The sequence below is a fragment of the Chroicocephalus ridibundus genome, chromosome 8 (genome assembly GCF_963924245.1).
Source record: "Chroicocephalus ridibundus chromosome 8, bChrRid1.1, whole genome shotgun sequence".
NCBI classification, from domain to species: domain Eukaryota; kingdom Metazoa; phylum Chordata; class Aves; order Charadriiformes; family Laridae; genus Chroicocephalus; species Chroicocephalus ridibundus.
Genome location: NC_086291.1, coordinates 9357558 through 9934273, shown reverse-complemented (window position 1 = coordinate 9934273; position 576716 = coordinate 9357558). Strand labels below are relative to the sequence as shown.

Here is a 576716-nt window from a genome sequence, read left to right as displayed (position 1 = left end):
CCCTGCAGGACCTCTGTGGAGCTGGGGGACGTGTAAGAGTCCCCCTCAAGAGCGAGAAGAGCTCGTCTAAAGCAGGGAGCAGAGATGCCGCGTAATGCAAAACTGGCTGTCACGCCTGCTTTTGCGTAGAATTGCAGATCATCTCGAAGCGTTGTCGAGATAATTGGGGTATACTGAACCAGAATGTGTCGCTAAAGGTATGTCTTCGTATTTCTGGAGGAGCTGCAGATACCATTGTCAGGCTGATCTGGAAACAAAAAGCACCCGGCAAGATTTCCCCAGTCTTTGACACAGGCACTCAATATTAATTAACCTGCTGCCTCCAAAAGAAACTAGAGATGCGTTTCTCCTACCAAATGGTTTTGTTACTGAATATTGACTTTGCTGAGTATTGTTACTGAGTATTGCAAGTCTTGCTACAGAAAAATGTGAATCTTGCTGCTCTCTGTGCCCTGCTCCTAGTTATGTGATTTTTCACAAGAGGAGAATTTTCGGAGTTTTTCCAACACCATTCACCAGAAAACCCAAACGAAAAGCCGGTTGAGCTGCCTGCTCGGTGTTTGTCAGCTGGGTTTGCGACAAAGCATCTCCCAGCAGCCTTGAGCTGTGACTGTGGAGGAGGATGAGGACGGAGGTGTGAGGCAAAGGAGACAAGGGCAGAGACTCACAATGATGTTTTAACATCGTTCCAAGTGATGGGGGAGCGGAGGGGCTCAGCTCTGTGCAGGCTTGTGCCCCAAAATCTTTAGAAGTTGAAACTAGGTATGAGAAGTGATTATGGTACATTGCTTTGGAGATTTCTGAAAGCTCCTAGGAGTGTGCAGAGTGGTTTTGGGTGTTAAAGCTTGCGCACAGGGAATTTGAGTATTCAGTAATGTGCTAGTTTTTCTCACAAAGCTCCTTAGACCGTTCCATCCGAAGTCCATGGTGTAGTTGTATTTTGTGTGGTTATCCTGGCATAGAAGTTGGCTTCACCAGTTCCCCTGGCTGGATAAGGGTAGAGAAAAACAGTTTTCTGAAGCTGTTGAGAGGATGCAATAACATTTTAATGCCTGTCATGTTCTAAAAAGATATGCAGTTCCCTTAAATCAGGTTTTCAGTCATGACTAATGCAAACGGACACAAAGCAGGTGTCTCGTGCAGTAACAAGCCTGTCTCCGTTGAAAGTTTTGGCACCAGGACTCCATGTGATAAAAGGCATGGGTTTTCCGAGACAGAAAAGTGCAGAACTAGGAAGAAAACCTGCTGCAATGAGCCTTTAGCAGCATCATGACGGTGAAATCATATAGTTTCCTCTTATTGGTATGACATACTCTAAAAGAATCATCCTTTTTGTTAATAAGGCCTTTCTCATTTTTTCTTTCCCTTCCCCTTGGTCAATTATCACTGCTTGGAATTTAAGATAATTCCTGATCTCTTGTCTAGACAGTGGGTTTTAATTTTCTGACGTGCAAGGAGTTTTCTGGCCCTTCCACACACTGTTTTGCCTGCAGTTGCAAGCTTTGCTGTACTCATAGGGGAGGTATGTTGAGTTTGCAGCCAAATTCGCTGTGGCTGTGGCTGCGCTGGGTGATGCTGCAGAGGATATGGGGGTCCAGCCTCTGGCTGTGTCGAGTAAAATACAGCCCCAATCCAGAGCAGCCAAGGGGGGGACCATCTCAGGGAAGCAGTGGCTGTTCTTCCTTTGCAGGCAGGAGAGTCCTCGCATGACCCTCGGTGATGGCACACGTGAGCTGTGATTCCCAAAAGCTAAGGACCCCAGATCCAGGCTGTGACTTGGAGCTCTGCCATGGGTTGCACCTGTAGAGAGAAGGAAAACTGCCCTGATGGAGATGTCCATGTAGCCAGGACCCAGTTGCCCGTCTTCAATGCATCCCAAGGAATAGGGCAAATATAGCATAAGTCTTCTCTGAAGCATCTTCCAGCAATTGCTCATGATGCAATTTGTGCTTGGGCCTCTGCATTTACTAGCTGCAGATACAGCTCTCCTCCCCGAATGTGTCCTATCATGCCTGGAACCCATTTATGCGCTCAGCCTCTACGGCATGCTTAGGAATGAGTACTGCCAGTTTACGAAGTGTTGGCGATGCCCGTGATTTTAAGTGGAGTTTCTCCAGGTTGGAATTCTTTTCTGAAAGCCTCAGCCTCTGAGGTGTGCCATCCAGTGGGCAAGGACAGCTTTCAATTACAGAAAACTAGAATTTCTACTGCTCAAGTTTGCAAGGAACGCTGATTCTTAAGGGCTAAAAATTTCCGAGATATCATATAGTTAAAATCACATGAGTATTTATGTCAAACTCATGATTTTGTGGGGAAGCGATTTCCAGCCAGAGGGTCTCTGGATAACAGCCGTGTGAGAGTTTTGAGAGCAGACTTTGATTTATGACTGCAGTTCACTAAACCTCATGCGTACAATCAGCATACTCAAAATTATGCCATTTTCTAGTCCAACCGTCTCTGCCCTCTCTTTACGTCTTCCTGCTGTGCCTTTTTAGCCTGTCAGCTGTTTCAGTGGGTGGTTGATGTAGCAGTTGAGATGCTTCGCTGTTTGGTGTCCTGGTCTGGTGGAGAGCTCTGGGTGCTCCACAAACGGCAACAGACACAAACTGTTACGCGTGAGAAATTTAAGGCTGAAACTCAGGAGCCTCGAAACATGAGAATTAAGGCCGTATCTGTGGCCTTCATGCACTTCCCTGTGTATATGTTTTATCTGTCCATGCTTTTATTACCTATCATTGCCAGACTATCCTGCCTCATTTTTCTGCCTGGTCCCAATGCCCTGGTGTTGTAGCAAGTGTCCCCCCAAGCTCAATCTCTCCCCTGGCTGTTTGCTTCTGGCTTCCCCCTGGTCATTCCCCGGTTTCTCCTGCTTTGCAGTTCTGTTGCTCCCCTCTTCGTGTGATTTGGGCAGCGAGGGACTACGGGGGGAGCCCAGGGGCTGAGATGACAGGGAGGGCTTTCTGGCTCTCTCTTCTTGTGCCCGGAGCCGCAGCCGCATCCAGCAGCCAAGAAGGGAGTCATAGCAAGGAAAGTCCTGAGCAATCCCCAGAAGCAAGCCCCAGAAGCCCCAAAATGGAGTGAGATCAAGGCAGACAGAATCTGTAGAGGTTTCTCTCCCAAAGGCTAATAAATCTTCAGTGGGATGTTTTCAAAGGCTTTTTGCTTTGCCAAATTTGGATGCAAAAGGCACATCCCTGTTCCCAGGGTGACACCAAATTTCCAGTCCCCCTTCCAGAGGATGGAGGCGTGAGAGAGTCTCCAAAAAAAAAAAAAAAAAAAAAGAAAAATTGCTAGAATTTGTTTTTACATCGACTAAGCACTTTTCTCTAATCTTGTGTTGGAATACTGCCAGGCCTTCCCCTCTCCCACCCTCCTTGTAATTTCCTAGAAAATTCTGCTGGAGGCAGACACCTGGCAAAGGAGAATTTCAGCCCAAATAGTTTTAATGTGGTGAATATAACTGAGAACAGGGACTCCTGATGGCACACGTTAGGGTATCTCCACTGAGTGCTAACAGCCTTCTGGCATCCCAGGGCGGTGCTGCCGCCGCGTCTCCCGCCAGCTTGATCTCAGGACCTCGTGCTAGAAAATTCATTGCTTGTCGCTTTGAGCGGGACAAACGGGAGACGTAAAACCACTTCGCGACGTTGAGGGAGCACCAGGCGTGAGCGCAAATGGAAGGGCCGCGGCAAGCGCTCCCCGCTTGTGCTTCAAGGTAACCCCGCCAGCGCGCGCCGCCGCCGCCTTGCAAATGCCATACAGTATTTTTCACTCTCTGCTGGAAGAAAAAGCTGCCCTAAGAAAAGCAGAATGAGGGCTGATGTTTTGAAAGGTGTCCAAGAGTAACAAAACTCAACTCTCCAGGGCTGAGTTTCGCCTCTTGTGTTTCTCAACCAGGGTGGCTGAATGTGTTACAGACCTATCAGAAATTTTGCTACAAATGCACAAATATTAATCTACAGCCATTTCCTTTGCTTTCTTAAACATGAATGAGGATTTTTGTCTCTTTCTCCCTCCATAAATTGTTCATGGTCAGAGGGGGCATGTTCCGTGTCAAAGTCTTGACCGCCAGGATCAAACAAAAAACCCTTGTGAACTCAAAAGTGGAGACAAATAAATGACTATTACTTTTTTTTTTTTTCCTTTTGCCTGGAGTTAAACCTTTTCTCTGTCAACAATATTGACTTTGTTCACTTGGAAGGAAGCAGAGAGAGAGAGAGAGAGAGGGAGATTTCTCTAGATGCTGCACAGAAAAAAACATTTTGGAAGGAGGAATGAAAAAAGACAGAGGTTACAGGAAATGGTAGACATTTTTTGTTGAATTAAACCATTAGGAGTGACCCAAAAACCAACGGGAAAGAAAGGAAACAACTGGATACATTTAGGTCACAAGAACCAGCCAAACGGGGAGCTGAAACCAATTATCATAAATGAATGTTTCTCTTTTATTCATGACCACCGTGTATGCTCCCATGATGCTCTTTGTCTTATTATAAAAACAGATGAAACTATTTCGTTTTGTTCTTACACTTATTAGCTAATGCAACTTTTGGGCAATTTATCAAACACTAACACATGTTGTGATTAATAAGCTCAGAGAATTAATCACTGCTAAAGCCCCTTAAAAACGGAGGATGTCGGGTCCTTCTTAAATATATGTTTGTGCAGGATTATGTAACTTAAGCGGTGACATCCAGTTATGATGCATATTCATGCATTTTACACGCCGAAAGATCCTTGAAACCATATGTTCAGGCAAGCTGTAATTACAGTAACTTCCATTTCTATGCGACTTTGCCCTGTGGTGTGGGCAGAGGGACCCCCCCCCTCGCCCGAGGTGTGGGTGCCGGGGAGGGGGTGCAGAGAGCCCGCGCTCCCCCCGGGGCGTCGGGGCAGGGGAGCATCGTTTGGGGTTTGGACTATCGCTGCTGGGCTTCAAAGCGGAGGCATCACAGTTGCCGCAGTCCGGGAAAAAAAAATCTGGCTTCTCCTTTTTAGGCTCTTTCCCAGGGGTCTTGCTGCCCCCTTGAATCCAGGTGCCATTGCGGGGAGCAAAATCCCGTTAAACCTGGCTATAGCAGCTCTCGGAGTCTTCCTTGCTCCCACCAACCCAGCTCAGCCTCTAATGAGCCATAACTGGTTCTTAAGTGCCCCTAACCACTTCACTGAGGTTAGAATAAATGTCTAAATGGGGAGGAGGAGAAGCAGAGGCAGCCAGCGCGTCCCGCAGCCTCACCGAGGCGCAGAGGAGCCGGCTCCGTGCGGTGGGAGGCAGGTCCGGGGCTGGGGCAGCCTCCGCGGGGGCGGCGGGGCGAAGAGCTGGAGCTTTGCTTTGGGGTGGTCTGCTCCATAGGGAGACGACCACGGTTTGAGATAGAGGGGACCAGGGGGAATATTTTCCACCGGAGCGGTTTAGCGCCGTGGAAGCAGATGTGGCGGGAGTTTGGGAGCCCTTTGCCACGGGCGGTTCTGTGTCTCTGCGGCGGGGAGGGCTGGGGGAAGTGGTCCTTTGGCACTGGCGTGGGCTGCCTTGCGTATAAATATCTCCGGCGAGAAGCTGAACGGCAGCATTGCAAAGGCTTGCTCTGGCCTGGCTGAGGCACCCTGGTAAAAGAGTAGCACGACATCTTTGAGAACATTTGTGCTTTGTTCAAAATGTATGCATATATATATATTTTTATTTTTTTTTTTGACTTTGCACCCCAGCGCCAGAGGAGACCCAGTCTTAACGTCCTTAAAAGCCACACGGGATGGAAAGTCCATCGTTTGATTGCTATAAAATAGAAATGCATCCCCAATTCTAAGCTCCCAAGTACAGTAATGCAATTCACTGAGGCTCCCCGTTAGCAGCCTGTTCTACTCAGCAAGCTACTTGCTGTGTCAACATCCAGTTGACTTCAGCAGGAACAAAGTATGTGTTTAAGTGCTTTTATTGACTAGGGAGGGACTTAAGCATGTGTTTAAATGCTTTCTAGAACCAAGGCATAAATGCTTGATTCTCAAAGCCCGGCAAAATAATGGGGCTGGTCTTCAGTCGAGCATACATTCTAGGGCTCGCTACAGGAGCAGCGGAGTGAAATTCTATAGTACGTGTCAGACCAGATTTTCATAATGATCCTGAAACCTCTGCATCTCTCCATAGACTACAATGAGATTTAGATCTTGCCCTTTTTTTTTTAAAAAAAAAAAGGGGGGGGCGGGGAGGGGGAAAGAAAAGCAAAGCTATTATCCTCTCTGGTCAAGGCATCTGAATAAACTGTTGCTTGCTCATGAATAGCTGGCGAATGGAATTCATGCAAGTTTATGCAGCTAATTTGTCAATCGTTCGACAAAATATGCAAAAGGGTGCTGCCAGAACTGTGTGTGTGGAAGCATTCTGGCATTTAAAAAGAAAAAAAAATGTCCCTAGACAACACCTGCTGGCATTTTCCACAAGGACAAGATATTTTGCTATGCCTCTCACATGTCAGCAAATTAACATTTTTTTTCTCCCAACCTAATCGCAGCGAAGTGTGTTTGTTTATTTTTTTTCTAAAATAGACGCATGCCACCAAAATGTTTTTGGTGTGTGTCAACAACACGTTGGCCCTACGGGCTACGTTTCTTCTGGGGAAGCTGGACCACCTTCTTTTACTTCGAGTTTCCAACTGAGATCGCCAGAAAAAGAAAATTAAAAAGCAGGCTTTTCGTTTTCGTCTTTCGGCAACCCTGATGTGGTTACCGAGGCATTGCTTAGAAACACAAACATTACAGCACATATGGAAGTCTACTGTCGAGTGGAACCGAGTCCTAAAGCAACATGTTAAGTCGGAAAAATTTATGTTCATGCTAAAGCGGCAGTGTAGTAATCGGTTTCAATGGAAGTAAGAGGAATGCATCAGAGATGGAAATGGCTCGCTCCCTTGGATGCAAGTGCAGGAATTCAGACCTACGGGCTGGGACGATTGCATGAAGAGGAAGTTGCTTTTATCAGTGAAAGCAAATCAGGCTTTTGGCAATGGTACTCCTCTGCGTGCACGTGCATCTGTTTGCGCAGAAGCACCTTTATTTCGTCTGCCCATTTACGCACCATCAAAATACCCATTTTTGCCCTTTGCTTGGATGTGAGTGAGGTAGTTCCAGGCTTCTCTAGGGTGCTGGAAGTGCAAGTCTAAATTCTTGCTTTACCAAGACAAGCTATTCGACTCTCTTCGGGGGACTTATTGGGGTTGCTCATTTAGGTTCCCTCTGTCATCAGGAAAAGAGAGACAAGGATGTCCAGCACGTGGTTCATTTTGACTGCATCTAGGATGGTCTGAATCATCTCGTGAAGGTGTCTTCTTAAATTGATTCACAAGAGAGCCTGGAAAACTCACTTCGACAAATAAATACACATGACATGGTTCCTCCCTTTGCATTCCAGTTCACAAAAACCTCTTGGCATCTTGATTGCGTGTCCAGTTCAATATCTGAATATCTTCAAAAAGCCTGAAATACCTCTAGTTCCTCATAATTTATGTGCCTCAGTTTCCCATCTGTGAACTTGAACCTTGAATAGCAAGGACTATGAATTTTTCAGATATTAGGAAAATTCATGTTTTAAAAATATCTCAGAGAGAGCGAGTGCTTTTAATAGCAGCAGAAAAAAAAAAAAGGACTTTTATTTCTCCTTGGACTGATGCAGCTGCAGTCTCAGCATTTGCTAATTAATGGACTAAAGTACTTTTGCAAATATAATTGCCTTGAAAATTAGTGTTTGCCTTTCTTCTCCCTTAGAGAGGTTGCCCACCTAAAGATGCCCATGTTTTAGAATCTAGGGGGACGCTTTGTGGTTTGTAGGTCCAGGATCTGGCGTGGTGGTCAAATGCAGGTTTGAGGGTGGAAGGCGTCACGGAAAGGCACTCATTGTGCTCCTCACCTGGTTCCATCCCCAAAGCACCCATCACCACCTCTGCTATACCAAAGGCAGGAGAAAATGCACGGCTCTGGCTACCCCTTATCCCTATGGCACCGTGTCCCTGGCCTCAGGAGAGCTGAAAGCGTGCAGTAACCTGGGTTGGACATGCCAGGGAGCCCAAACCTGGGCTTAAGCCCAAGACAAGGCAGCGGTGGGGAGCTGCCAGGGCAAAGGCAGTGGGTGTCTTGTGGGACAGAAGGAGGTTTTGGGGACCTAACATGAAAATCCTTTGAATCCTAGTTTTATCAGCGTGCCTGCTCAGGGAATAGCTTGCTTTTTAAGTTGCTCATTGTTGCAGGCCTACAGCTAATCCTCTGAGAAAGTCATTTCTGTTGCTCGCGGCTAATACCCCGTCCTGCATTGAGAGTTATATCAGAGCAGAATTGCTGCTTAGTCAGTGGCTGCTTTTCAGCCAAAGAAACGTCGTGGGTTCTGAATTATTGTGACTTTTTCTTTTATTTTTTTTTTTGCATTTTAAAAATCCAGATGAATATTTAGATGTCATTTTCAATGTTCAATTCCTTGATTTTGCCCAATTGAAAAAGCCACCTATTTATTTGAAAAATATTTTTGGAAGCCCGAAGATAACCACGTCGCTCCCATGGTTAAAATGTTTTATATAAAGCTTGTTATTACCATAGATCAATGGGATATGTACAGAATATGTTACAATGGGGCCTGTGTTAAGGATTTGTCAAGATTTCCATTATAAACCTCTATTTTCGAGGGTTTATAACTCGGTCATAAAAATTCATTCCAAGCTAAAACTTGGCAAACAGAATGTCAACCCAGGAGAGATTTTCTTTTACCAGATTTGCTTTAATGCTTTAAACTGATTTGTCTATTTTAAAATTATACGAGTGCCCTGTTTTATAGACTTTCTGTGTACACAGGGTGCGCGTGTGCGTGTGTGCTAATATAACATGCATGCCAGGGAAGAAACAACGTTAAAAGCACATTAGCGCAGCAAAGCAGAGCTCCAAAAAGCCCACGAGGTTAAAACTGAGGTTGGATTTGCAATTTGTGGATTCTTAAACATTAGGATGCCAGCTCTGGGCCAAGTCTTCAGCTGGTGACTTCAGCTGGTTGGAGCTGATCTACACCAGCTGAGCTTCTGTCCCTTTGTGACACCACTCAATGCACGATATCTCCAGGCATCTGAAAAAGGCTGCTGTGGAAAATTGGTGTAAATCTTGACACTAAGGTGAGGGGTGGACAGAGAGTGTCTAAGACCACCATAAGGGCATCTGGTATGGCAGGGAGGAGATGTTCAGCTCATCTGTCCAGTGGTCCTGGATGCTGGCTGCTCTTGATGGTCAAGCGAGAGAAGTAGGTGTGAGAACTAGGTGCCAATTTTAGATGAGTGAAGCACAGCTTCACAGAGCACTGTGCGCTCTGGAGCACAGATGTCGTGGTTGACACCTACATTTGTCCTAGGTGCCATGGTAGGTGGTCCAAATATTCCTTCCCTGGCGCACTGGCTTTGGCTGTGATAGGTGAGGTCTGGCTCATCTCACTCAGGCCGAAGCCCTGCAATTGCAGCAGTGCCCGGGGGAGAGGAGGACATGCAGCTGGGCTTGGAAGCACCCAGCCTGAGCCCAGGCGGCTGGACAGGCATTGGAGAGGCAGAAACATCTCCAACAGATGTTTCAGGCATAGTCTAAGGCCTTAAACTTGCCCCCGAAGGAGCTGATTTCTCTCCTCTGACCACAGAGGTAGTCTCAGGTGACCATGCTCCCAGCTTGTGTGTCTCAGCTGGCTGCCCAAAAGGTAGAGGAGATCAATCCAAGCCTTTGGCTCTTTGCAGGACTGATCTTTATTCATGGACGGTTGGATTGGCTTTTCTCTCTCTGGAAGGAGACACACGAGTCCTGTGTCTGGGGATCATTTCTTCTGAAATCCTGGGGTGTGAATTCATTCTGCTGATAAGTCTGAGGTGTTTGTCATCTCCAAGAGTCACTAGGCTGCTTTACACCCTCCAGCAGCTCCTTCCTGGCTCTTGTGTGGAGCTTGGTGTTGAGTCCTGCTTGCTCACAGGCTTCTTTAATTGAGGGCAAAAGTAGGTTCCCCTTTCTGCCATAAATCCAGCGTGCACACAAACACACTTGTAGGATATTTAGAAAAGCTTTACTCTGTGTATCTTAAATGTGTGTGTGTGGGGAGTAAAGAAAAGCAATAAAGAGCCTACATTATACCACATGTGTGAGCAAAGGGCTGTGGTTAACTCCCTTCAGATAGATTTCAACCAGGGCCCCTTTGTAACAGCCCCCAGAAGACTACTGAAAAGTCGGCATCCATAGTTTTAAATAGATTCATTTAAAAAATAAATTGTATTAAGACCTTTTCCTCCCCCTCTCTGAAGGCCAAATACACGAGTGACACAAATAAGGAAAACTGCAGCTGGCTGTGGCTTTACGCTGGGTAGCCAGCTTGCCCCAGCACGCCGGGGACATCAGCAGGTCTCTTCTGCAATTAAGGTGCTTGCAGGAGGATCGACAGGGGTGTCTCTGCCTGCCCAGCATTCCCGATGTGCTGGGAGAAACAAACAGTAATTTTGCGGTCAATGCACTGGAGAGGGATGATGTTGAGTTGATGAGGGAACGCATCTTGGCCAGGTAAAGCCTTGATCTAATAGCGGAGAGGGGAGTACGGCAACTCCTGCGCCCTTTGTCCTCCCTACCCCTGCCTCACCTTCCCTTCCATTGGGAGGGGTGACCGCCCTTCCCTGCCCCTCATATCGCCGAAGATGATGGGGTCGTCTGGGCAAGTGCCTTTGCTGCCTCTCCCAATGTATCCAGCTCCGTGCATCTCCGTGGTGTGCCTGCAGACTTACGCGCATTGCTGCGGCACGTCCAGCTCCGAGCACGCAGGAGATTAAGGGACAATAATAAGAATCAGATTGAGAATAAAGTGAGTTGGCAATTGGGCTTTGATTTCCCAAAGTGCTTTTTGGATGAAAAATGGCTTCTCCTTTTTTTTTTTTTTTTAAAAAAAAAAAAAAAAGCTGGATAAGTTTAGCACAAAGGATGACACTGTTTGCATTGGCACCTTTTCCAGATCAGCCCCCAAAACACTTCAAGTTTGGGATTGTCGATTTTTCACTTGTCAAAAAAACAAAACAAACCAGAGTAGAAATGATGGGTTTGGCTTTCGCTTGGTGTGTTGTGAAAAACAAATAAGCAAAACAAATATTTTTCTAAGTTTTTAATGGAAAATCAAATTCCCATTCTTACCACAGTTGCTAATTAAGCAAGCTAAGAGGAGGACGCTGCACCCAGGGACACGCAGCCTTTCCTTGTAGCTGGTCGGACTGTTTATGAGCTTGAGGAGCGTACCTCAAGCATGTCTCCCCATTGTTTTATTCGTCATTGATGCCAAAGAATTAAACTGTTGGATCAGTGGAAGCAAGAGCTCACTTTTCTGTTGAACTCGAAGTCAGAAATAAAACAGCTTCGGCAGAGAACAATATAGCCACAGTGGAGGGAGCCAGGTCACCTTTTGGTGAATTTAAATGAGTTCTTAATGAAAAGGGGAATAAGTTTTTCACACATTCCTCTGCATTAAAGAGGGGTCAGAGACTAGCATCAAGGTGAGCCTAAACTCGGGAAAGACACAAAGAGAATTCCTGAGCTGCCGACAGAAATGTCTCTCTCCAGTCTGCCAGGAGCCAAAATGCTACTGCTGGAAAAACAGCAGGCAGGGTGGAAATCTGGGTCCAATGAAGGACCAGCAAGGGAAGCAGCGGAGTGGGGTCGGGGCAGGGGGAAAGATAAACAGCATCCCCCCATCGCAGTGGTCAAGCTTATTACGGAGATGAGGCCAGCGGTGGGTGTGATTAGGTTTAGCCAGATGGCAGGGACCAGCATCACTGAAAGGCTGCAGCATCCAGTCCTTATTGTAACGAGGCGATGCTTTGGAACGCTGGCTGACAGGATTTAGAAAAAAAATGTGTGGCCTCCTTTCCAAGTCCTCCATGTCTCAGTTTTGCTATCTGTAAAATGGGCTGTTACTCAAAGGGAATTGCTGTGAGGATTAGAAATGGGGGTGGGCAGGCCACCTTGTTATATCTGAGAGCTAATTTTTATATATCTGTCTAATGGAAACTGTAAATTTCAACACAGTGGATTTTTAAAAATTTATTTAATATATTGGTCATGATAAAGCAGTAATACAGAGCTCTCATTTGTATAGGGCTTTTCTGATCTGTAGCGCTCCTCAGAGAAGTTGCCAGGCAGATTTAAGCAACGATCCTGCAAAAATGGACGTCAGTGTTGTGGCTTTACTTAGGTGGGCAGGCTGTGGGAGGACCTGCAGCGCTCACCTCCATATCCCAGCCCCTTCCCAGGACACAACTGCTGGGATGCCCTGGGGGTCTGACACCACTGCAGTCATGTCCGCAGTGCCCAAACTTTCCGCCACGGGTTTGGTGCCCTCCTTGGGTCATCCTGGGGTCTCTCTGCTCTTCTCCACGAGTGAAAGACCGAGTTACAATTTCATGGGTCTCTGGGAGCCGAAGCACCGTCGGCAGCCCCGGGTTGGACCCGTGGCATGAGGACGTTATCCCTTTCACACAGCCCTGATGCTGCTCGGTTGGACCCGTGGTACCTCAGACACCGTGGTGGGAAGCTCAGCCCCACCGCGTGGGGCCAGGGGTGCAGGCAGGGCGGTGGTGGGCAGCCCTCCTGGGGCTCAGGCAGCGAGCGGTGGTGGGTACTGAGCAGGGAGATATCTCCAGGAATAAATCCTAGGCTTGTTTTTCATCTCGTTCCTAAATTAGGCAAGTAATTACACTAGACTCTTTCCAGTATTCATAAGGGACAGGCATCTCCAGAGGGCAATTCAGACCTGAGTTGTCTCTAGCCCTCCCTTGGTGGGGAAAGGGGCCAGTTAGGTTCCTAATTTAGGCTTCTGGGTTGAGAACCTCACGTTTGATGCAAAGACTCTCAGTCTTGGAATAACCGTCAGAAAACATGCTAAAGTCTGCGGATGTCCTCCATGGCTGGTAGCGCCCAGGAGAGTTATCTCCTCCAGGGTAGGCAACCATGCTCTTTCCCCCGTCTTCCGGGGGGAAACTGGGGGTCTGTGGAGGTGGATGGTGCTGAGCTGCCTTCCCCACCTGAGGACCTGGTTCCTTTTCTATTATAACGTTATTTAAAAGGGGGGGGGGGGCGGGCAAGGAGCAGTGGGGAGACAAGGAAAATATTTGTGTAAGAAAACTACACTTTAAAAGACAGCTTAAAACTGGGATTAATAAGTCTGCTTTTATGGAAGCATTTCTACATGTTGTAAAACTTTTTTAAAAACATTGTAAAAACTACAGAGTTTCACGTTAAATATGGCTGATTTTCTTTATAGAGCTGACCTGCTTCCCAGAGGTGATGTATACACACCATATGACACAGGGGTTGCTAGGGTAGGCAGTGTTTTTACATTGATTACTGTAGTAAATAATAATGTAAAACCGTGTATAAATAGGGAGTTCAATCCAGAGCTGCCCCTGGGGTCTGCAGTTCTTTACACATGGCCCATTTTTCATCACTTGTGTGATTATTTTATTTTATTTTTTTGGAGGAAGAGGAAAAGGGGGAGGGAATGCGCTGGGTTCTTTTTTCTTTCTTTCTTTCTTTTTTTTTTTTTTTTTTTCAATCTCAATAGAACATCTCCTCTTGGGTCAGCTGTTGAGCAGAGGCCAAAAATACTGGTTAATGCTAGAGGGAATTTGTTCCCTCAGCAATTCAGGAGTACAGAGAGAAACAACGAGAAGGAGCTGAGGTTTCCAGAGGTTTTCCAGAGGTGAACTGCGCTCTGGAGTTTAGAGGCTGAGAGAGATGTGAGAATATTCTTCAAATATCCCGAAGGAGCAGCAACCAAGTGAATAATCTGCGCTCTCCGCCTGCCGTGGGTAACATACGGAGTGGCAGGTTTAGATTGCGGAAAGGCGGCTTCGGATCCATCGGGAAAACTTTTTAACCGAATGGACAGCAAAGCCCTGGCAGCAGGCTCGTGGCTGGCTGTCTGTCCGCTCACGGGTGAGCCCTGCCGCTGGGATATACGGATATACGCCAAGAGCGGCTCTGGGCAAACAGTGATTTCAGTTCCCCTTTGATAGAGACACAAATTAATCACCCCCTAAAAATACGCTCTGACTACATTGCCCCTTAGACGGGGCTTGTCCCAGTTGGAGGAGAGTGGAGTGGAGACGAGGACCTTCCCGGCTGGTCTAATAGCCTCCGTCCCCGGAGAAATTATTGGCCACCACTTAGGGCAATTTATTTCATTTTGCAATTATTCTTCAGGGGAAGTTTTATAAGCTCCTGTAATAAGTCAGTTCTGCTGGGATCCGGAGGGGAAGTGAGCTGCGTTAGAGGCAGAGGCTTTACCCCAGCCTCCCCTCCACGCCGCCTTGGGATCTTCACAGGCTGCTTTCCATAGTCCCACGCACTGTGCGTGGAGGAATATATGGAAGACTCAGTGGGTGTGCATGCGTATGGATACATATATGGTCCTGTATGTGCTTTTTAATATATAGGTCTGTGTGTGTACTGCACGTGGAAGTAAAGATCCTCAGGTTTTGGGGCCGAGGAGCACAAAATACAACCGAGTTCTCTGATGTTGCTGATAAGGAGAGATGTACCAGTAGATACCAGTGGCTTGCTGGCTTTCCTCAGCCACGACTGGGCACACATCCCGGTGCTGCCCGTCTAGCCTGGCCTTTGGAGGTGTAACCCCGGTCTACACCACGCTGCTGTTGCTCCCTGCGGGACTCGAGGTGCTTAAGCGCAGGTGCTCGTGTTTCCAAATCCATGGCCGTGGCTCCGTTCCTGCTCTCTGTTCTGCATCTGCCCCTGAGGTGCTGTGCTGTGCTGTGCTGTGCTGTGCTGTGCTGTGCTGTGCTGTGAGCCGGCTTTCCCAGGGCAGGTTTTCAGGTCACTGTGGTGGAGCTGGTCGATCCGTAGTGGCTATCACCGTCGGCTGCTCTCTGGGAGTTTTCCCGCGCGGGTAGAAACGTCAGGCTCGGCGGATGTAACGCAGGCACCGGCATCTCGCAGGCCACAAACAACGCGCCGCGCCATTTCCACATGAGCAAAAACAACACGCGTGCACACACACAATAAACATGTCACCCTATTTCCATACAGACAAAAACAATGCGCGCCTATACAACCACACACGCAGAGACGCACACACGCTCCTCTTCCAGATTCCAGCGGGGCTGCGATTTTTAACTATCTAAATTAAAAACAGATACGATCCTCCGGTGGGGAGCTGCCAGGAACTCGCCATTCCCCCAGCTTGTCTCTCCCCAAATGCATTGGGGGGGGAAAATATTCCCGGTTCTCCAAAGGGACAAACGTTTTCTCAGCGTGCAGCGAGGTTGGGGATGGGGGTAGGGGGACACAGGGAGGAAAAGGGAACGCACAGAATTACTTTCTAGCGGCAGAAGAATAAACAGCTTAAGTTAATAAAGTTGAGGCCGAGGAGAACTACTTGGAGAGTGCGGAGGAAGTCAGGGATTAGGGAGAAAATAGGAGTCCAGCAGCAGGAAATAGTATGGCAGCGCTGGGGACCTGAAGGGAGAGCGGAGGACGGAGGACGGAGAGGAGACCTGGCCGGCACGGCGGGGCGGGAGCGAGGAAGGGGAGGGCTGGGTGGCTCTAAATCACAGCCCCGCTGAAAGCAAGCCACCTCGTATTCATCAAAATCTGCCTCGGGAGCCAAAAAATCCCTTCTGAAAATGATGCGACCTATTTTAGGAGCTGGTTTACCGATGGAGATGCCTTCTTTGTTTTGAGGCGCGTGTGGCAGAAATTAAAAAAGGAGGGGGGGGGGAAGAGGAGGAGAAAGGGGAGCTCTGGGGTGCAAGAGCAATGCCAGCCCTAAGGGGGGACCCCCAGATTCCCCCAGCCCGGCGTTCCCTGCCCGCACACCAGCCCCCATCATCCGGCGCGGCCGTCCCAGCCGGCGGCCTTGGGCAGCCCCTCTGAGTGACAGCCCCGGGCGCGTTTGCTGACTTGATGACTTTTTGCAACTGTCGAAGCAGCTTAGCAGATAAGCGCACAACAGTTTTTATTATTCCAAGAGGCAGAAGACTCGCCTTAGCGAGCGGTAACAAATACGGACATTCACGACCAGGATTAGAACAAACTGCACTGGTGGGCAAGGGCCAAAGGCAGCACGGAGCTGCAGTGTAACCCAAAACCTCCACAGCTGTTTTCATTTTCCTCCCTTCAACACAGTCCCTGTGTGGTACTTCAGGGAGAATTATGAAAGTGGCGTGTAATTCAGAGAAGTAATGTCTTTTTTTTTTTTTTTTTTTCCCTTACCCCCCCCTCGCCCGCCCCCCCCTCCTCTCTCGCTCTCTTTTTCTTGGAGTAATGAAAATTGCTGTGGTAGATCGTTTTGGATTCAAGGGAAATATCGGACTCTATTTTCTGCGGGTGAGTTAGATAACAATAGGTTGGGCCGGCTGCTGTGTTTGAAAGGCCCCGCTGCTCTCGCCGCCGACCCCCCACCCCCCCACCCCATCGCTCCCCAGCCCCTGCGCCGTGACGGACGGGCAGCGTTTTTCCCCTCAGCAGTTTAAATCGTAATTTTAAGGAAAAGAAGAAAAAAAAATAAAAATTAAAAAGGAAGACGGGGAAACAGCTTAGAAATCCCGGGCATCGTGCAAACGAATGCGGTGACTTCAGGGACTTTGGTGGGGTGAAAGGGACCGGCAGCTTCGTTCCAATACAAAGTCTGATCTGTACAAACCCCCGCGACGGAGAAGGGCTCCGAAGCCCCGCTGGCTCCCACCGGCATTTTGATGGGAATCATTAAAAAAACGTGAGGCCACATCCTCTAACTGCATCCCGGTGGTTTACACCAGCCCAGAGGATGCTCTGCCTACAAGAAAAAAAGATTATTTTCTTCCTGGAGGACAAATTTTCTCCTGATTTAATACCCTTTTCTTGGCTAGGCCAGCAGGGAATTTGGCCCTCTCTTGTTTGTGTACAGAAGTGATGGCATCGTGGTCCCTCTGTCCTGTAAACATTGCTGGCATAGTTTTCCAAGGTGTTATGCATTTTCTTATTAAATGTCTTAATTTCACATGTGCCAAAAATCAGAAAAAAATTTCCTTCATTCAGTCAACTGAAATATTTTGTTTCAAAAGTTTTGAGGCCTTTCCTTTCAATTTTATTATTTTTTTTTTAAACTAATTTTAAATTGAAGACATTTTATGCTGGAAAACATTACATCTTATTTGTCAAAATATTTTGCTCCAGCATTGACAAAGATCTTATTATAAAAAAACAGATCAAATATTGATTTTTTTCAATTTCCCTTAATTTTATTCTGTAAAAAAGAAAAAAAGTAAGATCAGTCAGTAGCATTCAAAAAAACCCCAACAAGCCAACCCCCAAAAAAGCCCTCGGTTCCACCCCAAGAAATACTTTACCTCTAGTGAATATTAGGAAGAAGTGTTGAAAAGTTCTGTTTCTCGCCCGAAATTGTTGGGATTGTTCAAAAACCTTAGATAGCTGTTGCATCTTGTTATCAAATTCTGTTGGTCTTTCCTTTAATGGGTTTCACATTATTTTTATTCAACAAGAAAATAACTCAGTGAGCGACTGGAAACACTTACGTGTGTACCCTGACACATCTGCACATGCCATAATAGACACATGAATTTAATGCTCAGTTGATTCAATGCGGGGAGTGGAATTTAGTGTCAAGTCAATTAAAATATCCTGTTCCCACCCACCCCCTCCCTTTTTTTGCCCACCCCCCCCCTTTCTTTCCCCCTGAAGTATTTATCAGGATGGCTGCATGGGAGGTATGTGGTGTGGAAGTTGTGGGAGTCCTCGGCGCGCTCCGCTCGTGACGTGGTGTTTGTGCAGCGCAGCAGTAAATGTACTCGTTCTGCTGCGGGAACCCGTATTAAAATTACCACAACCGCGCTAACGCAACGAGGCTTCCACAGAGCTCCGCTCTGCTGCGGAGAAGAGAAATAGGGACGATAAAAGGATGACCGGACGCGGCAGTCCCTGCGCTGTCCTGGCTGGGCTCTCTGCAAACCCCGTCTCCTTTCCTTGTGTAAATCTGGAAGGCTACCGTACCTAAACAAAAAAGCGTTATAAAACAAACTGTTATGAGCGGCAGATAAATATAGTGTGATAAAGATGAATGGTTAGGCAGCTGGGGTGCGGAAACACACTGCTTTCCGTCTTGACGTGAGTTGTTTCGGTTTTCCGAGAAGCTTATCCCTAGGTCTCCTGCCACCCATCCGGGGTTTTACCCACGCGTCGCAAGGACGTTGGGATGGGGACTGTGTGCATCTTGCCATGGATAGAGTGCCCAGCACCGTCCTGGGGCTGGTAGGCACTGAGCAGTGTGAGCAATATGCAGAATACGTAACTGCTTTATTTACCGATGATAAGGGGATTTAATGCCAGAGTTGTTACAAAGGCAACAATCGTCGCCGCAGTTATTTTTAAAATCAGTTTTGGTTTCAATTTGGAAGATCGACAGAGCTGGTTTCCTGGGCTGCTGCAACGTCCCCTTCAAGTCAATGGATTTTCCTCTACTGATGTGTATGAATTTTGGGTACGGAAATTCATTATTAACATCTGCATCCAGTACATCAGAAAAAACGTGGGGCGAAATCTCAGTATATTTATAAGGCGAATGTATTTGGATGCTTACATTATTTTTTTGTTAACCAAGAGGATAAACAGTTGTGATGTTTTCTATTGTTTTAGTATTTCTTCCAGGGTAGGCAACCTTTGCAGAACAAAGCGCTCTTTGTAAAACTAAGTCCTTCAGCATGTGAATACTTGCACATGTCCTTCGTTGTTTAACTGGAGGCAGGAGGAGCTTAAACCTTGGAGATAAGCTTGTACACCAGTCTTTGCAGAACTGGACGTGATCCTGCACTGTGCCAGTGCAGTGATCCCAGCACACCAAACCGTGTCTGGTTCACGTTTGGGGCCAGTCCTGACGTATAATTCATACAAGACATTTTATTAACTGGCAAATTTCCCCCCTAGCCCGCCCCCGCAAATTCTCTAGACTCTAAGGAAGGAATTTGTTGTGCGGTGGCCTCTTCCCCCTCTCCTTGCCCATTTTTTTATGACTGAGGAAACCCTTTTATTGTACGCGAAATAAAAGCTTGATGTGGTCTGCCATTTTTTAATTTACCGTGGTATTAAATACAAAATGTATCCGCTTACAGAAGGTGGGTCGTGGATTGTGGTCTGGGGTTGATCCAGCGCCTGTTGTGACTGGGTCTAGGGGTACGGGGAGAAGGTAGGAGCTTCTCCAAGGTCTGAGCAGAAATTAGTGGGGTGAAGGTGTGAGAGCCCTTACTCATCCCCTGTTGCAGAGTTTATCGTCCCTATCGTTTCTTTTGTCTTGTGCAGTCGCTGCCTCGTAGTGCTATGGGATTAACGCCGTTCTCCTGGGTTGAGGGTGACAAAATGGCCCTGGGTACCGGCAAGAAGCGAAACCACCAGGTCAAATTCCGCTCTTCCAGTGGGATAACAGGCGAAACCCCAAATCAGCTGTAGCAGTGGGTGGGAAGAAGATGCTGTAGGTGACTGCAAGAAGATAGCGCAACCGGCCTTTTGCTAATAAATAAATCTGTAGTTCCTCCGAAGGAGGAAGGCTACGTGGGCGGCTGGGATGCTTGTGTGGGGTTTGCAGAGACACAGGCTCAATTTGATGCAGCACTGTTGTGCCTCTGAGTCTTGGTTTCTCATTTGCTAAGTGTCGCAGGCTTGTGGTACGGCGCTAACGAATATCGGATGAAGGGGTCTGGAGAGCCTGGTGCTGATGGGTCTGTCTCCATAAAGTGCTATAAATAATGTCTGAGGCTTTGAATACAAAGATCTCTGACTCCGGAAAGCAGAATAAAAGACATGAAAGCATCTGAAATGCAGAATATTAAGGCTCTCGCTTTTGAATGATCTCCCTTAATCCCGATCCATTGTCATGAAGAAACCCCTTTCTGACCATGGTTAGACAGTGTTAGAGATGGTGAAACTGCCTTTTCTGGGAAAAGAAAGTTTTAATGAAGACAGATTGGGGCTGTTGCTGCTACTGTTATTGCTGGAGTCCGGTCTGCTTTCTGGAAGGAGAAAGCAAAACCAAGTCCCAAGGACAAGCGCTTATGAAAAGGGAAGAGAAAAGAAGAGCAAAGCTGGAAAACAGCTCGTGGAGCTAAGTCACGGCGAGGCCTCCGTGCCGGAGAGGGGCAGCACCCTGCCTTATCGGCGCCAGGCAAACCCCACCACGGGCAGCCTATTTAAGGCATTGCTCTTTGTTGCCTTTTTGGTCGCGGGCTCACAGAAATACAGCTACATAAATAAACAGAAAAAGTAACGTAATCTTGGCTGGCTAGATCAGATTTTTTTTTTTTTTTTAATATATAACAGGCTAGAGAGAGAGAAGAAATAAATTCTAGAAGGAAGAAAGACATGGGAGAGAAAGGGAGAGCAGAAATGGGAATCAGGGCAGCAACTGGCACGTGCCTGGAGCTGATGGAGGAGAGGAGGAAATATCATCTGGTCCTTTCCGGGGGGGGTTCTGGTCAGCTCTCAGGATGGGGGGGGCTGAAGTAGTGGGATGTCAGGAGAAGATTTCAGGAAGCCATAGCACTTGCTCCGGGCAGACTGAGGGGCTGTCTTCACATCGCTCTTGAGCAATGGGTTCTGCAAAGTGAAGGGTAGGCAAAGCAGGCTCTTTACGTTGTCCATAACGTAATCTCGATTACATTTATTTTCATCCAGCTCTGAAATTGGTTATTTATTCCAGAATAAGAGACTCCCACTTCAAAGTTTTCATTTGACATAATTACTATAAAGTAACTAGTCCACGGTCATGATTTTCATTAAGTTCCTGTGTATGAACACGCTTCAAAATAGATATTCCAGCAAAGACGCTAACAATTAAATACGAAAAAAATCTCAAATCGCTTGTCTGAGTAAAATGATAAGTTTAGCACTAAACCATTGCTTTGTTAGTTTAAAATGTGCTGCAGGCAGCACAGGCAGTCTCTACACTCTGCCCAAGGAAAGTGCTCCAAAACTTTCACCAAGACATTGAGATAAATGGAGAGTGCTGAGGCCATCTCCTCTTTGCTGAAATACTTTGAAGCAACAATCAGGTAAAGAAGATCAAGAGTTGATGGGAAATAATTAGAAGCTGTTAAGCTGGCTGTTACCTGGGTCCATGGATGCTGTGCCGCTCATGTCATTTCACTTTCGAAGGTCAGGCTCACGAAAATAATTGCAAGCCAATCTCAGGGACAATTATTGCTGTAACAAAATATCAGGCCTGCAATTTTCTTCATGGAGGGAAAGAAAAAAATACCATTTTGACTTTTTGCTGGTAACAGCATTTAATGGCACACAGGCAGGTTTTGAGGCAGTTTCTCCCTCCCTCTCCGCTCTTTCCCCCTCGGTTTCACAGACCATGAGGTCTCCAGGACTCATCCTCAGCTGGTTGAGGTCCATGGCAAGGTCCAGTCCAAAGACATCATTGTTCTGGTCATGAACTTAGGTGTGCCCCTTGCTCACCTAAGATGAGATGGCCCAAATGCTCACCTAGGTGAAGGTCTAAATGTCTGTTGTCTGTGTTTTCTGTTCACACTGCTGGAGGTTAGCCCACCCATGGCTTGGGCTTTCTCACGTGGGAGGAGGTACCAGTGCTGTTGGTACCCACTGGAGAGCAGGGCACCATCTCATCCACCAACACATCCTGGGCTCTGAAGTGGGGTCAGAACTCGCTCTGCTCAGAAACGGCTGGTGGAGGTCGGGCTGAGACAGGGGGGTTGAGGTGCCCTTGTGCCCCCTCCTTGAGCCTCTGGGGCCCCATGCTGAGTGTCTTGTCTGGGGCCAGTCCCCGTTCGGGGGTGGCCTGTCCCCTGGAGGTGATGCGGGGTTGCGAGGAGTGAGCTCAGGACACGGGAACAACTGCCCCGTCCATGTCACTATTGTTGTATCGCGTTACCCACATCACAGGGAAAGTTTTAAAAGCTGAGCATTCGCTGTGCATGTGCAGGAGCCGTTTCTAAAGCATAAATAGCATGGCCATTAACTGAGGCTTTTCCTTTTTCTGTTGTTGTTGCTTAAATACAGTTCATATTATGTACTCAATGTTTTTCAAATTAAACCATTATTTATCCAGAGGTAGCCAAAAATGTAGCCGAAAAACCACCTCTGATTATTTTTGACCTCTCTAAGGCTAATAATCTGCTAAAACGTCTTTAAACCATCTTAAAGAAAACAGAAACACCACTGCTGACAACTCACATACCTACTTTTTAATGCAGTGTTATTTTAAATGGCTGCGTTTATAAACCTCTAAAGACTGAGGTTTGTAATAGAAATGCTGACAGATCCTTAACACTCCATCCCATAATAACAAAGTTTCGAGAAAGAATGGGGCTGTGGACACCACTGTCCCCATTACGGCGCTGGGAATTTCTTCCCCTCTTACTGATTTAATTTGCCTAGCCAGAAAACTGGTTTTCCTGTGAATTTGGGGCGAGCATTGAATCAAGATGTCAGGACCAAAATCCTGTTATGGGGTGGCTGAGAAGCTCGGCTCTGCCTCCACCATGGGCTCCGGAGGCACCCACCAGCCTCTGGAGCACATGGAACCTCTGCCTGCTGCCCGGGGAGGAGAACTCAAACCAGAGGAGTCCTCCAGAAAGGAGGAACGGGGCAGAACTTTTCCTTCTACGTGTCTGTTGCGAAAAAACCCAAGAAACAGGAGCGAGTCGAAGTGACAGGCGGGTGGTTCGAGGGGCTCTGCGGAAAAAATGGGCCACGTTCACAGCTGGTGCCCATCAACCTCCGTGGTCTTCTGCCAGCCTGTAGCCTGGCACGGGGAGTTTAGGGGAAGGCATTAAACACGCAGAGCTGCAGCATCTGGCGGGGACAGGGGGCTAAGCAGCTCCTTAACGCGCATCCGGGTGGGTATCTTTTTCCTCCTCTCTGGCCTGTAAAACTCCCTGAAGGGGGAGAAATGCTAAATGAGATTTATGTCCTCAGAAAGCAACGTGATAATTTGTGCTGTGCAGCGGAGAGGGGGTGCTGCCATATCACCATTAAATTAAGATGTGCGGGCCAGATGTGAAATCTTGATAACGAGCTTTATAGGGCAACGCGGCTCGGGTCGTGATTAGCTTCACAGGCGGAGCAAGGAGAGCTGCAGGCAGCACAAAACGCCTCCGTGTCCTCAAGTCATTATCTGGCTCTGATGGAGGGTGTATTTGATCTTTGCACCCTGTGATCTCGCCCTTGCTCATCCAGGTCTCCCATAAAGAGCACCCACGTACCGCGGAAAGTCCAGGCTGCTTAGAAACAAAGTGTGTTTTTGTCCATCCCACCACACTCAGGCTCTGTTTCCGAGGGCATCCCTTGGGAAGAAAAGTTTTTGAATATTAGTTTTCTCTCATTTTATTTTTAAATCTGGTCGTCTGGTTCTGCCTCTTTTTTCCTCCACTGAACTGATAGATGTAGTCTGAATTTCTGTTGGCTTTACTGGGGCTTCCAGCATCATAAAAAATAAAGGCAGTGGCTCAGGCAATGGAAGCAGGTATCTTCACAGCCCTTGTCCACACTCCCTGAGCATCACTGCATCCGTCTCCAAATTTTAAGATGGGTCTCCTCTCAGGGAGGAGAGCCAAGTACTTGCAGCACAGTGCCTTTTCTATGTAAAACCCTGGGAAAAGGGACAAAGTTTCACAGACCGGCGGCAGATCCTTGGGCTGCTCCTCCTGCGGGGTGCCCAGGTCATGGCTCACCTCTGGGAACCATCCCTCCCGGCTGCGTCTGGCGGCTCCCGGCACCGATGTCCTGGGTGTTTCCACCAAGGACTTTTCACTCTGGTGTGGGTTTTGATGAACAGTGTGCGCCACGGCTCAGGACAGACCAAATGCCTTCGAAACTGGGGGGTTTCATAGTTTAAAAATGGTAGCCTCAGCTTTCCCCCCGTGTTTTCCCGTGAAATGTAAAGCAGCCGCGAAGGCTGCAAACAAGCCCTTGTGTTTGTTTGGTTTTGGACTTTACAATTCATTGGGAAAAAAGAAAGGAAAAAAGTTTACAATTCAATGAATTATGGGAGTGGCACCAGATAATGAATTAACTGCCAAAAAAAAAAAAAAAAAAGAGAGAGAGAGAAAAGAGGGTTAAGACACTGGAAGAATGAGTTCATTAGATATTAATTTGTGTCATTCTCCTACCTGCAAGGAACGCACAGCATCGTCAGACCTGCTTCTGCCCAAACCACAACAGAAAATGACGATGTTGGGCCAAATCAGGAGCAGATCTATACATCAACAGTATTTAAATGCAAGTTTTTCCTCTACTGTAACTCTTTAAGCACCGACGAGCAGGGAACTCTTTTTAGCTTGTTTTCCTGTAAACAGCATTATCATCGTGGTTGCTGGCGTGTGATGCCAAGCTGTAATTTTAAGGGTCTTGTTCGTAATTTTGTGAAGTTTTCAGCAGCAGGGCTGTGTTTTTGACTGTGCCTTTGGCTTGGCTCACCACGTTCAACCAGCTGGGATCACTGTGTATGTGTGTGTGGTCAAATTTACTGTGAACCGATTAGGATATTGAACAAAATGAAATAAACATGTAAATCTTAAAAACCATCTTGGAGTTGAGGTTTACTTCTATAGAAAGAATACAGATGGAAAAAGTAACACAAAATTAAAGACATTCCTAATGGAAGGCTTTTTTTTTTCTTTGTTGCCACTATTTTATTTTCAGGGAAAATAAATAGAAGGAAAATAATTTCAGGGAAAATAAATAGAAATTCCACTTCTTATAGAAAAGTTCCTGTGTCTCTAAGGAAAGTGTTGCATGGTACAAAAGCTTGTTTTAAATTATTATACCGCTGTATGTATTTGTGTTCTGCACCACGTGATTGAATATATTTAGGCAGGCAGAGAAAGAGAAGGAAGCTTTTATCGATCTTCATTTCTTCTCTTTGGTACCAAAATTTACCAGCTGCAGTCTTAGCTCTCCAAGAGCAAAAGCACCCCATAGATTTCAACAGACTGACAGGGATCTGATATGATCTAATCTGATCGATCTATGGATGGGAATAGCTTTTCTTTTCACGCCAGTTTGTTTGCTTAGGAAAAATGAGTCTCTAAGAATGGCAGAGACCACCAGGAATAAAGGAAATATCCTTAGAAAGTCAAATCCAGTTTTCTTTTGCTTTCTTGGGTGGCCTGTTAATGATTCAGATTTAATGAAGGGATGGGATTTTTGGTAGTACAACTTTATCAGAACATTCATTATTTGTGACTCTTGGTGCTCTGTAGAGGACAAGTCTTCTACATGGCAAAAATTTGAAACTTACGGTCTGGCTTTATTCTGCTTCTGAAGAAGAAGTCCTCAACTTCCAAATTTCTCATTAAAGAAGGTTTCTAAATCCCTTTTCAGCTAGTTTCACTTTTTAGCTTATTATAAACTTTCTTTAAACAAGAAAATTAAAATGTGTTGTTTGATTTTAACTTTTTTTTTTTCAAAATTATTCAGTGTATTGCATATTAACTAAAGAGTAGATATAATTAAAAAGGAGAAATAGAGTTTCTCCCAAAAGAAAAGTCAAAGCATTATATTAAAAATTGCTGAAATGAAGGTTTTTAATTTTCTCACAACTTTATTGTTTTGGGTTCTCCAAAATAAAATTCCAACTAGGTTTGGTAGCAGGCAGATACTCTCCTCCTTGCAGTTCCTATGTCCGTGCATTAAGATTTTCTGGAAATTGATAAAGGCTGAACCTTCTTTCTCTGGTAGCATCTTTTTCTCTGCCTGCTATGCCCCTCAGAGATCTCAAATTTCCTCTAAGATGTGGCTTTTCAAAGCAAGCCAGTGCTTTCTGTTCTCCCTTTATGGTTTTCTGGGATGTGGATTTTCCCTGATTCCGTCTTCATGTATCCTTGTCCAGTTATGTTATATTTTGACAGATTTCTGCCTGGGCTCTGCTCCCTGCTTTTCCTGCCAGATCTACTTGCATCAATGCTGTATGCAAGCCTACTGTATTATTTGTAAAATATGTTTCTTTGGGCTTTTCAAGGAGATCTTTTGGTTTAGAAATGCCAATGATGGGCTCGGAAGACAACTTTGGGTCTAGTTTACTTCTTTTTTGTTTTTTTTTTTTTTTTCTTCTACATGGAAAGCCCTTCCTTACTTGTTCCCACCCAATAAAAGTGGGGGCACTTTTATCAATATGAAGGTATGATGGAATTAGAAAAGACTAAACTGTTTTTGTCATATATTAAATAACACATTCAAAGTCCCTAGATTTATTTTTTTATAGTAAAAAAAGAGAAAAGATTAAATTTCTTCATTTTTAACCATTGTTAATGTTGGATCCTAAAAATGCCTGCAAGAGAAGTGCAGAAAATAGATATTAAATTTCATCTTACTGGATATGGACTTGTTTATATGAGTTACTTTTTGCAAATCCTTTGAAGAGAATCTACGGATCTCCAGCTCCTAATCTGGCTCCTTTTATGTTCTTGCTGTGCACTATCTTATATAGGTGGTTTGGGTCAAAAGGTCAACAATTCTGGCATGTATGTGTTTCTAAATAAGTTGTCCTGGATTTGCGTTTTCTGGGGAATGAAAATACGCAGCCCAAATTTTTGTTGCAATTTTGATACAGACTTTTAATATGAACACCTAAAAAAAAAGAGAGAATATAAAATTTCTCTTGCTATTTTAGTCTGATGGAAAATAGCCTGGTGTGTCAAATATGTGTGTGAATTCTCTTTGAGTTATCTTGGACCTCGTACCCAGCCTTTGGTGGTTCTTTTGCCTTTCTCATTTTCTCTAAAAAAATATTTTAACACCTGACATTTCTGCTGCTTAGCCATTGAGACGGTGGTAACTTTTGAACTTTTTGATATGCTAGACAGAGGGAATTCCTTAAATTTCTTTAGTCTTCAAGTCATTTCATCGCTCCTGTCTGTCCATCACGGAAGGATCTTGGGTCTCAGCTGTAGCGGTCAGAGTCCAGGAAAAGGGAAGAAGTGAAAGCCTGCACGCTGGGCTTGAGGCACACAGATGCCTTAATAGCTCTGAATCCCATTTTCACCCTGGTATTGATCCAGCCACTTTTCCATAATGTCCCTCTCACGCATGCTTTTTCAAGAGGAATATTTTGAATATGAATATTTACATGCGTATGCCGTAACACTTGCAAATGAAAAATTGAGAATGGTGTAATATAGAGAAAGGACCACATTTTTTTTTTTCTGGAGAAAATTAGCTCCCCCTCTCTTCAGCCTCGTGTATGAATTCTGCGATCTTGCGACAATTTGGGAGTTATTTAAAACAGTCTCATTCAATTATTTGGTTTTGTTTTCTTTCCTTCTTTTTTGCAACGTCTGCGCTTCTTTGTTCTCTGAGAACCAATGGCACTACAGTGACTTTTTCATGAAAAAATCAAACGCAGGGAAAATGGGAAAAAATGATAAAACATATTTTAACAACCGAGGGAATCTCTTGGGGAACCTGATCTCCTGAAATTTCTAGGTTAAACCGATCTGGATACATCTGTGTAAGTATCCATCCACCTCTCCAGTGAGTCGCATCCCCTGGGGAAGTCTCAAGAAGGGTAGCATGTACTCTGCAAGCCATTTTTGCCAGAACCTGAAGCCCAGTGATGCTAGTTTAGGATTTTGTTACAAACTCCAACGCAGGTGCACAGGACAGCAGATGCTGACAAATGGGTTAATTTAGCCTCGGTCAATGCTATGGTTTTTCATGAGAATGCAACAAGCAGAGCTCTGATGGCTGCGCGTGGACTTGGAGCAAGACGTAAGGAACAAGGCTATTATGTCTAAAATTATCTTTTATATTTTGGGCTTGTTGGAAGCTAAAATTTCTGCTGACAGCTTGGGTGATTCGGAGCCATGTGAATCAAAAGAGGGGATTTCTTCCACAAAGGCGACGTCTGCTATCTGTTAATGCCCCATTTTTTTGCTCTTCTTTCAGGAGTTCCTTACTTCTCACACGTTCATCTAGTCTGCTCTCAGAGAGTGATTTAAAAAGAGGACTTGAAATCACGAGCATCAAGGGTTTCTCTTTTTCTGGAATAAGCCAAGTGTTGTTTTCTCACTGGTTACGTTGATCAACAATGTATTTGGTATTCAGCATCACGTACTCAGTGTCTAATGGACCAACTGGTCCTTCCTCACAGGAGTAGAGTTGAAATTTAATACTTGAAGGCTTTCCAATGGAATGTATTATATACCTATACAATAGTAATTTCATGCAGAGATGAGCTGTGTCAGTCATTTAGATCTAGGTCTGAGCAGATAATTAATTTTATTCTGTTGTTTATCCTCTGTCCTCCCGTCTCCCAGATTTGTGTTCCTACAGAAGATAATCTTATGATAAACAACAGACATAAATGTACATAAATACGTATGTCCTTATCCCTAGAGAGATCAGACTGTCCTTAGTCTCAAACAGATCTCTATTTCCTCTTTCTCTCCCCAGCAGTCCATTCAGGTAGATGGATGCAGAAGAACTTAAAATGAATTTATTGTTCTGCAGGAAATATTGAGAATTGTGAAAAAAACTCTCCTTGTAATAAAAATTAATGCTTTTGTCAGCCATTTGTGTTATAAGCACATGAAAGTGTGTATTAGGTTATTTCAGGGAATGGCAAAATGTATCAGCCCACGTGGAGAGTGCAGATTCCCACTTCTGCAAATCCAGACTCAGTCTTCTGTGATGTGGGTCAGATCCCAGATAGGTTTGGTCCCCATCTATTAAAAATTTTATTAAAAAGAATAGTAACAGATAATAATGATAACAGAAGCGAAATCATATCTCTGCTTTCCCAGTTACCTTGTAACGCGTTTAATTGAAGAGGATGTCATGTCATTCTGTCCCGCAGCACAGAAGCACAGCAGATCTGCAGCAAAGGAAAATGCAGGCTGAAAATACCTATTTTACTGTTGTACTTTGTACCTTGTGACCCTGCCGTGTACCGGACTCCCGTGGCCTCCATTGTCTCCTTCTCCACTCCCCATTGTTCTCTTGCAATCTGAGATGGTGCACACAGCATGGGTTGATACTGTTCACTGCATGACATAATTTAGGTTAATCAGCATCAGTTACACCATCTGGAAAGGGAATAGCTTCCTAATACTTCGTCACTGGAGGTCTCAGCTCCCTGCATAAAGTGGTCTTCCTTCAGTGAGGTCTACTGGTGGCCTAGCAAACATCTAGCAGGAAGCTGGTAGCTATGCTTCAGGGTTGGTTTTGTAGGCTTAGAAAAGTTCAGAAGCCGCAGAGAATCACTTTCCTGATCAACGACCACCCTCTTCCCCTGGACTTCACTTTTTCAATGTGCTCCTGCTGCCCTGCCTCACCGAGCCCAAACCTTTCTTTCCTCTCCCACCCCCCTTGCAGACTTTATTTGACAGTCCTTGTGTCACTTTATTTCATTAGTAGATTGGGATGGAAAGTTTATAAGACAGCAATAAAAGCAAACAGATTATTACTTTCAGGCAGAACATGACTTTAAGTGATTTAAGTGAGGAGGGATCCAGGCCCTGGCTCACGCACTTCATGCAGATGCTAAAAACATTATCACCATGTAAAAATACGTCTATAAGTTTCCACGTTTGCATTTCCTTGCTGCAGTGTTCGGTGGGCCGTGATACCATTTTCCACCGATGAGGAAGCCCAGCAGCTGTTTCACCTCGCCCCACACTCCCTCCCGAGTCCTCTCCACCGCTTTTTGTGCCGACGCTGGCGCTGCGCTGAGCGTCTGCAGGAGGCCGGGCTGGCCCTTCCTCTCGAGCTCCCTCAGCAATTCATCACGCCGCTGAGGGTTGAGTTGTCCCCAGCGAAATAAACCCCACTCATCTCTGTTTTCCTCTCCCTATCTTCATGGGGGCTTCTTAGCAGCGTTGCTGAAGCACGAGAGTAGATTGAAGGGAGTTGCGCAGCGCGAGCAGTGGTGCCACCGCCAGTTATGGCTGTCGTGGTGTGAAGACGGCACGTGGAGAGGAGAGGGTTGCTCTGCCAGCTGGAGTAGGCGCAGCTGAGGGACCTGGGGGACTGATGAAGCTTTGAATAACTGGTTGAAAAATGGTGATGTTTTGCACAGGTCATTATTTGCTTAGGTTGGGATGGGAGTATTAAAAATATTCTGCTGTTTCTCCCTTGGTTTTCCCTTCATTCTGTCTCTTTGTTTCTAAAACGGCAGAGGAGGCAGGACAGAAAAAAACCTTCCCGGTCCTCTTCCCTCCTCTGACTTTTTTTTGTAATTTTTTTATTTCTCCAAAAAGTAAAGAAAGGAAAAAAAAGTATTAAAAGAGGGAAAGAGCATTCAGAGAACAAAAAAATGGGACAAGAAATTCAAGCAGTTTAGTAGTAATGCTGGAACAGTAACATTAAAATGAATTGTCTCTGTAGCGTCCTTTAGCTCTGTCTCATAACTGCGGGTAAGAAACTAAAGCGTGAAACTGCAGCCGATAGATTTATTTTTCTATAGGTAAGATCACCGTCAGTTCAGTTTTCAATAACATCGCTCCTGTTTTACCTATAAAGTAATATATGCTGTTAGTCTTGCAAGATGCTTAGATCAGGAGCAAGCTGTTGGTGCCCCTGAGGAACTGAAATGTGTTAGGACTCTTTTGAATTGGAAAGGTTGACAGTAGTTTTAAAAACTTTTGTGAAAAAAATTGTCAGTGTTGCTTGGAGTGAGTTCATTGCCTTGGAAAACTCTCATATTTTGCAGCTCTCTAATGTATCCTCCTACAACAGCCTGGTAAAATCTATGGTAAAAACAACCAACGCATAGAGAGAGTTTCTCTCTCTAAAGATAGAATAGATGCCTGGAAAGGAATTCTTCCATCCAGATTTTAAAGATGGTTTTAATTACCTGGGCAAACGTCCATTTAAAAGTAGCTGGTTTATCACCTAAGAGTATCATTGAAGAAAATGCTGTCACACATCTGCAAAGTTGCTGGTGAAACATCTTGCTAAGCACAGATTTGTGATTTGCGCTCATGCGTGACACGCAGGGATATTCTTATATGAAGAAATGAAGAAAAACGAGAGTAATGTATTGTCACACATTTTTGTGGCAGTTGTATGATATACCTCTTTGCCACACCTAAAATAGTACCTTAGGAGTTACTAAAACCAAATCAACTTTTATTTTTCATTTACCAACCCTGTATTTCATTGAACAGAAGCTTTCTGTTAAACTGAAACAGATGATGTTTTAAACTAATACTAATTGATTCCATTCCCGGAGTTCACAGTGGTAGCAAGTAAAATAGCTCCCTGACCCTGCCGGTAAATTCAGATTTCAGACTGTGCAGCGCATTTTGGCTTCTTTTTTTTTGCAACGTCCACACAACCCTGTGTTGGCTCCCGGCATCACTCACCGAAACACCGTGCTGCTTAAAGCAGCGCGGGTTGGACCGGGATGCAGGAGGCGCAGGTCAGGTTCCCACCCCACTGGGGAGTCCTTGGAGGAGTTACTCCGTCAGTGCTGGAGTTCCCCCTCAGTGCAGTAAGGATAAAAATTCACTGCCTCGTATAAAAGTAGGATGAAATCCACCGGTGATTATGAGGGGCTTTGTTACAGTGAGGCCCGTATAAGAGTCACCTCATATATCTCATTAATAACTGAGGTTCCCTGTTCTACAAGGAAAGGAATCAGGTGCTATTTCTTCTTTTCTCTGCTTCTGCTAATATACCCCTATGGTCAACAGTCCAAAAAATACCACCCAAACCCTCTGAAAAGTATAGCTTCTGGGGATGCTTGCCTTGGTCTGCAGAAAAGACCTATAATTCTTTTCAGCCAATCATGTCATAAAAATGAACGATAATGCTGGGAACAAAATCTCCTTGTATTATTAAGGCAGGAAAGTCGAATGTCTCATGCTGAGAGCAAGTGCTTTGCACTCTCTAGGTGCTATGCGTTCATGACGCAGTCTTTAAATCAGCGTCCCTCCAAAAGCCCCTGTGCTGGTGTGTGGGGCGGCCGGTCTTCCACCGACCCCTCGCTGCCAGTCTGGCTGCGGAGTACCAGGGGAGGACCAGCCTCGTCCCTCTGCAGTGCATTTAGGGAGTTGCTGGGCCACCCTGTATTGAACAGCTTCTCTTTTAGGAGCAGCTAGTCATGATCTGGGACAGCAGGAGTGAATACAGAACTTCACGCTGCAGAAGCTGATGGTTTACTAGGAGCTGTCTGTCTGTCCATCCATCCCTGAATCCATCCATTCACACGTCTGCCTTCTATCGCAAGGCAGCCACATGCTCTTGAAGCTGTTGATATATCCAGTTCTCCAAGCAGGGCTCTTTAATGGAGATATTGACAGCTTACTAGAAGCTCTGATGTCAAAACACGTGTCTCTGGAATTGTGCTTGTTACTTTTTTTTTATTAAACTATGCAGATTGAAACAGTTAAATGCTAGAATCAAGCACCATTGGCTATTTGTGAAAAATACAAAGCAGATCTTAGCCAAGGAGATCTCTTCGAAAAGCCTTTTTTCTGCTGCTGTTACAAATGAATCCCCAAATTATTCTTCACTCCAAAAAGGGGCAAACCCACCTGTCTTTCGTGTCCCCAACTTCGCTCTGCTTCCGCACACACCTTTTAACTCACAGCCTCGGGATCTACTCAAATTGATTTCTGTACCAAAGATTGAAGGTTTCAATTAGAGATGTTCAATGAAAGAAGAACAAAACCTGGCCTTTATTTAAGCAAGGGTTGAAGGAGAGGCATGAAAATGGGGACTGTGATGGGAGCATCTCGTTGTTGCAGGTATAATATATCTGTAGGGATTTCCTCTACTCAAGGTGTGCATGGGGACAAGAAGACACTTTACCTCTTAGAAATGGCGCTTTGACCATGGAGGGGTCGTGCTCTGTTCGTTGGAGAAACCAAGCACCTTTCCCCAGGGAAACAAGTGACTTCTGCTGACCATGGGACTGACTTTCCCAAAGGACTGAATGCGCCATTCCATCCCTGTGGGTCCACAGGAGTGGGACGCTGCGGGGCAAGCCTTGGAGGGGAGCACCACGGGGATCAGGGGAGGAAGCACCAGGACATGCTGTCGTGGTGCAGAGCTGCTTGTTTTCATGCCACCCAACAGCAGCCCCATCACTCAGAGACCTCCCTTAGCCTCACGGCTGCCTGAGCTCCCACCACAGAGAAGGGGAAGAGCCTTTTTCCTGGGTAATGAGGAAGCTTGGGTGATTACAGCCCCACCAGCCGTGTCCACACCTGGGTGGTACAAATCCTATTGAAAGTGCATTAATTTTATTATAACGTTACAGGCAATTGACTTCCCCTCTTCCACACACAGAGATTTCATTGACGAGCCATTTCTATTTCTTTGATGTTCCCTTGGTGTTTGCTTTTGTTCTCTTTCCAGGATGGGGCCTGGATCAGGCCCATGGGTATTAAATATGCCTGGCTAGAAAGTCCCCAAATGGATCAAAACAATCTCGATACGTAGAAAGTTTTTGACGGGGAGCTGGACTTTATACAGTGTACATGTGTGCCGAAAGTGTTTCTTCTGTTCAATGTTCAAATGGAGGGTTCATTTCACTTTAAGATCATAAAAAATGGAGTTATTTAATAGGGCCCTTGGTTGGGTAATTATGAAGCAAAGGGAACGCAGACAATCCGCCCAGGGGGTGTGTGTGTTTTTTCTTCAGTGGTGTTAAATACTATTTGGATTATTCACTGAATAAACATTAAATAATGTAATTTGGAAACCAGGTCCCATTAGGGATTTAAATGTGTAGTCCGTCACTGGTAAAGGATTAAGATATTAGTGTATTAATGTAATATCAAAAGCTGCGAATTCCTTCTCTGTTGCTTAAGTGCTTTCTGATCAAACATGTCTGAATAGTTGGGTTTTTTAAATTGTTTATTTCATGCTGTAGTGAAAGACAGGATGGATATAGGACAGTGGTTTATTTTGCCTGCTTAGCCTGAAACTCTACAAAACAGGGCCTATAGATCTAATCCACCATACTCTGAGATCAGAGGCACTGGGCGTACCCAGACCCTCACCTTTGTTTGCAAAGAGCCCATCACACTTTGGCATTGTAAAATTCCCTTTAGCTGAGAATCCCTCCTCCGCTCCCGCGCCTTCCCCCAGTGCCACGTGAACAATGCCTTATGCTTTTGACATCTCCGCTATGTTTCATCTTAGCGGTTTCTTGGGACAAGGTGCTCCTACAAGGCACAATGACCAGTAGATATGGCTTTTCAGAGATTCAAAGGCTTTTGAGTCTGACTCAATCCTGTATCAAGACCAAGGCTGGAAGGGAGGCTGAGAGGCCCTGGATGACACTTCAGAAGTTTCAGGACCTTTTTCATCTACAGCCCGCTTTGGAAGAGAGTCTTGTATGAGTTCAGTATGTGAGGCTATTTCTACCCCTCTGCAGAAGTACACAGCACATTGACTGGGTTTATGCTGGTAGAGGTGGAAAATACAGCTTGTTTTTGCAACAAATCCCAGCGTTTACACCCTGGAGAGTTTGTAGATGTCGATTCCATTGACCCAGCATCACTAGCATTTCAGCAAGTCCTTGGTGTCTACAATAGAGCCACTAGAAACAAACTCTGCTAAAATGAGCTCCTGCGTTTAAAAATGCTTTCTTCTCTTTTGTGTTTGTCCAGTTCACCTGAAATGGCCAGGAGTAAAACCCCACTAGCAGATATTTTGTAGAAGAGTCCAGAGACAGGAGCATTTCAAGCCCTTTTTAAGCAATCCCTTAATGATTTGAGGGCTTTGGATTCCTTCTCAAGTGACAGACACTTTACTGCTGAAGGAGGGTGAAAGTGTGGGTTTGGCAAGTTTGGATTTGCTTTCATCCACTCAGGACCCAGGCCAAAGAGCGTGTTACCAGGGCAAATATAAAGGAGCATGTGAGAAGAGAAAACTTAAAATTATGCTAGAAAAAGGACGAAGACACTGATATCATTGGAGACTCTAAAAGAGTTGTAATGACAATGTTTTGTGAAACAGAGAGAAGGTGCTGAGATTTACTCAGCTATGCTTTTTAGTAAAGACAGCTAAGCACAAAATGTGTCCATCACAGAAGCATTTCCTTGTGAAATTGCTTTCGTTCGGAACTGAGCACATCCTATCGGCTTCCGAAGAAACAGAAGGCTCAAAATAAAATTTATGTGTTTGTTTAAGCTGTGTCAGTGGTGAATCTAACTCGATGGTTCATCCAAGACAAAAATGCCTGCTCTAAATCTGTAGACAATCAAGCATTTTATTTTTGATAATCAGTCACTGTTTATTGTAATATACAGTAATGTTTTAAAAGGAACCAGAGTGTTCCTGCTCACTGGGTCAATTCCAAGTACTGCATTTCAGCAAATGAAGCAGGAACTCAAGTTGATGAAATTTGCAAACAAATCCCCATGGAACCCTGTCCATTAAAAATTAGCTCTGAATTAGATATTACAAACAGTACTGAAAAATAGTCTCTGTAGCTATTGTCTTGAAAGTCCTTGGTGTAATAAAAATTTCACATTTTCTATAAATGAGGGGAAAAAAAACAGAGTTGCTGGAAAACACTTCAGTTCACCTAATTGGAAAATATAATTCAAATATTCATAATGATTCCTCTTAAAAATGGACGGAAAGAACATTCTTGAATATTATTTTGGAAGCAAGCCAAAATATGCACTTGTTGTTTCTATGGCAATAAGCAAAAAGCAGAGAAAAACCCACCAACAACAGCAAAAAAAAACAACCCCAGGTTTGAAAGCAACTTGGCATGTATGAATTATTTTTATGATCACAAACCCCTCGCAGCAACCAATTTACTGAGTATAAGTGATCTAATTGAGGGCAATCGTTGTCAGAGGGACCAAAAATATACTAGGCCTCCATTTTCATATTAAAATGCCATGCCTTGGTTTAACATTTCCAAGTGGTTATTTTAGTCCTTTTTTAAAAAACAAAAGCCTGTTGAGGATAGGGTAACTCTGTTGACCAGTATATTATTGAACTTGTTTATCTCTGGGAAATGGGACCACCTGATCTCAATAGAGTTTTTCTTTTTTTGTTTTTTTTCTCCCTCCCCATCCCCCTTAGCCCCCCTTCCCACCTCCCCCCCCTCCCCCCCCAATTGCTTGAAACATTTCACAATTAAAGCAGAAGAGGCTTGTTCTGCGGTTCTCACCTTTTGTCCTGAATAGCCTGGAAACAGAGGGACACTTTCCCCGTTGAAGTCTGGTGTAATTTCCCCTTGAATGGGCTCTCATGATAAGAACAGGGGTCACTGGATGGGATGGTATGCAATAAAGCTTGTGATTGCATGGTTCTTCATCATCACAAAACAGCCCAACACTCTGCTTTATGATAGCACAATTGGCGCACACAATGGCTTGGGTAGAAAGCTAGAGAAACAGAGAGACGGGTATAGATACTAAGATGGAGATATCAGTCAAGCGATTGTCCCTCTTGGTGTGTTTCAAGTGCTGAAATGTACAAGTGGCTGAGAACAGGGTCCCCAAACATTACACTGAAAAGCAGTGAATGAATAAAAAGGGATGGCAGGAGCGGATGAATCTTGCCTATAGAATGCACCTTTGTGGTCAAATGTATAAGATAATATATAGCAGCTGTGTTATAAGCCAGCAAAGGGAATTGAACTTACAAAGCACAGGCTTTCAATAGCTTCCCTTGTGGGAACACCAAAAGTTTAAGAGCTGGAGGAGGGCTTATTGCTGACTAACGCCCACACTTAATAATAGTTGTCCTGCCTGCTGTGGAACCTATCCATTGGGCCGGTTCCTAAAGTCCTTATTTACTGCCCCTAAGTGGGAGCTTTGATTGAGTAAAGGCTGAGTAAAACCTGGATAAAGGCTCGGGAATTGGCGGTATGTGAAGCCGGTTACAGCAAGCCAGTGTTTAGAGGGTCCAGTCCTGGAAGGGCTCGCAGTTCCCATGGACTTAAATGGGAGCTGCAAAAGCTTAGTGTTAGAGGTGGTTTTAACAAATACTGAAACTTCTTAAAGTTAATACAAAACCCCAGAAACAGTTACCCCCGTGTCGTCTTCCCAAAATTTTTTTAAAAACAAACCAAAGCACTGAAAAGGAGACCTTCAGTTTTCAGGGGAAAGTCTCTCCTTTCCTTCTTCTCCCCCCAGCTCCATAAATCAGCGATAAATACTTTTTTATGAGCTCAGTCAGTACTTTGTGCATCTAGGCCCTGCTAATAATTAGCAATTGCCATCTAGTGATGCAGAATGAAAATCTTACATCGTTTTTGTTTTGCAAATCTCCATTCTAACCTTCGTGGAAATCTGTAGGTGGCAAGGGCGGGAGTGAGGTCAAGGGAAGGGTCTGTTACAAGAGGAGTTACAATAACTCCTGAAAGGAGTTAAAATACTCTGCCTTTGAGTCAAATAGTGAGATATTCATAAAGGACCAGCTGCTTTTCAAGGTAAACAATAGAGGGGAAAAAATAGCAATGGAGCATACTGCTTTCACGCCAAGGTCATTGACAGAAAGAGCTTTTAAAGTAAGTATGGTATATTGGCTTTTGTTCGGAGCAAATTTGATTGCAATAGATTTCTACAAAGATTAGCTGAAAACTCTTCTATTTCAGAAGTGAGCTGACAGAAAGGGTTTGTCCTGGACTAATCTCAAGACAAGGTCTTGCAAATAAGCACAGAACAATAAAATTTCTACATCCTACTAACCGCTGTACATAAAAAGGGATTGCAAGTGTTTAAAGGTGTCGCCTTTATGTAAAATCTGGTCATGTACTAGTAAAGTTGTTCTGTGTTCAGTGATCTACCAACCTGCCAGTATCTGGTTGAATCTCCCAATTTGTCTTACCACACAGTACTATCTGTAGCTCTTCTACATATCTACAAATGGATACAGCTGTAATAATATATTTCTATTCCCCGTCCTCTTTTCTGGTCTTTAGGAGAAAATATCTTGCCTGGTATACGAATTATGGGCTACTATTTTGCTATTATCGTTTGTGATTGAATGAAAGTTTCATGGATGTACAGAAATTGTTGAAGGCCGACCTGTTTAAAGAGGTTGATTTCTTATTTTGTTCGTTGGGTGCTGAGGTCCTTTGGTAGTTCACCCTCATGGAGAGGAATTTCATAGTCTATGGGTGTCCTTGTTCCTGTCAACATCTTTTGTTTAGCTGAACTTTGAGGTGGCAAGATGTCACGACAGGAAAAGGATTGCCTGAGGTAAAAAGCATTCCCAGTATGAAATTTTCATCCTCCAGCCTTAAGAGACTTCTTTTGGAGCAATACCTATTTGCAACAAACAAACCATGAGTTCCAAAATCTGCAGATGTTTTTGGAGTAGGAAACTCTCCGTGTACCTACTCATGTCCTCGTGGGACCCTGGTAAATTGAGCTAGATCTTAGTGGGCCTTTTGACCTTAGCGCATCCTTAGTGGGGCAAAACACGTATTCCCAAGGCAACACCTTCATATGGAGGAGCACATGGAAGGTGCTAGCACAGGGCAGGCTTCCCTGTGCCCAGCATACTAGGACCTTCTAGGAGAGATGGACATAAAGTCAGGGGAGTGTATGGTTTGTCAAACTCGGACTTTGGCTTTCTCTGGAACACCTGGGAGTACACGGCGATGGGTTTTTTGAAGAGATGGTCATGCGGTCAAGGGTCTTGCCAGTTTATTAATGCTTTTTACGTTATAATCATAAGGGGACATATAAATTGCAGCCATTATACAGCATGTGTTTGGATGAATGAAATTGTAAGTTAATGTAAGTATACATATGATGGATATATGTTATAGTCTGTGTTTCCAAGACTAAATATCCCAGTCTGAAATTTGATAGGGCAACTGTTATACAACAGAAAGGCAGATTACTTTTCTGGTTTATGCTGTTTTCTTCTAGTAATGATTATATGACTAAAATAAATGAAATAAGGACTCGAACATACATAATTTCCAGGATTCCCAGCTTCTTGAAAGACTACAAATAAAGGGAAATCATCTGTGATGTAAAGACTTGTGCAACAACTTCTTGGAAGTCGTTGTGTCTATCAACTTAAATGCAGGTTTTCAGAAAAAGATATTACTTTATCCTAATTGGGTATATTTTTAAAAAAAAAGTTAAAGAAATAAGAATAATCCTTGATTTCCCTTGGTTAAGCGGGGAATTCTTAGACTGACCATTGCAGTTTACCTGTTGTTTTGCAGCTGGAGAAAAAGAATTAGTGCTTTGGGCAAATGGAAGAGTCTCTTTTAATTTCAGTGAGAAGCGTTACAGAAAACACATCTTTAGATGAGGGAAAAATTTTATAATCATTTTCCTAGAACACGTGTTATTGGGAAGCAGTCATTTGCAGCTATTTTTCTGCAATCACAGTTGATTTAAACAGATTTATGAAAACATACTCAAGTAAAAAGGAACAATAATGCCCCACAACATGTATAGTGTCTCAGGGTTTGAAAAATACTGAGGTCTGGAGAACTTGTGTTCTTACCTCTTCCCGTACGTTTATTCTCTGTGGACCTGGTCCAGAACTGACAGGGCAGAGTTGATTCCCACCACACAGGTTGTGTTCGCAGCATCTAGTCAAGTCAGAGCACATTACACTGATCCCTGCACCTCAGAGGAGTGTTGTCAAAGCCAATTTCTGCCAGTGCAACGTTCTGAAAATGAACAGTTCTGAAAATTTTGCTTTCCAAGACAATTTGTGGTCAACCCAGGCCAGAAAAGCTTCATACTTCCTCAAAACACAGAAGGACTTTGGACCAGAGTCTGAGTATGATTCAGTGGAGAAATTGCTACTGGACATGAATTGCTGCTCAGTTATGTTTTTTAGAGACAAGTTTGAACTGTGAAAGTTGGCTTCAGACTTCAAAACTCTCAAAAAACCGAGAGCATTTATACTCATCCTAAATCAGCGTCTGCTTATTTTCAAGTTTTTTATCATTTTTTATCGTGGTAGAAATTAATTAAAACAGAAAGACTTTGATCTTGCGGAAGATAATCCTTGAAACAACATCAGTGCGATGATATACGTAATCAATGGCCATGCTGCAAAATACTAGAATAAACGCAGATGCACACATACCATACAAACAGCGTATTTTGTTTCATGTATCGTATATGCTCTGTACTCAGGATATGTATCTAAACTTGAATCTTAAACAATACAACAAACCACAAAAATAAGTTCCTCAAAAATATTTGGTTTCAATAGAGCCATTTGTCCAAAACAGTCAGGACAAGCAACAAAAACAGTACTTTGACCCACATGGACTGAATGCAAGAGGAACCATTGCTGAAGAAAGCAATTTGAATGGAAGATTTTGGGGGACGATATAAAATAAGAGCAGAGGAAGAAAATATGGAACAAACCAAATGAAAACGTCCGCTTGGGAGAGCAGAGTGCTGCCAGCCAGACCACACTGCTGGCCAGACATCATCTTAAATAGATTATTCAAACAAATATTAATTTGAGTTGCTAGGATGGAATATCTGGTTTAACTGTTAGAAAGCACTGTACTAATGTGCAAGCCAGTGATTAATAACAAATGTACTCCCACAGAACAAAATGTAAAATGAAGGAATGTCGTCCAAAATGCTTGCAAGGAGTGGGAAGTGCTTGCTCCAAAGGGTTTCAAAGCCAGCCCAGGACTCACAGACTGTGTGGTCACACTGGGTTCGCCTCAGTCCTGGCAACCTATCCGAGGCTGGGACCATCACCAAAATAGCCATTTTAACTGGCTTAGTGATGGGGAAATCCAGAATTCTGCCTTCCTACCTTGTCAGGATCTCAAAATGTGAGGCTGGAGAGGAGAAAAGGGAAGAAAGAGAAAAAGGCATAGGGGGGTGAGAAAGATGCCTCATGATGGAAGGTGAGTGTGAAGGATAAAAAAGTGCCCTTTTAGGTAAATATTGATTTTTTTCACTCAACTTCCAGGCATTGGCTTTTGAACACCAGTTTATGGTCAGAGGATGCAAAATTAGCTTAAACTGAGAGACAAGGCTAGAGGTTTCATTCAGCCCTCGCTCTCTAGGTATCAGAATTTGCTGATGAAACCCCTAGAGGTGACTCTTTCAATCCTCATGAGTGATGTAGCCTACTTGAAGAACCTAAGGTCTCCAGGGAGGTGATTGAAGTTACTATGTCACATCTGCTTTTGACTCCTTCCTCCAAATCACCATGTATCCTTTCCCACTGGGGTTAATTTGGGACAGTTTATAGCATAAAATCCAAGTGAGGTTCCAGTTGGCACCTTTGGACCTGTAGGAAACCCCTCAACCACTCTGCCACTCTCTTTTCTCACTGGGGAGGAGAAAAAGCACCACTGGGCTGTTCTGAACTAGACCTGAGACCTCAGACAGGGTGGCAGGAACTATAAGGAACCCATCAAATCCTTCCACAGCCTCGTGACATGGACCTCTTCTCCCTCCTGCTCCAGCCATGGAATCTCCTGTCTATTTTGTGAGACATGGTCTTTGTCACTGAAGTGGAGCCATCAAGCAGGCTGGCCAGTACTGGGTCAAGGAAAATGAAGTACCACCCAAATTACCAAATCTGCGTCTGCAACAACAAAGAAAACCCTCTTTCCAAACAGAGGCCCCCTTTCAAAACAAAATCCCTCAGCAGGGGCATTCAGTATGAAAAGAGCATTTTAGGTAATGGTCCTTAGAGGGGAAATGCGTCTGGTTTAAAGTCGAGCATCCCCCCTGGGGTTACCTGATGCTGTCAATTTTTCTCCCTCCCAATAAAAGAAGGGAGTTGATGGAATAAGCTCGAGACACCATGTTGTTTTTCTACGTGATGTTTTATCTGAAGAGTCAAAAAAAGATATCCAAGTATTTTTTTTTTTTAATTTTTTTAAGCTGGCAAGAAACCTCGATTGTATTTCAGTTCCTTTAATTATTTTGTCTAGCAGTGAGATCAAAGGCCTAGGTCTCAAAAGGAATCAATCCTGGGCCAAACACTCCAAAGTGGGTGCTCCAAGTTCATAAAAAAATACCATATTTAGTCATCTAACTTAGTCTGCTATTCCAAAATGCTTGGGCCTGCTGCTCCCTAGCCAGACATTGTAAGCTGCCCCAAGATTATCAGGTGACGTGCTGAATGAGTACTGAGTACTTACGAGCCTTTTTTTTGGGTGGGTTTATTTGGGGTAGCCCTAGATAATCCTGCAGGGTTGCTGGTTTCTGTTTTTCAGTGTCAACTAAGTCTCTTTCTGGTCAGGTCTCTGTAGGGGTGGATGTGAGTGAAGGATTGGAGGGAGGTAGGGGAAACAATAATTTCCTCTGCCCCTCTGATACAGCTCCACTTGCCGAGGTGGTGATGCAGTTTTCAGATAATGCTTTTATCTGGCTCGTTTTTCCATACCTCCTCTGTGCCTGCATTTGTTATTCTTTGTGAGCATGAATAAAGGGAGCCTCTGGAAGGACCTTGCAGAAGGATAATACCGTTAGCAACAGTTTAGGAAACGGAGCCTCACAGAATTGAGGCCAACTTCCCAATTTACAAAGCGGGCCTTACAGGTCGTAGGAGGGATTCGCTGTGGGGCTGACCAAGGGGTTGTGCACGGAATTTCAGCCTGCCACACTTGAAAAGTTGGGTCTGTACGACTCACTAAGGTTATTCAGGAAATCGATAGCAGAGATGAGATACAAGAATCCAGGTCTCCAGACTCCCATTCCTATAAAACAGGCTATAAATCTAATACCAAAATCACCAACATCCATCACAAAGAGCTTATCTCTTGAGTTGTACAGGTCGTAAGGAGGACTGCCCTAGAAAGGAAGAGAAAGAACTGAACTCCTCTTGTTTGGGATCCAGTATTCCTCTCTCCTCCCCGTCCCACATCTCTTCCAACTGGGCTGGGTATTTCCCAGCTCCCTATTCTTTCTGTGGCCATCACTGGCCTCAGTAATTTCCATTTCATATCTGTCTCTCCAGGGTGCCGTGGCTTCTGCAGCCCGTACTGTTCCTTCACCACATATTTCATGTCAAGCTCCTTCTGGAAACCCCATGGGTTTTGCAATACTTAGGCATCAGCCGTCAGCCCGTAGTGTAATGAATCCCCTTCAGCACTTCCTTCCCTAAGCAATTGTCTACAAATCCATCATATTTTACCCATATTTTAAGACTTAATTTAAAGTGGAGACAGGAGGGCTCTACTTTGTACGCTGGGATTAACACTGGTAATGCCCAATAGCGGCTGAAAGGAGTCTCTCTGCACATTTTCTGTGGGCTTGTGGGGACTAGATGAAACCTAAATGATGAGCCTGATTGCAAAAAAAGCTCCCCCTTGGGGATGCTTGTTTGGCTGTGGGGAGGGGAACCATCTTCATTTGCCAACTGCAGCGCTGAGGTTGCTCCCATACTCTGACTGTGCAGAGCAAGAAGGGAAACACGCCTCCATAAGCTCCAGGCTTCCTTCAACTTCCTTCTTGTCTGCCTCAAAAACCATCAGGGTTTGGGCATGATCTCTAGGGTATGGGAGATGGTGATCTCTACCATCTATGGCGGCATGAGGAGCTGCCAGGAGCCACACAGCCCCCAGAGGAGCTGTGGGCCTGGGTTAGGACTGATTTGGGCTCCCTGTTGAAGGTAGCCATGGTGGTGGATGCCGTTACTGCCCTCACAGCTTGGACCAGCAAACCCTTCCCCAGAGGCATCCTGCAGCAGATCTGTCCTGCTGCAGCTCCCAGCCTGATGTATTACTAAAATCAACATTGTTCACGGCGCAGTGCCAAGCAGCAAGCTCTGGAGGTGCAAACGCAAACAGGTCTCCTGCCCATCGACCTCTGCTGGAAGGACCACAGCTTTCAGGGAAGGACTGGGACCAGAGCTTGGGTACCTGGGCAGGTACCAAAGCCCTTGGCCTGCTGTAGTGGTAGGGCAAGAAACCTTGGCTTAAACTCCAAGGAAGGCAGTTTTTGCAGGTGTAAAACTTCTAGTTTCAGTAAGAATAGCCATATAACCAGTGACCATGGTCCAGCCAGGTGGCGGTAGCTCATTGAGCCATGCTAATTAAACACTATCCTAGTATGTATTAGCTACTTAACACTGTAATGACTCCCTTACAGCACTTTCTTCTCAGACACCCTTCCTGTTGCATGCTGTGCTATCTGCAAAGAATGTCCTTGTAGTTTTAACTCCAGGCTGGGACACTGGGGATCTGCTGTATCTGGGTGACTCTGGGAAACTCTTCCACCGTGCCGTGCTCTGCTAGCTCAGTGCTGAAGTTTCTTACCTCCTGATTTGTAGGACTGAATCGGTATTTTCCTCTCTCTTTTCTCCTTATCCCGGCTGTTTCTGCATCTGTTTAGTCTGCAAGCTCTTCAGGTCAGGTCTACTTCTCGCTAAGACGCAGTGGTGTTTTGAGCTTTCCTGGGTCACCTCAGGTCTCCTGTGTTACTCTTGATGATGATGGACTGGGTTTTGATGTATCTTGTGACATTAGGAATCTGTGATAATCCAGCTCCTGTGCTAAGCAACTGTTCCTGTGCTCTGTTCCCCTGGGTGCAACAGTGAATTAGAAGTTCTTTGAGGCAAGGACAGTCTTTCAAATAAACATCAGTAAAATACCCAGCACATGGGTCCCTGATAGACATTCTTAGGCTTTAGTGGATACAAGTATTTTGTTAATGCTGGCAATAACAAGAGTATAATAATAGAAGGAATAATAATAACAGCCACAACCTGACACAAAATCACTTTCTGTCATTTTGGAGCCAAATGACTTTTAAAAATCCCCTTTTAATGTTTATTTGAAATTTTGTTAAACTACAGGTTATTCAGATTTCAAGATTCTCAGGTTTTTATTTCAAAATTTTGTAGATTGATAGTTTGAAAAAAATATGAAGAAATGTGAACGCTTTATTTTCAAAATCTAAAATTTCACTAAAATCTGGAGAGAGGATGTCCATCTCTGTTCTCTGCTTGAACTTTCTTATGTGTAGGATTTCAGCGCCATGTGCTTAGTGTGAGAGCTAGCATTTTACATGCTAAAAAATTTCTCTTTATTACAGAATGTACATTCTCAGCCCATTTCTTTCGAGGATAACAGCACCCCAGGGTTTCTCTTAGCAAAGCTAAGACCCCTACACGCACACAAATTTCACTTACTAGCAGGAGGTGAGCATAGTCATGTGTATGCGACTTTTTCAGGATCGCTGTGATTGAGTACGTGTGCCGTAACACATTAAGTGATGCAAGAGTTAGCATCTGTCCGGCTGCTTTTCTTCAGATAGTAGAGTTGTGCTCTGTATCTCAATTTGTACCAGCGCCGCGGCTTCTGCTATTGCTGTGCCATTTTGGCCTGAGAGGTAACCCATACCTAAACTTCCCAGGTGGCTCTGGGCCAGACTTCTGCTTCTTGGGCGTTTCAACCAAAGCTTGCACAACAGGGACCCAGCCTATGCCTGAAGCCTCTCAGCGCGTAAAGAAATATTGTTGTAGCTAACAAAAGGGGAAGGAACTATCCCAAAGAGGCTGGGAACATTACGACAACCTACAGCGTTCAATGGCTGGTCGTGTGGCAGCGTTACTGCTCTGGTTAGGTACTGGTACCTTCTGAACCACTTGTGTAAGCACCTCTGGAGAGATTATAACCCAGTAAAGAGATGTTGCTCTAGTGCTCATTGCTACAATAACAACTGAACCTTCAACATCTTCCAGAAAATATTCTTTCTCCCTGTTCGTTTGTTATCAACATATGAAGTTAAGACTTCACGCTAACATAAATGTTGTCCTTCCACATTTTAGGATGTCTTTCATTCTATTCTGTTGCACTCTTAAGGGAGCTTTAATCATCTGTTCTCTCTGCCTTCCTCTTCTTTTTGTCTAATTATTATTATTATTTAAGTAAATCAGTTACTGCAAATAAATAAATTCCTCTCAAGGTCCTAAGCTGCAGTTTTCTCATGTGGAGGGTTCCATGTTACTTGCTCAAAGTGAGAGTACTTCTAATTTAAGTCTGTGACGCTGTATGTTCGTTTCCCTTCCGCACCCCATTGACCGAAACTTGTTGAAATTAATTGTGCTGCACCGATTTCGTGTCACTGAAATATGAAGGAGAAATATTCATCAGTTTATTAAAAATCCAGCAAATGTCAGAGTATTAGCAGCCCTCATTAATACGTGTTTAAATTCTCTGCCCTGGGCCCTCCAGTCTTTTATTTTGTTTAAACTGAAGCTTGACATTTTCAGTCAGCGCATTATTGTCTAACAGCGGGAGAGTGAAAGCTATACCCCTTTCCTTAAACACACCAGGCTGTGGAATGTGCTCCGTCTCGCTCCCATTCCCCTTCCATTTGTTAGATACTGGACACGAGACCCTGGCTCTGTTTGAGAGATCACTTTCCTTTGGACTAAAAGGAGTCAAGCCTCAAAACTTCCCTGTAGCCAGAGCCCAAAAGCTGTGTTTCAGGCATTCAGGAACAGCAATGGGTAAAATCCTTTAGTGATGTCAGGAGGGATTTATTTTTTTTTTCTGTACCAAAACCCCGATACTATCTGTTTATTGGCTCTGAGTTTTTTAAACTTACGCCATAAATCGCAACTATAAAATATGAACTAGTTTCCAAGGTGATAGCAACTGATTCTTGTGCCAATTAAAATGGACACAAGCCAGCAGGAGTATTTTCATGCCACCCACAAAATATTTTTGCTAGGAGCAATATGACTTCCTCTGACATCGTCCTAACTGCGCTGTTATGTGGTCCTTGCTGAGCCTCTCTATTATCATTTGCTTTCTCCTCCGCTTCAGTTCTTCCAAGTGGTCTCAAAACCGTGGAGAAGTGGCCCCAGTTCTGGCATCAGGCACTAGTTCCCCATGAGGACATACGTTTTTGTCCTAAGCCTGCTCTCAAAAGATTTAGCTTAATCCTGCTTTGGAGATGGGTTAACCTAAACCAGAATAGAGAACACCCTGCCTGGGGCACTGATGTGCAGTTGTTACTGAGCCTGCGCTTATACCCTGACTTTGTGGCATTAACTTCTGGTGGTTTCTCTGTCGAGATATGCGTCTGTGTCATTTGCCAAGGTGAAATGTAGGACATATATTGAATATAGGAAATATATTGAAAATAGGACATAGGCAAGCCGGTGCGTTACGCCTGTTACTTAATATTCTCCTTACTTGGACAGTCTTCGTTTTCATCAGCTGTTTTATTTACGCTCACTAGTTGGTCCACCTTCATTTTCCCTGGGGGATCCATGGATTAATCCTGCCAAATGGTCCACAGCAATGACCTATAGCTCACTCTCCTCAACCCCATTCTTCAGTGGTGCATTCAGGCTTGTTCCAGCTGGAATAAACCATTGTAATGGCTGTATATGGGTAGTTGATTGTGATCTTGGGTCTGTGTATGGAAGCAGTTTGGTCCTTTCTGGTCAGGTGGGCTGTGAGAATTGCACTTGGTTCTCCAGGCATCGATTGAACCTGCCTCCCAGCCTCTCTGCTGTCATTTACCTCTTTTTCTGCTGCAGTACCACACAGGTTTAGTTTGGCAATTGTCCTCTCCCTCTTCTCATCACCACCTGTGCATATTTAGCTCCAGAAGACCCCATTTTCCTGACCTGTGCTGTTCTCCATCTATACCTTGCAACCCCATTTTTCGCTGGCTTCTCTTCCTGCACTGGGTGAAGTTGAAAGAAGGGGTCTCCACTGCTTCCAGCTAGCTGGAGATGGTTCCGTAACTAAAATGTGTTCAAGCTCCTTCCCCTCCTGAGATGACCACCTTTGATCTAGTGCTACTAAACCTCCTCAAAAGTTTTCCAGCTTTGCTGTAGCTGTCCATAATCCATCCCCTTTTTTCTAACCTGGCTCTAACATAGTCAGCTCTGATGAGATCGTGGTCCTTTCTCTGTCCCTCTGTCTGTCTGTCTCCCCATGCATCACACCTCCATGGCTCCCACCAGCACAGCGCTGAACTGCCTCAAGCTCTCAGTGCCGTACAGCCACATTAAAGGACTTGCTTCCGATAAAGCAAAAAAAGGCTATGGTGGAGACTGATTTTCTGGGCCGTGGGCGAACCACATAACCACAAAACCACCCTTCCTGACACTCTGTTGTGTCTCTGCTTATCATCACACAGACGAGCGTGGATCACATCCGCTGCGGCCCCGCGCGGCTCTTCCTAGCATTCTCCACCCCACATCAAGGACTCTGCGGCATCAGGGGGTGACAGCAAACGGAAAGGAAATCTGGACCATGTAGCATCAGCCAGTTGAGTGAGCAGTGGAGCTTCAGGAGTCATGCGTCCTGCAGCTTTGCGTCTTGTGGTTGGATTGTCTGAGGTTGGGGCACTGTGGGCTTCTTCTGTGCCACAGTTTCTCTTGAGAATCTTGGTATTTTGGGGTATCAAAGGTTGAAAATCATACTCATCATACATGTGGCCATTTTGTATTTCTGGGCAATCTAGTAAATGTTGTAGAGTGCAACACTTAACAACGGCCAGATAGCAGTCAGCTAAAAGGTCCACTGCTGTTGTAAAGAGTGGGAGATAGTTCCTTTATTACACTCAGACAGCTTTTGCAGATTTCTCATGTCAGAGGAAAGGAGTATTTTTCTTATGCTAATAATCTTATTTACATAGTTTACTTGTACTCTGTGGTTTCTGAAAGCAACATACTTTATTATGTTTCCCTAGCAATATAATGTACTGAATCAAAAAAAAACCCAGAGTCTGAAAACCCTGAGTTTGGGGTCCTTGAAATCCAGATACGAATTTATCATCTTGTGCTCCTCTCTAGGGACAAACCGCAAGTGCTAAAAAATTACCTTTGCTGCGAAAGTTATCCCCTCCATCCGTTCTGCCTTTGTGCGGTGCTTCCTGGGATGGCTGGCGCTTCGAGGATGACAAGAAATCAGCTCCTCTATTTATGCTCAGCTGTGCTCAGCAAGACAAGGCTCCCAATCTGAAAGCAGCCTCTCCAAAAAGAGAAATACAGTTTAAATATTTCTCTCCTCCAGAGGGTTTGATTCAGCCAGCTCTGGGAAAACCCAGCTTGTTCCCTTCCCTCTGCTGATGTTGGATTGGGTTGTTTCCCTTCCTCCTCTCTTCCTTTGGATGAGGAATGACATCCTTTCCCCCACACCCTGGGATCTCCCAGATCTTGCTTTCACAGTCAGTGTGAAGCCCATGACACCAAGCAAGTGCTTCTTCTTGCACAGCTTTACTCAGGAGCAAAAAGGAAAATACAGGTCTCCAGCTGTCATCCCACCTTCTCTGGCAGCCTGTACACAGGCTAATGAATGCTTTCAGGAGACACAGTGTCCTTGTTTAGATCTGCTGCTGCTCCAAGTACTTAAATCAGGGCTTGTAAGCAAACACCACCAATAGTTTCACTGCAAAAACCATCTTGAGAAACCCACTTTGCATTTGGTTAACATGGCAGAGAGAAACTCGCCCCAAAGCTTAGCCGAGAGATGAGTCATTTCAACCACTGCCCGGGAGAGAAGGAGAGTTTGCTTAGCAGAGCCCCATTTGATGATTTTTTTGCTTTGTGAGTCACCAGGGCTTTCTTTTCAGACAGTCACCAACAGAGAGTGGCTTTGCTGACAAGTGGGCTGCGTACAAGGGAGAGATGGCCCTTGCCTTGAGCAGTCGGCTTTCTCCTCTGCCCCCTCAGAGCAGGGCAGCCTGAGCTGGAAAGCCCCGTGCAATAGTCTTGTCACACATCTGGTGGTAGATGTGGGATTTATGGAGGGATGGCAACTTGCTTATTTAAGTTAACCATGGTTTTAAGACATGTAATCCCTCTGCGCTGTGATTGGTCTCCCTCCGGTTCCATCTGGTTCTACAGCATGCAGACCTGAATGGCACATGGGAATAGCCTGCAAACCAGATGCTTAACATTTATTTTTAGTGATGAATAAACTTTGTAAGCATCTCATTATATAGTTGCCTGGCCTAATTAGTAACATGCAGACAAGCATTAATCTACAAAAATGCTTAGCGGTGCTGGGAGTACTCAGTGGAGCTCTGAGGAGACATTCTCTTTGTGGAGGGACAGGGGACATTAGTGGAAACAAATGAATGGCTGGGGCTTTGGTGGGGTCTAGTTAGGTGTTCCAGGAGTTTTCGATGAAGTTAGTCCTCCCGAGTGATTTAAGTGCAACTATTTGCTGATCTGTACCACATTTAAAGTGAATTCACTTGCAAACGCGAATTTGATTTTGGCCTTATGATTTGGGTCATCATCCCAAAAAGGATGGACCATCAAACTATTTGTATTCATCTACAGTGAGATTCGTCCCTCCCTCTGCTGCCTTCATGCTGCTGCTTTGAAAGCATGAACAGGGTGTGAAGCTGTAGGCTGAATTGCCAGGTCTTCAGGCTCTTGGTCCTATTCCAAGCTCACCAAGCCAAACAGTCCCTCACACCTAGGTCTCATTGCATCATATCTTGTGGCTGTGAATAAAACCTGGACCCTGTGAGGAGCTCCATTCTGACAAAGCCCTGGCGTCATCATGAAATCACTCTTCCAGGATGGTGTCCTTCTTGAATATCCATCAAACCAAAAGTTTCCCATGCTATTGGATAGAAGACGAATACGCTGTTATCTTTTGCTGGAGGAAAGCCTATACTACAGTAGATCCACAGTTCCGCAATGTACACAGCCAGAGCTCTTCTGAGAGGTAGAGCAATAACTCTAATGCGAGACAGAAGACATAACAAGCAAGTGGAAATTTTTACATAAAAGAAAATATCTGAGGCTACAACAGATATTAATGAACTGAGAAAACAGACAGATGTACATTAGGGATTTGAGTGATACCTGGGAGCACATTTTATTTTATTTTGTTCGTATTTTTACATCTGGCACTTTCACCATATTAATGATTTAAGGAATAATTATTGTAAGGTTGAGTTTCCTTTTAAAAACTTTCAGTGTTCCATCCTGGAATTCATTCCAGATGCTGGTAACTAAAACTGAAGAAACATGCTTCAAAATGATAGTCTTCTCCAAGTCAGGATGACAGCGAAATATGTAAACGACCAATGGCTCTCCTAGCCTCTTGGTTCTTTATGAGCTATCTGATTCCTTTCCAGTTTGTTTAAAATTTTTACCATGCAGATGTTCCTTCGGGTGACCAATTTTTATAGTTTTGAAAAGATTATATCAGTTTTCCATGGTATTGTGTTACTGTATTTCTTGGATTTTTTTATAGCACTTGAAAGGCTAATTTCTTAATCAGACATTACTAGTGGAATGTAGAAAGAGAGGTTAAAAAGCCAAACTGGCACTGAGAATTAAACACAGGTTCGTAATAATATGAAAGGAAAACAAAAAGCATCAACTCGAGGATGTTGTTATTGAATGAAAGTTGAGAAAACTGCTAGGAACATGCATTTTTTATTATTATCAAAGGTGTTAAAATATATACATAGCATATGTTTGGCACTGAATTGTTGTTACACAGTTCTGTAGTATTCAGCTGTCTTGGATAAAAACTATCACTTTGATACTGGAAAATTATTATGAAAATGTTAGTTTTGGGCCTACTAGTAAAAAGCAAAGATTGTCTTGCATGCCAGTAGGGTTTCAGTGGAGGGTTTGCACTGTTTCCAGAAACCGTCTTTGGCAACCACCAGGTTTCACCTCCGTCAACAAGTCTGCATAACATTTTGTCCTTCTTTATCCTTGTCAGGAGAGCTGATGGGGAGACAAGAGATTCGAGTTGGCTTCACACCCTGAAATTCAGAGGCAGATTTCAAAAACCACTTTAGGATTATAAGTAGCAGCTGAAACAGGATTTTAAGAAATGCTGGTGCAGACATTAAGAAGTACTCAGAAAGGAAGAATTAAAAAAAAAAAAAGGTCCCACTATGGGATTATTCTGTTTTGTTTCAAGGTAGGCACGAATGCTGTAATATTGACACAGAGCTCACGTAGATGCGCAGCTTGGGTTTGGGCCAGTGCTACCATGAGTGCAACAGTCAGACCAGAGGCAGGCTGTTGTTGTTTTTTTCACCTGTTCCCAAACTCCCGGTTTCTTCAGCTCTAGGTTTTGAGCTGGGCTCATCCCTCCAACGGGTACGCCGTTTCCAAATTCTTGTGAGCCGTATCTTATTTCTGGAAGCTTAAGATTCAAAATGTGCCGCCTGTTTCCCCGCAGAGTAGTTTCCATTGAGTCATATCATGTTCATGGGAACAAAAAAACAAACCAGAACCGTGTTAGTTTATAATATTGTGTAAATGTTACGTAACTTGGCTTCTGAGAGTTTTCTTTGCTTTTTTCTGGAGCACTGGAAATCGGCCACAGCTAGAGGCAGGACGCAGAGCTGGTTGTGTTGGCACTCCAGCTGGTGTTAGCAATTTCTCTGGAGCCTCGTCAGGGAGTCCTGCTCACATGACGGGCGTTAAATCATCAAGCTTAGGGTCAGGCATAAGTTTTTCATCAGATGACAGAAGCTGGGACCTGTCACCCCTTTTTGTCTTCAGCTGCAGCACAGAGCGCAGCCCGCCGCTGAGGATCACTGGGGAATTAGCACCTAACAAATCCCCTTGCTGCTCGCAGGACCCCTAAGGCATCTCAGTGCCTGTAATCTTTCCTGCTCTCCTCCTGTTTTATGTTGTAATTTGTGGCTTTTGGTCTTTTCTGCAGCTTGTTTGAAGCTTGTTACAAGTTTGGGGGAAATGTTCTGCAGCTTCCTCTGTGAATATGAGAGGGGAGACAGGAGCAGAAGCGCTGTATATCCTACGTCTCCATCATTTTTGCAGTTGCAGGGGACTTGATCTCATTTAGCTCCTCCGTTCCTAGGTAGAGATGTACTTGGCAGCAGGAAATGAATTGGCGTGATACAGAAACATTGGTCTTTGTGGTGCCGGGGGCTTAGTGTCCGGTGCGTGTGAAAACCCATGTGAAAAACCAAGTGCACTCCCTGCTCATTGGATTAGGGATGAGGATGAGTCCTCAGGCATGACGGTTCTTCTGAACCGGTGGGAAACATCTTTACCAACTTGTTTGTGTCCCCTGTTCTTCAAAACACTCCTTAGTGTTGAATAGTTGTGTTGTTGCCTGCAATCGCATGCAAAGGATTTTGGAGCAGGGGTGGCGTTTGGACCAGGGAGACTTGAGAGTTCCTGGGGGAGCGTCTGCCCAGAGCGGGGCTAGCACTAGCCAAGGTTACTAAGTGCTTCGTTTCCACCACTATGAAATCCATGCGCACAAAACACTGAAAGCCAAACCACAGGTTGCAAATTAGATTTTCCTCTAAAAACCATCAGCAACCCAAGCTGGCGTTTTCTTTTTGATGCGTTTTGTTTTTCAGACTCCTGGGGAGGTGGCTATCTTGACTTCAGCTTGGTAGCCTTTGGAGCCAGAGTGGCTGCCTGACCTCAGATGCGTGTCCCGAAGGCTGAAGAGCTGTACCTGCAGAGACCTGCCTACTGAGCGGGAGCGATGCTGAGAAGCCCGTTTAAGAGCTGAACTTTATCCAACACAATTAGGAATAAATCAAGCACTTCCGAGCCTTCCAACAAGCTTGATCAAAACATAATGTAACTCTTTCCTCAGCTGTTGTCTTCCACTCCTTTTCCTCCCCCTCAGCCTGAATTAAGTGAAGCCATCCATCGGTTCACATGAGGAGGCGAGCTGCGCGGTTTCCATGCCAGACATATGGTCTCTCGCTAGATTTACCTGGAACTGGCTTGTTTGGTAGGAAAAGCTACTATTAATATTATGATCAATATGAAGTAAAATAAATAGACTGTAAAGAACACAAAACCTAGGACCTCTGCCACTGGAGGAAGAGGATGCTCTAACCAGACATGCTACAGAAGGGCGACAAGGGCACGTTTCCTCTGATCTCTCTGAATTCAAGGGGTGGCAGCTTGATAGATTAGGAATAGGTCTAACGCTCTGAAAAGTATTTACAAATACCAGAATGGTATTTCTGGTTGCTGGGACTGCGTCTTAGAGCTGGCACTTCCACTCCCTTCTCTACTATTAAGATTCCCATGCGTTTTCGCCGCAGTAGAATTGACCTTTTGCTGTGCTCATCTGTATTGCAAGCGTGCTGTTCTCTGAGGGAAGAGAAATGGAGACACTTCAGGTGGCATTTTGTTTCCTACACAACGGCCATTTAAGGGAGAAACCAAGGATCTGGCTTAAGAAAAGGCAGTGAAGAAAAATACAGATCTTTATACAAATGTGAAGTATCTTGCAAGAAAAAAAATAATTGAAAATTAATGTAATTTTCTCAAAAATCCAAAATAATTTGTATTGAAAGGGTTATTAGGGTTGAGAAAATAAACATTTCCTGTTGTGGTTTCTGCAAAATGTCTCCAGTGGCAGTTGGGTATTACCTTAGAACCATCTATAATTTGTGTTCTCTAGGGAAATATTTCTGTGATTACATATAGGTCTGGAAGTTACACTAAGTATGTCTCTCCTGGATCAATGTGCCCTGGAAATCTTTATCTTCATTAGTTATAGCCTCCATCACTCCAGTGCTCTGAAGAACACGTTTAAGGTATCAAGTGTAGTCATTATAATGCAATAGGAAATAGTCTAATAAATTATCTGTCCTGTTATTGTTTCTAGGACAAATATTGGATGTAGGAAAGATTTATTAGACGGATATATTTGTGAATTTATCTTATAAATTAAATTTTTTGGAAACTGGGTCTATTCTTCACACCAAGACCCCACAAGGATTTAATTAAAGGCCTATTAGTCAAACTAATTCCTGACATGACACAGGTTTGTATTACGCAAACATATTTGACTTTCCAAACATGCTTGCGAGATTTGGCGTTTTGCTGAGAGATACCTATTGATAAACATAATTGGGAGAAATTACTGAAAATAAACGCTGGCTTTCACTGGACATGTAAATTATCTTGTATTACTGGTGCCTGAGGAAAAAACCCAACATACTTTAGAATAATCTACCGCTATAAAATCACCTCTACTGAAACAGATGTAGAATATTGGAAATGACCCTTTATTTAGAGAGCAAAAAGATAAGGCCCACACACAATTCCAAACCAGACCCAAATTTTGAAGATTTGGTCTTGAAAACATGAAAAATAAGTCTATGCTATAATGTGGCTAAAGAAAAATAGGAAGAGAAGTGCGGCGCTGCCAGCGGTGGCACAGACCTGGGAGATGGGACATCGGAGCTCCACTCCCATCTCCATCACAGATTTCCATATGACATTGGGATCTAAGCCAGGGTCCCATTTGGACCTTGCTTAGGACCTTGTGATTGCATTTTTCCAGGGCTGTAGAAAAACCAGGCTCGGTTTGAATCTTTCATCACTCTCTAAAATGCAGACAGCATTGGTCGTGGTATCTCCATGGCACAAATTGCAGGGATAATTGTGCTATTTCATGCTCACCTGTAGAATAGGGATAACAATATTTCCAGCTGCTTCTCTCTGTATGGTTTTTAGAAGAGAGATTAGGGAAAGGTGAAGTCATAGTGTGGTTTCGGTCTCAGCTTTGCTTCTGTACCAATAACAGCATCGGTGGATACGGTTAGGGATGGGCACCTGTGGGCCTTGAATGATCCCCCCACTGGAACTCAGACCCAGCAGAAGTGAATAGGAACAAACATAATCACAGCTCATCTCCTTTCAGACAGGGGGTTCGTGCAGTGTGACTGGGCATTGCTGAGCCTGGTTTAGGTTTAGGCACAGCTGATATGCCTTGGGGTCTGTTCCAGTGCCGGTTTCTTTGACTCTATTAGATGTTTTCACACAGAGGTTTTACAGTGACTGCTGATATATCATATCTCAGCTAATTCAGCAGGCACCTTGGTACAATTAGTAAGAAGATATTCCCCTATCACATCTAAAATGAAGCTTATTTTACAGCTTCTTGGCACAGAAAGTATTTTGTTAACCTCTTGCTCCAGAGCCATAGAGGTAGAATTCATCAGATTAACATTTTAGCTTTGCGGCTTCATCAGAAGAATCTTCTGCTGTCTGCATCTCCTGGAAGGACAGTGATCCCCTTCTAACACCCGTGTATTAGCTTGTGAGCACATCAGTCGGATTTTAAAGGCAGCCTTGCTTTTACCAAGATAATAAATAAAGGATTGTTGCATCGGTTCCCATCTACAACCCAAGACCCCATCTGCAGGTTTAAATCACGCTGCTTCAATTTTGGCGAGTACGACACAGGGAGAAGAAACAAACCTTGCCCTCCCACCACTGGCACACAGATTGCGCCCATGATGGGCGAAGGTGCCACATGTCACCCGTGGTTTGGTTCAGGCCCACCCTGGTAAGAGATTGCTTGTGGAGGAGAATGGCTCTGAGCCAACACATTTGGCTGGGTGGTTTCCAATGAAAATTTAATTAATGAAAAAGCTTTCTGCAACCGTTCTCAGTATTCAGTAAAAGTATGGCTTGATTTTTTACAAGTTTATCTGAAGATATTTAAAAAAAAACAACAAAAAAACCCCATTCTTTCCAGACTATTTTTTCCTTTTTACTAAAAACTATATTTTTAAAAACTGAACATTGAAGTTTTTAGATTTTTTGGTGGACAAAGAAATCAAAGCCCTGATCTCATCCTGTATCCCTAAAACCCTAATCTCAACATCTGTGGCATTTTGTATTTTATTTGATTTTTTTATGTTCACAGAAGTCCGAACAGGACTGACACTTAAAAAAACCCACAAACCCAAAATATCGGCTGAAATCACACCTGGGCTGCCTCAAAACCTGTTGGTGAGCCTTCAGTATGGAAAATATATGGGAAGCATAGCGGACTGGGAAGAATTATCATCACCTTAGAGATCTACAGGGATGAATAAAGTCTTTTACCATGGTCTTAGCCCTTCCCTGGGCAAATTAATTCCATTTAACTCTCCCCGTCAGGCAAAGAGATTAGCTTCATCTCCTTCAGTAGGGACAGGTATATGGAGGCAACTCCGTTTACTTTGAAACAAGCGAGGGCTGGAATATGACTATCACAAGTAGCCTGGTTAGATGACACGTAAAAGGAGAACTAATGGCACATCTGTGCCTAGAAATGGGGAATACAGTGGTTTTTTTCAGGCCTGATTTAAGGCAGAAGAGGGAAGCAGAAGATGTTGGCTCTTGTCCTGGCAGTGGTGGTGAAAGTGGAGGCTGTTTCAAGCCTTGCAGTCCTCTGTGAGAAACTAAAGGAAATTTCTCCGCAGACTTTAATGGAAAATGTTCTCTGCTTTTCAGTCTCATTCTTGCTGAAAGTGGAAAATTATTCTAGAAATTAAACTTCAATGGAAAACAGGATTTTTGAAACTTTGAACTCGTCTGTTTTCCAGGAAACCCTTCATTAATAGCCAGCGTTACTAGAGAGGACAGCCGAGCCATGAAAACCTCAAGACATTTTGAGCATGAACTAGCAAAAAATGAAAAAGAAACAAATTATCTAAGAAATTGATAGATATTTTTTTTTCTTTTTATCTGCTCTCTAATTCGCAGTGTTGTGGAAGATTTCAGCCAATGTGAATCACCTTTTCCAACCCAGAATACGTGACTAAATTCTCCTCCCAGCCCACTGGGTGACACTCCTTTGCAGTCACCTGTGCTGAGCCAATTCACACCAGCCTGTCATTTAGTCCTAAATCTCATGCTAATGTGGTGTTTGACCTCTAAGCCCTCCCTGCACCCTGGCCAGTTTAAGAGCAGGACCTCCGGAGATTGTAGTGATCGCAAAATCAAGGCAGAATTCATACTATGTGGTTGCAGTGCAACTTGACCTATAGTTCACCGGAAAGAAAATTATACCTCGGTAACGCTAATAAAAGCAAAAGAGCTAATCCATTTCTTTATTTTCACCTGGCTTCAGCTCAGGGACTAGAATTCATTTGTGGCCGAGGCATGTAAATCTCAGACTTAACTACAATTCATCCTCCTAATCTCCTTTCTGAAGGGTTACAAAATCCTCAATGAAAAGCCTCAGAAGGACACTAAATACCATTACTATTGCAGCCCAAGGTGCTACCGTCATGTCCTTCGATTGTCAGTTCTTCATCTCAAGACTTGTGGAGGTTAAGGTGCTGTTGCAGAATGAGAGTGGTCTTCATCCCAGCAGCCCTGGTGACCCAAAACACTAGGGGAAATACTTTGATTTCAGAAGGCACTGAAGCATCTTTAAGATCACAGTCATTTTTTCAGCTTTAATGGTCTTCATCCCTTCTTAGGGATTTATTTTTGGGATTAAAATATTTCCTTGTCCTTTGCCAGATAGTTGTGTCATAAATGTTAATGTTTTGGGTTTTGTTTTTTTTTTCCTGGGAATAATGTGCTGAATCCGAAGGCTGTGTAGTGACTTCCACTTTTCCGCCTCATTTTTTCTGTCATGAATATTGTCAAAGATATTGCCTTTTCCTGCCACAGCACTGTTGCAAGTCTGTGTCAAAGACTGATCCAGATATCCCAGAGAAAGATTGTTCCTTCCAAAATCCTTTAGAAATACCAATCAATGTTGCCATCTGGAGGACACACGGCTTTACAGTAGACCCTGTTTCCATTTTATGCTGCTGCTGTGATACCCCCATCATGAAAGCCCAGCTCACCACAAACAGTTGTTACTCTGCTTTTCATGTCCCAGATTTTCTTCAGTTCCTTCTGCAACTGATTATATTTGTTAGTCTTTTTTTGTATGTTCCATGAAGCCTATCATTATTGTATTACTTTTACATCTGAGAAATTGTTACTATTATCATTATTAAATAATAACAACCATATCTGATATCTTGATTTGATAGAAACACAAAAACCCAACCCAAACCCTGTGTTTCCTTTACCAAAGATTTCTGGTGTCTTGGAACGAGCATTTTCCCTCAAAGCAAGGACCATGCAGCGCTGCAGAATCATAACAGGCAGAGCTCTGGCTCGCTCTCGTTAGGAAAATCAAATAGATCTCTCGTGAAACTGGATCATGGATGTAAAGCACTGAGGTAGAGTTTTTACACTGATAAATTTAACCCATTCGTTTGAAATATTCCTAGGGATAGGATATCACGTCCTGTCAGATGCATAGATATTAGATGTCTAATATCATCTAGACTGCTTGTATAACCTGTATGGTGAGCGTGGTGTCTCCGTGAGATGGTTCATCCGGCCTAGCTAGACATCTGCTGTAGGAAGGAATGAAGAGCTCTCCCGAGAGGTGAACCTTTCTCTGGTGACTTTAGAGGAAGGGTCTAGAGGAGTCATTTCACATAGATGTTTAATTTTCAGATAGCTGAGGTGAACGCATATGGCTGCCAAATTTGGGTTAAAACATTTAGACATCTTGAGACGCTGACATCACGCTGACCTGGACCAAGGCAGCTCCTCCCTATTCTGGGCTGGGATAGAGAATCCTTGCGATATAAAGATAATATTAACCGTTATAATTCTAGAACTTCTGTAATTGGTTTTGTAATGATTTTATAAAGAGCCTCAAGTATGAAAGGGGTAATCCTGGCACGTCTGTGTTTCATACCAGGTACTCCAAAGGACTTACTACTGTGGTTCACCGGTAATTATAATACTTGTATCACAGAAGAGATTCTGCAGCTGTCCCCATGCCCCTGATACTCCAATTTATGCTGAAACCTAACACAGTAATTAAAAATAATCTTCTGGGGTTTCTGCTTCTGAACTGCTTTCTCTTCACTCAACAGTGTGAAACACACACTGTTTCATAGAATCATAGAATCATAGAATTGTTGAGGTTGGAAGGGACCTTTAAGATCATCGAGTCCAACCTTTAGCCTACCCTGACAAGAGCCACTTCTAAACCATGTCCCTCAGTGCCCCATCTACCCTTTTTTTAAACACCTCCAGGGATGGTGAATCCACCACCTCCCTGGGCAGCCTATTCCAATGTTTAATAACCGTTTCAGTGTAAAAATGTCTCCTAATATCTAATCCTAATATCTAACTCCCCTGACGTAACTTGAACCCGTTTCCCCTCGTCCTATCACTTGTCACTATCACTTGTTCATGTCTGACATGGAGTCCATTTCTCCAAGAGGAGCTTTCTTCTGACCTCCATCAACCCTGGATGGGGGTCTGTTTCCCTTTCTTGTGCTTTGGTTGAGACTGGGTGGAGGAGGTGTGGTTGGTGTGACCATTTCAGCCCCTTGGATCTGAATTAGTTAACTCTGGACAGCATTTGGACTAAGCACCTTTTAAGAAAGACACTCAACCTAAAGCACCACAGGTTACTTGAGCGTTATTGGAAACAGATAATAGTGCTGGAAATGACCATCAGAGTCATCTTTGTCCATTTCCTGCCCCAAATATGGTCCAGCTCTGACTAAGCCTCTTTGTCAGACCTTTGTTTAACCTGTTCTTAATGGCTCTCGCCTTCAGAGATCCCACCACCTCCCCAGAAAACCTCTTCCAGGCTTTCCTGTTTAAAAGAGATGTTCTTTTTCCCTAATATTTTATCCAAACCCTTTTCCTGCAGTGTCAGCCTCCAACTCCTCATCTTATCCTCCACTGACACAAAGTCAGAAATCGCAGAGTCAAGAAAACAGAGCAGTGATTTTTCTTTACCGGTTGAGACAGAGACATCAAACACAGTTGTCAGCATCGATTTGGGCAGCACAGATGGCCCCTCTTCAAACATCAGTCAGCCCAGAAAGTGATTTCTGGTTCTCGGTGGAAACAACATCCCCAAGTTGTTGTATCCTGTGAGCTCCCTGGGATAATAGCTTCCAGCAACCTACACCACCATGTGCACACTTCGGTGTGCCAAAGCTCCCGTGACCTGAGGGTAATAACTCGAGTAGACAGTGGCAGAGGATGGATATTGCAAGGTTCAGCGGGAGTGGTCCTTGTAAAAATTAATTGATTTTAGAACGGATTGCATCCCAGAAGATCTTGACAGTAGGATCCCAGGAGGAAATGGGCAACCATCCATTCCGTAACCTCCACAGCTTTTGTCAGCTTGCAAGTTCGGTTCCCTGCTCCATAGGGTGTTTATAAATCGTATGCAGGAGGCTGTATGGACATATAGAGACATATGGAGACCTCGTGTTCCCTCTCCCAGGCTCTCCTATACTCCTTCTAATTTAAAGGAATGCCTCTGTTCCTAGATGGCTTTTTAGTGATTCATGGCATATTCCTTCAGTCTCCTTGTTTTAAAATTGGAATGCAAGTTTAGTAGGGACAGTTTTGTAGCAGAATGCCGTTAATTTCGCAGAGCTGAAGAATTTATTTTAAAGACAACAGCATTTCTTACTTGATGTCCTTCCAAGCGGTCTTTTAAATAATCCTATTCTCTGGTTGGTATAGAGGGGAAACTGTGGTATGCTGACATATGTTTGGCCACATCGTGATACAATGTCACCTGCAAATCTCAAAACATGCTTTAAAAGGTTCTTCCCGCAGCTTGCCTCGGAGCGCTGACGGAAACTGAGGCACAGTGCAGTGACGTGATTTGGCCCAACAGGACTCTTCAAGCCATGGGAGAGCCACGAAGACCAAAGGCCTCCTGCACCCCTCTCTGTGCCTTTGTCCTTGCCACGGTGCTCAGGGATTTAATGATGCTTGTACCCATTTTCTGCCTCTGTCTCTGCCACTAAATCATGTGTTAAATTCAGTTGAAATTTATCTAGTGGCCTCGAAGGTCATGGAGAGGGCCCTTGTCTGCATCTCCAGGTAGATGTTTGGACAGGCTGGCACACGCTGCAACTGCGTTAACAAAACCCTGGGTGGAACCACTTTCTGCTGCTTTGGAAATCGCAATGTTTAAGGCAATAATTTTGCTATCACCGCTGTTTTCTTTTGTGTCCCTCCCCCAAAACAGAGCAACGTTTCCCTCCAGATGAAATGGGCTGTCGTTTTCAGAACCGCCCGTTTCACTGCTCTGTGTGACTTTGCCATTTTTGTCTTGTTGAATACTCTGTGTCGGAGGATGATGAATGATTGCAGAGCGAAGTTAAAAAAAAAAAAAGGCTGAAATCAAAATGTTTCAGCTTTGTTGAAAAAACACATTCCAATTGAGCCAAAGTGGGTTTTTCAAGGAAGTTTCCTAATGGGGAAATTGTAATTGTGAGCTGGGGGAATTGTAAGCTGCTCCAGAGATTTAGTAAAAATATTTATTTTTGCAAAGGATCTTGCTGGAACCTTTTCCATAAAAGACCCCCAACAGAGATGCACTAACCCCTCTCGTCATCCCTATGAGGATCAGAACATTTCTAGGGACTTTGGGGACTGGGATTGGGTTTGGGAGCCTTTGGAGAGGAGTGTGCAGTTCTCACTGTGCTCTACCACAATATATTGCATTTATCCCACTTCAATGTGGAAAGTGTGTCTTTAATTTCCAGTGAACAAAGATTTGGTTTCCAGTTCTGCCTTGTTTTCACCATACATTTTCCAAACACGCTCTTTTTTTTTTTTTTCATTAATGTTCACCTTTAACCTATTGATTTGCTATAAAAACAAGCCCTTTTATAAAGGAAAGGTAAAAGGAAATGAGGGAAAACATAAACACATTGCAAAAGTAAGGATTTCCCAGAATAAACCCACACATAACACAAATATATGATGTAGCTTCTTTTATTAGCACTGTAAAAAAGAAGGCGGGGGAAAAATGTGAAAATACATTAGGGATTTTAAAGCCAAGCAAATCAATTAGTCATTACTGACATAAATTTCCCTTTCTTGGGGACGTTCAACCTTCTCATATCCCGTGGATGAACTCTAAAGCACCTGTAGTAGATCTGTTTTCAGTAAAGAGATTTAAACTACTGTAGATGTTTTTCCAAGGAAAATACAATGTTGACAGAATAATGCGTGGAAGAAGAGGCTACTAAGGCAGCTGCTATAAATTGCCAGCGTTGTAATCCCTCTTGCAACACGCCCAACTTCACAGGATGTGCATTTGTTGATGCTCTACATATGGTTTTGAGTAAAAGTAATTTCCCCCCTGCAACACGACGAAAACTAAGCATGCCCTGCAATTGAAAAGGGAGGGTCCTCCCCTCGCTCCCCTCCCCTCCCCGAGCACTGGAACAATGATGCTCATTTTGAAAAGCAGTGTCAGGTTTTCACAAGTATCTCCATAACCTGGACAGATGGCTGCGGAGCTGGCCTGGGTTAGGACGTGAGTGTTCCCAGCTGCCCTGGCAGATCCTGGCCGCGTGCTGGGGGCTCAGGTGGTCCTCCCAGGATGCCCAACTTTGCTTGTACTGCCAGTGGGGGTGGATCTCTGGGAGTGTCCCCCACCATACGGTGCTTTCTGTGCCCCCCCCCCCCCCGCCGTCTGCCAGGGCAAGGGAGCAAGCACCTGGGTGAGATGGTGGGAACCACTTCCACCGTCCTGGTGTAGTTTGGCTGTCGAGCCTTTCCATTCCTACAGCCTTTTCCCCAAAGCAATTTTAGCATCTTAACCTTGGACACAGTAAGGCACTTATAAACCCTTCTGTGCTATTATGGTGGTGGGTTTTTTAAGCAAAGATGCTAACTGAAGCATTCCCAGCCCTTCCTCCTGGTGGATGCACCCCCAAACCCCAGTCTTTGTAGCTGGATTCATTCTATGCAGGATCAGTTCCCCATCTCCTTCACCATGCGACCGCAGAAACAGCCGCCCGTGGCTGGTTCAGCCCGACTGCTGCTGCTTGGGAAATCACTGCCCAGGGCTTCCCGAGTTGGGGTGGGTTTTGGACCCCTCGGGGGTGATCTGCACACGCTGATCCCCAGCACGGGGCTGCTCTGGGTCCCTGAGCTCGCCAAAAAATACCCCCGGAGCAGAACTGCCAAACAGGCAGGGGAAGGGATTTTGTGGCAGAGCCTATTTGTTGGGTGCGGAGTGTGGGCACCACGCACGTGCCTGCTGCTGGGAGAGCAAGGGAGGGAGCATGAGGAGGCAGCACCGTGTACTCCTTCCCCAACTGTTGTCCTTTGCAGGAGCTTTGCTCTGGCCCCTTCTCAGCTATTCTGGTCTCAGCTCTCGGGATTGTTTCTACTATGGCTTGCAACCCAGGAACTTATCCATATAAAGTGCTTTAAAAATTATAGCGATAATCAGCACCCAGGACTCTTCTCCAGCACCCTTGAGCAGATGCAGCCAAGACGAACTCCCTTGTTTGATCCCTTATCCCAGCAGCTCTTGAGCTGCCTCCTACATGACCCATCCTACACGACGGTCCCACCCTGTCCCTGCTCGCGTGCCTTTGGGGACCGCGAGTCTGAGCCTTCCGAGAGAAGGTGGGACCTGAAACCCCCATCTCCCTCCTGTGGGGTGAGTGCCCAAACCACGAAGCCGGGGTGAGAGATCTGGGCTGTGAGGTTTGTGGGAGCAGTTCAGAAGCAGCTCCCACACCGGTGGTGCTGCTGCGGGGGGAAGCCGAATCCTGGCCACGGCAGTAAGCGAGCAGCCATTCATTTTTCTGCTTATGGGCTAATTTTTTGGTGGTGGGTTTGTTTGGTTTTTTTTTCTATCCCCCCCTAAATAGATAAGAATCATTTCCTGTAGAAAATAATTTCTGTAGGGAAAAAAAAAATAAGAAATGGACATTACACACACACAAACACGCAAAACGCAAACCGTGCAGTCAGTGGGAATCCCAACTGTCTGTGGAAAAACAATGTAGATGGATGTTTTTGGCTGTTTGCAATGAGCCCCCAAGCCGATGGCTCTGATCTGGCCCCCCCCAGAATGAAAGTCTCGGGAGGAAAAGGTCTCCCTGTGTTGTGCCTTTCTGGGGGTGCCGCTGCCTCCATAGGTGCCTTCCTGGGGACTGTGGGATGCCAGTGGGAAGGGACAAAAAGCTGGCAGGACCCGGGTGCAGGCAGCGGAGAATCAAATACCCTTTCGATTGACAAACACTGCACGGCTGGGCTGCGTACGGCCGTAAGGCTCCTGTGCGATGCCGCTTGGCCCGAGGTTTGATATTTACCGGTTCGCACTTGCCGTATGGGTCCGTGACCTTTTTTTGAAACTTTTCCTTTACGAGTTTATTTTGGCTGGGCTCAGGCATTCATAAAATTCCTAGGGAAAGGGAGGTTTGAAGCATGGCTTGTAAAAGGAGGAGAGGGGAGGTGGGAGATTGGATTGAGGAGGAGAGTTTTCCATTACCCTGTCATAGCCTCCCTAACGCGGGTCTTACGCCTCTCAGCTCCTCTCCAAAACTGCGGGCTTCTGAAAAGAGGAGAGAGGAAGGGAGGAGGGGGGGGGGGAAGCCTACAGCGCCCTTCCTACCCCGTTTGGGAGGCAGGATCCGTCCCTGAGTAGATAGGTCTTTCTCCAGTTTCCCTTGTCAGTCATCCTTCTGCAGCTTTTGGTCTTCGCAGCAGGTCAGCAGAGTTGGTGAACAGCTCGGCAAGCACAAGGCATCTGAAACAAATTAGATCTCTTATAGCCACCCAGAGACTGATGATGGATGGAGGTCTGTATTTACAGCAAAACTAATTGGCAACATACACAGACATCCAAAAAAGTATATTATTTTGCCAGACTTTGGAGTCGCTAGGCCCTTTATTTTTTATTGTAGAACATTATACAGCTAGAGATAAAAAAGAACAGTGAAAGTTTTAAATCTAATAAAAGCATTTGACTGCAGAGTAAAAATAACATACACAGAGAAGTTTGATTTGGAATCGAATTTTATTAATGGTCTTCTCTCCGCAAAATGTTTCCAATTAAAAAACAATTCTGAAGTGATGCACTAATAAACTGCTTTCCCCCCCCCCCCCTCCTTTGGAGGGACTAAGACTTTTAAAGGCTGAGGTGGATAAAAAAAAGCCATTGGATGTTATTAAAACATAATTTAATATAACCTAAATATAGTGCTTGCATACCAGGGAGAGAAAGCCGGCTGTATAATTGAATTCGAAACAATGATAGTATGTTGACTTTTCAAAGAGAAATATTATCAGATTGTGAGCTGCTGTTCAAAAGACGGGTCTTCTTTAAACACCGAGGCATGTAAGAAGCAATAAAGAGCGAAATCAGCCAGGTTTCCCTGGACAGCATGTGGCAGATTTAGATTTCTCAAGGGCACGAATAGATGTGAAATTGGGAGCATGCGGTAGATGAACCGTCTGGATTCCAACAGGTCATTTGTTTGATTTTTAGATGAATGGCATCTTTGCTTAAAAAAAAAAAAAAAAAAAAGAGAGAGAGAGAGAGAGAAGGGAGAATATATAGAGACAGACAGAAAGTGTTTGACAAAATTGTGTATTTCTGTCTGTCGATCTCATTTGTCAGAGCCTGGCTCTGAGCGATGAGAGCTTGTGTAAAGTGTTTTCCCTGGGCTGAGAGCTTTGTTCCCTGATATACATATTTGCATAAGAAATAGGTGAGCTCTAGAGAAGGTCAAATGCATGATGAGAAGGGAGGGGGCTTTGGGGTGGGGAGGGTGCTGTGGTTCCCCTGGCCACCTACACTTCTGTCCCCTTCCTTATTTTTGTTTCGAAGCGGGGCCGAGCAGAGACCGACCAGATGATCTCCGTGCTAAAAATCCAACTTTCTCTTTGCTCGCCTGTGAGACAAAAGAACAGGTTCCCTACACTACCCCAAAGGCCCCCATCACCGAAATCTCCATCAGGAGGAATCCTCCTCCCCAAGGCCAGACAAAGCCAGGGGCTGTGGTGGGACCGGGGAGCACCCGCACCCTGCGGCACCGCTGCCGGCACAGAGATGGGGGAAAGGGCTCGTCCTCGTGCCCCCCGGGGGCTCGTCCCACCCCGGCAGGGTGAAGACCTCCCTACGCACAACCCTATCATTTGCATCCACTTCAACGCCCCTTTCCCCAGCAGCACCGTGTGAAGGGATCTCAGTGCAAAGAAGAATTAGACCCATGATCTTCCTCCGCAGGATTATCCCTGATCGCCCATTATTACCATTATTACTCCGTTTGCTGGGGCGGGTTTTCTTATTCTAAGCTTTTTTTTTTTTTTCCTTTTTCTTTTTTTGGCTGCATCTGGGAAGCCGTCCTTTGTGTAAACAGCTATCAGGGTGAGCAGGGGTATGTGATCCATTAGCTCTGCTGAAAACACAATCATTGTGTTATTCCAAGCTGATGAAAATGTCCTCTGTAGTTTTCTCTCCCAATGTCCACATGCCAATCAGCGTTTGTCAGTGATATAATTTTCTCGCATAAACACATCCGTTGTGCAACTTCCACCTCGGGTAAATAGATATAATTCCAAACCCAAATAGCGCACTTGGAGGGGAAGGGGAGATCAGACAGACAAGGAGGTGGAGGGGGAGTGGAGGGGAGCGAAGCTGCAAGGAGAGATCAGCTTTAATTGCGAAGAGGGAGGACGGAAAATTCTCGGGAACAGGCAACACGGCTGGTTTATTTCTTCATATGGCAAAAAAGCCTGGGAAGGCGAATAGTTGGGGCTATGTTTTTTTATGAACATTTGTGAACGAGGACCACCATGAATTGCTGAAAGAAGGATGGCTGTTGTTTATGGAATTGGGAAAACATTTTTTTTTCCCCAATTTGAAACAGAATAGACAATACGCTGGAAGTGGGGAGGTGCCGTTTCCCCTTTTTTCACCAGAAGGCCTGCTCAGACATACTACATTTTTTCCCCCTCCTTGTTCAAAGCTTACATAACCTCCGGGTAATTGTATCTTTGAATCCAATATTGCAGACTTATGCAAAAGAACGTTTCCCATCCCACATGTTTCCAGTGCGTTTGCGTGTGCGTGTTTGTGTGTAAGGAAATTTGTAAAATAAATCCTTTATTTACATGAGTCCCCGGACTTGGCAGAGCATGGCTGTGCCATGTGCACTCATACAGTATCGGTCCGTGACTGTATGTAGTGTATATTTAAATATATCCTCTGCCTACACACTTTATAAAAGGCATATGTGTATATCAGAAAAATACCATATGACTGTAGAAAATATGCCTTTCCTTTGGAGGAACGTCTTATGTGTGATCCTAGAGGAGAATTATTCAAGAAAATAGGATGGTGCTGAAGGAGGGGGGGGAAAAATTATCTATAATGATGTGTGTTTGTGTGTGTATAGATAGATACACTTCGTGTATGTATATGTACACTCTTGTGTGGCTCTCCAGGTCACAGCCCTTGCAAAACTGATGTCTAAAACGGGGTCCTACATGAGATGGGATCTACATCTTGCCCCAAGACAGAATAAAACCTACTAACCATTTCCCAAATTAATTCACACTGCCAAAACCATGCTTCTCCATTCAAATTTCTGTGCGCACTTCTCTCCAAAAACGTGAATTCTATATTCTCCTCTGCCTTGGAAAACCATCTGGGGTGGTTTCAGAGGCAACCCAGCCCCGGTGGGCCAGCAGCGCAGTCCCGTGCCTCCCTCCTCGGGCAGGCAGATTGCAGGCAGCTGCCTGTATGCACAAACCACGCAGGCCGGAGATGTTTTCCGCTTCTTTCCGTCGGCATGCCGTCCTCTCCTCCTGCCGGGGTGATGCTGTGGGGGTCAGCCTGCGCTGCTGTGGGACAGCCATGCCGCAGCACTGGGGCTGAGCATCTCCCCGCATGGGAGGGGGAGAGGGGCCGAATCAGGGTCCCAGCGAGGTTTTGCAAAGCTCCTCCGCTCACCGGGAGGCGGCAACATCCCTAAATGCCTCCCAGCCGGCTGCCGTGTTCCCAACTGTGATCATTCCTCCTGCCAAGAGCGATATTGGCTGTCGCCCGTCTTGCCCGGAGCGCCGGCTATGCCAAACCCACTCCTGCCCCCCTGCTGCCGGTGCCCTGGGCAGGGGGCTGCCCGCCTGCTCTGCGGTGACGGGGGGGACACGGGGGACTTTTATGTGATCCCATGGGAACCGATCTGGTTTCAAACACAAGTGCTGGATCACCTGATTTGCATTTTTCCCCGTTTGAGGGTCCCGGGCTAGTGGGGGGAGAGCTGAAACCCTAAACCGCTTTGTGCTTATTTGTTTTATGATCCTGTTGGGTGCAGTGTTTACTCAAATCCGGCAAGCATCTGGATTAGATAATTTGTTGGAAATTAGTGGCATTTGATGGTTATCGGCCCTTGCGTGATTAAAACCCGTCTGTCAGTGTTGCGTTTGAGTTTCGGGAGAGCAGGGACACCGGCCGCATCGGTCCCCGCACCGAGGGCTGTGGGGAGCAGCGGGGCTGGCATCTCCATCCACGAGCCCCCTGCACTGATGTGGAACTTTCCAAGAGAGACAGAGGTGCAAAACTGCTGAAAAAAGATAATCCTTTCAGCCCCCAAGTGACATAGATGAGGAGGGAGCGAGGGAGGGAGGGGGTGCAGGCTGCTGGGTCTGCGTTTTCTGTCTCACAAATCGCTCAGCTGCTTCTCCCAGGTCTGTGTTTTGCTCCCCATATTTACACCAGAGGTGGGCGCAGTGGGAATGCGGAAGAGCTTTGCACACTTTCCACACTTCACTTTTTATTTCCCGTATCCAGGGAAGAATTTGGGCATCCCTTCCCATCTCCGCAACCTCCCATCCAAGGACAACTGCGTGTTGATAAAGACCATTCACTCTCTTTCCTCCTCTTCCCGCCCACCCTTCACTTTGGGGTTGGATCTTGCTTGCTTTAAGCTAAATCGTGTTCTAAAGCTGGGTTAAATGGTGACAAGCCCAAACCCTGCAGGAGGAGTTTCGTCATCGCTGTATTAATACGCACATTTTTTCACAAAGCTTCACCGTGCAGTTCAGCAAAACACCCATGGCATAGCAGAGGGTTTGCTGGTCGTGGGGGGAGGAAAGTATCTAAAGACAGTGCTTCATCCACTGGTGGCCAGCGGGGGGTCAGTGAGTGAAGTGCCCGAGTGATTTTTGTAGACTAGAGTCAGATAAAGTTTATACCCTGTGGTGGGGGAGAAGTGGGACTGCTCCCTGCCCGGGCAGCCAGACGGGTGCCCTGCACGTACTCTCTGCCTGGTGGGATATTCGACTGCAGGAGAAGTCAAGTGAAAGCTTAGGAAGTTGGGTAACTACAGAATGACCCTTTCCTCAGATATATCAGGTAGAGAAATGGTTGAAGACCAAACTGTACGTATATTTTGCAGGATAGGGAGGGATGTGCATTTACAAATATGTATTATATATAATATATAGGCTTTTAAAGTATGCTTCCTCACCCACAGATTCAAGAATTAGTATTTCCAGCTGTGCATGTGCAGATATATTCAACTTATAGTATGCAACAACATAAGATTGACTCTGGATGTGCTATACACATTTGAAGAAGGGAGTTAGAGCTTTCTTAAAGCCATAAGAGAATGGCTTTGAAAGTATAAAGGTAATATACTATATTACTTTGATAGCTCTGCAGTTTTTTGTACCGTGTCATAGTTACAGTAAATGAGCAGAGCCGAAATATAAGGGGGTTGTTGGTTTGGTTTTGTTTTGTTTTGTTTTTATTTCAATAAAATGTAATGAGGTCTCTTGAGAAAGGACTCCAAATAATAAACGATCTCTCTGGTTATGTTCCGAAAGCTTGTTTTTCGTATGTGAGTACACAGCTGAGTTCATGTCAGGGATATGGGAAGCTCACACAACCGTCCAAATGCCCTATTACGGTGCTGGCAACGGCATTTGTTTATGATTTACCACCCTTTTCTAAATGCCAGTATTTCTGTCTGGTGGTATATTTTGCTAAGAGATGCAATCAACAGGTAAGAAAGACCATGACGATATTTTTTATTAAAAATAGGGGACATTTTGTCTTTACATCTTGAAACCTTTGCAATAGGATGAATTTTGAGTTCATGCAGCTGCAGCCTGGATCGTGGTGGGATGTCTCTGAAATCCCTGTGTGCTGTACACATCCCATGCAAGAAGAGCAAAACAAGGCTTTGAGGTGACTGACAGCCACAAGATTCAGTCCATAAACTCAGGTGAGTCAGGTGGAGGTCGAGGTTTGGGTGGTTCGGAGGCAGAGGGTGGGAGAAGATTCCCATCAGTCCTTTATGGGATGGAGTGGGGGGGCCTCACTGGTCCCACCGTTTGTTCCCAACAGCTGCTGCTGCAGAGGTGCTCCCAAGCTCTGCCGTACATGAGGTGGGTGACAGGTTATTAGGTCATCTTTGCTCTAGCACAGCAACAGTGCCAGGGACATTCCAGCACCATGGTGGGGGAACTACACCGGTGAACCTCATGCAGACCTGTAGGTTGGTCCCACCTGGGCTGCCAGTCTTGTCCAAGCAGTGCCTGAGCATTTATCAAGGCAAACCCAGAAGAAGCTGCATTATCATCTAGGGACGGGCGCTATCTTTTGTCCTCTCATTTTCAAACTGCTGTTGAACATTTAAGAGCTATTTCTCTAGTTTTCAGTAGCCAGTTGTGAGACCTCCATAGACCATGGGCCAAACAGGCCTTGAACAGAGACATCCCATTACTTGGGTTTGTCTGCAGGACCCCTAGGTGGGTCCATCCCTCATCACTATGTCCATATGGACCAGTGTCCATATGGCCCTGTAGTACCTACGTTCAGGGCAGTTGGGATATGGGGCAGTCCTAGACCAGACTTTGTATGTGTGTGTTCTCTGCAGGCTTCTGGACTAGGGAAATTATCAAGTCATCACCCTTTAAACCTTTCCAATCACTACCCGCCCACAGCTTGATTTCTGGGGCCTTCAGATCTTCAGGCAAGTTTGCTGCCTTGCACTAATGAATACCGCGCGCTGAGTGAAAACTCTATCTGCACATCTTTAAATTAAACCAAACCACACACATGCACACACAAAAATCGTTTCAGCCTACCCGGTGGGTTTTTGCCCTGCTGCATGTGCAGAGTTTCTTATTGATGTGGGAACCGTGCAGCAGAAGAAACTCCTTAAATGTGCATCAGGACTAGTAATTTCTCCCTGTCGCCTGCAGCATGGGTTCAGACGATATGATCATGAAAAAGGGAATGATTTCCTGCCCTGTGGAATTTAATTTTATGAATGGAGCCGTGTAACACGACATAGTAGCTTTAAAAAAACACCATAAAAGACATGACAGGAGAAACCAAGTTATACACTACTCCGCTGTACGGAAAACAAAGCTAACTTATATGGTTTGGCTTCCTTGTTTGCCCTTTCATTGTTCCTTGATGGTAAAACTCTTGCGTTGCGATTTTCAGAAGCACATAGCACAGAATGGTTTATGATGTTTACTTAGCATATAGGACAATAGATGGAAAAGCGCCATAATTTGTGACGCTGACTGCAAAATAAACCTATCATCATTCATACAGAGCACTGTTCCTTTGGATAAACAGCCACGTTTCTGGTTGGCAGGAACAGACTGTCGCCTCCCGGGTCCTCCTCGCCAGAGCTGCGCATCTTCGGGCCTCGCGCCATTAGTGTTTGAACAGAGCTGCCTTTTGACTCCAGTGGGGCAGCGCTGGCACTGTACAAGCTCTTTGTCCTTATTTAGATAAAATAAAGATCCCTGAAAGGCTTCCCGGCACAAAAAAAACCCTCATGTGGAGCTTCACAATAGTGCCGACATGGGAAAGTTGCAGGGAGGCCTCCAACCAACAGCTTGGATGTAAACATCTTGGGGCTGGGGGGTGTTCAGATGTGGAGCCAGGTCCACATTGTACCCCTGGTCCCCAACTCTCCTAGGCCTTCCTGGATCCCCAGCTATCAGGATGCCCATATTTAATTTACCAGGATAAGATATCTGCTCATCCCCGCTTTGATTTATGAAGCCATCTTTAGTGCATCAAGGTGGGTTGGAGTCCAATGAGACCGAAATGCATGGTGCTTTTTCTGTAAGACTTTGGGTAAGGCCATCTCCAAAGAACAGAGGTTGTAGTTAATGAACTGAACCTTGACTGTGTCTGAGGAATTGTGTCCAGTGAATTTTATATATGCTTGAATTACCAAATCCTAGAAGACAGAGTGGGAAGGGACCTTGACAAGGTACTGATTTGTCCTCCTCATCCAAGACCTAAACAGTCAGACCTAACCCATTCCTGGCACATGCACATCAAGCCTCTTCTTAAAACTCCCTAGTGATGGAGGTACCATAACCTCCATCAGGAACCTCTTCCAGTGCTCCCTGTCTTCACCTTGAACAGCTTTCCCTGTAATGTCTAACAACTTCCTTGCTTTGCTGCAGCTCAAGGACAAGACCCCTTGTCTCCTTCCTGTAGGAGACCCAGAACTCTATAACCTCCCTCTTCTCATTCGTGGGTTTGTGGATGTCCTGGTTTGGGGTAGAGCAGGGCCAACTTTGTGCTTAGTGAGAGGCTCTTGCGCTTACTCGTTGCCATGGCAACCAGGGTCACTGACTGGGTTGTTTACCCTGATGAGGGGTCACACCTGTGGGGAGGAGGGTACAGGCCAGGTGACCCAATCAGACCAATAGGGTGTTCCATCCCGCCTGCCTGCTCAGTATAAAAGCTGAGGGACCAAAGGGCTCAGGTTGGCTCTTCTTCTTTGGCTCCTCTCCAGGGGCTCTTCTTCGATGGACTCCTTCTTCAATGGATCTCCTTCTTCAATGACTGATGTCTGAAGAGGAACCCCTCATCTCATCTGCCTTTTGATCCTGGTCAGTGTGTTCCAATTCCCATTTGTCACTGAGTCCAGTCTGGAAGTTCCCTGGTTGCATCTCCCTGGGAGCTTGATACTGTTTTGTGTGTATTTGTATGTATGGTATCTATTTCATTATTTCCTTTTTTATTTTATTACTAATACTTCATTAAAGTAGTTTAGATTTTTTCTAAACTTATAATTCTCTTTATCTCTCTTCTTCCTCTCCTTGGAGTGAGAGGTGGGGGAGAGCATCTATTGTCTTGCCATCAGCCAACCCGGCCCAAACCACTGCAGTGGACTGTTAGACTGTGTCCTTTTTGGATTTTCTAGACTTAACAAACACACTCATTTTCAACCATTTCTCATATGTTATGTTTTCTAGATTTCTGACCCACTTTTTGTGGCTGTTGCTCTCCTCTGTATTTGAGCTGCTCCACGCCTTTCTCAGGGACCTCCCCCCAAGTCTGCCTATCCCTGGATTTGATCACCTCAGATCAAAAGTTAGTTATGGACCGTTTTCATGGTTTTGACTTGAACTGGGTCCAAAGCAAACAAATCCCATGGCGTTTTTTTCCCATTGGTCCCTTGGGATGTGGGAGTTTTAAAGCAGTAGCAGAAGACAAACACAGCGGAGACGTTCCTGGTAGTGAGCAGTGGGACAGGCTTAGCTCATGTGTCTTGCGTAAGATGCCTTGGTTTATTGATTTCAGCATGATGCTGAGTTTTTCCCTTGGACGTGTCACACTGGCTTTTGATTAGCCAGGAGCAGTGGCCCAGAGGAGAGGGAGGAACTGTGCAAGGGTTGGACTTTGCCCACAGCCTTAATGGAATAACAGCCCTCCGGCTTTGCTTTGTCACACATCATCCAGCTCATGAACACCAATTTGCCAGGCTCCAGACAGACTTTTTAAAACCCCGTTCAGTATGTCCTGTTTGACATGGGTCGGCCAATGTCCACGCTGGAAGTAGTTTTTTAGCTGGTTGTAGCATAAATAGTATAACAGGTTATCAGTCAAACTGCTTGCATGCACAAGGTTGATAAGGACCAGACAGTGTGGATTTATCAAATCTCATGTCAAATCAGCCTAGATTTTTCTCCTAACAGGGTAATAAGTTCTTGGGGGCGGGGAAGCTGCAGTTGGGGTCTTTTACCTTGATTTTAGCATCAATCTGTGTGATGTTCCTGTAAACATAACGGTTTAGTCAATACTAGTTCGGCTCTACTATTGCATTGGCTGTGCTGACTGCTTTGTAAAAACCATTCTGAGAAAAACAGGCGTTGTTTGCCTTTTCCAGACTTCTATTTTATTATTACTATTCAAAGAGCCTGTCTTCTGAGGGTAGGAACTTTCCAGTTGCACTTCAGTTAAAAAAAAAAAAAACAAAAACACCTCTAATAAAATAACCAGGAAAGTTTCCTCTAAGAGCATGTCATTATGTCAACTCTGTTCAGCGGAGAAGCATTGCATTCAGTAAATATATATTCGTGAGCTACTTTGTGATCATTGACATTTGACATTGTTCTTACATCTCTCCCTATTAGCATGTTTCTGTTTGGAGTGTACTTGACCTATTTCAGAAATATTCCTCATCTTTTCCCATTATTTACTGAGCAGCAATAACCCTGGAAAGAACTACTGCATTTTACAGGCTGCAAAGTTTCATGGAAACAAGAGGCCCCTCTTGTCGCTTAAGTATCTCATCTGTGAAGGTAAATATATTCCTGGATTTAATTAGGAGTTGCAGTATTAATATTTATGCAGATAAAACTAGGGAGGGAGGAAGGAGAAAGAAGAGGGAGCAATGGCGTATTTGCCGTTGATGAAATAAACTGGCCAATCCATTATTTTATGAGGGATGCTGCAGCCAAATCCCTGTGATCTCCTGCATGAAAAAACTCTTTCACTTCTTGCTCCTAACGGAGGGCTGGGACTAAGTCAGGGGGCCAGAGACCCAGCTTGCACCAAGGGCTTGTTTTGCTTTTGTGTTTGAATGCTAAATGACAGTATTAATTAGTTAAATGGCAGTGTTTTGAACACAGATCCTCTAGGGAGTATGGAGAAGGGAATTTCAGACACTGGAGCAACAGGAGAGATCTATTCTGTCTCATGTTGGATATGATTTTTATGTACTGCAATACTTTACTGGATATTAGTGGTTTGTTTTTTTTTTTTAGTCATGAGATGAAAAGTCAAGATCTTCCACTATTTTGTGACTAATAATGGAAGATAAAGATTCAGCCATAATGCTTGGTATTAAGATTTTGAAGCTGTGCGATTTTTTTAAGTACTTCCTCAATATAGTTTTTGGACGCTTTTTATCTTTGAAGTGTTGAGCTGGAACGTATTGTCTGCTTTCAAATTCTCACACACAGAAAAAAGAATTGAGTCTGCAGCGACCATTGAAGCCCAGAGACAGTTCAGGTCTTTCTGATGTTGCGTTTTCACCTCCAGAACAGGTAGTAGGAGCCACCCAGCTTGGACTTAACCTATCTTATTCTTGCTCTGGCCTTGCACCCCTCAGTACAAAGTGTGGGTAACTTAGTTGGGAAAGGTTTGGAGGTACGTAAAACAAGGGGACTGAGCATCCGTCCTTCATGAGTGGTGTCATTGTGAGCTTTAATGTGAGCACGAAGAGTTCAAAGGTGGCATCTCCCACATTCATATCATGTGTGATGGAGAGTCCTGGCACATCAGAAGTTAGAGATCACTTGAGAATACAAAGCTGTGTCGAAGGCAACAGGGAAATCGTGCTCTTTCTCACTCAAAGAGCAGTTCACCTCTTTGTTCTCCCTTTTGTACCCAGGCTGCACCTGGCCCTCTTTGATTTTAATTATCAGGTACACTTCTCAGGGGGAGCTCGGGGCCGACCGTGTTAGAAAGCATCACCTTCCCTTCAGGCACAGCTTCAGCTCTTTGTTCTGCTCTCGTAGGGTAATTGGATGCTAATAAATCAGCTCTCTGGTTCACCATATTTAAAATGCTTCTAGTGACTGGAAAACAAATATTACACTCGTGTCTCTTTATCCCCTTTCCTTGGTTTGCTCTGTGCTTTTCTTCCATTCTTTCTGTTAAGACCAACACCCTGTTACCTCCATTCTGGTGACCAGCTTTGGCTCATGCACAATTCAGTTACTTTGTTGGACAGAAAAGGAGAAAGATGCTTCAGCCCCCACCCTTTGCTTCTCCTTCACGCTCCCCTGGGGAAGTCGCTGGCATCCAGCACAGAGCCACAAGTCTTCCCCGCTCCAAGGTCCTACGTGGCAGACGTAGGAAGCTGGAGACAACCACCAGCTCTGCGCAAGCCTGAAAGTGGTCCCATGCCCCTTGCCAAGTGACATGGGGTATCCTTCCACCACGTGGCAGGACACATGGAGCATGTTGCAAAATCCTTCGCCCCCTCCCACCCACTGATTTAGGGGCCGCAGCCTCTAAATTGCAATAGAACAGGCCATAATCCCATCCTACCGCTCCACAAAATCCAATGTCAGTAGAGTTACCTGCCCCGGGCAGCGACTGTAGCTGGGAGCAGTGAAGCTGTTTCCATCCTTAAGAACAGCCCAAGCCAGGTTGATCCAGACCTCAGAGGGGACAGCCTTGACTCCACAGGAATGGCAGAATCTGGCCATAAATAGCGTGCACCACAAAGACAGGCTGGGAAAAAAAAACCCCACTTAGCAACAACAGCAACAGTTGCCACTGCAATTATTCTAGCAAATGACAGTAATTTGTGCTGACCACACTGTGGTCTGCCTATACCTTGCCAACTTGTTCCTGCTCCAGCCATTAATATCAGTTTATTTTGCACACAAAGAAAATAGTTCTCATTTAAAGCTCCCTGCGCACTTTGTGAGTCATTAATGAAGTCTCATGATATCTATGACCTAAAAAGAGCAGTGTGAGCTACTTTTTCTTGAGCAAGAACCATGATCCGCTGCTTGTCAGAGGAACTCATTTATCACTTCTTGTCCCTCATATTTGTGGCCCTGTTCTTTGGAATAATAAGAGCTTGGCTTGAGGAATGGGCATGAAATGTGGTTGTGTTTAAAATTTGTTTATTTTCATTGTTTTTCTTTAGCTTTGTTCTTGGAGCTTGTACAATAAAGGCAAATAATTTAAAGGACACAGAGGGCTGGAGTTTGGTTTTATACAGAGTGTGGGAGGATGACAGAAAAGCTATAGCCAAGTGAAGGGACCGCATTCAGTGAGGCCGAGGTGAACTGAAGTATTTAAAGACTCGGGAGGACTTGGAGTTGGAATAACTTCCATCTTCCCTCTCAGCTTGTAACTCACACCCAGCCTGAACCCACACCCGGCTGCTGCTGGGGAAGTTACACCTCTTAAGTCATCGGCTGAAAAACTGGCTCAGGCGGCCAAAATGAGCTCAAGTTGGGCAAACTCACCTGCCGAATCATGTGGCCAGAAAGCAGCAAGGAAGAGCCACTAAGCTGGTATGAATCACTGCTAATCACTCTCTTGAGCTAATTGACACATTCCTAAAATTCCTCTCCAGGTTCTTGGCAGTCTGAGCTCCATCGCTTTCTTCAGCTGTCAGCAAAGGGAAAGGCTCATAGCCATGTCAGAAAGACTTTTATTTTTTTTTTTTTTAGTAAATAAACAGACACCACTGCTTTATGTGAGGCTCCAAGGGTCGTGTGAGAGTAGCCTTACCCCAGATCGCATTTGTGAGACTTGGGGGTGCCCTGGGCTGCCCCCGGCTGCTCTTTCCCTACCCACTTGTTTCAGTGCCACTGCAGCTGCTTCAGTGCACTTAAACCCCGCCAGTTCCCCTGAGGAAGATCCCAGAGGAGCATCAGTCTTGCTCACCACCCACCTGGCAACCCATGGAGGAAGGCACAGGATGTCCTTGGCTTTGTAAAGCTGTTCCCTAAAGCCCAGAGACCTCTAGGTGACTTCTGCTGAATTCGTGGTATGGTACCTCAACCATGGGCTCTTTCCAAGCTGCTTATTAACATGGACTTTGTACCTGGCATTCAGCTCACCTGTAGAGTTGGTTAATGGAAAGATGACAGCCAGCAAGTGCCAGGAGTGTCCTTGGCTCATGGTAGGTAGTGTGAAACCTTTGACTGCTGCAGAGCCAGAACAGACCACATCTGGGGAAGGAGTCATCTTTCTGCTGTGGTTCTCAGCCCACAGGGTGAGGATTCTAGAGGCTATTTTGAGATGCTTTCGAATGCATCTCAAGATGCCTGAGAGAGGCTGGTCCCTCCTCAGGAGGCTTGAAATTATTGTCCTGTCAATCTGCAAGTTCAAAAGGTACCAGAAACTGCTCGATTGGTGTCAGGTAGTGCGACTGCCTCTAAAGTCAGAGAAGAGGGAGGTGGCTCCTCCAGACACATGAGAAACACAAATTGACTTTGGAGACGATGACTTAAGCACTCACTTCTATGGCGGAGTCACACTTTTGTGTCACAAGCTCCTCTGCAAAGCTAAGGACATCTTAAAATACCGTTCCCCTAAACCAGCCACTGAGCATGCAGACAATGGCGATATTAGGGTCGTACCCGTAATCCTGTGCTGTTTTCTGCCTTGGGGTCTTACGCATTGCTTCTAGGAGGGATGTCCCTCTGGAAAACAGACTGAGACCTCCTTTTGTCTGTAGATGGTGATTAAAAGTCAGTTTTCTCTGGCCAGGCAGAGGATCACTCCTTGCTATGGAAACACATCCAGAGAACAGGGAGGAAGCACACCTCCGTCCTCTGGTTTTATGTGGTACCTGGGTAGTGCCTGTGTTTGCCAGCGATGGAGGAGACTGAGGTTCAGTTGCTGCCGATACGTGTCCGAAGGGACTGGACTGCTCCAGCCCCTGGCCAGGGGCAGCTTGGAGGCACGTACCAAAACTTACTGAATCCACGGCAGCTTTGGAGGAACGCCTGCCTCTCTCTCCTCCTGCGGCCCTCCAGCGTGGCTTTCGGAGCCAGAAGTTGGGTCTTCATTTCTGTGTTGAGGATGACTTTTTTTTTTTTCCTTCCAGTATTTGCTCTGATTGGTTTTTGAACTCCTGTTTTTGAACTTGTGCCAGTGAGCTCTGCGGCGTAACAACACACCTTGTGAAAAGCTCTTGTTTGGCTGAAGCCTGCTACATCGTTGTTTCTTTGGCTAGTCCCTAATTCTTGCAAACTAAGAAAGAGTTCAGCGTTCCCCGTCCACCTTCTCGGTGAGGGCTGAGGATGTGTACTGGCGTAAGCACACAGGCAAAAAAATAATTGCTACTAACAGTTTTAAATTGGTATTCTTCCTTCCCTTCCATCACAGATGCTCCCCACACACGTGTGCGTGGATTGACCCTCTTCTGTCTTTACTGGCATGTTTCTTTACAAATCCATATTGGTTATTTTATTAAGATAAATGGATTAGAGCTAGGGGGTGGTCTAAGTAAGTTTTTAAGAAACCACTGTTGATTAGGATCTGTCTAGACTTACTGCATGGGATTCAAACTGATTGTAACTCATAATATAAGCTGAAAATTGGGTAACGTTAAGTGTCTTCCTTCTAAAGCAACGGACAAATTAAAGCTGCTATATTCCCTTGGTTTTTCTAACAACATATTTCTCTCAATGAAAAAATTGCTATGACTACACTTCAGTTGAATGAGTTCCGTATTGTCCTCTTTAAAAAGCGCTGAGCTCAGCACCAGGCGCTGCAAAGTTGCTTGGTTTGTTTTTGTCTCGTTTCAGTTTAGACATATGGCTAATCACGCCTGAAAACCACGTAATCTTATCCATTCATATCATTATGTAGGGAGAGTTCAAGTGTTTTCCCCTTATTTTAAAATAATGTTAAACTGGGATTACGCTGTGTGTATGTTCCTTTTGGACCTTAAATGTCCATGTGCATTTGTATCAGCCCTCTGGCTGTCACATCCAGACTTGCTGCCTCAGTGAGTAACGGTGACAGAAACCAGCATATTAGCTCCTGGAACAAACGAGGTCTTTTCTTTACACGAAGATAGCCGGGACATAACTTAATATAACTGCTCCCTGTTCTTCTTAATGGAAAGCTAAGTGACATGACAGATGTCATGTCAGGTGACAGATAAATGAGCATTAATGATCTCCTAGGCTGCTGAAGTTTTAGAATATGAAAACACATCCCGCCCTCTTAAGAAAATTCTCACTGTACATTTTTGAGTGAACAGATAATATTTTTGAGCAGCATGTTAATGTGATTTTTTTTTTATTAGATGCAAAATAGCCCATATACCACAATAATAAACTCACGGCCATCTGTGCCTGCTACATCTACAGTTGATTGTACATTTTTGCAGCTGAAATATATATATGGAACTATATGGCTATATAACACGGACCTCAAAACACATAGATTTATTTTGTCAGACACGAAGGGCTGTATGTGATGTACATGCACAGATTTTGTGCATTCAGCACTATTTTTGTGCCCATAAACTCACACGTCTCTGCAGGTACCTGTAGCTGACGTTGTGTAATTATCCCCGTCGGGGTCTCATGGCAGAGCTCGGAATTTTTTGATCTAATTCTCTGTGGAGAGAATTACTTGCCTGTATCTTTGTGGCACATATCTATTTACAGATCATGTGGCGCCTGGTGCGTATGGCAGGTTTATGTGCTGTACTTTGCCCAACGCACACACCTACGTTGGCCAGGACTGGTACGGCAGGTACGGGAATATCTATATAATATACATATCAGTGCTTTATGAGCAGCTCATTGAGTTTAGCGCGGTACTCCTGCTGCTGCTTTTGTGCAGTTCATTATAGAAACATACTTGAGTTTGCTCAGTTGCTTATCCCAAAGGCCAACTTTTGATCTTCTCTTGGGAACCTGTCGCACTGCCTTGGTTTCTAGGTACCACAGCCAATGTGTTTACCAACTCTTTTTCTCTTTCTCGCCCTTTCTATTATGCGTCCCCTTTTCTCTGCCACACAAAAGCTCTGTGCGGTGCTTGTGTGTGGTCCCCCCAAGAGATGCGGGCCCGGCGAGGAGCCGATTTTCGGCGAGGCGCTGGGCTGGAGGATCTGTGAACCCATGCAATTAGCAGTTTAGATCCGGGACCCCACGTGTGGGAGCGGGGCCCGCGGTTGTGCCGCCGCGATGGGGACGGCCGCCCTCCGGGCGAGTGCACCGACCCCTGGCAGAAGGGTCACGCCGTGCCGCAGACAGCCCCCCGAGCTCAGGAAAAACCCAGAGATCAGAGCCGCAATCTGTAAGCGGGGTGTCCTTCCCCCCCTCCCCGCCACCTCCTCCCCACCACCCCCTGCACAACACATGGATTCAGAAAGGGATCATTTGGAAAGCGTTTGCAAACATATGGGTCGTTTTTAAGTCAAGGATTCTTTAATTCGCTGTGTTTCCTAGTTTTTTTTGGAGGGAGGAGTTTGATGGAGGTTCTTGGGGGTGGGGGGGTGGGTTTGTTTTGGTTTTTTTGGGGGGGGGGTGTGTGTGTGCAAAAAGTCTGGCTGGGGGAAAAAAAAAAAGGGGGGGGGGCTGAGTGGGGGAATAAAGAGCGCAGCAAAGCTACCCCAAAGCAGCCTGTTCCCAACTCATGTCCCTTACACAGAGATTAAAAGAACAAACACTCCGCTCTTCTTAATGATGGCATTACCAAGTATAATTAATTAGAAGGGTAGCAAAAGGAATCAGATCCCTGATGCTAATTACTTTCCTAAAAGGATAATATGCTCTTATGTTACCCGTCTAGATCTGACAGAAATCTGTCTATTACTGCTACCGCTGCTAATAATCAAGTGGTAAAATAAAATACCCAAGGGAAGTACATGCCTGCGTTTATTTATAAGCATGTATGTATACATACACATACATATAATGGTACACTCACCATATGTAAGCTCCATGGGTAAAAATACACATGCATTATCACTTTGTGTTTATGTATGTGTAGTCAGAGCGTTTCTTTAGACATATATGTTGACAGACAGCCAGGCAGAAAGACAAATATTTACACCACCACTTCTCTGCAGTGCTACTGCCAAAGCAGGGGAGTGATAAACAAAAACTCCCCGGCTTTTGCCACCCCCGGCCTGTACAATTAGGTCTGGGGTAGCAGCGGGGCTGTGTTTTCCTCTTCTTGGATGGAGATGCGATGGCCCGTTTAAGGCTGGTTCGTGAAGAACTAATGACTGGATGGCGTTGATTTGCAGAGGAATTTTAGCAGCAGAAAATGATCGGTGTCCTTCAGCCAAAGATGCGTCTCAGCAGGCTGGACATATTTTGCTTAGCTTGCTCTGGTTACTGTGAAGGATTGCTAAATAAATGGTGGGTTAGCAGTTAAAATACAGGCTTTGGGTATTCAGTGGGAGACCTGTGTCGCGAAGTTGTTATTACCATCACTTTAAGAAGTTGGAAGGGATGTATGATGCAGACGGAGTAAAATCCTGGCTCTCAAATGACTTTACCGTATACACACCCAGCGCAGGGGTCTATGGTTGTTACTACAAGCGTGTCTACCTGTTCATCTGCGTCCTCCTCCCACCTCCTGGTGTGTATGAGCACACAGATGCGATGGACCTGTGGATGTGAACATAGGTGTGCACAGCCCTCTGTGCGCACCCACTGTGTGTGTGTGTGTGATACCTGTGTGCACAGATGTGTTTCGGGCTGTGAGCATATTTGTGCCCAGGCTACACGTTTGTATACATATATATATGTGTGTGTGTGTAGGTGCATATATATCCCTATGCATTTTGCCAGCAGGAGAAAACCCACACATCTGTGTGTGTAGATGCAGGTGACAGACACATGCATGGGCATAGACTCGACGTGTTATTTTTAGTTGTTTCCCATCCTTTCAGACAGCTTCCCAAAATATCACTCTTTCTGCCCATTCCTGCCTCCCAATCCTGCCATTCGTTCAGACTGTGAATTTTCTTTGGGACTTGAGGCCTTTGCCCAGTGCTCCTCAGCGAGCAGAAAGCAGTAAGTGCAATTTAATGTATTATTTATGAGTGGTGGGAAAGTCTAAGGGGGTTTTAATCTCTGTTTCTCCACTTCCTTCCCAGCTGAAAACCATTTCACCTCCCTTCCCAGATATTCAGCTCCAGTGTGCTCCCCCACCCCACTCCCATCTGCGCCTTATTTGTACAAATGTTCCTGTGTCTTTAGAAATCATCCTCAAAAAAAAAAAAAAAGCCAGGAAAAAAAAAAAAAGAAAAGAAAACCCCTTGCCAAACCCATATTGTACTTAAACATTTGTGAAGATTTTGTGTGTCTCAATATGGAAGCGAGAGGGGGCTCCGGGAGGGGCTTTCGTGGAGAAATGTCTCATTCAGTCTGCTGAGCCCCCTCCTTGAAGTTTCTTTTCAAGGCTGTCGGAAAGTTGGGCAAACTGAAAAGCAAAACAATAATTAGAGATAATTGCTTGTGTCCAAACACAGGCATCAAAGCCTCGGGGGTCTCATTTGTGATGGGCCTTGGTGTGTGATCCAAAAAAAAAAAAAAAAAAGTAAAAAAAAAAAAAAAGGTGACCCTTATTTTATTTATTGAGTGGGGGAACAGAGAGAAAGTGCCAGATGGAAGGACCTCAGAGCAATCTCCAACGGCTCAGCCCTGCCTGCTTGGGCGAACAGGCACTGAGGCCAGGATAAAAGGGATAGAAAGCAGGGTCAGGAGAGGTTGCATAATTACTAGAGTGGAGGTAAAAAGGGTGAGGGGGGAGACAAGGGTCTCTCTGGCCCCACTGAGGGGATCTGTGCAGCTCCCAGCTCCATGTGGCTGGTGATATCCCTGGTACCCAGGGTAGGTACTGGGGATGCTGCAGGATGCCACCTCAGGGGTGGTAGAGGAGTTCTGATTTTCAGGGGGCTGAGTCGCCCCCTTTGCCTTCCTCCAAGCTGGATGCCTAGTGTGGATCCAAGTGGACGCAGACCCGAGAGGCTCTGCCCAAAACTCCTCCCTGATGAGATGCACTGCCAGCATGAACATGGCAACCCCCGGGTTACCTGCAGCACAGGCAGCACCAAATCCCTGGTGTTTTTACTGAAAACATGTCAGTGACAGGGACTGGGAAAAGAAGTAAGGGGAAAAGGTTGTAAAAGGCAGGAGTGGTATGAAAATAATCCACCAAACCCAGTGAAATGGTCTCGTCCCGTAGACCTTACTGGGAAGATGCGTTGCCCTTGGCTGCAAATGATACAGGAAGAGGTACAGGCAAGGATGGGGGTGTCAGATTTAGGGGTACTGGACCCCTTTCGAGGGGGCTGCAGGAGGCTGAAGGAAAGCAGGAGATGAGAGCGAAGGAGCAGGGTGGGGGGCATCCCTGTAGGAGAGGGATAACGGGGGAATCTCCAGGGAACCCTTTTCTCTTCTACGGTTTTCAAAGACACTGGTTCACATGGTAAGACGCGGCCAAGGTTTCTCCTCGCCCCGCCTGTCCCTCGGTAATGGGCTTGTAATGACCTAAACGATTTGCTGATTAGGGACAATAAATCTGCCTTTCCGTGAGGGGTGTCCCTCACTGGGGTGGCAGCGGGGAGGGCTGGGGCCAGGGGGACTCGCCCGTCCCCGAGCAGGAAGGTGACAGTGTTTGTTTATTCGGGCTGCTGGGAATTTGGCTGCAGAACCGGAGACATTTATCTCAGCACCTGCCCCCCGCCCCATCTTTCCAGGGGGGCAATACCGGGGTGGGAGAGGTGACTGCTGGGGTGGGTTTCTCGGTTCCTTTTTGGGGGAAGTGAGGGGAAAAGCGTGGGGCGGCTTTGCTCCGCTCGCTTCTCCAGGGACAGGTTAAAAAGAAAAAGGATTTAAAAAAAAAAAAAAAAAGGAAAGAAACCAGGAGTAAAAGTGCCCCCCCGCCCGCAGGTCCCGGCCCGCGGCGCCACACGGTCCCGCTGCACCCCCTGCGCCCCGCCGAGGGAAATGCACCGGGGCCGCCCTCGGGGAGCCGTGCTGCCCTCGGATGCAAAACAAATAATAAAAAATTAAAATAAACACAAAGAATTAAAAAAAAAAAATAAATAGGGAAAACAACCATCGCACTGCATTAGATTAAAAGGGCCGGATCCTGCAGGACTTGCCCGGTTCTTAGCGCGGTGTCAGGACGGTGTCGCTGGTTTTGGAAGGAAGGGGAAGGGGGATGTTTGATGTGTGTCGTGTCGTGTCGTGTCGTTTCCCCCCCTCCCCTCCCTCCCGGTGCAGGTGCATGCGGGAAGGTGGCTCCCGCGGTGGCACCGCGGCGGGGCCGGCAGAGATGCCCCAACGGGGTGGTCTCCCGGCGGAGCGGGGGCGGGGGGGGGCCGGCCGTGCGCTAAAGGCGCCGGCATCGCCAGGCACTTCTAATTAGCAAATAAAGATGTTGATCATTAGCGAGCAACAAACCGCCGAGACAGGCGGGCTCTCCCCGGGACGCCCCGGAGCCGGGCTGCGGGGACGAGGGCTCCATCCCGGGATGCTTCCCGGCCGCCGGGTGCTCCGGCCACCGTCACCTGGCGCACAGCTGCAGATCTCTTTATATTTCTTCCTTTTAAAAAAAAAATAATATATATATTCTCCCCCGCCCCCGTAGTTGAGGTGTAGTTGAGGCGAAACCCGCCTTTCCACCGCGAAAACCCTTTCCACCGCACAGCCCCTCTCTGACTGTTGTTCCCGTAATTTACCATCTTCCCCCCCGCCCACCCCCCTTCTCTTTCAGCATCTCTCGGTCTTCCTCCATCTTTCTATTTAGCAACACCCCCGCACACCTTCTGTAATTTTTCTATCCTCCCCGCTCCGACCCCTCCTCTCTCGCTGCTGCGGGCGCGGCGGAGCCGTACAGCCCTTCCCCGGCTGGATCCCGAAGGGTTTTTTACACAATCACAGCGGCTGATGCAAAATCATTTTACCAAAATGTCGAAAAACGTTTGTCCCGAGTCAAACCAAACCAGTATTTTTTTCCCCCAACGATTGATTTTTGCTGCAAACACCGAGTGGCTTTGGATGGGGCTGGCCGCGCCGGGAGAGGCTGTTGGGTTCCGTTTCGCTACGATTTTTATGATATTTTGGGCTTTTTTTGTTGTTGTTGCATCTTTATTTTAATTTCTCTGCAGAGATTTGCTCGCAGGTACCCGCGCTTCCTTCTCCCCCGAACACGCGTGTGGAAACGCCGCGTTCGCAGCCCCGCGACCATTATTACCTGCCCCGGGGCAGCTGCGCCAGGGGCTGGCGGGGACCCCGGGGGTCCCGGGACCCTCCCGCCCCGGGGGCAGCACCGCAGGGCCCGGGGGCTGCTCCGCCGGCGGGACAAGCTCGGCTGCCCCGTGGTTTCGAAATGACATTTCTCCCGGTGAGTCGAGCCAGGCTCCGAAACAAAATCAGCGTGTTTATGTCCCCCGGGGTGGGTTTCCTTTGATAGATGGCTGCCCGGGGCTTCTGCCTCCTGCTTCGTCCTGCTCGTTCCCCGATAAGTTTAGCGCGCACATACACACAATTATACCTGTGTATATATATATATGACACACATGACAAATTCGTAATTCATTACACGATACATTTGTGAAACACGCGATGAAATATGCCTCATGCGGATGAGGCACATTATATACACATTACTTGTAATTCGAAATTGTTGTATATACAGCTCTCCATACTGTAGAAAATATTTCGAAGTAAATTTATGTATATCCTTAATTTCAGTATATCCCTCAACTAAATTTAGTACACACATTTAGATGAATTACGTTCTTAAATGAGAATTAGAGACATAAATTATAGAAGTGGTATATTCGTATGATACACACAATTACAGATATCGTAGACTTGGAAAAGGTGAATACGCACATATGCGGTGTTTGCAGGAAGACTTTATCAAATATACGGCCGTTTACACGTGTATGTTCATATGTAAAGAAATGGCCTCCAAATATATATATGTATAATATATATAAACGACCTTTGAGCTGTACATAATTACCGAAACGATGATTTAGATACAGATATGCACACATCCTTAAATGATCCATAGGCAGGCGTGTGCACACCGAGAGCGGTGCGGGGGGAGCCGGGAGGGAGCGGACGGGACCCCGACCCCCGCGCTAATTGCGCGCCGCACCGAAACGCGCCTCTTCCTCCTCCTCCTCCTCCTCCTCCTCCTCCTCCTCCTCCTCCTCCTCCCCCTCCCCCCCTCCCGCCGGGGAGCGGAGCCGCTCAGCCCCCGGTGGCCGCGGGCAGGGTGGGCTCCCTGATGCTCCCCCCACCCCCGATGCATCCCCCACCCCGCAACTCCCCGAGGGTCCCGGGCCGCGGGAGGCACAAACGGCCCTTCTCCTTCCACCGCGCCGGCGGGAGGTGCCGGTGCCAGCCCGGCGCGGTGCCGGCCGTCCCCCGTTAGTGCCACCCGCACCCCGGATCGTGCGGGCACCTCTGGGACCTACCCCCGCAGGGGGACACCGGGCTGGAGGAGGGGGAAAAAGCGAGTAAAGCAAAGCTTCAAGGCTAAATACAGCCGGCCGTGGGCGTTAAGCAAACGTTATTTTAGGAAAAGGGGGTCGGCTCCGAGCACAGAGGCACCGGCTCGCCTTGGGCTTGCGACCAGAAACGCGAGAACGCATGTGTGCTATGGGCTTGCTGCTGCCTCTCGGTCCCCAAAGCCCCTCGTGAACTGAAAATCGTGAAATCATCAGAAATCCCCCTTCAGCCCCCCACCCCCGCCCCGCTCTCCCTCCTTTTCTCCCTCCCCAAGGGCTTTCCCGTGGAGTCGGTGATTTACACCGAATCCAGGTGCTTTAGCGTCAATCGGGGAGGCAGACCGTTCCCACCCAGCTGCCACCCGCGCTGGCAGTTGGCAGTTTCCTCCCCCAACAAATGTGTTTGACGGAGGGGTGGCAAAATAGTTTAATTTCTGCTGCTAATTGCGCTTTAAGCCGAGCCCGGAGCAAGCAGGCTGGGGGGGGGGGGGGGGGGGGGCGCAAAGGCTGTCCCTCCCCGGACCCGGCTGCTTTCTGGTTTTGGGCACGCAGGGTTTGGTTTTGCGTGGCCACCTTGTGCCTCTCCACTCTAGAGGCTCAGAGACTATTTGGGGCAGAGGAGTGTCGAAAGCTACTTGTAGGTTTTGTTTTAACACATTGATGGGTGAAATTCAGAAAATTGGAAGCGTGACTCGCGTGTAGCCAAGCGACTGAGCCAGAAAACTGCGTCGTCTCCCCACTTTCTCCTTTGGCAGATGGGGAAAATAGTCCGGACACTGTTTATCACGATCCTGCCCCCGCCCCCACCGCACACCACAGTGTGCACAGCACCAGCCAGCGCTGCCAGACTTCTGGATTTCTGCTTTTAACGGATATTGTATGGTTGTTGTTAATATAGTTTGGCATCCAGTCCTTGCTTCTGTACAAATTTACACAATATGAAATATAATGTAAAATATGTATCACACAGTATGTCATATAATGCAAAATATATATCACACAATATGTAATACATGTATATAAGAAACACTACAGAGCATAAAACACGCCGCATATTGAATCTGCAATAACGGCAGGCATATAGTGATGTGTGGGATGCTGCGAGATGCTATGTCTTGTACGTGTCTTGGATGTAAAGCTCCTGTTACAAGCTATTAGTTAGGTTGTTTGGTGATCTTAAGATCATTCATAGTCAATTAACCCTTGGGACTAAATTATCCCACACTACTGCTGCCTCAGGTCGATATCTACATAGTCTTTCAGCCCTAATACATCAGCTGTCTCTGGGGCTGAGGCACGGGAAAATGCTGTGTCTTGCCCTTAATTTTATATATACATATGTGTGTGTGTGTGTTTAGTCACAATATATAGCGACTATTTCTTTGCAAAGCTGTATTGTGTATGTATAGTCACTGTGTATGGATACTATTTCTTTGTGAAACTGTAGAAGTTCAAGGTTGGCAAGGTCTTTTTGTTAGGAATGTGCATGATTTTGACTTCTACTCAAAGCTGCCCAAGCTAAAAGCCCAGGGAGGAAAGGAAAATGGCTGTGGAGGTAAGCTGCAGCTGAGCGCGAGGGAGGCTGGCTTGCTGGTTGCGCTTCTGGGCTATTATGATGCCCAGGCTAGGACTGGGCAAAAGGCTGGAGGCTTCGTTTTCCAGCTTCTTTGGTGAGCTAGCCCTCATGGAGGAGAAAGCTGTGGGAGCTAAGCCAGCGAGAGAAGAGCTAGCGTGTCTTTTGGCATGTTGCTGAAGTGACTGTGATCTGAAGCCAGGGATGCACATTACAATTGTCCTTAGGAGCCCAGTTTTCTCTGTTGTAGCCATTCAGGGCTGTAGGAAGAAAAAGCCTTTTACCTAACGTCATGGGCTGCTGCTACAGAGAACTATTTTCCTCGCGTCTCCTCTGCGATTTTTGAAGAAATCATTTAAATCAAGACTTCCAACAGGAATAACGCTAAGTGCATATGAGTCTGCATGTGCGTGTTTGTAAGTCACGGACAAACACCCACATGGATCCCACAGCCGTCAATAGGAAACACGTGTACGTCCACAGAAGATCGGTTTGCATTTCAGGGTGGATATCTGTGTGCGAGAGGAATACAGAAAAATAGAGTAGGGGTAGACACAGGCACATTAACAGACAGCTTTTAAAAAAATACTTTGGGAAGACAGTAAAGGAGATCTTTCTCCAAGGCGAATCTGTGCAAATTGACAGAAAACCCTGTTCATGTTAATGGAGTATCAAGCTGTAAAAACACATGGGGAGTGCAGTTTATTGTCTGCATTAGTTACACGCTATAGTCTTTCGATTTCAAACTCTGTAATTTTTTGGTCACTAAAGAGCTCTGTTTATTGCTCGGCCGTGGCTTAGAGGTTGCGCTACGATCTCTGATGCTGGAAGCTTATCGTTCTCTTCTGATGGCCAATAATATTGCATGCTTCAAAGAATGGGTGAATTATTTTATAATCTTTTATTTTCTGCCTTCTCCTCTAAATTTAAAACCAGATTTCCAGCTTTTGTGGTTAGTTTGTACTGAAAGTGACTCATACTCGTCAGGCTGGGCCTATTAATTTGCTTGAATTGTTGTTTTTGAAAGGAAAGAAAAAAAGTTTCTTTAAAGTACCATCAAGTGTGTTTCCTTTCCCCTCCCTAGCGAAATAAGACACATTTTTTTTGCCTTGTGATCTGTGTGCAAAATAATCAGAAACAAACTGGTGGGGGAGAGGGGAGGGAACCAGGGAGTTGTTCCAACCTTTGACTTTGACTTGTCCATCTTACAAAGGGGGTTCATGAGGGGGTTTGTGCAGCACCTTGCCTGCAATTTCACAAACTTTTGGGGGTGTTTTCTGCCATATAGCGATCCCCCAAGAGGCTGCCGTTCAGCTACACACTGGAAAGTATTCAGTGCTTATCCGTCTAGTGGGCTCAGGAGCAAGAGATTTATGATGAAAAACACTTGTTGGATTACTACCTTCCAGCCATTTAAGGGCTTAAAGAATAGGATCGGGAAGCCTGATTTATCCTCCAAAGTGTTGTCGTCTAAGTGTTTGGAGATCTAGTCTTTGCCAAGTGCAGACCATAGTCTCTGCTCTGCAGTGATTTCTATCTGCCTCTGGTTTCTAGCACCATGTAGTGGGGAAACTTCTGCTGTGACCTTGAGCTTGCTAAAGGAAAACGTGCATGCCAATTCTGTATTAATTGCCTTTTATTTCCCCCTCGCCCCCTCTTTCTCAGGCAGAAAACACCCAGGGCCATATAGCAGCCAGAATTAAAGAACATGTACTTGCATTCAGCCTGGGGTGCTGGGGCTCAGCTGCTGTCTGGAGAGGCTCAAGGTGGGGGAATCTTGACGGTGGGGAATCTCTACAGAGGCAAGATGACTTGGTGGCCACATTATAATGACATCATTAATATTCCAGCATGATGAGGCCACGTCTGAGGCTGAAATACTGCTGTAACCATTTACCCATCAGGTATGGTAGATGTGGTGCTTAGGGACATGTTTTAGTGGTGGTCTTGGCAGTGTGAGGTTAACGGTTGGACTCAATGATCTTAAGGGTCTTTTCCAATCTAAATGATTCTGTGATTCTATGATTCTGTGACATTACATTGCAGGTCAGTGACCTTTCTGGAGAGCAGAGACCTGACATAATTCAGTCACCTTTGGTCATGACTCACTGGTCATCAGATCAGATAGGGCACATCCAGATAGGGCTGGAGTCTATTTTGACACCAGAAACATGTTCCCTATGGCTCTATCCAACAACATTCACCTCTGCTAGGGGCCAGCAAACATCACAAAAATGTCCCCAGGGGCTGGGCCTTTTTCTGGGGTGGTGGCACTTCCCCTGGTTGCGGCTTGGCTCCTGTCTCCCTCCAGCCCTAGCAGCATGGCTGCTGAGCTTCATCTGGTGCTGAAGTGCCTTGGACAACCTCTTAGGCAGTTCCTAATCCCAGGGAAATGCCCTGCACCTCCACCCCGTCTGTTTAATCCCATTCTCTGCAGGTTTATTTCTTAAATCACAGTTAAGCAGCGCGTGCGGATAAAGCAGCAGCTCCTCACCCAGCCGTTAGCTGAGCAGAGCCACGGGGAAGCCACTAGTGTGTTAGTGAGATCTGGACTTCTGGGCTCTGCTGCTCATTTCTATGAGAAGTGGGTTTTATTTCTGCATGAGGAGCGTGGCTTTCCTCAACGTTTTCTTCCTTTGCGGGTATTGCCGCTGGTGAAAGCGCAGTCAGCAAATGCATCCTCCTGGCTCCAACGGCTCCCCGTGCTGCTTCCAAGGAGGTACCTCCTTATAATGTACCCCAAAGGGTACGTGTGCACCCCAGCCCGGGACATCCCTGGTTTAAAACCTTCCCAAACTTCCAGCAGAGGCACAACAAAGCATCCTGCTGACTTCAGTGAAAGTATGGGATTGTCTCCCAAGAAACACAGGGATCCTGCATTGCCCTGTGGGTTGTAGGAGGGGTTTGAACCAATGACTGAATTTAGAAAGCTGCCTGGAGCGAGCTGGTTTCAACCCCACCCCGTCCCAATTTTAGATTTTCATCTAAAATCTCATTTTCATTGTGATTCTGTATTAGATATAATCATAATCTATTTGACAAGCTGGGGTTCTGACTTCAAGCTCTGCTGCCAAAGAGCCATGGATGGAAATAAGCAAATAACCTTATGCACCTCTGGCACAACGTACCGTGCAAACAGAGCACAAACACCCCGAATCTGTTGTTCTGTCTTTGATTTTGATTGACTTCGAAGAAACGTTAAAAATAATAATGAGAAGCTGATGACATCGCGGCCTGAGGAATGCACCACTGCTAGAGAACAGATGGTGCAAAGACATTTTTTGGAAACTTTTTTTAAAAAAAATGAACTTGGCACCTGGGCCTTTCTTAGATTTATCCTATTTATTTTGCTCTAACTTGGAGCAACTGCAGCACTTGGTGGTTGGACTCCATTGAAAACCATCCGTTTTGCTGCAGAGGAATGCAGTTCTAGCAAGATACAGATTTCTTTCTCAGTGATCAGTAATATTTCTTCTTTTGTGTTTGAGAGGGCTCATCTCTTTCCTGTACTATAATTGGAAGGAAGTGAACAGAATTGAGTTCTGCAGCTCTAAAAATGTTATCGTTTCAGGGATAACAGTCCAGGCTTTAAAGTAAATAAGTAATTATGAAGAGAAGGGATCATTAGTTTGTCCTTCAGTTCTGTATTTTATCAAGCTCTGTGGTTTCTGCTCTAAAGTTTTTACTTAGCAGTCCCACAGTTATTTTCAAGTGGAAGATAAATCAATCTGTAGTAAATGTAATCCTATCTATAGTGCAGTGGCTTTTCTCAATCTTAATTTACTGGCTTCTTATGAATAGTCACAGCCTCTTAGATGACTTCAGGTTCAACAGCTGATGTCGTTACTGTTGTATCGAACCCAACAAGTTATACTAGACGGAAGAATCTTATGAAGAAAAGCATCTGACCTCGGTCTGAAGACTTTCAATGATAGAGTCCACCTTATCCTTTGATCAATGACTCTGTGTTAACAAGATCTATGCTTTATTGCTTATTCAAATTTGTCTGGCATTTACTTCCAAGCAATGAATCTCGCTTGGCATTTCTCAGCTAGATTAAAGAACCGTTCCGTACCTGGTATTTTCTTTTTCCAGCTGTACTTGGACATCCTAGTGAAGTCACCTCTTAATCTTCTTTGTGATAGACTAATCAGATTGAGCTGCATAAGTCCCTCACTAAAAGGCATGGTGAAGGCATGGTGGGTTGTTGTTGTTTTTTTTTTTGTTGGGTTTTTTTTTTTTTTTACAGCCCTCAAATCATATGGATTTCCATATGGCTTGACATCAGTGGAGATTTATGCTAGCTTGGAATTTGGCTGTATATTTCAATTACTGCGAACATTTTGTGGCCTGGGGTGGAACGCGCCTAAGAGCATGACAAATTATTTGTAACATGCATATCTGTTGAACTTGGTTTAGCAATCAAATGAAGTAAAATTCAGCTGTATGCAGTTGATCAGCAGAAAGCCCCTGTCCCATTAAACTGTTTTCATGGGTTTACGTTCATCTTAAGTGCAATTGAGGCCATGGGAGCAAAGATAAACATCAGCCATTGAGACAGATGCTTAACTTATGCACCTCATTTTTCATGGCCTCAGTGGAGTTGTGCTGATTTACACCAGCTGAAGACCTTGGCCCACAGTAAGTAGCACAAACTGATAAAAGAGTCCGATCCTCAGCTGGCCGCTTATATGAGAGCTTGAATGCAACCTCAGTGCTTGGTAATATCTCATTAGAGCCTGAGTCAATATGGCAAGGGGACAGAGCTACAATAGAGCAAAGCAGCAGCAACTTCACAGAATCCTAATTGCCGTAGGGCTTCTGAGGGGGAGTCTGGCCCATCATTTTGCTTATTAGACCCAGGCAGCAGTTTTCCCCTTAAAATTGATACAGAGACAGGTAAGTGAAATCCAAGCGTTCAGCTGACGGAAGTTGTTTGGATCCCATCCAAATGCTTTTCCCTGGTTATGGAAGCCACCCAGCAAGGTCCTAAGCAGACATGGGACTCGGTGGCATGTGTTAGCACCCCTTGCAGTCCTGGTTTTCCATGTATGTACATTTTAACACAAACTTAGGGGTACATACACGTGCACGTAGGCTTGTATAAATAGATGCTCGCAGAAATCACAGCCATTTATGTTCGTATATGTGTTGTAAATACGTACCTCTAAATACAGGAATGCGTACGTTTATATTTTATGCAGAGGGGTATAGATAAGGCCGATGCTATGGATATGAATGTGTGTGTGTTTGTGTTAAGCTGATGTCTGGTTGTGTACACCAGTATGATCAAGAGAATGTGAATAGAAGCGTGTGTGTTTATGTATGCGTGTGTGGAGCTGGTGTCGGGAAGGGCCACAGGGAAATAAATGATACGAAACGTCTGTACATTCCAGGGAAATGTTCGGATCCCTGAGGTTAAGGGATATGCTCTAGTCATAAAAATAAACACACTGGTGTAGCATGCCATTGATATGTGGAAAAACTCACTAAGGACGGGTAAAGTTTCAGCTTTCACCTCCTTCTGATGGTGAGCTAGCTGCTTCCCTCGCTGCCTCTTTTGGCAGTTCAAAGTAAAATGACATTTTAAATAAGAGGTTAAAGAGCAGAGGAAAACAGAGGGTTTCTGCTTGAACCCGGGGAAATTCGATAAACCAGTCTTCCAGAGATGCCAGCGATTTCAAAAGGCTCCATTTCCTTTTGATAAGGTTTTGAGAGAGTAATTCAGAGTAGGATCTGTTAGCCAGAGCTCTTAGCTGCTAAAATATCAGATCAGAGGCTGAGCTATTTCCCCAAGACTAACGGGTAGTTATTGCAATGTATAGCCTATTGTGCTAAGCCCTTTACAAAATCTTTGCACCACCACTTCTATCCTGCCTTTAAAATCACACTTAGATTTGCAAGAAGAATGAATGGTCAGAGGGTTTTAATTAGGCAAGACCTGAAGAAAGGCTCATGTGCTTTAAAGCTTGACCTAATTTTTCCAACTACGTGCCTTCTAATAAAAGATACTACCTCCCCTTGCAAACATTGCCGTCTTCATACCTTCAGACCATGATGGCTGTACCAACAGTCCCTTGAGAAGAACATGAAGCACAGAAGCACCCAGAATCATAGAGGGTGGAAGTTCTGACCCATTAGTTGTGTTGGAAGTTCAACTGCCCACCATTCATCAAGTTTCCATTGATAAAAGTGTATAATCAATGGTAGAGAGATGCCGTAATGCTGTTCAGACATGAGCAACGTGTTTCATCAGTGGTTATAATCACCTTAGGAATGGTTATAGATTGTTAAATATGGTGTTAAATACGTAGAAATGGTATTAAACCCATCCTATAGTTGTGTATGAAACAAGACCACACTATACTTACACTGCTGGAGGGAAGGGATGCCATCCAGAGGGACCTGGACAGGCTCAAGAGGTGGGCCCGTGCGAACCTCATAAAGTTCAACCAGGCCAAGTGCAAAGTCCTGCACCTGGGTTATGGAAATCCCAGGCACAAATACAGGTTGGGCGGAGAATAGCTTGAGAACAGCCCTGAGGAGAAGGACTTGGGGGTGCTGGTGGACAAGAAGCTCAACATGAGCTGACAATGCGCACTTGCAGCCCAGAAAGCCAACCGCATCCTGGGCTGCATCAAAAGAAGCGTGGCCAGCAGGTCGAGGGAGGTGATTCTACCCCTCTACTCCACTCTGGTGAGACCCCACCTGGAGTATTGCGTCGAGCTCTGGAGTCCTCAGAACAAGAAGGACATGGACCTGCTGGAATGGGTCCAGCGAAGGGCCATGAAGATGATGAGAGGGCTGGAGCCCCTCTGCTATGAAGACAGGCTGAGAGAGTTGGGGTTGTTCAGCCTGGAGAAGAGAAGGCTCCGGGGAGACCTTATAGCCCCTTCCAGTCCCTGAAGGGGGCTACAGGAAAGATGGGGAGGGACTCTTTATCAGGGAGTAGACTGATAGGATGAGGTGTAATAGTTTCAAACTGAAAGAGGGGAGATTCAGATTGGATATTAGGAAGAAATTCTTTACTGTGAGGGTGGTGAGGCACTGGAACAGGTTGCCCAGAGAAGCTGTGGATGCCCCATCCCTGGAAGTGTCCAAGGCCAGGCTGGATGGGGCTTTGAGCAGCCTGGTCTAGTGGGAGGTGTCCCTGCCCATGGCAGGGGGTTGGAACTAGGTGATCTTTAAGGTCCCTTCTAACCTGAACCATTCTATGATTCTATGCTTCACATTAATGCACATCAGCTCAGATTCTGCTTCTAGGTCCACCGCAAGAAAATTTGGCTGAATGGGACTGACTCTCATTTAAATTCAGGTCTAATGATGATGTAGATACAACTGGTTCAAGCCACTTTCATCTGTGCGTCGGCACCTACGGTTCCCGCCCTCTGTTGGCAGCCTGAGCAGAGCGTACATTTCCAAATCAGCAGTGGGGAAACACTGGTCACTATTCAACTGCAGCGTAGCTTAAAAACTACCTTTCCAAATAACTTAGAAACTGAGCAGCACCTGGGTACTGATTAGCCCTACCTAAGTTACAAAGCCAAGTTCTACAGGTGAATCCAAAATAATCTGGACTCTTTTCCTTGACCTGGAGAAGTTTCACTCAGGGCTTTGTGGCCATCTATCTGCTTTGCTTGGAAACCCCAGGAAACCTTTTAGCGACAACTCTGCAACTTGGTGAGACTTGGGGAAAGTGCAGGTAGAAGTAAGACCTTTGTAGCATTCCCTTGTATTGCTAGTAGGAATTACTGGGTATGTACAAATTTCCCTGTGCTATTCCATAGGCCAACATGTGGATGTTGTTGCCATCGGATGTCTAATGCATAATTTTTTGGACATGACTCTGGGCACACAGGAGCATTATGACTGTAGACCTCCCCTTATGGTCAGCCTTGTGGATGATCACAGTGAAAGAACAAATGCGTTGGAAGCCTCTTTCATTGATCTTCTTTTGGTGTCTAGAACAAAGAGGACAGCAGTGGGAATCTGAACAGAATATGATTTTCTGGTTCAGGCAGGCTGTACGTTTGGGGAAGGAGAAAAGCTGAGCTTTCTCATGCTGTGACACTGACTGACTTGAGGTCACTGTTTTCCCAGTGTAAAACGGAGTGGCAAGTGGCCACGGAGTGGCAAGTTACGTTACTGTTGTGCTTTTATGCACTTTCCCCAGGATCAGAGGGTGTTAATGGGATTGTCAGAACAGCAGTGGGTTGCTCTGAGTGACAGAGGACTTACAGCATAGCTACAAAAGCCAAACTTTTGACCAGGATGGTCTAGCTCACTCCATCTGAAAACACTGAAAGTCAAGATACACCAATCCTTCCTCTGTCAGGTGCCTGGAAATGTGATCAGAAAACTTCAGATGAGCAGACTTCAGGCATCCCTGTTATCTGATGGGACTAGAAGAGGTCCACAGCAGATCGTTCTGCACTACCTGAGGTGCATGCCAGTTCTCAGCTCCTGCCCGGGTTCGTGTGTGACTTACAAGGAGACACCTCTCTGTTTCGACCGCATGCTGAAGGAGGGAGTGCAGGACCTCTGGGAGAGGCAGCAGTGGGGAGAGGTTGCTGAGGTGCTCCATGGAATGGTGGGTCCAGCCTTGGCCATACCTGAGGACCTTCCTTGGAAGAGAACATCATGGCCCATTGTGTTGCTCTGGTGGAACATACCTGGGCTGAGGGGCAAAGTTTGGACAACTTTGCTGTCAGGTAAAGAGCAGGGTTTAGAGGATGGGAAATGCATTTGCGTCTGGCAGCTCTCTCCCAGGTTTCCTGCATTACACAAGCCAGTGGCTTCACAGCCTCTGACCCAGTTTCTCCTGGTACGCAAGCAACCATTGGGTGCTCCAATGGTGGCTGAAAGACTTGAACGTATGTGCAAGTGGGGAGAGCACAACCAACACATCCAAAATGCTGTCCAGAAAGAGTCAAACACATAGGTACAAACCCATCACGCTGAAAACACCAAATCTATCCTTGTGTGACTTGCCAAAACCATTAAGAGGACTATGCTGGTTCCCATCAGCTGAAAATTTGGCCCATCACTCAGTTGTGTGGACTGTGTGGAGTAAGAGTTATGCAGGCTATATAAATATGCATCCTGTGGATGTGCATGTGTGTGAATAGTGTAGACAGAAAGACGGAAGATAAAAACAGGTATGTGGCTAGGAAAAAAAATATAGCATCTTTCTGTAACAGACTGGAGTGTGACACGGTGAAGATCTCTGTTAGCGGGTGCGATGCACAGCAAACCCCTGATTTTCATTCAGGTTTTCGCAATCACTGCTATCTTAACTCCAAGCCTCGTTAAATCAACCTCGGCTGAACTGTGGTACAATGTTACAGTGCAGATCCTCCCGTTCCCCAGTGGGGAACTAACTTGGACTCAGGAGCCATCATTTAACCTTGGAGTCTCTGAATCAACAAGGCGGTTTCTGCAGAGACACCTGGCAGCACGCGCATTTTATGCTTTAACATGGCTGGTAAATCCTGGGTGGTTAAGTAAACTTAACCTTCATTTATGAAACTTGCGAACCAAAGGGTAAAATGTGCCTTGTGCAAGTAATTACGTAAAGGTCTTAGAGAGTGGAGTTATCACTTAAAGACGCCGGGCATTGCTAATGAGTTGACTGAGAATTGATCTCTCTGTAATTTAGTTATTTATATGCAGTTCCTGTTTTCCATGCTCAGCTATAGGTCAAGCCCACTTTGAACTGCTCAGAGACCCCCAAGTTTGTCAAGCAAAGTCCCAAAGCCGTGGCACAATGATATTTTAGAAAAGTAAATATTGTCCTGAGGGGCTTTAAAAAGGAGGCAAAGCTGTTTGCTTTCTAGCTGGTTCTTTAAACTGGACAACTGCTTCCTGTTACTAAGGGGTCTCTCAGCAACGTGACTTTGCTTCTGTTAAATAGAAAAGAGCTTCAGGAAAAATGTCAGTACTACCTTCCAGGTATTTTCATATCCCAGCGAGCTGGGTAGGAACAGCCTTGGGTTTCTCAGTAGAAATACGTTTGCATTATTCTGCAAAAGATATAGTATGGGGTATAATGGATCCTGGGTTAGAGGAAGCAATGAAAAAACTCAGGCTGCTAAACATTACCCTCAGGGCTAATTTTATGCCAAACGGCCGTGAGCACTGCTCAAAAACTTGTTTGCTGCCCTATATATTCATGTCTGGGCATATATTCCACGTATCACTAGTCGCATGTGTTAGCACTTGTCCATAGGCTCAGGTGTGGACTTGCTGGTGCTGCTGCTGCAAGGTTCGTGTGGATGGGTTCTCGTTTTTGTGATGGCATGCCATGGGGATGAATAGGCGATGCTCCACTATGTAAAGGTACATTTTGGATGCCTGAGCTGGCACCTGTACACCCTGCGTTCCCATGAACACCATACTCACGCTGGAATTGGGTGCCCGTGAGAGCGCACACACGCTCTGCCCTTCTCTGCAGGCTTCGGCCGCAGGTTCATACGGTCTCAGCAGACAGAGCACACGTGAATTCGAGCGCACCTGGGCCCAAGTAGCCAGCATCACCCAGAAAAACAGCTGAGATGAGGTTTTCAAGCCCAATATAGCCAAGAACTGTAGGATGCTGCTCATGCCTAAATGTGGCTGTTAGGGAGCTGAGCTAGGGACTGTCCATGGCCAAAGTAAACCCAGTAATGCATATGGGGAGCCTGGAAATTACAGAGTTGAGCTTGTTTCAGCCAGTTTTTCACCTGAAAACACAGACATCTGGTAGAGAGCTTTCTTCCTCCTCGAACTGGTGTTACTGAAAATACAGTCGTTTGTGGGTGAGGAGCTGTTTGCAAATAGCTGAGGCTGTATAAGGAACTCTGGCTACAACGGTGCAAAAGTTGCCATGTAAAGAGCGATGACTCGCAAGAGAAGGATGTTCCTGGGAGCCAGCTGCTGCTGAAAATGGGGCTGAAATTACCCTCCTCTAACTCACTTCCATAGCTGCTGTGTTGGTTTGTGACTCACTAGTGCAGATGAACACTTTCAAAACAGTCTCGCTTGGCTCACAGCTTTGTCTCAACGGATTTTTTTTTGGGGGTGGGAGTGTTTTTTTTTGTTTGTTTTGTTTGAGAATGACATCTTTGACTCGTAGCCAAGCGCCCTCAATAGAGCATTGTCCTTTCTCATGCTTTTTTAGTTGTGTTTGAGAGACTGAAGGTACCTGGGGCAGCCAAGTCTCCCAACCTGACAAATCACAAGGTTGGTTCAGCTTTAACAACCACAGCTTCTGTGGAAGGACTTAAATCAGGCTCTGCCATGCTCCTGTCCTTGCCGTTGCGATCCTTCATCTGCTGAACACCCCTGGGACAGCAGAGGAAGGGTGCTGTGAAGGTGGCACACAGCTTTCTACATGGGCAGGGCTCAACCCATGACAGCAGTGGGAGCCTTGCACTGAGATTTCTTGTGGCTGATAGACATTGTCATGGAGCATCTCATGTTAGACAGCTGTCATCTCTAAAGGGCGATTTTTGCCCCAAGAGCACTTCAGGGACTCAGGATGAATCAGTCCGAGTCTGTATCACCCTGTGTCCTCCCTGGTTAGATTTGGGGGACAAACGTGGGTCATCTCGGCTTGATCCTCGTGAAGAGACAGGGAGACTCCTGAAGGTGGGAGGAAAGCTGCAGAAGAGGCTCATTGGGATATCTCTTTTCCCACCAATTCTTGGTAGCTGGGGCCTCACCTAAAGGTCTGTTTCAAATCAGGCAAAGAGGGAGATCCTCAAATATGTGGCACCACACCTTCAAGGAGAACCTTGCCACCATTTGAGCCTTAATAACCCACCCTCCCTTCCCCTGTTCCTTTAGCAGGCTCCAAATGTCTCCCCTAAATCTCCTCTCCGTGATCCAAGCCCTTTCCTCCATCCCCAGCAGCATCCCTGGTTGCTTCTGTAGGAGCTTTGCGGGGCGGCCGGTGTGCAGGGAGGAAGGCAGCCTTCGCCATCTAGTGAGCAACGCACACCATCACCGGCAGCTGCGGCTGGAGGAAGGGCTGATCCATTGCTCTGGTGAAAAACCCTTTTTCTCACCTCTGGAAGAGCATACTAACGTACCAACCTGACACCCGTATCATACTCTCCTACCCACCATCATTAACATCTTGCTGAAAAGCTTTTGTAGACAGCAAATTAGTCTTACCTAGAATTCAAGCCTCTCACCTCCTGGGAGGAGCGCTGCAGCTAAAGCATGTGTTTTCTCTCCTGTTCTGCTTGGGATTGCAGTCGGAGCCATGGTAGCACCAAGGGAATGGGGAGACAGATCGGTGGGATTGCAGTCGGAGCCGTGGTAGCACCAAGGGAATGGGGAGACAGATCGGTGTGACATGGTCGTTTAGTTGTATATGTAGTATGAAGTCCACAGGTGGTCCGTGGCTGTATTAAGAATAGAAACAAAATTGTCAATGATATACAGTGCATGCACTCAGAAGAGATTTTTTTTCTTATTATGTTTCTCCTTTTTTTTTTTTTTCTTCAATGTCCATAAATGTACAGGGTCCAAATTCCCTCTATCTCAATTTCAGAAATGTCTGATAAATGAATGCTTCTTTGAAGGGTTTCTAAAGATTACCTGACATCTGCTGAGAGACACTAATGAGCAGGAAACAGGGCAGGAGCTATTGATAGATCCATTCCTGCCTTCCTGTCTGGTTTTCTACTGCCTGTCCCCTATTTTTAGCCTGGTTTCCAGAGGAAACAGGGGGTTGTGTGAGTGCTCTGCCCACATCGGTCTGTCAGTCCCTGCCTAATCCCTCAAACGGGCAGGTTCCAACCAGGTTTGTGTGTGGAGTAGACTCCCATCAGACCCCTTCGTGTCTAGTGGAAATAAATAGTGAGAGGAGAGGAAAAGCCGCCGGATCAGTGCCCTGGCTGAAGGGAAGGTTGTTGAAAGAGCCCAGCACTTTATCAAGTCCCAGTGAAGCTACATACAAATGAGATTCAGATAATGGGCTTTCATAAATTCAACTATAAACTTACTTGTTATTATCATGGATAATTAGCACATTACATTTATTGAATCATAGAGTCATTTAGGTTGGAAAAGACCTTTAATACCAAGTCTAACCGTAAACCTAACGCTGCCAAATCCCACTAAACCATGTCTCTAAGTGATACATGTCTTTTAAGTACCTCCAGTGATGGTGACACGACCACTTCCCTGGGCAGCCTGTTCTAATGCTTGATAACGCTTTCAGTGAAGAAATAGAAAGTATTTAATGTAATATTATATTACTGATCGTGTTGCAACAACATCTTAACAGTTCAGTGAGATTCAGTGTGTCAGGTGCTGTACAAGCGTGTAACCTGCAGATGATCCCAGCCCCTCCAGCTTGGTGTTTCTTCATGCCACAACCACTTCTAGGACACTGTCAAGTTCAGGAGCTGGAAGATATTTTAGAAGGCCTATTTTGACAAAACAGAGAAGGATTTTCTTTAGTTTTCATTAAATCTGCGAGACATCACGAAATAGAGCCTCGGTAGGGCTAAAGAAAAGCTTATTTCAGCCGAGGATGATACGATACTGATCCAAATGTCTGTCATTCAGTGTCGCTAAGACCCTTCAGAAAGACCTGTTGCAATGCAGAAGTCAACTCCTGTAAAACAGCTTTTAAGTGAGTCACTGGCACACTTTCCTGCATTTGTCCTGTGTGCTTCAGGGATGAGGGGAGAGGTCAACGGCTATCTTTAAAGGTTAGGAGATGTGCTCACAGCCAAGGGTCATTCCTGAGCAGTGTCAATATTTGGTCTTACACAGAAGATATGAGCAGGAGATAAGAGGGTGCTGAGACACATCCGCTGGGAAGGTGAGGCCAGGCACTTGATGAGGAGGACGAAGGTGGGGACAGTGGGGCAGAGGATTGCCCATAGCCCCATGTCGCAATGGTGGCACTGCTTTGCAGGTCACCAAGTGTTTCTCTTTGCCAGGTCACATGTAGGTGAAGGAGCCTTGTTGCTCCTTAAAGGAAAGAATAAGCAGCTTGGCCAAGGTCAAAGAACAAATCCTCATTAAAACCCAAAGTCCCTGAACTTCAAACCCAAGTGCAACCTGTTTCCTCAGTGTTATAAATGGGGAGCCCATGTATCCAGCTGCAAAGCACAGTGCTCTTTTGGGTGCAGCGTGGCAGGTGGTTGCCCATGTGCCCTGCAAAGCAGAGGTATGGGATGGTTCGGGACCTAATAGATGCTATATTCGGTGGATGCTATGGGAGGAGGGCTCAGTCCCCGTGGTTTGTGCGATCTCAGGACTGTTGCGCTGGGAGCTGGAGGAGAGCTCAGAGGGACTGGAGGATGGGATGTAATCTTGAGTGTTAATACAGGATTAAAATCCTGATCATTTTTAATGCAAGGGGTGAAATCTCTCTTGGCTCTTCCTTTATCTCCAGCAGACTCAGCCTGATGTCCGTTAAATACCTATTAAGTAATTACAGTATACATTGCCTACTTAAATGCCTTCTGTCATCTGATTTACATGATTGGGCTATTCATTCTTCCCTTTTCCACCTGTTTCTTCGCGCTCCAGAGCACCAGTAAATAGCCTGTGAGCCCCACTGGAGGAATGACTGCAGCCCACAGCAAAACAGCACCACGTCTGCAAGTGGCGAGTGGCTTTAAGGTGCTCGGTGGCTTGTAGTGAAACCTGGGCTTGGGGAGCCCAGCTCCTCCTGAAGCCAAAGTTCAATGTACTGCAAAACTTTGGTAAGGTGTGTTGACAAAGGAATCCTGTCCCTGCACCTTGGCTGTGACTCAGGAGGTACTGAAGTCCGATGGGCAATGGCTTAGTCTCTCGCACAAAGAAGCAAGCGGACTGGAAGGCTCCTTTTACGGTTCAAACGGATGTTTCCCCAGGCTCGTAAAATACACAGTTTAAGTAGTAGCTATATTTCTAAGGCTGGTCCCACACCTGCAACAACCTTGTAAATGGTGCTGGGATATATGGCTTTAAGACTCCTTGTAAAAAGTAAGATCAACACAAGATTTACACAGTTTTATGGAATTGTTTTATAAGCTATTTTGACAATGAATCTTGCTATCAAAATCACCTCTGGTGTTAATCACAGAGGAAGCATTTAGCTGGAGCCAACGAAGATTAATTTAAACCCCTTTCCTAGCTAACTGTGGGACTGAGCTGCGTATCTCTCGAAACCTGGGGCATCGCTCACGCAGCAGTGCATAGAGGCTCTGGGGTGGTGGGGCAGGTCTTCAACCCCTGGGGGGTAGATATGTTTTGGGATGCTTCACTGTGCTCAGAAGGGGATGGGGACAGGGTAAGGAATACAGGAGGTGAAGCTAGAGCTCAGCCTCCCATCCTTCCCTGTCCAGGGATGGGGGACTTCAGGATGGGGGTCCATGCAGGCAAGGGAGTGGGAGGGGATACTTCACAGCAAGCCAAGACCAAGCGACATGTTATTGGGGTAAGTTGGGATCAGTGTCAGCTTTTATCAGGAGCGTTTCCCTTACAGGCATACACTGGCACGCCAAATCCTGTGTATTTGTATTCTGCTTGCTGCAGGAGGCAACGGCCTCATCTGGGGTCCAAGAGATGGTGGTTTACCTGAAGCATGTACAGTCAAAACAGTGAAGCCACGGGGAGCAGGTCTGCCTCATTGGCAGCTGCAGAGCTGGTGAGGCGCACAAGAGTCTCCTGGTGTCCAGCCCCCTCCTCCTGCCTCAGTCAGTGGTGTTGGCACTCTTAAATTGTACCTCAATCTGATGTTCGAGAGTGTCCTGGCATCAGCGGAAGCTTTTCCATATGGCACGAGCCTCTGAGAGGAGTGGAGCTATTTCAGGTACTCAAAACTCCTCACCTTAGTGCTGGGGTTTGGTGTGCTGGGTCTCACAGACACAGGGGTGAGCAGAGGAAGGTTGCTTGCCAGAGCCTTGCCATACATTTTGAAATGAAAGAAAGCAAAGGGGAAAGTCAGGGGATGGGCATAAATGAGACTTATTTCAAGCTGTTTCAGTGGCTGGGAGTGGGCAATGGGTCCCACTCCCAGAACAGGGATATGAGAGATCTGCGGTGTTTCACCCTTTCTGGGTCATTTCTTGGGGCTGTGCGGGTGAAGGGCATCGAGGGGTTACTGGTTGAGAGGACAGCAGTATTGGACTGGCAGTGGAAAGAAACGGAGGTGATGCAGCATCGCAAACCTACACTGGCAAGTGTCCCCGAGAGCCCCAGGCACAGGATGCACCCCCAACTGGCCACCAGCACTCTCTATGGAGCAACGTGCAATGGGGTTTTCATTGTATGACTGTCACAAGCCACAGACGAACCAGAGCCTCACCACTCACTGCTGACGCATTAGAGCATCCTCCTGGCTGGTCCTTGGCTTCCTCCTTTCCAGAGTCTTTTCCCAGTTCACTTGAAAGCCCTGGTGCTGAGCCTGACCTTACCCACCTTAAACTGAGAGCTGAGGCTCCCCGCTGCCGATGTGCTCTCTCTGCTCACCTTCCCCATCGGCTCTCAAATAGAAGAAGTCAGGAATCAAACTGGCACTTTCTCCATGCTCCCAGGATGTTCCCACTTTCCTCTGAAGCTTTATGTGTGCGTGTAAAACCAGCTGTGCTGGGTCTGCCTAGCGCTCTATGCAGGGCTCCCGCAGCAGCTGTGAGAAATACCTCAGAAAAAGGAACAGTAATGCAAGGACATCGTATTTCCCCAAAGTTCTTTCCCAGAATGAGTGGCTGCAGCACAGGGGTTTTGTCCAATTTTTCCTTTGACCCTGGTGGACTTTCTACATCCCCAGCATCCTTTGGCAAGGACTTCTTCGGATGCTCTGCTGCTCAGGAGGAACCACCTCTTCCTGCTTGAACGTGGCTCCCAAAAGCTTCACTTGGTGGCTCTGAGTCCTGCACTGGTGAGCAACTACCCCCTTTATGATTTCCTCTAGTGATTCAGGATTTTGTAGCTCTCTGCCATCCCCTGCCAAGTTGTTCCTTTCTTACATATTTACAAGTCCCAGCTAAATGCCCAGGCACATAATATGTCTATATTTCAAATTTCTTCGTGCTCTGAAGCCACCCAGAGAGAATGGCTTGGGGCTGAATTAGGTGCAGGGTATTTTGGCACCCTTTGCTGTTTCACTCAATGGGACTAGTCTTTATACTCGGGCAGTTCTTGGACCTCGGCACAGAAGAGATGTTTTAGCACACAAAATAACTCCTTTGCAGTATAGAATATGGCCACGAGATGTCTCTTCGAGCCGTACGCGACTCCAGCTTGGTAAAGAGGGACCCACACTGAACCGCAAGCTGTGCAGAAGCTCCTTGGGCCAGCAGTTGTCACCATCCCCCGTCAACATCCCCCCTTTTAGTTAACAGGATTGGAGAGCAAAGCCGTATGAGTAGGCAGAGGTGATACCTTTTATCAGACCTGTAGGTATAGGTGGGAGAGAAAAAAAACAAGCCCGCAAACCCAAACAGCTAATCTTTCAAACACACAAGGTCTTTTTCACTCCAAAAATAAGAACCGCCATCTTCAAACTAAATCTTAGCTGAGAACAATCGCTCTGAGTCTAATTGGATTTTGTTAGTTATTCAGATTCGTGGAGAGAAAAGTCTGATTGGTACCTGTGGAGAAAAGGCAATGGCATTAGCAAGGTGAGAAGTGATAAGATTGTTGGCCAAAGAGAGAGATAAAGAGAAAAGAGATGGATAGTTGCTGGCTGTGACCTAATGAGGGTTCACTGCTGCTGGTTTTAGGGAAGTGTATGTGCTATAAAAACTAGTGAGTCCATAAGTCCTTATATGTAGCAGATCTGGGAATTAAAACTTATCTTTTAGTGGTATCTTGTAGGTTTCCATGGGGGTCTGGACCAGAAAGCCAGAAATAGCATGACTGTTTTGTGAAAAATGTTCTCCAATTGACAACCAACTGCATCGGGTGGATGGTAATGCCACCTACGTTCAAATAATAGTTTCAAGCAGATATCTCTAGCATTATAAATTGTCAACAACTTCCCAGCACAAAATTAACCCAATCAAAAACTTGCCTATTGCTCTGGATGCTATCAGATGACCATTTTCCAGCTGAGAAAGCGCTGATGGCCATGCCAGGAAAAAATACTCATCAGCTGGTCCTTATCCGGTTACCATCCCAACTTGGGACCAGAACCATTTCTGCAAATAAGTGGCAAAATATTTGTTTGATCTGATAGCTGGAGCCCTTTGTCGGGAGCTCACAATGCGTGAAAAAAAAAGAGAAGAAAAGCTCTGGCTGTAATGCAGCGGGGATGAATGCTTTCCTTGCCTGCCGATCAGAGCAGATTATAGCTCACCTGCTGTGAACTAATCTCTCGGGGAGAGGGTCAGTTGTTTGGATAGTGTTGCTAATGGAAGGCGAAACCTTTCTCCACGTTCCCTCCTTCAGCGCTCGGTCTGTTTAGGAGATGAGTCAGTCCTGGGTTATTCATCAACTTAGTTAGGAGCTATCTGCCCAAGTTCACAAGTACCTCTAAAGCGCTTTACAATTACAGGAAATTATATGTAGGAGCTAATGTTAAAACACAGCTATCTTCTCGCTTCTCTGGCGTGAGAGGCAGAGTGTCAGCTTCGTGGCCTGCATTATTTCATTGTGTTGGAGAAAATACGTGGGAGGAATTTATTCCCCTACCGCAACGCTTTTCTTTGTGGTCCTGAGCGCTGAGGGGACATTTTCCCAGGGGAGGCTGGGGAGGAGGTGAGGCAGCGCCATGGGGAGCCTTCCTGATGATTGCCCCAGGTCCTTGGCTTTCTGCAGAAGACCGTGTCAGACCAATGCTGTGGGCCCTGGCAGCCCACCTGGCTCAGCAGAGCGCAGGGGGACAAGTCTCATTACTAGGGCTCAGCCCCACATCAGGAGAGAGGATGGTGACAGTCCATCTCTGGGTCTGCTGTGCTTTCACTCCCTTCAGGTCCCTCATCCTCAGCCCTGGGCGCTTCACCCCAGTGTATTTCATGGGCAAGTACCTTTTGCTTGTTTCACCCATAGCCCTGCTCACGTAAGACTGATGAATATGCAGAATTCAACCCAAACAGTCCCTGTTGTCAGGGCATCAGGCTCTCTCTGTGCCCCATCAGTTCCTCTGACCCATCTCCAGGTCATGCTCTGGACTATCCTTGAGGGCCAGGTCCTCAGTTCCAACTCTCCTTTGGTTTGTGGTAGATTCAGCGGTAGGATATGCTCCATGGGTTTGTTGCTATTTAGGAATTGTTCTCTGTAGGTCACCTGTCTGCACATGAGGAAGTACAATTCGGTTGATTTCTTATTTTTGTATCATTTGCAATATGGGTTTTGGAACAAAGTCCATAAATGCACACATGAATGTCAATGATTCCCATTTTTGTCTCAGAGACAGACCCTCTGTTTAGACAGTAATTTTAAACCACACTTTAACCCACGTAGTCCTAAACAAATGATAATTCAAAGTCTTCTGTATGGTCTTTGCAACTGCTTAGTAGATGGCTTGTACTACCAAATGTTAGTGAGACACATTTGGAAAAGGAGTATTTGTTCAATGATGACAAGCAAGACGTCATTAAAATGACAAAAATGTTGAAAAGCAGAATATTTAGTACTGCTCCTTTTAGCTCTTTATTGTTTTACTGTTGGACTTGGCAGCACAGTGTTACCGGCCAAGGGCTCTCAAGAGGGCGATTTGCCATTATCATGTCCACCCACCGTCAACTGCTCGGCTTTGAATGTTCAAGATGCCCTACAGCGTGGGTCCACCCATGTGAGCCCCAGAGGCAAAAGTAGGCTCAAAAATCACATCTCCAGATGCTTCTACCATGTTCCCATGTACTCTGACCTACAGAGGTATTTAGTTGTGAACCTATTTTTTTTAGACAAGGTACTTGTTGTAGAACAATGAAGCTTTTCCTCTTCCCCAGCAAAACCAGCCCAGGAGTGAGATTTTCATCATGATGTTATTGTCTTCTCTTTCCAAGTGACCAAAAAGATATTGTGCGTTCCAATTCCTTTTATAGGAAAATTTATAACCATGGGTAATGATAGATCTTTTAGGGATGTATGAAAGATGCATATTTTGCTCTCATGCAGGCATGGGGGAGTTCTGTATTTTATTGCCTTCCGTTTAATCCAGCTTTCTCCTTGGGACAACCAGCCCAAGGAGAAGCCATCTGAGACCTTTGGCTTATGATTAAGAGGAGGTGTTTCAGTGCTTGCAAGATGATCATGAATTTTATATCTCCTGTAATTTCTCTGTCCTTAACTTTACAATGTTTCCATAATTTGCCTTTGACTTAGTAGCTTAAATTTGTCTGTAAATCTGTTCTCCTGCAAGTGTAAGAAAACATCTTCTTTAAATCATTCTTACGTGGAGAGACAGTCGCAATATTTTTTATTAATATTATTCATTACTTTTATGACAGTGCAAGCCATGGCTGAGGTACTGAGCAACCACATAGGGATCTGAAGAGAAAGAAAAAAAAGGGGGGGATAAGGAGAGAGTGGAGGAGTCACTGTCAGCTTTTTCTATAGGAAACAGGGAAACTAAGGTACATATGCCCCAGGTCCTGCAGTGTCTGTAATGCAGCTGAAAATCTGGAATTAAACTTCTGTCTTCTTTATCAGGCCAGCGCTTTAAATGTCAGCATGCTATTTTTCCCTCCAATGTGACCAGATTTTTAATATTCTCTTTCACGAAATCCCTTTTTCACTCTTCAAAATACTCTCTTTTCTTCAGGTTGGCCCAGGGACGTGACGATATTAAAATACCAGAACAAGCAGCAAGTGTTTGCATGCTCTCTTTCTCTGTCTGCACTGGGTTTTAGGGAAAATATACCAATGCCAATAGTGTAATGCTATTTTTTGTGGTTCAGGTACCACTGTCCCTGGAGTCACAAGCACAAGTGTCTGAAGCTGTTTGCTGTGATGGGTGCTCTGTTAGCACTTTTATGTTAATAAAGAGCTAACCGCGATGACATCCCTATCCTATGGAAGCAGGACAAGACCAAACCTGACAGCCCCGAACCCAACAGATGCCTTTGCATTGGCCTCAGTGGGGCTTGGTATCAAACCACTGGAGCCCAAAGTTAAAATTAAAGGCTGCTTGACTAGTAAGCAATAATAATTGCTGGGATATAACCATATAAACCCTCAAACAACACTAAGAGCGCTCCTTCTTAGCAACAAAACCCCTTTAATTTCTGTAACTGTCTCTAGATGGCACTATGGCAGTAGAAGTTTTACAAAGAGAACATAGAAGGGAACGAGCCAGGAGGCTGCAGGCTCCTGCCCTCTGCTGCGGTGTTCCTGGGCTGGAGGGGAAAGAGATCGTATCATTTTTTGAGTGCTCCACAAGACATCAATCAAAACAAGTCAACTCATTATTTTTTTTTTTTTCTTTGGGGTTAAAACTAGTTTTATGATCCGGAGGAGTTTCATTTCTTACAGCATCCTTTTGTGCTTCATAGGTGGGGAGTAGGGCAGAGGTGGATACGTTTCACCTTCATCATCCTTCACAAATTTTCCCTAAATTATTCCCCACAGGGAAGGATTCACTTTTGTATACTTCCCACCCTGCATCAGGTTTTCAGGTATTTTTCTGCTGGTATCAGGTGCTTCTCTGTGACTTTCCCACTTAAACTGTCAAGAGCATGGAGATATCACTGAAGCCCGAATTCCTCACATTAAAAAATTGGCTTCATTAGAGTCCTGGTGGGAGAAAATATTCTTCTTTGAGACAAAGAGATTGGTGGCAATTCACGCTAATGAAGTATTTAAAGAACTAAGAGAGACAATACTTAAAGGGCTAACAATAAGAGAATGACAGTGGAACAGGGAGTGTACAAATAGCGGGGTGGTATTGCATTTTCAGTTTACATATTGTTTCATGTAATTGCAGCATTGTTATTGCATCTATCAGAAAATCACTTGTGCTCCTGCCAGAGCAATTCTGATGCTCTGTGAGTTCAAGCTAGCCTTATTGTCTTGCTTTTCAAATGCTGTTTGATTTTTCAGTAGTTAGGCTCAAGGGATATTTTCTCTCCAGAACAATGAACTGTTTTACTTCTTTCCTAATAATTAAAAAAAAACAACCAACCAAACAGAACAACAACAACAAAAAAAACCCCAAGGAAAAAGGAAGCAAAATTACTTCTTGGCTCCTAACTCGAGTGCATGGCATCATGGGCTTAAGAGCTGCAGGGCTCGCCACGGCAGCGGCAGAGATGGGTTTGGTTTCAGTGTCCTGTGATGAGCTTTGGGATGCTGAACTTTTCCCAAGGTCTTCTCACAGCCCAGTTTTAGGAATCTAGTTGAAGTGTATCCATCGATGTCCACAGGTAAGGGCTTCCAGATAGTGGGTGAAAGCATCCAAATTCAGTTTTAAGGTAGAAATTGCTTGTCCTCCTTCCTAAGTTTAGATCATCCCAAATGATTTCAATGCCTCCTCTCCCCTGCACTTCAGGGGGAGCTACGGACCTGGATCTATCTGAGGAGGTGAGACTTGGTCAGGGGAGGGTTGTGGCCATAAATTTAATTTCAGCTAAGCCATCAAGCTGCCTTAAGAAGGCAACAGGCAAACACTGAAGCTGGCATAAAACCCGTGACTAGTGGAGCAAAGAAGCAGGAATATTTCTCTATAGGAAACGTTAATGGAAGATATGAACTCAGTTAACTTCCAGGATGCTTTTTTTTCCCATAAACTTCTTGATTTTAGATTTTAAAAGGCATTTTCTTTCCATAGTGAAATGCATGCAATATGCAGCTTCGCTTTCCAGAAGTGTTACTTCAATTTCCCTAGGAAAATGTGGTTCTCCATCCCCACCTTTCATCAGCGTTGCCCTTCTGATGTTCAGTTGCCCCTTCAGAGCAATGATGCTTCTGCTACAATGGAGACAGCTGAGGAAAATTAAAAAGACAGCCCCAAACAATTGCAGAGCATGTGCATAGCATGTGTGGAAGTGGTTGATGCTGTGGGACATGTGTCCTTGGAAGCCCCCAATCTGTCCCCACCACCACCCCGCTCTAGGCCCTGCAGTGTGTCAGTCCGTAGGAGCTGTGTTGATGCACTACAGGTTGTCCTTATAGCATCTCTTTGTGCACATGAGTTAAGGTTCAGAGTATCTTCAAGTTCTGTTCTCATGCAGATGTCCTAGAGTGTCCATCCTCTGCTTGCCCTCCTGCTTTACATTCATACCCTACTGTTCCTGCTCCTCAGCCTTTGGAAGCCATCAACCCAGGGCAGAGCTCAGGCCTAGATGGGGTCTCCACTGCTCTTCACCCTCTCTATGGCCCCAGTGCACCAGTATTCTCCATGCCTAAAGCTACATGTGTTTTTCTTTGCAGAATTGGTCTGGTAGGAGCCATCATCCATCTCCCGGGCATCACAAGTGCCCAACACAAACCAAGAAGGCAGTTGCTCGAAAGATTACGGGGTGGCTTCACTCTCAGGTCAGCTGCAGCAATGTCACTGAATAGTACTATGAGAATCACTGGTCTTTAGCTAAACTCCAGGGAGCTGGGACGCTGTGCCTTCCTTTCAGCAAAACGTGAGGAGAGGTGTGAAGTGTATCATGCAAAAATTAATTGTGCCTTCTGACCGCTGGTCTTCGCAAACTGCCTGCACGTTGTGAGTCTGCAGCAGCTTCAGGCAGCCAGCTGCAATGGAGCTGTTAGTATAATTATTATTATTATTATTATTAGATAACTGCAGCGCTCTAAGACAATCTGTTCTTCGGTGCTGCTGAGCAGCCGCTGTTTGGGATGTAAGCAGAAAGTTATGGCGATCAATACCTCAGGGGGCCTTTCCATTAAGTGATGAGTGAAACCACAGGAGGAAATTATGCTTTGTGCTAAAAATCCATTTATCCATTAGATCATAGTATTGAAAGCATAAAGGAAGGGTTATTTTAGCTTTCAGCTGGCCAGAAAATGCCAGTTGGAAGACAACAGGAGGCTCCCTTTCACAACGTAAGAGCCTTTTCTTCCCTGGATGAAGGGAGCATTTCTGGCTGCAGCCTCCTGCTGCTTGTGTGTTTCATTCTTCTCACTCTGGACTGAAATGCTCCTGTCAAAAGGTGGAAAACAAATCTAATTGCACATGACATAAACAAAGTCTTGCTGTATATCAGCACAGTATCTATCTGGAATAATTTGGGAGTGCTTTTTTTGTTGCTTTTGCTGTAACTTAGAGCAATTCCGTTGCAACAGCCAAGTCCCATCCTTGCACAAAGCATAACATTTACAGGGAAAATTAATATAATACCCATCACTGATAGCCAAAAGGATAAATAAGGTGTCACAGGCCGTGATACGGATCGCGTTTGGGTCTGACCTGCTCCAGCCCCGGCGCTAGACCCGAGGGTGTGGGAATGCAGGCGCCGATACCCGCCGTATGGGCGCTGCCGCGGTTTGCACTATTATAGCACAAGTGGAAAATGAGGGATGCAGAGGTTAAAGGCTTCCTGCAGGGCAGGGCACTGGGGATTCAACCGTATGACCTGGGCCGGGGATCCATCTGCTTTGCTGTCCCCATCAGCTCCCACCACCCACTTTGTGCCTCAAGGATCCAAATTACCTGGTAGCCCTTGGGGCATCGCTTCTCCTCCCATGCCACCGCCCTGCACAGCAGCAGTTCTTCACCTGCCTTTGCGCAACACACGCTTAAAGAGCAGCACTTAAGCTACCCTCTGGAATTAGGCTTCAGGAGCGCTGTGGTTTTGGGGTGGGAGGATCATCAGTTTTCGATTATTTTTGCAAAGGACAACGTGTGTTTGGGGTGGCTTTTCACACAATCTTCGGCTCTAGAGAGCACGAATTCCTCTCCAACCCACCCACCTACGCAAATCTCTGATGCCAGAATGCATTAAGGTGAGGATGTTTAGTTCGTGCGACAGAGCTGCACAGCGTGATCCTTAATCTAGAAGCAGGGTGATTTAGCTGAAGACTAAATATATTTCTTTTGGAGTTGCACTACCTGACAGCAATTATTGACCCAGTGCAAGGCTTCTAAGTAAACACTTCCAGTGATGTAGAAATATATCCCAGTATGTTTTTGAAATTGTACTGCTTCTGAAGGCTCTGTCGGTTGTGTGAGGTTTTCTTCACTTGCTCATCTCGTGGCCGAGCACTGGATGCCTACCTCATGTGTCTGCCCTTAAAAATCCAAGATGTGATCAGTGCCAGCATGAGGATTTCAACAGGCTGAGGTGACTCATGTCAGAGTCCTCTCTCAAGCTCTCTTAGTCACTACCATATTTCCTAACATAAAGGTATTACATGTTCGGTATTCAATACATACTAGAATCGCCGGTTCTTGGTTTAAACTGTAGCCATTTATGCTCAGCTTATCGCACTGTCTGCTTTGTTGTCCCCAGCATCTTTGGGGTGAAAGAAAGGGCCACTTATTGCTTCCTGGGGAGCTGGTCCATAGGGTAGGAGTGACACAGCAGACCTCCCATACACCTAATCTCATGTGTCTGAGATACCTCCAACCCCTTGTACTCAGCAGGAGGGACCCACCAGGAGTGGTGGTCCTCACCTCCGCCGCACTCTTCCAACTTTGCTGTCCGTCACATCGGGAGCTCATCCAGTTTCACACACTCACCAGGGTGCTCCTTCTCCACAGCAGCGGCTCTAGGACTAATTGTGTAGTGACGTTGCTGGAGTGTGTTTCCCCTCCCCCAAAACAGCTAAACAATCGTCGCTTTTCACTGCCACAGTCTGGAACCACCACCACATCCCTCCACTGACTGTGGTTTTGGCAGCTGAGAGACTTTTCGTTTGTTTTTAAACATAGCGCCGCCTTTTTTTTTTTTTCTTTTTTTTTTTTTCTCCTACCTCTCTTCCATTGCCGTGCTCTAACTGCCAGCATCAATGAGTTAATTCAAGGGCAGCCATTTAATTCAGAGAGCTGTTTGCAAGGTGAAGCTTTCAGTCATCATTCGTGGAAAAGGAAGGATTCCCGTGTCAGTGAAACAGAAAAACTTGGGGTCCATCAGACTGATGACGTAGCTCCAGATTGGAATCGATTTGTTTGTTTTTGATAAAATCCCTTCTCTCCTCCTTGCATGTATCAGTTAGGCAATGATCAGGTTTTGCAGCAAAATATTTCCATCTTTTTTTTTTTGTCAGAATTTTGGGTGCAGTTCCAGTGTCACAGAGCATCTGTGAGACCTGCTGTGGCAAAACTGTCTGAACAAGACAGGCGTCCTCGGCGTTTTGTAAGGTTTCCAGACCCCCAAACCCAGCCTGTGTGATTTTTGCACTCTCTCAGCCTGTCTCAACTGGCACCAGAAAGTTTTCAGCGGGGCAGCAGGTGGCATGAAACAGAGCTGAGCTGTGTCTGGTCATGCTTCAACTCCACCTACCCCACAAAAGGTCTAACCCACATTGGCTTTGCAAAAGACCCAGTTTTTTTAAAGGAATCTTTTAGGAATGAGTTCATTGGCCCCGATAGAAACTACTCCGCAGAGCCGGGTACTAGCTTTTATCTCTCCTTTGAGCCCACCGGCAAAGCACACAATCACTCCCAAAGCAAACACATTCCAGCATGGCTACCAGCAGATGAAATAGCAGGCTCTGTTGGCATGGACGAGGTTATTGCTTGAGAAAAAATTGCAGGATTGGACCCCTAAGGAGTGAAAGCCGAGTAGAATACGGGACTGACAGGATGTTATGTGTACTCTGCAATTCCACTGTGTCCACTACCCGCTCCATGGCCTGCTAACATCTCGCCCTTGCTTTTTTATGAAACAATCCGTATGTTTTCAACTCAGAAACAGAATTCTTTTGAAGTTTAAAGGCAGTTATGTCACAGCTGAAACAGCTGTTCAACAACCACCCAAGCAAGAGGCAGTTCACCGGGCTGCCTTTCCAGCGCTGAGCTGGCTTTGTGCATCTGTGTGTCCCAGCGCAGAGGAGAAGCACGAGGAAGCACGACCAGATGAAACCCTGCTTCACAGCGTGCCTGTGGATGGGTTTAAGCTCCACCACATGTCACTGTCTGAAAGCTGCTGCGTAGTGGATGTTGCCTGCCTCTGCTGCCCTGTGGTCAGCAGTGACAGACCAGACATGGGCTCTTGCAAGGTGGGAAGAACTGGCACACTTGACCGTTCCATGGGTTTCAGAACATTGTTTCAACACAAGCGTGTAACCCTCAGACTTCTGCATCTGTGAATTCAAAGAATTTAGGATGAGGTTTCTGCTGGCCCAGGGCTCTTGCCTTGCTGGTGTTAGCCATCGCATGGGCTGAGCAACCCTAATGAGGACAGCATGGCCATCCATAGCCCTTCACATGGCTCCCCAGAAAGCTCAGGCCCAATGCATAGAGACCTCAGAGTAAAACAAGACCCTTATAGAGATCCTCTAGAGCTTGCAGGTCCCCATCGCAGCTCACCACCCACTGGTGCCACACCAGGCTTTGTTTCCTGGTGAGAGGCTGGTACCTGGGCGTAAGTCACAGGCGGTCTTTTTGGTACCTGCAGCACGTGTTAGCAGCACCTTGTAACTTCCTGCAGTGTGATGCTCTAAGTGTGACTTCAAGACTGCTCTCATGGAAGAAATCATGGGTAAAAGAGAGTACAGTTTATTAACATTAAGCTGGAGATGGTGCCTCATTTCTCCCAATAAAGAGAACAGAGGGTGGCAGACATCTTCATCTTCAAACACTGGGTCTTACTCGTGAACCCTGTTTTTCAAAACAAACCACAAGCCGATGACCTCTGGCATGTGGTGTGCGTGCCACAAGATGTGAATAACACCATAAATACATTCCTGTCAGCCTGCTTATGGTCATTTCTCATAACATCTTGGAACAGCACAGAAGACCACACTGAATATGAAGTTTCCATGATTAACCAATGGTTTCCAGTGCTGTGATTATGGCTTAACCAAAGATTATTACCTTGTGCAGCCCAGCACTTCACCATCATCGTCATCAAATTATCAGGTTGCAGTGACATTTTGCTCCACACAGTGATTGCGCTCAAGGCAAAGTTGCTGAGAGAGAGGATTGAGTTGGGGTCTTCAGCTGTTGGAAGTATGGGTGGATTACAAGAAGTTTGATTTAGATAGGGCCCATCCATTAGCAATTATTCTTCAAAACAGGCCTTATAAGCGCAGAAGGAATGAGTACTTAAAAGGCCCTAGTTATAGAGGCCCGTACAAAAGCTAAGCAAAGGCCAATTCCTGGCCTCAAAACCGGGATGAACAGGGGAATGATGCTGCTAGGAGAGAGGGGAGGTGCAAGTCAACAATGAAACTGTAATATCAACAGTGTAAGCAACATTTTCGTCCAGAGCAGAAATGTTGATTTTTCCATTCATTGACATTTAAACATTTCTGCTGTTTATCAATGACAGATGTATTATTATTTTGGTACTTAAAAATTAAAAACAAAATTGAAAATTGGGTTGTTTCATCTAAGGATATTTATTTTGTACAAAGCCAAACCATGTTGCTTTTTTTCATTCTGAACTTACAGTATGAAAGAGCATTGTAACAATAAGTCATTCGAAGCCAGATTTAAAAACTATGCATTTCTGTCTCATAATGGACCCTTTTGAGTTTACCTGATATGCATACACACACACACGCGCGCATGCACACACACACACACACATATATATATAAAATAAAAATGTCAGCCAAGGTTTGGGGTATTCATTGAATGTCTCAGCATCACTCAGTCCTGCAATTCTGACAAAAATATGTTATGCAAATGATGATGGTGGGCTCTAATTCTGGGAAATTGTAAGTTTTGACATGGTCAAGCTCTGGGCAGATCCTTCTGTGGAAGTGTTTTAGGTGGAGTTACAGCTCATTTTGCACTTCATCCAGTTCCAAGCTTGCCTGGCGAGTTCTGCCATAACACATCCCTGCCACATCAGAGATATTTTTCATGGTCACAGCAAACAGTGGAGCTGCACAAACACTATGAGTCAGTCATTGTTGAGTTTTGTGTGTTTTTTGTGACGTGTTTTTTTTTTTAATTATTTTGAAGTTGGTCACACTTCATAGAAGACAAACTGAAATGCCTTTGCAAACATTACACAAATAACTGCATTCTCAGGGCAGAAGCTGTCTGGGACCAAGCACAACAGCATCTGTTAAAATAGCTGACAACGAGTCACATAAGCTGGAAATATTTCTCTAAGGGAAGAGTCAGTCTGGGTGGCACCACGGAAGGAAGCAAACTTGGGTGACAGCTTTCAGACAGTGCACGGTACATGAACTGAATCCCATCTTGCATGCTTTTGAAGAGAGAAAATGAGGAGACGGTGGACTACATGCATAAGCTTCATGCTTTTTAAAGAATTTCATCTCCTGTGGTTGGAGAAACCCATAATCCTGCAATGCCTGAGTGAACGTTGTGACAGGAACCAGTCGCTGGTTGAACCACTTGACTGGTATTACACAGAAAGACCACTCCAGAGCTGAACTGTCAGGTCAGCCTTGTCCAAGAAAAGATTTTTAGGGCATTTCTTTTTTTTATTCTAATCCTCTAGAGTATTTCTAAGTTCACTCTTTGGGGCGAATTTCACATATTCTGCTTTTATGGAAACAGCTTCTTTAAACACTAAATGAAAATGTTGCCCTTTGGTGCTTTTAATTCACTGTCTTTGCAGTAATTCATGCCAAAAAAAGGAGGAGGCAGGGGAGCCTTTATAAAGCTCTATTAATTGAAATAAATGAGCCATGCTTCTGAGAACAGTGTAGCATAAAGGAAGGGCTGCCTTTTGAATCCTGCTCCATAGCTGTCCCTTGTGATTTCAGGCATGTCATAAAACCAACTGTCCACCTCATTTTCCCACCTTATTAAGATGGGGCTGAGGTTGTTGCCTTACCTGACACCTCTGGGTGTTGTGAAGTCTGAGTGAGTGCTTCAACAGTGCCTGGAAGAACTGGAGTTTTATTTTGAAAATCGTAGCAAGCGCTAGCCTTTCCCAAAGAGTGGCATTTATGAGCATGCTTTCATTAGTCCCTTAGTTTTTTCATTTTGAGTCTGGAAAAATGTGTTGAAAATCATTTCACTGGAGCCTCTGGGAGAAATCAAGCTTCTTTCAGAGTGGGAGCCCTGGGAGAACATGGAGTGTCGAGGTCAGCTCTCCCAACCCACCAGACAGCAATGGAAAGCCCCCCACTGGCTTCAGGCCGGACCCAAAGCCCCCCATCGGCTCTAGGTTGGACCCAAACATTTGACTTTTCCCCAACTCTTTCATTTGTACGTTAAGGCTTGGAGAAAGAGGAAGGTGAGAAAGTGAGAGAAGTATGTGTCTGCTCCCTTCCTCCTCTCCTTCTCCCCAAAGATCATTACCATCCATCCAACTTTTTCCCCAGATATGGTATCATTTGCGTCTGTGACTAATCTCTGGGCAGGAGAGAAAAATTATTTTGAAAGTTCAGGAGAAACATAAGCCAGCACATTTATGAGTGTTTTTCTCCTCTTCCCTGCTTCTAAATGACTAGAGCTTTATTATTCCTCTTGACCGCATGCTGAGATAGGTACTTTCCTTTCAAGCAGAGCCTTTGCTGGCAGCATGATACGGAGGCTCCGAACCTGGTATACGCTTTTGTCTTCATGTCTGACTCTTCCATTAACACCCATACTTCAGCCTTTCCCCCCGCTACTCCCTTAGTGTTAATGCTTTTGGATAAAGATGACTCAGGAAGGCTGAGGTTTCAAGGAAAGTTAAGGTAGGTATTATGAAGAGAAACCAACCAGGTCTTAGAATTTTTTTCTCTCCACATGCATCGTGATTTCACTTCATATGTCTTTTTATAGGCCTGCTCAGCCACGTCTGGGAAAGACCTAGATGTTGCTGTGTCATCATTAAGCCCTTAGCGATGGGGAACCAAGCCCCAGGCTCTGCATAGAGAGATGCCTCCATTTGTGCTCCCTCGTGGGCTCCGTAGTGGCAGATCGGACTCAATGCACATCGCCACAAACAGGGCCAAGACAAAAATGTTTGGCTTTTCATGAACTGCTCGCATTTCCCTTGGAGGAAAAGGCAGCAGCAGGCTAAAGTCATTGTCTGGGTTGGATCCTGCCCTCAGGGCCATGCTTGGCCCATGCACAGCCAGAGAACACAACCAGCATTGTCCACCCTACAACCACACAACCACCACTATTGTGTTTGCAGTGCGCGCGTTATCTGAACTGATGTGTCTTCAGGAGGATCCTTCTGGTTGAGGGATGATATCACAGACTCTGTGTCCACTTTTGGTCTGGACCGTTGCTAAGAGAAAGACAATTCTTGGCAAATTCCTCGAAGTGCTTGCTTCCTGCAATTTGGATGAAGACGGTTTGTTCAAGAAAGATGGGTAGGTGTGAGTTTCTGCCTCTTCCCCTTTTGAGAGTTATTTTTGCCAGTGCAAAATAGAAGATAATAACGCTCCCACTAAAAATGAGGTGAATGCTCCAGCTAACGTGAGTGGGTGGAAAGGACTTCACACAGGATGAAGCTGGGGACAAAGCTACCCCTGCCAAGACAAACAGCTGCAGAGATCTCTGGAAAGGAAAAGGGCCATACTTCACTGCTGTTCAAATAATTCAGCCACATAGAGCTAGTTGGGGCTGTGTATCCGTCATGTTATAATTAAAACCAATGGCTTTCACATGAAGAAAGAAAAGATGCATCATAAGTCATGCAAGAGGTCTGGAGAACTGATATCATTAGGGCAACAAACTGATATTCCTTAGGACAATAAAGATACGGGGCCTGTGCAAATCAAAGCAGAAAGCTCCCACTTTCCTTCCTACATCTGTCTTTCATTTGCCTTGCCTCTATCTGCCCGTTGTTGATGTTTTCTCACATTATCTTGGTCCCTTTGTTCAAACTGCATTTCATTCCAAGAAGGCAGGGAGCTCCAGGTGTGAATGAGGGCTGTTAGCGTGAACTCACTGTCGCAGTTATTATTGTTATCATTCCTCTGAAAATCATCCCGATGGAGGTTTGGTTCCGTGTAATTTGTTCTGCCGTTTTAACTATATCCTTGTTAAACGTGAAAACTGGAATAAAGTGCAGGGCTTTGGATGATGGCACCCGAAGGTGCAGCCTAACGAAGTGCTGGCATGCTGTGGAGCAAGGTGTTGGAGATTGCAGGGTTGGGACCTGCTGCTTGAATGAAGCAGGTGTTCAGGACTTAATGCAAAGCCCAGGACAGTCAGTGGAAGGCTTTTGGCTGGACATTGGCTCAAACTCTCACCAAAGCTGCATGCAGAGTGGTCTGTTAGGTATACGGGCTGTTACGTAGGCACAGGTTAACTCAAAGATGTACCTGTTGGGATTTTGAGTCCTGAATCCTTTTTTACATCTTCAAAACTATGGTGGCAATGGCAGAACCCTGGCTTTGAGGTCTGCCCCATCATCCTGATGTCCTGGTACTTGAACCTCACACAGTGGTGCTCTCAAGGCATCCTCGTGCTGACACAAAGAGCACCCTTAGGTGCGTGAGATGGCACGGGCTGGTGCAGGTGTAGCTTGTGTGGCTGCTGGGCACCTTTTTATCCTGGTCTGAGCATGTTTGCACTGCTGTTACTAGCTGCCCTTCCAAACCAAATACCTGAAACTCCCTGAACGTACAGGGAGATATTACAAGGATTTTCTTTGTAGTGGGACAAACTGTATGTTAAAAAAACTAATACAGAATTTGTAAAGTTCAATAAGAAGTTTAAGTGTTTTAAATGTTAAGACCCCAGTGATATTAAGTAATCATATTCCCACCATCCGGCTATTTAGCAATCTAAACACATAAAATTTTTCCCATTACTATCGTTTCCATTACTGGCAGCAGACTTGGGGCTGTCTGGTTATTTTTGTCTTTGGACATCTTCTATGATTTTTGGAGTTCCTCTGGCTCCACCTACACATCCAACTGGGCCCTGATGTTTTGATATATTTCTCAGTGGTCCCCTCTGCTCCATTTGAGCCCCAGGAGATGCTATGGAGCTCCTTTGCGTGGCGGTGTTGGATGGGCACATCTTTGGGATGAGTCTGGAGCTGGAGGCACAGACTGCCGTAACGCTAAGCTAAACTCCAGCTTGGTACGACATGTTCAGTCCCCCCACAAATCGGGTGCAGTAGGAACAGCTCTGCCCGGATTCAGAGGTGATTAATCGCGCGGGCAATGATGTGTTTTCCTTCAGATGTGCTGCCTCAAATACATTTGCCCGTAAGTCGTACCGTAGCTTCACTTCTAAGACGACAGTGGTTATGTGATCATGGTGTGCTGCAACTGCCCCTTAGCTAGCAATTTTTGAAACGGTTCACAGGGGTTTGGAGGTCTCAAATATAATAATTGCTAGGAATTTCATGAGTATCTATCGCCTGCTGGACGGCAGGCAATAGATAACAGGGAAGCTATATTAGTACCTCTGCTCAGGGAGAGGAAATAAGTTCAATTGTTAACAAATACTGGCAAACCTGCACTGAAGGTGAAGGGGAGAGATGTGCTAAAACAACCCCCACACGTGCTCACAACACAACGTGCTTTAAAAAAAAAAAAAAAAAAAAGATACTTGCCAAAAGAGAAAGACACACAGGCATTTATTTTATGCTTGAGTTCTCTGCTAGAAAATGACACCCCTCCGCAAAAGGCAAAAGGTCTCTTGAGTATTTTTCCCTCATTTCAATGCTCATCAGGAAGAGAGGACCAAAACCACTCTGCATTTTAATTTAAGCCTAAACTGCTTAAAATTAAAATAAATGAATGACTAAATAAATACACAAGCAAGCAGGCTGCGCTTGGGCACTTCTGCACTGAGCTGCTCTGCAGAAGCCATCCATCCTTAGCCTGGACCAAAGGTGGGTGCAGGACAGTGGTGCAAATCTCCGCTCGGGGACATCTGCCTGTGGTCCACAGGCCCTTAGGGGATCCCTGTCCTAATTCCGCAGTCTGCAATAGGCTGAGAAAAGGTGTTATATGCGTTACAAGTACCGCCGGGGGTCTGCACTCTCAGTGCAATACGAGAAAGTCACAGGCTGAAACAATTGGAAACCACTGAGCAGGCTGAAAGATGGAGAGCCCGCAGAGGCTTCACGTAGCTCCATGCTCCTTCCAACCCGTTCAGCATGGGGAGCACTCGTGGGTGGCACGCGGGTGCTTTGGGAACTGAAAAGCACTGATCCAAAAAGGAGATAGGCTGCTGGACGGCATCGCGGGTACTAAGCTGTTCCACAAGAAACCCAATCTTCTGCCCTGAATTTTTCCCATCGCAGCTTCCCCTCTTTCCGGTGCAAATCTATAAACAGGAAAATCTCAAGTTAGAGTAAAAAGCTGCAATTACAGTCTTGGAGTACAGAGAGAGGTCAAGGGAAGGAGAAGCTTAAGCAAACGGCACCGCTGAGCCAGTATGCGTCTCTGCTGGCTGAAGGTTTATATCGTGTTCAGACCTGCGGCCGAACAGGACCCTTCAGAGCAAAGGACTTGGCAGACTGAGACCGGCCAGGGCCAGCTGGCAACGCGAGACTGGTCGGGGCAGGGAGCGTGGGGTTAAGAGCTCGGCTGGGCCACATGGACTCGCCAAACTGGCTGCAAGTCCAAAGATAGCGACCGTAAGCAGCTTTGACCGGCTAGTTGGTATTTCAAGAGAAGCGCTCTTTTTTAACGATGTTTTTAGAGAAGTTCCCCTCTGTGTTGCAACAGCAATTCCTTCCTGTGCCATGGTTAGCTCAGTTCAAACCAGCTCAAGGGTCTGAACCTCACACTGCATTTCCTATGGTGGATATTTCTAAAAACGGCTTCGCTGGTGGAGTCCTCTCAAAATAGTGTGTTAAAGAGCGAATGATTTAGCACATAATTGAGAAGCAAACAATGATGCTGCGATTAGCAAGAAGCCTGCAATGATGTCAGCTACAGGGCAAGATTTGGATGCAAGAAAGAGGAATATGCCAAGAAAAATTAGTAAATATCTGTGTCTTTGTATCTTGGTGTGGAGAGGTAGCTTCTGCTCCAGCCCCGACGGAGACAGAGTTCCAGGGCTATTTTGTTTGCCAGCAGCAACAGCAGTGGTTCAAAAGACACCAACTGTTTGCACTGGAGAAAGCGCTTCCCGCTGCCACCAGGAGCGAACGCAGATGCTTCGTCTGGGCTTTTCCACACACTCCAGCTAAGTTTGAGCACACAGACCGGCCTCCCGGCTCTGCTGCCCCTTGCCCCACGTGAGAGCTGACTTTGTGCTTCCCCGGGGCACTGCTTGAAGACTAACAGCAGTGACAGTAACTAATGTTGCTGGTTTCAATGTTGTTTTACAACCGTGAGCGTCCAGGCTAATGGATTTAGTAGTGAGGGAAGGGAGTCGTTAAAAAGAAAGAGCTCAGTTCTGTTTTCACTCAGGCTGACAAAGGCCCAGCGACACTGCAGAAATAACATCATCTTGTAGAGGCTGTTGGGGTGCTTTCTTGCCTGTCCCTTGCTGCCCGGGTGAAGCAGCTTGTGGCACAGTGTGGGCTACTGGTGTTAAGCCTTGCTGGGTTGGCAACGCTGCTGTCCTTAGCCCCATGGAGCACTTTCTTGCTGCCCACACCCTCTTCCTGCTCCACCCATCCATCCATCCATCCATCCATCCATCCATCCATCCATCCATCCATCCATCCAGCTGTGGTCCCATACGCCACTGTGTCTGCCCCAAAGGCTGTGGGACTCACCACGCGCTACCCTGGGCAGGGTGTAAATGAGCAGATGTAGGACTGAAACACCCCAAACTTCTCCCTCTGCCTCAGTCTCATCCATATACCAGAGTTTTCCCCCTGAATTCAGGTCAACGTCTTTTAAGATCCCTGCTCCTGCAACCCCCTACTCCTCCACACCCAAAAAATGCCTTTGTGTTTGGGTTTTTTGTGTGCTTTCCTGCTGAGCCTTTGAAATGGTAGCGGCAAGCTCCATTCCCAGGTCCTGTATCTGACAGTCAAAGCCTTTCCCTCTCCTCAAGGCCCGCTCAAACCATGCCATGAGATTAACCAAGTGGCTTCTCTCGAGTGACACACATCAGAGACCGAGGCTGCTCCAGACTGACTCGTTATGCATCAGGTGCAGCAACTTCTCACCAATAACCAAGTACATAAGACACGTTCTCCAGATCTCCACAGGAATGGACTCGACAAAACCACATCATTTTACAAGGAACCTTCCCTAGAGTATCGCGTCCTCCATCCCATGTCTTGGGCAGAAGGAAAGCAGCAAACCGAATGCTTCCCTTTTTCAGCAATTCCCTAGCTTTTAGTGCAAAGGAAAGAACCTAGACATACAAGATTCTTGAGCTATGGATTTATAATAACATTTTATTAATATATTATGCTACAAAAATATTTTGACAAAATAATATTAGAAAGCATCTTTTTATTACACTCTTCAAAACAGTTCACGAAAGCAGGAGGCGGAACAGGAAAAAATATTTGAAATACATTTGAATTGAAAACTGACAAACATGCAATTTAAAAATTCAGTGTGAGCACGAAGCTGCAGGATGGTTAATCGCTCCTGTAGAAGAAAAAAGTACTGACTATGCATTGGAAAGACCTCTCTACCTGTAGCTAGGTTAAGGTGCCTCCTGAAAAAGCTACTCACAGGAAAGGTTGCATTTGGGTTGGGAGAAAACACACATGCATGCACACACACACACACACACACACGCGCGCGCGCACACGCTCTCTCTTACACCCTATGATCGCAAAATTAGGCAATTATCTTTCTGCTTCAGTTAAGCTGAACCAAGCTTAAATTGAAGCTGAACTCTAGCACGCTCCATGGAACATTGATCGCTTGAGAGATATGACAAGCCCATATGCTTTTTGGATATAATATAGAAATATCTTATGGTACTAAGCAAAGTTTGGAATGATAACATTTATGCTGAGATAATAACTTTGGCACTTTGGTTTCTCTAACATAAATATATGATGGGAAATTCCTCCCTAGCAGTGGTATATGGTAATGACTGGGTCATATAATTTGACTAATCAATGCACTAAACATAGATTAAGTTCTCTCTCTTTCCATCTCTCTCCCGCTCCACAAATGTATACTGAAGAACTTAGATAAATATACAACCCTGTACCTTGGGTGTTCCTAAATTACAGTCCAGCTTGGAGGAATGGGAAGGGAAGTTCAACAAAGCAGATTTTTGACACCTGTATAAAGCATAGTTATCATAAATCATGTTCATCATTTATTGCCAGAAGAGGTATTGCATTATTCAACAGCCCAAGGGATTGCAGAGAAACTACATCAGTCATAAAATATAAAATACCTTCTGTCCCAGCTTGCTAACTGGTTCTTCAAGTGGCAATGCATGTTAATATAGCATCCACAGTTAAACGTAGGCAAGAAAAGCATTAAAACAATGCAAGAGTGGAAGTTAGATCTGTTGCTGGTGGTATGGGATATTTATTCCACCAGGGCAAGAGCTTGGCAGTTAATTAGCATTCATTTATAATGTTACAGTTACAGATAATGTGAATTCTATCGGTATCAGTTGTGGCTGCGTTGAAAAGCTCAACCTTGCGAATATTCAGCTTTTGACTCATCCAAAATGACGTCCTTGATTGCCAGACACTGCGTGACTCTCCTGATTGTGTTTCTCAGAGGTAAACAGTATCACTGGTGTTTGCTATTATATATAGTGGACATGGATATTTTTGTTAAATACCCTGGTCCTGGAATCTTGTGATTATATGGGAATCTGAGCTTTCCTTCAGAAAAAGAAAACAGTCGGTTTCTAGTTTTCCGAGAAACCCACAGGAAAAACTGAAGTCCCATGAAGCTGGTAGTCAGCGTTACTTCCAGAGCACGTTATCAAATCTGATGCCCGCTTTTTAAACTCATGGTGAATATAACCACGATCCATAGCAACGGATGCGCACAGATCTGTGCTAACTAGTATTAGTGTATTTTAATTAATACAGGGCTGCTGTAGCTAGTAAATAATCCATTTTATCAATCACAGTGAGGGGTCTCATTTTCTAGTATTGCTTTGCTTACAAGCCACAGATTGAAAACAGTTACCCTAACTCGTACCTTAAGGTAAAATCAACAGAAAAAAAATAAACGTTTGCTTAGAGATCTGTGTTGAAGCCGTTCACGTGGGGTTCCTGAGCGAGGACCTACAGGAAGCTACTTCATCTTTTATTTATTGTAAGGAAGGAAGTCGTGTCTTCTCCCCTAACCAGAGGAAGCTCAGAAGACCAGGTGAACTGGGTGCTTTTAGGTGGCAGAAGTCAAGCGTGTTGACCCCAAAGCCAGGAGCCACCTTGCTTTGACCCCCGCGCTGCAGGGGGACAAACGCGGGGAGCACCAGCGCAAGGGAAACTGGGTGAGCTCCAGTAGCATTCATTCATTTCACGGGAATTACGGACAAAATGCCAGGAAACGCAAATAAGTCAAAACATACTTGTCACATCCAAGCTATTTACATACTGTGATAGTCAAACATCCCGCGGTATCTGCGCTAATGAATATGGAATAGTACCGCCCAGTGGAGGAGTGATTGGAAAAAAAAAATCTCTTCCGTGCCCAACGGAGCGACTAGTCTGTGCGGTATAATGACAGCTGTGAGCATGGAGATACCTGTGTGCTCCTAATATTCAAAAACAGCCCCAGAGGCTTATGGAGAAAGCCGCAGGTAGGGAAACTGCAGAACTGTAATTTCTAGTCTTGGTCCCATTGGTGTTTTTCCTTACAGTTTTGGACAAGTTATTTCTGTTTTTCTCTCTGCCTTATCTTTATGCAGTCTTGTCTAGTCACACTGTAAGTTTTCCAGCACCTGGAATTATTTCTGGGATGGTACCGCAGAATCATTGCTGGATTCGATCAGATAACAACAAATAACATTCATTGGTTTTTGGTTTGTTGGCTGTTCCCTTTTACTATGTAACTTATCATCACCCTTAAGATTTGCCTACCTTATTTCCAGTTCTGTTTTTGTAAATAAGACATTATAATTCAGTTCTGATCGCTGTCTTGAATACAGCAGGAGAGCCAATCATCTTTTAAAGGCGTTAAGGTTGAATTTGAAGATCTGTTAAGCCATTATATTCAAATGGAGGCATTTCTAGGGCAACAGCTCAAATAAAATGGAAATGAAAGTTCTCAAAAATATGTTTCCAATATCCAGCCCCGTGCAATAAATATTATGCAAGGTGAATGGCTTCTGTCCAAAACTAACATCTCTAATCTTCCGCTAGCCAAAATACACAATATAAAAGTATGCACAGGGCGTGCTTGAAGCCTACATTTGGGGCGAAGCTCAAAGTTTTCCATTCAGCCTTATCAGCTGTTGTGCTTGGAAAAAAATAAGGGTGGCTTATAGCACTGTCTGCTGTACCCACTTAAACCGACCACAAATCTACACAACCTTCTGTCAAAAACAGAGCAAAGGCTGGAGGTCATAGCGACCAGTAAGTCACAAAGAAGTTATCTGTATTCTCCCTGGCCTTTGCAAGGCAGTGGGTTGGGATGTGTGATGGAAAAGCTCGGTATTTCATCACGGTTTCAAATAAAAATATGTGCCTTTTGCAGTCTAATTATTTCCTAACCTGCTTTCCTGAACTAACTGGTAAAATGACGAACAAACCGTGAATCCTAAACCGTCTCTCACTGTGGAGACTTTTAGATTGCATGGAATCATCTCGCCAGCCCTGGCAACCATGCTGTAGGGCTGGTGGGAAAGTGACATGACTGTTTTCAGTCAGACTTTTATCAGTATTATTACTATCATCATCATCGTTATCACCTGGTATTTTTTTCAAGGTGAAAAAGCACCGCTTTTTGGTAAATAAAAGTTTGCATTGTATTTTTTTGAGTCTTCTTTTTTAACTAAGATGTTTTCATCATGTGTTCTGGATTTTTGGTTTGTAGATGACTTAGAAAGAAAACCACTATTTCAACCAAAATTAATTTTCTTACTGAAATCCAAAGGGATTTTTCATCATGTTTTGTTGGGGGGCAAAAAAAAATCAACATGCTTTATTAAATGTTAATAGTTTTTAAGATGGACATGGTTTTTTTTTTCCCATAGATGTTGTTCATCGCATTCATGAAAAGTAGCTGCTTGGATAGGGCAGCAAATTTTTCGGTGAGTGTAAGGTGTCACAGCGTTTCCACCTGAGTCAACAGAAGTACCATAGTCTACAAATGGAGGAATGTTCTGTACATCTCCATGATGAAGGTTTTAATTTGATTCCTGGGGTACTCAGGAGATTTTGGCCAAGCTGTGATTCAGCATGGAAATACCAGCTCTAAGCAGCATAATAGCAAGACGATCAGGAATTTGTAGATGTTTTTTGCCCTCCAGGTTGTCCATCTGCATTAATACAACCGGTACAATTAAGTTCTATAGGTTAACAGGATACTACACCTTTACACCCTACAGACAGACCAAGTTCTGTTCTCATTTAAGCTGGGAAAGTTTGTAGGCTTGTGTTTATCTAACATGAGGGAGAGAAGAAAATAATTCCAGTGGGATTATTCCAGACTTTAAAAGACATTTTTTATTAAGAAAAAGCTGTCTTAATTTGCGTTAGCTAATGAATTAATCCCAGGGCAAAGAGGGAAACTGGTAATTTCCAAAGAAGTTAAATAGTTTAGTTAAAGACAACAGGGGAACTTAGAGGGTTATCTTGACTAATGACTTACTAAGTCGTATAAAAATAACTGGGATTTTAGGTTGTAGCAGCTTACGTGAGTTAAAAATGCACCTATTTTTCTAATGGGCATAGGCCACAGAGAGCAGGATCTGCCTTATTCAGTGTAAGCTATGCTAATGAGATTAAAAAAAAGTAAAATAAAGGAATTCGCCAGAAATGTACTTATTGGACAGTTGCTGTAAAAAGTAATCATTAAAGAAACCATCTGGTGTCAGTTCAGACATTTGCAGAGTTGTCAGTTAGAAAACAAATATAGAAAATATTAATTTATCTGTTTCACCATCGCTACTGATTAATAGGTATGTTATTAACATATACAACAAGAAAAATAAGTTTACCAGTCGAATAAATACATTTTTTCTTTTTCTTTTTTTTTTCTTTATATGAACATGTATATTTTACAAAACCCCATAGCACTATGGGAAATAAAGATCCTTCTACAAAAAGAAGATGTAAGTCAGTGTTACAATAAAGCTTTAGAGTTTCAAAATGTATCTGGGCAAAAGGACAAAAACCAGCTAGAAGGCACTACTGATTCTCTGAGAAGGTCCAGCTTGTAACCGTTGTTGTCTTAACCTCCCATTCATTCATAAATTATCTCTCTCCTCTACTCCAAGGGATTGCACGTAATACTAATGTGGTCAGGAAGGCTGCAGTAGGTTCAGGAGAAAAGAAGCTATGGCCACGCAGAGAGGAGAAGTTATTGATGGCCATAAAATGCCGGCTGAAGCTGAGCTTGTAGGCTGAGGCTGGGATGGGAGATCTGAACGCGGTCTCTGATCCAGCCGGTTTGAAATCCAAATGGGAGGTTTGACTGTGATGTAGCCGTTGGTTATCCTGATATAGGAAGGCAACGTGGTGGTGCTAAAAGAAAAACACAAGAGAAGGAAATTAAACAGGAGAACTCTTATCTCTGCGCTGTGAGCTGTCACTCTACGTGGTAGCAGCAACAACAACAACGACCATCACAATTATTATTACTGTTCGCATGTCTTAGATGTGCAGGGAGAGCCCCAGGGGCTGATAAGCGTGATGATCTGGAAACAGCTCTGATTCCAGATGTCCCTCAGCTTCCGGCTGCCGGTAGAATACAGCCAAAGGAGGGATCACTCTTGATATATCTAACATTGGCACTCCTTTTTTTTGAGCATCCATTATTGCTCAGCATCAGACTGTGATAGATGTATCTTTGTGCTGACCCAGGATGACCTCATTCTTACGTTCTTAAGTACCTTCTTGCCACCAAAGGTCTCAAACTTTGTCGTGTCTCAGAGACATGTCTTACTCACCATGGACTGGATACTAAACCCAGGAGGGGCCACAAAACATGTTCTTCCCTTGTTTCACAAGTCATAAGGAATTTCTCTGGATCCCCTTAACACAACTGATAACTCTGAGCACAGGAGACCAGGCAGCTTTGTTTCTTTTCCTGGCTTTAGATCTTTTGATCAAATCACAATGCCAAAACCAGACTCAGTGTGAAGTTTCCCTGTCCCTGTATTTGCCTCAATAGCGGTGTGATTGCTTATTGATTGTAGCGTTAGTCGGTACTTTGATTTGAATTTGTAGCTTGGAATTCAGCATGATTCCCATGACAATGAAGGTCAAAAAGGTCCATTTACAATTGATTTGGAATTTTTAACTTGTAATCCCCGTTTCATAAAATGCTTCCATTGCATCCATTATTGCATGATCCACAATCCACCATTTGTCACAGAGCAGCACAATCGAGCATGCAAACTATGGAAGGTGGATTCTGGACTTACTTAAAACCAAGGCGTATCGCTGTGGAGCAAGGAGGAAAAAGACAAGTTGCCCTGAAAACAAGACGTGACATTAATACCTGCAGATTCCCTGTGTTACTTTTAAAATCTTCCATAAAAGGGATTTGGAGGCACTGAAAATGACGGTCAAATGTTTTTTTAATGGGGCAAGAAGCTATGCAGTCCTATAAATATTTAGATACAGTATCTGAGATCCTGACCTTGGAAGAAAAAGGCTGCGTCTTGCATAAGAGCAGATAAAAGGAACAATACCTTGCTCCGGATTCTTGCACAGAAATAGAACTTAGTAGCACTGAAGGCTTTTGTCTCCTTCTGTCTAAGCAATAACAAGATAGCTTTTATCTCAGATGCTTTAAATGTCTTGAGTCAACCACAAACTGTGAGATGATCAGAGTCCACCCAGAAGAGGCCACTGGTAAACACACACACACGGGTCAACATCAAATCCAATAGACAATCACTGCACATGACTCTTCACCCCGGGTTTTGGGATAATCAATTTCATTTCTTCCCACACCCTTTATACTGTCACCACATCTTCTGTGTGGGATAGTTGTTCTGTAGCTAGAAGTGATCTTAACTAATGTGCAATGAACCAGAATAAAAAGAAAAGGCCGTCTAGAATTAAAGACATGGGAATTGCTTCGTGGGAGCAGACAATCCATCTAACCAGTATTAGGTCTTTGACAGTGAGAAGCGGTGCTCATTCCAGAGGAACACACTGCTGTGAATAGAAAATTCTGAAATCAAGCCTTGCCAGAGAAAGCTCTTATCTAAGTTCCCATGGTGAGCGGTTGGTTTATGTCTTGAACTGATGATACCAGACACACAGCTTTAGAGCTTCTGCTATATTGCATCAAAACTGCTGCAGACACTTAATACAAAGGGTTGATCTGGGAGAAGCTAGTGCCGCTTTTTCAAATTTATCCAGCTTTTTTGAGTGGTTAATTTAGTGCTGGCAATGGCCGATGGCTGATGCCAGATTAGGCACTGTCTGTCCAAGCTCCTGTAATATATGTAACATCAAGGACGAATGGTCTTCCCACATCATTAAAGCCTACATACTTCTGACAAAACTACGTACTACACGCTCTGAGTAATTCAGCAGAAATGCAGTCATCCTCCAACTTCTGATCCAGACCTCATTTATCCTGGTGAGTGACGCTGCGGTGCACAGATCTGGCAACGCTGACAGTGGGATGACAATTTTGGGGTTTCTCCCCTGTGCCAGTTTTCCCTAAGGTAAGTATGGGTAGGCCCTTGTACTCATCTTTTGGTTACAGACTGTCACTTTACAGAACGACAAAATTTGGCCCTAAGTTAAATTTTAAACTCCAAGGAGGTTTCAATTTAAAAACCATTGCCAAAATGCCATTTAGACTTGCAGTTTGGGTGTATCCTGCTCCTGACTCACTCTATGGCCTTGATCCTCCAGTGAGGCTAAAATGCGCCTTGCGCAAATTGTCTCTCTGCACCTCAGGGATGTGTTGTGTGAGATGTCGGATGGGGGACACAGGCTGGCCAGGGAACCCGTAAAACAATCATGAGCCCATTCATCAGCCAACTACCTCTAAGGGATTTCTAAAGCAGCCTTAAATCAAGATTTTACATTTCCTTATGACGTTTCCATTTTCTGGTCAACTGCCAGAAATGTTTTGTTGGGTTTTTTTGTTGATTTTTTTTCCCTCCCTTGAAAACAGGTATTTTTTTTCTCGGGGAAAAAAAACCCTATGGTTTACTTAAAATCCCAGGGTTTCCTGTCGAAAGACCTGGGAATTTTTTACTGCTCGTCTCCTCAGTCAGTGAGGTCATTTTCTGGTTTCAAGACATTAGATTTCTATAAAGGCTTCCTTGTGAAGATAAATACTCTTAGGTGGGGTTGTTCGTTTCTTAAAAAACCCTTAAGTGCTTTACAAGAGAGGAATGGTGCTCTTCCATCAATGTGTACAAAGCGGGCTAATGGCAAATGAATCACCGTTTATCCATATAAGACATTTTCTTAAATGCAACTTTACTTCTAGCATCCTTGCCGACTGCCAAGGTGGTTTATAGATATTCAAAGAGAACGATCCCTTTTACCAAATGCTACAAATCTCCTTGTAAAACCTCCAAGTTTGTAACCAGGTTGTTTCTATAGCAGATGGGGAAAGAAACTTCTCCAGAAGGTGATTCACCTAATTCTAGTGCAGGTCTCTGGGGGATATTTACTCTTGCTCAGGGTCTTTCTCTTCCTAGGGGTTACAGAGGGGCCCTAGACAGCCAGGTTAGATTACAACCTAATCTTAGAGGTGGCCCTGGTGTCAGGAGATGACTTCTCCAAACTCCCTCTGAGCACGTTCGCACATGCACGTAGGACCTCACTGACCCTTGGACCTTCCCTAAGGATGAGAGCAGCAGCAGAGTCCCCTGAACTCAACTGGAAAGTTTCCACCGTCCTCAGGGAGGTTTTGATCATTCCTGAAATCAACATAGAGAACAATAAAAATGAATCGCAAATCTGAGGGATAATGATCTAAATTATTATCACGCCTTCTCTTGCCAGCCCAGGATATTCTGTATTTCAGTCTTTCGTGTCTGATAAAAATATCTTTAATAAATCATTCCACATGATCTGTGGCGAACAGGCAACTACTGTCTCCACTGTTCATACCTCTATTTTTTGCTTCTGTGTATGGGATTGTTTTAAAAATTTGGAAGACTCCAGGTATCTTTTAGCCAAATGACCTGCGGTATCATATTCATGAGCTTGTACTTTTGATCAGATAATAGGGCAGTTTTTCAAATCAGTGCATTAGTCATACATTGTCTTACCATCATTAGAACATGTAAAACTTTCCCAAAAAATGGGGCCCCAGGCAGAGGCTTTGTGAAGAGACCCTTCTGAATCCAATTACATGATTCAAGTCCTCTGCGCTAGGGGCATGCTGGAGCACCTTGATGATTTGGGAGCATTTTAAAACTGAAAAATAAAACAAACATACATACAAGCCTTTGGGGGAATTTCTGTCCCGGTTTATCTTGCAAGGACTTTGCGAGGAGCTCACAAACTAATTGTTAGCGTGAATTGGTTTATCCATATAAGCAGGTCTCATCTGACCACATCTGACACCACAGCAGAATTACAGATGATAGGACCAGGAGGGACTTTCTGGCCCATGTGTCCCAAAGACAGGAACAAGATCTAAACCCTTCCTGACATTTATGTCTAATCCAATCTCAAAAAAAACCCCTACAATGATAGCAATTCCAGAGTCTCTGCAGACATCTATTCTAGCATTTCACCATTCCTGAAGTCCAGAATTACTGCCTAATGTTTCACCAAATCTCCTTTGCTACATCACAAGTTCATGACTTCTCATGTCCCCACGGACAGGTTTATTCCCTTCCTCATCTCAGCAGCCCTTCACGTGTTTTGAAGACTTAACCATGTTTCACGTCCGCCTCCCCTTATTTAAACAAAAAATCCCGCCCGCCTTTCTCTGCAAGTCCTCAGGTGTTCCTCCTCCATCCTTTCTTCTCCCTCCGCCCCCCACCCCCCGTCTCTCCCTAGGTGATCTGCGTCTTCTCTGGAGTGAGATGCCCAAAACTGGAAAGAGTAGGTCTAGCTGAGATGTCGCCAGACGTCTGCAATCTCTAGGAAGCTGGTCTTTTCACTACTTTTTGCCCCCAAAGTCCAAAGTGCCGTTATGGTCCCAGTAACTGTTCTGAAGCTCATGGAAAACTGACGGTGCTCTGAGGGGGTGAGGACCGACCGAATTTCAGTGATATTTCTCTGTATTTTTAATCTGTTGCCGTGCCTCAGTCCCAACACGGTTTCTGTTGAGGGCGGAGAGAGTGACCCTTTTAAGCATAAGTTACAAAATGTTTGGGGATTTTTCTGGATCAAAGGAGCTATATAAACACATGACAACTATTTTTAATAAATGTAAACAAATGTGGACTCAGACAGCCTTTCTTACAATAGCATCTGATGAAAGAAGCTTATCAAGACAATGTGCCAGCCCTGAAAAAATGCATGTTTCAATTGAAAACCTAAAGAGCTAGTAAACCCGAAGAAAATTTTTGAGTAAATACAATAATGGCTGTTTTGCATTTGTGATTTGATGTTAACCTTATGATGGCTAGGGTTTTTTTTTTAAATGATATTAAGCATATGCTTCCTGTTTCTTTTCAAACAAATTTTGCCCTAGTTTTTTTTTTTTTCCTTTTCATTTAATGAACAGATGTGAAAGGAGTTGATCACGTTATTTTTCTGGTGATCAGAAATAATGTTCTGCTAGTGAAGACAATTATTCTTGGAACTAACCAGACCTATTTATGTCACCAAAATTTATTAATCAAGATTTGAAAAATACATCTGCTTAAAGCACTGGGACCAACGCGTTGCAGTATGCAAACAAGGTGGCTGGCCAGAAGTCTGACCACACATTTGGAAGAAAAGAATCAGTGCTCGACCAAGGGGAAAAAAGAGTACGTTGGGGGAAAAAAATCACGCTAGAAAACAATCACACTAGAAATATCTCACAAGGAGTCAACTGTGAAGACCACTCGAGTAACCTCTTAAAGGGAATGTGAAGTCCCCATCTCCTGAAATGTTCATATCAGTAGCTGATGTGTTTCTGGAAGGGATTCTTTAGATCAGCATAGGCTCCATTCCCCCTTTTCCTATCTCTCCATCGCTCCCTTCCTTACGGACACTGTTCATGCAGCCAGAGGGATAAATCCTGCAGGATGCTGTCTCCTGGTCCCAGACTAGAAGGATGCTAAGCACCGCAAGCACACAAGCAAGGCTAGTATTCGCATACCTACAACTCAGCACGTCCTAGAGCCCTTTGTGGGATCAAGGCCAAGAGGCTCATGGTTTTGCAAGGTTCAGTTCATTAAAAAAAAAAAATAATCCAACCTGGATCTGATTAAGGAATCCAGTTTTGGTCCAGAGGAGGCCACTACGTATTTGCAGTAGTGTAGTAAACTGCTTTTGCACGTCTGAATGAGTAAGCAATATCATACACTGGTTTGTGGCCAACAGAGAAGACAGGGGACGAGCCAAAGAAGAGCCTTATCTCTACTATTTTCCCTTTTCCCCGGGGTTATTGGGAGCCCAGATCTTTGGCCATTTTCCACACTGCAAACATCCACCCTCTCCGGGAGCAGCACAGCCGCAGAGTCGCGGGGAGGCTGCTGCAGCCACGCTATCGATAGAGGGGTCAGCAACATCGGGAGCATTTCAACGACCCGTCGCTGTCGATCTGAGCTTTCTTTCTGACGAGACTCGAATGGGAACCATCTTTCCATCTGAGAGGAATGTCAAGCTCTGATCCAGCCTTATTTCAATGCTCTGGTTCCTCTAGAGACTGACAGCAAGCAATTCCCCTCCTTGAAGTGGGCACCTGTGCGCCTCCGACCCCTGTGCAGAGGCAGAGGGCAGTGCGTGTCCACTGATAGAGGTCCATTCCCCCAGCCCTGCGCTTTGTTAGGACTATGTCTGCCGTGGCTTATCTCTAGGAGAAAGAAGAGGATATTGAGGGAAAATCATAGAATAGAATCATAGAATGGGTTGGGTTGGAAGGGACCTTTAAAGGTCATCTAGCCCAACCCCCCTGCAGTAAGCAGGGATGTCTTTAACTAGATCAGAAAATAGGAAAAGGGAAGCACAAGTTTCACCAGGCATTGGCTTGTAAAGGACAGAAAGCTGTGAACGAGCATGCCAGGACCCCGAGCCACACTGTCACTGTGTGCTCAAGCACAGGAAGGGTGGTGGTGGTGAGCAGGACACTGCATGCAAGGATGGGATGGTTGGGGAAGCAATGTGAGGCACCAGCCTTTTCTGAACATGCAGGACCCGCATCTGTCAGCAGCACCTGCATAAGATGCCATCAAGGAGAATCACAGGGAGTCCTTCAGATGGCCTGGCCTTTAACAGGATTTAGAGGATGGGATTAACTGTAGCTATCTCAGATGCAGCCCTATAGTTGAAGCTATTCAGCTGTGTTCCTGCTACAGTTCACAGAGAACAAAACATCTCAAGAGGACAATGCTTTGCCCTCAAAGGCGTGTCTCAAAGGTAGCAAGATGAGCTGCTTCTGAAGATCTCTCTCTCTCAAATTCAGGTCTCCTGAACCCTAGCTAAGCTCTAGCCGCAGTGATGGTTTTGACTGGTAAGGACAGATTCTTAAACTGGGAGGAGGCCACAGGGTGGGAAAGAGAAGAACTGCCCATTCTGCAGTGCAAAAAGCAGCGGCTGGGGGGGACACAGCTCCCTTCCTCGGTCCCATAGTAGCTCCCCAACAATGGGCATGGCAGGGCTTGGTGTCCCCTCTTTGAGGTCTTGGTTCTGGGCTTTGACTTGATGGAGGAGACGGTGGCTTGCTTGGCCCAGTGTCTCCAGGGAGGCCACACTGGTGTAAACAGGAGGAGGCTCAATGTTGAAATCTAGCTCAAATACCTCTGGTGCAGTTTTGACCCCCTTTCTGGATGGGCCATGGGCTGGAAGCGAGGAGATTTGGTTTTTATCCCCATGTCACCCACCAAGGAACCATCAAAACCTCGTTAAATCACTTTACTTCTATTACTCCCCTGACTCTCGTCTGAGTCAAGACCTTGAAGCGTTAGTGTGACACCACCGGCATTAACCAAACATGAAGCGTTTTGCAGACTCTCATTGTGATTTGCAGGTCCCGATTGCTCAGGCCACCTGCAAAATGCCTCCGTGATGACAAATTCAGCCCTGGAGTGACACTGACAGGGGCATCCTAAATTGCACAGAACATCTTTCAAGCCACAGGTGGTGCAAAGGTGGACGTGTGGATGTAGCAGGCAAGGAGGGAAGGAGCAGGTGAGAAACAACTCCAGCACGGCCTGAGGACCCTCTTCTGAAGTGACCTTTCAGCATGTGGGAAAGTCTCCTGCACTTAGCTTTTCCCCATCCCCACAGGAGACTGCGTATGGCCCCTTTCAACCTCCCACCCTGAAATCCTTCAGGAAAACCCTGCAAATACAAATCCGGCACCCACACATGTGGCAGTGGCAGAATCAGGCCCAGCGCTCCTTTCCAGACAACTTCAGAATGGTGTAAAAACACAGAACGTTGTAAAAACCAATAACCTTTGAAGCACACCCTCTGAGTAATTACCCCATTCCCATCTAATGACTTAAAGATGTTATAGTCCTCTCTGATTTGGCAACAACAAAGATTTCAACCTTATTAAAACCAGCCCGTCAGGAAACTACATGTCATCCTTTAAAAAAAGGAAAAAAAAGGGAAAAAAAGAGGGGAAAAAAAAAGAAATTAAATTCTTTAAAATCCCTGTGAACAATAATTCAAGATACTGTAGCTGAAGACGCATGATTTGTTGTAGAGTGTCTGGGTGGTCCCGAGGCAGGAGATGACAACATTAGCTCTTTCCTTTGCCCTTCTAAGAAATCCTTTGATGATTCTCTAATATCCTAGGAATATCCCCCCGTGATTCTGCACTGGGACGAGGCAATCACAGAGCCGGGATAATGCATCCCAGTTCTACCCAGGGCCTGGCCCTTGCTAAGAAGAGATAGCTCAGAGCCCTTTGTTTCACCAGTTCCACAGAGACATCTGAGCCAAGATGTGTTTATGATAGTCTAAATAGTGATGTGGGCTCAAAACCATCCACAAACTCACCCCCACCCACTGCACACATCTGGTTGTGTACCTGATTAGTATGCGCAATTAAAGCACTCCTCATCACGGCTCAAAATAACCAAGTACTTGTTTCACTGGTCCTTGGACAGACAATGATTGCAGGTTTTACAGCCAAAGTAAGCAAGAACATCAAGGGTGCACACACAGATGGGCTTAGTATTGTAAAAATCTTGCCGGTGATGCAATCTGTGAAGGTTTTTGGGCAACCTGATGATACACAACACAGAGAATTCATCTGCTGGTGCTGCAATCAGGTGGTTTTGAACCAAAACCCAAGCATGAGTAGAATATCTATCTTTTGTCCGTATTTTGCAAACTGCCTGCTCTCACCAATACAGCCCCCACACGTGAAACAATTGGCATTTTTGGGGTGGTCAAAACCATAATCCATATTTTACGTCTTTGGGTTCAACCTTTCAATTAATTAGAAGCAGAGTGACTTGGTCTGCCCTCTCCTATGCACGCTCAAGTGTTTGTTTGGCATTGTGTGGGCCCTACGGCTCAAATATTTTTTGCAGATGCACAGAATTAGCCATGCATGTTTAGATGTGCTTGGGGAACACATACGCTCATAGAGATGTATATATTTGACCTTGTCACTTTCTTGTTAAACACTGTAAAAGATATCGACTTTCCCCTCCAGATTTTAAAATGATTTAGAGTAGGCAGTAGTGGGGTAATACCTAAAACATCCTGTCAAATTAAGTATTTTCTCCAAGACTGTTCTCTAAGACACACAATTATTTCAGCTAAGAAGATGCCTGTGCAATATATTAAGGAAGAGAACGAACAACCAAAATATAAACTGGATTAAATGGATGTCCAATATACTGCATTTTTCCATTTGATTTTAATTTTATTTTTCCTTCTCCCTGTTCTTTTTCCATCTCCACGTAACAGTTTTTCTCTCCGCTTAGCCTGTATCGCATTTTTCTCTCTAATTCACTGGGCTCACTTTCCTGCTCGCTGCTTGTATTTTTCCAGAGTCTCTTTTAGTAAGAATAATTAAGGTTGGGTCAGATCTTTGAACCTGTTATTTGGAGCAGTATTGAATTCAAGCTTGTTCCACTTAACAAAAGCACTGGCTTCTTTTTCTTTCCAACAGACCCACTCTCAAAATAAAAAATAGAAGGTTCGCAGGGCATATCTACCAGGCAGAAATGCCAAGGACATTAAATTGCTGCACTGCCCACAAGGCTTGGGTTCCTCCTGCTGCTTGCAAAGCAACGGCAGTGATAACAGCCACAGCATAAACTTCTCCCCAAGCCCTTCCAAACCCTCTGAAAGCCCAGAGGTGCCACCGGTGGCTCATAAAAAGCTGCTCGTTGGCTTGCCCGGTGGGAAAGGCTGCAAAAGCTTTCCCTGCCGGGTGTCATAACCCAGACCCTGAAGCGTCTCTGCAGAACTGAGCGTTTCTGAGCGTGGTCTGCACCACGTCCCCCGATGGCAGCGCTCCATGACGCGTCCCCGGCACCCAGCAGCTCACGGGCTGGGCTCCTTCGCCTTCCAGCGTGGCGGGCTCCGGCCCCAGGTATAATGCTTACTTTGTTCAGTTAAGTTATTCAGGAATTGTAAAGAGGAGATCTGAGTGAAATCGGAATTTGGCCTGGCATTTTCATAATTGCAGGAACCCGGCTTTTACAGCATTAAACCCATATGAATTTAAATAAATCCTACTTCTCCTTCATCCCAGTGAGTAACTGGACCTAGACCACAGCTAGACCTTTGGGGTCCTGCTGGGTTTTCAGCACGAAGCGCAGCCCACGCTGCTGGGAGTGTCAGGGAATCAAATTTCCTCCCGTTTCACTCTACCATGAATCCGTCTTCTCAGATAAACCCACTACCACTGTACAACTGTGGTTAAACCCCTCATAGAAACCAACTGCCCACCACAACAGTAATGTCGTCTTCCTCCCTGCCATACTTTTCAGCACTTAATTTCACAGGGCATGAAACTCACAAGTCAGAAGGGGAATAGCAGAACCAGAAATAAATCCCATATCCCTTCCCCTCTTCCTCTGGGCTGCCATTGACAGTGCTGTGTTTGCATTTCCACTGAATTTTAAAGACTTTTTTTTTTTCTTTACAGTAACTCAAGTGCCTTCACTGGAAGACGAAGCATTTTATATTTTATGAATTTTATGTAGCTCTGCTAAGTCTGGAGCTTTACCTTGGGGGACATCAGATTTGCAATCTCTTTAGGGCTTAGATACTGCTACCAGATACGAAGATCACTCAAATACATAAGTCTAACTTAGGGTTGCAGTGTTTGAGAAGAAGGTCTCTTCTGGCTCTTACATGGTACGAGATCTCTTCAACACATCTGCGTATCCCTGGGGCAGAGAGGCAGAGAGCCATTACCACAGCAAGCAGCGTCCTTTCAGAGGTCCCACCTTCAACCTAAATGGAGCTTTTGAGAGGAGTCTATTAAACTTTTCTCCCTGATGGGCGCAGTGCAAGGAGCAGCCGTGGCACGGATGGGTCTCTGCTGCTTCCATAGCCTGAGGAGTGGGGAAACGTCTCGCTCCTGACCCCAGCACCTCCAAACCTCATGTGCACAGGGGTCCAACCTCCCCGCAGGGTCGGTGCTGGCCGTACCAGCCTCGGGAGCCATTCAGTTCGCTCTGAAGAGGATGGCAACAGCCACATTTTGCCAGCTGGGCAGCGCTATAAGTTAGGAGTCTGAATGTGGGGCTGGCCACCACCCGGCTCGGTAGGGAAAACACACCACTTGCTACGGGAAAAACACCTCTATAAAGAATTGCAATGTAGGGAGTGCAGGTGCTTTACCACCCACTTCTGTGTTTATGGAATCACACTCACCCTGGGCATGAGCCCACTCAGCGCTTCTTCCAGTGTCTGCAACTGCAGTCAGCCTTGCAAGTTTAACACAAACCACACTCTTCACCCACCCCAAACAGCAGGGTAAAGGCGCTACTGTGTACTGAATTTTCTCTGCCTGTTAAACCAGACAACTTGTTTTTCAGCTGAGTGAACGTAAAGAGTTTCTTAGATCATTTCTTAGTTCATTTCAGATTTAAAGGAATTCCCTTTACCTGAGGGTACTCAGTACGTTTTCCTTTCTTATCTGTTTGATAGGAGCCAGAAATACGGTTTTATTTTTTTGTGTGTGTGATGATAGACAATATGCCATGAGGAGTCGTAGTTAAAGGCTCCAAGGAGCCAATCCTCAGAACATCTGGCTAGTGAAAGCCCTGGATATGGAAAATATAAATGTCAAGGCTCATATTTATAAATTGGAAGGGCCATGACGACATCTGCTAACAAGCTTTCTTCCAGAGCCCATTTGCTGTACATGGTTATTCACAGGCAACAATAAACATGTGCATGGATCACATGCGCGGTCTGCCCTTCCTTTCAGTCGCCGAAGGAACACACGCTCCAATAACACACAAACGCTCTGTTCTCACAACACAGAAATACAAGTGTTTGCAAACCTCACAGCAAAGCTCTCGCATACCAGACCACAGTGGGATACACTGCTGGAACAGACTAAAAATAGCTGGAGAAAAAGCCTCCTATTAACAGTGAAGACAGTCAAACTCACTTAGCGTTAACTCTTTCGGTGGAATAGGCGCCCTCCTTTTTTGCCTCGCTCCACAGGAGACACCTTGTAGCATAGGTCCAGTCCCAGAACCTTATTTTTATCACTGAGTAGTTGTGGATGGGAATCTCAAGACTTAATTAGAGCCTAACCTATTCAACTGTGGTAGCTCAATATCAACGTTAAAACAAGCTATAGGTAAAATAAACTTGCAACTACATTTATACCTACAGACCCCTTTTCCCCAGCTTAATGCCAACTGTAAGTGCATTTCTGATGCCTGAGAAACAAAAAATTGATCCAATGCATAAGAATAACGGTTTTGCTAACGACTTATTACTGTAGGTGTCTAGACCACTGTTCACCCCCAACAAGCCCCCAACACTCCTGGCATCGGCCAGCATCACAGAGACTGCCCACGAGGCTGCCAAGTTGTCAAGAGAAGGAAAAGCATCAGCAGAAAGTGCCTGGACTGCTTTATGATGACCATTAGCAAAGATTAAACGAAGCCAATGCTGACTGTCTTGTCCAGCCTGTAGAGTTCTTGGCCCCACATACATCTGTGTGAAAATGGTAGGAAAAGCAAAGAAGATGAAATGACACGAAAAAGATCTACCTCCCAGTTAAAAATGAAGAAGAAGGATGCCTAGCTATGCCTCCTACCTACTGCAGGCTGCAGTAATGCCAGGTGGCAAAGACATGTTAGCTACAAGTGAGACGTGGCCCCATCTCAAAGAGGTTCTGCTGAAGGCTGTAGGCTCCAAAAGCCCTCACTTTCATTGGCATGGACTAACTGCAAAGCGAAGCGCAGCGTTTGGAGCATCACAGCTTCCTGCAAGGTGAGCTCAGAGAGGTGGAGGTGAGCGCAGAGGTCTGGGGGCGGAGATGCTGGAGGGGTCCCTTCCTACTCCTTGCTCCAGGGCCCATGCCAAGCGCATGAAGTCAGAGTTAAAAAAAGGCATGTAGAGTATTGCAGAAAGAGAATATTTAAGCAGAAAATGGCGAATCACAGAACTGAAAAGTTAACAGGTTGTCCAGAATCAAGAGGAGGCCTGGCACTGGGTGAGGAAATGAGACTGCGCTGGCTGAGAAGCAGCGGAACAAGTGGGGATGTGCATCACGCAGGAAAAGATTATCATAACTCAGCAGCTGCTCCTTCTGGAAACTGAATCCTAAGCAAACGTTTTGTTTGTGCCACATCAGACAGATCTCAGGTGGCTTAACAAAGCTAGGAGTGGCAGGGCTATGTTCAGCCCAAGTCAGAAATACACCAAACGGGGGCAGATATAAATATATCATATGGACTATCTGTACTCCATGCATATCATGTGAGAAGTAGAAAACAAGAAAGCAAGAGAAATCTCTTAATAGGTTCCATAAAACATCCTGCATTGTATTTTCAATCTCAATCAGCATTGTGGAGGAAGAGGCGGAAAGCGTTCTTGGATATCCAGCACTGAAAAATACCTCACTGTTCAAAAATCCTAGCTTTCATGTGTTCCAGTTTTGTTCCTTGCTTGCCTTCAAAAATATGGATTTAATATTCATGATGGATTTAAATTTCACAAAAATAAAATACCTAATGCATTACCAGTAAAGAATTTCGTTTCATGAAATAAAATTGAAATCTATACACAAATTATGTCCCTGTTTCCAAGAGACTTCCGCGTTCTTTATCTCTAATGATTTTATTTTCAGGTATTTATAGCTTTCATTAAAATAGGACACGCACACTGCTTCGCATTAATTGTTCATAATGGCAGTGAGACACTTAAGAAATAGTGAAAATAAACATGCAAGGCTTTTTTTTTTTTTTTAAATTTATCTGTGTTTGTTTCATCACACAGTGGCAGCACGTTATAGAGAATGACAATGGAACAAACTAAAACATACAGATCTTTTCACGTGTCTAGCAGGTGAAAGTGTGGCTGCACATCTTTTCAGCCCCATCTGGAGGATAACAAATTAACTCTTTGACTTTACAAGGGGAAAGAAGTTATCACTCATGGCCAGCTGACAGGGAAGGTCTATTAGCAGGGGGATGTTAGAGTTCTGGACACGAACGGCAGGACTCCCCATCCGTTACTGCGATGCACGAGAGAGTTCTGTGCTGAGCCCAGGCTTCACAGCTCTAATTAATATGTTCTGTGCACTCTGACCAACCTGATAATCCAAGAAGCCTCAATAAAAACCATCTAGGGAGGGAGGATATGTCATCACTGTAGTGTATGTTACAGTCAGGAGATTTACCTCTTATTTATACTGCACTGAGTTATACCGCGCTGTTATTTCACTTCTACTGGAGGGCTTGCGTACCTGGAGCTGTGCGAAGGGCACGATGAAAGAACTGCCAGCCTCAGTGCTTCTTTAAAGGAGGCATCGAGTCATCTGCTCATCTTGAAGGGGGATCAAATGGAAACAATGAGAAACTAAGAAGGGGAAAATGCTTTCCTCTCTGCTCAGGAGGAGCTGAGGACGCCTTCAGAGAAGCAAAATTGCACGCTCGAAAGAGGCATGCAACGTGGGGAAATGGAAGGACCAACTGATGCACTATTTCACTGCCCAAAATGTCTTCTTCTGGCCACTGTATATCCACCAGAGTTCATAAAAAAATGGGCAAACTTAGAGCAGACTTCAGGCCAGTTGAAGATATAAAGGTTCAGCTTCCACCGAGGAACTGGGAGGGAGCATTTGTCCAGGAGGTGTTTTGAGACCACTCAGAGCGACAGAAGGGTCTTGTACCCAAGCTGTCAAACCATGAGATTTTTCTGATGAATGTACGTTCCTGATGAATGAAATATTTCTCCATGTATGCCACGGGGACTGCAGGCTGGGGGCCGCCCTTGATAGGAACTGTGATCATGAAAGTTTCCCCGAGAAGGAAATCCTGCCAGGAGAACAGCGCAGGAAATGGTAGACAGAAGCGCTGGAGGAAAGCCAAGGGGCCACACAAGACAGCTAAGCCCCAAACAGCAATGAGGTGTGACAAGGGAGGGAAGGTGAGACTCCAACACACCTACGCTCCCGCTGTTCCTGGCTGCTGGAGTGGTCCCGTTGGGAGACAGGTTCACTATAACGAGTTAGAAAGGTCCTGAAGCTGCATCCTCATCCTTGGTTGAATAAATGCAATGGGGGCAACCGCTTACCCTGCTGCACGGAGACAGGCCGGAGGAGGGAGTGATCCCCCCTCCCCGTGAGCATCAGTAGGCATGCATTCTCCGAGCAGTATCCTTACCAGGGAGGCGGATAGAGTAATTTAAACAAACAAGGCCCCAGTGATGGAAATTTCAAGCTCAAAGCTGCCATATGGAGGGAAATCATCTGACCACAATTTACCTGTTAGACTTCAAAAGTGTCTAGGTCTCCTCTAAAGAAAAGCAGCCTTTTCTCTAATGAAGTTAAGTACTGTATTTCAGCACCGTGTGTTGTGAAAAGGAAGCAATTTGGATTCATTTACTGAAATTTACCTTTCAGATGCAGTTAAGTGAAATTAAAAGTTTGTCTGAGTTGACAGAGTTCTGTTTTCCATCATGGCATTGTCTTGAAAGAAAGGATAACAGGCTAAGTGCTTAAATTCCATCCAAACTGATAAGGTTCACTCTATGCAGGCACGCTTAGTGCAGTTTATTACACATTGTCTCCCTTCATCCATCACTGGTATAACTTTTTCTTTTTTTTTTTTTTTTTGCCTAAAATAACTGTTGCTTCCAAAAGAAATTGATATTTGTGATGTTATTGCATTCATCTGCGGTTGAATAGTCAGCACTGGGCTATCAGAGAAATGCCATTTCCAATTACAGGGGGAATTCATTTCATTTCGCACTAATGGCAGGTTTTGCAGGGGCGAGCTTACATCTGGGACAAGAATTTCTTTTTTCCTCTTCTGATAAAAATTCTTTTCCTTTAATTTCTTTCCTCTGCAAATGAAGCATCAGAGTGTCCTCAGTGTTTTCCCAAACACCATCTTCACTCAGATTTCCTCCTCGGCAGTGGGAATGAACCTCTGAATTATCCCGTTACATCCACTCTGATTCCTTCATCCACCACTGTATTTCTCCTTTTCACATCTCCCGGCTGCCATCGCTCCTTCCAAACCTCACACCTCCCAAAACACCCTGCCAGCTACTAACTCCCCTCCATCCCTCCCTTTTTCCCAGGAGCTTTCCTCCCGCCCTGCCTCAGCTGGGAGAGGTTCTCTGTTCTCTTGGGCTGGTTTTGTTCGTAGCCTTAAAACATTTGCCCACTAGAACAAAGGTGCGATCCTGGTCTGGGCTTCATTGACTACTCTGAAACATCACGGACATTTCTCTACTCTTCCAATTAACCGGGCAGCTCATCATGAAAAGCCAGCGAATGATCTGTAATTAATTATATATATTACAAGGGGAAGCTTAGCTAACAGAGTGTCAACAGGAACAATAACACACTCTGTACGCCAAACTGCAGCCTTCCAGCCCAAGGGTTTTGCCTCCCCTCCCTGCTGCCCCAGCTGGCTTCTGGCGACGGGAGCTAGCTAGGGTTTAAGTTTTGTCTAAGTTCAAATTCCTCCCAAAGACAGACCTCAGATCTGCACGTTTCTGCAAAATCAAGTAGTTAAAGAAAAAAATCCCGCTACTTGAAATCTCCATTTAATTTTGATTCTTGACAAACGTTTTCAAACACAAGCTGCAGCCAGGCAGGACGTTTTCATTTTGTTTAGATTTGGGGGGAAGGAGGCAGAAGGGAGAGGAAACCACACATTTCATCAGCATTTTTTATTTTTTAATAGCCTTCAGCGTAGCCGATTACCCAGGAGGTCAGCAAATCTTAGCTCTGTCAAAGACAGGGAGAAGACAGAGCAGAAGCTTTCTCATCCTCCACAGGGGCACTAACACTCCAACACACAAATCTAAACACCGTCCGCTCAGGGGTGCCAACTCAAAAGCCTCAGCTGTTAGGCCAGAACAAAAAGGAAAGGACAATCTCCAAGGTATAACTGAAAGTAAATACTAATAATGATGTGTGACATTAAATGATGACTCATTTTTCACAAGGCCAGTTCAGATTGTAGCTATAACCTCAAATCAGACCCCAATGACTGTGTGAGCCGAAGTCTTAGTGGAACCATTAATTATGGATTTCCTGGCTTTTATAGGTTGGAGTCAGACCTTTGATGTTCCTTTAAGATTGTTCTTCTCTGTTCATTTCCTTTGTTTCTGTGTTGGTAGCTTAAAAAAACACCCCAAGATTTCCATGGAAGTCTATGAGATAGCCTAGAAATGCACAGTGCATAAAAGCCCTGCAATTCATGGCTCATAAAGTCCTCTAATCCACGGTCAATAAAGCTTTGGAAAAGAGCTGTAGTCACAGCTCTGACACACAGTCATTTCACAGTTCAATGAGGTTCATCCAAGAATCAATAATCTGGTTTAAATTTGCCTGGATTTGTCCTGCACCTGTATTATTTCTCTTTGACTTTTCAGGTTGAAAGGCAGCTCAAACAGCTGAATTCTGGAGACCTCGCATGGAAACAATGAGTTTTATGCAGCTTTCACCCAAAAGCCATAACAATGACCTAAATCCCTCTACTTTGTCTCAAAGGTGAACAAGTTTCAGGTGACAACAGGTGAGTTAAGAAACTCAAACTGGAAGAAGAACCACTGGGAAATATGGGGCCATAGCTCAAGGTAATACTATATGCAGAGACCTCAGTCCATACAGAAAAGAATATGGGGCTCCAATTTAAGCATATGTAAATGGATCTGTGGGACAGACCAGAGTGTGAACTTCTAGTATACTAATTATCCTCCAGAAATGAATGCTAACAGTCTCACTGTTGAGTGCCGGTGAACATTATTGAGGCAATACAATAGAAGTTCACACGCCTCTCTCCTGCACAGGTAAGACTCCACTGCCCATATTATTAGCCATCCTCGCTGTTTTTCTCCCCAGGAATGATCACGCTACAGAGTCTGGTGACAGGCACGCATTTCTGCTCTTTTCTTGCCAATCAGAAAGGAACCAGTTAGAGAGAACTCGCTGTTTATTGCCTTGTGCAAGGTCCAGCTTGCAATTAATGCTGATGAAACCCAACTGCCAAAAGCACAATATGCAGCAGCTGGTTTATGAAAGTTGAGACCCCATCCAATTTATGGGGAAACCAGAGCTGGTTGTGACTCTCTGATTTAGCTGAGCAGTTTGTATTTTTTGTTTTGTTTTGTTCCCAGGAAAACACCAGAAGTCACTCCAAAACTGTAGAAGCACTAAAACCATCTGAAAGCACTAAGGCAGACTTCCCTTCTTGCAGCCTTTCTTCATTTCTAGGGCTGTGATCTCCCACTAATATCTCCCTGGGATCTTTCAGCAAGGCTGGCGACACACACAGCGTCTGGTTCATCACCAGCGTGGTGGGAGCAGAAACTTATGTTTCCTTATCCCAGTCTCCATCCTTATGAAATAGAAGTAGAGGGGTAAAAGGTTTTGATTCAGAGGAAATCTCGCGGGAGCACAGAGTGAATAATTTAACTCTGACCTAGGGAACTACCCTTTTAAACTTTTCCTAGGAAACTTTCTTACTGAAATAAAAACAGCAAAAGGCACAAAAGCCTGCCAAAGCTATGCAAGCATCACTGCTTTAAGCCCCCAGCTGCACATTTCCACAGCCGTATCAGGCCCAATATTCAATATCCTTTCCGGACAGATAGGATGCGGGCAGGAGGATTGTGCCAACCTGCCAGGATCCCACCAGATCTGACTATTTAAGCACCTCACTTGTATGACACATATGATCATCCAGACCAGACACCCCTGTGAAACACTGGGACATCATGAGACACCACAACTTGGCACCCCCCAAGCAGAAGAAAGACAGAAAAGTCCTTTGTCCTCAGGGTAATCAACTATGTAAGACCTAACACCTTTTAGCTCACGCTTAAACATCCTCTGTGGAGATGATCCAACCACTTTAAGAACAAAACAAATGAATCCAGATCTGATCCTTCTTGCCAAGGCTGGCATTAACCTCAGAAACAGCTTTACTACATTAAGATTAGCACCACGTTAATAACAACCTTTACACCACTCACCCCAAGAAAAGAATACAATAAACTACGAGTCAATTGCTCCATTAAAAAGAATGAATAAAAATAAATATATATATATATCCCAGAACACAAATACGTGGAGTTTTTTTCCTTAGCAAAGGGAGAAGCCTCTGAGAGACTGTGACTCATTTTACTTGAAAGGCACTCAGGTGTTATGAAAATAGGGATAAGAACGCTCAAAGACAGACAATCATTACATGTATAGGCGAACCGCCAGTTCCCAACAGATTATTTCATTCCTTTTACTTGTTAGCAGATCTATAAACATCGTGTCTGTTTATATGCCCATGACTTGGCTTGGATAAATGCGCTAAGAGCTTTCCCAGTTTCAGAGGCGGGAGAATAATTGCCCAGGAATGCTAAAAGCACACATCAGGAAGCCCTGGTCAAACATGAAGGCTCTTCTTAAAACAGCAAATGGGAGTTTTTAACCTCGGACCAAGACTGGCATTGCCACGGACATGTGCCTGCCTTCGTTGTCTTCACGTAGAGACCTTAAAGTACTTAATTTTTGTCTCAGAACACAGTTAAGAAGATTGGAAGTCAGATATGTCAGAATCTTAAAAACTCCCAGGAATATTCCGCATGGTTGGAAAATGGGCGAGTCTTTGGGCTGAGAACTGACAGTAAAGATTGGAAAATAATTATTGGAAGAAAGCGGGCAAACTCAGAATATTTTCCGTTGTCATTTTTTTCCTGTTTTCACGCTGCCAAGTCTTTGTTTCTGTATATTTTAAGTATTCTAAGCATGAGCTTTATTTCTCTTTACATTTAGATCAAACATGCCTAGAGCCTTCCTCGTAGTTCTTCGTTAAGACCTAAAAAAACCACCTCACTCCCTGTCTCTCCCATGTAGCTTTTCTCCAACCCTCCTTATCGTCTTATCAACAAGAGCTGGGATCTGTAAAGAGCAGCTAGTTAGGAGACAGCTGGAAGAGGACAGGGACCATAAAAGATGTGACTCACCTGTCTTCTATCCGAACCCAGAGGTCATTGAACTGCCTCTGGCGATGGTGTTTGTGCTGCTTCTTGTGCCATTTCTTCTGCCGGCCAAACTCTTCCAGCTGGCTGATGCTGTCTGGCAACAGGAGGTGAGGAGACAGGCTGTCTTCTTCGTCCATCTGCAGGGGCTTCAGGGAAGGAGAAGTCAGTGGGACCTGCTCAGAAAGCTGGACAGCAGGCAGGGCTGTCGCCGAGGTCCCTTCTAAGGCTGGGCTTGTCTTTGTTGTCCTTGAACTGCAAAACACAACATTTAAATATCTGATGAATAAGCAAGGGATCGTGCCAAGAAAAAGTGAAAGCAGAGGATTGCACTACTTGGTGGGTGCTCCTGGTTGCTATGAAGTTGTACAAGGAGAAAGGCTTTTGCGCCGGGGCAGCAACTGAAGTCGGCAATGGCATTTCCTAGCAAGCTTTCAAATAAACACTAAACTGAAAGAGAAGGAAAAGGCAGTTGATACGCTATTGCTCTTTTCTGGCATCTTAATTACTCCTTACAGGCCTTAGAGCCTGCGGTAGAGGTCAACGTCACCTCCCCCGCTGGGCTGAAGGTTAAATGGCAAAACTGTGACTCTCTCTGAGGTAAACAGATACCTTAACAGAAGCTGATCTTAAATTAGTAAGATAATGCTAATTCCCTTCTTTTTTTTTTTTATTTTCAATTTCAGATATCATCTGTGGAAAAGAAGTCGTTGTTTTGACTACAATAACAATTATGCCTGTTCATCCGAGTTAGGAGTGGTGACAGGGAAGCCCAGACTGATGAGAGAAGCATGGCCTAATTGCGAGGCTGCTGGGATGGGATGTACGGGACCCGAACTCCGGCAGGTTTTGTATAACGGAGACATGAAGCAAAAAAGGGGGTAAATGAACTGTCCAAAGCCACCTTGAAACAATACCGCCAGAGCTCTTCACTCCTGTTTGAAGTACTACCACCTCTTGCATCTGACTGGAACTATGCAGAAAAAAGGCCTTTTATTGTTTTAATCTTCTAGCGTTTCGCTAATTTTAGACAAAAGTCAATACAAACTCTCTCCTTTGATATGTGGCCACGTCAACTTACATTCGTGAGCTAAGATATCTGAAACAAAAATCTAGTAAACCAGGACTGACACAAAGTGATGTTTTTTTCCCTAACTTCAGTAGAAGTTCCTGCTTGGTCTTAATTGCAAGAGAGGAAATTCTTCTGTCTCTGGGATGGCCCAATGAGTTGTAGGTAAAGAAAATGGAAGAGAATTAATAGGCAATATAAAGCTGTGGTCCGCAAAACTATTTCTATTACATGGATGCTATGACTTTTATGACAGAAACAATTAAAGCCACGTGAAAAGTTTTGCCTCCTGAGTGAAACCAGTAAGACATTTTAATGAAAAAGTAATAAAAAATCCTAAACTTCACTGGTGACAATGTACAAAATGTGCTGCAAGTGAAACCACATGTTTCATTTATGGAACATTTTGTTCTATTCTGAAAAAGTCACATCTACTACTAATGGCAGCTTTTTTTCTTTTTTCTTTTTTTGAAGTCCATTACAATAGCAGTCAAGATGGTCATCTCTATTTCCACTGCATCATGTTTCACCCAAAGGTCCTTCCAATAGCTACTGAGAATTAATAGTTGCTACTATGAGACTCACTGGCAAAAACTACAGTAACTTTGTCACTTGTAGCCAACATTCATGAAGCCCTTCGGAGATCATATAACAGATACAGAAAAGAAAGACACTTGTTTAATCTAATTCTAAAATTCTCCCAGACTGCTTTCACTAATAAAAGACACAAGAAAATCCCATATTTTTTCTCTTTTTCCAAGCATCCAAACTCTTATTGAGTCCTTTTCAAACTCATTCATACTCCCTCCGTGCTCTATTTTACATCACAGAGAGATCTACTGGTTCTGGATTTTTTTTCCCCATTAGGACTTTCTTCCATGATTCATGTTGAGGATGAGTTTTCATCAGTGCAGCAACATTCTTTGAGAGATCTTGGTGCTCTCCAAAGCTTTCAAGACTTCTTACGCTGTGACATAGGCGCATGGCTGAAGCAAAGCCATCTCCAGACTCATGTAAAAGGAAAGGTTCTCATAGGTTTGCGTTGGGTGGGTCCTTCGGGCCACAGCAGACAGTTCTTAATTTTTATCCACCCGTGATGGTGGATCAGCGAAGTATCAACATGCAAATGCAGCCATTTAGCAGCTTGAAAGATAGCGCGGTGCGAACTTGGATAGGACACGTTAGGCAGGTAGGAAGGACCTGGACCAAGCACCTGCAACCACCATGTGGGTAACTGCAATGGCAGCAGGCAGCAATGGGTGGCAAGAAAGCCCCAGCTTCATCGCCTCCTGCACTTATGCCAAAGCAATGGGGACACAAGCTGGTTGATACTGCCCCAGTTGATATTGCTCATCCTGGTACTACTCTAGATACCTCTGCTCTTCACTGTGGTCAGGTGAGGTCTTCCTGCAACCGAGCTGTCCATCTGCACACCGGGGACAAGAGCACTACCCTGGCCACAAAGCTGTGGTGGGCAGAAACTTGTGAAGAACGCAAGAACATGCGGCAGATGTGAGAGAGCCCGAAGTCGACAAGCAATGTGATCATCACAGCTGTAACTGAGCTGTTGCCAAGATTTCTGTTTCCATTGAGTTTCTTCTCCTTGCCACTGAAATTGTGCTTCACGTTCTGATCAGTCAGTAATTCCACGAGATGCTGAAGGTAGGAGCAGCCCCCACATCAGCCCCACCTGCCAGCTCAAGGCTGAGGCTGCCATTTATTCCTTGAATGGTCTTAGAGGCATCTGAATACATACTTTCCACATTTTAACACCGACTATTTTGTTACGTATGTTTACCTTGCTCTGATCTCCTAGTAAACTGGAACCAGTAGAGAAGTGTTTTTATGGGTTGAGATTTTAGAAACCACTTAAGACGACTGGCAGCTCACTTCTTATTAAAATTAATGAGTTTGGGCATCAAAATCCCAGTGGTGGCTTTGAAAGCTTCTAGCTTAATTGTTTCCACTACCATCACATGAGCCACAGGTTGTAAACTCAATATTTCAGAACATTCTTTGGGAAGAGAATAAATAAACACTGAAGAAACGTTAAAATGTTGTAACCTAAAGAGGGTTATAAACTAACCACTTGTACTTTAGAACCGACGCATGGGGAATAGCTCCACAGTGGCAACTGCACGTTACATTTGGTCAATACTTGTTCCATTATTCCTCTACTACTAATAAGTACCCCAAGACCTAGGAAGGGACTATTGAAGGCTCTGTGTTGATGCATGCTTGCTTCTTTAAAATAAATGAAATTTTTAAAAAACTGATTTAATAAATCTAGAAACCTGGTTGTTTTCAAATCTGATCATCATCGTACAGGCATTCAGCCAGAAGTAAAATCAAAATTTTTAATCCCACAGAATATGGATATTTAATCCAAATATATTGTAAGAATACTTAACCATTTTAATTCAAAGTTAGGTAGATTTCCTATCAGCAGATAACTTTCCCATTGGTTTCGGTATCAAATTTATTAATACAAAGGGTCCAAATTTATTAATATTCCAGATTTTTTTCTCCCCCCCTCAAAAAAAAAAAAAAAAGACAAAAATCTCCCATCTGTAGTTCGATACCTGGACAATAGATCTCCCCATTGCATGAAGCTTTACTGTTAGATTCAACTGATCATTTTATGGACTATTTTGTGCCTTTCCTTTGGTCTCAGTCTCAATGCACTCTGTTAGCACAGCTGCACTGTATGAAACCATGGGGGTATAATACACTTTTTTTTCCCACTCCTTCACTACTGCTGAGACAGCTTTTCAAGATACATAGTTATTTTTAAATCCAGAGAAAAAGCAGGGCTAGTTTGCACTTTGTGAGGCCACCGTGCTTTTTCTGAAGAAAGAGTGAGAAAGTACCACCCAAATATCTCGGTCCACACAAAAGATCTCAGAGATTTTTCATGAATAACTTGATACAACTCCAGGCTTAGAGGTTCCACCCATTTTAAAATCTATCATTCCCACATGGGGTGGTCTTTGAGAAACTAAAAGTATTTCAGGCCCTTAGGTGGGTTTTTGTCATCTCTGACCTTAATTTCCTTCCCTGGGATGCACAGTTCTGCAAAACAAGTTCTCTAAAATAACGGAGTCCAAACAAGAAAACTTGGGAATCTCAGCAAATATCCTACGTGGGTTAAGGTACAGAAGACAGAGTGAAAACAGGAAAACATTTATTCTCGCTAGTTCTTGAAAACACTTAATCCACAGACAAAGAGCATTGTGGTTTTGTTTCACTTCTGGTGAAATTTGCCATCCTTTTCTAATTCTTTTCAAGAATTAAAAGAACAAAACAAAACACGCCAGTTGTCTAGGCTGAGCCGCACGCTCCATTAGGCTGCCTCAGCATTTCCCTCTCTGCCTTGTGGTCTCTCGTGTCGCTCTGTGCTGGCACTGACAATAGAAAATTGACTCATCATCAGGATCTGCTAGGGTTATCGAGTGGATCTGGTCAGTGAAATGACATTAACATCATGAAGTCCTGTAAGAGCTTCTTTTCATAATTCACAGACTTAAAATTGCCCGGGTTCCACTTTCATTCAAGCCCAAGCCACCTGGCAGTCTGGCCATGCCTTTCTTTCTCCCTAGGCAAGCGTCTTCCTACCCCTCCCATCAGGTATCCAGCCTCTGCAGTTCAGAGGACCGTGACCATCTCTGGGCTTGATATCCTCCTCTGGAGGGTGAATCACAGAATGGTTCGGGTTGGAAGGGACCTTAAAGACCATCTAGTTCCAAACCCCCCTGCCACGGGCAGGGACACCTTCCCCTAGACCAGGCTGCTCAAAGCCCCATCCAGCCTGGCCTTGAACACTTCCAGGGATGGGGCATCCACAGCTTCTCTGGGCAACCTGTTCCAGTACCTTGCCACCCCCACAGTAAAGAATTTATTTCTAATATCCAATCTAAATCTACCCTCCTTCTGTTTGAAACCGTTACCCCTCGTCTTACCAGAGAGTCAGAGCACACACATTTTGTTCCTGCTCTGAACAGCCCTTGCCAACAGCCACCTTTCCCCAGAGGTGGAGGCTGCGTGGTGTTAACGCTACACCTTGCACCACACCTCATCCCAACCACAAGGGATTTTCCCAACCACCGATTCATTGACAATTATCTGAGGGGAGCATCAAGGAGGGCAGACCCCACTAACACCTCTGCCCATGACCCTGCTGGAGTAATGCTAAGAACATTTGGGGTGAGTCCCATCGAGCCTCCCCTGGGCTTCAGCAGGGCGAGGAGTTTGCCCTTGCTCTAACTCATGAGAGAGGACGTGCCTTTGCTGACCATAGACATCTTCCACACAACTAAACCATCCATCTATTTTGTCAGCAATCTTGCGGTAATGTTTCTGTTCCCTCAGATATGTGCAGAATCTTCTAAAATGCAAGTTTGCCAATTTGTTATTTGCATCTTGTCTTTGTAGTGCGAGCAATGGAAAAGTTTTGCTCAGAAGACTGCCATGCTTTGCACGCGCTTCCAAGTACAGCTGAGGTTTTCTTGCTTCAATTTTCAGAACTGTCAGACAAGGAAAGATTTTGTTTCGTCAAGAGAGAAGCTGTGGTGATAGCAAGGAATGTGTGATGTGGCAGCTTTATCCTTATGCCACCGTTCGTGGGATGCACACCCGGATGACAGCCAGACACTTAAGTTAAGAGCATTTTATTATAGATGGATTCTCATAAATTCCAGTTTGGGAGTCTTTGTCAAGGCAGGAATTCGTCAGTCCCTCGCACGCATCTTTGCTCCCCTTGCCACAGGCCACAGAGACATCTGCTTCTTGCTTCTTTTTCCTTACGCATCTCTCAGAGAGAGCAGTCACGCACACCCACAAGACGGGCACCACAATGTCCTGTCCCACAAGAAGTTTTACACTTTTTTTTTTCTCTTCCACTCCAGGATGAAGCTGAGATTTTCAAAGCTCTTGGGAGAGCAGCAAACAAAAGTAGAACAGAAAAACGGGCAGAAATCCTAACCCACCCCAGCATAGCTTCTAGGGCCTCTTACTAGGGATGTGAAGTAGGGATTTAGACCACGGTCTCTCACATAACCAGGTGACACCAGTGCATGCCCCCACGGAGTTCAACTCCTTCAAGACGAAAGCATGTATATATATACACCTATATATATATATTTTTTTTTTACTGCAGAACAGAGTAACTCCAAAGAAGAGATCAGAGAATTAGATTCTCCCCAGAAATTACTGAGGATGAATTTGGGCTCAAGAGACAGCAAAAGAGAATACGTGTGAAACCCATGATTATTCATTCACCTGATTGGCTTAATTATAATGAGGTTATTTTATGTAGGATGCAGTTGCCTTAGGCCTGTATGCTAAAGTTAAAGCATTTCCATTTCTTAACAGAATTTGGAAACAAAATTGTTTTTTTCAGAGTTGACTACATCTCAAGAGCAGTTAAATTAGGTTAAGTAGTTAAATTAGATTACAGTCCACCCAAAACTTGGATGGTATCTCTGGACTCAGAATCCATGTCAGAGTATTTCTCTGGGAAGGACCACTGTTGTTCAAGACCTGTGACCTTAGTTTGAAAGGGAGTTTGGTCCTCAGCATACACATACGTATGTAAACCCTCAACTCTGTGCATAAATGAAGTGAAAAGCTTGTGAGGTCAATATATTCCCATGGGTGGTGAGGTTTTCCTTCCCAGTTCGAGAAACTATAAAATGAAAGAAGCCAGTAAAACTTTTTTTATCTATTCCATTTCATTAAAAGTGGAGCTGATCTGGGGCATAGGAGAAGAAAGGAAAACTTTTTGCAACTTGAGCGGTTGAATTTGATGAAAAAGAGAGGACAGCTGAAACATTTGTAACGTGCCATTTCCACATTTTCATATGAATTCTTTTATTTCGGAGAAGTCAGAATGTTTCATTTCAGCACTTTCTGAACAAAGCTTTTAAATATTTTTTTTTAGTCTTCTGTTTTCAAAGACTTAAATGCTACAACGTGGCCTTTTTTGTTTAAAAATTGATCTCAATTAAAAAGAAAAACCCAACTAATAAATAAAAATGACAAAACCCAACAAAACCCAAACCCTGCCTTCAAAACTGTCTTCAAAATGTTCCACTGCAGTTTGCTCTGAACTTATTTCCCCTTCTTGACATTTTGGTTCAATTCTTGAATCCTTTGTTCTTGCATCTTTAGCGTAAACTGTGTAAGCCGCACACTCCGGCCTCAGCAGATGGGCTGTGCCCACAGACAAAGGATGGGTCGACCCTCCAGTCTTGCTTCCATCTCCCACATTAATAGCAAATAAGATCCTTCTCACGGCACACAAAGCGCCACCTCAAGCTCTATTCCCTAAATCTTCACTATCTTACTATCACCATACCAATTTATTGCTAAGCTATATCCGCCTGGGTAGTTTGGTTTAAGGAAAATATTCATAACATACAGCTGCCTTTGGTGTGTCACTCTTTTATGGAAGTTGTACTCAAAGCTCCTTGGACACACCATCTACTCCACAGATCAAGATGGGCTCTTTTCTGCTCAAGCATCCTCGTTCAACGTGGCAGCGTGTAGCTGTGCAGCTGTCCTGGGACACCTGGTTCATTCTGGAATTCTGCTTCACAGAGGAGAGAAAGGGCTTCAAATTCAAATTACAACTCCTATATGTCCATGTACCACTGAAAGACTTGCCACATAATAACCTGAAATGTTTCAGCTTCTTCTAACAAATTTTTGAGTGTTGACTTTGCAATGAATTTTCAATATTTCTGCTTTTCTTCCCTGACATTGAAGAGAAACAAATGTTGGAGTATCAGCATTACCTCTGGAGTGGAAATCCCGACTTCTGTCCAATTTTGCCATTTCTGATTAATCTAAAGTGACAGTATTACACCACAAAAGAAGATTTTAGGATTGCATTTTTATTGAATCAGAATATTTTAAAGCTTTGTTCCACACTTCTTTCTTTTTTCTGTTATTGTTTGAAAACCATTAGCATCAAGGGTAAATATATTGCTCTTTTCTTTTAATAACTTTTTAATATACACATATATATTGCTGTAATAAAGAACAATGGTGGACTTATTACTGGGCAATGTAATCCCTGTTTCCTCTTTATAAACTCTCTGATCATTATATGTTTCTTCGAGATGATGTCATATTAATTATACACAGCAGATTTTTCAGGTGCTGGAAATTAACTTCCATCATTCAACAGGTTCCGCAAAGCATAAAATTCTTATCCAGTTCTATAATGCCAAGTTTCTCCAGGTCTAATTGTGACATTTCCAAAGTTTTGGTTTGGGCTTAGGCTTTGGGCCAGTTCTGATTCTACAGCATATTTATGGTGGTTTGGGCAGTGTCTGAGAAACTGGACAATGGTGACCAAATGCCACCATCTCATCTCAGTGGTTATGATCTCAGATTCCAGTGACCAGAAAAGAAGACAAGGGCTGAATCCTTCTTTCTCCTCCAGCTGCCACAATCAAACTAGAAATACTCACCAAAACTCATCTCTCTCCTACTTCCATTTTAAGTCAATGGCGCTCCTGATGTCTATGCTGCTCTGCTCCTCTCAAGTCATCATCAGCTTTTGGGACACTGAGCTGTACACCATGCATAAAGGCAGGTCTCAGTTGCAAAACTATTCTCATCTCACGTGTTGTTATTCCCAAACCATTCCTGACCTCAGTTTAAGAATAGAAAAGAAAGTGAGGACGCATTTGTTCCATCCCAATAGTTGTCATCCAAACAGGTTTCCAGATTAAGAAGCTGACTGACAAAATAAAAAAATCCCAAACTGGCTGCTCAATTTTGATTCCTCAGTAGAATTACAGCCAATGCACAACTGTTGTCTGTATCTTACTCATTTGCAATCAAAATTGAATTCTGCTCCCAGATTGTCTCCTTTGGGAATTGGTTTCCCTTCTCTTGCTGGATCCTCTGGAGAGAAGAAACACCTGCAGGAGTCCGTATTTCCCGTCACATTTTAAAAATAAACTCTCTACAGAGACATCAACTGAGCAAGGTACCAAATGCTTAGCTTGAGGGACTCAAACATTTTCACAGACTCGAACTAAGGGCAGATTATTCAAGGTATGCCTGACGTTTTTTCCCTGCACTTCCCTCTGATGCTCTTGAAGCTGGGCCCCAGCAGCAGAGATGAGATACTGAGTGGATCACAAACCCGTACAAGCATGGCAAGTTGTCTTCCTTAAGTACCTTGTTCAATCCAGGCTCTTACAATTGCAAGACGACAGATAACACAGGCACATAAGTAGCTGCTATCACTAGGAGGAGAGAGACACGGACCACTTAAACTGAGCAGCAGGCAGAAGTGTGGAACCAAAGAGCCGTAAGAAGACCATGCCTGCAAGAGATCCCACATCTCTCTTACACTGAATCCACTTTTCCTCTCTGTAGCTGACATTGTAAAACATCTGATCTGCTTAGCCATTGATGGCTGCTGAGCTAAAAAAAGGAACACAGAGCCAGTCTGCCTTTCTCCAAAATACTGCTACAGCCCATTGGCATTGTTTTTATCACAGGGCCTGAGTGCTTCCAAGAAAAGAACAAAACAGTTGTCAGAAATTGTATTCAGACAACACTTCAGCCTGTCTGTGGGCATTTTTACTGCACAGTAATGGACAGAGCCCTTGAAACACGATGAAGGCAGGAGAGCTCTTCTTCCAGGCTCCCTTGCTTTAATGCCTCATGCTGTTCTATCAACTCTAATGTTAACGGACTTCACAGAAGGTCTCTCTACATATTTTTTGGGCTCCCTGGTTCAAGAGGGACAGGGAACTGCTGGAGAGGATGCAGCAGAGAGATACCAAGATGATTAGGGGACTGGAACACCTCTCTGATGAAGAAAGGCTGAGGGATTTGGGTCTCTTCAGTCTGGAAAAAAGACATCTGAGGGGGGACCTTATCAACACTTATAAATACTTAAAGGGTGGGTGTCAGGAGGATGGGGCCAGGCTCTTTTCAGTGGTGCCTGGCAACAGGACAAGAGGCAATGGGCACAAACTTGAACATAGGAAGTTCCACCTAAACATGAGGAGGAACTTCTTTCCTGTGAGGGTGGCAGAGCCCTGGCACAGGCTGCCCAGAGAGGTGGTGGAGTCTCCAACTCTGGAGACATTCAAAACCCACCTGGACGCGTTCCTGTGCAACCTGCTCTGGGTGACCCTGCTGTGGCAGGGGGGTTGGACTAGATGATCTCCAGAGGTCCCTTCCAACCCTATGGTTCTATGATTAGCCTGGTTTTACCTGGGTTCCCCCTCTGTATTAACTCATGCTGATGAAATTGCTTGTATCAAATACTTATTTCTGTATTACAAATCCATCCTTCATTAAAATTTTTCATTAATGAAGCATGCACATTGCTGCTGCAACCTTAAGGAAGAAAAGAAGGTTTTATAGTCTCTTTCTTGGTTGTTAATTGAAACCTGTGAGATTAGACCTTGGACTACAGCTGTAACATCTAGGAGGCATCTGAGGCCACAAGAAAGATTAATTTTTAATGAATTCAGGCAAGTCTCACTGACTAGTTACAAACAACAGGGCCAAGCTCTTCTCCCCTTAAAACAGGAAAACTTGCACTGACCCCAGAAAATATCTCTCCTTCATTGCAGCGTCTATTATTGTTATTTTTATTGGTACATTTAAGAATCCCAGAAATGAACTATGCACACATTTAAGAGCTCCATCTCAGCAAGCTGACAAGCAAAATGTATGAGATGATGACAGACAGATACAGCCAGAATATCATGAGGGTACAATGACAATGACTCAACCGTGCGAAGCCTTTGCAGCCCCCCTCCCTGAACTCTGCTGTAGACCCCATTGCAAAGGAGCTTTGAGGGCTCACCTGCTCCAAGGAATAAACAACACAGGTAAAATCCTGGAGGAGGAGGCGGAAGGTTTGCATAAAGGCAGTGCTTCCTTCCTCCTGTGTCTAACTGGTTAGCACTGGCCACCAGGGGTCATGGAGGTCTACCTAGGTCCCCTACTAACAGCCTCAGCTGAGAAAAAGGGGAGAAGAGTGATGAGTCTTTGGAGCAATTCTGGTGCCAGTCATCTTCCAATGGAGGAAAAGGAGGGCATGTCCATGCATGGCAACCAGAGGCTTTCTGCTGGCCCAGCAGAAGAATTAGGCCAATTGGCTTCCTTGACCAGAGAGACATCAAGATCCTCAGGTGCTCTTTGTATAATCTCTGCAGATTTAATTTGTCAAGGAAAAATAATAAAATAGACTGCGAATTGGCAGTGGTTGAAGCCTTCACTGGGGATGCTTTGTGAACGTGAATGACAAATGGCTCTTGTCACAAGCTTGAGCAGACCCAAGTTCTAAATAAACTGTTTATACACACACACAGACATACACAAAACCCGCGATTAAGCCCAGCTCTTCTCCCATGAAGAGAACCCCACACGGCAGTAAGTGAAACACCAGGAAAATGAAAACCACTTGTTCTGCTGCTCCCCAGAGCACAGCAAGTCATTTAGGAAGCCTACTCCCTCCATTGTATGTGCGTGTGTGTTTTCTTAGTCTGTCTTTATTTATTTGTTTGTTTGCCTGGAAATGCTTTATCTAAGTGCCAGTTGTTTGAGAGGGTATCACGGCCCAGTATTTGCAGCACTGCCTCGCTACTGAAAAGCATGTAATATCACAAGTCGAACAGACGTCAGAGACTCATCCAAACTATGCCTGGCATCTGGCACGGGTTCTAGCAGCCACATTAACTTCTTATCACTACGCAAAGCTGGAACACTTTGAGAGTGACCAAACTATGACTTCTCCTGAGGTGGTGCCGTGATCCAGCTCACGCTACAGAAAAGCCAACATTCCTTTGCTAGCAGAGAGCTTTTTACCTGAAAATCACTCTTCGATTCTCAGAGTAATTTGTTAGTTTAAAGTTGGGTTTTTTAAAATATATTACTGAAGTGAACTGTCTTTTCCATCCACGGAGAGCATGGCTTCCTACCAGCCTCATGGGATCAGGTCATGTCTGCAACATGGCCTGTGCTGGAATATATACTTCATTTTCAAAGGGTCTGGAGGAGAAAGCACTCAACTTCTGCACTTGCAATCTTCATTCAGCTTTTGCCACTGCTGCTGAATCCACACTGAGTATCATTCCTTGCTAGTTCTCCTGTAAGGGAGTTCATCTTTCAATAAGTGAGGCCTCCTCTCTACCTCAGATCACCTTCCACTGCAAGTGTGGGATTCACAGCACGGGTCTGGGATGCTGCCTTAGCCAAAAGGGTCCCAGGGGAACCCCATTTTCTGTTACGCTGTCTGCACAGTGGAGCTAAATTTATGTTAGTGTCAGACATGGAAAGCCCTTGACTTTTTTTTCTGCTGTCGCGGTCTACCCTGGCAGCTAAGATCAATCCTGGATAGGTGATGTCTCCCTACCACAAGTATGAGATCGACAGGCACACACCAGGCGACACTAAGCCCAGAAACAGAAAGCCCGTACGAATCTTTTACTCTCACTAGAAGCAGCTCCGCACAGGAAACATTTGTACAGAAAAGTGCTGCGAGGAGTGTGTAAGTCCCACGCACCAGGAGACGCAGATGACCTCTGTGTCATGCTCTGCAGTGGCTGAGACGTGTCTCGTGTTTATTCGGAGCAACACAGCGCTGCCAGGGCTTTCACAGCTCTCCCAGCATGAGTGTGGCCCGTCAAATCCCTACAGGGGAGGGATCGCCCAGTGGTTTAGCGGTTAGTAGTTTAACTAATGCTAAACTAGCTGTACTGTCATAGTTTCCCCTCAGGGAGTTAAAAACTTCTTTATGCCCCAGTTTTCCATCCACCCGTGGGGATAACTCCCCACCTCACATGAAGACAGTGAGAAGAAATACAGTAAAGATGCTGGTGAGGCCAGCGTGAGCCCTGCGGACCGATAAGCGTGGGCCAGACTGTGAAACGACCACCTCGTGCTGTTGAAATGCTGCCCCACATAAGACATTTTAATTAAAACCGCAGAACAACTCATCTGACTCATCTCTCTGCAATGAGACTAAGCGCTTGGGGCTGCTCCACCGGGCCCACCAAGACAGAGACGTTAATTCTGAACAGAAGCACAGGCTACTCGAGCAATGCTCTTTTCCTAAGCAAATGATGACACCCCGCGCACACGCCTGTCTGTCCCTCGGCCTCCTCCCTTCTCCAGTAACACCTAATCTGACAGCCAGCTATAATTGAATCATCGCAAGCAGCACAGAGATCAAAAAAGAGTGTATGTCCTTATTTATATGAAAATAAGCAGGAAGGAGACAGGCTTTATGAGGAAAGGCTCAGGTATGAGCACAGCTTTTTCCTCGATACCAGAGTCCAACGATTAAAAAACCCATAGGACACCTAGACCTCATCATTCACAGACTGACCAGGGATTTCCTGGAAAGGCAGGGGAGGTAAAGAGTGGGGGAAGCAGGACAGTGAACCCCAATAGTGAAAGAGGCAGAAAATAAAATCATTCTCCTGCTCCATCATCTCATTTAAAACACCTCTAATTGCCTGTGCATTTCATTTGCCAGCTTTCACTGACTTGAGGGGGAATTGCTGACCATTCAGCAATGATTGCTGTCAGTATGAATACTTGAATACACAGAAATTGCTCTATATTCATGGCTACATTTGTAAAACAAACAAATAAACCCCCTGTTAACTCTGCTTTCTTTCAAGTCAATGTCCCTGCTCCTTGAGGGGGATCTTTCTAAAATTTCCGCAGGGATTTAAAACCTCAATGCCTGCTAAATGTCAATGGAAGTTGCACTTCCCAGTTTCATTTGCGCCCTAAAACCTAATCTACATATAATATATGCGTAATACATGTATTATATGTAGAATTTTGCACACGTATTCGCATACATGTGCAAAATTCTCATTTAACGCTAACAAGAAATCACATACCTCTAGGGGAAGAAAGATGATTCTGTTGTCAAAAATACAAAGCAAGGTTTGCTTTGACAAAATGGTGCCAAAAAGCCAATCTGTGCATCTACCGCATCCACTGACTGTAGGTCAATGAATGGAATGACCCGTTGCTCCCGGGAAGTGGTCTTCAGCCTGGGTGGCACTATGGAGGAAGGAAGGAGGCACCCAACAAAACCACGTTTGTGTCCAAACCGGAGTCAGAGGAGAGGACATAACAAGATCCTTCAGATCTGCATCTGCCAGGATGGGAAAAGCAGGGGAAGAGCCATCCACTGACCTGGACCAAACCACTACCAGTATTACCCTGGTGCTAGATAGCCTTGATTCTTAGCACTGCTGATTTCAGAAATCAGCTTTTTCTCTTCAAAGTTCATGCAGGGACTTCTGGATCTTCCTTGTGCTGGAATATGATGCCTTGACTCTGTGGGTGTTAGGAATAATTCCTCAAAATGACTTAAAACGCCACAAATGTTAAAACCTAAACCCACTACAGCAGCAGAGGTTTACTGCTTTCCTTGTAGAGAACCATGTGAGTTTATTTCGCCTAGCAATGTTTTCTTTCCCCTTCAGATACCAGGAGGAGACAACACCACAAAAGTATTCGAGATCCATGTGAACCTTGTTTAGCCACTGTGGATTGGGATTTACATTCCAGGGGTATAATGAACCCAGAGACGCAAAGATGCAGGCACACAACATTATTAAACCCTTGAAGATTACCCCAGTCTCACTCAATAACAGCCTTGTGTTAACAATGCTGGCATGTACATGAACTATAGCCTTTAGCAAAGCTCAACGCCTACAGAAACCGGCAACTTTGCAGAGGCTGAGCAGCAGCCCAGTGTATTCCTCTGTGTTAGAGCTCTGGGTAGGCTGTATCATTTTTCTTCAATGGAGGGGGAAAGTGTTTATCTGGGAAGCATTTCACATCAAGGACAATAGGGAACTGTTTAGCTTTCCACAAATAGGCTGGTATGCAACTTCCGAACGCTCTCCAAGGAAAACCTTGGAACACTGGCCACGTCTTTCCAGCAGGGATTTCATGTAAAGTAGTTAATGCCCCACATCCTTCACCCTGATTTATTCCTGCTTCATCCTTGTTTCAAAGTGCTGCGCTCACTTCAAACGCAACATGGGGCTCATCTCAATGAATATGCACTTTGATCGCCGGGGACTCCAGATTCGTATCGGCCGTTCAAACATAAACAGGGATGTGCTGTCTCGACAGAGGTATTTCTGTGACTGCCTTTATTTTTGCAAGAGTAATTTGGAAATGTGAAGCTGGGGTCAGATGACAGGAGATTCAAATCTAGTGGCCAGACAGGGCACTGGATACCAAAGCGCTTGGAGCCTGTCTACAACTTTGCTGCTGAGATGTTACAGGTTAGCAGGAAAACCTTAGTATCCCTGACTTGACACGTGTCCTGGGTGTCTGTGGAGAAAGGCTTCAGTGTGCTCTTATCCACAAGCGAGAGCACCAAATTAAGTCTTTCTTCCTCTTCAAGCTGCAACCAGCAGAGAGTGGAACTCATGGAGTTGTGAGCTGGTCTGACATCCCATACAGTGGAAAAATGAGGAAATATCTCCAAACTAGTCCTTCCATCAACACTGGTCCCCTGCGAGACCAACTGTTTTCTCACTGAAGTTGACAGGAGTTATGACCACGCTGAGTATTTAGGCTAGTTCTTGGTGCTGATGAAGAATTCTGTACTATGGTGGGGCTACGGATGAGGCAGACAGATGGGCACAGCCAGGTCCACAGTGGCCACGATGGGATAAACCCTCCAGCTGCTTCTCTCGACCAACTGGAGTCTCAGAGGTCTGTCACAGTGGCAAAGGATCTGATTTTCACACGCAGAACAACTGCGGCCCATGCAACCACCAGCCCAAACAAGAGGTCAAGGTGGAAGCCCAAAGGGATAATTCAGTTTCTGTCAGTCACTCCCTGTGCCTCAATCTTTATCTCTAAATTTGCATGTATTAATTCTCAAATTGGATTACTGTAGTAGTGTATTTTTAGCAATGATGATTGCAGGAAATTTTCTTCATTCAGGCTGTTCTTCCATCGCATCAATTGACAGCCATTATGTCTACGTCCATATACAGCGTCTGATCTGGTTTTCCTCCCTCCTGTTTCTATTCACAGGTCCATTTTTCATTCTCCCTGGAATGCAGAGCATTTGGGAGTGTAGGTGGAAAGCCAAAGTCTTTCAACACCCACTAATAGAAATTTGTTTTATTAATTAACTTTGTGGGAAGAAAAAAAAAAAAGAGAGCTGATCCTCTGCTCTGAAATCATGAATCACTGCGCAAGAGAAGACATGTCCTCTGAGACACCAGAGGCCGCTTCAGACAGAGTGAGTGACTGAGTTGCTTTCTTGAGAAGTTCTGAGTCATCAAACACAGCAGTTTAATCCCCAGGAAATGGGAAACATATTGGCATGACATTCACTCACATGGAGCAAGAGCTCCAGAGGGTGAACCTCCAAAGGTTCTGGAGATCAGTTTAGCTTGTGGAAGGATTTTAAAACCTTAAAGCTTCTCTGAAGTATATCTGATCTGGAGCTGGGTACAGTATTCCCAACACACGATTTACTGGATGAATTAAACTCTTTACATACTTTACAGATTACATGTGAATTTACTTTGACTACTCATAAAAATGATTCAATGATTATGACATGAAAATGTATTCTGGCTTCTAAGTTATTTACTGTGACAAGAGCTTCATATATTCACCATTCTTAATTTACTAGTCTTCTTGTAAGAACTTAGTTTTTTTGGCACTCCTGCTCCTACTACTAGCACTTAACTAGGAGGAGCATGACATACATGATATATGTGCTGATATACGTGCTTCTTAGTCTGACCCTTCATCATGGTTCTCCTAAAGGGACAGCCACACAGTCATTTCAGACCCAAAACTGGGTTGTGTGAAGTGACCTGGCTTGGCTGAGACACCACGAGCTGTTAAAAGTGATGCTATTTTGCATTGCAGTGGACGAGAAATGGCACAGCATCACCTCATATGTACCTGAGAGTGACCTCCTACTTGTGGAGGTAATTCAGAAAGGTGTCAGCAAATTTCACAGCTCGCCACAAAAAGATCTACCCATAAGGAGTCATTTGGCCATGCCACCAGCCACACAATGTTGTTTTGGAGGGCTTCTAACCCCATTTAGCCTGTGAAGAATGTCCCGATAAACACCTGATCACTCATGAAAGATGGAAAATGCACTTGTTAGTGTATTCCTATATAGAAAACTGTATCCCCAACTGTTTTCTTTTAAGGTACTATTCTTGAACGAATTTTAAGTGAAACTGTCAATGAAAAAAGTCATTGACTCCTTTTCTTCTGTTCCTTTTTTAGGAACACGTGCATGTGAGAGAGCTCCCAGCAAGCGAAATTACCAGCAATTACACTCATGCTGAATCAAGTTGCTCTATTGATTGCAACACAACCCACAGCCCTCTTGCTGAAGGAAAAAGAAGTCAGCTCTGGAAGTGGAAAAGCTATCTGTCCAAACGTGTGAGGTCTCTTTGCCTGACAACATGATAGTGAAGGTAAGGGAAGTCAGCACTGCAAAGACAGAGTGACAGCAAACAGACCACAAACTTCCTTAGATAAACGACATCTTTCAAACCACACAATACCACTTGATACCTTCGTGCCCCTTGAGCTGTTACAAAGTGCAGCTGCACTTCAGCCCAGATTGATATCACTTGGGACGGGAGGCCATCAATCCACAGGACAAGCGTAGGCCGCGTACATAAACACAGAACTCACACAATCCCACTGTTCCAATATAACGCTGGGAAGAGGATGGGGCAACTCTTCCAAAGGCTCAAGAAGTCTAATGACACTGTGTGACTTGGACATGGGGCCCAAGTCCTTCAAATAGGAGGGGAATTAATCTCACAAAATGATTAGTCACCTAATCCTCTAACCCACTGCAAGCAAGTTGGGTTGTCTGGCTAAGACACCCATGAGCAGTCCTCTGGAAAAGCCAGTCTTTTTATACTGGCTACCGTAAGCGCCTGCTCAACTGTGTGAATACATTCTCAGTTTTCTACCGTTTCCCTCATGGCCCCTCACAACCAAAGAAAGGAAACAATCAGCAACAATCTCATATTAAAGATGACCTCTGGAAGTTACTGGCACCGATGGAAGCCTTGCTGTTGACTTCAGTGCAGTCTGGATCAGTTTTATCTCTACTAACTACAGACCAGAATTTTAATCTTCTACTAATGACCTTAGGGTGAAAAGATCCGCATTAGAGTTGGCTGGAAGCAGAAAGAGGATGAAAAATCAGCTTCTCCAGAACTCCAAAACTTGGCTAGAAAATAAAGTAAGAATTAGCTCAGAACTTTTGAAGCCTCCAAGGCTCTGTCAGTTGACTATTAGATAGCTTATAGAGCATGAGATACAGATCTCCTAAAACCAATGGGCTGCAGAGCAGCAAAAAACCTAGAATCCTTAACACTGGCTTCACGACAGCTCAGCGAGCAAGCTGCCCGTCAGCAAAAAGAAGCAAGCCCAGGTTCCCCTGTGGCCCTCTGTGCAAGTTCCCAAGGAACAGAATGATACGGAATATGAAATAATTTTTTTCAAAAGAAACCAGAAATTTTGCCAAGGATAAAATCTGATTGTAGAGAAAAGGGAATGTCCCACTGGGAGAACTAGTCAAGCACAAAACTCCTGAGAAGTTCTGTTCCCTATTCTTCCACCAACACCATGAATTATGCTGGTCTTTCACAGATTTTTTTTGTAGCAATTTGCTAAATTCCACTCTTTCAGAAGGTGTTTGGTGTTTATATCGTATATCATGTATATCAGCACGTCTCTCTCAATATGAGAGAGATTTCAAGGTGCTGGAGTGAGTGCAGAGGAGGGCAACAAAGCTGGTGAAGGGCCTAGAGAATAAATCTTATGAGGAGCGATTGAAGGAGCTGGGACTGTTTAGTTTGAGTAAGAGGAGGCTGAGGGGAGACCTCATCGCTCTCTACAACTACTTGAAAGGCCATTGTAGAGAGGTTGGTGCTGGTCTCTTCTCACAGGTAATTAGTGATAGAACAAGAGGGAATGGGTTCAAGCTGCAACGGGGTAGGTTTAGGCTGGACATTAGGAAAAAATTCTTCACAGAAAGAGTGGTCAGACACTGGAATAAGCTGCCCAGGGAGGTGGTGGAGTCGCCATCCCTGAATGTGTTTAAGACTCGTTTAGATGTGGTGTTAAGGGATATGGTGTAAGGGAGAACTTTGTAGAGTGGAGTTGATGGTTGGACTCGATGATCCCAAGGGTCTTTTCCAACCTAAATGATTCTATGATTCTATGATTCTAAAGGTGGTCTAGAGAACATGCAGAGTCACTGGCCCTAAGTAATGTGCTGCTCAGGAAGTGACAGGATAATTAAGTTTCTGTGGCTGAGAACTCGTGAGTTGACTTTGCTTCTCTACTATCTCTTGGAGCTTTTCTTCAATTTCTTTCCCCAATAGCTACTTCGACTGTCTCAGACCCTATGCTTTGTGGCTGTAACGTAATTATAGACACAAAGACAATTAAATTGCAAAGGAGGATATTTTAAAGGCACGTGGGAATCTCCGGAAAACGTAATGTGCACATTTTCATGACTAAATATTTTAAGCGTTATGTAGTTATATTGTCCAATGTTAGATAAGGCAATAAATTTGCCAATGCATGCAGATGAACCCCACTTAATCCCTATACACCTCTTACTGCAAATTATGCTGTCAGAGAAACCTCCCTAAATAATGGGTTTGCTAAATAATGGGTTTGCTTTTCTTCTGAGGGAAGGAAGCTAGTGAAGGGAGTATGATCTTCAGGCTCAGATCAAGTGAAAGATCCAAAGGTTTACAATAGGATTAAGAAGAACTGCAGCATCCCAACGGGGAGATTATTCCACCCACATAAAAAAAAAAAAAAAAAGTATGCATTTTTCCCTGCCTCAGAAGAGATGAGATCCAGAATGGGCTAACATCTCCCCAGCTCTTCTTTTTTTCTCAATTAACTCACTTGTTCCCAATTAAAGTGTCCCATCTCTCAATTATTTTTTTTTCATTTCTCTCTTTTCTAAATAAAATTTTACTTATTTCACTACAAATTTAACATTCTCCCAAACACATCCTGAACGTTAACAGCTAAGCAGAGCAGCATAACCCTGCCAGGCTGGCACCAGAAAACCCAAGTTGCTTAGGAATCCCAAGGAACTTGGCAACTGCTGGGAGCCTCCTGATGGCTCTGATGGCATCCGTAAGTTTCTGGGATGTAATCTATTGAATTAGCACTTTTAACATTCCATACAGCCCCAAATTGGTATGTCAAACATTTTCCCATCTCTGCATATCACCTCTTGAAGGTTATGGGTCCTGATGGAGTGGAAAGGCTGCACCACTGTGTGGACCGGCTGTGCTTTCATCCCATGGGGAACAAGAAAGCGTTCACAGTGGAGCAAAGAGCCTTCAGCCATGTGACAATGCTGAGTAGGGGAGCCGGGGTCACACCTGTAGGATGCTATAGGAAAAGGTGAAGGAGCAAGGTCTTTGCTTCAGAAAGAAGGAAAGAAATAAGCCGCAACAGCAAAGACATGCTGCTTCGACTGGGCCAGGAAGTTCAAATATAAGGACGAAGGGTAATTAATTTTCACAGTAGAGCTCAGAGAGCTTACAATGAACTCTCAGATGGGCAGAAATAAAAGCTTGTCCTGAATTCTCCCATTCTGAAAGAAGGCAGCATTGAGAATAATATCCGAAAGAGCAGTCTGATGGAAATGAGCACAGCCGCGTGTTTTTCTGGCCGAGGAGACGGTGTGCAGTACGTCAGGACTTGGCGTGTGGCGGAAGGTCAGAGCCGATTCTGAGAATCCAGTAACAATAGAGTCATCACGGACACAGGTGCTTCCGGGATTGATCTTGCAATTTGGCTGCTTCCAATTAAATGTGAAGCAGCTGTGGCCCTTTATCTGCTCAAGTCACTGGAATCCATCTGAGGGGAAACTTTCTCCCATCTCCTCCTTTCTCCCCGCGGCAAGCACGCAGCCCTGCTTTCTGAAGACAGAGATGGGCAGGGATGGCCAATTGGCAGAAGCCCCACCAAAAAAAGGTTGCCTTTCTTATCTCAGAGCAAAGCAATGAGATACTGATTCAGCCATTCATCTTCCAATGCCTTTATCTGGGGACAAGGAGGACAGCCAGCAAAATAAGAAGCAAATACAAGTGCTGTGGAAGGTTGTCAGGCAAACAAATTCGGGACACTTTCCCTCAGGCAACAAAATAAACAAATGAAGCCAATGTAAGGATAAGTTCTCAAGTGTTTATGGCATTGTTCTGCACGCTGAGTATAACAGGGTTTCTTTTGCAGAAAGGTATTGAGCTTTAAAGAACGTATTTTCAGTAGTCAGCTGGTGGGATTCTAGAAGAGGCTCAGGAAGGTCAGCACCAGGCAGGCCAACAGGAGCTAGGGGATTTCAGAAATCCAGCCGGTGAGAGCTCCCAAGTAGCTCCACGCCAGCTAAATGTACCGTATATGAGCTTTTCTCTGCCAGTTCATTGATTCTGGAACTGTTAAACCCCTCCATGTCTTGGCTATCTCTTCTAGCCTGCCAAGGTCTCACTTTACTTTTCCCCAGTACCTTAAGAAAGGGAGAACTTGGCTCGAATTTGGTCTTGTCACTAGACAACAGAAACGCGAGACTAGGTATTCATTTTGGTCGGCTGAAAGAGCAGCCATTTCACAACTCATGCTTAGCATTGTGGACAGAGGAAGCCAACAATCTTCTGGCTTTACCCAGCCTGTACATAACTGAAAGCATAAACAGTTTTGGTCTTTGTCCTGTTTCACTCTTCCCAAGGCTTTTCTGATACACAGGAACAGTACTAGTTGTTTTCTAAAAAGATACTCTCTTGTCCTCTCTGAAACTGAAATGGATGGCAGAGCTGAGACATCAATACCGCACTGCCCCACCTATTTATGATACCACTGCTTCATTATTACCAAACAGTAAAGCTCAGACTACTAATCAATTCAATCCTAATAAACCATACTCTTCTAGGAACAGAGATACTAAAGAAAAATAGTATTTGCTTTTTTGGTAAGGCAGCATTGGCAGTAAGTAGGATGTAGCACGAGTGTTTTGATGAAATTACTTTCATTGTTTCAAATACCGGGGCTTCTGACTTAACCTGAGAAAGATTGTCCTGCAACTTACTGTCAAGAAATCATTGATATTCAGCCAAACCCACCCTCAGTTTCAATGTGGTATACCTCCAAACGTTCCTATGTGCCAGCTCAAGTTGGTCCTTCTGGGCACAATCTGTCCACAACAATCCTTTTTTGAATTTCCTTGGCCAAAACATAAGCATGCAGCTGCTTCATTTTTTTCCGCCCCTTGCACTTTTTCCACGTGCTGTCCACCCCCACCAACCTCTACGTTAGAGACCAGCTGATCTTCCCCAAACACTATCCTGTTTTTCAATTGTCAGTGCCAGAATGCAATGCAGTGGGCTTGACTCCCTTATACAACTTATTTGGGAGAAAAGCAGAAATGTCTCCTTTGGGTTTCAGCAGAAGAGAGAAACACCTCTTGTTTCACGTACGGCTCCACAAGAATCAAGATGAAAACACTTGCAGCTCTACGATCCAGAAAACAATTTCTGCTCGCAGGCAGCTCAAATTTTATTAAGCTTCTGCTTGTTTATTCTATGTATACACGTGCTTAGTATAGCCACTACCCCGACATGGTTCCTCTTTTGGGCCTTCCTATCTGTTTTCAAATGGTTTTTATTTCACCTTTTAAAAAGGAAAGAGGAGAGCAAAAAAAGAATGGTAGACAAAAATGTAAGGTTCCTTAAGACTCTCAACTACAGCAACATAATCACAACAATTAGTTGGCCATGCTTTCTGAATATGCTGTCAACTTTTGTCATAACTGTGTTTGACTAGACAAGTCTTTTGCAGCTCGGACAGAAATGGTAAAATACTGGCTATTCTAAAAAGGAGGGGGAGCCCCAAGCACTTCTGATGGCTACAGCCCCAGCTGTAGGACAATGAAAACAGAGTTCCTGATGTGCAGGTCTGGGAGTTTCTTTTTTTCTAAAGGCAGCAAGCTGTTTCCTGTGAATACATTTAATTTCTCTTTATTTAAACTTTCTATGTATACTATATAGACTATAATCTATATATGGACTATATAAACTTTCTATAATCTACTGTTTCTACACCTTGAATGATGCAATTTAGTGGCAATTCTGTGTTTCTTTACCATGCAATTTCTTTTTCTCTCTGTAGTCTCATCTAAAACTGGCTGAGCCGCCCGGATCATCAGACCGTAAGAACACGTCCATCAGCAGAGCATCTAATCTTTACGGAATACAACCATACGCTCTCTCTCAACTCAATCCAGTATTCACGCACATCAGTATAGCCCTTAATATAAGTTTTGTATGTCCAATGTTCTAGACAGAAACCACTAAAATTAGGGTACTAGTCCGGACAAAGGGACCAATCTGCCCAACACTCTGGTCTGGAGCTGGGAACAGAAGCTACCGAGTGTAGGATAATTCAACTGAGGACATATGCATTGTTCCAGGCAGGAGTCCAAGTCCACTTGCTTTCAAGTATATTTCCCCCAGGGACTGACAATTTTAGGGAAGACGTCATGAACAAGAGACACTGCTGCCAAGGTGGAGGAATGCATACACAGAGGTGCCCCTTTTTGCAAATAAGTCAACATGAAGCCGTGGCTTTGTTTCAAGTTTCCTGCCCCATCATGTTATTTCAAGTCTGTGATGACGCGTATAGACATATCCCAAGACCATAAAGAGCAGAGACTATTCTTGGGCATCTCTCACACTACTGTATCTTTCTTTCTTCTCAAGGGCTTGCAAACAGCCAATAAATTAATAGTTTAAAAATTTCCATTTGAAATATTTTTCATGGGAAGATGATACTTTCAACTGAATGAAAATGGCTGGGGAAAGTGCCTGCTTGCCTGAAAGGAAAGTTTCTTTGTCAGAAACCTAGGGAAGGTAAACCTCAGCAGTTTGGGTATTGTTTGCTTGGTTCTTCTGTTTTGCTGTGTTTTTATAAACAGGCATTTTGGTTGATTTTAGCCACAATTTCCAGCTTCAGCCAGTTACAGTGTTTAATGCTGTTCCCTGGGCCATGTTGATTTTTCTCCCTCTTCCACAGTGCTTCTTAAACCTCCTCTGAATATATGCTCTTCCTTGTGCTTGATAGCTTTTTCTTCCTCTCTTCCCCTTTGTTATTTAAGACTGTGCTTTTATTGCTCAACATATTCCAAGAAGCATTTAGGACAAATGCTCTGTCAAAGACACTTATGTACAGTTGAGCCATATTATATTCTATATGAATCATTGTGGGTGTTTCACAAACAAGGTTAGATCAGCCAGATTTTCCAACTATATTAAACATAGCTTTTTCAGACATGGTCTACTAGCCCCGCGATTAATCCTCCATATTGAAACTCACCTCATAGTTGGACCATGTCATGTCTGCCCACGAGGGACAGGAGCATGCTGCTAACGCTTTCTCCTAATGAGGATAACAATCCTATGACAGAGCAATCTCAGCCAATTTTTATCTGCAGAATGCAGGGGAAAGGTTAACTTTGCAAAGCTAGATGGTCTCTCACCATCCCTCCCAGTTTTCTTGTCTATGGTATATTTAGACAGCGACCTCATCTAAACGGCCAGGAAAGAGAAAAGTCTATGGGAGGAAGGAAGTCTGTTTCACCACTTGAGGACGACTTTGTGTCATATTTTATTCTAATGAAGATTGCCAGGAGCCTGGCAATCAATCCTTCTTGCCTTCTTTACTTGATCAGATGGATGGAGAATCTCAGGGAATATCGAATCACTTTTTACCTACCCAACACACTTTCCAAGGTGCATCTGCTAGAGTAAATCTGGTCTTTCAGGCAAAACTGAAACCCCAACACGAAGACGAGCAGCCTGATGGAGAGGCCTGAAAAATGAAGTTGGTGGCAGTCTACTGCCCTGCAATGGAGAAGCAACTAAAACCCCATGGAGAGAAAAAGACAAAAACAGCTATGGGGGAAAATGAGCACAACGAGATGTTTCTTGAAAACAGAAAGAAACTGTGGTGCTTCTCATCTGGTGCAGTTAAGCAGCTGTGATATGAATAATGTCCACAAGTGAAAAAAACCCAGCCACTGAGGCTCCATCTGTTTCCAAACTCATGCTACAGATGCTTTACAATCCACTTTTTGTCTGGAACTTGGGTGGGAAAGAGAGGTTCCTCACCCCCTCACCCACCTCCTATAGTAATGCAATAATCTTGCCTAGTCACGGAAAAAGGGAGAGAAAAAAGAGGAGGAGAGAAAGTGATTAATAATCTGTGGGCAGCTGCTTACTTTCCAATTGGTTGTCCAGGAGGGGTGTGCTCCACTTCAAATCCTGCTTGTCTCAGTACATCAATCACAGTGTTGTTACCCAGGAAGTGACCTAAAATACAGGTAGAAAATAGCACTGTCAATCAAATGGCTCCTCTCACTCACTTGAGTTTCTCCTGTTGGAACAACAGGTTTGGGAGGCAAAATTACCAGAAGCTAGACCAGCTCAAGAGCAAGAAAGGAACGTTACACAATTTGCTGGAATTCAGACTCAACTATTCACCATGAAGCCTGCTGCAGCCTTTGGCAATGGCCAGGGGAAAAAACTGTACAGCCTGCTAAGGTATTCTTCCATCTTACCTAACACCCCTGCCCTCACATGGCCAAGTGACTGAGTGGATAAAAGAAAACCTAGATGAATTGCTAGTCTAGTCCTGCACTGTGGCCATTTTTAGTATGTGCATGGACTAAAGGAACTTCCAGCACGGATATCAGAACGACTGCAGTGGGGAAAAGAATATTACTAGGGTTTTGACTCACGAATTGGAACAACTTACAACCCCAGCTGTCCACCCTGCCCACCATCGTTCATGGACATCTGCTTATGAAGAAGCTCTGAAGCTGCTGTACTGCACGCTCAGCGCTCATCTACCTAAAATGGCAGTGATTCAGGAATTGCTCAGCCACCTGCACCGCAGGGTTGGGAGGAGCTGGGATGGTAACCTTATCTCTCCCAAAACGTGAAGATTTAGTCCTGTAAAGCAGAGCTCTTCACTAGAAGTGTAAAGGTCGCATTCCTTTTCACAGAAGTAACAAAGAGCCGAATAAGTATTGCAGCATGTATGGGCCTTGGAAGAGTTTACTTAAGGGAGTCCTATACACTTGAGGTCTGGACGAAATCCCACTGGAGTCAATGGGAGCCCTCAAAGGGCTTTAAGTACAGCCTCAATAAGGCAGTGTAATCCCTCCAAAGCTTTCAACCTATTGTCAGAGTCCAACATTGTTTTCGTGATGGGTCAGAGGTATAAAGTAAGGAGGCAAGAACTCCACTAACAGGTTTATTAAAATCCACGTAGCCCAGTAACCTGTCTCCAACTGTGTCCCATGGTGAATATTAAAGATATATAAATATATACACAAATAACAACGGGAAAGGACAGAACTATTGTCCTCCATTATGTCCATTAGCTTCCAGCTCTGCATGGCTGGGTGACCCCCATTTACACCCAGGTCATCGCGTCTCACTGCCAGCTCTGAATAGACCAATTCACTGCAAATGTGCTCAAGCCTCTACCTCCATGCACTTTTTGCCCCGTGACATCTTGCAGCAGGGAGTTCCACCACGTGCCGCGTGTGAAAACGCGCTCCTCTGGTTTGCTGCTGCTCGGAGAGCGTGTGTTTGCCTTAAGCACAGTGTAAGTGTTTGCAGGAGATATCTCTAACTGCCCGGCTCCATAGCAGAGCCAAACGCTTTTAATAGAAAAAACAAGGCAGGCAGGACATGCCCGAGTCTCTCTCCACGCGTGCCACTGTGTAAGGAGCTGGCGTAGAGTCGCCCCTAGGACACTTCACCCATATTGCACAAAGTCGCTATGAATTTGAGAGTAATTCAGTCCCTAGTATTCACTAAGCTTGCATCGCTCTGCTTACGCTGCCAACAAGGGCGCTAATTCGCATCAGTTGTGGGAATGATGTAGTCGTATGGCTTTTAGTGCAACTTGCAAGCACTGGTAAGAGCTTTTAGCCAAAAGACATTTCTTTAAATGATTAAACGTACATTTGCAGAGCCCTAGTGTGTTCCAGGATTCCTCCATTTCCTTTTAAGAAAACTCAAAATTCGATTTTCCCCTGACTAACTTACTTATAACAAAAGCCAAAGGAACGGAGAACAGTCCCAAAAATGTGTTACACACCCTCAGAGATTCAAGAAATGAGACATTTGTGAGTGATTAACTGGATTTGATCATATCCTGGTTTTTTTATGCAGTGGCCAAGGAAAACAAAGGTCCCCATTCTGTCACTGGCAAAGTGACATTGAGGAACCAAAGTCAAAGGTGTCAAAGTCAGAGATGTTTCTGAGTCTGTGGTACAACACTACTTTTTCTGAACCAGAGTCTTCAATGCCAGGAGATTTCTTAATGTAAACAATTGTCCTGAATCCAGCAAATCTTTGACATCACAACAGTGCAAAATAACCCGATTTTAACCACTTTAAACCCAGAAAAAAATGTAACTCTACAGCAGCTCTGATTCCTCATCTACAAAATGTCAGGACCATCAGCTCTTCAGGAAAGCCCACCAGTCCCTTCAAGTGGTGGATGAAGACCAAAAGATGACCAAAAGAACTCCTGGAATTCCCATTCCTGCCCTCTGTGTGGAGACCATGATGAAAGCTGCTAGCTTGTTGGACTGGTGATCTGCTGTGCAGGATGGCAGAACGTAAGCATGGTGAGATGTGTGTTTCCACAGGGTAAGTCACCCCGAGGTGTTCAGTCCTCTGCCATACCCCTTCTCTTGGGAATTGTCCTCCAGCTATCTGGGAGTTTGTGTTGGATTTGTACTGGAATTACAGGAAAGAGGTGGTTCCTGCCAAGCCAAAACCCACCGGTGTGGGGAATGAATGCCCCCAGGGCCTCTTCTGAGACCAGGGACTAAATTCTAAATCACAAATCTCCACTCCCTCTGCTCCAAGGCTTATTTCTCTAATTTTGCCCTTCCTAACATGAAGGAATACCAGCTTTCATAAACCACCTCCCCCCACCCAACTCCAAATTCCTGAATAAATAAATATCTTCATTAAAAACTTGAATGTGAACACAGTTATTTCATTTTAGGTCCACAAATCAACACATAATAAAATATTTTCATTGCTGCCGTTCAACCAAGAGAAAACAAAACAAAACAAAACAAAACAGAACAAAACAATCAAAACCAAAGAACAACTTTCAAGCTGACCCCCAAATAATTCTGAAGCTTTAACAACTGCTAGGAAATGGCACGAGCCAGCTTTGCAAAGCCTTACCTTTAGACTTTGCCTAAAATTTTCCTGTTTGCGTTATCCCACTTACATCTGGGTAAATCACCACCCATCTCACCATTGACTTTCCCTGTTAATACATCCTTTCCACCTGACTGCAAGACTTTTATACCGACCAGCTCTGACTTCTACTTGTCTTAACTTCTCTGCTCGGTCAGAATTCACATGCTGTGATTGCTTTTGTATCCATTTATTTTACACCACAGTAACGCTGTTGTGGCCAACTCATTATCTCATTATGAACAGTACGGGCAACCTGAAGTCACGTTCTACCTCAGTGATGGAAAAACTGAAAGTACACATGCTCAAACCAGCAGCCTTCCCACCCAGCACAGGCATCTCTTCCCAACAGTGATCCACGGTAACCCCTGGCAAGGAGCTCTTCTGCTGGATCAGACACATATATAAGAGGAAGATTTAAGGAAAAAGGTGGCACTTGGGAGGTCCACCTTTGGAGGTGGGTAAAGTGAAGCATGAAAACCCCCTCGTCCCATTGCCATACTTCCAGGGTTAAAGAATTCCTTGAAGAAATGTCTTGGCTTGCCTCCTGCTGCTAAGTCCATCGTAAACATCCTGCCCAGTTTTAAAATCCAGGAAAAATTTCTATATGAGAAATTTCTTACATAACATGACTCTCTTTAGTCACACACAACTTGAGATAAGCATTCACTTGTTAGACAACAACGTAATACTTCCGACAGCTTATGACATGTAATGAAAACCAACTTAACCTATATATTAGAGACAATTAAGCTCAGCAAGGATTAGCTCAGCGAAAATCATCAAATCCCAGCCTCTGGCTGTCCATATAGCCAAACAGATATGTAATAATTGCCCATTTTTTGTTTCATAACATCAGTGGATTTATTTTTTATTTACAGATACTAAAAAATGAACTCTTTATATATATGTGTGTGTGTGTGTGTACGCGTCTGCAAAACACTTAAAAATTTCTCTGCCTGGCCTGAAAATTTTCATTCAAAAAAAAATCCAGGAAGTATAACTACTGAAAAGTTAGTGTATCTAGAGACATATCAGACAGAGACAGTAGAATGCTCTTGCTTCTCCATCACTATTCCCTCTTCAGTCTAAAGCTGAATAAACTATTCCTGCAGTATTAACCAAATTTACCTTGACAGCTGATGAAAACTGGATCCAAGAGGTCAGAACACCAACTGCCCCGGGAAATCCACGCAAGTATGGGAAGGGGAGAGAAAGGAGACATAAAAGATTTTCTAGACAGGTTTCTAGACAAGTCTGTTCTTGGGCATGGAGATATGTGGTACAGCCTCTCCTAACAGTTTAAGTTAAAAAAAAATAAATAAAAAAATCATCAGGAAAGTTGTGGATACAGTCCTTCCACCCTCTAAGGATAAGGAGATACTCATGGGATTTGCTTGTGGGCAAGATCCAGTGCTAAACACAGAGTCATTTTGCAGTTTGAACATAAATGCAGTGGAATGGCTAGTGTGGCTCACTGCACCTGGGGGGACATTCTTCATTAAATTTGATGAGGCCAAGAGTATTCTCCTTTCACTCACATCTTGTTTTTTCAAGACAGGGGATCTGGAGACACTGGAGGAACACGTTATACAGCGTGGTTGCTAACATTAATCAAACATCTTCCATCCCTGTTTTGTGTTTTAGGTTTTTGTTTTTTTTTTTTTTTTTTTTTTAATTAAGAACTGTGCTTTGGACTACACAAAGCAGATGCATGTAATGCATTTCCTTATCTCCCCAAGGTTTCATTTTTCACTGAAAAAAAGAACGAATAAACCACTTCTTTGTTTTTTTACTAAAAGGTGAAAAATACATTGTTTCCTTAAAGCATGCGCATGCACACGCACACACACTGCTGAAAAAAAACGCATTTTCTTCCTTTCTTAGTGGAATATCCTGAGGTGGAGAGAAATACACTTCTCAGCCAACTCTAACAGTAACAGCCACGTATTTTCTAATTGACCACAGAAACCAAAGCTCTCCTTTACCATTTCAGACACTCTGGTGACCTCCATCTATAGCATACCTAAGCGTAAGGTTGCACCCCTCAAAAGCTAAATGAACTACGCAGAAAAATACAACCTTGTTTTGATGACAGAAGCAGAAAAAATGTTTTTAAGCAAATGTTATGTACTTTATCTAGGTCTAGAGATCTACTACAAATTACTTTGTGCCTTTGTTTCACAATTCTTTGTTCCGTGGCTTAGAAGGATAAAGGGGTACAAAGGAGCAGGAGATAATTCCCTCACAAAGGACCTCCATTGCCAGAGCCTTTGAAGTTGTGCTAAAAAAGCCTTGCTAGCCCATTAGCTGACACACAGCAGAAACCTGAACTGTTTCCATGCACACTACAAGCAGAGCTATTTTCTGCGCAATTAGTCATAAAAAGGGCCAATGTAAACTATGTCGGGAGGTCTCAATTCTTTACATTCTCCACACGGTGAATCAGACGTTATGTATAACGTTTTGTTGCCATTTAGACCTCGGGCTGCTTTGCAATCAGGAGGCGGCAGTCTCTATTCCTCCTTCTCTCTCGATGCCGATTTTCAAGGCTCTTGGCACCACCAGAGCGTTTATGGCAGCTGGGCTTCACGAGAATTAGCATAGGCAAAAAAGCAAATGCCAAAAGCTGCACGTTCACAGCTGGGGCAAATACTCACTGGTTCCTTTGCTTGCTGCCTCCAACAGTATGTCTCCATTTCTCTTATTCTGAGAATGGTCAAACTGAATATTCTGGAAGCTGAATGACGAACACGGCAAGACAAGGCTGTAGTAAGGAGCTACAGCAAACAGTTCAGACAATTAATTTTATCTGAATTTGCTAATTTCTCCATTATAGCATTCAAGTCTAATCCGACGGTTTCTGGGTAACAGCATGAATTTACAGCTACCACATGACACCCTACATTACTATTTCCTACCTTGGCAGATGTCCCAGACCTATGATGGGGAACCAGCTTTGTGGATAAACTCTCCAAATTTTTCACTCCTCCTCCAGCATCATAGCTGCTTCTATCACTGCACCCAGCCATTCTTTGCTAGTGAATATCATCCTTTAAAAATTGGAGGCTCTTTCACCCTTTCTCACGATGACTCAGATTTAGTCTGCTATCACTGCCAGAGGATTGCTCCTCTTTTCTTCCTAATAGAAGAACAGGAAGCGATAGGGATTGCCTTGAATCAGTATCTCAAGTGCACCTTGGCAAGGAGCAAATGCTGAATTTGCACACAGATCTTGCTTTTGCAAGTTGCATCTAGATGCCTCTAAAAGTTTCCTCCAGCTCGAGTATCCTTCTAATGTGAACTGCCTCATCAGAGTATAAAGAATGACAGCAGGGAATGGACAAGGTGGGTGATATGCAGCGTCTAGTGATGAATATGGTGTTAGGATTGCCTGAAAATTTTTATTTTAGATTTTACTGATAACACGAACAAAATTAATGTCTGTGGGGATCCAGCAGGGGCATTTTCTGGGAGTGGTTGGAAGGACTCCAGCGTCCCCCCACCTCCCCCAGTTAGTATGAAACGGCGTGAGCCATACTCCATGCCGGAGGATGAGACATGCAGTGTATGTACCATCAGCAGCCCAAATGCATCCCTCCCCACACCTCAGGCAGACCAGTTGTAACAAAAGCTTCCTGGAGGCTTCAGGTTCGAATCAAGAGCTGCGGGTGGGCTTCCCAAAGAGAAAGTGAATTTCAAAGATAGAGCACAGAACTGAGAGTGCCCTGGGGCAACTCCTGGGCAGTAACAGCACTCAAAACCAGACAAAAACGGACAATAGATGGTGCGAGAGACAATCTCATGGGTGAGTGAACTGGCACCCCGCAGAAACTCAGCAGCCTCAGAGACCACCCCCACCAGGTCTGTTGACGCTACCCAAAATGTCCTTGCCAGGGAGGAGAGTGCTCGGTGCTCAGACAAAGCCAGGGACTCTGAAACCCCATCTTTCAGAAAAGCCTGTTGCCCCACGTTGCTGGCTTTTGCTCCGCTGCAGGACATGGTTTTGCACTCGGAAATTTCAGCATTGTGCAAAAGGCTGGGGAAGAGAGCTGGGGATGCAGGGAATGAGCTTTGTTCCTTCCCTGTTTGGCAGCAGCATCCAAGTCCAAAGCATGCCTTAAAAAATAATTTGTACAAGCCACGTGCAATGGTCTTGTAAGGCAGGCTTTCATCATAGCCTCCTTACATCACGCCACCCCTTCTCCAAGGCAGATGGAGAAATCATTTTGCCTCTCTTGTTTGATGTTATTCTCCACAGTTGTGAGGAACTGACTCATAGCCACTTTTGGACAGTCACGGGAAGGAAAGCAATAAAACATAAAAGGCCAAAATGTGCAGCACTTTGAATGTCCAGCAATCCCCCCATGGCTCTCCTTCCTTCTTTCCTTGCATGTAATCACCTCTCTTCCCTCTCACCCGTGAGCGCTCACAGAATATGCTCTGGAGAAAGGCCACGCCGTAGCTGTGGGGAGACTGGAACAATGAGGGGCCAAAAGTTGAGGGGGTTATTCCGAATTGAAGCCAGGGTAATGGAGCACAGATTTTTGTTTCCCTGGGGTGTCTTTGAGAACTGCAATGCAATACCATACTCAGAGCTCCTCAGTCTGCAGGACAGACAGACTCACACAGCCGCCTTCTATTTTCTTGCTGGCTCTCAATGTAATAAAACCCTCTCATGTCTCTCACCTTCTGCTCTTCGTCTCTTCTTAGCCCCTCCGAACATCCCTCCTGTTGAGGGCATGGAGGTGTTCTGGAGGCACCCAAACGTCACACGCTGGAAATCCTTCTCTGGAAGTGGCTTGGAGTGCAATGCAAAGCCCTCAACAAGCTCAGCACAAGATGGGACTGAGCTTACCAGTTTGGGACTGGTGCCATGCTGGCATAGTTCTTCGCTTTCAGGCCCAATACGGTGCCATCATGTGGGCTCAGCTGCTCAGTTCCATGCTATTTGCAAAGACTTTGTACACCTTCCCTAGCAGACTGGCCCTAAATATATGATGAGGGAAACAATAAATTTATATTATTTTTTTTTTTTTACAAACCCCTAAGTTATCTCGAAACCAGCTGTTTCACTTAGGTTAAGAAAAACAACCCAAGTGAGAACTGAAGTGAGGTCACCTCCCAAGCATCTCCTCTGGCCTCTGTGTCAGACCACAGCAAAAACTGAGCTGCGTCAGACCAACACAACAACAGGGTTCATCGCTGCCGTAGACATTTCAAAATGAAGTGACTAGCCTAAGCTGGTCAATGTCACTGGAGAGGACGGGCACCTCCACAGAGCAATTCATTCCAACATCTCAAATACCAGGTTTGGGAAGGACATAAGCCCTCTGTGCACTTCTCTCTCCATTGACCATGTGAGTTTAAAGAGCTCCTTTAGCCTCAGCATCTATGACACATGGCATGATGGCCCACCAAGCTACCCTACCACTGCCCAGAAGCTCCTGAACACTGCCCAGAGCCCATCCTTCCCTCTTCTGCCCTGTCCCTCACCTTTCTTGATGTGCCAGAGTTTACAAGGGAGGGGAAGCTGTGTTTATCTGTGCTGGACATTGTGCTCTGGTTGGTTATGAGGCCTTTTGGGCTGTATCATATTCTTATATGACACATGGCATTACATTCTTACTTACATGTCCACATAGAGAAGGTCCAACAGAGGACGACCCTTTCGGTATATATTCTTAAAGAAATAACTCGCTAGACGTCAAGGATCCAGGTTTAAAGGGCAGAGGGAGGTGGATGAGCAGCTCATAATATCCTACTACCTCATCCCAGTATGTTTGAGATATGAGGAATTCAATCCCTTCCTGTCTATGCTAAGGAAAAGGTCCCTTGGGGGGTTAAGCAGCAAAGCCTACAGATTTAAAGTGTTTATTTTCTGAAGTGTATTTGTTGTGTTTGCTGGTATAGACTGGATCAACTTACCAGGACAAGAAATCTGCAGGAGGAAAATGACATAGGTATGACTGAAGTAAAGGTTTTTGCCTGTTATTTAGTCCCCAGGTTTTCCTGGGAGCGAAGACAGGGCTTGCTCAGTGTGAGACACTGCACGAAGGATGGTTATTGGCATTTTCCCCTACAGCAGAATGCCTACAACTACACATGGGATTTACTTTTAAATTTTTTTAAATTTTTTTTTAAGATGCATGCTCCTCACGGAATCATGCTGTTGGGAACACACCTTTCTACACAAAGATGGGATACAAGGTGTGACTGGAGGTGTGTACCAGCCATGGAGCTGTGTGACAGGAAACACGGGTGTCTGTGCCCCTTGTGTATCCTCTCCAACGGACAGGGCCAATATACAAAATCTTGGGAACTTCACCCACCGCCAGCACTGCAGCAGGAGCCAAGGAGAAGAGTCTGAGGAAAACCTAGAGAAAATCCAGCATCTCCAAGAGTATTCTCAGGGTGCTGAGACATCTCTGAGACTGGCTAGGACCACCAGATCACCTAAGTGCAGGTGGTCTGGTATGAAATGCACTATCTTGATGTAGTTTATCATTTGCTGAGTGTCATCAACACCTCAAGCAGTGAGGAAACAGGTAAAGAAATGCGGTCTCATTTTTTGCCCAAGGTGCCTTGTTAGTGTGCCTGCAGCCTTGCTGAAGTAGACAACGCGATCCCATCTGAACCAAAGTTATCAGGTCTTTTCATGTAAGCCACCGCCTGGCCCCCTGGACAGCCACCGTACTAAAGCCCCAACAGCTGGCGCTAGGCAGGTAGCCTCCGAGCAAAGTGTTTCATATCCCATCGCAAATCCCTCGAGCCATCCCGAACTAGTCTGGAATGCACATGGACCTGCTTGCCAAAGCCAGGCAAGGGTTGGGGTAGGGGGGAGGAAACTTGTTTTCAAACCTCCCTGCTCCATGCTTGTGCTTTGAAAGAAGGTGACTGTGAACGTGTTACTGAAACACCTACAATGACTTGATGGAGTCTGAGCTCAGGGCAGCCTCAAGCCTTGGAAAGCATCTTGGTCAATAAAAAATCTTTATGCATACAGAGCATCTCATCGAGCTTGTGGAGACACCTCCGAGGCATGGCCCACCAAGGACCAGATCTTGTGGGATCTCAGCCTTTCTTAGGACACAGCCAGTGCTATGAAATGCAGCATCTTTGCCTACCTTAGGCAAAGGCTTCTGGCAGGAAGTAAGGACAGAGTTAGAAGCTTTCTGATGGAAATAAATAGTGGCAAGGACCTGGTATATCGTTGCAGGCTCTGAGAATCAGAAGCTTAGTGACTTCCAGAGCTGGACTACTGAGTTTGTCTAATCCCTTTTCGGCCTCATCTATGCATTTGGCTTCCACAGTATCCTCTGGCCGCAACGTAATTATGCGCGGTGTGAAACAGTGTTTGTTTTGAACCTGCCCGCTGATCGTTTCATTAAGCTCCCCCCAGTTCCCCCAGTTTGCACAGGCACAGCTCTAAACCGAATTTAAAACCCATTGTAACCTTGCTCTAGTGTGAAATTAAACCACGCCAGGAAAGTTAGTTGGGGGCAACATCTGTCAAACCTGTGAAACTGCTGCAAAAGACTACAAGACAGGCTGTCATTTTCTGTTTGAAAACCACAAATCTAGGCTCCCACTTGACAGGACACGGATCCTTGGTTGTTCTTTCCGGTTTTGACTTCACAGTCAACTATTTTACAGGCTACACTGGTTTCTTCATCTTTTCCAGGAGCCCCTTTCTGGTGGTTTATTTGGATTGTGGATGTCTCACAACTGAAAAACGTGGTGATGCCATAGCACAAAACACAGCGATTCCTCAGCAAATCGCTGGCCCCCTGACATTTATGGACATAGGACAAACTGCTGGAGCAGAGAGTACTGATGCTTTCTAGCCCACTTCTCGAGCAGCGCCCTGCTGGCAGAGGAAAACAGAAGCCGTTTTACCAGAATTTTTAAAAAAGGAAACACTTCAAGAAAACCAAAACCTAGCCTCCTTAGTTAGTATCTTTTTAAAGATAAAAGCTTCACATTGTTAAGACCGCTTATGGTTCATGCTTTTCCCATAAAAATCCAGCTGGCCACTGGATGTCACTGTTGTTGCAGAAAAACACTCCAGAAAGTTCCCAAATCAGGCTGTGAATAAGGTGAGGTGAAGTCACCCAAACCTGGAAATGGCTTTTTCTTTCAGTTAACCAGCACCGTGCCCGTGGCACTCGGAGGCTGCCCCATCAATGAGAACAACTCGAGGCAAGGCGTACTCAATGGCGCTGATGGCGCCTCCATCACCATCTGAAGGCAAGTCCTCCATGGACCTCATGGACCCCAACTCAGCTGTTCCCAGACATGTGTCCCCTCTTCTTGCTGGCTCCCCTCTGGTTTTGCTGAGATCTGTTGCCGTGGAGCCTCTGGGTCTGCATGACACCTCCAACGTGGTCTCCAGTTTGGACTCAACCCCTTCTCTTCTGCCATACAGCGGAGCACACTGCAGCAAGCACGTTTCCGAGCTCATCCTTGATGAGGGATTTAAAGCAATTGCATGTAGTTTTGCTCTGTGGTTTTATCTGGCACTGCTGAAAGGGCAGTTTAGCATAGTTCCATGACTTTCAAGGTTCGAGCGAATATCTCCATTGAAAACAGCTTTGTGTTACATAGATTGTTTGCCTTTGAATTACACCAGGCATCTCCAAATCCACTCAACAACACAGAGGAAACCTGTCCTAAAAGACCTTTCTGAGCCTTTTAATTCAGCTAACGATGCCTTTGCACCATCATGGTGAGCCTCGCCAGTGCAGGAAATGGACTTTTTCAAGGAGTGCTCTAAGACTGTAGGCTGAAGCCCTTCCCTCTGTGAAAACAGGAGAAACAAGCCCCAGGAGTCCACAAAACCCTTCCAGGTTGGGGTCACCAGGTGTAGATGGTGCTGCTGTGGCATTTCAGGAGGCAGACTTGCTTCCCACCTTCCACTCCAAGCTGGAGGTTGGCTGCTTGAGTCATGCCTGCTCTAACACCAGGAAGCCAACCCGCAAAACAAGACAGAAAACAACAAACTATTGCCCCCGAGGAGAGAAGGAAGGCAGGAACACTCCACAGACATTTATTAAGCTGCTTAATATGGTGTTGCAAGACCCTCAGATGCATGTGGCGTGGAAAGAGATCTAAACTACCTCAATCTGGAGATCTGTCTCTTTTGAAGTGCAAAGCAGAGCCAAGTCTGTGGAATAACAGAAAACTGGGCTAGAAAGTACCCGTTTTGGTCCCTCTAAATGTCATAACTCAGGATCAGCTCTGCCTGGGAATAATGGATCAGATCAGCTTTAACCCTACTGATCTTGGTAGAAATTAGAAAAAGGATTCCTCAGCTGTGTCTTTTCTTTAATATTTTTTCTTTCTTTAAAGGCAAAACAGAAGAAAGAAATGCTTTGGGAAGGATGGACAGGCCTTTGGCCAAAGGTCCTGTGGTAGGAAGGAGTGGGGGTTTCTAGCCAGGAATGGGAAGGACTCTCCTAGGGGAGTCAGTAAATCTTATTTCTCAAAGACACCATCTGTGTAGTGGAAAAAGAACAAAAAACTAAGTACTAATATTTAGAGATTCTCTAAAGGTGTTTTATGAATACAAAAGTTGTCACTCCCAAGCTCGTGTGCCACCTGTCTTGGATACAGCTTGTCACAACCCAGCAGCGATGAGCTCCATCCTGCAAACACTTCCATTTGTAAGCTACTTCGTGCACGCAAACAGTCACATCAAGCCTCCGCATGCCCGTGCGCAAAGGATACCTTGCTCACAGATGTTAAATTTAATTGAGCAAAAGTCATGGAAAGCTGTATTATTCCTGAAGTACTAATCCGTACATGCTACGCCTGCAGAGAAGTTCTTTTTATTACAAATTTATTCCTAATTAGACCATCAAATGTGTATCTACATTCCACTCGTTACTATTTATCTTTGTGAATTCCACCCACACAGGTCTATTCCCAGCCACATGGCCAAACATCCTGACTAATTTCAATTTAGTTTTTTTCTCTATAAATGTATAAACACACAGATTTTCTATATACATCCACATTTCGAGCAAGCAGAAATATTTGATTTGAATCACCACCGCATTACTCTGGTTTTACACTGGTATAAACACCAGTGGTTTCCACTGCTATCTCCTGCTGCCCAGCTGTGAACATTGGGGAAAAGGAGCAACAATGAAGATAAGCAACGATTTAACTGAATATCTCTCTCATAATATTGGCCCAGGGAGCAGACTTCTAGTGAAACCAAAAAAAGAGGGAGACGCAGTGGTCCTGTTAGTTTTCCATGACACGGCTGTCCACTCTGACACATGGTCACATCCAAAAGTTGAGTGAAGTTATTACGGAAGTTTAGAAACCTCAAAATACACACAACGGATTCTGAAAAACATTGTGGTTACGTGGCTTCAAGCATGCTTGAGGAATATGTTAAAATCCAAGCAAACAATCTACGCCTTCGCCCCCTCTCTGTTAACACATGAGGGTGTGCGCGCACATCACCGAGTTGCATCGCAATTTGTAGCTCTCTTACTCACAGCCTTCATTAAGGAATAACAGCCCCTGTTTGAGTATCACGAGGCAAAATTGTTCGCACATGTAGACCAACTAGACGCACCAAGGCGGCACCCTTATGGTTTCTGAGTGACAAGCTTAATAAGATTACGCTTGATCTTCCTCTTAATAATGCTGGATGACATTCAAGCAAAGCCTGGGTTTTGTTTTAATGGTACATTAAGGGAACGCAGAGTTTGGCACAGCTGGAGGCCCAAACCATCGAACAAAACTTGGCACTGCCAGCATTCCCTTACGATCTCAGACCTCACATAATGAATATTTATATCTGTATATACACACACACACATTTATTAAATACCTATCATTAGCTGGTCAAGGTCAATGCTCCGGGTAACAGAGCTGGATGTAATACCAAGAATGATGATGGTTCTTTTTTTCTTGTGTTATGAATCACACAAATTAAGCAACCCACAGTTTATAGAGTCTGCAACATGATGGACTGCTTTTAAACCACACATACCAAAAGGAAGGAGAACAACTCCAAGAAATAACAAAAGCAAGAGAGAAGTGTCATCACCTTACTGTTTAAACCTGAACACAGCAGAACACGGGGACTCCTGCTTCACTTTAATAACACCAGCAGCCCTAGCTGACTCCGGGGGAAGCAGTCATTTGCTTGAGATAAGTCAGGGCTCGCGCGTTTTGAAGTATTATGAGTTAGAAGCTAAATAGTGTTAGCTGAGTCACACCGATTTAAACCATCATTGCCACCGGCCCAAAGATTACAAAATACAGAACACAAAGAAATCACTTGGAGGAACAGGGAAGATACAATACTGAATTTTTATTCTGGAAAAAAAAAAAAAAAGAGAAGAGAAAAGAAAAGAAAAGAAAAGAAAAATAACCTCTCCCCAGTTAAAACTTTACTTTTGGAAAAGGAAAGCTTCCTTAAGGACAAACTGAGCAGTCTCATCTTCCACTTCCTTCATCTGTGGCGACTGTTGTACTAAAGGTACAGCCGTGCCTCTGCACGTGCTCCGGCTGTGTCTCTGTGCATATGAACCAGTCCTACAGATAAGTCAACGGGTCTCAGGCTTAAACAGGGAGTTCATGATGGAGCTGGGAACTGTACACAGTGGGGATGGTTTAGATTGTGTTATTTATCTGCCAAAAAATTCGGTTTTGGGTTAACCAAAACAGTTCCCAAATTACATTTGCTGAGGAATACTGATGAGGAATTTAAAAGTACTGGAATACTCTCTTTTGCTCTTTCCAGAAAAAAAAAAAACAACCCCAAAAAAACCAATCATGGTTTTATTTCAAAGCATTCAGAAATAATTTACTGAAATGTAATATACGTACATTTCATTTCAAAAAGAAGACAAACATGGACATTAAATTAAACAATTAAGCACTTTGCACAGCCTGAATTTTCTTCCAGGCTTTTGTTTTGGTGAGAAAATGAAAACATTTTTGTTCGGCATTGACCCAATATAACTTTTCCTTCAACCATCTGATTCGGCCAACAAAACAAGACATGAATCATTTCCACTGCTCTAGACTGAGCCCAGGTCTCTGTTAATGTGGATGAATTCCCGATCCTCAGCCTCTCTCTCTTCCTCAAGATCTACGGGCAGTACCATAAAGTCTGAGGGTGATGGTGGGACCTTCCCTGGCTGTTAAGGCCATACCTATGGAACAAGTGGTTCATGCTAAGGACAACGCAATGTCTGACCACAGAGAAGTGGGCCAGGACGTTTCCTTGGCAGAGCCAAAAATCTCTTTACAGAGTCCCATCTTCTTCCCTTAAAGCCAATAACAAGACCCCCACTGAATTCAAGGGAGCCGATCAGAGCTTTATACTACAGAAAACTACACAAGGAAACTGTGCTTCCTTCTATCTTCAGCTCAAAGCACTCAAAGTCACTTCTGGGGCTACAAACCTGTCCAGCCTAGCTCTTTATTCTTGGTTACAACACTCAAAAGTTTCCCCTTGTACACAATCTGATCAGAAACCCACGGAAATCAACAGAAAAAAATGCCTAGGAGGCACCTCCTCTGCAATCTGTGGTCCCGGCTTGCAGCTGGTTTGAAGATGACAGAGCTCCGGAGCACCGAGCACATGGATTCAGAAGTGAGCAGAACATGAACGGAAGACAAGATCCTTTTCCCTAAATAGAGGCTCACATTATTAAGTAAAAGCACCGAGACAATATGCATTCTTGCAGGAATTCAGCCAATAATTATCGGCTTCAATAATTATCTGCTCCTTTCACTGGATGAAATTGAGATCATCCTTGACTGAAGTAAGAAATTCTCTGCCGGCCCTATTGGCATTTTTGTGTCCAAACCCTGCAGTATTTTTCGTCCCACTGAACTCCACCTATAAAGCCCTCACACTATATTTTGGCGGACTGTTCTGGGCTATTATATAAGCCCTTTGGCACTGGCCTGTCCCAGCTTTCTCCCAACCTCCACACTTTTTCTCACAGCCAAGTTTCTGCAGGAAACAAAACACTTTTCATTGAGGCCAATTAACTGAAGAACGTCAAAAGAAAAAAAAAAAATCAAAAGGCTTTGGGTCAGTGACAAGAGCAATAGAGAGGCCAAAAAAATGAGACTTGTTCTGAAAATGTTTTTTACTATGTCAGAGCCAATTCCCAATAGAGTGAAACAAGAAAAACATTCCTAGAGAGATTCGAGATCTGTCGTGAATTCCCGAGGCACATTAAGAAGTCTCGCTTTCCCCTCTGTCTCTCATTCCTTTCCAAGCTACATCATGGGGCTCCAGAAAGAGGGTGATAAGTCAGGAGATCTGTACAGTGGTCCCAGGCATCCAAAGTCACAATGAACCAAGGGTTGGGGAATCCTACAGTAACGCTCCGAAGTTTCTCTTATTTTTGAAACAAAAAGAAAATTGTAATCAAAACGCTACTTGAAAGTATTTTCTTTGTAGTTGAGATATTGGGACTGCTTCTCTCAAGAAACACTCACTTGGTTTCCTTACAAAGTAATTGGTCTGTGCCCCTGCTGCCCCATCTTTAAAAGAAGCATAATCCACTTTCCTCCCAGAACAACATATTTGTCCCATTACATGACTGTATATTGATAAAACTACTGACGACTGAACTTTGGAATGAACTTCAGGATACAGCGACCGCTGCCTTTCCCACCATCGCCACAATGCTCATCATCAACTCCAAGTCCAGGACGAGGAGCCCCACCAGAGCAGCAGACACCTCTTTTTTTCCATGCTTGTAGACTTCAGATCCGCAGACTTGTCGGTATTAGAACCAAAGCTCACTTTTCAAATTGTTTGAAGTATTAATTCAAAGGATTACTAAGTATCAGTCTTAGAGGGCCCAAGGTTGCTATCAGAGAAAAAAACATCACTGTTCTCCAGCTGAGCTTTATTTAATGATGGACTTTGCACTTCCTAATCTCTTTGGAGAATAAATGCCACATGGCATCATAATATACTGAGCAAGGGATAGTCAGGCTCCCAGCAAATAATTCATAACGACATCTTTTGGGTTAGTTTTTATGACGCTCTTTGTAGGACAATGCCACGAGTTGATCTTGAATATTTCACCACGAGAACAAAATATTCCTCCTGACATCTAGCTCTGTGTTCACGGGTTCATTTTTTCTGATGATTAATTCTGAGTTCATGCAGAGTGTGTTCAAGATTACACGGATTCATATTCAGTTGACCATATCTGAGAGGATTATTTTAGTGTGCCCCAGTTTATGGCCCATGAAACATGATCTCTCTTGTCTCTCTGTTTCTCTCACTCTGCCAGCAGTATTATTCTAACAACCAGTACTGGGAACTCATATTATCAGCATAACAGCAGAAAACAGCTATTTTTCTCTATGAAAACCAGGTCGTCTTCAGCATTTTACACTTGCTTTGCTCTCAGTGCCAACAGCCGACCAGAACCCACTAAAACATCAAAATGACCGCACTCAAAGAGTTGTGGTCCATGGCTCGATGTCCAAGTGCCAACCAGTGATGAGCGGCGTTCCTCACGGGTTAGTACTGGGACCAGTGCTGTTCAACATCTTCATTGGTGACATGGACAGTGGGATTGAGTGTGCCCCCAGCAAGTTTGCAGGCTACACCAAGCTGTGTGGTGCGGTCGACATGCTGGAGGGAAGGGATGCCATACAGAGGGACTTTGAAAGGCTTGGGAGATGGGCCTGTGCAAACCTCATGAATTTCAACAAGGCCAAGTGCAAGGTCCTGCATGTGGATTGGGGCAATCCCAAGCACAAGTACAGGCTGGGCGGAGAATGGATTGAGAGCAGCCCTGAGGAGAAGGACTTCGGAGTGTTGCTTGATGTGAAGTTCAACGTGACCTAGCAATGTGTGCGCACAGCCCAGAAAGTCAACCATATCCTGTGCTGCATCAAAAGCAGCGTGGCCAGCAGTTTGAGAGAGGTGATACTGCCCCTCTGCTCCACTCTAGAGAGACCCCACCTGGAGTACTGCATCCAGTGCTGGAGCTCCCAGTATTAGAAGGAGATGGACCTGTTGGAGCGAGTCCAGAGGAGGCCACAAAGATGATCAGAGGGATGGAGCATCTCTCCTCTGAAGACAGGCTGAAAGAGTTGGGGTTGTTCAGCCTGGAGAAGAGAAGGCTCCATGGAGGCCTTATAGTGGCCTTCCAGTACTTAAAGGGGGCCTACAGGAAAGCTGGGGAGGGACTTTTTACCAGGGAGTGGAGCGATAGGACGAGAGGTAACAATTTTAAACTGAAAAAGGGCAGATCTAGATCAGATATTAGAAAGAAATTCTTTACTGTGAGGGTCACAAGACACTGGAACAGGTTGCCCAGAGAAGCTGTGGATGCCCCATCCCTGGAAGTGTTCAAGGCCAGGCTGGATGGGGCTTTGAGCAGCCTGGTCTAGTGGGAGATGTCCCTGCCCATGGCAGGGGGTTGTTGCTAGATGATCTTTAAGGTCCTTTCCAACTCTAACCATTCTCTGATTCTATGTTTTGAGGGAAACGCTCATTAGACTAAATCAACATTTCAGGTTTGCCACAGACTTGATAATTTTTGGTGTATCTAGCACACATATTATTGCTGTTACTAGTGATACTAACCTGAACAAGACAAAGCATAGTGGAAACACCCTGATGCTGACTGAAGCCTTTGCTTGTGTCTCTCTGAAGAGCTGTGACCCACGTTACCTATGCTGGAAGATGTTTCCATTTCTACCCAAGAGACCGGTACCAGCAGAGCAGTGTTTATCCTGGCACACAGCAGGCAGATAGGCTGTTTAATAGTTTTGGCAACGTCCGACCATCTTTCCTATCATAGTATCATTATCTTGAGCCAACTGCCAGCTGCCCTGAATGGTGCTTGATGCACAAACAGCAGAGGAACTTTCAACTGACAACACCCTGTAAATTATACATAGCAAGCCCCAAAGATCTCAAAGCAGTTTAAGGACAGAAACTAGGGTTCAATGCTGGGAACTTCACTTAACAAGTGTGAGCTAATTAGAAAGCTGTCCCATTGAGATAAGCAGAGTTGCTCGCAGAACTGTGTTTTAATGTGCAGCTGGGCAATTTAAAAAAAATAAAAATAAAATAATTATTTTATACTGTGGTTGTTTCTCAAAGCCACAGCACAACCATATCTCCTGGTGCTGTACTAAAGTAACCGAAACATGGAGCATTCCTATTCCAGAAAAAACAGCGGTGGTCAGTAACACACTTACTTTGGAACCAACAAATAACCATTTTTCCAGATTTGCAGGCAACCTACAATATACTTATGTTTTGTTAAGTAGCCTAAATTCATACAACTCAATAGCTGAACCAGAGCTTCTGCTGCATACAACCTTGCCTGAACCAACAGGCAACACAAGTCGCTCGTACGAAAGAGGAGGATTTGAACTATAACCTTAGAATTAAAATCCCTATAGCAATGAACCTTATTAAGCTAACGTTTTTCAGTATCACCACTGCTGTGACCAGAGCTGCTGGGATTTTCTTTTGGTATTGTCATCCATCCCTCCCGTCCTGTGTCACTGCGACTGCACGCAGAAAGCAAAGGTTATACACACCGGCTTTATTTCAACAGAGAGCGCCTTTCACAACCCCTCGGCAGTTTTCTACACAGCGTCAAACGCACTGGACTGGGTAGAATGTTATTTTTCTTTGACTGATGCTGTCAGCACATTATCTGAAGTCTACCTCTGAGTGCAAGAGCTCGGTGAGAGTGTTTGCATTGCACTTGTGCGTTACGCTACACCCATGCTCGGGCACCCTCTGCCCCATCACTCACCGATCCCACTTTCTGATCACTTGACTGCCCTTTGGATGACGCCCAACTCCAGCCCTCTCTGAGCACAGAACACAGTCAAAGAAGGAAAGATAGTTCTTTCAGCTCAAGTTTTCAGCTGCGATTCAATGTGTTGTGTGTTTATTGCTTCTTTCTTGAAAATAGAGCTTTCCTGTAAATACTGTGCTTATGGGAAAGATCAGATCCCACCATTTTTTCACTCTTTATGGATAACTGCAAGATGGTCTCTCCAGCATTTTGAAAATGAAGACAGGAGTGAGACTATCTTTCAGTAAGTAATAAATGCAACACGCTTTCTTTATCAACAGATCTAGTACAGTAGTAGAGCACGACTATGCAGTAGCAAACTAAGTTTCCTATCCATTATAGTCTCTAAACATTACTATAATAGTTGATATATTCAGGGAATCCTTGAGCTATCCACAGAAAAAACAGCATACCTTAACGTTGACTAGCTGGCAGTCTACAACGGTGAGCAGCAAGGAATACTCTGCGCATCTGGAATTGCAGGCGAAAAGCATCCCATCCAATTTTCCATGAAGGAATTTGGCCAGGACATCAGAGCAAAGCAGCCTCTTTGCAAAGCGTGCTACCGAACCATTAGTCACTGCAAGCCCTGCCCGAGGCTCCTGAGTCACCGCGAAAGAGAGGACCTCACTGTCCCCTGACGGCGCGTGGGGCGACGGCCAGCGCTGATGCACGAGGTAGAGAATTTCTCTGAGCTGCCAACAGCTCCCCCAGCACCTGGTTTTCTCTGCTGTGGCTTCCTTCCATCCCTGGCCCGCGCCAACCAACAGCAGTTAACAAACAGCATTAAATACCACTTGCCAGCCCCGGGCACTGGGGTGGCAGAAGTAAGACGCGAGGACAGGGTTGCCACGACAGGGATCGGTTTCCTTTCCAGTGTTGAGCTCCTTTTCCCTAACGCTGTTTTGCTGTATTCAGCATCCAGCACCTTGATCCTGAAAGCTCGTAATATTAACAATTCCACATCCACACAAATGCAGATGTATTATACACACAGATATACAAGTATGTATGTATTTTCCTGTAGAGGAAATATGATATTTATGCTTTATAAGATGAACAAGGAGAATAGAAACCCAAGAATTCTGGGCTATCACCCAAACCACACAGCTTTGAAATCAGCGGTGCGTTGAAAAAAAATACACAACAAAAAAAAACCCCTACGCTTCCTTCCAAGAAAAGTGTCTAGGTTTTCCAATCTGTTTATGACTGATGTCTACCCACAGGAGACTAAAATCTGGGCTGGATGAGACTGGACTGGCATACAACATCAAAAACCTCTCCCTCCTGAACCGGGGAAACAATACCGTAAGTGTCTGTACACAGAGGCAGACCTGGTATTGCAGAACTTTTTCCCAAAACTGTTATATCTGCTTTTAATTTCCAATGAATCAGCGAACGCATCTGTGGGCTGCTACTCTTCCAGACCAAACCTTTTTATTTTTTTTTATTCTCAGAACTCATCTCTCTTCCCCAACACCTGCTCACTGCTCCCTCTGAGATACGGTTCAGAAGTATTCAAGTACTCAGAAGTATTCAAATTTCTTTCTGTGGAAGAGGCCCTCCCGAACTCTGCCTTTAATTAAATTGTATTATATGTGATGTAGAAACAGGTGAATTAAAAAATACAGGAACAAAGGCAACTATGACTCTTTAACAGAGAAAGCTAGGATGCACGGTGATCTCCAAAGGCTGGAGGTAGCTGAGGAACGTGACACAGAAACAATATCCAGATTATACACGTGCAACTGCAATATATCTCTAACTGACCCAATCTTAGCTAAGCAGTATCTAACCCTAAGAGTTTCTACTAGTATTATTGTCGTTTCTCTGAAAAGCTCAATTACTGCCTACCACAATGGAAATATTCCTCCATATCACGGAATCACAGAATTTTTCAGAGTTGGAAGGGACCTCTAGAGATCATCTAGTCCAACTCCCCTGCTAGAGCAGGATTGCCCAGAGCACATTACTCAGGACTGCATCCAGGCGGGTCTTGAAAGTCTCCAGAGAAGGGGACTCCACAACCTCCCTGGGCAGCCTGTTCCCTGCTCTGTCACCCTCACCGTAAAGAATTTTTTTCTCATATTTGATCGGAACTTCCTATGTTCCAACTTGTGTCCGTTACCCCTCGTCCTGTTCCTAGGAACCACTGAAAAGAGTCTGGCTCCATCCTCCTTAAACCCACCCTTTAGATACTTGTAAACATTAAGATGGGCTCCCCTGAGCATTCTCTTCTCCAGGCTAGAGTCCCAGCTCTCTCAGCCTTTCCTCGTAAGGGAGATGCTCCAATCCCTCAATCATCTTTGTTGCCCTACACTGGATTCTCTCCAGTAGTTCCCTGTCCCTCTTGAACTGGGGAGCCCAGAACTGGACACAGTATTCCAGTTGTGGCCTCACCAGGGCAGAGTAGAGGGGGAGAATGACCTCCCTTGATCTGCTGGCCACACTCTTCCCTATGCAGCCCAGAATTCCGTTGGCCTTCTTGGCAACAAGGGCACATTGCTGGCACAATTTACTGTCTACCAAGACCCCCAGATCCTTTCCTCAGAGCTGCTTTCCAGCAGGTCCACCCCTAACCTACACTGGTGGCTGACATTCTTCCTCCCCAGGTGCAGGACCCTACACTTGTCCTTGTTGAACCTCATTAGGTTCTTCTCTGCCCAGCTCTCCAGCCTGTCTAGGTCACTCTGGATGGCAGCACGGCCCTCTGGGGTGTCAGCCACCCCTCCCAGTTTGGTATCATCACTGAACTTGCTGAGCATACACTCTGTACCATTGTCCAGGTTGTTGATTAATACGTTAAACAATACTGGTCCAAGTATTGACCCCTGGGGGACACCACTGGTTACAGGCCTCCAACTTGACCCTGCTCCATTAATCACAACCCTCTGAGTCCTGTCGCACAGCCAGCTCTCAATCCACCTCACTGTCCCCTCATCTAGTCCAAATATCAGCTAGATCTTTTTGCACCTTCAGCTCTGAGCCAAGGAATTGCTTCTGTGAATCCTCCCTAAGTCACAGGTCCAGTAAGGTGTTAGAAATGGACCTAAATTGGAAACACCATCACTTCCTACTTTCAGAGTGCAGGCACAAACCCTGAGGCCAGGTTTGGAACAAGCTTGGTCTGTACCACAGGAGCTCTGAGGGAACATAATCTGCTCCTCAGGTGCCGCTACTGTTTTTAAAGCCATCGTGGAGTTGGTTTTCCTCTGTGCTAATGCAGAGCTGACACCACAGGTGTGCTGGGGTGTCTGGGCAGAGACCAAAGTCCTGCTAACAGCTTGTTCTTTCGCCTGTGCTTGACTGATGATGCTGCTTCAAATGCTTCTTTGGTCAGGATGTGAGGCTGGGTCCGCATGAAGAAATGAACTGCCGTTTCATCTACCAGTCATCGCTGGGGTGATTGCCCGAGACCTTGCAGCCCCCAGGTTGTAGCTAGGACCTGCTGGTGAGGAGATGTCCATGGCAGGGCAGCATTACTGCTTAGATCCCTGCTGCTCTCCTTAACGCAGTCTCCAATCATTAGTGTGGCATTAATGTTTTTTGCAGCAGAGGAGGGAGTTATACCATCCTTACTTAATAATGGGAATTCAAAGCATAGAGAAGCTAAAAACTTGTCCGAAGACCGACAGGCAGCCAGTAGTAGAGCAGGAATATGAATATAGAGCTCCTGAAACTGATGGTAATATCTTGAGCTCTCAGAGCATGCTTTGTATGCTCAGCTGAAGCGTGGCCTGATAGCATCATGTATGACCACTTCCCTACTTATGCTGGGGCCTTTCATCTATGAGATTTCGCAGCTCTCACTGTCCTGTGTTTAACCTTGTGCTAAGCGGATAATTTATGACCATACCAATTCCCCAAAAAAAAGTAAAGGAAAAGCTGTAGTACTATATTTGAAGTGAAGTCTGGCAAGACGTCCTACTCTCTCTCCACAATCACTTTATGGCAAAGCCTGAAATGGTTTCCCAGGATGTCGTATATCTGGCATGAATTCCTGCCAGGCAAAATCTTGTCTCGTTTAATTAGCTCTCACAAATTTTCACCCTCCTGCTTTCTCACTGAGGTCTGAACCACAGCTCCTGCTGTCCAGACACCATGGGGAGCGAGACACCACGTCCAAGGCCACCGCTGGTGGCCCCGTTGTGAAAGTGCCTGATGGAAACTCATCTCATTAAACTTTTGAAAGATGGATGCTCTGGCATTGGAGCAGCTCCGAGCTCTCAGCTGGAGTTTCTGCTGGCCTCCAACTCTCTCTTTGTAATATTTTAGGTTTTGCCTGCTGGAAAATGACTTGTAAGAATGCTCTTCAGCGCCAGTGTTTGGAACCAGATCTGTTTCCAGCATTCCCAAATCCTGGGATGCTCAGAGTTGATGTGCTGACTCAGATCACTCGAGACAAGCAAGTTAGTGAAAAGTTCAATCCAGTGGTAATGAGATCTGGTGGAATTAGACCTCTGTATGATTTATTCAGCGTTTTGTAATCAGCGTAGAGTGTTAATGTCATCCATTTGCTCCCAAACCTCCGCTTGGAAAAGGGTAAGGTTAGTCAAAGCAAATGCCTCCCAACCTTACCGCGTCAGCCTCTTTTCTTTGTGAAATGAGTGGTTCCAGATCTCTGCAGAGGTGCCTGGAAGTTCAACCCAATCCTCTGGATTAGCATCTTTACTCCCATCGATTATTAATTAGTTCAGCCACATGATACTTCCCAGCTCCCTGCTAGAGAGACTGGAATTTTTATACAGCATAATAACAAAACTCAACAAACAAGTGTTGAGATAAAAGCTAGTATCATGAAATATGGACATTTAATGAAAAATTCACAAGTTTCATACGGTTTTGAAGATTCACTCAGAGTAAATGATAGGATTTGGTGGATCCAAATTATGGCAAATTATCAGGCTTTTCCAGGGCTCAACCCTTAGTTGCTTAGCACAGCACAGAGTTTTCATCAATAACTCCTGGAAAACACGTTCCTGTCTCCTGAGCCCTGTGGTCTCCATTACATAGCATTTTCAGGGCCCAATCTGTCATGTTTAAAACACAGAGAGAATATGCTACGGAGCAAGAAAGCTTATGGCTGTGGTAATGGGGAAAGCCCTCTGGCACGCAGCAAAATACCAGGGACCGTAAGGGAGCATCAGGGCTTGCTGCAAGCATACAAGGAGCTGGACGTGTCTGTGGATCAGGGAGTTTAGACTTTGCCTTGTTTCCTGCAACTCAGTTGGAACAAGAGCTGTTCAAAGGACATCATCTTCCTCTGCAGTTTTCATAGGAAGGCAAAGTTAACACTGAATGACAATCCCTCTTACTATTCAACAGGCTTGTCTCCTCCATTAAGTCAAAGATTTGGGGCTTCTGAGGTGAACTATCTTATTTCTTTAATTGCATCCTACATGCCATGCCCCAGTTTTTGAAACACAACCTTTTATTTTTTCCCCACACTGCTAAAGATCCAGTTGGTATTCCTTGCTCCTGCCTGTATTCCTGTATTGCTAGATGTTTCCCTTGACCTTTTTTTTTTTTTTTTTTTTAAAAAAAAAATTCTGTGTCCTGCACTTTCATAGGAAAAGAACGACTGCTAAAAAATCCATTAACATGGTTTGGCCAGAGTCCAAAATTTCAGCTACCAAGAATGTTAAATCCTCCATCTGTTTGCTAGTTAGATAATGTTACCTTTGAGCTTTCCTTTGGCTGCTAAAGACACTTTATCTGCCTTAAATGTTGCAGAAAATTACACTTTAGGTCAAAGCCTGTGTGCCAATTAAATAAGGGGGGGGAGGGAGAGAAAGGTTCTTGCTATAAATTTCCACCTTTAGTTCCTCCTAGCTCTTGGTACATTCAGACACAGAGAAGTCCCGAGCTGAGCATAATCATATTAATGACCTGGATAATTGATGGTGAATGATGGATATGTTGAGCTAGACTCTAATCCACTCTTAAATATTTGCTTGACTTTTTAAAAATCAAGGGAATACCCTGAAGGGAAGGAAGTTCTTTCACACAGGAGAAGCTAAGCAGCTACGGTGTGCTTGAGCGAACATTTGGCTAACACATTACTTCGTGCCTCAGCTGGGGATGCAGACCGGGCAGCGCCGCCCAACTCACTCTTCAGTGCCAAGACCTGGCTGTAACATCCATCAGACGCCTCCAGGGAGAGGTGACTCAACTGCTTTCATCGACATGATCCCACAGAGGGCAGGCCAGGAGATGACCGTGCACAGTCCTCCCCCTCTACCGTTTATCTGCTCACTTCTCGTTAAAACTGATGGGACACACAGTTGGCCACCTTCTCCCTGAGGAATGTGTCGGACGTGGAGCCCGCGCGATTGACATCCATGGGAGTTTCACTCATGGCTTCAACCGCAACCTCTTTACACCTGGGATTTCACCAGAGAGCACGGGTTGCTCTCAAGTCACATCATAACTTTCCGTCTGTCCACGACCCCGCTCCGCTCCCCAGCCTGACGCAGCAGGTGCCTTCCAGATGAGCGCTGGAGATGAAAAACTACAGCCGCCCAAGCTGTCTCCTGCACTCCCCGAGAGGGGAGCAGCCCCTGCTGAGAAAAGCTAACAAGGAACCACTAAGCATAACTGCATGGGACACTGACAGCTACTTATCAGGAAGGATTAAAACAAGGCCCCAAACCCACAGAAATTTTGGCATTGCATTTAGCAGAGCAAACCCACATCTGCCTCTACTTAGGCCTATTATATACTCTCCTGGGGTGGATGGCTGGACAGGATTGGCCCGAAAAGGCAACAAAGGATTGGCCAGAACACAAAAACCTGACATGGGATTGGTCAAGAACAGAGGCAACTTGTTTTAGGTCAGCACACGGATCCTTGCATCACACCACCAGGAGGACAGCCAGCGCGAGGCTGGTCTTGCCAGGTGACCTTAGCTGGGAAAGGGACGAGCATCCTCTGGGCAGGAGATGTGGGGATGGGGCTCGGAGTCTGAAACAGGAGGTACAGACCAGCCTGCTCCCTCTCTGCAGCTGGGAGGAAGGTTTCCTTCCAGCCCTGTTACGATAGAGTTTCCCACCACCCAGCCAAGTTTCCTTAGCAGCAGCTGAGGGATTTAATTTTTAGGGCTAGAACGAGATTTCTAGGCACAGAGCCCCATCTGCAGCAAAGTCAAACTGAACTTGACAGCCACCGTGGGAGGTCAAGTGAAAAATGGCTATGAAATAGACGGAGTTGTCACTTCATTAAGGAATAGAGAAAGCGCCGATGTAAGCATGAAAGGCACAGAGGTGGGAGGACCTCTAAGAGAGATACCGAGAAGGTCATCCTTCAGCTCCAAGTCACAGGTCCAAATCTGGCCTTGTACAGAGCAACCACAATTCATTAGTCATCGCAGTAGCTTGTGACTGCCTTAGGGAAAAATCCCTGAATAATTTCTAATGGAGAAACAACTGCAGAAGAACAGTTGTGCAAGGAAGATAGCTGCCCAGTCTGCCTGATTCCAGGGTAAACATAGGGTCTCCATGATTATCGACCGGTCAACTTGAATACATCAAATGCATGACAACGAGAACAAAGAGAACACGCGCCTGGACTGTGCAAATCCTTTCCTCAAGAATAGACCAGCATCATGTAAATGACCATGATCGGTCCTGCTCGCTTCACAAAGAAACCAAGCACGGTTGCTACCATTGACCTAGGAAGTGTGAATGAACCGTTTGTTTGGAGAGGGATGAAAGGAAGCGTGCAAGTGAAGCTTGTCTCCATCACCACGACAGATTTACTTCTTCAAGTGGCCTCAAGTAGCCTTGGAAAGGAAATCTGGAATGTTGTAACATTCATAAATATTTGACTGTTCTGTCTTACCTTGAAAACAGGCAGAAACCCTATCCTAAAGAAAGCACTCCCAGATTGAACAGTCATTTTGTTAAGCAGGCCATGACCTGGGCAGCTAGGTATTGGTGACATTTAATCTGTATCTATATCTATGCACGTGTACAAACAGACACGATAAAATGCAGTGGCTGTCCCAAGGAAAGCCCGGGAAGCATTGAAAAACAAAGCTCAACCTAAGCTTGGTTACTTAGATTTACAAATGAAGTTTTATAAGGTTTAGAAGCGAATCAGAAATATTTTAACACATTAGAGGAGATAAATCATTCTTTCTCCTGTCCTTTAGTTCCCTCCAGAAAGCTACAATATTTTATTATTTTCGTTAGAGCATGATGTCCGGTATCTTACGTGTCTCCTATCTGACCTAACACCAGCCAGACAGTTATGGCAAACTCCCTCCTTTCACTCAGACTTTCCACTTAGCTGCCACAGTCAAATTTGAGAAGAAGCAAAGAAGAAGTGCTTGTGGAGAGGAACGGCGGCGAACAGGTATTTTAAGACACACCATGTAACGTGATCCGCAATTTAAAATTTACACCACTGTGCAGATCCAACACAAAACCCTTCTGCTTCTGTTGAAATGGAGTAACTCTGTACCTGTAGCGCTGCTGGCAGCTACAGAAAAGAAGAAAAAAATGAGATAAAAAAAAAGAAAATCAAGTTTTCTTCTTGAGAAACTGAAGCATCAGAACACACTCACCCAATACCCACCGAAAGCAGGGGGTTTTGTGTGAACTGCATTTAAAATTGTCACAGTTTAGTCGCTCAACTAATGAAAGATGTAATTTGGATCCACAGGAGATTTTCCCCACCAGCTAGTTTTGAACGCTGTGGTACTCTGTCCTCAGGGTATAATTAGATTGCTATAACCTAAACAGCCCTTCCAGTCCCATCATTTTAATGTCCCCCAAGGTGGTAAACAGCATTAAGGCCTCATTCCCGTAAGCCTCTAGGTCAAGAAATGTGTATGATTATATGTGTATCTTAAATGCTTTGCCTTGTGACCGCAGAATGAGCAACAATTAGTTTACTGAAATGAATTGTAAAATCTGACACGCTCTGGCTTAAGTCTTTCAAAACCGTACCACCACAGGATCCACGTCTTACTCTGCATGGTATGGCACCACGTTCAGTGGAGCCATGAACTAGTTTAGCCTTCGTGTCAAGCGATAAGAATAATAAAGAAGAACGACGAAAAAGGAAAATCAGTTGCCATATCCCAATTCTTCTTTTATGAGGAAATACACTGTGCATAGAGTATCCAGATAGAAGTGCATGGATATTGAAGCTTCTTTTTCCAGTTCACAAAATATTTCAGCAAATCGATACAGGAAAAAAAAAAGAAGGGAAAAAAAAAAAAGAAAAATACTGGTTTGGTTTATCCAGGACAAATGTTTTAAAATGTATTTGCGAAATTATTTTGGATCAGCCAGTTGTTATGTGAAATATTTTGTTCTTGGGTTTCTGTATTCTTCTTGCAACATATTCAGAAATTTTCTTTTGAAAGATATTTAAAATCAAGGTGGCTCGCTTTGAATACATCGTAACAGATCTTTGGATTTTCTCAGATACAGAAAACACTGGAGAGGGATATATTTCCACTATTTCTTTGCCACCCTTGACCCAAGTTACTATGTAGTTTTCATTGCATCAAAACAAGATTTTGAGGCAAGAGAACTAGTTCTACTTCATAGAATTCTTACTTACTTCATAATTATGCTTATTTATGTTCTTTGAGTAGCACCGGGATTGAATCTAGTTACTTTTAGGAATTTTCTCTAGAATAAAGGGAAAACATAAGTTATCTAAAATACTGACATTATGCATCAAGAAAAAAATAATGAGCACCTTAAATCTGCAACTGATGGGAATAATTTAAAGACACTATGGATTAAAAAACTCCAACGCATTAAAAATTGGACAAGCGCACTATTACACTGGGTACTTCAAAAGCCTTCCCTGAAAATTTTAGGATTACATTTTGCTGTTCTGTAGAAAGTCTTTGTTACTGCTTTCCATATGAGAGGAAAGCAGCAAAGCTTTTCAAATGCTTTTGAAAAGGAGTAAATTTGCAAAAGACTAATAATCAGGAAATAAGAACTCTTGTGGAGGTTTCGTGTTGTGTTTTTTTTTTGTGTGAGATAATATACAAGTTCAAAATATATAAGTGTGGAAAAATGCATATTCTGCAACTGCTTTTGCATGTATATGTTATTTACACAATTTATATATGGGTATAGACATATACATATACATGCCCCTATATATATATATTATACATATGTATGTACACACATATAGTTTATAGAAAAGGTCAAGAAATTTGAAGACTGTGCCTAGGAATTTTAACAGCTACTTTTCTGATATTTTCCATTGCTGAAATGTCACTAATGAAAGAGACAACCGCATCCTCTATTCTGTTATTTCTGAGCTATGTAGGCATCAAAGGCAGGTGGAGGAAACTGAAGAAGAGGTGGAGGAGCTTAAGCTGAAGGTTAGAGAATGCTGTACAGATTTTTCCATCTAAGCAGGGAAACCTTTCAAAAATGGGCTGTACTTCAGGTGGAAGAGGCCCTTCAGATTAGCAAATCCAGCTTTTTACCAGAGACATGGCTTCATACAATATTTTTCATAATTAAGCTGACACACACCTGGTTTTGCCCAGAGCTTCTCCCAAAGGCATCTGTTTTTACCCCTGAGCCAACGGATGCTGAAAAAGCACCCAGTCCATCTTCATTCATGGCTAATCTACATCCTTTGTTTCTTCTGTCAACACTGGCTTTGAGTTAAATATATTCTCCTTTCATCAATACCCTCCTTTTTGCAGCAAACATATTCCCTGCCCATACTCTCTGCTTGAGAAGAACTTTAAAATTAGTCTTCTTCCAGGTCTTCAGTTTGGTATCAGTCAGAAGATGCTCATGGACTAAGCGTCTGGACCCTTCACAAACATGGGGCTGTGTTCCCACTGGAGCTACGCGTGCTGCAGGGTTGCGGAGATGGAGTGCATCTTTTCCATGAAGCTACAAAGGCTATTTTGACAAAGCGTGACATGGGGAAGATGCTTCCCCACCACGGAAAAACACAACAGTGCCCATTCGGCAAGCAGTAAATTGAGGAAAAATGGCAAGAGGTCTAAATAAGGACTACAGTGCTAGACTCGGATACATCTGATGATGAAAATTCTCCAACGTCACAAAAAAAATTAGAAAGAGTCAGTGCCTGAAGTTGCAACCCATGTTGGTCATATCATTTGTTAATAACAGCAGTCTGTTCAGTAGTGACGCCTAAAAATAATTTACTTTCATACACGTTTCAGATGAAGACTGAAATTTGCTCTTCTGCATTTCTAACCTCAGCCTCGTTTATAAACAACTCTGCTCGGAGATGCTGAGGTGGAGTAATCTGTCCTCCTTCTCTTGCTCTAGCTGGAGCTCCAGCCCATAGTGGAGATGATGGATGATATCTGGACTGTTGTTTCTTATTAGCTACGGGGGAACACAAGATTTATGAATAATGCTATTGATGGGACATACAGTAAGTTTCACATGGGATTAAGGAAAGTTGGTTCATTAACTAGATTTAGAGAGAGGGAGAACCAAAATGATTAATCAACGGATGACAAAAAGGAAATCACATTTAGCCCAGGAAACACGTACATATCCTGAAGGCATATGTTCTCTCACTTAAGTAATTTTGCTAAACACTCAAAATTTAATTGAACAAGTGAGAGATTCTGCAATAAATTAGGCACAGACTCAGAAATGAAGATTAAACCCGGATCTGAGAAAAGGAAATGCGTTTAGGTTTCAGTTCTCTTGTGCTGTTGAAGTACTTCATATTGCAAATCCTGCCTTTTATTCCCCCCCCACCCCGCCCCAATACCACCTATGGCATTATAGAGTTCAGGCAAATCAACAAACTGTGCTCAGGATACAGGGGGAAAAAAGTAACAAATTCAAATTTAAGTCAGTTTTTATATCACAGAATTGCCTAGGTTGGAAGGGACCTCTCAGATCATCTAGTCCAACCGTTTTATTTGACTTTGGTTGTTTGGAACAAATCCTCGAAGAAGAAACGGGAGAAAGTACTCACTGAGAAGAGAAGACCCTTAGGAAAGAAGTTAGACCATCTGTGGTGGTCAATATGACATTAGAGAAAATAGTAGTGTCAAAAAAAATGCTTTCCTTTCTGAGATTATTCAGCATTAGTTGGTAAAACTGCATCAAATTACAGTAGTAAACCAAAGGAGATTAAGTTTCTGCTTATAGAACTAGAACTATGTAATATCCATAGAAAAAAACCTCAAAACTGTCTATATTGAAAGATTTCAAAAAGCAGCTGTAAAAAATGGAGAATCATCTGTGATGGGAGCGTTTTCTAGCAAAAAAATTTATAGGGATTGGTAAAGAGCCCAACACTAGTCAACATTTTCATCCATGATCTGGAAGTTCTTCTTAAAATGCTGCCAATAAAATCCACACGCACGAGACAGACTGTCAGCGTGGTGAATTATGAAGACATAGAGCCATCTGAACAGATTTGCCTCTTGAAACAAGGCAGGCAGGAACACAACCAGTGCCGAGAGAGACTTTTGCAGACAGGGGACACAGGCTAGAGCTCTTGGACGATGAGCCTGGATGCTCATCAGTGACCACAGACCCCAGTTCTTGGCGTGCTGCCCTCCCAGGCTGGATGTACAAGACACCTGGTTCGGTATCAGAGCACGGCGAGACTAAGCCATGACCATCACGCACAACTCCAGCAACCAGCCTTCAAAAGACGCATTGTCAGCAGCAGCGTAACTCAAGAAAACTAGTTCTGGCAGGTTGCTCCAGTATGGATTTTCGATGTCTAATAGCGGCTGAGCACACACGCTCCAACTTTTCCCTCATTAGGGCACTAATAGGATTCCCGTCCTCCTCCTGGCTGCGTATCTTCAGGTAACATGTGCAGCCTACAGATCTTTAAGACTCTTCCTGCCTTTGTGAAATTACTCAAGGGTTAATGGGGAGGGGAAAGGAGGGGAGCAGGAGGACACATAAATCCACTTTCAGTATACCCACATAAGCCTTGTTTTCTTAAGAAACCACAAATACAAAGAACATCAACAGAATAATTCAAGGACCAGGAAACAGGCCTCACAGCAGGAGATTTAAGCAGCTTGGTCAATTTAGCGTGAGACGGAGATGTACTGACTGCAGTTATACACGTCTTTGCTAGGAAAACGTGTAAATGTGGAAAGATTCATCAGTTTAGCAGAGAGAGGTACAACCCGGTCAGTTAGAAGCTACGTGAGACACATTCAAAGGAGAAAGAAGGTACTTTATCTATTTATTTATTTTGCCAGTTGCAAGTAAAAACTACTGGAAAAGCTCATCAAAAGGGACATGGAAAGAGATCCCTCTGTGTCCTTAAAATGACTCCAGATGCCATGAAAATACATCTTAATGGACTCCACCTTACTGGTTATACGCAGGGCAATAGCGAGTGACAGTGCCCCACCTGGTCCTGAAATTTTTCGATGGCATCTGTTAGCCTTAGGGTCACACTCTGACTCACACAGGATGCATGCAACTCCACAGAGGACTCCCACCAACTCTTACAGGTCTCCTCCTTGTGGGCTGGGACAGAGGTGGTGCAATGTATGTTCAAAAAGAGAAGACGGAACAAGCTCTACAATTGCTCTCTCACCAGGATAGTTCTGAGAGTTGGATTTTCTGTGGGCCTACGGATTTTCTATGGTGCCTTTGGCACCTATGAAGGTTTGGCCTTTGACCCCTTGCTAAGTCTTCCCATCCTGCCCCCTTCATCTTCCAGTCAACCCAACCAGTGAAGCAACAGCCTGGGGATGGAAGATGGCTGGGAAACAGCCCCTTTCCCATATACGAAATTCTATTAATACTCAGTACTGCTCCTGTCAATACCATTAGCTCTTTTTCTATTGTTTCAGTGGGAGGATGATCAGGTCTACATCATTTTCCCAGGGTAACACTGCAGGAACACCACTCTGCTAAAGAATGGATTTGATTTGTCACAGAAAAGGCCTCACAAACTGACAGTTTTCATCTGATTTTCTCTGGGCAGTGGGGGAAGGAACGTATTTTCTCCTCCAAAGGCATTCAGCAAATTTGTACTGCAGTCAGCTAATTTTATTACTTCTCATAAATGTCTGTTCCTGTAATGCTCTCAAGGTATTTTCATAATTCTACCTTGGGAATTACAAATCAACTTTCTCTTTGATAAAGTAACCTGCAGTATTTTATTTTATTTTTTATGTTATGAACAGCTGAAAACGTATGACATCCCATAAAATGTCTGGGTTAGGCCTTTGAATATTGCTTCTTTTAAGAAGTCTTTTAGCATTGAAGCAGAGAAATACAATCCTAGGATTGGAGTCTATTAGGCAAAAAGAGGGAAGGAAATCCTTAAAGCCGATGTCTAGAGTGTCTTTAAAGTTGCTTTTCTGTATTCCAAAGGGATCTAACTTCCATTTAATTAAATTTTTGTTTAAGAAAAAGGAACCTGGATTATTTTATTTATTTATACATTTTTGCAGAAGTTTATGATGAAGTATATTAAGGAGGGGAGAGGAGAGGGGTGCTCCCCAAAGACAACGCATATTTAAGTAATGAAGTATTTTACTAGAGAGCCTAAAAATTGGCTTCACGACCTCAGAGCCACAGCTCCTCTCACATAGCAACAACTGCACGCAGAGGAAAGAGTCCTCTACCCTTAAACAAGCCAGGCCACATTTTCATCTAGTCGCCTCTCCAAATCACAGGCTGGGGAGCATCGCGGAGGTACTCGGCCAATTTTCTGTCATGCAATCGTTATGGGAATTTTACAAGGCTAATTTTGGAAGGAGGGTTTTTTTGATCAATTTATACCAAATCCCCAGTTAAGGCAGTAACACATCTGTTTGTAAACAGGAGAGGCTACAGCACAGAGATAGCCAGCAATTCTTTTACTACATTTAGGGATATAAATGACACTCAGAGGATTTTATATTTTAAAATAAACAAGCAAGACATTTTCCCAGCAGCCACTCTAGCCCAGGTTCTACACAGTATCTCTGTGCTGAGAGAAATAGTAGAAAAACCACATATGTCACAGATGAGCATTTCTCAGCATATCCTTCCACTCTCTCTGCTTTAGGGAATTGCTGAAGCAGAGGTTACACCTCAATCATAACTTTAATGAGCCACTTGGTGACCTTGTCTTTTATGAATGTGTCAAAACTTTCTGTGCATCCACTAAAAAGAGAGCAATTAATAGAAAATGGTTCACCAGCATCTTCATTCCTTGACACAGCTATCCCAAAGCAGGGATGGTCTGCAACCGCATGTCCTCCTTTTTTGCTGAGGTTTGCATAAACAGCACAAGAGGTAAAACTTCAAGCTCCCTTAAAAGACTATTCTTCCATTCACAGTATCAGAGCTAGCAATTGCTCCCTCTCTTTGTCACCTACATTTTGGGGACCGGTGGTCAGACGCAATTAGCTGGTTTCTAACTACATAGTCCCACCTCTCTAGCAAAGTCTAAGGATGCTTCATCACCCATGACTCCTCGTCCATCCCTAGTGAACACACTGCAGACATAGTTTATCAAATATAAATACCTCAATCTTAGCATCTCTGGTGTAGGACCTACATTATTTAAAGGCTCACAGCTTCATAAGAAAAATTACCTTTATAAAGGCCATAAATCTGCCCAAACCTCCTTGGTTTAGCATCACTAAAATGCACTAATTTGGAGTGCAAAGTGGCGTGACGTCTCTGGCATTGCAGCTGGGTCTGCACGCTTACAGCTGGAGCAAACGGCACTGGCCTTCAGTACATGGCCAGAGCAAATGTCAAAGCCAGTCCTCAAAGCTTATAGCGAAATACTGTAACCATTTGTGCGTCTTGCCTTGGAAGTCACTGCCGCCAACACAAGTGAAGTCATTTCAAGCCTGCATGAAATACCTGAAGCCCCCACTTGACCTGCAGAATCAATCGCGCAGAAATGCTCTGTAATCACACGAATCTGCCCAGTTAGTGCATGCCACGCTTTGCCAAGCACGATGCTCCTGCCTCACTAGAGTCAACGGGATTCCTCACACGGTCAGAGTCAGGCATGGCATGAAGCACTTTGCCAAATCAAATCCTCAACGATTACATGGAAAATCAGCACAAAAGAGGCAAATACCAAGTTTGGTGGGTTTTTTTAATCCTGAATTCCAAGGAGGCCCTTGAGAATTATTGCTGATTACCATTCTTTTGTCTGAAAGACGAATAGTGCGCGAAACTTCTGATGGTCCTTTCTAAATACACCTGTGCTCTGGGAACCTAATGTTACAAGATGGACACATCAAACCGCTGCTCACTGCAGGTCCTGTTTTCAGTCTGACTTCCCATGGAAATGAAGCTTCTGAGATCACGTTCTCTCCAAGTTTTTGTTAGGGACCTTCAAGCGATTTGGTGGCTTCAGCAAAGTTTAAAAGCAGAATAGAAGTCTTGGTACTGTTAAACATTGACAGTTTTCATCCAAACAGGCACACAGGCAGAGAAGGCAGGACTGATCTGTTCTCTCTGCAGCAAAGAAGACAACGTCTTCTTCAGCACCAGAGAAATCACTGCAGCTGCAAACAGACCTTCAGTAATTGCTCTCTTCACAGTAAGACTTGTAGCTTCTGGATTACATTTGAAATCACGCTCACAGACTTTGCCAAATGCTGATTTCCTTGACCTAAAGACCCTACCCACATTCTTCCTGCTTCCCGCCCAAGTCCCCTGTGAAGTTTATAAAACTAGCTGTGACAGTTATGGAACTGCTGACACATTCCTTGATGATACACAAAAGACTGACTTCCTTACTCACTTGGGAATATTTTCAGCAATCATATTAGAAGAGAAAATCTGTCCACTGGTAAAATGTTGAGAACAGAGATACTCCGCCACCAAGTAAATTTTTGATCAAGGGATGATCAGAAAACTTCTGAAAGCCAAAGAATTTTGTCACATTCCAAGGATTCCCTTAGCACAGAAGAGAGATCTACAAAAACCAGAGTGAATACCTCAGGACAAACCAGATAGGATCTATGTGGGATAAAGGATAACTCCATAAACATGGAGTTAGACTATTAATTTGGAACAGAAAGCCATGGAAGAGCTGTGAGCTACAAATGGCCCCAGGTCATTTCTCACTCTGGACGAAAAGGCCCTGTATGGCCCTGAAGGCTCGCAAAGGGTAACACCACCTCCCTCATTCGCACCTCCTACAGGTCTAAGTTAGAAATCCAGTCTCCCTCCAGTGGAGAAGAGAGGCTCCTCTCACGGCAATTCAGAGCACCTGAGGTCATCCCCAGGAATGCACATTTTTCTCCTCTGTCTGATAAAGCAGCCTATGCCTCCTCTTTAGTCTTTGGACGAAAAGGGCAAATTAAGGATACACACACATTGCGGCTTGAGAAAAGGCTGGGGAATGCTTTCAACACCCCCGCTTGGAGACTTCCTATCAGAGGATGCAGACACGCGCCTGCGTATGCCAGGCAGGTTAACAGAGCAGTTAACATGACATCAGGTACTCAGCACCAAGACACATGGTCGGGGAGGCCTCGCTGTAGATGAGAAGCTTGTGGAGCTGAGAAGCCAACATGCTCTCCACTGCTCTCAAGCTTGCTTTTTAAGAGCGATGTAGACATATCCTATAAATCTAAGTTAACCCTATAAGCCTGGGGAGTCAGAGTCCCAGACTCAGTTCAGGACTAAGAAGGGCTTTGCAGCATTAGCTCATTCTAAACAATCAAACCTGTTTCTTGAAACATTTGTGTAGATTTATGAGGCTCTGGTGGGTGGGAACCTGAAATAGATACCGTGCTCTTCTCTTCACTCCGAGAATGATTTATGCTGCCAGGCAGCTCTTCGGCACAGAGCCAGAACAGATCTATCAGATGCGACTAACAAATGTTGTAAAACTGAGCAAACCAACTGCAACGTGAGCATCGGTTCTCCGAGCACGTGGGCCCCGATGGGGAACAACAGGTGCATAACATAATTACAAGCAAGAAGAAAAACAAGAGGTATGTACAGAGACAAACCTCGCGAAGTTGCATTCACTCCCATAAATCACTGTGACAACTAGAATACCAACCAGGAAAAAGGAAAAAAAAAAAAGGAAAATACAAAGGAAAGAAAAAAGAGGGAGATATACGCATGGAAAAAAAGTCACAGCACATCGAACAACAGAGCAACAGAATTGGAAGCAGCCGTGTTAATCCCTCGTGGACTATCTCACCATAATGATTATTTATTCCTTACAAATGGGAATTCTAATCTGCTGATTTTGTGGTTGCATTTTTGTGGCTTAACATTCCACATGTCACAAGAAACATCGGCCTCCCCACCCTGCCTAAATCCTCCCCTGGTTAAATTGATCACATGTGTGGCACACAAATGGAATGGCCACATGCAAATATCTTGCCTCTGATGGGCTGAATCCTGCTTATCCTCAAAATAAAAGGGAGTCTGATAATCATATCTTCACTTCTGCAATGTGACTTTCTTCCTAACATGCCACTGGAAACATTTTGTCCACCACAAAAAAAAAAAACAAAAAACAAAAAAAAAAAAAAACAAACAAACCAGAAAAAAAGCAAAGAAAACACCATAATATTATCCTGGATCCTAGCAGCTATTTACAAAACATTCTCGTATCTAACTAAATAAAAAAAACACCACCATGACCCACACACACACATAAGAGACTTGGGTGTGATTTGAGCTGGAACGCTGCTCCGCTGCCCATTGGTTTGTAGCCAGGACAGCACTCAGGAATAGTGACCCAGGAGCTCAGTCTCCTTCAACGGACCCAGAATTTGCCTGCCTATAATTACAAAAGTGGTTTATTAGACTCCAAAACAATAAGAACTGGAAAGTCAGCACCACTCAAAACCTTTCTAGCAATTCATGATATCAAGCTACAAACTCCACCAACCTCATCAAGTCCTACAATGCCACAGATTATTCCATGGCAGTTTCTCTTACCAGCAGTAGACAGGCATGGTCTGGACGATGCTCAGTGCTCTGAGAGGGACCTTACACATAAATTACTCTTCTGTAGGGTTGCTTGCCAGGGGAAGGCTTCCATATGATTTGCCCTTGAAGATACAGTGCAAAGCTCACTTAGATATCCTGCTGCTGGAGATGGGACTTGCCCTTCTGGGATGAGCAGCGCAATGCCTGGCTCTACTTTCTCACGCCTTCTCAAGCATGAAAGGAAAATCTCTCTGTTGCTCTCAGGTTTGGCAAACGAGCATAATAAAAAACAGTTTAATAAAAAGCAGTCTCCCAGAATCACACAGGATCCATGAACCGACTTCCCCAGACATGCTGCTCGCACTTCTGGTCTTTACCACACAGTCTGGTGGCTTTTCCTAAGCTTTGAGTCATGTCAGATGCACAAAGTTCTGAAGCCACATAAAAGCTATCGCTCTGCGCTTCCCAGCAGCGCTCTCTCCTCGAAGGGTACAAGTGCACTGCTGCACAGAAACCGGCCAAGCAGATGTCCTGAGCACCATGCACCTGGTCATCCACCAGTCAGCTCACCCCCTGCCCTGCTTTATCCTGCACCAAGTATTACAGGCGGGCACGGGTCTGGGGAGGTCCATGCTGGGAACTGCTCCCCGAAGGCTGCATGGATACAGCACTCCGTTCTCCTGTTCTCCAACGATATCGCAGCAGGCCTTGCATGAAGGTACCCTCTTGGATAACCAGAAAACTCGCGCAGATGCAGCTCACCACCACCTGACCGGAGATCCCCAAAGACATGCATCCATTCGGTAATCTCCACGCACCAAGCGCAGGACCCAGCACCCAGACACCTGTCTCCCTGGCACAGCACAGGGCACCCTGTATACCTGTGTTCCCGTAAACCAAGAGATCTGCCAAACTGTGATGGAGGGATCTGACAGAATTGACACCAGATGCATCCTCCCGCCCAGCCAGCTAGGACAAGCTGATGAGATCGCTATCCCGTGACGTCTTACAGCTGGAGGCTCCATCAACATGTGATATGAAAGTACATGTGATGATAAGGGTGTGCCAAATAGCTAAATTGTAGCCTTCCTCTAACATACCAAATAACAAGGCAAACTCAAGCTAAATTAGAAGGCAAACAGTGGATTAAATAATATAACAATTGTCATATGTATTAAATTTGATCTTTTACTACAGCAGGATGTTAGTAATGAAAACAATCCTTTAGCTACTCAACCTCGTAAACCCACAAAAGAAAGTGTGTTCGTCAGATCTCTCTTTGTCCTGCCATCTAGGGGATGGTTTGAAGCAGGAGGCCATGAGAAAATGAGAGTAAAGATAAAGACAAGCACAAAGTAGGTGAAAACACTACCAAATTAGCTGTCTGCATCCAGTTATATCAACAAGAGCATTTCCAACCCAGCTGGTACTCAGCTGCTAGAGGAGGTGGAGAAAGATGGTGAACCAGAACGATAGTAATTTATTGATTAAAAGATGCACTTCATTAGAATATTCTGCTATTAAATTCCACATTGCTTTTCTCTTACAAACCTAAGCAACTATTCATTTTCATAATGTGCATTGAATCTGCCTAATTAAAATAACTTTTTGAAGCAGTATTTTCTGGGAAATGCTGCCTCAGCTTCAAAACATTTTGCAGAAGATGTCCGTTTTGAAAAAAAAAATACTGAAAGGGAAAATTCTGTTTCAATCATTTGGGCACTGTGATATCATTGTTCGAATTTTCATAATTTCTTTCTAATAGCATTCATTTACTTTTTGAATAGCATTCACTTTTGACTGTCATGTTATTTGGAAATATTAATATCAATGTTAAAATGATTCCACAGGTTATACCTTTGCACGATGGCTAATCTGCTATCTTCAAAGCTTGGCAGTGCTCGGTCATCCTCAAGAGGGAAACACAGTGGGGTTTCCACTGAAGTTCATTCTGGAGCAGGCTGAAATTTCTGTTCCAAACCCTTTTAAACATTGCTTTTTTTTTTTTTTTTTTTTTTTTTTGATTCAGCTTGGAGTATAAACACATTTCTTTCCCTGGAAGAGAAATCTTGCTTTTCAACATCCGGAGTGTGGGCTGATAACGGCATTCATTTCCACTGATTTCCAACCACTGTCTTGGATGGAGTTTAGAAAAGCGCAGGGAGAGTTTTCCTCTGGTGGCACAGACATAGAGACTCCACCAGAATACACACCACAGTTAATGGACACCTGCAGTTTTAAGTCCTTTAATAAAGCTGCTTAAAAAGGTTCAGCACATCTCCTGTACTGGGAACTTACACATGTAAAATAAGGACATTGCAGCCTCTTAATTATTACTCTGCTACACCACAGTAATTCCTTGAACCTCAACCTACAACTTTGGATTACACTAGAAATGCACGTTCACATCCCAAAGCCAAGGCAGAAAAGAAATATTTCAGCCCTTCTGATAAGAGAAGCAGTCAATTGGTTTGCCCAAAACCTGTGGCCAGCACGGGAACCTTCCCCACATCTCCCGTGAACTAAACCAAGTCTCCATGGAAGAGCATCCCCTTTAGGGCGTTTGGGCACAGGGATCCCAGCATCAGACACACAGGAACTATGGCGCCTTATTTAGGTTATTCACATTGAATTATTGCACCATGTTGGATGCTTCTTAGATGCTTCAAAGTGAGGCTCCTCAGGCTTCCCAGTCAGTGAAGAAGAGTTCAACCACGGGCAGCCTTGATAGACGGGTCCAGATACCGGCAGTGAAGAACAAGCATACAGAAAAATAAGGCTTTTCCTCCCAATGAAGCAGTTTCCTTTCATGTCCTACTGACAGTCGCCCAGGTCATGAAACCTCTTCAGCTTTGAGGCTGGAGGAAAGTACCGTGGCTATCTCAAGCCTCAGGACAGTATAGAGTAAACAAAGATGGGCAGCATTTACTCACTCTTAATTCAGACAAGGATGGAACTACTCAACTACCCAATCTGGAAAACCAAGCAAGAGAGAGATTAGCAACTTCTTTATATGCCATGACGTGCTGTTCTACCATTTCATGAAGTGGAGCTGTCTTATTAATGCAAATAAAAGGTCTGTGATAAATCTGAAAACTGCTACCCTGATAGTCAGCAGACGTGTAACCTCCAAAGGAGATCCAAGAGATCTTTTTAGGGTAATGTAGCCTTCATACTGCAAAAGCATCAATCGCAGTAATTATGCTTTGACATGTCACCTGCTTTATTCTCTTTTACTGCTTCTCTTTTCAATAATTCTTATCGCCAGTGGGAAAGAAATATCCCCTGACCAACCTACCCACTGCCACAACACACTGCTTGACTATGCAGGAGGCAAATACCTGTAGACAATATAGCAAGAGTAAGGACCAATCTACAAACGGCCCCTTTGAGAGGTAAAATGATGGTAAAATTTATTATCAGCCACACCATCATGAGAAAAAAAAAATAAAAAAAAAATCAGTAAAAGGCTTATGTTTCAAAATGGGAACTGTGGGAGGGGGACTGGGTGCAGAATCAGTACGGAGCAAATTGTAAGGCTGGGTTACAAATGAAGACTAGATACTCGCAGAGGGTAATTTAATACAGCTACAGTCAGCTACTTGCCACAGACTCAAAGCTCAACAACCAAGCCTATCTGGACTATTATTAACTTGTTTTCCTCTTTTTTTTAGTCCAGATGTTTTTGTTCACCCATTCAGCCTCCAGCAATCAGGCAAGAAAACCCTTTAAAAAAAACCCCCAAAGCAAACCAACGAACTAGTCGAAATCCCTTCCAAAATTATAATAGAAGTCCAGGGAGTTCACTGGGTTCATGGGAAAAGGGTGAAACAAATGTAGAGTCACCGCGGAGATTTGCAGGAGGAAACTGGGCATCACCCTACAAAAGCAGGTCCAGGCTCCCACTTGCAGGACCTTTTGTCTGAGTCAGGAGAAGGTGACGGGAGGAACACAGCTGGCATCGCAGCAACGAGAGAGAAGCTGCAGAAAGGAAAATGAGCCTACAGCAAACAAACAGCAAAGCTACGCAAAAAAAAAAAAAAAAAAAATTTAAAAAGTAAGAACAACCTTTAATCTGCAGCTGCCCTGAAAATGAATTTTCCAAGAATTCTTTAAACAAACAAGCATCATTCATTTTTAATTCCAGGCACAGGTGTTACAGAGTAGGCCATTTTTCAGGAAAAGTCTTGAAAGATATTCCCTTTGCCCCCATGAAAGCTTTCCCAAGAATCTTCCCCTGAGTTTCTCTTGTAATGAGTTATAGGACTGTTCATTTTCCTTTTCAGAAAGGGAAGTGGGGAAAAAACCCCACAACCTAAAATATTTGAGAGAACAGTTTTCTGTTACTCATTTAGAAAAAAAAAATAATACTTTTTTTTTTTTAAAAAACCAAAAAAGCAACTTTCTCTCTTCCTTTCCTCACTTGTTATGGGTTCAAAACATAAACTCATAGGAGAGCTTCTGTGTAGTTTCCAGAGAAAGCTATGTTTATACCAATGGGCCACAGGATTCGGAAGAACAGAAAGAGGTATCCCAGAGCAAGACAAAATATCTGTTCATTGTCTTGCATCCCCATAATGGGCTGCCTGGAAGGCAAAAGACTTTTTTTAAGCAAATCATGCACAGACACCTGTTAGTGGGAGAAAAAAACCACAACACAGCACACAGATGTTTGTTAGGCCTGAGAAAACTGCTTTAAAGCTCTTTTATAAGATTTCCAAGCACTTATCTGTTGTGTATTAGACTCAGAGAAGCTGAAGTCACTCATGGCATCCTCTATTAAAGACCATCACGGTAGACTAACCGGACTGGGGCCAATGCCTGTCAGTACAAGGGCAGTAACACAAGGTTGGATTTTTATGGCTGAGTCGTACGATATGAAATACAACTGCTGTTGAGGATGCAATTCTCCGCTTGATCCAGCAGTCCACGCGGAGGTGGGCATTCGGAGGTCCTAGGCTTTAGCAAATGCAGAGCACGCTTCCATTCCAATGGGAATGGCTTCCTGTTCCCTCTATGAGGAGCTGCCAAACGCTACCCGAGAAGCCCTGCTTTGACCTCAGGATGTCTGTGTGCAGCACAGCTCGTGGCTATTCCCTCCACCACACCACAACCTGCTGAAAAGGGAGCCCATTAACTCTGCCGCTGAAGATAACCGTACTTGAACACGGATTATATTCTTAAGATGTTTGTTCCTGGCGGGATTTGGTCCCGGGTTCACACAGCAGGAACAACTCTCCGATGAAGACAAGCTGAGAGAGTTGGGGCTGTTAGCCCGGAGAAGAGAAGGCTCCAAGGAGACCTTATTCTGGCCTTTTAAGTACTTAAAGGGGGCCGATAAGAAAGATGGGGACAAACGTTTTAGCAGGGCCTGTTGCAATAGGACAAGGGGTACTGTTTTTTAAACTAAAAGAGGGAAGATTTAGACTAGATATAAGGAAGAAATTTTTTACATTGAGGGTGGTGAAACCCTAGCACAGGTTGCCCAGAGAGGTGGCAGATGCCCCATCCCTGGAAACGTTCCAGGTCAGGCTGGATAGGGCTCTGAGCAACCTGATCTAGTTGAAGATGTCTCTGCTCACTGCACGGGGGGGGTGGACTAGATGACCTTTAAAGGTCCCTTCCAACCCAAGCTAGCCTATGATTCTAGGAAACTTTGCCAAACTTTGAGGCACTGGCAATTAAGTATAAAATGCAGGTAAAAAACGATACCAGATAAATGCTATTTATCCTTATGATAAAACGGGGACTTTTTCCCCTCCGGCACACGAGGCGAGGCAGGGCTGAGCAGACGGTAGCACCCCCGTGTTTTTGCAGGAGCTCTGCTCCCCAGTCCACGGGGAGAGGAAACACCTTCCCACAACGGCGTGCGTTGGGTCAGGGGTCCACAAACAGAAGACGGCACAGCAGGTCCAAAACGCCATCTAGAAAGTTTTCAGCGCCCTAACCCAACTCCCTGATTTTCACCAAACTCCCATTTGCAACAGTAAGGAAGGAAGGGAAGGTTAAAAACAAGAACTCTATTAACACATGCAAATATTGGTAAGCTAATGAGATTCCAAAACTACCTCACTCCCAGAAAGAAATTACCCAAAATCAGGGCAATCCGAATAATAATGAGATGACATTTTCTCCTCATGGGAGGCCACCGCTGAAGCACGTGAAGCTGCTCACAGCCCTCTTGTCTGAATGACCACATCAACCTCATAAACTTCTGTTACATCAATATTGTTCCTGTCACTGCACTTAGCATAATTAATTCAGATGCAATCAGGATGGAGAGCACAACGCTCTTTGCAAGTGCTCCCCCCACCCCCAGTGCTGCGGTCATGCTGGCATTTTAAAAGTGGATTTAATCAAATGTTAATCAGGAGAGAGAAAGTTCAGGCAGGTGCCGCCGCAAATAATCCAACAAGACTAAGGATGTCTCGGTGGCTGATTATCCTGCAGCACAGGAAATGCACATCGTGAGGAGGATGACAATATGTTTCCATCTCCTCCTTTAACAAGGTGTATTTTAAGTGCCTGAATATTTATTTTTCCAACTGGAAGCATCTGAAGTATTTTGTAACATGGGACCTACCACCTCTCTTCTCCTGGTCTCTGCAAAACAACCTGAAGTTGGAGTGACCCGGTCAAAATGAATTCGTATGAGGATTTTTCTCTGCAATAACCTATTTGTATTATGATTTAATGAAATTTTATTATTAAATATATGTTATTTTCCCCTTCGGTAACTTACTATCAGTAATGTTAAGGTATAGCTACATCAAGAGTTTCCACGCAAGACCGGTGTTCCAGGAAGCACCACGGATACTGCCAAACTTTTGCTAGCACCAAGGGAGGAGTTTTTAACAAGTCTGAGCTCCTACAGAGACCCAGGCGAGCAGAGCCTGACACACAGGTTTTGGGCTGTCCCTGGGTCCCTGCCCAATGTTCATCTGCTGCAGAAACCAGGGCTTGGGGACCTTTTAGCTCTCGGGCGTTATTAGGGCTGGTATACATCACCAGCTTTACAGCCCGCTCCTTCGGCTGATTATCAGTCCAGGAGGGAAATACCAACACAACAACTCCAGGTTGAGCTGAGGCTGAGGAAGAAAGGCTCATTTAGCAAAAGCGGCGAGGGAGGGAGGGAACAGGGGGTGCACAGACAAGTGTTTCCATTCAGATGCCAAAACACATGTGAACAGACAATTTATTTACATTAGCCATTTTTTGGAAGAAGAAACGGGAAGGGGGAGAGGCTGGCTCCACTGTGGATTCTCATGTTCTGTCTCAGCAGACGTGAGCCTTTGGGCCTCGCACTGTGTCCCCTTGGCGCCCTGACACCGCCTGATGGTGTGGGGCCAATGCATCCCGAACGACACATCACAACTCCATGGAGCCCTTACTTCTCCCAGGCCACCCTGCTGTTGGTTCATCCAGTCCCATCTATCTCCCTTCACTCAAAGTCCCACCACTGGCCTCTGAGGCTGGGCAGCCTGCCTCTGGAGGACCACCACCACCTTGGTGGTGGCTCCACTCCTACCTCAGTGGAGCTGATGCACTGCTTGCGGTCTCTTGCTCAGAGGCTGCTGGATGTAGAGCTACCAGGCTTCATCCCAAAGGGGTTTTAAATGCTCCCAGTGCATCTCTCCAGGCCAACAACAAGGGGAGCAGAGACGAAAGTGAGCACAGGAATTGGAGGCTGCAGCACATTTACTGGAGGGGAATTCACAGGCCTGAAAAGGTATCGGCAACCCCACTGGCCACACAACCTGCACCTGGATGAGTACCTGCAAATGGCCCCAAACTCACACCTGGACCTCAGTTTCAGCCACTTCCCTTCCCACAGAGCAATGAGACATTGTACAATGCAGTTACAACCTGGAGTACTTGTTGCATCCCTCAGGAATCACCTGTGGAAACAAGAGCTGGCTCTAGATTTAAGTTTGAAGCTTCTCTCAGCTTGAAGGTTCTCAGGTTTGCAGGTCTGAGTTTAGGATTGTCTCAGTTGAAGAAAGCAAATCTAAGTCACAGATCACCCTCCCAGAGATCTTGCAAGTGGGACATGGATAACTCTTTCAAAGGGAAGGAGAGGCAGAACGCACCTCTTCAAACGTGATCTAGACAAAAGCGCAATAGTTACATTTACTGGAAAAACTCCTTAAGTGAACTCCCAGGACGTTGCCCAATGGACCCAAGACAGGTCCAGCTTGGAAGAACAAGTCGCATTTCAAAGATGGTAGGAATTTGGGCCTCTCCAAGGCATGAGCTTCTCTTGGATGTATCACAGGAGGGAGCAGTTGACTAAACAGTGCCACGTGGCTGATAATGAAGAGCCAAGAAACCAGGCTGATCTCTAGAAGCCAATGGCATCTTATAGGCCCAAAAGGATGAAAATAGCCTTTGATGTGCACTTGTGAACTAATTTTTTATATATGATGTTGTAAAATCAAAGTTCAAGACAAAAGATCGTTCTACAATTGCAAACTAGAACTGCTCACGTTGGTATCCCAGTAAAGGATTGTAAAAACTCCAAGTGAACTTCCTTCGAAAAGTATAATTTTGCCAGATTAAGCCTATAAATAGTTTTAATTTTAAGCAAATTATGTTTTCTAAGAGAAAATGATTACCTGGGATTTTATGCACCAGGCCTTGTTTTCAGTTTGTAAAAAAAATAAAACTCTTCAGAAGAAAAAAAAAGTAATAATCCCCAAGTTCCCCATCAGACTTTAAATTTAGTATCTGAAACAAATTCAGGACTGAATGCTCCCTGCTCGATCTCACAAACCGCTGAACTCAACCCCATAAAATCCAGGATGTCTAATCTTGGGAGAGCTCCTTGTAAATCCTTAGACCTACTGGGGACTGGACAGGTGAGGTAAGTAATGAGTACGTTTCTTCACGTATTTTTCCCCACGTTTCCCAAACTCAAAATACTTCAGGGCCCACAGTCGTTTTCGTTTAGCTCAGACACCACTCGAGTTGCATAAACAGCTGACCGGAGCCAAAGGGAGCCAGAAACCAGTGCCGTAAGAAGTCCCATCATCCATGGTTGCGGTGAACCCTCTGAGTGTCCCCAATGACCTGGGGCCAATACTGGCTCACCCCACACCAAGCTGCCCACTATAGCCAACGATAGCTGTACTGGCTAAGAACCTGGCCCTCAGCAGTAATGCATATCATGGAAGTGAAATATTCACCAGGGTGACCAGGCTGAGAAGGGTCTGCGCTTCCAGCGTCTCCCAGCCCCTTAGAAAATCAAGATCAACGAGTCTGACAGCAGAAGTTCTCTCTCAAGACTCTGAAAAGAAACTATTTAGAAGGGTAATTTAAGGAAAGTTTTAGGCACGCACCTAAGTCCATCTTTATTTGGCAAAGCTTGTGAGCACATGTTAAACTTTAAGCAATGTTTATGTCAAGAGGAAGTCAAGCTGAAGGTAAGCATACATCTAAAGTGCAGCAGGTGTTGAGGAGAGTCAGCAAAGGGGAAAGGACATCTGTCCTGCGAGTGGAACATGTGTCTCATTTTATAGTCCTTCTTGACCTCCAGACTAGCAGATCTTGCCTCTGATTCTAGCTACTCCTCTGCTACAGTTTATAAATGAATAATTGCTAGTAAAATAGAACTGCTGATTTTTATTTTTTTAAAACTTTTTTTTAGCCACAGCTGCATCTATTACCCAAGTGTACAAATATTGCGTTAACAAGATCACCTGATGCAGCTCTGCTTTTTATCATGGCAAATGTGTTACAGATCTATAACCAGAACCATGCCTCTCAATATGATTTGTGGGACACCGTTAACTGTTTATGCTAAAAATAGTCTTATTCTTTTAAATTTAGCAGCATCACAATATCCCATGAGATTCTCGATGTTGGATCCTTGGCTGCATCCATGGCACCGCAGTTGTTGGAAAGCTGAACAGAAGTTTGGATTCCTGCATCATGCTCCTTCATAGGCTGCAAGAGCCCACCCAGGCTCTTCTTGCTCTCTCTGGGTAAGTTGTGCTGTCGACTTGTGGCTGATTTCTGGGACATGGGAAGGGTCCATCAGGATTAGGCTGAGCTCACCAGACACTAAATATTTTCTACCATAACAACGTAAGAGCAGAGGTACTGGATGACACGGGAAGGCACGTATAACTCACCGTCTCACCACTGCCAATGACCAACAGAGATGTCTAGTGAGGAGCACAAACACCAGGGATCCTTTCCCTGATACCCTCTGCCAGCCGCCAGCCTTTTGCAGCTCAGGGGCTTCCTGATCCAGGGGAGGTCTTTGGATTCAGTAATTCTCAATGGATTTATTTCCAATCCAACATCAGCCAAAGCTGGGTTGGCCCTAACAGCCTTTTTTGTGAAAAATTGTGTATTTCAATAACATCTGGTAACTACGGCATCAGGAAATGCAGGTGTATCTTAACATCAATTTATATATACATATATACAAATATACAGACATCTTAACAATGTCTTAGAAATGTATATTTTGTTTGGAGGGGTGTAAAACGTCAGCCGTGCGCAGCGGTAATGGCATGCAAATGGTTAAGGCTGTAACTGGGCTTTGGAACACCCACGATCAGTTCCTAAATCTGCCACAGACTTTCTGTTTTGCTCTGGGCATATTAGTTCAGTCTCTTACGTGTCAACTAGGAAGAATTATGCTGGTTTGTTCCCCTCGTAGGGTCCTTGGGATGTACCAATTCCCAGCCCAGATTTTGCCTATCTGTAGGTATTTACCCACAGCACTTTACTTAGGCTCCATTATAGTCAATGCAGACAGACAGACAATTTGAGAGTGAGATCAATCTCTTGAGAGAGATGAGGTTTTCTCTGGAGAGGTATACTTCCTACTCCTGAGATATGCATGACAAATCCTATAATGTCTGAATAACTAATATAATTACCTCACTCAAGTACCTGGAGTCAGCTAGCATGAATATCTAGGTCTTAGCGTTTAAAACAGTGATCTAATATAAAGAATACTTCTAATAACAGCACTGAACAACCACATCCCATCTGCCTAGCTACAGACAGGAGTAACTATAACTCAAATATGCATTCATGGCAATGCTTGAGGATGACAGATGCGAAACCCAAAGGCCAAACGCATCCATCTGCAAAGCACTGGCCTTTCTAGCACCGTACTGACTTTTCCATTGATATTCTCATCCAACTCCTGCCCTGCACACAGGTTACAGCCCACAGCTTCCACATCAGTTACGTTCAGATTATAGCAACTCAGCTTTTGAAAGATTTCATTGGTTTAAAAGTCCCTATCACTAAACACTTTGATGCAGTTTAGGTTCATTCCAGCTTATGAACACAGTCAAATGCTATACATATGCTCTAGGTGTTTGTTTTCTTTTAAATTCACCTTTTGGGGAGGTGTGGGGGAGTGAATGCACAAACGAGATGGGGCAGGGAAGGCAAGAAAGGGAGCGGAGAATGATGGGATCTAAAATTAGTTATTTAAACATTCTGTATGTAACTGAATAGAGGTTTGAGAGGGCTGTCAAACCAGGCTTCCTCCTGAACCTTGAGCAAATAAATAAGGACATAAAGGAACTCAAGGAAGCCCCAGCGCAGCTTGCCTGCACAGCAGTTCCCTCATGGCAAGGATATATCGTAAGAAGTCCTGAGAGTGTTTGAGCAACACTGCAGCTACAACACTGACAGAAGAATTTGGCATTTCGCTAATTGCCTTTGACCTAAGCTCAGATTGCACAGAGTGACTTTTAGAGTGGAAAGTCAGGGACAACCACGAGTACAGAAGAAACTCAGATTAGAGAGTACTCTTGGAGAGATTAATGCCACACAGCATTAGCCATCTACACATTAGATATCTAGTTTAAGATAGTTGTATTGGCTTCCGCTATTGTCAAAGGAAGCAGCGAAATGCAAACAGAGAAATTCAGTTTTGGCAGCTTTAAGAACTGTACCAGGATGGGTGAAGTAACGTTGGAGGTGCTCATTTCTGCTGGCTATTGATGAAACACCTGCATTTTAGGTAACTAACTCATTTGAGAGAAATCCATTGCAGGAACAGATTGCTCAGTTGTGGACACGAGATCCTGACAGGAGCAGGAGACATCTCACTTCCAGTGGACAGGGTGGGAGGACCAATTCTCCATTGCAGAGTTTCCATCACTCAGCTGTGTTCATGCATGCTGAACAGACACTAAACCCTGCAGCACCTCTCCTCCTCCAGCCTAAATTTGTAAGTGCTAGGGCCTTCACTCCCGAGCAGACCAGAGAACCTCTTCTGCATTAGCTCAGCTACTTGTTCATAGCAAAGTGACTCATCTCCCCCACTCAGTGGAAATAAGGATCTGTTCAGAAACCAGCCCATGCTCTCAGCCCTCCCGCATTAAGGGTGGAGCTAAGACATAGCTATTGCCAAAAGTAATGACTGCAGAACAAAGAGACACGATTCTGCTCAGATTAATGCCCTGGACATGACGCCATATCAGACCTGGACACAGGAAAGCTACATAACGAGCAGCGCATAGGAGTGATTATTTCCGGAGTGGTACGAGGCATTTTGACTGGTAACAGTTTTACATAAGGTTAAGATTTGTTTGAGTGCATCAGTTTCACTCCCAAACTGAGCTGTACTACAGACACCCGGGATATCACGGTACCCTACTCACAGTGGCCAGTCCTGCAGTCCAAGTTGGAAACGGAAGGAGAAGGAGTCCTATCCAGCTGATATTTACTCACACCAGTTCTTAATGCAACGAGGAAATAGCAATGAACCAACGGCACTTACAGCCTTTACACGTTAGCCAAATCTACGATGAAATGCAGCTTTGGGGTGGAGGGTTTTGATTTTTCCCCATGTGCAAAATATTTTATGCACCTGCTCCACGCCTAGAAGCACCGAAATAAAGGGTGGCCAGATCCTGATCTCAGAGGAGCAAATGAGGAATGACTCCATTCAATACAATGAACAACTGCAGGATGCAGCTGGTACAAGACATCGGAAACAAGCTGTCCATCTCTTTTACCGAGAGATGAATATTCATTGCCTCAGTCAGCCTCCATCCATGCTGCTCTGGCAAGAGCCCAACTACTTTCTGCAAAGAGCATGGCTAAGGCACAGATTGACTTTATGTTCCCTGCCCTGCTGTTCATCTGTAGCATAGCTTGTTTATCTCCCAGTATATGTTTTGCTACAGCCATAAACCTGACCTCAGCGAGAAGCATCTGAGCAGTGCTTGGATGGGGAATCGTAAGCAGGCATGGCAAACAGCAGCCACCTGGCTCGCGTCCCAGCACTATTCCATTCGAGCAGCTCTGTTCTTTGGTGGCCACTTAGAGTTGTATTTTATTTATTTAGTGCTGCTAAACCTCATCTTTATTTGTTCATGTAAATTGCCTGAGTGGCCCTGGGCTTGGAAGGGAAACACATTTTCTTCCCTAACAAAGAAACAGATGATCTCACTGGCAAATGAGACACATACGGCATTGTGTTTACTTTAGAGTAAGTTCACTTACGAATCAAGCCACTTGACTTATCAAGCTTTTTTTTCCCCTTTTCTATTATGGGGAAATCTCTGTCAATGAGAAGAGGATGTCCCTTCTTCACCTCGCGCCATTTCCCATTCCTCTGCCACTGGGGCTGCTGCCCTCGTTGCCATGGCAGTGCTTTAAAGCATGGTGGTAACACGTCACACGCTGGAGAGGTCTGACCCCGCCAGAACGCACGCTGAAATCAACGGGATTCGGTTCCTCCTAATGAAGGCACAAAACTCATAAGACAGTCTGTCCCTTTGTGCTCAATGAAGATATAAAAGGTTTCTAAAGACAGGCTCGCACTGAAATTCAGCCAGGTTTCCAAAACTGCTAAGGGCTCACGCCTTTTGAAAACCCAGCCCTCAGCAGAGGCTCTGGTTACCGAGCACTGAACTTCTGTTTGACTGAGGAGCCAAATTGTCTCAAGATTTTGAGTACTTGAAAATCTAGCCCTGGGATCTGCACGTAGTGAATCCTAAGAGCAACGCCATCCAATTAAATTGGCCATGAGAGGTACCACGCAATAAGCTGTTACGCGATAACGCTTCTAGAATAGCTCTTCTTGGGGATGCTCCACCATCATTGTCCTCCTCCTGCAGTAATTGTTCCAAAAGGAAATCAAGCATTCAATTCCTTCCGTTAACTCAAGAATCAGGAATGGACATAAACTTCTGATTCCCACATTCCAAATTAATCTAGCAACCGCCAGGCAAATAGCTATTTGCAAAGAAAAAAGTGAGAAGTCTCACTGCATAAAATATTGATCCTACTGCACTGTGCTTTTTTTCCCCTCCTGGAGAACCTGTCCCTTATATTCCCACAAAAAGCACCATTCTGGAGTGAAGGGCCATTTTGTCACAAGGCTGTCATCCAGCTCTTCCCAGAAGACTCTGACCCGCTTTCGGATGATGGACAAGTGGCCACCCACGACTCCCGGTCCCATGGAAGGCTCCTCCAGCCGTTTAACTCCACAACTTTTCCCAGCAACTCTGTTTAACGTTCAGACAATCTTTTCAGCCTGCAAAAGATAAGGTGAACTTCCAGCTCCTCTTTCCTGAAGTTGCTCTGTTGCTGCTGATACTCCTCTGACTTACAGTCAAAGGGCTGCGAACAAATCAGTTGAATGACAGAGCGGAAGAAGTGAAGGACTCATCACTACTTTGTGCATTAAGCAGCTGATTTTCCAAAATGCATGAGCACAGTTACACAGGGGATTGTTTCAAAACTAATTCTCCGCATACAGAAGACGTGACCACAAACGCTCCTCTCCTAATTCATGACCTGTCGCTATGACACTCCCCATAACCTCTGTTCTTAGCTGTTACTAATTAGCAGGACAGTTTTCAGCCTGGGGACTGCTGCCATGAGTGTTACCACAGCTATGAGCTAACACGTTTGTAGACCCGTAGTTAAATGAATTGCACATGCTACCTGGTAGTGCCATTAGAGTCCGGGGATTTTTATAGCTTTTTTTTTTTTTTTCTTCTTCTTCTTTTTAAGAACAGACTTTCTGGCAATTGTAGACCTGTCGATCAATCCATGTGAAATTTGTTCATGTGGAGGGGTGCAGAAAGGCCCCCATTTGTAAGAGTTTACACAGTTGTGTATACATTGTTATCTCTATCTATGTGCTGTTTCACTTGTTTATCTGGGCTGTCCCAGGCACAAAAATATCTGTGAGCACACGGGAATCTCATGTTTGTTTGCAAGGCAGCACAAGAAACCTACTAGCAGAGGGCACAGGACCCACAGCTCCCCAAGGCACACAGCGTGACCCAGCTCTCTTGAAGGTACTGAAAATACTTCTGCAGATCTAAACAAACCCCAACACAAAGTCTCCCCCGGCAGCTGCTGTTCCGCAATGTTCTGGGGAGCATTCCCCCAGAAAAACCCTATCCTTCTGGCAGGCAGTGTTACGGTCCCTGCAGTTCATCCCGCTGTCCTTTATTACGCCGCGGTAGTCAAAAGAAAATGAAAAGAGAAAAACTCCCTGCTCTTCTGCAGATGAGTTATTGTACAGTCTCGGAGGCAGAGCCCATAACATTCCTTTTGTACATCCGCCTCAGCTTAAACCTGTTCCTGGGGTTATCCACACGGTGCAGGGAGGAGCAGCGTGAAAACAGCCATGAGATAAGGTTGGGCGTGGGGGGGATGAAGGGTGCCTTTCCATGGCATCGCGACCAATCGTATTGTAAGTGTGCACGAGCCTTGGTCAAACCTAATTAAAGCCAACAGCCACGTCTCCTCAACCACACAGTTCACCTACAAAATCAAAAGAGCAGTCAACTGGGAAAACATTCTGCTGCACTATTTCAGTTGCATGCTCCAAAAATCCTGACTGATCTTCCACTCGGGGAGGGGAAAAAAAAAAAAAAAGTGAAAAAAAAGGGAATAAGAAATTCCTACAACATCTGAGCTGAATATATAGCTATTGGCAGCTTTTGGTTTTGTGTTTCACCCTGAGCTTTCACTGGCAGGAGACAGCAAATTCACGAGCTTTTTCCGAGGAACCCAAGAGAGGAGGGAGCCTGCTTGACAGAGTTATATCTCTGGCGAGGAGCAGCGATGATAATCACTTTCACTGGAGATGCTGTAAAGTGGCTCGTAATTCATTCCTTTTGTACAATAAATGCAGGACAATTAAATCCAGCTCTCTTCGATACTACGCACAGAACTAGGGGACAATCCATCTTTGCCTGCTTATGCACAACAGTGCAGAATTAACCAAAAAAAAAAAAAAAAAAAAAAGGCAAATGTGCTTGGGTACACTGTCTCATCGCATTTTCCCACAGTTACAACGATCCAAGGCTGTAACTAGACGGCACTTAACAAAGCCCCTTCCCTTTTAAGACTCAAGTTTTATTTTCCTGTATTCATTTCCCTTTCTCACCCAGCAGGAAGAGATTTTCAACACAATTGTGTTTGTAGTTTGTTAACAGTAGGCTGGTGCCCGTGCCATACTGGACTGGTACCCAACCTCCTCTCTGCCGGCCCCTTGGTGAGACTCAATCAAGTATCTCCTTCATTTCAGCCAAATTTTGGCAAAGCCTCCTTATTTCTTTCTCTGGATCCAATGGAAGCAGACGAGAAGCTTAGAGCCTGCGGAATCCTGAACACTTAAGTTTAGTAGAAAACAGCACTAAAATACAAGCTTTTCCTGATCATTGGAATCAGCAACATGTGTTTTCCTATGGATCTGTGTTTGGAGAAGGAGCTCCTTTTCCGATACACAGTAAGGAGGGAGTTTGAGTTTACATCACAGCCTTTCCCTGAATAGGAACGTTAACAGAAACTTCCTCCTCTTGCCAAAGCCACCTCTTTCCAAATAGGAACATAACCACATGAACTTCCACCTTCCATCAAATTCAAGGGAAACCAGCCTAACGCCTTCAAATGTTCCCAGCAGAGACGTGCAGAGCGAGGTTAGTCCATCTGACGGGAAATCGCAACTAGTTTCCTCCCTTCCTATACGCTGCCACCAGATTCCACAGCGTTCACCTCCCCGTTGTTACGCTTCTTGGCTTGTCACCGCTGCCCTCCTGCGAAGCTGCCCAGGGCACTGGTACCTCCGCGCAAGAAAGCTCTGAATATTAACACGCAGTCTCTAAACGGCTCTTTGAGGAACTGAAGGATTTCAACAGAGTCGGTGTAAGGCAGTATTCCTTGTCCAGGATAAGAGCCTGTGTGGGGCCTTGGTTAACATGGCACAGGTCTTGAAAAAGATCTCAAACCTGACCTTTTCAAGAGACACATTTTTGTCAGATCTAAAGAGGAGAATATAAATGAATCGGGGCTCTGTGCCACACGTCTGAAACCAGGCTGACGGGACTCCGTAATCTGAGGATGAAAAGCAGTAATGGGAAACTTGCAGTATTCCTGCTCACAAGCATTAAAAAAAAAATAAATAAAAACAGTTTATGTGAACAGTCTATGACTTGTTTGCAAGCTGTCAGCTTTGTGCTATTTGCCATTCTTGGGATGCAATTAGTCATCAGCATCACTTGGCTTCTTGATACAGTGATTAAGATTAAAACCACACAGAGTAACAAATAGGACAGCAACTAATGAGCAATAAAAGCACATTCCACAAGCCAATATCTTTGCATTCATTAGAACACTGATACGAAAGAACAATAGCTTTCCTCCAAATTGACAAAAACCACACACTTTTTTATGGATGGCAAGCAGCAAAAAATTTTTTTCCTGTTATTTCTTACACAAAAGCAATTCTTCAAGATGTGTTTCCATCTCTAACCTATAAAAATGGACTTACAGATCATTTGAGAACGCCAGATGTGTTTAATTAAATATTCTACAAGAAGAAATGACTAAAGAAATGATCAAAACCATTTGGTGTCCTGAAGTTGTGCAATATTTACACTGCATAAATATGACAACTTCATTTTAACCTTGTTTCCAAAGAACACGAGGCTTACAGGATCCTGCTGTCCCTTTGTACATATGCTTTTGTTTTTGTGATCTCCCCTGAAATATTCTGAACCCATGGGCAAATTTCAAATCTATTAGACAGAAGAGTAGCTGTCTCCAAGACAGTCCTTTCTTACGTATTTTATGAAAACAGATGGCTGGATAGAGACTCGCCGATCTCTCCTGCGGAAAGAAAAGTTGCAGGGTGAGCCTTATTAGGGACATCGGAGACCCATAAGGATAATACGAATGCCCTAATTAACAGAAATGCCTCAGCTACAGTTCAAACCTTATTAGACTGCTGGGAATCCAAGCAAACGACCTAAAACCATAGGAAACCAAGCTTCATTAATGTCACTGCTCGTGGAAAGTGTAAGTGTTTGAGGATCGGAGCTTAAAGTCCAAATAGTTCCATGTGGACAGGCTTTAAGCTTAGGTAGTTAATTCCTCCAGCCTGGGATCTCACTTACTCTGTGCATCTACTGCATCCAACACAACTAAGCCCTACCTGCGGGTCCCTCTTTGGACCTCTCCGTGTCACCATCCTAACATGGTGCAACCTTGGCTGAACAACATCAGGGTTCAGCATTCTCACGGGCAGTACACCAGCACTTATTTCACATAATTTGTTAAGCCCATCCTGCAAACGGAGCTTTAAAAAAAAAAAATTCAGGGCAAAACCGTGGGTTTTTCTGGAAGAGGAAAAAGGGGATTCCTCCAGCTGCCTTCAAGCTCCAGCAAAACTCGACATGCACAAGTAAAAGCTGCTCTTTTGTTATTTAACTTTTTAGCATCTTACATTCTAGTACTTTATTTCCTGTGCCCACATACAACACTACAAGAGTTTAAAAGAAATAAAACTGTTACTTGTGGCCCACGGTTTGAAGCTCAGAGTTAAACACGCTCTTGGGGTCCACGGAAGAACAGGATGAAATTCCAGGAGATCAGACTGATCAATCTAATGGTCTCTTCTGGCCTTAAAAGTTTTGAGGCTATGTCCTGAGATTTTTTAATTGACTGAAGCAACCTTTCAAATATTTATAGGCACCTAAAATATTATTCATTTTTCTCTTTTTATAAAAAAAGCGAGCGAATGCGGGAGTAAGGAAATTAATCCTGGATTCTAGTAAAACATCAAGGGGAATTTTACCAAATGTCAGTCTCCTCAAGCTGCGTGTATTTATTTAAAACATTTTGGTTAACAGCAGACTGAGGGGGCAACTTTCAGGCTAGAAGTTTTGCAAATATTTTAAGTAGAGTTTTAATTGACCCAGTTTGACATTAAAAGCACTTCTTAAACTCTTGATATTGTTAGCCATTTAAGATAAGTGGCAATAAATACAGATTAATTGTAACACATGAAATGAAATCTTCGAGCTGCGGTGGGCCGGTGAAAAGGCCCTTTGTGTGCCGGGGAGGTGGAAGATCGTGTGTTAGGGTTAGGCTAACAGAATACCCCGTCAAGCTCAGCGAGGTTTTTGGTAGCTCACGCTGTGACCAACTGCAAAGACAACAAACTTTGGGCAAAGGCGAGCGGGGTGATTGGCAGGTATTAAGGAAAACAAAACCGCTAGGAGGAAGGGCTCCCTTTTGATGGGGGCGCTGCGCAGAGCAGAAGTTAAAGGCAAGCCAAGACTGGAGCTTTTATTGTGTGGGAGATGATTGAACTGGGAATGTAAATTCAGGAAGACAACTTCCAAGATGCTGGTGTCTCAGGGAGATGCTGAATAAATACCACAGACTCCGCGAGTGGCCCCACAGGGGAGACTGTCTGGTGAGTCTCTCTGTAATACTAAAAAAAACCAAAACAAAACAAAAAAACCCACCCACACACCTTCCTATTTCCCCCCCCGCCCAAGTCTTGCATGCAAAAAGACAAGTTCTATCAGAAAGCCGTTTCAACGGGTCTCCAGGTTTGAATCGCTCCTCGTTGACAGCACTTCAGCATTTAGCCTGGTTTCTGCTTTAAAAGAACAGTGGAAAAAAAAATAGATCAGACACATCATACATCAAAACATTTGTTTTGTTTTGATTGCGTCCTTCTTCCCTTGCAAAAGGGATAACCGTCCTTGATGAACAGAAACGAGAGCTTGCTCTCTCGTCAGCGGCTCCGTTTCCTTTACACGCCTCCAGGCAGACCAGGCCGATGAACGACTGTGCTTGCACCAAAGTAGCTTTCTCTCCCTGAAGCCAAGAGGTGAGGAAAGATGGAAATGCTTTACGTTTCTGTGCCTCTGAATCCATCTCTTCTGTGCAATCGCAAAGACAGAGAGTTTGCTCTGAGCGCTAGGGCTCACAGGTAAAGAAAATGGTTGGCCAACCTTGGGCTTCAACCATATCATGATAGGATGCAACAGTTGTGCACTGCGGGTTACAGGTCTCCCTCTCCCACCCAGAGCTGGTGGCAAAGGGCTTTTTTTTTTCCCCCCTAGAGTCCACACCAAGATGTTCTCCAAGGCAAGATGGAAAGCAGTCCTGCATCAGTCTTCTACTTGCAATTCTTCTTCAGGACTAATAAGGCTCTGCCACAGGCAGCAACGCAAAACATCGCTCAGCTCTTTGTACACTGAGCAGCTTGCTCGAGGTCAGGTAGAGGTAAGGACAAAACACCCTGAATTCTTGACTCCTGCTCTCAGGGTTCAATTAATCCCACTCATCTGAAAGTCAGGCATCTGTTGGAGGCCAGTTTACTAGGTTTCCTCTGTAGTCAGTAAGAAGATGTCTCCAGAGGGCAATTCCTTCCATCTCAAAATATGCATCTGAGATAAGTGGGAGGATTTGTTCTCTGGGGGTTTGCAAGGAACCTGATGATCTTACCCATAAGATACACTGAACTTTCAGACACCTACAGTTCAAGAGGGAGAATCCCACCCCAACAGTTATCACTGTTACCAAGATACTAGGTACATAATTTTCAATCTCAAGGAAAAACAAAAATAAAAATTAAGAACTAACTCTGGCTTGGCTTTTCTGATCCCCATCTGTATTTTGCTCTGGAAAGGTTTCAAGTGCTGTCCTCATCACAACATTTTCTGAGCATCTTCTCCAACTGCTAAAGTGACAGCCATCCCCTTGTCTGATAAGCTAATGTTGCAAAACTAAATTTCCTCCACGTCATAATTTGCTCTTTTTTTTTTTTTTTTTGCGTTTCCTAATTTTGTTCCCCATTGCCAGTGAGCTGTTTCAGTTCTCGTGGGAATGACCTTCAGTCTGGGGAAAGCGTTCCTCAACTCTGCACACAGGAATGCTGCCCCAGGCTGCCTCCTGGACTCATAAGAGTTTCTGATAGTCTTTTCACCCCTTGGCTACTTAAGAACATTTTTGGCCATGGTTGATGGCACACTTGGCCAATTAGCAGTAGTGAGGTTGCACAGTTTGCGTGCCCACGACTCATTAGGTTTATAGAGAATCCTGGAGCCATGCCTCGGTCACATTTACAAACCTGCTCCCTGGTATTGCTCTGGCCTTGAGAATGAACACCTCATTAGAAGGCAGCCCAGAGGTAATATGTGGCTCCTGAGATACTCTAGATAATAACTATTTACCCTAAACCTCATTGCTCTGGTCAAACCATGCCATGATTGATACATGGACTGCACACCACATCCTCCTGCATGCAGAGGAACCAATAAAGGGCAGTTGCCTGCGGAGATGTGCCTCACCTCCCTCTCCCATAGGGATTTCCTGAGATCTCATAAAAGCTGAGCTCATGCTGTGCTCTTTCAGTGGATGAGCACTATGAATTTCTTTTCCTTGTATGCAATCACTTATTTTCATGAAGCATGCAAGAACTTATTATCTTGGAGACTCTAGCCACCTGTCAAGTTTGGTTATAATCAGCCAACAGATGAAATATTTACAAGGGGGAAAGACATATTCGCACACACCTATATACACACACACATACTCACAAACACCGTGATCGCTTAAACCTCATTTCCTTAGGAAACCAGATTAAAAATAGCATTGATGTCAATAATGAAGTCTTTATTTCTTTGGCAGATTTCTGTTCCTTTTAAAACAATCCTCCCAGGGAGAGGTACTGCAAAATTTTCAACTGGAACCAGACCAGATCGCTAAGTGATAAGAACCTCACGGCAGTTTTGCTGTACCTCAAACACCTCAAGGAAAAACACAAAGTGAATGTGAATTCTGTACAAATACTGAAAGCCGGTGCCAAATTTCATATGGAGTTAACCCAGTGGTGGCATTTGATTTTTCTCTCCAATTACCTTCAGTGTATAAATACAATTTTTAGAAGTTCGCAAACCTCAGTATTTAAGGTATTTCCCATAATACAGTACAGAAAAATACTAAAATACTCAAGTTATTTATTTTAGATACAAGTCACATGGGTTTCAGTCCTACAAAATTATTCCAGGAAAATAATGGAGATTTCACTTTTCTGCCAGTGACAGATACAAAGCTGAACTCCACCAAAAAGTTGTGTCTAGATAAAAAAAGGTGTTTGGAAGTTCTCTGGCAGAGTAATTTTCAGTTGACGAATAACAGTCTAATCAAAATTAAAGCATTTGATTGAATACCTCTTGAAAAAACAGAAGTCCCACAATGGATTCACCTGGCTTTCGCTAATACATCTGCCTCCCCTTTGCCACTGTCTGCCTGGAAGTCAATAGGAGTAAAGCCTGATAGTTCTGAACTTTCGCCATGTTTCAGTTCAGAACTCTTTAGCAAACTGGTCCACCAAGAGCTAGACCTCTGGGGCTACCTCTAAGCTGGTGACCTGTGGGCTTCCAGCAGCAACAGCTCTGGAGCTTCTGCCAAAAGCAGCACCCCAGTACCAGTGTTCTCCGTATTTGCTAAGAATTCCCACATTTTCAAATTTTGTTACTAATCTTTTTTTAAAACCAGTTTGAAACAGCGACATTTTCCACGGATTGGAGTTGCTTCTCACTCCCCATCAGTCAAGTCCAGACTCAAGGTTTCATTAGGTCTACTGCACAGAGCAGAAAGGGAGCCGAGACTCAGGCATCAACCCAAACTTACTCCAATTTCAGGTGGCAGCTTAGCTACTGGACATGGGTTTGAGCCCAGTTTCAGTTGCCATCAAAGCAATTTTGTCCATCAGACCTCTGCTGCTTTTTGCAGGCCTCAATAAAACGGGTGAACAGTGGCAGAGTTTGTGTTTTGAATGTCTACGAGAGGTGAATAACTAAAGTTTATGACATCTTTTTTTATTGCTGGCTGGAGCTCTAATTATTTCCCTTCTGCCTCTCTAAGTAATTCTATCTTCACTTTACATTTCTGATACTTAAATATTTTTTTGGGCAGAGGTATATAGCGCACACGTTTTCTTTTCCTTGACACGTCTCTTCTGATCTACCAGAGAAAATAACAATGGAACTGAGATTTAACAGGTTTATAAAGAGGGCACTGATGTTTTCCAGTAATGTGAAAGTAGCAGCCTAGATTAAAGAACTGGAATGACACATAAATGTTGTCTCATCCAGGTGCACATGCCAGTCACCTTGATGTCAGTTGCAGAACTACCATTAATTCAGCGAGAATAGGATCTGATCCCAAATCCATAAATCCTTTCTCAGCAAGTTCGCTCTGACGGTATTCCTGGCATAACCATGACCAAAAAAACCTGGAACTCTCACAAGAACGCCCAGTTTAATGAGATTTCCAGTCCCAGTTTCCATACCAGTAAAAATCCTCAAGAAATCCACATAATTTACAGCCAGGCTTTTTAAGGCTTTCGATTTCACATCTACTTTTGCAAAACAACTAACTCTAGCCAGCAGTCATGCCCTGTCTTTCCAATCCACCGAGAAGACCGCTGGTTCTTCTCCATACACTGTCCTCCTGCAACTTGGCCCTAGAACTGGTCAGAAATGGCCTGAACCTGTAAGAAACCAACAACGTAAGCAGTACAAACTGGTTCCTTGCTCTACTAAATTCCCTTCCCAGCTCCTCCTCTAATAGCCTGAGGCTCTGACAGGGAAGCTGCAGGGGATACAGCTCTGGTGGTCTAGGATGCCTTGGGACATCCCTGCTCCTCCACCGGAGGTAAGGACTCAGGCAGGAGGGGCAGCAGAAAGGAACACGAGCCCATGTCAACCCCATCAACTCACATTAGTGTGAAACGTTAATGAAGGTTTTGTCCTAGCATATGGGGCTCCGAGTATAAGCAAACCGAGTAGCCAAATTTCCTTTTGCTTTGGGACAAAGACACGTATCGGTGACTGGAAGTACACTTGGGTGTGGAGACACTTTAATCGCTGCAGGTAGCACACAGAGGTATCCCAGCTGAGACACGGTCCTCGGATCCTTTGCAATTTGTATCCTGTTTGCTTTTTCACACGAGCATCCCACAGAAACCTCAGCATTAGAGAAACACCGCAAGTCTTGGGGTTCTCCATATCGCCCTTTTAAAGTCTTCCCAATAGTGCTGTTAAAGCTGGTTGGGAGTTTTCTGATGAGACACTTTTGGGATAGAAAGTGATGAATTGTCTGGCATCCATATATTGATTTCAACACCCTCGTTGTGAAATCTAGAGTTATATGGGACCTCTGCCTGGTCTCCTGAGAGCTTGCAGGGTGGCCTGCGGATCCACAGCACGTTCTCGCATGTGTGTGTGGGTGAAAGAGTATTTCAGCCCATGTTTAAGCCCATTCCTGTTCAGCAGAGTTCTTAAGCCTGGGTGTAAATCTCTCATGATTCTTTGCAGTTCTGAAAAGAGAAAATTTCCTGAATTATGTCTACATTTTTACATCGCAAATGTTGAAGAGAAATACAGCAAGGGCATAGCCAAAATCTCTGTGTTATAGGACAGGAGGGGCCAATATAGTTTTCTTTTCTTTGAGAACAGGCAGGCAGAATTAGACTTATACAGTAGAACTTGGCACAGGCGTAATAATAAATACGATATGAAAATGTCAGGGACTCAGAGGAGCTGACATTAACGTATGCGTTTCTTTAAACCAAAGTCCTACTGCGTGCAGGCAACTTTCCCTATTCATCATGGGAAGAATTACACCAGAGATGGTAAATGTATACACTGCGGTTTGCAAGGCCCATTTTATTTGCTTTTAACATTTACTTGAATACCTGCAGCCAGCAAACATAAAGGCCTGGGTTTGGGGCTGTACCCTGCGCGAGTGGAGCAATGACGAAAGCGACGGGGAGAAGCGGCCAGGCAAACTCCCTGCTGAGCGCCACGAATTCTCCACCGGACCAAAGGCTGTCCAGGGCTTGTCCAGCTTCCCTCAGCAGTTTAGGCGGTGACACACCAGGAGAAAAAGCAAAGTGTAAGGCCAACTACATGAATCCATCCTTTCTCTTCCTACGTCTCCGGCCTTCCTTCGTTGGTACAGGTGACAGCAGCCTCAAGATATCTCTCACCATTGCACAGGCTATATTGTGTTTCTACAATTAATATCTCGTTATACAACAGGAGTTTCTCTTAAATCGGAATTACAGGAATCAGCCTTCAGAACGGTGGTTCCCTTTCCACAACAGGGCAAGTGCAAGCAGGTTTATTTTGGCCTCTCTAACTCAGGCGCTCTCTCTTTGCGGATTTCAGCCTCAGGTGAAAAGGAAATATTCTGAGGCTTCCAAACCTCCATATGATACAAGATCAATGTACATTAAAAAAAAAGTTACCCCCGCCCCCTTTTTTTTTTTTTTTAAATTTTATTTTTATTTTAGAAGGCTACAGGCTGGATTTGCACTTGGAACAAGCTTTTCCCCAGTGGGGTATCTCCTGATTTACAACAGAGTGCCTGAAAAGAGAATCAGGCATTGCCTGTTTAATGCAGACTTTTAAATGAATCAATTACATGGCTTTGGTCGAAATTAGCATTCAAGTATATTTTTAAAAGCAAAGTGATACTTTGCCTTAAAACCGAATAGTAAAAGAAGTCTATACACAAAAACAGGCCGACCTCACTATAAGCATCTGGATGCCCAAATAAACATGAGCAAAGGGAATTCTAGCATCTGCAAACTGTTAATTCACCCTGTTCTTGTCGTTTGTAGGCTCGCCAAGTTCAATCTCCTGGTCGCCAACTTCTTGCTCCACTGAGACAACCCGTTGATGAACTGTGCTAGTGATGTCAGTAGCACCACTAATCAGTGTTGGACCAGGATGCCTGACCCGGGGGATAAAGTCTCTTTATATTCCAGCCTGCAAGTGTTTTTTCTTTTTTCTTTTCCCCTCCTCCTTTTTTTTTCTTTTATGTTTTACAGAGGATCCAAGACGAAGAATAGAAATAGGGAAGAGCTACACAACTCTGGAAGACGGAGGACCAGACTTCCGATGCCAGGCTGAGTGAGTTACACCCACTGTTGTGCTGCTGGGAACCTCGTGCCCAATTTGCTCTCGACATTGCATCAGCTGGGAGTGAAAAAACAGCTATTTGCATATTCAACACCTGTAAATCCCGAGTCCTCAGTGTGCAGTTGGATGGCGGCCTCGAGGCATTTCCCTTTTGAAAAAAAAAACAAACCACTTTCAAGTAACATATGTGAACCTGACCGCCAGATCTGGTGGCAGGTGCTAACGGCTTTCACAAAGGTTCTCTGGATTTTAATTACTTGTGTTTATGCTGCGTATAGTATCCATCACTTCCTTTCCTGAACTACTAAGTAGAAATATGGTTTCCAGTAACAAAAAAAATAAAATCTCCCACCTCCACCTCCCCCTACCCAAATTCAACAGCCATCATGTTCCATCTCAGTTGTGGTCACCTTTTTAGGTGTGGATGAAGCATGTTCAAGACAGCTACATCATCTGGGTACCTCCCCAGGCCCTCTGCAGTTTTTGTAGAAAAATAAGCACATCTCAGCAGTGGTCAAGACCACGCAAGACCTGGGTCACCTTGGAGATGTCTGTCACTCCCTACTCACTCCAGCGGGTGAAGGGTGACCCTGTTCCTCCCTTTGGTATCTCCAGTATCTAAAAGGACATGTGCTGAAACTTCCCTTGAGAATCCTCTGTAGAGAGGACAAAAGGGAAAGAGCTGCAGCTGAGGACTAGGAAGGGGAGATTTTATATTCTCACTGTGCTCTCACACCAACCCCATCCTATAGACAAGTTGCACAATTCTCTTTCCCTAGTGAAAACACAGTGCAAATCACTTCTCCGAGTCCCATTACGAAGAACCACCCGATAACATTTACAAAAGACTTTGGAAACAACATGTAGCATTATTCTTTGGGAAGTTGGAGTAAATGACCTTTAAAACTCAAATCCAACCCAAACTATTCTATGATTCTATGATTATCGTTAACATTTTAATTTATGATTATCAGAACCATTACTGATGATGCTGCCACTCAATGCTGGCTGGGAAAACTCTGCAGGATGAGGAGGGAATTCACCTGTTCTGAGGATAGAAACGATCAAAAAAAATAATACTAGTTTTGCTCTTCCTGCTCTGGGAGAAATTCCTCTGTTTTCATGGGAACACACAGATATCTACGACAAAGCCTGTATCTTTTTTTCTTGCAGAACATCTCAGGAAGTTAAACCTAATCCATCAACATTAGGTACCTAATCTCAGCCATCTAAGCCTACACCTGATCAGAAGATGTCCCACTTTCATGCGCATCGATCCCTGTTAATACACACCAACTTCACCAGGGGCTGTGGCCACCAGCCCCCTCTGGCTTCCACCACACCATGGCCAACAGCCTGGGTCTTCTCCAGCCTCGCAGATGCAGGGGGCTGCTTGGACCTGGTGGGGTGGGAAAAACATGTGCTTTCCTTCACTGCAGGACTGTGGTCCAGAGACAGTTTGATCCCCTTCTTGCCGTGGGAGCTGCTTTGGCACTTGCACTTCAGCTTTCCCTCAGCACTAAAATAATATTCTCCATGATATTTTTTTTTTTTTTTTAAAAGTAACCAAACACACTGTCTTAAAGCCTACTGATTTGGCTGCTAATAAACATCGTGAACTAGAGCAGCATCCGAATTTCTGAAGCAGTAAATCCAGCTCTCAGATACAAAACTGACAGCTCTCATAAAAGAGAGAAAGAAAGAAATGCAAGTAAGTAAAACATCCTAAGGAAATTATCGTTCAAATCAAGTGCAGACATAAATTTATCCATCTGTTATCATAAGTGTTACTCAAAAATTATTCGCCCATAAAAATGAAATAAACCAGAGTGATTTTTTTTTTTTTTTCTGCTTAAACATCGACTTCATGTGTGCAGTCTTAGTTGCCAAAATATTAACTCTTTTTAACAGCCCATATGCTCTTGGCTGCGTCTCCCTTCCTGGACTGTAAACGGACGTTTATAAATTGCCTGTATATATCAGGTCTGAGGCGCTTCACTGTTATTACGGATCAATAATTCCTAGCAACCCCGGATGGATTTTCAAAACACAAAAACCAAGAAAACCTCAAGATTTTACTTGAAAGTACTCTACTTTGCTACCTTTATTCACTCAAAGGGAAAAATTACCATGCCTGTTACCTGAAAAAATATCATCTCACTGCACAAACAATAAATGCCGTTTCATTACTGGAGTGTAGTTACTGTGAATATCGGTATGGTGAGATTTTCACATTAAGTCTGAATACGGTAAACCCTGGCAGGAGAAGAATGAAGTGTACAGAGCTGGGTATAGACCCTGGTCCCATTTTACCCAAAGATTGTATTTTTCTTGGAGAGGAGAAAGAAATTAAAGTAGAAAGAATAAATGGCTATTTTCACTTCTATGTGTTTTATAGAGGAGTAAATTGGAAGTCTGAACTGCTCCAATGCATTTAAATTGCAAATAATGTCACAGAAGGCAAGGAAGGGGGAATCTATTGAAAAAATCTACTTTTTATTTTTAATAATGGCAGTAAACTGAAGAGCTCCATTTAGAAATGTGTAATTATTTTAATACCTCTAACTGAAACAAAAAAGGAAATTAAGATTTTTCAACAGCATAAAAATGCTTTGCTTCACTTTGTGGATCTAAAAACTGTTTTATCTCAGCTTGCTTGGATATTCAAATGCCTGTCCCCTCACCAATCCTTCGTTCTCAGGACTTGTCTGTTCGATGTTTCATACCCTCGTGCTCACTTATGGACCAGACTGAACCACCTCTTCTACCACAAGGTCTTTGGGGCTCAGCTCCAAACGGCACATAACAAAAGAGTTTAACTGGGAATCCCGGTTTACAGAGGAAAAAAAACGATGACACTCAAACGCTTGGGGTTTTGATCGACGTCTGCAAGAAGCGGACTTGCTTTTTCAGAAGCAAACAGAAAAATTCTGTTTCCCTAAATGCCCAGTTTTCTACTGAAAAAAAAAAAAACACCCAAAACTTCCAGCTGACTTTGGTCAGCCTTCATTTAAAAGCAAGGTAGGAAGAGGAGGGTAAAAAATTCCATACACAAAATAGCTAATAACCAGACCATGAACATGTAGGGTTGCACAGACAACTAAATGAATTGCCTGCTATATTCCAAACAGCCCGACAGCCACAGCTTCACTAGGAAATAAGTATTCTTCAACAAAACAGCAGTGCTTTTCCCGGGGTGACTTTTGCTGTACCTGAGTGGCACTCTGCACTGATTTCCACGCAATTCTTATTTCTTGCGCCTTTCCTTGGGTTTCATCCTTTTCCACCCAAAACCAGTGGGGATGTTTGCAGCGGTGACCTGACCAGCCAGACCAGGTGGGATAAAAGCACAGGACCTTGCCTTAGGTGAAGGCTTAAGGCCTTTATTTGGGTCTGGCAAGAGGAGTCACTACGTCTCCCACCACCCACGTGCTCTCATCCAGCCAGGCGGGAATTCAGCTTACGCTGGATAAGCTATGGTTTTTCTGATTGGAAAGGAAATTTTTTGTTATGGGGACACTCTACCCTATTTCAACCCAGAAGGGATTTCCGCCAGTCCAAACCCACGACGCCAACCACGCTTTCTGCTGACGGACACCGGCATCCTCCAGCTCCAACCACAAGCGCAGTAGGGCTGGGCTCCTGCACCACCGGGCAGCCAGATCATTGTCTTGTTTGACAACTGAAGCCAGCCGTGACTTTCATCCTGTAAACTACTGCTTTTGGTCATGGTGACCCCTGTGTGTGGTTTTGAGGTTCTTTTTTTTTTTTTTTGTTCTAAACAACAGTACATACTCCTGGAGGAAGGGGTCTATAAAACATCTTGCTGCTGCAGTCATTGAGAAGGATACGCTGAACCGAACCAGACTGTCATTTGCAAAGACGTCTGCATCGTGTCTCCTGGCTTAGTCAAGCTCATTAAACTAATGCAGCGTTAGACACTACTAACTACCCATCCATGGCACTGGGATCTTAAATCAAGCTGAGGATGGTGCCCTGACAAAGCAACAGAGCTTCAATTGCTACATGCTGCTGCGCAAAAGCCAGGTAAACCTAACGACAGCAGTTTCCAGAAGGTATGGCTCCCCACGGTGAGGCCACCAGGGGAACCATGTGGGGCTCTGCCTCGGGAGGGCTCTTTTCAGGGTGGGAGGTTGTCCCCAAGCTCCAGTTATACCTGTGAGTTACAGGAGGCCACCACGTCCAAATGAATCATCGTGCAGGGTTTGGGAATCCCTCTTACAGCAGCCCGGGTCCGTAACATTGCATTTGGTGAAGTTTTTCCAAGGTGCTTTTCTCATAACAGGCTTATTTTCCTATTTAGGAAAATATTTATTGTCCTCATTTTATTTGCCAGCACAGTTTTATTCCATTCTTCCCTTCCCAGAAATTATGATGGCGATTACGAAATTTGGAAACCAATTCATAATATACATACGTAATTAAATTATTATTCATTCATTAGTTCCAATACCCTCAAAATGAATGGTTTAATGCAGAGATCATGCTTAGCATAAGAACAATACTTTTTGGAATATATTATTCAGAATATTTTTTTTCAAATTATTTCCTCTCTATCATGTCAGTCTGAAATATACAGGATCTTCACTGAAGCGAAATAACTTGCACTCTTCTGAGAGCAAACGGACTCCTGCAGACTCCATTGTGCCTGTCCTAACCAAAGGTGCATTCCTAAAATTTCGCACTTCAGAATTCATGGGAATATGTGAAAGCCTCAACTTTCATCAAAAACAGCCTTCAGTTTTATTCAAAGCAAAACCAAACCCTCAAGGTTTTCGAAAACAATTTGAATTCATGACATACCAAAAAACCCCCTCAAAATTCAAGAAATAGATATAATAGATTTAAGAATGCAAAATAAAAAAATGTATCAAAAAAAGCCACTCTTGTAATTCAGTGCCTGAAAAAATACCAAACCAACAAAAACCTTCAGGAGAAAAACTGGATTTGAATCATATGAGAAAATGAACTTGCTTGCACTTTGGCCACATAAAAGTTTTGGCATTGAAAAATTAATAAATTTCTCAGTACTTACTGCATGAAGGAAAAAAGCACCCTGGAGAAGAAAGGAGGAATTAATTGTACTTAAAGTGGGGACGGCCTGCAGGGATGGCCCGCTTCAGTGAGAAAGGCCGAAGGGATGGATGCTGGAACAAAGCACCCAAAACAAAAAGTTTGCCTCGGCGTCTCCCGCACCCCAGTTTTCAATAAACCCTGCTGCACGCGTCTGCTCTGTCTCCTTACAGTTGGTGATGGGAAAAAGAAATAACCCAGCAGCAAAGGCTGTTTTCAACAGCACCAAAAACAGGGAGCAAAGGACAAAATGGGACTTGGTCTTTATGAGCCAGCTTTCCCAAGCGGTGCTGCCCCGGAGCTTCAGGTAGGTAGCTTCCCCTTCTCTGATAGGGACGAGGAATGAAAGCTCAAACCTTCCACAACTCAGACATGACTTTCTATGGAAACCAATGTGTAATTAGTAACCATTTGCTTAATTTCGTTTCTGTTATCTGCACATACAAATAACTGCAGTGGATCGGATCCACGACCCACCTAGTCCAAGGTCCTGCTTCAAGCCGTGGTCTGTAACAGATGCCCAGGAAGAGCATGTACAGCGGGCAATGATGTCCAGTCTGTCCTCCCAGCTCCAGCATATACCGGCTAAGAGACTTCCAAAACCAGAGACCACATCAAAACCATCATGTTCAATAATCTCTGATAGACCTTGCTCCATAGGTTCAACAAGCTGGTCTTTATGAATCCCTGTCCAATTATGAATGACCATGATACATTTTCCTACTGTAAAAACAGTTAAGCAAAACTCCTCGGACAGAAATATCAGGCAAGCCTGAGATTAAATGAGCTTGGGAAAATTCAGCCTGGATACACTCAAAAAATAAATACATCAAAATGCATGTATCTCTGCTAAACCCCGCAGTCTTTAATCAAAATTCCCACTGAAGTGAGTAGTGAAAGGCAAGTTGTTGCCAAAGTTCATAGCAAGAGCCATGGGATGAGAAGCAAAGTTCTGTCAAAAATGAGGAATTGTCAAGGAGGGGGAGCAGGAGGAGCGGATCGGTTCTCGGCACGACAATCTGGGGCTGCCTTGAAGTCGAGGGAGCTCAAAGAGCCACTTAAGCCGGTGCTCAGGACTCTGCTGAACTGGGGCCTGAACAGTTATTATTTATACTCTTATCACACAGAAATGTGAATTCCATTGGAAAGGAGGGGGGGAGGGAGCGGGGGAAAAGGGGAGAAAAAGGACAGTAGCACGTACTGTCACAGACTCACAGAAGTACTGTAGATATCTTTGTTCCGCAGACTGCACAGAGAAAATTTAAATAGGCAGAGGGACGCAATGGATTTTTACTTAGTGATTTAAAACGCTGGTATTTAGCTACACACATGACTCATATGCTCATTCAAAAACCAGCCAGTCTGTACGGACACACACCACCGAAGCAGCTAAATCAGCCATCAAGAAAGCCTAACTACAGCAACCCCCAAAGGTTCGAAACCCCAGGCCAGCACCCCGAGCCACGCACGCGTGCCTACGCCACAGCAAGGGTTGTCGTATTCCCGCAGTCGCTGCCACCAGTGCCGGGGCTTGCAAACGCAAAGGCACTTCACCCATCTCCTACACCTGCAGCCACAAACACAACCAGGGTGCAAACATGACCCAAGCACCCCATGGGCTGGGCTGGGAAGGGAACAAACACAACTGCGTGAAAAGCACGAAGAGCTTTACATTTCTACTATCTATCTGATAGACAGCAACCCACTTCTTACACCAACTCACTACATCTCAGGAGCAGGTTTAGACAAAGAAAAGCCTTTCTTCTTCAAAGATAAGTCCCCTGAGAAATCTTCCTGCAGGACCAGAGACAAAATCCTGAAGCGCTCAAACCACTTTACTTCCAAATCACAATAACCGATTAAAACAGAGAAATTCATGCCATACCTGCTCCAAAGGCAAAGAAGAAACTCTTGTCTGTGTTCTCCCTTAGAAGCGCCATCACTCTCTTCCCCATCCTCTCATTCCTCTTGTAGATGAGCTCCTGTCTGAAGTAGCTGTCTATCTCCTGAGCCGTCACCTGCTCGTGGGGCGGGAGGGTTGTGTTGATGAAATTAGGGACCTGAAATGGAGAGAGAGAGATAGAAGCTCAGGTGACAGTGGTTAAGTAAAGCCCAAAACACGGGATGTTTTAATCTAGCCTTATTTAAACCACCTGAGCATCACTATCATAGAAAAAAACCCCAACACTGCAGGATGGGAGTTTGTGAGGTTGCTAGGAACTCTACAAAGGAAAAACAAATCACCATTTAACACACAGGGTTTTTTGGAAATTAAACTAGTATTTTACTAAATGAAACTGAAGTTGATTTTGACTTTTCTCTGTTCATTCATCAGAATGTAGTTCTAGGTGCTACATTCGGGTGACTTTCTAAAACCTTTACTCTGTGCTTGTTCAACGTAGTTCATTGGCTATTTAATACCAGAACAAGTCCTGTAATCTGTTCTCAGACAAGGTCACCGTGAACTTGAGTAAGGACTGCAAGATTTGGCTTGTATATGCTCCTTTTTAATAACCTAACTGTTAAAAAGGCAGGAAAGTTTAGCAAATCCAGACGTAGGAAGATGTAAACAGGGTAAACTCCCACATCTTTCTTCCAGCTTTAGATGCTATTGGATCTCACCAGAGAAGACCATGCATTGCAGCACGTAAATCCCTGGAAAGTTCCTGATATTTCCAGGGAGCGGAAAGGATTTCCACAAGACCAGCTCCTTCAGTCCCCATTTTTGCGTTCATAGGCACAGAAGAAAAGTGGAAACCCCAAGGACCATTCAAATCAGGGCAGCAGAACCAGGAATGAGATGGGACCAAAGCTATAGCAGACAGACAATCCAGAAGTCTCTGGTTATTAGGACAGGCAGCTTGTTTTGACATGATGGTCCTGACATGGTACCTTGACATGGTGGTCCAAGGTCTACCATGAGGGCTTGGGAGCCCACGGGCCCTGTAGTGAGAAGTGCTGTAGGTGGACAGTGTTTGACGACCGCTAAGAGGACCCAGGCACCTTCAGTCAATTTTCTGTGCCTCACCACTGGAAAGCAGCTTAAGCTGCAAACCCCAGATTGAGATTTCTGAGTCCCCGGGTACATGTAAAGCTGCCAGGATTTCCAGTGTTAATCTGTGCCGGTGGTAATGCTATTGCCTGATCAGCCCATACGGGGAACATCCCTCACTCACTGTGCTGAAATACTTGATGCAAGGACACTGTTATTTTGGTTAATTTTTTCTCTGGTTTTCTACTATACCAAATTCCTGTACTCGTTTTCTAAAACTTGCGTTTAGTCTCCATTTCTCAGACCACCTCTTACCTTCCCATTTGGCCACATGATTTTATGACAATTTTTCTCTCTTCCCACCCTCTTCACTCATATCGCGCCTCCAAAAGCTTTCAGCAGCTCTTAGGGAATGAACTAATTTCCATCTTCCCAGTGGCTCTCCTTAAAGCTTTTTCATTGCAGCTCTCCGAATGCGTGGGGGACAGAGTAGCAGAGATTTCTCACCATGCATTATGCAGAAGGACAAGTCTAGGCCTTGCTCTGAATTCCCACCACAGGTTGTACCCAGCTGGGTGAGACAGAAACGGGCACCGCATCTCCTGAGCTGGGGCATCCCGTGAGGCTGGAGTTCATCTGCTGCCAACAGTGACCTGCCCTAGCCCATTGGTCCACGTGGACCAGGTGGACCTTTGATTTTCCAAACATTACGACTTCACAACCTGCTTTGCCAAATCACTGTAATTCTCACAGCACATCCCTCCTTAAGGGTTCAACCGCATTACCCTGAGTCATTCCTTCCTCCGGGCTTTCCAGCATGGCTTGGCTTTGTCAGCGTATCTTGTGAACTCCTCAGAGCATGCAAGAACTTTGCACCTTGTTCTCAGTTTAGCCCTCTGCCAGCACTCAACAAATAATAACAGTCCCTTGAAGCCAGACCTATTGCAGACACCAGTTTCCTGTCAATACACACGGAAGCTGCCTTGATGTCTGGCGAGAACGTGCGTTTGTCTCAAAGGGACGCAGGAGCAGCCTGCTGGCGTCGGAGGGGTAAAATGCCGCTGGCTACGGCAGCAAAGGATGTCGTGGCTTCAATTCCTGGTGAAAGGCAGGGAGAGATTTTTATTGTAGGAATAACGTCTGAGCAATGAGTAGCCATTTTACACTTGCAATGACCTCTGCAACACACAGCTGTAAATCAGTCGGTCCAAGTAGATATCAAAAGCCTTTGCATCTCCTCTGTACCGAGGCTCTGTGTTTAATGGGTTGATGTAGCTGAGCCAGAAGCCTTCGGAGGCTGAAACAGAAGGTGAAATTTTTTGAGAACATCTGAAGGCTCAACACCCACATAAGAGAAGCCTCTTCTTCCCCGCTTCTGGCTGAAGGGAAGTGAAGGCCGGGAACTGATGGGACCTGGTCTCGAATCACCTGTGATGCTCTGGGGCAAAGCAAGGTACGGCGTTGCTTGTGAGGACAACCTGCTCTTACCCAAAGTGGGAGCATCAGTGCTGGGGGATTGAATGGCTCTGGCATCCCACTCCAGCCAAGGGAAAGCTCTGATGCTGGAGGTCCGGATGGCCCAAGGACAGAAGACGTGTTCAGACCTTGGGCAAGATGATCTTTGCCAAGAAGGCATACACCTTCCTTCAGCTTGTGCAACTCCATCACTTGCAACCCTACGTCCACATTCAACTCATTTTTTTCCCCCTCCTTACCTAACCTAAAATACCATCCACAAAATGCATCAATTTACTTGGCTTTTTTTTTTTTTTTCTCCTCCTTTCTCTTCTGTGGGAAAGAGTTTGCCAATGGCAGAGAGATAAATTTAAAACCAAGGGCTGGGTTTTGTCAGCATTTCTCATGCTTGCCCAAGGAACAAGACAAAGGAAAGCATCACCTCTAGAGGCACATCATCAGCTACCGGTCCTGCTGCACCTTGTGCATTCCTGTATTTCTAATAACTGCTCCATCACTGGCAAAAATAAAACACGTGCGTATGTTTCTGCGTGTGTGTGGCAGAGGACAGAAGATAAATGATGGAAGTAAGTGTGCCCGTACACAGTAGTGCAACCACACTCTGAGCTACGACACTGGCCCCATTAATCACCTCTGCTCCTCCCTGTATCGCAGATCCTTTCCACAGTCGGTGACATACACCATGCCTGGCTTCAAGGAGGCAGCTGCTCCTGTTGATTTTAGAAACCCTTTGGATTCCTAACCACCAGACAGGGATCAGGAAGTCAAGAAACAGTCGCATGCAATTAGGAAGCTGTTAACTGCAGCCAGGATTTAAGGTTTGTGTTTTTTTTGAAAAAAGAAAATCTGTTGTTTTAAAAGGATGGACTAAACAATGCACCAGAGGGGTGCACCTTCCTCTTCCACTTTATCGAATATTTTTGTTTCCAGTCAGTATGAAAAATAATTTCAACATTTTAATGATGGGTGTTTGCTGTTTTGAACTGAGAGTGAATGGATGAGACGTTTCCTGTGCCTGTGGGTTAGGGACCGACCTCCTGATAACAGCTGAATACTGCTACTAGTATTGAAATGTACAGCGGGGTGGATGATGTGACTGTTGAAAAATCCTGAGTTCTGAATTTGCTGTTCATCTAGGAGACCAGCAGTTGGTCAGCAGGAAAACACAGTGCTACCCATCACCTGGGGCGCGCTCGCTTTGTAGTGGATACACGCCAAGAGAGAAATAGATTATTCCTGTCCAGTCTCTGCGAGCCGTGCAGCTTTCTGAGACTCCAACCAACTCATACGCACACTATCCACATATTTCCCATGGAAACTCAATAATATGTTTCATTCAGAGGTCTTCAAAAGAAAAAATATTTTGTTTGACTGAATCAGCTAGAACTCTTTCTTTTTTCTATTCCTATTTACTTTGGGTTATGGCGTTCCTATGGACAGTATAGATGGACCCCAAACTCAGTCATTAGGCACAACCTGCCTGTTTCTTAGTTACGTTTTTGAGGTTAAAGGAAGAGAATATGAGAAGAAAAAAGAAGTTAAGTCCCAGTCTTGCAGAAATTTCTTCCCCTCCACGCTGCCTGTGTAATTTTACTTGAGTCAGTATCCCTGATGGAATATATGTGTGGGTAAGGCTCTGCGCACACGTCCGAGCTCACAGTGCTGTGGGATGCGGGCCATAATTCTTCACCTTTGAAGTCAGTGGGAGCTTTAGGAAGAAGAAAGAGGAAGGATTGTGGAGTGGTTATGACACTACCCTGAAAAAATGGTTCTGTTCCCATGGGCAACACAAATCTCTCGCATGATCACAAGCTTGTCATTCGGGTTTAGACCTTCAAAGGGAACTCAGCACTTAACCTCCACTAAGTATCTTTGAAGCATTTGGCTTTATTCCTCCTGTCTCTCAAAAGTCCATCTGTAAAATGGGGACAGCAAGGCTTTCCAACTTGAGAACGGATGTTACACACAAGGCACTGGCTGAATCTAGCTGTTGAAGGACCCAAAGGAAGATCCAAAGTCCAAGACGATGCTCAGCGGTAACCCCTCTTCCCACAAATACTTTGTGGAAGGAGGTTGGGATTCTGCTGCAATCATTAGCATAAGAGCTAGCAACATTCTTTAGCTTAGAAAAATGCTTCAGCCATATCTCAAGATCTATGCTATGCTGTCTGCTTTGTCAATAGAGACAGAGAGAGAGAAATGGGGAAAAAAAAAAAAAAAAGAGAAAAGCAAAATATATTGGTGCAGAGTCTTTTATCACATTTAGGGCTTGCTGCCAAAGTTCAGCCAAAAATTCATAAACACTGGACTATATTTAAGTACGTTTTCTTATTTACTATTTTTTAATATTTGGACAAATTTTCTGGGCAGAGGCCCGATGCCAGACTTGTGAGTATATATCTGCAAATAATTTTTTTTGGACACATATAAGCACCATCAACTTTAGTTAATTTTTTTTTTCCCCTGCTTCGGATCTATTGGCTACGGTGGAACTGCTCTAGATTCCGTCCAGCATCAAATCACAATCAGATGTGGAGGAACAGCGTTATCGTTCCTACCCCAATAACGCTACATTTCCCAATCCTCTGATAACCTTTTTTAGTCTTGTTCTGTTCCAGTGATGCTAGCCTGGAACGTGCGTTCAAATTGTAAGATTATGTCAATGAAAAACCAGTACTACCAGCATTAGAATAAAGGGCTGTGTGCGCTTTCTTGCCTGCGTGCAGGCAGAGGTGGTCTTCAACTGTAAGTCTACCTGCAGATGGAGAAGAGGAAGCTGAGATAGGCAAATGGGAAGCCAACCCTTGCCATGGGAAATCTTTCCTGCCATTATCTTCCTATGTCTTGGTCAACCCTTTTGGCTTCTGAGACTCCTCTCTCCCACTGTTTCCTAATCAGCAGATAACTAATGGCTTTCCAGCCTCACCCCCTGTGCAATGTCCAAACTCCAGACTGTCGCAAGTACAGAATCATCACTGATCCTTGCAAGGGAATCTCTTAACAATAAAAATGCTTTATTTCTCCTTCTATCCCCAGAGTGTTTGCAGGCTAAATAGAGAAAACAGGAGGAGGCACACCCAGGGTCATGTCTATGGCAAGGCGAAGAGTTGGCCATCAGCTTCCCGAGTTCCAGTCCAGCACCTCCGTACAAACCCCATCCATCTTTCCCCGACAGGAGGGCTTGGCCTCCGTGCTAGTAATCCTTATCTCCAGTTGTTAGCAGGGAGTTGTTCCCAGATCACACCGACCGCATTAATTTTTTTTTTTTTTTTAAAAACATGATAAAGATTGCTTTCTCTTTATTAGTCTTCTAGTTTATGAGCTTTACGTGGGCAGAGGCCAGAAGACAAGTAAGGGATCATGCTTTGAGGGATTTCCCCTGTACCACGCAGGTCAGGAACTTTTATATGGTCGACAGCGCTACGCAAGATAAGGATCTCAAGAGCTGACAGCGGGGCTTACAGGGGCTGCCAGGGAGCCAAAGCAGCATCCCGAAACCCGCCAGCTCCTCTGACAAACTGAACGGCCCTAAATTCACACCAGCCCTCCTTGGGTCAGAGGCTGACATCTGAGCTCGAGTTATCATTCGTTTATGAGGGGAGGATACCCTCCCGTTAACCAGCCTTGACAGGGCATTGTGGTTTTTACGGCAGTGCTGCAAAATATACTGCTCTGGGCTTGGAAGACACCTGTTTCCCTATGATTTATGGACCTTTCTGGCATCTGGGAGAGCAATATCCACTTACTGCAGCCTCTGATACAAAGGATTCAAATAGTGCAAAGCGAATGGGCCTCAAGAGCAAGCATCTCCACGAGGAGGACGTGGCTGCTGCAGAGATGAATGCTGCTGCTGACTGGACTAACCAGCGCTCCTGAGTTTCCATCCTGACGGAGACCTTCACTGGCCAAGGAGGAGGTTAATCTGATTTAGCCCCAAACTGGCAGGTACCAAGAAGATGAGCTTCAGATTGTTATGGAAAAGGGAAGCCAGGAAGGAGTTCTGCAAAATGGTGTCCAGTTCAAGAACATTGTGATTAACCCATTATTGCTTTCTTCTAAGCACCAAAATTTAAAGCAATACATTAGAAGCCTGAGTGGACTTTAAGTGAGTCTTTGATGTTCAGGGTAAGTCAGTTGCATCACTTTTTTCCCTTTCCCAGGGCAAACATCTACCTAACATGGGACTTGAGAATATATTACAGGCACATCCAGCACATTTTGCAGGTCGCAGTCAGGATAATTATGTCAATTTAGTGGATTTAGTGCTGCTAAAATGGTTTAATCAGAGCATACCCTGACACCAAACTCGGATACAGATTCAGACTGATCTGAAGTCCCAGAAACACATCCCAAGCCTGTGTTCATCCAGTTTTCTTCCCACCCCTTTGCAGAAAGAGGAGCAGTTCCCCAGGGACAATTCTCACAGCAGACGGAGAACCGCAAGTTTTGAGCACACGTCAAAACCCCAGTCGCAATTCCACCACCCACACTCGCCCACCAGCCACCCTGCCCGGCCACAGCCGTCCCCGTGCCACCGAGCCCTTCGGGAAGCGCTGCTGGGGTTTGGACCAACTCGGCATTTCCACAGCAGGAACAGATTTTCCATCACGTCCCTTGGCTTAGCAGGAGTCTGTAGGGTCCCAAAGCTCCTAAAGCCAGGAACAGCCATGAAAAACTGCAAGGCAAAGGGCAGCCAGCTGTCCCTTGGTGGAAATTGTGGTCTTGAGAACCAGTGTCCTAACGGAGAGGGGCTTATGAACCCTGAACTATTTTCTGGCTCTGATTCACCGCAACCGGGATGCGTTGTTGCAGTTTCCAGCACTTCTGCTCCACTTAGGCATGTCTAATCCTCTCTGAGCTGAAGACCTCCTATCGTGCTGCATGGATAAGGACGCCCATTCCCATCCCGCAGGGGGAATTCAGGCTCCCAGGGCAGAGGCTGACGTTGGGGTGTCTCACACCCCCATGCCAATGAGCCCAACTGCTCTTTTCCAAGGCGTTGTTTCCTCTGTCTGCTGCCTCAGAGGAAAGAGGCAGAAGGCGAGTGGCCCTGGCAGCCTGCCTGCACCCTTCTCCCTGGAAATAGCCATGAAGAGGAGGAGAAGGGTCATCTCTCACAAAGCCAATATTGTAGGGCATCAGAAACCCACAGAAAATATCTGGATGATGCTGGAGAGGGGGGTGGAAAGGCAAAAATGCTTTTTACTTGAAGGGAAGTGAGGAAGGAAAGAAAGTCCCAGTATGGCACAGCAACTTGAGTGTGAAAACAGAGGTCTTTGAGTTTCAAATTGGCCAGCTCAGGTCTATGAGCCACTGAAGCATCCAAATTGGTAAACAGAGGAAAATTACAAACAGAAGACGTGGAGGGGGAAAGCTGGTTGAAAGCTAGTGAAGTCTCTATGGGTAGTGCATGATACTTTTAAAAAACAGCTCTGCAGGTGGCACAGAAGTCCGGACGCCTGTGTCCTACAGCTTCAGCCCCACCACACCTGCGTGGAGACCCTTCCTGGGAGCCCCAAACGCCCCCTTGCCATGGCTGTTCTCCCAGGTCGCACCTGGCCAAACGACAGCCGCATGCCCTGCCTGGTTTTACCTTCTCCTCCCACACTTTAGGGTTGAAAAAGCAAGTTTAAAAAAAAATAATAACAGAAGGAAAAAAATAAAAGCAGAAAGGCGACAGGGATGGGCCACGCATCTCAAAAACAGCTTGGGGGGGCGATAGGTTTATCCCTGTTAAAAAAGACTTTCAACAAATCCCTGAGAAGTCATGACCTCCATGTATGTTTTCTATTTGTTTTTCCACACCAGTTAAATAGTTGCTTTCCAAGCACTTAGGAGAGAAAAAAAAAAAAAAAAGTAAGTACCAGCAACCCCAACCCCTCCCCCAAGGCCTCCCTCCCCACCCCAGCCCCATCCCTGCTCCCCTTGGTAGCGATGCCAAAATATGCAGCCGGCCTCTCTATCTGAATGAATGTTTTGATTAAAGAAATCTTAACAAAACACAGTCAGAACAATGATCCCGGCCCCGCTTCTGCAAGCTTCACCCAACTATGCAGTGTATATTTAGGACCAGATTACAGGGACCTGTTCATTAATTGAATAAGGATGACAAGCCTGCAGTGTATGCAAATCAAGGTTTGGGTTTCAGCGGGGAGGGTAAATCCTAACTACCAAATGATACTCCCACCCCCTTTAACACCCCTTCAACATTGGGGTTTTTTTGAGGCCAGCTTTCACGAGCTTGCAAACATATGGAAAAGTTCAAGTTTTTCTATTTCCCTTCCAAATGCTTTGTTTCCTTTGACAAAGAATATTATTTTTTTTTCCTGTTCTGACACTAAAACCATCACCTATTATATTGCCATGACACCCAAGTAAAGATACCGATCAAAGGGCAAAGCAGGGCAATAAAGTGAAAAAAGCTGGGGCCAGAAGGTTTGGGTTTGGGGTTGGCTTATTAAAGCATTGCAATTCTTTTTCCAAAGGTATTTTTCATTTTGTCTTCTGTTACACAGTGGGAGAACAGCTGGTCAGTAGCGGGTACAAACTCGGGTTTGGTTGTCTTGGATATATATTCTTCAGGGTTCTTCAATGAGTTTCTTCCCACCCCCGTTTAGTGTGACGCTAGGGAAAGCCTGGACGTTTAGGTGAAGTTTGCAATACAATTTTAACCCAAGACAAGCGTGATCCAAAAGATATGGTTTGCAAAATATCACGTCACTTAGCAAGGAGCAAAAAGCTCGTTAATTAACGCAACAGCAGCTAGGCTGGACACCAGATCTCCGGAGCTGACACCACAAGGCAGAGCTTGGAATGCTGAGATGGCCCCGTCCTTGTCTTCGGTCCTAGCAAAACTCCAGGCTACTCCCAGTCCAACCAGCCTAAGCTTTCTAGTCATGCTGGCATCTAGAACAAATTGGATCATGACTTTCAAACTAATTTTAGGGTTTTTTTTAAGGTGGGGTTGTTTGAGAGGTCTAGTATAGGATGTAAAGTTGCAGAATATCTCCAAGAAAGCGTTTTGAAATGGAATGGGGACCAATCAGGAGAAAAATAAGGAATAATTCAGATGAAGTCAGTGAAGTAGAGACAAATTAAGTTATCCTTGAAACTGACTTCTTTGCATCTAAGCTAGTGGAAGTGTGTAAGCCTTGACTTTGGGTTTATCAGCAATCACCTCTCCCAGTGGAGAGAAGATTCCAGGTCTGAAGTCACCATCAGAAAGCACAATCAGTTTACACTGGATAACCTGATTTAAGTTGTTGGCTATTCAGGAACGCACAACAACAGCGTCAGACCAAGAACTGTTGTGTCAAGGAGTACCCAAGAACACAGGCTTTTCAGATAATGTCTAATACTAATCCTGCCAAGTCAGCCAGGACAACCAAATTGCCCCCTTGTCCCGCTTTTTCTGCTCCCTGTCGTAATGACGTGACAAATACATTTTCTGGATAAAACACAAAGGGAGAAAAAGCATTTTGTACATTCAACCCACAAGATATTTTTAAAAAAACTAACAAGTCTTTTCCATTTCTCTTGAACAAGTCTTTCCAAGAAACACTTCATAAACCAGCTCTTTAAAAAGAAGGGATAGTAAGTGCTTTACAGCAAACATACAGCAATGCACAGAAAGCAGCATGCTACTACATTGAACTCTAAATGTTTTTACCAATCACTCCTTCATACGCTTTTATAGTTTATTCCCTTACTAATAAATACAGGTAGTCAACAATCCTTGAAAGTTTTTAATGTAAATCAGCTCTTCTCTGTAGGTGAATATGTTCCTTTTCTAATAACGCAGCGGTCTTTGAAAGAAAAATCTTTGCCGTTAAATGCCTTGTTCCAATTTCTCTCTGACTTTCTCTCCTCTCCCATTGCTTTCTCCATGGAAACTGGAAAGAGGAAGGAAGGAACTTCCAAGGTAAGGCAACTCTAAATGCAAACATGTAATGAAAATTTTCAAGCAAGAACCTATTTTGAAAACCTGTAGCATGAAAATTATCTGGGCATGTTCCAGATTATTAATAAAAAAATAATCTCTGCAGTGTTTTCCACAGCTCTGTCATCAACAAGTAGACTTAACTCTCACAATCTGGATCTGTAACCAATTTTATGAAACACATAAGCCAAAATATAATATTGCTCCAATCTGGAATCCTGTTCTGACATAATATGAAAATTAGACTTGGAAAATTTTGGCTGCGCTTCTGTTTTTTGCTTCCAAATGCTCACAATATACCAAGACACAAAGCTGTAACTCAGGTGCAAGTGGAAAGAAAGTACGATCCCACAGCGGCAGATCAGGAGCGATTCTGAACCTCGGGAAGGCAACACCGCTCCAGCAGCATCCCGTGCTACAGCCCAAGGAAGAGAAGGTGGGAGACATCCTCTGCTCGCTATCGGGGCACAAGCGGCGATGAGCAGACGTGTCGCCAGACACCCGGGCAGAGTCGGGACTGCCATCAATGTCATTATAACACGCACTCCTGGAAGCATTACTGACCCTTCGCCTGGACCCAGAATAAGAAACTGGTGGGACCCGCACCCCTGGCGCCCGGGACAACCTTGCACTTGCTTCGCTGGAAAGCCTGTAATCATTTTCCCTGGAAGAACGAGAGGCTGTGCCAGTTCGCCTGCACTTTGTTACAGCTGAAAACGATAAGATGCTTCCAAAGCATTGCGTTACAATAGCTGTGCCTTCGGTTTATGGATTTATCTTCCTTTGCCCTAGATAAAACTCCATTCCTTGGACAAATTCGGTCTGCTTGTCATTCAACACTCTACCTAATGGTCTCAGCTGTGTGTTTCTGCAGTTATTGAAGCTGGGGCATTCCACAGATAGTTTTCATTGATTTGAGAAGTGAGCCAGAAACACAGTTGTATTTTATCCAGAACGAGAACGGGGCAAGTTAATGATGTAATTAGAATTATCAGGACCCTTAAATCTTAAACAGCAGGTTTAAATGCAGGATGATAACATTTTTAAAGGAGTACATAACACAACCTGGTGATTTATAAACAGCAAGTGCATTGTGAAGTGGTGGACTAAACCTTTTCTTTAGTTTAGGGAGGCTGCCTACTGACACGGTGTTAGCATATGGATGTCTAATGTGTTATCAGGACCATCATATGCTTTTCAGAAGGCAACACCCACTGCTCAGACACTGTGTTTCAGCGTGAGTCCGTGGGATTTTGAACTGCAGAGGCAACTCAAGACAGGGGTGACATCATTCTAGTAAGTTGTACAAAAAGCTCAGTTCTTTCTGACGGACACAGATTGAAGGAGGCGGCACAGTGAGCCCCAAAAGGGGTTGAGACGTGTCTGCAGGCTGTGGTGACAGCCAGGCAACTTCATTGCACAGCTTGCTTTTCTGCGTAGGATGAAGCCAAGACCTCACCTCTCCTGGCAAGAAGTTGTTTGTTATACTCAGGTGTGCATAAAGCCTGTAAACTGGGTTATTCACTGGCCTAACTTGATTTCTTTCTTTTGATATTTGGATGATGGCTGGGCCCACTGTGACTCACACTGCTGAAGGCATGGCAATATTCTCCGTTATTTCAATGGGCTTTCAATACAGTCTAAACCACACACAGAACATAAAGGCTCTCTAAGCGAAAGATGCTTTATAAGTGGCAGGAATGACTCTAGAATTGTGTTGCTAACCCTACGTGTGACAGGCAAATAACAAGTACTCAACCAGTAGGACCTGGCCTGAAGAAAACGGTCGACAGAGTAAGCAGTGTAGCTGCATGCCTCTGGTACACCAGATCGGCAACACGAGAGGAGAAACCACCTTCTCCTGGACAGGAGCCTCTCCTCAGGTCAGGAAAAGTGGCTGAGGACAGAAGAGGAGAAACAGCAGCTGGAGGCTGCAGGTACAGTTTTTGGGAATGGTTGAAGGAGAAAAATCTCAGCCTCGGCTTTTCAATTTCCCTCTTAATAAAGTGTACACATATTACAAGGAAACACAGAACCAGCTAATTCCAGGCTGGCAAACATGAATCTGCTTTACAGGATTTTCCTTGAAAAATTGAACATCTCAAGACCAACCACAGGAAATAAATGGTGCATGATATCCCTGAACACAAAACTCAAATGCAACAGTTCAAAATGTTTAAATAAAGACTTTCACATCAGATTTAGGGAATAAAATATTAGATAAATTGCTCTGCACCCTCCTTTTTCCTCACCAAAGCTTCAGGTCAATAGGCAATTTCTTAAGGATCTCAGGTAAGAAAAAGTATTCTCTGGGGGTAGGTTATTTTCTGATTTTGCACTAACAGATTTTTGCATTTTAATGTCTCTGGACATACTGACCTCAATTCCCTTGTGAGAGCGCCAGACAGAATACAGAAGTTAAAGCTGCTGATCTAATCTGATGCCTCGCTACTTATAAAGAATTTTTGTCAAAAGGAGAGAAAGAAACTATGACTTCTTTGAGGGGGAAAAGTCTGAAGAAAAAGCAGAAAATACGCCTATCCTATCTTTAACTTAGAATACTTTCTCTTCAGTATCATTTTGACTCTCTGCCCAGAAACTCCATTGTAAGCCTCTTGACTGCAGAAGTCACAGGAGAATCAAGTGTTCGCAGAAGGCTGTAGAAGCAGGAGAGATGTTTCCTACTCCACTTTTGGGTCATAGTCTAACTGAATAAACTCAGCCCCTTAAAATTTTATTAAGTTTAAATAAGGATTTATACATTTGGAAAACTGGTGCCTGGAAACAAAATTTAAGAAAAAGAGAGAGAGAAAGGAATGAAGAATGTAATATAACCACAGGAAAGCAGAGGTGTTTCCCCCTTTCACTGTTCTTAATTAAAATAAAAAAAAACAAAACACAAAAACCTGAAACTGAGTAGGATTTGTTTAGTCCTCCACTGTCATCAGTGCTGATGGCTCTGGCACAGGAAAGCAGATGGGATTTGGGGGCCTGCTCACGCCCCTCCATTTCAATCACCTTGCCCTGGCTAAGCTGGGCTTCCCAGCCCCAAGGCAGGCAGCATCTCCCTGGGGAGGTCCTGTCCCCGTCCCGGTCCCTGTCCCTGTCCCCAGGTGCCAAAGGAGCTGTTTTCTGACCTGGTGCCCAAGCTCAGTGCCTTCAGTCTAGGAAATAACTTTTCCTGCATTTTTCCTCCCAGCACCGTCCCTTCTGTGCACTCCCTTGGCACAGGCTCAGCCCCGGGGACTCTGCCCTCTCCCCCCAAACACCACGGCAGTCAACAAGACTGGTGCTGAGGAACTGCACATTTCCCAAACTCCCCTGGGGAGGCTGAAGAGGCTCGAGAAACTCATCCGTAACACCTCATATCTACAGTATTACTATTCTACTTCTGGTCCTTCTTTCTGCTCCAGGATAAGTTTTGCTCTAAAGGCATCTTGCAGATGGGTACTGAAGATGCTCCATCTCCCAAGATTCACACTAGAGGAATTTAGTTACTGCACCTAGATATATACTCCACATCACGACCACCACCACGGTCCCCACGGCTGTGTTAGACTTTCCCAGCTACTTCCCGGTTCATTACGGTGACCTAAACCAATGGCTCTGAACTGAGGCAACTGATGGACAGGTTCACCTTTACTCTGCAGCTCCCGCTAACCTTCAAGGGTCAAGCAGGGACTAGTAGCCTTATGAACAGCCCCCAAATGAGTCCTCAGAATGAGTTACAGCTTTCTGCGGGTCTACATGCCTCTGTGGGACAGAGCTGAATCCCAGGCCTCCACCATCACATAAGCGTTGAGTCTTACAGCTCCATTCCTGATCTTTTGTTCCTTTCTGTGTGATATTTCAAAGTTGCATTAACGGTACCAGCTCCAAGGATTTACCACACCTCTGAAGAGCTGGGCCAGCAGTTGGATGTCATGGAAGAACAGGCACACCTCCTAAAAACACTGTGATACTCCCATCTCCCAGGCTTGGCATGGGTACCTACCCTGAAGTTTAAGTGATGATACATCTCACTTGGGATATTTATAGTTTTTCTGCACTTGGAGGCCAATCACTTGTTGTCACCTGATGAGACCTGCAATACACTCTCAGCACGTGATAAATCCCTGTGCCTACTTTATGTCTCAAGAGAAAGATCCCATGTGTAATATTTAAGCCAGACTGATCTAATTTGGTAACCAAAGGGCAAAGAAACAGTCCATCATCCTTGCAAAAAACACACAGAATAAATTTGGAATTACCACAACTGGCAAAAGTTGACCTGAATAGGGAGTTTATTTTAGGTTTTCATTTTCTATTTTGTTCTGCTTGCAATTAAAAATAAATGGTATAAAGCTGGTTTATAAAAACACTACCAAACAAAAAACCTCTTTACCCAAATTAAAAACAACAACCGAGAGAGGAAAATGCTCCACAACATTTAGAGTTCTGCAGGGACTAGTATACCTATAGGGATTTTAATTTTCCATAGCCTGTAAGCGTTATAATCTCTATCAACTGTGTGCACTCTGGGACCATGACTAACACCAGCGCTTGAACTCTGATTGGTTGTTGGATTCTTTCTTCTTTCTTTAACACTGTTTTTAAACTCACATTTGATCCAAGAGTTTGCAGGGATAAAGGAGTTTTTGCAGCAATCTATCTGTTCCTCTCATGCCTAACTCACAGGTCTGTTATAGGACATGGTGTCAACAAGTCACAGATGTCCGCAAGTCAATGCAACCAGTGTGAATGGCCACAACTTGTCTCAAGGGCAAAGGCTTTATTGCTGGGGAAATTACACTGATAGAGACTAAAAGATGACACGGGACATTCAGATGCCAGCATTGTCTTTGTGGTTTTACCTACTAGTAGTCCTTTCTTTGCATCCATCGCAAAGATACCACCCCACTTTGCAAGAGTTATTTCTCCAAAATCATTATGTACTTTCCTCGTGTGCTGTGCCTTGACATTGCAGGAATAGTTAGAACCACCGACTTCTCCAGGATCCTTTAAAGTCATGAGCTCTCTACCTTTTCTAATTCACACATCCCATCTTTGGAGACATATTCCTACCTGAGTTGCTTTCTTCCTTTACTTTTCAGTGCAAGGCTGTCCAGCTCTGGCAGCTTTGGTACTACGCAGACTTCTGTTTCGGTACTGCCATGTTAACCACCCCGTTATGTCCTGCTTAGTCACGCGAAAGCAATGCTTCCCTTTCTAGGACTGGATTAACTGGGACAGCACAGGGGTTTTATCCCACTCATTACCATCAACCACTCTTTCTGCTATTTGAAAATGATAACCAGATAAGAAAAAAGAGAAGACATGACCATTTGTCCAGAATTTAAGGACCTCTGATTGTCCAAGCTGATGTCTTTCCTCTCCTGTCAAGGCACAGGCTAGTTCTGTGATAGGTGACATGAAAGAGCAGCTACAGATGCTGATGGGTGTCTTTTACATTTCTACCTGGAACTTCTCAGAGGGGCACACAAGACCTCTGGGAAAGAACCCGAGCCATGGAGTGTGGCTGGGCGACTGTTACCTTACAGCCAGGTTAGGGCCCTCCTCGCTTTCCCAGCTGTTCCTCTGAGAAACAAGCGACCCAAAGAGCCTTGTGCAAATGGAGATAGCGGTGGCAAGATAAGATGTCTCAGAGACCTCTGTCTCAATCAACAGACTGAGCTTACCCTATCTCAGTTCCCTCTTGAAGTCACATAGTTATACTTGATTTGTGTTTGCTAATGGTAAACCACTATCATGATTTAATAGACTTTCATTGGCAAAACATATAAGGAATCATAGAAATATCTAGGTTGGAAGGGACTTTTAAGATCGAGTCCAACCATCAACATAACACTGACAAAAACCATCACGCAACCATATAATACTGTGTCTGCCAAAGTTTATACGGGTCCACTCCAAGTAAGTCACTGCACCTGAGACAGGAACCTGGGAACATTTATCAAAAAAGGAGAGGCATGAGATGACATCCAAAGACCAAGTTTCCATAGAATTAATGGGAAAGGAGAAAGAGGAACCTACGTATTAAATGAGAATCTCAGAGTTTGCCACCAACTATCAAACTGCTCTGGAAAGCAGATTTCTGCTCCATCAAGAGTTTTTAATAGCATTGGATAACTAAGATAAACAGAGACGGAAGGGCTGCCTGAGACGCATACAAAATTATTGAATTATGACATGCTTGAGAAGTTGTTTACTTTATAGAGTATTTACATAAGGTTCACTTCCTTTTCATATATAAGCTCAAATATTACAAAGATTTTTTTTTACCCCCCTTAATGAGGGGATTACATTCAACAGCCCCACAAACATCCATAATTAACGTTTTTTTCAGGCACATTCCTAGGGAAGTTTTCCAGGCAGTTCCTTCCCTAGAACTCAAGCAATATCAAGGAAACCCCACTCTCACCAGGCAAACGAGACACGTGCGGAAAGAAAACACAGGGCATCAAAAGGAAGAGGGGAAAAGAGGAGAGAAAGTGATGACCGCTATTAAAACAGCTGATTTGACCTCAATCAACTGGCCCATCTGCAACACTTTTTCTTACCTGAGAAGTGTCATGGTTGAATATGACAGCATTCAGGTCTCCACAGTTATAATGCTTGATGAGATCTTCAGTGGTATATGGGGCTTGCAGACTACCTGCTCGGAGGCTTTCGTGTTGGAGCAGAGTTTGGTTTAGGGCAAACAGCACCTGTAGAAATACACACAAGAAAAACAGGTGAGAAGTTTAAAATATTGGGAATCAAAGCAGAAAAGCCTAAGAGGCCAAACTTTGAAAAACTCTCCTGCACCTGAAGTCCATTGACCCATCCTGGCTTCCAGGAACAAGGGCTGATCTTTAGGCATTCCCACCTGGAAGCGAAGTCAGATGCAAGATCCCCTACTAGCAGAAGACCTTATCACAAACCCCTTGATGTTCCACACAAAGTACAACTTCACACACATTTATATTGCTTAGAGGCCACGGTCTGAGAACTTTTAGGCTTTCTCTGCTGACTACTTGGCTACATGAGAGACACTGGAATGAAAAAGCCCCCAGATTAGTAATCTTCTATTGCCTCTGACTGTTTCCTGTCCGCTAGCTTAAATTCAAAGCCCAAACTCAGTTGGAAGGTTTTTGATAAAAATCAAAATATTTTGAAGTCACAGTTGTTGTATTGGGACTTTCTGCGTGCTTCCAGGAGCAGAAGCTTCAGGAAATTCATTATTTGTCTCCCTGCTTTAGTCATTCCCCCTTCACGCACACTTTTGCAAAGCAAACAGAGATACCAAATTAAAACACTGTCCCAGAAAACTAGTCCAGTGTCCCCATCCCAAACCTGAAAATACCAAGAAAGCAGAAGCACTCTTTACTAGGTAAATTTAGGTAACCAAAAAAATAGATGCCCTTAAAGATGATATTTTTTTCCTTGCATTGCCAAAAAGGCTACTCAATTTCACATGCTTTACAACCAGTCTTTGTATATTTGTGATAGACTATGGGAATAATTTATACCAGTTACTGAACCACCGAGTCTGGGCTTTTCATGTTCGGCTTTCCAAGAACCTTCCAAACAAACTTGATAAAAAGTAGACGAATAAATCAGAAGAACAGCAGTTAACACAGGTTGTCACAAATTATATAAATAAGCAAATGCACTTCTCCTAAAGTGACATGTAGTGACTGCAAATTCAGAGTTCTGAAAAATTACATTGATGTGTCATTTTTCATGAAAAGACATCTCCTCTACCCCTCAGCCTCACGTTTCACCACATTTTCAGCTTCTCTCCTTTATAACAGCAGTGCCGTACCCATCCCAAAGAATAACCATGATCTCAAAACCTGGGTAAAATAACCCATGCCGAGCTCCAGCTGGCCCAGCTCAGCTGCAGTCTGGGACACATCTTCTTACCTTCTTAACTTGAAGCAACTGAACCCACTTTAAGAAGCGAACCTCAGAGGAGTTTAAAATTAAAAATGTACATAATGTATTTGCAGGATGGAAGTTCTTATTAGTTTAAAATTATGGTTTCTGTCTGAAGGAACGGAAACAGTCAATTGCATTTACTCCTGCAAAACCTCAGGTATATAACAAATATGATCTGAGATTTTTTTATAATAATAACCACCATCATCATCATCATAGTACCTCCAGGGCATTAACAGCCTCTTAGTACAAAGCAGTTACATGCTAACTAACATACACAAATTGGTTGAGGAAAAGCAAATGTTATTTTTTAATTTACTTTTAAAAAATATAAAGACGGTCTTTCAACTGAACCTGTTATACCTCAATTCGGCAATCAGTTCCCCATTAAAATCCATGCCTAAAAGATTTCCTTGCCCAGATCTAAGGGTTTCTTCAGGCTTTTCTACAAAGAGATCAATCTTTTCCAGGACCACAGCCTGCAGTTAAGCATCTTCCTAACTTAGTTTTTCTCTAATTTAAAAAATCTGCAAAAAATACAGTTTGAAAAATTTCTAACCTTTGAAAGGATCTGAGCTTTTTCTTTTTCCCCTAAGGGCTACAGCTCGAAGAGGAAATGGTTCATCCCAGGATTTCCTGGGGATTCTAAACATTTTGGCTAATAAAAATAAAAGCTTAGAAAAACGTTGACATGAAAACTGAGAGCAGAGGTTTTCCCAAAATGCTTTTAGTGAAATCCTCCTCATTTTTGATTTTTTAAACAATGGAGGTTGCTGGATTTTTATATACGAAAATATGTATACACACAGGCGCACACATATACAAACCACTAACAAACCCTGAGGATAAGACAGTATGTTTTATAATAAAATATTAAGAAGGCGATAAACAAATCCTTACTTTACTCCCAATGCCTTTTTTTTTGGGTGTGTGTGTCTTTTTTTTGTTGTTATTCTGCCTTCCTGAGGAAACCAGTCCTGTGCATTAATGGTCTGGGTATGTCTGTCTGTCCCCTCCTAATACATTTGGAATCTATTACCTGAACTCGGTCACATTTGCAGAAGGTTAGATGTCTTAAAGAAAATTGCCTATATATTCCTTGAATATAAGTGCCAGGTTGCAGAAAAGCCCACAGTACGAGTTCACTTCTTATAAGACACTAAAGAGTTCACGTGAGAGGGAATGAATGATTTGGAGTTCATAACAGCAGATGGACCCCCACGCACCGGACCCCAGATGTCATTAGCGTCAGGACGTTGATGTCCCCGCTCTCTGCCTCCGAGCAGCTTTGGGACCTCGAGGTGCTGCTGGCCACCAGCTGGCCTCCAGCACGCTGCTGCCACTGCGGGGCAGCTCATCGCTGGGTTCGAACTCCTGCCCGAAAAGCAACTCAGGAGATTTTATTCTAGGAGGAAAGTTAAAATTAGAATCTCAAACACTTGAATCTGCTAAAGGAAGACTGTAACCACTTAAAGAGCTTTCTAGAGAAGTCTTGCTTAATCAAGCCATAACCACCATGGTTTTCAGACAGGCAGCTCAAAACAAACTTAAAGAGAAGCGGGGTCTCCTCGCAGCCGCCTGCTCGTTGGCTGGATTTGTAGGCCATTTCCTTCAGAGTCAGGTTAAAGCCATCTTAAAACCTGAATTTATTTTTCCTTACTGTTCAGATAATGCCACAAAAACAACGCTGTTTCCTTTCCTTCTCTCTATCTTAATATCAGTGACCCCACGACCTCCAGCCTAAACCTCTATCTGAGTTAAATCTCCCAGAGGTGCCTGAGATTACTGAACAACTGATGACTTCAAAATAAACACACTTAGAGCGACTGCCTATACACAGTCCCACCTAATAAACATAGCAGACAGTATTTGTTCTGGGAAGTGATGGGAAGTTATGACTTTGACTCTGGGAAAGTGCATTTTTATTCACGCAATTTATGGTCCTCACATCAGCGCGCTTTGAAAGCCATTTTTGCATGGCTGTCTCTGGCCCCTGTTTGTGACCAATCAACCATGGACAACAGAAAGGGGTTTTCACCCTCCCAGGAGGAAGCCTTTTTATCTGAGCGATGTCATTCTCCTGTGCAGAGCAGCAGCCCAATGCACAGATTTTGTTTGGATGTTTGGAGACACCCGCCCAGCCCTCGGAGCAAACCTATGGGTCCTGTTTTACTGCCTAAGAGAGTGGGTACCACCAATCCCAGCCAGTGCCAGGAACCACTGGTCCAGACTTTTTGGGAGCCCTTTTGCACAGACTATGGCCATCTCAAGGATAAGGGGGCTGGACCAGTCATTTCTGCCATGGGAAGGTCAGAGGGGACGCAGCAGAGCTGAGATAGGGAAGAGCTCTTGTATCACTGGTGGCTTCGATTGAGGATTCCCCAGCAGGGGGAAGGTCTGTGTGAACCCCAAGTTTTCTTTCTTGGTGAACAAGACTGGGCCGTTTCTTATGTTCATGCCAACTGTTCACCATCACCCAACAGTATCTGTGCTGCTGTCGTGCTTTAACCTTTGCTCTTTTGCCTCTACAATCTCATGCACTTCAGTCGCAACTAAATCTGCAAAGACCAGCCTTTGCCACTCATGTGTAAGCTCACTGCAGGCCTCGATTAGAGACCAAACGAGCCCAGTGAAGACCATAGCTGACAGCTTTACTCATTACCTTGATATTCAAACAGCATTCCCCCCACCCCTGCCTCTGGATTACAGAGCCAGGAGTCACACGTGAATGGAAGGAATGGGTTACAAAAGTCTACCTCACATATAAATCAACTTGAATACTTAAGGCGTTTAAATTTCAACTTCAAAAAGATCAAACGTTAGAAGACCTCCAAACCCCTCACACGAAGTGGGCAGACAGAACTGCATTGGGTCGCAAGGTCTGAAGGCTGGCACTGCATAAAAGTGTTGGTATCAGCAGCGAAGCGAGTTGCCTTGGGACAGTTTCAACTTTGTTTTGCAAGCCCATGGGAGAGGCTGGAGGTTTGATTTTATGCAAGATTTTAATGAGATTTGGCTTTTAGTCAAGTAAATCCAACCCACAGAAACAGACCTAAAAAAGTATTTCCACCTTTTCAAACAGGGAGGGGAAGTGAATAGATGTGTACCTGGACTGGGTTTAGGAACACTTGCGCCTTTCCACCAGAAATTGTGTTCTTCATCGTATTTGCCCTTGGGAACAAAGCTAGATAAAAATCCCACTTGTTCCAAGGTACTCTCGCAAACAGTCACATATCGTGTTTTATCGTGCCACAAGTCTGCAACTTCAGACTGGACATCCGAAGGCTCCTGAAAGCCAGCAACATGTTAGTGCTGTACGTGGCAGCTAAAGAAGAAAAACCATGGCCTTTGTACAGGAGAGATTTCTCCTTACCTATCTCATATGCATTTGTCCCTAGCTGAAGAGAGTACAAAAAGCCCACAGAACAAAACCCAAGTTAACCCTCATCAAACACAGCATCATGCCTGGCTTATGTCAGCTGCTCATAAGATTTTTTGGTCATAAGGTCCTGAATGGCACAAAAGAAGAAATAAGATGCTTGCTTTTCTAAAATGTGCTATTCAGTACCTGGATTCTTTGCCATGATCATCACTGGACACCAGCTCAAGGATGCATAGTTAGCTGTATCCTTTCAGCTCTACATTTTTAATACTTTTGCATAGGTGTGTGTGTGGTGACTTTGGTTGGTTATCCTGAATGCTCACATGCTGTGTCAGAAATCAATTTCTGACAACCTCTGATGGCAGCTCAACTCTATGACTATCATCTTGTCTAGGAGACCATACTATGGATTTCTAATCAGGTGCAAAGGTTGCCAGATCCACCTCTTCAGACCCTTGTCTAACTAAGGTTCCAAATGGTGCCACAATGGAAGAACAGCTTCGTGGGACATCTAAGAGGCCATCGTAAAATAAGACAAGGAAACCTTATTACCAGATAAAATACTTGAATGGTCCCAAACCTTCTTATAAAATACATTGCCAATAAAATAGACAACAAACTCAAGACTTACAACAGAAGAAACCGATTTTGCATTAAGCAGAAGACAAATGGACCTGTGCTCTTCTGGTGTGTTTGCTATACAGGAGACTTGAGAATGAAACGCAACCCTGAGAAAACTCTCAGGCCAAACTTTGGTGCTCAGACAAATTTCACTCTTACGTGACGGGGGAGAAATGACTTTACAGTCCTAAACTTATCAAGGCTGAACTACAAACATTGCATTCACAGGACTCCGGTAGCTGGAGTTACAGGATGACCCCGCCATAGAACCATGATTAATAATAAAAGCACAAAAACAAGTACTTAAATTTCATACTATGATGTCAGCTCTCGAGCAGGCAACTATTGTTTTCCTTTGCTCTCTCTTTTGGAGACATGCCACCACAATGCAAATACCCAATAAGCATTATTGGAAGCGTTTGTGTGACTATATCCTGTCAGTGCTCAAATTACACTTCTGGAAAAGAAATGCCTCCTCTTCTGCTTGGTTTAAAACAAACTGCAACACAAACATTGAGGTATATGGTTCTTCAGGTGTTCTTTTGGTGTCTTCCTTCTCTCTACTCAAATAGAAAATCAAATATACAGTTTCAGAGCAAAACAGTGAGTTGGGGGAAGGAAAAAAAAAGAAAATAAAAGAAAGAAAAAAACCAAGTCCCTGATCTTCCAGATTAATGAAAAGCAATAAAAGTGTTTGCCCAAATCTGTTCAGTTCCATTGGTTTCCAGAAGACGGGTTTCCCCTTTCCTTGCATCTCCTGCGCTGTTGCTAGGAATTAGTGAGCTGTGAAACTCACCTAATGAGGTCAGCATCAGGAAATAGCTCCAAAAAAACAGGTCCTGGGGGATCTACTAAAGGACTCCCCCAGTGTCCAAACGAAATCCTGGATGCATCGGCACATTGTACAGCCAGGGCTGTGGGAGGAACGCGCCTGACTTTGTTGTTGTTGTTCCTATAAAGGGACAGCTAAGGAAAGTGAAACTATTAACTCATCCACTGGAATTTCTGCTCACAAACCGTGCCCCCTGTTAAAGCTCCTCATAAAAGCCTTTCGGCTAGTTGGTTCCATATGTTCCCCAAACCCGCAGTTATTGCTTCTGAAAGGCAGGAGTAGTTAACAGTCTGTGGCTTGGCACTGACCAGGGAGACCTAAGGACCTCGATTTTTCCCCCTCTATTTCAATCTGCCAATTAACTAGTTTAATAAAACAGTTTGAATCTGACCAAGGCACTTGGAGAAACCCCTCACCATCACCCATCCTACCGGCTTAGCCACGGCAGTGACACGCAGGCACGGCCCCGTGCAGAGCAGTCACACTACTAATGTGCAGCCCCAGGACTACGACTGGTTTTCTTGATGCTGAGAAAGCTGCAGGGAGATGAGGGCTCCAGCCCCACACACCCAGAGCTCCTGCTGAAGTTGGCTTCCAACAGCTGGACTTCAGCCCCCTGACTTTTCTCTTTATGCAAAGTTCCCATGATGAACTTACGTGTGCAAAACTGAATTTTTTATTTCTTTTTTTTTTTTTTGTATTTTCTTTGTGTTTTGATTGAATCAAGGCATTTGAAAACAACAGAAACAATTTCTGGACAGAAAACAGTGCGATGTGTATGAGACCCCACTCCCCCATCCCCAAGACCCCCAAGCCAGAGGAGGACTCTCCTTGTTGATAGCAGCTCTCACGCGTTCCCTGGGCTGACCCTACTATACTATTGCTTCTGCACCAAGCTCCTGGCTTCGCAGGGCCAGGGCCAGCACATCACTAACTCAAAGCCTGGAGAGCAGTTGTTTGTGGTTTTGGAGGGTTACCTGATAGAACAGGTGAGCTGGCTAGAGTTTGTGCTCTTAGATATAAGTCTTCTCTTCACAAGGTCATTAAGACAACAAACAAAGACCATGGGGTTGATTTCTGTCTGGGCAGCACTTTAGAAACATTGTCTCATTCCCAATACAGATATTATAAATACCACACCCACCTTAAATAGGTCAAAACACCTCAAAACAAGGTCTTAAATTTGTTAACTGAAGTCGTCAGCAGCTGTACCACTGGCACTATTGGAAGAAGGATAAGATCTGAAGCCTTTTCTTCTAAATGTAGTGAACTGTGTTACTTTCTAAAGGTAGAATCATAGAATCATTTATGTTGGAAAAGACCTTTAAGATCATCAAGTCTAACCGGTAACCTAACACTGCCAAGTCCACCACTAAATCATGTCCCTCAGCACCACATCTACATGTCTTTTAAATTCCTCCAAGAATGGTACTTACAGTCCAGATTAATTTAGAAGAAAGGGAGGGAAAAAAAGAGCTTTGATACAGAATATCCATATCCTTTCCCCTTTTGTGAACTACCACACTGAGGTGGAAGGATGTTTTAGTTTCAATGCCTTCACCCCACAATTGGCACGGTCTCTTTTGCCAATAAAGCAGCTTGATGTCCAACCAGTAATGGTGTAAGCAAGCGGTAAGTCTGTCGGATAACTCTCTGCTTTGGTCAATGCCCAAACGCAAGCTTAGGCAAATTAATTAAGAAATAACATGAGGGAGGATTTGCAACTTAATCAAAACTGAAATACTGGAAGGGATAGAATTACTTCTGTTAAATTTGAAACCTAAAGGTGTGGCTTTTGTATGCAGGATTTACTTGCATCCAGCACTCTTGCACAGGTCCAGTTTCTCAGTTGTACAGACTTCAGTAGATTAATTTTGATGACTAAACCTACCTAAAAGGCTAAATATTTGCACCAAAATAGTTACACTCTGAGCAGTCTGATTCTGCAAGTGTTTTTCCTGTTGAAGTGCAACAAGTTCCAGTAACCAACACCTTCCCCAGCAGTGATGGTTTGCAGGTCCAAGTGCTACCAGTTAGACTTGTGGACCGCAGCCTTAGATCTTGTCAACGAAAAGGTAAACAGACAGTAAAATCTATTCATAGCTCTGGCATGAGACCACACTCTAGAAGGGACACCATTTATTGTTTTTTTCTTGTTACAGCCGAAGCAAGAGTGGTTCAGAAGAAAATGCCTTTTCCCTGGAACTCACCTCAGCTACTCGGTTATGGGACTTGGAGCTGTGTTACGCTGCCAGACAACACAGCACTGCGTATGAAATGCCTACCAGTGACTGAAAAAATCCCGTATTAGTTTTTAATCAAGTCAGATGATGGTGTAAATTGTTGCCTTCTTCTTTCTTTACACCTTCCATGTTAATCTGTGGCAGAGGAATACCAGCTCTCCAAGGGCTGAGCAGCTGGCAACTCGGTTTGATTTTAAACAGACTCATAGAAGATATCAGAAAGACCATTACAGGAACTAAAGGCTGGAGTGTTCAGCTGACATGGATGGACCCAACTCCACAAAGAGAAAGGTGATGGACTGCGTGATACCGGATGACGGCTGTCTAAAGTAGCCCTTCCACACAACGTGAAACCCATAGGTGTAGAGGAAGGCAGAGACATTTCTCACCTGTATAAAGCAGGCAATGGTCCAGCAGGACAAACTGGACATGCCCTGCCGCCTATTTGGGGATGCCCTGGGCTCGGCTGCAAGCCCGGCTCCTGTATGCCTTGGTTCCCCCTCTGTTCCTTCCTGTGCCCACCACCCCAGCAAGCCTGGCGTGGCCTCCAGCTCCACTCAGTTATTCCTTTCCTGTGGGTATCTCACCACTTACTAGTCAATAGCCAACCAGTATATTCAGAAACCCAAATGCTGCCTCAATGTCAGGGAAATCCGCGCTAGAAGTTTGTGAGAAGGTTTGCGGAGGAGAGCAGTGCTCCAGGAGAGGTGCCGCGGGGGCTGTAGCACGTCGCTCTAAAGGTGTCACTGAAACAAGAGCAGCCATCCCAGATAAATCCAACACCCCCCAAAAGTGTCTGGTAACAGATACTTTGGGAAAGAATGTAAGAAATGAGGTGAGCAGAGGGTGAGCTTTTCTCAGACAACACTTCCCATCTTCCGGAAGTCTGCCAGTTGGGGAGCTTGTGGTTGAAAATACCTCTTCTCCTATCACTCCTTCCCACCCGCCTCCCTGCTCCCCGCGCCTTTACCTCTAAATTATCACCGTGCTTGGTTGCACCACTCTATTTAAGAGTAGCCAGCTGCCCGATCTACGCACAGAGGAGGTCACGGCCAGCTACTTTGCTCAGCAGTTGCATTCCCCAAATTGGTGCCTGGCAGGATGCCCCAAGGGCAGTGCCCACGATCGCTTTCCTCCACCTTAAATGGGCACATTGTCCCCACTTTCAGGATCATCACCTTCAAAGGAGGCACATGAAATCCTTCCCAAGAACCTGAAACCACGTTTGCGCTCTTGACTCGCAAGTAAAATAGTCACCAGGCCCATCTGGGGTTTCGGTTTTACTTTTTTGTCTCCAGCGTAATAGGAGGAATGTGGGAACATGCCCCAAGCGCAGCGTACCAGTCGGCCCCGGTGACGAGTGAGCTGCAATGAAAGGGGCACCCTCACAGAAAAAAAGCAGAGTTCTAGGGGAGTTTGGGGAACTCCCGGTTTTAGGCACCCAGCCTGAGATATTTTTCTTTAAAAAGCCTGGTTTCACGATATGCTAAGCATCCATCCATTGAAAAACACGACCTGTCCTGGGTGTATTTAATTTGGGGTTTTATTCATATTACTGCTTAATTTTGAACTGTTTCTTTTTAATTACCAGCTGAAGCTACATAGTAAAGTGGACTAGCCCCACAGGCATGTTTTTCTTTCTATTATATTACAGCGAGGCAGCAGATTAACTCCTTCAGCCATCCCAGCTTAACACCTCGCGATGCCAGCACGGCCCCTTTCCAGACTGCTGCTCCTGCAGCAAGAACGGCTGAAGGGGACGTAAAGATATATGTCCTGAATTTCCAACTCCCAGCCCTGGGTATCAGCACAAACAGGTGCCAATTTCAACATACGTCAGCATGCTGGAGCGTAAATCACAGCCCATCGGGAAGCAGAGCTCTTTCTAGCAAGCCAGATGGAGCTACAACCTCTGGCCAAGGACAAACACTTTGGGGCAACAACTGCCTCGGTTTTCTAGTCTCCATGTGAACACGAGCGAGCTGGCAGCTGTAGAAAAGGGAACGTTTCCTAAACCTGAAGGTGACTGCGTCCTCATGGGGTCAGCAGGGAAAGGGGAGGGGAAAAAAAAAAAAAAAAAAAAAAAAAAAAAAAAAAGAGAGAGAGAGAGGGAGAGTAAAAAAAATGTCAAGATTTGGAACAGCATGAGAAAAGGAAACCTTCAAGAGGAAGCAGGGAGCTGAACTCATCAGGGATAAGTGCTTGTTTTGGGTTGATATTTTTTTTTTTAGCTTAGCGTTATCTGAAGTTTGAATTAATTTTATTATGCAAGATGTTCTTGTTATTGGGGGAACTGGTGAACAAGCACGGGGTACCCCATGCCTGTTACTAATCACCGGGGTTGAGCTTGCCAAGTACTCACTTCAGGTCTTCCTCCACTAGATGCCCCATCCCTGGAGGTGTCCAAGGCCAGGCTGGATGGGGCTTTGAGCAGCCTGGTCTAGTGGGAGGTGTCCCTGCCCATGGCGGGGCGGGGGTGGTGGAACTAGATGATCCCTAAGGTCCCTTTCAACCTGAACCATTCTATGATGATTCTATAAAAAAAGCACGTCATTAATCAGAACGGCCAGTGGGATCCCACCTGTGCCAGCTGTTATTGGGGCACAGTGATCCCTGGGTGACCTCACCAGGGCAAGTTCTTTTTCCTCCTAGAAATTCAGAATTATAGCCTCATGATCAGCTTCAGAGTTGCGAATGCAGACCTTACAAAGCGCATAATTTGGGGAGCACCGGCAGCGGCTCCAGCCCTTCGTGCTTTGATGTAGCAGCTCCAGGAGAGGGAGGCTGCAGAAGGGGCGCGTAGTGCTCTGCCGATCGCACTGACAGCCCCAGCAAAAGGCTCATTCCCTTAAAAGTATTAGGGGAAAGAGCCCAGCACAAATGGCACGACTTCTGTGAATAAAGATGCTGCACTGGCACAAGTGGGCCCAGAGGAACGGTTTACCCCGATCCTCCTGCTGACAGCAAGAGGGTTTTTGGGCGCAGAAGTGCAAGTGAACAGCCCATGCCCAAAGCCACCTCCTCCTCCAGCAAAAAGCCTGCGCAAAGGGAGCCTGTCTGGAAAACAATTAGGCGGTGACATTAGAGTCCTGGGTAACAACAGATGGCCACAAAAATCCTGCAGACAACTGCTCGGAGGCGTGTTTTATCAAAGCCTGGGAAAGGGCACCGGAGGTGATCAATCATAATTCACCGGGAAGACAAGCAGGCACTTTGCGGGAGGGCAGGGCTGGAGCTACACCAGCGTGCTCCTCAAAGGCGGCCCGATGGGGTCCCTCTGCGGGGAAGCAGCCTGACGCCAAGAATGGACCCTTTAAAGTGCTCTCACCAATCCACACACGACGGCTGATACACGGATGTTTTAACATGGAGCTGCAATGCTTGCTCCAAGCAACTGCTGGCCTCATCCCCAAGTCCTCTCTCGAAGGGGACAGGTAGGAAAAGGTACAGACACGGCCAGGACTTTAACAAGAAATAAATGCAGCCACTCCTGCTTCAGCTGCCTTTCTGAGGGAGACGCAGCAAAGGGCTAACATAGAGGCAGACACATCCAAGACAAAATAAATGTCACTTCAGAGATCGGGGCACATGGGCAAGACTGCCCAGGAGGAGAAGGAGGCGGCATCAGATCCGTACGCTACTGCCCTCGTGGCCCAGGGAGTGCTGCAGACTCCCTGTATGGTGTTACAGCTCTGCTGCAGTCTACAGGATTTTTGCCTGGAAGGAGCAAATTACATAAAAATTATCCAACCTTCAGTTAGCCAGGGAATGAAGGTGACTTTCCCATCAAACCACAGCAGCTCAAATTTCTAATATCATCTACTTGTAGCCAAGCACTTGCCTTCAAACTAAGCGGAGGCCAAGAATAATTACTTACTATTCACCCAGTTATTTACATCAATTATTCAGCAAATAAATTCAGCTAACAAATAACTTCAGAGAAACTGCAATCTATTCACAGTCAAGTTGCCAAGAGGGAAGAAATTTATAAAATTAATTATTTGTAACAAACTACCCTGTTAACTTTCAAGGTCAGAATGATAAATTCAGACACTTTATTTTCTACTATATATTAGGCTCCCTCAATGTAATTCTGTTGTTTATGAATTACAGGAGCTTATCTTTCAAGAGACAGCTATAACTGCTATATTTCTGTTATCATTGGGACTAAAAGATCGTATTGCTTGAAGCTTTTTTCGGCCTAGGCTAAATAGTCTCCACACCAGTCAGAGAAGGCCTACGAAACCAGCTACCAAAGAGGATAAGGCGCTAAGGAATCAAGAAGAGCATTCACATTTTTGCTGTCCTGGCTAGAGCCAAGAATCAGATGTTGCTGTAAAACGCTTACACAAACTGGCAAGTTCTGAAGAAAGCATTTCATTCAAGTAATATTTTGGTTTCCTTTTTCCTTCTACCTAGGAAGAAAGGACTAGAATAATATTCTTTCCACAGCTTCAAATATTCCTGAAGGTGGGATATTTCCCCACATAAAGAAATAACTAAAAAGGTAATTAATACTGTTCTCAGGCACCATTGTAGTCCACACGTAGAAACAGCAGAAGGAATACCTGAAAAAGAGATAAACCTCAGGGTTCCCTTCTGCCCTTTTAGCCACATCTCCCACTCCTTAGATGCGCTCCCAGAAGCGGAGACAAAAAAAACCCCTTTCCCCCTCCCCTCTTTTTCCCCTGCCTGTCTAACACTGATGCTCTGTAAATACACCCACGTGTAGGCAAGCACACTCTGCTATCCCCTGAAACACTCCATAAACATTCAGGAGGTTTTTCCCTCTACAGCTGTGCTTCACCAGGAAGATTCCCGGAAATCCTAGAGCCATTGCTGACATTGCACCGGGGTACGCAGCTCAGACAAGTCCTGGAGACCCAAAGTTGAAGAAAAGCGACTCCCCAGAGCAAGCCTATTTTGAGATGAAGAGCAGCCTTTTGCACAATCGCGACTGTGGGGATGGAGCTCAGAGGCTTCATTCTACTCTTCTACCTTGGGACAGCAGGGAAGGCATCCAGCGAGGAATCCCAAAGCGGCGCGTGGGTACAAAGCAGAGCACAAAGGATCACTTCCAGCTTTGACTTAATTTCTTAAGCTGAGGTCCTAAGAGCACAAGGAGTTTCTGAGCCGGGCTCAGCTGGTGCAATTTAGCATCGTTCTGATGATTTACACCCGCTGAAATCCTGCCTGCACGCCCCGGAGGAGGAGAAGGGGATGATGCAGGGGGTAGGAAATGACATCCTCCACAAACCTGTGGGGGAGCGGCTCATTTTGAGGATAACATCTGTTCTGCATTTCTTCCTTGCTCATGATTTTTTTACCTTCCCTAAAGTAGGTAAGAAGGGGAGTAGGCTCAGGTGGTTTTATAGACCAAGTTCTTTGCAGATGTAAGTTAAGTCAGCTTAGTTTGCCCCAAGCATGCTTTGCTAATTCACTTGACAGGGAATTTTGCCCCATGTCTGTATTTTGTACAAGAGCAGTTACGCTTGCCATTTAATTGTTCCTCAAATGTTGAGGTGTAATTATCAAATTTTAAGAATCTTAGCTTAGATTTTGAATAGCAAATGCTCAGGACCACTTAAAAATGAACTGCAGGTCTGCAATTATTCAGTAAATGACTCCAAACCATGAATAAATTTGAGAAAAATATCACACAGTTAATATAGAGAGGCAAAAATTGAATAGATTGCAAAAGAAGTTACCCAAGAAACAATCTTTGCTGAGCTCTGGTAACTAAAGTTACTGGATTCAAAGCATTAGGATACAAACATTACTAAGACAAAGACTTCATGGAGTCTTGTTTAAACTGAAAATTCTGACTCCTTTTTTCTGACAGGGTGACCTCTCCTCTTTGCTTTTAGGAAGCTAAATTACATTTTAGTTTGCTTGTTTTCATCGCATTTTGCTTTGGGCACAAATGACTAAGAGAAAAAGCTCTGCTCTTTCCATGCTGATAGAAATTGAAAAGGGATTAACCAAAAAGCAATAAACTATTCCCTCTGAATTGCTAGCCCTAAATTTTCTTATTAGTGTCTACCCACACTAATTTGAAACTTAGCAATGCTGGTTTTCTCCAAAGCTGTCAGCTGAAATAAGCTAGTTCTGTTCCTTGCAGGCTGCATTTGCCAAAGATCTTTCTGCTTTCAAAAACACGCCCCCTCCACCAAATATATCAAGATTGCTGCCCTTTTCAGAATCTCCCATGGGTACACGTCGACGTTAAAGAGGGAGTAAAACTAGCATGGTATTTTTCAAGTTATTATCATGGGAATGCTTTGTACACAAGAATGTCAAAGCAAAGTCAAGCCCTGTGGCGTAGCGCTGAAGGTAGATGGACGAATGCATGAGTCAGTTGCTTGCAAAGACTGCAACCTAAGCCATTACAGAGAGTTTTGAGAGGAGGGGAAGGACTCCTGATGCAAGAAGATAGTAGTTCTGCAAAAGATCCACCAAATCTCTTTCAATTACGATGGGAGTTGCTCAAGAAAAGCAGTGCACATTCTCTTCTCTTCGGACTTGTCATAAGAGCATTGGGAATGGCAGAGCAGAAGTCCCTGTAGCATCAGATGAAGTTTCTGGTCCATCCCTAGACATCTTAAGGCACTTCTGCCAGTTTTTCTGTAACAAATTCAGTATCTCTGGCAACTTCAAGCTTCCAGATGATATTGCAAGCCACCTCTTCAGGACTAACTCGAGTCTCCTTGCCTCAGTTGTGCTGTGTGACCAAGAGACCAATTCCCAGTTGGCACTGGCATTTCTCAGAATTGGTCCTGCTGCCTACCATGCAGTCTTGGGCACGGTTTGACCCTTTGTATTCACAACTAAATGCTACCAGATGGATGCATCAGTTCAAAGGCCGGTGGAAACAATTAAGATTACAGGAAGCCACGTTTATCCTTCCACCTATAGCACTGAATTAATCACGGCTGATAGGGATCTAAACAGAGCAACAAGGTCTTGCCTTCGTGTCCCACTCAAGCCTCTGATTTATATCACTACCTGTCAAGAGATGGCAGAAGATTGCCCAGTAGCTGCTGAATGCTTCTCTCCCACCCTCTCCCTCTCCTGGGGAGACAAATATAAGCCAGGACATTCCTGCTCTGCTCAGGATGCCATGAAACCTAACCTCATGTTGACACAAGCATTAGGCCCCAGGACTGTATAACAGGTCACTGACAGAAAGATATAAGATAGAGCTTCCAAATTTGGCTGGCCACACACAGGCAGGCACTGGAGTACAAGTATTGCTGGCTCCCAGAGCTTGCATACCTGTGAAGGAGGCTCAGTAGCTAAAGGACCCCCACGGGCACAGCACTCTTCCTCGTCAACCCATTTTTCAGTTGTGTCTTCTGGCGGGTTCAGTGGCTGATGCTGCTTGAGATTTTTATGGGTTTTCTATTAGGTATTTCCTTACTGGGCTTCTTTTGTTCTAAACACAGTAAAAATACAGGGTCTGCTGGACGACTATATCCCTATAGTTTCTATTAAAAGCATGATAAAGGAGGGAGTGCCAGAACCCATCCATACTGGATGGGACTGGGAGTTTGAATGCCCAGATGTGAATTTGAACATTTGTGCTCAAATAAGTTAAACCTTCGGTGCTCACCTGCCTATCAGAAGTCCTACATCAAGGACCCGAGGGGGAGTCTCAGTACTGCGACCTCAGTGCTTTCTTTGGAAGCAGATCTCCTGAAGTCTGGTTCCTCCCTCTTCCAGCGACACACCGATGCCCAGATTTCATGTCAACCGTGAAATGGGAATGGATCTGTTACCGTATGCTAAGCTTTTCTCCATCCGTGGGAGGCAAAGACAAACAAGGAGGCTTGAGTCAACACAAGGGTTAATTTAAGAATTGAGCTCGCTTAAAATAAAAGTTGTCACCAACCAAAAAGAACAAGCAGCCATTGAAGAGAAAACTGTTGAGATTTATGGGCCCCATTCTAGAGACATAAAAGGGGAGTCAATCATCATTTGAAGTTTATTTTTTTAATAAGAGCTCCTCAAACATTCCCTCCACTTCTCATTGCCAGAAACTTAAGCCTGTGGCTGTTAAAAAGTTAAAAATTAGGGGTTTCCTAAGTGGGAGCAGAATGCATGGTTGCTCTGTATGACCCCGGCTACTCTAACAGCTACTGCTAATTCCCAGTGGAAGCATCAATGGCTTGTGAAATAGACTCCTTTCTTTTCTTGTACAAATTATTCCTTTATATTTTTGAACTTCTGAACCTCTGGGCTTAATAACAACTCCACAAGAAAAAAGGAAAATGATTGAGTGTTTATAACAACACGCATCTTTTTTGATTATCATTCCAGGCTGTGGCACTTTCAGTTTAGCGAAGCTTTAGTCATAGCTGCTCTGAGAAACCATTCAGACATAGGGGGCAGAGAGGGATGGGAAGGACACCTCCTACATAGGAACTATGGTCATTGGACATTTTGAAAAATTCCCAAACATTTAGTTTTACTGTCTTCCTCCCAATCCCTAAACTATAACCTACCCACTTACTACCTGTTTGAGTTATACGCAGGAATTAAACACTGCCCACCCTCATGCGCTCCAGCCTCGCAGCCTGCAGATGAGCTGTAACACGTCTGAATGTGGGCCATAAAAAATTGCAAAACGAAGCAAGACAAAAACTTTAAAAACCCACCCACACATGCAAGCACAGAAAGAAACAAATCAAGGGAAAATAATAGGAATAAATAGTCTTCAGCCTCATTTTTTTCAGTTGTAAATGTAAACCAGTGTGACAGTGCTGCAACAGATGACAAAGTCTATTTATTTTCTCTAAAAGATCTACAGTTGTTGGATTCCCCACTACCTCCCAAAAGGCTTATATGGCTTTCAATTAAAAAAGGCTAACACTAGAAAATGTGTTTCACTCAATAGAAAATGGCAAGGCCAGGCTCAGGAAGCGCTCATCTTCCCCCAACAGTTGATTTAACAAGCACTAAATCATCGATTATTACATTCTAGATCCTTTGCTGCCCTGTACCATCACTTCGTTGATTAATACCATGCTAAGTCATAATAATGACAGATTCATAATAGTAAGCTTGGCAATTCATACTCTGAACTAGATCCTCAGCCAGGGCACAACCCTGTACCCTCTCAGATCAGTAGCGCAGCACAATCTGACCTTTTTAAAGGAAGATTATGACAATCCTTAAGCTCACAAGAGCTTTGTAAGGACCCGGTCCATATAACTCCACAGCACTCAAGCATTTCCTTGAAGAGGCTCAAGTAAAAAATGCCACCACTTAACTTTAGCAGAGCCTACTGCTCAGAGACACATCTTCACTTGACTGTCAGCAAGGAAAAATGAAGCCTGATTCACTGGAGCAGCTTCCCGACAATAAAACTCATCCCAGACCAATACCGGCTTGGCTGAAATTGAGCTGTGCTAAGTCAGAACTCAGTATCCTTGAGGTTTTCAAATGTTTGGCTTTACATCAGTTACGTTCAGGTTCTCACTGGTATAATCTAGCAGTAATTCTTTCAAGCTGATGGATTTGCACCAAGCTACACCACTCCATCAATTACACCATGAAAGTGAGGGACTCCTACCTTCTTTGCCTATAGATTACAAAAATTGAACGAAGGGACAAACTGAGAAGGACCAATTTTAACAGTTTCTTATGGGTGATGGAGATATTTCCTTCAGAGAGTTGCGTTTACTTAGACATCTTTCGTTTCTCCTTAGTGGGGGTTCTTAAAGGCAGCTTCAGAAATCCCAGAGGCCAGGCTAAACCCCTACTAAATCTGCCTCATTAAATGAGGTCTACTGTGGCTGGAACATGTAGATGCTCTAGGATTCGAGTGGCAGCCGCCGCCTGCCGCTACCCCAACCACTGGCATTTAAATTGAAGCCCATTTATCACATGCTTATGGTCAGATCTTACCCTAAATGAGCTGCTCCAACTTTGTTCTCGAAGTATTTATTGCTTCAGAGTTAGTACATTAAGTTGGAAAATAAAAAGCCAAACCCTAAATCCAAAACAAGAAACACCACACTTGCACCCCCAGCAAAGGCTGAGCAGGAGGGTCCTGGGCTACTCTTGACATATGTACAGGATATGTAAGGGATCTCTCTCATTTCCATCAGGCGACATTTATCCTGCAGGCTGTACAAAGTTATTAGTATAAGCTGTCAAAAATACGATGCAAACTACAAGCTTGATTAACTAAAAAAAGGTTTAGAGGGAAAAAAAAAAAAGAAAACAACGAAACACTCCTGAGCTTATTTCGATTTTTGTCTTTGCTGAAGTATGTGGATGATTTCCACCATATTTATTCATCCTTGAAAATAAATGTATAAGGCACTGGAAGCCTGAAGGGACAAGAATGCGTTTGTCCCTGTGTTAGTTTTGCAGCCTTCTCGTTTAAGGCTACTGAATTTGTTGCCCTTTCTTAGAACAGGTGATGGCCAGGTCTCCAAGCAGCTATGTTCCTACAAGTCCTGTGAAAAAAAGTGACAAGGCAGAGACGAGGTGAAGGGAAGACTGAGCAGTAAACTCAGCCCCGAAGGAATCCATGCAGGACTCCATCCTAGAGACACAAACGCTGGAGAGATGACGCTTCCGCTTGTACTGCACTGCACGGGCATTCTTTGGCCTTCGCACTGGGGCTGAACGTGAAGCTGGCTGCTAGCAGGTGGCACGTTTTGGACTCCCCACATGTAATAACCCAACAAGATCCTGACACGCAACAGAGCTCAAAACTGCACGGGTGGCCCAGAGCTGCAATAGGTGCTGAGGGCCCATGGTGGTGAAGGCTATGAAAATCCCAGTAGACTGCAGGATACTGAATGCCAGAGGTTTACAGACTCAGCTAACAAAAACTAATTACCTCAGCCTAACCACCCATACAATTTTTCTGCTGTTCCAGCCCTAATTCATACAAGAGCTCAGCCAGCGTGTCTCAGTATTGACTTGCAATGGAGCTAGAAAGAAAGTTCGTGCCCCGTGGCAAAGGCACTAACTTGTGTTTAGAAGATGTGGGTTAGCTTTGCTCATGTGGGTTTGGATAAATCCCCTTTGGTAAGAGGAGAGTGAGACACAATGGGTGTCCTTCTTGTGAAGGGGTGATGGGAAGGCGGAGATGAGTCACAGCCTCATGAACCCACGTCCCAAAGGACTACGATGCATGGAGGTGGGAAGAACCAGTCATGGAGAGGAGCTGTCTTCAATTAGCATGGTATTTTCTGCCACGGCATTGCTGCTTTCCAGGCGAAAGCCTCAGACACTGCACAGTAATTGACCATCAAATGGTGGACATCTCATTTCTTCTGAGTACTCAAGTGGGGCATCTTTCACACCAACCTCTCCACTTCCCAAGTTGAGTGAGAAAACTTCCTTCAGCAAGTATTTAAATAACTTTTCCTCCTTATGTCCCGTTAAAACAATAAAAAAGTCACAGCCACCGTTTCTCAGCCAGTAACAGTAAGGAAAGAACATTAAGCAAAAAAATCCAAACAGAAAAACACAACACAAGTGGTTTGTTTCTCATGATATAAATTGTTCTTTTTAAATTGAGTGAGCAAAAATCCACAGAACTGGGCCAGAGGAATAGGAAACTTTTGCAATTTGGTCCAATTTCTATTAAAGCATATGGCAAGCCTAAGACTGATTTCTATGGATCTTGGATCAGGCCCACACATAGAGAATTCAGCACTTTCCAGGTTAGAACAGAAGCTCTACAAAACCGCCTTCCCATAGTTCATACCAGGTTTTGGTTTCAGAGACGTTATTGAGAAGGTTTTAACCAATATTGAAATTCCCATCCTGAAGTCCAAAGGGGAAAATGAAAAGGGGCTCAAACAATTCCATGTGAAAAAGCCAGCAAAATTGCTGAATCAGCTGTCTATATGCCTCTCCCGTGCACTCTAGCTCAGATTTGTATGTGAGTTGTGTCCATAAAACCAAACTCTATTTGCTCCAGCCCTGCTGAAGTCAAAGGGTCATGCTTGCAACAGAAATAGAGATCTTTCATTTATTTTCAATACTGTCTTGTTCCCCCTAGACCTTGTCTTTCTCTCTCGCTCTTTTCCAGCTCCCTTTGGGCAACTAAATACAAACCTCATTTTTGTGACTCTTCCATGGCTGACTCAAGGCCACCTCCTGCCTCCTGAGGCCTCGTTCACAGAGCGCTCTCGTTCTTTCAGACCTCACATCTGTGCAAGTTTTTATTCTTCTTCTCTGCTGGCTTTGTGGGCTATGACTGAATGTGTCAAGAGATTGACCCACAGACTGCCTGTGTAACCCTGATTCCTGTCTCTTTGGGTGGGATTTTTGAGGAGCACTCAGAGTTGGCCTCACAGGGAGCTGAAGTCATCGAGAGTTTGGTTGAGAAGAAGCTGTTGGACAAGACCACCAGAGGGATATTTGGGACACTCTGCTCATCCTGTTTCTCAGTTCTAAGACAGGCTTGTATAAAAAACACTATCAGAATACCCAGCCCACATAAAACCCCACAACCAGTCGGGATTATCACTACCACCACTCCTGAGCAGCGTAAAGATAAAACTTTGAAGGCAGCTTCCAAAAAGGTTCTTAGCAGCTTTGTGCTGCTATTTTCCTACTTTCAAACTCAACCCCACAAAAGCCTCCACCCCCAGGTTTTCGAACACCATGAGACATCTCGTAACTCCTTCGTTTCAATTTATATCATTGCCTTAACCCTGGCTGTTATTAGACCCATGGTGTCTGGCTAGGAACAGCACAGTATTGAAGAATACATCACCAGCTGCTTGAGAAACCCTCCTTCCCTCCCCTCCACCTCCTGTTCCTTCCAATCACCACTTCTACTTGACCTTATCGCAGCCAAGCACGGCCGACCAAGCGCACTCTGTCACGCAGCACAGGGAGACCAACTCCAGCCTGCCGTACGCACCGGGGTCTTCCTGACTTCCCGACACTTTTGATCTGATAGATTTTGTAGTGGTCTTGTAAATGGGAATTAGTCATGCCTAGAGGGTCAAGGTTGTCAGACCTCATGCTGAAGTGCACATGTATTCCTGAAAGGAAAACTAACAAAAGCGGAGTCTGTGCCAGGCTAGGAGAGGAAGAAGATATCAACAAATTGACAGATAACAGCTTCTGTGACTTTCCAGCCCAGCAAGGACCAGATGGCAGGGCTGGGAAAAAAAAGAAGAGGGGAAAAGGGGAAGGGAGAAAGGGGGAATGGAAAGGGGAAAGGAGAAAGAGGAAGGGAAAGGGAAAGGGAAACGGAAACGGAAAGGGAAAGGGAAAGGGAAAGGGAAAGGGAAAGGGAAAGGGAAAGGGAGAAGACAAAGAAGAAGGAAGAGGCTCTACCACTATTCAGTGTATTGAATAATGTCAGGGAACGGAATCTTAATTTGGCTGTGGCAATCACATACCAGCTAATCGCTCAGGGTCTAAAATGGTCAAAAGACTCAAAGAGGACAATTTTCCACACCTCACAGGCCAACCCTTACTCAAGGCACAGCTCCTACTCAAGTGAGTAAACCCTGCCCCTGTGAGTGTCACTGATTCACACCGATCACAGCGACACTGTGAAAATGGTTTCTTGTAATGTGTGAGATGGAGGAGGGGTTGGGGGAAGCTGTTAAAAACCAAAGTCTGAATTGGGTAAACTGGCAAGTAGTGTGGCCCGACAGAAACGGATCGGGGAGAGGTGGGGCCTGATATAAACTTTATATACATTTCAGGAGGTTTATTTTGGCTTAGCACAAGGCTGGTCCCATGGACGAAATGCCTATTGAATCTGCAATAAGCACCAAGGTGCAACCGGGGTAAGACTGAGGGATATATTTCAAAAGCAAGCTCCTAATCCAAACTAAATGCTGATGTGGACAACCCCAAATTTATTTTCATGTGGAGACCAGCTTAAGTCCCCCTATGGTTTGTAAGTGTTTTGGGGAGGGATGTGCTGGGAAGGAGCCTCACGCGCTAAGAACGCAAACCACAGTTGAAGTTACTGCGATGCAACAAGTTCGAGTGTCAGGTAAAGCATAAATAGCTGTCCACACGCCAACCCTCAGCCTGCCACAACTGCACAAGAAAGTAGCTTGACTTAATCATCATTTCAGAGCACTTGTGCAGCCTGTTAGGGCAGCTCTGCAGGCAGGCAGCAACTTACTGAGCTCCCAAAGGCCCCATATACCTGAACTTCTAGATGTTACTTTTGGGTGGGTTACCAGTGCTGGAGGGAAAGATTAACATGAGAGATCCTGACCCTGCAATAAACACTCAACAATACTTCTTCCTATTAGGCCTTATTTAAACCTATACTGGTTTATCTGCTGAACCATCGCATTTGGTGGGTCCCCTCTGAGTGAGGAGATCAAGTTTGATCAGGATAGAAGATATGAGAAGGTTTTCCAGACAGGTGCCAATTATTCACTCATGGACAAGTCAGAGAAACTGCTGAAACTGGAGACCTGTTCCACTTGGAGATCTCCAGCCTTTGGGGAGGGCTGCAGTGCCCTCCCCGTACAAACAGTGCTGCAGAATCACAGGGCTGACATACAGCCCCAGGGAAACGGCAACAGGACACGAGCTCTTATCTAGTAAAAATACAGAACAAAACCAGCCCTGCAGAAGCTCAGGCTGTCAGGCACTGTTTGTCTATGGTGCTTACATGACCTTCACTATCAGTGTTTCTGCTCTTTGCCCCAGCTGGTACTGCTAGGAAGACCTTGAGGGGCTTGGCTGGCCGGTGCCCAGTGCGTTAGTTATGGACTGCGTGCACGAGCCCATTGCAACGTGAAAACTTCAGCTGTCCCATCCACCCTTCTAGTGACAACATCAGGATGAAAAGATGCTCTGGGATCCTTTCTCAGAGAAGAGAGAGATGCTTTAACCCATTTATCCAGGACCACATAGGAAGTGTGTGGCAGACTGTAACTCCTTCAGGAGAGAACTGACAAATCCTTCTTTATACTCTATAGCAAATTGCAATCTTAAAGTATGCGATTATGACTTGCACCCTCAGCAAGTTTGCCGATGACACAAAGCTGGGGGGGGTGGCTGACACACCAGAAGGCTGTGCCGCCATACAGAGAGACCTGGACAGGTTGGAGAGTTGGGCAGAGAGGAACCTTATGAAATTCAACAAGGGCAAGTGTAGGGTGCTGCACCTGGGGAGGAATAACCCCCTGCACCAGGACAGGCTGGGGGCTGACCTGCTGGAGAGCGGCTTGGTGTAAAGAGACCTGGGAGTCCTGGTGGACAACAGGATGACCGTGAGCCAGCAATGTGCCCTTGTGGCCAAGAAGACCAATGGCATCCTGGGGTACATCAAGAACAGTGTGGCCAGCAGGTCGAGGGAGGTCATCCTCCCCCTCTACTCTGCCCTGGTGAGGCCGCACCTGGAGTGCTGTGTCCAGTTGTGGGCTCCCCAGTTCAAGAAGGATAGGGAACTGCTGGAGAGGGTGCAGCAAAAGGCTACAAAGATGATTAGGGGACTGGAACACCTCTCTGATGAAGAAAGGCTGAGGGATTTGGGTCTCTTCAATCTGGAAAAAAGACGGCTGAGGGGGGGACTTTATCAACACTTATAAATACTTAAAGGGTGGGTGTCAGGAGGATGGGGCCAGGCTCTTTTCAGTGGTGCCCGGGGACAGGACAAGAGGTAATGGGTACAAACTTGACCATAGGAAATTCCACCTAAACATGAGGAGGAACTTCTTTCCTGTGAGGGTGTCAGAGCACTGGCACAGGCTGCCCAGAGAGGTGGTGGAGTCTCCGTCTATGGAGACATTCAAAACCCGCCTGGACGCGTTCCTGTGTAACCTGCTCTGGGTGACCCTGCTGTGGCAGGGGGTTGGACTAGATGATCTCCAGAGGTCCCTTCCAACCCTACCATTCTGTGATTCTGTGATTATTATTTTACTGTGGGTTTTCCTTGTGCTTGAGGATCTATCAGCTTCATCCTGGGACAGAGTGTCACTTCACCGTGTGAGATGCTGCATATTATCTCCCATATAGATGGGATGGAGCCAGTCGTGGACAAAAGTGGTTTTCAAAGAGGAGGCCAAGCTAGGCAGAGACTTGATGCTTCTGCGATAACAGTAGGGTACTCGGCTGTCTGAAGTTGCTTTGAATGCCTTCCCAGTCATGAACCACCCAAAGAGCTGTCAGAAAAAAGGCATTGTGTCCTGAGAGAAATCCCAGTCCTCTGACACTTTCTTTCATGCTGATATGAGCCCAAAAAGTTGCAAGAGCAAAATTTTCCGCTCCCGGGTGTGACAAAACAGAGAACATCACCTTCTCCAGTGGCAACAAAGGGGGCAAATTCAAAACAGTCTCCTGATGACTCTCATACAGATCTGCCCTGGAGAAGCAGCATCTCTGTGTTTTCTGGAGTATTGCTTTTTCCCTGGAAAAAGTTCAGCCTAATCTAAGATCAGCCCCAACAATCAGACCACAACACAATGAAAGAAGGGGACCGAGGTACACTGGCCATCAGAATAATAACCAGCAGTTACTGCTGTGCCAGAAAGCACCAACCCGCCCTGCTGAGATGCCACACGCCCCTTCCCTCCACTCACAACCAGACCTCAGACCAAAAGGCCTCCTTGAGCCAAGCAATAATCCCAAGCAGAGAGATCCGAAATGCAAGAGGGCCCACCTGTGCCTATAAACTATATGGAGGCAAAGTTGCTCATGTTTATCAGTGATGATAGTCAGAAGTGCAAGCAAGGCCCCTGAATGGCACAAGTGTTCCTGCTTCAGTCACAAAGACATCATTTCCCTGAATTTTATTTTATTTATAGGTATGCTTTTATTTTAATAGCCTTTTTTTAAGACCGCAGGCTAAGATGGCCTTGCTTCCCCAGGGGTCTCACTAAAAGCCAAACTGCACCCGACTCACCGGTGTAACTTAAAAAGTTAAGCAGTGGTTAGGGACAAGCCACCTCATTCTTTCCAGCCCTGGAATCTTACTGCATATGAATTTTGGATACTGCTGCAAAAGTGGCACATTACAAATTAGCAACAGTTTAGTTTATTAGTCCCCAAGTGGATTTATTTATGGCACAGAAAATATTGCTATAGGTTCCCTGAGACTGGGAATGTGACGTCACTGAAATTAAAAGGGATTTCAGGTGGAAGGCTGTGCCAAAATGGACTTACTCCTATTGTGCTTTCAACATGTGGTATTGTTTTACCATATACTTCTTCAGCTTGATGCCTTCACACCTTAAAAAGATCTGTTGCAGCAGCTGACAGTGGATTCTGCTGAGGTTACTGCCACGGGCATGGAGGGAACCAAGTATAAGGAGAACCTGGACACTTCAGCCCTCCTTCCACTTCTCCAGGGAACAGGCCAATACACACTTAAGACTCTCAGACAAAAATATGGTGGAACCACTATTTGCTTCACCCAGTTACTTCTCGAGACAAAAGGAGTAGACTCCTTCCTAAGTCATGTGGGCACACATAGGAATCACCACCTGACTTGGTTTCTCACTTGAGACCACCATCCTCACAGAGACATCAGCACTGTTGGCTATTCACCACAAGGATTCAGGACTTCAGGTGCCCTCAACTGCTCAGAGACAATAGGGTCGCACAGGTTTGTTAGTGATGAGGCAGACGGAAAGAGGTTTCCATCCAGGGATTTAGCTTGGGCAACGATTTAAGCTACATTAATTCATTCTCTCTTGTTAGAACAATGGAAAAAAATCCTTTCCCTTTTAACAGCTGGGGAAATGGAGGCACACACTCCGCAGACGCAGCCTTACTCAGGAATGACCCATGAACTCAGCATCTTCGTGTCTGCAATAGAAAATAACTGCTGCAGGATTCACATGTAACACCCTTTATTTTAATGTCTTCCCTCTGAGCTGCTACTATAAGAGGTTATACTCGTTAGCAAGACACTACTATTTACCCCAGCTGCGGCTTGGCCCTTCAGCAACACAGGTGTCACTTCCACATCCTACAGAAGGAAAAACTGTCATACAGCAGACCTAAGTGAGTCTTCCAAGGCCACACACTGAGCAAACGGCAGCGCCAGGACTAGAAATCAGGAATCCCGAGAGCCCGACCACAAACACAATCCGCCGAGACCACAGCTGCCTGACACAGCCAATGCCCACTCTTACGGACTGTAATAAAATAAGTAAAAAAGCAGAGTTTGGTTTTAGCACTGGCTGGCCTTGCTGGACCAGCTCCCGGCTCCTGGGGAGGGAGTGTGGAGGACATCAGTGCTTGCAGGGGATGGAGGGACGGTGGCATCCCCAGGTGACGGCAGCCCTAGTTTGCCCCACACCCATCGCTACTTGTCCAGACCGAGCCCATGCAGCGAGCCTGTGCATGGACCCAGCAGCAGGAGAAATACAGGGATGGGTTATGATGGAAGACTATCAAGATTTGGGTCCCTTTGTAGGCTTTCCTGCAGGGGTGATATGCGTATGAGGTTGGCCAGTGTGAATGTTGGCCAGTTGCTGAAGATGTTTTGGGGCTGCCTCATTGTGTCCCTGTCCCTGGCTTCCCATCAAGGACGGAGAAGATGCCGAGCAGGATGGGAAGGTGGAGGTTCTACTCCTTCTTTCACTCTCTCTCCTCAGCGAGGGTGAAGCTGATGTCAATCTGGCTTTCTGCTGAGGAAACAAAACCTCCTCAGAGCTTCCTCACCCACTGCTGAACTGCAGAGCTAAAGGAAAAACAACTTCAACAGCAGAAAGCAGCTTGCACTGTGTTTGCCAGGGCCTGGGCTGTGTAGCAAGGCTTGGTTCATCTTCATGGACAGATTTCAGGGACATGATCTTGATCTCTATCGCAAGATGTTACTTATGAGATTTCAGGCCAAGTCGTGGCAAAGTTCACACAACCTGTTACCTTCTGCCTGGGACGGCAGATGACAAGACTTGACTGAAATGTTGGGCTTCATCCCCTCCCGCATGAGTCAACTGGACGCACTGAGTTCAACAGAGTTGCCTCAATACGTGTCCTCACCATCAGTCTCCTTTGATTTTGAAACAACTTTTGGCACTATTTAGTACATCTGTTTCTAATGCCCAAGGCCAAGATGCTGATTACCAAATTGCTAATTTTAATTACTACCTGGCATGTAGAAAACAAAACCAGCTACATGTGCCATTACCACAAGGAGAAAAAAAAAATTATATCAAAACTAAACAACAAAACCGAGAATGCTGCATTGGAAGAGAAATCAAACCTCCCTCTAACAAAACCATTTCTGCGGCATTCCTCCCTTCCTGTGTTTGTGTTTCTCTTTTTCCTACGGGCTATAAAATTTAGCATACTAGGAAGTGTGGGTTTCTTTATGGAGCAAATGGTTGGGTTTGCTAGAAGAATTTGGCTTGAAAGGGGTCCTTCGTTCTGATGGCTACCTGGCTACCCTAACTAGTTTGACACCTGCAATTTATTAATGTCTTTCTTCCCAGAACACATGCAGGTCAAAAGCAACAAACCTAATTCCTCTGAAAATTTGTGCCTGAACGCGCAGTTCTCTCTGTTGAGAGAAACATGAAAATAAAGCTCTGCAACTTTCAGCACCTGCCAAGGAACATCAACTCTTGACCTCTTCTGAATTATTTTGAACCAATACTCCCTGTCTCTCCCCTACCTCCACATTTCAACTTCTTCATTGCTTCAGAAATTGGAAGCTGGCCTCTTTTCTTTCTAGCTTTTCATCGGCTGAGAAGAAGAAATTTCTCATCCAAAAACCTGCAGTGTCCTGTTTTGTCTCCCTGAAATGGGTAGATTCACAAGCCCTGGAAAAATTAGAAATTTCTCACAACCAGATAAACGACATGTAGTTGGAGTCTGCTTTCAGCTTACCTGTTTCTGGCCCTTTCTTCCACTCACACAACCCTTTCCAGTCTGCCTTGATTGTAAACTGACCTCAAAAAAATCATTCCTATTTGCTCTCCCAGTAACTGAAACTGCAGAGCCAGGACGTCCCTCTGTCTGTCTCTTCATCTCTGTTCTTCACCTCTTTTGTGGCACTGAGTGGACCAAAAGGGATGGGGAATGGCAGACCATTGCTTCAAAACATAGGGGGCTTGGGTTTCTTTTGTAACCAGACATGGACCAAATGGATTTGAACTATAATTCCCGCTCCAAGCATGTTGTTTTTCCCAGCTTTTAAAATCTGTTCACCTGGAGGGCTTTTTCTTTAGAGATGTCAGCATCATTTTATTGTTTGTTATTCCTCCACACTGCAAGGAAGCAGCATTTCTATTCAGCTGGAGACCAAGCACGAAGCGTGTCTTCATTCCAAATTGAGAACAAAAAGGGCAAGTTTTCAAAATTTCTCCTGGAGCAAAACTTGGGGAATAAAAAGAAACACAACAACGAACAATGCATTTTGAACCTGCTGAAGCATTTCATTTCAGTACCAGCAAAATTGTTTCCTTTTCCTTTGACAGACTAACAACATAATTCTATTTCTAATTCGGGAGTATAATAGATGAAGATATTTTATGTCAAAATGAAAAAATCAATCAAATCAATAAAGCTAAGCCATATCAAAGCATTAGTGAAATGAAATACGAAGTCATTCACTTGCCGTCAAAATCAACACAGGCCACGTCAATGAATGTGCCTTATTTTTAAGAAAAACTTTTCAGTCAGAATTTAATTGATCAGTTCTCAGAACTTCTCAGATTCCACTGGTGTTGACCTAGTTGTGTCCTAATGGCATAATGTTAGCATTAATCTTCTTTAACATTGCAAAACCACATGGAGGGCTCATAAGCAGGACAAGTTTTGTTGGAAGAGGCAATATGTTTTCACTACAACAGCTGCAGTACGTCGAAAAAATAAGCAAAGCATTTGGGCACCCGAGCTCTTCCTTGGCGATCGTTCCTCCTTCCTCCCAAATTTAAGGTCAGAGGTGATTATTAGATAATTTGATCCAACCTCCCCTCAGATGCTTAAACCTGAAATAACCTAGATATAAAATATCACAAGCTCTTAGACTGATTGCATTGTTTCAGTTTGGTCTTGAGGCCAATCTCCACAGAAGGGGGGTTCCTCTTCCAGGAGGGTGTTAGGTTGAATATGAAAATCACACCCGCTCTAAAACTCATCAGGAGATTGAGAACCCAGCCATGCCTTTGGTGACTTGTCTCAGAGCAGGTAATCATATCACCTGCCAGAAACACTGTCCTATATTTAATAAGAGTTTCACCAGCATCTGTTTCTTGCTACTGGTGCTAGTTCTGTCGTTCTTGGGTACAGGCAAACATCTCTTGGTACCCAGTACTTGTGTAAGAAATTTTCCGTGTAAGAAATTTTCCCAAGTTTCAGATAATTGAGTTTGCATGGCTCCTTTTTTCCGTCTTCAAATGTTCAACCTCCTTTTTTCAACAGGGATGAAGGATGTCAGAAAATCCTTCAAATTAAATTCAGATCTCCAAGTAAGGCCAGTCACCAGTGCACAGGCCTTGTGCTAGACTTCAGCATAAAGGGCGGTTTTGTCTCTAGAGCAGGACTTTGGCAACCCTGCAGTAATAATAGCGTATAAGACCCTCTGTGCCTATTCCATAGAGGTTATGAATTAATGATTCCCTTGAACTAGAAGACCTAATTACTTATATATTAAGTAGCACATAAGCTCTCTGATCCAAACCTTTCTATTCTAACCAAGGTGGTGACTGAGGTTCATCACAGCGCAGTCGGTCAACAACATCGCTCATTATCTACGACATTAGGGTTTGTTTCACCTCCTCTCCCAGCCATGAGTTTCACTAGAGAGCAGACTGGGGATGTTAGCTAAGTAGTTGTATTGAGCTGAATGGGTCTACCCAGATGATGGAAGAATGACAGAATCAGTCATCAAACAGGCGAAATTCCCACTGGTCGCATAAAAATGTCAGGACTATATCATACTGTAAATGTCACCCGTTTCTGCCAACATATTTTTATTTGCATTGTTTCTATTATAAATATTCTTTTCTAAAAATGTCAGCGAGAAATGCCAGTTAGTTTCTGACAATGATGACAAAGAGAAGATACATGGGAAGCTAAGTACTAGAGTTTCCCAGAAAATCGTAGGGGATTTTTCTAATGGAAAATATTGCAGTTTTGTTGAAAAATCCCTAATCCTTTGGCCACCCACCAAAGTCTCTTGGAATGAACAATATTAGGTTTGGCCAATGGGCTTTCAATACGGATCCAACTTCTCACAGAAAACAGGCACATTTGGGTAAAAAGAGAAAACCCCAAGAAGTTATACTGCCAAGAACTCAGCTGTCCACCATAAAAGTTTTGATAGCATTTTTTAAACGAGCTGTATCGAATATGTCACCAGTATTGACACTAGAGTCAATGAACTCACTCCACCACAGAGCATTTAGCACAGAGAACACCAGGGATCTTCTCTGATCTATAATTCAGCCTGGCATTCTGCTGATGAGGATTTTCCTGGGAAAGCTGTAACCTACACTGCTTTGCTCTAATGTTGCTGATTTATATATGTGTGTGTGTGTGTATACCTTATATATATATATATATAAAAATATATAGTTAACTGTTTTATTTTCTTTATTTTTTATAAAGAAGTGTCCCAGAAACTGTTTAATGTGGTTATAATTTTTCATTGAGGATTTCCCTGCTTTTATAAGTAACTATACATGAGATTAGCACTTTAGAGAATAAAAGGAAGCTTTATGAAGACCTGGATCATCCTCGGTCACTCCAAAAATATGGAGTTTCCAATATTTCCTACCTTTGGTAATTAAAGATACAAACCTAGATTTACATAACTTTAAAAAAATAACTTTATTCTTATCCCATAGTGGCTTATGTTGACAAATTTAAGCATGTTTCTGATGATTTTTTAATTGCAAAGCCTGATTTTCTACTTATATTGACTACACGTGAGTGCAGCATTAGCCACCTACCGTGGATTCACACCACTAAAAGTGAGCTGTGCTATTTGTGCTGCTATATAGTTTTCACACAGCAAGAAATTAATGTTATATCAAGTCACACCACGCTGCGTATGTCATATGATATCTGTGGTGTGTGGTATGCCAACCTAAACAAGAGTTTACAGAAATTGAATATTGCTTGTCATATTTATGAAATCCAAATGTAGAAAGCAAATTCTTTAAGACGTAACTTTTTCTTTCAGGGATATACTCTAAAACTGGGTAGAAAGGAAAAAAAAAACATTAAACTCTATTTACGAAGTACTTGATCTCTAAGATCTTTCTTTTTGCCCTTTTCCATTAGGACTGAGAGTAGCTGACAGTAATATAGCCTAAAGATCAGGTGGGCAGAAGCAGAGTCAGAACAAGCCCTTCGTGGTCCCACAAACCCCATATAACTCATCCTTACAAGTTTTGGCATCATGTAAGGAGGCATTTTGGAAACAAGCTCTTGGACGGTATAATCCAATGTGTGAACGTATCTCAGCCCTTGTGAAGAAAACAACTGCTCCTAGATTTTACCCAAGCATGGATCTGAAAGCCAACGGATGAGGATTATACTCGAAAACCCTCCCTGCCTCTCAAAATCTCCAGTGTTGTCTTTGAAATTTCGCCATTTCTTTGGAAACAGGCAGACAGCTCTCCAGCTCAGTCTCAGTAGCACCTCCTAAAGTACCTCAGCTCCTAGGAAAAGCACGCTTCTTTCCAAAAACACCGTGCCTACTTTACTTCGGGCTCTGAATCTGGCAAAAAAAAAAAAAGGATGCCCACGCTGCCTAGGGCGAGGCGGAGGCAGTGCGCCCTCGCTGCGGGGCTGCCGTGCAGCGGGAAGCCTCCAGCAGACGGGATCACTCCCCACGTGGAGGTTCCTCTCCCTCCACGCCGAGCGGAGCTGACCCCACGTGAATCCTCAACGCAGCTGAACTTCCCACTGAGGAAAGGTAACCCTGACAAGGTGAGAGCTTAAATTCCCCCTCCCGGTAAAGCCGTGCTGTCCACACCTGCCGATTAGGCTGGAGGCGCGTTGCGATGCCATATTCCCTCGGCTTGCACGGCTGCCAGGCTTTGACAGAACCTTGCTCCAAAACCAACTCCTCATCAAAGATGTCTTACATTCAGCTGAAATCAAAGAGCCTGAACAGATGTCTCTAAATAGATTTCCTCCTTGTAATGATGGCAAATAAAAGCAGTGTCCTCTAACACGTTCTGTACAGCATCTGTAACGCTAGTGCCGCAAAGGGAAATCAAAAGAAATGGGGTAGGATGTTATGTATGCTGTGTGCTCTGAGAGTATTTTAAACTCCCTTAGCCTCTGTAATGAAAACCACACTGTCTGAAAGTGAAACACTGCTGATTGTTAACTGTAGGTCTGGTGGAAATAAAGCGAGGGACACAGGGAAAGGGAATTTCACGTAAATCTAATTTCTTCTGTGTCAAACAGCGCTACTGTATTTCCTTCCATCTGCAAGGATACCCTATGAAATGTGGATGAATGTTATTACAGTCTGCAATAAGCAGAGTTCAAAGCAGGGAAAATTTGGTTCAGATTTGGATTCGGCAGTTCAGAAGTTTCTTCACACTTTCTTCAAACGACCCAGAAAAAAAAAATATCTCAGGCTTTGAATTGCCAATCTTACATAAAAACTTTTACACGAATCAGGTTGCTATGCAAAGTAGCTAGGATTTAAGAAAATATTTATATATTTTGCTTTTTCAGCAGAACTAAACTGGATTATTTTGTGGGTAGGATACTGACTGGGATGAAAGAGAGCTACATCACAGTTCCCAGCTCCGTCTGTGACGCCCCGGCTGACTTTGCACAAGTTACTGCTTCTCTTTGTGCTCCATCCCCTTTCTGTAAAACAAAGAGCCCACTTTTCCTGCACCCTTTCTTTTCCTTAACTAGGCAGGAGCAGCCTGCGCTACGTGAGCAAGCGGCAGAAACCACAGCGGGATGGTGGGGTGGGAAGCTCTCATCTCTGCTGGGACCTCATGGAGCTATTGTGAGGGACATTAATAACAGAAGCAGCAGCTCTGCAGAAGAGCTCCTCGTAACAATTTCCACCCAATTCTGACTCTCCTAGGAGATACGTGAAGAGGAAATCTGATGTTCACTATGCCTAACTGAACGTCCAAATTAAGGTTTGGAATAGGCTTTTAGTTCCCGAAATACGGGCTTTCCTGCCCATCTCTAACAGATGATGCTCCCGTCCATCCGTGATGCTGTCCGATGCTCTGGACAGCAAGGCTGCTCCCACACTCCACGACTCTGGGCTCCTCCTTCTTGTCTCATCTCTTCCTGAATGCCCAGTTGCAAAGTCCAAACAAACACCCCAAAAGGTCCATTAACAAAACTAAAAGCCAAACCCTGGCACACCACCCGGAGCATCCTTCCTCTTAACGTCCCCGTCAGCTTTCCAGACTCCTTCCCCCCACCAGTTCTGGCACATAAGCTGGTAGACATCTCCCCACCAAGAATAAACTCCTGGTGCCTCGGTCTCCCTGAGCAACCTTGGCTGAAAGGAGAGGAGGTTTTGGAGACAGCCTCCTGTCTTTGCTCCCAGACCTGCAGGTCCTAACAGCCCTGTTGGCTGTAGCTCCCAGGAGACCTCCGTTCCCCCTATACCCCAAAGCCCTCACCTTGGATGCTGGGCCTGCTCGCTTCCAAAGTTCCCTCCAGGGACTGATAACTTTTCTTTCAGTTATTATTTTCTTTGTCAGATGGATAGAATAAAGACCCCCAACACACACGTAGACCTGATCAGTTCTGAAGGGACTTGGAGCTCCCTGCTCAGTCTTGAAGGGACCAACATCTCCCATTACAAAGTCCCAGACTAAATTCACTCCCAACAAAAAGTCATCTCCCTTTGGACGGGTAAAGTCTACCTTTTGAAATGTCCACATGTTGTCCCAGCAACTCGCCTTTATGGCTGTTTACGTTGGATAAGAAGTGGAACACAAAGCAACATTCAGACTAAGAAACTGCTCAGAAGTAGTAAAATACTGCGTTATCTATTTTTTTAGCTGAATAAATTGAGCTTGCTTTGCATTATTGCTGGCTTTCTTAGCCCAGCTCTGAAAGTGAGAGAGAAAGAGAAAGGGAATCTTTAAAGGCAACTCCCAGGAGGACACTAATATTTTTAATAGTTTGTGGGTTATGAAACAAATCTGTGTTAGCAGTATTATATATCTCAGCCTGAACCACTGGGGTGTTTCCAGGCTCTTTAATGAAACTAAAGCACTAACACAGCATTGCCAAGAAAGTAGATTTATTCACAAAGAAATGTTTGCTAGCCGAAATGAAAGTGTAGGCATGAGTGGGGCTGTAGCATACTAATGCACAGTCTTGTCACTCACATTGCCCCTTATCACACCAGCTTAACTCTGTTGTCACTGCTGGATCACAAGTTGCACGTTTCCCCTCTTTTCCTGCCATCTAATCTTGCCTTTTCCCTGGTTTTTGGAACCCATAGCACAGCAACGCATCCATACGGGCTGAAACCTGTGCTAACAGCAAAACTTGATCTATAGCCGAGGAGAGCTGAACATAAAAAGAAAAAACACACACAAACACTAGGGACTTTTTTTTTTCATTTTACAGTGTGAAATAAGACCCAAACTAATCAATGGAGCTCAGTGGGAGTGCATAATTATTAATAGGCCCTACATGGGGCCTCAGAAAATATGCAGTTCTCTTGGAAGTTTAAAAGGTCAGTGTGAATAACTAAAACATACTTTTCTTGGTAGTTATTATGCAGTAAAAAAATAATTCATAAGGAAATCAGTTTAGGAAAAAAAAAAATTCTCATGTTCTAGCGGGGTGGTTTAGGAGTCATTCCTATGTCTTCCATGTATCTTTTCTGGCAGGTTAATGGACCATGTTTTATTCTCTGCCTTCCTTCCTAAAGCTCACAAAGCCCAGTCCTTTTTCACTGTTTGTTATTACAGAACTCGACTGCATGCTGCCCGCTTGAGAGCAGGAATGAAAAATGGTGTGCCCCCTGGAACAACCCACACCGGTGGAGAGCAAGGCCAGACAAAACACCTCGGCACGGTGCTACTGGTTAGCCTCGTTTACTAATTACACAGCAGCCTGAGGGGTCTCGTTACGTACACGCTACTCTTCAGAGTGGTTTCTGTTTCAACAGAGGACACGATGGGCACCGTTAAGGGCTCTTTGAAGGAGCTCATCATGCCTAAGGATCGGCAGACGCTTCAATGAAAAATGCCCAGCAAGCCCTGGGTCCTCCTCAGAAGAGCCCGGCTGCGTTTACTGCTGAAACCAAAGAACTGATGCTCTTTCAAGAAACCTTGAGAGGTTGTGAAGAGGCAGCAGGAGGTGCTGGCAGCACTCCTGGGACACACCTCAGGCGCACAAGGTGACCGGTATGAGAAAAGCTCCCCTCCACCGAAGCACTGTCTGGTTTCTAGCCAACACACTTTCCACCCAGAGCTCATGGCAAAGTGGAGAGAGGAGTGAAGACCTAATGCAGATGGCACTGCTGTGCACCAAGAGTTATAAGGAAGACATTACCGTCATCTGAGCTTCATGAAGACACATCAGCCACTAGATATAACATGGAGAAGCAGCCTGAGGCTTTGATCTGCTACATGTAGGCGGATGATGATCCCTAAGGAGCAATCCCACGCTGAACGGTTTAACCATGCAGTGAGATAGCAACCACAGCAAAGATCCTGATGGAAGCAATAGCTGCTTGGCATGAGGCAGAGCCCAGGCAAGAACCACCTGGAGCCAAGCCAACGCTGCAGAATATTCTCCAGGACTCTGCAGAAAATCCAGGACTCTCAGCTGAAAATCACCCCTGGGAGAAAGACTGGCATGGATCTTGCTCACAGTGCATGGAGGCCAGGTCCAGCCTCAGGACTGGGACAGCTTTCTCCCTCACTTCTCCAATGAATTACCTTCAGGCAGCCTCAGGACTGGGACAGCTTTCTCCCTCGCTTCTCCAATGAATTACCTTCAGGCATCCTCACGCCTCTTTCTGCATTCAGTTCCAACATCCATTTGAGTTATGTTGGAATACAACGTACAAAATTCAGCACAAGTGAATTCTGAATCTGTATGAATTTCAAACAGCAGAAGAAACTGCACCAGCCCGAGGGGACCGTGGATGACGTCATGTAAGATGGACAAAACCCTTGTTTACCCTTACCTTATACCAAGGAACAAGCTGTGTCGTGCATCAGGGCGCTGCCACCACGCACGGACGTGAAACGGGTGGACAACTGAACACACCACCACCATGCAGAGGTGGAGCACGCTGCCAGGGCGGGCTGGGAGGCTGAGCAAACAGATGTCTTAACTCTTAGACCTCAGGGAAAAATCCATCAAGCGATATTTAATACAAACATGGCCTTCATCTGAGGTGAGCTGCACACCATCAGAAGGTAGGTGGGGATGGGACGATGTCTGCATATCTGCCTATAAATGTGCTTGTGGCCACTGGAAGCTGAACCAGCCAGATCCTTGCCCAGACCTGGTTTGATAATTTTTATCGCGCGTTTATGTTGTCATCTGCTCTGTCGGGCAGCGTCAGGAGGTGCAGGCAGCAAACGCTGTGACTCGGTACAGAAATACCCACTAACTGGCCAGGTTTCAATCCGAGCATTTTTCTCAGGAGTGAAGTCATTTTATTACTGTGCTCCTTACCCAGGCATGTGCAGCATCTGGTTAATATATTTCTGGGTAGTTCCTAGCTCTCCAAACGCTCCATCCCTGCCATGTTGCAACACATACAAAAGGCAAACTTTCCAACACTTCGCCTGGGTACCTGTTCCAGGCACTTACAGACCTGGTTAGGAGTATTTTCCAAGGAGCTAGCCTGCATTTTCCCATGCTTAATTTAGTTATTGGAATGTCTGCCATTTATATGTGTTCTCCTTGGCTCCTGCACAGGTCAGCTACTATAAATCAGCCCAGTATCGCTGACTGTAATGGAGCTACAGTAACTTACAACAGCTGAGTATCTGGTTTATGAACGCAGTTCCCAGAGCTTCATGTTAAATACAGCCCAAGGCTGGGGCATTTAAACAAAATGAAGAGGTTATGAAAGGTACATAAGCGTCTTCCAGTTCAATATTGTTTGTCCTAGATACTTACTAGGTGATGAAAGGATAAATAAACAGACCCCAGGCACAGTGATGTCAGACTTTGTTTTTGCCAGTGATATTTTCTCCGTAAAAGGAGAGCACATGAAACAAATGAAGAAACAGGTGAGAGCGAATGTTTGGCTGCCAAACTTGGCCATAGATAAAACATGATGAAGATATTAACCCTGTGGACCAGAATGTGAGTGGAAGAATACCTGGGGTGGGAAAGGAAATCGCCGTGGCCATTGAGAGCCCTGCCTAAGTACCTGCTGGCAGCTAACGAGGAGGTGTGCAAGGAAACTCCCTTCTGGAGCCACATCAGGCATGATCCTTAATGCCCTGATCCCATCTGGTGAGGCAAGGAATCGACTTCTCAACTTCAGTTTGCTATGCTTTCGCCCAATCTCGCTCCTCTGCAATTCTGCCTAGACACAGAACTGCATCCAAGTCAGGCTGCACACACCTACGTTACAGCAGCTTCGTATTCTTCGTGCAAAACCCTTTTTCTCCAGCGATAACAGAAAGTAAAAAGGAACAGATTGCCTCCCACTGAAACAGAAACTGTGTGGAAACCGTCTCCGTCTAATGGAGTTTTGCTAGGGTTTGGTTTTGCTTTGGCGGGTTTTTCCCGCCAAAGTGTTTTTCCAGTTTTTTTTCCAGTGTTTTTAAGAAACTGGAAACAAGCATTTTGTATTTCCTGAAGCCATTTAATTCTGCACAAACTAAAACACTTTCAGATTTGGGGCAGGAGTACCCTTTGTACTCGCTGCACCTTTTTATCTTTGCTACAGCCAGAAGCGTGAAGGGCTGAGCTTTCAGACTCTGGGTCACAACTGCAGCACTGGCCACCACGCGTACAAGCAGTCACCAAGGCCAGCCCCTCAGCACGGGAACGTAACCGCAGCCAGGACTGGTATAAGGCTGCACTGCCTATTTGTGTGCTGGTTCCCAGACCTGGGAAGGCACCCATCACCGGGGCACCCCCATCTGCCAGACCTTCACAACCCCACCAAGCCCAACCTGACAACACCATTCAGGGGACGTTCTCCTGAAAACCAGACAAAAACATAAACCCCGCTACCTGTGACAGCACGATCTGAAATCAGCCGCGGGGTTTGACACAGCTAACCTGAGCCAGCAGAGACCCCAGCTGGCAGCTCTGCCCATCCTTGCGCTGCAGGAGTGAGCTTTCTGCTCCAGGTGCCTCTCTCTGTCCATGGATTAGAGAAGGAAACCAAAGGGCCGGCTTAGACCAGCCGTCTGACTGCAGCGAGCAGGGCAGCTCCCGTGGGAACTGAAAATACTGTGCTAGCTTTCCTCAAACGCAGTGAGAAACGGTCTCTTCCCACAGAATTTACTATATATTAATTAGACAGCAAGTTGACATATCTCTGGCTAGCACACACGTTAAAACGACTCCACAAGTATTTACCAGCTGAGCTCTTGGAACACGGGGACCAGAAAGAAATCTAAAAGATTAAAACCAAAAAATTCAGCTAAGTGGGGCCGTGGCAAATTGCCCTACCAAGCGCAGCTACTCCGAGCAGAAGCTCCTTCTCCCCCGGCCAGGGGTTCCCAACACTCACAAAGCTCCAAAGGGCAAACTGTGCCAACCGGTTCCAGCCGAGAATAATGCCAAATAGGGAAAAGAGACCCTTACGTTTGTGATCAAGAAGGAAAATGTTGATACTTGTGGGTAAAATACCTTCCATCCCGCAACCCTTCGGTTATTCTGGCACCTGGCATTTTGGGAGCTAAGGAAGGGAGCAGGACAGCATTCCTCACCGGAATCAAACAGAAACAACATCAGCTGTTTCTTGCCTATTAAAGTAATTTCACCAGTGATTTCACTTCCTAACTTACTATTTCTGTCATTATCATAATATAATCATAGTATTATCATATCATAATATATGGAGAGCATTTGGCAAACTTTGCTTACGAAATTCCATAAAAGAAAAAGCTACTTTAGCAAATGTACCCACAAACATTCTCCTATGTTTTAATAAGGATAAGAATAGAAGGCTCTTTTCTAAATCAGATGACTTTGCTTTAAAAGTCAAGTGAGAGTCTAACTTAGAACTACTTGTTTTCAGGCATCAAGCAAAACTCCTAAAATAATCTTCTGGTTTTTATTTACAGTCTCCACTCTCCCCTTTCTTTTTCTTCCTTGTTTTCAAAAAGGACTTTGGAAATGGTGAAAAAATTAGAGTACTTCTTGACAGATCAAGGATAAGCAATACAAGCACAGAGGATGGCTGTCTCTGTATTTAAGCTCTTGGCAAAGGAATTGGGTTTCTGCGCGGCTTGGGCACACTCCCCAGGGACACATTTTCTGTTGGGGCTTCTGGAGTCACCAACCTGATTTATGGCAGAGCCCCAGTGCAGGCACAGTGGGATGAGATGGGAACGATGCTCCCGTGGTGCAGATGGAGAGGGCAGGGATGCCGGCAGCGAGCGCACAGCCGCAGCTTGGCCTCCACCGTATCATCAACATTGCCATTCCCTGGATTATGAAAAGCTTCGTCCCTCGACACATTTGAACAGTTATGCATTATTTTTGCAAAGAGGGTGATAAATTATAACGACTGATTGATTGGCTACATCGAGGCAGCAGCAAGTGATTTCCCCCAGAGCAGCTGCTCTGCCGAAACACCAGCAGAGCCCGAAGAAAGGCACACGTCTTTAGAAGGCGGCAGAGCACCAGAGGCTCCTTTGCCAGAGCTGTTTCAGTCTCCTGATGACTGTATAATAGAGGTAGAACCAAAGTCATCTGCTTTCCTATTTTATGCAAGGTGACTAAGAAAGTCTTATTTGGTTTGAATAGATTTCAAAAGTGTGCATATATATTTATATATATATATATATAAAAAAATGAATAAGCCTCTTTCATAAGAAAGACTTCATGAATATTTCATGGCTTTCCCCTCAGGTTTGTAAGTATCTGGTTTGCATGCTTTACTAAGTACAATTTACTGCCACCTGGGCTCAGGAACAGAAGATTTCCACTGGGTTCTGCTGCGTTCATCAGTAGCCACAATGTAAGGAATACCACGATGCCAACAGCTCCATCATCCTCTCCGATGGTATCGGAGCCTCCTTCAGATTTTGTTGGAGCAACCAGGTGACAAAACGACCTCCCAAAATTGTGCAGCCCCTCTAGCTACAAGTCAGTGTAGCTGACTGTATTTTTAAAGAATGTTTTATTTGCCCTTGGCACTTGCAAGATGCTGTTCAAAGGGAAAGGAAAGTACAGGGTGACCCGTGGAAATCACCTCTCATTGCATCCCATCACTTTGCACATATTTTTTAAAAATGTAAGCTTGGATAGACAGGCCAGTTTGCTGTCATATCCCCCCTTGCAACTGCTGAAAGTCAGATGTTCTTGCTTACTTTAGGTTTGGATTTATTGTCTGCATTCAGGCTAAAAATGGACATTTTAAAAAAATACAAAGGTAATCTATGATTAGTTGTAAAATGGAAGCAAAAATAGAGACAGGAGAAATTACTTCTTTATCCAAATTACCAGGCATGAACTCGTTTGTGTTTTCATCTCTGTGAACCTGTCGGAAGGCTCTCCCTACCCATGTAAGGGATACTCGTCTTCCTGAGCATCCTACCAAGATGAATGAATTTCAGCTCAAACCATCATGAAATTAAGTTTCTGCTAACCACTGCCCACACTGGAAACACCCTCAACTCTAACTGCTTCATTCAAAATGCCGGCAGAAGTTTGGTGGTTTTGACCGGGCTTGGAATCTGATGAAATCTAGGTCTCGAGTGCGATGCTGACAAGATCAGCCCAAGAAGTGTGGCATGGACCACCGTGAAAAAGAATTGAGCAGCACAGCGCTGTTTGCTAAGAAATGCCGTGACCAAATGATGCAGCCAGCCCTGGAGGGCGACGAATCCAAGCCGAAGGTTGGGATAGGATCACTCCAGCTTCCACCAGTTCATCAGCTGTATCTCAATCTCCACCTAAACAACGCAGCACACTCCACTCTCTCTCAGGAGCACGGGACATCGTACGTGAACCAAAAAGGTGGTTTTGTGCAACCAGTGTTTGATTTATTTTGAGGGAGCAGATGAATCCAACGTAACCACCTTCTTGGGGGGAATTCAGAGCACATTCCAGCAGGGCAACAATGAGTACAAGCACCGTCTCGTGTAATGCAGCCCATGGCCTTATCATGCTCCACCTGCCTAAGTGCTTGGCAAAGGCTGAGGCTGAAACGGGAAAGGGTTTTAGTGGATAAAGGCCTTCTAAAAATGAGGTTGGGTTTAAGTAGCCAGGCAAAGCCCTCGCATATAATAAGGGGCATGAGAAAGGTTATGCCTACTTCACGGAGCAGATTCCAGCACACAGATTCCCTTTCTTGGCCACCAAAGATGCAGAACTCTGTGCAGTTTGGTGTTTATTTATACGAAAATAGCCTTCATTTTTGTTCCATGCCTTGGGGCTGTGCAAACTAGGATAGGAGAGGCATGGTTCCAGCAGTGATAAGCAGCAGACAAGGGGCAGTGTTCTGTCCAGCATCTGTTATCACACCCCTCCCAACCTGAACAGAGCAAATTAAAATTAGCAAGACATTAAAGAATTAACACTATAAGCATTTATGACCAGTGTCAATCATTCACTCTCTCCTGGAGCATGCAGCAGGGTGAACAAGTAATGCTGTGCTCCAGGGATTAATGGTACATGACTGAAGTCCTGATTGCTGTGGGCTGTTTAGTGGTGAAGCACATTTGCCCTCAGCCAGGCAAAAGGAAGCAATGAGCTGAAATAAAGAAACGGGAAATATAAGTTGGATAGGAGGAGAAAACATCCTAACAAGCTGCCAGGGGAAGTGCTGGTTCACCGCTCAGGTCATTTCAAGTTGGACTGGATAATGCATTGGAAAGCATCCTAGTTTCTGGGAGACTGTGCACTGAATGCGAAGGATGAAGGGGCAGAGCTGGTACATTTCTGCCTCTTTGACTTGATGTCTTCCATCCCCTGCTCTGCAAATAGAATCATAGAATCATGTTTGGGTTGGAAGGGACCTTTAAAGGTCATCTAGTCCAATGAGCAGGGACATCTTCAACTAGATCAGATTGCTTAGAGCCCTGTCCAACCTGACCTTGAATGGGGTGACCAGGAATGGGGCATCTACCACCTCTCTGGGCAACCTGGGCCAGTGTTTCACCACCCTCATTGTAAAAAACTTCATCCTTATATCTAGTCTAAATCTACCCTCTTTTAATTTAAAACTCTTGTCCGATCGCAACAGGCCCTACTAAAAAGTCTGTCCCTGTCTTTCTTATAAGTCCCCTTGAAGTACTGAAAGGCCACAGTAAGGTCTCCCTGGAGCCTTCCTTCTCCAGGCTGAAAGTAGCTCATGGTTCAAATCAAGCCCAGGCTTATCTTCCACCTGCAACACAGGGTAATTACTGAGGAAAATAACGAATGCGCTTGTCATGCATACCTGGTCTTGACATCCCCAGGTAGCCCTTCCCTCCTCCCCTTCGCTGCAGCATTTCATAGTCCTCCAGAGGAGTTCAAACCAACCCGCTTTAACATGCACTTGCCACGGACTGGCAATACCAACAGGTGGTGACCTCTCAGTCCCTGGTGTCCACATGAACAACCTTGAGACAACAAAAAAGACCTACTCAAGGTTTCTCTACAGGCTCAGCTGCCTCTAAGATTTTTCTCTCCAAACTGCTCAACCTATTCCTAGGTCAGCAATACCCAAACGAGAGCTGGGACCCCACGGGGAGCTAGCATAGTTATTAATGGTGTTATGAGCCTCGCAGAAATGTAATTCCTTGGACAGGTATTCAGGGATCACACATATTTTCTACTCAGAGGTCGTCTGGCAATCAGAAAAAAAAAGTTGGGGGGTCTGCTATTTTATATCCTTTTTCCCCCACAGAGAACAAGGAGGTAATATCCAGGCAAGGTAAGGCCCCCTCAGCCTCTGCAGGCAACGAGAACTCATTTATTTCCATGCAGATAGAGGGAACGGTGGTGATTTGGGAATGAAACTCAGCCAGCTTGTTACATTACATGCCCTTTTCAAACAGGAGCGATACTGCTTTCACGTCTGACATGCATCATTAAAAAACAATCACTTCAAGCAAGGCTCGTTTTATTTATCATGAAAAGAAAAGGAATGGGAAAAAGTGAGAGATAATCATCACTCAACCCTTTCCCTGCTGAAAAGCGAAAGCCTGTGTCCAACAAGCAAGACCACCCATCTCGAAAGCGTTTTGTAAGATTTACACTTGGCCAGCGTTTTAAGAAACAGCCATCCCTGTGCCTTGCACACACGTTCAGGGCGATAGTCCACAGAGCCTGATATCCTATCTTGGAGAGTAATAAAAATCAGATGCTTCTACATAACAGATAATGATATAACAGTGTGTCTACTGAGAGTGCTCTGTCCTACCTGTAGACAGTTAGGATTTGGCTTATATCCTGGACAAAGAGTGTTTATACCACTTACAAACGTTTACACAATGTCATACAAAATAGCAGAGCTACGTGAATGTGCAACTTACCCCTCATTTTCCCACGTTCCTGGAATATGCTTTTAACAGTACAATCTTGTGGAGATAGCCTGGAAATACCAAAGCCACCAGCAATATTCACCTTTCTGGCAATGTTGTGCAATTTTGGCCTGGCAGCTTGCAATGTGCTGGTGCTTCTGGGGGGAAAAAAATCTTGGCTACCTCAGAAAGTGATCTTTATGTTAATTTGATACGTGGATTGTACTCCTGCTCATGCGAAAGGGGTAAGTTAATGTATTATCGGGGAAAAACTCCCTAATATAAGAGCCTGAAGATAATTTTTCCATGATCAGTTAGGAATTTTGGTCTAATCTGCCTTTGCAGATATTGTGACAGCAGTTATGCAGTGTAAGCGTTGCAACCCTGGGTGCAGGGAATGAAAAGATACCTCCCTCTTCAGCCCATTTCCAGTGTTTCTCCCTCCCCTTCGCTGCCTGAAGCCTCGGACATGAGTCCCGTGAGCCCTGAGACATCCACGCGTACACAGAGCACCACAGCAGAGCCTAGAGGGGACTGCCAGCAGCTTCCCAAGGAGTTCAGCAATTGATTTCCATGTTTTTCCAGGTGCCAAACTAGAGGATCAAAGACAGGAATCAGTTTTCTAGGTGCCATGTGAACAGACTTTGCAAGCAAGAAAACTTTTTATCTGAAGAGATAAAACCGAACAAACTGGAAATCCCAGCAAAAGGGTCGATCTCACCCACGAGATGACTGAAAACACCCTCCTTAGCATTGCTCCCACAAAAGCTCCAATCCTACCTTGCACATTGAATTAACTTTGAAATATGTCCGTCACCTTCACCGGGGAGATGCCCAGTCTCAAGGTGAGAGCAAACCATCGAACGGGAGGGTGTTGCTGAGGTCTGGTGCTGCTCTCAGCTGTAACAGTAGCAGGGTCCTAAATGCAATGGCTTAGTCTGACCTATTCAAACAGTATTTTCTCTGCCCAAATAACTGATCCTTAATGAAGCTATTTATGTAAGGAAATTAAATTAAAAAGGAATGTTAGTCACCTGGGTGTTGCCACACGGCTGTAATGCGTGTCTGGGAGACCCGAGACTCATAAATTGCATACAACACACTGAATGGAGGTCTTTAGCCTGTATAATTAAGTGGCAACTACTTTCATATTAAAGATATTACACATACACAGAGGCACAAACAAAATGTCATATTCTCCATTTCCTGCGTATAAATCTCTGCGCACAGCAAAGCCGAAGAGCCGAAGGGTAGGACTGAGTGGGTTATGATATCAAGGGAAAAGGTTTGGGACAGAAAAGTGACCTACAACTTTGCATCCACAGCTTTTGGGGCTGGAGGTGGCAGACACCAATCCAGAGGTACGAGCCGTTGTGGCCACAGTTACAGCTTTGAGTCTTCAGAGACTCAGGGCAAAGCAGGGTGCTCAGCATCTCTGAAAAACAAATCATCAATTGCCCAATGCCACGCGGTACAGACCACCATATTAACGGAGAAGGTGGAGTTCAAGGTTATGCTCCCTTTAAAAACCTGTGGCCAAAGACACAGCAACTACAGGATGAGAGAAGGCGAAGAGCCACCGATGTTCAAGTCATGTTTGACACTGAACTGGCTCCTACAACCAGAGCTCAAGGTACACATGGCTTGCCTGGGAAGCACATACTCACACCATCTTCCCTAAAATATAGCAGCTCAGATACCCCCAAAAAACCTGACTCTGTACTACAGAGCTTCAGAATGGCTCTGTAAACGCATCTTGACTTCAGACTGGGATAGTTACGAAATACATAAACCCACAAAGACAATTCCCGAGCACACCTACGCTGCCAGGTTTTGAATCCTGGTTAGATGACTCCAGCTTGGCTCTGCATAAACACAACGTGGGCACAGGGCATTAGCTATCCAGGCCCCATCTCCGCTCAGCAAACACACCCTCAACGTGTCTTAGATATGCGGACTATACTTGTCTCCTCCTCTTCACTGCCCACCAGAGAAGCCATTTTGATTGTATTAGCTCCTAAATGGCTGAAGCCAGGTGAGATACAGTCCCCTTTCTCCCAACCTTTGAGCTAAGGCTTCCAAGCACCTCTGTGACCAGCAAACTCTGAGCCCAGGGCTTTCCCCGCTTCAGCAGCTCAGGGATCTGCTCTTCACCCTGCAAAACAGCCACCGCTATCGCTAACCCCCAGGAGGATACAGCCTCACTTCGCAGCCGGTCATCAGCTCAATGATCACTTCTTAACCCCAGCAAACACAGCAGCGCCGGGCTCCAAGCACCCCGGGGAAGATGGTTCTGGTGCAAAAGAGTTTATAAGACACAGGACTGCACCAATCCATTCCCCTTCCCCAGCGCTCTGCTGGCACATAGAGCTAATGCTTAATTATCGTGAGTGATTTATTAACTTATAAAGTCAGATTAAATGGGTATTTGGAACCGAGCAGCTGAGAGGCTTTGAAAGGGGAAAGTGATTCATGCTATTTATCCAGCTGAGACAAGAGTCACGTGGTATGAACCCACAATACTAATTTCTCTGGATTACAAGTAATACATTTCTAGGAAAAGGACGTCATTAGCATCTGGCAGATGTATCGATTAGGAGGATTGCCTGGTTCATACAGCTGTGCTGTCCACATCAACTTCTAAACACAGCAGAGGAGATTACTTAAGAATCTGTATTTTTTATTAGGCCGTTTTGCTCTTACTCACCCATCACACGGGATCTGGAGGGGCTTCAGACCCGCTCGGGCAGAACAGAAGCTCCAGTGGCTTCCAGAGCAGATCACCATCACCGTGTGACCACATCCATGCCCAAAAGACAGTTCCTATCAACATGTAGTTTCTCCCTAATTGAATAAGCAACCTAATAGCCATAACCTGGAAAATGATCTACTCTATTCCAAAAGGAAACTTTGGAAATTAAAAATGGGGAAAGTGACAGGAGGCAGTATTTACATGTTCTTGTGCGCAACCCAGCTAGTTTGTTTTCTGTGATGCTTGTTAGTTTGGACAAGACCTGCATCATCTGATGTGTTAAACAGACAGTTTCTTAACTCCTCCTTGTGACAAGATTAGATCGCAGTACTGGCAGGGTACACTTTTGATATATAGTTGTACTGGGAAATAAATGGTGCCCTTGAAATTCTTTTTTTTTTTTTTCCAGCTTAACTAAATGCAGGGAAGCTTATCAAATAAAGAAAGAAAGAGAGGGAGGTAAACTCTCAAGCTGACCTTGGGCCCATGGTGGAAGTGATACTGCAGAGATATGAAAGACACAGATCAAAGGGTTTAATGTCACAGATTTATGAAGCTGGTGTTTCTTAGGCCAGGTGTTCCCTATTCCCCATCTGCCTCTCCACCCTTCCACTTGACCCCTCAGCATCCTCCTGTGCAGGGAAGGAGGCACAGGGCAAAAGACCTTGGTTAGCATCAGCTAACCAACACCTGCTTCTCACAAACCTCTTCCCAGGTGGGGGAAAGAAAGCCATAAAAGGTTTCACTTGGTATGACTGAAACCAAGGTAACCAAAGGCTGTGGCTTTGGCAAAGGCAGGACCGTGTTCCTAAAGCAAAGAGGTAATTATTTGGGAGTGGCTTTGATTGAGAGGCTGCTTTTGCAGGGATTTTGTTATACTGCATGTGGTACAGGGGTCCAGGAAGGAAGCACAGTGTGTGTGGGGGTAAAGCAGCTCACTTGCAATGTTTGGAAAGTCCTGATACGTAGGGCCCAGAGGTGCACAGCAATGAGCAAGGATGGTGGATGTATAGCATCATCTCGGGAGCAGCAGCAGAAGATACTGCAATTCACAGATAACACACTGTTTTTTCAACTTGTGGGTGGAAATGGGTGGGGATGAAAAGAGTGTTTTGGCTCAACCTGGGCTGGCTTTGGAGAAGATTTGTTGGGGAGCCTCAGTGTAATTAAAACAGAAGCCAAAATTTTCATTTGGGTCAAACTACACTCATTGTTCAAGCCTAAAATAAAGAACTTCAGTGTTGAAAGTTTTCCTTTTCTAACCTTGCTTAAATTAAAACTCTTCCTAAATTACTAATTTCCAATTGGAAACAAAAGCTGGAAGGGTTTTGTCTTGAAGTAGCTGAAACAAATGTTTGGGGTTTCCCCCCTCCTTTCTGTATCTTGTTTTTTCTCTCCATAGAGCAAAGGATGTTCGTTGACCACCAGGTTATAGCTAAGTTGTCTCACCTGTCTAAAAATGCTGGGTTTGTATCCGCTGACTCCAAGATGCTCACAGAATGATGCCAAACAGAGAAAACGGCTTGCACCCCCCGGTGCAGGTACCCTCACCTCCCCAACCCGCCCCATCCCCTTGCCCAGCACAATGAAAACAATCTGGCTCCTGTACGAACCGTACCCGGCGAAGCGACGTGGCAAATAACATACCCACCCCTCCTTTTAATACCCAGCTGCTTTTACAGCTTATTTTTATCTTTGACGGGAGACAGGGTCCAGCTTGAGAGCAGGGCACGTACTCGCGCTTCTGGCTCCGCACTGAGCTTTTCTAACCACTTCATCAACACGCCCTCAGATTGGCTTAAACCGGGAGTAAATTTCTATTCCTCCCCGTTGGCCGGTGAACGAGCAAAGGTAGCCAAGCCCCCCCCTTTCCTCCTGGCCCACCGATCCCCACTTTGCCAAACAGCAACGCCACACGCCTGGTGTGAAAGGCTGCACGGTGTGAAGGTGGTTGGAAACGCAGGTTGCTGGCTCCCGGCATGGTCCAAAATTCAAGGCACAATCAAACCCATAGAGAGTCACTAGCAAATCGCTTGAGCTATTTTTTTTTATGAGACACTTTAGCCAACCCTCTTTTCATATCCTTTACGAGGCTGCCTTCAGCCCCAGCCATAGTAAAAACTCCAAGTTATGGAAATCATAAGAAAGAAATTATGTATGGAAAAATCATTACGTTATAAATTGGTTCCACTGTTCAAAACATGTAGGAAATGGGGCATATAAAACTCAGATGGCGTTGCAGACTTTGATACAAGGTTCATTATTACGCCGTGACACATGTGAAATACGTGCTAACATACTGCCAGCTAATTTGCCTTTATTTACAATGCAGACCCATCACCGGGCAACTTCATAAATTTCATCGACCTGGGTGATTTCTCCGATTGAAGGTGGCAGCCGACACAGAAACGTGCACAGGGAAAAGTGTGGATCTTACATCTTCAGGGCTGCGCGGTTCTGAATGCGTCCCCCCACCTGGTTCAACATTGATAGCGATCTCCCTGTTTTCTCCTAATCTTTTTCAGATTTCCATCCCCTTGCTAGACTATTGAAATGCTGTTATCCAGTTACACACGTGTTGTTTGTGTCTGTTTTTTAAAGACGTAATTGAGGTAGGAGGCAGGAAAAACTGGATGGGAATGTTTTTGACAAAATGTTCTTTGTTAGAAAATACCAATTGGTTAAAATTGGAAAATTTCCATGGAAATGCATCAGTTTTCATTAAACTTTCTTCATAAAATATTCTGAAGCCAACAAGGGAATTTCAGCAGTCACAGGCCACCGCCTGAAGCTGTCCCCTGGGAAAAGGGACATCTAAGGAGATCCTCTTAATTGTGGTGCCTTTGCAGGATGTTTCCCTGGGAAAAAAGGAAAACCAAGGGATTAACCTTAGCCACAGTTGTGAACTAGATCTGGTAAGAAGGAGAACAACCTGGGGAGACAAGAAACAGAGAGAGCTGACACAAGGTATCAACTGGTTGTCCAGTGTTCTTTAGAAAATCTCTTGTTTTAATTAAATGGTTTAAAAATAAAATTATAGTCATTATGAAAATATTTCTTTACTGGAAAAATTCAGGGAAATATTTTTTTAAGATTCAAATGGTCTGTTTCCATACTTCCACTGAGAAGTTTGGTTTCTTCCTGCAAAATTACTTTCTTTAAAATAGACTCTACTTTCTATTAAATTCTAAGGGGTTGAAATCTGAATGAAGTGCTTTGAATATATTGAAAATGTTTCAAATGATCCAAAACAATTCTGCTTTTTTTTGTTCCAACATGGAACAAAATTTCTTTTGCTTGCTACCCAAAACCTCAACAAATTGGAAAATCCATTTGCCATGTAGTTCTACTCACAGCAAGGATGTCAAGAGGTCTCATTTATTAATGCCTCAATGGTGTCTGAATTGAAGAAGTGCTGTCAAAATGGAAAGCATTACGAGCCTCTTCAAATTTCCAGTTTGGTTGTGCAGAACGAAGGAGCCTGGTTTCGGTCGGGGCCAAGATCTCAATGCTGCCATCATCGGGGAGTCTTCCTGTTAATAAAACCTTGGACCACCATCCAAACTCCTCTCTGCCTACCAAAGCTGACCCCTAATTTTGAAGATACTGATTTGTCGATTTGTCGATTCTCAGATTACAATTTTCCTGCCCGTGATGGTCTTTATTTTTTTCCCCAGGCACGCTGACAGACTGGAGGGCTTTACATCTTGCTGTGCGTATCTTCTTTCACATCTTTCACCGTCGTTTTAAGTGAAATCACGTATTGAGCGTGAGGGAGGAGGGGAGGCAGCGCGGGGCGGTGGAGGAAACCCTGCTGGCCTCAGATGATGCTTGGGGTATGCGATGGACCTGGATGTGAAATGATTTCTCACTGAGGTCCTATGGTGAAGGACTGACAAAACCATTACTTACAGTCTGTAAATTGGTGGGGTAAGTCTTTAAGATCCACAGGCTTACGTGGGCTAAAGGGCCTCCATGTCAGATTAAAGATATAAAATAGCAGCTGGAGATACGTGGGATTAGAGTTTGGGGATTTTTGCTCGCTAGGGGACTCAAGGCCCCACTCACACAAAGAAGGCAAGACGCCTGGCTATTGTGGATGTACAAATACAGCATCCTGCGTTGCTCACACCACGTGAAGGGCTTCCCTAAAGCAAAGGTGCTTCTCACCACCTCTTCTCATCTGCTAACTGTCCTGCTTGCCACAGCCAGAGGCTCGAAGCCGGTTTGCTCACCAACCAGCGCCCAGCCTGCAGCATGTGGTGTTGGATGGGGAGATGGCTGTTGGTCTGTCCTTGCAGACTGGGTTTGTACCTAGCGAGGATGACCCGCCAGGCCAAACAGCTCCTTTGCCATTCTGAACTGGTGCTCAGCACAGTCCCACCTCAGGCCCCACTGGTACCTACTCCGCTCCCATGCCCTTACTGGTACCCGGCTGCTGCTGCCAGGAATAGTGGAGGTATTTTTCATGGGGCACATTTCACCAAATGGGCAATTCTCCGGAAAGAGTTCATCAATTCACAACAATTCAGGTAATTTCTAAGGCCCTGCAGTAGATGCAGAGAAGACACAGCTCCGGAGCCATGGTCAGGAGCGAGCGAGATCTATTTGCTGCTGGGGCACTTCCCACCCCCGCAGGGGCTTCCTGGACAGGCAGTGGACCTCCCACAGCCCGTGGGGAGCCTGTCCAGGCATTTCTGAGAAGGCACCAAACCACTTAAACATCACACAAACACAACGCAGGACCCCGGAGAGGATCCTGCAGCGGACCGAAGGCTGGGCTCGCAGCCCAGCTCGCCAGAGGAGAGCCCCAGCTCCCCGCTCTGCTCGGCCCCAGCACAGCACTGGCACCACCACAACCCATCCCCTGGTTCTGCAGGCTGATCGCTGGCTCTGGTAGGTTTCAAGACACGCAGTGCATCGTTTGCACCGCAAACGGAGCAAAGAAAGGTCTCACGTGCTGTCACCGGTCCCTGGTCCCTCCTTCACTTGCTTGCTTTAGAATAATACGTGTCTAGCAAGTTTTGCAGTGAGCACATGGCCCTGAATTCATACGATTCCCCTTTATTTTTAACTTAGCTTTTACAGCACCATTTAAATTATAATTTTTTTTTTAAATAAGGAAATTGCATCTTTAACGGAAATTAATCTCCCAGTCTCCCTCAATAAACCTTTTGAAGCTCTGTATGACTATGACAGAGGTAGGTATTTTTAGACGGACCGTGTGGTAATTTTCTCTGCAGCATTCAATAATTTACAATATCATAGCCGAAGGTAAAGATTTCCCTTAAGTGTAATTTGGCATTAATCGGGCTTTCACAGGCATATTCATTGCAGACAGGGCACCAGCCTAGAACACAACTTTACCCTAAGGATCGCGGTGGAACTGCTGAGCTGAATAATACAGCCTTATGCAAATTCACAGCGAAGTAAAGCCTGGACAAAGCCCCCCCATCTCAGACGCCACGAGTTCTCACCACGGGCCAACATCTCTCTCCAGGTATGTCCAGGCAACACAGGGAGATGTGTGATAGGAAGAGCCACGCACTCACCCCAAGGTGACATTGTCACTAAAAGCATCCTTCCCAGTAGAGAGGCGTGGGGAGGAACCGGTCCGCAGCGTAGCTAATGCAGCTGGGGTCTAACAAGCCCAAATGATCTGCAACACACAGATTTATGGGGTTCTTTAACGATGCCTCCTGGACCCTCCCTTTTTTCCCCATATTATTAAAGGATGGTATTTTGCACTTAGACTGAGAGGGCTTAAACATAACCATTGCAAGGCTGTGTACTGGATCATGGCAAGAATAAAATCGTATATAGGGTATGAAAGAAATGCAAGGCAGAAGGTATCTGATCTACAGACTGCTCCTAAAATGCATGTGCTATGCATGATCAAATACACGTCTTCACCAGAATGTCTCTCTCATGGTGAATTCTCCTCAATACATTAAAGAAAAGGCACCTGAATCACAACACTACACTCACAAGGGAATAACTAACTATTTTGGTATCTGGGCATTATGTCGTGGCAGCTTTTTTAAATAAAGTTGAATTCAATATGGATGTATGCAAGCAATTCACAAAATTAGTCTTTTCTTTCTGTGTCAGGTCTTGGCTACGGTACCTGGAGCTTCTCTTTTGAATTTTGAAGAAATAATTTATTTAGAAGTTAAAGAATGAATTTTAAACTGCAGCAAAAAGCCTGAAAAAGGGACAAAAAGTCCTACAAAACTCCTTAATAAATCGACAGACATCACTGTAAGGAGAGGAGGCTGAAGCTGGCTCTTACCATCTGATCCCTTATTCCCACATACTGCGTTAGCAGTTCTGCAGGCAGTGGTGGCTATCACTAAAAATTGCCAGAACAGCAAATTGTGTGGGAAATGTCAACATCTTGGAGCCTCAGTTCCCAGGAACCGAAATTTCTCAAGAACAGCAGTTCTGGAAGTTTTTTTACTACAAATGTGTATAGAATTACAGACTGTTACAATATATAATAAAATAGTACTGTTAGAGAAATATAGGAAAAATATATAGAAAATAATTAGGAAGGAATAATTTGTTAAACTTGATATTTCAAAATGAACCCTTTTTTTTTTTTTTCAGAACCAAAGGTCACCGTTGCTCTGCAATGAAAATTTCCCAACTGGCTTTTCACCTTCTGAGAAATCTTGTCAAAATGGGCATGGCGGGGGGGGGGGAAACTTGGTTTTAACTCAAACAAGGAAAGCAGATAAACATGAAAAAATACTTAGCGTTTGGCTGTGTTCAAGCTGCTGGGAGACACGCTGCTGTTTATTACGGACACGTACGGACCCACAAAGCCATGACTCCATGTCCCCCCTGTGCTCTCAGCCCTTTTCCAACCACAGAGAGCATCTTAAACCAGACAACATCCTCCTGCTTTCATTTTTCGCATGTATTAACTTAATACGTGATTACACCGGGGTTTAAACTAACGACTTCTGGACGCAGAAGACCTTGGATGGTGACTGGCAAGCGTCCAGGCAGAAAACATGGAAAAAGGGGACTCCTAAAGCTGTGACAGCGGGGGCACGTGTGGTGGAAACGCTCCCAGCTCTCCTGCCCCCATCTGCTCAGGATCTCATCACAAAGACTGTCGTTATAATAACTTTATTATGGACCTTCTGGGGAAAGCGAGCTCCCAGCAAGGGTTTTGCTAGAGCAGACAGGAAACTCGTTTGCTCCCCGCTAGAGTAAAGCCCTTTATAATTAATGCTGGGTAAATAAAGTGCTCATCTGTAAACACTTTTAATTAGAAACTGGTTAAAGCTAAACCCCCGTGACCACAGTGGCCGGGGGGATTAGACGCACGTCAAGCTTTGCCCGATCAGCAAATAAGAGGCCCTTTAGCGTCCTCAATTCCTGTGCCGTGGGATCTCTTTCAGCTCCTATCGCACGTCACTGCGCTGCTCCAGCCTGCTCTCCAGGCTCAATAGAGGATCAATATTTGTCTGTACTTTCCGAGCAAAAAGCCTCCTTGACACAGGCAGCATCTGTGTTTGAACAGTTACTTGCTAACACATAGCAGACTTTCACCAAAGAGATCTCCAGCCCGGCAGGTCAAGCGGGAGCGAGGGTCACCGAGCACCGATGGTGATTTCTGTGTTTGCTTACAGTGATGCTCAAGGCGCAGCTACCAGAAAGGGCTCGCCTGAACGCTGCTCGGTGCTCCCCGGGCAGAATATACATTTCAGAAAACCAGTACATGGCTAGGAAAAAATAAATAAAACTGCCTAAGTACCTACGTTACCACTTTCTATCCCTGTAGACGGCCTGTGCCTGACGTCACTACCTCCTGGTAATAGAGGCTTTCTATCAGCATGCCTGATAACATGCTATCAGATTCCAGGGAGAAGGGACATTCTTTTCTGACTGTGGCAACCCTACATAGTCCCAAGTGTCACTTGTGTTTAGGGACAACAGCAGCAGCATGCAGGGATGAGGGAAGTGCTTCCAGCAGAGATGGTTCTTGCTCTGATCAGATGGTGCCAGCCTGACAAAATGCGTGCATTTCAACAGTTTGTCTCCATTATGGAAGAGAAACATGCGGTCTCTGCTGGAAATGGTACAAACCTGCCCTACCCAAGACAGCCAGCCCAGCACTGGCCAGCAGAAACGCGTCCTCCCCTCTCTACTTGCAGAAACATCGGTTGTCCCTGCGGTACCCTAGCTCTGCCCTTTAGCACAAAGTCATTCCTCTTGGAGGGAAACTCCTGTCCATGCCTTTATTCAGCTGTATCGCTGCTGATCTCTATCTGACAGCCGCACCACCAAGTGCAAGTCAACACCAAGCTTTATTAGATCCTCCCCTTGCCTCTGCTGACCGGAGCCCAGCAATGGTTTGAACAGCAGGGGAGCCAACAGGTCCTGAATGCCATGAAACTCGAGGTCCCTGCATGGTGTGAGCGAGCACACACAGGAATAACACCCAAGGGGTTACTTTTAGAGATCTTTTAAAGATGGGGAAACTGAAGCATGGGAGGTCAGGGTGACATAACTACACCTAGCCGGTGTCAGAAACCACTTCTGCTGAACTCCAGCCCCATGCTGCCCCAGGTAACACTCTCCCATGCCTCCCGTTTTCTTTGTTCAACCTTGTTAACCTCTTACTCAAAAAAAAGAAGAATGTTTTCGAGCATAAGATTGGATTTCTGCAGCATAAATGCCTCCTCTTTCCCTGGAGGCCCTTTGACTGAAGCCATCAAGCTGTGCATTGAAGTGCAGCTGGGCATGGGGAAGCAGGACATCAGGGCAGCGTTCATGCAGAAGACCATGGCCAGAGTATGCCACACTGGAGAGACAACCTCACCAACTGGATAATTCCTGGCCCATGACTCTCAAAACCTGCTTTTTTCTATTCCCAGCTACGTCATGGACTTCGTACATGTTAACTTGACTTCTCTTTTCCCCTTCCACGTTTTCTTTCTGTGTTGGCGGTTTCATTCCGGAGGGCAGGAGTGGTCCCAATGGCTGTGCTCACTTACTCCCTTCCAGCTGCAGCTGCTCCAGCCCACAGATGACCTCCTGGCAGACGCACAGCCATGCTGCTGACGATGGTGCTGGGACTGGCCAGCTCAGCTGTGCTTTAGAGCACTTCCAAACCCATTGCTCTCCAAATGCGCAGAGCTAGCACACATCCCCTGTGTGAAAGATAACACGGCTTACTTGGACTGAGAGGGACATGGATGCTCAAGGGAGCACGTAGAAGGGTTGTAACTTCAAAGCTGGCTCTGCTTTCACTGACAGATGGGACTAGAGACCTCTGGAGATGCCTTCCAACCTGAACTCTGCTGCGACGCTGAGGGGATTTCCACCTTTTCCTTACGCATGGATCCTCTCCAGCCAGCCTGGCTGCAGCCCAAGGAGACTCAAGCTCAAGCCCTTGCTGCGTTGGTAGCTGACAGGCAGCTCTCTCCCCCCATAACTGCACACTTCAGAGAGACAAGTTGCTCCAAGGGAAGTCTGTCCTGGAATAACTTCTGTCTTGTCACCATCGTCACCTGCATTTTTGCTTTCTCCCACGTCCAGCTGGAGGCAAGGTCCAGCTCTAGCAAAAGCCAGACTTGTTCTTAATGATGCCTTAGAAAATAAAGCCAAATCTACTCTATAGGTCCCCAGCTGGCTTCTGATCAGAAGGCACTTGGTGGCAGTACATCAAATACACCCACATTCAGTATAGCTGTCTGGACAGACATCCCTCCCACCGAGTGATCCATTAGGAGTCAGGAAGTGGTGTTGGCTATGGGCATCTTGTAGGCTGGAAAGCTTCTTGGAATGCGGAGCATGCCAGTCTTCCATCAGATACCCCATCACAGTTCCAAATAAATTTTTGCAAGACAAGAAACCTGGCTACCAGTGCAAAGGAGCCTGAAATGTCAATCCCACCTCACCCCACAACAACACTGAGGTTAGATCTCCCCCTGGGTCAAATATCGTCTATCTTTAGAACAAATAAACTTCCTGGAGCATTAGCTGCAGACATTCTCAAATTCAGCCTAACATCATCTGTGCTCCCGAAGTGGCTTGAATGTAAATGGGCATGTGTGACAGGCAGCTGCTGAAGTGACCTTCATCTGGGAGGTGGAGCCCACCACCATGTGTAGGACCAATAGGCCATCCAGCCACGACTCCCCCAGTCTCTTACTGAGCTCCAGTAATGCCGGATTTGTCTGTTCATTTGGAAATGCCCTAAAACAACCTCCTAAGTCAAGGTGGCAGCCATGGACATGGCTTTCTCCAGGGATGGCTTCGAGTCCTCCTCCCAGCCAGAAGTGAGATTTGGGGTTTTAACAGATGGCTGCAGTAAAGTACCTGGGATGCTTGCAGTTTCTGCACTCTGATCTCCTAGCAGGAAGTATTTTGATTTTTATTTCAAATGCATAAACTATCCTCTGACGAAGAAAGGCAACAGAGAAATTTTCACATGGGCAAGAACGCCACTCCAAAGGTATTCAGCCCCTTGATTTATGACATACTCTCCAGATGTATTATTAATATGGTTATTATTAGTTCCTTTAAAAATCTTTTTGTACTCCCAGTCCAGTAAAATAACCGCGTGTTGGCCCCCTCAGGCCTGTTGGTGAACAAAAGGGAACAGTGCCCATTTGGATTACCTAAACCCAGCAAGAAAGCTTTGATTTAATACCCCAGGCCTGAAGCTTCCAGCTTCTGCTCTGCTGCCCTGGGATACAGTGTCATCACAGCTCCCTGCTAGAGGGATCAGAGGCTTAATGGGATTTAGGGTTGAAAATCCAAGCTCAGCCTGAGGTGTCTGCAACACAGGACTTTGCAGAGGAAGGGGGAGAGCGCCAGATTTGTTCTTTCACTCCTCTTTCATCTGGACCTGCCTCATTTCTCTTGCCTGGGTATAAGAGGGGAGAAGATAGTGTAGTAGTGTCTCTTATGAGTCTCGTTATTACCCTAATTGCATAATTATATATCATACATGCTTAAATGGTAATAATACCTTTAATAGCAATTAGTATAAAATAATTAATCTGTTTGCTGAAGAAAGCAGGAGCTTGGATGCAGTGACAGAGGAGATCTCTGCCAGTCCTGCATTCCCATAGTCCTGCCCCAGGAAGGTAAACCATGGAAAAGGACGTACACCAGGGGAAAAGGAGGACGTGGTCACTCACAGTAGGAACTGAGCACCTTCAAGGATCCTTCAAGGAAGGAAGGAAGGAAGGAAGCAAGGAAGGAAGGAAGGAAGGAAGGAAGGAAGGAAGGAAGGAAGGATCCTTCATGCCCCATCCTTGGTTCATGAGAACAACTGAAATCATTCCATTTACCCAGGAGTGAAATTTGGAGGAGAGAAGCCCTTCCTTTTACTACTGAATATTCATGCTGCATCTTGTACAAGGAGCAAGGATTGCACAGAGCACACCCAACATTCATTTATTCCCTTAAGTGCTGGCTTCAGCGTTCATCCAAAGGCAAAATCAAATACTTTTGATCTGACCATATTTTTACAGCTCTGCAAATACACAGGGGTGCTTGTACTAAAATTAATTACTATGAAAGCCACACAAGCTCACAGGCAAGCCTCCCTTATAAAATGGACCTTCAGGATGTCAAGCATCCTTCCCAAAGACACAGACTAGAGGTTTGGGTGGTAGAGAGATGAAGTTTTAAGACCTTTGCTGGCAATACTTTCCAAACTCATTGAATGTCCAAAGTTGCAGAATCCTGTTCCCATTTATGCTATTCAGAGCAGAAACTCAAAGTGCAGATGACAAGCACCAAAGCCAGAGCCAGATTCTTCACAGATGCAGTCACAGGAGTGATTTTGGATTATGACAGTTAAAGACAGTATGGACTATACAGGGTAACACTTTGGGAGAAAATGTGTCAAATCTGCTTTCTTTATGAAACCTTATGAAGCTAATCTGAATGGCAAGGGAGTTACTGTTTGTGTATTTAACATCAAAAAAATAAATCCAGAAGCAGATATCTTTAAGGCCCCTTCCAACCCAAACCATTGTATGATCTTCTCAAGAAAGCACATTTTAAACCAGCTTCAGTGCATCAGGCTGGGCGATCATCATGGCCTCTCTTGCGACTGAAATGGCTGTGTTTTCCTTCTCATCATTCATGGGGCTGAAGAGAATGGGGTTATCTGGACCCACTCTGACATACTCTCTCTTAATCCTGGCCCTGCTTGCAGGGAATGGATAGAACAAAACCCTTCTGTTTCAGGACTTCAGATGTGTTCAGGATCAGGAAGGATTTCCTCCCCTATACGCATACACACAATTGCCTAGAGATTGTTTTTGATCTAGACCTTCTGTAGATGCTCTAACAGTGGAAGAGGAGAACTTGAGCAGCCTAGATCAGTGCTGCAGGCTGAGTACAGAAAACTGATGCCTGGTTTAAGCGTTCAGATACAATGATGTTCCTCTACCTCACTCCAGTCAAATTGCCTGGAACAGTGGAGAATGGTCTCTTAGGGTTATCTAGGTGTGTATCACCTAAGCAGTCTTCTGCTGTTGTGGGAACCATCACCATGACATCTGCTGGCAGCCTACAGTTTAGTCTCCTGGGACCTGTAATGCGGAGAAATCTCTAGGTCTAATATGGAATTTCGGAAAATAAGCCAGTTCTTGACAGACGCATACCTAATCTCCCCTGAAAAATCTTCTCCGATGGAAGCTTGACATCTTGCCCAATCTCTTCCCCCTCTCCTGCTAGAAAAGACCCCACTAAGGTCAAACCTGACTCTTCTTGGCTGTACCTAAAGCCTAGTACTTCAAGTCTTGTACAAGTGGCAACAATACGCCTCCTGTATTTTTTTTTTCCAGGGACTTCTACATTTGAAAATGGACATACTCAGAAAGAGGTTTATCTGGGCAACACACCCCAAGAGGCGATTGCTGTCTTCTCCTTGCTTTGTCCTCCTCTCCCCAGACCAGGGCATGAACTGGATACAGGCCTGAAGGAGCTCATCTGTTCACCCCACCTCCACATCTCCATCTCCCCATATGGTATATGGCTCCTGACCTGAAGCATTTCTTGGTTCTCCCAAATTCCCATCTTCTTTTGCGCTTTGCTCCCCAGCCAGACCTGTGCTGCAGTATTACAGGAATAGTGTGATGAGCTGCCAAGAGCCGTTAACAAGGGACTCGTATAAACTTTCCCTCTCAGCCAGGAATAATACCCCAGGACTAGGAGTCCACTTGAATTGCAGACACGAGGAGGGAAGGAATGGGGAACCTATTCGCTTGTTTTGCTGTTTAAACAAAAACGTGTTCTCCTAGCTATATCCACTGCTTGGCAAGCGTAGGAGTATTAACCGTCTTTGCTGGAAACGCTGACAGCACGACCCTGCAAGACATTCCTCAGCATGGGAAGTGTGCAAGACAGGGATCTGGAAATGTGCATGTGTGTCTTTGTGTCTGTATGTGAAGAGATGCCCTTTGGGAACTTTTCTGAAGACACAAGTGCAACTTTGGATTCCCTCCCATTTTCTCTTGAGAACAGCTCAAGGTGAAAGGGGTGGCTCAGCAGCATCCAGAGAGCAAAAGAGGTTCATGCCTCTCTTCGAGTCTTCTGATATTTCCATCTTCCCTTCCCCATTGTCTATGTTCACTTCTCTCTTTTGCCTCTCCTTTCCAAGACTGAGCATTTCGGAGGCTCCGTTCCAGCTGGAACAACGTTCATCTGAGCTCCGTGGTTTCTCGACCAGGCAGAAGCCAGGTCCAAGAGGACTTAAGGCTTTCCTCTAAGCCATTACCAAAGTGTTAATATTACCACCCAGAAACTTTTAGATCCACTTTTTGCTGCTGGATGCTCATTAGTCCTGTAACCTTCACTCCTTGGGGAAGCAATGGCTTCACACCAGCACAGCAGCTGGCTGCCCCATTAAGTTCAGGTTCGTTGTATTCTCTCCCCTGAGGAGAAGATGGAGGGCATCAGCATCTTGCTCAGGCAGTTTAATGTATCAACATTTCATGGTGGTCATGAGAGCGGGGAATCTGCAGGATCATTACTATTCCTCAGAGAGGGGCATGTGGAAACAGAGAACCATATAAATATATACAAATAAATGTATACACACTCAAACCCCAAATCTCAAGTGTCCTAGAGTCTTGGCATTCCTTTAAAGAGATTTATTTCATCCATAAAATTCCCTGCAAGCTTGTGTTCTTGTAAAGCTGTAATACAGACTGTCAAGTCCTTCCTACATGATGAAGGGAAGGAAATCTGCCAATGTCATCCGAGGGCAGTCATTACAGGCAGGTGGAACCTCATGAGTCCACCTGGCTTTGTCCAAGAGAAGCCTCTGGCATGGGTGATGGTGGAATGACGCTCCTCCTGGCCACGGCATGACCTGCCAGGACACGAAGCTGAGAGAGAAAGAGGCATGTTTCCTTCCTTGCCATAAACCAAGCAAGCCAATCACACTATGCCACCCCTAAGGAAAGTACCAACCTAACAAGTTTCAGTAGTTTTCAACTAGAGATCTCAATTTACTGAGAAAAAGAAGATGACGACCATCAGGCTTTATATAAGATGTGGAAACTGAGGCAGAAATTTGCAAAAGCTTCACAGAAGAAAGCACAAGCAGTAGGGAATCCTCACTTTTTGGCTTTACAGTCCATGAAATCTGCGCGCTGGGACACACATTGAATCATTCATCTGCCACCCACGCAAACCCCTCTGGGCTACTCTCATTAAAATGGCTTTTTTTTTTTTTTTTTTTTTTTTTTTGTGAGACAGAAAGCTGGGCTTGTCTCTTTTGCCTGTGAGTTGGGTAAAGTGGATGGGTTTTTACTGCTGGCTCTGCCACATATTTCTTGTGTGACCTACTCTTGCTACAACTGCCTGCACGGCCAAGAATGAAAAGTAACGAGTGCCAATCACGTAGGCTTAGCTTCACGAGGGAGGAAAACAAAGTGGTAAGTACAACAATACTCCATAGTGGGAAAGCCTCGTAGAGACCTGCTCTTGATCATGGCAGGATTTGGCCCAGCAGGGTCGTTATCCTGCTTCCAGCAATTTCAGCTTCCAGATGCTACAGGAGAAGGTGACAAAGCCTCAATCTGCCATGAGCGGTGTGATTTCTTCCTGACCTCAACCATTGTGAGTTTATGCCTGAAGGACGGGAACTGATGGCCCTTGTGATTTTATTTTCACTAGTGTAAGTGCAGATTTTTTTGCTAAAAAATAATTGACCACAATATGAGAGATGTGTTGAAAGCCGAAGGTTGGCATGGCTAAAATGTGCCAAATTCAATCAGCTGGGACAGAAAGAACTATTGCTACAGGAAGAAAAGGTGAGTTACTTATGAAGGCAATGGATAGTGGTTTTCTGCACTCTCTCCCTTCTTTCCTTTTGGGTTTCATTGCTTTCAGGTGGTGTAATTTGACTAGCAGCTGCTGGAAAAGCCAACCTGGGATACTCAGAGACACTTTAGGATGAAGTTGTCTAAGATTTTTTACTGTCGGGAGTGGTCTGAGCTCTCTGTTGCAGATGTAGCCTCCAACTCAGGAAGTTCCCAAAATGCCTGTCTGCCCCAAATCGGTCAGAAACACATGGGAAATAATGATCACTGCGCTTATATGCTGAATATTTACCACCAGATCCTGTCTGATGGCTGGGTGGGAGGTGGGAACTGACCCAGTTCTTACAGGCGAACACCACGATAGGAGCCACATACCCATTTCTGAGAAGCAGCTCTGGATTAACGAGAATCATGGTTTGCTCAAGGGGCAGGGTGCGTGCAGGACGGGCCCATGGCTAGAGAAGATGTGAGGCTGAATAATGAACGTGCACCACATAGCACTTGTGTTTTGTGGCAAACAGCTTTACCTGCTTCTCTCCTGGAACCTCGGAAGGATGCTCTGAGACACAGAAATACAGCAGAAAAACCATCACGCTCACTGGTACAGGCTGCCCGTTGCTCCCGAACAAGTTCTCAGGGTGATGAATGTTGAAACAGAAAAAAGGGAATGTTTCAGGAACTGACCAAGGAAATGAAGGAATTAAATGGGGAAAAACCTCAGATAAGAAAACACACTCCATGCAACTTCAGAGGATTATATAATGCACTTTTTAAGCCAAATTCAGCTTGGGCTGGTTCATTGCCATCGAGGATTTGTATGGCCCAATAAGAGCGCCTGTAATCAATCCATCTCACCATAAAATCCATCCTAAATGCTGCAAAAATACCTTGTGTCGTTCACTTTGAGTTCCCTTATCTGTCACTTCATCATTTCCCCTGCTCACAGAGGAACAGGGTTCCCCTTCAAATCCATTAGCCATGTGGCGAGGGTGCCTGGGCTGCGTCTGCGCTCAGGCATTTTTGTATGTATTGGCTGATGTGGAGGGACTGTATTTCTGTTTCTTCAGCTATATGAACCATGCCCAGAATCAAATGCTCCATCAAAATCCTAAATTCACTTCGAACCATTAGGAAATTTCTTTCCTGGCCTTGTTAGTGGTGGCCTTGTTTCAACCCAAAAAGCAGATTTTTGATTGAAACAAAGACGGCACTTATGCAACTTCAGCATTGTGGGGAGCATTCCTCAGCGAATACCAGCGCTCTTTTTTTCCCTATTTTGTTTTCATTTCAAATGTGTCTTTCTCCTTCCTTCCCACTTCACACAGGAGAGGCTCACAAGGTCTGCAGAGATGTAGGACGCTGGAAACCACTGTGGCCCTCCTGGTTACAAAACAATAACAATAACAATAACAATAAAATATAATAAACTAAACCATGGAATGGATGTGGCTAACCAGCCGTTGAAACCTGAGGTTGTGCTTGACTGAACCATGACAGGAAAAAGACCCCCAGCTACTGAGCACGCTAAACAGCTCCGTATCCACCCTGCCTTTCTCCAGCATCCTTGTCCCACATCCCCATTCACAAAACACGAGCAGCACATCATTAGCCCAGGGGCTGTTTGTTTTCACTGGGGTTTTCTCTTGCTTGTAAAGCCCTAGCCCACAGCGTTAAGAGGTTCTCCGCAGTGTTGTGGTTGCTCCCCTCAGAGCCATCTGTGGATGGAGCAACGCTGTTCCAGCTTGTGTGCACACACGTGCATGCAATGATCGTTAGCATGATCCCATCCCAGCTGTAGACAATGTTGATATACCCTGGTTCTAGATGATGTTCCTATACCACCAGTTTCAAGCTGAAAGGAAAGTCTGTCTGAACACCTAAAGGATGCACTGGGTATGGACACGCATTGTCTAAACCTCCAAAAGGCCACCCCAGGGACTCTGTACCTGGGAGGGATAACTCCACTACAAGCAACTACAGCCCCAGGCAGGATCCAAATACAAGCACTTTGCCTTGTGGAGTAGCAACTCCTCGACTCCAGATAAATTGCAAATAATTAAAGTGCAATTATAGGAAGCTGAAAGCGCTCCTATGTCAGGAGAGTAAAGTCACTTGGATTTCCAGACTAAAGTCTCAGCTTAGGGAGGCGCCAAACATCCTCACCTCCTGCAGACTCGCTGCACAAGTGAACCCTACTGACGAGGAGTAAAGCCCACAGGGAGGAGCCCAGGGAAAGTTAATCAAATAGATGGATTTTGGTTTTTGCATTTGTATGTGTGGCCATGATCTCTCAGGTGGGAGACAGGTTGGGGCTTTATTAGAGTCACTGATGTTTGTGAGGAGAAAATCTGGCTCCATCGGCAGCCATGCTACCTGCATGACACCCTCCCTGCACCACAGGTTTCTCCATTTCACTTGGGTTTCACGAGCTTTTGCACTGTTTCCATTGACTACGAACATCTGCAGTACTCCTGGGGAAAATTCAGTTCTCCAGACTTCCCTGGCTTTAACATTATTACCAAGGACAGCAAGGCACTGATCCTGCCACAGTGATGAGACTCATCTCTAGACTCAGTGCAATTCCCACCAGCACACACGAGACTCAGCATCTTTCAGTGCTCCAGACAACCACACCTCCATCAAGTTCATCTTCCCACACAAGGGCCTTTATCTCACATGGTGGCTTGTTTCAGATACGGACATCCAGTCATGCCCACTCTTGTCCATATCATTGTATGCTGGGATAAAGACTATAGGAGCCGCCTCTCCCTCTCTACCCAAGGTGGATTTCACTAGAGTCTTTCTACTGGCCATGGGTCTTGCAAGTCCCTCTGAATTATAAAAAAGACATGTTTCAACAGAAAATAAGTGAAAGTGAATCAGATTTGGAGAAGAAAGTGCATTCTTCAAGAGTGTAATAAAACATACATTGACTGGGGATTTCGTTTATAAGGGGAACTATTGTGCCTTGGGTTGGAAGTCTTGCAAACTCTTACTACAGCCTACAGGGCATTGCTTACATATCGTAAACCTCAGCACTTCTCAATAAACAGCCTGTGCACGTGTGTAACAATGTAAATAATCGTATGCATAACTGCATACAGAATGTAGGTTAGATACTTGAACATAGTCTTAGAAGTCCTTAGAACAATAGGTTGAACCAGATGGTGGTGTAGTCCCGCGGGAGAACCTAGTGCAGTAATGCAGAACTTCTGGCAGAAGCAGCATAGTTCTAAGAGAAGGATAAATCTCTTACATTTAGGCATGATGCCTAGGCATTAACTTTCCTTTCTTAAGTGAATAGCTTAAGTAATATTTATTTTGTGAGGTAATCTTCTTGTTTCCTCTCACAAACCTAGGTCTAGTGCTGCTATTGTCATTACATTCTCCTGGACTGCCTTCTCCAGTGTGTTGTCTTCCTTCATTCAGAGGCCCTGGACCTGGTGGTGGCCTGCAAAGCCCTATAATCACCCATAAAATTTGCACTGTTTGACCTTGCAGAGGCTGAAGATGTCCCTTCCAACCATACCATGCATTTATCTTCTCGATAACTCCTGTTGAGAGCTTGTGAGAAGAAACTCAAGTCCCTTTCTAACCAACTTCAGATGGTGGAGTATCTCAGGAACATTTCCTTCTGCATTGGGTCAGGCAGTCATATCTTCACCTTTTATGCCTTTTGTTTGACCACTTGTACGAGGGGGAAGACCCCAGCTTGCACCACCTGAGCTGCAATGAGGGTGCACAATGTATAGATGGTATGGCTGGCTTCCACTTCATAGTCTCCGAGCTATTCAGAGGTACATGGAATTTATTAAAGCCTATTTTATGGCATCTCCTGCCCAAATCCATTCAATGAATTTAGTCATTCTAAGGCAAAATTACAAGTAACATGTCGCAAGGAGTTTTCACAAATGAAATCTCTTGATCTAAGCTTTTACATAGTTTGTAGTAAATAAGAATGTTATGCTTGTATGTCTGCTGTCTAGAAATTTGAGAAACTGTGAACATGGCGTATGTTGCATGGATTTATTTAAATGAACTTTAAACTATTAGCACTTAAAAAATTTAAATAAATATAGAATATTCACTCAAGTGTTTAAATGGAAAAAAGTAAAATAATTTAAAACATTTTTCTACAAAGATTTCAGAATAAGTTATTACACATTTTTCTTTCTCAGACTGACACAACTTAATAACATGTTGAGTTTTAAAAATACTCTACAATCGTTCTTGTCGGAAGTCATGGAAAATCTTGCAGTCTGAAAATAGTGTTTGAATTAAAGCTATTCTTGGTTAATTTCACTCAGGATATGAAAAAAAATTTCCTTTGGAGTTCACCTCCAAACTATTTGATTTTCAGCACCGGTAGCAATCCAACAAGAAATTATTTGCCTTAATTCCAGCTAATTCAACTCATGGGAAGCAATACAAAAAAGATCAAACTCTAGTTTTAAATTCAGGACTAATACTAACTTTCTTCAAAACTTCCAAGATCCCAGTGAAAAAACTATTATACATTGTAAATATAGAGAATTTCCAAGGAAGAAAAATGTCATTCCTGAAATCACGTATCATATCTGCCATCACACGTGTTTGTGCAGCAAATGAGACTCAGAGATGCTCGGGGAATCTCAGCACCATTTAACAGTCATAAAGCTAAAGTAAATGAAAAAACCACTTTTTTTTTACCCTCTCAGGCATATCTGTAGCCAGGCTCTGGGATCTGCTGCATGGCCTTGTAGGCTTTTATTGCTAATACTAATCATACCAGGTGCCGGTGGATCACAAATTAGCAGTAGACACAGTACAACAAAGGTGTTGCACATATATTAAATTTACTATATCTTCTCCATGAAGTATTTTATTAAGAGTATCCTATAACATAATTGGTGAGGTAATAATAAAACATGTGACGAGTTCTGGACGGTGTTTTAGACAACAAGACGTGTTTTCTAGTGATGGATGCCCCACTGAGCACGATCGAGGGGATCACTGGGATGTGGTATCGCTGCAGCCTCACCAAGCTCATTTTCTAAGGACCGCAATATTATTTCACTGGATTTTAGTGATCCCTTGTGCAGACTTCCACCGATCAAACTGAACTCTGTAAACTTCCCTTCTGGTGCAGCTCAGCACTACAGCATGTGCTGAAGGAAATTAATGCCTTATTCTTTGGTACACACCTACTGGGAGGTATTTCGGCATTGGTAAAGTTTGGAAACACATGTGCCCTAATAGACTCTCTGCGGTCCTTTTCAGCAGCCACAAAGCTGCTGAATTTCACATCACATTATTTGCAAACATGGAAAAAGAGTCTCCTGCCAACCTTCCTAGTGTTCTCTGTAAAACACGTCTGATTTTCACTTACGGCATCGCAGTCTGCTGACAATAATCAACACCTCCACCACAGTGCAAAGGAGCGCTCGTGTAAATGTGCATCAGGCCCCCAGGCTTTGCTAAACTGAACCGAGAAGTCGTCCTGTCCTTCCAGACGCGGTATTGTCATAACTTCCCTCCCAGCAGCAAACTGTGCCTGGACTTACTCCAGCCCTACAGAACAGCGCAAGACCCTTAGCTCATTCTTTGCTGCTTAAAACATCTAAATCCATTGCAATTCCTTCACCAAAATTAATTGTAAGTTTCCAGTTCTTAAATCCTTGGAACCTTCAGACTGTCCCAAACCTTTTCCCAGTGCTATATTGAAATATGTAATAAACTACACACATCTATGCAGAAAGAAACTGGAGAAAGAAAAGTTCACAATGCAGTTAAACTCCGCGATGTCTCTTATTTTGCCTTTAAAGATTGCTTTCCCAGTATCACATACATCAGTAACTCCTGATGACTCCTATAGACACGGAAATTATTCATAGCATTTGAAAAGAAGGGATACACTCTCCCTCTCTGCACTTGCTCCTGGTACTGCTCATCTCCTACTTGGGACATCCCACAGCCACCCATGGCACCTACTCCGGACCAAGTTTTGATCCTCAGGGCTAGCAGAAATAAGGCTGGTGAGTCATACCTACCATCAGAGGATCTGACCCCTCTTTGAGTTTTATTTAATTGTATATTGGAAGTATAAAGTGCTTTAAAAGAAAATCAAGGATTATAGGTTGAGCTTTGGAAGGGGCTGGTACCTACGCCATAATCAATTTCATACCACGTAGTCATCTAAACAGCATTTTTTTGCAGACAATGCAGTAAAATTTAACAAGCTCTCTGTCTTCAGTCTGTCTCCAAATGCGAGTGCAATTCATAACGCCTATGCACACTTCAGGTTTTGTTTAGGCCCTTGACATCTGCTTGCTCAAAAATAGCTTTGGCACAGACTTCCCCAACAGCAAATCTACTTACACTTAAGAAAACATGTTGTTTGTTGTTATGGTGCATTACAAGTATAATTCAGAAATATTCACATGGAAAAAAGAAAATTATTTAGTTATGGCTTTCTGGCATCCAGTCTCTCTCCCTCCCCTTTTCTTTTTTAACCACAACATTTTTCTAAGCAGGTTTATCTTGATGGAAAACCTTACATACACGTACACACATACAGAGCCTGCACTCTGCAGACACACAAAACTAGTTACTAACTGTAGCATCTTTTTTAAGAAGATTTTTAGATTTTTTTTCTTTAACCCCCGCACAAAAGGCATACATCAGCAAACAAGGAAAGTTAACATCAAGGAGTAAAACAAGAAAGGCCAGAGAAACTCTGCAGTAATTTTCTTTTGACATTTATGCTTTAATAGATTCCAGAGCCTCATAATTTCTAGGCAGTCTGAAACAGCCATTTGACAGATTTTCACCCTGATGAAAAAGTCATACACTTCAGAGAAAAAATGCAAAATAAAAACAAACAACCTTCCCCACACACAACAGAGTGCCCCTGAAGCATGCAAAATAAAGACTGAACGCACCAACTCCAACTCACTACCACCTACGGCTCTCCTCAGGCTACGGGCTTGTGAGGTGAAGAGGAAAAACTGGGCAGGAGCTTTGATCCTCTGCTCTTAATGGCATTCATTCCCTGACTCCCTGTGGCTGGGAGGTGAGGGGCTCTCTAGCGCTGCCTATCCACGCCTGTACAGGTGCAAAGGCATCACCTGGTCCATGCTGGACCCAAAGCCAAGGCCCACTCCGGCACACAGGCAGCATCAGGGGCAGGTGGCACCTGCAGAAGGCATTAATTCACATGCTTCCAGTCAGGTATAGACTTCGGCTTTGTGGGTGTATGCCAAGTCTCATCTTAATACACTGATGTTATATTCATGCATTAGGCTACATTGCCTTGCTACCAGTGAAACCTTTTATCTGTGTTCATCAGCACTAACCAGGTCTTAATGGAGAGGTGCTGAGCCCCAGAGCCTGGAAGCAGAGATTTCCAAGCTCTCAGGTTTTCGGGTCAAAATTCAGCTTCTTACTGTTCAAGGATCGTCTCTACAGAAACCAGAAATGATGCCAACCTTCTCAAGACAGGTTCACTCTGGATACCCATCCATTTCTGTCAGAGTGAATTGCTGACAGCCTGTCCGGTGACTTAAATGACTTCTTAATGAGCGTAAACCTCCCCATTTTGGCCTTCCTTCCCTCTCCCTTACTCCACACTCCCCTTGGCAGAGCGGCTCGGCAACAAGAACAGCACAGAGAAATTCAAAGGCACAACTGACTTTTAAGCCCTTCGGCACTGTCCGGCACTTGCGCCCTCTGAAACCCCCCTGGATCACTACCGGGGCAGAGCGTCCGTCCTCTGCCAAATGACTCGCAATGATTTCTTTGGATCTCCAAGAAGCATTTTACATTAATCCTGACTGTGCCACATCTGCACTCTGGATTAAGAGAGGATTTAATTTTCCAGAGCTGTCAATCTAGTATTTTTCCATGCTCAATAAATTCACTTTTTCTATAAACAAAAAAATAACAAAGAAAGAAGACGACAAACTACAAGGGGATTTAGTCTTGAAATTTCTGGCTGCTTTTCCTTTCCTAGTGAGGGATCAAGACATACTGCTACAGCTTCATTCAGCAAAGTCTTATGGAAATCTCATTTTGATACTGAAATGATGTTTCCAAATGTATGTTTTGCTCATTGAAGAATTCACCCTCATTTATCTCTCCTATTGGACAGAAAAGGAACAATAAATTATTACAGCCCCGAAAGCAAATAGCCAGCGACAAAAAAATAAAAGAAGCAGATTGCCCCTTATTTTTCACTTATCTGCCTAAACATTTTATCTTCTTATTATGTAAAATATGTCTGGCTCAGCTTTGGATGGGGGCCTACTGTGGCTGCATCTCCATGGCGATAGGAATGAGAGATGGCAGCCAGAACTGTACAGCCTCAAATCATCCTTTTCTTGTAATTTCACTGATGAGGTGTGGGTTTCTCCTGCCACAAGCTGCTATAACAAAGTGGCATTAGGTGACCCATTCTGGTTTTCAAGGGTTGGTTAAGGCTGGAGTTGTCTTTCCTTTGGATGAAGCTGGTAATCAAGGATTCAAATAAAAATCCAGGAGGTACTTCAAAACTCCATTAGAAATAAAGCTGGCATAAGCAATGCCAACCTGGGGCTAAAAAAGCTTTTTCAGGCTATCGGCCAGACAAAGAGGCTTGCAGAAAGTGGTGTAAGTACCACAAAAAGTAAACCCATGCTTTTTGTTTTGCAAATATTTTTTCAGCAAGCGCAGAGGACACTCTTCATGTAGGTGCGGTGGCTGACATACCCTGCGAGGGGGTATGACGTGATTTGGCAGTGTAGATGAAAAAAGACATCAGCAGAAGGGAAATCAGGACAAGGGATTTGTAATGGAGACTGGCAAGTTCCAGGGACTCAATTTTTAATGACATAATTTTAAGGAAATTCCACACTGGATATCATAAGATCACAGAAATGCTGGTTGGAAGCAATGTCTAAAAATCTTCAGTCCAGCCTTCCACTCATAGCAAGACTATTGCTGACATTAGGTCAGGTCAGCCAACGCTTTGTCTAGCCAAGTCTTGAAAGTCTCCAAGGACAGAGATACCATGACGGCTTGGGTAACCAGGAGTGCTTCCAGTGCTGCTCCACCCTCTTCGCGAATAAATTTTTCCTTCTGTCTAATTTAAACCTCCCAAGCTGCAATTTGTTCTTGCTTACTGTTTCATCATGTGGCATTCCTTAGAGTTTGACACTGACGTCTTTGTAGCTACCCTTCAAATAGCTATAGGAGGCTCTTTGATCACCCCTGTACTTCCTCTTCACCAGTCTAAAACAGCCTGCATCCCTCACCCCTTTCCAGAAAACCCTGAGCAGCACTCCATTGCGACAGCCCTTGGGCGGAGCTTGGTATGGCCACATGGATCTTCTCATCAACCCCCTTTTAACCTAGCTAATTTCATGTCCCACGTACCCTCCTACAGTGATGGGCTCTACTGCTTAATGAATTACATCTTATGTGGAAAAGGCAATTCTCTTCATTACTTTTCAATCCAGTCTTGCTTTCCCTGAATATTCCTAGGGTTTGGAGCAAGAAGACTAAGCAGATCTTCACCAACCTTCACCCCAGCATATATAATTCACTGTATGTCATCATGGCTTCCCTTGCTCATCTAAGATAAGTTATCAGTAAAACAAACCTTTATTTAAGGCAAAGGTCTGAAACACCTTGGCTTTTTGATTTTGATTTTTTGTTTTGTTTTGGTTTTAATTCACTGCATCCTTTTGCCATTAAGCAGAAACAGTAAATTACTCATGATGGCACAGGTAAGGTGCCACCCCCAAAAACCAGGCTGACTCAGTGGCTCGGCACTGACCCAGAGGGAGAAAACGTGCCTCGCAAACCTCACCATTCCTTCCTCGCTCACCCTGGATTCTCCCTGGCAAACCCCCATGCAAAGCCTGATCATGCCTGAGCTTGATTAGCTGGTGAGATAAGACGAGCACACAGCCCAAGTGGTGATGGCTCTAGGCCAGGGAGAAGTCACACATGCTGGCCAAACCAACTCAGGTGATTTCAAGAAGAAAAGAAAGACTAACAGAATGCGTTATTCCTTAAGAATAGCACAAGTAAGTGTCTACTGCAAACACAAGTCAGGGTTCCTCCCTAAAGCTGCATAATGACTTCAGGTAATACTTTAATTTAGGATTGAAATCTCTACCCTTGACTCATCCCTTAAGTGGGAGAAGAGAGCAGCAAACGATGAGAAAGGAGTGCAGGGTCCTGGTCTGGGCTCTCCCACTGACTAACAGAGAAAACTTTTGCAAGTCACTAACTTTGGTTTCTCCCAATACTAGCTCTTTACTTAGCAGTCTCCATGCTCTTTAGAGGACATCCCTTACCAGGTACATATATTGTATCCTCTACAGTGAGTCCTGATCTCATTTCAGAACTCGATACTGCTGCTAATCAAAGTAATTCTCAGGATGGCAGAATTTTCACACTATTTGTAAATGCTGAAGATCTGTCCATGTCCTGTCCTCCTCCTTCCTATGTGTTTGGGACTAATTGCTTTTTGGATCAAAAAAGAAAGCACTGCATTCATTATTTTTTTCCATTATGCTTGTGATTATTCAAATTAAAGTTCTGGTTTTGATTCTCCATGACATTCTCAACGACCTTCAAGTGCCAAGCAATTCAGCTGAATCTTTCATGCATTAAGAATACCCTAAGCTAGCTGCACATGGGTCAACAGAGGTGGGACTGATTGTATCTGATTCCAGCGATCTGATAGTTAGCTGCTTTATCTCTCCAGTTTGGCTCCTTCCATCATACTGAGCCAACAGACGACGGGAGCATCCAAAGAAAGATGTTTGGAGCCAGCAGCCTGAGACAGCTGAGCTGAACTGCCCTCCGAATGCGACTCTGTTGCCCTCTGATAAAAAAGTGAGCCTAAATGATGAGATATCAGATCCTGAGATTGCTACCACCGGGTGCGATGAAAATCACCACATCGGTCTGATTCAAAGCCTAATGAAATAAATGAGGAAATTCCTGCCGAATGCCAGGAACCAGGTTCCACCCTGCAGAAGGATTACTAGGGAGTACACGAAGCTGTCTCTGGGTGTGCTCCAAAGCCCACTGGAGTCAACAGCGTCTCACTAACTAATGTTAACAGGCACTGGATTAGGGCTTTGCTGGCATATCAATAGCATACTAGCGCAATATCTTTTACATTAAACGTGTCTGGGTTTGTTTGTTCCAAGCTCAAGACACAGTGAACAAAATAACTTTACCCTTTAGAAAATGAACCCAAAGTCCCACAGCCTGAGCAGGGTCTGGCTCTTTTTTCTTTTCTCTTTTACCAAATAACCACTACCAGCATTGTGGAATGGAATTTATTTGGAAGACAACTGCTCAAAATCAAATTAATTATTCCTACTCTCTTTACTTACGAATGCATACGCTTAAAAGTAATTCCAAGCAGTTTGGATTTCACCAGCGATTGAGAGGCACTGGGAAGAGAGGACTCTTTTCTGCTATATTGTTACATAGCAAATGTGATTTATTCCTTTACCATCATTTCTTATTTTAATGTAATAGTGTTTTTCTTAGGGAGACATCTTTTTCTTTTCATCAACAGATAATAAAGAGAAAACCACTGCGTTTAATGTGGTGTAGAATTGTTTGATTTAAACAATAGACTCTTTTCCTAGTTCTACATTCAGAAAATATTTATTGGGAAAATGACAGTAGCTAAGCGAGTGAGTTATAGAAGCCATAGCTGAGCTGAAGATGAGTTGATTGCTTTTCCTATTGGCTAAAACCAAGCGTATAATGTCGCTTTTGTTACACTGCTTTCCCAGTCCCCATGTTTATCTTACACATGGTCCCACATTCAGAAACAAATGGGCTTTCATAACTAAAGCAATTAGGGGCTGTCAGCTGAGCTGCCATAGCAGGCTGTGTGCATGCTCTTAGCACAATTGGGAACCAGGGTGTGTTGGTTCAAAACCACTTCTGGCGGTCAGACCTTCCTGGTGGCAACTTGGGTACCACAGCTCAGCGTATTGGTGGCCAGTGGGTCCTTTTTAACTGCATGCACGGTCTGCTGGGCTCCTCCAAAGCAGCAGGCTTCAGTAGATCTTCCAGTATCTCCCACTCCTTTGTGTAGCATGACCTACCTACCAAGACTTCAATGACTCTCAGCTTTCCAGCGGTCAAATGAACCTGTCAAATGCAGCAACATAAACCTTCCGTGATCCTCCCGATCACCAAGAACCAGGAGAGGCCAGCGGTGGAGGAGAGGTGACCAAAAGGCTTGAGTTTCTACAGCACCAGTCACCCACACGCTCCCTTCCTCACTGCGTCCAGCAGCAGAATGTGCAATGAGAACTGCCACCTCTCCCACACAGAGGGACGTGGGAGAATTTAATGGCTGTTACTGGTTGATCAAAGGCTCTCAGTGAGGCTGACTCAGTGCCGAGTGAAGTCAATGGAAAGCCCTCCCATAGACTTCAGTGGGCTGTGGATGAGACGCTATATTCATAGACTATTATTATTATAATTGATTTATATGAATGCCATGTGTGCTAAAACAATACAAAAGAGCAGAACATTCAAAAAATAAATAAATCTTAATTACATCTTTTCCAAGTAACATGTCAAAAATTTCTGGTAATCTGAAAAACTGCTGGTCCAGATGTCCGCTCTCTCCCTCTCCCTTGTGTCAGCCTCACTCTATATGATATTTAGGGTGCAACTACAGGGAAATTATTGCATTATTCACAGTCCCTCTCCACAAATGTATCTTTTTTGCTTTACTTCCTTTTTCTCTCAGTGCTCTTTTTTTTCCTGAATCACTGGAATAATTTAATAAAGACAGCAAAGAAGCCAGATGTTTCTGTTGTAAAGACAAGCTCAGTACCTGTAAGTCATGGAGGGGGCTTAATAAACATGAAGTGCCTATTCTTTAAAACGTTCCAGAGTTTTGCATTCGATTTTCATTTCGAAATCTGCCAGTGCTCTTCGAAGATTTTGTTACTTTTCAACATCGTAATGTTCCTATCAAAGCAGGAACTCATCAAATCCATTCAGTAACAAAGCTACTAATCCCGACCTTTTCTTCCAAGACTTTTTTTTCCATGTAATTTCATAGCATCAGGATGTCCTGCCACAGTTTAAGAAAGCAAGCCAAAAATTCCATGGGATATAGCTTTCTCTAAGTATGCTTTACCCCGGCTTGCCAGCTACAAAAAGATCAATTGATTTCTAGCCATTGAAAAATAAAATAAAATTTTAAAAAAAAAGAAACCAGAAACAACACATAATTCTAAAAACAGTCACCTTTTTAGGGATCTGTAAGAACTTTGCCAGACCAGCATACTCACAGAATAGCAAAAACACATGGAACTTTAGTATAATAAAGATGAATAAATGGCAGCTTCATGACAGATACTGTTGAATGGCTTGAACCTTCCCCTCTATTGCTGGCCAACCAGTGGATACTAAGAATATTTTTCTGTCTGCACTGCTTTGGATGTGCATCGCCCAACTAAAGAATCCAATAGCTGTTTCCAAAATTGTCCTAGGACAAATATCTGTATTTTCATTGCAGGCACTGCAAGGTCTGTATCTGACCTTATCACACATCCTTACATATAGGATGAAAGTTAGCAAAGACGGAAAGCCTTCACAACATTCAACTTCATACACCTGTGCATTATGCGTGCACTACAAGCCAGCCTCAAGCTGACCCCAGGAGGACATCACCAGCTTTAGTTTTCTGTCATTTAAAACAAAATTGACCCTATACCAGCACCCTCACCAAATTCCTGAACAACAGCCTGCATTCTCCCTTAATCAATTAGACACCCGTAACTGATGTTATTCAACCTACAGACACCAGTTCCACCACCACCTTTCAGGGAGACATCCTGGGTGCTTTAGGTGAGAGTAATTCTCCTGCTCATCCCTCAGGACCACAGCCTGGGAGGGTGTCCTCATCTACTGGACCTCTCTGTAGGTCTTATAGGTCTTCACATCCAGCTTAGGTCAAAGCCTTCCACAATTTTCCAGCAAAGTAACTGTAGGACATGGCCTTCCTTTCCATCCAGACACTTAAAGACCCTGCCTCTCTTTACCAGTTTGAGTTCAGACGTCACCTTTTTTCTTGAGCGTGAGATACACAGTTATTTTGGGCAGATATCCCTCCACACTCTTGCTATGAATCCCATCGTTTTGATGATCTTGCCTCTACCTCTATTTTGCTCTCTTTTCCTTTTTGGCTGCCGAACCAGAACTATTTGTCTTTACCTCTTCAAGGACAACCTCTTTCTACTGATAATCTCTCATTTGGTATCCAAAGGGTTAATTTACATTTCCAGTTGCCCCATGCTGCCTTCCTCACCCCTGGCTACATTTTCAAAGAAATTCACTCACTCAGTCTCTCCTGTTTTCTCCTACACCTCATTGCCTCTGGTCACTCTGTCTTAAAACTCTCCTTTGCCTAAAATAAAACTGGCAAGAAGTTTGTTTGCCAAGAGCACTACAGCGGCAAAGTCCATTTTCCCAACCTTTTTCTGCATGCACTTATGATCTCAGCAGATGCTCAGCTGGAAGACCTTTGGGGTGATGCCTGCCTTTCTCATTTACAAATGCTTCTGTGCATTTGTGATGGATGCCACTGCATTACAAATCTAAATTTACAATTAATTCTTGTCCCATTCATCACACTTCTGTTGTCCAATCAAAAACCAGAGTCAACATCAGCTGATTCAAGTGACTAATCACAAATTAATAAATAATGAAAAGCGTGTGCAGGCAGTTCATAAATTAACCTGTGGCATGGCCTGCATTCCCATAAATTGCCCACTTAACAGTTATGAGGAGACTTAATGTCGTTACAAAACAATATTTTTTGTAATGAATAATTTGACCAGCTTAAGACAACAGTTACGTCTGGGTATTTATTACATCAAATACACTCATTTAGAAAGCAGACATCCAAAACCACTTCATAATTTGCAATATGGCAGAGAGGAGTTAGTGGTTATCCACCCAAACAAAACAATTTCTTTTAGCAAAAGAGGGAATTTATTAGAAAGGAGAACTTGGAGAGTTCTTATGCATTGATAACATATATTAGTTTCATATTTCCTAAATACACAAAGTGAAAAAATATGATCATATACTAAAAAAATTCAGTCCCACGCAGTAAACTCCAGAAAATGAAGTATCTGGTTTTTAAAGACACATCCCGGATATTTGAGGATTTTGTTAACTTAGACTGTCAACTCTAATGCTTGATTATGGACAAGACAAGTTTTACAGGACCACTGCCTATCTGTAAATTTCAATATATTCCTTAATTCTTTTTTGATGTACATTAAAAAAAAAAAAATCTTTAAGCATACTGCAATGATTTTAAGTGGATTTGAACAATAAAAGAAGAATGTTTAGTGCCTGCCTGGGAAGCGTACCATTGTGTCTTCAAAAGGAAAAACACAAAACGTTGAGCAAAAAGCACTAAGAAAATACTACCAGAGAGTGATAAATGCCTGGTATTTTAACTTGCTTGGCTGTGAGGTGTGACTGAACACAGCAAGAAGAAAGCAAGAGGGGACCAGCTGGAAAGAAATACTGAAATGACAGTAGAATGACATTGAATGAGACAGAATAGAAACAGATTTTCTAGACTCGGTCTGAGAAATACCTCATGGGCTGTAAGATAACTATGCAAAAAGGGTGAAAATTTTCTAAGAAGCAGAACTAGCGAAAATATTAAAAATATTAACATCCTGTGTGTGGTTCATTTTTTAAAACTGAGTATTATCAGTTCTAAGAAACCAGAGTAAATATTTATGGTGCAAAAAATGTTTAATCAGTTCCAGGTATTTTTTTAAAAGCAAAAATTTGAAGTAACTCTGCTAGGAAGTCCTTAACTCTGCCCTATCAGCTCTTCAGGGAATCATCCTTCTGTACTCCCAGATTGCCATAAAACATTATGAGAAACTGTGTCCTGAATTTTTGAGTGGATCTAGGTGGAAACATGAAGGGTGGGCTCCATCAATGGGAATACGTGCTTAGGATCCTGAGAGTGGTCATATTCTAATTACTAACCCAAACTTTCCCTGCAAATCACAGAATTGTAGGGGTTGGAAGGGACCTTCAGAGATCATCTAGTCCAACCCCCCTGCCAAAGCAGGGTCACCTACAGCAGGCTGGACAGGAATACATCCAGGCAGGTTTTGAATATCTCCGGCGAAGGAGACTGCACCACCTCTCTGGGCAGCCTGTTCCAGTGCTATGTTGGCCATGAGGTTGTCCTACTTGCACGGTGACTTTAGTGAAACACCCCATAGGATAAGACAGTGCTTGTGGGCAATAAGGGTGGGCAAACCTTCCTTGGAGACCGTGAACTCCCTAGGCAGAGCTTATTTTTGGGGTTTTAGCTTGTATGGCAACTAAGCCATTTGGATCTTGGCCCACGATTGCCTCAACAATTTGTTAATACAAATAAACAGCAATAGTGAGGTACACAGTAATGATTTCAACCCGCACCTTGTGAGCTTGGTGGCACCACCCCAGGTTTTAGAAATATTGGTGATGCTACTTCCTACTCAGTGTAATATCTACAAGCACAGTAACCTCCCCTCCTCTTCTTTCAAATACACCCCGTCCTTTAGACATTCACCCTTGTGGAAGTCCAGGGGAGCTTTTTCCCTTTATCTGACCAAGCCTGGATCAGGCCTCAACTTGGCAAGGGAAACACCCCAAACACACACAAAAAATGTACATTTGGGAAGAATCCTGACTTGTTTTCTTAAAGAAGAAATTTCTGCAGAGCACAGGACAGGAAATAATGTGCTCATGGGTGGTTTCCTCCTCCAAAGCAGCTCATACGCTGCAGCTGAGACAACACATACGGCAGCACTGGAGTGGAGTTTCCCCAGATCCCTCAAATGGGGTTTCACAGCACTAAGAGAGCTGCAGCTGGAGGTAAAGATGGGTTTTTGAGGTGTGTCCACTGAAGATGGAAGAATTCAGCACTCTTCTTCATAAGCTGGAGCTGGTTTTCTCAATGGGATGTGCTACTGCTTGCTCTCTGCTTTGAGAAGTGATAAGTCTGCTTTTCAGTAGGCTGTTTGACGTATTTTCATTCTCTGTGGTTTCCTCACAGAAACCAGACACAAAGCCAGTGATGGATAGCCCCACACCAGAAGGCCATTTCAGCAGCCTATGCGGCAATGCCATACAGAGAGGAGGATGCTCAGCCCATGAAGTCAAACACAGCTCTGAAGATTGATCTCTTCTGGAATTCCTGCCTTATGCACTGACCATTAAGTTATGCAAACATGCTAATTCGCAATGTAGAATAAAGCAACTGCCTCCTGCCTTTCCAGGAATGTTTAATTTGGGGCCCAGCAGGGAGAAGACTTTCTGTTAACATGAACATTTTGTTAGTTTTAGCAACACGGAATGTAAACGACAATGGAAAAAATAATGAATGAATATTAAGAAGGAAGCTCAAGGTTAAAATTTGTGTCCTCCAATAAATCAGAATGTGTCTGAGGGGTTAGCAACACAGGCACACGGACTTTAAGAATTATTTTATTCTTTTGCAAAAGTCTAAAGTGTACCAGGAGGATTATTTGTGGTCCACTATGCCCTAAACCAAGATCTCCAGAGTAATCAGGAGCTCTTACTGAATAGGAATTAGGCACAAAAGTATCTCAGGAGATCGGAGCCTCTGCTCACAACTCACTACAGCAGTGTACTACTGGCAGGTGCTGTACAAACCCAGACAGAAAACAGTACCTGCTCAGAAGATCTGGTAATTTAAATAAAGAGTGGATGAAAGGACTTGTTTGCACTTCCTTGGGGCTGCACTCAGAGCACTGAAGGTGGGCCAAGATGATGCAGGAATTTCCAAAGGTCATATGGAGAGATTCTGGCAGACCTTGGAAAAACTAAGTGTTTAATCACCATTTTCCTTACACTCATTTCTTTCCCTGGCTCAATGTCTTTAGCACTCTGTCCGCTTAGAAATGTCTTGTCCCTAAAAACACTGGGTATATGGGTGTATTGTATGATCACAGCTCTTATCCTGGCATCTAATTTGATCCTCAAAGAGGAGCAGTGGCAGAGAGAACACAGCAGGAGGAGGGACACTGGTGTCCACACAACAGAGCTACCAGGACATCCCATCACACTTTTAGCTTTCAGTGAGGACAACCCACTCCTCACCTTCTGTGTTTCTCAAATCTACAGCACCATGAACTCTTGAGCCACCCGATGGTTTTCTCGCGTGCCTCCAGTGCCCTCGGCACCCTTTCATTTCCCAGAACCAAGGTGCAACAAAGAGCTCATCCGTCCCACTCTCCAGAGTAGTCCCCCACTTTTTTCTGCAGCAGCCAAGCACTGATCCCTGCCCAAGATGCCAGGCTCAGTCCTGTTCTTAACTCTCCTTGCCCCCACCCAGGAGCACGCTGTCAGCACAGCCCACAGCTGTGGGCTTACACAACGCAATGGAGGTGAGAGGGGTTTTCCCTTCTTCCCTCTTAGAGAATTATCAAGTGCTTTCTGCTGGATCAAAAGAGAAGCAGATCAGTCAATCACACCAGTGGCACAGCACGGCAGCCTCCCAGAACGGCTGTGTGTGCGCTGCCAGCTCACCGCAGGTGTAGCCTACTTCTACAAGCTGAGCCATCCATCATCCCTGACATAAACCATCAAGCTTGAACTGAGAGGCCCTTCCAGCCTCACGTTGCTGTCTCTGGAGCAGAAAAGCCACAGTAGACGTGATGGCCCGACACCACATTTGTTGGCTTAGTCCTGGCTGGGCCACAGAAAGCAGGCACACAGCAGCCACCGGTGGGTGCCCAGCGCGGTTCGGACACCCCGTGCTGCAGCAACATGGGCAGAAAGCACGGCAATCCCGCAGCTCGATGTTATCACACATACGCTGTGCTGGGCAACCTTCCCAAATGGTGCTTGGCATCCCTTTCCCATCCTATCTGGACTTCTGGCTTTATTGGGAGTGATGACAGCCACACTGTCTCCTCTGGGGAAACTGCTGCGGTGCGTCCCGACACTGCTGCTGCTGCCCAAGCCCTGTGACCACATATCAGCCGGGGCACAAATTCCACAGGCCTGCCTACACCTCTCCGGCCAAAAATACCTTCCTCCCTCTCCCCTTGCCTCCTCTTAAAGCTTCACAAGTTGGTTTTGGTTAAACTTTATAAATCATTTTGTTATTTCTCTTCCGTGTGTTTGTGTTTGAACACAGAAATAAAGTGATGTGAGGGGCAGGAAATTCTTCTGGTTTATGTCTTCAGTGTTCAGCTGGATGTGCAAAGTGGGTGAGAAGGAACTTAATCACGGCGGTTTTGAGGTTTTGAGACTATGGGGAACAGACTAAACTGCTTCCTGGCCCTGATTTACATTAAGAGTTGAATCTGATGGTACAAATATCTCTGTAGTGATGAACCTCCTCTGCAGCTACACCAACAATCCATTTGGTATCTTCTCCTCTCCTTTCCCCAACCGCTTTTATAGCAAAGACACAGTAACAAAACAGACATCTTTTTTTAATAAACAGACCTAACTCCTTGTTATCACATGATAACCAGCCCCAGGATGTTATCAAAACAGAGCCCCACGTGTTGCTAGCAGCAGGCACACCATCTCCAGCCCTGCGCTCGAGCCATGTCAAACACCCTTCTTCTGAGGTAGCAACGAGCACGAAACCACTTCTGATCAGCCCGTGTCCCCAGCTCACATCGGCGTGCCTAAAAATAAACATGTTGCGGCCTGACAAGTAATTATATCTCATTGGCGCCCAGCACTGTTCTCCCAGGGCGGAGGCAGGAGGCCAAGGCGAGGGGATCTGCTACCAGTCCATCCTCCCGCAGCTTCCCAGCAGCGAGGCGGGAGCCGGCGGAGAGGAGGGGTACGCCGGAGCCGAGCGGTAATTCTCTGCTTGCGCTCAGCATGAGCGAAAACAACTCTTTGCCATCTTCACTCGGTGTTGGAAGAGGCCGAGCGAGCCCCTGAAATTGTGCCCTGGGGAGGATCTGTCCCCGCTCATCCTGAGCCTCGTGTCTGGCCAGGGCACGCTGGGACCAGCTCGCAGTGCCTGAAACAGGTATGCAAGAAAAATACCCTCCTCCCCACGTGGCCCCCGGTTCTTTTACAAGCATTCAGGCCAGCGCTGCTGATGGATGCTGAGGTGGCTGCTTTCTGCAGAGTACGGCTCAGGTGGCCGAGCTTCCTGTCTCGAGAGCAGAGCAGCATAAAAAATGAGAAGTCTCCTACAAACAGGCCTCTGCTGCATGACACCAGTTGCTCTCGGCCAAGAATTATTGTGAGTGGAAAGCTCAAGCGGAGTTTGGTTCAAGCTTAATGAATTATGTTCATTTTCCAGCACATTGTTTTGGCTGATAAATCACAGCTTCATGCACCATTAGCATGTAATGATTGGAATATTTAATCAAAGGCCAGCTTTTTGTATCACTTACCTTTGAGAAACCAGATTTGCTTGCTGGAACAGTTTTGAACCATTACGCATGCTTATCAGCAAAAATCTTTGCTTTATGTCAAGTGTTGCAATATTTAAAGCCCTTACAGCCAAGCAAGGTTTGGGAAAAATGAGTGGCTCGCTTAGCTAGATAAACGCAAGAGGATTTGTGATGTTATTTGAAAAGATTTCAGGAAAATCAAAGAGAAATTAGAAGGAGAACAAACAACTCTGCATTTACAATCAATTACTATAAATGCTCATTTGTTTGGGGTTTGGATCTCTGAGTAAATCAAGACTCTTTTGTTCCAGATGCTGCAAGACATTGTTTTGAAGACAGAGAGTATTTTTGTTTGTTTGTTTGTTTTGCTCAGAGGATGCCTCTCTGACAGTAGCCGCCTCTCCCCCCCAGAGTCACCCCTTTGAGTCCTAAGTCCACACTACGAGGCTGCCCTTGACGAAAAGAGGAACTCTATGGCCAGAAAGTGTTTTGGTGCCCGATGAGAAACCCAGTCCTCATCTGAGTGATCAGGATGGATTAGACGTGGAGGGGTTCAGCCGCTCTGCAGCGAGGTCCATCCGCAGGGACCCTAAACTCAGCCCTGCCCGAGAGCGGGCTCGCAGTGGACAGAGAGCATCTTCTCATGCTATCTTTAACTCACCGTGCAGGCAGCCATGAAACAGTTGTCAAGAAAGCTCTCTGCACTTGAACATACTTTCCTCTTGTATCTATTTACACTTGGAAAAGAGAAGCAAAAAACCTCACTTGTTTCTGCCTCATGCTCTCAAAACCCTGAGGAAAAACTGTTTGGAAATGGTTTGTCAACAAAAGTATAGAGCTATCAAAAGCTAAAAATTAAAAACACCTCCTACAGAAGGGTGAATCAAAGGTATGTAAAACTGAATACAAATTTGAACTTAAACAGGGTTTCATAACTCCCTCCTGAGTACAATTTGTGCTCCTGGATAGGAATGAAGTCTCGTATTTCCAGAGCAGTGGGTGCTTTTGTTTGCTTCTTGAAACGCTTGGTTGAACAGCAGTGCAGAGCTGTAAAAATAGGTTTATTTTAATGTGCTTTATGGGTCTGATTGTTAACAGAAAAGGCCCGAGGGCTGTGTGAGTCTGTGCTTGTGCACTTCTGCACTAAACTTTTATGTGTGCGATCTCCCACACTGTGTAAATGGTGTATGTGGCCACATGAACCACTTGTTGTGCCCTAAACAAGCTTCTGTTCAGGCACAGCAAGAGCAGCCACAGCGTCAGTGTGGTGGCCGTTGGGACCCACGTGCTAGTGGATCTACACCTTCCAAAACCCAGGCACTAAGGGACCTAGAAGCACGGGCGAGGTTCTGCACGTGCAGAATACACAAGTACAACTGAAACAACATCGGACAATGAATTTCATTCCCTTGCAAGTCACACTTGCCTTGATCTTGTCTTCCCCTGATTGCTGAACAGCCCCTTCTCTCCAATTTTTTCTGCCTTTAAACCTATGGCAAGAACCCCCGATGTGAACTCCCAAACTTTTGGGGTCTCCAAATCCACGTAGATATCCAGTCTGGATCCAATTAAGTCAGATCTTCCGCTGTGAGCCAAAACAAGAAAGACAGTACTCGGCTTTCTGATGACAGCAGTGCTGTCATCTGGCCCTGGACTCAATTTCTCTGCTTCACTCCACTCTGCTTATGAACATTTGCCTTTCAAGGCAGATGCAAAGAGACTTCTTCCCAAATGAAGAAAAGGAGATGAAGCCCACTTGAAATAGCAGAAATTGCAATACCAGACCATATGCCTTCAGCCAATAGCTGCATGTTTCAACTTGAAAATGTGTCACTAAAGGACTGTCGTCCCCAGTGGGTCTGTTGGTCCACACAGTTCTCCAAACTACCACGTGGCTCCAGAGACATCAACAGAATAGTCAAAAGCTAGCATCCATCTCATGCTTTCTTGATACTTTACGTCAACATTACTATGCTTGGCACAGTAAACAGATTTATGCTTGGCACACAGAGGAGAAATAAAAATACAATTAATTTCATTTTTTTCTATGGTGACAGTTCTCCAGCTCACCCAAGTTGAGTTTTCCGGAAAGCTGAGTACTTTCTATCATAACTGTTCTTGTTGGACTAGAAGATGGCAATGCCTTGCTTTTCTTATTCAAAGCAAAAGGAATGGAATTAGTTTGCCAAAGGCTTCCAGTTCCTAGAGGGCTGGCATGCTGATATGCTTTCCAGACCTTGGCACAGTCTCCTTATACTTTCCCTGGAAAATGTTTTCACCCAGACAAAATCTCCTGGTTTTGAACCCTTGTAGCAGGGCTTGATTAGAACCCAGAAGCCACCTACAGCCAAGAGACCTCTGACTTGTGCTCCGTGCTCAAAGAGCCCTGGAAATCTACAAACATCTATGTCCTGTGTCTCCAGAATTTCTGGTCACAGAGTCTAGGAGACACTCTCTAAACGGTCTTCCCTGCCCTCTTGAGGGGCCAACCATTATCTCTGCCTACCTGATCAGTTGGTTCCTTCTTGCAAATCCGCTATCAAAGATACCTCAGGCAGAAGCTAGACAGAAAGCAGACGATAAGACAGCCTCACATGGAAGATACTCAATATGACAGGCAAAATAAGGTTCACATTTTACTGAATCTGGCAACCTCTCTCTTTATTGGTTTTGACAACAGTTTTATTGGGAAGGTTCCTCAGGGACAGGACAAAGGTTTTCATCACAGTCAGAGATTGAGGAGCCCATCCTTTTGCTCCATTTTGGAACAGGCTGCCCAGGGAAGTGGTTGAGGCACCACCCCTGAAGTATTTAGTGCTTAGGCATAGTGCTTAAACATATGGTTTAGTGATGGTTTTTGGCAGAGTTAGGTTGATGGTTGGACAAAATGATCTGAAAGGTCCCTTCCAACCTAGACAATTCTACAATTCTATGATTCTATCCTTCAGAATACCCAGGGAATGAGAGACTTTAGTTGAAATCTGCCTGGCTCAAAGAAGGTATGAAAAAGGCCCTACAAGTTGTGTGTTCCCCTCTGAACTTGTGCAGGATGCACAGATCTCTCCTTCTGACGGATCAAAAATTTCATCCCAGAGCTTTATTAAGACCAACATACTTCTCCCAAAAGCTTCCATGTCAAAGAATAAGCGTTCTCCACCAACATCAATGAAAACATTTTTCAGCAAGTTCCCTCTCATCTCTCTGATGCTATGTGCATTTCGCTTCCATATTCCTATGAGAAAAGCAATGAGGTTTGTGTCTCATTTTGTGGGTGGACTGGGGAGCTCGGGCAGATTGCTCTGTGACCTGCTTGGTGGCAATGGCAAAGAATTCATGTCCTGACTTCACATCACTCGCTCCGAGTCCTTAGATGTACTCATTCTCTAGGGAACTTTAGCCTGAAATGTCTAACCACAGACCTGGAAATAATTTTAAATATATTATAACAAATGTTGTTAATCACACCCACTCTCTTATAGTATGGCCTGTAAAACAAGAATAGAGAGTGAAGAGGACTTCCTACTTCCCATATACTGGCAGCAAATGCATTTCCTGTGTTACAGAGCTATACATTTCACTGGGAAGGGATGCTCTCTAGTGGTTAGAGACTGGAAAAAATGAGATCTTAATATTTTCACTTCCTGTCTCTCGTATGGGTATGCTGCACACCAGGAGGCAACTCATCCCATCACACTGTGCCCTTGTTTCCCGACACATCTGTGGCTCACAGCAATCCCTCTGCTATATGGGGAAGGCTTAAATGACATTTGGAGAGGAGGTTTTAGGTTAAAGCTAAGCACTGTCGCCGAGTTGCGTTAGGTCAGAGTGAAGATGGGAAAACCAGTATGAAGAAAGACAGAAGGATCTGAAATGCTCCTGTTAGATCTTCTCCCCCTTTTTACTTCAAGTCATGGAAACTGTTCTTTAACTTGATTGCTCCTTATCGTTACCGAAGGCATCACAGATTTTTATATAATTAAAATTTCCTTGACAATTGCCAAGGATTTACAATGTGAAATGTTTCAGTTTTTCTTCTATTATGTCTTGGCATCAAAGAATCTGCACTCGTTTCCTAAGTATGGGATAAAGATGATTTCTAGTGGGAGACAAATGAATCAAGACCTTGACACCCCTATTTTTTTTTTCTTTCTCTCTCTTTTTCTTTTCCTTTCCTTCTTTTTTTAAATACATCTGGTTATTATTGAACAGAGGCTTTCATGTTTTAATGATAAATTGTCTTCTCCCGCTGTAACAATGTCCCCAGACGGCTTGTCTTGGCTGAAATGTCTTCTAAGAGCATCTGCTTTTGATCTATAGGGGTTTTAAATCTTTGGATCTAATCTCTAGCCTGACTGACTTGAAAGCTGATTTCCACAAAAGCAGAGTGTGAAACTTGTAGAAACCCTTTAGTGGAATCACTTGAAATTGTTTAAAAGACTGTATTGACAATACTCAGTATGTCCTCATGACTTTTTTCCTGCATATTTACATATATACACATGTATATAAAAAATATAAGAAAGAGACATAAGAAAGGAATTTCTTTTAACAAATGCTTCAGTGGTATTTCCATGTAATCTGCATATGTTGTGGCTTAATACGCTAATAAAGAAGGACTGGAAGCTTTCCAGAGCACAATATTTATGCCATGTATATCAATTAAGATAATTGCCAATTATATTGATATGTCAATTAAAGTCAAGTGACTTTTAAAAGAGTTATGCCTGCTATTAATTTAGTTATATGCATACACTGTAAGTGTATTTATAAGGGTTGATCTTAAATTTCTCAGTCTTGTTCACATCCAGTACATCCAGCACATAATCACCATGTTCATTTTGCTCTTTCTGGTCCACTTTAGGCTGCAGCTCACCAAGCACTATAAAGACAGAGAAGACAAAATTCAGCACAGCACTCTCTCCCTTGGTGGCATGGTGTTGGCACACTGTCTGCCTTCACTTGAAGCATGCCGAGTAGATTTTGATTTCACCCCAGCACAAATGAAAATAGGAGCTGGCTAGTATATGTATGAGATTTCTGTGGCTAAGTAGAAACCACTGTGGTCAAATGAAAGAGAACCTCGTAATACTGCAATATATATATATATATAAGATATATATGTCTGTGTGTGCTTGTGTGCATGTATGATAAATACCCTCCAAGAGTTCACTTGTCTATCAAACCCTGCGCAGTATATCGTAACGCATTAACAACAGTGACAGACAGACCTTAAAGGGCTGAGAGTGGGATTAAACTGAAGTTAGGACAAATTCAGGATAGTTTGAGCAGAAAAGCTCTTCTGCATGAACTTTCTGGTTAGAATATAATGGAAGACAGACCCCAACCTCCCTAGCTTGAGGTTCGCAAAACCAAATCATAACAACTGATGAGGTTTGCTAAACCAAAGCCCCCCCCCTGTTTTTTTCTCATCACAAAGATGAGATAAAAGGGGAATCTTTATTCTTTTACTCCTTGCACCTTAGCAGCGGTGCTGAAATAGGACCAAATGAAGATATATCTCCATTATTTCCCATATAGAGTCTGCATTTCCAAAGCGATAATCTTACTAGGCAGCTTTGAAAGCCCCAGAACGCAGCCTCTCCCAGGACATCCCCAGATTTCCCCAAAGTTCATGGCTGAAAATGAATTTTCAGAGGCTCCACCAAAACTTCTAACTATTTCTGTGGCTGACTGGGCCAGAGACATGACGGAAACAGCCATTTCATAACTTTCATCACTGCCGCTTCTATCCAAACCCAAACTCCAAAGCAGGGATGGGATGTGAGAAGCAATCAAAAACAACACTGGAAAAACACGAATCCATCCTAGTAGTAAAGCTCAGCTTGGCTTTGGATTTGGTCCCAGGCATGAGGAAATATTCAGGGAAAGTAGAGTTATTTCCTTAGATTCATTTGCCCATTTCTCATTAGCAAAGCATTTTGATACTCTGCAATCCAATGCCTAACCATGGTTTCTGACTCTGAAAGAAAATCGAGTGAATTATTTCTAGGATGTTATAAAACTGGACTGATACAATAAATATGTGGGATGGAAATAGACAAGAAGCCTTAAACTGAGCCAAGAGGCTCACTTACTGTAGGAAATGAGCACTGTGTAGCACAGAATTTTTCTCTCCCTTGCAAGATGATCATCAAGTGATAAGATTCTCTCTGGACTTGAGTGTTAACTAAAGCATCTCGCATTAAGTGAGTATTCTATGGGGAACTTACCAAACCAAACCATTATCTACAAGTTCTTCTGTTGTCACAATTGTTGTTGTTGCTTTGACCCAAAAAATGTAATGTCTGAGCTAACTGGGAAGCCAAGAGCTCAATACGGGATCCCCTCCCCAGGCACACTTTCTATCATTTTTGCTACAGCTGCTACTAAAGGGTTTGGTTTGTGGGGTGATGAAGGAATCAATATGAAGAAATTCCAGCCGCCAAACAGAAACGACAACACAGCCCAGGTTTCCTGAGCTAGTTTCTGGCAGAGACATTAGGAACTGTTACTTGCAGTTGCTTTGCTCCAGCCAACCCTAATCAAAGGGGAGATTCAACTGCTCGTGACCCTAAACTTCCTCTAAATTCAAATTTGAGACACCGAGTTGTCAGTTTAATTGCTTTGCTGTGGATGCTGCTACTTTTATCTGATTGTAAATCTCCATGTCACTTAGGGTATCATGTACAACATTTTTGATGGTGCATGCAGAGCGTTTGCTCTTAAATACTACAGCAGAGAAGAGACCCAAGCGTCTAAGATTACCCCGGTGACAGACAGCGCACACAGAGATAAAGAACGAGGAGACAGGATGCAAGGAGGCTCCCTGGGACGCAGGGACAGCGGAGGATGAGACACTTGGTGTTTCCCATGAAGAAAACCATTGCAAGGAAATGTCTGGAAAGTCTGTCTGTGGCATTGGGGAGGAAGAGCTCAGTGCCTGCCTTACTCTGCCAGATGAGTTTAGGACCATCTCTAGTTCTTACATTATAAGGACAGGCCAACCGGGGTGGGTGTCCACAGCTACGTGGCACAAGAGGTCTCCGGCTGCTGCATCGGGTCAGCGCGGGGCACCCATCGCTTCATCGGGGAGCGTAAAGCTGAGCATCCAGCCACAGCTGGCAGCACGCTTATCCCCTCTGTGCTGCGGTATCGCTCTGCAGATTTGCTAACTCTCCTGTTGAGTGCAGTTACACATTAGAACTGTTAATACGCAGCGATTTTGCCTTAAGCTTGAAAGCACCAGAGGTTAAACAGATTTTGATATAAGAGCCTACAAGGAACACTCTATTTAAAAAGCCTATGCATCACTGGCTACAACTGAAAGGATGATGAGTGGTAGGAGGAGATGAAAGGTGGTTCAGACATGGGTATGATGACAACAGTAAAGGGAAATTAAATACACTGCAGGGAAATAGAAGTCATAATCATCTTGGGTTTGCAGCTCATGAACAGTGAAAAGCTTATGTGATGAAACAGCAGGTAGAAGTGCCTTGAGACTCAAGTTTTAAGGCCCCAAGAGTTTAAACTTGACATTCAAGCCTTTTAAAGTTTTATGAGGGCATCCAATAATTCCTCCCGCTCAGCCCCCACCTCCCCGCCTGATGTGCCGGTGGTTTGATTTACACACCTTCCTGAACGTACAATGAATTCCAGGGAAAGCATGCAGAAACCATTGTAGGTCTGTAATTAAATAGCCTTCATGCAGCTTAACCTCTCCAGTAATGAATGTCCAGCCGCAATTCAAAAGGCCACTACACCGTTGGCTGGTGAAAACTGACACAGCCCTGCCAAAGACTACAGGATCCAAGACACTTTCTATCCAGAGGAGTACTGCATGGTCATTCCCAAAATGTGCTGTCTGCTGGATGCAGGCAGGAAAAGCTTGTTAATCCACATAGGGCTAATTTATACGCTTGAGCATCCTCCCATGAAAATTATTTGCCCGACAACACACTCTCTGCCAGCAAAGATTTCACAGCGGAGAACTACAGCTGTATCATTTGCACTGCCACCCTCCAGCGCTCCCTCTGCCACGCAAGTACAGGAGCTGCCCACCCGAAGCCACCTGAAACGCAAAATGACACAGCAGCTTTACTGACTGCGTCAGATTAACCAACAGTACAACAGACCCTATACTTAAAATACCTTTGTGCTAATTTTATACATGTTCTAATTATGTATTAGCCACACTAATGGCTTTTCTAATTACAGCATGCTAATTATACTGAAATTAGACACGATTATGTTAATTATTTAGCGCTGCACTAATGCCACTTCTATTAGATATAAATCTTTTTTTTTAGTCTTAAATAAAACTGATGATTCTTTAAAAATATTGAAAGCAGTGAGTGCCCTTTCTTTCCCTTTCCTCACCTTAACCATTGTTTCCTTTGACACAACTGCAGAAAATACAGGTGGTCGGTGCTTTCAGTCATGGCCATTAATTTGAGATTCTCAGGATGAGCACAGTTTGAGGGACCTAGCAGCTGCATCTAGAGCACTTCAAGCAGCTTCGGCACTGGCAACAAACCCAGCACACGCATGTCCTCTTCCTTTCCTACTGCCGTCCCTCACAGGGCCAGGCCAGATAGGCTATGGGAGATGTTTCCAATCTATACAAACATTTGGAGACTGGCTGGTAACACGCAGCCTAGAGTGCCACCGAACACAAGCATCTGTGAACTCTGGAGAATGTACCCGTGAACACAAAAGAAAATCCAGTCTTCAGAGAAGACACAGGAGAGCTGCTGTGCCTCAAATCATGAACAAAGACTCAAGAGCTAATATTGTGCTTGAGGTGTTATGGAAAAGAGAAGCTGTCTATGTCAAGAGCCCATTCATTCTGCAAAAATCAAGGAAAGGTTGCTTTGTTCCTGGTGCGCAAAAGGATAGTTCAGGACTAAACATCCCTTGAAGCATGCTTGACATTTGGATGAACACAAAGACGGGCAGCATATCTCACCCGTTATGGGTTCCTAGCACATGGGGTTAGGGAGAGAAACCTGAGCTCCAGAAGGGAACAAAGGAGTGTTTTGTATCAGATAATTTTTGAAAAATGGGGATGTTTGAAATAGTGCATATGGATCATTAGGTAGAAAGAGAGGTGAAGTGCACGTCGGACCTGAATTCCTAACACGCTTCCCCAGATGTTGCATCAGTGTACAGTCAACAGTCAACATTGTCAGACACATCCCAGCATAAGACCTTGATTGTGTTTTGGCAACACAAGTTTTTCCCAACTTTTAACAAATTGTACTGGAATTTTTTTGTGCAAGTGTTTTTCCAAGACAACTTGAACTTCTCATTGAATGCTCTTTATAGACTAATTTCCTTTGTCCTGTCTAACTGTGCTCCCTTTGGATCTACCTGTCTCGGTAGCTCTCCACTAACTTTTAACCCTCAAGGCCAGTTTCCATCAAAATGATGGGCGAGTAAGGCCACTAACTCCTACATCTTTCATTAAGAGAAATAACAAAACACAGGAGAAATCTGCTAAAAATCACTAAAGAAACAGCATGGCTACGGCACAAAATCAACCCTTACCAGACACTGAGAATCCAGCCAAAAATAACTTCCAGTAGAAATTTGGTCACAGTGGGTCAAACCTTCTAAGAACAACAACTTGATGCAGAACAAAAAGGCGATAAGGATTCTGCTCAGCATCTACAAGCATAGTCCTGTACGGCTATGATACAACATGCCCAGGGGAGAGATCTTAACTACCTATAATAGCAATATGGCCCCAAATATCCGGTCTCATTCTGTAGGATCCATTGAAAGGACACCTTTTCTTTTTTTAGATATATCCTTGTCATGGTACTCAGGTGCTCCAGGTACTCAGGATCATAGAATCATAGAATGGTTCAGGCTGGAAGGGACCTTAAGATCCTCTAGTTCCAACCCCCCTGCCGTGGGCAGTGACAATGTCCCTATAAACCTACTTCTGATATCTCGGCTGCCTAACAGGCTCGCTGCACCCATGAGACGTGCGTTTTGCCTCCCAGTGTCAACACACCCTTAACATGCCCATGAGCTCAAGTGCTGTAAGCATGCAAACTGGGAGAAAGTCAACAAACAATAAGGGCCATCCTTCTGCTCTCCAAAGCGTGAGCCAACTCTGTCTTTGATGCTATACACAAAGTTTCCTTGTTTTTCTAATTCCTGCACATCTGATTGCAACATACGGCCAGCTTCAGCAATTGACAAAATATTTCCTTTTCTATTCTATTTACGTCACAGCTTTCTGGAGCCACAGATCGCTTCAACCTAGCAAATGACAACTGAGAAGCAGTGACATGCCCTCTGCATTTAAAAACAAAACACAACAGCAACAGCAGAAACTCAGCTTCTCTCACCCACAAATTTCCATCACTTCATGCTGGATGGCTGCTGTGTTGTTTTATTCTGGTTTTGATGATCCTCTTTTCACTCGTGATCCGGCCAAGACACAGACAGGCAGATACTGGGAGCATCTGAAAGAGATTACCACTGTCTGCTGCTTTACAAGAGGCTCCAGATAACTAGCAGACAGGGCAGAGGAAAGGGGCTGAAAAAGATACACCGCTCATTAACAGCTTGAATACTCACAGGGATGTATATTTAAACCAAATTGTGTTAAAATTTGGTATTGACTCCCCAACTGACTTATTCCTATAACTCCCCAATGAGAGGTCCAACCTAAACTCCTATTGCAATTATTATCATAATTTCCTAACTCTCCTATTATACTTTCCTCATGACATCTCACACCACTTTTACAAAGTTGGTGACTTTTTCGACATTGCAGAGAAGAGGTGATTTACCCGGGGCGACCAAAGTACACCAGTGCCGGGACTGCAAACATCACCCAGAGGGGCACTCATTAAACATGACCTGGGACATCTTACATATTGAGAAGGAGATTCACCAACTGGCTGCCACCTCTCACAAGACCATAAGTCCAGGTTTTGTAGACACGCACGCGTATTACGCATCAGTGGGATCAACAGCAGCATCACCAGCAGCATCAAGAGAGGCTCTGCAGGAGCTAACTCCTGCAGGAAAACCTGGAGATTTGAGCATACCTAATTTTTTCTAACTGGGACAATTTGTAAGCGCTGGATGGAATCTCTTCCCATTAGAAACCAACATGATCCCATTGACCCTAATCATGTGTTTCATGTCCCTCCAAATAAGAAGCAAAACACAGTTGTAATGGCCTGGGGATCAAGCAGAGGCAGAGAATGTTAATCCCGTCTAGAGTTAATGGGAAAAGAAAAGTAGTCTTCCTACAAAATTAGCAAAGAAAAATTAAAAAAATCTTAGTGCAATGATTGCTTGGGCGTGTTGTGTTCCCTTTTTCTCCAGAGACTAAATTCCCTGCTTAAATCTTCCACAAAGCAGCAGGGTGGTGGTTGTTTCATGAGTCTCTCTGGCCAGCGAGCCTGAGGAGAGGTTTCTGTAGCTGGGAGCTCGACCCACAGAGGTTAACCAAACTACAGCTCCAAAGGGGATATTATATAAATGTACCCAAATTGAAACATTACCCTTTTTTCTCCTTTTTCCTGAAACCTCCTCCTTTTCAGGATTTTTAAGACAAACAAATTTTTTCCCCCCGCCTTCAAGAAGCAGACCCTTTCCCACAATAAAAAAAAAAAAAAAAAAGGCAACCGACAGCATGTTTAGCTTTGCCATTTTTGAGGCCTCTTGCTGGCTCCGGGGGAGCGAGGGCAGCCCCCCTGTGCCGGGTCCGGGCTCGTCGCCGCGCACCGCCTCCGGAGCACCGGCCACAGCTATGCTGGCCCCAGCCCAGGCCGGGGAAGCCAAAGCTGCTGCTCCTCCGCGCTTCCCTTCCCATCCAGCGCTGCCCACGTGCGCGGGGTGAGGAATGCAGCAGCTCTGTGGACTCTTAGTGTGGGTTGCCCGCACTAGTTTGGCACACCATTCAGGCAGCATACTTACACATGAATCCCTTTTTTTTTTTTTCTCTTTTTCATAATTTACGGAAAAATATCGAAAATTTTATTTGACAGAGCAGCAAGCTTTAACATTGCGGGAGCTTTATTTTTCTTACTCCCATAATTTTCCCCTGCTGTGGCAGTAGGTGGGGAGGAAAGGAAGGAGAAAGTTACTTTTTGAATTGCAGCGAGGTCTTTCCAGATTCCATCACTCCATTTATTCCCCTGGCATCCTGAAAATAAGACAGTGTGCAAAGTTTTTGCCTTGCAGGAAGGATTTCAGTTGGATTTGCTAATAAAAGCTATGGAAGTTTCTTAGATGGGGATAAAAAGTGATTTTTTCAATTGTCCTTGACTTGTTTTTTCTCTTTAGGCTGGAATAGGAAAACCTTACTCATCCTCAAGAATTCACTGGGACTTGTTGAGATATAAAATATGATAAGCATTAGGTCTCTGCTTATCAAGTGAAAAAAGAAATAAACAGCAATTCATTGCAGAAATATATTGGAATAACCTCGTCCCAAAATACTGGGGGCTCTTTTCCCCAGGTGATAGAACCTGTGCTTTTGTTTTCTGTTTGGAGAGCACCATGTTCCAGGGATTTTCCAGATCCAGTTCCAGGGATGCAGATTTTGTTCGGGAAGTCTAGAATTCAGTGGAATTTTAGGAGCTGCCAATGCTTTCTTGCCAGAATCTTTTAAAAGATTTTGTAATTTTTTTTATTTTTTTTTTACTTGCCTTTCTGTCAGATGGAATTTCCTACTTTTTCCTCCCACTATTTTTTCTTTCTCACCTAAAAGACAGATGTGGTTTTTCACAATATTTTATTTAAAATGTCTTTCTCTCTCCCTATGAAACAGTAACAGTCTGAATTTTTCTACCAGATGCAGTAAGGATAGCCCACATCAAACTTCCAGAGCTCAAGTCTCAGCTGACACTGTTGAAATCCGAAGCCATTTTTCAACAGGATAAATCTTCATTGATTTTAGATGTGCAACAATAAGTCAGATATAAAGTCGTACCGAGAATGTTGCTGCCTTTAAGGACTTGTTGCTCAGGAATAGTAGTTCTACATCATTAAAAATTAAGAAATTACCTTCTCTAGTATTTTGGGCCTTTTTTTTCCTAGTCAGCTCATAAGACTGTATTACATAAACGGTCACTATTCCCTTCACCTTGGACGACTTTGTATTTTGGCTGAGACTCATTCCAGGTAACTATTGCTGCCTAGTACGTAGCTCTTAAATCTAAAGGGGATATCTACATTATTCCCAGGTTCACTGGAGAAAGACAGACCTTGCCAGAAATGATTCAGGCCAAGGGTGGTGTCAGCCACCTATCTTTGGATGAAAGAAACTCCACCAGGAGACATGTATATCTCTCCCTTGATTACAGGAGAAAGAAAAAATTACCAACTGTGACTAGAGAGCCTCCACCTTTCTACAGCTCAAGTTAAGACAGATGTATGTAGAAGTGTCACTCCTACTAAAGTTGCTGGGAAGTCCCCATGGAGGAACAGACAGAGAAACAGCAAAATTCCTACCCCTGGAGATTTTCGGAGCTGAACTGGGCAAGGTCCTGAGCAGCCCTGCCTTCAGCCAGACATTGGACTGGAGACCTGCAGAGCTCCCTGCCAACCTAAATTATTCCATGCATTCATGAAAGAAGCTGTACAGGAGCTGGCATTACAGAGAGATGTGCACAAAGTGCCCCATCAAAACATTTTCCAAACCACATAAAAGAGGCATCATTACAGAATTCGCAGAAGAGCGCATGAGTTGCCAGATCAGGCCCTTCCAGGTAGTCAATCAAATTCATTATCCTCTTCCGGCAGTGGCCAGTGGCAGAGGCTTCAGAGAGAAGTGTGTGGAGCCCCACAATAAATGGCTTTAGAATAACACAACCAAAGGAGAAATTCCTTCCTAATCCCAGGCAGCCAGTAACGGGTTGATGCCCTGAAGCGTATGGGTTATTATCCTCATTAGATTTACACCTATGCAGCGTCACTGGGGATGTTCTCACTGCCTATGCCAAGGACATGTTTTCTTGGCACACATCTGAGGTGATACAGAGCTTGCTCAGGCTTTTGCTACTCAAGCTAAGCTACTGCATGCCAATAAAATCTTTACACCACACCGTCTTGCATTAGGCAATATATATTTATACAGTCTGTGTGGTAACAGTAAGGATTTTTTTTTTTTTAAAGGCAGAAGTATGTAATAAATGACATCCCTTCAAACACACACAGACTTTACATTTCAGCACCTTCTGCCTTACAGTCCTCCTACAACCTCAGCTCCTATATTTTGTTATGAAATTTATGGGTTTATGCATACCAAAATTGTGTGTGTGTGGACTGTTACCGCCAGGGTGGTCTTGGAGAAAAGAAGCAAATAAGATGCTCAAATTTGATTACAGGATATAATAAAAGTCAAGACTTCTTCCAGCTCATTCTCGTATAGTCCCTTGGAAGAAGAAGAAGAAAAAAGTCTTTCCTTTTTTTTCCCCTTTTTCTATAAAGGAACTGCTTTCTCCCCACCCAACAGAGCTGGCAGTGATAGCCAATTTTCCTGTGTTTGAACCTTTGAGTATGCACTTCAGAACCTCACGTGGTGAAAACTAACCCCAGAATACCCAGGAGACAGCTGAAAAACCCATTTCAAGGGCAATGCTTTGATTTCTTCACATACACAAAATTGGACTTCTTTTTTTTTTTTTCAGTCAGGGAAAATCTCCAGTCTCTGAGTGAAGGGAAAACTGCAGCGATTACTCCTGCCTTTAGATGGCTGGATAAATATTTACCCTATAAGACCATATATTAAGGAATGAGCTTTTTCTTTTTTTTTCCTCCCCAAAATACTGTTTCACTGTCTCGGCAACTGTGAATGGTCCTGGTGTCTCTCCCAGTGTGGGCGGCCATTTTGCTGATGCATCATCTCGCCTTTGCTGGAAAGGGATTAGAGACCAACACCATTAGCATCAGTGGCAGAATTCCCAGGCGTTGCTTCACTGTGCCCTACATCTTGTGTTGTGTTGCTTATGTCTGAGTAAAATAACCACAGAGTGGTCAAAATATGCCACTAGAACAAAATGAGACCTCTCTGCACCCACCTTTCCCTTACTTTTCACGGTTATAAATGATGAAACAAGAGGCCAGGCTGTGATGTCTGAGACTTGACCGATTTTGGTTGTGTAGGACCTAACACACAAGGGGCTTCGCAGAACAGCTGCTGAGCTGGTCCATCACCCTCCCTCCTTCACACCAGCTTCGGAATTTGTCCAGGAAACTCCTCTCCCCATTCAAAACAAGTACATCTATATAGGAAAAAAACATTTCAAAGCTGTTATTTAGCAGATTCTCTAATTCTCTTAGTCCCTAGAGGAGCGGACTTTGAATATCACTTTGCACAGGGAGGGCCAGATTGTCATAACTTCACTGATGTTATATAGTATTTTACCCCACAAGAAGCCCCATTGGAACCAGTAAGATACTCATCTGGTCCAAGGGGAGCAAAAGCAAAAAGAATGGAGCTGCCAAATCCCACTGGTTGGCTTCCCCCAAGATTATTACCAAACCCCCAAAAAGTCCTCCATCGCAACAAAACACTTTTACAGTAGTATTGTCTATCTGCTGCTGAAATAAATAATGAGATAGAATACATGCAATATCTATAAGAAAAATGCAAAGCAGTGAATTAAGCATTGTTTTCTTTGTTTTCTTGGGGAGGATTGCTGTGTGGAAGAAAAATAAAAAATGCTTATGTATTGGTGACAGCTTGAACTAATTTAGATAAAAATACAAACTTTTGAAAAGCAAAATCCAAAGAGGAAATACAAATTTGCAAGGAAAGAAATATATAGTAGATGCTGCCATTTCTGCAAGCGTTTGAAAAGGAAACTGAAGTTTAATTGGAACGTTGTACAACTAATTTTGTGGTATTTACTTCTTCCATAAGAAACTCCCTGACACTAGTGGATCCAACATCATACAACACTGTTCTGAGAGGTCGTTTCCACAGCAGTCTTTACTGGTAAGAACTATCGCTGGTGCATAATATATGATGAATCATGAAAAAACAAATGAAAAGAAATAACAAACTGTTTTATCACAAAACTGTTACTACAATGCTAAAGTATTGCCAACACCAGCATTTGCTGATGAAATTATTTCTATTACAAGAGAAGTTATACATTGTGCATGAAAAAGCAAATTCTTCCATTTCTGGGCTATTTATCCTGGGAATTAAATTATGTTTCCCTGTACTACAAGCTTTATTTAGAAAGCACTATGGATTTCAGCACAGCCTCTGTCTTTTGCATTCATTCAAGCAGCAGTAATGTTGGGCAACAGAATGGCATGTATATAGGTTACTGGGATGACAGAGAGGGAATTTTACCTAAGCTTTCTTTCAGTTTTCTTTTCTCCAATATACTTTGCATTCTTGCATTGCGCAGAAAGGTTGTAAGCACTGTGAGACAGACAGAGCATTTTTCCTTTTTTTGGCCAACAAAGTTCCTGCAATATGTGTTGTCCTCAGCATAACATCTTTTGCTCATTAAGGAAACCTGGGTTTTCTCAAGGTGAATTTTCCTTCTCTCCTTGCTTCTACTCCCCCTGCCCACCTCAACCCCAGCTCCATTCATCAAATGAGGGAAAAACGAAGCAACTTTGGTTCACCATTAAGTGCCACAGGTCTCCAGTAAGAATATAGTATAGCTACTATGTTCAGTAAGAGGGAGTGAGAGAGAGAGACGACAGAGTGATCCAGTTCCTTCCAAGCACAACAAACACGACGTTGAGAAATGCGGTTGGAATAACTCTGGATAAGCCTCACCTCTGCTCGGCAGCCAGCTCCCCATAATTTCTGGATAACAAATACAGCATTGGATTAATAGATAAGGCAGGAGGTTTCTCATCGCTTTCATCTGAACTCTTCCCTCCAGCTGCTAAGCCAGCGTTTTGGCCTCTAGACCTCACATCAGAACTACTCGTCGATCAGCCCAAAGTACACACAACATCCAAAAGGAATTAAATCAAAGACACAGATGGCACCCATCTTGTAAAGGGCAGTCACCTGCAACATGCTGGGACACAACATCTTCAAAACGAGGGAATCTAAAATAGGAATTTTTGGGGGCAATCCACCATCTCAGATCCTACATGCTTGGGACAGATGGCAAGACAAATTGCTAAGAGAAACAAGAGTTGCAGAAGTCCATTAAGCTGCACTCTTTTATGCCAACAGAGATGCTATACCCATAAACTGGTCAAGTGTAAGATCACACCTTGCCTGATGCCCGTTCCCAGCAAGTTCACTACAACCGAATATAGAGAAGGTTATGTACGTACCTAAGGACCCTTCTGCACTTGCTATCAGCACCCTTTCGCGTAATACCATGCTTCTCCCTGCATTCCGTGGCATTCATGCATGGTATTTAAAAGTAAAATAAAATTATTAGGTGGCTACAGTTATACCACAGAATTGGTTTTCAGAGAAGACATCTAAAGGCCCATGCACCATAATGCAGAGAACACAGAAAAGCTTTATAGGCCTTCCCCTGCCCCCACAGGAGCTGAGGATCTTTGAGCGTCCCTGCATCTGTCAAGTGTGATGTTTATTTCCTCTGTGGAACAAGCTATCTTTATGAAATGAAATGACTGCCCTTCATATATTAAAATAACACCTCCTTAGGAGAGGCTTCCATGGGCATTGGCTATAGCCCACTTCATAAAGGGAACATTTACACTCCAGAAAGCTTAAAAGTCAGCTCAGGATTGGAGCAAGACCAATTGGGAAGCATGGGACCAGGACGTTTCGTCTTTGCTATGAAATTACGTACCAAGCAAAGGCTGGGTTTTCGTTTTTTATTGTCGGGGATTTTTTAACTGACTTTTACACGTTTCAAAGACTCATTGCTAGAAACAAAGAAAGCTTAAATGTGGATTTTTAATAGTACTGTTAAATTTAATAGGCATTTTGTGCAGCTTTGCGCTGAAATTGTTTAATGCTTTATATACATGGCTGGCTTCATACCCTGGTGCTTTTACTTCATGCTAAACTATGTAAACCTTCTGCTGGAAACACAACTACTTTTGTATCCAGGAAGCAGGGCTTTGAAGCATAATGTGTAAAAGTGAGTGGGATTTCAACACACGATACTTAAATGCCATTCTTCACCCCATATGGACAATGTATTTCTTGTCAGTGCAATGAGGTTTGCAGAGAAAACAAGCAGAAAACGTCTTTAGATATTAGTCAGCTAGTAAAAGCCTGAACTTTGGAGCACTGCATTAGGTAATCAGTTGTATAAAAGGAAAGCATTTGGGTGCCTTTCTAAAACCTTCATGATACATCATAAATTTCTTCCCCAATGCATTCAGAGCAAAATACCTATTTTTTCAAATGCCCCTTCTGTCGCTCACTCTTTAGACTTGGTGTCCTACCACTGAACACTCCCTTTGCCCACATAAGATGATCATAGAATCGTAGAATCGCTTCGGTTGGAAAAGACCTATAAGGTCATTGAGTCCAACCGTCAACCTAGCACTGCCAAGTCCACCACTAAACCGTGTCCCTAAGCACCACATCTACACGTCTTTTAAATGCCTCCAGGGATGGAGGGATGCTACCAACTCATAAACTAAACTAGATTAGCCTGGTTTTCCAACTCCTTTTTTAAATCACTTACAAACGATGGATTAGAGTTGTAATTGAGGGGCTGCACACTAGGATACAAGAAAATTTCAGTTTAATTCTTGACTTTGCCAAAAAAAAGTCTTGGTAACCTAAGCAACCTTAGCTTCAGTGTTTAACCTAACTTTGAATCTGTGCTTCATTTGAGTGGTGGATCAATCTAGATTAGATGACCTCCAGAGGTGCCTTCCAACCTTAATTATTCTATCTTTTTATGATTATACTTCCCTGCTGCTATGACCATTGCTGAGGAGAAATAACAGGGTGACTTAGAGGAGTTTGTACTTCATGATGACAGAATCCATAGAAACAGATGTCCAAATTTCACACTCGTCCCTTCTTGATTTTCCCTATGCATATAACTGAAACTTCAAACACCACACAGCTTTTGCTGAAGTATTTTTGACCTCAATGAAGCAATAGAACCTGACTATCTCATCAGCAATACACACTGAAAGTAAGTAGTACCCTCTGAGTATCTGGACCTTTTAAGACAGTCTCAAAATATGATATAAAAGCACTGATCAATTCTGAAAATGCTTGACTATGACAAAAAATTATGTTCCTCAAGATTCTCCCATCCCCTTTTACAGACTCAAGGACCTTTGATATAGCAGGGCTGAGTTCTGGTCCCACAGACGTTCCTCTTTGCTGCTTGTGAGTATTTGCTAGGAAAGAATTGGTGAGGACATTAGGAACACAAAAACACAGGAGAGAATTTTGAATTTCTTCAGTGCAGCGCTAGTAATCATTGTATCAGCAAAAGAGCACTTTCTCATGGTAATGATCCGTTCAAGATCTATTACCCAATGCATAGCACGTAATCTCTTCAAAAGACGATAGCCTCCATCTTTAGTGAAAAACTGAGGACTGGTAGATCCTCCCATAGCTCCAGGCATGAATGCATGAAGTTGAGTTAAGGAGTCACAAGCCCCCTAAACTGAAATTGCTTACTCAAAGGTTATTTGCACATACAGACAGAACAAAACCCTATGCAATAAGACGAAGAGTACAGCTGGGTGGTAAAAATCCTTATGTCTCATACCAATCAACCGCTTGCGAAGCATCCTCTTGATGTGATGAGAGCTTTCTGCTCTACACACATTGCTGGGATTGCCCACACTATTTCTAAAATATCTGTTATTAAATCACCCTTAATACTCTTAGTATCATGATAGCGTCTGAGAAATCTTCCTCCACTTCCATCAAGTGACAAGACAAACACTTAGCCCTGGTAAGTCACTCTTTCTTCCCTTACTGAATGGGTCAGTCATTTTAGAAATTTTATTTTCCCTTCTTATATGTGGAAATACACATTTATAAAGTGAATATATGCTCTTCTTAAGTATATCTTATACCATCCAGAACAGAATACATCAAAGGATTTACATCTTCAGCCTTCTTTTGGGAAAAAAAAACCCCACGAAAATAAACAGAAAACAAAACCATTCCTCAAAGCAATTTCTTAGCTAATTTTTTGAAGGATAGAGAGTATAAAAGCTGTATGAGAGCTGTTATCATGTTTGGGCTCCTCCACATGCAAGGGAAACTCAGGCAAAGAGTTCTTGTAGGTACAAGTATCTCATCACAGACTCATGAATTCATATGAAGCGCACTAAGCACTTTGACATTGCCTTCGTTTGGGAGCGTTCAGCTCCCATAACAACAGCCAGCAGCACCATGCTGACAGATCAGCAGACAAGCGCAAGGACAGGTGTCTGATTCTTCAGACTCGCTTTTAGAGATGTGATAGACTCTTTCTGCACCGTGAGCTTGAGCAACCCCATCACCTACCTGCTTGCCATCCATTCCACTAAAAACCTATAAATGTCCCTACCTACCTACCCACATTTTAATCCTTCCCCTATAGCCATAGGATCACTTAGACACTACCAATACAAGCACAGGGCAAGAGATTGTAAGATAATTCTGTGTTTCCTGGTATGAAATGTGGAAAAAAACAGTATTATGATGTTGTTGCTTATAGAGAACATTTTACCTAGGAAGTTCAGAGAGCACTGAACTTGCAGACCCATAAATCATGGCTTTATAGTTCATGAGTTCCCAGAAATTCCAAGAGCAAGCGTAGGATAAAAAGAAAAAGTACATACATCCAAGAAGGGGATTTCCAGAAAATTCACTTTGTCAGAATGTAAGCATCTAGCACAGGTTTTGACCAAGTCAAAGCAGCCCACCCTAGCTCTTAGGAACTAGTCCACATCCTTCTCCTCAGCTCTCCCTGCCATGATGCTCACTCCTCATTCCACCTGGCCCATGATGCCAGCAAGCTCTCCTTTTATATTTTACTTAACATAAAATTTAAGCCAAGAATCCCCTTTTCACTGAATACCATGAAACCTATGTCTTGCCTAGAAATTTCCGCATTGCCATGCCTAAAAGAATTAACCAATTCCCTTGTGATTCCTATCTTACGCTCCTATCTTACACCTAGATATCCACCTGTTTCCATCCATTGCACAGAATATACCATTCTTCTTCTAATTCAGTGTTGGAAATTTGATTTCTTCTCAAATCCATTCCAGCAAGTTTGGCAAGGAGAATCGTAAGTAGATTTCACAGACTGACCATGTGCGTTCAAGGGTTTCAAAGCTTCAGTTTCCTGCTCATAGAAGAAACATTTTCTTTTTAACTCGCTCTCAAGAATGCTAGAGAAAGCCAGAGGTATCTGACATATTTTGGCTTGCTGTAACTAATACTTCATGGTCTGATGATAAACATAATAGGGCCGTAAGCTGGGTATTGTGTCGAAACTGTGTGTAAGGCATTAATTGTTGGGAGCTGGAATTGAAATCAGATGGCCCACTTCAGATTGACATAACCCAACGGGTTGTTCTTCACACCTGAGTGGCAAATAAATCAGTGTCGACCTGAGAGCATGCGACATCGTGCCGCTTATTACGGCAATGGCGCAAACGGATTGGAAAAAAAATACACACACATGTGGGCACACACACGTACATAAATACATGGAAATTATTCAGGCTCCGTGTTGCTGCAGCAAATACATGGAAATTATTCAGGCTCTGTGTTGCTGCAGCTGCTAAGCTTTTACATTAGGGACTATTTTAAAGCTCCTTAAAAAGAAACATTTTGCCTCAGCTTTAATGTGACCGAGCAATTGCACTTTCCTTGTGTGCCAACTCACTTTTCCTTTCTCGGGACGTCTCCTGGAGCTAAGAAGAGCATTTCCAAACCCTGTTGTACAACTCAGAAGCTTTACTAACACAACCAGAACAATACCACCCTGTCAAACATCAGATTTGCCTTTATGCAAGTGCTTCACTACTACAACTAAGGAAATTAGTACTGGCTGGAGCCAACTGGTCTGTGCATAGCTTGGGGATGAAGGAAGCAAAAGTTAAAGGAATGAAAGGGAGTCAGGGAGAGAGAGAATTGTTGGTGAAAATTATTTTTGGTAGAAACAGGATTGCTACAACAGACTTTCAGTGTTAGAAAAGGCATCATTAAGTGGAACGTAGTTTTGAAAGCAAAGAAACTTGGGCAATTAAGATGGTTGTATTAGTTCAAATGGTGTGTGGGAGGAGGTATCATTTGATTGACATTAATTGCTTCTATTAGGGCTGTGTGTACTATACTTCAGCCAGGCACCAATAGAGACATACAATCCACGGATTAAGCAGAGGACAGTGGCTCTTTTGTAGCTCTTGGAGCGCATTTGGAGCTGAATGACAGTCCTTGAAGCATGGAGTTGAACTGCAAAGAAATCCCAATGGAGCTTAACATCACAGGTGGAAATATGCCCCTGAAAGGTCTTGCCACCTGCTCTAATTGCTGAGTTTAAATGTTTCAAGGCTTTTGCATCTGTACACAACTTCTCTCTTAGATGTAGTCATAGAGAAAGGTCCATCTGAGCCTCTCTGGCCGATTCGTCACCTTAGTAAATGTCTCCCAGCCAAAGATTCATGAAGACGGTAAGTGGTTGGCTTCCCTTCCTTCATGACTCCCCAGCCTCATTAACCATACATCCTCTAAGAGCAGATGGCCAGAGGAGCAGCATTTCTCACAGCTGCAGCACGATGTTCAAATTCACATCTGAGAAGACACTTGGAGCACTATGCTACCAAAGAAGAAATAAATCAGTTCCTGTCTTTTCTTCCTCCCCTGCTAGTATGGCTCAGAAATTTCCCAAAGGCAGAAACAGCCTCCCTGCCCACATTCCACAACCCCAATGAGAAGATCTAACAGTGGGAGAAAATCAACTACGATGTGGCTTAGACGAGATGTCTAATTTTTCGATAACTAAAATTAGATGAGATAAATCGGTCTCTCACCATTTTCCCTTTGAAACAATAGTGGTATTAGCAGTTGCCTGTGAGCGCATTCTGATGAAAAAGGGTGAAATGCTCAGATGCATTTTCACAGCGAGACATGAAAGGATCTTAGATGTTCTTCAGTGAACAGATCAGTAATTGCAGGAATTGAAGAAAGACCTTGACAAAGATACCCAGTAGATCATCCCAAGGTGGGTGAATACTTGATTGTATTTCTTTTTTTAGCCCATTGTCAACACTAATGGGAACTACTGGTTTAGGTTGCCTTCAAAAGATTTTTATTTTTTCCTTCCACTTTTCTTAGTTTTAGTCAAGAAAAAGTTTTTGTTTCTGGATTCTCAAACTCAGGCATCTCACTTCACCTCTCAGAGATTTTCCATTGCCTAAACAAAACCCTTTTAAAGACAAGTAGGCATAGACAACTTTTCAACAAATTTCAAAATTAATTTTATGTTGAAATAAGAAATCTAAATGTTTCTTTCAGAAAAGATTAAAACAGCGCCTTTTGCCAGGAGTGGGGCGTGCGAGGGGAGAGCAGGGATGTCACCACTCAGCACAGATTTCCAAACACTCTCAATTAACTCAAAAATGTCTTCTCCCAGGAAACAATCTATTTGCCCCCATACATCTGGCCTCTATCGGGGGGCAGGGGGACCCCAGGCCTGATCCTGCTCCTCTGCAGGAGGAAAGCCCTGTGCTGGACGTACCATCCTTCTGTCACGGAGGTGGTTTTAACTCCCTGTCCCACAACGCTTACAGACAATCATAAAAAGGGAAGTGTAATTCTTGCAATTACATCTGAGGAGCGGTTTTAATGAATATTAAACAGCTTTAAACATCAAAGTATTGACTGAAGTGGAAAAATAGTATCTTTACTACCAGCCCTTTCCCCTTGCTAAAAGAAGACGCAGAGAGGAAGGGAGAGCATGGGTTTTATCGGGGATGTCAGGAACAATTTATAGGAGTTCAGTGACCTGCACTTTGAACTGGGGTCTCCACCTACGGTCTGTAGCATCCTATAAAAAGATACGCCGTTATCTCCATTGCTGCAGCCAGCCATCCCGACAGGAAGGGCAGGCTGCCTGCAATGCCTGAGGAAACACTTGGACTATTAAAGGCAGACAAAGGTCCCCCTTTTTATTTTTTATTTTATGTGCACTGTTTGCTGCACAGGATTTCTTTACAGTATCTCAGGAATAGCAATTTGGGCCTTTTGAAAGTCAGCTCTAGCCGTAAAAGCTATCCAGGGAAAAATCTGAAAAGGATTGTCAGCATTGATGCAATGATTTATTTCGGTCTTTATAGATGAGAGCAGAACAATGCCACGGTCAATCTTCGCAGCCATAACCTGCTTGAGGTCCTGAAAGCATCTAACCCACACCTCCCGTAAGCCTTTAGGGACGAGGGCTGCTTAAAGCATGCAAATCGCTGGAAAGGATGCAGCATGGCAGCAAGGGCCAGCGCATCCGAGCCGCGGTGGGATCCCAGGGCACTCACATCCCTTATCCAGCACTCTCCATCTCCGGGGGATGCCCAGAGAAACGCTGCTTCTGCCTGCGGCTGAGCCAGCCCTGCAGCCACTCCTTCCCTCAGCTCTCTGAGACAGGCAAGACGTCCTGTGGCTCACAGCCACGTGGAAGATTTGGGGACCCTGCAGGAAGGCTGGCCACTCGTATCTCTACCCTGATCTAAGCCATGTGCAAAATTGCAAACAGTAACAGGGTCATCAGTTCAACTGGCAGTACATCATAATTGCGGCTAGATCGTGACACACCCTTGCGAGATCAAGACTCCTTCTGTAGATGATTACTATTTATTTATAGCATGCGATAAAAATTTACAGTACACAGGGAGGCTAGAGCTGAGACCAGGATAGGGACTGTAAAAAGATCTTATCACTGAGAATAGGCAGTTTTGCATAAGGAACAGTTTTATCTGCGAAAATACCAATACAAGAACGCTTCTTAGAAGTATGCTGACATTGGCAACATTTCTAGCAAGGAAAATTATCAAAATCTTTGATTTCAGCAAAGCCAAAGTGCTTTACTTCAATTGCCTTATGGACAAGAAGAGAGTGGGACAGTGCAAGAGGCGAGTCAGTCTTAAACAACTTGACGTCACGGAAACGGAGCTGACAAGTTCACTTCTCAATTTCATGAATGCTTTCCTCCAATTTTTTGTTTCACTGGAAATTTAGACATTTCAGTTTTCACTCTGACTAGCAAGGAAAAGCCCGGCTCCGCGGTGCTCCCAGAGGGAGAGCGGTCAGACCCCTTGACAAGCTTCATCTGCAATGCCCGTATGTGAGCGAGACCGACGGTGGGGGAGAAGATCAAAGCGGTTCGTCCCTCTCTCCAGGGAATGATGGCAACCTCCAGAATAAGAAAACGTGCCGGGTGAGCTCAGCAACCAGCCTGCCCCTCTCTGCACACCGATGGTAGCAGCTGAAGCACTGGCCACAGTCTGAACTGCACACACCGGCATCTCTTTGCCTGTCGTAAATGTATGTTTGGCGCAAGGAGGAAATCATTCAACGTGTTTCATACGGTTTTTGCTGTTTAGTTCTCCATTCCCACTATAAAACCCATGATAAAAGAACATAAATAACCAAACTGGAAACAGCTTCTCTAGAAATCATCCAGAATATTTCTGAGCCATAAATATTCTGTCACTGCTGATTTAATTTCTAGTACTCAAGAAAATGCAATTACGAGAGACAAATGGTGATGAATGCTGAAACCAAGGGTATGTTTTCGACAATGGGAGACAGGACTGGCTCTCTGTGAGTTGGCGTCAGAGACATGCCAATAGCCACCCATGTTCTAGCACTGCCAACTTTCAAAATGCACTGAATGCTACAATCGCCTAAAAGAAATAAATTAATGCAACTGTCCTACTCAGTCACTGCATCACCCACTTGAAAGGGCAGATGTCAGAAGCCCAAATGCTGGGACAACATTTATAAAGAATCTCATCAATTAATTTGGTAAGAATAAAACTAGGCAGGATAACCCTGATTCACAAAAGCAGCCACATTTGGGTTTCCCTTTGAACTTTGCACATGCTTAAATACTACAGTGAATGAAGGCAATCATCTCACACAACCTGAAGAGCTCACAAGATCTCAGACCTGCAGCAAAGACACACTATCACTTACTTGCCCCAAATGAGAGAAGCGGGGGACCATGAGGAACCCCACACTGTCCTGCTCCCCTGAGGCCCGGCTCCAACGACAGGAACACACCTCCACATGGTGGAGGATGCTGTGCAAGACCCTGGGGCTTTGCTGCAGCCATACCCACAACACTACAACCTCACTGCCCAGTTCAATTTGCATGACGCTATCTTTTGGTTTTTAGATCAGCAAACTGACTCTCTAATGAAAATACGAGAAGATAGGAAAAAAAACTGGCGACATTTCAAACCGACTCTTTGAGCTAAAAGCTTTCTCTTAGCATTTCTCCCTGGCAGACCCCAGTGAGCCAACTGCATCGTGGGCTGCATCAAAAGCAGCGTGGCCAGCAGGTTGAGAGAGGTGATACTGCCCCTCTGCTCCACTCTGGTGAGACCCCACCTGCAGCACTGCCTGCAGCTCTGGAGCCCCCAACGCAAGAAGGACATGGACCTGTTGGAGCGGGTCCAGCGGAGGGCCATGAAGATGATCAGAGGGCTGGAGCACCTCTGCTGTGAAAACAGGCTGAGAGAGTTGGGGTTGTTCAGCCTGGAGAAGGCTCCAGGGAGACCTTACAGCGGCCTTTCAGTACTTAAAGGGGGCTACAGGAGAGATGGAGAGGGATTCTTTATCAGGGAGTGGAGCGATAGAATGAGGGGTAACAGTTTTAAACTGAAAAAGGGCAGATCTAGATCAGATATTAGGAAGAAATTTTTTACTGTGAGGGTGACAAGACACAGGAACAGGTTGCCCAGAGAAGCTGTGGATGCCCCATCCCTGGAAGTGTTCAAGGCCAGGCTGGATGGGGCTTTGAGCAGCCTGGTCTAGTGGGAGGTGTCCCTGCCCATGGCAGAGGGTTGGAACTGGATGATCTTTAAGGTCCCTTCCGACTCTAACCATTCTATGATGCTGTGTCTCACTGAGTATTTATCATGTCATTTCTTTCCTGTCAGATACCTTCCACTGTGTATTCAGGCCATGCAAAACACCTTACTATGTTAAATGGAAACTCAGGGCTCTGCATTTGCCCGGAGATCACATTCCGTGCCTCACCTGAGCCTGTAACCAGTGTAGCTCACTGAAAGCGCACTGCACAGTAAATACTCATTAACGGTGCATAGTGCTGATAAAATCCCTCCTTCCCACAACACCTGGCTGCTGCGTAGCTGCAGGGGAACGTCAGGCACTTTGGTTAGAGACTCATCCCAGCTCCGATCTATCTCCCCTTAGGGGATGGAGCTGCTAATTATTGAGCAAATAACCAGACTCTGCTCTTTTGTGTTCCTGTGCACTGAAATACAATACAAACCCCTTACGGGGTCTGATCCAAAACCAATCTGATTTTGTGGTCTGTGAATCAAGCCTGTTGTAAACAACTCCCCACACTCCTCCAAGAAGACAACTGCACACGGGGTAGGTAACTGCAGGGAGAGCCTCCCTGCACAGCTTCAGAGAGAAACCCTCCACGTGCAGATTTCAAGCCGTGCGAGTATCTTCTCTCCTGGGGCTGAGCCAGTGCTGTGGCTTGCCCCATGACAGACGACTTGCTGGTGCACCACCAGGTGGGACAAGGAGGGAAAAGGGCTGCTCTTGGAGAATCTGACTGTTAGCCATCTTTTTCTGAGTGGCGACCACCCAGAGGAGGAACCTCCATCTCACCTCCTAATCCCAGTTTCTGGTGGGAAAGAGGCTGAGAAACCAGAGCTGCATGAGAGCCAGGGAGCTCATGAGGGAGCTTGAGGTAGGAGAGTGCTGGGAAACGTCGTGTTTGACGAGTGGATCATGTCCAGCCTTAGGCAAAGGAGCTGGCTGAGATCGCAGCATCAGGGCCACCATAGAAGGATGGAGCCCACCCTGTGGTCCCTCAGGAGGATTCACTCGCACTGCTGATGTCCTCGCTTTGCAGCGGTGGTGGAACCAGCTACCTTGGGCTGTGCAGCAACATGCAGCACCAGGAACCCAAAAAAACCCCTTTTCTTCAGCCTTCACTGTGACGGCCCTCAGGCTGGTACACAACAGAAACCCCAGGGAGGTCAGAGGACCTCAGGAAACTTGGGGAAAAATGTTCTGCCGGGACCCCACACGCTCCGTCTTTCCCCTAGATTAATTCAATCTGCCTCAGCTTCCAGCCAAATCAAGATATGGGCTCATCTTGCTAAATATAGCTCTCAAGTAATTTCCTGCATATTGGGACGGAGTCATTTGGCAACTGCTAGATAATATGTAACAAAAACACGGGGCAGCGGTGGACGCCTGTGGCTGCCCATAAACCATTAGCGGCAAGGTCAGCAGCCTCCGACCCTGATTGTGTAACCCCGAGCATTACCATTCCTCGGTTTATTTTCCCTTCCTCTCATGAGGACGGTAGAAATTTTAGGAACAGGGAAAGGGCATGCAGCACGATCTGCCTGCCATTTCCCAGCAATCTTCTTAATCCTACTCCTTTCCGTAAGGCTGCTCTTTTCCCAAGCCCCTCCTCAAAAGAGAGACGGAGGTGTCCCTTGAACTTAGAAAGTATCGCCTTAAAGTATCATCTTAAAGTCTTAGTATAATGTCTTTACATTGCCTGCCATTCCCCAGTAACTTATTCCATATGCTTAAGTACTCGTTGAGCATAATATGTCTGCCTTATTCCCATCTAGCTTCCCAGGGCTTTCAGACTATCCTCCGATTTCTGAACCCCTTGCCAACGTGAGTCATCTGCCCTTCAGGAATTTCTAAGTCCCCTTAAGTATATAAAGATAAAAACAAAAGAAGAATCAGAGTCTACATCCGTTGAGTTAACTCTTCTGTCTTCCACGGTGACTGAAAGGGAAAGAGTAAAAAAGAAAAAGTCACATAGAAAATGGTGGCTTTCCATGGCACGTCCTCCCGGTGTCTGGAAATCATCACTTCAAGGACCGCCTGAACTGGAGGTCGCATCAGGACTAGGAGCTACTCACGGACTTACCTTCCACGAACGTGTCTACTCCCCTCTCAAATCCATCTGTACTCTTGGCCTCCACAATATCCTGTAGCAATGAGCTATTTAATTACGTGATATGTGCCACAGTTCTGCAGCCCCTTCTCACTAGGTGAGATTAACATCCTTTAAGCATTCCTCACGGAGACTGTCTGTCACCTCATTATCCCAGACAACTGCTTCCAAAAGCAATAACGTTTGTCTGTGGTCCAGCGGCCCCTGGTCGGAACAATGTTCCTTATGAGGACAGACCCAGAGCCAGACGCCTTAAAAGCACCACCTAGGGATACTGCATCCCATCAGTAGTCAGCCTAGTCCCCTGTTCCGTGCCTGGCTCCTGGTGATGCCAGCACTTCCAGAGAAAAACTGCGATCAGTAAGCAGTTCGAGTAGCCTTCTCAGAGGAAAAGAGTATTAACCCTGACGAGTCGGATTTATGCAGTGAAGCAGAACTGTTGACAAAACTGGATATTCTTCTTATCCATGGAAATATCACAGGTTTGGGGGATTTGCATTTGTTTATTTTTAATTCCTGCTAAGTTCTTGATCTCAAAGACACCTTGAAGCAATGAGCTCCCTTTTTTAATTACGTACTCTGCGAAGGAGTACTCTTTTATTAGCAATTCTTTCATCACCTTTCTATTTTAATCAAATGTCCCCTTCTCCTTGCATTATAACGCAGAGCAAATACAAGTTTCTGATCTCCAAAGTATGTGTTTTCTTCTGCTTACTCATTCCAGCTCTAACAAGTTACCCTAGGAGGTCAGCAGCCATTTCTGTTCTGTAGCTTCGCCCTGGGCTGTTTCAACAATAATTTCCAGATTCATTTCCTGACAACTGTTGCTTTTAGCCCGCATTTCCTATGCTGGCTCCCACATAGCTCTAGCCCTGCCTCCATTACACTGCGTGTTTGCCACCTGCAGCTTCGCTTATCTCAGTGATCTGTGACACTTTAAACATAGTCACATTTACTATTTGCTCTTTCTCCACTTGGAGATGCAGATGGGCTTTCGTTCCTTTCACAGACAGGGCAGATACTCATACGAATATTATGCACAGGACCAGAAGGGATCCAGTGATGCAACCCAGAATAAAAGCACTCTTACTGACTTCCACCATGGGCAAGTCAGGTTTACCCACTCTCAGCTTCCCAAGCTGGGGAACTCTACGTATCAGATCACCTATTCTTCTGATTTATCATTGCAACATCCAAGGGAGGTTAACTCTGGTTAAATACAGGCAAATTAATCAAACTGACTTCTACCAACTGAAATTGTATCAAATGATATCAAACTGCACCTCTGTTCTTCGTTAAGGTCACTAATTTGCCACATTAAGAGCTGTTACGCCTAAACAGTGATGGATGAGCTTCAGGAAGCACTGGAAGGTGGTTTGGAGGAAACAGTCACATTTTCAGTTCCTGATGTCGGACTAAGCAATCCTGCTGGGATTAGGGTCATATCTAACCGTATGAAACCATCACACTTCGCATGTTTTCCAGCTGGAGACGTAACTCATTCCAGGCCAACTGCAGGTCAAGCTCATTCCAGCATTCTTGCGTCCAAATGGACACAGGTTTGCTGAGAGGTTTCATGGGACCCTGAGGAACCCTGCCTGAGATTCATGTTTGCAAGAGAGGATTCACCTGCTGAAAGCACCTAAAAATGTCCTTATTAACTAGTGAAATGAGAAGTGAATGTCTCCTCATTTCCTGACAAAGCAGATTTTTCTTTTCCTATAGTTGTTTTGGCTATTTATTCTTGCCTAATTTCGGATCAGGAAGCCCTCTTTGTGCAACATAAGCACCTTTCCAGTAGAGGTAAATGAAGGCTACATGCCTCCCACCAAGTGTCAAAATAAAGTACAGGGAAACTGGTGTTTGTGCTTTTCAAATTCCACATTTTTCTCATTAATTTCACAGAAGCTGGCTAAAAAACTCCCCTAGTAGCTTTAAAAAAAAAAAAAAATCACATCCCACTTATCTTAGTTATCTAGCAATCTTGCGATCGTTAAATTACACCTGGCACAAACACAGGCGAGCGAAGGAGGAGCTAGGCAATATATTTTCACTGGAAATATTTCAATGAAAAGGGGCATTTCTCACCAAAACCTCATACATTGTGAAAAAGTTTCTGTGACAATTAAAATCAGTAATGAAAAACACATTTTCTAAAATAAAGGTTCAGGTTTTCATATTTAGAAATCAAACTATTTTAAAAGAAAAGAAAGTAGATGGCCCTTTTTAACTGAAAAGATAAAATAAAAACAAAAACAATTCCCCAATTTAAATAGCAACATTTTAGAGCAAATAAAAATTATTCAATATCTTCCACAATAAGTAAATGCACATTTTTTGGTCATCTGTAATCCCAGCAAAGATAGCATCAACTTTTGCCATTTTCAAGGTTAAGTATAGAAGTTCTCCCTTCTGTTTCCATCTGATCACTTCTTCGCATATGGAATCACAGGTTGTAAGGGACCTTTAAGATCATCGAGTCCAACCATCAACCTAACACTGCCAAAAGCACCACTAAACCCTGTTACTAAGCAGCACATCTACACGTCATTTAACATACATAATACATTTTTCATATGCAGTTTTCAAGTGCTGTATACCAACGAAGGCTTTCCCCACAAAATGGGATAACAGTCATAAAAATATTACCCTTCAACAGATTGTGAAACTACATTAAGGTACTTTGGACTTCTAATAGATAATACGTATCTCTGAAAAAAACACTAACCTAAGACCAGGCTGTTTGCTGTTTTTTTCCCTATGAGATGATGAGCTCCGCACGCTGAGCATCCCTGTCTGATCTTGGGGAGTCTCACTGCTGCAACGCATTGCTGTATTTTTATTGCACATAACTACAATGTGTGAGTTACCACTGGGTAAAAACACGCCCCATTATGCCAGCGCAGACACAGCAAAAAATACCGTCATACCACTTTTAGAAAGGGCTTGAGAAGACTAAGTTTGCAACCCCACCCTCAAAAACTTGGAAAGAGTTCAGATACTACAAAGATGGGGCCAGACAGACTTTCCTTCGATATTTCAATAAACAAAATTCACAGGCCAAATCCCTGGTCTTAAACAAATGAAAGAGAATAAAACTTCCCCTTCAGTGTTTTGGTGGAACATTGTTTTTCAATGAACACGGTGTTTCAGTGAATGGCAAAACTGCTTCAAGTAAACTTGGAGGGATTCCTCTCCAGATACACAGCCCAGATCAGACCTCGAGCTTGGCTTGAAACTACTTCTTATGCTCTTCCTGCAAGGAGAGATTTAAGAGTTTGACAGTACTAATGCAGGACCAGAAGGTCTGAGGAGCTTGAGGACATGAAGACCACCTGAAGCAGAAAAGGACTCTGGAAAGGTAATGCTAAGTAGTTCTCGGGTATTATAAAACTTCCCACATTAATTCAACAGGGATTACTCATCAGGCTTCTCTGCTGAATTCCTTTTTGTTGCTTAAGTCGATATGCAGTTACCAGGCACTGTTTTCCACCTCCAGCAGCACTGCAAACCTCTCCTTCTCTTGCACTTGGTAGGTTTGCTCTTTAGGAACTTCTACCACTGTTACAGAGTGTTTATTTAGCAGTTTGAGAAAGGAGATCGCAAGACGCAACAGCAAAAGGAAAAAGGGGCAAGGCAAGTCAACGGCTGCAAATTAAACAGCGGCAACAAACTCATGAAGGCAGAGCAGGTGAATGTCTTTCTCACAAAGAACGTCCCAAGAGAGGCTACAGATCTGGTGGCTGGTCCTCCAGGATCCCCTTGGGATGCCTAAAATAAATGCCCAGTTTGTGGAACTGTTGGTCCAGCTCCCCCAATGCAAAGATTACGTGACAGTCCGTCGATCCAGCCTGAATGACTGGCAGAGACCCATCGGAGGCAGCAGAAGTCAATTAAGTCTGTGCTTACACACAGCCTTTCTGAGCCAAGCTAAATTTTTATAACCCCCAACGTTCTGTTTCAAATTCTAAACTCACACTTTCACATCCCTTCCAGTAGAAAATATGTGAATTAAACACATGTGTAACAGGCAGACAGATACACACACTCACTCAGAGCACCTTAGGAGACCCTGACAGTTACCAGGGGGGGCGGCCGGGTTGGTTTTTTCGGGGAGAAGGAGCCGGCATGTTTTGTTTTTTACAATGAGCAAGTAGAAGGACTTGATGTGGCAGGCTGCGTTGTGCAGCTAAAAGCCCAATGGGAAAGGAAGAAGTCACTGCCCTTTAAAAAAGCCGGGGGTCAAATCAATGCAAGGATTCTTCTGATCTCCAGGATCTCCCATCACAGACCTCCAGGGCCCCATCCTGAGCTACCGCCTTAGCTCACATTTCACCTCTTCTAGGCATCGCTTCGCATTTCTTCCTATTAACTACTTGTGGTTGGCCCCAGCACAGAAATGTGGGGATCCACCTGGTAACAGCTGCCCTCAGAAAAGTTCAGGCTTCAGCCTCTTTTTCCATAAGCAGGCAAATGTTCAAATACTTACCCAAAAATACAGGTACAATCTGGCAGTACAGCTCACAGGAAACATCCCTCACGTGGGAGTTTCAGCACTTGCTGTTTCTAGAGGTGCCAGAAATACTAGGGGCGGAGGGAGTGCTTTTCTAATAGTATTTGGAATATTTCTCACATCATTATGAATGTAGCTGGGAGAATAAATTATAATGAATCATTTTATTTTAATTAATTTCCCTGTTTATTCTTTGGGTGACTAACACACACCTTCAACTGCCTTACATGTGTTTAAAATTTCTTCCTTATTAATTAGGGCCAGGAATAATGGGGGGAGAGGCTTGATGACAGGCAGTTTTGGGGTTCATTTTAGCTTTGAAAGTTGAGATTTTTCGGTGAGTACATCTTGTGACTCACATACTGCGATTCTGCACCGTGATGAGATGATTGTCACATTTTGGCTCAAATTTCAACACCAGCAGGTGTCACCTCAAATCTGGAAGTGGTTATCCACAAGCATCTTGCAACTGTCACAAACTTTGCTATTTTAACAAAGAGACTGCTGGTAATCACAGTGAACCCAAAAGTGGTTCACACACTCAGAAGAGTTAATCTTCAACTGTAACAAGAGGACACGCACTTTTTACAGCCTCACAAAAAGCAGCACATAAAAGAAATGAAGATTTCCTCATAGATGTGGTTTATTTTGCTGCGTGTGTTTATGAAGGATGCAGTTTCACACCAAGAAACAGGGATCTGAAGACGTGCACGGCCAATTCTTCCTTCATGAAACTCAGATACATTTCAATACGTTGAGACACCTGCCCCATATCTATGCAACATAAGGACAAATCCTTTACGGGCGAGGGGTTCAAGGCCTCTAATTACAAGCTGTTTTCCTTAAAAAAATATCAGCTCTGCTCATCTGTTGTCATCAGAGTGCTTGGCTCTGCTTTCTGCTTCAAGAGAACAGACTCAGCCCTGTCGCAGCCTTCTGAATGTTTCACCAGGGTGGTGACAAGCCTTTGTGCTGTTTCCTCAGAAGAGGACCATGATACTTGAACCATATGTCATCACTTGAAGCCCACATGAGTTGTAGGACTTCCTCTCTGTGTTAAGTGGAAGATATATTCTTTAGCAAAGTCTTTTATCTGCCTGAATGCAATTCAGCCAGCCTGAATTTTCTTCTAAATGCCTTCCATCTGCTTTCGATTTGACTCTAGCAGGCTTTCAAGGTAGATATATTCTTCTGTTTTGTTTAATTATTTCTTCCACACAGAGATACCTTGCTGTGCCAGGTTTACTCTGCCTGCTCTTCATTTTGGGTACAAGCCAAGTACCCAATTTTCTAAGTTTCATGAATTTGACTAGTCTCTACTCATTTTACTGTGTTCAACAGACGCTAATGTGCAGTGCATACCTTGACTATATGAAGCTGACTCCCAGAAGACGGCATTTCAGCAAGCTACAAAGAACAATTTGGAGGCACCACAATTTGCCAGAAGGTAATTATTTCTGAGTCTGCATACACTGTAGAAGAGGACTGTGGGGTTTTTTTCTAACCTGTGGAAACACAGGCATTGACAGATAATATCACAACAGTGGTGCCTCAAAATCCAGTATCTTGTCACAGCTAGTATCAGCTGATTCAGAGGAAGAAGTGAGGACTTCTACAGTGCTCAGTTATCAGTGAGTGTGATCTGCAACAAAACTAGAATTCTCCAACAATCCACTGACTGCCTTCTTCCAAACCCAGGTCACAAGTGTGATGCCACAAAAGCCAATGGATGCTTTAGTCTAGCAAAAAGGGGGAGATACATTCTTTTTCCCCAAAAAAAATTAAATCAAAGTTTGACGGCTTGATCTCATATTTCAAACCTTATCCCAGCACTGTGGATTTAAATGTTTTCCATGAAGACGCTATTTTTTTTCAAGCTCTCTGCATGTCTCCCATATGCAACAAATCCATCCCTCTTTTTCATCACGTTAGTCCTACCTATGACAGTTTGCTGTGCTGGGCATTCAGCTCAATTTCTCGCATTTTCAACTCACCAAATGAGATCTGCCAGCTGGTATAAATGGAAAACACACTGGAACCCTTGGATCTCTGCCCATATACGTTAGGATTAATTTTTTTTTAATTTAGGAGGAAAACTGTATGAGACCTTGACATCGTAAAGGGTGCCTTGTGTGAAAGAGATTCTCGAAACAGATACAAAATTTTCGCAGGTAAAACAGATGAGAACACTTGATGTGAAGGAAAAAGGGTCTCCTGGTCAAGAGTTGCCCCACATAACAGAAAGCCTCCTGCGAGGCTGAGATTCAAGAGAGATGGAGAATAGTTGTAATGAATGAAGAGTGACTGGTAAAGAAAAATGTACTTTGCCCATAGGTGTTTATGGGCAACTTCTTTTTATAAGCATCTAAGGAGAAGACCTAGACAAAAAAGAAGGTGCCCCAAACACAACTATAGCCAAAGATCATCACTAAACAACACAGGCATCAGAAATCCAGCCTGCCAAGTGAGGCTTAAAAACAACAACAGTCTCTTAATCAACATTTTTTCCCCCTGCCACAAAACATAAGCCAATCTATTTAGTTAGAAAAACATGGCTTATTGCAATCTAAGTAATTTTTATTTCTTTATATACCACAAGATGTAAACTAATCTAGTTAGAGAAACATGGTTTCACTGCATTCTGAGTAATAGCCCCTGCTTTTCTACACTCTGATATGTTTTCGTGATGCTTTTACCACTTTCTCTGCAAGCCTAATGTGTTTCACATCGCCTCAAACCTCTCGGCCACTCCCTTCTGGAGACCACTTGGATTTCACAGCGTATGTTGGGGGTGGCATGAAAAACCCTCAATGCGCTGCAGTGGAAAAACAATTTGTAACAACATTTCCTGAAGCAATAGGTTCCAACCCATTGAAACTCTATTTACCATATGCTTGAAAGACTCCAGGAACAACAGAAAGTCGTGCATGGATGCCTCCGTGCAAACCCAAGTCAAGTAAAAATAGATCCGTCTGACCACCATCCAGCTGCACTTGAGGAGGCCATTTTTAGCTTTTCTAAGTACCTAAGCACTCCTCAACATTCATAATGTTATACCTAGGAAAGAGTTGCTCTTAACCCATGGGAAGATAATGGAAAATATTAGGGCAACTTCCCAGCTGATTTCCTTGGGGCTTGCGGGCACATACACCAGCAGAGGAATTGCTCCTGAGCACTCAGGGCAGAAGGGTGAAGCTGCACAGAGAAGATACACACATAAAAATACAGACATACTGCAGCACCATATGCCAAGCGGGTAAACACCGCCACCCACCAACCTCCCACATCTGTGCAAGTGTCTGGCTGGGCTGGTTAAGTTCCCTTTGCTGAAGTAACCTCACAAGTGCTTGAGTGCCATACATATTTTCCATACACAGACCCAAGTGTGTGTTTGGTTTCTGCAAGTTTGTCCCCAGTAGAAGGGGAAGGTTGACTTCCAAAAGGTCTCATTTTGTTGTCATTCGTAAGACAGCAACTCAAGTGAGTTTCCTGAAACCGAAACTGTCTGAGAGAGAGATGTGGCCAATGTCTGCACAGCCAATTGCCCACTAACGTTTATCAACACCTAGCATCTCTGGTCTGACAGTTTTGTTTTTGCAAATATTGCCCTTCGAGGTCACAGCTTAGAGAGGTCAGAACTTCTGTTTGGTTAGGATGAGTATTAGGGAGCATTTAACCTTTTTTTGGTTTGGAAAGTGCATTAAAAACATGAAGGAATGGACTCATGAAAGGATTTACTATTGGGCTAACTCTGCTCTCCTGGAAATTACTGATAAAACTGCCAGTGCTGTTTAATAAGTTGTGTTTGGGTTTTGGGTTTTTTTTAAACCAATACAAGGTACTTCAGTGAGATTTTTTTAAATATTTCTTAGTTGAGTACTCAGAGGCAAAGGCAAAGGGAGAGAGCTAACCACTGCCTAAAAGGGGTTAAAGAGAAGATGGAATTGAGCTCTTTCCAGAGGTGCCTGGAAAAAATGACAAAAGGCAATGGACACAAATAGCACAAGGTAGGTTGCAACTGGATATCAGGGAACAAAAATGTTCACCCTGAGAGTGGTCCAGCACTGGAAGAGGGGCTCAGAAAGGTCCTTGCAGATGTCTCCTTGCAGATTTCCAAAGCTCAACTGGCCCAGGCTCTGAGCAACCAGACTTGACTTTGAAGTTAGCCCTGCTTCAAGCAAGAAGTTGGATTACAGACCTCCAGAGTGCTCCTCCAACCACGGGCCAGGAGAAAACTAGTCATATTTTTCATACTGTCATTGTAAATGTTCTTCCTACCTTCCCTCTTTAACCTCTCTGGGTGTGTCTGGTCTTATTTCTCAGGAAAAGCAAAACAAAACACGCAACTGTACTTTAAATTAATATTTTTAAGGTATATGTCCAAGATTATAATATTCATGTGTATTGCAGCACATTCTGCCAGTGAGAATTTTCATTTACTCAGAAAACTGTTTCAATATTTTAAAAGTAAATGTAGCGAAACCTGAATAACTCATAGGATGTGGACCCACTGTTTCTAGATACCATGGTCGAACGCAGGTCACATCGCTAGTGCTCAAAGGTTTTTCCATCTGATGCCCATTCAAAGGATTCCAGGAAATAAGCTGCTGTGCATACACATTCATGCCACAATTTATACCAATTAGCATCTGTGCCTGGAGTCTTGACAGTAGGGCTAGCTGAAATGTTTTTAATCAAAATATGTTTGATGAAAAGTGGGGGGTTTGTCAAAAATTAACACTTCATGGGATTAAAATAAATCGTGTGCATCAGAATTGTCCAATCCATCAAAAAAGGCACTGAAACCAGAATATTTATTGTAAAGGAAAAGGGGGGAAGATGGTGTAAAATGGAAGCTTTTTAGTATTTACCATACAGTATGTATACACAGAACCACCCAACATATATTTTTTACTTCATAATAAATAAAACTATATTTTTCTATGAGTATAACTACTTTTATTTCAGTTTTCTGTGCAAAAAGTTGTGTTCTTGGCCCAGTCCTCCCTAACGGAAAGGCTGAGGGGAGAGATACGTGGGAAAAGAAAGGCCTCTTTTCAGAGGCGACCTTCCAGGTAAGAACTGAAGCTTCTTATATGGTTGCCAATGAGTTGCTTGATCTATGAATAACGAATGAGAGTACATGAACGTCTAAGGCTGCATGGTGAGTTAGCACCTCTGGACAGTTTGAATTCCCCATAAATATAAAGATTAAGGCGGTTTTTGAAAGAAAGTGCAGTAACATTTACTTGTATGTGCCCAAACGAATGGAGAAGCCAAAGAACCCCTGGACTCAGACACAGAAATCTTCTGGATCATCACATGCAGCCCCTCGCAGTCAATGTATAACAACATTTATTCAGAAAGGTCCACCAAACTTGACTCCACATAACTCTACACACCACAAGCCACAAAACACTTCCACGTAATCTATAACAACTTAAAATCTTTAATTTGAAAAACCAAAAGCCACAAAAAAATACAATGTGCTACAGGGAGAAAGAAGAAACCCTAAGTCCCTGCAAGAACAGGTAATTTGTTAGGCGATAATGCCTGCTGGTCAGAGAAAGTGGCCCATACCCCATGCTACCCAGGAAACAAAAACAGAAGGAAAAAAATGGCTTCTGTCAGTCTAACTCAGAGAAACATTCTTCCTGACCCTATGTCAGATACTGGTTTTACCCTGAGTGCACGAGCAAGACACAGCCCCAAGGCACCTCAGCATTTTTATGACAGCAAAGGGAGCAATGGTTGGGGTCACTTCTATTCTCTTCTCTCCAGGGATTCAAGAGAAAGAGGGGGAAAAAAAACAAGTCCAACAAAACATTCAAGCCTAGAAGGGAAGACAAAAAATAATAAATAACAAATAAATAAAATGCCCCCCTTCAGAGGCAGCTAGCAGAACCAAGGCACATCAGACAAGGGCAGGTACCATGAGCCTACAGTCCCATCCCCGTGAGGAACCATGAACCGATGCTGCTGAAAGGGAGACCCACATGTCCTGGCCAACCCACCCGTTCTAGTAGAGTTAGGGAGCACTTGCCCTTGCAACAGGCTGCCTCGCACCCCTACCTGAATTTGCGGTTTCTCAGGTAGTGACTACAATGAGAAATGAATATATAATCAGAGTAGTTTCTGAAAGAGAAAGAAGAAAGGTGTGGGAACCTAAAAGCCTAAGGTGTTTTACTTGTCTTCAAGTAGTTTCTTGCACCTCCGCTGGAAGTGGAGAAGAAAAAAGTGGGTGTAATCTCTGTTGCTAAGGGCAAAGTCATGTACAGTCAAGGTGGATAAATGTTGAAAGGTTTGGTTTGGATAAGCACTCAGGAGTTGGGATGCTTATCTACATCTTAGCTTATCTGGAACGCTTCGATCAGCAGCACTGAGCCAGGAATCATGCCACAGTGTGATCTTTGGGCTCTTCCCAGAAGGTTCCCAGCACCAACTCTCACCACCCTGGCCAAGTCAGGGATGTCCGGAAATGAGATGCTCTGAGAGCAACACAAGGCTCCCGCATCCTCATCCCTGTGTGAAACAAGGAGAAGGTTGCTTGTGTGGCAGAACAAGAGATATATATAGTTTGGAGAGTGAAGGGAAGATTCTGTTCAAGTTTGGGCAGGAGATTCAGAAATGTTCAGATTTTTATCTAATTGATTTGCATGCCCATGTTTATAAGGAGATTCCAGACGTGGAACTACAGGCTGTTTATTATTGCTTGCACAACTGTCATTTTCAGACAGCTTAAATTCCACCCAAAGTTCCTGGGGGGGAAATTTGCCTCCCATACCATTAGCTGCCGAAAAATTAGGCGCCTAGTCTAAACTCTTTGGCTAGGCTCCATTGACAGGAGAGAGGAGAGAAGCTGGCACCTCCAGGGAGCGATTCATCCCACGTATCTCAGACACCTATCTTCTGTGGAGATGAATCACCCACCAGCAGGGCCTGTCCCTCCCCAGCGTCTGCAGAGAGAGGCCGGATGACTTGCTAAGACTGGCCCCGCTGTCTGGAGCCCCAGACAAATGCCCTGCTGCTCCCACCAAAGCAGGCAAACGTTGTACTCAGTTTCCCAATAAGCCAAAGGAAGAATGAAGTGGGAAGTACTTTATCATAAAGACCTTTAGGTGTCTAACTCCAAAGGGAAAGCAGGGCACCTAAGCAGGAATAAGAGGCTTAAATCAACTTGTGGATTTGGGCCTAAGTGACTTCCCCCAAGCTTTCATACTAATTTAAAACACTACTTTTCCACTCATGCTTATGATTTTCCCCTGGCTGTGGTCCCCTTTGAAGATTCTCTCATGAATCCTTTACTGAAAACATCTCTAAACTCCTGGATAACCAGAAAAGAAAAAAAATTATAAAGACAGAAACAGAAATTAGCATGAAGCAAAGTCTCCAGCAGCACTCACAAGGCATCCTGCCGCACAACATTTTGCCAACAAAGCAAACAAAAGCTGTGAGGCCTTTTCTCAGCCACAGGCTGGAGAAGCAATCGCTCCCATCAACTTTCAGCCCACTGCCCCTGAGCCCCCGAGTCCCACCTAGTGACCCCAGAGGAGAAAGCCACCCTGCCCTCCCCGCCGAGCCCCCTGCAGCGCTCCTCCCCATCACATCCCATTTAACTCAGCACAGTAGCCCATAAGAATTGCTGGGTTTATTCTTATGTTCCTTGCTGAGAATGAAACATTTTTATTGACATGGAAAGATTGCGCCATGTGCATAATTGCTGCATACAACAAGATGGAAACCACAAGCAATAAAATACTCCATGGGCGATGACTCGTGTTTACAGTAAATAGGAACGATGCTGCCAGATGTCAGCAGCACCAAATCATGTGTTGCTTATCCCAGGTCTCCAGAAGAAGGAAATAAAACCCCACCATGGATATTTTTATTTCTGGCGAGGGGATGACTGCTGGGTTGATTGCATCTTTAAAGCTCTGGGTAAGTGGCAGAGACAGGAACTTATTTTTGTTTCAAGAATTCTTGTACATTATAGTGGGAAAATGACTTTAATAGTTTTTCAAATCCCAAAATTCAGAAATACCATGTCCCTTTGTCTAGATCTGCTAGTGTGCTGAGCCTGCACTGAAGCCCAGGGGAGCAATTGAATGCAGAACATTTGTTCCATATGCCACCCCTCCCCCAGGCCACAAAACAGCTCCCAAAAACCTATAGTTTGAGACTCTGGTGAGACACCAAATGTCACAACTGCAGCTTGCCAGGAGAAGGAAGTAGAGGAGATCAAAGGCGTCACTGCTGTCCCTGGAACCAGAGTACATCCTCCTTCTAGCAAAGTCTTTCAAATCAAGGCTGCAGTCTTTCCAAACACGCTGCTATAGCTCAAAAAGAAGATCGGGCTTAATTCCTAAGTAAGGCTCACCAGTAATGCAGAAGGCTGGACCAGAGTGCTCTTTATGGATTATAAAACTCATTTAGGACCCACAGGATGGATTTTAGGACTACATTCCTAAAAAGTGTCTAGCCATTTTGAAGTGCTCCCTTCAGGGTGCCTTAGAAGTCCCGATTTGAAAGAAGTGGCAGGAGTCAGCCTGAAAAAATAAAAATTCAGAACTTCTCTAAAAAGGATTCAAATTCTCCATTACAGCTGAAACAGCCAGTACAACTGGCCGTTTCTGGCAGGTTTTGCTTCAACTGCCTAAGACTGAGCATCCAATTTTCAGTCTCTCTGCTCTGGTCTGCTATCCTTTGTATGCCTGGTAGAAAGAATAAATCCCAAACCCTATTTTTCAGAGTGCAGTGTCACAATCTCCGAAATATAGTTGTCTCTGGGTATGTCTAGATGGAATTTGCCAGCAGATGTGGTCTTGCACTTCCTTTATGCTCCAAACTGGCTAGAAATGAGCCAGCTCCAAAACAAATGCTGGCTGTGAGTACACAGCTGGGCGTACCATGCTGAAAGCCATCACGCATTGTCTCAAGCTCACAGCGGAGTTAATATGCCTATACAATGTCTGTTGAGGACGAATGCAGGCGGAAGAGCCTGCATCTGTTGAGCAGTGACAAAGTGAGTTTGCCTGGATCTAGACATACCCCAGCGACGCCAAGTATCTGAGTGGAAATTTTAAAACGTGAAATTCTCTCAGGGCCAAAACTGTTTGTCTTAAATGAACAGCATCCAATTAAACCAGTTGGATTTGATCCTTAATGGCAGTATTGGAGATAGCTGCATTTGGAAATCAGGCAATTAAGGAAAGAAAAAGATAGAGCAAATACACCAGAAATGGGATGTCTGTAGACCATCATTTTTTAACTAGACTGATAGCCCACTGACTGCAAAATCTATGCCTGTCCATCACAAGGTTCAAACTGCCCTCTGAGCCTTCTCTGTCAATTCACATAACTCCTGGTAATGGTCTCTTGGCAGCCTCACCCTGGAAACTAATAAGCAGGCAAATTACACAGTCTTGGACTTATTTCAGATGTACAAGTACCTGATCTCGTTCAATAATGCATGACGCTAACAGTCCTTCTTGCAGATGTGATTATCCTGGTAATGATGTATTGTGGAGACCACAATCTGGCGTATGACCTCATCCTTATCTGCAGCTGCAAAGCACTACTGGATTCAAGGCTTAGGCTACAAGTGGCCTCAATTCAAATATGTCCAGTACTCCGAGACTCTCAGTCCTAAATCCCCCATAAGACCAGATGGTGACCTGCTGTCTGAGCCAAATTCTCACCTAGTGTAAGTAAGCAGGAAAAACATAAATTTCCAAATTGCGTATTTTTTTAATTTATTTTTCCTATCCACAACACTGAAACTAAAATAGTTCCAAATCTACTAGTCCCAGCAGACTGGCATGTTTCATTAGGAACTGTTGTCTGTATAAGAATAATGTTATCCTGTCAAATCCAAGTGTTTTACTTAGGTTGAATACACTGAGCGCAACTTTTCTAACTCAAAACTCTCCTGAAATTTTCCTTTCACTGCATCTTCCACCTCCTTGGCAAGTATTTTGACTTCTTGCTCTTATTAGGAAAGTTACTTAGAAATACTGATAGTCCCTGTGCAAGGGAAAAAATCAGTTGCGAAGCAGTGCAGTGTAAAGCACCCATAACTAGCCAAAATTTGTTTGGTGGATATGATGCAGAGCACTGGAAGAGTCATGACCCCGACGCTCACACCCAGAGAAGCCCTTCTAAAGCTCCTTGCTCTGCAGCTTTTTTCCAGCTCAAGATCAGGCCTGTGTCCATTACACAACTCCCTGAACACATGTGTTCCCACCACACGACCTCTGGATGTCTCGAGTAAATACCCCACATCGGCGTGGCTCAAACCTTTGGCTTATTCCAGTGTAGTAATCTGTTTTCCTGCTACTTCCTACAGACCTGGAAATTTGTTTGTCTTCTGTTAGTTCACAGTGTCCAGAAACAAAGGTCCTCCTAGTTGCTGCTTTCTTCATTCAGGTCTGAGGAGCACCTGCTATCCATCAGAAAAGCTTCTCGTATCATTGGCAGCCTTTCCCTGTTTGCGAATGGCTCTCTCCATAAACAATCACCTTGGTCTCAGTTTCATACTGCAAGAAAACATGTTTTTTTTTCTCCTGTACACACTATTTGCTTTGTATTCCACTGACCTTCACTGACTGTCCTGTCTAACCACAATTTTGATACAATGGGGTTTTCTCCAAATGTCTGTGGCTTCAGGGTGACGTTTTAGCACACTCGTGAGCTCCAAGTTGGCCACAGCAAAACCTCAGCTACTCCAGATCTCAAATACCTATCGCACTCTGCTGCTCTAAAGGGACTTGTGTTCCCTCAAGGTCAGCTAACAACACTGGGCATTCCCTCAATTAGCGCAGACCTTGGGCAGAGCAACATATTTATTGGTCCTAAGGCACACAGCTGAAGTTCACAGGGATGGCAGTACCCGAGTTTACCTCCAGTAAAGGAACGTTTCTCCTTGAAAGTCAGCTGCCTGTATTTTTCCACCTTCAAGGAAATTCGCCACACCATCAGCTGCTCTTATCCTGCCTGAGGTCCCCTTAAGAAGCCACCCCATAGCTTCTAGTGCCTGCAAAATCTGGACAAGCATCATAGGTGCAAATTTGAAAAGGAGGGTGCGATTAACCATTCAGTTCCCAAGAGAAAAGGTGGATCATCTTTTCATCTCTTCAAAATCGAGACTGGCCAACTGTCTGGAAAATATGCTTCGGCCACCCAGCCACTACGTGTTTCTCCACTGGAATAATGAGCTGCCACTCTCAATGACCTGTGATAAACAAGGGATTGGACTTGTTGATTAATGGTCCTTTGAGCTGAATGTAGAAACCTTCCCACACACAGAGACCTGTAACCAGAGCTCCTCACACCTCCAAATATCCCTGCCCAGCCAGAAGAGTACCACTCTTAATGGCAAAACCTTTCCTGCAAGTTCCAGCTGATCTACATCTCATTCACCTGCAACCCTATCACTTCCTTTTTAGCACTAGCTAATTAATACAGTCCTGAACACTGGTCAAAGCCACAGCAAATGCCTTCTCCTACATTTTTTTCCCCTTTATCTTGGTTTCCTTAACTCCCCATCTTTCTCTATCTCAGTACATATTTTATGCCTGCTCATCCATACATAAATGCTCCCTCTTTTCCCGTCTCCCTGTCAAGATATATGTGCATGTGCATTGAAAGTCAAACCAGTCCAATTTGGTCTTCCAACCATTCAGCAGAAGCCATTTACTCGAGGGAAACTCCTACGATTACACAAGAACCGACTCCTGTCATGCTTTAATTTCTCTGCCTCAGTCAACTGCAGTTAAGATTTTCATACCCCTCCTCAATCTCTAACGGCATGTTTATTGTTCATGATGGGAAAGATAAATTGCCAGGGCACCCAGGGTTCTTCTGGGGGCTTTTCTGAGAATAGATATATAAATCCTTACCTAAATTACAATTAAATGAACAACAGCACTCTCTGGCTGTATTTCCAGGGCACAGCATGCACCAAGGATGTGCTGCATCCATGGCTCAGGTTCAGGTTCCCTGAACAGGCTCAGCCCTCACAGGCAGCCTGCACAGGACCAGCTCACAGACCAAAATGGTACATTGTGGATGAGTCACTTTCTGCCTTGTGCCTGAGCTGCTCTGCTGGGAAATCCGCTCCTGTCACTCCTAACCAGACAAGAGGAGGCAGCCTGGACAGTGGGGACGATGGTCATGGACGTGAGCTTAAGGCTGGATGCGCCCCATGTGGCCATCCCAGACAGAAATAACTCTTACTTTGAGCACCAGAACAGCTGGCTTTGAGGAGAATTCAAAGGTGGCTCCTTGTAGAAGATGCCCCTAATTTAATAGTTGTAGCCTTTCTAACATGTCTGTCCCCTGAAGGCAGACTGTCAGCCAAAGGATCCTGTCCTCTCGCCAGCTCCCCGAGGAGGACCCATCCCTCCACAAGAAGTCTGTCTGCACAAGATCCCACCAAACAAGGCAGCGGCCTGTTCTGCCCATCACTCACAGCCAGCGGGGAAGCCCGGAGTCACTGCTGAGGCTTGTGTCAATAAGCACCGGCAGAATGTCCTCTCTGTTTCCCCTTAGCACAATAAACTATGCCGCCCCCCTCCCCTCATCTCTTTCCTCCCCATCCAGACGCGTGCACCACAGGGATGGACCCCTGCTCCCCCTCACCACCCCCAGTCCCCCCCCATTTTCCTGTCTCCACTCCTGAGGAAGTGTCTCTTACATACAAGGGCAGTACACAAGTGGCTTTGACAAATTTTCCAAGGGCAACAGATAATAGTGGTATGAAATTCCAGCAATATCCTGGACCAGCAAAGTACCCCAGTGGCTGCTGAAGCGGAAGATGCTGTGAGTCCTGCTTACAGACCCCAAAGCTAGCTAAAGAGATAGGGAAGGAACAACACATTAATCCAGAAATACTGATTTCACACCAGGAAAACATCTGACTTTAAGAAAGGACAAAAATTAAATATTTTAGCCTTGGAGTAAGGATTTATAAAGTACTAAGAAGAAGTCTCGGTTTTAGACCAGGATGTGAAAGAGACATTGAAGTCTCAAACTAAATTTTTGCAATAGCTTTTATAGCTAACATACTCTTTACATAAATCAAGTCACGCCCTATAGCCTACACAGTTCAAGCACATATACCTACTTCTCTTTCTAAGTCATCATTTTTTTAACCTATCCCCCACTATCAGTATGTTCTACTTTTTACCCAGTATAGCAGTAATTATAGAGATTATCTCTGTAACAGAAAACCAAATATTAAGAAGTCATTTTTGGAGAAAGCAAACAGAATACCTCTCCCCCTTAGCCCTCTAATGGTTAATACAGCAAGAATAACTGCAACTAATAGCAATTAAGCCTTATACAGGTGTTCATCTTCAATGAAGATGCAAATAGCCTACCTATGAGGAAGGTGTACTTAAACCCTCACCTGGGGTGAATGACTCATCCAGAAGAAGTATAAAAATGAATGGCTGTGGTTTGCTTGGGCTTTGGGGGTCAGATTCAGCTAGGCAAAAAAAAAAAAAAAGTGAGTACTTGCTCATAGGAGGTGCTTTAGATGGCTTTGTGGTTGTGGGGCTGTTGGCTGGGGGGAACATGCTTTGGGGTTAGCCTCTTTGTTAGCTTCTCTATATTTTTCTTTTCTTCTTTATTTACCTTATTTTTTCTCTAATTTTTCTTTAGTTATTCTCTTGTGTATGTTTTATTCTACTTATTGCACAGAGATGTCTCAGCTAGTTCTCTACCTTGAGTATGTATCTACAGACCTGATAAATAATTGAAGGAAGGTATGGAGGGCTAATGAGAGAAAACTAGTCCTTAAGGCTCTTAAGATATCACTGGGGGGGGAGCTTCCTTAAGTCCTAAACTGGATTATGTGTATAAATGAGCCAATAGGGCTCTATAGCCCTAAAGAAAGAAAACTAAGGCAGGAACCAAGACTCTTTTCTTCTGAGCTCTAAAGTTCTCCCCATATTCTCAAGGACATGGAGGAAGCAGCAGTGAGAAGAGACTGTCTGTGGAGCTGCTCCTTTGGCTCCTCCTTCCTTGCCCTATACTTAATCCTATCTGACTCAAAAGGAAGATACAAAGCTCCCTTCCTACTGGGCTTTAAGATTAAGCTGTTTGGATGAAAGGTGGGGGGAAACCCACAGCAGATGAAGCTTGCCAAGGCTGCTGCTTGTCTTAAATCAAATGGAGCTGGGCTATTTTTCTGTAGCAAACAAGCAGCTTGTTATAATGTGCAACAAACAGTGATGTTCAAGGCTGTCCCTGCCCAAGTGACAGAGTTGCTACACTTTTCCTACTCCTGGAGTACAAGGCTGCCTCTTACACCGAGTAGCAAATCCTTGCTCTCCAGCATGCTTCATGTGCCGCCTTCTGAAAGGGAATAAATAGGATGAGAAAGGGACTTGGTCCTGAGTTTCTTTACACAAACCTATAGAGATCTTTCCCTGGTATGTTCAGCATATTGAGGTCCTCTTCTTTCTTGACTAAATGTAAGGCAACTTACAGCAGGATGTTAGCCCTTAGGCTTATGAGCTGTGAACTGAGGATGCCAGCAGTGAAGTGGTGAATAGGGAATGCCTGCTGCCATGGCCACATCCAGTGGAGATGGAGACTACAGCACCCTTGGCTTCCCTACTAATCATTCCCTATCCAGCTCTTCTCCAACATGGTAGTGAGGCATCATATGACTTGCAACAGCTTAGTTTTATCAGGGCTGTGGGTTTCGCCATGGCTCAAGACAATCTCAGCTGGACCATGACTTTCTCACAGCTCTGGGCTCGTCTAACCACCACAGACTCATGAGGTTACCTTGGTGGCCCTGTGAGACAGGCTGGCCTACCCACTGGGTCGCTCAGTGGTTTCATCACACACAATAAAGCACTTGCTGCTCTTAAGGCATGGCTGGATGGAGCTGCAATTTAGTACTCTACTGCTGTTGAGGGCAAGGGGCTTTTTCTCCACTATAAACCTGTCAGGCTGTTTAAAGTGGTGGCCCTTCTGGAAGCTACATCCTTCCTAATGACCTCAGACAACCTACTCTGAAGTTGCTTTTTTTTAAATATATCTTTATACACTATATAAAACTTGTATCCTTTATACTATAGGAAGTCTCATGAATAAAATCATATTCTGTAGCTGACCTCAAGTATCAGACAGCTTGAGATCAGACAGGATTAGTGAATTGAGGCTTGCACCTTCTTCTTTGGTGTCTTCCTCAGAGGATTTTTCAGTGAGTTAGTGAAGCCTGTAACAAAAACAGACTTTAAGGAAAAAAGATCTGAAGCTCCTTCCGAATTTCAGCTGAGTAATGAGCACGGGAATAATTTAGTTCTCTAAAGCTAAGGGAGACATAATGTAAAACGTGATACGTCAAACATGGAAGCTAATGGTACTGGACAATGGATGTCTAACACTAACAAATTCAAAGGAGCATTTTGCAAGTAAATATAAAATAAAAGTAAAATGAAAAATACCTATGGAAACGAGAACTTCTACAAAGTTTAAAAATGAAACTAGATTTTAGTTAGGCTGTCCAAAACTTGCACTTGCTTTCTGAAGTACAACCTTATGCCCACTGGACGTTTTATAACCCTCTACAGTGAGAAATAAAAGGAGATATTTTGTCTTGTGACACCGTGTCTGGAACTAAAATCTCAAGTAACAGCCCTGACCACTTACACTGCATTTTTTTAAAATCCGTGGATAACAAAGCATTTTAATGTCCCTAACTAACACCACGTGCATCAACATAGAGTAGCACAACTCGCCTCTGATGTAGGCGGTATTATTCCCATCAGACAGGTGAGTAAACAAAGTCACAAAGAATTAAGTGTTAGGGTCCGAAAGGAAGTCTGTGGCTGAGCTGGGAACAGAACTTGTCCCTTGATACAATCCTCTTCCTTAACCGCAGGGTAATCCTTCCCTGACCTATGCATGCAACAGTAGATCACAACTGGGATATTTTTTCCTATCTAAAACATAAGGGTTTTCAATTTTTTCTCTTCTCCCACATCTCCCCATAATAGCAGGCTGAGCCTCTTCCTTCAACAGGCACAACTGTCTCGTGGCACATGTTTAAAGCCTGACAAGGTGAAAAGGGAAACTGAGCACAAGTGGCCCAAGGTTACATGGCCTATTCATGGCAGAGAGCAGCTGGATTTCTTCCCTCAGAACAATATTTCACCCAATGGCTTGCATAGTACTGACTTACTTTTCCATAATGGCATAGCTCTGTAACATGCAAGGAAAAAACTCCAAATGTCTAACTATTCCTAGTGCAGAAATGCCTTTTTAGGCTTTCTGCAACCTTAGGAACAGTAGCATGAGGTTGTCGCTTCAGCTTATGCGTGACACCTCCTTTTAGTTGCCGCAGCTTCATCTCTGGGAAGTGGAGGAAGCATCTGTGACACCAATGCATACAAGAAGCAGCTGAAAGCCTTTGATCACTGATGAAGTTCTTAGTCAATCTCTGTTTTTACTGCAGACTACCCAGAGAACAAGACCCATCCCATTATTTTTGGCAGTTGCTATCCATGGTTGTGATCCACATACCGCATTTCCGATTTTTTCTCTTTCCCACCACTCCAACCTCTAAAACAACTTGAACCACGGCACAAAAAAGTCTACATCAAGTTCCCTTGAAGTTTTGAGCACTATGAAAGAAGAGGAAGGACCAGTGCTGCTCACCTGGTCAGAGGACAGCTTTTCAGCCCAAAGGTGCGTCCATGCCTCTCTGGAGCCTATTTGCTTCCTCTGAACCTTTCTCAACCAGAGGCAGTGCAGCCTTGATGCTACCAAAAAGGGGATGTTAACATCAGGCCACCATGGTCAGTATAATGGGAGATGGAAGGATGAAGTAGTAAAGTCATGTCTGCACCCAGCTGTACTATACAAGCTGATTCTCAAGCTGAGCCAAGTCATCACTGGCAGATATGGGGTACTGGATTTATAAGGATAAGTGATCTGATCCGTTACGACAAACCTTTATGTTCTTTGGCAAATCTTGTGAAAAGACTTTCTTTAAAAAAAAAAAAAATTGTAATAAATGCGGGTATTAAAAAACAAACCCCAGTAAATTGTACTTAAGAGCAATTCTCAGCTACGAAGCTTATTCATCCCTCAGATTACTGGGAGATTTAAGAAAGTGAAACAGTTGTTATCACTTGGTCTGTGGGATTTTGTTGGCTTTTGCAGGCTGATCACTGTATTTAAGGTAGAGCTGCTGCGTCAGACTCCCTGTGGGCCAAGAACAATATATCCCAATTACTGACATCCCAAATGTATCTTTTTTGAGGGATAAGATATCTCAACTCGCTTCAAAGAGAGAAGAGGCACGGGACCCTGAAGAGCTTAGCAAATCTGGCAGGCGTTGCACTGTAGAGGCACTTGGGTGGAAACTATTTGAAGCCGTGATCTCCTTGCCCACAGTCTCCCTACATAATGGGGGTATAAATACCATCCATAACAATTCAGAGTGTTCCTCAGTAAGCATTCAAAATTTGGAAGAGTTGAAAAGACTTGCCCTGGTCAGCCAGTGCACCAAGGACAACGATCAACCACTGATGAAACGGTGAGGTCCCAAGCCAGCACTTGATACAGCAGACCCGCAATACCTCCATCCGAGACAGTATTACGTACAAAGAACAGTCCTCCTTGTTTCAATGTTGGGACCTCTGAAAAAGAACTAAGGTTCTGTCACCAAAATCAAACTTACTTAGTGGAGCCCACTTCCATTTTGCATTGAACCTTGATTCAACAGAACGTCATTTTTATAAGATTTGAGAAAGACTTTATTTTTCGCTTCCTTCAGCATGGATTCCACTCACTCTTTGTCTTGCTGGAGATATTTTTCTCTTAGCACATCCCGAGGGCCAGCCTTTTGACATTCCCCATACATTTATTAAGCTTATTGACAGATTCAGAGTTTCTTGAATGCAGATACATTCTGAGCCATCTTGGAGAATAATCAGCAGATCTTTTAACTGTACCTCACTAGGTTATGTGTACTCATGACCTCTTTGGAAGTTTCTTTCCAAATCAGAGTATTATCCCTAATGCTTACATAAATTATCTATGATAACAAAACAGCTTCTAACTTTGTCTTGTTTTATAAGCCGTCCTCCAACAACTGGCTTGCCTAACTGGCTCCTTGCAACAATTGTTCTTCCTCAGTACTTAACAGCTGGCACTGACTTTCTTCTTAATGCAGAAACATTAAGTACCAAAATACTTCAGAAAAAAAACATCAGTCCCAAGTCCATCCTAGTAATGCCCAGAAGCTCTTGAAATACATCTCAGAACACGAAGCCAAGCCAAATATTGGGCTCCCCATCCTGGACATGCTTTTAAATTGCACAGAACAAAAGCCTTTAATTTATATTTGAGCTTAAAAGTCTAAGAGCAACAACAATAAATTAGGCAAATAAACCTGTTGCCCAGGATCAAATAAGCTCTGAGAGTGCCTAACTGGGAACATGACTGGCAGTTAATCTTCTAATGATCATTAGAAAATAGGCCACTGAAACTCCCCCCTCTCAGAAGAGGCTTTCTTTACTTTCTTTTCTTCTGCCATTTTTCTTAGCCAAATCACTTACTGAGCCTCATTTTCTCATGTTGTGAGGTCAGTCCAGCTCTGCTCCTCACACTGAGTTACCTCTGTGGAGGAGTCGTGATCTGAACTCCCAGCTCGCCTTCAGCAGAAAGCTTTGCATGAACCATCTGCCCTCTTGCAAACACCCAGCCAAGCAAGATTCCCAGCTGTGCTCACATGCCAAAGGAGGAAAACAAAGAATGGGATAAATAACTTCTTTTGTAGATCTGTTTTTCTAGTTTCCCTCAGCATGTGTGTTTCTGTGTGTACATACGCAATCAAGCTGTAGCTGTTAGTAACTGACTTCTGAATTTCATATCACCCAAAGCTAAAACCTGGCAGAGCCTGACATACCTTCGGGATATGAAATGCCGATCATTAAAAGAACCTGCAGGTTTGAAGCAACCCATCTACCTTGTAGGCTGTTCCTTAAATACATCAAGCATAAACCCTGAGTCACGTTTATACTTTTACTCACATACCTGTGATAACCTAACCTCTTAAAAGTAAAATCTATCAGTAAAGATGCAATACTATGTACTGCCTGTGTCATGGAGTCCAGTTGCTCTGTAGGCTTATACAGCAACTGCCATCTAGGGATAAGCCAGCTCTTACAAAGAGCTCTTAGTCTAAATGCTAGGGCAAGATGATATGTACTAGTAAATGCTGTACCATATGAGAAAACTGAGAGTAGCCCCTAATTGTCCAGGTTGTCTGAAACCCTTTGGAGTTTAGCATCGGGGAGGTGGGTTCACAGAGGTATGAGTGTAAGGAAAGTCTTTTCTGTACAGAGCACATAGAGAAAACAGTTTAGCCCAGGCACACACGCAAAGGATCTTTCACCAAAGAAATTCCTTTCTGAAGCATTTGTGCCTTATAATTAGTATCCCTTATTAATTTTGCAATGCCCTGGCCAAGCGTAGACAGCATTTGTGAAAAATGGCCAGCTCCCTCTGGTCTAAGCAATGCCACTTAAGCACAGGATAACTCCTGCGTGCACGTAGGATGGGGACAGCCAGTAGCTGAAATGCAGAGAAGCATCCGCTCAGTGCCCCAACCACCTTTGTTTCCCAAAGGTAAGTTATCTTAAAATGCATGGTTAAAAAAAAGAAGAGGAAAAGCCAATATTGAGCTAAAGCAAGTAGGTTTTCCATGGAAAGACTTGGAGCAACTGGTAACTGCATTTTCACGTTCAGATGCTGATCTGAGGTTATCTCAGAGGTTAAGAGGGTACCAATGAGAAGAGACACAAGAGCAGCAATATTCCCTGGCCTATATAAGGACTTAGATAGTCGAAGCACTGTTCAATTACATGCAAAAAATATGTTATGCACAGTTGGTCTTTCTGTCCCTTTTTAGGAATGGCTCACTAATCAGATTAGAGGCATCCCCACTGCGATTGGTTACCAATTACACACCACTAATAACAGGAGAAATTAAACGTTTCCTGAATGAGCTCCAAATGCAAAAACTGTTCTCCTCAACACAGCTCACAAGTCACAGAAATCAGATTTACTTGCTTTTTTAGATGTTAAGCAGGGCAGGAAAATAGAGATGAAGCTCCCTGTAAACATTCTTTTCAACCAGCAGTTGACCCAGAAGACGCTACTAGGGATATGTAAATATTGGATAAGGGCAGGCCAGTTCAGATCACATACAAACTCACCTCAATTTGTGCTTAAGTGCTGAAAGAAGTTTAGAAATCAACTTACTTCCCCTCCTCCTAACAGCAACGGTCAGCAGCTGAATGCTATGGACCAAGGCAATGTTTTCTTAACTTTTATAAGCACAGCAATGTCTTGGTTCAGGCTGAGTCCTGCTCCTAGAGTTGTACAGTACTTCCCCAGGGATTTCTCTTGTCCCAAGGAGGACAGTGTATGGTCAGAGGCTTGAATCTCAAACCTCATGCTTCTAGCTACAAAATTCTCATGGGCATGAAATCCCTTTGTGCCTCTGCCATACAGCTGCCACTAAAACCTACTAGTTTGACCAAAGAGATTAAAGCTACTACATGTCTAGACATGGTTTGTTTTCCTCCTATTCAGGCATACCTGAAACCAAAATCCCAGGAGAGCATCTTGGGAGGGCGCAGAGGACATGAATTTTGGAGGGTTCAACTCTAAAAAGGACCAGTATCCCAGCTATACACTGCTGGTGTCTTTTGTAGAATATGCCAACTGCTGGAACATTTTTAGGCTTTGGCTGATTTTCCTCACCACATTAATCTGTAGGGGATGCACAGTACTGTCATCTCTCACTGCTGATCACTTCTTATTTAACAGCAGGATTAAAAAAAAAAAAGGGAGAGAGATACTTGCTTCAAAAGAAACACATACAAGAAGGAAAATCTCTCTCTCTTGCCTACATATGCATATTCACAGTTTATTCAGATTAACAAACTATTCACAAATCTCCCCCCTCTGTCTCCAACTATTAGTGCAATGGTATTACTTCCACTTCTCCACATCTAACACAGGAGTTTAAAAACCCAGACAAATGTAATTGCAGAAGCCGCACATTGTTCCTGCATATATGAAGCAGAGTTAAACCCAAATCTCCTTCTCTCCATGTAATAACCTTCTGCCTTGGCTTTTCATCTGGGTAACCCAATGCTGTGAATTACACATGGGAGTTTATACCAGGACTTGAGAAGAACCACAGAAATATCTGGAATTACAAACTCTTTCCCCATGGTGTAAGATGGATGATGCGAGGCTAAGAACACACAACCTGTAATGAGAACACAGAAGCCCCTGACCTGAAAAACACAGCTAGATCAGTTGGCTGTCCATTTTGAGGAGAAGCATCCTGTCTCCATCACAACCTCTACGCTGTCCGACTCAGGGGCTCTACATCAAGCAAATACGGGATCTCAATGAAGTCCTCCATAACAGTGTAAAGAAACAGTGTCTTCATTAGATGACAGTAGCTTATGTGCTCCATGATGTGCCCTGGTAGGACTGGACATGTCACAGGTCAGCCAATCAAGCGCAGGGAAGGCCAGATCATAGCTCTGCAGCGTTGGCTATTCTCTGCTTCAGGCCTGTAGTGAGTATGGGGCAGTATCTGAACTAGAGTATCCCTGCAGGAGCTCTAAGTAATGTCAGGTCCCTCACAAGAACCCAGGCAGCTGCGATTACAGGAAAATTAAAACATCGCTCCCTTTTACTCAATTAACCTATAAGTGACATGAGTATGCTCCCTTCCTCTCTTTAGCCCTGAGCAGCACAAGCTGTCTCTGTGTCTGCACAAGAAGGCCATTGTCAGTAAGCGCCTTCTGTTCTCCATGCAGATATGGAGCACTGTGATAGCTGCGAGGAACTGTGGTTCCTATCTCACATAAGGGAGTTGGAATCAGGACCTCTCTTCTTTACCTCAAATCAAGCATCCATGCAAGCTCAGCAATTTGTCTTTGTTGTTAAATCAGTCTCAACCAGAGCAGTACATTCAAAATCTTCTGAAATTATTCATGTTTTGATGTCCTTCTCCATTTAACTTCCTTTCATGTTCATAAAATGGAAGAGCGTGGATGAATTCTTCCATAGCTTATCTCCAGATTCCTCCTTACCCCTGTCTCTCTTCTCAGCAGAAAGGGGCAATCAAGAAGGACCTCAGGGCACTGTGTTACTCCTCTGTCAGTTCCCCTGTGTCTACAGCCACTGTTTTAGGACCACTCAGCGATCTGCCTGTTGGCTGCCTCCAGCTCCAGTCAAAGCATATGTAACCACAGATGGGAGCTTTTAAGGTCATTCTCAGGCTTGTCTTTTGGAGGTGTTTGTACCTTCTGGTTTTTGGAAGATGAAAAGTTCAGCCCAGGTGCACACAGTGAAATTCCAACAGGGTTTAGGTTTTGTTTTGCTTTCTAAGCCTAGATGGCGCTTCCTGAATGACTAAATGGAATAATCCTGTCTCGATTTTGAGAGCACTGGCCGGGTGATAGGAGAGCCAGGAGCGCATTAATCAGGGTATTAATCTTTACCTGCTGCCTGCAAACTACAAACCAAGATGCTTTGAGAAAACTGCTGTTCTCTAATGGCTACTGAGGGACACATCAAGCTCAACCTCCACCCCTCATGTCTCCTCTCCCGATGACTGGGAAAAGGCCTGCCTACAGCTGGTTTGCATGACACTGTAAGGGTGCAGAAGACCAGACAGAGCTTGTGGTCTGCACAGGGCCACCTCTGTTTGCAGGATAGAGGCTTTTCTAGGCAATGACTTTCTGTGATCCCAACAAATCTTAAGTTTTCTCCTAATCCTACCAACATCAAGCCAAAGAGAGCTGAGCTGTATTTCCCCTGTCCTGAGAGAGAAAGAAAATAACCCAGAAGTTAAATTTGACCTAGTCTCTGATGGACTAGAGAACTAGTCCTTGCTGTTCCGAGTCCCAGGTTAAAGCCCTAACCACTACACCATTCTTTCCTGCTGGTGCGCCTGCTTTTCAGCTATCTGGAAAGAAGGGGATTTTTGTCCTGCACAACTCCAAGAAGCCCCTCTGAGCCTTCGCCCCACCTTCCTCGTGTGTAGTCAGTGTACTCAAGCCTTGCAGGTCGGTTCCTGAATTTGGCCCTTTATGAATAGATCACTATGCTGGCTGCTCCCAGACGTACACAGCCAGTTGTATGTGGGGGAGAATCGTAAGCAAGGGCAGGAATGCTTGTTTGGCAGCCTTTCCTGGCCTCCGAGTGTCTGCTGACTTCTCTTTTTTCTTTTCTTTCTTTTTTTTTTTTTATTTTTTTTGTCTCTGCCACCTAATTTTTAAGCTGGGTTTTGATCTTCTCTGCCAGTGTAAATCAGGAGAGTCGCTCCAGACTGACATCAAGTGGGCATGTTCATGCTTCAGAGCGCTGCTGTCTAACTATCTGGACATCTTGCAGCAGATGGGAGTTGGGATAGGTGACCGCACACCTCTACCTGCTCTCTTATCCCCTCTCCGGATCAGCTGGGGCCTCAGCAGTCAGCTGAGAAAAGACAGTTCAACGGTGAAGAAAAGAAAAAGCTAAGCCCTGCTATTTATATACAATCTTCATAGTCTCACCCACTCTTTCCATATATGTTATATCTTGCTTCTGCAATTAAAACACATTACTCAAGGAGAAGATAATATTTCAAGCTGAAGAGTAAATTGGAAAGCTGTGTTTTTCATTTACATGAGTTAAACACACAAGGGACAGCTGGAATGGCAGTTACAATTAGACTACCCATTAGGATGCATTAGATGACATTAACCCAGGACCTCTCAGGTCCACCGCAAAGCTGTCGGGCTGCAAGGCAGTTTTAAAAGCAACCTAGAGCTTTAAAGTGACACTCATGTTCAGTCCAAACACTGAAAGGGATTTTTTTCCTCTTCGTGACATGGCACATGATCAGTGTTGCTGCTTTCAGACTACAAGGGCTTGGCACTTCTTTTAAAGCCTTTATAAGGCTGAAATCAAATGCTGCAATAACCCTTTCACTACTTCAAAAGTATTCCAGAAATGCTACACAAAATGCCCCAGCAAGCACAGCCAGACGAGGGTGTGACCAATCAGACACCCTTCCCAAATACTGCTTATTCATCTTTCCCATGCGTGGTCGTTAAAACTGGAAATTATCCATCTTCCTGGTAAAGAAAATAAAAAAATACTGAGGCATCAAGCCACTGAAGAGCTACAGAAGCACTACTGCTTTTGCAATATCTACTATGGCTACTTATCTAGGCTGTGATTTTTCTCCTGGGATCAAACTTCATGAGTCGCCAAAGACAGACCATGAAACGCCATTCAAATATTCAGAGACTCATAGGAAGCTTGAAATGAATTTAAACTCCAGAGCCCCCGCAACTCTAAGTACCTCCTGAGATTTCACTCACATTATTTATTCACTGGATTATTAACTAAAAAAAGAGTGGTGTGTGGAAAAATGAAGCCACTAGCTTGTATGTGGCTAGAGATCTACAGGGATTAAGAAGACATTTAAAAATACCAACCTTTTTCCAAATGTCTCCTCAGTTATGAGAGGAGACTTGCCAATGGGAGATCATGACTGCTTTAAGGGAGAACAATCATTCACAACCAGATGAACTGCTGAGACGTGTTTGAAGTCCCAGAGACCCTACCCAATCTCACTTGCATCACACTACCTGATCCTCTTGAAATCACTAGCAAGCTCCTGTTTGTAAAGCTGCAGAAAATCAGTCATAGCTTTTCACAAAAATGCTGAGTTGTCCATGTCAAGAAAATTATAGAAAGTCAGGCTATGGGCAGGAGGGGGAGAGGGTTAGAAAAAGAGAGCATTGTTTATGGAACATGAAAAGCTCCAGCGACACAATATATGGAATTCGGAGGGAAACAGGCCCTCCTTTCTTTCTGTACAATTCAAATAATTCCAATGGCAGGCTGGATATTCCCCGAAACGAGTTAGAAAAGCACAGGGCTGTCAAAGCAATTTAGAAAGGGAAAGTTGAAGTAAACATGGTGAGTTGTGTTTTTTTTTTAAAGCCTTAATACTTGGAAGACCTGAATGTTACCCTACATAGTGTATGCGTTTCATAGAACAGAAAGAAGTATTAGCTGGACATCCAGCCCAATGCATGGGCATTTTAGGAAAACGTGTGGAAGTGCCCCTTGATACGGTCTCAGTTCAAGCATGATACTCAACACACACACCTAGCTCTAACTTTTTTTAGGTGGTCTTAGATTAAGGCAGAAAAATCCTTATGAAGTCCCACTGCTGACTTGGAGATGTCATCTTCTGTAACGACACTCTCCTATTCCCTTGAGATGCTCTAGAAATCAGAAAGGCAGACAGACATTTTTTTATTGCTCTCGTGTTTACATGTTCATGAAGATGGGGACTGACCATTAGAAGCAAAATACCCTGAACTCTTACTTTCCATAAGTCTGTCCTTGTTGCGACTGTTGTGCCTCTTTATTCCAGCCGTAAATAGAAACTAACCCCTGAATTTCAGGGACTCTTTGGACCTTTTGACTAATTTCTCCAGGAAAAGCCTCTTTCAGCCTTGTGCAAAGCACATGAAGGACTTTATTCTCCTTTGTTACAGAAAGATGGTTTCCAGCATTTTGTATGATTCGGTTTTCACTGAGAAAAGGAGAGGTAACAGAAATGACAAACAGTTCAGGACTATTTCTACTTCCCTACCTCTCTTTTTGATTTACATATATATATAAAATTGTGATTTGATTATGACGTGATTTTGAATAATTGGATCTAAACATCTAAGACTAATGAAATCACAAGGCCTCTATTCAGCTGGGCCTAGAGCAATTATATCCAGTAAAACTGCTTGGTTATATACTTTATTCCTCTAAGGGCTTCTGTTCTTTAAAATACCACTTCATGGAAGAATTTCTATCAAACAGAAGAAAAGCTGCACACTTTGCCAATTCAGGGAGATAGTCTTGCTCACTTACCATTTGAAAGACTTATTGCCTGGTGAGCAATCTTACCAGGACTCACTTGCTTAAATTATCTACATTAATGGATGACCTGCAACCTAAAGAAGTCAGTCTGGCTTTCTCTTGCATAAAGCTTACTGTCTATTTCACTCCTGACTTGTGTGTTTGAAGGGAATGGGGCTTGTTTTTTTGCTTTTCTGACACTGGCTAGCATGGCTTTTGACTGAGAAGCTAAGAATTGCACCAACAAACTGCATGCATGCAGTCTGAGCTGCCTGCGTTACTTCTACATTACTTCTACGGAATGGGAAATGTGGGAGTGTAAACTGGAGTATGGGAATCTAGGAACTAACCAATTTTTTTTATCTTTAAATAGAAAATTGCCTTTGATAGTTTTAATTACACTCAGGCAGACAACATGCTGCTGTTGTTTTTGGAGGTGGCAGTAATTCCACTTAAGAACAGATTTGCTTACTTGTTCCCATCAGAATAAAACTTAACGTATTTCTAGCTTTTAACTAGCAGGTTGGCAGCCTCCCTCATAACTCTACAAATGACTGATGTTAAGGCTTAGTATAAATCAATCTGACATGACTGCGATGCGCTCTGTAGAGCTCCTGACAGCCACGAGGTGTCTCTACGAACTGGTCCCACAAAGGGTGTGAATCTTGGTTAACAAGACAACATTGAAATTCAGTCTCTGCAGAAGCCTGTTTGTCCATAGTTTTAAAAATTTCCTTAGTAAGTGACTCCTAAAAGAGAGAGCATGATCTTGTGTATCATGACAGCTCTATCCAAATAACTGAGCAGTACTAATACCAGAGAAAATATATTTACGGAGTCAAAGAATGGTAAAACAAGGGACTACATCTGGAAGTAGTAAAGGAAAACCTTAAATATGTTAGGAAAAAGTTCCAACAGTGGAAGTCACTTAGACAAAGGAATACGTTGCTCGTTGAGAATGCATGAGGCAACACTAGAAAGAGGTGCTTCAGAGAGGAATTTTGAATTTTATCATAACAACACTATTTGGCTGTGTCACCAAGAGCATTAAAACCCATGCTGATTCTCAGAACTTGAAATCTCATAATCTGAAACCTACATCTGCATTTGAGCAGCAGCAAAGCATACAGTAAATGCTTTCTGCATAGAGCAAGTGATTAGGACCTAGAATACTGTTGAAATATAGGAAACAGAGCCTATGTCAGGAAGACGTCATTGTCCCAATAGTCACTGTGTCCAAGGCATTTGCCAACATGGACTTTTACTGACTGACTCTTTTAAACCTTACTCTGCACTTACCAGTCAAATAAAACTATATATAACTGAAACAGAATAGGGAATGGATACAGAAATTGCTTTAAAACCAAGCAGCAAAGACAAACAAGCATTGCAAGCAGTGGGCTAAACTTTTGATTCAAAAGCTGAACTAGGCAGCTAATCTCCTTAGCGACAGAAAGAAGACACTTCTTGGGAGTGAAGAAAAAGATGAGGGACTGAAAGTCCAAACCATGACCACCTCTTCAATCTGTCTCCCCAAGTGAAAGGGCAAGTTGGTTGTCTGTGGTCAAAGGGTAAAGGCAAGAGATCTGGGTCATGTGAGCTACAAAGAATGAAGTCATGGAGCTTCAAGAGCTGCAAGATCTGTATTTATACTTCAGCCTGTGTGGCTTCCATATATGTGATTTTTATTTCTGAAATCAACTTCAAGCTAGGACACTATAGGAGAGACTTCCCTGATGAAATGTTGAGGTAAAACTGCCACGTCCTGCCTCCCATTTTGATCCAAAATTACTTCAAGAACAACGTCTGCTCACAGCATGACACTACTAAATGTGAGCAGAGATGATGTGATCTGACCCATTGAAAATAAGATGAAAATACATATTAAGTCTCCTGTGAGCAAGAATAACTCGTAAACTGTGAAGCACTATAACTTTCCTGATGTTTGTAAAGAACATTTTCTGTAGAGGTAAAGTCACCCAACATCAACCAACCTGTTAGTCAGGCACCCTGGAGTTGTGTTAGAGAGTTCCCGTCAAGGAAGTATCCGAGAACTTTCTCTTCTATTAACATATTCATCCAAAGCTGCTAAGAGAGTTCCACCTCTGTTGCTTTCCACAGTTCAGCAGGGAACAACAATTTTATCTCAAGAAAGAAGTTAAGAATTCAATCTTTTCTATCTTTAATTTGTTGTCATGAACTAACAGCACAAAAACGTCCATTTAGGTCAGTCACCAGACTGTTATTTTGCTGATGAGACTCCTGGGTTTTTCTAGCTTCACTTTAAATTTGAAATTGAGACATTTGAAGGAACTTCTTTTTTTCCTCAAAATACAGATAATAACATGAGCACTGTTTCTGTTTAAAAAAAGCATTTTACAAAAATAAATAGCCCTAATATCTTGCCCATCTTACATGCAGAGAACTGAAACACAAAGGGCCATGTCAGGACTGTCTCTGAGGTCCCAGACAAGTCTTTCCTCCTGCTAATACAGCTTGCCTGCAAGCACAGCCCTTGATAAGCTTGGGGTAGTGCATGTAGAGCTCATGGGGTCCAGGTGGCCTAGCATGCTTCATGGATCACGTGAGGTACATCCTATATATGGAGAAGGAGCAGGAGAAGAAAAAGTGATGGGCTACAGCTCTTTCAGAGCCTCACATACACACCAAGTCCTTGACTCATCCCACAACATTTTTAGACACTTCAATTTTCCTGGATTCTGCATACTGTTACTGATTACCCATTCTAGAGACTACATCCAGCTGCTGCTGTAGCAGCTTAGCAGCTATTACACTGCGCGCTGGGCAGAGCAGCCACAGAAGGTGACAGGAAACTGGCATAACTGGTCCCAGTTTTCCATTACCTCTGCCTTGCAGCATTGTCCATTGCATTCCACTCCTAAATCTTGGGCTGTCACAAAAGTCCTTGCCTTGAGTTTACAGCTTTCCACTGCAGTCTCAATGGTCCTATTTTTCTGTAGATTGAGTGGAGGCACTGGCGGTACCACTGGATGAGCAGATACCAGCATTGTATAAGGCATAGGTAACAGAGCCCAGAAGGGAACAATAGAGCCTTAGTGGGACTCATTGGCCACACCAAATACTAACCTCCCTGTAGCGCTGAAGGCTCCTAAGAGAGGCATAAAGTTTGAAGCAAACAACTTTTCTTTACAGGACTAATGGACTGGTTTGGCTTTACGTTGTCTAGAATTAGCCTCGTCTCATTTTCCAGGGTTGGAAATGCCTTTACTTGTTTACATGTTTATCAAGAACTCTCACTCTATCTGTAAATTGGGGTTCAAATCTGATAATGGCCAAGTCAGGTTATTAAAATGTGACAACAGGTAAACTGTGTCACTGCTGGCTAATTCTTTACAGCCTGTGGCCTGAACTAAGTGTGAATCAATGGCATCTCTTGCATTAGGACAAGCTGAGGTAACATGAGTTAGCTTAAAACACTTCCTTCACTTCAATCCTCTTTGTCTTACACTTGGACAACCCTTTCCTCTTCGTCTTACACTTGGACAACTCTTTCCTCTTCATAGACTCCTCACAGAGTGCCATGATTTACACTACAAATGCACAAGGCAGATGGGGGTCAACATTATTCTCTCCTTACAAACTAAGGGTCCTGTTCAGGGATGCTTGCCAAACTGGTGGATGAAACCGGTCAGCCTTGAGGCAGATGAGTTCTTGCGAAGAGGAGGAGAACTAGACAAACAAGACCAAGGACATACTCTTCCATTGATCCCAAATGTGGAGGGGAATTCAAAGGGCTTCCGACAAGAGGAAAGGCACGTTTGCTGAAATAAAAACAGTATTTTTACTGTTTTGATAAGCACGATGAATGATAAAAGGTCTTGGAAGGCATCTACTCTACTTCACACTGGAGTGCTGCTAAAGCCAGCATGGCAAAAGACTATAACCCTCTAAACATATGTTGTGTATTAGATTCTGATCTGGCAGCTTGCCTTAATTTTGTTTTTTTAAGGCTCCAGTGAGTTCCAAATACACTTCCATGTTTGTGTTCCAGCAAATGAGCGAAGGGCAGAATGCTTGAGTGACGGGGACCCTGGAATGCACTGGACTATAAATTAGCAAAAAAAAAAAAGCCTCCACTAGTGTTGGCACATCAGGCAAAGGATGACAAAAATATCAGTAAATTCTTTTTTGTGTCCTTTTCTCCCAGCTTTTTCTTTTTCCAGTGTGCACTTGACAGCTGCTGAGAACTGTAACAACTTCAGTCTCCTCTATTTGAAGTATCAACATGGACAGAGGTGACAAGGGAACACCTTTCTAGACAATTTCGTTACTCCCAACTCCCCACCAAAAAAGCACCCCAGAGCACCCTCTCAATAGCAATTAGTCTGGGTCTCCGTAGGCACAGACGAAGAAATTCTTTCGAGAGGCGTTTTAGACTGCTCGGGATTGAGAGTTCCGGTTCATATAAACAAATGCTGTTACAAGAGGCAAAGTTGATATGGATTTATGCAAGGAATGTATAGACTGAATAAGCAATTTGATAATTAATGGAGTTGACAGGCACTTTCTAACAGTACACAAGTATGTGCAGACTGAATGGTTTCATATACATGCAGATCCAAAGACAGTATTAATTTTTAACCCACTTTATACCTAATCATTCAGATGAAGGAAACACATGCATTTTTTTCCTCTTGGGTATTAATCTTGACCTCCCAAAGCCTGATTATTGTGAAATAAATCCTTTGCGCTTAGTACTCTTGCAGACAACAAGCCTACAGATGTCTTGTACAGGATGATTTTTTTCTTAAAGATTATCTGAAGAATGAACTTTTGATTACTTTCTAGGCATTGATTACTTCTTTTATGTCCCACATTTAAATGCAGCAGTTTTGCTCTTAACAAAGAACTGAGAGCTTATTTGCATGAGTTTGGGGAATTTCTGAAGAGACCCTCTTGTCTAATACAGAGTTTCTTTTATTATTGGCTTCCAAGGAAGCCAAACCACTGCTCCTACAAGCTTAGCCGCAAAAACTAAAGACATCTTGAGCAAAGCACTGTCCCACCTGACAGGAGATCATGAGAATTCATTGTGCGTGGAAGATACTGTGACATTTTGAACTGCACAGAGGGAAAGGAGTAGTATTGTAACTGCTCACAGGAAGGAGCTACTCAGTGTTTTCTCAGTCTGAAGCCACTTGAGAGATGAAGCCTTAATATGCTTCACAACTTCACCCCTCTTATGATCAGGAAACAGGCATCTAACACATTTCTTTTACGGCCTCATACCCTAGACAATATAAAAATATTCTAAAGGTTGCCCCTACGATAATCACTCATGGAAATAAGGTTTGCTCAGTCTTTCCTTATCCATGCCCACCCCCTTCCTTTAGCAAGGAAATCAAAAGCCAAACCAAGCTGCTCACTTTCTAGGGCCTATGTCCTCCATAAAGGCATTGAGAGAATGGAAGGGGCTATATGGAAGCACGTTGTCTCCAGTCATATTTGAGCAATAGATAATTGCAAAATACCTTTTAAATGACCTCAGTTCTCCAGCAAGAGGTAGATGAACAGCCATATGGAGTTAGATCTGAGGTGTTTCAGGCACATTAGTCTGTCCAGCCAATAGCTAACAGCAGATGCCTAGGGAAGAATGTATTAAATATATCCCCTATTAAAAGCCTTGTAGATGGGACACAATTCTGCCATCCTGTTGGGAACCCAGCAGAAGGTCAACATGCTACGACTAATCAAACATCAAATGACACACTGCTGTGTGCTAACTGCCTCCTACCCCAACCCCAGCTGCAGCTGCCTTTGAAGAAAGGTGCAATGCCTTCTGCATGGATGTACACGCCGAATAAAGTCTTTTAAAGCGTGTGAGAACGAAAGCTGTCATCAAAATGTACTGAGCAATTACGGGTTGAAGGTTGAACTATTATTACTTCATGCCCTCCCATTCCCCTCCCCTCCAGGGTGGGAAGAATGGGGGAGGATTATTCATTTGTATTCAAGCACTTCATTAATGTTTATAAGAGAATCCAAACACGCAAGCAAAACAAGGACGAAACACTCGCGCCAGACGTGTGATGCGATAAATGTCACTGGAGCAAATATTTAGATCTGTTTACAGAGAGGCCTATTAAGTCCTTTTTGAAAAGCTGTGCAGTGTTGTGGCTTGGTCTCTGCCTAGCAGCTCCAGCGTAAACAAATGGAAGATGGCTAAGTCGCTCTCTCTCATTTTGTTATGACATCTGGAAACCTAAGGAGGTTGGGAGAAGCCAACTGGCTGCCCTACTGCAATGTCTAGCAACAGGGTCTGCTCATTGAATGATGGCAGGACATGCAAAGTGGAACTGCTGAGTTCTCCAGCCAGTGCCAAAATCAGTGGATTTTCAACACAATAATCAATCCCTCAACAAAAGCTGTTGCAACACAAAAGCCTTTGGTTCATTGCTAATGATGCAATTCTATGCTCTCTGCCATTTTTAAAGACCATTTGGGTTTGAGAAAATCAGTATCATTAGGGATTAAAATAGGGTGCAAAGCCGGGTGGAGCTGCTCTGTTCGCCAAGGGATGCAGATGTGTCCCATAATCCCTCGCCTGAAGAACTGTAGGTTATGGAGTTTGCAATCATCCTAGACTTTTCTGTAGATGTCCCCTTCACATCACCATCTCATTGACTCTAGTCACTCCACATACAAATATTTATTTTTCTAAAAGTATTAAATAAGTTGAAAGGCATAAGAGAAATTTCTAGATGGATAAATCACAGTCTTAGCCCAGATGTAATAACATATTTGAAACAGTTCAGCTTCTGAAGTCATGCCTCAGTTTCCACCACATTCTGTAAGGCTTACAGATATAAAATTGTCCTATATGTATATATTAACGATCAGCGTTCCTCATCCAGGTGCCCAGCTTGCTTCCTTTCTGTTCAGAAGGACTGGTGCTCAGATCAGACAGATGTACAGGACTCTGCATAGCCATCTCTAACAGCGCTGGCCAAACCAGGAAAGGGAAAGCTGGATCAAAACACTTGCAGTTTGAAACTCTCCTTCTGACTTAGTGAGTTTAGTTCACTTTTTTCATGGCATCAAGAATTCAACATGAAACCACGACTAATTCCACTCAGTCTGCTTTTTAATCCTATATCTAAATCACAAGTAAATTAGAAGATTATTGACTAACTTTTTTTTTGTTCCTAATTCTGTCAGTAAATTATGTGGCTACACAGAACTCCTTTCTACATAAACCAGGGGGAAAGATACAGTGCCCAGTTTTGAGGACCACAGGGATGCAGCTTTGGGTTCTATGTTCAAGAACTGCATACTTGTTAAATTTGTTTTAATAGGAACCGCACTGAGCCTTACCAAAGAGAACAAAGAACGGGTACCAAGTCTTTTGGGGACTCTCCCATTGGTATCTTCAAAGCTATACTCACAGGTCTAAGCGATCTCCGCAAAACACACCCCTTCCTTCCCTGTCTGATAGGGATGATGGATTACTAGACGTGACAGTTGCTACGCTTGTTTTTCTCTTAAAAAATATAAGAAGGCTCATAAGAAGGCTCTGATACTTTGGTCTGTTGGAAAAACGGGAAAATGTGTGTGACCACCCAATTGAACAGTAAATAAATGTTTGTTGTTCCTACTGTATAACAGGGATCCATCTTTTCAGACTTAACTTCCAAGAGCAATTTTTTTTCTGGCTGACTTTTCCTTTTTAATTAGTCTCCCTGACTAATTCTTGCAGAAAATGCATGACAGCCTAGTGGCTTGGTCTCAAACCGCGGTCCCTTCCATGACGCCACATTCAGCTGTACTCCCTCCTCTTGGTGTGTTTTACTACCCTTAATATACTAGGCTTGTTAGGAGTGCCAGGTCTTGAAACCTCGTCAGTAGCATGCCGAACATCCACAGGGAAGAGAGAGGAATCCCTTTGCCTATTTTTTTTAGCTACCTCCTGCTCCTCTGCTTTAGAGCTAACCCTTGGGGTTATTTATGTTGCATGACCTTGAGATAAATGGCATTTGGCAGGCTGCCGGATGACTTTGTGTTTCAAATCAAACGTTCTCAGTTTCTCCCAGTAACAATGGGAATAATTCCTGAATGCCTTTTTGGGGGTATTTCTTCCCATCTCATTGCCTGCCATGGAGTTCTTTGGTAACTACGTCAGGGTTGGTGAACTTTAGCTTGACTTTCTTGTTAGATGCAAGTACCAAGTGGTGTGTGTGGTTTTCTTCTGTGGTTTGGTGTGTGTGTGTGTTTTCTCTTTGTCCCAGAGTGTCTGCACGGCTGGTATTGGAGCTACAATTGTTCTATATAAAGCAAAGATCCCTTGAATGATCTGCCAAAGGCTTTATCTCTGAACAATCTTTGTCTGTACTTGCTTTGCCGTTAACCAGTTTTGACTCTTCTCCATAATGGCTGGAGTTGCTTTGCCTTAACTGATATATATCAAAGAGAACTGCTAAAATTAACTACTCATGAACTGTGTCCAGGATGTTAGATTAACTCATCTAGAATCCTTCAGTGAACAAACTGATTTATGATGTGTTATGACATTGTTACTTGATGTGTTGCACAACAACTCAATTTTGAAAAATGAAGAGTGCTCCATTAATAAGAGATAAATCTTTTCAGTGTAATTCAAATGAATCTGCAACAGCTTTAGAGAGAGTATGATAAGAGATCTTGTGTGGGTTTTGGTGATTGTGTTTTGCATTCCTAGGGATATCTTCCACTGGGATCTCTTTGTCAGTAATGACAAAATCCATCCAAAATATGCCAAAATATGACACCTTTTGGGAGATTACAGCTCTTTGTACTTCCCAAGACACAAAAGGGTACTACTACAAGTGATTCTCAACAACTAATACTTTCAGGTTTGAGAATGTGCACCACGCGCACCCAACTAGGCTTTCTTTCAGCTTCAGAGCCATAATTTTCTGAAGTCTCTACATGGCACATCCCTTACAAGCTTAATCCAGTCACAGCTAACACACAGCAAGTGCTCAAAGCAGTCAGTTTCTTTCTCAGAAAAAACACACCTTTATACATTAAGATATAAATAGAGTATTTTTTTTAAAGCAAGTACTATTCCATTACTGGAACATGAACCAGTGTAAATGCTGACCTTAAGTTTCTAGAGCGCATTTCAGATGCATGCATGTTAAAGGCTCAGGTCTCTCTGGATACCCAGCTTCAACAAAAATGCCTTTGAAACTGAGCTTGAATTATATACTGTACAGTATGTCTCATTTCACAGCCAAGCCACTTGAGTTAATAAAGAAAATCCTCCCTGGCCTCACACAATTAGCTGGGTAAAAAGCTAGTCAGCACAAGTCTGCATACAGCGACAAGGCAATCCATGAAGTTGAGTAGTGTTTCATGCCTGCGAATGCCTGCTGCCTTGACCCTCTGAACTTCATCTCACCAACAAAAGACCTGGATTATTTCAGGATGGTACAACCTGGTCTCATGACCTGATGCTCACACCCTTAAGCAAAGGAAATATCTCCCTGGTGTTCTGCAAATGAAAAGGAGAAATGCTGAAAGAACTCAACTTCAGTTTGCTTGCAGCTGTCTCCCAACATAGCATCCCAGTTGTTTGAAGGCCAGGCCATATTAGAATCATAGAATCATAGAATCTTCATGGTTGGAAAGGACCTTTGAGATCATCGAGTCCAACCAAACAACCTACAATCTCTGCCACTAGAGCATGCCCTGAAGTGCCACATCTAGACGTTTCTTAAACACCTCTAGGGATGGTGATTCAACCCCCTCCCTGGGCAGGCTGTTCCAGTGCCTGACCACTCTTTCAGTAAAGTAATTCTTCCTAATATCTAATCTAAACCTCCCCTGCTGCAACTTCAGACCATTTCCTCTGGTCCTGTCATTATTCACTTGGGAGAAGAGGCCAACACCCACCTCTCTCCAACCTCCTTTCAGGCAGTTGTAGAGGGCAATGAGGTCTCCCCTCAGCCTCCTCTTCTCCAAGCTAAACATGCCCAGCTTCCTCAGCCTCTCCTCATATGACCTGGTCTCCAGACCCCTCACCAGCCTGGTAGCTCTGCTCTGGACATGCTCCAGCACCTCAATGTCCCTCTTGTACAGAGGGGCCCAGAAACCTTAGAATTGTTTTGGCTATAACCTCGTTCTAGAAACTTGAGTTTGATTCTATGTCTTAGTGAGTTATTTCCCTCAGCAAGCAAATAATGAACTTTTTTGAGAATGTTCTTTCTAGTTTTTTTCTGTATTAATCAGGAAAGAAAGTCATTATGAAAAAGAAGGACTATTTAACTCTTATTAAAAAATCATTTTGAGACCCTTGAGCATAGTTGCGCCTCTCTTGCTTCTGTGATATACCAAAAATAAAGAATTACATGAGCTACAAGTAAGCATCCTACTAGCAAGCTACAAGTTAGCATCCCAGCTGGCTCCCAGTATGTCAGAACCCGCTCTTCAGATGGTGCAAGCCTTAGCTCTTTTCCAGTTAATAGTTCTATGATGATTTTACCAGTGCTTTAGAACCAGTGGGACACACTGGGACGTGTCCCATCACATTTCACTGCTGGAATAACATTAATCTTGATGATTTCTAAAATTGTAAATCAATCACATGCCAGAAATACAAAGACCTTCAAAAAGCTGAGCATGTTTCTCAAATCACTCTTTTGCCCTCTCCCCCTCTGCTGACTCTGCAAACTCCTATACCATGAGCATTTTGTCTTACATTTAAATAAATATTCCCCATCACTATTACGCTGTCACCTGTAATAGGAAAAGCCTGCAAGAAATCAAAGGAAAGCAAAATTTGTGTGGTGGCAGAAAGTGTACAGAGAATAATCAGTCTTCATTGTGATTGTTAACAAAAGTGAGAGAGCCTAATGGAGACCTTGGATTTAATACAGTCTCTAAAATATTGAGGGGACACTTTCAAGATATAGAATCTCCTACTTTAAAGAAATATTTTCCCTGTGTTCCTCGTAAGTTGACTTTTATTAAAATGGAAAGAGGTTTGAAAGTAACTTGAAGATTTCTGTTTCCTTTTTCTTATTCCTTGGCTCACAAAGGGAGCCTGAGGAATATCGCTTTGCTCTATGAAGGCAGCTTCTTCTCTGTTTTATGTATTGGAGATATCTGTGACTCCCGACGAGTGCCCCAACACAAGAGTTAGGGTAGAAGAAGCAAGTTTGATGAAATCTGGGGAAAACGTAAAGCATTTAGTGTTATTCCCTTAATTGCATGGTTACAGCTAACACATTGGCAATGACTAAATTGCTAGCTTTTCTCTACGCCCATCTCAGTAAATTTTGCGGGGATACCCAAGCATCAAGAACCTCTGGACTGGAATTCATTTGAAAGGTTTCGTAACTTTCACGTTAACTGAGCCTAGGAAAAAAAGAAATCAGAACACTTTATTTTTCTTTTTTTACAATCCTTCCTCTGTTTGCCAACAGGAGTTCCTGCGAATGGTTCAGTGTTATCCCTGGCTTCAAGGGATACGATGGAATGAGTATAACATACAGGATTTGATTCATACCAATGGTCTTTTACATCTAACACTGCTACCCACTGGTATGGGCTGCAATCCTCCTGATTTTGAAGAAGTCAGTAATAAAACTCCCTTTTGACATCTGCAAGACTCTTCAACCCTCAGTGTTGTCACAGTGCCTGGTCAGAGGTGATCAGCAGTGATCCACTGATAATAAATCTAATTGCAATATTTCAGGGATGATGATTTCTTCAGGCATAACTGGCCTATGGGAGTCTATGTACAATGAGAAATGGGGTGTCTCGGCCTATGTTAAATGACCCTCAGAGTGGAAAATCTAGGGTCTTTGATCTCATTCAAACTAAAAATACTTTTGCTAATGAGCCTCCTCAAGTCATACAACATTCATCCCAAAATGCTGAACACATGGTTTTAATTTACAGTTTTTAGCAACTTTCATTTATATTGTGCTAGAAGTCCTGAAATGACTTGCAGCAGAAGCTCTAAAAATTGGAAACCCAAATGTTAAGGACTGCTGTTGGAATAATTAGTGATAAAAGTAGCAGTCATCTGTGCTAATTCCTGCTTGAGCTGCTGACACAGGTATTAACCGTGTCACTTCTAATTCTCTGTGCATTTAAATGACAACTAGATGCAATAAACAATAACAATGACACAAGGCAGCTATAATGTTCTCTAGAGCACCACAAAAAGCAAATCCACAGAGATGAATGAGATGCCATAACTACTAGCTGTTGCGACGGATACAACCAGTCATGCATTTTAGTTATATGTCTGTTCCCACTCTGCAGAGAGCACAGCCTTGTTCCAATTCCCATCCAAGAACTGAGATACTAAGTTCAAACGCTGATATCTGCAGTTTTCAGCTCTGCAGGCACCAGTTTAATTTCTGGTGTCTCAAGCAAGCTGGAAACCATAATGCTTCATGGGTTATAGAAAGAATATTACGTTGACAAATTGTTTCAATGTTCAGAAAAATGTCTCACTGACTGCAGCCCATAAATACTTTGAGAGGTGCAGAAAGATAATGAAGTTTTGTGCTCAACCCGCAGTGCTTTCTGTGGATTTTAAGTTTGGTAGCATCTAGGATCTGAACTGCTTGTTGTCTTGAAAGAAGGATTTGGGAAAGTATATGGACACGAGGCAGATACGTTTCCTTGCAAAACAGGGCTCTTCTAACTCTGACTATTGAAAGTTAAAAAAAATGAAGTTTCCAAAACACTGGTTGTTGCTGAAAATCTCCGGGTTTGTCCTATCCTAAACGCTGTGCTCTGGGGAAGTGATTTTGCAGTCCCTCATCCAAGCATGCAGGGAACCCCTCTAATAGGACCAAAAGATGAAAGAAATCACACCAATTTCATGTGGCTGAAGGAATAACTTTGTGATTTCTTCTGCCTTTTACCTGTCTCATCAACTCCTAATGACAGTGAAGAGATTAATAAGGGTTTGCAGTGTAAAGCCTAGCACAGGGGAAACCTGTTATTTTATAGTATGTCCCTCTGAAGTTCCCAAATATGCTTTGCCAGGAGTCCTGCTGCTGATCTCCATCTCTGCAGGCGTGCAGGGTGAATGAGTGCCCTTGCTTAAGATCATTTCTGGCCTTTTCAATACAGGAACCTCTGACTAGCCTGAATGATGTGGGCTGGCGTTATAACATGGATTGCTACTCACTAGGGAGCTGAGGGGAGGCTGTTAAAGACTTTCTGAGGACTGTAGGTTGCACTATACTTGAAGTTGAGGTTTTTAAGGTCAATGGTTCGTTCTGTTTATAAGCAAAGCACTCTGGGCCCTGGGCAGGATCCTGACTGCTGCTACAACAGCATCAGAAACTGACAGCTGACAACAGAGAGAAAATCATTGCTGTGGAAATATCATTTACTAAAAGCAGGGGGTGGTATTTTGCACTTAGTGGGTGAGCAGTTTGGAGGTGGCAAACTGCTCCAGGGGAGATCCCACAGGGATCTGAAAGCAGCGTTAGTGCCTAATTATGTGGATGGATTTGGGTGAAATGTCCCTCTTCTTCCCCCTTTCCCGAAGCAGAGCTCGGGGAGTGAATCTCCTCCAGGGAATGAAGCGTGTGCCTGGGTGCTCCCCGTGCCTCTCACACTGCAGGGGTACCAGGGCTCCCTGCAGCCAGGACCAGGCATCGCTGGAGCCGGAGACGCCACTCTGACCTCACCTCTCACAACACACACAGAAAAAAATGGCCCAATTCTGCAATTTGACTTCTATACGTCGGTAACATTGGGCTGCCTCAAATGTAGCAGGGACTCCCTAGAGTGCCAGACTTGTTTGCCACTGTTTTCTGGGGAATTATTCTTTTCAAAGCCCACCTTACAAAGATGCAGTTCCTGCTTAAAACCGATCACAAGCAGCACCCATAATTTTGCAAACAAGTCAACCGGCAGAATCCTCTGCAGATCTGCTCATGGGTGGCAGGTACACCTGTCTTGGGCTTGAATCTTACCAAGGGAGGTGTGAAGGATCAGACGGAATGGAAGGGCTCATATCTAACCTGTTCTAAAAACACTTCTTGCAGATATATACATAATAAATATAATCGATGAATTGCCAGCTGCCCCTCGAGCCATCATTAACTGACTGGCTTTTTTCTTAATAGGCATCAAATGCCAGGGTGGGCCTTTCAAGGGGGCTGTGGTGAAGAAGCACACAGTAACTAGCTGTAAAGAGCAACACGTACAGTTAGTTACAGCTATAAAATGTCAGCTGCTGATCCTTTCAGGTGTTACTGCGACTACTGTAGTTTTAATACCTGCATAGTTTAACCCTCCAACAGTTCCCCTGGTAAAGACCTAAAGCAGCTCCACTAGTGTTCAAAGGGAGTGAAATGGAAGGATTTCTATTTCTGCTGTATGAATTTCTACCCCGAGGTCAATTTTACAGGGGGAATTTTTTTACCCCAAGGTGCAGGGAGGTGAAGGGGGTGATAGTTTAATTAAAGCCAGCAAGATGAAAACTACGTGCTCTATGTATAACCATGTATAATCAAAACTTTCAACAACGTTTCTTTCAACAACATTCAGCAATCAAAACAGATGATACTAAGCTATTCTTGATAACTCGTGCCCTTTTCATGAAGCCTGAAATTTTTTTAAAGCAAAAAGGCACAATTTCTATTAGGCAAAAACCACTTTTCCTGTAAGAAAATAAAATTAAAAAATTAATGATACTGCCTCAAATAAACTACAGACTGTCAAAAGTCAACTAGCTCTGAAACTGAGCCCTTTAATCCGCTTCAGAAAACTTTGAGCCTGGATCTTTCATTAGTATAAACAGGCAAATTTCCCTTGAAGTCGGCTATACCGGTCCCCGCCAGCTCCAAGAGTCCCAGCTTTGTGATCACAGAACTGTTTAGTTTTTCAGGTGGACAGGGGAGATGGAATAGCAAGTCCAGGCCGTGGCCCTGTCTATGTATTTATTGCGTCATGCTGTTTTGCCACTGAAGGTCCAGCTCCAAGACTCCAGATCTGTCAGTGACCAAACGTGATGGACCACCCATCGGCCTTTTATTAACCAGCACTTGTTCCCCCTCTAATCCTATCACTAGAGTAATCAAAGCCGCCATGTCCCAGGGTTTGATAGAACAGCAGGACCTGGGAAATGAAGACTGATTTTGTTAACAAAGTCATTCCTGCCCCTTGAATGCTGTCTCATCGGTAGGAAGCAGGGAGACAAGGTTTATTTGTGCAGAGAATGAGGCGGCAAAGAAATGAAAAGGGAAGAATGGTGAAGTGTGAAGTTTAATCTGGCACGGTCTAAGGTTTCTTTCTTTGAGGCCGTCTCTGATCCAATCAACACTGGTTTGATATTTAACATCTCCCCCTGCAGTTGGAAATGATACAGGCCAGAGAAGACCAGAGTCAGGGCTCCGCAAGCCCAGACTAGGGGAGGCAGAGGAAAGGGGGTGCCGGCGGCTCCCCTCCGGCCTGACAGCTTCCCCCGCCGACAGGTCGGGATGGAGTCTGGCCCTGACACAAAATTCTCCTCACAAACCTTGGGATTTAGGGCATCTGGCGCAGGCTGAATGCAGATTCTCCCTCAAGAGAGCAAGGTCGGGATGGGACGGGAGAGGGGTTTTATTTCTAACTTGGAGGAAGGGATATGAACGCTGTCTCAGTCCGGGGATCCTGCTGAGAGGCAGAACCACACATGAGCGAGAGCTGCCATCCACCTCCCCAGGGTGGAGCAGTTGGGGTAGAGGAGTAGGACGTTCCCCTTGCCGACCGCACAGGCTCCTCGTGGGGAGGTGATGCTGCCCGAGGGTGCTGAGCAGGGGTCCCGCCACAGCCCTGGGTGAACAGGGTGGACACAGACAGACCTGAGCAGCTGTAGGTGTCACCGTCACCATCCTCCTTGCTCCCGCAACAGCGTATGTCAGCCTGGGGACAGCTTTTCACTACAGATTTGTGTGAGGGTCACAAAGAAGAGGGAAGGATCAATCCTTTCCCGAGCTGGCCCTCGGGAAGCCATGTGGACAAGTCCTCACGGCCTGTCATGGCGCCGGCTGCAGTGGACCCCAACAAGAGAAGGCCCTGAATGCCATCCCCCCCCTCACCAGCTCTTCTCAGTCCTGGCACACCTGATTTTGCACTTTTCTGGCCACTCTGTAAATAAACATCTGTGCTGTCTGACAGAAAAGCCGTCTGCTTCCCCTTCTTTGTGTGGCTCAGCTCCCTCTGTGCCACCTCCAGTGAAAACCCTGAAACTTCATACACAAAGGAGCGGGGAAATTTCAACCTGACCCAAACCTGATGTGAGTTCCCCTCCTGACAGGCTCCCAACCCAGCCTTTTGCTGCAATTGAGACACCTTGCCACCAGCTATGCAATACCAAGGACACGGACTTTGTGTGACCAGAGTCCTGGGGGGAGCGAGGATGCTCCCTCCTCTGCCATCCCTGTGGAAAGCAAGTAGGAAAAGTCATGGGGAAAGGAGGGCAATCCCAACAGTGCCACTTTGGGAGAGCAGCACTGAACGCTGAGCAGAGATTTCCTAAACCATTCTATGATTCTATTTCAGGGGGAGCAGAGCATCAAACTACAAAGTTTCTGCGTTTACAATAGAAAACAATGTGCCCGTGCTCTACCTGCAAGAGCTGGCTCTCCAGGAAGCAGCTAATTATAAGAGCCACCTTAATCTTTTCATCCGGCTAAGACAATCAACATTTCAAAGCAACGCACAGAACGTTTCAAAGATCGTTCCTGGTCAAAAATGCAAGTGTATCCGCTTTCTTTCAGAGCAGATCAAAACCAAGTACCACACCAGGACCACTCCTAGATTTCCTCCTCCTCGCGGTATCAGATTAACCGATTTGGTGCATGTAGTCAGATTAAATATTTGCAGTAGCACAAAGCTGCCTTTGAGGGGAAGAAGTGAAAAAAAAAAAGCTTTTTCTCTTTTTTTAATTTGCTTAGGGCAAAAATACTGGACTTTGGGGACAGGGGAGACAAAAGCATTGACATTATTCAGCAAGGCACAGTTTTAAAACTTGAATTCTGAATGCAGAAATTATGTGCAGTATTCCTGTAACAGTAATGCTGAAAACAGGTAAAAACTGCTGATGCCCTTAGCAGATTTGGGACCGTAATTTATCACAGATGTTCTCATCAAACTGTGCAAACACACTACAAGACAAAAGCTGCTCAATTTCTGATTTCCATTTTAGTGTGTTTTAATTACGTGTTGCTTAAGGAAGACTCCAAGACCTGAAATTGGGAGGCGAAACCTAGCAATAGTAATCCACTCCACTAAATTAGCACTGTAATACACCAAGCAGTAGGACTGCCAGACAGTGTGATAACATTACAAATTACTATTGTTAAACAACTAGCCAGGTGTCAGGATGCATGAAATCTAGAGGAAGCAAGAAAATAAATATCTGGTTTGTTTTGTTTAGTTTTGTCTCATGTTGTTGTGGTGGCCTTGTTCCCAGAAAAAGATTCAGCCTAGGAAAAATCCTCCTGAATGCTGATCTATTTTAGCAGCAATGTCAATTCTCTGTAATAATTAAAATGTAATGTATTTGTTTAATCAGCACAAACTTTTTGCTTAAATGATTGTCCTTTACTTCCCAATAGCAGTAATACCTTTGCTGTTCTTTTTTAGATTATTATTGTAGCAAAACAAAAGGGGAAATTTGTGTTTCTTTAAAATTTAGGATGAGAGAAAAACAAAATTATGGTAAGAGCAGCAGTGAGTTTTGTACTCTGTCCGTTTTCCTTTCTCTGTCGCGCTCGTTCTCTCTAAAAAGAAAAAACCGTAATATGATTCACGTTTAAAAGGCTTCCAAGTGGTACATTTTTAACCAAGTGCTTTCATGTGCTTGATTCTAACTGACATTTTTGACCTAATACAACCAAATGCTATTGGATGCCTGGAATGGTTAATTATTTTTACCTCACCTTAAAAAGGGGTTCAACAGGGAGGATAGGCACTTAAACCCTTCAAACAGAACAAGGTAAAACGAATTCCTTGTTTTGCATGTGTGTTAATTAATGCAAAGGTCCTGAGGGGCTTTCTTTTAATTATTTTTGTTGATAAACAAGAAAATCCCTCCAAAAGTGTATGCGACCAATCTTCTCCTCTGAAGGCTGTACGCGAAGTTAGACTTCTAGTTAAAATATCGTATGAACCGAATGTTAGTGAAAGCCAGACTTCTTCCCCTTAAAACAGTTCCCACTACACTTCAGCAGAGAAGGGGGTGAAGGCACTCGAAGGACATTTTAATCACACCAAAGATCAGTCCTTTAATCCTTATTCCCACATCACCAAGAATTTTTTTGCTCAAACTAAGACAGTAAGATAAAACTGGAAATAGCCTGATCCAAAACTAATGACGAAAAGCAGGTTAAAAACAAAATATCATAGCAGTAACTGACACCATCTTAAATTTCCCCTGGATTATTTGTTTTCTTCCACACACATTCATTTCCTGAATTTCTAGTAAATCTGATTTCATATAAACAGTTTCACAAAGCAAAGTCAATAGCTGTGACTGTGTTCCTGATTAATCCACCGAAATGAAATAGATTGCATGGCTTAGTACTTGGTTGTTTAAAGCTAAATCCACTGAAAGAATTCTGGAGTCCAGTTACACCAATAACTTCTGTTTCTTAATCTACATCCTTTTCTTTTTGCTGAACTTTACCTGTTCTAAAATGAGAAAAAAATCCATGCAGATCGAACACTTAATTTCCCCCAGTACGTGAGGGCAACGTGAGCCAGTTTGCTTTGACCTGGAGTGACTACTAAAAAGACGACTGACAGTTTGCACGTACTTAGAACTATTTGAACAATGTTGAAATTTCTTTTTTCATTGTTCAAGTTTCATCCTTTTCCTGACAAGTACCACAGAGCTGCTTTACTTGAAAAACAAGCAAACAAAAAAAAAAAAGGCAAGCACTTTTTACCCAGCTCCAGGACAGGATGGGAGGCGTGGAAGTTTCCCTCATAAGTGGCAAGCCAGTGGACACACACACTCACACCCTGGACATTTGCCTCTCAAATGAATAACACACATCATAAACACGCAGTACTTGCTGCACACAACACAGGGGTTTTTTTGCAGGCAGCATGGGTAGGCGCAATGGAGAAGGGGCAGCCCAACACAAAGGCCGCTGGAGCCCACAAGCAATCCACCCTGCTGCAATGGGCTTGGGGTTCGCCCCCAAAACCCAACCAAAACGCCAGGAGAATGGTCCCCACCTCCTGGGATAAGCCACGAGGCCCAGGAGCCTCCTTACCTGGGAGAAGTTGAGCCCATTCAGCGGGTGACACTGCTCCTCCACCCTCTCCACCGCGCCTGTCGTCTTTTTCATCCTCTCGGCCTCCTGGGCAAGGTAGAGATCGAGCACTGGCACCCCTCTGGAGCGGATGTCCGTCTCCGTCAAGGAGTTCACCATAAGCATCACCCAGACGGGCCTCTTGCGCTCCCAGTTACCAGCTATGGCGTTGAAGAGGTAGTCAGCGTAGAGCCCTTTGCCCCGCTGGTCTGGGGTCATCCAGTGGGGCAGCATCAGCTTGATGTAGTCCAGGTGGCGTTTGAGGCGGCGGTACAGCTCCCGGGGCAGCACGTCCTGCAGGTTCTCCCCGTGGGGCAGCATCTGGCAGCTGGCCAGTCCAGAGATGGTGTAGGGGTCGGTGAGGTCCAGCTCGAAGTAGACACTGGAGCTGGCGTGGAAGGCAGCCTTGGAGTTGTCGGGGATGAAGTCCCACACCCGCGTGTAGGGCACGTGGATGGTGCCGAAGAGATAGGCGGGGGGGTCGCGGCGGATGGTCCAGAGGAAGGAGTTGAGCTCTCCTTGCTAAAGGGAAGGAGAAGGGGGGACCCTTCAGCAGCGGAGGGAGAGAGGGGCAGGAGGCAGCCCACGGGGGGAACACCACCCTCGGGTGGGGGGGGTGTCCCTTTCCCCCAGCTCCCCACAAAAGCCCCAGCCAGGATCGGAGCAAGCAGCGCCCACGGGCGCGAAGGGACCCGCCTGGGGCAGGCACCCGCCGTGACCCCCGCTCTCCCCCACGGCCGCATCCCCCCGGGACCGGCGCCCCCCGCGGGGGGGACACGCGGGGCAGCGCCACACCTGCGGGGAGACGCCTGTCCGTGGGGACTGCGCGCACACGCACGGGGGGGGGGGGGGGGCCTCTCCCTCCCTCCCTTCACCTCCCCGACTCCCGTGTCCCCCCCGTGTCCCCCCCAGCCTCCGCGCCCCGGCGGCTCCCGCGGATCTCCGCCGCCAGCCGCGCATCCCCGAGCGGCCGCGCCCCCCGGCCCGGCCCGGCCCGGCCCGGCTCACCGAGCGGGGCAGGTCGCACTGCCCCGTGTCCATCTGCTCCCGCCGGGCCGCGGCGTCGGGCAGGAACCCCCCGAAGACGAAGCAGATCAGCGTCAGGTTGAGTTGCATCCCGCTTCCTCTCGCTCTCCTCTCTCTCCTTCCCAGATGAGCCTTTTTGGATTTCTAGGATCTTTTTTTTTTTTTTTCCCTCCTCCTGCTCTTCCCCCTTTTTTTTTTTCTTTTGGCCTTTTTTTTTTTTTTTTTATTCAAACAAACTTTGCCAGTCCCATCTGCATCTGACAAGTGCAGGGGGAAGGACTGGCCGCCCCCTCCCTCCCATGCTCTCCCCCCTCCCGCCCTTTCCCACCCCCACCCTCTCTGGCTCCGGGCTTGTCAGAGGCGCTGGATGCTTTGGGGAGGACGGTTCTCATCGCCAGCCTCCGCCATGCTTTGATTTTGCAGACCGGAGAAGCTCCCTTCCCGCCCCGCCGGTTCGGGACGCGGATGGGGAGGGAGAGCGGGGGGCGGGAGGGGAGGGAGCGGAATAAAGCCGGAAAATAAAAAAGTTTTAAAAGTCAATATTTTTTTTTTCCTTTAAAATTCGGCGGCGAACGGGGGCTGCCGCGGCGCCCCGGGGAAGGCGGGCGCTGCTCGGCGCACACGGCACCGGGGAGGCCGAACTCGGGCTCCGGCGGAAAGTTTGGCGCAGCCGCCCCGGCCCGCCCGCGCCTCCCTCCGCCGCCGCCGCCGCCGCCGCCCAGGGCCGCCGCCAGGGGGCGATGGCGGCCCGGCCGAGCCGCGCGGCGGCGGCCTTCCCGCCTCGCCAGCCGCCCCTCAGCCGCGCCGGCACCTGCGTGGCGCTTCCCTGACGGAAAATCGGAAAGTTTCGACATTCCCGCACTCAAAAAAAAAAAGAGGTCACAAAATCGTCCAAGCGGGGCTTGTGCCGGGCAGGAACTGAGAGCAGCCCGATCCTGAGGGGATGCCCTGAGGCGCGCGCCCTCCCCTCAGCCCTGCGCCGGCCGCTCTGACCCCGCTCCGCTCCCGGGCGTGAGGCGACATGTCCTCACAGGCGCCGCCTTCACAGGCGCCGCCTTCCCCGGCCCCTCGAAACCAGGGGTAGCGGGGCCTCGCCGAGCAGCGGGGCGGAGGGCAGGTCAAGGACGTGGGCCCTGCAAGGCGCTGGCAGCACCTAGCCTGTACCTCAGCAGTCCTTGCCGGTATGGCCGCCCCAGGAGGGTCACCAGGCTCCTCAGCCTCACAGGAGGATGGACGGAAACCTCTCTCTGTGTGTTTGCACAATGTGTGTTTGTCCTCCTTGCACCGTTAGCTATCCAGCTTCCACTCAGACTGAGATGCCTCAGGAGGAATCACCTTCCTCCAACAAGACGGGAGCAGGTTCATGCTGATAGAAACCCATCCAAGATCCCTGAGGATCTGGAAGCTTTCTTCGGAGGTTGTTGCAGCAGCTGCAACTCCAGCCTCCTCCCAAGTGCCCATCTCTGTTCAGCTGCGTGGTTTCGGAGGAGAGGACAGTCTGACAGCGTCAGTTGCCGCTGCTTGCAGGAGCTCCTGCCTGTGGATCTGTTCGGGGCAGGGATGGGGGTCGGGGTGCCGGACATGGCCCCTTCTCCCCGCAGGACACCACCCAGCCCCGCTGTGTTGGTGGACCCAGGTGCCACCCGTCCTGCTGTGTGCAGAGAGTGAATCTGGATCCCAACCTTCCCACCACCTCCACAGCTGCACACCCTTTCCAAAACTGGGAAGTTCCTCGCTGTATTGAGAAGAATGACAGCTACCAAAGTTTTCTTGATGAAATACAGTAATTACTAATATGAGGCAGGGTCCTTGCTCTGGCAAAACTCAGGGTGGAGCCAGCAGGGGTTTTGCCAAGGATGATGGCAGACTCAAGCCTGGCTGTCTACAAACACAGCTTCCTGACAGCCCTGTGAAGACTGAGAGGGACACCACTTGCTGTGGTCACTGACAAACAAATGCAGCTACACAGGCTGCTGAAGGGACTTTCAAACCGCCATGTGCACATCCCATGGACTCTGCTCCTGGCCTCCAGAGGCAGGAGAGCATGCTAACTGTGGCATCAGCACCAGCGGCTCCTGTCTAAGTCAGGACTCTCATCCTCTTCTCTCTCTTCTCCTCCCGGATCGTCCAGACAGGTAAAAATCCTGGAAGGGAGCAGGGGACTGTTTTTCCCCATGGTGTTTCTAGTTCCTGCAAAGAAATACTTAATTTTCTGGTTCTCCCCTGAGGTTTTAACGTTCAGAGAAAGAAACAGAAAGAGGCAGAAGGTTTTTTAGCCCACAGAGTGTCCCGAAATTGTGGCATGGGATGGTCCATTGTGACAACAGAGTTATGGCTGCACTGGGTGCCGGTGGCCTGGTGTCACCCGTGGCCCCGTGCCGTTGGGACACGGGGTGGTGGCAGCAGGCGGGTGTGTGCTGCTTTGCAGGCAGCGAGCTCTCACGTGCCCTCCCTGCCCCATCTGCCCCTGCGGTATGTGACACCACCAGGGCCTCTCAACTGGCCGCCCCGGCTTTGCCAGTGTGACAACACAACCCCGCGAGAACAGGGAGGGCAGGGCCTGGCTGCACGTGCCCACGCCACCTCTCTCTCTGGAGCAGCCCCACCTTTCTCACAAATGTGCCTCAGCACTTGCTCCCAGCCCACCCACCAGCATGCAGGGTGCTGGATGGTCATCGTAGGTGGCTGTGCCCCCACATGAAATGAAATAGGGAGCAGAAAGGGTTGTGCGGCCCATGTCCCGGCACATGTGATACCACAAGGGCTAATTCCAATGCAACACTGTATCCTGTTGTTTTTCACTAAGGTGACATAAATCAGTTAAAAGCTACAGGCTTGATGCTGTGGTGACATTGTAGCATGGGGGTCTGCTGCATTCCTTCACAGCTGGACAAAACTGCATCCTTGTGTTCAGCAAGCACTGCTTCCAAAGTGACATGGCTGTGCCTGCCTGCCTGAGTGGCTTTGACTTGGCCCATCCTTTTTCTATCTCCATCCCAAATCCCTTCCAAAGTACTGAAAGAACAGAGGGGCCTCATCAAAAGGCTGGTAGGGACATCTCCAGTGACGTGACCCAACAACTCACGCACTGGAGAAGACGTCTGGGAGGTCTATAAGGAGATGTGAGGCCCTATTCAGTCATGGGTGCCGTGTTGTGAGGTAGGGCGATTACCCTCATCGATGGCATACATATCAAAGCACCCAGGGCAAGAATAAACAAACATCTTTGGCACTGTGCTCGTCTTCCATTAGCCAAAAGGCAGGTGTGTGTGTGTGGGTATAGCAAGTTTTCCAGCCGTTTCCCTGAACTCATCCCTGATGTTGCAAGAACTGCCTAGCTGTGAAAACACAGCCTCGCCTTGATTTATGCCGCTTGTGGGTAAGATGACTAAGAAGAAGGGAAAAAAAAAAAAAAAAAAGCAGAACAGGAACAGAAATCCCAGTGGGAGCACAATGCGGGTGTGTACCGATTTGGTGGGACAGTCAGGTTGGGGAAACTGCAGCCAAAGCTTCAGGCAGTAGGAAGGGAAGACCACAAACCACATGATATGTATCATGATGTTCCACCTAAGATACAAAGGCATGCCACAAGATTTTATGAAGACAACTCTTTGGTAACAGCAAGGGAAATTAATTCTTTTGTGTAATTGTAACATTTTTTTTCTCCTTCAGATGAGTTCCATATGTCCTCGTGATTTTTTTCCTTTAAACACAGCAGTTTAGACCGAATCTTAAGTAACGTTTAGCCTGCTTCTAAAGTAAATATTTACAAAAACATTAAATAATGGTTCTGATCTTTGGAAAACGTATATTGCTCCCTACCTGCTACTGTTTTCTGCCTATCTGGAGTAATGGAGAAGCTTTGTAATAAACCCCAAGGCTGTAAAAGCAGTATAATGATGTGATTAGCAGTAATCAGATGGGAAATACTGTCTATTAAAAGCTGCGAAGAGATAAGAGGGATAAACTGCAAAGGGAAGGTTACGTTATTTTGTTTTAACAAATTTCAAGAAATCTAATGGGGGAATAGGCTTTTAATCTTACAAAAGCTGTATTGTTTTTTGCAAGCATAATAGTGTTAGCTGATATTTATGTCATGTATCGTCTTCAAAGAGCTTTACTAAATAAATATTAATCATTTCACCAACCACTTAAAGGCAAGCACTTCAGGGGTGCGGTGAGGCAACAACTTAACAAGTAAGTTGTACTAAGACAGGAAGTGAAGACAGACAGATTCAATAAGGAGTCCGTGTGGGTACAAAAAATATTTGTGGAGGCTTTAACAATATCTTTAATCAGGCAAAACAAAGCCCCATGGAATAGAGGGCAGATTTCTTTGTTAATGAGAAGCTGGCATTGGAACCTGTAATTACAGAGTGTTTCCAACAGGTAAAGATTATTAGATCTGAGAGGAAACAGCTTGTGAGGGATCAGTATTTGCATGCAGGGAAGCGTAACACTTTTTTACCAGAACATGGCCTTTTACAGGGCTAGCTACCGTTTTGTCTCTTCCTCTTCTCTCACCTTCTTCCCAGGAAAAATATCATGTTGTTGGCCTGTGCTATGTATCAGTATTTCCCTGTTTCTGCCATGGTGTACTTTCTTTTGAACAATTTCAAAGCATCCAGTGGATTTCAAGCTCTGCATTTCCTATGCCTTTCCTGTAACAAGGAACTCTGTCTGTCCCGCTGGCTCCCCCAAAAGCTGTCCTATGCCAAAACTGGAAGAGTAAGAACCCAGCTTTTCCTTTTTCCATGAATGAAGCTGAAGGTGTCTTCTGCTCCTGCCAGAGACGGCAGATGAGACTCAATCTTTTGTATGCTACAGATCATAGAATAATTTAAGTTGGAAGGGACTTCATGAGGTCTCTGGTCTAACCGCCTTCACCTGCTCTCTTATGCACAGGTGGCATTATATATAGCTGTCCTGGACTCAAAAAGTAATAAGCCCAAAGCAGTTGCATTGCTGGCTATTATGCCATGACTTGTTACTTGCCATGACACCTGTGTCTAGCAAGTATAGATTTTCCTGCAGAAAATTGTTTTTGATGTTAGCACTTGAATCCACGTATAACATCATTGTTCAGTTGTGCAGTTCATGATTTGAAACATGCAGTTGCCAGAAGAACAAGCCTCTACTACTTAAGGCTGTCGTGTTATCACAACTGTTTTAACATTTCACATCTTTTTTTTTTTTCCTGTGTATTGCAACCAACATGATGTAGGCACTGTAGTCAGTCTTATATTTCCTTGCCTGTTTGTCCTCCTGTGTCCAATTCAGTGTCTTTTGTTTCAGCGTTCCAGAAACAACCAATCCAGTTTTTGAAGAAAATCCCCTCTCAACCCTAACATCCTCCCTCCTAAGGACTAGGTATGAATTTTGCAGACCAACCAGCATTAATAGCTTGTATTACATTTTGCAAAGTCTCACCTTGTGCTGTGGCCTCTGCAATGACAGACCACATCCTGCCTGAGACTAGGCGTGTAAATATGCTGAAGAAAACCTTTCCCAGTGTCAGACTCCGGTATGCATTCTCCCTCTGTATAAAGTTTAGTCTGCGCTTGTGTATGTATATAATATTACATACGCACACGCCTAGGAAGGTGTATGTATCTATGTGTGTGTGTGTTTGTATATTTTAGTGTGTTTATATGTATATATATACATATGTATATATATACACGCATACACACACAAAATGATGGGATAGGGGAATACTATTAACGCTCCATTATATGCTTTTCAGTTCTTTTTCCCATCCTTTCTAAGATATTCTGAATTTGAGCCCATGGAGGCAGAAGCCTGTCCTTCTCTGCTGTCCTTCTATGACAAGTATGGTTGATCCTATCTTTTCAAGATCTTCTTTCTGCAACTGAAGCAGAACATTACTGCTTCATTCCTAAAACATATTAAATCAGACAGATGGTGAAAAAAAGGTCCGAAAGCATCCCACCTACCTGAACAGGAGTAACCTCCCTGATGCATAGCAAAGGCTGTAGCTGTTTCTTTAGCACAATATATTATCTCCTTGAGGCCTAATAAGCAAAGAGATTTCTTCCTGTTCGGCATGGTTCAGTGTGCAGTTACAGAAGCTCCACTTCATTTCATAAACAGTTCAAACATCTTTCGTGTTTGGAGAATGATTGTGAGTTCAGCTGCTCGAGAGTCCTTTAAATGTTCAACTCTTTATTGTCATTGACTGTGTTTTCTTTTCCTGGTTTCTCAATTGACATTGGTTTCTACAACCTTGTATCATATTATGTTCATTGGCATTTATTAATGAGAAGCCTGAGAAGGTTTTTTTTAAGTGGGATGAGTCTTTATTACAAAATAGCTAAACCAGCCCTCCAGGACAGGACTTCTGCAAGAGGAGTCTATGTGTGACTGTCTTTCTCCTAACCTGGAGCAGAGTACTCCAAGCAAATGCAATAACTTGGTGCATATGTCTGAAGCAGCTGATTTACCAACAGCATTCCTGTTCCAGGGGCTTTGAACATGCATAATGGACATGCAAAACGTGCCAATATTTTGGTAATTTGGTTCAAAAACTGCTGCTTTTTTTCTTTTGGAGATGGTAGAATATGGCTTACGTTTGTTGCGTGTGTATGGGAGTGCTCCTTATTAAATTCATGGTCCTTTTTTCCAGTAACCACTTCAGTGCTGTGAATCAACATAACCAGTTCAGAAAAACACCATCTGTCGATTAGATAAACAAAAGTCTAGTTAGCTGGAAGTTTAATAGATCACAAAGCCTCACCAAGTCCATTTTTATGTTAATAAATTCCACCCTGGAATACTTTTTGATGTCACATGGCAAAAATGCCCTAAATAAATAGCAGCTGAAGCATTTTCCATTATTTATCTTAGTATTTTGTGAGCTTAACAACACAAATTGGCCAGTATCTGAACTTTCCCTAATCTCAAAGTGCCATATGGGTCTATATGTTGGGTTTCATGAATCTCAGACAAGTAGGTTTAGAAGGGATCTCATCTAGCCTGACTGTAGTTGGGTCAGATGGACCTGCACTATCCCAACCAGATGTCCCTCTCACTTAGGAGTGGGGGCTGAGGTTAGCACTCAGTAATATCCACTGACCTCATTTCATCCATCCTGTGCCCAAATTATTCTTTCCCATATTATTCCTGGGTGGTGCTATAGTGTTTGATGTCTCATCTACCACCTGTGCTTGGAAGGACCTCCTTTGCAAGTCAGCTATTTCTTTCCCTGCCAATCTAGTCTGTCCCTAAAAATTTCCCATGGTGGAGATTTAATACATCAGCAAATATAGCTCAGGTGGTTCCTTCACGTCCTGTCCCCCCTTGGCAAGTTCTTCCAACAATAGCCATTTTACCTTTCTGAGCTGTAGAGTTAGTCAGAGATGGTCTAGGTGATCTCCCCATGAAGGTAATTAGACACTTGACCTGCCACGTTCCACTGGGAAGCTTTCATGTCTTCAGGGAAAGGTCATTCAGACTCCCTGCTGTTTCAAATCAAGCACAGGCAACACTTCTAAAGCTATATTCAAATCCAAGATCCTTCCTGAATGAGACTATCGTCAAGACTGTAGCAGTTTACCAGTTAGTATAGAAAGGAGTGATACCGCCTGGCTGCCTTTTGTGTGGCCACCAGACACCTTTTTGGTTCTGGTTATCTGCATACCATTTTTTAATAGTAGTCCAGAACAAAATGTACTCTTGCTTCTCTGGACCTGTAGGCAAATACTTGATGAGACTTTCCAAGACATCCTAAATCCATTAAAAAGGGGGAATAACAGATTTGCCTAAGAAGTTATATAATGAGAGAGGAGATCACTAGGCTAACGAGGAGGACTCAGCTTTAGGCAGAATTGCTAATGGTGCTGAGAGATCCTGAGGCTGGAAGTTAACACCAGCACTGCAGCAATGCTTTTGCAGCGTCATCCCAGGGAATGGTATTCTCTCTCTTGATGTCAACACAGCCTGTGGCAATGTTTCCTGATAAATGGACTACTGGGACCACTGCAGCGAGTATGCTCTACCCTTTCCGTACATAGTCTTCTAGGGCACCTGCTGCAGGAGAAATCTGGCTGCCTCCCTTTGTGAGGAAACCTGGTATCCCTTGTCCTCTCCCACAGGAAGAAAATGACAGGGAGCTTTTTTGATACCTGTAATTTTCTTGTAACACTGCCAATTCTCTGCCCAAATCACCAAACATGATTTTGCCCTATTTTTAGGAAGACGCAGGTGGGGAGCAGGACTTATGTATGTTGTACACACACACAGGTAGTGTGGAGTCCTACTTGTTTCTTTCTGTTCCCTGGAAACAACTTCTGCTGGTTTGAGTAAGACATGTAAATGTACTTAATCATGAGAAAGAAGCTTTAACATTTTAGATGATAGTAATTTTCCCCTTTCCTTCCTCCTGTGTAACTCAAAGTGGCTTATATATTTGAGATCCAGCTGTGCATGCTTGGATCTGTGATACTCAGATTGTACTTTGAAGCTACTCCTGCCCCGAAATCACACTGTGTATATCCATTACAAGCTGTAGGGAAGAATTAATCAAATAAAACCTGATGCTATGCTATGCTAAAGCACATCATAACTTACCTATCTCTTCTTACATTTCTTCTGATTATTGCAGGACTTTAAAGCTCTTCTTTTGTTTCTTTGAAGCAAATTTACAATAGCCCCAGTAATCCTTTTGCACTTGAGAAAATGTAAACCTTTCATGCTATTGCAAGTCCCTAAAACACCTACAAGGGTCCTCTGCTGAGCTCTGTCCTTATGGGTATCAAATGTTAGCTGTGAACTGCAAGACCGTTTGTGGCTGGGTCATCTTTTATCTACAGGGTAGGATCCCAATATCATTTTATTGCCAAAGTTACGATTTTCAGGGTTTTTTTCAGTGTGCTCTTTTTCCAAAACATTTTCAGCAGACAAAGAGAAAATACCATCTGTTTTGAAAGTGTGTTCGTAGTGTACCGTTGCTCCCAATTTGTGTCTAATCACTTTTAGTCTGCCTGCATGAGGAGTTAGGCTTATCTATCCTGGTGTTAGCATTGGTCATGTGGAGAGCACCAAGAAAGCAGGCGAAAAAAGAACAGAATAAGAATAATATCATAATTTGGCAAGAAGAATGAGCTCTCCCCACTTTTTCAGAAACTAGCCTTGCCTTCATATGGAAGTAGATCTTGCAGGCAATGTAAAAGCTGAGCTGTGCTTTCTGAGCACATCCTTTTGTTGAATCTCTATCTATAAATGCCTAGCCCTATGATGATAGCTGTTCTATAAACATGAAACAAAAGGATGGATTATGTATGTATTTTTGTCAAGAGCAGAGAAATATAGCCACAATAAACGCAGAAGTTTGCAGGGTGCAGTAAAAAAGAGACTTTCTTTTCGGAAGCAAAAAATTACGACTATTTGAATCTCACTGGGATGATGTTCATTGGAATCATCAGTCATACTTTTTCTTGTTGTTGCTAACTTACACATACACACAGAAACTGCCTTTCATGGATGAAAAATGTCTTGCTTATTCACAAGTCCTGTAGAAATAAACATTATTTTATATATATGTACTGCTGGCAGTGAGGATTTTCTTTTTCATGCCATGTGCCAAGCTTTCATTAGTCAAAGTGTGAAAAATCCCATTTGCTGTGTTTTAGAGAGTTCGTTTTGGCAGCATTTAGAGAGCAATTCACTGATCTTTCAGTCACTGGAGAAGGGATCACCCTGGGAGGTGGCCAGCCACAAAGGGACTCAGGGGTTGTGCTTTTAATCCTCAGCTTTGTAACACACCTTCTCCTTGACTTTGGGCAAACTGATTCATCTGTCTGCATTTTGGATCCCCAATGACAAGGATCAGGCTTTCAAGTCATAAATTTGTTCAGTAGTATAAACTTAATATATCTCAGATACTAATATGGTGGTAGCCACATGGTCAGACTCTTCAAGCTAAATAAGCTTGATAAATGGAGGCAAGTCTGGGTCCGAACATAAGTTTTGGAGAAGCTCCAGAGCACAAACAGTGTGAATCCTTGATTTCACTCTACACCATCACAGAAAACAAAGCATGCTTTTCTGCGCACTTGGATCTTTTCCCCTGGTGAAGTCCAGGTCCTGGTGTCTCATCCCAAGCCTACCTCATTTTGGGGCTGATACACAGTGATAACATCCCTGCAGTGTCCTCTCTGAATGGAGTCACTGCGGAGACAGTAAAAGATCATGGAATTAGTAGAGCTGCCCTGGTAATGGCATTAGTTTGATGGATTTAACTCCATGAAGCTGTGTATTTACCCATGAATATGTAAACAGGTTTTGAGGTTGAAGTCCTTTTCCTACCTGTGCTGGTGAACTGTCTCTACTGCCCCTATCCCTCTGTGTAAAATAGGAAGGGCATAAGAGCCAACATGACTGAGATCAAACCCTCTGCTTATTCAGATGGAAAGTATTGCTTCAGTCCCCAGGGTTACATGAACTAAACCTAGGAGTTTGCTTGCTTTCTTAGAAGTAGTGTTGCCAAGTTCTGGACAGAATTTACAGAACAAATCTCTTGGCATTGTAATTCGTTGCAAAGAAGACCTAAGTTTATCAACTGAATTATAGATGATGGAGCCTTATATCAATTCTTTAAGTGTCCTTTTTGGCTTCTTGTGTTTCTTCTCTGCCGTCATCAAGATGCCCAATGAAAGACTTAAATCCATTTTCACCCTCTTTAAAGGCACTGACAATAAAGCAAATGAAATAGTATTCTTTCTGAGTAGTAAATTTATAGCAGGCAATAACAAATCCGTGAGAATTTATATGGCCTTTTGCCAAAGAAACCAAGGATTTGAATCCATATACTGAAAAATATATGCATATCTATTCTGCTGTTTAAGGAGCTGTGGGAAATCTATTTCTTTTTTTAAGTGAAATGAGAGAAAAGTACCCCAAATCACCTATGACCCTCCTTTTAAAGCCTGAGTGTCATCAGAAGGTTAAAGCTTTATTAAGACTTTCTCGTGCATTCGGCTCCCTGACATATCTAAGGGGATGAAGGTATGAGAAGAATGAAGGCATTATACCATCAAACAGCCGAGCTTCCCATTATCCATGCATGGGACAGTGTGACTCGAGGCTTGGTGTCAGTGTCTGCTCACTGAGATAAGGACTAGAAGCCTTACCAGATCCTGCCCTGAAGGAGCCATGGAAGATGGTAAGATACTTCCTTTGAACTGAAGCAACATATATCAGCGTTCCTAAAACCAAAATGCACCTGGTCTCCTGCAACCTCTGTTCATTATCTTTTGATAGTTGTCAGCTTGCTGCCCTTCTCTTAGCTAACTCCCCATGAAAGGCAATTTCTTACAAAAGTAAGCTGCACGTTTGCTGGCTAACCACTCTGCTGGATTTCTTTTACGCCTTCCATTCTGCTGGGGTTGCTTCTCTTGTGCTTTGGTAGGAGGATAAATAAGATATCAACATCAACCCAGAGCCCTCTGAGATGTCCTCCTCCAGTCTAGGACTGGAATGACTGGCTACCACAGTGTCGTTTTCCCTTGTATTGCTCAGGCAGTGCAGGTCTCCATGGCTCAGTGGTTAAGAGAACCTACCACAGCTCTAGATGGGCATTTCTCAGGCTCCTTACTACCAGTGGACAGTTGTGGATCATGTCTCCAACAGAGCTTGCTTTAATATTTCTGGCAAATCCTACCATGTCCTCACCAGTCTTCATTTGGCTATGCATGTGGAAGTCTTCAGACATGTCTGCAGTCAGATGCTAGCCGTGTTTTCAATCAACACGATTCCGTTTTAAATTATAGCTCTAAGAGCTTTTCAGGCTGTGCTGACAAGCCTGGTCCTTAAAAAAAAAAAAAAAAAAAAAAAAAAAAACAAGCTCCAAACCAATGTGCTTTGGGGAGAAGAAGGGAGGGAAAGTGACATCCATTCTGGGAAAGAAGAAGCAAGAATAACAAAATCTGGCACCCTGGTCTGTGTTTGCTCTAACGATGCATCTCCGTGTGCTTTGTGTCCTTTTGTAACACTGCCCTTTCCGTGCCACGTCGTGGATCGTCAGATGAGGAAGCTTGGCCCAAAATAAACGCCAGGCTGCTTTTCATCTCAGGGATTTGTTTGTGCCAAGCGAGCAAAGTGACTTCTTTGTGGCTGTTTGCATTTGTCGTTCCAAGTTGTCTGAGCACTAGGTTATAAATACACACCACCGATTGATAGCCTCAATATGTCCAGTCGGACAAGCTTTGCATGCTGGCAAGAAAAGGATTTGGCTTGCCTTAATTATTTTTGTTTTAATACTTTTTTAGATGTTTGATATAAATCAAAGACACTGTAAATACAACTCAGGAGGAGGGGGTTCCTTCCTTACCAGTTTTGTAGGCTGGGTTTCTGAGCAATAATTTTAGGTAAGCTTTCTGTTTCATGTTTGTGTTCTTTACAGTCACATGTGTAAAGGGATGCTGCCAAGTTAGGTATGTAATTTAATGTCATCAACATTTTTAGATTGTTTTTAATGCCGAAATAGAATTAAGTCAGAATTTTACCAACTCTTAGAGGACATGCAAGGTATGAGAGGAACGTAAAAGGCTGAGTTCTGAGCTCTGCCTTGAGAGTGCTAATGGTAAGCCAAGACTCCGCTGTCCTGGGCCTGTGACAAGACGGCCTGTTAATCAGCGGCGACTCTGAGCAGACTGAGCTAAACCCGGAGCCTTGGGGACTGTTGGCCAAATCCTGACTGCTTCACTGGGGAATGTTCAACCTTCTAGACTTGATTTTTTTCTGTGCCCACCCCGCAGCCCCCACCACTGAAAAACAATGCTAGTGAAAAATGCCTCTTTGGGAATTTAATTTGTATGGAAAACATTTTATTTTTGTATCCAAATCTTCCAGTCTGTGTAGGGTTTTCCATTTGCTTTCAGCAAAGACTATTTTTCACTATTTTTCTCATCCAAAATTCTTATTAAGAAACTGAATGCTTTTACCAAAAATGGGTATCTTTTCCTTCCCTTTCACCCCTTCTCCATTCACAACATCCCCCAGACCCCTCAAAACAAGCTAATTGAAAGAAAGCACATTTCTTTTTAAAATTTCCCATGGAAATGATTTTGTTGTGGTTAACGTCTGCTCTGTCTCTCTTCTGTGTGGGGCTGGAAGAAAATTCCTCGAAAACATTATCAGCCAGTACATCTCTACAGGCCAAGTGAGGTTCTAAACATCTCATTTATTCATTTATACAATAATCCAGTAACCATAATTGTGGTCATTGGCTTATTTGCAATATGTATACTGAAAGAGTTGTGCAGAGTTGTTTGAAAACTGGATTCCTGTTCAAAGATCTCACAGCTTCAGACACGTTTCAGGAAGAATGCAGCGATATGCCATGTGTTTTATATATACATGCATACTTATTTTTAAATTAATATGCATATATATATATATATAAATAAATACATATGGTTGGAAGTGAAAGATCATGAGATGAGCTTTTCCAGGGTGACACGGAAACAATGTCCATCCAGAGCCGGAGGCAAATGGACCCAGGTCACTTTTAGGCAGTGGTTAATCAGTTTCTCTTCCTAGTTCTGGTACAAAAAGATAATATGGTGCCCTGTACATGCATGAGAGCGTGTGAAGGTACGTGCTGTGTCTGCGTGGACTGAACTGGCCAGCTTCAGTGTGCTCCAGACATTCTGATATAAGAGTGAAGGAGCCTTCATAGAGTCTGGTCCACGTGTAAAAAGCATGAAAGAAAACAGACGTGTGGATCTATGTCCCTTTGTAAATCCAGTTTGCAGGAATGGGCTTCTTACTTGCACTTATTCCTGTGTGTGTAAGTTAGGAGGCGTGTCATATAAATTGAAGCCTAATTTCTTCTTTGAAGCTATTAACACCCACCCACAAGCAACAGGAAACAGACTTCAACTTTAATTAGTACCAACACATTCAAAATTCACCCTATATTTGCCTTCAAGTGCAGCAAAGCAGCTTCAAAGCTTAAAGCTTCTTCACTTTCTAAGTAATAATGAGGTATTAATGAGGCAATTAGGGGCTTGTAAACATGGTGTCAAAGAGATATGAACTAATCACCAGCAACAGGAAAAAGACAGATCCCTCTGACTTCAGTGCTCTGTGCTCTCCCTACCCCCCTGAGGCATTCTGGGCTTGTAAACTAATCCGCAAAAATGTTCTAGATTAATTCAAAACACTATCCTCTTTTTAATTCCCTGACTGTCTTCGGGCTTGTTTCTGAATAGATGCTCTGTGTGAAGGCTTTTAAATACGCACTTTTGTTATTGCAATAAAACCCAGATTGAAGTTCTCTTGCACTAAGCTGTCAATTTATATTTGGCTTCCTTCTTAGATACATATGAAATACTTCTAAATCATTTGTTAGATTATTTCTTCCAGTTTATTTCCTTTTAGGCTATTTAATTAAAAAAATAAAGCATGTAATTTAATTAGAACTAACGAACACCACTTTTTTTTTTTCTTGAATGTAAAATATCAGTGTTGAAGGATTAAATACGCCAGTTAAATCTTGGAGTGATGCAGATAGGGCAGGGACAAACATTTTGCCTCACAGATTTGTTAGCTGGAGTGTTGGATCTGATTGCATTAATTTGCTACACGATTTTATGAGAGTGACTTTTATGATTCTTGTTTGTTTGTAGCAATACAGTTCGGCTCTAATCTAGCTAGTGCCTGAAATCAACCTGTCATGCTGATTTCCGCTCCCAAAGGAAAAGTCACAGCAGATTTATTCACAGTAAGATATTAAATGTGGTCCCACCTTGATGATGCGTTTTGAAGTTGTTCCTATTAGAAAAGATGATTCCAAAGAACTGCTTATTTTATAAATAAAAGTAGAGGGAAAAAAGAGCAATAGAAAAAATGGCTCAGATATTCACAAGAGTCCAGGCGGTGAGGCTTTAGGAAAAGCATAGACTGAAGAATTTCCTAAGTTGGGAGCAAACATATCCTTAGAGCACCCCTGATACGTACACTCCAAATCTTCATGTGACAGTTGAAATTCTGACCTTGCTCCTTCCTTTGCATTATCTCCACAGATGGTATTGCTCCACAACTGAAAGTACTACTGATTTGAGAGAGGATTTTTGGATATGGCCTGTTGTCTCCTGGAGATTAGGGTGAAACTCCATATCCTTTCTCTGCGTGATCTCATTACAGTCAGCTCTCTAGGGGTGAAAAGTGAGTTCACTAAACCAACTTATTGTGAAAAAATATTTTGAAACATAACACATTGTGGTTTGATCCTGCGTTCTCACAGGTATATGTTGGAAATCACTTGGTTGAAGTCAGTAACATGTGTGTTAAGCTCTCAGAAGTGAAAACAGAACAGAGGCCCTAATAGTTTTTCCTACATCAGGAATTTGATCTAATCCACAGGAAAATTGTACATGAGTTCAACAGTCCAGCACTTTGCCTAATAGTGTGCAGTTGATTAGAACTCTGGAATTGCCCCTCAACAGACCAGTTAAAAATGGTCTCCAAACATTTCTGTAAACAATTCTTATCGAGATGGTGGTGATGAATCATGTCTGCAAATGTGAATGCCAGTACTGGCCTCCCCAGAAATTCAGCTTATTGTTTGAATTTTCAGCAGTATTTTATTCTGGACATGAAATACCTTTCGTAGCAGCCGGTTATGCAGGTTATACATGAACTTTATGTGTTGCAGTAGAGATTCATGAGTGTCCAATACTATCACAAATGGCTCTCATTTAGAGTTTAGCTAGCAGAACTTCATTGAGTGTCTCCTTCATCTAAGCCCATTTAATTTATGGCTGATTTAGAAAACTTCAGTATTTATTAAAACCTCTGGACTATGAAGAATCATCTACACCCTGTAGTCCTGTGCAGTCTAATAATGTCTCTTCTCTCAGTATTAATGCTTACAAAGCTTTACCCTGTACTTGGATACCACCAATTCTTTTTTCTGGACATGAGATTTTGTTACAGCATCACTGGCAAAGCAAAGCAGCTCTTGGGTATCCCATTGTGTTTGTGGTGGCAGGCTTTGGGGAAGACACCACCCATTCCGTGTTGCATGTAAATTCCCAGACCACAAGCACACACACTCCTGGCTTTCACCCAGAGCTTTGTGCCTGGGAGCTCATAGCCACGTGAAGATTTTGGTGTGTGGTTGCAGGGCTAGGAAGGTTGACACTTGGGTGAAGATTTCCCTAGCTCTTGTTAAGCAAACACACATAGGCCAGTGTCACGACCTTTCCAGTATTTCTTTCCCCAAGCATAAGAGCCAGTATCTTCATGAGATACTGAAGAGACCACAGCTACAGGCATCAGCTGCAAACACATCTTGGGTGGTTCCTTCCAAGCAGACAAAGTGTCTGAAACCTCTGACTCCTACTGGGAATTTAAAGGAGTTTGGGACTGGTGACCCTGAATGCAGCTGGTCAGTAAATCACGAGTCTGGCCCACAGAGTCCCAGCAAGGAGGGATGGTGTCCTGGTGTCCTGCCGTGAGCGCATGAAGCAGAGACTGAGATGGGGGTGGGGGGGGCAGTCAGAGCATCCCCATTTCAATGTGTGAGACGCAACAGACCTGCCTTGTTAGCTCAGAGCTCTCTAGTGCTGGGGACATTACCTTTCCTTCACCCCTTTCCTTGCTCTCCCCTTGCGTTAATCCTACATAACGGTCTCTGCTCTTTCCATCTGGGTGGGGATCTTAAAGACCCCTACAGTTCTGCAGGGCCTCTCCTGTTTGTGTGTAATAATACAGGATGGCTGGACCATTAACACCTTCTCTGAGCACAGCATGCTGGAGTTGCAACACTTTCCGGCCTGGGTTCCTTTGCCAAAGGGTATTGTGTGTGCATGCTCAACTCTTCTTTTAAAATCCCAAATAGGGTTTTCTTTTCTCTTTTCCTTCCAGTTTGTGTGTGTTTTTGCCATTGGTATCCATGGGACTTTTCCTCTTGTGGTTCCTTTAGAGGTAACAGAGTCTGGGGTTGTTTTTTGTTTGTTGTTCTCCTTCCTTCCTCCCCACCATACCACAATTTCTGGGAGGATGGCAACCGAGAAGGAGAGGCTGCGTGAGTCTGCAGTGTAGTAGGCACACATGGAGACCTTTGCTTTGAGGTCATTAGTTCAAACAGAGCTGCAAAATCTGCAGGGTTTTGCCATCTGAGAGCTGGTAGCTGGATTTCCATCACAAAAACATAATGCAGGCAGGTTACTAGGGATTTATGACTGAGTTGGATTCTCTGGGATATAACAAGGTGAGTCGCCACTGAAACCTTTTCCAAGATTGAGACATTCCTAATATCTGTCATGCACATACTTTTGGGGGTCTAATAAGGGCCATCTGAAATCACAGCTGTGCCTCTTGGATTGTCCCACAGCTGCCTTTCGGAAACTCTAAAGGTCAAGATGCAATAGCTTTGCAGTGAAGGCCTGAGGCGAGTACAGAAAAAGATGTTTCATCTATTTACCCCAAGAACAAAGGTTCATGCATTCACACATAGGTATTGTAAACATATAAACAAAGCTGATTAAGATCTGTGATGTTATGGAAATGGGGAGCCAGAGACAGATAGAGAAGAATGATCTGTAAGTGCATGTGAGGTTGACCTGAAATCCAAGTAAGCAGCGAGCAAAAAGCATTCTGAGGAGGAGGTGTCTCTACGACAGCAGAAGTGTCTGCTACCTCTGTTCATGTTTATCCCCTGCCAGTTGGTTACAGGAAAACTGTGGGGAGGAACTTCAGATTGGCAAGGATGTGTCTTAGTCAGTGACGTTAGTGACGACACAGCTTTGTTTCTAAGTAGATGGGCACATCTTTGTAAGGATCAAAATTTGACTGCTTATCTGTAGCTTTCCAAAGTGAAATCTTGTTCCATCAAAGCTCAGAGTTTTCCTCTTCACTTGTGTGGGTACAGGAGTTCTGTCTCCTCCCTTAAATAAGGAAGGTGATACAAGTCACTGCCTGGGACAGGCCAAAAGCATCTGTAATATAACATTAGCAAGAGAGAGCAGTTGTCGTGAGTGATCTTGTAACCTGCACTGCAGAGTAGTGGAGATGATGTGCCCAGAAAGAGGTTAAAATTTTGTTAGTGACTCAGTAGCAGTAGTAGTGTTCTGTTGAAAGGCAGCATGTGCCGTCTATCGCGGTGCACAGGGGTGGCAGGTCCCAGCAGGGTGAATCTGCCCTGTACATCTCAGGCCAGTAACCCTCCACCTGAACTAGGGCCTGCCCGAAATCACACGAATGGCTATTTGAGCTATAAACCTGGAGCACTGGCTGGCAGTGAGGATAGCAACGAGCTAAAGTGCAGAACACCATCGATGACTCTTCTGCAGGTAAAAAGTCCCTCAAGGATCTCTTCATGTGGCAGAACGGTCACCTGAAACGCAGTGAGGAATGACCAGGCTGTTCTCTTTAGCATCAGTTAAGAGGTTTGTTCCCTCTCTGACCTGGGCTCCTGCAGCGGCTGTTGCTAAACAGCTTGAATTTTCCGTGCTGCAGTTCCCTGGCATGGGAACGGGTTAACAGTCTGTTTAGCCCTTTTTTTTTAGACTACAAGCTTTGTGTATGCATATGCTGTGAGAGATTTGTCAGAGCATTTCCTGGAATGGGGTGCTGATTAGCCAGGGCCTCTTGAGAATTCATAATGGTAATCAATATAATGATTGTAATAACTAATGATAACAAAGTCAAGAATGGCAACAAAAAGCTTCAGAGTACAGCGTCCTTTGATTTTGAGGCTTTTGAAGGGGAGCAGAAAAGAATGATTTGGGGACATAATAAAGGAACCCACTCCCTTTCATAGATTTCCTCCTGGGAAAAATATTTTATTGAGAGAGGGTATGTTAGCCAAAGCAAGACATAAATATTTTACTTATTAGAGCACAGGCTGTTTCTCTTCTCGTTGGCTCCACTGCCAAGGCTGGCCTCAGACAGAAATTTGCAGTGTCCATTTCTGTACTGTGTGGTGGGGGAGCCGGGGGGCATGGAGACCCAGGACATAGATTGAAAGCCTGCCAAAAAAAAAAGAAAAAAGCTCTTCTTACAGCAATTGTCTTGCTCATAAAATGTGACATTTGCATGGCAGCTGCCAAGTCCCTGTTTTTGTCTTCATAAACAGGGCTTTGGAGCAAAGATGTGGAAAGCCCAGTGTGGATTGAATTGGGCAAATGGACCAGGTCTCAGCAGCCAACTTGACAACAAAACCAATTACCCTGTGAGGGCAGAACACATACTGCCACCTTTCCAATACACACCACCCTGTGTGAGTTCTCTGATGTCTAATAGGGGTTAGGCTAGACATGTTTTCTCTCCCTGGGAGAGCTAATAAGATTTCATTCCCTTCTACCTGACTATTTCCACAAGATGTGGAGAAATGTGCCATCACTGAGCTCTCCGTCTCCATTGTGCTTCACTGAATCAGACAGTGCTTCAGAAAGGAGATAGACAGGAAGGCAGAGATGCTCAGGCAGCTGAACTCATGTAAAGACTGAAATCATAGGTGGATTTCCTTCCCACTGAGTTGTTCAATCACTTTTTAAATCTATCAAGGTAAATAAACATCTGTATCCACGCTCTGGCTCAGAATGTCCTTACACTGCAGATTGTGAGAACCTGAGTGGCAGGGGGCAGTTGCTGAGAGAAGCGGGGCTGTATTTCTTTCTTATGCTCCCTCCTTTAGCATGAGCAAGTGTCTGGTTGTGAGCAGAGATGGATCTTTGGCCTGACCCAGGGTGACAGCTCTTATGTTCTTATACCCTGTTTCTTAAGGATCCTGTCTGCACTGGTAGTTTATAGCAGATGTCCAGGGAAAAGTATAAAGAAAAGGCAGATGATATCAATACTTCCCCAAGGTGTTCTCTCTCAGCCTCTGGGAAATTGTGGTTCAGAGGCTTTGTGCCAGAGGTGGTATCTGTTGTGTTTTAATACCTCTGTGATTGATTTTTCTTCCATGCTTTTGTCTAACTAATGTTCGAGCCCATGTAAATGGCTGACACGTGGCAGAGAGCTCCATGGTTTAACTGCCTGTGCACTTGTGTAAAGACCTATCTCCCCTCTTCTGCTCTGTACCCACCTCCAGCTGGTTCCAGCTGTTGTCCTGCAGCTCTCAGAACTTGCAAGGTGCTGTCCATCCCTCACTCAGTGCTCCCTGTAATTTTAGAGACCTTGAGCCTATCTGTCTTCTTGTCTACCTCCAAGCATCTTAGTCCATTTTCACTCAGAAGTTCTCCAGCCATTCTCTCCCATACCTATTCTAGTTTTACTTTGTCCTTTGGTATTCAGTGAAAAGCTAGATGAAAACTGCTTGTTTCCCAGGGCCGAGACAAGGATTGTTTGGCTTGTAACATCCCTTAGAGCAATTTAGAGTTTGTTCCTTGCTTAAATTCCTATTGGTGAGCTGAAAGAGGGCAAGAAAAGGTGATCCAGAACCAGATATGGCTGGTTCCTGCTCTGTTCTATCAGGTTAACTCTCCAGCTGCACTATCTGGAATGAGAGCAGGTTCAATTCAATTAGAAGTGGAGAAAGTTTGTCAGTGAGTTGGCAGATGAATTTTGCTTTGCACCATGGAAACAGATATGGTAGTAGAAATCATTGCCAGTCATCATGCATTCTCTTTAGCTCTATTTGCCAATGAGAAGATACAGCAAAAGCCAACTTTGTTCTTGCCTAGTGATCGTATTATGAATCTGCTTAACCACATATTTATTCTCTGATCTGTGAATACTTTTCAAATTGAATATCTGTTGGTGAAAGTAGTTCAGAGGTGGCTGGTTTCTATTTAACCCCTGGAAACTGCTTTAAAAAAGCTTTTTGCAAATGCTGCATTATGTAGTCCTCTTTCTTCCCATCCAGGGAATTCAATCTGGGCACAAGGGTATCTGCTAGGGGCTTACAAAAGGTTATGCTCCAAAGCTAAGCATGTGTTTTTATGAAATGTATGAATAGCTTTGACCACACTGAGGGAAAATGCACTCCGTAAAACTTAAGCCATTGTAGGGCAAGCTGCGAAGCTGGAAATGTTGTGCTGTCAAGAAAAGACAGTTCCTTATGTCTTCCAAGGTGAAATCCTAGCCTTCATCTAACTATATGGAGCTGATGGCAAATTTCCCAGATTTCAGCAGGCCAGGGTTTCGCCTACAGTTGTTAAGGACTGCAGGGACTGTAATGGACCGGACAGAGTTAACTCTGATGTCATCCAGGCAATGGGATTTTTCCCAGTGTTTTCTGTATGTGGGTCCAGGAACTTGCTATTGAATTAGAAACTGTCTAGGAGGAGTGCTGGTAATTGCAGAAACAAATCCCAGGGGTTGCCATTTAATCTACAAGCTCAGTTTTGTTTCAATTAGCTGTAAAGTTGGCAATGAACACAAATGGGGAACCATGAAATGAAAGCTCCTCCAGTGAACACCATGTCCACAAACTCTTCAAATCTCTGACTCTCATTAGAGAGCCAAGGGAGGGGGAAAAATAAAACCACAAACAGTGAGATCCAATTATGATCTTTCTCCTTTGTTCTTCCGCCATTTGGAAATGGCTGTTTTATGTTCTAGAAAAGGGGAATGTTCTAGACCTGGTTGTGCAGTCACTCTGCAGCGATGTTGTCTGTCTGGATTGAGAGAGTGCTAAGGTTTCATTTACATGGGACAGAGGTCCTCTCCCATTTCTTTGCCCAGGATTTCTGTGCCCATTCAGGCATAATTACAGATCGTGCTGTTTCCACATGTAGAATCAGCTTCAAAACAGAACTTAAGCCAGTTAATATTGTGTCCAGATTCCTCCAAAGAGCAGAGCCTAACCTCAGCATATTTGAAGATGTAGGATCTGAGAGCTTTTCCCCAGTGGCATTTACTTGTTGAGCCAAACTGAATGTTTAATAAAAATGGAAACTTATCACCTGGTTTCTCTGCTCGTAACTCCTTCAGGGCTGTCACATGCTGCTTGTCCCTAAAGTCAGTATGAGCCCAGCAGACAGAACAGTCAGGCTGTGCTCAGAGCCATGTGTTTGGAAGTGACCATCCTTGTTATAGTTCAGCTTTCGAGAAGTATCTCTGTTTTGCAAATAGAAGGGACAGCTTGCTTACTTGACCAAGCTCGAGATTTGGCTTCATTAAACTTTTCAAGTCAAGCAGGATTCGGGTAAATGCTTACTGAAAGCTAAAAATGCTGCTTCTCTGTCAGCTTTCACCTGACTTTGTTTCAAGAAAAAGTTACGTTTTCCAGGCTTTTTATATCAAGCATCCAGTCATTCAAGCAGGACTAAATTTACTCCCAATTAATATAATAACTTGCATTTTCTGAGTTCTCACATAGAGATTTTCATCAGTACATCTCAAAGGACATTTTGCAGATGAGGGGAAAAAGAGGACACAGAACTAAAGTGAATTGTCTGAGGTGACAGAGCAAGCCAATGTCAGAGCTGGAATCAGGATTCCTGACTCATGGGAAGTGTTTTATCCGCTAGACAAAGCTCTCTGTTACCGCTGCTGAAGATGATGATAGCATTTTCATTAGGCAATTGAAAAAGAACAATTGTTCTATTCAGCATTATACAGCAAGAGAATGTATATTCAAAACAGAGCCAAGGTTTGGCTGTTAATTCCTTGTTTCCAACCCACTGCATGTTGCAGCCTTATGAAGACACCTTTATTAATTTCCCTAACAGGAAAAGCTATAAAACCATCCTAATCATCAAAGATGTTGCTATTACAGTTCCCAAAGCTGACTGCATTGTATTATCTTTCCTTTTCCTCCAGACAGACCCTGATGGAACCCAGAGAAGTCTTGTGGCATGAGTTGGACCAGAGACCTCCAAAGGTGCTGTCCAGCCTAAATTATTCTATGATTTTACAGGCTATCAGTCACCAAATCAGCCTCTGTGAGAAAGATCCTGTGCCAGAAAACACTTGTTTGGGAATAGTAAAGCCTGCAGGAGCAAGGTTTATCTTCGAACAATATGACTGCCAAAAACTTGCCTAGAAACAGTTCACCACTATGGCTTTTTTTAAAGTTTTTCCCAGGATCCTTTGCAATCATAAGCACCTTTTTTTTTTTTTCTTTTAATTCCATTTGCAGGCTGTTTACCCAGTGCAAAAGTGGTGGGTGAGCTCATGTCATTCCCACACCAGGTTTTTTCAGAATGAGAAAGCTGTGTGTTACCTCATGTTCCTGTGGCTTTGACCGAAGCAGCAGTCTCTGACAGATGTTAGTTCAGAGATCACAGGGTACGGAGTGACTAAAAAAAATGTGGTTCAGCATAGATTTACCATGTAGTATCTCAGATGTAGCAATAAGACTTTGGGGACAAAGAACAAGTGGCAGGAGTTGAGAGATTGTTAAAAAATAGTAGACCTTTCATGTGCCCTCTACCTATTAATGCAGATAATGCTCAGAGAGAAATAAAGAAACACGTAGAATTCCCAGAGCTTTGTTTCAATTGATTATAACCTCTTATGGCTTCCATGGTATCTTATCTTTACCAGGACATTAAAGACAACCTAGTCTCTAACACTTTCTCCTTGCTGCATTCCTGTGTAGGAACGCTGTGATACCCTGCCCATTTTACAAATGAAACACTGCAGGGTTGAGGGACTGCCTCAGGGTCATGCAGGGAACCAGTCTGAGAGCAGAGAATTAAACAAAGGTCTCCCAAATCCCGATGAGTGCCTTAACCACTTTTGCCTTCCGACCTAGCATGCTTCAGCACAGAGCAAATTTTAATTTGATGCCGAGATAGACATATGCACCTCAGGCACTGTATAAGGTGGAGCGTGGGAGTCCTTTCAGAAAAGTCTTTCTCTGGTGAGTAGCTACTCCTTCAATCCCATTGACTTCCAAAAGTCGCTGGTGTCAAGAGTGGCTCAGCATTGGCTTTTCTCCATAAACAGTCTCATCAGTCAAGAGGACTATTGAAGTGAAAATGCTCTGGAGAGTAAGTCACGGGATCAGAATCTGGCCCAAGAAAAGAGAGAAAGAGTGTCAGCACTTGTCAGGGAAACTCATCTGAACACCTCTAGCAATTTAAGGAAAGTCCTACAGACATTCCAGCAAAACATTTCACTGGTTTCCATTAAATAGTTATCACAGACCCTGCTTGCAAGTAGATCCATTTCTTAATATATAAAGCAGTTTGGCCACAGCCATTATGTATTTAAAAAAAAATAAAAATCTGTGAGTTCAGGAGCACTTGAGCAAAGCAATAAATTCTCCTTTGAACCATTAAAATTTTTGTTAGGCAACATCATAGTGCGAACACCGCCTTGTCTTCCGACAGTGGATTAGTCCCCCAAGCCCTCCTATGCTCTTCAGGTCACTAATGAGCTATTCAGCTCTCAGTAAATAAACTGTGTGGCAGCCTTCACCCAGGAACCTCCATGCCCCTTTCAGACACATAAATACCTTTATTCCCATTTTATAAGTGTGATAACACAGGTCAAGCTGGAAATAGGATTCCAGTTTCATTAATCTAATTGGACAGCAAGGTGGATTAAAGGATTAAACTAATAAATGGAGATAACAGACTTTTCAGCTGTTTTGGACTGGCAGAGCAAGTTCATTCTAACATGGCTTAACCCTGTAAGCCACATTTTTACCACCTTGCAGCCCTCTGAGCTGATGGCTCTCTGACATCCTGCAATGCCATCTCAGGATAGCGCTGCTAATTCCCATGCCAAAATATTAGCTGCCATCCTTTACCCTCTGCAAGTTACTGGGTCTGAGCCAAGAATCTGTCAGCATAAGAGAAGCAAAATCAGATGGTGCAAGCCTGATTACAGTCCGTTGCTGTCTCACCCAGCCCTCCCACTGGTCGTTTCTCAGCAGACAGATTGTTCTCCTGCCAGTTCATCAGTCGATGACATTAATAAATGGTGATAAAGATGAGTTTCATCTTATCCTGAAGGCCTGCAGGTGATGGAAAAAATCCCTGCAGAAAGAAAGAGATGCAAGAGGTGGTCTCAGCTTGGGGCTTTTTTGGTAGAGCAAAAGTAGGCAAGACCTCACTGGGAATCACTACGCTCCACAGAGTCAGAAGGAGTGAGTGAAGCTGTGATGTGTGATCTCAGTAAAATCCCGCTGTCTCTGATTTTTCTCTAATCCCGGTACCTGCATCCAGTAAAAGATGTCACACACTGCACAGCTTGCCGTTTCCCTGCTAAGGTCTTTGCTACAGCAGAAAGAGGGATCTGGAGCAGACCCAAGTACCTTTTTTACTTTGCCACATATAAGTGCCCTTGGTAAACATGGCTTTGGCAAAAAACAACCAAAGTTATTTACATACCATCACATTTACACAGAATTTTAAGGTCTTCATGTGTTAAAGTTTCTGAGATGCTGCCAGGCTAAAAGCTAATGGGGTCCTTGGATTACACAAGCATCATCACACAGTTCCCCTCCAAAACAGGACTGTGCTTACCTTTTCTGGTGGCTGAGGTGAAAGGGTAAATAACGTTGCTGAAAAACTGGCTTTTCATCACAAGTTTTTGGGGTATGGACGCTCTCTTCACAGGACACAAGTGGTAGTAAGTTAATCATACAATTCCCACAGAACCCCTCCCTCCTACTACCCCCTCTAATTTGTTCTGGATAAAAATTTCATCTCCCACATTGGCCTTTCTCTCCTGTTCCTAGGACGACTCTTAGGCTCACGCTGCCCTTCCTGACTGAATGCTCATCCTTATGCATAAAAGTCAACATTTTGGCTTGTGAACCAATTTCATGTGGACTCCTGGAGCAAAGAATGTGCCTTGTAGCATTCTCCCTTTCTGCATATCCAGTCACCATTCCAGTGCTGGGAATGTGAGAGGAAAGATGGTGTTCCTGCATCACATGATATACAGCTCCACATTCACTCTGCTTTTATGTTGGGCCAGTGGCCAATCCTCCTCATAACTGCCTGATCTTGTAAGCCAAAGAGTCTTGGATCTGTCTCATTTCTGGGTGGGACCAGATATTGAAGATACCGGCCAAGGTGTCATGTCCTAATGCCAGACCACAGGCATAGAGTAAGGTTTAATTTAGTGCGATTGTCATCACAGAGCTGACAGACTAGGAATAGCTCTGCTTGCAGGCAACACATGGGAAGCTTCCTCTGAATCCATACGGGAAATATTCTCCCAGGCAGGACCCGTTTCAGCCAAGCCATTTTTAAATGAGTGCCTCAGGAAAAGGCTGTGGTCACAGGCAGAACCTCCACTAGCTCACCGTAAGACTGGGGAGGTCTAGGCACAGACAGCAGAAAGACTTTTCCTACCAGCTGGCAGAGACACCGCCACAAATTACCCTACAGCTCCTGGAGCAGAGTTGAGAACAGGAGCCAGAATATGGCGGATGTGAACTCTCTCTGGGGCCTTGGCAGAAAAGACATGCTACTTTGTCAAATTATCAGAATTTGTGGTGGAAATGACCTATTAAACCTCTTTGCTCTTCTCACTGTCGTCACCCTGGGTTCTTCCTTTCATAGATCTGTTAATGCTTTGTCAAAAGGCAGAAACACGGCTCTGACATAAAAAGCTGCTGTTTACAGTTGACGGAAAGCTTACATTAGACTGGGCCACCTGAACCCCCTCACCCAACATAAACAGAATCTATCAACACTGCTTAAGCCATTAACCCTGACAACTGAGGCTTTCCAGGGAAAGCCCTTATCAAAAGGGGGCTGCAAATGAAACCCAATGAGAAAAATCCTTGTTGCCCCAAATGTACTCAAATAACTTCCATGAGAAGATGCGGATGAGCCTTGTTAGGCTCACCCTAATCCCTTTGACAAGCCAGGGATTCCTTCAGGTTGGAACACAAATCCTCCAGGAATTTCAGTCTTCAGCTCCCTCTGCTCTCCATTGTGATGGCAGTTATAATTTTTTAAAGATCATTATCTGATCAACGTGGGATAGGAATGTTTGGAGTTGAGTGTCTGAGTCATTAGTGGAGAGAGGCCCTTCCATACCCAGCGAAGTCTGTTCAGAGAAAGCTCCCCTTGAGAGTTCCCCACAAGGTTTGTGACCTCTCTCTTGTATGTGCCTGGCCACCAGTAATTTTATGGAGGTGGCTTGAGAAAAGGCTATCTGAGGAAACCCACATGGAGAATGTCTCCTGAAACTCTTCCTTCTCATGAGTGTTTTGAGCAAAGGGTGAGGTGAAGGGAAGAAGCCTGTAAAGAAAACTTCACAAGGGCTTTCCAGATGTGATAAAACTCCTGTTACCTCAGACATTTGGCCCTTGTTTGTAAGATGGAAGACTTCTGGAAAAAAAGCATTTTCCAGCACAGCGCTGACTTTCCCTCTCCAAATTGAGACTCTGGAAAAAGCCAAAAATGAGAGACAACAAATAAAGAGTAATAGGATTTTTTTCAACTTTGTGATGAGTTTTTAAGTTCATCTACACAGGGTTTCCCAAGGATTCAAGGGAGACAAGGTGTTTTCACATTCCAAATGCAGAAATTTTTTCCTCTTCATTCCCTCAACTGTGTTGAGAAGGAAACAACAGAGAGTTGTAAATAAAGGGAAACAGTAGATCATATAGCAAATATTGCAAACAGTTGTTTAGATGCATGTAGAATTGCTTTCTGAGCTATATATCTCACTTGCTTTCCCAAAGGAAATCTAGCACACATCTACCTCCACCTGCTGGAAGAAGATTAAAAATGTTAACAGTTATGATTTTCAGATTGCAGACTGAAGATCTTCTAGATGAAGCTCAGGGGTGGGGAGGAAGATAACTTCTTATAGTGAAGGGAAACTATACCGAGGCCACAGTTTCTGGATTTAGCAAGTCTTCAGTACATGGTAATAGCTAAATGTCTAGCATTAAATGTACGGCAGGGGAAGACTTGTACTGGTGAGAGGAGTTTTTGTACTGAGTACATTTTTGACTGACTTTTCTCCACATTGGATAGATATTTAGGGAACAGTATTGGCCTCATTGGACAGTGGTGGAAATCCAATGGAATTTAGCTAAAGGCAGAACCAGGCCATTGGTATGTGAACTGTGCAAGACAACTGAGCCTTTTCCTCTCTACAGATGGTAAATTCCCAGTAATTCAGGACCTTTCACTGCTGGCTGCAAAAATGGAATGTGTTTAAATCACAGAGTAATCTTTTTGATCTAGATCTGAAAACCAAACAATTTGCCTTTTGTAGTTTTAAAGAAGGTTGGCATTTTCCTGCATTTTTTAAAAACTTTTATGGTAGTTGTAAAGAATATCAGATTGGTCATGAGGAAGGATTCTTCATGATCATATGCTAGCCTGGACTTTGGAAGGTTCAGTTTTGAGGGCTTATTTCACCACTGATTTCCCTTGTGGTGACGGCGGTGGCAGTAAGCATTTTGTGAGATCAGTGACACTTTTAGCAGAAATATCTTTTTCTCCCAAATTTTCCACAGGCATTTGAGCTAAAGATGCAGAATAGCAAAGAGAGATTATCCAGATGATGACTGAAATATTCTAAAAAGAGATGTGCCAGCACTGTCCCCAAAATTAGGATTTTACAACTCCAAGAACATGTTTTCGACCTTCTGGATTGGTTTTGAATCAGGCAAAAAAGGCAGGCAGACTGGAATACCTAAATTGGTAATTATGGGGACTATCACTGGATTCGTTGACTGTATGTCTTTTATCTTGACAATAACCCTTTGTTGGTAACCCCAGCAATAAGAAAATATGGACCCCAAGGGAGAAGGCGAAGGGGCTGGCAGTATAACAGAGCTGCCAAGTATCATTTTCAAATCTTATCTCTGCCCTCAGCAGCTAGACTTTTCCATGCGCATTACCAATGGAATGCTACATTTTTGCACACAGCATCCATGGGTTGTTCACATCTTCTTTCCACATCCCAGGAGGACACATGGAGAAACCAGAAATCTGACAGATCCTCCTAAATCTAAGGACTCTCCCACCAGATGGCTGGTCCACAAAGAGCAGTGTCCCACCACAGACGCTGAGCAATTCAGAAGGCGTGACAATGGAATGCTGATATTTTATTGCTGCCACATCCCACCCTGCTATTTTCTTCCCAATCAGCTAAACATTGCATCTGTCAAAGCTCAGCTTAGGTGACCTTGAGTATCCACTTGAAACTGAGGCTTAAAAATAGTAGAATTTATGTGTACTTTTTCTATTTTTTTTTTCTTTTTTTCTTGCAAGTCTCCAGAGAATCTTCCACAAACCGAAGTGTGTTTTCTATTATAGTTTACATCAACAATCTGATCTTGGGGACTTCTGTCTGTGTGTGTCTCTGTTAATGGTTTTTGTGTGTGTGTGTGTGTGTATGTGCGTGTGTCTATCGTGGCCCTTGTTTCCTCTGGAGAAAGGAGACAGCAAAACCCACTTGAAAATTTATACACACAGTGTCAGGAGCCCAGTTCATTCATCTGAAGACGCTCCTGCTGTGTTGGGTAAAATGCCCAGAAATATTCAGAGCCGTGTTAACCACAATTCTCCGCTTCCACGTTGTGTCTGATGCCATATTTGGAAGCTGTGATTCCTTTGCTCCGTGCGGCTGACTCAGAATTTGCATTTACTTGATACCAGCATTGATTTCCCGTCCCTTTGGGTAGCTGTAATGGATGGAGTGGCCACAAAAAGTTCAGCAGGACAAGTAGAGAGAGTTAGTGAGCTCAGTGGAGCAGTATCAAATGTCAGCCAGTGGCTGCTCAGATGTCAGTGATGCCGATTCAAATGCTGGAGTCTGGCAGACGCATGACCCACGGGTTGCAATGCGTTGTTAAAGAAATGAAACCTACCCGAGTTATTCATACTCACTCTGACATATTGCTATTGGCAGTCTCACGCTGGGTCTACCCTAATCACTTGCCAGCATAAGTTAAGAATGTGATTTCACTTTTAATGATACTTCTAGACTAGCAAAAGAGTCCTTTGAGGGAGTGGCCTACTTTCCCAACCTTCTCTGCCTCACAGCAAAATCTTCGTGTAGCCAAGAGCCACAAGACTCAAAGTAGATCTTTCAGAAAACAGGATTGCTTCTCAGCGAGAGACAGTGGCTCCCTTCAGAGTCCCAATGGGAAGTGTCTTAAAGTAACCCATTTTTTCAGACTCAGCTGTCCCTACTGGCTCATTTCCTGCCACAGCCAGGAATTTGGACAAGCCAGCAGCTCTCACATGGAAAGCCGCACTTGGACTTGCTTACACCCTAGAAGCATCTTGAGTCATAGGATACTATCCTTGTTCTGAGACAGGACTAGCAGAAAGCTTTTACCCATTTTGGGGGAGGAGTGTTTCATTCAGGATGGAAGTTCTAAGGCATGCTGTTGCTGATGCTGAAGATAGTTTGCCATCACGGTAATACTGGTAACTACATCAGATACATGTTCCAGGGTAGGCTAAGTGTATAACAGATGAAAGCTGTGACTTTTGCTGCCATTGAAGAACTGGTACTTGCTGGCTACTAAGTAGTTTCGTACCATTTTGTCTGTTTTCAGCACTTCTAAGGGTTTGTGTGTGCTGGAGGTTGCAGGATGTAATGCAGAAGCCAGAGGTGCTGGGAGAGAGAGACGACATGTAATTTTTATTGCATTACTAGAAATCCCAGAAGCCCTTGTCCTGGAGAAAAGCTAACTCTGCTGGTGCTATGTGATAAAGGTAGTGTACATAAAGGCAGTCTCCGCTCAAGAGTGAGATGAGAGACAACAGCAGATACGGCTGATGAAATAATCTTTCATTGTTTCCTCATCATAAGAGGCACCAGCTTCAGTCTGTCAGCCTATTATCAAAGCTTTTACATGCATTGCAGCTTTGAAGGAAAGCAACAAGTTGCCTCTATGGCTTCATGGCATGATGGCAACACACTGAAAAGACAAAGTCCATCTTTAGCGGGCTATGAAGGCAAAGACCAGTGCCACTGAAAAGGGTGCAGATGGAATGTTAAAAGCCAGAAAACTATGTTTAAAGTAGCAAGACAGAGGAGGGCACTAAGGGAATATAAAGAGAAGGGCTACATGTTTAAAAAGTACCTGCTAAGAAAATGGTTGTATCTGTCAGACTCTTACCCATAGGGCTTTCACTCTAGGACAAGTTTGGAGGTTCAGTTTCAAGCCATGTTTTTCCTGCTGCCTTTTTTTACCACAAAATTATACAGAAGTTGTACTCTTCACCCAAGTGCCTTCCCCCCAACATCCACAACCCCTGTTTCATTTAGTCAAATTTTATAGAGGTTGCCATGGCAATCTGCCTCCAGATCCCGTTCTGGGTCTCAAAATAAATGGGAAAAACTCTGAACACATCATAACATTTTCAGACTTACCCAGGATTGGAAAGAACCTCCAGGAAAGAAATCCTGAAACAAAGGGAAAAGCAACATTTTATCCCTCTTGGCAGAGAGACTTTCAGTTGTACAATAGCCTGTTGGGCTTTGTTTGGAGTTTTTTGGGAGGTTTTGGGTTGTTTTTTTTTTCTTTATCTTTCCCAAAGTGGCAGTGTGATAAAGAAGAGAGCAAGAGACAAGGAAAATGGCTAGTATGTCACAAACACATATGCTGGAGATGCAAAAAACCTTCTGGAGCAGATGGTTTTGAAAGCTTCTCACTGCATTTTGCATAAGCTTCAAAACTGTGAGCTGCTCTGCCGCATTCGCCCTTCCATATAAAATATAAAACATTTTTGGTTTAGTTAATGAAAATATCTTCCCATCCCACACTTAAATAAGCCTAACCAGCCGTCCTATAATGTATGATAAAATTCAGGCTCTGCTGTACTATGCAGATGCAAATGTTTGCAGCCATGCTGATGAATGTCTCTCCAGATAGTCTTTGAGAGCAGTGTCTAGAATTGAAGAATGAGCGCAGTGCACTTCTGACTCTGTCAGAATAATTGCAGCTTTTCATATAGACTCTTCTCTCTACAGGGGGACAGAAGGACAGTCAGCAAATATCCTTTCTTCTTCCGTAACTCTGCACAGGGCTTTAGATCAAAGGTTGTACAGGAAGAAAAGGTTGTATAGGAAGAAGTAACCATCAGAAGACGGAGGAAAGTGTCTGAAAGCTGTTGGGAACTTCCCCTTCCATCCAGTTGTCAAATTTCCAGCTCTTTGTCTCACTTTGTGTTTGCAGTTAAGTTCAATAGATTCTCTCTCTTTTTTTAATATTCCTGTATATCTCCAGATGAGGAGGACGAAGCTAATCTGAGTCATTAACAGCTAACAGAAGAAATTGTATTTCCATCAATAGCTGTAAAGGTCATAAGGCGTAAAAATTCATGTGTGTTTCTTGCAGAATATTCAGGACTTCCAAGGAATCTGCATTATAGATCCTTCCAAACCTGAGCACACTGTATCAAATGGTAGCCAAGCTTTGAAACACCATAAAGAAATAGCTCTTCCCTGAGAGGAAAACTTGTCTTCATGTGACAAGCAAAGATAAAGCATGCCACACTGCCAGTCCTCATATGGTTTAAGAATTCAACTTCAATAGCAGATAAATGTCTCAGTGCTTCTGAAAAACACCATTACACTAAGGGAGAAATGGGCCTTTTCAGAGTGCAGGTGATCCTGCCCTTACAAAGACATCCAAAATAGTTCAGGGAAGTCACAGCTATAAGTGCTCATTTCACCTTGTGGAAAAAGTGCAGTTAAGTATCTTCCATTTTTTGTATTTTATTCTGTAGCTCTCTGCAGCTGGAAGAGGTAGATCTGATTCTCGGTGTTCTTCATCATCGTTAAGTATTTAAATACCTCTACAAGTCTAATTCAACTTTTTAGGTGAAGACAGCAAAAGGGATGTTTTGACAACCCGACTGCTGAGCAATCACAATCTTTTTTTCAGTCCTTTAAAAAAAGTAGGATATTCATCAAGTGACATTCATCAAAAAGGAACAAACTTTATATGTGAAGATTTGCACACCCTAATCTCAGCCAGACACATCCTGATTCTGCAATAGATGTAGCTTCCTGGCCTTCAAATCAGAGATTGCTCCACTGTAATTAGGGATAACTGGGAAGAGTAGTTGATCTTGGTGGTTTGTGCAGGAATGCAAGCCTTCAAACCTTGTTCTTCTGTTCCCTGTGGAAGTCTGGATGGTCATCAAGCAGGGTGTCACCTGAGCTTTCTCACTGGTAGCAGTCTTTTGAAATCAACATATCCATGCCATTTTAACTGGCTAGCATTCTTGCCCAAACTTGCCCCAAATATTCTCTTGTAATGTATTTACTAATGGATTCTTTCTGGTTGATTTGCTGTCATGCCTAAACTGCACAAGGAAGAGCGATGGACAAAAGAGCTGCTTTTTTAAGTTGTGCCCCATAAGGGAAAGCCTGGGTGATCCTTTCCAAATTGCAGCTGGGAAAGCAGGGCCAGAAAATGGCTGTCAGGTTCCTGCTAGCTGAGAGCAGGGCTTGTCCTCTCTGACTTTTTAATTCCAGTCTGCCAGAGTAATACTACAGAGAAATGTCTTATTCCAGAAGCTGTTCGTGCATTTAATGAGAGGCAACCACAGTCCCAGTAGCCAGGGCTGCCTTTCTTGAGGTGATACCCTGGCAGGTTTCCCACGGTAGTTCAGTAGCTTGGCTATTTCTTTTCTAAATTTACAAGCAATCTCCTGTTACATAGAGGGGCCAGCTTCTGGGATATCAAGTGGTTTTTCAGGTGTTGTATTACAGTGGGCTGGAAGCTTTTATTCACCAGGCTATGCATGTAACCAGTGTATGTTCAAATGACTGTGTCTCCAGTGTTTCTTTCTGCTCTAACTCATTGCTCAGCTTTGCATCTTCCATTGCCCCTGTCTCTGCTTTAGGTTCCCACCTATTAAAAAAAAAGCGTGTGTGAAGGGAAATAAGGCTTAGCTCAAAGAAGCGACATCCCACTTAATCACAAGTCCCATGAGCTCCTCACAGGGACAGTGTTGCAGAAGGTTTTAAAACTGATGGCACATCCAAATTCCAATTTATGACAAGGAAACCCAAAGTGTAAATGTAGTTCACAGGACTGCAGATCAGTGTCTGGTTCAGGATGATGAAGAGATTCTCACTCTAAAACATTTAGAACTGTTCTTGTGTTGTGAGTATCTGTCTAACTGCTTAGTTGAATTAAACAAAACATCTGAAAATGATCATTCCCCCCCCATAAACGTCACTGTTTCACAAAAGAAGACGCTGACTTACCAAAGATTATAATATATACACATGTGTTTTATCTCTGCAAGATGTTTTCAAGAGGTTGAATAAGCCAGTCTACGTGCTGACGTGAACTGTAAGCAGAAGATCAGCTTGAAATATTAGGCCAATAATATGGATAATATACATCCAGTTGCACTGCAATCCATCTCACTAGGTGACTCGGGTCGTGGTTTTGCCAACTGAAGTTAAAAAGTGCACCATCTGGGAAAATCCCACATTTCACATGTTCTTCCTTTGTTTTCTCATTGCTTTGGAGTTCCTTTGTAACCTCAAACTTTGACAAAGCTGCACCACCACCATCTTTGAGAGGAAGACATTAACTGGGCTTTATCCCAGCTTGGTCATTCCAGTGTTATCTAAGGGTCAAGAACAGCTGCAGAAAGCAAGCTCTCCCTACAGCTCTGTCTCTACACGGGTGGCAGAGATTCCTCTGCTGTGAGGGTCAGCTGGCTATTGGAGTGTGTGGTTTGTGTTTACCAAGGCATTGTTCAGAAGAAGACAATTTGTTTCAAAGGCCAGGTCATTTAAGACACATAAGGGTTCCACTCCGCAGATACTGCTCACCATCCCCGTCATCCTGCTTTTGTTCCGCCACAATCACACAGAGTGAATACTGTGCCCCCACACTATCCTCATTCTAGTTTATAAGAAAGATCAGATAAATCAGTGTAGACTGGACTTCATCCTTGGGAACTCTTGAAGATAAGGCTAATTGTGCATTACTTTATTTTTTTTCACATGAGTTCATGACAGCAGGCCTGTGAAATAGTTCATGATCTGGCATCCACTTCCCGTATATCTATGGTACAGAGAAAAATGAAGTGTTATACCCATGACCTCTAACAAGGTAGATAATTCAGATAAAACTTGTAGTGAGCACAAAATCTAATTTTTCATAATTCTGGCACAGTCTCCATAGTAGCAGAGAGGCTGATGGGTACAACATGAACACATTTAAAATCTAATAAATTGTAGCAAGGAAATAGTTGAGTCATGTGTAATTTCCCCCCCTTTACTGTTGGGAACAGTCTTTATTTCTTAAGTATATCTTGTGATGTTCAGCAACCAGTTGCAGAAGGGACTTTTAGTTTGACCCGAAAAGCAAAGAGCATTGTAGCATCTTTCCTTGGCTTACCATTTCTCAAGCTTTGTTTTCTAGCAAAGCTCACTACGGAACTGGACAAGGTATTTTTGACAAAACTGTAGGCTGTTTGCAGCCACTTAATGCTTGTTGATCTACAATCAACACCAAGCTGATTGAGTTAAAGGATGATTATTGTCCTAATGGATTTAGTGTAAAGCTTGTGTGGACAGTTTTACATAAATAAATTTCTGGTAATACCAATTTAAAATGGTTAGGAAAAGCTTTAAGATCAACAAAAGTAATTTTTAATTTAACTAACTACTTGTTATATGTGGTTTTCTGCTCATTTATTAAGTCAGCTTAAGAATTTAAATGAAACTCAAGTGATTTCTGTGTGGACAGGTTCCATTCAAGACAGGGAGGGAGAATTAGCTGCTGTATAATCCACTAAATCGCTTTGCTTTTGATGTCCCTACAAAGGAGAGGTTTGGAAAAGGCAAGACACTTTTTAGCATCATCATTGTAACATATTTATCTCGTTTAAATACACTAGTCCTTCCGTTAAGATTTCTGCCCAGAATGTTCTGGACACATGCAACCAGAGCAGTTCCTGGGAAAGTCACTCTGCAGTAATTCAACAAGCTGCTCCAGCTTCGCAGTCAGGACTTTTCCTGGATTGTTTGTCCACAGAAAGGTTTGATAGTCAAACTGAGAGGTGGTCTCTCTTCAGCTGGGACTATATAATTTGTTCTTTAGTGAGCATCTTTAGAGAAGCAGGATCCTCCCCTTGCCGAGATGATGGTATTTCAATGTTTTACAGTAATAGACTGGGAAGCAGAACAGTCTTCATATCTTCCCTGGTGCCACTGGCAAGTCCATTGAGAACTTCATGGGAAAATACTGTGCTTAAAGGAGTTTCCTAGCTCAGTTTTGGAAACGCAGGTGAAGCTACAGGTTGAATCTTACCAGTTTTATAACTTCATGGGGTGAAGATTAACCACTGATGCCAACTATGTTACTGCAGGACCACGAGGACTTGGCCAACATCAAGTCTTTATTGTACTGTGCACTGTGTACAGCGACTGAACACAGACCCCAATCAGCCACTTCTTTTCAGGTACCTTGATAATGGGGGACATGCCTGAGTCAACCAGACAGACACAAGTACGGGAAGAAAATAGTTCTCTCCAAAGCCACAGAGGAAGCCAATTACAGAAGGAAGGTTAGAACCATAAGTCACCGACTTCCCACCTCAGTGGCATAGTCTCTAGGACTGACCCCCTCATTCCTAGCCAGCATGAAGTAGTATAAACCTTTTGTGACCTGTCATAGTCAGACAGAGATAAGGAATAAAGACACCAAGGATTCCCCTGTATTAAGACCAACCCAGGATAAAAATACGTTAAAAGGGTGTGTGCTATTTATATTTCAGCACTGGTGTCATCCATGGATTGATTGGCAGGAGGAACCTTTTTTTCCTTTGGGCACAGTAATATTTGGGAGTCCTGTACGGTCATGAAGTACTTATGAGTGCTATTGTCAAAAGTAAAAGAAGACCGCAATAGGTATTATTTGTACGGGCTCAAGGAGGATGTTCTGTAGCAGATGCTAATGAAGCCCCATCTCCAGTGGCAATGGTGAAGGGGGGAGAGCCCTAAGCCTGGTGATCTCTCTGTCACTCAGAATTAATGGTAATGCAGACAGGTAACTGTTAGCATGGGCTGAGCCGTTCTTTCCCGTGCAGACCCTTTCAGCAGAGGTCTGAGAGCAGAGGTCACTTTTTGTTTAATAGCTGCAGATGGATCCCTCTTTCATGAATTTTTCCAGTGACTTCCCGAACCTGTCTGTGTTCAGGTCAGATCCCTTCAGCTGCAGTCCTGGGCTTCTGTCCTGTCCCCTGATGGTGAATTTTCTGGTGCTGCATCACTCTGCTCTTCTGCAGGGACACTAAGTTTCATTTCCCAGAGCTGCCACAGTAGCGTTAGCCCCAAGGAAAAAAACATTTTTACAAAGTGAGAAGAAAGAGTAAGAAACTTGAATTGGAGAAGCAATGAGATGATTCAACAACCAGCAGCTTTTTCCTATTTGGTGTCCCAAAATTTTAGGAGTAGATGAAAACCGCAGCATGCAGGTGATCAAATGGAATACTTTCACTCCTAAATAAGCGTAGGGAAGAGGGACTAGCTGGCATTTGTGACGCCCGCCAATTTGGTTGAAGTGGAATTTGAACCACACTGCTGGAGATATTAGACAATTTTCTTTCATCTGGTTGTGGGTCGTGTCACATGGTCACCATATGTGGTGTTCCCCGGCACGCACACACACACCTCTCACTCTACACAGCTGTCAAAACAAACATCAGCTGCCTTTTTTCAATCCAGGAGAGTTTCAGCTCTGGAAGCAGTGGAGACCCATAGGCTTTTCTAACAGGATTTCACATTGCAGATTATCTTTAATCCAATTCATCTCTGACTGATACAATTTTTGGAAGCCTGTGGCCCATCTGCAGAGTTTGCTAGATGGAAATTTCTGTCAGCTGTGCTGAAACCGCTTTCTCTGCTGGGCTGTAATAACAAGGAAAATCCTGTAATGATCTTCCTCAACCATTGAAGGGCTTTGTTGTGGTCGTGAACAAATCTGAACTTATGGCAAGCGCATTAGATTGTATACAAAGAATAGATTTTGCTTGACCTCTTGAAGTCTTGCATATTAAATTGGGCTCTTCTCAGTTCTTCTAGAAATAAATGCCAGAAAAATACATTTTTTCATTTTAAAGTACTGCTTAGCCTTAGGATTGCACCAGAGACCTGGAAAGTCGAAGGCAAAATGTTCTGTCACAATGCAAAAAAATGGAGATCTTCCTAATCCCTCAGGACAGAGGAGCCGGTAACAAATTGCTGTGTTGTCCTAGTATCTCTAGGACGGGGAGCAGTGCCACAGTACAGCATTGAGAGGACTGGGATGCTGGAGGATGCTGTTCTGATTCAGGCCACTGTGGGATGTAAAATGCAACAAATGCTTTCTCGCTCGCTGGCTCTTTCTTTCTCTTTTTTTTTTTCTTTTTTTTTTTTTCCTTCCTTTTGAGGTAACAGCCAGCTCCCTCAGAAAGAAACCTGACCCACAAAGTAAAAATACTCTGGCTGGAAGTTTCCAGTCATGTTTCTGTAAAAGCAAGGGGAGTAGCCTGGGCTGATGGACGAGGTAAGATGCTGCTGGGCAGAAAAAAGTGATCTGTGCTTTAGTGCAGTGGTCACAGCGGATCTACTTTTAGTCCTAGTGCACTGGCCGAGTTCAGGGGCAGGGTTTCTTTGGGGTTTGATTCATTCCTTACTGGTGTTTCCAGACTTTGGTATGGGATTCCTCCTACCTACAGTAGGCCTGTGAGCAAAACCACAGTGGTTGTAGGAGTGCCAGGGGGAAGGGAGATTTAAGCAATGCCAGTAAATGACACATTCCCCTCTGCCTTAAACCCCACCTCCTGTTTTTCAGCAGGGTATTCAGGGGGGAGGCAGGGAAGACAGAAGCATCTGTCCTGAGATGCTACAGTGTCTTTCAGATCCTCTGAATGTCAGAATTTTCCTTGTTTTTTCCCCTGTTGCTGTTTAACATTGCCTATTCCCTCTCTAGCCACAATCCCCATGAAAACACCCATGCTTCCAAATGCTTCTTATTCCTTCATAGCCATGTTTTCATGCCATCCTTATCACCACAAAGTTTTAGACTTCTGGTAGTAGAGGTGACTTGTGTCTATGACACTGTTCATTCTCTTCATCTTCTTATGGGGGTAAATTATCTGAAAGCACTGGACTGCTTGTTTTGATAAGGTTTTATCATACAAATGATGTATGTGGTTTGTGTGTGTGGGAGTGTGTATATATATGTGCTGATCTAAGTTTGTTTTAGAAGAGGCCCCCAGTTCATAACAACCCAAAACTGCTGACCTCCGAGATACGGTGTGTAGTCGATGGATTTCTTCAGGGTTCAGAAGGGATGAGGAGTAGCTGGTCCTACGAAGCTTTATCCTTGGCAGCAGGGCTGAACTCATGCTGCTGGATTTTGTGTTACTACTGCTGTTTGTCTAAAAGTGAAGCCCACAAACCTTAGACAAGCTCCAGTACTAGCTGTAGTGCTTAGACCAGCTCTAGTACTGTGCAAGATGCTGTACAAACCCATCCCAAGAAGACATAACTACCCAATGAACTGGAAAAATGATAGTGACAACTTTTGATTAGTTTATTGTATTTTGACTTCAGAGATTTGCCTGCCAGCCATGATCATATTTCTACTTAAATCTTAGTTTTCATTAGGATGAAATAAGATAGCAATGGGTAAAAGCAGCTAACATTTTTAAAGGAATATGTGACTTGAAAAAGTGTTCTAGAAACAAAAATACTGGAAAATCTTAACAGTTGCAAGGTAAGGAGAGAATAATGGCATAAATTAATTAAGTAGTTTATTATAGAACTCTGCTAACAATCTAAGAATTCAGTTTCTAACAATCACAACATTTAGACTGCAAGAGATATTTGGTGTGATTATTCATCCTGCTCCTTACAATCCCAGGGACTACGGGAGCCTTCCAGAGGGTAAAAGTTTTCCCCATAGAGAGAATCACAGACAAGGTAGGCAATTACATTTATACAGGAGGAGCAGAAGCTCAGAGACATTAAAGGTGAGACATCTGAAAGTGCTCAAACAATGCCCCCTTTGAAACATTCTTTGACACCATCAGAGTTTGGACAAGTAACATACCCTTTGAAGATACCACTTAAAAAGCTTTCCAAAATCTGTCAGTAATTTGAACCTCTTCTGCCCTATCTCAGACCACAGAATCCACTCGTTCCCTCTCTGGCAGTGTCAGCAACATGCGAGCTACTTTCTCTCTCCCATTCACACGGCCATGACCCACAGCACCATGGTCAATGTGCAGTTACTGCACTGTAACAAGAGCAGTAAGTGCTTTTTCAGAGCAAGTTTTAGGATTCTCCGCAAGGGCTGGGAGATGTCTCAACCATTTGACAGCATAAGGCAGCGGGAAAGTCCAGGGTGGTGTTTTGAGGATGGTGGGGCTGGGCCCTGCTGACACAGAGGCCACTGGCTGGCAGCCATTCAGAACCAACATCGTTGGCTTTTGTGTAATTACCCCTTCGTTCTGGGGATATCTCCGAGCTGGAATGGCATGAGAAGCCTTCTTCCCCTGGCTGCCTCCCTCCCCCAGCCCATCTGAGGAGGGTTCCGCATTCTTTGGTTGCTAAAGTGGTGTGGGTATGTGTGTGTGCCTGTATTACTGTGCTAACAGATATGTCGGGAAAGGAACCTCCTGTTAAGTTAAAATGCAACCGAGAGAGGCTTCGCTGCAAGATTGCATATGTTTTCCTTAAGATAAGGCTTTAGAGGGATAATATCATTCCCCACAAAAAGATTTTTCAGCTCCCATGACACCTGAAGCAAACAAATGTCTTGTGGCCCAGCATTGATAGATGCAACATTAAAAGCAATTTGATACCCTCTCCAAGGCTAAAAGGAAAGAGTCTTCTCACATGCTGTACCAGGGGACTCGTGATGAGGGAGTTTTGTTCTTCCAGCCCTGGGATTCATTCTGCTCTCTTCCATTAATGTAAGTTTGCTGATGTGAAGGGAGTTGCACCACTGAGAACATGAAGAGAATGAGGCTTTCTGTTGTGACAAGACCTGGAGGAATGGGAGATGAAAAATGTTCCCTGAAAGAATTGAAAATCTCCTTTAGACGCAGAGAAATCATTTCCATGTCGGCCTTCTGCTCCTGTTCCCCTCATTGAATGATATTAGTTCCCCACATCGATTTATCTCATGTCTTCATCTTAGCCTCTCAGCCACTTCATGCTCCCAGGCTTGACTTGTTGCTCCTCTGTGGGAGGAGCACCTCAGACATAGATTCTTCTCCAGCCTCAGCTCATATCACTACTGCATGTAGAGATGTGGTCTCATGCCAACTCATCTATTTCCTTATATACATATGATGTGCCTGAAAATGGCCTTCATCTCCTAAATCATTGCTTGTATCCTCTGCTCCCTAGGCTGCTCTTGTTGCTATCACCATGAAGGACTTCTATTCTGCTTTCCTGAGCTTTCCAATACCTTACGTCTCTGTGACCCTTTTTATTGGTTATCCAAGACTCAAAGGATGATTGCATGATCAGTACTCTCAGACAACCCCCTGCATTGCAGGGTCTGTTCAAAGCACCATTCCCAGGAGAAGCAATACCTCTCTGAAAGGGTAACACGTTATATATTTAATTAAATAATGGAACTCCTTGCCATGTGAAGCAATCAAGTGAAAAGTTTATATAAGGGTCAAAAATTTAAGCAAATTCATGAGAGAAAAATCCATCAAGTCCTTTTAAAACCAAAGACGCTATCACTGGCTCCAGAATTGCCAAAACTAATGGTTTCTGAAATTTGGAGAAATGTTTTAGAGAAGCAGGGCTATCTTTGCATTGGTCCTAGGCTACCTTTTAGCTCTCTGCACCTGGGTGCCCTGGGAGAAAGTGTACGCTGGTAGATTGGCCTGAGGCCTGGCTGGCTCCAGATGTTATTATATCCACCTGGAGTTTCCTTTGCATAACCCTGCCCAAATCCATCTCTCACTCTCTTTATCCCGCTGACTTTCAGTCTCCTGTACCAGTCTGTTGCAAGAACCTTCTTCCCTACCACCACCTTCTAGCTTTCTGCTTTTCCTTCTCACTCGGAGATCTCTCCCCCACACCGTGCTTAATAGCTGGGGGAGAAAACAATTACTTATCATGTAAATCTGCAAAACCTCTTAGGGTTCAAGACAATTTACATAACAGAGGCCATGCACCTTAAAGCAATACCAGTCCCTCTGGGGGAGCTCACGGAGGAAGTTACTCATTTTGTGGTTCAGTCAGTTTGCCCAATGATTTCATATTTCGATCCACAGTTTGCTCACCTCTCCTTTGGAAATGCTGATGAAAATCTCGTGGAGTTCAGTTTAAGGTTTCGGGATTGTAGTCACTGCAGGTGACTTTTACTTTTCAGTCTATTTGGCTACTCCTTTTGCCCGGGAGCTGTATTCCTCCCTCCCCACCACCCAGTTGTGCAACAGGCTGCGGTTATTTACAGCCTCCCTTTGCATTGACTCACTCAGTGGCTGGATTCAGGGCTGAGGAGCAGGACACTCCTTGTTTGCCAGAGAAGTCTATCCTTTCCTACACTTGCAATGCCGCCGAGGGAGGGCTGATAAAATCACTGCATTGTTCTTCCCTGGGATCCCTAAGGATAGTGTTTTGGGGAGGAGCTCTTGAAGGTATCTTTTACTAGTGAGCAAAGCAACTTAAATAAAAGAGCCATGGAAGCTTCTGCCTAAAACTCAAATTCAAGCTTGCTTTCCCCCTTGCTTTATTTCCTTTTGGCTACTTGCTGTTCATGATGCTGGGGGGATAAGCAGAGAGGAGTAAATCAGTTAAATATACACTTGAGCCCCTTGTATTCCCTTTTATTTTCTTTTTGCTTTCCTTTTTTGCTTAAGTCAGGACAGGAGTTTTCTGGAACTGGCTCCTCTTTTTTTCAGTGTACAGACTGGACCTTTAAAGTTTTCTCTGAGCAGCTAATACCTGTTGATATATATTCAACCCTACAAACTTTTAAAAGTTCACCAGTTCTTAGTGGATATTCAGTTATATTTCTTCTTACAAATACAGTTCATCTCCCTTCAGATGATTAAAAAAAAAATAATCACACTGATACTAATTTCAATAACTACATTTAGGTCATCTTTCACCTGAAAAATCTTGCGGCCAGAATTCAGGATGCAGGTATCTGCTGATAGTGTGCATTGTTAGATCTATCAGAAAGTCTACCAGAAATTCAGCTACCGTAATGATGCTAAAGATAGAAGAGGCATAATATGGAATTAGGTGATCATTTTGACAGTAGCCAGTTTATAGCGACGATCTGGAACACCTTGCTGGAGGAAGTTATATTTGCTGAACACCTACAGGCGTTCAGAGGATGACTGGACAAGTCTATGGGGAAAAATCTGTCAAGGGCTATTAAATACAAAGCAACCAAGTCTGGCTCGGGAAGCCTTTGGAGGCTGGGGGTTTTCAGAAGAAGCATTGCCATATATTTTCTCTGTTCTTATTCTTTTCCCAAGACATCCATTGTTCCCATTTATCTTTCCTTTAGAAATGTCATCAGCCCATCCCTAAAAAAAACTAAGAACAATACTTGACAAAAGGGGTTTAAAGAAAAAGAAACTGAGGAGAAATCAAACAATTATAGAGATAATAAATGAAAGCATGGAGCAAAATATAATTTAAAAAAAAAATAAGAACAGGGGTGCAGAGGGGGATGCTAAAGGGGACACGCCTTATGCAGCACCAGCCCAACTCCTTTGTGTTGTCCAAGGAGCCACAGCAGCCATCTAGGGCTGGAGATGGGTGGGACTTGGCAGAGAACACTGCTCTGACAAGGCAGCTCTTCTCATGTCCATTCTGCTGAGCTCATCTTCCTGAATATTTCATGAGACTCCAAACTTCAAACCCATTTTACTGGAGGGGGAATGTGGCTGCAGGACATTGTGATTGAATGATTGAATAACCTATTTCAACCTGATGACTCACAGGTTGGTTGGGTTTGGGTTTTGTTTGGTTTTTTCTTCCCCTTCTGCTTTTCCTAGAAGACCAGCTTTGTGGAAAACATCTTCTCATCTGACACGAGTTCAAATGTAATTTAATTTTAGTTGTGTTGACTGACCTCATCCCATGCTTCTCCAGCACTAGTTGCGGATTTGAAGCCCCGTTGTCCTCAACACATTCATATGCGATATGCATTACAGACATCTCTTAGCCTAGAGCAGGAACCTCATTAATGGCAGGAAAGCCTATAGGCTTCCAGGGAGCCATTTTCACAAGAGATGTTTGCCTAGAGCTTATTATCTGCTTAATGTCTTTTTTTGTCCATGTGCCTGTCTCCTGTGTTTGAAAACATAGCCCTGAATGTAGGTCTTTATGTGGTCCTTTTGATGTGTGCTGGTGACCTGTGAGCCTCACCTCTTACAAATGAAGGGGTCTCTGCACCTGCGCGCCTGGCAGACCTGTTCCATAGGTGAGGCAAGTAAAAGGGAAAGCACTAGACCTTGCAAATGCAGCTGTTTTATCCAGGCACTGGTTCAGTGGTACAACTTTGCAGGCAGTAGAGAGATGACTTGGCTGAAGAGACCTACAGCTCTACTGCAAAGATGGGAGAAGGACAGAGCATTGTTTCTTGCACTCAGTTGAGCCAGCTGCTGGAGAAGAGCTGTGTATGTGTGAGAGCACTGGGGAACACAGCTGGGTTGTACTGGTTTGAAAGCAGTGGCCATGATTCTGATGGACTGGGTGGGGAGAAAATGCTGTGCTAAGGATGGGTAAATCAGAAAAGTGAGCCTAGCTGCTTTGCCTTCCTAGCGATGCTTAAGGGTCTACAGCTGTGTAAAAAGGTGAACACTCCTGATTGATGCCAAAGCAGAGAGTGGAAACAGGGGAGGCAGTGGAAGAAGGACGAGTCATCTCTTTTGAGGGATGTTAAACTGCAGTGGTTCCCAACATGGAGTCCCTGAAGGGATTTAAGTTGGAACAAGTCCCCAGAGCCATAAATCTAAGTTTTGAATGGCTGTAAAGTACCCCTGGGTACACAGAGAGCATGCTGCAGGAGGGGGTGATGTCCACATCCTAGTACTCACTTCCTATATGGGCCCCTAAGCATAGGTCGTAAGAAGAGGACGTAGTGCCTGTTCGTTATTGCTTTAGAAGTTGGATTCCTCTGCTGTTTCCCATTGTCCTCAGCCAACCCTCTAAGCAAAAAAAGGTTGGGCAATTGGAGGGGACAGGTAGGGACAGTCTAAATGGAAAAGAAGTCAAGGAAGCCAAATGAGAAATAGAGAACTTTGGAAATTCAGCCAAGTTACAGCGAAATCCCTGGCAGAAGGTTTGGTTTTGGCTTTATTGGAAAGCTCTGAAGTTGAAGAGCCTGAAAAAGTAATCCAGAATATCTTGGTGCAGAGCAAGGTGGCAACATGAAGGATGCATCACTCTGTGATTACCTCAGCTTTCAAATGACTATGACCTTAGTTGCACTTCCAGACCCAAAGGAGAGATTAAGACCCCTGTGTATTTGGAGTTTGTGCAACAGGGAGAGTCTCTGCCCTGTGGATCCACTATCCGGAAATTGAACTTTTATATGAGAGCTGAGGAAAGATCAGCCCAATGCCAGGAAAGACTCCCCCACCAGCTGGAGCAGAATCAAACACTCCCCTGGGAGAAGCTCCGTTATGCAACAGGGACCTCTGAGAAGATCTTGAAATTGAATCCTGGGGAGTTTTGCTCATCAGCCTTAGAAAAAATACTTCTGTTGGAAGGCTCCACATTTAATTGCTGGGGAAACTTGATCAGAGCAGAAAGGAGATTCCCAGCCTCTGGCTAAGCTGTTGGCTTTTCTCAGTGGTTTCTACCAGCCATGTGCTTCTCAAAAAGCTCCTTTCAGGTGCATCTTTCCTGAAAGATTAAATGCCTCTGTGCAGATTACAGTGCTGGGGATTAATTGCCCCCTGAGGCTGAACAACTGATCTCTTAGGCCATGTGCACAGGAAGCAAACCACATATAAAGCAGGAAGCAGAGAGGGTTTGCCACACAAAACAGTTGGGAAACATATTATTTAAGGATAATCTAATCTCTTACTTAAGGAAGAGAAATGGGGGAGGAGTACAGAGCAAAGTCTGTCCTAGCAGTAAGAAATATTTGCTCCTAGATAGACACTCAAATTCTAGTTGCTGCAGGAATCTGGGGTTTAATCCAACTCCACTAAAGTTGATGAAAAACTTGTGAAGGTTGCATCCTCCATGCCGCAAGAAGTGAAGAGACATTTGAAAGATGGGAGGCAAGGGGGAGTAAAGGTTGCTGAAAAAAAGAGAGAAGCCTGAACTGAGAAATTCACAGAAGCAAGCAGTTTTCAAACCCGGGGAGACTTGGAGGATCTGGAATTGAGGATGCTAGTTTGGACAGTTACCAAGAGAGTGGAACTGCCTCAATATTTTCATCATAATCTTGCTTCCGAGTCTGATGTTCCTGCCCTCCCTTTCCCAAATTTATTTAGGTTTACTGAGAGTGACTTGCTAGACGCTATCTGTTTAACCAGCTACATCCATGTTTGCGTAACGGTAAATCCTTATGCAGCTCTCGTGTAATATTTTAGTCTTGGTAGGTAGTTCAGATGCCCTGTATCATAGGGTGCATCAGGCTGTTGTCTGAGCTCCTGTTTATCCTGTCAGCTGTGGAACTGAGCTTCGAAAGGCTCTGCCTGTAGGACAGAGATCCATGGGCTGCAAGATGGGAGCAGATGTGTTAGATGATATCTAGAGTTCACTCACAGATTAAATAAACCATTGTGATTGATAATATACCAGGACTTGTGGTTATGGCAAACAGGACACTTCTCACATGAGAGTGAGTCACATAGTAGGTTTGTCTTCTTCCCGTCCATTTACCTCTTATTTATCGCTGGTGGTGGGTAAATAGCGAAATGGGTTTCTCAGAGTGTGATCTTTACAAAGGCCACTGAAACTTTTCCTCTGGAGAGTGATGATTTGAGAAAATTGGGGATAGAGGGGGAGGATGTCCTGTTTGAACATTTTTGGTGAAAAATGCAGTCAGTGATACCAAACTGTAAGTTATTTTCATTTTCTGTTGTAGAAGGGAAAAAAAGAAGTAAGAAATCAGAAGAGTTCTTCTTGATGGTTTCCAAATTAAAGGTTTGGATTTTCCTATGTGAAGAGACTTTTGGTGTCACAGATTATTTTTTGTTTCTTGTTTGAATTCTTGAAATGGAAAAGAAAATATTTTGGCTGATTTTTTCCCTATTTCATCAGATACTTGAGAAAGAAATTGCGGATCAAGCCAACATTTTATTTTCATATTTAATTTGGAAGTGGCACGAAATCGAAATATCCATCATTCCAGCAGCTGAGATTAGAATCCAAATTTTATATTTCCATGGTGCTCCCATTCCTCATCCCGGGAGTCCCCAGCCCTGCATCCCTGCTGCATAGTTATTGGGGAGGAGAGAACAAGCACCTGGCCAGTGCGCTGAAAAATGAGTGTCTGGTGCCCTCTATGGGTCCATCCAAAACGATGGGCCTGAGTCTGACCCCCCTATTTCAGCTTTCATGCCTCAAAACCAGATTTAGGAGATTGTGAAATGAGCAGTTTACCCCTCTGACCAAGACGATATCGATGAATAACTTGCAAGTTCTTTTTGAAGCAAAATTTGAAACTGAGCTTTAAAAATGTATCTTTTGCCCCAGGAAGTAGGAGCATGATTTTTTGTGGAAGACGAGAGCTGAAATTAAAACAGAAAAAAAAAGCATGAAAGCATACATGCAGCATGAATGAAATGCGACAGGTCACTCCCAGGGAAACAAGGAAGCAGGGACTTGCTCAGGACATTTCCCTTAAACTAGATCTGTACTGCAGTTGAAGGTGCAAAGTCTCTGTATCTGCATACCTAAACTGGCTTGATTTACTCAGTTGGGATAGTACTAGTGACAAAGCTGACTTTTTGAACAGAATCTGCTCAGTGGCAGCCTTTCTTATTTATCAACTGGAGTCAATAAGCTGGCTGCAGTATCACCAGACCCGAAGAGATGCTTCAACCTGTCAGTACAGCAACAGCCCTCATTTTCAGTAAAATGCTCAAGGTGGAGGGAGCTGAGAGGTACGGTCTGCTGAGGTTTTTTGCAAACCAATTTACAAAGGTGCCAGAAATAACATGGAGTGCTGGCTGGGATGAGAGCAATTTTTGGTACTGAGACTTCCTGTGCAGGGCTGATAAAATAAACTCTACTTACCTTTCCCTGCTTCCCTACACTGATGTGGCTTGTTACGAAGTTCATCTCTCCTACCCCTTCTTTTTCATTTATTTCCTCCAGTGAATATGAAGCTGGCATGGGAAACTGGATTGACAGGCTTGAAAACTGAAGGTCTCTATGCTCAGACCTGGCAAAGTCCAAATTACAAGCAAGTCTAAAATCCCTCTTCAGCTTTTGAGTTGTGCTCAGAGAAGTCTTTCAAAGGGGATCTAAGACCTGTGCATCTCACTGGTACCCAGCCTTTCTTGGGGTATGTGGGGCAATCAGGCTTTTCCAAAATGTGGGTTGTGACAAGATAATGAACAGGATGACAAGGGCTGAGTGTGGTCCTGGGCTCCGGCAGGAGAAGGGACGAGACAGCAATGGTGGTAGGACCAGCGTCTGTGGCAGACAGATTGTTCCCACAGTGGCTGCTGCTTCCTGAGTGAGTTGCAGCAAACCCGACTGCTGCACCCTGTGACCCAAATCCCCAAACTCTCTATGGCGGCATCTAAGCTCTGTCAGCACGTGGCAATCTCGTTGAATTTCTGTGGCCACAGCCCATCTCCATGTTGCCAGCAGCAGCTTCCCATCATCCTGTGCTTTGCCAGCACCGGTCCTGAATGGAAGAGATTGTATATTCACCTAAAATTGAATTTTTTTCTTTGACAGAAAGCAAGAGAGGTGCATATAGAGTCAAACTTACAGGGCCTGATTGATTTGAAAAGAGAGGGAAGGAAAAAAAAGTCTTAGGTGCGGTTTGCCTTGTAAAGTATGTGTTTCCCTGCTGGTAAAGGTATGTATATGAGTTTCCCTCCAATTCAAAGCAAGCTCTGTTCATCTCTTAAGCTCCTGTGTTGCCAGGATGGGCACTTTATGAGGGAGCAATCCATTCTGCGACTGGGAGCAAGGAAGAGTGAGGTCGCAACGTGCAGCTGACCAGAGACATTTTCCTGCTGCAGGTTATTGGGTCAGATGGTGTGGCTTATTGCTAGGTTTCTTCATCAATGCAGAGACCTTAATCCCAGAAATGGTTTGCAAATGACTTAATCAGCTCCCTTGTGTGTCACTGAGTGATGGATCCCACCTTGTGCTGACCTGAATCGTATGAGAATTCAGCACTTCCCCTGGTAGTTTGTCCTAAAATTAATCATCCTCTCCGTTTAAAATGTGTCTTTTATTTCTCAGTTTCTGGATCTGCCTTTCAGGCACAGACTGTAACTATGCCTTTCTCTGCTGGCTGAAAGAGTCCATTCACCTGTGGTGTTTTCACTGGGTGAAGGTATTTTTATTTCTTCTAATCAACTTGTCTCTATCAATTTTGATAACCAATCAAGTTCTAAATTAATTGTTAAGAAGTGTTTTGTCTGTCCCCTTACTTCTGGTATTGTGCTTTTTCCCTGCAAAAACCCCTCTCCAAACTTTGTTAGGTATTTTAATTTTTCACACAAGAACTATCTTGGTGTTGTACTAAGACTACACAGAAAGAGAGAACCACCTGCCTACATGTCTGCCTGTTCCTCTGTTGATAGAGTCAAGTAAAAGTCATATATTTAGTTCCTTTCCATTTTGTCAGTGTGTCCTCTCTACAGTCTTCTACAGATCTCAAATAACTAAGCTTTCCCTAAATCATGCCTTTATCACTATGTTATTATGCCAGTTTGTATGTGGAATGTTGTATTGTGTACAGTCAAATCAATACCCAGATTTCACACATTACATTTACCAACCATCTGTCCAACTGATACCAAGTTTGCATATCAAACTCCGTTTTCCCTAAAACTTCCTTGACTGGCATTAGTTTTATTTTCCACCTTCCATTCTTCCTTTGTCTTTCAGCTGAATCATCTATCAACTTTTCCATTTTTTCACCTCTGCTGGTTTCAGGCTCCCTGGATTAAAACTGGCAGGGTAAAAATGCTTTTTCCTTCTGAAACTCACCTTGTATTTGCCATCTGTCAGTCCTCTTGAATTTCTTAGCTTTTTATGACATGCTAATCATCTACTGACATTGGGATAAGTCTTCGGGAGTTCGCACATGCAGATAGACCACACTGTCTAAGGTGAAACGTCCTTCTCTGTATTCCTATCCTCCTTTATAGGCGTTCCAAATCAAGAGCTAAACTACGTGCTGAATTTTTTTTCTTTTCTCAGTTGTCTCTTATCAGCAATTTTACACTCTCCAGTTAGGTAACAGACGATTGTAGTTGTTAAAATTTCTGTTATTACATTCTTGCTTAAGCACTTGTCTTTGGCTTTCACTTTGGAGCAGTAATTTTCCTGATATCTTTTGCCTCCTTTATCAGTTACCTGCAGTTCGTAGCTTCTAACTGATACTTAATGCTATCTGTTGCTTTTTTAAAAGAATGGTTTCATATAGCTTTTTCTATTACTGTTGTCTTTGTGTCTCAGTTGGCTTTTAGCCAAAGCTGTCCTTGTTCCTTGATTGGAAAATTAGTGGCTCATTAAAATATAAATAAATAAGGAGGAGGAGGTGGTTAATGATGCAAAAGTTGGCTGAAATAGTGATCCCCTTTAAAAATAAATCCTATTCCAAGAAAAATATGTGAAGTCAGGTCAGAAAGACCCAGCCTCAATAACTATTAGGGGAACATAGGAACATACAGAGATAAGAAGTTATTATGCATCCTAGGATGTTTAGGGAATAACTTTATAAACTTAAGCCTTTGATGGGAGGTAATGAAAGGGCAGAGGAAAGCAGCACAGTCCATCTTCAAGTTCAGAAAAAAAATTCATAAATGTTGCTATTGCTTTTCTAGTGATCTGTTCTGGGGCTGCCATACCTGTAGTGGATCTTCTTGTCAGATTGGATTTTTACTTTTATTTTAATCATGAAAATCAGCAGAATGGCTTCATAAAAAGTTAACCTTGCCTGGGAAACCTGCTTTTTTTTATTAACAGATCAGTTGTATTTTAGGGAAATACATAATCACAGTGTCTTGCAATGTAACCAACTAAGGTAATCAATGCAAAGTTGTCTTGGAGAGAGGTACTGTTGCTGGGTTGAAAATGTTCTCTAAGAGAGTAATGAAAACAGCTTTAAGAGGGTTTTTTTTTTGGTGGGTCACTGAAGACATCAGTATAGATCTAGGTTCTTGACTTGCAGAGCTGATTTTAAATTAAACTAAACAAATTTTCAAGAGCGTTATATGTTCTTGGTCATGAAATCTGCTGCAATCTTTAATTGGGAGATGGGATGATGGCTGATAAAGGCAGAGATGGGTTACTAAAAACAAAGATAATGCAAGAGGGAGAGAAGCAAGCAAACAAGAAGACTGTGGAGAAAATAAATCTGAAACCAATCTATTTATTAGGAAAAAGAAGCTTATGCAGCAGCAAGACTGGTGGAAACAGCGGTGTTTCTGGAGAGATCATTCTGGCACATAAAATGATTCAATGGGATGCAAAAAAACCCCCACAACTAAAGTTTTGAGGCTGCATATGCAAAAGGCATCATCTTACAGAGCAAGGAAGTAATAGCTCCTCTGTTATGGCTGTACCTGGCATGTGGGGCCAAGCACTGAATTCCTAATATTGACAAATTGGAGACAGTTCAGAGAAGAGCAAGGAAAAAATAAAGATTAAAGGAGCTAACTTTGTTGTTTTATATGAGTAATAGCCTGTGCTGAGTCCAGCAGAGTCACTGTGCATTCACATCAGAGTGAGTGAGACCAGAGTCTGGGGCTCTCCTCTCTGCATGAGCCTTCTTTAGTTCCATGCCCAGAAGACATTTGCAGGTCCGTTTGGCTGTTCCTATCTGTCCTGGGCCAGTGCTTCAACCAGTGAAAATTCAGTCCATTTCCCTTTGTCAGCAGTGCTATAGAAACCTCTACGAAACCAGCTACACATGGGAAGATAGCCACTCCCCATACACAGATCAAGAGTGTATCCCCATCCTCTGCAGGACACGTGAAAGTCATCACTGAATGCTAAATCAGCTTGCAAAGGACACATATAGTTGCTTTGACCCTTGTCATCACACTCCCATGTTGGACCTGCTCTGTAAGAGCTGATCAATTGCATACAAATTTTGGGACTTGTTAGAACTAGTAGGATACAATTCCTGCACAGTTAGGAAATTAAATTAAAGGCAGCAACATTTCACCAGAGCTACACTAGTTTGCAACTATTGAAGAAGTATCCTCCATACAACTCTTACTACATGAGTCATGGCAAAATGGTACTTGAAGCACAAAAGGACAGTAGATCCCACAGGAGCACAGTGTGCTTGAGAATATGTCACAGCATTGCAGAAAAATGGGCAGAAAAGGCTATCCCATAGAAAAACTTCCTGATAACACGATGTATTCAGGTGATGGCTGTTTTTGAAAATAAGGGGTCAGGAGTAAAAACCATCATTAAAATTGCATGATAAGGATCCTGAGTTAGCAGGATGACTTAGTGAATCTGTCCCATCTACTGCTGTAAGCCATGCCTTGGCAGATGACAGCACTGGCTCCACCACTCAATCTGCAGGTCCCTCAAGAGGATGCCAGTTTGTACTTACTGACTGTCTGGGGTGCAAGGACTTGAAAGTATTGAGTGGCCTTACACGTGAGAAACAAAACTGAGCTTTATAATCCCCCAATGTAGCAAATGCTACAGATTTCTGACTGTTTTACATCTGCTTTTGCAGCTTTCTTATGCCTGCTTTCCTGTGTCACTCTTCATACTGAAACGTATCATTACTCTTCTTGGCCTGGGACAACTCAGGATGTCTTCTGTCCCAGACAGGATTGTCAGCAGTGTTCCCCATGGCTAACAGTCTGCCCTAACCAGGGGTTGATGGCATTTTTTCGGAGTCTTTCAACTCTTTACCCTGTCAGAGTGGGCCATCAGAGATGGCTTTGAACTTGCTGTTAACTGACACGTGCCCCAGATTTCCTGAAGAGCAGAGGAGGATTGGCAGTGCTCTGAGATCTCGGTTGTGGAGATCTCATCGTGCCCTTCTGCACCAGCCAACACTCGGAGGCATTGCATGAAGAATTGACTAGACCGCTTGCCATGACAGCTATAAATTGTCCCGTCTTTTCAGGCATACAAAAGAGTAATGACAACTGTGTAGTAGACATTTGCTTTTGTGTGAAGTCGGATGTCGCCTTCATTCCAGACACACTGCATTCATCTCCCCAGGGCTACCCTGGCTTGTGCTCAGCACTCATGCCTTTCCAAGACAGCACATTGCCAGGGTAGCAGGGTTTCTTTACCAATGTCAGTACTGCATTGTCAAATGCCTTTATATGCTTGCCACCAAGGCATTTTTTTTTTCTAATGCTGGCATTTGGCCTACCTAAGCAACCAGTAATGATCAGAATAATTCTGACTGTGTGTACAACCAACAAATGATTGTTAGAAAATGGCAGATTGCAGGCCAGCGGCTCTGTGATTTTTTGCCATGGAGAGCCCCATGAGTATAACCGTAATAGACCAGACCACAGTTCCGTCAAACTCAGGAACTTATGTCCAGTTGTGGCTGAGAGTAGGGAATTAGCAAAGGGAATGAGAAAAGGGTAATTGCATACTATTTCTCTCCCTAATGCATTCCCGACCTCTAACTGTTATCATTTTGAACTTGCAAAGGCAGGCACAGACTGGTGGCAAACTCGGTGGATTTCTCTTCCATGAACTTGTTCACTCTCCCCTTGAATCTGTGTAAATTCCTAGTGTCCACAGTGCCTTGTAGCCAGGGGTTTAGCAGCTTATCTGTCTGGTGTATGCAGAGACACTTTTTTTGTCATTTTCGTCTTTGCTCCTAATAATAACATTTACAGTCTTTTAGTGTTTGTAGTGTTGTACTCCACTGGGCAGCAAGTCAGATTGACACACCAGTGATGTGCACCTGCAGAAATCCACTCTGGGGTATCAACGTTTACCTCCCAGCTCAGCCACCTAGCAGAAAAGATTACTGACTTCGTATTTGCTAATTGACATTCGCCGGCTATCATAGTTCTGCAAGAAACTTGTGTAGCACTGTTCTAGTGACCACAATCGTAAGGTAGCAGGTATCTAATTCTCAAGTCTGAGATATTCACGGGATTTTCACATTGCTTCCTTGTCTGATTGTCCCGGCAATATGCATGCCATTATTCTGAAAGAGAATAAAGCTGAAGTGTTCCTCAAGGTTGTGCTGAAACACCAGAAAGACAACTGCACAGGGCATTGTCTTATTTTATTATTTTTTTTGTGTGTGTAATCTTTCAAATAAACCAGGGTAAATGAATGGGAATTGTGCATATTGTGTTAAATATTTCCTTGGTTGAAGCATTCGTGGCAAGAGATGTGAGTTATAAGTACTGTGCTGTTTTCAGAAGAAAATTTTCACTAGCAGTTCACTGAATCAGTTTCCTGACTTATCTTTAAAGAAACCAGAGAGTACCAGATCTTTACCTTAGCTATGTGGATGCTGGTGAATCTCTGCCAAGCTATAACAGCTGGGAATCTAGGCCAACTCTTTTTATCTTTAGGTATCACTTACTTACATCCTTGAATGAATAGGTCAATCTAGAAACAGACCCTTTCCAAGAAAAAATCAAGAATTTTTGTTTCATGGCCTATAGAGATGACATATTGGTCCATTCAGTGAACCCCCACAAATAGTTCGAAGAAGTCCAGTACAACACAAGCTATAGAAGCAGTAGGAGGACTGACATTTATCTGAAAATTCTATCAAATGACAATGAAGATATGTCTGTTGGGGATCATGGAAACATAGCTTGTTCTAGTCTAGCTAAACACATCTCCTGATAATCTAGTTGTGGAGTATGGAGCTCAGTCCAAGGTACATTAACTGCCTTGCTGACTTTAATGATCACAGTGTAGCTGTACTCTGTGTGTGTGTCCAATGTCTCTTTTATATTTTTTCTGGAAAGAAATAGTTCATTTAATGAATGCCATCATCTTCTTCATAGGCAAACTCCTCATGGTTTGCTCAGATGTTGTCTTCAGTCCTGAAGATTTTATTCGTTCACTCAGCTGGATTGGTCCTAGCAGTGCAATGTTTGAAATTTGAGCTGTGCTGTGATAAGCATATGATGTCACTTCTTTTCCCTGATTAAAGGAGTGTAATTCTCAAGATTTGATTTCTGGAGTGCATAATACATTTTAAATTCACTTTTAGGGTCAAAGTTTTAGCTAGTATAAATTGATGAGGCTATGTTATCTTAAATATATAATAGACAGCCAGGATATACCAGATAAATACACCGCTGTCAACTAAAATAACAATAGTTCTGTGAGTTTTAGGCCTCCTTTTAATCCACAACACTAGTTGAACATTTTGCTGTGATTTTTTCAAAACCATATGGGTCTCATTTTCTTCTCACATATGCTGCTTACGTACAGATGCAACACCACTGAGTTCAATGGAGTTATGTTTTGATTTAAACAGGTGTCAGGTCTCAGCCTAGCAAAGCACTTAAGCACGTGCTTAACTTGAAAGCAGGAATGTGCTAATACAACTTCTGATTCTGACCTTGAAAATGTTCACTATCTGCTTGAATGCTTACTATCATAAATGAGAATCAGGAAAATAATTACATTTAAGAAATCAAATAATTGCCATAAAATTGTTGCCATTGATCTACAAGGAAAACTGTTGTTTCACAAAACAATAGTAAAATTTGAGGTTAGTATAAACTGTTTTATAAATATTTATATTTTTTTTTTAAAGTCTCTTCAGGAAGAAGGAAATGTACTCAGCCTGGGCAATTTTTGGAATCTTTTTTTACCTTTTTTGATCTTTTGGAGATAACATTTCAGTTTGAGTTTTAATGAATCTTATAATTTTTTAAATTTTGTTTCTTTCCCTCTCTGGCAAATTAGTTTACTGGGTGCTACCAGAAATGACGGATTGTCATGGTAAGATTTTAAACTTAGCTGTGTTGTACAATATGACATAGCTAGAATAGAGTACTACTATTATGGGTTCTTTTCTGAGTGTCTCCAGAAATTGAGGAATACCTAGCCAAAACCTGAATTTTGTTGGGAATTTATAAATTAGCAATGAAAATTATGTCTTTGTTTTAGTTAAATCGAGAACTTCCTATGTGCAGGGTGTAGGCTAAAGATGTTTTGGTGATTCTGTCTCCACATACCATTAGCAAAAGCTCTGTGCCAATATAAAGGTAAAATACTGAACAAAGATAAAATACATTAATTACACAGATCCATGAATTCCAGTGTAAAATTCAGAACTGATGTGGAACTTCTTAACATATCAGGCAGAAGGTCTATTAGTTAAAAGAAAATCTACATTACATTAAAAAAAAATCTTTACCTTGTCTTTTTCCTGGAAATATGCTTAAGGAGTAAAAAATCCTAAAAAAATGTTTTCAATGTATCTAACATTTAAACATTAATAGTTTTATGGGGTGGTTTTTTTTTTTAATCATTTATTTGTGGAGCTCCTCTGTGGGTAAAGATGAGACGGTTTCATTAAGTTTACCATTCTTTTGGGTGATGAAGGTTGGGTTCAAGCTAGTACACCAGCCTGATGTTCTACAAAGCTCTCCATGAAGGTCAGCTTTCTCATTTGTCTCTCCTACTGGCAACCTGTTTAGCTCCTTGTCCTGTTCCATGGTCGTCCTTGCCCAGACAGTCACACTGCATACATTTCGCTTGCACCCTTGTATTGGTAGGAGACATTTGTACCAACAGTTTTATGATCATAGAAACAGGGAGGATAAATTCTCCAAATTCTTCATCTGTCTTGGCTTAGGCTACTTTATTTCTTGAGATTTTAGAAACATCTTTTCTCTGCAAAGGCTAGATACCACAATGTTCAGCGGTCCTTCTTTCAAACCAATAGTTGACAGGTACTATGTGAAAATAGGTAAAGGAATATCAAATTGTCTCTGCAAATCCGTGTTTCAGTTGGTCTGGTGCCAGCTATTGTACTGCACTGAGCAATATTTCATGCAATTCTGGTTGTCCAACAAAACGGCTTAGACTGAGCCCACGAAGCTGGACAACATAAAATGACAGTTCAAAGTTTTGATAAAAGTGTTGGAAGCATGTTCAGTCCCCTAGTTCAACATCAGAAACTTCATAACACTGATCTGGCAGTTTATAGTCCTGGCCATAAATCTACAGAGAAAGCAAAATGAAAGCCCCTGCTCTGGAAGAAGCTGAACACCCTCAAATCATGACCATCACTAAGGTTTTGCCTTGAGTTCTGTGGGCAAGGAAGCTCTTAGTGTCCTACAGCATTTTGGTGTGGGATGTAATATAAGGAATGAGGAAATTTACATGATTCAAACACATCACCACATTTAGGGAGTCTGTTTACATAGGTGCTGTCTTTAGTCACTGAAGAGAGAGGAGTTAAAAAGAGCAATAATTTAAATATTTAACATTGCTTACCGAGCTCTCTGTTTGGAGGATAAGAAGGTAGACCGTAGAGCTGTTTGTTACATTAGGGGTTACCTTTTGCTGATAGGAATATCCCCTGCAGTTAAAAAGGTTCCTGCAAATTACTAATGCAAAGCATTTCTGCTTTACTGTGGCAGGTGTATTTTTCAACTTCTAGAAGACAATTTGCTAATCAGGGGATGGAGAATGGATGCCAGACAGTCACTGTCCTGCTGTAGGAACCAGGTCTGATGTGTCTTTGCAGCAGGATGTCCTGACGCAATACTAATCCCTGGCTCCATAGGCTGGGGAGCAATCTCTGGGTGGCAGTTGATAGGTAGGCAGTGTAACAACTACAAGCATTGTTATGTCTCCGTGTAGACTTCTCTCTCAACTCCTGTGAACACAGCAGTGCTTATTTGGCCTCAGAAATACTCCTCTTTTACATGTGTCAATTCAGATCACAGAGAATGGGAAAAGAGTGGATATTGTATTTGCATAGCTTGTGTACCGCCACAAGGCAGGATGGACTTTGGTTTTTGTACCGCAGTCCTTGCCATGTGAACATCTAACAATGCACATGCCCCTGCTTCCATCTCTTATAGTCCAAATGAGAAAACACAAGGAATATTTTCAGGGGTGGCTTGACGCTGTTAGCACCTTTGGTACCTTCTGGTTGGTTTCTGCAACCCTTGACTTGTTGGCAAGCCCATGGTGTCTGTTCTTTACCTTTGGTCTCCCCCTTAAGAAAGGCAAGAAGGCAGCTCCATGTGCCAGGCATTAACCCGGGAACCTGACCTGAGGAAAACATGTCCCATTTGTGCAGTTCAGTGTAACAGGAAAACATCTGTCTGTCATGTCACACAAGATAAGGTGATTTGTGAGTCCGTTTACCTCAGGTGGATTTAATTTTTGATCTTGGAAGGAACCCAAGCCAGAGAAAGCTGTCTGCATACTCTGCTGTCCAGCCCGCAGAGCATGCCCTGAGCAACAGGCTGCTGGAGAGATCCTGTCTCCTGGATGCTTGCTGGAGCTGCTTTGAGACTCCCAGCCCCTCCCCACCCTCCTCTCATCATTAACGATAACCAGATACCCCTGTTTGCCTGCAGTATCTAAACGAAGATACCTCAATTAAACTGAATGTTTCCCACTATTAAGGCTGATAGGGAAGTTTCTGTTGTTTCAACCTCATCATGATTCATCTGTGCAATATTTCCTTTCTCATCATGGGTTTGTTTGGGTTTTTTTATCTGCAAAACTTTTGTTAATTCTGTAATAGTACTCTGTTTTAAGGGAAGCTAATGGAAAAAGTGAGTCAGAGTAGAACCAGTTCCAAGCCCAGCCTCACACACGGCAACCAGACAGGGATGAAGTGCTGCCATATACTGCTGATGGCCAGAAGACCTTGCAGGTGAAATTTTCAAGTGTGCTTTGCTCCCTGCTTTGGCCTGACTTAGCTTCTGTGGAAGCCAATGATAGTTTTATCACTGACTTCACGCCAGCAGAGTCAGGCAGCTCTGTGGAATAGCACAGGCATATCTTAAAATGTGAGTTTCTAGACTGAGGTTGACAGTGAAGCACTTAACATTCTTTCAAGTTCTGACCAGGGGTTTCTAAAAGAGCAATAGAAATACGAGGGGAGAAATGGAATTGTGGTGCTGCTGGGGGCAGCCAAACATCTCCTCTGGAGGATGCACGTTAGGTCTGAGATGTGCTGGGGGCTCACTGTGAAGAGCTACTGAGAGGCAGAAGCAGGAAGAAATGTGTCTGCGACTACATAAAATCTGAATTCCTCTACGCAGAAAGGAGTTCTTAAAACAGAAGCCTGTAACTCTCAGCACCTTAATTAATCTAGAGACAGTTTTACTTCAACTGCTTAGTGGCCTGGCTTGCCATGGTGAAAGGAGGTAAGTGAAAGAGGAATACAGAATGTGACATGTATGATTTTAGAAATTTTACATGTCAAGATACTTAGGCAATTGACAAGACAAAATGATCTGGGAAGAAATGTACTCAAAGACTGTTCCTGTTGAAGATATGTCTCCAAACAAAGACAAACAAGGAATGGTCATTTCTAAATTTTGACTGGTGGTCTAGTTTAGTGCAACCTTCCAGGTAGTAAAAAGGGACAGGCTACGCTTTCAGAGGAATAAAATCCTTTTTTAATTAATCCTGTTTAGTAAGAATATATATTCAAACCCTCAGCCTGCCTTACATAGCGGGGCGCTCAAGATGTCCTTGCTCATTCACAATTGGCATCAAAACAAGGGGAGGTGGGAATAAAGCAAGAAAGCACAGCTGAGGGGAAAAGGAAGGCAAAATATGGAAATTAGGAAGAAATACAGGAGTATTGCACCTCTGCCAAGAAGGTGCAAAAATAGGAAATCTGGGAAGATACCACCTGTAACAGGATCTTTCAGGCCAAAGAAAGAGCAAGAACAATCCCTCTCCATTTTCCACCACAGATCTTGAATCCTTTGCAGAAGGAGTTACTGTAACAAGGACAGAGGACAGCCATAGATTAAGTGGACTTCTTCTGAAGTGGAGCTTCTCCTGCCTTACTTGGGTTTTTGGCCGGGACTGGAGTCATTCCCTCCAAATCAAAGTCAGGTATGAGGTCAACCTCAGTCTCAGGCTAAAAACCCACTGGAATGCCTTAGAGACAGTGTTACTAATGGGAGCTCCCTGCAGTAAGGAACTGTTTATGCAGGCTTGCACAGTCTCAGATTGCCAGCACAAGATGCAAGGAAGAAGGGAATTTGGCCATAATTTCCTGCTCTTACTTCATACCAGGTGGAGCAATTCAGGAAGCCAAACCCAGAAGCAAAACAGCCATGCCTTCAAGCATACTGTGTGCCTCTGTAGCCAGAAGCACTGAGTACAGAGAACCTGGGTACATTTCTTTCTCTGGGGTCAAGGAACTTTTGTCCAGACAAATATCTCTCTCTCTATCACCAAGAACAAATTTTATGGAGATTTAGGGTATCCCTCCTTTGTATCTCACTGTCTAAACCATCATGAAATCATATTGCTCACCTGATGGCACATAAGAGCTGATTGTAGTCCATGTTCAACAAATGATTCACCAGGCATATTTTAATAGGAGTGAACCATGGAGCTGGGTGAACACACAAAGGCTCTAAACCTTCAGAGCTCCACCAAAGTCCCTGGTAGGCATCAATAACTGTGGCTTTGAATCAAAATACGTAGCAAACCGACACACCTAAAACTGCAGCTCTGTCTGCCCCCTCCCCTTTCTTTCAACACAACAGAAAAGGTTTTCTCACAAGAACCCTTCGTAGCTGAGTTCCAGTTAAGGCTCAGTGCACCTGCAATGTAACAATTGTGTTCAGGGTACACAGGTAATAAGTTTTTTTAGCCCCAACGAGTTGTATTTGCAACTGTAAATTTGTGTTGACAGTTTTTAAGTAGAGCAGATTTTTCTGGCAAATCCCAATCATGTTGTTAATTAATTAGTCTTCAGTATCTGCTCCAATGCCTAAGCATGGGACCATGGCTGTCATGCTTCCTTGATGAGTGAGAAAGGCAGATGTGGTTTTGTCTCACTGTCTGCAGATGACAGGATTTCCCAGAAAGAACTCAGATTTGCTGACCTGAAAGGGGAAAAACAAATACGAGAAACCCAGTATCTTCAGCTACTGACAGCTACCTTCCCTGGTGTGCTCCTTTCTGAAAGCTGCAGCTTAAAACTCACCCACACAGAAGCAATACAGCAATAGCCCTGAAAAAGGTTGAATAGTCTCTGTAGCCTCCAGGTTTTGGGCTGCTCTAGAGGTCTGAAGTACTCTCTGTTATAGTTTTCACCCACCACAGTGAAGCTCAGTCCACTTCCAGCACTAGAAATTGGTATCTTGTCATCACACTGCATATCATGGTGTAAGCTTGAACTTTGGGGGCTCGGGCATGGACAGATGTAGGGGAAGACCATGTAGGTTGGTGATTTTCAGCCTGTGAAGCAGGCTTCTAAAAATGGGGCAGAATCAAGCTGTACTGTGTGATACAGCATCCCACATGTGAATTTTCTAAACATTCTTCATCCTTATTGGAAAATTTTTCAGGGTCCTCAAACAGAAAAACATTGAAAGCTTCACATTATTCTAATATGGTGGAAACAATTAAGATCTCTGTCCCTGTTCCTACCAAGCCAGAACAGAACTTTCTCTACAGCAACAATAATTTAAATTACATTTGATCATGGTAATGCTTTAGTCTAAATAATGGGTAAAGATCTGTGATTATTTTAAATCTGCATTGTTAATTAAAGTAAGATGCTATGGTGCCAGTTTTACCAAAGGGCCTTTTATTCTTTGTTTTTATTACACAGAGGAAAGGGAAAGTCCTGTTTATAGCTGAGAGAACAGAGAAGTAGAAAGAAGGGTTAGCAAAAAGACATTTGAAAATTTATTTCAAATGCAGGTTCAGTTATCATCCTCCCATCAAAGGATCTCAGAACTTCTTTAAACTGCTGGCAACTACCTCACAACTTACCTTTGCTGTAGGCGTTACTAAGCCCTTGAGAATCTGAGGTGCAGGCAGTAGGTGACTTTTCACTCAAGGTTATTCTGTGTGTCAGGAGCAGGGATAGGCAGATTATTCTGGACATGCTATGTGTTTTTGGAGAAGCATTAGGCTACCACGATAATACATGTGGCAGGGGAGAGAGGCAGGAATTCTGTGAACTTCATCACAAGAAAGGATCCCAGCACCGTGGGACCCCAGACAACACAGAAAAAATTCCTGATCCAACACAAAAAATGAGAAATACTGAATCACACCATTAACATTGTGTTGTTCCCTCCCATGTGTTCACTCTTTGTATCATTAATTCTCATTTGTCTGAGTTTATATATCATTATTTGGTTTTGATTTTCAATGTACTTTTTTTTCTCTTGTATCTCTATTCCAAACATGATCAAGCATATTTGTGCAATGATAATATGAGTTACAATGGGGAAAGAGTATTATCACCATGGTAGTATTAAAAATGGGCCAGTTCCGGTGGACATCTTAAAAAGTGGGCTTTGATTTCAGATCGTTAACATCAGCCCCACTGATGTCTCTGAAACTGGGTAACCTGGAAATCAGGCACCTCAGGTTCTAGTGGCTTGGAAATATACTTGGCATTTACTTTTTATGAGAAAGCATGAGAAAATGTTCATTTCTGTCCAGATCCCCTGTAAAAATCTCAGAGGTAAAAGAAGCAGTGCCAGTGCTGAAACGTCTTCAAAGCTGAAATGTATGTTTGAAGTTTTAAAAAAATCACAAAGCCCTAAATTCAGCCACTGGTTTTCAATAAAAACACTTACTAAAATATTTTAATTTTTTGCATGTATTTAAAGAAAAGCCATGGTTTTGTAATGAAAAATGTCAGCAAGATCTAGACAGAATTAGAAGCCACTTCTGATAGCTGGGGGATGAGAGCCTTTGCAAGGTCTACAGAAGATCATGTGGCCACTGCTGGAAGAGATTTTGGCTACCCAAGGTCCCAAACTAGAATGCCTTCATCAGAAGAGAGTAATTTGTCACATTGGAAGACGAAGGGTGAATATCCCATTGCACTAGCACATTCCCTCCATCCCCCCAAGAATTTATTGTTTCACTAATTACATGACTTCAATTAACATTTTCAATGCAGAAAGTGATTGCATGTGCATCCAATGCAACAAAAAACAGATTTTCTGAAAAAAAAAAAAGTTTGTTTTTTAGAAGGACTTCACATTTTGGGTTACTCATGTAACCTGCATTAAAAAAACCCCAACACTAACATATGTAGAAAACAATTGCTTTACGACCCTCCCCTGTATCTTCATGGCCCACATAACACCACCTTTTGTGAGTCATGCAAACGATTCAGCACTGGTGGCAGCAGCACAAATCCAGTGGTGTAGTGTTTTCTGTTCACCTGCAGATCAGAGAACATCGTGTACTTATTTTCAGAGGTATCAATCTGCTAAAGAATGGCTTTTCCTCAGCACATGCTGATGCTGCTGAATGGTGAAGGCTGAGACCTGCCCACATGTGGAGGGTGAAGCAAGTCGTCCCGGAGTAATTCTGATCTTTGGTTGCCTTCAGGGGGTGTTGTGAAAGGGAATTATTCTCACTTTTCCTCTAAATGGGCTCCCCACCCATGCTCCTAACTGACAGCTCAACTTGAAAGAGTTCACCCGCAGGAAACTATTAAACTGATGATCATTCTTGTGGTTTATGCATTGATACAAAAATGTTTCATTTCAAAAAGAAAAAAATACTGTGGTAATTTTCATAATAACTTTTTCCTTCTCTTAAATAAACTTGGGCAGGATCCCAACGAAGGTGGTTGACTGTGTTGGATGAGTAAAGGATAGATCTTTTTCAGCATAACAGTTTTGTGAACATTATTCAATTGAGGGATTGTGCCTCACATCATAGTCAAATACATGGACAGCTGCTTTAGGATAGGGCCCAGCTCAGCCAAAACAAGTGCTAGAATTCAAAGCAAAATGCTTTCTGCCCGGGCTTTAGCGATGTCAAACACAGCTGTGGCATTTTGTTGAAATCTCCCTGGAAGCAAAGTTATCTCACCTCATCAGAAGGCTGTGCATAGTGTCTGCTTTCCCAAGCTGTTTCCAGGGGAATAGGAAAACAGCAAGGTCGAGCTGAACAATTGGGAACTTCTCCCAGGAGGAGAGGAGGCAGGCAAATGTTTGGGAATGTGTTTGTATTTGAAGTGTGGCAGTGGCATGGAGCCAGGGGCAGCATGCTGTGCGAGAGGGAAGAGATGGTCCTTTCACCAAGCACGTTTGGCTTAAAAAGAGCTGATTCCAAACTGGACCTCCATGGTCTAAGAAATGAGCAGGGCAGCTCCCAGGAATTTCCCTGGAAGACTCTCACCTACCTCTGGGCCATGGTCAGGTCAGAGAGAGCAAATGTCTTTCCTTATAACTCAGTACTTCAGTCTCCTATTTCCTCTTCCATCGCCCTATGGCTGCTTTTGTCTTTTCTTTCTGTTTGGGAGTAAATTGGCTCTGAGACTGGACCCAGACCAGTTCACATGACAGCTGAAAGGGTGTTTAACAGAATTAGACTGGCAGGTGCAACAGTCACAGACAGACTGAAAATCACTGACTTGACCAACAAGTTTTCAGAAGCTTCCCATGGCCTCATATTCCCCTTCTGTTTTTCCTGTTGGTTGATCCTTTTCCTCCCTCACCTGCAAAAATAGGGCTCTGCCCATTTATATCTGGATTGTTCTCTAATGATCTGGGAGTCGACTGGAGTTACTGCTTGGGAGTAATGTTGTTAGACTGGAAACAGTGTGCAACACACAGACTCTGAATATGGTCCACATGTTGGCTGTTGACTTTAATACTGATCTTTGCTTTCCTTGTGCTCCTCTGATGCACCCTGCAGGTGCTGGCACAGAGCTGGCACCAAGATGCCATTGGCATAAGTGATCCGATACTGACACCAAATAGTGGGAAATGATACCACAGTGGTGAGGTAGGCACTGCCAAGGAGAGCTGGCTGATACGGGAACTGGAGAAGATGGTTTCCATGGAATTAAAATCTCCTGGCAGGAGTTTGTGATTCCCACAGAGGCTGATCAAAGCATCATTTGAGTGATAAATAATAAAAGGCAGGAGCACATCTGTCTTACTGCCAGCCCTGTTCCCTCGCACACTGGCTAACTTTTCCAAGGACTTTCAAGGAAAGGATGAAACAGTGCAGTGATTTGCCTTTCTACTAATATGTAATCTTATTTGTGTTTTGAGGCTGAAGTGCTGGTGTGTGGAAAGTCTGTGTGAAGCCCTTCTGTGTTGCTTTGCTCTTTTCAGTGCCAAGCTTCCTCCTTTGATTAGGGAAAGAGAATGCTTAAAATGCTTCAGGGTCAGATCTGACCTTGGAAATAAGGAATTGAACCATGAGGAGGTAGAGCTAGACAAGCACATCTGCATCATAAGAGTGCTCGAAAGAGGCCCTGAGATTCAAAGGCTCACCCAGACTAGAGTCTTAAAAGAAAAGAGACTTAAAAATCAGACAGAACCCTACAGCAAGGTCTCCTAAATGTCATGCAAATTTCCAGCATTCACAGGAAGATACCATGAAATGTTAAAAAAGAAATAATACTATCAAAATGATTATGGAGCCATTGTTGTGCTTAACCAACTAGTACTTAACAATCCACAGCCCGCATCAAACTTAGCAGTGTTTTGCAATGTTAGGAATAATTTATTGCTCTTGATGTCTTTTTTTGCTTCAGTTGGGGAATTTTAGTCCTTGAAATATATATGCAAATTTAGTCTGGTCTGTAAGTCACATCCTAATTTCACTGAGCTAGTTTACATACCTCTGATATATAACTTACTGGTAACTTAGTGATAAAAAACTTACTGTCTGGGGGGGTGCGTGGTTTTGTTTTTGTTTCGTTTTGTTTTTTTTCTCTTCAAACCGAAGTGCTCCCTAGGAAAGTGTTGCCAGGTAAATTACTGATGTGTGTCTTGCGGTGATGATTTCAGGAATGTTTCAACTCCTGTCTTCCATTTCTGTATTTTCAGTAGGTTAGTCGAAAGATGACTTGAAGAGGTGGAGTCTGAGATAAAAGAGAACATAAATCAGATTACGAAAGTATATGCAGAGGCCTTTTCTTAACTGTTCCAATTCTCTAATATGTTTAACCCCAGGAAGTAACTTGATGGGTAAACCTTAGATCATACTCAGAACCACTAATTTTGCCTGAATCCGGTGTTGAAAAGGGGAATTATCCACTCTAAAACTTTATCCTCATCATCTGACTTGCATTTTCAGAGGTAATTCATCTTTTTCTTACTCTACCTCCAACAAAGGTGTTAGTTGTTGTGTAGTTTAAGGAGCTGGATAGAGATGAGTCATAAGAGAGGAATAAGCTCTTTTTCTTACTTTTCTTTAGTAAGGGGATTTTCTCGACACCCGTCTCACCAATTAAAACTCCACTTCAGCAGAATGTGGTAGGGCTCTGCCATCTCTATCTTTTAAGATTGGTTTCCTAAGGAAGTGAGAAACATGCCATTACATGCTCCATATGTCTGTTTCTCTCTGTCATCCCCCCCACCCCCCGCCTGCCCCAACAGTGTTAAAATCTGCTGATTTATTTTAACCACAAGTATAACAGAGGAGCGCAGTTGCCAAAAATATAAAGCTGCTAGAAATGTCATGGAAATCAGACGCTGGGTAACGTGAGACAATTTACAGCTCGAACTTACTCTTGTTAGACAGCAAAAAAATTTAGCCTCAGACATTCATCTGTAGGAAGCCAGACTTCACTAGTTTTGCTACTCCTACAAATACTTGTTTATTTCTTTGATTCTGAAGAACAGTTATGTCCAGAGATAACATTTTGACATCATGCATATGTTTAAAAGTGAGCTGAAACTGTTGAGGCTTCAATCTGCAGCCAGAGACCAGTAGTGCTAAGACCTCCTCTCGACAGCAATCTACCCAAATTCCTGGTGGGTGTTTCTTCTTCATTTTTGGCTACAAGACTATGCAGGTTTTCATACAGCTTTTGCCATTCACAACCTTAAACTAGTTCTGAAAGAGCCATTTTGCCTTGTCATCCCCTGCTTTGGATAACTACCTTGCCCCAAGGAATGTTTTCAATGCCTTCTCAGCAAGGGCAGTGAAATTACGCACATTGTGTTTGGCTGTTTGGCTTATTGGTCCTAGAAAACCTGCAGAAACTTAGACTTATGTTCCTCAAGTACTTGAGCTGAATTCCAAGTTTTAAAAGGAATTTCTTTCAGCCATGTCTCAGAAAGACACTGGATGTGTCTTTTGAATGCTTATTTCAAGATCAGAAACATCCTAGGCTTTTCCTGTCATGTAGAGGACTGAAATGATTCAGGTTCACTCTATTAATTCTGAGAAATTCAGAGAAAGGATTTTGTCCAGGCAGACACTATGATGAAATGGAACAGACAAATCATGTTAGACCCTATCTAACATTCTGATTCAGGCTTTGTCTGTCTTCTTGCAGCTGGTGTACTGCCAGGTTAAACATCATATTGCATGCCCATGCAACAGGGAACTTGTATCTCTTCTCCATCAGAAGTGTTGTTTCTGGGAAATCTAGTAGTGGGCACCAAGATTGTGGAATCACGGTGCTACTAGGCCTTTTGTCAGCTGTATCTCTGCTTCTAAAAGCCCCCACTCTAAGGAGTGACTCCTGGCTCTACGCAGAGAAAAGTGGTTTGCAGCCACAAAGTTCAAAGGTAGCCTTCTCCAAAGTGAGTGGGCCTTGTCTAGTGCTTCACGGTACATTTCTCAATCCCTTCTGAGCCACATGTAACATCTCCATGGCTTTGAGATATAAGAAGAATTTATTTGTGTGCTTATTTCAGGTAGTTTTGCATGGAAAAAGCTGCAGACTGTGTCACAGCCTGTAACAGTAGCCATGTTTTTGTATTAGGGATATGTTTCACATCATGGGGCTCGAAATGAGGGATGTTTCACTGTGATAGTGTTCAGGGAGCTGGACAGAATGCTCCTACCTTCTTAATGGCAGGGGCTGCTAGAACAAACTGCTTCTAGAGATGCACTGAGATTTCTCTGAAGGAATTAGATAGTCCACTCCCAAAGGGATCCCAAGGGAAAGCACCATAGACAGTTGAAGAACCAGGATCTGACAATAAACCAGGGAGCTCAGCGATTTGGCAGCATAGATGTTCTTACTGCTGTTATTTTTGAACCAAATCTGGTTTTTGTTGTGAAGCAGTGGGAGTTGACTCTGGGCATGCTGCTCCTGTTCACAGCAGGGCCCTCTCATAAGTGCCATGAGAGGAATTTTAAGTGGTCTCCTGCAGGATTATTCAGTTAATTGTTAGTGAGGACAGCTGGGTGACTTAGGTCCTCTCAGCAGAAAGCAATGTATAGTTTCACTGCGCTGGTAAGCCAGGCACTTTGCACTGTCTGCGTGGTGAGAATCTGCAGTGATACTATGACTGTAGAAAATGGTACGAAATACAGTATTCCCTGCAATAATGAAGGGGATGTACAGATGGGACTTTTAGTGAGATCAGGGCAAAATATTCCTTGGGACCTGAGCCCAAATCAGATGCCATGATGAAGAGGTCTTGATCAGCTGCCTCTAAACTTCAGCCTTGAACTGAAGTGGATATTTGGTCCAAAGTGTGCTCCTTCACAAAGGTATTCTTAAACACAATGAGGTGGCTGTCACTAGAAGCCACAGTAAGTGGACTTCTACCCCACAGACCTCTCAGCCTCTCGTACAATGGCATGCCCTCTCTACCTAGGCTTGGGTGAGATAGATCCTGACAGTTGAATTCCCTTTTGATTGAATGTGTAATGGCCCAAATGACTATTATAAAGTTAGGGCTAGAATAAGGATTTAGAATAAGGATTTAGGCCATTAGAATGCTCAGAACCAGCATGACTCAGTGTCAGATTCAAATGCAGCTTCATGTCAAACAATTCAGACCTGCTCCCCCAGTCCAAGTCAAGTCATGTCATAACAGAGGGCATGCCCTTATCTTTTATTTGGAGGGATGGGGGTGAAAAAACATACCCTGCTGTCTCAAACAGCAATATGAATGCCATGAAAGCTTACTGAACCCTGATGCTATACATTAAAGCCAGCATAAACCTCGCAGAAGAATTCCGGCCTCATGGGAAATATTATATACAAGGATGTTTGAGAACTAGGGCCGAAGGGTTTAGTTTGATGTCTTAATTGGGACCTGATGCACAGCTGCCACTGGGTTTCTTTGCTCCCTAATCTTCATTTCTTTTGCTTGGCAGACACCCTGCAGACAAGCAAGCCTTCAAAAGCTGAAGAAATGTGTTCTAGGTGAGGGTCTAACAGGTTATATCCCAGAAACCTCTGCAGGATGTGCATAGTTAAACAGAGTTTCCCACTGAGCTATTAGCAGTGTAAAGCCAAGCAGAGTTTTCTTTGGATGAGGCATGCATTTCTGTCCCTCTCCTGATCTCCACGCCCAGGCCAAGAACACTTGGGTAACTTTTTTTCCTTTTACAGAGTCCTGTGACCTGCAGGAGATTTATAGCTGCTGCAGAGAAACAGGTGCCAGAATGACCATGGTATATTGGGAAATTCCATTCCACTGAGAGAGCGCAGATCCAGGGGATGGTCAGAGCTGGTCCAGGACTTTGAAGAGAGCAAAGTCAACTTGAATGCCAACTTCTTTCTTTCTTTCTTTTTTTTTACTTTTCTTTTTTCTTTTATCTTTTCTTCCAGAAAGACCAGGAATTGAGTAGCAGAGTTCCTTATGTCTAAGTGGTGATGATACAGGAAGGAATACAGGGGACCCCTTGCTTTTTGCCAATAGTGAAAAATTATTTGCGTCAAGAATGATCAATAGCTGTCTTGTAAGAGAGATTTTTCCAAGGTCAGTTTTCAATCTTCCTTCAAAGTGCTTGACCTTGCCAGATTCACCACTGAGCCTGGCGCCACCTGTATGTCTGAGTGATAAATATGGAACGTGGAAATTCACCTTTTCCAAAGTCACTGTGTCTAGGTGCCATCTAAGTGAAAAGAGAGAGGTTGTCAGACAGAGTAAACCTCCAAAATGGAAAAGCAAAGCAAGAAGTTTAGAAGAAAGATTCTCTGCCTATGAGATAGACTTATCCTAGAGAGAATCTTTGCTTGCAGACTCAACATCTGGCTGCTCTAAAATGTTGGTTTTGGGCCATTTTAGAAGTTGTCATCCTCACATTGTGTATTCCTAATTTCCCCAGAAACATTCTTCTGCCTTGACTATTTTAGTTTTACCACTTCCTGGGGTCATGTTTTCCCATATGACTTGTGGCCTGGTCTCCTCCTAGTTCCTCAGTGTCAAAAAGGAGATCAGAAGCTTGGGCATGCACTGCATCTCCCCACAGTACTGTTGGCTCTGTGTCCCCTTGAGATGTTTCATTCATCCAAGAGGTAGTGATATTTGCTTTTGCCCTTCCTGCTACAAAAAATGACCACCCCAGAGTCAGCTGCTTCTCCCAACCAACCAGACTTCTTTTTGAAGTCCTAGAAATCTGGGCCAGAAAATGCCAGCAGTTTCAAACAGCTGGGGTTTTCTCTAAATCTAATTTGTTCTTCTGTACCATATCTACAGTAATATGTCTGCCCTCAGTTCTCTATTCATTGGCCTCTTGTTATACTGGGAAAAAGAAATTTAACAGAACACACTTTCTGACGGACTGAACTTCTTTTTAATTTATTCTTTTAATAAAGTTGCAGATGAAAATTTGGGGAAACAATGGTGAAATGTGTCCAAAATGTCAGACCGTGGAGGAGAATGAGATGCTGAGATCCAGCTGTGAAATTCCACAATGGATCTTCTCTCAGAGATCTGCCAGAGAGGATCTGGGCTGTGCTACTTGCAGCTTCAAGTTAACTCTACGCTGAAAGTTGGCACAAAGAGGAAAAATGTCCCTTTTTCTTGCACTTCTAGCATCTTCCCAGCAGGGACCAGTGGCCAGTAGCCAGGTTTGAAAGGGAACTATGATTGATGGGTGAATATGTAATGGGGAAAATATCTTGCTGCTTCCTCATGTCTAATTCCCACTGCTTTTGCAGGCTGTATCCCAAAGCACTGCTGGGAATAAACAAGTGAGTTTCCTTTCTTGGACATCTTGATACTTATGAGATGGACAGTTCAATGTGAAATCAGTTCATGCTCATTAAGTGAAGATTTATCGTTTGTATACAAAGGTACATAAACAAAGCTTCCCAAATAATCAGAATTAATAAAGACTCATTGTTAATGGGAGAAAATATGGCTTCCAGCGATCAGATCTAATGTGTGTGGAGATCAATGTAAGTTCTATACAGTCCTCCTAATGTCACTGAAAGTGGGTCTTCTTTCATTCCTGTTGTGATTAGCTCCACGGTGAGGTCACTAACAGCCTCCTTGCAGAATGCCAGGTGGGCATTTAAATAGTTTTTGCCAGTGACAGAAAGCCATTGAGATGTAAAGGATAGTTTTGTTGCATTTTGCATTTTTATGGTATGGTTAAGACTTCTGTCATGCTGGACAATACTTTCTATGTTGAGTTTTGAGAAAAACTACTCTGAACTGTAGGAGTGGACATTTTAGGACCCAAAGGGCTGCTTGCAATAAAACTGATAGGGCAGACTGCTTCTGACTTGCAAGAGTGTATTTAGCATATATTTGCATGGTGCCTATCCCACTGGAAGGCTTGTTTGTGTGCGTCTTCTACAGTGCATCAGAATGAATGAGTGCAATGTCTGAATAGCTGAATGAGTGGTAAAAGATGGAAGCTAGAAGTATAGGCATCACACAAATGAAAACTTTCTTGATGTTCATCTAGAATAGTTTGTTGGGTATTTTTTGAGGGCAGTGGTTGATTTGTTCTCTCTTCCTAAAAGGAATAAATTTTGATGAATTCCCCCCAAATCATTACATCTTCCGTTACTCAAGAAGAAATGTCAAGACCCTATGAATAGTGACAGGAAGGATCTATTAAGGATTTCCCTACACACACATTCTGATTTCACTGTTTCTGCAGTGAGTATTTGGCCATACTATTTCTTTTTAACCTTCAGATTCATTGAGTGCCAATGATTAGTTGTAAAGGAAAAAAATCTTTAGATGCCTAGATAGTGTTCTGCAGATGTTATCCATTGTAGGTGATGCTGTCTTGAGGTTAACTACAAAATAATAAAAACCCCAACCTCAGAGAGAGTCAGAGAGCTCTTGGGAGTGGTAATGCAGTACAGAGCCTTTCACCCCGAGGTCAGCAGGTCAAACCCATTCCAGACCAGGAGTGACCAGCAGTTATTACACGTCTGCATTCGGATTCGCAGAGATGATTTGCAAAGTGTTGCTTTTATTAGTGCTACTGGAAGGCCGTTCGTGCACCAATATTGCAAAACTTGCTGATCTATGCAATTCTTCCTAGACAACAAGGAAACAAATACTTTACAACTGTTCAGAAATATCGGCTTATTTACAGCACAAAAATCATCAGACTAGTCATCATTTGCCCTTTTGTGGGCCAGCACAGTAGGAGGATCAAAGATGCAATTGACCACAATTAAGGACTTTATTCTCTTACCTCTAGATGTGGCCTCTGGGGTCAATCTCAGAACACTAATAGCTCCCACCACAAAGCTAAGTCATTCTTCATGAGTATTTCACTAGAGATGTTTATCATCAAGAAGTGACCAAGAATCTTAAATGAGCGAAAATAAAACGGTGCACAGATTGAAAGAGCAAATGCAATAATTGGATTAAAAGAGAAAAGTGAGAACTAACAATTAAAAAAGGAAAAAGAAAAAGCTGAGAATGTAAGAAAAACTCATCAGTCTCTGTAAGTCTGTTAGGGGCAGTGCTGACACACACACCTTCCACAAGAAACATTGCTGCAGGCAGTCCATTAGACATGTGGAAGGACTACTGCACGAAGTCAAAGAAAATCTAAGCTTCTTTTCCTCTGCCATAAATCATAGCGTGTGTTTTTTTTTCCAAGGCAAGGTGAAAGACTGATTTTTGCACAGTGTAGGGCTGCATATATTAGCTTCTGATTTTCAAGGAAATGGCACCATTTCTCAATTACGTGACATGTATTATGTTGTCAGTTTCAACATGTGCAGTAATAGCTAAACCTACTCCATCCTGTAAACCTGTTCTCTGCTCTTGTGCACCATCCCCTCTCCCTGATTGCTGCTTTTCAAGCAATTTCTCCTAAGCAGCTTTCCTTCTCATTTTTCAACTGAAATTTGAGGCCGTGAAAGATCTTAAGTTCTCTGAGGCGGCAGATGAATGAAATCCACCCTCACCCTCTACCCCAGATTTAGGAGGCCAGATGCTTTGACTGAAGAAATCAGAGTATCTCCACATCACACAAAGCAACACTGTATAAATGTACTCAGGATGGCACTGGCATTCTAATAAGTGGATTGGACTAATTAATTAATTCAACTAGAAGCTAACTATTAATGTCAACTTTGCATCACAGTAAATCTAGTTTTGGGGATTGTGCATTGCTCATTACCTATGGTAAACAACACAGATGGATAAAGGAGAAATTAGTCTCAAAGAACTCAAAGAAAAAATAAAAAAGAGTAACTCTAGAAGTGAGGACGTGAGTTTTAGAAGGGAAAGGAACGGGACTGGAAGATCACAGAGGACATGGGAATCCTAGGCTTCATTAAACCTTGAAGAGGGGAGTCTATTGGGCTTTCTGCCATAAAACCGGTGGCACTGATGGGCCACATGGTATGGGCGATTCCCTCTTCAGAGATATCACTGTAGGGGCCGCAACTGCAGCAATGTTGGTGGCTTTATTACAACTTATACACTGGTGTCTGTGAGCTCTTCCTATACCACATCTTGCCCAAGTATTGAGCACAAACTTTCATTTGTTGTAACAGAGGAACAATGATGGAATTGCTTTCTAAAGTAATTTTCACTGCAAAGTAAATAGAAACCATCTTCCTCCATCTCAAGGGTGAAAGTAATTCCCTTGGAGTCAGTGGTGCTCTAACAGTAGGGGCCTTGAGTCTATGCCTAAACCACCTGCCTTTATTAATTATTATCATCTATCACATCTATAAGGATAGTCTCTACAAGCAGAATTTTTGTGTTGGGTACAGACTGATATGATTGATGGGAATCTCCAACCCAAGCAGTGGAACTCCCCCAAGTTAATTTCGTCCATTTCTCCACCTCTGCATAAACCCCACTTTAAGCCAAGCTTCACTATTGCCTGCAGTTTGCACCAGGCAATGCTCTGCAACATTCTGAAACTTTCAGGATGTTTCATTCCAAGTTGGATTTCTCTGAATCCACATCAGTTGGGAGCTGGCTGTGCCACAGAGGTGGTATAAAAAGAACTGTTTAATAGTAATCTATTTTCCTAGCTGATCTGAAGTGAATTGGGGGTTTTCAGATGTTTTTTTTTTCCTCCAGATTAGTGGATCTGTCTGCCACAAAACCGGGCAGATTCCAGTGTGCAGGCAAGGGAGAGCCTGGCACCCAACATTTAGTCTGAAATTTCTCCCTGTCTTCTTCCTCTCCAACCCAACCTGCAGCTCTGCTGAATTGGCTGTGTGAAATCTGCCCCTTCTCTCAAGCTCTGCGAGCCAGTGTTGCCTCTGAAAATCTGGCAGAACGAAGTGGGTATGTTCATACGCCCGTTTTGCTGCTCCAGCCTCAGCTTTGCTTACCCTCCCTCTTTCTGCTGCTGAACGGCCAGTTGTTTAAAGAGCTTTTTAAATGGTGAATTTAAAGAAACACAGACAAGGTAGAAACAAGATTACGAGGTCACTGAGGTGAGGGGAATTGACCCCATCTGAGAATGAAGGAAATGTGAGCGCAGAGTAAATGCCGTCTGTGCTCTGGAGCGGTGACCCTGCCCTGTGAACTGTCTGACACGAGGCTGCCCAAGAGCAGGCCGTTTCAGCTGATTTCACTTCCCGGCTCTTGGGTGCCAGTGCTACAAAGAGGTACATATTATCTGACTGCACGTTACTCAGCCCTTAGGTTCCCCGCTTTCTGATGGAGGGCTTCCTATGACCTCTAGTAAATGTGGGAAGCAAAATCTTTGAGACCTGCATCTTTGGGGATGTTTACTGTAATAGGTGTTTTTTGCTTAGAACTGGATCTGTACAGTGTGGCAATGGTTGGTTGGTTGTTGTGTTGTGGTTGTGGTTTTTTTTTTTTTCCTGTGAGGCTTGGAAACAGAGCAAGGAATATTTAAATGCCCCTTAGCAGGAAAACCTGATCTGCTTGCATGAAAATCCCATGAAAACATTTCTATTTACACAAAGGGGGGGACAAGGGTAAGCCTTAATTTCTGTCTTAGATAATGATGAAATTAGCCTAAACTGAGAATAAATGTTAAGTGATGACTAGTTACTGGGGTGACTTTCTCCACAGTAGTAAATTCTCCCCTAACTACCCATTGCATTAAACTCTTCACCAGGAGAAAAGTTTAATTTAGGAGAATCACAGTCCTCCAAGAAACTGAACTCATATTTTCCTTTGAAGTTTCATGCGATCTGCAGAAAGAAGCCCCTCTGAGCTCAACATGGAGAAGATATCATTAGAGAAATGAAAATTAGTAGGAGTGCCACAATAAAACTACAGTGCATGGAGATAGACTGCCACGCTGCCATATCTGTTCAAAGGCTCACCCCCTATCCTAGGACTCTTTAAAAGGGGAACATATTCAATTAAATGAAGGTTACTGCCATTATTCCAGTTATGCATTACTCTTCCTACTCTGATTACATTAATCTTGCTTCAGAAGAGGGTTAGAAAAATTAATTCTTGATATACTGTAAGAGAGGAAATCTCGTGCTGTAGCTGAGGGCAGGGTGACCTGAAGAGCTTCTTCCCCCACCCAATCAACATTCTTCTGTGGTCAAAGGGAATTAAGTCTTGTGTGGATCCCAAATGTGCAAATGTCAAACAACCCCCCAGCTCCTCAGGCTGGGCCCTCAGTAGTCTTTTGTGGTTTAAAAACAACAGAACTTGCTTCCCAGTTGCAGGCTTTGAGAGAGCCTATCTGTTTGTGTCAGATTTCTCTGCACAGCCCTAGATCTCTACTACTTAATTTCTGTTCGTGGATGGATAGAGCTGGCATCTACTGAGTGTATTTCAAGACTGTAAACTAACTATCTTACTGATACAAGTGTCCTTTTCAAAGCTTACCAGTTGTTTAAAAGACTTTCTTGGCTGTGAAATTGAGTAGGCAATATTATATCCTTCTCTACTGCTCTAGTTTATCTGGTAGTGACAGCTCCGTTCCTCCCCACTGCAAATTGGTATACGTCCTCTCCTTTGCAAGGAAACTATCATCTGAGATGGTCCTTTTTGTGTCTTTGGGTGATCAGCTCTCCATCCTTCTCCCGTTTCCCAAACAAATATCTTTTCATGCTCAAACTCTGAGTTATTGTTTCTTTGTTCTACACTGATATTGAGGGACAGGGCTTTTCAGATTGTAAGGATTTCCATTTTTTTCCCTCTCCCCCCCAAATATTTGGCTAAATTGGGCCAGAAACTATTCTCTTTTTAATTCTTAATATACCAGAAGTTCCTCAGACTTCACTAGTGCTCTGGGAAATTATCATCTTTTTAGTTTCTGAGCAAATGGCAGCAGCACTGCCGAGAGGAGTATCATTTTACAGAGAGCTTCTTTGGAGCTTTCCTGGTCCACTGTCTGAAGGACAGACCCATTAACAGAAGGGCTACAGCCAAGGATCAGCACATCTAAGGTCTCCAGCCTCAGCAGAGACCCCCAGGAATCTGCGCAGATTTCCCTTGGAAGCTTTCCTTGGAATCAATAAAATTTCATTAGACCCCTGCTGTGCCAAATGTAGCATATAAGGTTCAATGAAAAAAAAAAATCACTGGCTTTCATAATTTTCCCAATACAGTTCTCTGGCCCATACTTTCTACTGCCTCCTTGCCCTTCATAGTAAAATTAGCTATTGCAGACAACAGCCTTTAAAAAAAAAAAAAAAAAGGACAGCTGAACTATTAGCCAAAGGCCACTAACTACTGCAGTGAATCAAAGTAACTCACAAATAACCCTGAAAAACTTATAGCTCAAACAGAATTTACCATAGTTGACAGCTATCTGTTGTAGACTTCTCTGTACTACTTTTTTTACAATATATCAGCCTATATCAGTTTTTCTTTTGTGACTTTTAGTGCTAGAAGGGGTTGTGCTAGAAGCATGTCTTCAAAATATGGCTACTACTTTGGGAGATCCCATGACAGTTTCTATATTTGTCCGCAACTTTAGTCAAACCAATGGAGGTGCAGATATTCATAGCAGAAATACAGTTATAAAAGGCTGGAAAAGATATGAGAAAGAACAATGTTAGTCTGAATCTAGAGAACATTCATTACAAAGGGGAAAGAGAAGGTTGGCTCTGCTCTGAAATCTTTTCCTAAAATGGATTACTTGGTCTAGAAGCTACCTAAAATTTTACACGAAATAGGTGCTTTATTCTACACCACCACCACCAACAAAAACCTTTGATAGATCACATGATTGGAAGCTGCAGCTTGCCAAATTCAGTCTGAAAATAAAATGCAGTTTTGCAGGTAACTCCAGAACTGGAATAATGTACCTGAAGGCATTGGGAATTGTCCCTAGTTTGCTGTCTGGATGTCAGGATTTGTATCTTGCAATGTTTTGGGGTTTTTTTTCCAGCTCAAATAAAAATTGTAATTGTAGTGCAAGGTTTCTTGAGTGACATGGGATTTTTGTTGCCTAGTGCTCTGTAGAAGGGGCAGATTAGAACAGTCTCTTCTAAATTAAAGATTTAAAGTCTATGAAATGTTTGCAGCACCCATGTTATGCAAGCTATTTCACGGTTACATATACCAAAGCCCTGGGGAAATTCAGTCCTAACATTTCTTTATCTACTTAATTAGAGGAACACCATAATCACACCAACAGAGGTATATAGGAATAAAATAATAAAGAAGGTACAATGCATAAAAGAAGCTGCAATTAATTTCCCTTTGAGCTTAACTGAATAAAAGCAGTGAATCATTTTATTTTTACCAGTAGATTTTTTACAAATAGACTTAAAATATTTCTCTTTAGATTTGTGGCTCCAACAGCTGCAGTTGAAACCAGCAATCAGCAAAGCCCCTTGTTTTTATTGGAGCTGAAGTGGCTTGTTGAAAATGGATTGGATTACGGGGATCAATCAGCAGCAGGTCGAGGATTCAGAGGGAACTCTGCCAATGCAGTGGGCTGCCAGGAGCAGCGAAAATCCTTGGGCTAGTGGCAAGTCCTAATGTACTGGAAAATCCATTGTTTTACAAAGAGCTTTGGAGATAGGAAGTAGATAGAGTTGTAGAAGAATGCAAAAATAACAATAATTCTCTCCCAGGTTCCTTTTGTTCTTTTGCACAACTGAAAGGAAAACAAACTCCACGGAAATGACGCCTGAGTGTATGTCTAGACAGTGCCAGGAGATGATCAGAAATAGGACAGATGCTAAAGCACGATCTTCCCTGAGTCATAATTTAGGAAATGGAACATTTCTGAATTTCAATAGCAGTCATATTAGAAATTTGAAAACTGCCATATGGTTCTGTCCTGTGCAGTTCTGGATTCTCCCAGAATGGTGATGATTGCTGTTGCTTTCCATTAAATTCAAGTTGAATAATCTTGTCATTGTTCTGGAGGTGGTCAGTTCTCAAAGTATTAAGCCTTGGTTAATGTCAGGATGAGCTGACACCCCTTTGTGTCCCCAGTTACACAGCAGTTTCATTACACAACTTGCTGGGAATATTACTAAATAGACTAAAACCAGATTAATTAATAACTTCTGCCTTCAACTCATTTAGAATTCAGTGATGGTTCTCTACTTGTCAGTTATGAATTAGCCCCCTCATTCAGTTGGAGCTGTCTCATAGCCATCTGAAGTCTGAAACCGCAGATGGCAGAGAGATGGTCATGAATCCTGCCTGGCCTTGTTGACACAGGAATCTGAGTTTCAAGATGAAAGACAGGCATTTGCTGATCTACACTCACGAGTATTTGGGAATATCAACCTCCAGCTGGATGCTGAATAGAACAGTAGTTCACAATTCCAAGAAATGTTTGCAGCGTGTGGCTCGTTCTCTTGAACTCTAGTCACATGGCAAGGTAACACAGATGTTTTCCTCAAATATCACCATTATTAAAAACAGGTAGCTCTGCTAGAAGCGCAGCAGAGGAATGGGTCTATCTGATGACAACATCTATTCCTGTGTCAGTGGCAGGATATGGTTCCCATGAGACCGTGTGTCAGATATTAAACCGATACTACTCTTGAACTTAGCCAAATGTCTGGCATGAAAGGGTTAGAAAATCCACTTCATGAGCAGAGTTTATAACAATAATAAAAGTTCTCGAAACTTGGGAGCCTAACGAAAATCCACGTAACAGTCCAAGAAAAGCTGAACAGTGGAAAAAGTGAGACATTTGAATATTCTCCCTCTTTCTGTGTTGGGCTCTTGTGCCCTTGGTGGGACTGATTCTTAAGTGTCAAAGGGCTACCGTTCCCCTTGGAGAAATGTTCTCCTCATCAGCTTGCAAGAGAAGAGATTCTACATTGTAAAATCAGTCAGAAAAGAGAAAGTGTCAGAGATCTGTTAATTCTGATTTGAAATAGCAAATTCTTTGTGAAGGATGTTGAGGACTATGTTTTTTTGGGACAAATGGAAGTATTTCATTCTGAGGAAATCAGCATGTCTGATTTCAGGGCTGATTCTTAAAACCTTGTGGGATGCAAGATTTTAAAAATGTCAAAACAACATTGTGCTTTGAAAGGAAGATGTGAAATGCTTCTTTCTCAAACTTGAAGTCTTCTGAACATATCCCTCTCCAGAATAAAGAGCCAGTAAAATGAAAGACAATTTTTCTTTCTTTTCCTTATTTTTCCCACCACTTTTCTCTACTGCTTCTTATTCTATATTTGGGACATAAATGTTAGATGATTTGGGAAAGGAATGTCTATTTCTAGTTGCTCAGTGGAACGCCTGAGACACTTTTAAACATTTTTGGACAGTACAATAATATAATGAAGTTCAGAGATCTTGGGATATAAGGTTTAAAGTGGAGGGGATTATTTCTGTTTCATGTAATGTCAATTTTCCAAGGCTGTGATATCAGTGTCTCTCCCAAAGCATAAAATATACAGGAATAAGTAAAAGGGCTACATTCTGTTGCTTGTTAAGCTGAGGATAACAGAAAATTGTTCTTTTCCAAAGTTTTGGGGTAATGCTGCCAGAAAGAAGGGCATTATAAGGGAGCTGTATGCCCTTTTTTGGAGCACTGTCTCCCAGACCATATTTCATTTGAACTGCTTTGTCATCCCAAATGCTCAGGGGCATCTTCTGGAAGGAGGCACACTTCCAAACAGTGAAGTACCTCGCATATCCTCCTACCCTACAGAGCACAAACAGTGAACGTCTGCCCGCTGCCAGGACTGGCTGTTCTTTTATTTTTTGCATTCAAAATACACTGTGGGCATCACTGGTTGTCAGAGAATATACCAAGACCTCCCAGGTCAAAGCAAAAATCTCTGCTACTTGACCTGCAAAAGTGCTAAATTGTTCTCCTTAGGTAAGGAGGCAGGAATACAAAGCACATTCTATTTTAGGCCCTGAGTGACCCGTCTGTAAGTATGCGTGTAAATTACCAAACCTTGTTTACACCTGCTGATGCAAAAGCATCGTGTACCTGTATCCCATTTAGAAAGCTGTAACCAGTGTATTTGGATTTCATCAGTTAATATTCCCTTTGCATTTCAGGCCTAAACAGCTGAACAGCAGAGTGGTTTAGCCGTTCTTCTGCAAGAGTCTCTGAACATGTAAAATACATATACATATTATTTTAATTTTGCAAACAAAGCCCACTTTATGTTGAAAGATTTAATTTGTGCGGCAAGGTTTCAAATGGAAACACAGCTTGCCTATGTGTGGTAGGACAAATAGCATTTTAAGTGACTCTTCAATGGCTCCCGTGACATCCTCTTAAGCAATCAGAGGCACAATAAACCTGTGATTTAGATGAAGAAGCTTCTTGGTGGAGAAAGAGATCAATAGACTTTAATGGAAAAAGTCACTAATTTTTACTCCAGAGTAAACTCTGATGATGTGACTGGAAACTGGATAGTTCCTAGTTTGGATTCCCAAGCATCTGACATGTTCACGTGCAAGATATTATTCATCTTTGCTCTGACAAGGATCTTCCTTTCTGCATTTCCCCCATCTCTCCTAGGAATCAGGTTTGGCTAGCAGGCATCTACTGTACTTGCATTTCATATTTATCGTGCTCCAAAGCAAGCCTCAGCTTTGTTTACAGTGGCCAATTGATAAAACATGTTTACCAGTGCCTTTGCCAAAGAATAAAGGCCCTGGAGGTTTTATGATGGTGGAGACTTTGTGGGATAATTAGAGGTCTGCCCACCTTTTTCCACATCTTTCTCTAGGCAATGGAAGCCTCTGAATTTTCAAAGGGAATAAAAATAAGCAGAGTACAACTATGTCTACTCTCTACTCAGGCCTCTTACAATTTATCTCGCCAGCTCTCTAGAGCTCCTGATGCTTTCCCCTTTATCTGCTCAAGCTCTGGGGATTTTCTGGGGCTCTTTGTTAAGCCACATCACCTGGCTGGATGCACCACCCATGTTACGCCAGAGGGATGTAAATCCCTCATGCTCTTGCCTGGACAGCAATGTTCTTTGCAGCGACTTTGAACAGTAAAACAGCAACAACACAGGCAAAGTGTAAATGGCCTCAGCTGGCTGCCTGTGCCTGTGCCAGACCTGGCTTGTGCGTCTGCACAGTCGTGTTGGAGCACCTGGGGCTTCCCTGAGCCCAGGACCGCTCTGTTCACCTCCCGTGCTCTGCCCAGCACCAATAAAGCAATCACCCACTTCGGGATCTCCTCCTCCTTGCAGCAAACCTATGTGCCAGATGGGAGGAGATCTTTTGCGTCTCAAAGGACATGAGCTGCACCACTTCTTGCAACAGTTGCTGGAGGGGAGAACCGTCTCTGCTGTTTGCCCTTCGGGATTTAACAGATGTATCAGCCAATCTATTTATGTTTTTAGGAGTTTGGCCTAGCATGAATTTGGCTGCTAAATTTCTGCAGAAGCCACGAACGAGCACATGGGGAATCCGCATGTTGTTCTGGATCTGGGTGATATTCCACATCTGTGGGGAACTCAGAGACCCTGTGTCCTTAGCAGGATTTACTACATGACAGGCTGAAAGATGAGAAAAGTAGATTGTCTGTGTCTGCCCTGCAAGGCTGAAAGAAAGCTCAAGAGGGGTGATAAACATGCTCAGCTGTGATCTGTGTGCTCTCCCTTGCGCTGTTGAGTGCTGGTCTGGCTGCAGCATGGGCTGAAAGCAGCCACAGCTGCGTGAAAGCTGCTGGGTCTGGGCTATCTCCTTTGAGCCTGCTTGAAGGTGCTAAAGGTGTTCAGGTCTTTTCTGGAGAGCTCGGCAGCTCATGCTGTATCCTGAGCTCATGGTTGGCACGAACTCATTTGAGTCTGTCTTTGCAGACTCTGGATGCACCTCCGTGTGTGTCACATGGAGGGTGCAAAAAAGTTTTAATATTTCTGTGTTCATCAGTGCTACCCTGGACTTTTTTGAGATTAAGAGAAAGCTGAGATCCCCGCAGCCTACCGGAGTCCTTGGGAGTGCAGTCCTAGGCAATGCATACTGATAATTGCTGGGAAGGCCAGTGCAGAAAGCTGGAGCTGATAATAGATGCTGGAAAATGGCACTGCAGCACAGAAGAGTTGTGAAAGAGTGACTTACAAGGTCAGTAATAAAGTGCCCAGATCTATCCAGATAGCAAGGTTGTGTGTACAGCCAGACATCAACCTGCTGCTAAGCAGAATTTGGTAAATTGCTTCCATTTTATGGCATGAAAATCAAGCTAGCAGCACAGAGAAGGGATAAAACTGGATCTGGTTAAAAGCTCGGTCCTTCTCCATTTTTTTCCCCTTGAAAAATTAAATGCATTGAATTAATAAGGTGAGTGTTGGGATGGTCAGACAGGAGCTAAGGATCTGAGCAGTTCAGTTTGCAGTCCTACCCTGAAGCGAGCATCTCCAGCAGGAATTACACCACTTTGGTTGCTGTTCCCCCCAAAATGAGCTTTGCTGGTTCCTTTTTCACTCGGCAGCGAAGAGACCTCTGAGGTTCCAGGATTTTACATTTTAAGATGTATGTTTTAACTGCTCACTCGTATAAAACACAAACCTGGCTGGAAAGAAAAACATTGCAATCTATTATTTGTTTTGTTAATTGATTCAGACGGCCAGCAGAGAACTCATGTATGGGGAGAACCAATCTAAATCACTTTTATGAGCAGAGATAGTTGGTAGGCAATTTTGTTTTCACTCTGATGCGGTTGGATATTTGGTATCAGGCTTCCTAAATGGACTTAATCTCAAGATTATAGTTCTCTATGGAGCCATTGGGGTCACTTTGTAATTACCCAGCTTTCCACACTTTAGGTGACGAGACGGACATGCACAGGAACGACATTCTTGTACTCATTTCATTATGGGAGGGACCTTTCCAGAAATAGTGGAGGTGCCAGTTTGCAAGGATTGGGGTGAGGAAGAAAGACCAAAACACACACATCTGTGTATTTTTAGAAGTTGTCATAATTAACCCTTGGAACAGCATATATGCACTCTGAAATTATTTTTCTTGTGGATATATCACCGTGCTCTGGTTGGATTCATTACAACCGTGACTTCCCCATTTAAAACCATCCCTGCTAAGCCATGGACAGGAGGGCTAGAACAGATAGCAAATTTTTAGCTGACTGTAATCAGCAAACCTTAAAATTTATCCCTGGGAAAGGATGCCAGCAGTTCGGCTGCACCCAGAGGGAACATCTAGACATCAGCTTTGCAATCTAGCTTTATTTCTGTGGCTGAGAAACTTTGCTGCATCCTGAAGTAGTCTTTAGGAAAACAAACAAAAACAACCCCAGAAAAACAAAATGCAAACCTGAAATAACAATGTAAAAATCAAAGCAGAGTTTGAATCATGGTTTCCAGTAAAACATGCAAACAACATGGAAGTTCAGTGATACAGGCAGAAGTTAACAGGAGATAAACCCTTTTATCCCCACAAGTCAGATGGAAACGGCGTATGGGGTAATTTTAAGGATGTAGCTCTGTAAATGCTCAGGCTTCCTTTCCTTTTCCTTTTCTTGGCTCCCATAATGTCCATGAATGTGAGAAATGGTTAGGGAGGCTGTAAGCTGCAGCACCAGTGATCTTAGATTTACTTTCTCACGGACCAAAATAGACCGAGGAAAAGAACTAAGCAAACTTGCCCTCTCCAGAAGTAGGGAGGCTGCTCCTTGATGTTTAACTGCAGCTCTCCGTGCTTGGTTAGCATTGTGTATGGGCTTCATACAGCTGAACTGACTGAGAGTTTAATTGAATGAGGAAAAAAGCACAGGAACCGAAGGTGGAGGGTGATCTATCGGTCGCCTTCTGCCCTGGCTGTACACACACAGTTCTCAAGGATAAATATCTTAAAAAGGGTTTGGCCATATTAGCAGAGGAGAAGTTCAGCACACACTGTTAAACATGATTTGCCCAAAGGCAACTCTTGCTTAAGAAGACCGTGAACTACCTCTTACCGAGACCTTGAAGGGTAGAGGGGAAACTTTACAGTAGTCGCCTTTTTCTGCTTCTTTGCACTCTGGCTGCTGTAAAAGGCAGTGTACTGGACCAAAGGGCATCTTTTTGTCACTCAGTATAGCTGCTCGTGTCCTCTGTATTTGGCCTTTGTAAGATTTTCTGACAGGCTTAGGAGGTTGATCTTTCGAGGAAGGCGGCATATATGGGTATGTTGCTGCTTGTTTACCAAGGCATTCATATCAGGAAGAAGAAAAAAAAATTCTCAGTTCATTTCATTGGAGTGTTTTCTAAGTGAAACTTTTCTGTTGTTGACTCTGAATACTTTCAAATTAGATTTGTCCGACTTGAATATTAGAAAAATTAATATGGAAAAAAATTGATGTCTGAGATGGATTAAATACATTGTTCATTGTGAGCCTTCTCAACAAAATAAAAAAAGCAGTTAGCACTCTCCTCTCCTATGTGCATATGTAATATTTAGGTAGTATATGTAATATAATTAAACGTATTCATATAAATTCATCTGTCCATACATATTAAGACATATTACACATGCTAAAAATATACATATTTACATGGTTAGGTCAATCAAAATGTTAACTGTATGGTTTAGTCCTGCTTCAGGAGTGCCCTTGAACTAGGCAGAACTTCAGACTGTGCAAACGCACGTAACTACATGGCTTTCTCTGGTTTTACACTGCAGGTGTTACTATACTTCTGATGAGTGATCTGTATTGTTGGAGTGAGGGTTTCTGAGTTTTACCCTTATTGGTGACTCTGAAATTTGTGCAACTGTGGAGTTGCCGAAAAATTAAAATCACCATTGCTGGAATGTAACCTCATAGTCCAAATCAAAATGACTCATTCAGGACCTCACTTGAAAGGCAAGCAGTGCTCAGTTTCTCCCAGGAGACCAAAACAGAAAAAAAACCAACAAAGGAGATGGAAGTTACCTCTGCAAGTTTTCAGAGGGCTGGTGCTCAGGTTGGTGTGTAGATGGTGTATTCCCATTGAGTTGTGAAGGAGAGCTCCATAGAAGGTTATTAAACTTGCTGGTTAAAATGCAACCTCTCCAATAAGTCTGTAAACCAAGAACTTAGAGGCAACGCAAGGGTAAGGATTACTCTATACTTGTCCAATTACACTCTTCGCTAAACATCCACTGCTGACTACTGACAGATGCATCTTGTGCTAGATGGACCTTTGGTTTGACCCACTATGGCTTTCTCTGTGTTTTGCTACGACCTATGAAAAGCATGATTACAAGTGAGGTAGTGTTGTTACTAAACAGTTCTTGGAATGGCAAGCCTGTCAGTAATTTTTTTGAGCAAAATTTTTACAGAAACCTTTTGAGTTTTGGTCTGTTTTCGAAGAAAATTAGTCCCCAGGTCAGTCTGTGAGGTCACTCAATCACTCAGCACTTCGATGCAGATAGTCTTCCAGAACACATTGCGAAAAGCACTAGCAGAAAGCTGGCTATTCGTTCGTGTTTCACACCTCCTTAATTACCCACCTGTGTTCCTTTTATTATCAAGGCTTGAATAGGATCGCTCATAAAACGGAGGCCGAAAGGAAATTGCTGGTTTGCTCAGATTGCATCAGCAGTGTAAAATGGAATCATTTAATATCTGAACACTCTGCCCCTTTCATTTTCATTTTCCTTTGTTCCTTCCATGCCACTATGAATCCTTCCCACCCAACACCTACGATACACCAGGCAGCACATGCCCATTAGGGAGAGGGAGACAGTTTTACAGTCGTATACCTTTTTTCCCAGTCTAACACCTAGATTACACACAAATCACCATTTCATTCTGATGAGTTACTGGAAAAGTAGTGTCAGGTCTTCTCAGCTATAAGGAACTGCTCACATATCCATTTCCAGTCAAGTTGCTCTATGAGAGGTATTTGAACAAACCAACAGCTTGGATTAGGAGGTATGTAGAGTGTCCTGTCTGTCCTGGTAACAAGTGGCTTCATTCTTACTGGTTCATTTCTAGAAGCAGAAGAGTTTGTAAAATGCATAGTTTTTAACCAGTATGTAGCATATCTGTAACCTGGGTGTGTGAATTAGTATGTCAGTATCCTATATTACATTTCAAAACTTGGTGCAGTTTTATAACCCAAGTATGTAGGACTGAAATGATGGATATTTTCCAAAGTGCATGTTTTACTCAGTTTGGGGGATTTGTACGCTTGTTTTCCCTGACCACAAGGATTTACTTTGTGTTGCTTTCACTCATCATGTTTTCCATTACATTTATATGGAACTGGTTTTGGCTAGTCTGACCTTTTGGTATCTTCACTAAGGGCAAAACCCTGACACTATGGAGAACTTATTTCATGATCTAAGTCTGTGTTAGTTTAAAACAGATTGTACCATGAGCATCACTTCCAATGACATCCTATGAATTTGTGCATCAAGGGTGGCACACTAATGCGGATTTTCCAATGGTCGAGGTGGAAATACCCATGCAGTCCTTCTCTGAGGGATTTGCCTCTACCCAGTGACCTCTTCTCAAGAAATAGGCAAGAGCATAATTTTTATTCTTCCACATCTGTGCTAAATTTGGCTGGAAGAAGCAGACAGACTTAAAAATTGTTGGGAAATACTATCACGTATTTCATGTCATGTACAGAGACACAAACAGGACAGGCTCACAAGTTTAATTTCCTTGTGAAACCAATCTAAAAGTAATTCCTCTGACATTTTTGTTGGATTTTCCTTTACCCAGCTGCCCTGCCTTAGTTATTCCACGTTAGTTTGGAAGTGCAGCCAGTGACACCTTCTTGTTTCCTGACTTGAGTTTTCACCAAGGTGATCTCCTAGTTCTGGGAGAGCTGTATGTTGACAGCACACTTGGCCCACCTCACCCAGATCCTTTTATCATGCTGTTCCCCTTTTTCACACCAGAGTGTTGCCCTTATTCCCATTTTCCCCAGGAGCTACAGGTCCTAACTTTCACGTTCCTTCCAAGTAGAACATACATGATTTCTGTGTATGATGGAGGGAGACACAAAGATACTACAGATATCAAAATATCTTTTTTAATATTTCCTAATCCATGCCTCTGCCAAACATAGTGCAGCAGAAACAGCAGCATAATCTCACCATCTGTGTCTGTGACAGGACAGCAACAGTTACCTTTAGGGTATAATAGTTGTTCATGAATCTGGCTCCGGATGTTAAATCAGGGTCAGCTTCAATGCCAAGTAGTTCCTTTTGCGATGGCTTCTCCAACAATGGGCTTTGAAGAAATTCCTCCCAGAGGGACAGGAAATGGGAGTTTTTCTTAAAAAAAAAAAAAAAGAAGAAGAAAAGACAAACAAACCATGCTTTACTGGCACAGTAATTGATGCGCTTGAAGCTAGTCTGTGGCAGTAACCTTAGGGTTTTGCCTACTTCACTCTTTGCTCCTGTTCTTGCCCAGGCCATTGCATCCGGTGTGACGTCAGGAAGAGAACACAGAGGTTCAGGCTGTGCCTCCACTACAAGAAAACACCGTGTTCCTCTGGGGTTCACTTTCATGAGGCACCTGGCCTGAGGTGAAAACCTAGTGGAGACAAGTTTGTTGTGTGAACAAGTGTGAGCAGGCTACAATAAAGGTTATGGGGAGAAGCCAACATTTACCTCTCACCACGTACTTTTACGACTGCTGCTCCATCTTCACTGGCTTTGTCATTTTACTTCCCATACTGGCAAACTGAAGAAGACATATGCCTCTTCCCACAGTGAAAAAAAATCCTTTGTAGCTTTGAGAAAACACTTGTGTGACATAAATCCTCTCAATTCTGCCTTTTGCTATTACTTTTGCTATGGGTAAAGCCAATGCTTTTCCTTCTCAGCTGAGGGCCTTGCAGATCACTTGAGGTGCAACCCAATAGCCAAAAGCTGTGACTGTTTCCCAGCGCAATGACATAAGTGCCAAATTACACCTATCTAGGTGGCAGCAGGTCCAAAAGAGGTCAACCCTCTTAACTCTCCTTTCAGGTACAGAAGCAAAGGGGCAAAAATCAGGGAGTGGGGTCTGGCGAACTGCAAAGGACAAAGCTCTGGTAATGGAGGGTGGAGATAAGAATCTGAGTCTGTGCAGGTTTTGGCAGGTTTGTGTCATTTTATCCATGCAGGGCAAAGGAAGAAAATCACAAAGGGGACATGCAGCAACAGGGAACAACTGTTTTCTCTTTCAGACTCTTCCTGTGCTATTCTTCTTGTCCATTTTAGCCTCCCACTTTCATGAAACAAAAATGATGGAAGCAGATAAGAAGTGAATTCAATTAAGGCTGATTCTTTCTTTCCCTTAAAGAGGAATCCAGGAAGCTCTCCACAGCGTGCCTTCTCTCTTTGAAGTGTTGACTTATCATCCTCCTCCCATTAAAATATAATGGGCTAGCAGTGGGTGTGCTGGGATTTGACACCCGGTGGGGAACTGCACCTAATCCTACACGATCACCTGAGCCGGTTTGGCACATTTTCACAAGTCACTGACCCCATCTTCACCATTCAACGCAGAAGAGGGGGAAGACCAAAGAGTTTTTGTAGAGGACTTAGCCCAAGCCAGCCGGTCTCCGCATAGGTGTCACAGAAGAGGGTTTCAAACACGGCTGCATAAACAGATGCCTGCAGGAAGGACTGCCTACAGACCCTCCATGAGGAGGAAAGAGGGAGGGAGGATTTTATCAGGTGTCTGGGCACATTTGATCACACAGTGCTCTGGATACTGCCTTTATCTTCCCAACGCAGTGGGTTGCAGTGACTCACCAGTCACTTAGTGGAGTGGAAGCAGCTTACGGGTCATAGCAACAAACAAAGAAGGAAGGGAGCCGGGGAGACAGGAGACATCTGCTTTAACACCACTGGCCTTATCTCTGTCACTGGGCTGTGTGCACAGCGCCTTGGGTCATGTCAGCCCTGTAGGTAGCAGAGATCTGGCAGAGCTGCCGTGCAGTTGGGGTGCGGGAGGGAAGGATATGAAGGAAAGATGGCCTTTATGTTTTCACAAATGGCTGTGGCTTTCTTAGGAGACAGACAGCGGTTACTGCCACTAGAAACCTTCCTGTTTCTGGAATGATCTTGTCTGATTGTTTTTCCATCTGAGCTTATGAACAACACCTGAGCAGGGACTCATCTTTGGTTTCAGACTGCTCTTTCTTCTCCAGTGGAAACACAACATGAACTGGGGTTGTCATACCATACATGGATGCTCTCTGTGCATCTCTTTTCTGGCATGGCAAAACTAACCTTATCACAGTGCTCAACAAGGACAATCCTATAACTGCCTCCCATAGAAAGGAAGGTTGCTCTTTCTTTTTACCTGCTATGTGGCGGGCAATGTGTTTTACAGCCCCATCTAGGGCAACAAATCTCAAATATTACACAGGAGATAATCTGCACAGGAACACGTCTGCTTCACTGATCCTGACCCACCGGCTGCCTCGTCACATCATCCAGACCCGTGTTCTGGTGGCTGCAAAAGGCTCAGATAGGGCTGAGACTGAAGTTTTTCCTGGGATGGGTGAGGGTAAGAATGAAGAAGATATGAGGATTTTTTGAGCAATGGCTGTTTTTTCGTCTTCCCTCTTCTCCTTCTTTTGCTTAATTTTGCTGGCCTAGCCCTGGATGTTTGGGAACATTTTTTTCCAGCTAAAATTGAATTAATTCATCTGAGCTGTAGGTTAATAACTCCAGTCGTTGCAGTCACTCGTCACTACTTGTTCACAGATGGCGAAAGGAAGGGCAGAGGCAGGTAATTGCAGGCATTTGGCATACGTGGGCTTTTCCCAGGCCTGTTTCTTCTCTCTTCTTTTCTCTCTTTGTCCAGTCAAAAACAAGGCTGTGCTGTTCACTCAACGCGGCCTCAATTTTATGATTATGAAAACAGCATCAGGCAGAAGGTTTCCAAGAAGAGCACAGTCGCGTGCACGCCTCTCTCATATGTGAGATAATCTGTAATGATTTTGGCTTCTGACAGTGGCTGTCTGCAGTTGCAGAGATCAAAGTCCATAAAGAAACTGTACCTAAATACACAAGACTGACTGGTAAGTAACTCCAACACCTCATGAAAATCAAAGTGAAATGTTTGGATTCTTCGCTTTTTGCAGGACTTTTCATTTCAAAGTCAAACTAAGAAAACCAGAAGACAAAACATAATGTATACTTTGTGCTGAATCAGAAGACTTGGTCAAAAAATGTAACTGAAGTGAGGCAAGAAATTTCAACTGGTTCTAGCTGGCATGATTAAGGTGCACCAGCCTCCCTGGCCTGCCATAAACAAGGCACAACTAGCATTTGTACTGGGCTGCCTCTGGCTCCCCAACAGGAGCGACCTGATATCTCGCACACCTCTGGTAACAAGGGACAGCTTTTCTTAGCCATCCAGAGCCAGGCACAAACTCATACCCCTTGAGATATGGCAAGACATTGGGATGGCTCTTTCTCAGGAGCGTTTTGGCTTCATGTCTGGGTTTTATTGTTGCTGCTCACCTCACTGTCTAGAACACAACATCCCAAGCTCCTCTTTACCTTTTTTTTTTAACTAAAGCTGAGAGGAACTCAAGTCCAAGCACAGTAACTTAGGCACATCAGCAGCCAGAACAGAGCTGGAAAATCACATCTAAACACCATTTCTGTCAGGCTGACCTTTGTTATTTTTATCTGTTTTGGTGGTTCCAGGGAAGAGCTTGCCACCTGCAGGTTGTTTCTTGGTTGTTTATTAGTTGTCTTTTCGCCCTAATTAGTTGACCAAAGTTTTCTAAATGGAAGACTGAGTGCTAGTGACCATGAAATTTCATAACAAATTTCTACCAAGTAACCATTTATGCCAAAGTCCTTAAAGCTTTCAGGAGCTATTAATTTTTACACAAATAATAGTGGATTTCCTAATAACTTCAGCTGACATGACATGATGAATAACTGGGAACTGAAATCATCAAGGAAGTAAATCTGTTATGGACTCAAACCAGTCATTTTTTTAGTTGAGTTCTGGTCCAGCTACAGAGAAAGTTTTGCTCTGTTGGTTGGGTTTTTTTGAATCTTGCATAGTCTTCAAAGTAAGAGTGTAGGTTCAGTTCTGGGTTTGAAAAGAAATAAAAATTCAAATCAGTTTTCAATTTGGATTTGGGTTTGATTCAAAGCTGTCAAGTATATTCACAGAGTGATTAAAACTGTTCCAACAGCTCTGGCCATGAGGAAGCTAAAGCAAACCCAGAGGACATGCAGATCTGGACAAGTACTCTTGTTATTAGCTAAATTTTTCTGTTAACTAAGTGTTTGCACAGACCAAAGCCCCATTGTTTTAGGCAGGGCAAGAAACAGGTAGTAAGAAATTACCGTGGCCTGAAAAATCTTCCGGTGTGTAGACACAAAGCTGGTACAAGATGAGAAAAAAGGAGTGGTATCTTCTTTCTCAGATGAGGAACTGAGGCATGGAGAGGTGAAGTGACTTGGCAAAGACAGCGCAGGAAGGCTGCAGCAGAGCTGGGAGGTGCACCCCAGTGCTGCGAGCCCCTCGCCACAACCGCAGGCTGTCCTTCCTGCCTCACCCTCCACGTCTGCTTGGCCGGCTTGTACGGCACCCGTTCAGATCTCCAGAAAACAAGACAGAACAGTGACCCAAGCGGCTGGGGAAAGAGGAGAGAAAGAAAGCCCGTTTATTTTTCTTTCTGCTACTTTATCTCACTTCAATGGGAGCAGTTGAAAATGTTGAGGATAAATGAAAACAACTGTTGGGCATCAGTCCAAGTGGTTAACAAAGAACCCCAAACTCTTTTAAGTCCTACAACTAAAAGGTGCTGGCATAAAAAGAATAGCATTTTTCTTTGTAGAAATCATTTGTTGAACTCTCTAGTTCTGAATTCTCCCCCTTCACTTCCCCCACACTTTAAAAACACACAAAAAAATAGCATCCCCCCCCCTTATATACTATGTTTCCTGACATGCACTGTGTTGTCATCTACATGTGACATCAGTCTAAGTTTGTGCCTTAGATGACATCCATTAAAAACCCAGTATGAGGGTCCCTCTCCCAAAATCATGTGTTACTCTGGAGTTGGGGTCAAATGCCGGGGCAGGTAACTATTTTAATCCTCAGCTACACTGCTTTTTGAGGGTCTGTAGTGCGTCTGAAAGCACCTGTCCATCCCCGACAGGTAGGAATGCAGCACCATAAGGAAGACGGGAGGATTCAGTATGAAGTATCTCCTGATAGCATGGTGAAAATGCTTTGGAAAATTAAATCAGAAGCCAAGGGAAAATGTTGGACTTTTGAAAGGAAATTGTCGATGCAATAAAGCAGAACAGATGACCAGAATAGGTTTAGTAACCCAATAAAGAGGCTGACCTGTGCAACTTGGGCTGTAGAAGAAGTTTCCTTGGTAAGAGAGACTGTGCTTTCTGCAGCACTGCGAGCATAATGGTGCCTAGGTAGAAGAAGCATGCAGGGAAAATTTGGCCTTGAGGCTTTGATGCCTGCAGTGGGGAGATTTTTAAAATGAGGAGGCGGCTGCAAATTCTGTCTTGGTCTGCATGGCGAGGCTGAAGTTGGTTTTGTACCTTCAATATTGTTTAAGGCAGGCAATCTTTCACCTACCCTCTGGTTAGTACAGGTCAGGGGACAAGCACAGCTGTGTTATTAGGGTGGGCCAGACCTTGTCCTTACAAAACTCTGTTTTCACCTGTTTGTAATGTATTTGAACTTCGGGTTGATATCTAACAAGTTGGGTGTCAACAATGACTTTATTGCACTAAAAGAAAACAAGAAAAAATTCCCAGTGTGTGTGTAGAGGGGAAAAATACATTATTTCGCTTGTGTAAAACCCACAAATATTCATCTCAAAAAATCTGAAAAGCATAAACTTGGGGGCCATTGTTTGTACCTGGCACATTATGGCTTGTGAATACCTCTTCCATCTTCTCCCTCCCCCTAAAGCTTCCCCCTTCTAGTTACAGCATGGTGAAAGAAATAACTAATTTGACATTTCCAATTCCTCTTTTGTTTTGAATTTCTGTCAGGGGGAATAGAATGAGGAAAATGAACAACTCTGGAAAGCACGGGAAGAAGAGACCACTGACAACACCTCACTCATATACAAGCTTAGAACAGGGCCTGTAATACCTGGCTTTTCCTATTCCTCAGCTGTCAGCAAAGACCTCGGCTCCCAGGGGCAAACTGCCTTTATTATTGTGCCCTGCTGAGATGACAACTTGTGGAGCTGGCTGATCTGGCCTTTGTTCAGATGGCTGAAGCCCATCCCATCCAGATAATGCAGTCTCTGTATTTCTTTTGTTAGCTGTTTAATAATGAAACCAAATGCCCCTGAAAACGTTAATTCAGCCTCTTTTTATGACAGTCTTTACTGTCTCAGATGATTATACGCATGATTCTCCCACCCCCAATTCTAGTCCTCTTTTTAATGTAGAGCAAAGTCTCACTCTGCAGATTGAAATAGATTATCTTCTGGACACATCTGCCTCTGCTGCCAGCAAACTTCTAACTGGGAAGGTCAAAACCCTCTCTAAAACTACAGTTTTAGTCCCTACATGGTGCCAGGCACCACTTGCATTCAAAGGAAAAAGTAGTGAAAGAGAAGGCAAATTCTAAAATGTTGGTGAGGTCAGAGATTCAGAGTGGGTTTTCCATAGTACGGGAACCTGAACCACACCCAGTACTCCCTAGGAGGCTCCAGGGAACCAGTAGCTGCCACCTGTAAATTAGGCTTCAATTGTCTTCTCTACACTCTTAGAGATGTCTCTTTTGGCCATGCTGATACGGAGGTCTTGTAAGACTGGAGGTGCAAATGTGAGAAGGGGGCGAGGAAAGTGTAGCCAGAAGCTCAGTCTGCAGTTCTGGAGGAGGCAGAACATGCTATCATGTTGTGATCTGGCTCGGGGCAAATCTTTAAATCAGTTACTCATATGGAGTTATTTAGATGGATCCTGTCTTCGCAAAGCTTGGGTTTATGGAAGTCCTGAGCTTTCACAGTTTTACCTGTGGTAAAGATAGTCAGAACATATGCAATGAACTAGGATGCAATATCAGCTGAAAAATCAAATCACAGGCCATTTGAATTTCTCAAGCCTGGGAGAAATGTGGCTCTTAATACATGTCTACATCCATCACCCATCCATAAAGCAACGGTGACACCAGCCAAACTAACTCCTCACCAGCGAGCTGTGAAAATAAACCCATTATCATCATCATTTATGAAATGCTTGGATTCCATCGTGATAAATGACATAGACGAGGCCACAAGGAAATGAATAATCTCAACTTCAGAGCAGAGTTTGAGTAGCATGCTGAAAAGAGATGACCTGGGACCACATGTTGATCATAGATGTTAAAGTAAAATATTCAGCCATCTGCATATTAAGTTTGCACTAATTGTAGGCTGTTTAATGAGGCAAAGATGTTATCAAAGCAAAAACAAATAAACAATGATATCTCTCAGCCACCGGCAATTCCATAGCTGCAAGAATATCCTTCAGTTTCTGGACTGGCATATGTCTAATCAGGGAATATCTAATGGAGTCAGAAAACGCAGAGGGTGAGGAAACAGGCCCAAACGAGGATTCACATGATACTAGTGTAAGGGTAGTGAAGCCCATCCATTCACTGGCAACTCTCTTGCTCCCTTCTGCGTTCAGACCTAGGATATCTCACCCTTTCCTTGATCTAAGTGGTTCTTTTCACTCTGCTGTGTAGGAGGAAGGAAAGAAGAAGCAGCAAAATCAGCTGGCCTGATTTCCCCTTCTGATTTCTCTTTCTGATTTCTCAGACCAGAGTATTCCATCAAAGTTAAATAAATTCAGAAAACCAGTGAGCGAGATCAGAATTAGCCTCTAAACATTTATTTAGAATTCCCTGAGGATGACAGAAGGGAAAAACTGGGGATGTGCTGAAACATTGCCCCCGGCATATTCAGCAGTTATTAAAAAGAATTCACTTCCATGCAAATTGTATTTCATCAGCTAATTAAGAAGGTATTTATCCTCTGCTTTAATTAATTTCTTGTATCTTCCTTCCGAAATACTTAATCATGGAATGAAATCATCAGAGAAATATTGCCCTGAAGTTAGCATTGGCATTTTATATCTCAGCAAATCTCACGTGTGTGTGTGTATGCATATATATATGTGCGTGTGTGTGTGTATATTTTAATAGCAGTAATTATAAACTACTCTGCCAACTTACAGGGCTGCTTTACATTTCTGGCTTGCTGCCAGGCTTTTTTTTCCCAGCGCCTGATGAATAGCAACTGTTGTGCACGCTAGATCTGTGCTCCATTTAAGCAATATCCCCAAAGAAATCGGTCGTCTTAGCCGTTAAGCACAACTTTGTTAGGCAGTGCCTGGGGCAATTGACAAAACCCATTTGTTAACTAAAAACTGTAATCAGTGGTTTGTATATCAGCAGCGTATACTTTTGGTAAGGCCACATTATAATAGATGGAAAATCAGTTATTTCCTGAGCATCAACAACCAATTTTCCACCAGTTAGGCTAGAGATGTGTATCCCAGAGGTATGTAGGAAACAGAATTAACTGGTATCAGCTTAAGCATGGGAAAGATACTAGGAAAACATGATAGCAGACTTTCTAAACAAACAAATTCCATGCTGGAATATTGTTATTGCCACTTGTATTTCAAGTTCAAGTTACAAATCTTGCTGAACTATTAATGTTGCATTGAAATGGAAGACATTTTCTGGGAGAAGGTGCACTTTTTAACTTTTGGAATATCTCAATCCAGACTGCTTACAGTCCTAAGAGAGGTGTTACAATTCAACCAGAAGTTATGGGCTTGAGGCAGGTGCTGCAGAAAACCTTTGTCACACAGGAGATCAGTTTGAGGAAAATGATCCCATCTGAGCTTAAAAATAAATTTATGAATTTATGAGTTGAATCCTCTCTTCCTGAAGCAAGCCTTACTCTTGCCATTAAATCAATAGGCAATGTTCAGTCTGTTCTGCCAGTGGAGCATCACTCACATGAGCGCTGTCTTACCATCCATCTTGGAGACATTCCTCACCCTGAATCCTTGATTCAGCTCAGCTAATCCATTAATATAAATAAAAACAAGGACCAGCAGGATGTAGCTTATCAGTTATTTCTGAAATGTTCTTATCTTTTCTAGAGTTTCTCACTGGGAAATAATGTGAAGACTTTTTTTCTCCCTGCCCTTTCTGTCAAATGGAGTGCACTATAATTGGTAAACTGCAAACCAGCAGTCACAAGCCTAATTAGAACAATTCACTTACTTCAGTAGTCTTAGAGATTTTGGGGAGTTTGATTCAAGAGCTGGAAAATCAGGTCCCAGATGCAAACGATTACACGTGTCACTAGCCAATGGCACAGAGAGGTCACAGGACCCAGGTTTCAAACCTTTAAGTTGGGGAGGGAAATCTCACTATGTTAACAATTCCCTTCTTTATTTCTCTACTTCGCATGATAAATTATTAGAACATTATTAAGTCAACCCTTTGTTAGAGAGCATGACAAATCCCTAAGTGAAAGTGGGATGCTGTTGGACTGAGTGGCCTGTGGATCTTGCTGTTATAAAGAGAATGTTTGCAATTCCTCGTGACGTTTTTCACTGAAATGATGGATTAGCAGGCAGGCATGTGCTGGAGCTGTAAGTTACAACTTATCTCAGAAAGTTTTAACTTTATGCTTTTGCATGCCTAAGAAGTCATTTTTAAAGGCAGCTTTAGCCTTTACGAGTCCCTGTGGATCGCTGCACAAATCTGTAGCTGCAAAGACTGTCCAGGCCCTTTGATGAGGGCCTGGGAGTTCAGACAGGACAGGAGGAGTCACGACTCAGTTTCTGTTCCTGAGGGTGTCACCCACTCTGGCCGTGTCACTAAAGTTCTCCAGGCTCCAGCTTTCCATATAAAACAGGCATAGTAAGACCTGGAGTCTTTTAATGTTTTGTTAATACTTGAGAAAGGGCTGGCAAAATGGCATCATCAAGAAGTACAAAGTGTTTCAGATCAGTGCTGAGCTACAAGACACCTGGTGTCCGCACCTCTGTCTTTCCCTTAGGCTTGTTGCTGAAAACAACCCTGTAAAGGGCTCAGAGTCCTGGTGGGGTTGGTGTGAGGTCTGATGCAAGGGAACTTTTCCACCCACATCCATGCCTTGTCCCCCTTCTTCCTCTCCTTCAGAGCTCAGTCCAAGGTGTCCTCTGGTCAGTGGGTCCCACATCTTTTATACTAACTAAACAGTTAAGAAATCCATGCCTCTAATTCTGTGCCTGTTAATGCCACTTCCGATCAATATGATTAGGTTCACTTTAATTCCTGTAGGCAGGAATTGGTATTTGTTCCACAGGAACAGTCTGAACAGCCAGAGGTTCATCTCCTTGTCTGGGACATATGGGAAGTATCCAAACATTTTCATTTGCTGAGCTTAGGGGAAAAAAAAAAAAAAAAAAGAGAGAGTAAGACCAAAAATAAGAAATCTTGGGATTTATCCTGGGGACAGACATATTGACAGATCACCAGGATCAGCCCACCACCTTGCACCCCTGCAACAATAGAGTACTTTAGACATTTTAAAGGCTTTCTTGATTTGTTCAGGAGTCTTGTCAGATTTGTCTCAGTTCTTGTATTATCTGACCTGCTTCACCCCGTTAAGTCCCCTCATTAAGCAGTGGAGATGGATGCTGCTGGGAATTTTAGTAGGAACTCAGGGTATGGCAGACATTGATTGTTTTACTTTTCCTTTTTCAATCACAAGAATGACACTGAAGGACCAAGGAAGAAAAGACATGGATGTTCAGCCATGTGATTAGAAGGGCTGAAGTGGAATATGCATGTGTATACAGAATATATCTGCAAACCAGGCTGTGATTTACTGCTAGGCTTAAAAATGCTTTAAAGACTTCTAAGCACAGGAAGAAATATGCTGTTAGTAAAGCTTCTGTGTTATCAGCCCAGCTAAATAATGATGTGCAATGTGTCATGTGTAAAGAATATATTAATGCTTGGATAAATATTTTCCTAATGTCTGCTTGGTTGATATCTCCTTGGCATATAACCAGCGGATAGTAAATAACGCTCATGACTCTGTTTACTTAAGGTCTATTTTCTCTCTTGTCTTTTACATTGGCAATAATTTTGGGGGCTACAGGGGAGGAAAAGGCAGAGGGAACTGGAGCCTTATAAAATGTTTGTTTTCCTTACAAATTTAACGAGAAATAAACTGTTTATGCTTTAGTGTTTCACTGCCATGGAAATGTTAGATGATTTTGTGTGACCGTCAAAGTGTTTAATGTGTAGCCAAGCAGTAGCATTATAGAGAGTGGGAGCGGAGGAAAACGAGAAACTGAAGGAACACAATGAAAAAAACAAATGAGTCCAGTTTACCTCGTAGCTCCTAGCACGTTATTTTTCCTTGCTTGTGGGCATGACTTAATGCTGGTTACTCCCCTTGGCTTCAAACTGCATTCATTTTAATCGTCTGTTTTGACAACCTCTTTCCCCCTTAGGCTCATCTCTAATTGAATTTGTCATGCAATCCTCACCTCCCCTGAAATCGTTTGTACGGGAGGGAGACTGGGAGGCAGCTGGACCCAGGTTGGTTTCTGTAGTGTTACCTCCAGAAATCACCTCGTTCCAGTCCTACCTTTGGAGCTGTGAGGCTTGGAGTTAAGTCTCGTATCCCACAAATGTGTCTGTTGTACTTCTAGATCTAATCTGATACCTTCACACAGGGTCCAGTGGACTTCCTCCTCTGCTGTCTTCCATACCACAGGGTAGACATGCCCATAAGGAGCTATTTATTTTGAGATTAAATTTCTCCCTGTACTCACAAAAATGCAGCTTTCCAGCTAAATTATGTCCTTTCTGATTTCCTTGTATGTCGAGGGATGTCTGTAGGGTGCTCAGAGTGGACTTTAGAGTCCCCCAAGAAAGGATGCAGACTTGAAATACTGTAGTTTTACAGACCTTGTGTGTCAGGTTTGCAGGCATGGCAAAATTTGGCATGGGATGTTTTGTGAGGCCCCAGCTGTGATTTGTGCTAGCGGTCAAGGTGGAATTTAAGAATGATATTTCTTCATTTTTCTCACTCCAAATGTTCTCAAGCCTGTCAATCTCAAATACTGTGCTTTTATTCTTAACAAAGGAAAAGAACATTAAAAAAAACCAACCTGAAAGCAAGTTCCCATGCAGGTATACGTTTTTTGTATAAAAGAACTGGCTACCTTTTTGTCTCTAATTCTACAATAAAAAAATGAAATTCTTCTTGTACCCATCATAAGGTTTGTTTTTTAACATTTCTGTTGCTGAATTCATGTGCGCAATTCCATTTTGCAAGCTCAAGCCGATAGTGTTAAGCGTGGGGGGGGATTAACATAAGAACACTCATCTTGTTCCTTAGCATAAGTGGAGCCATCATGTTGTCTTCATCTACTCGAAAGCGCTGTGTCAACATGTCCCTGCAACAAAAGTGTTCATGGTATCTAGATAACACATGTCACGTGTTTGACACACCACCGTGTTATCTCATCTGGCCAAACACTAAAGATAAACAGTGTCATGGAAGTGCACACGTGCTTTAGACAAGGTCTGTGATCAACGCAACTTTACAACCTTTATATCTGACTGCAGCATAAACAAAAATATGAAAGAATTATATTTTCTACATTTTAAAGATAACCTGTAGGAAAAATTGCATTATAAAATCAGAAGCATTACACTTAGGAAGTCAGAACTTTTCCCGGCAGAATCAACAAAATTTCCTACCTCTGCCTACAGAGTGCCTAAGTACGAAAGAGATACTTACTAGTATTTCAACTAAATGCTAGTGAAGTATTTGTTTTGGTTTCTAGAGGCAGACATCTTCTAAAGTGTTTGTCTAAAAATCATCAATTTATTCCATTGTTTTCAATCCATTCTTTGCTTTGAACAGCAAACCTCTCCCTCCCCCCTTTGGCCCCTCCTCAGAAACAACTCCTTTTTGTCTTTGTATTGCCAGACTAGAAAGGAAATACTTTGAACCCTCCAAAACCCTGTTGTTTCACTGATGAATCACAGAATTCAGTGGTGGGCTAAAGAGGTTACTTTTCCTACAGCAGTGCAATTTGGAGTAGATGAGAAATCAAAATACTTATGGCAATGCCACTGTAAAGTGGATAAATATTTCCAGATAGTGGATTCCAATTTGATATATTATTTTCTTTCCCTTTCTTATATACAGATGATGTGAGGGCCTTGCAAATAAAGGATAAAGTGTCGGGGGGACAGAGGTAGGAAATGAAGATTAGTTTCCTTTTCTTCTATCTTCACCTCCCAGGGAGAAGTTAATTTTGTCTGTGTTCAGTCTGAGTTCATAGAAGGGAGAACACTAAAAAGCTTACTTCTTGTAAAAGTCCGTTGCCAAATGATATGGAAAGAAGAAACAATAATAACAATAATAATAAAGACCGAATTTAAATCAGGGGGGAAAAGCTAATATCCTCTCCAGAGTTCGGCGCTCACCCCTTTGGCATCTTTATTTGCCAATTCATTAGGAAACTTCTTCTCACTATTTTGCTCTAATTTAAGTGGACAGATGCTCTTTCTCCACAAAAGGAAGTGGTATGAAGAAAGCCTGTCAGAGTTAGTTTGGCATTTTCTTTTGTTGGATTTTATGTTTATTGACTGTTTTTTTCCTTCCCACAAATAAACTCAATAAGATCAACATGAGTCCTTTGGCAACAAGGAAACGGAAATCATGCTTGTAGGCATATGCCCTGGTCTACAGTCTCAGAAAGATATGCCAAGAACCAGGCTTGACAGATCAACATTACATATATCTTTTACATGCTGGCAACAGTCCTTTTTATTTAAGATAAAATGAGTACTGAGTAGGTAGAAATACTGAGGCTTAACCAAGATGCAGAATGGAAAGGCATGGCCAAATTATATGTACACCATGGCGCAAAACATCTGAAGCTTGTGGGGTCCCATGGTTGTAACTGGCAGGAAGTCCGGTAGAAAGCCAGCCAGCCATGCTCCGAACGCTTAGCCTCATTCCCCTCATCTTCTTGGCCCACTGGCAGGAAACTCTGGGTGAGGTTTATGGACTCAGTTTTGCAGAAGGTCAAACAAGAGGCTTGTAAGTCCCTGATGGCCTTGGAATCCATCAGAGCAGGACTGGATCTGGTTCCCATGGCTCTGCTTACTGGCTGTTCTGAAAATTAAATCCAGAAGCTTCCAGAGCAGCATAAGCAATAGATGTCGTCTAGCTTATGTCTGGCCGGGATAAATATTCACTCAGAGGCTTGCATGCAGCACAGCCCCCAGCTCCAGAGCCAATACACCTGTATCCAGGTGGAAACCAAACAGGATTTCCCCAGAGATCAGCTCTTCTTAATGTGACATGCAGAGGAGCAGGGAGGGTCTCCAGTGCACACCAAATATTGGTCTGAATCCCTCATTGCTGATGTATCTAATTACCCCCAAAGTCACTCTCTGTCTATCTGTTCGTTGTCACTTTGATTCAACCTCTTCACTAAGACTGCCTTGTGTGCCTGAGCACAGCCTCGCTGAAATCGCTCTTCTGCGTTAGCAGGCTGCTGGAGCGTAACGGCCCAGTCTAAAGCCCATCAAAATCAACATAGAGATTCCCCTGGGCTCACTGGGGCTTTACAGTGACTTCTCAACATATGGCCCACTTCTCCGTCTGCAGCAAGCTCACACAGTAAAGCTGGTTTGGAAACTGCAGCTAGCAATGACTGATGTGAGCTCACCTTAGTCAGAGATCAAGGTAATTGCCAGAATCACTGCTGCAAACCTCACCGATTCCTGTCAAGGCAAGCTACGCTGTTAACCCGCAACGTCCCCCTGCGCCTTCACGCACACTGTTTTATTTTGTTATGTAAAGCAGTAGTGAAATAAACAGCCCTCATCTGCTCGGTGTGAAGGAAGAGCAGCGCTTATCAGGAGAGGAGAGCTGTGGATTTGCTCCTTACAAGGTTATGCTTGCTCTCAAAAATGTGCATCCGTCATCTGGCAAAACACAGCCCCAAAAGGCCGCAGCAGAAAGCAGCAGAGACGGGTGTTTCTTTCTAGGACAGACACGAGGTGGTGCTCTTATGTCCGCAAGTCGTGGTGCTCTTATTTATGCAAGTCATGGTGTTTTTATGTTCGCAAGTCATGGTGCTCTTATGATGTCTGCAAGTTGTGGCCGTCGGGGTGAGGAGCGGAGCCTGCAGCTCCCTGCGCAGCGTGGCCTGCCAGCACGGCCGGGGAGCAGCGCTCCGCACGCCCGGCAGAGCATCTCTTCGGCAGTTCTGTGTGTGTGTGCGTGCCCAGAACTGGACGTGTGGAGACGGCGTTAAGGCAGTGCAGACGCTGTGGGGTGTGATGAGGTGATGTGGAGCAAATAAAGCTTAATTCGTGCACAGTGACCCTTAACAGCAATTTCCTGTGTGACGAAATACCCACCGCAAGTGATCAAAACTTATCACTTAATCACACAGCATTTTTCTTGGAAATACACATTTACTTTGAGCTTTCATGTTTTCCTCGTTTTCCTCAGGGAAAGGGTAAAACATACCTCTAATAGAGACTTGAAGCTGCTGTTCCCCTGTCTGCTCTTAATTCTCATGGCCAGCACTGTTTCTTCCCCTCTCTGATTTGCAGGCATGGCCGTGGGAAGTTTTCCAGCATTGCGGGGAGAGAGCAGGACCCAGCTCAGTTTCAAATGATTCTTTGCTAAAGACCGTTTGGGCATCAATAAAGGGTGCTGTGCTCTTCAGCATGTCTGAGGGACAATGCAGGACTCCTCTAGCCCCCCAGGGTAATGAATCTAGTGACCCTGGGTGAGTGATTCCTCAAGAAAGGGGCACACCAAAGTGGAGGACACAAATTGGGCACCCGAGTAACACAAGGGAATTGCTTCCAGCCTTTGTGTCTTTCCTTCTTCACTTTCCACCTTCATAACACACTGAGCCAACCACCCCAGGGTCAATGGTGCAGAATACGTGGGGATGGACCAAAAGTTTGGCTGTCTCTCCATTTCCATCTCCGCTGTGAAGTGGGATGACAACCTAAGAGAAAAGGGAAAGGACAAAATGTGTCAGTGCTGCTGCTTGACAAGGCAGAGGAAAAGTCACTGGTTAGAGCAAGATAGCAACATGGCTCAGTGACAGAGGGGGAAGAGGAGATGTCTCTGTGTGGGTGTTGGCAGGATAAAGGGTTTTGAGAGGAGGCCTTGGTGGCATCTGGCATGCAGATACTTCTGGAAGGGGGACTCAGGCAAGGAGTGCAGTGAGGTCCACCAGGCAGTGCAGGCAGACAAGGAGACCTTGCCTGCAGGGAGGAAAGGTATTGAGTTTGGAGTGGAGGGAGGTAGCTGGAGAATACTGGGGCTGGTTTTTCAAGAAGGAGTGGGCAGAAGGAGGATGATGCTCAGTATGCATCCTTATACTCCAGGATAGCCCATGTTTAATTGGCAAGGCAAGGCAAGATATTTGCAGAGAGTCAGGGGTTGGAGTTATGCTTAGGTATGGGATCAATCATAGAATTATTGTAGAATCATAGGATGTTTTGAGTTTGAAGACACCTTAAAGATCATCTAGTTCTAACCCCCCTGCCCTGGGCAGGGACACCTCCCACTAGACCAGGCTGCTCAAAGCCCCATCCAGCCTGGCCTTGAACACCTGCAGGGATGGGACATCCACAACTTCTCTGGGCAACCTGTTCCAGTGCCTCACCACCCTCACAGTAAAGAATTTCTTCCTAATATTTAATCTAAATCTACCCTCCTTCAGTTTAAAACCATTACCCCTTGTCCTATCACTACACTTCCTGGTAAAGAGTCCCTCCCCACCTTTCCTGTAGGCCCCCTTTAGGTACTGGAAGGCTGCTATGAGGTCTCCCCAGAGCCTTCTTCAGGCCCTCCTCTGGACTTGCTCCAATAGGTTCCGTCCTTCTTATGTTGGGGGCCCCAGCACAAACTATCAAGCATAAACTATTGAGAAAATGAAGTGAGCAGATGACACTATCACAATGTTTTTAAGTGCTTCTATGCTGGATCAACCCAGAGTGTACTTTCATGGTGACAGTCTTGTCAAAAACAGCGTCTTCTTTCCTGTCCTGAATCACTAGGGCTGATTAATGAAACTCATATATATATCTCAGCAATGTCCTCAGCCATTTCCACTTCTCCTTAGTTGCTGGTGTGCTCTGGTCCACATCGCCTTTCAGATTGTAACTCTGTGGAGCAGAGACTGTTTTTCAGTGCGGAGACTCACGTGGCAGATTTGGGTTCTGCCCCAAGCCCTACTTCAATGCAAAACCACAGCAGTCTTAATGGACCAGCAGCCTGGGACTCTTGGTCCTGACACTGGGTTCTCTGATGTCTCTAATAAGATGCAAACTTGAGGGTTTTTTTTTGCAATTGGGGCACTTGGACTCCTTTCAGGGGATAGATGTTGTCTCAGGTACGTACGAGCTGAGATTGCACTGAAAGTATTCTCCAGGAGGGGCATTAAGCACTCCTCTCTTCTATCCATCTGCCCTACTTTTGTGAGATGTAGGAACCTAATATGCACGAGACTTCTCCCATGTGTCCAGTTTTGTTGAAATTGGCCCATGTGTTCAGAAGCTGTAAGGGATGGGGTGAACTAACAGAAAAAGAAAGCCAGGCTGGATGGATTCTTTAAAAATTCAGCTGCAAAATAATGCTAATTGCATGATCCCTTACTGCCATAAGAATTGGTGTTTTCGTTTGCAAATTAAATCCACTCCCAGATGAGATACACCACAGATGAGATTCAGCCACAGCTTTGCTCGCTCTCTCTCTCTCTCTCAAGCGTTATGAATATTGCTCTTTTCATTTCCCTTGCTGACAGGGCCTCAAACGACAAGGGCCGCAATTGCAGAAGACGCTGCAAGAGCCCGCTGACAGGTGATTAACAGCTCCTGGATGCTGTGAGCCTGACCACACTTCTGACCACGGGAGCAGTTAAACAAATTATCAGCAGAGCAGTTCTGTGGTTAACTAACCCTTTTCGCTAAACAAGTCTGCTAATGACGTTCCCAGGCCTGGCACCCCTATGCACTTGTGAGCCAGGCACTGTGTGCTGAGACATACTGTTTCTCATATCTAACAGACTCCTTTAAAACACAACAATAACAACAACAAAGACCAAACCAAAGGGCAGAAAGAAATCTGGAGTCTCAGTAACATGCACAGCAAAAACTGAAGAGTGCATTTTAATAGACTAGTTCTTTGGGGAGTCTTTCAGCCAGGTAAGGAAACTAGAAATTGTTGGGGCAATCCCAAGCACAAATACAGGCTGGGCAGAGAATGGATTGAGAGCAGCCCTGAGGAGAAGGACTTGGGGCTGTTGGTTGATGAGAAGCTCAACATGAGCCATCAAGGTGCACTTGCAGCCCAGAAAGCCAACGTCATCTTAGGCTCCATCAAAAGAAGCGTGGCCAGCAGGGCAAGGGAGGTGATTCTGCCCCTCTGCTCTGCTCATGAGATCCCAACCTGGAATACTGCATCCAGTTCTGGGCCCCCCAACATTAGAAGGACATGAACCTGTTGGAGCGAGTCCAGAGGAGGGCCACAACGATGATCAGAGGGCTGGAGCACCTCTCCTATGAAGACAGGCTGAGGGAGCTGGGGTTGTTCAGCCTGGAGAAGAGAAGTCTCCAGGGAGACATTGTAGTGGCTTTCCAGTACTTAAAGAGGGCCTACAGGAAAGATGGAGACTATTTATCAGGGACTGTAGTGATAGGACAAGGGATGATGGTTTTAAACTGAAAGAGGGTAGATTTAGATGAGATATTGGGAAGAAATTCTTTACCGTGAGGGTGGTGAGGCACTGGAACAGGCTGCCCAGGGAAGCTGTGGATGCCCCATTCCTGGAAGTGTTCAAGGCAAGGCCTTGGGTCTAGTGGGAGGTGTTCCCACACATAGTAGGGGGGTTGGATGATCTAGGGGGTTGGATAGTAGGGTGATCTTTAAGATCTCTTCCGACTCTGAGCATTCTATGATTCTATGAATTTTTTTGGCCCCATTTATTTCAGCTCAGTCTTTAAGCAGAGCTTTCTATCAGAGACAATACTCTGCTGTCCATCTCAGCCAGAAACTGAGAGAGTAGGGTAAGTGCCTGACATTTTGGAGAACTCAGGAGTCAGAATACGAGAAGGTGGCTGAGATCCTAAACATGGTCAGTAATTGAGCAAACGCTTCTCCTTGATAATTGTCCAAAGCCCTTATTGGAACCAATCCAAGGGGTGAAGGGACAGGGGGGTCACACCATGGGACAAGAGGGAGAGGAATTTTCTGTCAGCACTGTGAGGTGTTGACTGTATGAGAGAGGGAAGGAGGGATGCATTTAACCCCCTCTAGGGTCATCATGGGCTTTGTAGAGTGGGAAGTGCAGAGACCTTCACAGTCAGTCACTCAAGCAGGATTTGATCACAAGTAAAAATCACTGCTATGACAGGTAAAGGAGACAGGTGAAGGTGGGAGGTGACAGATGAAGGCCTATGGTCTGGGCACTCTCAGAGAGGAAGACTTCACCTGGAGTAGCAGAGTGCTCCAGAGCTGCTTCTGCCTGCTGCTTAAATTACACTCATTATTTGGCATGAACTCACACTTTCATTGCTGAAAATTATTTAATTCTCAAGCCAGAAGTCTTCTCCAGGTTGGTTGAGCTGCAGCTGTTCTGAGGGATGTACCACTAAGATGCTCTTAGCTGCACACACTGGGTGTTTGTTTGTCTACTATCCCCCAAATAATTAATGAACTTGATATGTCACAGGGATTTGTTCTATCACCTCACCTTCCCCTCACACATGAGAGATCCCTTATGCCTGAAGGAATGTCACTGAGGCTCCAGCACCACCTCGAAGCAGTATGGAGTCAGACTACTGTCTACCTTGGATGCTTCCCTGGTGTATCTTTTTTGCACAAAGTTATATTTGATCAGTGGAGCTAAAGGTGGAAGGGAGCTGAGGAGATTCCACACCCTGGGACGGTTCATCTAATCATGTGGACATCATCTTTGTGACTTTGCAGAGGCTTTGGGTTCTTGGCAGCTGGGTATCTGTGACTGAGAGTTTAATCTCCTCAGAAAAGCGGTGCTTAGGGCTAATCTCAGTCTTGGCACTTCATTTAGAGGTGTCTGGGTGAAACAGAACACATGAGGATGGAGGACCCAAGAATACCCTTCTGGCTTTAATCTTTTAGTTAAGAAAGTGTGGTGATGCTTTGGGAGATTCCTGTCATACAGCGTGTCTCAGAAGCAGTTCTCAGGAAGCTGTAGTGTAGTATAGAAACAGCTCTTACCCTAGCTCTACTGAAGATCCAAGTCGTTTTCAAGAAGCCAGGACCTCCAGGACTGCCACTCATTTGGACTCCTCCCTGTTATTCCTCCGCTTGTCTTTTCCTGAGACTGATGGGGGAAGAGGATATTCCAGAGTTCATCAGATCATGTGTTGAGGGCATAGTGAGGAACATTCCTGGTGCCACCCTGATTGTTTCATGTTTGAGTAGACAAGAGTTACCAGGAGAGATGGAAAGTTGTAATAACTCAGGTAGTGTGTCCATTTTAATTATAGCCTCTCCTCTTTTGTCTTTACTCCTCTTTTGTTACAATGTAGGCAAGGAATCTTTGTCACGACAATGAATTCAATAGCTTTCCAAGGAATAAAAGCAGATGGTTTCACACCCTTACACAGTGAATTGTGTGAGAGAGATAAGAGTCATTACGGGCAATCACTGGTGAGAGGTTTCCAGCTCCAGAAACTCATGGAGGTGTGTGCAGAGAGCACAGAGAGTGAGTACTTGCCATATTTAGGCAGATAGTGTGTGCAGTGAAAAAAATTATGTGAACCTGGCTTTTTTTCCTTGCAGCTAATAGAAGCAGGTGGCTGTGCAAAGTCCAAGTCTGAAGTGCTTTTTCACTTTGAAGGCTTCGGGATACAATGCTTTCTTTTTCTCCTTGATGCATGAATGAGAAGTTAGGTCTGCTCGCAACCTGGCCTAGCCTCTGCATACTTAACCCTATTGAAAATACTGGCTATATTTGTTCAGAATTGAGAGGGAGGAAGAAAGCAAAGCTGATGTTATATTCAGGCTCTTCTGAGCCTCTTCTGCTGTGTCCTGCCATTTTCATTTCAGAGAAAGAGTGTTATGCCTTCAAGTAAGGCAAATAATGTGATTTTGAAATCATGCAGTGGCTTATGCAATTTCTACAACGGCTCAAATAGCTTTTTCTTTAAACAACAGTTACCATTATTTCTCTAAGAAGCTTTTTTGTTCTGAATAAAGGGATAAAAAGCAAGAAAACATCCTGGGGAGAAGCTGCAAGTAACTTTTGTGGCTTTACCTCAAATAGTAGCTCTTCCTACTTCAGGAGTAAAGTCCAGAATAAACTGGAGCAGCTGCAGTGTCTTGCCTACTGGAATCATAGAATCGTAGAATCATAGAATTATGGAATGGTTCGGGTTAGAAAGGACCTTAAATATCATCTAGTTCCAACCCCCTGCCATGGGCAGGGGCACCTCCCACTAGACCAGGTTGCTCAAAGCCCCATCCAGCCTGGTCTGGAAAAAACACACCAGAAGCCTTCTCTGATCTATCTAGGTCAAATGCTGACACGGGGAGCAAGTGTAGCATTTGTTTCTTCAGGTATTTTGAAAGACAAAACCCTCACTCTCTTGCTAGTAGGAAGAATGAGCAATATTTGCATTAGTCTTCTCTGTCATCTTACTCTGGCAGTCTTCTGAACTACCTTGTGTCTGCCAGTCTTTCCACCCATCGAGGAACAGAGGTCAATGCCCAGAAACAGAGTGAGGGATAGTAGCAAACTGACTTCTGACGTGCAACTGAGAAGAGTCCTTCCAAATCCGAAGGCTGATTCTCAGTTTCCTGGGGTGCGCTGGAGTCAGTGAAGTCCTTATGCACCTACCCACTTTTTAAATACCTTCTTCTCATCACATAATTCCACCCCCCAGGGCTGAAAAATCCTCATATCTACCCCAAAATCTACCTTCTAAGTAGGGAAGTAATCTACAAGTAGAGAAGTATTTGATTTCCTGCCTCACTCCAAAACTCAGCATGGGACAGATGGGTCTCAGGGTCTCATCATAAGGAGAGACATTAATTTCTATTCTCCAGCAAATCTCCTCTGGCCTCTCTCTTTTTTATTTTAAAAGAAAACACCAGAATGACAAGTCACCTCCTCATCCAAGAGTTTCCTCAGGAGACCCTCCACTTTGCTGTGGGACACCCTTTTCTGCTGAAGCTTTGCAGAGAGAAATCCAAGACTGATGGGGACAAAGTGCAAGAGAGAGGCGGTGATGGGCTGTAACAAAACTGCAGGTATATGGGAAACTACCAAATCTAAAGAGGAGACTGGCAAGTTCCAAATACTTACAGGTTTAGGTGCCCGTAGAGTTTTTAGAGTGTGGTTTTGGTCTTAGCACCTAAGTCCTTTTTTAGCTCCTTCTGCTCTTCTTTTTTTGTATCCCTTTGTAACTGGTTCTAAGTGTCTCAGCTAGAAGCTGGATGAAGCTAAAATTTATAATGTGAACATGCCACTAGCAGGGGCAACAAAGAGCTGTTTCTACAGTACGGCCTGTGCCACTGTCATGAAATAGTGAAACCGTAACTGAAGAGCAGCTGTCGTGTTACATGATTTGTGACAGCCTACAGTCTCCCAGAAAGTCTCTCTTCCTTCCAGTGGTCCTGAAACCCGTCTTCCTTTCCCATTTCCTTGTTATGGGCATCCTGTACCTTGAAGGCCTCCTTTGCAAAAGGCATTACAGGTGTCTGCTAACGGGTGACTAACCACACCAGGACATCGCTGCCTGACCAAACTTCTGACCACAGGAACAGTTTAACAAACTATCTGCAGGGCAGGTTGGTGTTTAACAAGCCCTTGTGTTATAAACAGCCAGCTAATGAAAGCGCTCATTTTGGCACCCCCTTGTGCTACTGCTTTTGGAGAAGGGAAAGAGAAGGAGAAATACTTAAGGCAGTTTTCTTACCCCTTCCACGTAACAGTGCTCCTGAAAATTGAAGGCTAAAGTAAGGCAAGAGAAATCGCCATCTCCTTAGGAAGGAATCCAGCAGATACCTTCTAACCAAGAGAAAGGGATTTACAAGGCCAACTTTTTTAATTAAAAAAATGTGTGACCATAATACTCAGTGGGTCACAATAGGGTTCAGCTATCTAATTAATTGTGCCATAAGGTATACTCGGGGCTTCCAGCTGCCATTCAGATAAATGTGGATCACCTCTAGGTCTTTGTGATGTCTGCCTGTCCCGTGAAGATGGGGAATCTAAAATGTCTTGTTGACTGAATTATTCAAAACTGCTTTGGTTCTTTTTCTTTTCGTCACAACATTGTTTCAAAATGTTCCCTAGTTTTGGAATGAACCCTAGTATTTCCCCACAAATTATCCTGAAAGAGGCCAAGTCTGTCCACCTGCAGGCTTCACTGAGAAAGGCACTGCAAGAGGACAAGGGAGTTTTTTAAGAGAGAGAAATTTGACGAGGGCCCTTGGTTGCCAAAACAAAAGCTTGACCAACTTGAGGGCTCCATTCCTGAGATAGGAAGGGTAAAAACCCTTCATTTGCCCTGTAGCCCCTGAAGTCAAATGTTTGCTTTCTCTAAGATAAAGCCAATGCAAAAGTCCACTAAAGACTGATGGTAATTTTAAGTAATGAATGTGCTTTTTTTTTCTGGTTGCCAGCATTTTTTTAACATGTTTAAATGAAGAATAACATGCAAATGCGTAATTACTAGCATGCTTTCTGAATAAGGCTTTTTAAAGCAAAAAATCATGTCAAGAAGTGTAAGATTTTTTTCCTGAGTTTTCCTGCTCTCTGATGTGTTGTTACGACTTTTGTTTTTAGTATGTCGGAGCCGTGGGTTAGTTTTGCCAAGAAAAATCTACATGTTCCCGTGTGTCTACACAGCAGTCAGAGCAAGTTTCTAGAATGCTGCTTGCTTTTGCAGAGAGACGTTTTAGCAAAAACTGTCTCTGTGTACTATAGGAGGACCATGAACAAACAGCATTTCTGGATTCAACATGTGTTGCTTTCAAACCAGCTGTAGAAAGATGAGGTCACTTGCAGGTGAGCCTATCAGTCAGACCTGCACAAAGAATACTTTTTTTCCCCCAGTGGTCACAAGGAGAAATTAGGAGAGGGAGGGAAAGAATTCTATTTTGTCAGACCAAATCATAGCGTTGTGGGTCATTTGGTGAAGCAAGGAAAATAAAATCAGTAAATTTGTGTCACTCCGTTTCACTTTCAGGTTGTTTAGCTCTGAAGCTAATGACAACAGTTTTCAAAGAATGATCTCAGAACTACCAGAGCAGACTTCAAAAATGCATAGAATCATAGAATCGCGGAGGTTGGAAGGCACCTTTAAAATCATCAAGTCCAACCATTAACCTACCCTGACAAAAGCCACTTCTAAACCATGTCCCTAAGTGCCCCATCTACCCTTTTTTTAAACACCTCCAGGGACAGTGAATCCACCACCTCCCTGGGCAGCCTATTCCAATGTTTAATAACCCTTTCAGTGAAAAAGTGTTTCCTAATATCCAATCTGAACCTCCCCTGACACAACTTGAACCCGTTTCCCCTCGTCCTATCACTTGTCACCAGGGAGAAGAGGTCAGCCCCCATCTCTCTACAGCCTCCTTTCAGGTAGTTGTAGAGGGTGATAAGGTCTCCCCTCAGCCTCCTCTTCTCCAGGCTAAACAACCCCAGCTCGCTCAGTCATTCCTCATAAGGTTTGTCCTCCAGACCCCTCACCAGCTTTGTAGCCCTTCTCTGGACATAAATACAGAGGGAAAAAACCAACCTGCATGGTCAATTCATAAGTGTGTGTTGGAGAGACAGCATGATTTAAGGACTAAGTTTTTCTCAAAGTTTTGAAGGCTGAGCCTGTTTCAAAAAAGAGTGAAAGCACTCCACCTTTCCCCCAAGTATGTAAATTCAGCAAAGGCTTGGACAGCAGCTTTTGTAGCTGTTCATGATGGGCTTCTTTTTATACTGAGGAAGCCAGTAAAATGCAAACCCTGAGGGCAAGGAGCAATTTGGAGCTACTGTTTCAGGCTCTCTGCGAACTCAGGGTACCATTGCTGCCTTATTGTTGCTACATCTGTTACAGGTTTTTCCTACAGTATATACTATGGCAGACAGTGTTTAAACTCTATAGATAGATATAAGCAAATATGTGATATATGTAGCATCATAGATTATGCCTTCTTTTTTCAATAATATCTTCTTATAGTTATTAGCTAGGCCCTTAGGTGCTTCACTTTAGGTGTATTTTATCAGACACTTATTTATGGGGATCTGAGACTATGAGTGTCTACAGGAGCTCTTAAGAGACCTTTCTCTTTTCCCCTATTCCTCTTACCCCACACCTGGAATCACAGAGTATTTTGGGAAACACTGATTTATATTGTTTATGTCAGGTGCTTGCATTTCAGATACAGCACTGCTTTTGATCCCCTTGTGACCTGGGACTCTTCACTGCTCATTTCCTGATTTCCCTCATTTTTGGATAAAATCACCCCACACTTGCCATAGTGGCTAACCAGCAGCTGCTGAGGTGCTTAGACCAGTGGCGATGAGAAGGCTTATTTGATCAGTGGGATCTGTGTGTGGCACAGAAACATCTAAAGGAAATCTCTATTGGAGAGAAACTCCTAAAACAATCTATTGAACCTCTGCATTTTGTATTTCTAGATCCACAGACTGTCACAGGCATCTCCCTTGAATTTCCTGTTTTACAATTACTCGTGAAATGAATGACATGCCTTATAGGCAGCTGTCAAATGTGTTTAAACTCCCCTGCTTGCTCCTAGGCAGCAGTGGTGGTGCTTTTGCAAGTAGCATGAATCTATTTGAATGTAGTTTTGCAGTGATGAGTGGACATCTCACAGGGACCAGCTTCAGCAGTACTTGCTCCTGTCTCCTCTGTTAAAGGCTAGCCTTTAACACTCGTGTTAACCATCATCCCCAGTTAGGCTGAGAAGGTGCTTATGAGCTTGGGGAGGAATAAAAAGTTCTTCCTGGGACTGTGGAACCAGAAAGGTTCATGCTGGTGTGCTTTCCAAAGGATGGTCTCTATGATCATGGCCCCTTCCCAGTTCTTCTACTCACACATCAAATCAACCAGACTTTTTCTCTGGTGTATCGAGTCATTATGATAGAAGCTCCTAACGTGCAGCATCAATACAGAAAATACAGGAGCTACAGCAGGGGAGTTTGCCTCCCTCACATCATTCAGGCTCATCTGTATTACATGCTCATTCCTATTTTACACACAGTAAGACCACGGGCAACAATTCCTCCATTTAGTTACTCCCTGTCCAGAAAGCCACAGCCCTGGGTATCCACACGTTTATGCTTGACTACAGCAGATTAAGTTCTTGTTACAAGTCAATGGCCAAAACTGTTTGCCCAGTTACGTTTTCTAGGAACTCTCTTCCCCTCCCCAGTCCCAACATCCCTGAAGCCTTTGCAAAATATTCTTTTTGGGCTTTTGACAATCTTGGTTTCAGGTTCCTTTTGCCAGCTAAAGGATTTCTGGGCAGGTTGACAGGCCTTCTTTTAAAAACAGTCCATATACTGGAGTGATGGGCTGGGAGCTGTGTTTGTCTTAACTCAAATTGCAGAGCTATCACTCAAGCTGAGAATATCTCCCTCTCTCAGCTCTTTCTGAAATTAAAGACCGCCTGCCTTCATCTCTGTCCAGGTTACTTTCAAAGTGCTTCTGCTCATTTGGATATATAAGAGAGCCTTACTATGAAGAATGATTTTATAAAACATACTGATGGCAAAGAAGTAAAAAGATCACTGAGAGAGAATCTTTATAGGCTTTGAATCAGCAGTGCAGCCTTTCTGGGTGACTTGATCTGAGCTAACATGTGGGTTATTTTGCAACTGCAAAGAGATTTTTTTTTACTTCCTGGACAGGTCAAAGCAGTTTGAAAGGCCTGGTAGATACTGGCATGCAATTGTGCATGGAGCGTTTCATAGGAGCCTCAATGCTTTAAGCAAAATAGCTAGCACTAGGGATGGCATACCAGAAGCGCTTTGTTTCCACTTACTGTAAATGATCATAAATTCTACTGCTACTTTATTGTGGTGTCTGTAGTTCTTGGAAGAGTAAAAGGGGTGGGGAACCAGTTCTCAGTCAGTTTTATAAAGTTAAAGGTTGCTTGTATTGGTACCAAGTCCAAAGTGCAATATTTCAACTATGAATGATTGGATGTTTTCCCAGATTTCCATAAAGTCATTAAACACAGTGTAAAGGGTCACCCGTAACGTAACCAAAAGATCAGTGCATGCAGAACTGGAGCAGATTGTCAAGACATCCCTGGTTTTCAAGGAAGTTAATACACACTTTCAGTTGCAGAGCCTTGGAGGTAGCCATCATTGCGAAAACAGGCCTTGTAAAGCATTCTGTGGTAAGGTCGCTTTTGTAGCTCACTGTGGCCTCTCCAGGTACCTCTCATAAGAGCAGCGGCCAAGAGCCAAGAGCTCTTCCATCCCTAGGGAAGTCTTCTCATGTGGAACTTCCCTTTGGAGAAATCTTCCCTTAAGTAAGATCCAATCTTGGATCGTTCCCAATGATCTTCCAAAACTGAGAAAACAGTAAATCTCACACTTATTTTTTGGAATGCTTTTTGTGGCAAAGTGTTATCTAAAAGAATAAGGATGATGCCCAGAGGATCTACTTATGTTATTTTAGACCTCTCCATGGAAGTAACAGGGAATCAGGTTGTCACCTATGTTTATTGAACCATTTGCAGAATTTGATAGCTGTAATGTGATTTTTCTATTAAACTGTATGACTGTTCACCAGCAAACTAGTGGGGAAATAATTATTTTCTAGTCCACTCTGGTAGAAGGTGAAAACCTACCATTGGCAACAGCTGGAGGTGTTCTGCCTGCAAAAACAATGCTCTTAACAGGAAGAGCCTTCCAAGAAAAACTGAGGAGACATCATCAGCCAGAGGGGACACCGCTAAGCATTGGGATGTGCACAGCAGCTCCGCAAACGATTGAAGTTATGGCTTTCTGATCAACTTCACCAGTGGAAGGTCTCCCTCGGTGCCCTGGAGGCCCAAGCCTGCTGCCTCAGCAGAACGCTTGGCTTCCAGTGGCGTGGGAAGGAAAAGATGAGACTGGGAATTGGCTCCTGGTTTCTCTCTTAGCAATACAAAGCATTACCAGTGGAGCAACGCAGGTCACCATGCAGATTTAAGTGTTCACAAAGAGTTTGTTTTTCTCAGGAAGTACTCAGTCCAGGGTGGAAAATAAACTTCTTTAATTTTGGTTTTGACGTCTGCTATACAGACTGTTACGGAGCTGCAACAAGAGGCACTTCCAAATTGAAGCAGAAAATATTGGTCCGTCTGTGACACACAAAAAGCCTATGCAACCCCTTTTAAGCTTGTGTAGGGCAGCAACAGACATGGAAGCAGAGACTGGATGCAGGGTTGAACTTTTCACAGTCCTGGGTGTGTTTGGGTACAGGCTTTGGCTCAGTTTGTTATGCCAAAATACAACCAGGCCATGAATCTGAATTTTCCCAAAGTTCAAATGCAGCCGTATTCAGACTCCTCAGACCCTTGTTTATTTGGCATGTTGTGACATTTACACACACACAGAGGGACTCATTTAAACCATCCAACTAAAATCCTCCTACAGCCACAAACGCATAAAATTTGAATGCTTTTTTTTCAGGCATTTTGGCTGAAATGAAACTTTTTTACAGTAATAAATAACAGAATAATTATTTTTACTTCCTACACAGGAACTCAAATGTTTGATTGATTTTGCTCTTTTTGGCAGAGCTGATAGGTCTGAAATAGTTTTCCCTGGCATCTCAGCAATAACAGTTTCCATTAACCCTGAAGACTCCTGGTGACCTAAACTCAACTTCAGGATATTTGATTTCTCCTTCTCCCTCCTACCCACATGGGAATGCAAGAGGAAATATAACACAGCATAAGAGTGATTAGAGCCTAACTTCTTTTTTGCTGTCCCTAGTGTCTGTGCAACACCTTAAGGTAACTTTACAACTGTCTTTTCATAGACGTGCTTTTTTTCTATTTGGCAGTCATTTTTGGTGAAATCTGAGGATTTTTGATATTTGTCTAGTATTTCCTTATCCAACAGGAAGATCAGAGAACTACTGCACAGTGCTTAATGCAAATCAACTGATCATACCTCCATTACACCTGAAAATCCCAACCATTTCTGGTGCCCACAGCTCCATGCTTCCTAGAAGCTCTGGACCAACCGTGCCCACACTCTACAGAATACTCATTGGTGTGCAGTAAGCCATCTGCAAACCAAAGATGTTGGCTTTAAGGGCCCCCATCGAGTAGCTGTATGGGTTGGTGCTTCCCAGAAACCTCAGGCTGAGTGTGTGTGTGTGTGTGTGGAGCACACACTGTCTGCACTCATACTTCTGTCTGGGAAATGCCAGGTTCCACTCACCATTGGCAAATGCTTATGTTTAATGAGAACTACTGTGCTGACAGATCTTTGGCTCCTTCGATTACATATGAACGGTAAAGACATTATTGTTCTCACTAGTGTGACTAGACCCACATGCTTGCCTGCCCTGGCTTGTTGCAAGCCACTCGAGTTTTGGTGGCCTGTGTGGCACACATTTGTCTCATCATTCTTCTGAGCTGATTCAACTACCACCAAGCAAACCCAGCCCATATTCTGTATAATCTTTCAAGCACTGACCAGTTTTATTGTTCATGAACCCGAAATGATACAGTAATCTCCTTTAACCTTCCGGGTATATTTATATATGGGAGAAAGAAGTAGAAGAGTAGACTTTTATTAATTTAACCTCACTTAAATAATTTGTGAAGAGCTCAGAAATCAGGGGGCTCCATGTGGAAGAGACAGTGGGATGAAGCACAACACTGGAGGTTTTTCCCAATGAGCACCATTGTGGTTATACCAGCTTTGAAGTGCAGAAACTAACAGGGAGCAGGCTAACATGCTGGAATAATGTTTGGAATATGTTTGATGTCTCTACATTACTGATGGAGGACTCTTGGATCCGTTTGACCATCATTCTACCAGCAATTTTTTCCAGTAGTCTGGAATGCTTAAGAAGCAAAACATCTTCTCTGTATTGGAGAACGTCCCTCTTCCCACTGCACTGGAATGTACAGCAGAGTAGCTATTTAGCTAATTATCATTCCACCAGTAGCTGTGTTTTCCCAGCTCACATCTCATCAGCCAACACTGTCCCTCTCCTCCCTTAATTTTTCAGTTCGAACTTTTTTTTTTTCAACTATAGACACCTTTCACTTGTCTGCTCAAGTGCTCTAGAAAAGTTGTATGAAATGGGGCAATAGCATGCCCATGTTCCCGATACAAATCAGACTCATAGATGGGGTTCCTTGCAGAGAAGACAAAGACGCAAAGAAGCCTGGAAAATAAATTCACTTATAGTGGTGACTTTGTCTGGACATAGATATGTTGACATCGGCAGTTGAATCGTTGAATCCTTTGTACTTTACTGGTTCTGCGGGAAACCTGTAAAGATTCCTGCAAGGTTCTGCCTTCCACAGGCGGTTCAGGTCTTTGGTGGGCTTAGAAATCTTCTGGACATACCAGTTTGCCTTCACTAACCACAAGGACCCCAGGGAGTCGCCTAACTGTGGGCACCATCTCCATCTAGGCCGATGTGTCTGTGTATCAATCTGTCATGGGGACACTGTCACTGGTTTACCCATATGGTGGCTGTGAGGATAAATATGTTATTGGAGATAATGTAGGAGGGATAAGCGGAGGGCTGGAGAAGCATACATGATAGACTGACTGTTGTGTACGAGTAAGAGATTGTCTCTGTGTGTGTGCATAATCTCATTCAAATTATACAGGCAGGATCCAGCATCTGAGAATCATTTTCTCCAAGGATCATAATTGTAAAGTTTAACCAAATAAATATTGAAAGACATTATATAAAACTCCCACACAGGGCCCTGCAACCTGAAACATAAAATATATATACAGCAGATTCTGCTCACCGCAAAACTATGCCAGGAATATAAGAGTATCTTTTTATACAGATTGGCTTGCATCCCATTCCAGGGTCAGAGACATGACGTCCCAATAAACATTCATGGATCGCTTGGAAATCACAGGCATGTATGAGCTGTCTTGCCTGCCCTCCCGTTTTCAGCTGAACATTTAGTGCTGAGTCGATAAAGCCCCTCACTCCTTCCTCATCATTCTCGTCTCCTTAATTCCACCAAGTAATTCATATGGTGCAGTTTCACCAGCTAAATCATTTTTAAATAGTTAAGCCCCTTTTGGGGCTTTTAAAACAGCTGGCTGTAGGACTGACTCAAAGTCTAATCTGTACCTCTCCTGAGAGGATACTTTTTTCTGCCTCCCACTTTCTTGATGACTACAGGACCCAATAAATACAATACTTGCTAATGTTCCAGTTGCTTGCTTGCCTTCCTTCTCACAGAGGGAGCCACTATGCTGAGAAAACAGCAGTAAGAAAACTCTATAAATTCAGTCTTATACATTCAGAGCCTTGTAAAACCGACTAAGGCATGAATTCCCACAGGCACTGTGTTCCTCTGTAGCGGTGTGCCAAATAAAGCCCCCACCATCTGAACTCTCATGCCACGTGGTGTGTGTTGGCAGGCTCCTAGAAGCACCCAGAAGTAGTTTTGGCCTTTCTTGGTTTGGAAATTAGTGTTAATTTCTATTCTGCACCAGCTAGGGAGCAGAGAGGGGGGACAACAGCTACAAACACCTAGTTGTCCACCCCTTTCATGGTGGTAGTTGATTGGCACTTGCAAAGGCTGGGCATTCAACAGCAGTCACATAGTGTTTAGCCCTGCTGTCTCCATGGCAGCTGGTACTCTCTCTATATCACAAACATATAAATGCACATCTGCCAAGTTTCTCCCACTTGCATCTCCCATGAATAGAGAAACCTAAAAACTCTTCATTGATATATCTCCAATATGGGGAAATTGCCAAATGGCAGATAGCGAGGTCTAAAGACTAAGCTAGTGCTAAAAGACAGAGGTTCAGACTCTTCTTCTGTCTAATGCCCTTGTTCTACCTTTGCCAATCACAAATAGTTAGATGATAAAAATGTTATTTCATCCTGAGTTACCTCTGTGGATTATGGACAAATGAATAGGCTCCTTCAAGCTACAGTAACGCACACAGATAAAAACAATATAACTTCTCAACGAGGAAGGAAAACAGTAGTATTGTAAGAATTGGTGACCAAAGGCAAAACTTGGACTGGGTAGAGCTGGAAGACCAGATGATGTTTGATTCATTCCACTGTGTGACTTCAGCAGAGTTCACCAACATACAAATGGGGACAGGTGTCCAAATGGCTGCGGAAGTGATACACCTGCACGAATAGAGATTTGCACTCACATAAGTTCATGGTTATGAACTATTTCAGTCTCTGAAACTTTTTGTTAGAGACCGATTAGGAAATGCATTAGGAGAACTGTTATATCACTGCCTTTATCTGGTGGTTCTACAGTTACGAAACCATTCATCCCTCTTGCAGGCAAGCCTCTCATTCAAAGGGGGCAGGTCATACAAAGTGTGGGGACATCTCCTTTCTGTTGTGACCTGCACAAAACTTGGAGGGACTGGCACAATTTGCTGAAGAAAAGAGATGAGAAAGGCATCTGTAGTCAGTCTTTATAGATGGGCATGACCTGTCTTCATTCACATTTCTGGGAATGAGAAAGGTTTCAAAGCTTTGAAACATGCTCTTTGATCTGCATATAAAACACAAGGGGAGGCAGGTCAGTGGGTTGTATTGGGCATTATTCTAAGAGTTTTTGGAGCAGATAGGCTTTCAGGGAAAGAAAATGAATCCTGAATTCAGTGGCTGTTGTCAGGTTTGGTTAAAGATCCCTGATGTGCTTAGATCTGCCATCTTCTCACTTAACTATGTGCAGATCTGGGCCCGTCTGTTGGAGCACTTGGGGACCCAGTCCTGAAAGAGCATGGTTATGCAAACCCAGCAGTAGCCCAGCCAGTGCAAAGCAGTTGAATGAGTCACAGGCTTTGTGGCATACAGAGGCTGCAGATGGAGATTCATGTTCACACTGAGAAATGCAGCCTCATTCTGTACTCGCTGCCATCTGGAGACAGAGAAATCAAATATAACTGGCATGTGTTAAAACCCCTCCACCCTTTTGTATGGTTTAATCTTGCAAATTGCATTTGTTTAGCAAAGGAAAAATGTATTAATTGTTCTGCAAATGTGACTAATGGTGGTTAGTCCTATTCTGCTGTCAGGAAAAGGGCTGCAGTTGACTGCATTTAACTCCTGTTTGAAGCTGCCCTGTTTTATGCAAAGTTCTTAGACTTTTACCGGCTTCAAAGCTAGCATTGCCCATTCAAAGCCCTCTGGGGTTAGCAGAAAAACCTGCTGACACATACTGCAGCAAACTCAAGTTCAAGATCTCTAGAACTTGGAGGAACTGAAGAGGTCTGAATGCAAAACAGTTCCCTTCTAAACAGAAATATCTGTATTTCTCATCCAGCCTGTTGAGGCTGATTGCCAACTCCTTTAGCATTGTGCCCTTCAGTGATTGGAGCCTTCATCATTTCTAGATTGGATGACAGTAATATGGCCTTTATATCCAATCTGAAGCTGGTAGAGAGTGCCTCATTTTGTTTCTTAAGCACGATAACTATAGACACATGACATATTTGTGGCTTAGAGGTTTCAGAGCTGGAGGTCTGATCTGTACAAATTATGTTGGTATCCCCCTCATTGGTCAAACTATTCCCCTTTCAATGCAGGGAATTTGGAAAAGGCATTTTCTACACTGCTGGAAATGTACAAATAATAAATGTGTCTGCTGAGGGATAAGGAAATGTTGGGATGTCAAACCTATCTACAGTTCCATTTCACATTTATTTTTTTAATCCTCCTGCTTCCACCTCTGCCTATGTCTTCTAATGCATTCACTACCGTAGTCGCATAGTGTGTGGCCAAGAGCACATAAATGTGGCTAAGAAATGCCACACAGAAATACAACATTATCAACATTTATGGTTTCTGTGTATGTCCAAGAAAACCCCAGAGAATGAAGATGAGACAGTGCATGCATGCAACTCCTTCTTCTCCTTATATGAGAAGTAAAATAAAAATCCTATATAAAAGGAATGATTTCACACAGGCTGAGAAGGTAGGATCAGTGTAGTTAAGGAAAGGAAGCTATGGGGACACAGAATAGCTTAACAGAGAGATCTGCTAGTGGCAAAGTCTCAGAGCAGTGGAAGACCTCTCTCTGCAGCCTTTGAAACTGAGATCATCAAAGCACTGAAGAATATTCACCAGGGCACAAATATGTGTGATGAGAACAGAGGTGCATGGGAAGAAAGAGCTCTTTTTCCCCAATAGTCTTTGTGCAGAAAGAAAGGCGGATAAACAGCAATTCCTTCTTTTTCTAGGAATTCCTCTACCAAGAAGTCAGACTGACTACTGTATGTGGAGTGTGATCCCATCCTAAAGCCACACTCAGCTTCATTGTATTTTGTGCTACTGCCTTTATTGCTGCTCCCTTTGCTTATAGAATTGAACGGAGAGCACAGAAATGGTAAATCCGAATTGACAGCCTAGGAAACCAAGTAGTCATATTTCAGCATCAGTAAAGTGCTTTCTCAGGGAAGAATTTGCAAAGTAACAAGTTCCACATCTTTCTTTGGCATAGTCTAGAAGGAATAAGCAAACAAAAGGAGCAGCATGTCTTCTGTCTGCTCTGCAGCAACTTACACAGATTTTCTCAGTATCTCTTTAAGGAAAAGAAAGCTGCCAAGGTGGAAGAAAAATAAAAACCTGAAAGAAATTTTGGCCTGCTTTTTCAGTACCATGCAATTTAGGATCTTTTTGCAACTATCCTCTCAGGACTGCCTGAGATATGAGTAACTCTCTTTCTGCTGTTCTTTCAATGAAACGGCTACGCTCAAAAACTTAGGGAGGGTTGTGGCCCTTCTGGGTATGCCACAGGCCTTCCTTTATTTTCTCCTCAACTTGCCAGGCCTTGCCTTTGTACCACATGGACTCAAACTGTAAAGACAGCAGAACTCCAAATGATGCATCTCAAGGGTGCGGCTTCTTTGCCATGGGCGACAGAAGCACATTGCCAACTTTACTGCTTTTTCCAGTGATCTTATTTAGAAACAGCAAATTAGGGACTGATGTGAGTCAAATCAGATCATTGGATTTCTTCAGAAGTGTGTACCTCCTACTATTTCAAATCGTGTTCCCTACACACTAAGGAATGTGCTAACTGAGTTCAGACCTACCTGCATTTTGTCAGCCATACAGTTAGCCTTGAGTCTAGTCCAAGCCTGACCAGAATCAACTGCTCTTTGTCTCACCTCCATGACCATCACTCTGTAGACTCTGCCATTCACTCATTCTGTATTTTCTCTTACTGTAAAGGGATTAAATTAAGGGAGAAGTGATTAGAAACAGAAGGGAACTTGGCTTTAATGATCTGTACTTTGTTCACAAAATAACTCACAAACCATTCACTGATACCTTTTGATTTGCAGACCTTCCTTGCAGGCTCTGAGTCAAATCAGTGATCCAGAAGAGCTCAGAAAGGAGACATTTTTCCCCCCTCAAAGCAGTGATATTGGAAAAAGATGTGGCCCTCTGCAGCTGTCATGGCCTTTGATATCCAGCTACATGTTGTTTCCATATTGCATAGTGAACTGTGAGACCAGATGATCTCCATAAATAATACAGTCTTGTGATTTCCTCAATTACTGTTCCAACAGAAACTTCCAAAGGGTCGATGCACCAGGGAGCACTCATGAGCACATGAGGACACCTAAACTTTTAGAGTACATGTGAGATTGGATGAGATGTCCCTGTGTGAGAGGCAATGTAGACATAAGTATCCAATCCTGTACAGGGCTTTGACACTTGGAAATAAACCTAGAACAATTTGCATTTTGGAAGAGTATAGTGCTGGGCATAGAGAGTTCTCGATGACTAGTGCTGTCAAGACAGTTCTTTTTTCTCATCTGGGGCTGAGATTCCATTCTTGACATGATAAATTGTGGACATTGACTATGAAGATTCCTTTATCACCTCCTTCTAGAAAGTCCTCTAAACCTCTTTATGGAAAATTCCCAGGTGGGGCTTTTTTCTATTGTGATGTCATTGCAGTTGTAACAGAAACTTGTTTGATTTTTTTCTACTACATAAGAAAGCCCCTAAGAAGTTCCTTTCCTAAAGAGCACTATAAAATTAAATATAATAGATTTCCCTTTCCCCATCACAGATTAATACCATTGTGCCTCCTCTACCAGCAGCTGTAAATTAATTTCCAACAGCCAGACTTGTCTGGTCTCCAAAAGTTCCTCTTTCCAATGAAAGACTACATCATCTCTAAGCAGAGTCTTTACCGGGTTAACCGAAGGCATCCTTGAAAGACAGCCTTCTGAAAGGACCTAGGAGGGTGTTGTGAATGGTCATGTTTTTAGAGAAACAGCAGAGCAGGATGTCAGGGCAGACAGCACTGGCAGAGCTGAGCAGATGGGAAGGTGAGCTGAAACAGATCAGTTATTCACTCAGGCCCCAGCTGAAAGTTGATTATACGGAAAGTTGTGTGTAAAGTATTTATAGTCGAGCTTCAAAACTCAAGATCTATTCCAAGTGGGATTGTTTACATAGTAAAATATATTCCCATTAATGAACCTGTATGTTCATTATTTTCATACTAAGATGCTTTGATTAGGTTTGGGGGATGGTAGGGTTTGGGTACTTTTGGTGTTTTGGGGTTTTTTTTTGTTTTTAAAATATCTGCTAATTACTGTTAAACAATATCATCCTGTGAAATGTTCTTAGTGAAAGATACAAACGGTCTAAAAGGAACGAGAACTCCCACCTAAGTGGGAACAGATTTATGCCTGAATTCATCCCCCAGTCTTGCCTCCCACAGGCAGTTCCCAACCGAAAAAATGGTTGGGTTTCCTTCTTTTCCTTTCTGAACCCTAGATGCTGCATGCACGTGGGTGCTTGTTAGAAGTTATGCCTTTAATTTGATGCATGGCATGAGAGCACATGGTACCATAAAACCCACCAAAAATAGCAACCCAAGTATTGGCTGCAAAAATGACAGAGGGCTTGGAAAGCTCAATGATGATGATTGTGAGAACTTGTACGGCATCTTACCGAAGGGTAGGTAGGTCTTCTCAGAACAAGACATGAATTCATGCGCAAACTTTCTAACATTTATGTGTACGTGCATGTGCTCAAATCAGACACTACATTCAAAATTGCTGTTTTGTAGTCTGGTATTACAGCTGCGTTTAAAGCAGCCTGGGAACATGATAAAAGAGTGACATGTCAGATCTCTCTGTCATAGTCTTTCTGCGGGGGTTTCACTTTGATACTTGTCAGTCATGTTTTGGCTGATATGCATATATATTCACACACATAGGCAAATCTGTGTATGCATACAAATATTGCTGTAAAAGGGATGTGTTTCTTCTGTATTTTGTTAGTCTCTAACACTGTGATCTCTGGAGTCATGGTCCATACCTTCCCACGTTTGGTTCTTGTATACAGATAAACACATTGTAGTAATTCCCCTGATTTCCCACATGCCTAGAGCCTAATTTATAATGGCTTAAAATGAGGGGAGAATGTCTTTTTCTTAGAGTGGGTTTTGTTGAACTTTCAGGAGGAACTTTGCTGCCATGTGACCTGAGACACAGAAAATGTTGATACCAATAAAATCTTAGCAGAGCATGCCAAGAAAATCAGCATTTAGTTTACCTAGGATATCCCAGAGGAAACATACAGTTAATACTGAAGTTTAAAATATCTTAGCCTTGGAATCTTAAAACTCCATCAGCACTTGGAAGAGGGGGAAGAAAGGGTAACAAAAAATCCCATAGCAACAGGGAGGTTAAACACACACATGTGCAAAATGTAGCACTACTCAATGGATCACCTTTAGCAGCTACGGATTTTGTCTGACACGGGTTTTGCTCTTGATCTCCTCGTATTTGTAGCATTGCAGAAAAAAAAATTAATAAAACCTTCCCCTTTCTGAGAGTACCTTATAATGAAAACAAGAATATTTTGAAAGGAAAGAATAGGAAATGTTGACTGGAGTGTCCTGCTGCTTTCTAAGTAGACCAGCTCCCAAGATTTATGTCAAAAGCAACAGAAGGTTGGAAATGAAAGAATGCCCTTGAAGTTACGCTCTGTAACTCAGCCAAGCAAGACGGCTTTTTCATTTACCTTGTCGAAAACCCAACATGAAAAAAAAAGGTTGGAGATAAAAATCTTACACCATTACTGGAGATTTACAAATGATGTGACAAAATAAACATGTGTTCCACGCATGAGAAAAAGTGCTCCATTCAATGATATAACAGCTCCCCTCCTCAAGATAGGTGGTACTTAGTTGTAAATCTGCAGAGCTTTGGTGAGTTGCTGAAGTTGTACTGTTTTGGGCTGAAGCAGTCCTCATACATGGGCTCTCAATAAGGCTGGGGAGCTGGCACGGTCCTGCCAGCCTACAGAGACAACGGAGCTCTTCCTTTACTGACCCCGGTGCTCACAGATCTTATACCATAATTTACCTTTTCCATCTTTGAATTCAACATCATCACATACGTTCCACTGTCCCTGCCAGAGTAGATATTTCTGAATGTGAGAGCAGACTTTGGTGGGGTTGATGCTGTGGGATTAAACAGCCAAGAAGAGACAGCAATAGAAGTTAAGCAAGTAAAAGGAACAAGGCAGCTGTGTGAAAAGTGTGTAATTGCCTGAGACAAGTCTCATTTGTGTACAAGTGTGAAGATGTTTCTATTGCATATTTCAGATTTTGACACACGGCACCTTTAAGTCAATGGAATGAAAGAGCTCCCATTGGCTTTGGTTGATTTTGGACTTGCAGCATTGGCCTTAGTTGATTTTGGACTTGCAGTGTTTTTTCTTAACAGCAGCAGGGTCCAAAAGTCATTGTGCTGGGGTGTTAATGATTCCTTTTTATCCAATTGGTTCAGCAAAACCACTAAAACCTGGAAACAGCTTTCTTTCCTTGGGAGCCCAGGCCTCCAAGCACGCAAGGAAGCTCACATTTCAGATGCAGTGTGAGGCAGGTTGTGCTAATGCGTGAAATAAAGAGGACATGCACGGAATGGACAAATAGTTATTTTGAAATCAATTGTTAAGTGAAGGCTGTGCCACATGCCTAACATGGGCACCTTCAGAAGGCTGAAGTGTGGAGTGCATAATTCAGCCTTCCCATCCTCAAACTCATGATTCTTCTTGGTCTTTCTTAACATACCTGTTTCTCAGCCTACCCATATTTGCTGGCGGTGTCTAGATAGTAATATCAGAAAGGGCTGCCGTCATTGAACAGACTTTTGGCGGAGCACAGGTGAGGGAATGGCATGTGGTTTCTACCTTTAACTTCAGTTTGAGCTGTAACATGTATGAGAGATCACTTTGGTTTCCAAGAAGTAACTACTGTACGGACTTATGCAATTCATATGTAATTCATTATAGAATATTATATAAGTATGAATGCAGCACAATATCTAGCGTATCTAATTTAGATATGTAGAACTTAGCATTTCAGCTATATTGAAACTTTCATCTTCTGTTTATAATGTAAGTCAAACCTCCAGAGTAAACAGTCAAGTGTCTTCTGTTAGTGTAGGGTGTCAGATCCCTCTGGGTGCCTGCAGAGATCCTTCCACCAAGGCCTAGTGTCCACCTCCCTCCTTGCAGGGTCTTTTACAGTAGGATATCAATATACTATAAAGACATATCTCCATCCAGGATACAATTTGTCAAGTCTTTTCACAAAGATTCCCAAACTAGGCTGGTTCTAGTTAAAAAACAGAGCACTGGTAACAATCTTGTGGCCAGAACATTTGCCCCAGAGGATGGATACAGGTTCTAGGGTTACCTTCAGGAAATCTGAACTAACACTACAGGAAAGGTCTTTAACCAGTACACATCATCATATTAAAATGAGTTTGCTGTGCTTAAGGCTATTGTTAATGGCACAGGAGACTCCAGGTCTTTAGGTAGCTGTACCTGTGAGATCACAACAGAGTTCTAGGTGGCAGATAGGTATATGTCCATAGACAAAATACTTCTGAGCTGTGTTGTCATCTAATTCCAGAGTCTAGAAAATTTTCAGGCCAGTGAAGATCGTAATTAAGAGCTAGACACTAATGGATTTGCAAGTTCTAAAAGGTAGGTGGATTACATAGTGGATTTTACTGTGTACGTTTTACATAGCCAAATCCCAATTTTCGAGAATTTAAGGCTGAATGGTTTCTAGCCTCACATCTTTCTTCCCAGCTAACTGCTCAGCATTTTGTGGTCTTCAGTGTCACAGACTCAAAATACCTGTTACTCTAAACATCCAAACCTCATAGCTGTTGTACATGTAATATGATTTCAGCGTCTGCCTCATAAAAATAAAGAAATGAGAACAAGCTAAACGCTGCCTTGAAAACACACACAACCATGTAAAAGGCAGAGAATAGATATGAATTCCAGTTTGCTTCCTCACTTCTCCCTCTGTAATGGGACCAGCCAAAAGCCTTCAATCCAAACAGCCCTGAACTGTGAGGAAGTTCAGATCCAAACTCTTACAAGCCAGGCCATTTCTAATTATTTTTATTGCCTCATTAAATTTATTACTTTGAGCCATTTCTAGCAACCTCATTAACTCTCTGAAAAGATTTTGTCACATACAATCCTTAACAGATGTCTGATTTCAGGCATGGCGAAGTCAGTCATCTGGCCCTTTCTCCAGCATGCATAGACCCTTAGCTCTCCAATCCTATGCTCTACTGTCTCAAGAAGGATTTCATTTTGATGATGCTGTATTACTGGGAAATTTGCTGCGGTCCTGCTTGGGCCAGTTTTTATGCCTTCATCCTCTAGCTATGTCCCACATATTTCTTCTCATCTGCCTTGTTTCCTTCTGCATTGATCCAGATGGGTTGTATACCAGAATTGCACACTCTCCTGTGGAGAATATCTTCTGGCTTCTTGAGTCAACAAGGGTTTGCAATGCCCCGTTGGGGTTAGGCTGTAAAAACCCTCTATTATGTGTGCAGCTGGGCTCAGAGAGCAGATTTCACTTTGTTCTTTCTTTATCCATTACTTAAATGGAATGGATAGCATGACTATTAAATGCTGGGGTTCTGGACCACAGCCTTGAAGGATTGTCAAAAGGATTTTGAGTCACTGCAGCTGAGAGCAGGATGTGGGACTGACAGGATCAACAAGGAAGGAAGGAAGCTACCATGTGAACCTGAGACTCAGCCAGGTCTCCTACAACTGGCTTGCCGGGTAGGCAGCATGCAATGCCAGACATCTGGGGATGAACCTAAGTCGAGAGTCGGTTTTGGAAGAACATATGGATTCTGCAGTCATACCCGTTCCCAGATCAAGAGATGCAGACATTGCCCCAGCAGGTTGCATCCCATGCATTGACATAAGAACAACCATGTGCAGGCAGGCCAAAGGTCCACCCACCTGTTCAAAGTCGGACAACACTGAATGTCCAGAATAATGGTCCAGGGAGCGTATGTAGGGATATTTCCACAGAATAACCCATAGGCTTTGGCATGATATGGTTCAGGTGACTTCCTGTGCTGAAGTACTTAACATTTCTTGATAGATTTGTGCTTTTCCCCAAAAAGAACTTTTTGAGATCTTGTAAAATTTACTTTCCACAATCCCCTGTGGCAAGCATTTCCAGAGCTTAACTACATGCTCTATGAAGAACTAAGTTTTTTTTAAACTTTGTCATCAACTTTCCCATTTGTTTTATTCTTTCCTGTTCTTGTGTTGGAAGACAGTGAATAATTATTCTGTTTTCATCTTCTGCAGGCCAGTCGTGATTTTACAGACATCTATTCCTCCCCTTCTCAGTCATCTCTTTTCATGTTGCTCCTGTATCAGTTTGCCATCTTACTTCTGGTAGCTTCAGAACCGGAACAGGCTGAGGATCAGGAATGTTTTTCTGTAGTTTCAGGGGATAAAGAGAAACAGGAGCTGGGGAGGAACCTGGACAGCAGTGATCAGGTTACATATTTGATTATTAAAGTGGTACAGCTTTTTCCTGAAAGAATATCTAGTTTTGTAACTTAAATTTGCTAAGTTTCAGAAGCTGTAAGTATATAAAAAGGGGAGGACAGGAATTTATGCAAACTTTCAATTTCCACATGAAACTTAAGCCCATTTCTCCTCTTGCCTTTCATAAAAGTTTGTCTGTAACGCGGTGTTAACTTGAATTATTGCAGGGATTAGAAGGTGAGATGGGTCCAGTTCTCAGTTCTTCTCACTTCTTGGTTTTATAGAGGTGCATCTCTCCTGGATTTATATCTGATTTACACCAGGACAGATGGGAGAAAAGTTTGGCCTATTGTTTTTACACTCCGCTTTTGACAGTGCTGAGAATCTTCATGCTATAAAAGTGTCCGCGCTGTGCCGTCTTCCATCTGTATTGCATATATTGTATCTGTCATGCTGGTTAGGAAGAGCTGATATTTTTGGCAAGCTTTCCTTCTTGTACAACTCCACATATAGCATCACAGCATAAAAAATAGCAATAGATGGGAAAAAATATCCGACTCATGGGAAATTCACATACTTGTTTTATCCCATGTCAGAACGGAAGAGTAGAGTACCAGTTTTTCCCCTCAGTGGGATGGAAGGTGTTATCAGATTTCAATTAGTTCTCATCCAAATGTAAGGAATATCCTCAGGCGGTGGGACGCTTTAGTCATAGGAGGCTGAGATTCATTTCCAGCAAATGTAGTTGTCTAAAAGTTGTCTTCTAAAATGAGTGAAAGAGAGAGATGAGCCTGTCTAGAGTGCAAGTAATTTCATCCTGAACACCACATCTCAGATACAACAGATTGCTGCATGTTTGGAGATACTTTGCTCTTTGAACTGACTAGATAAGGAACCCCGACGTGCCATTTGACTAACTGCTTGCCTTTTAGGCAACAAAATTTAGAAAAAAATAAATAACCCTTCAAATATTTTTGTGGAGATAATGTTCAACTCAGGAGAAGACAAGGTCATGACAAATTCAGAACTCCAGCTTCCATGACGAACACCCTGGCTGATACAGAGTGCAATGCCGATGGGAAAAAAAAATTCCATTAAAAATCAAACATTTCCTAGGGAAGACTTTTGAATGAGATGACGCTCTACCTTCTCATGGGAAAATTTTTCACTCAGAAATTAAGAAACAGCTTCAAGTTAAAAAAATATTAGAAAGTTTTTTGCTAATGGAGCATACAAGTAGCAGCTGATAGACTGAAAGCCATAATATTCTCAGCTTCCATAGCCAAGATTTATGAGGACTTCTTTCACACTGGCGCTGACTTTACCCATGCAAAATTTAGACATCCACTCTAAGCAATTTTTGGGCTCCTTCCGTGCTCAATGTAGAGACACAGGCACCTCTAGAGAGAGACTCATCTCATTGATTTTATACCTGTGTTAAAATCTGAGGAATTTGTATGGCTGTGAGTAAGGAAGATTCATTTCAGGTAGAATGAGAGAGACCTAGAAAGGTTCTTGATTATATCCACTAACCGAAGCTGATGGAAATGTCTTTAAATATAACACATCAACAATACTATGTTAAAAAACAGCTTCTGGCTCCAAACATGGTGTAGTCTTTAATTTTGCTGGATAAAATTTGGGTGGATTTTCATATGACAAAAGGCTACACCTTAAGACATTTTCCATATGAATTTCAAGCCTTTGTTTCAAAAAAAACCCAGATTCACTACGAGTATGGAGAAGGAAGAATGACTTCAGTTCAAATAATGAATGTCTGGCAAGATCAACAGCAACAGGCTAGTGAGTATCGTGGCGGGAAATGCCCAGTGATTTTCATAGCAGCACTGATGCCAGCTTCCTGATGGTAGCAGTCTAGAGGTTGGCCAGTGCGTCTTGGTGGCTGCAAAATTTCACTGCGCCTAAGAACCAACCTCTGTGTCTAAAGCATCATAGCATGGGCTGAAGGGAGGTGGCAGGAGGGGGACACTGCAAACTTGTTGACTCATTTGTAGCGTGCCCAAGGGGAGAACAGGAGTAAGGTAGGAATCTGGGAAAATAAGCAGTAAGGCAGTCTGGCATTTGACGCAAAACACTGTGCCTGCTTCGTGGTGTCAGAAGTAGAAACAGATAAAGACAGACCCCTAGATTGCTGTTGATTCTTAAAAGGGGTTAGTGTGCCACACCATGTGCCCCCATTTTATTAGCATGCTAAGGGGGGACATGCAGGACCTTGTGTCCTTGCAAGATGGGTTTTCACTAAACACTGGTTGCTACCCTGTGACTGAGATTAAGAGTTTTCACCCTCTGTGACCCATAAACACATACCCTAGGACCTTTCCCCAGAGAATTTCAAATGACTTTACCGACTGACTTAAGTAAAAACGCAAAGAGGCCTTATGCCTTCAAAGCCTGTGAATATATTTTCTACCCAAAGCAGAAAGTTCAGGCACTGTTTATCCTGTTCTGCCCAGGGCTTGCTCTTTTTGTTTTGCACTGAATTTCTTTCCTGTTAGACATTGTTCATGAGCCAAAGTTTTCTTTGGAACGCCAAATGGGAAAGGACCACCTGGGTTAGGAATTCCTGTCCTCTGGAATTGCAGACCGCTGTGCCAGTTTCATCATTTTTTCTTAGAAAAGAAGAATGCAGTGCTGGCTGGGAATGTGTAGAAATGCTCTTCCCGTTTGCTACTAGTTGCGAATGGACAAAGAGGAGAACCTCCTTCCAAAACAAGATGTGCTGCGCTGTAATGTCCAAGGTCTCTCCCTACTCCTGCCAGTATCAGGAGGTGGCAATAAATAAGTTAACAGTAGATACACCTAATCATGGCAAGGCTAGGGGGTTAGGTCCTAGCAGAGGCAACAGGGTCAGTCTGGTATTCAGCCACAGTCCTCTGTAATCCCAAGGAAAGAAGGTGGGTATAAGGGAAGAGCAGGATTAGGTCTATGGCACTGTGTCGTCCTACAGGCCACTCCTGGTGGGCATATGGAGAGGGAGCAAGATGCCCGTGTGAGCTGCCATGGTCATGTCTGTGTCTTGTCAGAGCCAAGGAGTCAGGCCGCAGCACAGGCATGTCAAACACATTGTCAGAAGGCGCTGAAGTGGCTGGGTTTATTTTAATCTGGAAATGTGGCCCTTGCTGCCTTTTATGATGTGCCAGTCTAAGCTGCCTCTGGCAGCTGTGAGAATATTGGTTTTGGCAGACAGCTGCAAGGAGCAGCAGACTGGAAGGAGTCAGCAGCAAATGTGATAAAAGGGGAAAGTTGCTGACGCCAGGAGGAAAAGCACAAGGTCCTGCTGATCACCAGAAAACCTTCAGGAGCTGTGAGGAAGAGGAGGCACTGTGATGGATAAATGGACAGAAAATATCTAGCCCTCTCCCTTTGACTTAAGTTGAATTGCCCCACTGCACATGTAAGATTCCCCACTCTGTGGAGGGGAAGGATGCTCCAAAGGAAAAGGGAAGAACTAATGGGGGACGCCAGGGAAAGATTTACCTGGCATTTGGCTGAATTGATCCTCTTTGATAAAAAGAACTGGGTCTGGCCACCAATAAAACATACAGGTCTGTGGGAGCTGAAGATGTCCAAACTAAAGGCTAAACCCATGTACGTAACCTAGTCAGTGCTATATTAACAGGTCCAGTATTTCCCAGTACTAGACTTTTATTGCAACACCCCCCCCACCCATCCCGCATCTCCGTCTTAAAATTACAACCCTCCTCCTCTGTGGTTTCGGGGATGGGCTTTTTTTTGCCAACTCGATAACAAGCTCTTTGGGACCATGATTTTTTTTGATGTGTTTTGTGCTCACAAAGAGGGTGGGATCTGCAAAAGGTCCCAAGCCCTTGTGAATGTTAAACAGTGATGATAATAATATGAATGTCAATGAAATTCCCACGGTTGCTTCTCTAACCAGCTGGCTGCAACCAGAAGGCTCATCAGAGATGATTTCTGAGAGTGGATCCCTGGAAGGAGGAACGGTTTAGATGCCAACTTGAGGACCCAACCTGCTTTTTGTCATTGTGACTTCCAGTTACATCCAGAAATGAAAGCAGCTGATTTTTCAGTCAACTTGCAGCTCAGACCACCTCAGGGCAGGAGGTTTTGATGCAGCAGGTACAGTGCACGAGGCTGCCCTCTGAAAAGGGGTATTCCCAGGCAGTATTGCTATTGATGCAATGAAAAGGAACACAACATCCATGAGGCAGGACAGGATTCTTCAGGAAAAAAAAATAAAAATTAAAGGACCCGGTTGGTTTGTTTGTTTGGCTTTTCCCCAAGGCCTGAGATGCTCTTTTTCAACAGGATTTATTTTTAGTATAAACATGGAAGACTTCTGTTTGGGAGAGTCATACCCAGCAAAGCAAAATGCTCAGCTGAAGGACTGCTTGCCCTGCGACTGCCTGGTTTGTGCTTGAGTGCCCAATGCCTGCATGAACACAGCTGTGAAGGGCAGCAACTGCCCATAAGCTCACTGGAGCCTGCCCTGGGAACACCAGCCCTCTGGCCTTTTTTGAGCTACAGAAAGCAGTGGAAAAGGTGAACTAGTCAATATTTTAGGTGTATTCAAAAAGAAACAAATGGCAGAATCTCTTTTGCTGTCAGCATGTCCTGCAGAGGGGCAAGAAAATGCAGAGGTTGTGACAGTGACCCTGCTGTGCAAGATCTCCTGCACTACAAAGACAGAGACTTAATTTAAGTTTCTCCTGGCTGAACCCCAGTCACTTGTGTTTGACTGAACCAGGTCTAAACTAGGACTAAAATGGGATATTTTGCCCATAACTCCACGTGTACCCTTTAAATACACAGTGGCTCAATTTTGCTTTCTATTGCATGTCCTATTTATGACGAGGGCCAGCAAGAGAGAGTGCTGGAGGAATCATCTGAAATGCTGTTCTTCTAATTCCAGTGCAAGGAAAAGTAGAAAAAAGTCAGGTATAGAAGCTTTTTGTTGGGATATTTCTAGGTCAACTTTGCAAACTGAAGACCTTTAGGGGAGAGCCAGATAAGTCTCTGCAGCATATATAGCTTATCTGAAATAAAAGTGCACTCTGAACCTATCTGAGATATGCCTGTGACTAGCTTTCAGAGAGGAATTTACAAGCCTGGAACAGTTTATAGCCAAGACAGCTTTCCAAGAAATAAATGTAGGAATAAATATTTACCTCCTTTCTCCAATGTCCATAGTAAGACTTGTGCTGAAATAATTACCTTCCCTTTTAAGTTGTATTTATCCAGAGATCTATGTGGCATGAAAAAGCAGCCCAGATTTATATAATAGACACCTTGTGGTGTTGTATACGGAGGAACACGATAAAAGTTAGGCACCCCTGGCGTGTTAGATCTGTCACTTCATGGTGATTCGGGGGAGCATATTCACAGGAATATAATAGATGTGGTAAAGTTTGTTACTTATGACTTTGATACTAGATCAGAGTAGTTTAGAGTTTTGTATTGCTGAAATTGTTGCTAATGACCCAGATGGAAATAGCATCCATACCACAAGTTAAAGACCTAACCTAGTTGTTGGTTTTCATATAGTTAAGCACAGTTGCCAGGCTTCCTTTTTTCCCAACAATTTCAGATTTTCAAGCAGTTGATTTTAATAAAATAAAAATCACTATTTTGACCTGACAAGAAAACTATGTCCCCCAATATTTTTCAAGGGCAACCAACTTCCTGAGAAGTTTCCTACATCCCAGTGATGTTTTGCTTATAGACCTTACTCTAGCATTTTTTCATTAGAATTCTTCTTTGAAAATAGAAGAAAAACAAACAAACAAATAAACCCCCCCAAAACCAAAACAGAGCAAAGAAAAGAAAAAAAAAAAAAGCCTTTCATGCCAACGATAAGCTTGGGCAGACTATTGTGGCTTAGTCTCTTCATATTACAATGTAGAGCCCTGATGTCTATGGCTGAGTTGATGTTGTGTCCGTAACTTCTGGTGATCTGGTTCATGGCATGCTGTTGTTATTTATTAGGAGTATAACAGCACTGCCACACCGCCTCAAGTTTGAATTGTGCCAGACAGTATATGTGCACCTGGAGAAAAATCATTCTATCATCTACAAAGATAAAATCAAGAAGGTGGCAGAACGAAGGCAGTGTGATGGTGGCTACATAAAAGAGAATCCAGGGGAAAATGACAAAGATGATGAGAAGGACTGAAAATAGAAATTCTGCAGAAAAGATTGACAGAACTGGGATTGTTTAGTCTAGAAAAAAGACAACTGTGAGACAGTCGTGATAACAGTCTTCAAATATGTTAAAGACTGCCGCAAAGAGGGAGGTAATGAACTCTTCTCGATATCCACTAGGGATAAGGCAAGAAGTAATGGGCTTAAATTGCAGTAGTGGTGGTTTGGGTTAGACAGGAGGAAAAACTTTTTAAGGGGAGGGAAAAAAACCACAGGGATAGATTGCCTGGGAAGGGTTTGGAGTCTTTGCCACTGTAGGTCTTTAAAAGCAGGATGGAGGAGGATACGGTTGGAAATGTCTCTCAAGGTCTTTAGCTCTATAGCAGGCTTTATGATTTTCCTGGTAGAGAACTTAAGCACAAAAAATTGAAGCGACTTGCTGACAGCAGAATGGGTAACATAGAGCAGGAGTAGAAATCAAATATCCTGAGTTTATCAGCTTACTGAGCAAAAAAAAGAACAGTGTCAGGGAATAATATTAAAAATAAATAATGGCCCAACTGTATAGTATCAAGTAAAAAAAAGAATCGAAATTGACCCAAATGTTTACATTTGGAGATTTAGGCAGTTTACTCGTATGTGCTCTTAATGAAAACTGGCCAAAAAACCAAAATTTCCAGTCTGCAAAGAATTCAAATATTTTGAAATGTCTTTATTGAGAACAACTTCAAGATAATATGTTCCATTCAATGCTGAAACATGATGTTAACTGTGAAAGGATGTACACATTAATGTAGTGTAATAATGGATGTGTACTGTGTGTTCAAACAGCAAATGAGAACATTATCACTGATACATAACATTTTAGCTTTTAAAGAACAAAAGGAAAGGAATCAAAATGATTAGTTGTTATTCGTCTCATGCCAAAAATGTAGTTGTTAGCATCAGAATGCTTTGCCGAGCCAAGCTGGATTCAAATTTGCCTATTTCTAACATGAGACTATGCACTGACGTTTTTTGAGCAGCTCTGTTCATGTATTTTCCATTATTCCCGTTTTCTTTCTCTGCTAGAACAAAGTCAGAAGGGCCAGAAAAAAACACGGGGAAAAGCTGCTCTAACTGGAAGCCGGGTTACCTGATATAACCCCAAAGGACCTGATCCCTTCACATTTCCAATCAGTGAAATTACTGAGTTGTCATCTGTTTATTTTTATATCAACATGTTCAACGCGATGAAGTCAACTTACCCCTCTGAAAAGGCAAAAAACTGTGCTGGTATCCACTCACATTCACTTTTTAAAACACATGCAGGAAACGTGGTAATATGAGCAGAAATATCTGCATATGGATGGCTCATTCGTATTTATCTGGGGGGGTTTCATGTTGTCCGTGTCTGTAGTGTCTTGTCCTTCACAGACAATCACAGAAAAGCTAATGCACCGTAGGAGTAGCATTTTATCTTAATGTCTTTTATCTGTACACCTCTTCAGCCAGATGAGAGAGTAGGCCATTAAAAGCCTGATTTAAGAGAGGTGCTTTGAGTCATATACCGAAGAGTGATAAATGCTGGGGTTAGTAAAAAAGATCCAGAGGTTCCCAATGAGTGCAGGGCCAAGCACTCTAGTGCAGGGTAAGAGCAGGAGAGCCTGAGGACCAAAATTAGAGATGTCCTGCATGGATAGTGCTTGGAGAAATCCTTCACTGACTTTGCGTATGCAGTAGCTATTTCGCAAAATGATTGCATTGCTCAACCGGCACCTTCCCCAGCCATTAAATCCACTTCAGAATGGTTCCATTGTAAGACATGTAGCCCACATGGGGCACAAAATGCACAACATGCACAAGCCCTGTGTTGCTATTATTGCTTCAAGGGTCTGACTGGCTTATCGTCAAACATTTTAGAATCTAACAAGTTGCCAAATACTTTCTAATTAAATAAACCGTTCCTTGCATAATGCCAAACAATTAAACAGGTTCATAGTCTTTAATCTAATACTGCATCTGGTTTAAAGGTCTCCTGTAAATATCAAAGTCTTCTGATCATCCAATGGCAGCTGACAGCTGATGATGGGGCATTTCACCCATCCATACGCAGTGTCTGGAGAATTCATGTTTCTTCTATTTTTTTCCCCCTCAGTGTATTCATGACAAGTTGTGCACAAAACCTTTTACCACCATGGCTAGGTTTGGGGAATCACCTATGATACCCAAGAGAGATTAAGATTCCTCATTAATTCTGGAGAGCTTCCGTCCGGGGATTCAGTCTGGAAGAAGGATTTGCTGTCATTCATTTGAACAAGAGCAGGCACCCATAGCCATTTTAAGGACCAGATGAGGAAGTTGCAATATAAACCTAGCAACTAGGCTAGGCTTGAAAAGGCTTGCAGTGTCCAAGACTCGTAGTGTCAATGTCCAAGGTGATCCCTCTGAATTCCCAGGCTCTACCACATCACTATTTGCAATATCTGGGCCAGACCCCATCAGAGGGAAAGAGAAGAGTCACTGGAGCTCTCTGGAGAGCTGATGTGAGGAGGGAGAGTGCCTCAAAAGGGATTCTGGATGAAAGCTGAAATTATGGCTTGCACCTGAACTGTGAACAGAGGTGTTCAGCCAGGGCTCAGACACATAGTGGTCAGTAAAATCTGAAGGCTGTTGACACTGGGACCATTAATAGAAAATTTCACAATGGAAGCCAGTGGAAGAACTGAAACAAGTTGTTTTTTGCATCTGTGGCAACCAAAGGTTCAGGTTCAGCAGCATATTTATTTAGTGAAGCTTCTCTTTGCTGTACTAAAGTGCTCCAGCAATGTCTTTGCAGTATATTGTTACTTTCTGTAGTTACTTGCCTGGCTTTTCACAAAGATAATCGCTCAGGTAGAGGTTTAAGTCAATGTGGGAGGCAAGCCAGCACACCAAACCGTAAAGAAAACAATGGTTGGTATAACAGCTGGGCATGTAACTGGAAGAGACAATGCCTCTACAACCAGCCAGGCCCAGCTCTATTTATGCAGGTGTAAAAGGGCTCTTGCCATTGGAAATAGTGTGCACTCATTGTATTACACATTCTTTCCTCTGTCGGCATCCTGTTTAAACAGGCTGAGTGCAAAGGGGTGTCTGCTATTCATTTGCGGATGCCTTGTGATGATATGAAACATAATTGTATAATTTATGCCGAATAAACCAAGAAATGGCTGCTGTTCAAGGGAAGTAGCAAGGCTCCAAAGTACTTGAAATATTGGAGCAGGCAGAAAAGATAACAAAGCCTGATCTTTCTGCTGGTCCTTTCGTTAGGGCTGCTCTTCTACAGGGGGAGAGGAAACGGTTAGCACAAGAATGTGATTCAGATGTGCTTGGATATTGCTGGAAGTGAGAGAAGCACAATGGCTCTGCAAACCTATTGAGTAACTCCACCAAAGCCAATGTACTTGCCCTGGGAATGAATATTGGCCCCTGGACTCGTCTTTCTGTGCAGTGCAGCTCTTCAGATGTTTGTCAAAATGAATGTGCAATTGTTTGTTTGTTTAGAGCCAACAATGTCAGGCTGCACATTATGGCCCTGCTGTGTTTGGCTTGTTCCTGACTTCTCTGCCTGAACTAATTTTGTTTTTATTTAGCTGGAAGAGGGAGGAGGACGTTGGGGACTTTGTTTTATCTTGTAACGCATGATTCAAGCCTTGAATGTTAAATTTAGGGCTTGGCTCTGAGGCAGGTCAAAAGAGAATAACTTGGACTAAACTGCTGATGTGGAGCCTTGCTTTCTACGTAATGGCAGGATGTTTTCATGCTATGAAGCTATGAACAAGTCCTCTAAAATTACTACAATCTTACCTTCCAAAGAGATTTTCTGGCTTAAAACTAAGACCTCCTGATTTTGACTTCCTGAGCAGGAATGCTATCGCTACATCGAGGCAATAAACTCCCAGGCTTTTCATGTCAGTATTCTGATTCAGTTTACAAGAAATTTTAAGCTGGGAGAAAATAGTCAAAAATGAACATGTGAAAAGCAAAGTGTTTCAAACTGCACTTGATATGCTGCAGTTCTCTCACTCTGGCTCAGTTCTTATGAGAGAAAACTTACTTTATCTTATTGTTCATCAGCCTCCTTTAGAAAACCTGGGTCATTCAGTGTTTTCCCATTAATTGGTTTCAACGTAATCAGTGTTCAATTTTTGTACCACCCCAATGTTTGTTTAAGAGGCAAATCCAAACCGAGCAGAACATTAGGTGTTTAAGAAAGGTCTCCCCAGCATCCCCATCAGTGAAGGGCAAAGACAGATGTGTGAAGGTGCACCCAAACCCACCGTCTGCTCCACTGGTTCAATAAGGTTCCAGTCTGGTCCCATCTTCTGCTTGAAGTTGGGTTTGTTCGGTATCTTCCATGTGTGAAGGAGATTCTGAGGATAATCACTGGGTCAAAGTGAAACTTCAGTTTGCTATCTTGAAATTTGTGGGTTTTTTTCAGGTGAAGATAAATGGCTGCTATCTAGAGAGCTCCCGTGGTACTTTCTAGGAAATACAAACCTCAGGCCCTTGTCCCAGTCAGTCCCTCTTTTTCTGAATATGTAGCTCTGTAGCTGTGCGCTATAGGATTTGTTCTGCTTTTTCAACAAAAAAAATATATATTTTTTAAAGTATTTACATCCTGTACGAGTTTAGGGGCTTTGTTTTGTTGGTTGGTTTTTGTTGATGGCTGGGTTTTTTTTCCACTTTTTGACCCTAGTAGACGCTGAAATTCAAATGTCAAAGTAATGGCATTTACCACAGGGACAGACATCGCCTTTTCCAATCAGCTGTATTAATGAACCTCATCAGAATGTGGTGTTTCTTGCCAAAATAAAAAAATGTCCTTGCTCTGAGAAATATATACATGTTGAGGCATATATAAAGCTGACATTTTCAGAACACCATAAAAAGGACATTGGGACTGTTTTGCAATCGTGAGAAATACTGACGCTAAAAATGCCCCAAGCTTCTATTATGGAAATATGGTCACCCTAAATAATAACAACGTTCATTTGGCCGTTGTCTCAGAAGGACCTCAAAACAGTCATTGCTAAACCTCTTAACATCCCAGGGAGGTGGAAAAACGTCTTGCGAGGGTGAAATCTGTTGCATTAGCGGCATTCCCAGACATGCTTACAGTCACACAGTGTATTGAGGACAGAGTCAGCGACCAGAATGAACACTATGGATCTGTCTGTCCTTACTGGTGGTACCCTGATCTAAACATTATTTTGCTTTTTAAATTGGACAGTTCAGCTAAACCTAGGCTGAGTGACTGATATTTGCAAGTTTGATCAGGACAGAGAACAAGACAGATCAGAACCACATATTCCTTGGATTGCCATAGTGTAATTTAGATTGGAAGGGAACTCTGGAGCTTCTGGTCCAAAACACCTTTCGAAGTTTGCTCAGGGTCCTGTTGAGGTGGGTGTTGAATAGCTCCAAGAATGGAGATTTCAAGGCCTCTTTAGCGCTTTTTCATTCTTTGACTACCCTCATCATTACTTTTTCCAAATTCTTATCATACCAGCACTTCTCTTCTTGCAGCTTGCGCCAGTTGCTTCTTGCCCTGTCATTGTGCACATATGAAAAGAATCTGTCTCTTTCTTCCTTATGGATCCAGCAGTAGGTAGTTGAAGGCAGGAATAAGATCCCCCAATAGCTTACTCTTCCTGACTACACCAATCAATCTCCAATTTTTCCTGGGGAAATATCACTAAATCTTTGCCGTGCTTTTATTTCCTTTCCCTGAAATCTAATGTCAGGTCTGTTGGGGAATGAATGCCAGCCTATGCAGACTGTTGGCATTACCCACTATTGCATTCATGTATCCTTAGGAAGGACATCCATACCTTCACTCAAATCCTCAAATCCTTTCTGTGATTGCAACTAAGCAAGAATATTTAACTTCTAGTGATTGTTTTAGATGTTTAAAATTTCCTAATGTTTGAAAGCCAGTGCAGTGCAGATGCTTTTAGGATCAGGTTCCCTGCAGATTGAATTGCCCTGACATCGGCGAAGTGATTTGCCTCTCAGTGTCTGTTTCAAATTCAAAAAAATCACAGTAGCCATATCTGACTGCAAAGTGCTCCTATCAACTGCTGTGCGTCCTGAAGCAAAACCCACATTTCCATATTTTATTTTCACGCAAAAGGATTCAGCACATGACACAAGGTTAGGGAATGGTGTTATAAGATGCCGGAAAACAAATGCAACAGAAGGAGATAAAACTCATGGCATGCTTTTTCTGTTACCAACTTCTTCCGCTCTGCTGGTGAGATAAGTGCTGTAAAGATATATTCATTATAGCAGTTCTGTAGATATTCTGGAGGGGGCTTGACTTGGTGCAACTCTACATTTTGCTTAAAAATCTGAAACACGAGTCCTGCAAGGTATCTGCCTGTTCAATGCATTAAACAGTAGCAGGGCACTTCTCGACTTCAACTGTGTTGGCTCGCCTGGCCTGGCCTGGCCTGGACTTGTTTCTAGATGGAATAGGAAATTCTGGCGAGGCTACACTGATTAAAATAAACAAACAAAAGTATCTGTACAACGGATTTATTTGTGTAGTAATTTCCAGAGCATTTCAGACTGATTTTTGTAGAGTTAAGCTGTTTTCAGGCATGTTAATCTCCCCAAACCTCTTGTCATGAAATACTATGAAATCTCTCCAGATTTGGGGTTTGATTTTTAGCATTCAATGATGATATAAGATCACTGAGATGGCAGGAAGAAGGAGAGCAAGAGGGAGATGGTTACAAGGTTATGAGTTGCTTGGTCATGATGCCTGTTAGACAGCAAAAGTTGGAGCTGCTTCTGGAAAACATTTTGGCAAATACGTGAACCAATTTGCAGCACTGGTATGAAATATCATGTGCAATTTTTACCTTGTTATCCATGTATAGATGTATGCATGCTCATGAAACATTTATTGTCAGCTGTCACTGAACCAGGTCTCAAGAGATCTGTCTGGATGCCACTGGTTTACTGGGTGGTGCTTGGCAAGCCCCTGCATTTCCCTGTCCTTTGTTTTCCCCCTCTGTAAAAGAAGACCCTGATTTTCTTTGCAATGTACAGTTAGGAATTACTGCTTATCAGTCTGATGGTTATTATTAGCAACTAGAAATCAGAAATGATAGCAGCAAGTGAAACAGGGGAAGGGCGAACGTCCCAAATAATTTCCACTGATGACTGCTCCCACTAAGCCTGAGGAGAAGCTGTTGCTCTGTGGTATTTCTCCGTAACACCAGTACCAATAAGCAGGTGCTTTCTGTGGCATCAGCCCTGAAATTGGAGGAGGAAAGTTATTGTTGTTACCGCCATAACGAGGCATATCATGCTCGGGGTGAAAACTCCTGCCAATAGCAGGAAAGGTTTGATCAAAGGTGTCAAACTTTGTGGCTTCACCTCCAAACCTCTCAGTAATCGGGTAGGAAACCGGAGAACGTGTTATTGCAGTTGAATTTGTGCCTGATCACCAAACAGCCCAGCAATTTTGTGAAAATTGCCCAGCCCTCCCACATGAAAAAAAAAATCCTTTCTCAGCATTAACAATTGTAAAGGGTCAGCAATTTTTAATATCCGGTAATTCCTTTTTTCTCTCTTTCTGCACTTTTCTCTCTCCACTGTGCATCTCTTTGCACATTGCAGTGCTGGACTGGAGCAGGGATGGCTGCTGAGGACACTTGAAACCGTATAATTCATCCAGAGCAAAAGGGAGGGACAGCAAGGGAAGGCCAGGAGTTGGAGAAAAGTCCTTTTTAAGGAAATGCTCAGACGCTTAAAAGTGTCTTCTCTTGGGGGAGGGGAAGTGGGGAAGGGAAAAGGAAAATCCTTCTCAACTCTGGGCTCTCACACATGAATTTTGTGACAGAGATGAACAGAAAGCAGGTGAAGGAATAGATGTAGTGAGAACAGAAAGCATATGGGTAAAGAGAGCTCAGCACCTTTCTCACAAATCTTTTTCCCAGGGGAATGAGCTGCTGCTGATTTTGGCTGTCAGCAGTGTTGGGATTTACAAGGTGCTGCTGGGCTTTCTCATCCTAAGTCAAATTGCGGGAGGCAACAGCATACCGTCATCCTTGTCATGGCTTAATGAAAGGACTGGCTAATTGCCTGATGCGGGTATTTGTGAAAAAGTGTTTGTCTGCTTTATGGTTTGCATTCCTTGAAGAAGCAAAATGCTCACCTGACTTTCTTGGTGGTGTACAATGGAGAAACTTGCATTAAATCTTTTTTTTCTCTAGAAAAAAGTGCTAGACAGAGTTGGGCCAGATTTGGCTCATTGGGGTTTCCTTCTACTTCTTTCTGATCTTAATTCAGCTGTGATATTTCTGTTCCTTTCAGACCTGACTAGTTACCAAAATGTCCGCAGGGTTATTTTCACTGGTGAAGATGTGGTGCTATGTATGTTTATTTGTGAAGAATGTCCGTATTGCTGTGTTTTCCCAAGCACAGCTGAAAACAAGCAGCGGGAGACGGTTTCTTTGCACATGGCGCTGAGTCTCTTTGTGTCTGCAAAGCTCCTGCTTTTTCTTCCCCAGAATGATGCTACTAACTCTCTCCTGGTGGTCTCTGGTACTTCTCTCATGTCTTCTGTGAGAGCTCCTGGGGCTGTTCTGCCACTTCTCTCTCAGATCAGCCTCCTGCCCTTGCGCTAACCATCACCTTCCTTGGAAATGCCTCCTGTCCCTCAGTGTCCCAGCCTCTACACAGGTACATGCTTGTCTCAGTTATCACTAAGTACAGATAATTTGAGATTGATTATTTTAGCCAGGATAGAAGGTGGCTTTCCCGCAGCCTCACTCAGGCAATAGGTAGCAGGAAGCAGACTGATGGGGTTCATCTCTGTTGAGAGATTTTCGGACCGTAAAATGGGAAGTGGCCTGCTGCTCCGTGTGGCAAAGTACACAGAATTTCACCCACCTCCTGCATTATCGTGGCCAGTGTAGTTCCCTGGCTAATACTGACCTGAATTGAATGGCATGCAAGTGTCCTGCTCACTCACAAACCCAACTCCACAGCAAGAACTTCTTCCCTTCCACTCACAAGAAGTCATGTGGACAGTGATACAGACATAAGCTGAGCAGGTTGGCACTGTACGCAGGGATCAGGAGCTGGAGATCAGCTGCACAGCCTTAGTCTACACTCCTGGACATCTCAATGTAGCAATAATCAAGGTTCCTCCTGAGATGCGACTGCTTTTCCAGTTCCTTGCTTCAGTCCATAGAACCAGGTTTCTCAGGGGTGAAGGGCCCAGTCATGCATTTTATACCAACTCTCCGTTGTACCTTATTTTATGTGTCAGTATTTTCTGTTATGACATCCAGGCAGCTTTCTTGTCCCTTAGCTGCTCCACGAGTCCAATCCTGTGTGCTTAAGTCTACTGGAGAGGAACAAAGACAAATGAAAACGGGCTGAGGAGACATCAGTGATAGAAGACATCAGAGAGGGAAGTCTAAAGGAAAGACACAATAGTTCAAAGTGCTCTGAGATGCTGAGGTGCGATGGAGAGGAGAGAGTAGGAGGTGACACACGAGACTCAGGCAACAGAAAGGCTGTCAAGTGTTTTGAATGCATCGAAGCAGACATGATGAGCCAGTTGTTTTCAGTTTCCCAGATGTGGGAGGCTTCATGAATTAATTCAGAGAACACGCAAGCAAAAGTGGTGGATGTACTCTCATGCTCTTGACCAAGTCGTGCCCCTTCTTTCTTCCTGCCATTGTTTAGCTAAATCCTGAGCTTGTTGGTCTGGGACTAGTTTTCGGTATGTGTGTACCCTCCACACACCAAGATCCTCCACAGAGCGCTGGTGAGAGAAACAACAGCTTGTGTTAAAGGGAAAATGGTCTGGGGAACGGCTGGGGCACAGCTGCAGGGGTAGCTGTGATAACCAGTGAGGGATGCAACAATATGTACCAACTCTTTCACTGCCTCCATTTCCTTGAGAAGGGGAGGAAAAAAGCCCTCCAGAACCCATGAGGCACAAACGTGTTATTTTTCCTTTTTTGAAAACAAATGGTCTTTTCAATTAGACTGATTTGTCCCCGAGACAATCAATCTGAGGTTTATAAAAGCAAACACTTGAGTAATTAGTTCTATCCAGGAAGAATATTAACTCTGTTTATCTTTGTGTAATTAATCACTGACCCTGCCAGCTCTACAAAGCCTCCTTTGCACAGATGGGGCAGTGAAGGAGCGAGCAGAGGGCAGGAGCAAGGCGAGGAACACGTGATATACAAGGAGAGTGTGTCAGGATGCTGTAACATACATCTTTCCCCCGCACACCTAAACAAGTGCCCACGTAAATTCTGTGAAACCATACTCCAGCCACAGAGCCGTGAGGCTGTGAAGGGCTGCTACTTGAAGAAACAATAAATAACATTTTTTTGTATAATTATTTATATTAACCTTCTATCTGTGGGGACATTCAGCTCTTTACTGTGGCTCATTTCCTTAATTAATAAAGCAGTTGCAGTGTTTTCCGTGCAGGACTGCTGTAGCCAGCAACCAGCAGGTGAGCTAGAACTCAAATGCCTCCAGTCAGAGGAATCACAGCCTTTGGTCTTGCTGGACTGAACATTGCCAAGTGCCACCCCAGAGCTGGCTGTGTGTCAGTGGCTGGTGTTACAAACTAGCTGCGGTTTACTCTGATCTCAAGTCTACAGGGAATGAAGTAATTTTGAGTCTCTTCCTCTATCCCTGACCTCCAGTTTAACTTTGAGGAAATGTTTGGATTTATTCAAGTGTTTTTCAACAGCATGAAACAAGATCAAGTTCTGTTTCCCTCTTCTCTTACACCTGATATGATTGTACAGACCATCTCTCCTACGCTGCTTCAGTAAGATTTTTTTTTATTCATTTCACAGTAACAGCTGAAAACACTAGAATGAAATAAAAGGTGACAAATACAAACCACTGTAAATATGTAATTAAGAGAAATCAGGCAAAATGCAGCAGGTGTGTGCAGCAGGCAGATGGGAAGATTAGCAATAAGATGAACAAAACTGATGGGCATATGTCTTGACTCAAGTTAGAGAAGATCGGAGTCCTTCCTGTAAGACAGTCTCGAATACTTCCCGCAGTCCCTTAGCACTTCTGTGTGTCCTGAATATAAAATTAGAAGATCAGATGCAGCTCTCCAAACCCTTGATAGAGCCCAGGGTGGTAGGGAGTTTGCTTTGTCTGCCAAGACCTTGGTGATCCTGCGCATGGCCACTGCTGTGGCTGATGACACGCATGCGAAATGGACATGCAAGGCTGACTGGTGGGAGTGGGTGGGTCTTGCTCCTCCACACCTTCAAAATGGTTTTACACAGGTTGACTTGGATTTACCAGAGGGCAGAAAGAGCTCATCCAAGAGGTCTGATTTCAAAAGAAATTAAGTCTACTGGGCAAAACATGGTGTTAGCCCCTGTTTCCATGGATATGAAACATGTTTCAGCCCCTGTTTTCTTCTCTGTGAGGTCCTAGAGTTTGTCTTATTGGCCCTAGCAGAGGGGTCTGTGTGCGTGCTCATGTGTTTCTCTCTGTATGTCCGTGTGTGTGGAAGCAGGGGACATTTTTGCACTGATCCCAGTGCTTCTCCTGGTAGGATTTTGCTGTGACATGCAAAACACACCATTTTGCATGCGGATCATTGCCGCTGCTGGCAGCTTGTGAACAGCCCCAAGGCTAGGCTTTTCTATTAAGGAAGAAAAAAGAGTCCCCCCTTTTCTCACGCCCTTTATGCTGAGCTACCTTGCTATCTCAGCCACTCCTGGTTGCATCCAAAGAAGTTGAACTCCAGGTCAGAGGAAATCTGATCATCCTCTCCCACCTCCTAGCCCGAGTTGCTGTTCATTAAGGTGAGGTATAGCTTTACCTTCACGGGACACTCCTTTTGCTCTTTATCAGCCCCGCTGAACACTAAGCAGGTCACATATGGCCTCTGTCAGCTACACTGCAAATCTTTTGTACCTTTTAATGAAAACATCGCCAGTGTTTTCCTTCTGTCGCTGTTGGAACCCAGCCGCATCTCGGTGATAAATGGTGCCTATAGATGAAGGAATGTTTCAGCCAGACCCAAGACTCTGCAAGGACACCGTGCCGATCCAAAACTGCAGCCAGGGGTTGACTCCACCAGCACTGGGGTGCAACAGGAATTTCAGCCTCTCCCTGCAGGTGGGACAATAAAAAACCCCTTTGCCACTTCTTTTTCCACTGTGTCCCTTTGCCACTTCTTTTTCCACTGGGTATCGGGAAGGCTGAATTTCTGTATTAACTCCTGTTATTGTGATAGCAACTAAATTATGAGATTGTCTATCATCAACTTCAAAACACAAGCTGAACTTTTTTTTTTAAAAAAATCTCTCAGTTTTCCAATGCCAGAGAGCTTGTTTCAGTTTGGTAATGAGCTGCACTTCAAGGACTGAGTGGAAGAGTGAGGGTTTATGGAAATGCAGTGAATGGCACTGCATCCATGTTCCATACAACCAGAGGCCAAGAGGTCAAAGCAAGAGAGGAAAAAGAGACTTAAGAACCCAGGTGTCTTCTTTCACATGAAGCAACTGTTGCTCTGAGGAGACAAACCTGAGCTCCTTCTGCTGCTCCTTCTGAGCTCCTACCAGGGTCAGATAGGTGGGGTATGAGTGCCATTCCTTGGTCTGGTAGGTTTTGTACAGTGTAGATACTGACCTGATTTGAACCCCACAGCTCTCCAGTGTTTTCCCATGGTCCATCCCTGACACTGGTTCAGCCACAGTTCACCACGACCTTGCTATTTCCAGAGCGGGCACTTATTCCTGTGTCCTTCTTGTGGTGACATCCATGGCTGTGGAAAACTTACAACCACTCTAACAAGAAGACATTTGCAATTTTTTTTATTTTTTTTTATTTTTTTTAGCCAGATGACCAAACAGATTCAACTCCACATGCAGCTATGTGATTGCTGATGGCAAAACAAAGGGGATGCAGGTCTGTATGGCCAGGAGCTGGAGAAAGGCAAGTGTTTGTGTCTTACTTCAATGATCT

At 44.0% G+C, this 576716-nt stretch overlaps 1 protein-coding gene across 1 annotated transcript; it reads right to left on the bottom strand.

The window, feature by feature from the left end:
- Window positions 1-125589: 125589 nt before the first annotated feature.
- On the bottom strand, window positions 125590-428021 carry TRABD2B (TraB domain containing 2B). Its single transcript, XM_063344883.1, has 7 exons — window positions 427821-428021; window positions 426774-427334; window positions 265444-265590; window positions 248362-248536; window positions 176411-176501; window positions 150996-151265; window positions 125590-130787 (listed from the first exon to the last, which is right to left on the bottom strand). The coding sequence occupies exons 1-7, from the start codon at window positions 427926-427928 to the stop codon at window positions 130565-130567; spliced, it is 1575 nt and encodes a 524-aa protein (XP_063200953.1). The 5' UTR covers window positions 427929-428021; the 3' UTR covers window positions 125590-130564.
- Window positions 428022-576716: the final 148695 nt, after the last annotated feature.

Coding starts and splice junctions, on each gene's coding strand:
- TRABD2B (XM_063344883.1), bottom strand. CDS start 427,928: ATGCAACTCAACCTGACGCTGATCTGCTTCGTCTTCGGGGGGTTCCTG. Junction 265,591..426,773: donor ATGGGCTCAACTTCTCCCAG/GTAAGGAGGCTC, acceptor GTATTTCTACAG/GTGCTGTTTGCCCTAAACCA. Junction 130,788..150,995: donor TGGGTTCGGATAGAAGACAG/GTGAGTCACATC, acceptor TTTTTCTTTTAG/CACCACCACGTTGCCTTCCT.